This window comes from Anoplolepis gracilipes, chromosome 12 (genome assembly GCF_047496725.1).
Source record: "Anoplolepis gracilipes chromosome 12, ASM4749672v1, whole genome shotgun sequence".
Taxonomy (NCBI): domain Eukaryota; kingdom Metazoa; phylum Arthropoda; class Insecta; order Hymenoptera; family Formicidae; genus Anoplolepis; species Anoplolepis gracilipes.
The window spans coordinates 4,040,430-4,617,145 of record NC_132981.1 but is presented as its reverse complement, the minus strand read 5'-3'; the positions used below and the strand labels follow the sequence as shown (position 1 = coordinate 4,617,145).

Genomic DNA, 576,716 nt, shown 5'->3' with positions numbered 1-576,716 from the left:
TTGTGATTTTTCTGATAGCTTTTTTTGAATTCTTATAAATGCGAAGAAATAAAGAAATTAATTTCAAATGACAGTCGTTACAATTCATTTCTCATTCTGAAAAACGATGCATAAATATTGAGATATGAGAAACAAGAAGAAAAATAATAAAGAGCAAATATTGTAAATTATGTACGTTAAAATATGGAAGAACCAGATATGGTAATGAAGTTACCCAACAAGTTTCAATTTTTTAAAAGATCTAGAAATAGCTATGATGTGCGAAAAAAAGCAAATGATACACTATCACGAAGGTAAGTTTTTTTCAAGCACTTTGACGGATTTAGAAGAATACTGAAAAGTGTGTTGTGAAATAACCATTTAAATTTTTTATCGCGATTTGCGTGTAAAGAAGTGATTACGAAATTATATCTACGTTTTCTAGCCATTTCGCGCACATGATATCCTTAACGTGATAATACAATACGGAAGAAAAATTTGTGCCCGTGAAATTTTTGATAATGAGGGATCAACTTATTTTTTTCTCTTTTTCTCTTCTTTTTCTCTCTATCTCTTCGGAGTTTTTTTTTTCATGAGGTTGAATCCCTTCTCTCACCGAATTCCAGGATCCAACGGGCGGAGAACTTTATTAAAGCTCGATCGGTCATCGAGATATCGGATTCCTTGAAGCGGGAGAAAGAGCGAGACAAAACATTCGGCCGGCTAATACCACGGAGATGTAACGCGGATAATCCTGCTTTATTAATTAGCCGCTCTAATCTTCCTGGAACTTGTTCCCTGATAACGAGTCGACGACGTATCACATTTCTCGCGCGTATATCTGCGAAATAATCGGTCTCGCCAGCTTTGTATTCCCCGACTATATTTCGCGCGCGATCTCTCATGCGAATATAATATAAATTAAGCGGCAGCGCATACATGGTTCTCGAAAATTTACAAAAAACAGTTTATGTAATATTCCTGCGACTTAACATCGAACATGTGAATAAAATTGTGTATACTATTCTCCCTTTATATATTATTTTAAATTATTTAAATATGCATATACATATAAAATATTGTATAAATTATCTTTTTTTCTTGTGAATATATCTTTAAATCCTTGTATTTTTATAAATATTAGGGTCTCCAATCTTGTAAAAAAAAACCTCCCTGAAAATTTCCTAATCTTCCAGATATATTTGTTTAAAATTCTAAAGAGAATATTTTAGAAATATTTTGATGTACTTTTCTAAAATAAATTTTACTTTTTGATTTTATATTTATTTTTTTTAAATTTTTTTATTGTACGTGTTTTTAATGCTTTTCACTCATACAAAGGAAATACACAAAACTACTTAACTTTCAAGCGTTAGAGTTACAAATAAACTAAGAAAAAAAAACTGAGTAGCTTTCATTGAAATAAAAATTCTTAAAATTCCTTTTACAACATTTTCAATTTTTATTACTAAAAATTAAAATAAAGAATATATACTACATGTTCAATATTTTGTTAAAACATTGAATATAGGTATAAACAAAGATAGATATATATTTATAATTTATACAAAAGTAAAATTATCAAAGAGAGAATTTTGAAAAATTCTTTAACAATAAGTCTGAAAAAATTGAAGAATGAAGAGGTTTCCAAGTTTGTATGTTTTCCCAGAGAATATATACCTTGGATATATTCATTATTTATATGTTATTATATATATATATATAAGAATTAAGTTGCACTCTCGGCCACTTTTACTCGTGTTCCAACAGAGTTTACGGTGGCCTCATTTACAAGCCAACTCCATTGATATATCAATCACCACAGACTCGCGCTCGATCAGGGGCTCCGCTCGTCATTAAAATTCATTTGCCGCCGATTCACGATCGCGCTCCACCCCCTGCTTTTTCGTCCTAATCATCGCGGTGGAATCGGCCGTTCTCAGCGTCGCCGTCGCCGCCGCCGCCGCCGCCGCCGCCGCCGACGAAGGAGAGGTGCCGATGATCCCGGTGGCCGTTGAAGCGCGTCGTAGACGTGCGCATGCATGGGGGCCCCACAATGCCAGGGCCCCCGCGGATGATTAATGACGCGCGGGCAGTTCGGGGCCGCGTTAATAAAGCGATGACTCGACCGACTCGTTAACCATCGTTAACCAGCGCGCCTCCTCATCTCCCTACCCCCCGCGATCACGTCGTGACATAACGATATACTATTGCGGATAGAGAGAAATATATAATAATAAGCGAGTCATCTCGTGACGCGCGTGCGCGCGCGTAAATACCACATGCCGCCGCATTACGTGCAAATGCTCATCAAACAGGATGTAGATATGACAAAAATCACAATTAAGAAGCTTATTTATCTCTAATGCCCCTGACAAAGCTTTAAACTTCTTCTAGTAGCTTTTTGATGGAAGAGGAGGACTTTGTATAGGAGTGCACGTTAGAGCTAGGAATGCATCTTTATATCTCGCTTTACATGGTCCTTGGGTCAGTGGATGACGTGGGGAGAACCGAAGGATACGGTGTCGAAACCGAACGCACCACATGCGGGTACTTTTAAATCCACCGGTAACGCCGTTTAACGTCAAGCTTTATCGCGGTCTCTCGCCTAGCGCGGCATCTCCGTTCGTTGCATCTGCATACAATGAATGGCCCGATCAAGCTCCCGTGGCACACACGGATTCCTCGAACACACGGGGGATGGCAGGAAACACACGGGCACTGCCCCATGGCTTGGGCGATCCGTGTCCCGAAGCGCCTCGACCGAAGTGACTCGGCCGGATTCGCCGTATGAAGGCTACCAGGACTTCGCCGCGGGGGGCAAATTAAGTTGTGATTATCTGTCGATGTGATTTAGCCGATGCCGTGGACCGTCTCTCGCTGGAACGAAACGTATGTACGAGCGAAGGTGGAGACTTCGGGACGCGACTACGACCAGGACCATCGGAAGACGGCGACGAAAACAACAAAGTGGAAGAAGAAGAAGAAGAAGAAGATGAGAATGAAGAAGAAGAAGAAGAAAGAGAAGGAGACGTGTTTCTTCGTCGAGGCAGAAACAAATAGCCATTGTCTGCGGCGAGCAACGGCAGTGCGGGCCCTGAGGAGCATCTATCACCTGCTTATCACGATTATACCACTCGCGCCTCTCTCCCTTCCCAGCATCCACCGCGCTGCTTCTTGCTTCTCTCTCTCTCTCTCTCTCTCTCTCTCTCTCTCTCTCTCTCTCTCTCTCTTTCTTTTCCCTCTTCCACTTTCTCGCAATGTCTTTCACGATGCGCTTCTCGAGTGAGACGTCTTCTCCCTCGGCGTGGCACCTCTTTTTGCTCCCCTCTCGACCCCGCTGCCAATGACCTCTCCGCGGACTACCGCGTGGATAAATAATTAGCAAGGCTTCGCTTGGCCTTATCAGGCCGGCTAGACGTTGTTACGCGCTCGTCCTACATGCGCCTACTGCGCACAGACGAAACGTCGCCGATAAAATCGCACCGAGCCGAGCTGCCGCTGTCTTCCTCAAAGTATGTACAACGAAGTCGATCTCTTGCTCCCCCTCTCCCCTTCTTGCACCTCGTTCGGTTCGCGATCGATTCTGAGATGCAACGCGGAATTAACTTATCTCTGCTCCGACATGACTATACGCGGTCGATTCTAAATAAATGATCAGCCACACGCGTTCGCGCTGTGCTACCTACAGTAAGAGGGATATATGCGCTGGCTTTCAAAGATATCGTCTCTAACGAATCGGTAAAAAAGCTTATTGCAATCAGTCTATAATTTTTCAAATATCTGCCAATGTATATAACAGTAATGATATGTAACGAAAAAAAACCTGAAAGGTTTAATAAGAATTTTTATGGATTATTAAAATAAGTAATGTAAATTATATTATATATATACCAAGCAGAGGGATTGATTTTTTTTCTAAAAATTTGTATTATTTATAGATTTAAATATGAGAATAATAAAATTTCTCGAAATTTTAACGCGCAGATTGTTACAGATAATGCTAGAGTCAGACTATGCGTGCGTATATTATTCACGATTCACGAATAATATAAAGAAAGCTCATTAGTCAAATTCAACGAATCTCCATTACTATCTACGAATTATAAACGAATCACAAATACGCGACATAAGCGTTAGCTTAAGGCATAATTCTCGATTTCAATTAACAGGATGCCTACTCTTGTAAAAAAAATCTCTGAAAATTTCCTGAGCTTCCAGATATTTTTGTTCAAAATTCTGGGTAAAGAGAATATTTTAAAAAATTTTATAGCGTAATTTCTTGAAATAAATTGTTTTACTTTTTCTAATGCTTTCCGCTAAAAAAAAAAAAAACACCCTTAAGCTTCAAATGCTAAATTTACAACGTTATGAATAAAATTGAATAATTTTCGTTAACATAAAAATTTTCAAGTTTCACAACATTTTCATTTTTTATCATTAAAAATTAAAATAAAGAATGCATTATTTAATATTTTGTTAAAACATTAAAAAAAAAAAAAAAAAAATTCTCTTAGTCTCAATAAAATTCTATATAAATATAATATTCAATCAAATATTTTTCCTGATACAACAAAATTCCATGAACATTTTAGGATTTCCATGTTTTTCTAAGGAGTATACATCCTGTTTAACAACTAGTGCTTATCAATATCTTTTTGATATCCAGCTACATCGTCGGAGTAAGATGTCTACGTACGCCAAGGACACATTCGAGCAGGAGAGAATATCTCGAGTATCGAAGTAACCTGATCCGAGATACAGGGATCAGAATCACGAGTAATCAGACGACACACGGTGGGGGCCGCGAGGACCGCGCCAGGACGAGTCTACCTCGTGAGGTCTTCTTCGGGTACATTACCACAACTCGAGGTCCGTATAAATATATCCGCGAGAGTTCGCCGATAGCCATCTGCGACGGCAGGACCATTTGTTGCCGCCACGTACCTACTGCCAACCCGAGGGAAAGGCTTCGATCGTTCTGTGCGAGGATTAGCTGAAGGAATCACCTGCGCGATCATCCTCCGCAGCAGCCTCGTTTAGTCTATCGTAACCGTGACATGGATACCGCGAAAGAATGTTGAGAATAATGGCATCTGATAAAGAAACAGCCCGATTTCGAAGCGTCGTGCTTGCGTTTATCTTTGCAAATGGTGCTATTAAAGCGATTAATTATCAAAGAAAAGTATTCCTTAATCGTTTTTTTCTCTTTTATATTTCTTATTAAATTATAACGTACAATAATAATCAATTAAAATTGAAAAGCAAGTTAGTTAAAAAAGTAAAATAAAGTATAAGAAGGTTTTACCATCTGTAGTTTTGTTACCACTATTTTAAATAGGTAGCGCGTATACAAGAAGTCACATATTTTATTTTTCTTCAGTATTTTTTTCTTTTATGCAGGTCTTATTTTAGGTCTTTCATCTTTTGTATTCTTTTTCTAAGACGGAAAATAGATATTAACCAGTTATTTTCCGGTGATGACGGCATTTCCGCAAAAACACAAAATGTCACGTGCCGTCAGATGCCGTATTGTATACGCGACAACGGCTGTTAAGTTTTCACAAACAAAAGGTAATTTGCTCGGACACGTGCCAGACAAAGACCTTAACAGACCATCACTGCAGGATAAGAACATCCGTAACATTCTTATTGCTACAGTAGGTTTTTAGGTTTTGGACCTAAACTAATTCATAGAACCTATATTTTAAAAGGGCACTTAGAAAACGGTTCAAAAGAATTTTTTTTTCGTGTCCCTGGCCTCAGAATCAAGTAGGGTAACAAAGAATATTTTTGCAAATATTTCCAACAAATTTATTAAAAGTGAAAATAAAACGTTTTATTTTCAGTGTGATATAGATTAATTAAAAAATATATTCGGAGATAAAATATATTTAATTAAGTTTTCGAGTAAATTTATATATATTAAATATTTTAAAATATTTATCCGATAGAGATATATCAAGAGAAAGGATAGTTGTTAAGTTTTTTTTTTTTTTTTTTTTTTTTTTTTCAAGAATTATTTCTTTAAGCGATAAAAGAACTCTCGTTTAGCGAGATTGTATTACAACAACTGATATTCCGTAAAAGTCTGTTGAAATAAATTCCTCCCACTGAAATTACCTGCGTAATTTCGTTTAAAGGCCGAACGGCTAATCATGGTTCGATTTGCATGATTAATGTTCGATACTCATGACAATTCTGATAATGATCAGTTACTACGGTTGACCTTCGACTTTGATGATCGACAGGAACGGAAAATTTCGCACTTATCTTGAACACGCCATCGAGGAGAGGCGAATGTGTCTAAGATCTAATAAAGAAGTCCTTGAACTTAACGAGGCGCGTGTAATGGAACCTGAGATTTGCGGTTGCATCTATTCGTCTGCACCGACATTAAAGTCACTATGAAAATTACTATGATTAATGAGGCAAAAGTGTTTGATTGTTACTCCGAGTATTGATAATTATCGATTATCGACATTTTTGCGAACATCGTCGTCATGTAATCGATGGAAGTATTCTCGGCCGTGTGATCGTTTATCATAAATGATTACAAGTATGCCCTTATAAGTATATATGCGATTTTGTTTATTTAATTTCGTTATCAATCATTCTGAGAGTTTGTCGGTATAAAGTCATTGATTTCTTTTAATAAAGCTAATACACTTTTAGTTTCAATAAATTATAAATGATAAATATTAAAAGACCTTTTTCTTTCTTCGACTTATAGCTTCTTTTTTTATTTTCTTATTTAATTTGTACTTAATTCTTATCATACGTTAGCGTTACTTAATTTTTGTAACCTCTATTCTTTATATACTCCAAGTTATATTCCAGAATAAAAGTAAATTTATCTATATCTATCTCCCTTTAAGATATTTTAAAATCACTGAAATCGAACTTCAATAAAACTCTTTCATTGGTAGTTTGGAGTCTGAGACTTCAGAGATATTCTCTGTATGAATGTAAAAGAAATGAAGGGTAGATTTATGCAACTGTACTCAATCCTCGTTAATTCGGCCGTCCTACTCACGTCATTATTTTTAATAAACACGATGTCAAAAGAGAGAGGGGGAGGGGGAGAGAGAGAGAGAGAGAGAGAGAGAGAGAGAGAGAGAGAGAAAGAGAGAGAGAGAGAGGGAGGGAGAGGGAGAGGGGAGATAAATATCCTTTTGCTCTTTTTGGCGGCATACAATGAAGCCATCGGCTTATGGCCGAGCCGCGTTTGCCGTCAACCTAACGAGTTAAATGGTATTCATACTGACGTTGCGTTATCGCCACCGAAAGGAGCCGACGTTGATTTTGGAGGAATTAATGAACTAAGAGACGCGTATCCCGCCAAGTATTATAGATTTTCTAAAGGCAGGCACTTTCAATTTTAAATACAAGAAAAAAAGTCATTCATAAAACGCAATTAAGTTCAAATAAAATCTGAATTAAAATCTCAATTTTATAAAATGAAATTTTCCAATTAAATCATATTTTAAATCAATCGAGATTAAATTTAAATTAATTTTATCGAACAAGGTTCGAAATGGGAATGTCACTGTGCGTAAAGCGAAGGAAATGCTCGCACATTCTTGAGAAAAAATGTATGCGGTACGTTAAGGCGACGACGCCTCGACATGACGACGCCGCGGCGCGACAATTCCTCTCTCGCGGCCAACTCGCTGTCATCGTAACGACCGCGACGACGACGATTCCGTGGGGAAGACCGGGGGATTAAATCCTGACGAGCTACGGACGCTTGTCAGGATTCACGCGCGTAAGTGGACACTTACGAACATTGCACCACGCTCCATTGACGCTGCTAACGGCAGCGGTATCTTAGGACGGTCGTTGTATATATCGAGAGATCCAGCTCTTGGTTAACGCGCATCAGAGGTTTAAACGAGATAAAGAAATAGAAGAAAAATTAAACGCTAGTAAATTATTTATCTGATCTAGTCAAAAAGAAAAGATCTCAAAGAGCGATCACAAGTAACGTACGAGACCACAAAGAATGTTAAATATTATAATATTAAATATTAGATGTTATAAATGATAACCATATGTGTTTAATAAGATTAAAAAATAAAAAAAAAACACTTAAAACTGTGAATATTAAAGAATTATTTAACATATTGAACAGATAAATGATCAAATGCATCATTGTAGTATTTAAATAATATTTCCCAGTTAAACAGTTATTTAAATAGATGATCGACTGGCTTGTCAAAGTCGTTTTATGCACGAAATGCCACGGAAGTCGCGAAGCACTTTGAAATTTTTGAATAACAAAGAAAAATGTGACATCGTCCCTTTGAAATATGAAGCGAAAGTGTTTGGCGGAGACAAGACAAAGTAGGGCCGAATGGGCGTGATTGGAGGATACGCCACGTCAAACTGTCACAAAAATGTTACACGGCCGTCGAGAAATGGACGAAATTACGGCATTGCCGTATTTGAAACGCGAAATTATGTATTATTTCGCGCACGGCTCGTTATACTATATGCATACAGCTGACACTCCGAACGTGTTAAAAAAGCACGCAACTTTGTGTATGTCGGAAGTCGTAATTTTTGTCACGCCATAAAGTCGCGGATCGAGTGGCCCACCCTGCTCTGTTTCTCCATATACTGTCATTTGTCTGTGAAAAATAATGTTAGTTTTGGAATTATTGGTGCGTGACAATAAAACCTACAGTTTATTAAACTTAACTTTCGAAGAATATAAACTGCTTAATTATTGCCGTTATCAAAGTAACGACTCCATTTCTGTAAGGTAAAAAATTTAATTACAGTAAATTAGCGTATATAATTTCCCCATCATTTAATTAAATTCGCATTCACACATTTTAAATTTAGAGCTCTAAATACAAGAATAAAAATACTATATCTATGGATTATTGAAATAGACGTCTTTATATAAATAATCTGAAAAATATTTATAACGCAGAAACGGTCGGAAAAGCTTACGAGCAGTTAGTTAACACGATTCATTCCACACACGCGTCGACAATAAAATACATTACGCGACGTAATGCGGTTTAATATGAAGTGGAACGACAGAGCACGAAGCGTGATGGTGGTTCGAAGGTGGCAAGGTAGCCGAACGAGTCATTAACCAGCCGCGGCCCTAATGAATTCCGTCTCACCAGAGTGAATCTTGACCGCGGGACGGAAAGGAGAGAAAAAGAGAGAAAGAATCAAAACTCGTCTTCCTCCCGCACGTATATAGAGGAACCCTCCTCCTTTCTCGTTAATAAGAGCCAAGATGGCGAGCAACGGGGGGTCGGCGAAGCAGCATAGGCCCCCCCGCGGCTTTGACGGCTCTATCCCCGAGTCTCTCTCTCTCTCTCTCTCTTTCTCTCTCTATCTCTCAGATTAATAGAAGGATACCAGGCAATCCCGCATCGGCGAGAAGGAGACGAACGGACGGCTCCCGTGGCGCGATGCACGTCGCTGCAACGCGTCACTATCGCACGCTTAAACACACCTCGTGCATCATTCTGGCGATGCTCCTTTGTTTTCCGAGGGGCGACCGGCATCCCCCACACACCGGGGTAACCCTCGATAATCCACCCGATAAACGCCCCTATATCGTCTTGCTTGAATTAGTTTGTCCGTTCCGGTATAAAAAAAAAAAAAACAAAAACCGTTTTTTTTCCTCGACTTCACATCTGTTTGATACCGCTTCGTCGATCGCGAAAGCGTGATGATCGTGCAAATGCACGAGTGATGTATGATACCTGAGCGCTTTCTATTCACGAGAGCCAATGATATTTTTCTAGTAAAAATTTGTGTTCGAATTTTGAATCGAGAGAGTAAGATTTCTAACAGAGATTTATAAACACGTATACACGGAAATGTTGTTGCTGCATCTCGATTAATCCCGGTTGAAGAGATAACTCGCGCATCCTCTTTCCGGATGACTTCCGTGGTGCTGGATGTGATGCAAGACGTTTACTATTACGCGCTCTCAAACGATATGCCCGTCGGCGCTACGATACTTCTTTGTTGCCAGTTGTAATTATATTACTCGCGCGAGTTAATGTAATCCAGGAACACAGATACTGATTGAGTTGATATCGTTCTGGCGCGTTCTGCTGCTTTATGCCACGCCCGTGGCAAAGTATACAGTTTCACATCATATTAATCATGCGGCGAGAGAGATTTCGAATATGGAAGAGATATATGTTTCTAAAAAATTATTTCTTTCATCTAGATATATATTAAATTATTGATCCCTTTTATATCAAGATTAAATTCAAAAAAATTGGATTATATATTATATTTTAAATTATAAACATGAGAAAAATTCAGTAAAAATTAAATTAACGTGTGACTTTCACCTCATATAGATTTCATAAAATTAAATCTTAGTCATATATCGTCATAGAGATTAAAATTGAAACTAAAATAATAGTTGTCGATTTTTTCGACACGTCATTAAACTTCACAAAGTTCACAATCGCATCTGATGCGAAAGCTAAAGAAACCGTAAGACATACGTTATGTCAGAGTTATAACTAAAGTCCTCGAAACTCTCTAGAATATTTCCATCTGGTTGTTGCAGCCTAATAAATCATGCGGCGACGATCACGTAATTCATGCAAATAATGCCGCGGTAAAACGAAGATGAGGGTGTGTTTGCGCACGCAACTATCCATCGCCGAGTCTCTATTAACCCGCTCCTCATCGATCTTCTCTATCCCGCTTCCGTCCCTTCGAAGCCTCATTATCGATCTCCTTCTCTAGCGACGACGTCACGGCGCGAACGATAACGACCCGCGCGAGTCTTTGCGCCGGAATTGGAGGAGAAACTCGGCAAAGGATAAAGGATCAGACGAGACGGAGGATATATATGGGAGGGACAAGCGGGAATTACAGTGAAGAATGAAGGGGAGGAAAGTGGATATCAGAGACGGTGGTCTGTAAGGAAAGGGTAAATTTAATGAAGCCATAAGAAAAGACAACAGAGCCACAAGAAGAAGACACGAACAAGAAAATGATACGAGACAAGATTACAAGCAAAGAAGACACCTGGAGGTAGCGAATGATTAACCCGAGTGGTGGTTTATATCTAGCACTTATGTATTAGGCAAATAAGAGGAAAGAAGGAAGAAAATAACGAAGAGAAGAGATTGTGCCAATACGAAGGGTGAATCTAAAGGATGTATGACTGACAGAGCGCGCTATGAATAATAAACTGAAGGAATCAAACCGATTGATAAAGGATACAAGCAAAAGAAGGAAAGGAAATTGGAAGTAGAGAGAAGTGAAAAAAAAAATGGAGATGAAAAGTGAACGATATCGGAGGCGAAGGCGCGGATACTTAGCTGAGGAAATAAATTCAAAGCGCGAGGAGGCTCATGAACAACGAGGAAGCCAAGGGAAACGACCAAGTGGAGAAACGAGGAGGTAGCAAAGACGAGAGACGCGAGAAGACGGAGGGTGCAGGAGGTTGATTCAAAGGTGGTGGAGATTCGCCGTCGAGGGAAGGGGAGAGGGTGAGGAGGCGGGAGGACACGAGGTCTTCCTATCGCAGATGAGATCAGATCTCTTCTGCCTCTCGCTCGCACGACCGGGACCGACCGGGGGGCCCCGTCAGGGCCTCTCCGTCGATTTCACCATCTCGACGCTCGCAGCTCGATGTTGGTATAGCAAAACACTGTAGGATGATGAGAGTCATTACCCCCACTGCGGACCGGTAGGCCAAGAGGGCCGTACGTAGTCGGCCATCTTGGCATAAAATCACGGACCCGACGAAAGCCACGGACGGAACCGTACTGGGAAAACGTCGTCCTCTCTACGACGATCGCGTGCCGCTTAGACTGTAATTATGATTCATTAATTAAGGCGTGAGCGGCCACTCCGCGCCGAGGTCGTCATCATTATCGCGGTCATCCCTCTGTTTTTTTATCGAGTGCTTTTTATTTTCAATGTCGATTAACTTCGTAATTATTGTCTCCTCTTCATTAAAATTACTATCCTTCGCAGTCATGCATTCAAGTACTTATAATTTAAGGAAAATATGTACGGGATTGCTATTTGTCGACGTCATCGTGACGCCATATCAAAAGACATTTGAATAAATTTTTATGATACAAGAATCGGTGTGTTTCTCGAGTGTAGTTACGTATTGTAAGGAGAAGACATTCGATAATATTTCATAATTGTTTCGACTTTCGCTTTGCGATGCCATTTGCAAACAGTGTGGTGCGACTATGTAACCGCGCGAATGAAACTTTGTTATTACTCGTTGCACGCTATCGTTGCAACGCCAAATTATGGCGTATCAACTTCTGTCATTGCCGCGGACAGCCCCTCATTTGAACGCTGTCACGTGACATATGCCACGCTCCCCGCCCTCTTCCTACGTAGTATCAGAAGGAGACATTGAAATTATTGTTATAATTTTAACGATGCGGGTACGGTCGGAGACGAACACATTTTTCATCGTGTATTTAATTTTCGCAATGACTTCTGTTTTTTTTTTTTTTCCCCGCAAAGTAATAATCGCCCGGAAGCAAGATATCCTTCCATCTTTGAATCGGCTAATGCCGTTCGCTAGATTATTAGTGCGTGACGGAAAAAAAAATGGAAATCTCCCATCAAACGTATAATAAAGATTCAATTACGCGCATTATGCGGATGTTTGATCGCCGATTAATTGTACGACGTTGTCATTCACGCTGTACTTATTTTGTTATTCAACGGAACCGAGAACATCGTTCCCCTCTTTAATGATCGGCAGCACGATGATGGTTAACCGATCGTGGCAAATTATTGCGTATTGACATGCGATGCGGCTAGTTAGCAATAAAGACGTTGTGCAATACTTCTTTAGAGAAATGCAACATCTTGAAAGCTGAATATTAGTTTGATTTATGTAAAACTATCATAATAAAGGAACGAGAAATTAATAATTAATTTTAAATAGTTTCAACATTTTTTTGACTAGATTATTCGTCATCTATTGAGATATAAATTATCAATCAAATAAGCGTTGTTCTCGCTATGGAAAAGAAGTGAGAATAATCCTATTGATGATTTAGTAACTGTACGGATCAATCGTGTCAAAATGTTAATCATCTAATACATTTCGAGATTCATGAATTTGAAATTACGCAAAGCCTTTGTATACAAATGTAAAATTAATAATTAATTTTGTAAGTTATAGTAATTAAAATTTTTATTCTTATGCACTTTTTTGTGTAAGTCACTATAAAAAAGTTATTTCGATATAAAATATAAAATATTTACGTTTTGGACATGAAATTATATTCATCAAATTATAATATATACGAGACAAATTTTTACTTTAACTCACAAATTAATAGATGAATTTTATATCTTAAAAGACTAAAAAAATTTTGCCTCGTGTAGAATCAAATGCATGAATCTCAAATTTAATAGATGTATCTTTTGACACGTAGCTGATCCATATAGTTCCTCCTTAAAAATTACGCGCATCTTTTCCGTTCGCCATCGGCTGCTTGTCCTGCGAAGAGTATTTGTTTTACGCCCAAGATGTGCGAGCTCTTTCTCTCATCTCATTCCTCCTCTTTCTCGGTTCTCTCCCACTCGCTTCGTTCTCGACGCTCTTCTTCCTTTTGTTCTTATTCTTGAGAGAAGCCGCACCTCGCGCTTCTCGTTGCTTCATTTGTTTATCGGCTCTCTTTATTACCTGCAATTTAGCGCTCGCTCGCGCGAGGGTAATTTCATATTGGTTTTCTGCCCCGTTCCCCTTCGCTCCCTGAGCCGTTGCTTCTTCATCTCCTTCATTCTCCTTGTTCTTCCTTCTCTTCATCATCATCTTCTTCTCTATAGTTCTTCTACCTCTCTAGTAAGCGCTGAACGAGCCCGGTTACGATCCTACTCGATTGTTATGTGAACGAGAAACGTCATCAGGCGACGAGAAGAGATGGCAATAGATACTGAATGTAGAATATTGTTATTTGTATTATGACGATCGTAAATGTGCGAATGTTTGTTTTCATTTATTGCAAAAAACGCAATTAAACTTAAATTCAATAAAATATAAATATTTATACATATTTAAATATAGTTTAATTGTAAAATATAATAAAGACTAAAAAAAGTCTTCTTAAAAAATTATATCTGAAATTGCGAGTATATTCTATACAATAGAGTTATTTAAGAAAATAATACCCCTCAGATTTTATTATTCTTTTGGCATTTTCAAAGAAATTTTGCAATTTCAAATTTTTCAGTGGACATTTGCAGCTGTCACATTTTTATAAGAATTCCAAGATAATCATTGAACTATTTATCATCTATTCAGAACAAATATCAATAGGAGATGCAATGAAACATCCAAAGTGTCATGCATCTCTTCGTACAACATTAAGATTAATTCCATAGAGACGTCAAGCTGATAAAATCGCGCCTTCAATATTTCGCAGCGTCCCTTTGTGCGCAATATTGCTAAGTATGAGAACCGAGACGCGATTTCATTTTCTTATCGGACCCATCGAGGACAATCGAACGCACCAATCGATACTGGCGATCGATATAACGCGTATACACAAACACAGGCGCAAGTATATAAATCCTAACCGTGAGCGAGAGAGCAAAGATGAAAAATCAATATCATCGGCGCGCGTTGGTCATTTAAGGACCCAACGAAGGTGAGGCCTGTACCGCGAGATGCAATCCGAAGAATAACGCGAAATGGAGGCGTCGGAGTACGGAGTGTACGAAGATGGCTCGTACTCTCTCGCGTGTGTCTCGAGATGATTTAAAACGCCGGAGCGTTTCACCACGCCCCCTCACCCTTTTCCGACCGCGGCCGCGGCGGGGCCCTCGGGCCCGCGCAAAGAAAAAAAAAAAAAAAAAAAAAAAAAGCGCAAAAGGGAGGTGGCTTTCAGCACGAAAAATCGCCATGCCCGTATATGACGGCGAGGAAAAGAGTGAGGGGAGAGGAAGGGAACGTGCGGGAGAGGCGAGCAACGCCGGATGGGGGCCCGTCGTAAATGAAGACGCGAGAGGTAATCGGGGTCCCCGCGGCCCGCAAAAATAATTATCCGCTCTGGGCGCGCCGCTGTTTGTTAAAATGTCAGAGAGGAGTGGGTGGAGCGCGTCGAGACGCTTTCAAGATCTTTCAGCTCGGGTTCTTCCTCCGAGAACGAGAGAGAAATTTCTCTCTCTCTCTCTCTTTCTCTCTTCGCGTTGAAACTCGAAGAGCTGTATTTATAGCTGTGTTATTTGCGCTGAGAAACTTGACTCAAATTAATCCTGAGATAATGTAACGCGATTTAATAAACAATTTTAAGTTCGTCAACAATGTCATTTTTGCATAATGTCTTTGCCAAGGAATATATCCTGAGATGGCTCATTTTAAGATATAATGTGAATTTTGATTTCATACTCATAGTCGCAATTTTTGAGAAAAAAATATTTAATAGTATTATTTATTAGATAATATTCCTTCATTGATGCAAACAAAGCTTTGAACATTCTCTCTGCAGTTTTAAGTCTTATTTGATAGACCGTGAGACTATTGAAATTATCCGAGGCTCTCTCTATCGCGAATATCTCGTCCGATATTCCGACGACCATAAATACGGGCTGAGAGAGTTCTCACATCGACCCGGCTTATAGTTTAATTTACGCTTACGGCTCCTAAGGAACTCTTTGTCTACACGCGTTCAACACGGTAGAAAAGAGGGCCTGCGCTGCAAAATCGATGCGTGGGCGCGCGAGATTACGGCGATTTCGCCGGCGCGGTTTATCTCGGTGCGAAGGGCGTGCTTCTCTTTTTTCCCCGATCTATTCTGCATCGCGTAATTGCGAGGGTATGTCAAATTATGCGCGAGTCGTCTTCTTGTAATGCGAATATATTAACACAGCAGAATTATATTTACACCTTGTTGTAGTAATTGCTTTCCTTTTCGGCGTCGTCATGAGAAAACGTTGGCGTCGGAATTTCCTCAATGTATATATATTTTTTTGATTAGGAAGATTAATTCATAGATTTTTTTCTATTCCTATTATTCGACATTTTACCGATTAAAAATTTTATCGTATATTACTGTATATAAATTTCGGCAGATAAGTCTAACAAAAATAGTTATTTAATTATAACAGATAATTATAATAATAGTAGCTATAATAATTATTATTATATTATTATTACACAATATAAAATTATAATTATAATTATTGTAATATAATAGATATTTAATTATAATAATTATGTGATATACACAATTAATTCTTTTTATTCACGTAGACGTACTTTAGATAAAACACAACTGTTTAACGATAAATATCATCAAAATTCTCGAAAGCTTAAATCCAAATTGCCTGTAATAATTTATATTATAAAAATATTAGAATTTATCACGCAATAATTTGTCTTTTTTTTATCTTTGGCGTATAATCACAACATGACTCACTTTATTTTACTGAGCAATTAAACCGACATATTTCTCCCAACATTCTTTCCTTTTCAAAAAAATCGAGGTAACATGAATAACATTTCTATCAAATCTCGTGTCTTTGGTTTCGAAATCAAGATTTATCAGTCCATCTATCATCGATGAGTTAAAGATACGATAGGTTGCCAATTACCGTATTCGTCACTGTGGATAATATCTAGCAACAGAGAGTGGAGAGCAGGGAAGGTAGGGAGATCTGATGAAATTTTTTTATCAAAGGAGCTCGTTGTGCCTGTGACACAAAAAAATGCGCGAGATTCTCTGCATGAAGTCTTAGTGTTTAAGGCCTAATGTTATTTTGTTTTTAAGTGAGATAAAACTTTAATCGACCAATCACAGTTAAATATTCTTACTACGTAGTCAGAATGCTTAACTGGCCGATTTGCTTTACAAAATAACAATAATTGCACTATTGTTATTTTGTAAAACAAATCGACTTTTCTTTTAGTTTCTTCCCCTTAATTCTTTCCTTTTTAACACCCGATTACTGTGTAACAATAATCCGACTATTGTTATTTTGTAAAGCAAACCAACCAGTTGTAATCGGGTGTTAAAAAGGAAAGAATTAAGGGGAAGAAACTAAAAGAAAAAGAGAAAAAAGAGAGAAGAAAAGTCGAGGGACGTTTCTCTTGGTACCGTCCCGTGGTTGAGTTTTAAAGAATTAAAGTAATAAGAGAACAAGTAATAATCTACAAGTGTCAGCAACAACCATTTCTGACGACCAAATGATCGAGTGGTGAAAAGAAATGAACGGAAAAAATAACATCCTATATGGATTACCCATGCAAATTACTCATTCAATTCTGTAAACTGATTATCGTTCTACATTGTTATTGTTATTTGTAAAAATGTCTTCTTTAAACAAACAAAAATCGTTATAATGTATTATACGTTTATTAAACATATGTATCTTATTTTACATAGTCTAATTTTTATAGTATTTTGATAAAAAATGAGGCAAAAAAATATTTTTTTAGGTAAAAACCACATTTAGCTAAATATTTGGAAATATTCTAAAGTTTTTCTTTGGGTTTTTTTTTTCGGAGAACAAAGACGTTCCCAGGGAAATGCAGAGTTTGAATTAGGTACATCCGAATAATTTTTCCAAGGAAGACCGGAAGAATAATAATGATTATTATTTTACGAGAAAAAGAAAGAGAAAAATTATTAAAATAAAAGAAGCTACATTCTTGCGATAATTCTTTACATTTGTACATGTATAATAATGTATATTTATTTGTATAATAATGTATATAATGTATAATTATCTTCATCTATTAATTTTCTATAATTTCATTTAGTGTATAAAATATGTCATGCGAATAATTAAAACATAAAGAGTGCGAATAGCTGAGATTTAATGTGTATTTAGTCGAATTAAGTAAATAAAAACATTGCGCTCTTACATGTTTGGTATCCTTTCAGACACCTCGCTCTGAGAAAATATAAATGACTTACATTGTAAAAACCTAAAAATATTCTGTCGAACAATTCAGGATCAATCTGAGAAACAGATCCGTCACAGGGGTTTGCAAAATGCAATCACGTCGAATATATTATCGCGGATGCAGCAGTTGTTTCCTCTTATCACGATTTTTTAACGTATAGACTTTTAGTCTCAAATATGACACATGTTTACGAAATAAAATCGTAAAAAGTTCTCGATCGAAAAATCAACCTGATGCTTTTTATGGTGAAAAACTGAGTGAGAGATGAAATAAGAAGAAAAGAAGAAAACATCAATCGTCTTACTTATCCTCTTGGATATTTAGACTTGTACTATATTGGCATCGATTTATGGCCGACGAATTTAGGCGATGAATCTTTACTGCGAATATTCGCGAAGGATGCCTCGTGTTTAAAACTAGGAATAAACGGTTTCTCTTTTTCTCATTTCGCTTTTCCATTTCTTGTTTCCTTCTTCTTTTAATTGACCGACGGATTAATTCAATATTGGGTTCGATTTAAAAATTCGCAGACTCAATATAATAATTTTATTTCCGTGACTGATTGAAAGTAATATAAATTTTGTATTTTTACATTCAGATAATTAAAATGTACAAAATCGCGTGAAAATATAATTAGATTGAAAAAAATTTGTTATTTAATTAGATAAATTTAATCAGAGTGTCTATTCAAATCTTATAAAAAAATTTCATGTTAGTCTATAATCACTTTTCATTTCTAGAGAGGTTCTAGGCGTAAAAATTATTATAATATATTTATTAAACAAATTAAATTAGGAGGCACCAAACATACAAGTACTGATTGTGAGATAAGACGCTGGTCATATTTCGAATGTTCTATCGACTTTAAATTAGATTTGTGTTATTTTTTGTGTCATTCTGCAATCCCTTATACTTTCTCAACAAAGTTCTAGATATGCAGAAAAATTATTAGAATATTTATTAAACAGATTAAATATCGAAATACCGGTATAACATAAATCTCATTTACGTCTAGTGTCTCGGGCAATTTAATTTATATAATTATCTAATATAATATTCTAATAATTTTTACGCATAAAACTTTTTTGTAGAACTATTGCAGCATTCTCAAGTGCTTAAAATCTGGCAATGCTAAAAGAATTGAGAAAAAATTATTCTTATCTTTAATTGTTAAAAATCAGGAATTATATTTTAAATATAATTTGATTGAATAAAATTATAATCATGATTATATTTTAAAGCGCATTTTTATTGTTCATATTAGAAAAATTCGCCTAAGACCAAAATAAGCGAAAACGCCAAGATAATCCAATTTGTCCATAAGATCACCAATTTCCTTGTCATCATTCCCAAATGATTATCCTTGCCATGTGCTCCTATTTAAATACGACAAGAGCGGAAGATAAGATAATCGGTGATCGGGCTCGCCCATCGACTGACTTTCCTCAATTACCTTCGTCCCCGCCCGCGGCGGTCGCGATATCTTGGCATTTACGCCGTTTTTCCTTAATTCGATGTAACCTCGGAATAAATTGGATAAATTGACGCTAAAGCGAAAACACCGGTCGTTTAAGGGGCACTTCGATGCGCATCGGCGTTGGTTAACGACGCGACGACGATCCTCATGCGATCGACTTGCGAGCGAGCGGGCGGAAGGCGTTCACGTGAAAGCAGCGGCGAATGCGAACACTATGTGTATATATATATATATATATATATATATATATACATATAATGTGTGTACGTGTGTGTGTTTGTGTACACATGTGCACAAACTTAACGCCAACTGCATACACACATTGACCGGGCCGGTGCAACGATGCACCATGATTACAAGCGAGAGTTGGTGCTTACGTTGGTAATATTAATGTCTCGAAGGGATCCTTTACAACCTCATGCCTATCAGTCGCACGCACCGTCGCTCCCTAACCAAGTTAAATAATACCTGGATGCGCCACGCAGTGGCTCTCAGCTTCGTCCCGGACACAAAAGTCCCGCGCCGGATGCGGCAAAATTATTTATGTTTAACACTCGAAAATTTTCAAATAATTTATCTTAAACTGATCTGACTTAGTTTATCTAATATTTTAGTATTTTGTTTGTCTAAAACTCTAACAGAAGGTGCAGATTACATTTGTTGGGTACTGTGTGATATTAGATACTATATCTCCACCTCCCGTGTAGTCATAACAGATACTAGTGTCAAAAAGAATATAATCTTTAGCAAATAAAGCTTAAGAGGATAAAACAAACTAAGAAAGAAATTTAGGTATCCGGATGCCATGTGACGAGAAAATCTAAAATACCATAACAAAATAAAATAGCTTAAGGATCGAATTATTTCTGAGCGCATAATTCTGAACACGTGTTTGTACAAGTATTTATTTTTTTCCAGAGAGAGAAAGAGAGAAAAAAACTTAAATTTTCAACATTATATAAATTATAAATTAACATCACGCGTCATCAAAGTATCAATTTCAACAAATATAATTATGTATTTTAAAAAGATTACGCGTATATACACACACACACACACATACACACACACATACGTGTGTTACGATCAATTAATTATGTCGCTTATCGCCTTGTCGATTCGACGAACGATCGCAGATTCGGGGATATAAACGTCCGGATATAAACTACTGTTAAAGAACGATACCAACAGCCGAAGAAACTGGAAGTCTGCGTGGATACAGCAGGTGCAGGCCGGACATAATTTCGGGATATGAGCACCTTTCGACCGCGGACGGGAACCGCGCCGCCGGGCTCCCATGAATCACACCCTCGTTAACCTATACTCGTTCTCCCTCTCTATATATTTCTCTCTCTCTCTCTCTCTTTACCTTCTTCCTATCCTTTTTCCGACCATCGGCTACTTTGGGATATCTTTCGATGCTCTCTCCGTTTCGCATCTCTTCGCGTTTCTCTGCCTCTTCTCTCTTCCTCAACGTCTGTTTGTCTTCCCCCATTCAGTCTGATATTCTGTAAAGCCTCGAGGTTATGACCCGGCAACACCTCCGCACTCTAACAATTCACTTCGAAATCACCCTGATTAACAGCAACTACATTGGCCTTTCTTGTTTTCACGCTCGTGTCTGAAATTGTGGATTTCCGCTATAAACGTTTCTTCGAGATTTCTATTCGTTCCGTGAAAAGCACCTCTTGTTTCGTGACTACTCGACAGATTTAAATTCTTTATATGAGTGAAGAAAGATTGATTTCTGGCCTAATGAATAAACTCATTAAAAACATAGTTTTAATTAATTATGTAAAAGTTTTCTACGCATTTTAATATCGTTTCACGCAAACTTCATATTTTTCTGATCTTTTTAGACTTTTTTGTAACCTTTTTGTAAACTTTTATCACTTAACTTTTTACTGACACGTGAATATTTTATTATCATTATGACATTTATTTAGATGGAAACAAGAGAAGAAGAATCTTGGTATATAAGCTACAAAGAATATTTCCGAATAAACTTGAAACTGGGATTTATTTGACGAGCTTGCCGATGATCAATAATTAATTGGCATATATCGCATGGCGTCCGTTTTAATGACTTTAATGCCTCGCTAATTATCGGTAGTGATAGACTTTTATAAGCATTAAACACTCATTTAAATAATTGTAAATCATAGTCTAATTGGCCATTGAAAAAAAACACGATGTGATCCAAAACAAGCACAAGAGATGACGAGGAGAGGAAATTATACAGAGAGACGAGAGTCTTTGAATTACGTTCGAATATTCCAAAATAGCAATTCACCTATTTCAAGTTACGATACGTAATAACGTCAAATTTGGAGAGAAAAATTTATTTACATATCGAATGTAATTAACGTATACAATATAGAATATACGAATACAATATAGATAATATAAAATTTTTTTTTTAATTTAAAATTTTCAAAAAAGAAACAAAAACGCGATATAATTTTTGTGTCAGATTTATGCAGATCTTATTGTTAGTCTAAATTCTTTATCAAACGAAATATTCGAAAGCAAAAGATATTACTCTGATTCTGAGATACCTGTTATATCTACCGTTTGCGTGACTCTTTTTAATACTCTGTTAACCAGTCCTGCGATGATGCATCTTCGAATAGCTGTTCGAAACAGGACGTCCCTCTAATTACCCATCGCGCAAGCGGATTTTTCGACGCGTAAACACGCTCATCGCGATCGTCTCGTGTCGCGGGGGAGGTGGGGGGGGGGGGGAGAGGAGAGATTGAAAAAGAGAGGAAGGATTAAAAAAAGGCGAAGGGACCCGTGAAGAAAATCCATTTGTCCGGCGATGACGAGGCTGCCGGCCTCGTAACGATCTCCCTCCCGTACGTTCGTTTTGGCGGTCGATTGAAAAGTCAGCGGCTGACTAATGGACGCGGGCTAATTGCCAACAAAGGCAAATCAATCTCCATCGCCGCTCGGCGCAGCTCGGGCGAGCTAGTTGAGTCGTCTTCGCTCCGTCGACGATGTGTAAAGCGTTAAACGGCTCGCGAGCGCCTCCCGACGCGCTGACAGGTACATTGAGCAATGGCGTAGGGCCTCGTCGTGTCTTAGGATATAATCATATCGGTCATGAACATCATTCTTTCTCCACGCTTTCACCGACGTGGAATTTTGAACCATCACGGAATATTCAAGTGGCCACGTAATTACTATTTCTGTATCTAAATGTGTTTGCCTGTCGCAATATATTTTGAACATTAGAAGCTATGTTTCGTAGTTAAATATTTTTTTTTTACAGTAAGATAATTTGTAAGATATGTCGATTATATGCTGATTTAAAAATAATTCAATTTTTATAGTTAGTATTGATGTTTTTAGATACTTTAATTTTTATCTTATAGGAAAAAGCAAAGAAATCTTAAAATTAAAAATTTCCCTTGATACTCACATGAAAAAGTAAACTATATCTTCTCTATTATAATAAAAGAAATCTGAATCTATATAAGAAAAATTCAAATATTTAGGGTTAAAGTAATACTTTCTTGAAAATAAAATTTTGTAAATCATATAAAAATACGATCATGTAAATAAATAAGTTATTTTCCAATTTTTACCACTTATATTGCAATCATTATACATATTTCAAATGTTAATAATTTTGCAAGTTAAGATCGATGTAGCTCGTTGATGATGAGGACTTGAAAGAAGACGAAGAGAGAAGTAGAAGGGAAAAGAAAAGATTTTATGAGAGATGCGAATGAAGAAGAAGAAGGCGAAGAAAGGATGTAGCAATAGCGAGGAAAAGATGCGAAAGAAGAGAAAGAAAGAGAGAGAGAAAGAGAAGGTGGAGAAGCTGGTGAGGCAAGCAAACGATGAGTTTACTTTTTGCCGGACTCTAATTAGAGGCCAATTATATCGAGCAGGCGTTTGCCTCCACACAATGAACCGCGCGTTTAGTATCGATGTAACTGGCCGATTAACTCCTATTTGTTGCGCGTTTTGTTCCCTCCCGGGGTTTTCGGGCCCGCCGTTGAATAAATACGGCTTAAGGGTGCCTGCACACCGACGTGACGTTAGCGTGAATATCTTGAATATGATGATCAGCGTCGAATATAATGGCACATAAAATATATTAATAAATCAAAAATTTAATAAAGCTGCTGCGCGTAAAATTAAATATTTTTCATATCCTGCATAGAAAATTAAAATTGAAATACAGAAAAAAATTTTATTCACAATTATTGTCTACAATGGCAAGTAATCGAATTAGACAGAAATATCGGTCAATTTTCACAACTGAAGACTTTCAAGATATATCACGCTATGTGGCGGTAATAAATGTGAGGGTAAACACGATTAATACATATACAGTGGCACGTCGTAAATCTGAAAAATACCCCAACATTAATGCCTTTACGGCCGTGGTATATAAAGAGGCCGTCGCTTACGAGGATTTTTCACCGACGACCACGGTTACGCCACCCATATTTCCTCGCGTTTGTCCGCAGGCATTTGCCGGAGAGAAATGGTGGGATACACCCGTGGTACACCATATATCTATGGTAATATTCAGAGAGACGTCGAGCTCGTACAAAACGACCAAGGCGGGAAAATACGTATAAATGTATAAAGAAACGACGGAAGAGAGAGGGGCACCGTTAATCGGGCAACCTGCTTATTGAGCCAATTATAAGAACGTGGACAAATTCAAGCGGCTAATCAGCTTACGGGTATTATAATGCCTCTGGTAGCCACAGGGGTCTGCATGGGATCTGATAAAGTCCGTCTTATTTATTATGTACACCCCGAACATTCGTGGCTCGCGCATGTACATCGTTCACATTCAGGCCCCCTCATGGTCTCTCTCGATATATCTACGTGTGCGAAAGAGCCACCGTGTGGAAAAAAAAAATCATTGACAGATCGCGAGTATCGAATTGTGAGGAGAGATTTTTAAATCACAATGTACTTAAAATTATTTTCTAGAATATATATAAATTCCCTTTATATCATTATTCATAATAAAATCTGTAAAAAAATATATTAGAGCTGGAAAAAGTACAACAAGCGAGAATAAAAATTATTGAGGTTTTACTTTCTTTTTTTCAAATTAAATTATTATCTCTAAAAGTCTTAATGGCGTGCATTTAAATTAATTCCTGTAAAAATAATAAATCGAATATATCGCGGGGCTTTGCGACGTGATAATCCGACCCTGGGAGCGCGCGTTCCAGAGAGGGTTACCTGGCGCATCCCACACGTCCGGCTGATACCACGAGGGCCACCGTATATAATACAGATTTCATATGCTAATTCCTTGATTAACAATGCCGGGATGGAGCGTTTCATCATCTCGCGTTACCACCGACGTCTTAATACTGCGGATTTACATGCTAATTCACCGAAGGACGGCGCGGCGTGTTTCGCCTCCTCCGCAACGGGGGGAACCGTGTCCGGCTTCGCAGCATCCGGAACGCGTCCGAACGTTTTATCTCACGGCGCATTATGCGCATACGCCCGGCCCGGGAAACGGCCGTTTATTTCTTGTCGCCGATTTAACAAAGTTACCGTGGAATATACCCCGCGTAATCCCGCGATCTTTTAGCGTAATCGATTTGCACGCCGCTTCGTCGCGGATTACACGCCGGTCGGTGATGAATCGGCCATTACTCGCTTTCCGGAATTTGCTAGCGAGTGAATCAAATTCTTACGCAAACTTGTTTTTAGACTCAAGAATATCGCGGAAAAAATATAAGACATCGTATGTTTTTCTCATGTCTATGAAATTTCAAAAAGAGAACGTGATTTATTTACATAAAATTGTACGAGCTTAAATATTTTATCTTCTTTTAATTGATATATTTATTGTTTACGGAAATAAAAGATTTCGGTGATTTATCACCTGGAATTTGTCTGCAAACATTCCTGATAAACATACACAATATACGAATATTTCTCGACGACAATTTTTCCAACCAGGCCACCTCTGGTACAAGCGAAATAATGGTGAATGAATGTAATATTGAATTAATTCTGGGAGCGATAAGGGCGCGTTGGCGCGTAGCTCTCTACCGAGGGAAGGCCAATCAAATTCCCATGATTCCGAATTAGCAGATGCTTTCGCCAGATCGAATGGACGCCCCGCGGCGATCCTCGAGAAGAAACCCCGTGGAATGCGCGCCCGGCCTTAAGATATTCACGACAACTATATTAGCCGCCTCAGATAGGATCGGCATCATACTGCGCCAACGACACGCTCACGGCTAACCCCCGAGAGAAAGAGAGAATTGCTCCATACCGCGTGCAGCAGCATCCTTTCTTTTCTTCTCCGCGCCACCTTTTTGCCTTACGAATCGTACGAAAGTAAAGTCTCGGCCTTTAGCTTATTAATCAGTGTCCGGTATTTCCAACGCGATACGAGCTCACTGAAATCTGTCTCGTCTTAATCTCGCCTCAATACGCACACAAAGGCGTTTCTATGGAAATTTTTTCATCTCCATATTTCTAGCTATTAAGAAAAACAAACATTTAATATAAAATTTAACGAAATCAAAGAAGAATAAATTACGTTAGTAATTTTTTATACAAGATAAATAAGAGAAATTATTTATTCATTAAAACTATATATTTTTTCGATAAATAAAATCCCTTCGTAAAACGTTTTAGAATTATTCTTGCATACACGTAATTATGTCGCGTTTATAATTGACGTCATTGAGGCGTGTTAAATTTCACACTACAAGCTAATAATGATTCCGGGACTGAGAATCCAAGTCGACGAACGGGCCTGGCGAACCGTCGGAATGAGCTTACCTGAGATCGGACAAGCAGATCTAGCAAGGCGGGTTGAGACATTTTTTGCATTTCGTGGAGAACCGCGGACACGTGTTGCCAACACCACGACCGTTATGGTTTTATTGGAATTCGCGAAATTTCTCCGATCGTGGCGCACTCCCGAAAGGCCCAAAAATGCGATTCGCGCCCGGATAGCTGAAACTACAGAGAGGAAAAAGAAGCACGAACCCGAGAAGATAGACCGGTGATTAATTTGACGAGTTGACAGATATATAGCAGAGGAATCGGAAGAATTTGCGTGGAGAGAGAAGGGAACGTATTAGAGTCTCTCTGATCTCTCTGAAATCTCGTGGAAATTAATGTCCGTGAAATGCGTGAGAGATCGCTCTTTTCAAAAAACTCAAGGATCATTAAACCAAAAGTCATTAAAACGTATCATGGAAATAACATTTATATAGACACGTTTGTAAGTGCTATTATAATCTTGTTCGTTTAATCTTAAGCAAGCTTCTTATCGAAAATCCTGACGTTTATCGACTATTAAAAGGGAAAGAAAGACTTGTCAAAAGACTTGTCGGTGCGATAAAATAGTTGGCTCGTAAAACAGAGGAAATGGTTTTAATATTCATCGTAGAAATTTCTCACAAAAGTTTAATATGTTACGCGGCTAATTGTGCGCATCGAGCATAGATATCGATTGGTATTCTACGCGGTATCGCCGCGTGTCACTTCACAGAGACACTCCTTCATCGTGACTTCCCCTTCGCGACGTTCCATGGAAATCTGACGAAAATTCGTGATCGATTAACACGATGTATCCGGGCAAGATATTGTCTAGCGGCGATAATGCATTACTCTAGCGTGTCGTCTTCTAGACTTCCGGCTTCTGACGAGTTTCATTCTCGACCGCGACTCTTCTCTCTCTCTCTCTCTCTCTCTTTCGACTGACGTGAGTTTGATCGCGCATGCGACTCGCGTATGACAACGGTTGAACGATGCAGACGGTGTCAACGGTAAATGGTTATGACGGGGACGCCTTGAATCTTTGATTTCCACGATGTCACATTACACGGAAACGCTCATCGTCCACACTCGATCGCGTGTACATGATAATAAAGAGACTGATGGATAAACTGCGACTGCAGCACGCTCGATACGCCCGTTTAACGATCCTTCGGAGTCACTTATCGACTCGAGAGACGTGTCAACTTTTTTATTACATAGTTTCATAATTAATAAAGAAAATTATTACACAAAATTATAGAATAATTAGACTCTAGGCGCTGCGTGTTTCTTTTACTCTAATAAAACAAAAGGATGATAAAATAATGATTCTCTCTCAGATAGTAGAATATGTTAGCTTTAATTTTATTTCCTGTGAATATTACAGAGCATCATGTCATAATGATAACGGTAATCTCAGCTTTAATTTTACTTCCTGTGAAGATTACAAAACATCATATCATAATGACAACGGTAATCTCACATCCGGACCAGTAATAGATTAGTAATTAGGCGATAATTACAACGCCGGAACAGCGAGCCTCTAAATGATTTTGAAAACGGTGGACGTTGAACTATTTCAAATAAAATTAAAAAAAATATGTTATATATCTCAAGAACATAAATAAATAATCAATACAGATATTTATATATAATAAATTAACTTAAATTAAAATTAAGAATGAGACATACTTATATAATCTCTGATTATTAAATTTTCGAATAATAAATATAATGAAAACAATTGTAATGAAATCTTTTGGTCCTAAATGTCTCTTAGCATAAATACAAATGTTTTCACTCGCGAGTAAAATAAATGATCGACGCAAGACGCAAAATATAAGACGACACGGAAACGAGGCTCTACCGCGAAAGAACGGTAACTTGCCAATGAATGATTAATCATAGAACAATGGCCGGTGTGTGCCAACGACGGAAGGCTAGTGATAGTCGCCACCGGCCAGCATCGGCTACCTGGAAGGCCGCCAATTAATCACGGATCCGCGATGCGCGCCGTGGGTACCTAACTTGGTGGAGGACCGAGTTAGGACCGCCATAAACAAAACGCTCTTACGGGTGACCGTCGTCTGAAATATCGCCTGGGTGTGACTGACATTGCTGATGAGCAAAAGCTAACAGGAAGGAAGCCCCGTACGGCGTCGCAAAACGCTGCTTCTCGCGACCAATAGCTCGAAAACTATTTAGAATAACGTTTTCCGTGAAATTCCTCAAGGCAAACAGATTGTGAGCAACTAATGTCTCCTTCAAACGCAAACTAAACATCGTTCAGTTGAATTGATTATTGTGTTTCTACCACTATTTATTTTTTCAGATAATCTTTAATCATGTATCTGTTATGTAAAAAATTATATTTTCACAGAAATTTTATATCTTACTTTAACGTTACATAAAATGTCTGAATTTTCTTTATGTAACGAAAAAAAGAGCAGTTTATTTTCACGAGTTTCAAGCAAATTACGTTATACAAGTATTTATACATAATAATCTCCGCTCTCTTTCGTGTATGAAAAATAAAGCTTATAGTATTTCTTTGAATGAAATATTAAAATATTAATAAATTATTATTTTTATTGTTAGTCGAGAGATGTTCCTAAATTATTTTACATATAATACAGATATATTACAGATGCAAATGCGCCTAATATGACTTTATTCGCGAATTGTGCATTCTTTGTGATGGCCCATTGTCTTGTGACGTATTACATAACTGCATTATGTAATGACAGATCCAAGTGTCTGGTACGCATACTACTCTTTACGTCTGCTTTCATTCGCGAGTAGTGCGTACCGTTATCTGACGCGATGCAACTCGCGAAGTCACGCGATTACTCGCATGCGATCGCGTCAACCCCCTCGGAGTCATCGCTATCGTCATTTAAAGGACAGGGGGTAGGGCCCGATGATAAATGAACAATTCCGCGAGATGCTATCGTTAATTGCACGTGGCCGGTACACAATGGTGTGATTGTCTTAGACGATAGAGCGAACCTTTCCACCAGAGGGGACCTGCCCTCCTCTTACCCTTTTTTTCCCTCACCCTGTTTTGCCGCCGTCGCCCCCGCCGAATCGACGTCGTCTTTCCACGGCTTTCTCGCTGCGCGTCCTCTGGCGCGTTCGTTCCTGACACGCGTGTGTGTGTAAGTGCCATTTATAGTCGTGTTTGTACGGAAAGGTGGGCGCCAAACTTTTAAATCGACGCCTCCGCAATCAAATTACAGACCGGGACACGAGACGCGGTGCCCATGCATTATTTATGGATCATGCCGCGTGCCTCATACCGAGGCAATATCATGTACGTTAGGGCACGGTGGGCGGAAAGGACGGGAGAGAAGACGTACAATGTGACCCGGGAGATAGTTGCAAGAGCAACTACATGTATAGGTGTTGATAATTCAACGGCATTATGGAAATGCTAACAAGATTTCTGAATCGCGAGCGGTCCGCTTCCCTACGGAATTAAAGCGCGGAAGGGACAATGGAGTTGGCGATTAAGCAAACTTTGCTTCTCGATGTAGCGCGTACGTGCTCGGAAAAAATCGAGTTGACAGAGAGAAACGTACACTGTGCATTCCATTTTTCTTTTTTCGAAAAGGATTATCGCGTATTCGAGAGATTAATTCTCCTGCACGTGTAACGTGCAGTCTCGTTTGACGAGATTATTATACGTATCCGAAAAATTCTTCTTTTTTTCGCAAGACGTGTATTTAGCACGTGTGTCGAGAGACCGTGCTTGAACATTGTTCATTAATAAAGAAATTGACCAAGAGATGATATTGCAATAAGTTTTAGGAAAAATCTGTAAAGTGTTAATTTCTCGTAAACTTTGAACGGTGAAAAAGAAAGCATGCGAGTCGAAATAATATGCTAACTTAACTTTTGCTGTGCGAAACAATCGGCGTCGGAGGATTCAGCGATATAAATTATTATTTCCCCAACGGCAACTTTCCCGATCGATTGTCTTATCCTGGATCGACTTGCTGGAGAATGGCTGGGAACTCGATGGGAAAGTTTGTAGGGAGGCGCGCGAGCCCGGAACACATCCACGCGCGCGTCAAACATATCAGTGATTAGTCGACAATTATTCGCGCGCGAGTCGGCGTGAATCACGTGCCGATGCTTAAGCGTGTTTAACTATTATCGTCGGCGTTCACATGACAGGAATATTCCGGGTGGCTGGGTGCCACCCAGGTTGTGAAGCGCGGGAAGAAGAGAGGCAGAGAGGAACATCTCGTCTCTCTCTCTCTCTCTCCTCGCGAATATGCGCGTTGCCGCACGCACACCGCGCGACGCATACTTACCGGGTTCACGCATTATTATGGCACGTTCGTAATAAGCTACGGACACATTTCACACCCGGACGTCTTCGATCTCGCCCGCGAAGTATACGCGCATTCTCGGAACGCTACGGAGAGATTATTTCAATTATTTAACGAGTGGCTCAAACTCTCCAACGTCTCTAACCGACGACAGTCCCAGAATCGTAATAAAGTTGTTAACAATTTGATAAAAATAATCGTGACACGACGACACGACGAGATTGCCAATTAAATTTAACGAATCATTTTACTTCCGCATTAGATTTCTGAGCTGATTTGTTTGATTAATTTCAAGTCAAACTTTTCTAGGCAAAAGTTTTTTTCTTATAATTGTTTATCATAAATTAATATCGACATCAAGCGAGCATTATTCTTGTGAGAGGAGTTTAAATATAGCTTCTTAATTATTTTTAATGGTACAAATTAGTACAAATTCTGTACTAATCAGATCAATTTTTATTTTTCATTTTTTAATGGGTTTTATTACGATAGTTGATTATTAAGTTAGCAGCGCCACGATTTTTTCTGAATTGGCATGGGGTACAAAATTATTTTTGATGATACAAAATAGTACAAAATAAGTATTAAATAATCCATTAGATCCCATTTGATTTTGCTGATTTGGTCCTGCTAGCTTAAGAGAGCTGATATTCTTACGTGTAGTTAATCATAAGAGTTAATCAATTATGTTAACAATTGCTAATTATAAAGATTATAATTAGTTAATCGTAATTTAAAGAATAATACGGTATATACGAAATACGCATACCTATTCCTTCCAATGTCGCCGTACATATGACAAGAGCAACACCGCGCTACGTCTGTAAAGGTCGAGCGCCGAACACTGTGTGACGAGGTAAGATAACAAATTCCTTATGCCTATAAAATAATATACGTAGGTATGCCGAATATCCTTTGTAAAAAATAGTGACGCGTCCTTGTTTGTATCCTTGGTATGCGTGACGTACGAAGACACGGTATAGGACATAGTGGGGGAAAGGACCGCGCGCCGCGCAGAAAGCAGACGAAAAAATTATTATTGTTCAGCCAACGCTCGAGAGTTAACAAGTACGTATTCGACATACATATGTCGTATTATTTTATAGGCATAAGGAATTTGTTATATTATATCGTCACACAGTGTTCGGCGCTCGACCTTTACAGACGTAGCGCGCTGTTGCTCTTGTCATATGTACGGCGACATTCGAAGGAATAGGTATGCGTACTTAATGTATACCGTATTATTCTTTAAAATACGATCAGCTAATTATAATCTTTATAATTAGCAATTGTTAACATAATTGATTAACTCTTATGATTAACTACACGTAAGAATATCAGCTCTCTTAAGCTGGCAGGACCAAATCAGCAAAATCAAATGGGCAGGACCTAATGGATTATTTAGTACTTATTTTGTACTATTTTGTACCACCAAAAATAATTTTGTACCCCATGACAATTCAGAAAAAATCGTGGCGCTGCTAACTTAATATTACGCTAGCAGGACCAAAAGAAAAAATTAAAAAAATAAATTAAACAAAACGGATACAATTAGTACTGAATTTGTACTAATTTGTACCACCGAAAATAATTTTGTATCACTGAAAATAAATTTGTACCCCGTGCCAATTAAAAAAAATTATTTTTCATTTTTAATGGTTTTTATTACGATAGTTGAATATTAAGTTAGCAGGACAACAATTTTTTTTAATTGGCACGGGGTACAAATTTATTTAAGTTAGCAGTGCCACGATTTTTTCTGAATTAGCATGGGGTACAAAATTATTTTTGGTGATACAAAATAGTACAAAATAAGTACTAAATAATCCATTAGGTCTCGTTTGATTTTGCTGATTTGGTCCTGCCAGTTTAAGAGAGCTAGTTTAAATATTATTCCTTAAAGAAAGTACATGTGTTATAGCATTCGCAATATATTTCAAAGTTAATGAAATACGCGTCATAAAATCATATCACCGAGCAATTAAAAGTTCATTAGACTTCCAGACACGTTTTATTGCCTAGATTTTCACTTTCCGCGAGGTGCGCAAGATGAAAGTGCAACAGCGACGAGAATCGGATGTAATTCCAGTCTCGTTGCTACTACGTGGGTGTCTTTGTTTCTTTTTGCCATAAGCGAATATGTGCCTGCTGTCTGTCGACATGCCATAGAAAATCACACATTCTAAAACATACTCATTAGAAACGCGCGAATCGGATCCCAACACGCATCTGATGACACCGTCATATAATCAGTTTCTCGAATGTCCGGCGACACAAACATCTATTAATGTCAGAAAATGCCACGAATCATTTTGTTCTTAATTGCTTTAAAAGTAATCTAAGCATCTAAGCAATAGTCTAATTTTTTTAAACTTGAAAAACAATAGTATATCTAGAAAAAAATCCAAAAAAGTTATCTTTTGGTATACTTGGGGTATTTAGTAGTCTCAGTAAAAAAAATTCTCTGACGTTTCAAAACGTAAAATTATATTTTCCCTGACTTTTTAGAATTATTTTTTTTAAATGCACAACTTGCGTGCATCTGTACAATTAAATATTAAATCACAAAGTCCTAATAAAGATATTTTTGTCAGAAAACGAATTTTTAAAAATTTTGAAAAAGTTTGGAATTTAAAAAAGCATACATTTATATTTAAAGTAATTATACCATCTGTATTATGTACGGTAATTGAAACGTGTCATTACAAAGTATTTATATGTATATATCAACTAAATATATGGAACGATGTGAAAAAGATCGTAAAAATTCCTGACTTTTCCCTGACATTCCTAAATTTATAAAATCCCCTGACAATTTCTGGTTTTCCAGATTTTCTTGAAAATAATATGGAGTACAGTTGTGAACATAAACTGCGGTCCGAAATTCACTAATATTGAAATCTATAATGTTTATAAATTGTATTGCGAAAGTGAACCGAATCTGAAAATGGCGGAACCAATCCGAGTAAAGAAGCAAAGAATTAAAAATTTTGAAGTTAACTTGAGAACATGTTTCGATAAGAGGTAACAAATATCTTCTTTTTCGCTCATCTTTGTGATAATAGTATGTGAGACAGTATATGTATATTCTCTTGGCATCTTTTGTGATTTCTAAAGAACTTCTGACAGTTTCCAAAAATGAACGTTAAGCTTTGTTTAAATGCTATAGATTCAACGAACACTTATTGGTTGATCTTTATGGTTACGACTATACTTACGACAACAGACGTCTACTTCTCTACCATAAATCTTACTACTTCCGCTTTACTTCTTTTCCAAATATGTTTTCCTAGTAAAGGGTAATTCCGAGGATGATGGCCATACGAGAAAGACAGTCAACATAAATATGGTATATAGGGTTATTCAATAAATGGCGATATTTGTTTATATTTTTATTATCGGAAGTTTAATTTGTTTTGTGTGCTAATTATAAAAAGAAAAAAATTAAAGTTTATGTTTAAATCAATTTTATAATTTTAATCATATTCGATTTTCAGTCGAAAGGAAAAAATAGTCATCTCCAGACTTATCCTGGAATAAGTGCAATCTTCCTTGATTATTTACAATAAATAATAAAATTTTTATAGATTAGTTTTATATAAAATATACGTTATTTCTTATAAAAAAGAATCGTATTTATTGTATTTATTGTATACTAGGAAAATATACTAGGAAAATATATTTTTAAAAGAGATAGAGCAAAAAGATAAAGTATCAAGTCTTTTGCAATCTTGGAATAATCTAAAAAAATTATTTAAAAAATGTATGTATATATCTCAAAAAAATGTTTTAAATATCAAGATAAATTTAAAATATAATAAAATTAGTTATCAACATAAAAACTATTATTGTTACGTTTGTGTTATTTGCATATATTAATTTTCTGTTGTAAAATCTTTTGTTACAAAATCTTCGCGTAGAATTATAAGACGTTTTAACATGTTGTATTTTTCATAAATGTGGCTAAGTGTTTATAGCACGCAAGTTGCCGATGGTAATCTCGCTAGTCTAGAAAATCATCGGCGAGCCACACCCGAGGCAAATCAGAAAATTAGATCTTCTCCCTCTGGAAAAGGACGGCTAGGATGAATCGGTGGGCAGGAAACGATCGAGGACCAAGGACATGACGTTGGGACCTCTTAACTTCGAAGTCAAAACTCAGCATTCGGTTCGATTCATTGTCGCTTTTAACGAGATTAAGCGGTCCTTTTGGAGATCGGCTGCACGGACGACGGGTCCAAAAAATAAATATTTGGAGGGCCTATTGTCGCGGGGGTCGCGCGAGTGTGCAGATGCGAAATAATCGAGCGGCCCAAGCGACAAAAGGATGTTGGCGCAGACAGGAGAAAAAGCGAGGGGTTCCGGGGAATTTCGTGGTTTTCGGATAATACACGACTTCGATATCGAGACCGCGCAACGAGGATTTCGCGGTTTTTGACTCTGAATAGAGGCGCTGTCGAAGATTGAAACGTCACTTCGGTCCCGTATTGTCGACTAATGTTGGTTTTACGAGCGGCATCTCGTGACTTTGCCGAAAATTCGGGCCCTGTCCATCGAAGCGGAAGTTGAGGGGACACGTTCTCACACGGGCACGCGAAAAGTCGAGACATTCACACAGTGATTTCGATTTCTTCGAGTTCCATTACTTATGTAGAGTTTTGTTCGTAGAGGCAACTTTTTGGCTTGGTAGATTTTTAATTTTAATACAAATATAAGCAAATCAGACCATCATGCATTTTTTATAAATAATTCTTTGCGATTATACAAGGTAGAAATATCTTCACGTATCTAAATTATTATATTGAATTCTATCCGAAATCTTCAAATATAAATATTTAGATATGTACATCATAAAATAAAAGAGCTAATTTTAGATAAATATATTATTATAATAAAATTTTTGTGAGAAAAAAAAAGATGACTAAAAATTCTTAATTTTTATTAAAAGAGAGAAAGAAACTTTACGGTAAATACTTAATTTTCAAAATTAGTTCTCGCCTAAATCTTCTATTACTTCAATAAATATTTTTTGTCCAAGGTACTATGAAAGCAAGCTGCCATCTTAAGGTGCCAAATTTCGCTAATTCCGAAGTTTTTTTGATGTTCCATTCTTCTCGCCGCTGTGAGTTCTTTGAATAAAAAAAGATTGAGAAGAAAGAAGGGACGACGTTTAGGCTGATCCGTGACGTGGGATCAGTTACCATTGGTTCACCTGGTGGTCTACGCTTCTGCAGGACTTCTAATTTAATCCGACAGGTCACCGATACGACAGACTCGGATTAACCGGTGTTTTGTACAGGTTAGCCTACTGATTTTGGGCTCATAGTATCTTTCAACTTTGGGAATCCTTTATCTTGCTTTTTCTTGCCTCAATGATCACGTTAAACTCCGACTTTGTAAGCCGGTTCCTTTGCAAGGCTATTTCTTTTCGGTGAAAACTCGGCCGCATTCGTGTAGCACGAGAGAAATTGTTAATAAGATTTTTAGTTAAAGATTAAGACGGTTTCTCTTCACAATTCTTTTCACTTCTTTTGCTTTGGAATTCCTTATTTTTTCCCATTTTTATTTTTTTCATTTTTAAGATTTATTTTAAATAATCTATATACAAAAATCGCGATAAAAAATTCAAAATCTAAATTTATTTATAATATTATTTTATCGAGCCTTTCTTTTAGCAACTAAAGAACAAAGATGGCTTTTTCGAGAAAGGTAGGAGGCAACATTTCAAATTCAAGAACGGTCTTCGTCGAGGTATGTAAACAAGAATTGACCAACGTGATCGCCATGGACGATCCATCTATCGATCGGCCGCGAGGCAACGTCGTTTTCGCGGAACCGATAAAACGTAAGCAATGACTCGCGATTGTATGATTAGGAACTCCATGGAATATCTCATTGTGCACGAGTCTGCGATTTACGTACATTCTTCACGGAGATTCTCGTACGTTGACCTTAAACAGAATCCTGGAATCGATTTGCGGATCGATCGCAGCAATCGATGCAAGAAAATCGGATGAATAACTCTTCTTTACGTGCTTATTTTATCGTATTAATATCATAAAAATTTTATTATATATAAAAAATTACGTTTGTTCTAAATTCATCAAATTTACAATATATTCGTTCGATTTTATTGTGTAATTATATTATTAAAATAAAATATATCACTGTGTGATTATATTATTATTTTATTATGTAGTATCTCATATTATTATTTATTAAAATAAAATGTCACTGTTAGCAAAAGATAAAATAAACGATAGAAGAGAGAGAGAGAGAGAGAGAGAGAAAGAGAAAGAGAAATAATTGTGCGGCAAAAAAAAAGACGAAGTATGTTCAAGATGCGACATTTATAAAGGAATTCTATGATGTTAGAAAATATGCAAGATATTCATTCCGGATTTTACGGGGATTTTCCTCGGACACAGTATACGAAGCTCATTCTCGCAAAGACTAACCGAATTAGGATTTCTCGTGAAGTTTAAGACCGACGTTTTCTCGAGTACCCTTGAGATCGTTTCTCTTTTCACGGTCTTTTTCGATTCTTTTCTTCGCTGTGGGTGCGATTATCCTTATGGCGATACGCACGGTCGCTTTCGACATTTCGTTTGCCCTCCTCTAGATGTTCTTCGGGGACTTTTTAAACTGGCCTTTTACGGGCTCGTGCTCGTGCCTTAAAAGTCGATGTATGAATACATCGTGCGGGAATTGTGCGCGGTCGGATTTTTAAAATATTTTAATCCGTATATAAATCGCCGAAGAGAGTAACCGTTAGAGTTAAAAAAGTTGTTACCTGCGCGAATGAATTATTATTATTATCTACGCAATACTGTTTAATCGTTTAATGTCTTAATAATAATATTTTAATAGAGGAATAAGAATGTCGAAGAGTCACGATGATATTATCCATCAACAGTGTAATCCGGATGCCACTGTTTACCATAATAAACGCAATACAGTTCGCGATGATTGCATCAGTAAAATTAATGACGCCAAGCGGCAGTTCCACTCAGGGATTTTAGAATGATCGATGATGCTATAACAATATTCACACGGGGTTTCTATAACTCTCTCTCTCTCTCTCTCTCCGAAGATCATAAAACTCACGATTGAATTCCTTTCGTTCCTGCTGTTACCTCAACAGTTATCCCGCGCAACTCGAAATGGCAGCAACGTGATATCACGATAACTCCATTTAAAGACCGACATTAGTCCGATACTAAGAAAAATCCAACGAAAGGGGAGTCGGTTATAAAGGTCGATAGACTACCCATAGTCGTATTATGCGTCGCAACGTGTTACAGCAACGAGCGCGCGTTATACAAACGTGTTACGTGTTTAAATAGCGACCGATGCCGTTGGTCCAAACCGAGACATTATATAGGGTTTCTCATTTTCCTCGGTTATATACCCAGGGCACAGGGAGATGCTTATCGAAAACCGAGGGCTTTGTGTTAAAGAGCCTAATTCCCAAATGAGTTATTACCTATAAAACGCGCACGGTCCTCGAGTGGACGGTAATATTACCGCAGTAATAAATGAGCATTTATGGTGAACCCCGAGAGGCCCCTTCCCCGCCCAACCCTCAGTCTGTCTCTTTTCTCTCCTTTCTCAGTTCTCTGGTAGTTCACCTTTTCCACAGATGCGGATACGTTATATTATACAATAACGATGTAAATAAAGCTTCGCCAAGGATGGAAAACTTAGTCATCTTTCTTTCGGTCGACGCCGATTAAGACGTTTACGACTACGTTGCAATACGGTAACCGCATTTAATTAATTAGCGTACAATAATGTGGGACACGGCGAAAGTCATCCGCGTGCGTTGCGATGTAACTTGAGAAAAACGCAAACCGCTCGTCATGTAATTAGCGTGTACGCTCCTTTTAAGGTGCGGCTAATATCAGCGCGTAATATCATTTACGATGTACCATTTACGTGTCTATGAATTTAGAAAAAATATTTGTAAATACAAGTTTTATAATTTTTCTTGCGTATTATGAGCTTGAAGAATTTATTAAGGATTCAAATATTTAAAAAATTTATTAAATAATGAAGCAATTTACAGGTATCCATAAATAATTATTTGAATATTTTTCTAATTATTTCGGTATATACAAGAGACATTGATATTGCAAAATGTAATATAATAATTATATGTTTCACTTGCTAGTATATTATGTAAACGTATCGAAAAAAAATATTATCGATTATATTTCAAAGTAAGTGGCATTTTTGTTCCCGTTTTTTGTGTACGAGCTGTAGTTTATTCTTTCGTGCGAGGAGGAGTCCGCGCAAAACTGGTTGTAATAAATATACTATGTTGGAGACTGTGCGTTTCTTAATAAGCCTCTTTAGTCTGTTATTAAATTATAAATTATGGCAATCTTATTTTACATTTCGTGAGAGCAGGACGTTTTACCAGACTGTTAATTTCTTACCGACACCTAGCAACCTATAAGATATTTCATGGATCCCGAAAAACTGTCCGACCTATTCATTCCCATCGAAAGAGCAGGGATACAGAAGCTCCGAGAGAAAGAATCGTTTCAAGAATTCATATTTCTTTTATTACATCAATATTAAAAAATTCTTGCCACAGAGTATCTGTATCTTCTAAATTTAGAACTTCATTGATCTTAAATATTAAAAGACGCTGTGTTTTCTTTCTCTATCTTTCCTCTATGTTGCAAATATAGATTTATATAATTACAAAGAATAACATAACAGATAAATATTCAAGAATGTCTAGTATTTTCAATTATGGACGCAAGCAAAAGCAAAAATCTTGAATTACACAAAGCTATTTCAGACAGTGACTTTGAGGAAAAACTTTTTACTTTTTATTTATATATATTCGACTTTTTCTTTATTTATTACCTCGAGATTAAAGAAAAAAATAATTTAAAACTCACCAGTATGATGCGCAGCAGCAGGAATTGTTGAATATATTGATCTATAAATCTGTAAAAAAAAGCATAAAAATAATTAAGATTTTAATATTTTGTGCAATTAAGTTTATCGTTTGTCTTTTACAGATCTTTCATAAATAAAATTGCATAATTAAAAAAAAATATTTTTTTTCCTTCTTTTAGATTATTTTCAAAGATTTAAGCTTTTAGAAATTACATAATAAAGAAAAATTAACTGTGTGTTAATAATTTCGCGAAACAATTATAAATTAATAATGTTAATATTTTAAATATATCTGTAAACATATATTAATTATTACAAATATCTTATTAAATATTTCGCGCACAAATATTGCAAAATAAAATTTGAAGAAAATATTTTATATTACGCGCACAATATAATTAAATTATTTTATATTACACATATAAAGTAAGTTACTACAACAAAAATAAACGAACAACTAATTTCGCAAGTAACGAATTAAATACGTTATAAATTTCTCACCTCACGGTTGCTCCGCTGTTGCCTGATGCCTCCCCGGGCCTCCTTTTCCTTTCTTGTTCATCCTTTTCTAGTTCTTTATGGTACAACATTCACTCGTGAAAAGACGATTAATTACAATCGCGCGCTCATTAATTAATAAAATACGATCGCACGACACTTAACACGGCACTCCCGACATTAATCGCGACGCGCACTTTATTAGGTACATTATAACAAAAAAAAAAAAAAAAAAAAACAAGTATTATAGTTTCACGTAACATTCACAACAACGACATTTATCTCTTGCTAATCTATTATTGATAAGTTGTTAGTACAAGTTAAAGATAATTTACACGAGAGAGGGAAGGAAGATTGAGTAATATTCGAAAATATAATTAGATTTATCGATTGTTCGCGTAAAAACATCAATGAAATAAATTTCGCGAAATACTTATTTTAACAAATTATAAGGAAGTCGATATGACGTTGATAATAAATTTGAATTTATATATATTATTAAATATTAAAATATGAGATTAATAATGAGACTGTATTGATTCATTAAACGCGCATTGCAGCGCTTAAATCCATCGTTATGTTATGTTAATTTTACTGAAAAATTTGAAAATAATATCAACAATTTAAATCTAATATCGCGTGATATGTGAGTTGCCGAGTCAATAATCAATTCAGATGCGCGTTAACTGAAGTTTTATCAGCGAATAAAAACTTGATTTTAAGGAATGACTTAAAGACAAGTAAATGCTAATTTTGTTAAAAGCAAATTTCGCATTCAAAAGTTAATAGGTTTGTGTGTTATTGTACCATGCTGTATATTATTTTTATGTCAAAACCTCGTTGTGTCGCTGTCGTCGAAATGATTTGGAAATTCGCAATTTCGCATATTAGCATCGATTCGTACGAGACATCTTTGCGACGTAAAGAACGTAATTTGTGCGACGTCACAGCGTGTTACCGATTAAAGTGGCGAACGAGGATTTCGATCGCCGATACTTTATGTCTGCCGGGTATTAAATTTCGCGCAGCGGTCCGTACGATTCGTGAAGCGTTTAAACGCGGCTATAAGGGCGTAAAAAGCGATTCTTATTGATACGCGCGCAAACGAATGTATACGGATCCGTGGAAAAACGATACGGATCTATGGTGTCTCGCGCGACTTAATCCGATCCCTTCCCACGTGGCATCCCGCGGTGTGCGCGTCGCTTTATTAGCCGTCAATTGTTTGTTCAACATTCCCCAAAAACCCCCGTAAACGTTCGCCGGCCTGATTTACTGCCCGCTCTCGCCGGGACCCACCAGGTCCCTCCTCTCCGTCTACTGAGATCCCTCGTTCGCCGACGAGGATCGTTTAAAAAATTCTTCTAGAGAGCGTCCACGTCTCCTGCGGAGGCGTTTTCTTCTCCAGGAAATCATCTTAATGCAATCCCACGGCGAATTTTGCATTGTATTTTTTTTCGCTCATATATCTAAAAGCAAAAATGATGAGATCGGTGAAAAGATCGGTTTCAATCTTTAACCTGCGCGATGCAAATTAATGCCGGCAAATGTGGATAACTATTAAGCCTTTGTCTTTATTTCAATGTTGCCTGATGTAATAATCAATTATTGTTGTTCGAAATATTTTATCGTATAAAGTATATATTTTCTTTTCTATATAATATAAATAATTATATCCTTTATAAGTTATTATAAGATATAAATTTCAAGAGAGAGACAGTGCTTTATTCATAATTGGCGATTAATTTCGATAAATTTCAAATGTTCATAAAAATACATAGAGTTATGAAATATTATCTCTGCCTCGACTTAAGGATGAAAAATAAATTCCGCTTTGATCGCGCCAGTATTCAACGAAGTATCGAAACGAGTTAGATAAAATCCCATCGATGACCCCTTCGCCTCTCATCGGGGTCGATCTTCGCCGGCACCGGAGCCGCGTATAACTATAATAAAGCCACCGCGCGCGGGCCCCATTAGTTAGATTATTAAATTTCTCGGTCGCGCGGCAGGGGTGGGGAAGGAAAGGAGGAGGGGGCAGGGAGAGAAAGAGAGAGAGAGAGAGAGGTCCGGAGCGAGCCGGCAGGTTTCGCGTTTAGGCAACCATTAGCTCGAGATTTACACCGCGTCGTAACTCATCGTACTCATTTGTTCGTCCTGCTCTCTCTTACGCTCGCGCTCGCTATCACGGTGCGAGAGAGATGCTTCCTTCCTCGCTCACCGAAAGGGGTCCACCCCCGGTGCTTCGACAGACTCCATTCACCGTGGCTACGCGATTGGTTGATCCTTCATTCGGCGCGTATCCCTCCGTGTCACGTTTTCGTTCCCTCGTACCGGCTCGTGTAAACAGTTGGTTTTAACGTGTTCCTCTCTCGACGACTGACCGAACTTCCCCGAAGAGTCCCGGGTGGCCTGACGTGTATGAGTACGATGCGTTATTAATTCGACGCGCCGCACGCACTTCGCACTTCGGGTCATTTCATGCAATGGTAGCCGTGAAAATGCATTCTGGCCTTCAATTATCCGAAAGCTGAAGGATGGCACATTCGTTGCGCAAACGAGATGAAAAGAATTGTGTAACTCTTTCATAAATCCTTCTCGCATTTATACAAGAGTCCAGTTAACGTTTCTCGTTATTAATTTAAAATTTTGTATTTTAATCATGTAAAATAATTGTGATAAATGTTGTATTAAATATTGCAATATATTTTTCAAATTTTTTTTATACATTAATATAATATATTAATGTAAAAATTTCTTCCGTTGGCTAATAGTATTTTTTCCGTACAATTTTTATTAGCTGTATCTTGATCAGAAACCTTCGAATAATCTTGTTCGTTTTGTGTTACGAAAGACGGCAGTAAATTTTGATGGTTAATAATTGTCAGAAGTCCATAATAATTACGATGACGAGAAGACATCGCGGTTCCGACGCGACTTGTCGATTTCCGATAAGATTTGCGCGGGCGAAAGGTGTTGCGCGTCAAAAATGGAATTGTGGGAGCAGGTGTCGAGTATTATAAAGTAACCAAAAAGATGCTAGTGTACTCGCCAAAATAGGATACTAACGAGCCAACAAGGGATAGCTATTTTTGGCGGATGTTATCGAGTGATTTATTTTCTTTATTTCGTTTTGAACGCGTCATTGACCTTGTGTCAAAGTTTACGCTGAAGGAAGCTTTAGAGAATTCTTTTTCTCTCTTTAATTTTCTTTTAATGCAAATTATTAACAATTATCAGCATATTCACAGTATATTCACAAAGACTAAAGTAGAAAAGATAATATATATATACTTGATGAAAGAAAGCCAAAATATAAATAAAAAAAGCTAATAAGCTGTCAATTCAAAAATAAATTAATCAATAAAAGTAGGCTTTAAGAACCGAACGCAAGATATAGGAGCGTAAATAAAAACAATGTTTAAAGAAAATAAATTCAAATTTATGCAGACATTTTAGGCCTTCTTCGGATCATCTTCAATGATACAAAAATAATAAATAAACAGTGTGGTCACTTACAATTGCTTGATTACATTCGATATAATCAAGCAATTGTAGTCACCTAGCGGCCTCCCACACAGTTTAAAATGTAGAAGTGCATACTCAAATGTAACGCCATAATGGCGAGATTAAAAAAAAACAAGAAACCGAAAGGAGATCCATCGCAAACAAAAGTATGCGAGACAATGCGCACACGACCGTCTCGTGCCGAGTCAAAGGCACAAGTAAAGATCACAAGGTTAGAAACTGTTTATCAGGCGTCAATAACAAGACTCCCATAAGAGAGGGAAAGTATAGATTAAATAAAGGTCAAAAGCTCTCAAAGAGACATGTTTTCCACACTCGAAATGTATGCCTGATTGTCTGATACCGTAAATTTGCGTATCTTTTCTTGACGAATCAAAACATTCTTCTGACGCCTAATAAACAACATTTCCGACACAAGTCTCTTTTGTAAGAGATGAGTAGTGACGTCTGCTTATTAATTATTTTTTCAGGCATCACAGTCCGAACCGTTGCATAAATTTAAATTCATGTTTTTTAAACATTGTCTTTTATTTACGCTCCTACATCTTGCGTTCGGCTCTTAAAGCCCCCTTTTATTGATTAAAATATAAATGTTTTTACTTTTTATTAAAATTTTCATTAATAAAAATAACTGTTGATTTTCGAAGGTTGTCGAATAATGTTATTATTTTATACTAAAATTTTTATTAATAAAAGTAACTGTTGATTTTCCAAAGTTGTCAAATAATAAAGTTGTCAAGTCGAAAATGAGACAAATAGTATTAGAGCTAACAATAAGAAGATTAAGATACGATATAAACTAATAACAAATCTTAACGCTTTTTTTTCGACTCATGTTCTCGCGCGTGTTTGAATACTTGATGCACTAACAAGATAATACGCGGTTACGGAGAAAGAAGACAGTGCGGTCAATATATCCTTTTCATCTTTCAAAGAAAACATTATTGCGAAACCTGAAAAATGGGGTCGGCGAATGTAACGTGCGCGCGGCCGATTATATTTGCAACTTTTCAAAAGAAACGAAGGTTACCACCGGGAATACGAATGCTTTCCCGAGCAAATGGGATAATACGCGGTTTCTGAAAGGAAAATAACTTGAGCCTAATGGCGCTACCTGTCTCTCTCATCCGCAGAGATGCAAGTAAACCGCTCGCTGGTGCAACCACGCGGTTGCATTTTGGGTCCGGTCGAAGGAATTTATGCGAGAAACGTTAAATTGAATTCCCAGAAGCGAACCTCCGCGTATACTCGTCGCGAGGTGACGATGTAACGCGAATAATAACTGTGTTTCGCGCCGGTATACTGGTAATAAGTCATAATTGAAGCTTATTTCGAGCTGCTTGCAAATTGAAATTTCATTCGTACCGATCCAACCGTACACGAAGACCTACGTGAGAGCCAAACGTAGAAATTGGTAAAAATGACCGGATTGCACAACGGAGAAGTAAAGGGGAACATATTTATCTCGCGAAAAAAAATTTTCCCATGGAAAAATGAAGCATTTTTCCCTTCAAAACTGTCTTAATTCAGTAAATTTAATTTGTAAGATTCTTTAGGTTGCAGTTTTATATTTATCTTACTTTAATTAGAAAAAATATATATGCATATTTATATAAATAATGTATAGATTACCTTATAATTAAATAAATAAAAATAAATTAAAAAATTAAATAAAATTATGTATATATATATTTCTTTTTTAAATACAATTTGCAAAAAAAAAAAAAAGATTTTCTTTTAAAAATACTTTATATCATCTTTTTTTATTATGTAATATTATATTACAATAATTAAATGAAATAGCTGTATATATATATATATATATATATATGTATTATTTATTTATTTATATTTATATATTATAAATATATAAAATATATGTAATTGGATAAAAAATAGTTTCTCTCTTAAATGTAACTTATAAATTATAGACTCTTGATCTGTTCAGAGATTGTAAACGTCTTGAATAAGGGGATGCTACACTGATATTTCCTTTCGATGGCATCATTATGACGTAAATGACGATCGCGGAACCGTGGACACTGTGCGCGACGTTTGACGGATGGGGCGAGCGATAAAGCGCGTTCGTGGGCGCGAACACGACGCGAGTTCGACGAGTGAGAAAATATCACTGCGATGCATCGGCTTAATGACCTGTGCCATTATCTTTATTTATTGCTGCGTTGAGTTGCTAGCATTAAACATAAATAACCTTGGGTAATTGCGGGTGCGCGCGAAACGTTCGAGATTTGCCGTGAGCGATACGGCGAGAGAGAAACCCGCGAGTAGTTTTTCTCCATAAATATCTTTAAAATAAAAAATAATATCGATAGTTTTAAAATTTACGATTTTATAAAAAGAACAAACTATTCCTATTCCTGTTTGTAAGCTCTTGACTCTTAAAACATCGTGTAATGATGAACAGTAAATACGTATATACATATATTCCTAGAGTATACAAATGTAATTATATAATTATAGATTACAAAGAAATAATTTTGTCTGTCGCTCGTAATGCAACGCATATATCTGCGTTAGCGATCGCCGGCAGTGATGATGCTAATTACGCTCGTAATGATCGACAGTAATTATTCTTTGTTTTGTTTGCGCCTCTTATGGCGCACGTTCGTCCGCTCGCGTGATCGATGTTCGTGTCGATACAGTCAGTAGTTTTCCTGTGATAACAAGAGCGCGATTTGTAAAAGGAATTGTGAGATATACTTAATATAATTCTTTGAAAGAGATTTAAAAATAATTACTATTAATATCGTCCATTATTAGAATATCAAAAAAAAAAAAAAAAAATTGTTTACGTTCATATTCTCTTTACGAGTAAAAATTCTCCAACTGGCAGCAGCTGTATCGCAGATATCTCGCAGCATCTGTATATCAATTGCAAGTGAACAAAGCCGAAAAATCTTTGGAAAATCGCAAAGGAACATTTATCATATATCGTTCACGTAGAGGCAGTTGGCAAATTTCCCTGGTGGACATACTCTGTTTCATACACGTCATTTGACAATTTCGAAGTGTATCCTGTAGCGTTCTATCTCAGTATCATCAGATCAAGACGGTCTTAATCCGGCGTATATCGAACCGAATAATCGGGGCCCAAGATTGTACTCGCGCTCCGAAATATGTATTTTTTAACGGATATTTAAGCGGCGACGAGATAAAGCGCGGGTCAGTCGCCGTTACTCAACGTGGCGCCATTAATTCGATAATTTATAAACTCAACGTGGATTGCGAAAGTCGCCATTATTGCAGTGACGTAAGATATCATTACTGGCGGTTTATCTGGCCCAAAAACAACGCTGAAATTTCGCCACAGTTTGAGCCGTGCGATGAAGACCGACCAGCCGTCAACGGAAAAGAAAATGATGATGAAGCGAAGAAGAGCGAGAGGAGAAGAAGAAGGAGAAAGAGTTTGGAAGAGGAAGAGGAATGGGGGATGGAACAGATCTCGGGAGGGAGGAAGGAAAGATGGTTTTTTACACCGATGCGAATGTTGGGACTCCGATGATTTGTACGTACGTCGAGGATTGTTTATGGCGGTCTAGGCAATTGTTTAACTTAATTGCACGCTGTTACGTCGGCACGGTTAGTTTCCCCATATAGCAGAACACGCGCGTATAACGAGTGTGCGAGCGAGCGAGTCGGGAGGATAGAGTTATTACCTGTCCGGGACTTTTAGAGCCCCCACTCGACACGCCCTTCCAGTGTAGCAGTTATTAGTAATGCGGACTATTAGGATTTTTCATGCGGGGCGAGAGCACCCCGGTTGAGCAATCGCGAGAATATGTTGCACCGCGTGTATTAGCTTCGTGGCTAATTGCGTTGTCGATTCGAAACATTCGCGAGTCGAGCAGGTCGTTAAAAATAATGATATAAGTAGTATTTTTCCACATCGAAGGATTTATGAAAGTACTTCACATGAGATCCAGCTATTTCATTTAATTATTGTAATATAACATTACATAATAAAAAAGATGATATAAAGTATTTTTAAAAGAAAATCTTTTTTTTTTTTTTTTTTTGTAAATTGTATTTAAAAAATATTTTTACTCTTATTTTTAGATACGATACTGTTTTCTTTAATTAATTGAAATATCTTAGACTTCATGTATTTTTATCTTTAATGAGAAAAGCACGACTTAATATTTTTATATAATGCGATATAAGTAGTATTTTATGTACATAAAAGAAACACACACAAATATAATATCATTATATAATATCATTAAATACATATATTATAAATATAAGATAATAAAAAAAAATAGAAAGTAATATAATAAAAAGAAGAGGAAAAAACAAGTTAGAAATGTGTGCGTGTCTCTTTTTCACACATAAAAAATTTCCATATTCGTGGTGTGTATATAAAAGCAGTTGAATAAGCATCTTGCATACTCATTTTTCTTTTTTTACGGGAATGTAAACTCGTCGTAGTCGCTTTCGGGAGGACAAGAAGGCGTTTCTCCTTCGTAAGAGCACAAAGGCACCCGAGATGTCTTTTATCGCGGAATTTTCTGCCCAATAAAGTGCGCCGGGCGTGGTAGCGCGTGGTAACCGACATCGGTCCGATGCGTTTGGAGATCGTTTTCGACGATTGAGAATCTTTCTATGGGCTTTATGACGTGGCACACCGTCCCATTGCGTTTCCACGCGATACTTTCATTCGGCGCTCGCGAGCGACAATGCGAAGTTTGCATGGCGTTGCAGCGACGGTCATTCCTCATCTCGCTTGTGTATCTCGAGCGAGCCATTTGTCCCCGTAGCTCTTCGTGCTAATCCAAACGTGATTTTTACGAGCGAACGCATCCCAACAGCGTGCCAAAATCTCCCAACCAGCGCGCGTACAAGCGGAATAACTTCCTTAACGCTGGAAAGCGCGACGATTGACCCGGTTAAATTGCTATATGTGTTGGCATGAAATCTGCGATTTTTCCGTGCACTATTTTAAGAGAGGTATATTACATAGGAAATGAAATGTTTTGAATATATCAATTATTTTGGCATGATAGAAAATATTGTAATTTTTCTTTCCTATTGTAAAAGAAATTCGTATCAATACTTGTTGATAAAATAAAAAGAAAAAATTTAATTAATTCTGTATAATAAAGACAAATATATCGAAAGTACATAATTGTTTGTAATAAGAATTCGCGCAATTTTTTTCTCATGTGTTCTAAAAACGCCATCAGTTCTATTACAAATTGTGCTCTCTTCATTTCAACTGTCCCGCTGTTCCCTGATCGCATCGGCAGGACGATTCTTCCAAATGAATTGCTTTAACGTGACATCTCAATCGTCGTTATGCACGCCGGACGATATTAGATGCTCATGAGAAATCCATAGAAAATTTATTTGCATTCATCCACCAGGCAACACTCAATACCGGCAGGTGATATCTCAGCGTCCCTCGCGTCCTTCATTGCCGCCAAAAAAGCTTGATGGGAAGGGAGAGGAGAGGAGACCGAAGGGCGGTCGGTGTTTTTCGAGAGGAGGTCAACCTGCGAATTTCCACGTGGTCGATCTCATTGTTCCGTCGATTTCGTAGCGGACGAAAAGAACGGGAGGGGACGGGAGGGGAAGAGAGAACGTCCCCGCGAGTCTTTGTCGTCCGAGTGTGGATTTCAAGCCGCCTATTGTCGAGTGCCTCCTTTACGACGAGCAAGAGGAGACGAGCACTCGTGCTGCCGAGATAGTCCCGGCCACCGGTCCATTGTCGGAGTCAATCTTTGCCTCGTTAGACGCTTATTTTCGCGCTTATTTACACGCCTTCGACAATGCCGGCGCAGCCGGGGCCGCGCGCAACACGCCAGGGCAGATCACACGTGAAAGGAGCTCGCGTCATTTGCTTGCCTTTCTTCTCTGTGGATGTCATCGAGATCTGTTTCTGTAGGACAATCAGTTCCGTGAAGGAATGCCATACGAATGAAAGGGAGAAGTTATGGATGGCTTCTTCGGATGTCTTCTATTATCGATGAAGCGATCATCGCGATATTATCGAGTCGGATACTCTCTCTTTCTCTCATTCTTTCTTTGAGAATAATTATTCTCGCGCATATTTCACAAAGTCCAATGTCGTTGATTATTTTGAAAGATGCCGAAGATCAGATTAAAATCTTGAAATCTTGAAATCTTCGTTTATATACCACCCAGCAAACTGTTATGTATATGTTATGTATATAAGAGGAAGATCTTGGAAACTTTTTTCGAATGAATTTGAAGTCAACCTTTTCTGCATTAAGTCTGTTAAATATATTCACAAGATTTTCGACAATTGATTTTATGTATTATACTTAGGGAAGTATTATGATCATCTCTTCATGGCAGAAACCGCTTCGTCTTTTCTTCGACTGAGAGCTAATTCTTCCATCAATCATTTATTTGATACAAGAAAGACGAAGTAAATCTGTTGTCAAAGACGAAGGGTCTCTCATTAAAATTGGTGCCGCATTGGGAACAATGCGGGGTCTCTTTTTCATCATAGTCCCTTGGGGTGCTCGCGCCAAATACCTTCCTGGAAGGATGATCCTCAATCCTCAATCAAGGTGTGAAGCATGACAATGATGACCAAGAAAATACTTCAAATCACTCAATATTCTTTTCACGCACGACGAAGAAAAGTATTATACTGCCGTCTTTATATTAGTCTTTGTGTTGACTAGAAAAAAATTGTAATGTTGTAATGTTGTAAACTGGAAATATTCATATAATAAACGTCTTAATGTGTGTTAATAAATTATTAACATAATCGATGATTGTTAAATTAATAATTAATTTAATAATTATCATTTAGTATCAATAATAATATTTTGATACGTTAAAAAATGTAGTAAATTACTTTTTTTTTTCTTATAAAATCTTCCATAATTAAGATATAGCAAACTACCATTGCAATCATTACCACGCATTAAAAATCTCACGAGCAATCATTTATGTGTATTAAGAAACTAATTATGAGATCGAAAATGATATCGTTCGCCATCATCAGCAATTTCGTTGCGTAATCGAGCGTAAAAATTCTTTAATTATAAATTCCATATATACATTATTATATACCAGGTAGTAAATAAAAAATTGCCACGCCATCATTTTTTTTCATATCGCCTTATCCTGCCGTTTCATCGTCATAAAAAGGCCCCGCTTACGGTACTCGATTCGCAATAGTTATTCAAATCGAGGGTGCGCTCGTCTCGTTCGCGCGCTTAAACAGTCCTGGCGCGTCTGGCGTGCGTCAAGCTTATCTGACAAGATGCTCGGTTTACGAGTTTCCTTCCCGAATGCGGCCTGCAACCAGGTGGTTGGTTATTCATTCCACCTCCGCCCCGAAATCGCTTTCCTTTCCTTCTTCTTGCTTATCTTTTTCTTCTTTTTTTTCTTTCGTCGAGCGAATTTTTTCGTACGGTCGTCTCATCGCGCGACGCCGAATTTACGATGCGGTGACCCCCGGTATATCGATACCGGCGATCTGCAGTTGCAAGTCGCAGCGCAATTTCCACAAAGTCCGGAAATTTGATGGCCGTCGCGACACATATCAAGTTCGTCTAAACCATCGACTCGATATAATGAATATAAAGCCGACATAAAAATGCGGACGTTCGCCAGCTGGATAAACGAGTCGCAGTAAAATGATGAAATTATTATAGCTGTTTGCGCTACAAGTAATGAAAGAGGACGCTCAAAATTTTATCTATTAACACTTATCTTTTGCCATAAGTTTTTAATTTTCAACATATCACAATTTAGCGACTTTATATGTTAATAATATACTTATCTCTACAGTATCACGGCATAAAAACACATTCCGATACAACTTTATCGGCGCGAAAATTCTTATCCTTTTGTTCATGAACGGGAAACAGGTTTTGTGCACGCGCAACTTGCAGCTGCGCATTACATTGTAAATTAATACGAAAGCGTGGCGTACTTGGCGCGATAGATTGAACTTTCTCGCGTAATCACGCGGCCCCCTCGCGTTCATTTATACCAGTTAATCTCCGAAAAATGCCGTTACGATTATTCCAAACGGTTGATCTCGATTTATTAATGAGGCGAAAATAATTAACAGCCGCCGGCATTATCGTGAGAGGCGCTCTCGAAAGGCGCGCGATTAATTTCGAAGGATCGTAGAATTAAGGTCGGACCCAGGGTCCGACTCGGGTCGCAACGGTAGTATTTAAGGAACCTGTTGGCGAGAGAGAAACGAGACAAGAGGGAAGAGGAGGAGAAGATTCTTTCGGGACCCGAGAGAGAACGGTGAGGCGGCAACCTGGCAGCGGGATGAACGTGCTAATATACGTAAGGAACCATAAACAATCATCATAAATATTTCGGTCGACACATTAGCCAGCTCGTCTGCCAACATTGGAGCCCACCTTTCGCAATCCCATGCGTCTTTAATCACGCAGAGAGAAGGAGAGATGCGACTCGGCACCCGCCCGTCCCAGGAGGTTTCCAAATGCCTCGTTTTGTCTAATTAAGATAATAACATCGGGTCCATTCATTTAAATTCTCGTGAAATCTCGCAACTTCTCGTGTACATGATTTTATTCCCTCAAAACATTTGTATTATTGGCAGTAATTTTTCAAGTATACCTAAATAAAATTTTCAAGACTAGATTTATAAATAAAGATGAAGAATTAATATTAATTTTCTCGGTCATATATATGCGCTACTGAAATTTGACACGTAATTTATGGAGCATTATATTATCGCGAGAGACGATAATATAATCAGTCTTCGATTTTCTTAGTAATATCGGCAATAATAAGATAAGTTTTTTTGTTCCGATACCGAAACTTTGGTCGCAACCCCGCCGAGCGATAGGAGCAATATATCGACGAATCTTTTTCCCTCTCTCAACGGGCGCCGTTTGAATTATTATCGCCATTAGGCGTTGTTATTTTTTCGAAGGAGTTTCGTTGGCAGCGACGACGATTACGACTCACGAAAAGCAATCGATGCGTCCACGAAGAGGCAAGGCGCTAATGATATTGAAATGGATGCGAGTTATGTACTGGCCATTTCGTTTGTTCCCTGCGGGTTCCTCTCCGCGTCCTGGGCACTCTTTTCTCGACCTCCTCCTAACCCTCCCCCACCCCGGGCTTCTTCCACCCGGTACTGCCGCAACGGTGATTCCGGCCCCCAGGTCCCTGGGGTTAGGTTACCTTGTTAGTTCTGCTGCCTCCATTGCCCGTGTGCCCTCTGGCTAGCCCATGGAATTGCTTTCTATTGTAAATAACGGTTCAAAATATATACCAGAGCGTCCACGAAATTGATTTCTCGTATCAGCCAGGGTGAGAGTAATCGTCCCGCGATCTCGTTTCGCGATGATTTCCAAAAAGATTTCGTTCGATGATATACTCAAGCGTTGTCAAAAATTTGATGGAGACTGAAATTTCGATATCGCGATAAAAAGAAATTTCTTATTTTATCCGCGTGCGAATTTAGCTTTCACCGTGACTCTCACCGCGCATAATTTTGCCCCGAACGTATTAAATTAAACTCGTGTAAACGCGAAGGCCGCGAGAGGCGCGTGTGATTTTCTACCTCTAGAATATCTGATCGTTTAATTCTCCTTCAATTCCGCGCCGGCTCGTCCTGAAAGAGTAATCGCGGTTAGAATCGTTATCGCGCCTCGAATCGACGTGAGGTGGGAAGGTCGGATTTCTCTACAGTCTTTTCGATCCTCGCATAATGTCAAATAAACGTGTCTAACTCGCTTGACGCAACGCATTCTCGATTACGAACAACTTAATAATTTCCGATTAAATATCCATCATCGTGCTAAATTAATTCGCTCTAGCGAAATACCTCGAATATGCGTGTGAACTGTCAATTTTTCTAAATCCCAAGCTTTATATAACACTTGAGATTCATTTTCTTTAAAAATATAAATATGTAGACATGATACTAACGGTAATAATTATAACGTTCAATAATGATATAGGAAGTACAACATATTGGGAATACCAATTTTATTTTATAGTTTTGAAATTTTGTGTCTTTTGATAAAATTCAAAACACTCTTTTGATAGATAAACAAATTATTTATTACAAAAAAAAAAAAACATAAACTTGTTAATAAATTTCTTACTCTTTAGGAAATGGAAATTAAAAACTTTAATTAACATCTAAATGATCAAAATTTAAAAAAAGTCTTGGAAATTAAAAAAAAATTTAGAATAGTGCATATTCCAAATTATAATATTATTTTCTATCTAATAATCAATATTCACTGATAAATGATACTATAAAGACATTTTTTTCGTTATATTCCAAACTACAGTATATCAAATAGAAGTATCTCTTATAAATATACTGTATTAATTATTAAAAGATAATCTAGAAAATATTTCACATTCGTCTTCCATAATATTCTGATAAGGCTCGAATTTTTCTTTAAAAAAAAAAATTGATAATAAGTTTACACGCGGTCTAATCAATATAATATATTTCCTTAAAATATTTACTTTTATATTTGTGCGATTATAATGATAATAATCATATCTAAGTAAATTTTGTCAGAAACAAACACCGATGCACATAACAAAAAATGATAAAATAATAAAATAAGAAAACATATTTTAAATTACATATGTCCACATAAATCTTTAGAAAATGTGTGTATATATTTATACACCAATACCAGGCAATAAATTTGTATACATATTATATAATATACGCTATATATTTCCTAAGCATCTGCAGATGATTCCGCATTGCCATTGATATAGTTAATTTGACACACGTGTAGCAATATTCTGTCGATGCAAACCGTTATCGCGGAATCCGCGTGCATTTCTCTGCAAATCTTTTCGTCACTTCCCGTTTTGCGCGCGTGCGACAGAAACAGGAAAACTGAGTCACGCATATATGAGACGCAAACGCATGTTATGAATGCAATGAAGATTATGAAGGTTCTATGTGCGGAGGCGTATATATTTTAAAAATTGGTAGCTCATTAAAGTAGCGACGGCGTAACAGGGTGTATCCTTTCGAAAGGAGAGTTGCGTGGTAGGATTAAGCCTGGAAGACTCCACCAGCGCGATTGCTGGTCAAATTTGTAGCCACTAAAATCGCCGATTTTATGGGACGAAATTTACAGCGTTTTCACGCCGTACAGAATAACAAAGTAACTGTCGTTGTCGTCGTCGTCGTCGTCGTCGTAGACGTCATCGTCGTCGATACGTGCGTGCACGCAGCCGGCCCGCGCAGCGGGCTACCGCGATTTGATTTAGCGATCTTTTATTATCGCCGATATTGATCACCGTGACCGCCGTCTCGAACGCGGGCCCTTTGTCGATATGTCCGTTGCAAATTCCCCCTTTTGTATTACTCTCTCGCGAAATCGCTGCTGCAAAATGCGTCCGCGCACGCTCGCTTCTGCACAAATTTGCGCGTCCATAAATCTCAAAATGTGAATGCTAACGAAGTGAAAAAAAACGTGTGATTTAATTATAAATGAAATAATAAAATATAGCATTTTTTATAAATATATACACACATTTTCTAAAGATTTATGTGGACATATTTAATTTAAAATCATTAATTTTAGGAATTTCTTAATAATTTTGAATAAATAAGCCATACCATCATTAAAAATTTGACAAGGAAGAGAAAAATATTGTATCTCAGCAAACGCTATACCCATCTAATCAGTTAACCAGTAACAATGTTCATTTATTTGGCACAATTTGAGACAAATACAAACCAGCGAATTAAGATAATTGTCGGACGGTCGGATCGCGAACAATAATTTAACGATGTGCCTCGAGGCCGGACACGTTTTTGCGCGGCGGCCACACGGGACGTCATCATTTCGCGATTACTCGTTATTAATGCCGGCCATTTCGCGGCGGCAGTACAAGTTATTAAATCGCGTTATTCGATGAATTAAATTATGAATCAAGAAGACAGAGCAGAGGGCGGACGGACGGACGGACAGACGAATGGAAAAAGTCGAGCGAGAAATTGTTTTGCAGAAAACAGCGGTGAATCATAGCACGTGAACAATTCGCGTCATTATAAGGACATTAGTTGCATTACGCTCGTTTGCCTCGCCCGGACCTTCCTGTCCATGATTTATACAGGCGTATCGCGAATAAAGCGCGCCGTATAATAATAATAATAATCCATGTTAACGTGAGTTGATAATCGACTCAATTTTTCATTATTTTCACTTATAATGAATATTAGAGACAACCTCACACGTAAACCTGAGATTAAATTAGTAAAACTGTACTGGACGTTTGTGCAAAATTCTTTGTGAAAACGCGATGCGATGTGAATGTCGACTTTAGCACGGTAATTGAACATTAAAATCTGCGCACGAAGCGCAGCGCGTTGAAATTTCCGGCGGTTTTTTTGTTCCTGAAACAAGCGCGCACGCAGCTCTCATATCCGCATTGAAACAATTGTTCGCAATGTCGGGCGGAGGTGGAAGGCATGCGATTGCGACCGATGACGATTGTCGATAAGGGGCGATCTGCACACGTGAGGTCACGTGGACAAGGTCCATTAAATGTTCCCCGCAAAGCGTATTATCTGTGCGCCCGCGCATTGCTAATGTCAAGCAGATTAAGACGACAAGGGAGTAAAAAGAAACGGACGTTGTGCCGGCGTTAATGAAACTCGAGGGTCTCGTGCAAAAAAAAAATTTCTCTGCAGAAAACATGTATCGTTCTATGAAAATACCAGCCATGCAATCGAAATAATACAAAACTATGTCGGATTAATTAAAAATATATATTCATGCGGAATTAAGTAATATTTTTAAAAATGTCAAAAAGACAAAAGCGTTAAAAATTTAATAGAATAAAAATTACATAATTTTCTGCGATACTATTATTTTTTTTTTCTGCGAAGATGAGAATCGGTTAAGGTGAAATTTTCGGGTAATAAATTCACACGTGTGAGTCAACACAATATTCACATATTCCACGATGCAAGCAGATTGGAAACGAGCGATTTGAATACATATCAATTGAATTCGGCGAGGCGTGGTAGTCGAAAATTCGCGTGTCGTGAAGATCGTATCGGCAAGCACAATTCAATATTCAAATTTAACCGGTGCCGCGTCAGGAAGACGTAATAATCTGTCCGGAGGCGGAGATCCAGCCAAACATCGGTTTTCAGGATGACTCGGCCGAGAGCCTCCAGGAGCGTACAATTTTCATCGTTGCCTCCCCTCTCTTCTCTCTCTCTCTCTCTCTCTCTCTCTCTGTCTTTGTTTTTCTCCTCCAAAATCCCCGTGGCGCGACCATTCGTCATGCTTAAGTATACTAATGCAAGCACAACGTATTAATAAACCGGGCCCACTCGGCCATAAATTCCTGCGAGGCGCGGGGCCCACACTGTGCATTCCCCGTATGTACGCGCATGTGTATATCCACATACTTATGCTAATGACAGCCGGAGAAGAGAAAGGTGTAAGCCTTTTTCCCACCTGCTGCCCTCCTACAGCGTTTACAATGTGTACAGGGTATATAAGTTCCCCTTTTATTTCTTTACTCATCGTAACAAAAGACTCTTTTCTTTTCTATTCGCAAAACGATCCTTTTGACATGATTCTCATAAACATTTTAATTAACAAGTGGCCTAAAGTAAACACGATAATAAGGTATTAATAGATATTGTTCTCCTGTGAAACAAAACTTTGTTTTCGAACAGTTTAATCCTGTTACACTTGTAATTGATTTACAAACTACTTGTAAAAATCTTGACTTTGGGTAAAAAAAAATTTATATGTAGCTTTTGAAAAATGTTACGCTTGTATAATTGATTTACAAACTACTTGTAAAGATCTTGGCTTTGCGTAAAAAAGAATTTGTATGTAGCTTTTGAAAAATGTAACCTCTTAGAGACAGAAGAATGACAAGGCGTTAATGATTCTTGACAGTTGCTGAAAATGTAGAGTCTTTTCCAAATTAAACTTTGAACATAAAAATAGAAGTAAAAATTCTACTCTTAATTTCATTTATTTTCTGGCCTTCTACTGCTTTTATATTTACAATGAGTGCTTTTCATTATTCAATGACAAGTCGACACCCAGCATCATCATGTCTTTTTCAATACCCATTGACAAAAAAAAAGAATGACACTTGTGTCGACTTTTGTCACTAAAAAGAAAACATTCAATGTGTAGAGGACATTTCTACTTTTCTTTCTTTATTATAATAAAAGACTCCTTTCTTTCTCTACGATTTCTATTTTTTAACAGGTTTACATAAATAAATATCTTAATTCTTGAGCACACTATATTAAACACTACATATAAAACGTATCTAGAGTTTATTTTGCTTATATCTTGGAATCTAATACACCGATTTTTGAGTTTTTTTTAATCGATGCGCCAGACATTAAGAAAAAAGAATACGTTACAACTTCTCTAATACTCGTATTTATTCGATATTTTGGAAAAAAAACAAAAAAAATTTTTTTTAATTCTAAAAAATTTTAAAAAACTGAGTTAGTGTAACCTGTTTGGTGCTCAAGGCTTAATTAATACACGATGATAACATATTCTAACAGTTATTTATAGCAATAACACAATTTTATTGTAACAAAATTTTTTAATTCCATGGAAAATGAATAATATTAAATATTAAATATTAAAATAAATTTTCTGTTGATTTCTCCGTGTCTGATCAAAGTTTATTTCTTTCAAATAAAGTTTATTCATACATGACACGCTATTTACGATTAAAGGATTCGAATTTAGCATCAAGTGTGGAAAAATATGCGCCTCTGCATTTTCGATTCGCAGGAATATTTCCATTCGAGCCAATTATTCTAGGTCCGAAATCAATAAAGTACGCGAAGCGGAATTCGCCTCGTATAAAGCTGAACGAGGTTCGCGCGTACAGAAGTGATAATTTCGTGATTGAATATATCGAACGAGCCCCATGCTGGGCCAAACTCGTCCGAGGTGTCCGGGCCTCATAAGCCGAGGCATGGTCCGAGTTCGGACAGTGCGGTATGAAAGGCATACATATATTATAACGCCATTAAAATACCCCGAACGAAACACCGCGCGACTTGAACCCTTATTTTACGTTCCGTGGCCCCGCACATCGTTAAACGTTGCGTGAATGTTTCATCGATTTCTTTTCGCGACCGCGCACTTGGCTCTTGCCGAAATCACGCGCGCGAAAGTTTCTTACACCACCGGCATTGTAAATTAATAACTAAATTAAAAGGTGAGTTTCTCGAATTTATCATGCTTGTTAGAAGAGTACCTATATAATTAAAAATAGTTGTATTATACAATTTTGCAATATCTGTTTTCTTAAATAAAATTTTTATTTTTCTCACATTAAAATATATTAGATATTAGATAATTATATTATTTAATTATTTTATATTTCTCTTATTTTATATTTCTCTATTTATATATCTTATATGTCAAATATATCTACATATGTATACATATGTACAAGAATCTCATTATTCCTTTAATCTTTGTTCTATAAAGTATGTCAATGTGATAGATCATTTTTCAATCATACATTTTTTTCTAAAAATCCTGGGTATGCGATAATCAGACATATCTTTAGCAGGGTTGAAGCGCGTGGCTGAAGCCCTTTTTACTCTCCGCGTGAGAGACGTCATTAGATTCCTCTTAGAACGCCATATCTCATATCGCCATTCCCGCTGCGTGGATTCTCTCATACGAGGTGATAAGTATCGCTGCGATACATCACCTAAACAAACAACTCGCATGGTGGACCGATAGCATTGGGAAAGTGAGACAAGAAAGTGAGACAAACGGATCGGTGAGAGAGAAACGAGGGGACAGGTAACGGAAAAGACCGACGCAGTTTCTATCTTGGCATTCGGTGGGACCCATCGTCGAGAGAGACATCCATCGCTACCGCGGGGGGTCCATGGAGTAATTGTCTGCCGGGTACGGGCCAATCCGGTGTACCAGCTCGACCCCTTAGATTAACACTAAATTCTGGCCAGTGGCTCTCATTATTATACGCAAATAATATTCGTAAAATAATATTAAGATATTAAAGTCGTTTAAATAATATCACACATTCTTTAAGAACACTTGAAACAATTATTTGAACTATCATCTACTTTATTAGTCAAAATCTCTCAGGATTATATTAATATTCTCTGAAAATCCTCAGATAAAACATTTCAAAAGTGCATTTTTCAGAGAGATTGTAAATTACAAATATAATAACGTTAGAATCGTAAAGATTGATGTTACATTGTACCTTTAAAGCCTAACCACGGTGATTGTGATTTTGCTGATTGATCGTTAGACTTTATTCAATAGTTATCGTTATCGTTATCGTTTAACAATCTCATTAACGGCGTCATTATATATTCACTAACGATACATGCAGTTACCACTTGAAATTAATGATAACCTGAATTTAATTGAGTACCCGTTGTCATCGTCAACGCTATTTATAAGCGTCACCAGGCAAATATCATTCCTGTGGTTCTTCCTGGATTATCACACATTGCATATAAAGACTGTAATGTAATACTACTATCACATGTGATAATCTTTTCTGATCCTTTTAAAATTAAATGATTTTTTAATTATATAGTTTTTGTCTCACACATATACAATACATAATCGATCGATATTAATTAATTTATTATCTTTTAAGAGAAAATGTTTACAATTGTTTGCGATGAAGGAACGGTAGCTATTGAAAGCTAAGCTTCTAATGTTCAATTGTGTGCTTGCAAAAATCTATAGATTTTGAACAATTTCATTTAACTAATATTGAAAAATAATTTTTTACATGATCTGTGTATGGTTAACATAACTCTCTATCTCATAATATGTAAATATAAAAATCGCGCAAAGGATAAATTCGCAGTGACGAATTGAGCACCAGCGGAACGAGATGCATCGAAGAGTATCGCATACATGGCTTAACGCGGACAGATAATACTGTATAAGGTCCTGTGCTAACACTATGGAATATTATAATAAGAAATCCGGCTAACTTCCACGAGTCTTATGAACGTAGCGTCCACAGCTCAGAATATTTATGCATTTACGTATTCACGCGTGTGCTGCAACGGTGCCCCCGCCGAGTACTGATATTTATGTATTTTATGATGTCCATAGAGTCCGTGATATACATACGTAAACAGATATACGTATAAACACACACACACACACACATACACACACACACACATACGTATACACTTGGCTGGAAGCTTGTTCGCCGGCGAAAGCCTACTGGCCGACAATTAAGCCACCATTATACGCCATGACCAATACATAAAAACTTATTACTCGAGATTTATGAAATCCGTCTGATATTAACGAGGATGATTTTTATGAGAGGCTTTGCTGGATTCCGGGAACTCCCTGGCACGCATCTCCCACGTACATCTTTCTTTCGAAAAACTACCCCGCGAGAAAAGGATCTCTAATTGGATGCACCGTGGTTTACATTGTGAAGGCATAATTGCTTGATTTAAGAGCGTACCCCGTGCGGTGGTTCGAGTTTCTCACCACCACTTAGTAGATTAATCGCACGAAGTTAACCGTTACTTTTATTCAACAATGTTGCGAAAAAGTGAATTATAGTTCTCGGCGCGTTCGTTGAAATATCGTTTGGTAACTTAATTATAGTTTCTTGAAGTGCACGTGTTTTAAGGTTGTTGAAATCCATTTTCACTTTCCTTACTTTCTCTTTCACTCATCCAATCTCTCCAGAAAACTGACAGATTTTATTGAAAAATATTAATTAGTTTTTACGACATAATCAACTTTGTAAAAAAATCACAACAAGAGATGGCCAACGATAACATATATTTTGGAAATATCTATCAATATATTTTTCTGTTTTATAATAACAAGACAGTTTTATATATATTATATATATGTAAGAAATTTAATAAAAATTATATAAGTTTTTTCGCGCGAGATCTAACAGGGATGATGTAAATGTTAATTATCTAACTGAATAGTTTTCTACTGCTAACAAATATTTGATTATTTAATGCCTTGATCTAATAAATGAAGAGTACATTCCCAATTTAGTACATCAATCATTGCTCATAAACTCCTGGCATATCGTTAACATCTCACTTCTATTTTGTTGTTCAACTTCATTAAGAAGGTTAATTTAGTTTGATGTGCGTGACCTTTATCGTGACGTATATTAAGCTTCTCAAATATGCCGATGCGAGAAAGATTAAATATGAAATCATTTCATTTTGACGAAATGGTAGTTGCCGAAATAGCAGACTATGCTTATGGTTATCAATTCTTAAGATCGAAGGTGATTAATGTCATGCAACTTGAGCGATTTTAACTCCCACTTATGATTTTTACAAGTTCAATTAATACGAACGCGTAATTGACATTTTCTCTTTTGTATTACATAATTAAAACTGTCGATAATACTTTTAAAGTTTTTCTCCGAAAATAATATTTCTTTTTAAAACTTGTAAATCGCACATGTTTTCGAAGGTGTCCTGAGATTATCATGAAATTACGTGTCTATTACCTGTCTTTTCAACTCAGCCTTAATAATGCAAGACTATCTTGACGACTAAGCACGCATTCAACCGTCTTTGTGGTTACTGCTGTAAAACGATGATCGATCGTTAACGAGGGTCATTCTCGTCACGTCAGAACATGCCACGAAACGGGTGTCTATCCTTGGACGCGTCGTAAACCGTCGTAAATCAATCGCCCCAGTAGGCAAACCCGCAGAGACAATAACGAGAGGTTGCGACGAATAATTCCAATATTAATCTTGTATAAATACGACCGTTACACATCAAGCCATTAATTTTCATTTTATGTAATTAAATTAGGATCAAAGACAATTTTATTAAAATTAAAAAATTATCTTAGACTTAAGTTTATAAAGAAAGTATGAAACGGGATATTTGCAAATGAAAAAAAAGTATCAAGAAAGCCTATTCTATCCTATAATAGTAGAAATTAATCAAGAGAGAAATTTGCAACTCTGAATAAAAAAGAAATTTTTTTCAAGATTTTTGGGAATCTTTATTTATTTATTTTTCTTTCGATAATAATTTATAAGTATTATATAGAGATTTTCTAGCATCGATGATTTTTCAATAAATTTTGATAATTATTATTCAATAATAAAATTAAAAAGAATATTAACGTCCGTTTAAAAATTAAAGATTTAATCAAAGATGAAATGTTAACAGAGAGCGCGCGGACCGATACTCGTTATCGACGAAGAATCAAGCGACGCAAAGACGATTAACTTCGCATTGATTTCATTGTATTAACTCGTCTCGGAGGCGATTCTAAACCGGTTTAGACCAGCTGGGATACGAATGCGTCGGCATCCGTGGCACCTCGGCTAATTGAACCGGTCGGGAATTAGTTAGCGCGTACGCACGACCTCTAAATATTTTGGCATTAACAGCGAATAAATCACCGTGGCTCGGTCGTGTTATGTATGAATAAATTGGGATTAGTCGAGCATTAAACATTGTAATTCCTGAACGAGTGTGACTCGATTGAGTAGCGTGTACAGCTTACATCACACGTGTATCATTTATATTTAGATGTCAAAAGAGAGATTCTCAAAAATACATATATATAATAAATATAACATCTCTTTGCTTTTGTATGATAAAGATAAACTAACGATTAACTAATTTATAATTAAATTTCGGAAAATCAATGTATTGAATATTGTACAAGTTTGCTACGGTTGTATTATTTTACACACATACACACAATGTTTTTGTAATAATAATAACGGCTGCGTGAAATGTAATGCGCAATCGATCTAGATCAGATTAGTTGCACGAGAAGTCGATATTAAGATACGGAATCGTGTCTCATTGGATACGTACACGTGCAACGATCGAGCAAGTAACCGTTAATCGGCAATAAACCCGATTCACGATCGGTTTCACATAGCGGTCATGCAGCCGGAGAGGATAGTGCACGTCGCGGAATACGAATGGCTGCCATTGTTACCCGGCCAAATCGTTTTAATGGGCTCTCATAATAGCAATAGTCCCCTTCATAGTCGCGCCAATGGCGCGATCGCTGATTTGACGATCGACGGGAACCGGATTTCTCGATCGCGCTTGATCGACGAGAGCAATTACAGCGAGCCGTAATAGCGCAGTTAATCGCTCTGGCCATTAACGCGCCTGATATTTTACTGCCGTTCTTATATTAATCATCTATTTCGCGTTTCTCGATCGTACTTTACCGATTAGTCGATTTAAGCGCGATTAGAGCTTATTACATTAACATTAACAAAAAGTTAGAAAAGAATCATGATATATTATAATTAAAAAAAAAAAAAACAGTATAAAAAAAGATGACACCAAGTAATCATTACAAAGTAATCATTGCGCTAAATACATCTTGTGCCATTATAAAATAATAAAATTTAACATTTAAGAAAATTAAAAAATAAAATATTTTTTTGTAAAAAATTTTATTTTTAAATAAGATTGTAATAATGATAATTTCTAAAGAATCAAATACCTGGCGAGATTTTTGTCCGATGGTACAGGGAAGACACGCGATGCATGACTCGTCGATGCTGGCTTATCGATAAGAGCGCGAGACGGACCGGGTGAATATACGAAGAGAGAATCTGTTATCATCAGCATGAAATCGTCTCGCCGGGATGCAGACGTTAGGACGCCATTGTGTCAAAGCGACGCGTGATTAATTTGAGAAGGTAATAATTGCCGTTCAAAGCAGATTCGGTTGATAAGTATGAAAAAAGAAACGCCGGAGGTCTCGCTGGTATTCCTTTTTATTTCAAGAACGACGGAGAAGTGGAAGGGGAAGCACAAACGGAATCTCTTTCTCGTCCCCTCGTCACTGGCCTCCTCGTCAGGGCATCGATTTATCTTCGGGCGATCTAGTAATTAATTTTAAACGCAATATAATTGGCTGCTCGTAATTTAGGCGGTACCCGCTCTCTTCCTTCGATGATGATTAGGCCAACGCACTCGTCCGAGAGTCTCTTAATTGACTTGTTGCCCTCTTTCTTGCTCCCCCTGTAGCTCGTCTCACCTCGTCCTCCTCTCACCTTTTTCTCGCCGCCATCATTATATCACGTAAACTGCATATTGCAAACGTGATCTAAGCGATATTTGCATAAACTACTAGAATTACAACCTACTCAGTTTTTTTCTTTCCTGTTCATTGAGAGGAGTTTGGTCGCATTCATGTTTGTATGAATATCTTTCGCAATATTTACAAATACTATTAAACATACAATTATGTAAAATATACTTTTATGTATGTGTGTGTGTGTATAAATAATATCTTAAATATTTTATTATTTGATTCTCTGATATTATATTATTTTTATCGATATGTTTTTTAGTAGGAAAAATAAACGCTATAATTTACTCTGGATGAGAAAGAGAGAGAGAGAGAGAGAGAGAGAATATACATTATAAATTTTTAAATAACTTTTTCAGTTTTCACGCGAATAATTTCATGTTTCTATTTAACAATCGTGTATTTTCTCTGACACTGTTTCATTGGCGCAATCGACGACGATTCTCAACACGTTCCTGCGGCCGCAAAAAATGGCAGCTTGAAGGAATCCGACATGAATCAAGAGGCTTTCGCGCATCGAATCCGAGAGTTTCGGCTTCGCGAAACGCCCTTTCCTTTTTCTACCTTTTACCTCGCGTCGCGTGGAATTCGCGAGATTTCGCTCTTTCTCTTCTGTCCCGCTGAATCTCCGTCGACGCGCATCTGCATTAAAAATGTATCAATCTCTCTCCAGTTTACAATGTTTTGTCGTGGTAGCTTGTGGCATGGAATCTTAAAGGTGTCATAAAGAATAACGCTTGACGAGACTTTAGGCGCGATGACGAGCGAGAACAAGTCGCATAATTTGGAGTCCACGCGTTTTTCCGACGCCGAAAGCGTTTCATATTAAATGTTAAATTATATAAGGAAAAAATATAATATATAATACATGTTTCTCAATTTTTTTTCGATATACATACATGATGTATATATAAAAAAGATCAGATTTTCAGTTCTTATTTGTGCGAAAATTTATTCCTAAATTTATGCCATAATTTCTGACGTTCCTCGAAAGCTCCCTTCTTTTTGTTAATTTCGTAAAATATTTATTATTGAAATAAAATCTACGAAACAAATCGTCATTTATTCGGATAAACGTTTCATTCTCCGACTTTGACTGGAATCTCGGTGTAACTTTCGGCTTTAAACGAGTATCGCGGTTTGATATTCGCGAGTAGATCTTCCGACGAATTTTACATCACAAGCCCAACGCCGAATATGGTCAGAGCCTAAGGGGGAAAGCAGCGAGAGAAGGGGCCCTACGGTAGAGGCAGAAACATCACTAAAGTGTCAGCGGCATCACAATTCGCGAGGAGCAAAAGAGCGCTTGTTAGCAGGCCTGGAACTCGGCAAAAAAAGCCAGCTCGCCGTTCAGGAGCAAATAAAAATCACCTGCACTTTCTGGTCCTTCCTCCCCGTAACCCCATCCTCTCCTCTCCCCTTCCTCCCCCTGCACGCGTCCTTACGTTGGAGGGAAAGACGGAAGATTGAAAGGGAGAACGAGCCGCGCGCTGTTTGTCCGGAGAAGGGCCTCAAAAATCCTCGACGAGACAAAAGGACAATTACCTCTCTTTGAGCCTCTCGGACGAGCGTAAAACGCATCTTTTATATGCAGAAAAATTATGCGGAATTAAAATAATGTGTCGAAAATTTTCTGCGGCTACCAGATTCTTCCAACATACATAATTAAAGAGTTGAGAAACATATAATTGTTACTTTCAAGACTTATTTTAAAGTGATATAGCAAATAATTTGAAGGTTTTAGAACAATATGTTGAAGTAAACTCGGAGCTTGACAGACATGTAAAGCAAACAACTCTTAAGTAAATAGATATGTTGAAACAAACTCTAAGTTTCATAAGTATCTGAGATCCGTCGTCTTTATTTGAACATAAACTAGTTTTCTTTCGAATAAAGTGAACAATACACGATTGCTTCACTTTCTCGAACACAAGGTATACTTGTAATAACTTGACCGTTTTCAGATATCCTTGCGTTTCTGTTAACTTTAACGATGTAGGGATTCTGTATCATTCGTTTAGCGACAAACAGGCCCGCGGTAGAACAAAAGAGGGGAGCTCGTCGCGCACTCCTCTCTTCCGTCTTTCTGCAGATTCCACCGAGAAGAGATCCCGGTGGACTTCCTTCTCTCGCTCCTCCGGATCGCGGACCGGATTTCTTCAGCGTTTCATCGCGTTCCTGCCTACATCGAATCGCAATCGGTCTTTGGCCAGCGCCGACAGCTTCTCCGTTTGCCGCGATGTTTCGATACAAATTACATGAAGAGCGACACGGGGATGGGGACGGGAGGGGGGGAGGCGAAGGGGAACAAAGTTGCCCCCCTTCGTCTCTTCGGGATCCTACGAACGCGCGGAGACAGGAGAGACTGATGTTATCATCAGCCGTCGCACAGGTCCGGTCTTTTTGCACCGTAATGCAAACCCTCCTCGTTTCTCTCTATCCTCCGTCTTCGCGTCGCTCTTCGCACTCGTTCGTGCGTTTGTGATGCCGATCATTTGCGATCCCGGGGAGAGAAACGCGCGATGAATTTGGACAGTCTCTGTTTCTCTCGCGATCCGTAATGATTTATTAATGATATCAATATATCAGAGAGAGAATGCCTTGTGTAAAAATGCAGGGCGTCCACTCAAATCTTGTAAAAAAATTCCTGAATTTTCCAACAATTTTTGTTCAAAATTCCAGCTAAAAAGAGAATATTTTTAAGATTTTTTACTGCAGCTTTCTAAAGTGAGGTTTTTATTGTATATTGTATTGTTCTTCATTCAGAAGGAAAAATACAGAATCGCTTAAGTTTCAAATGCTAGATTTGTAAATGTAAATATTGAAAATAAACTAAATGATTTTTATAATAAACATTTTTCATTTGCATAATATTTTAATTTTTTTACCAAATTAAAAATGAGAAAAAAATATGTACTCTCTTTGCACGTTCATTATTTTATTAAGGCATTAAATATATAAAAATAAAAGTACATATATTTATATTTTAAACACACATATGTAATTCACTTGGATTACTGGCGGCTTATAAGAATAAAATTATTAAAGAAAGAATTTTTTTTAAAAACTCCTTGAGTTCCAAAAAAATTCCTGAGAATTCCAGGGTTTCCACGGTTTTTCAGAGAGTAAACCCTGAAATGTATCTCAAAATCCAATAGTGGGGAGTGTATTATTTTGAATTAAACGGGAGAATATGTTGCGCAAATTATAGACTTAAAAAATGAATTCATAACTATAAATATATGTAATAAAATATGAATTAACGTATTATTAAACAGAAATTTTCGATTATTCATTTTCTCTTTTGAATTACCTGATTCAAAATATTTATCGATATTATCAAATTACTCGCGCGATCTTGCGGTTAAAACCAAAGACCCAATTGCTCATTATTCTGCTGGTTGCCATAAAACAAGTAGAAACTGAATGCTTACGCATTTACGCACATACTCGCGTCCAGCGTGCAATCGCTCTAAACTGGGAATCTGAGAGAACATAGGATGTAATTTATACGGCGTTTCTTTCCAGCCTTGGCAGGCTGCTCACAATCATTAGCAGTGGTTTCGGTCCTTATGCAACGCACACGCACCTTCCATATCGGCCGATTTCGAGGAAAATACCGATAAAGAGATCGAATTCGCGCCCGAGTGAATAAAAACGAGACCCGAGTTTGTAATCCCTTGGTGCGATAGTTTTACGCGAGTCAATGAGATTTCTTGCGCCCATTTCTATGGTGTCGGCGTTAACAGCCATTACTAATGCACCTCTTGTGCTCTCCTTCTCCTCCACTACGTAGTTACTTGATCAAGTAAAGATCCTGTCTCTTTACGGCGATTCAGCAAATCGCTTCATCACGCTCCGTCGCGCGGAAACTTGCTTGATCGACTCGAAGAATTTGAAGTGAATAATCTTAACGAGATCACACACACAAGTCTTTTAACGCTTTTCGCATTTTTTTTTTCCCGAGATATACTTCGTAGAGAAGACAAATTGTTTCGCGTGTTATAAATGTCATATTGATAAATTCGATGATCTAGAAAATTAATGCTGTAACATTTCACGTCATCAAGAAATCAACTGAAGAATGTAAAATCTTGCATATTTTCGCGTTTAAATCTTGCTTTCTAAGTTGCTTTTCTAGTCGTAAATCACATTTCAATGAAAAATAGTATCGACATGTGTGCGAGACACTTTCGTAATTTAACAACATTGAGAGGTCGAAAACGATTTTCTTCTTAGTGTTAACTTATTGTTAGTCTTTAAACGTCGGCAGTAACTAAATAAAGAGAAACGATAGAATCGTGCGTAGGCGACTGTAGTTTGTACGATCGTACAATTGTCAGGACGAGACACGGAGAGAATCGTCGCTTTCGTTACGCACTTTCGTTTCTCGAACAAGGCGTGAGATAAATCACGCCGGTCAGCTAAGTCGCTTAGCGATCGGAAACAAACATTCCGTATGCGATATACTCGCTCGTGCCGTATGCGGTTGCGGCGACCTAAAATGCAGCAAATTGGACGAGCGGCGAGTCTTAATCGCGCGATCTGCCGCGACGAAAGCCGTCGTCGTCGTCGTCGACGACGATTCTGCCGACACGATCGCGCGTACAAGAAACACGCGTGTTCCGGCTCGTTAGCAGCGATCCGAGCAAACCGGCGATACACCGACCGTCTTCCGGATTTCAGCCACATCTTTGTGAACTTTAGAACTGGTTTGAGATTCTTTCAGATTATTATATCAATCATTAAAACCAAAATATTATATATGCGTATAATAATTCTTTCATAGATTTTTAAAGCGCAATATAATCTTTTGTCCAATTTAAATTAAACTATTTTAAATATGAGATTATAAAAAAATTTAATTGGTTTAAAAAAATGCTAAATATTAAATACATATATATATATATATATATATATATATATATATATATATATATATTAAAATATTTTGCTAACACAAAGCTTTTTAAAATACTTAAATGAATAAAATTCTGCTTCCTATTTCTGGATGTAATAATTTGAACAATATAAAATAAATATTAAAAAAAAAAAAAGAGAAAGAAAAATGTGTTGACAGCTACTATCTCGGGCTCATTTAGCAGTCGTTATTGGACCTGATTTCTCTATCGTATTCTCGCTCGTTAACGAACGATCGCACGTTTCTCAAGACAAGCCGATCGTCGTCCAATCGCGATCGTTTCGACGTTAAACGCGCGAAAGCCGCGACTTCCATCACAGTCGACTGTCGAAGAAAAGGTAAAAACATGTATTTGCCGAGTTGCAGCGCGAGCAAATTGTTCTTCTCATATCGTCCATCTCTTACTTGCTAGCTTCCATCAATCCGTTTTGTTAGTATAAAAATTTAAATTATATATTAATGATTAATAAAAATTGTAATTGCCTATAATGATTTAATCTTATATTTAATTTGTTGATTTAATCAGCAAAATATTCTCACAGAAATAATTGATTATAGTACAAAAAGAAGATAGGTTGATCATGACTCACTTAAAAAATGTTTATCTGATTTTGACTGACTATAAATTTTAACCCAAACTTAACTGTATAATTAAATAATTTTATGTGTTTGCTTGTTTTTCACAGTGTATATGTGCAGCGTATATATATATATTTTTTTCCCTGCTTTTCGCTTCTTAAATTGCCGCGGTTGTTAGTTACCTCTAGCTGCATGCATTATGTATCTGTTTTTTTCCTGGTCTTGTAATTAGAGTAATTCCCGGTTAACGAGCGATCAAAGGAGTACTACAAGTGGCTGTGCACGTTCACAGCGACTATTATCGCGTTATTTTCTTTTATTTTCGAACGGCGCCACCGCAGGCAGCCATGTGTTTACTTTCACTTACAATGACGTATTGCGCTTATTTATCTCCGCGCGGTTGTCATTGTTCTTAATAACATAGTAATGAAATTAAAACTTAATAATCATGCTGGCGCAGTAATAAACACTTTATGCTTGAAAGATATGCCATAGTGCTATAATGATTATCATGTAAATCAAAATAACTGACATTTGTAAAGAATAAATTTTAATCTATCGCTTTTTGCCATCGGAAAAAAACATTTTCTAATTATCTGTGTAATATTATATAAGTAAAGAGATATAACATCTTATTATACTTATATAACGTCGCGCGCGCACACAAGCGAGACTTTCGATTCATATCGCTGACACGTTGACATATAGATCGAACGGCGATTCGGCGTAATAATTTGAAGATACGGATTGCATTTTGAACGATTAAATGTTGACGTGCAACTATTCCGGGGGATGCATCCAGGAGGGCGAGAGTAGAATTAAAAAATCTCGGGAACAGATTGCGGGCCCGAAGGTAACAGCCGACTAAATGGTGGCGGTACCTTGATATGCAAACGTTGGAATTTCCGTGAACGGCGCGATCGTGCTTCCAGGACACGAAACGGCCGCCGTGGAAAAAGGGCGAAAGGGCGGGAACGAGGAAGGGTACCGCATTCCCGTGCGGAATGCCGAGCTGTTCCGGTAATAGCGTCCGTTTACATCGTCTCCCTTTAACGTCCGGCATTTCGCGTACGACATTTGTCTTGGCGATCTTCCTCGATGTAGAAAGGATCGCGTCGCGAATCTCGCTTTGTGAACCTCGTCCGCTCGCGAGAGAGATTACGCGAGATTCCATCGGAATGTTTGCCTTTTTCCGTTTTCACAGATAAAAGATGCCGGTAAATTGGATATATTCCACTTGAGCGAACACAAGTGGTAAACACTCGCACATAGATAAAAGTAATTTGAACTTCATTAGTACTAAACTCAGCATTGTATTCCATAAGATATATATCTACCTTTAATCGCCCGTATAATATACGTTACAAATAGCAATCTACATTTTATGACCCGTATATATAGTCTGGTATATGTATACAATAGACAGCATTTCAACATGCGTAATATATGTATACTTAGGAAGTGGGTAACTATTATCTCGCGCGTAATTTCATTGTCGATGAAATAATTGAATTATCGGCCAAAAGAGCCGTATAAGATGTGTAAACTAGTCGCGCCTAAGGCGTCCAAATAGCCTCTAATTCTAAAAAAAGTAAAAGTCCTGATTACGCGCAAGGCATCGCCTTTTTCGTCACGATCCGTCCTGTCACTCGCGAAATAACTCGTCTAGGATATGGAGATCTTACTAAGCCCTGCATTCCTCCGCTCAATTATTTTGTTTCACGCGAAGCGGCAAAAACGCGCGCGTCCAATTCCGCCGCGTGGAAAAAAGAATCGCGCGAACGACAACTTTTCGGAATGCGTCGGTTCGCATTCAAATCGCATCGTCGCTTCGTTTTGCGTCCACTGCCGCATCGGATTGACATTGACGGATGACACGTTCTTCTCGGCAGCACGTCGCGTCGGCACGATAGGTAGGACCTCGCGCATCGTGGGATCGGCACCCCTCCCTTCGGAATCGGGTTCAGCAGGAAGACGAGTCTCGCGGACGGGAAGCGAGAGAGCGGTGACCGAAAAAAATAGGAAAGAATTTCTCGTTGACAGTTAGAATGCCCAAATGTGAATTATTTAGCATTACATACTTTTATTATTTTTTTTCATTATAATTATTTTTTGTTTTATAAAAGATACATGAAAGACAAAAATGTGCATTATTAAAAGACAAAATTTTGTAAAATATAAAAAGAATGAATCTAGAAAACATTTACACCACACATGGCGGATAAAAAAGAAGGCAGAGACGAAAGATTATCGTGAACATTTTTGCAGTTGATTTTATGAATTTAATAACGCTATGGAATGACATTATTGATTATACGAGATGTACCTAAGAGTTGAGAGAATACACCGAAAGCCAGTACAGGTGAAACTTACCTAACACCGCGACAGTTTACGATGCGTTCCGCGATCCGCTGCACGTCATTCGGCGAACGTCGAAAGAGTAAGAAGTCGAATCGAGAATTCTTGTATAGTAAAAGCTGGGAAGTCGGAGAAGGATTGATGAAAGAGTGCGACTTATGCATACCGTGTAAGTGACGCGCATGAATAATTCATTCTAATAAAATAATGCAATCTGCCTGGGAGTCACGAACGTCATCCTGAAGTGCAAAAACGTTCTGAGATCGACGATCGCGACCACTTTAATACCGAAAAATGAACTTTTTAAAATAGTAGCTTCATTCCCGATTCCCGATTGATAAGCTCTCGTGAGAATTTTGTGTCGCAAAAGTGCCTGAGAATTTGTATTCGTATTTGTAATTATTGCTGCACTTGTGTATCAGACGGCGCTAAAAGATATCAAAAGTTGCAACGATAGAGACATTTTTCGACGCGACGTTACAAACCTTGTTTTATATATGCTTTCTGGTTGTCGACGGAATTAAATTGACAATAAAATTTTATATCCGGTACAAGAATGCAAGAACACGGCAGCCATCGCATCATTTGCATTCGGAGTAATACCGCATTGAATGCAGCGAATGAAAAATAATTTATTTGAAAGCAGCGAACAAAAAGAGTGAGCGTAGGTGGAGAAAGAAAGCGGCAAGATAAAAGAGACAGGGGTAAAAGATGCTTGAGATAAATCGCTACGATAATAGTAATGATCATGTAAAAAGTATTATAAGTGAAAGAGGCTTTTTAAGATAAATTATTTTTATGTTTTTTTAAATATAGAAATAAAGTAAATATTTTGTAAATAATTTTTATTAAATAAAAATATTTACAAAATATTTTTTCGCGCTTAAAGCTGTTCAATTTAGGTCGGAAGACGCGCATGTAAATTGAATTCAGACGCAGAGAAGATGCAGGCACTTGCTGCAGGTGTCGCAAAGTGAATCGGAGGAAACAAGCTTCGGAAGCCGGAATACCAAGATAGCTGCGGGACTCCATTTTCTGAAATCACAGTCTCACCGTACAGATTTTTATCCCCTCGTTTTTCGACGTTGGAAAATGGAATTGTTGTTCGCAAATCGGAAAGTGCTTTGTCGCCAATCTGAAGCTTCGTCATGTTGCACGTTTTTGTCAAAACGTGAAGAATAAGATCAATGTTGAAAAAAAAACGATCTAAATTTACAACAGAGTTGATCAAAAACAAAGTCTCAAAGACTATATCTATATCCAAAACATTATATTGATCTCCTAATAATTTTTCTTTACTTTGATATCGCAATTTTCTCCGCAAATCTTATATCGTGCCAATCATCGGGGTGGATATTACAGGGCATCTCTCCCTCTCCCCTTACAAGGGGGACAACCTATCCCATTTTCGTGGCTGGATTCGCCGTAAAGATTTTTATCCCTCATGCTATGTTTTGGGCGAAGGAAAATAGAATCGTCGCTTTTCGAATCGGCTGGATCGCCGGCGCTTTCAATTCCCGCGACACGCGAGGGCGAATCAGGAGGAGGAAGGGGGCGACGAGCAGAGAGACGGGGAGCGGGCCCTGTATCGGCGAGAAAAGGGTCCGGAGGTGATACGGCGCAGGATGTCCGCTTGGGGAGACATTCAATCGTTTGGCGGCAAACGCCTTCAAGATGGCGGGTTCGGTCCGATCGCCTCTAATCGCAACGGAGCTTGGATACGGTTGGCGACGGACGGGTTGCTTCGCGCGATTTATGGATTCCTTGGGACGCTCTCCCGCGAAATTGTCTTGTTTATCGGGATCCGGTCTTAGAGTACCTGGAGGACCTCGCCAGGAATCAATCTTTCAGACGATCTCTGTCCATTTCCCGGGGAAATTCCGAGATTGCGTTTTTGAAATGCTCAAAAGATACCGTTATAAATAAGGCAAAAGCACTTGATATATATATTTAAAAAAATAATATTATCACGAAATAATGTAAAATTGTCGTAATTTATAATATTTGAATTACTAAGAATTACGTCAAAAATTTTCAGGTCCTTATAGTTGTAAATTGTCAAATAAATTCCTTGTCATTTTCCCATCAAACTATCACACTTAACTTTCCTTTGTCCGCGACCATAAATAGACTATGATCTCGTCCGATTTCGATTTCGATCTCGATCTCTCGGCCAACATATATGAAGCAGCCATCGTTTTATCGACAGTTCATCCCCTAGAGAGTATTTTCCCAATTCGCCGCCTGAACATTGGGTCGTCAGCATGGCTGTGGAGGAGGGGGGTGAAAGCGAAGAGACGACGGGGGAACGAGCGCGGCAAACATTATAATAAATCAGCGGAGCTGTGACATGAATGTAAAATTGCCGGAACCGATCTGGTCGTGTATAACACGAGGGGGTTGGAAAGGGATGAACTGCGAGAAGGGTGGCAGGCGGGAGCGGGGGTGGCCGATGGGCCATTGTGAGAGTTATTTGTCATGCTGCCTACAGATCTACGGAAGAGGGGAGGAGAATCGACGATCCGTGAGGGGTGGTCGTTCCTATTGGCCGATTATCGATGGTTATTGCCTGTACTAAGCGCCATATGTAAAGAACGGAGGTTCCTCGAAAGAATGACGAGCCACCCTTTTGCTGCTTCCCCCTTTTCCTCTTCTCTCTTTCTCTCTCTTTCGCCTCTGATCTCGTTTATATTTGATACTCGTAAATCCACGAGATAATGTTACAATAAAATTTTTTCGCAGAAAATTACTAGATTTTTGAAAAATTTAATTTGAATAATTTCTCGTACAAGTGTAAAATTTTATTTGAATACAAGTGTGAAAAATTATTCTTCTCATTATTCCAATACACCAAGGCAGACTTTTTCATCACGTATTTTTCCAAATCGATGTAAAATCTAGCTGGGAAAAAAATCGGGCAACCATGGCCGTTACTTCGTAATAATTGAGTTACAGTTACGGACCGGCGCGCTTTTGTGAGATCGGCCGGCCAATTTCGATTTCGCCCCCGCGCCGATCTCGATTGCGTCGATACACTTTCGTGCGCACGTAGCCGGTGCAAACGATATCCAATCCGCCTGTTTGGTTTAAGTTTCGGCGGTTCCCTTTTGTTTGTTATTTCGCGCGTCCCGAATTAAATGTACCACCCGGTTCGATCCGCGCCCTTTTTGCTCGTGATTTTTTTTCAGCTACGCACTCGGATTCTCGTTAACGAGCACGGTGGAACAGAAAAAAATGGAAGTGCACGTTTTTCGAAGAGAGGGAATAACGCGTTATTATTCATTTTTTTAACAATTTATTATTTCGAAATACGAGCACCGACAGAATAAAAATAGATAGGTGAGCAGATCCAATCTACGAATGAAATTGACGAAACAAAACTGATAGTAGTGTAAAAAATCATAATAGATTAATAATAAAAATAGTAATAATTAGAAAATAATTTTAAATATGTGTAAATAAAATATATATGTATATAATATACATATAATAAAGATATTATAATACATAATAATTAATATTATGTATATATATATATATAAAATATATATTATACAATAAACTATATTAAAAATTTTATCTGTAGAAATGCATCTCAAACCAATGTTTTCCTGTACTGTAAAAAAAAACTTTATTATATAAAGAGGAGGAGAAAAAGAAAGAAGAGAAAGAAAAGAAGAGGAAAAGAAATATTATATATATATATATATATATATATATATATATATATACACATATACATATAATTTAAAGTACGCATATGATGTAAATATTCAGCATTATAAACTTTTTAACAGAACAGAACTCACTTAACATGCGCTAAAGCGCATGTTTACAACAATTATTACGGTTCATTCGAGAAATGATGTAATTAGCAATGCGTTTGCGTGTGTGCGATCAATAATTCATCAATTCACATAATAAACATATTTATAGCATCCTTCGAGCAAGGAAATTATTAAGGCGGATCGCGGTTCCGACGCCACTTCGACTAATTGGCACTCGGAACATCGAATTCACGCCGTTCTCGAATTTACATGAAGCCGCGATAAGCGTCGCAAATTCCCGAAGTGATTTAATTAGCCAGGAACGGGCCAGTGAGCAGAAATATATACATACTGATGGTGCGAAAACGCGCGTCGTCGGACGGGCGACAAGCCGATTCGGTCATTGACGTACAAACTGATAACGGTTCGCCGTCAAGTGTAAGAACCTTCTGGTTCGCCTTTTTTTCATGTTTTTCTCCATTTTATATGTGTCATAAAATTCGTAAAATTGCTCCTCATAATAGTGTTGTTAATAATAAATAATAATAAATAATTCTCTTTAATTAATAAATATCATTTTGATTATTTTATAAATATATACATACGAAACTATAAACTATAATTTTTTTATCTTATATTATTAATTAATTATTTAATATTTGTATAAGTTTATTTCATAATTATTATCTGTCATATAATTAACTGATCCATAATGTTATTTTATCTCTTTCTAATTGACCTATTTTATAAACATATTAGCAAATTACGTACATTTATAATATTAAACCAAATATATATTAAACATAATAAATAGTTTTCTTAATCAATTAGTTTAATTTAAATTTTTAATAAAATAATTATTAACTTAATAAATAATTGTCATATATTAGTGAACAGAATTATACTTATTAAACTAATTCATTCGCTAATAGCTTGACTATTTATTTCAACAAATACGAAATTAAAGACAGACACAAAGCAATATTACGTATAGAGGAAACAAATTTTCTTTTTGCATTAACGTGCAGGCTTTGTTAGATTTGACGCTGAGAGTTGACACTTTGACGGAAGAGAGCGAATGCGCACGGTGATTCGAATGGCACAAAGGTGCAATGCGGCACCCTCGGGGGGTCTGTGGGAACGCGGCTTGAAGACTTCATTATTTTTGAGGGGAGAAGTGCCCTTTCTTGTTAGAGGATTCCTCGCCCAGGGCGACGAGAGCCCGTCTTGTTAAAATTCTCCGAACTGCATATAAGCTAAACTGAGAGAGCTCTCTCTTTCTCCCTTCCCTTTCTCTCCGTCTTCTCTCGATTTTATCTCTTTTCTATCCCTTTTTTATATTTACAATACAACAGATTATTTAAGAAAAGATTAAGAAATCAGCATCATAATTTTATGGACATTACAAATTAATAGAAAGATCAAATAATAGAGAAAAAAAAATATATAAGATAGATATCTTAAACAGCAAAAAGTATGATTTAATTTTCTTTAAAAAACTATGAAAATTTCGAACGTGTGTAATATACAATTTTTATTTATATTTATGCAAATTTTTTATCGCATCAAAACGCAATTAAATATGTGTAACCTGTAACAGTAAGGTATTAAATCAAGACTGCAATAATTCGCACAATTTCTTTACGATATACGTTCAAGGAGCTTATCTGGCGGTTTTTCGTACGATAAGATCCTTGACGTGAAGGATTCACGGAGCTATTTCAGAGATGCCGTCTATCGTTTCCCGGAGGATTCCAATTTGGCATGATCGTCCTGCCGCACGATAATCGTATCCTCGTGCCGTTCCCCACCCTCAAGGATATCCGCTAAGGGTTCGCCGTAACCACCCCGGTGCAAGCTCGCTGCGATTGGCCAGCCGTTTAGGGGATGAATCGACGCGCGACACCGCCGCCGGTTGGCCGGATTTAATTAATCGATCGCACGCATTACCGGCCGACAAATGGTGGGCAGGCGGTTAAAGCGCTCACAGTTAATGTCGGCGATCGTACGTCATGAAGAATAAACAAGTTCCGCTCGCTGGCGGCCGGTCGTAATTGCGAATTACATTATGCGGATTTCGGGCCACACGCCATAACGCGATGGGTAAAATTATTTGGCCCGCAGAGCGACCGATCGATTTGTGAAGCTTCCCGATTATGAAAATTAAAACGAATCTGAGAGCGTGAGTTAGGTATTAATTTTGTTATCATTCAGGTAGATAAACAACTTAATTTTTAAATTGATTATTAGCTGATAATTCTGATTATAGTTTAGTCTAAAAGATAGCTCAAAATGTAATTATATTGAGTTGTAAATATATTAATATTTCATCTTTTAGCTATTTAAAATAATAAATTATAAATGTAATATCAATATTGACATATATACACAATTAATCATATTCACAGTAAGCAACTTTTAACATTTTACATTAGAAAAATCAAAGGCTGCATTTGATGAAATCAGTTCTACAAGAATGTCAATACTTTTAATCGCACGTTTCTATCGTACTAATTTCTTTTCTTTTTTTTTTCACAGATATCCGAAGTGTCGCCATGACAGGAAGCCGAGTCGCGTATCCAGCCGGCGGGGTCGCAAGGGCGAAGCGGGATGGTCGAGAGGAGGTATGTACGACGGTTTCATAAGTTATCGATTGAAAGAGACGGGTGGTAGGAAGCACCCTGTAGTTGCCATGGCGACCGAACCTGCGCCCTGCGAGTTGGACGTTTACCTTAATGCCCGGGAATTACGGGACGTGATTTTCGCCCCGCTTTTCTACCGTCCCCTCTCGGTCCCTCACTTCGTCGTCCGCCCCCTTCCTCGAGGACGCTTTAGGCGATAATGTAATTTTATCTTCCTCCCCGCGGTATCCTCTCTCCCTTCGGCTGCACCATCCCTCCCGCGTCACGGAATGGCGGCGCGAACGTCTTCTTCGACAAACAACGTTAGTTCATTGGCCGTCCGGCGAATTAATTGGATTCCCGGTGAATTAATTGCGGTAGAAGCCACGGCGGGAACGGAAATTAGATCCGGCAAAATAGAAGAACCGCCACCATTAAGCGGCGAATAAAGCGCGGCTGGAAGAGGCTACTTTTTTTGCGACGCTCATGACGGAGAAAAGCCGTCTCGACCGATAGTGAGGGAATTAATTGAATTTAAAATAATTAATTGCTCCGACTGTCGTGCTATCATTGACGCAGTCTTGAGAGAGAAATAATTCAATGCGAATAAAGCGGCAAACGGAAGCGTGTCAAGACAACTTTCTCGCAGGAGGAGAAGAAAAAGGAAAGAGATATTATTTTATAGATTTAAATAAAGACAAAAAATGTTGTAAAAAAATATTTTGGCAATTTTACAATATAAATTTTAGGTATGATAATATCCTCTACATTTATCTCGATTTCGAAGTTACGTCATATATTACCGTGAGAAGATTCCGTCCGTGGATTACGCTTTTTCAGATCGTTACCGCAGACCACGTTCCATCCCTAACTACGGCGAAGTTCGAGCCACCCCCTTGGGGGCTGTGCCAACGTAACCTCGCATTAGCTAACTGCGCCCTGATTCGTTGTCGGATCGATCCGAAAAACGGAGAAACTCGGCGCGAATTACAGCACCTCGACCAACGCGCAGTTAACTATGCTGTGAACCGAGTAATTATATATAAAGAAGTATCTTATTTCTCATAAAACATAATGATTAAATAGAATCTATTTTTCATTCTAGAAATTTTAATTAATAATAGATATTTTTATCGCTTGTGTTTTATTGTAAAGAAAAAATATGTATAATAAATATACTAACTTTAACTACTTATTTTCCATTTTGTGTAAATATTTTTATATTTAATTGGCTTTTCCTACAATTTCGAGTATCTAATGGAACAAATTATATGTCTAAAATTTAATAATATAAAACTATTTGCGTCCGGTATAAAGCCATCTAATGGAAAGTGTATCATGGTACAAATGTTGATGCATGTCATTAATTAAAATCCCTCGTCTCGGCACAAGCCCTAAACAACCTTATCGCGTCAACGATCGATCTCTCACGAGGCATGTTACCCCTCTTACCCTTTCCAAAAGCACGTTAAAGCTCAGTTCGCGGCAAGGAGCCTGACACGGTTACCATGGAGTTATGTAAATCGCTGGATTACTCGTCCCTGTAAATTGGAAATCGTAAGGAAGAGAAGGGAATCCAAGCCCACCTCTCACTCTCACTCCTCAGGAATATCACCTCCCCGGTGGATAAGGCCGATGAAATAGGACTGTAAGAGCGAGAGAGAGGTTGTAACACAGCATCCCCGTAGAGAGTTACGAGCGCACTAACTCGCACACCAAGTCTGTCGAATCATCCCCTGGGCCACGTTACACGCATTAGCTAAACGGCGACTCTGATTGGCCCGTCTCTACCTCCGAACGTTGATGATTCCCGGAACCTTCTTTATCGCGGAGAGAAGGTCAAAATGGAACGCATACGATTCTTCTCAAAAATTTTCTTCTCAAAATCTTTTTTTTATTTACTAAAATAATTAGGTTGCTGTAATTGAAATGAGTTTATTTGATTTAAATCGATTAATATTGTTTAATTTACGATTTAAATAATTATGAATAAATATATAAAAATAACATTGTTTTTATGTCTCTTTTGACAATGTTTTAATATCTTATTTAGATAATTTATTTAGATAATAAAATAAAATAAATTTTATTTTTAAAAATCTTATTATTTCTCAATAAATAATTCGTAATGAAGTTACTGCCGTGTGTGATATGTGTGATGCGTGATTTCATATATTTCATATATTACGCAATTTTAAATCAATTTATGATATCGTTCTTTTAACAAAATAATACACGGTTTGTCCCAAAAGTTTTCAAACTTTTATTAAAGCTCACATACTAATTTAACTCATTTTTATTTACAATTATTCAAAATACATCTCTTTTGAAATATGCAATACAGTCTTTACAACAGTCATACAATTTTAAAAAAAATCACTGATATTCTTCTTTTGAAATGCCACTCATAACGCGGCACAACAGTGTCAGTTCTGTTAAAACGGTATATGATTTTTTTCTTTGATTCTTTATTTAACCTTTAGTTACGCTACTTTCTTTTTTTATTTACTATGACAAGAAAAATGATTTTTGAATGTTAATGTCGGAGAAACAATAATACAAAAAGCAAACACTAAACTTTGTCAAAATTATTTCCGGACACATTAAATTTTGTCAAAAATTATTTCCAGAGAAATAATCCCTAAAAAAAGTGTCAGAGTTTAAAAAAAGGAAAGAAATCCAATAGCGAAAAAGATTCGAATGTAAAAAAATCTAAAGTATATAAAGCATACAAGGAATTTGTCCCAAAAAACTGTAAATAGTAAATTCCATTACAATGTTATAAAGCATTTTCCTGGCTAGAAACTACTGTAAATAGTAAATTCCGTTACAATGTTATAAAGCATTTTCCTGGCTAGAATTGCTCGGTTCTAATACAAGCAGTAAAGTCTCCTCTATAACAATGCTCGAGTCTCAAGTCATCGCTCATGTTCTTATATGTGATTATATTTTCCCAAAATTAAAACTGAAGCTAAACTGAAGATAAAGTTTTAACATGATTTTTGAAATACAAAATTGCTTCGATCGAGGCATTTTCCGCTATTATAAAAGAAGAATATTAGATATGTTATCAGAAGATTTATAATCTCAGCAAAGAATACATTTTTTTGGACTGTATCTCGAATAATTAGATATTATTTCAATAGATAACATTAAAGCGATGACTTGTCCTGTCCGGATATTTTTGGAACAGATTTGTAAAATATTATTGTTCATTTTAGAAGCTTCATTATATCTAATCTTTGGAACCATTTATAAACTTTCGACATTATTTTTTATAAAACCTTGTGTCCACAATATTGGAACTTATTGTTAGTCCAATCTGAAAAATCTCGATCTGGAAAATGCGTTTTTCCGTGAAAGCTGTAATTTTATTGACTTTCACTTTCTCGTCTGAATACACCATTGACAAGTCAGAATATGGTAGATCAACGAAGAGGATTTAAAACGACAATCTTTTTAGAACAATTAAACAGTTTGACGATTGCATTCACGACAAAAGATTTGAAATCTAAGACCTTGAAATCTAAGAATTTACATATTAAATGACTGGTCTTACTATTGTATTAAAAAAAATAAAAATTTTGGTTAGTTGAATAAAATGAAAATAGATGGTCGAAGAAAATTGAAGATAATAGCTACAAAACGAATAAAATACATTTCCTCTAAACAATATTTTAAAGGACACATAAAATATATCTCGGCTTATTTATAAACACTGAAGAAAAATAGACAAGAAAAAAATAGACAAGAAATTGATAATCATATCATTGCGAAAAACAAATCAAGTTCGTTAAATATATAAAAAACCGAGAAAAGATAGTATTAAAATATAAAGAATATTATATAATATATAATAAATATATTACTTGAAATATAGTGATCAAGTTTAATTGTTTTAAAGATAATGAAAGGAACATCGAAAGATTCGAAAAATCATGGTTGATGAAAAAATGAGGTTTAATTTTGGAAATTTAATAAAATAATTCATGCGCAAATTAAAAATCGCGAGCAAGCGCATAGTATTTGATTAATTAAAGTTAGCAGTCACATAAATTCGCTAAAAAATATATATACTTGAAAATATAATTGATCTTGTTTTAGATAATTATTACTATTTTTATAACAGATTGAGAGTTCCAAGAATAGGCGATGAAATAAATGTTAAGTTAATTACTGAAATTAGCGACAACATGATACCAACATATGGTCGTATTTAGGACATACCACATCTTGAAAGCTCGAATTTCTTGCTCGAATTTTTTTCTACGAAAACACAAATCTTCACACTGGGTGGTGGCACTAAAGTTTGTCTCGTATTTCCGATTTATTTTTCTCTTATCAAGCTGTCAAATAAAAAATATACTGTTCTTATCGTAGCAATGAATACGATTAACAAAAGTGTAAATGCTTAATCATATGGAGTAAAAAATATTTAAATATAAAATACATTCTATATATTTTTTCATGCATTATAATAATTTTTGTTATTATATTGCAATATATGTGAAAAATAAATGACAAAAAGTTTTTCTAGCTAATTAATAAAACCATGCTTTGTAAATAAATTACTAAATTGGTGAAGAGAGAAAATAAAAGTTAACATATAAACTTTATTTTTAAAATAAAGTTATTTAAGTGTTACATATGTGCACAAAATACAATTTTGTCTGCTGTTTCGAGTACTTGTAAACCTTGACCAGTGTTAGTCTGATATTTTATGGGCTCTTTTGGTCTTTTCATATGCCGACGTAAGGTAAGCACTCGCCTTGTCACTCGATACGACTAATGGTCAGTAATGACCGAACGACACGTCCAACGTGCCGACAACACCATCAAAGAGTCAACCAATCGGAAATTTTAAAGCAATAAATTACAGTGTTCTTGTAAATCTTAGAATTATAGTTTACAGAACTTTAAATGAAATATTTTTTGTTAAACTTTAACTTAACCCTCTAACATCATTTTCATTAAACGCGCAATTAAACGTAAAATAGAAAATATTATAATATAGTAAGTTAATTTCAATCTTGACAGAATATTATATTGTAAAAAGATTATTATAGTAAATAAATGAATAGAAAAATATGGGAAAATAAAATCGAAAAATTTCAACTTTTTTTTCAATAAACCACAAGCGATCAACGAAAAATGCAATTGATTCAACGGGTTCTTCTATATCCAAATCTTTTTCCCTACGAAGAAAGAAGAAATGATGATCCGTTCTACTTCCAACGGGATCAACGGCTGCACGTCGACGCAACCGAAAAACTCATAAAGGCGAGATTGCTTGCTCGTTTTACGATCCTTCTATCGCGTTTTCAGGATTATTTGAGAAAATGGAATCCTTTGCGGGCCCCAGTCAAGTGGTTTTGGAAAAGACTACGCGCGGGGAAAGTATAGATAAAACTATTGGTGCAAGGGCGATGGTCCAGAGAGAGGGAGAAGTGCAGCATCCACATCAGTGGTGATTCGAACAGTGAAGAGAGAGAGAGAGAGAGAGAGAGAGAGAGAGAGAGAGAGAGAGAGATAGAGAAAAAGAGAGAAAGAAAAAAAGAAGAGTGGAATCGAAGGCGAATAAGGAGGTGAGTAAGAGTGGCTCTAAAATGCAAACCAGCTGGAAAATCGTAAAAGCGAAAACGTTACAAATGTAACAGCTCGCTCGGCGACCGCCCTCTTCCCGCCACCCTCTCTCTGGTTTCTCGTGCCTTTCTTCCTCGACCTCCACCCTTGGTAACGCGATGGGCGTTGCGGGGCTGCAACCTGCGCACCGTGGAAAGCGGCGAAAAAAAAAGCCAGATTGCGGGTGTTGTGGGTTGATGGGCGAGGCGAAAGGCCAAGGGGAAGCGAGAGAAGCGAGGGAAACGAGATACCGGTTCGCATTCGTCAAGCGTTTTATGGCGGCCCTACGTTGTACGAGCCTGGTTGTGAAGGCCCGGGAAAAAGGGCGAAGCTGTAAAAGGACCACAAGGGATGATGCCTCGTATACTTTGTCACCATCACGTCGGAGTACATTGCTGCCTTTTTTCTTACTTTAATTCTTTATTTTTTTTTTCAGAAGCGTAGATAATAATGAGATTTTCAAAAGGCTAAATTATGCTTGCCGATTACTAAAGAGATATAATAAGTTTTCGCAGCAGTTTCCATGAAAGTCTTTGAAGTCACTGGTCGAGATTTCTGGGTAGGATTTTTACGAATTCTTTTTTTCAAAGAAGTAAAAGGAATTGACATGAGAGAAAAAAGACTAGGAATCATCATTTCTCTAAAATATTATGTAATACGGATATGAAATTACACAAAGATTACACAATAATTAATAAAATAATTATTTAACGCGTGCTGTAGAAGATTTTTATTCAAATGCCAGAATTAAGCTTTAAAGATATGTATTAAAATGACAGATAATACAATTAACATTGTTTCAAGCATTATATAACAATAAACATTAAATGTACTTAATAAATTTCAAAATAAATTTGCTATAAAAAAAATTTATAATAATTTCATAAATTGATTAGAAATCTAATGCTTATTGTTAGAGGTTTCCATTTATCATTTTTCCATGTATGCATTATATGTATATTATAACGCTTCTTTCAACATAATCGAACATTTTACAACCTATATATGCGAAACATATATAAGTTGAAAAATGTTCGATTATGTTGAAAGAAGCGTATAGAAAAAAAGCTGCATGGATTAAATGTGATTTAGGATCAATTGCAGCCGCGTTCAATAATCGGACGTAACTCGATAGTCAGCATAAGCCTCGTAAATTCATTAATAAATTACATAAGCCAATTATAATTCTGTCCAATTTCGTGGCGGGCGTGGAGCTAATAAATTACGGTAAAGTAACTCGAAAGCAAGATCGAGAACGAGAAAGCGCAAAGTAAACACGAAGAAAAGGAGAGAAAGGAGAATTCATTGTGTTCTGATAGCCATGCTCCCCAGTGAGAGTGGAATTTTACTTTCTACTTAACATACAGGTGATCTGAACGACAGATGTACGAGAATGTGATTCAATTTTTACAAGATTGTGAGAGAGATAAAATTCGACGAATTTAAAAAGAATTTCGGAGAATGGCAGATTTTATTGTATGTTGTACTTCTTTCTGTCCGAAAATTTAACAGCCACTTATGGCAGGTGTATGTTTAGAATAAAATAATTGAACGAATTATTATTATTAAGGCACATAAATATCACGGTCGCAAGACCGCCGATTGCAGACTTACAATATAAAACATATGGTTAACGAGGCACTTATGTTAAAATATTCGGTATTACGGAATAATGATTCCCTTACAAAAAGCACTGATAAAAGGAAAGAGAGAAGCGCTTTCGAGCAGCCGTGTATCCCCAAACAGTCTGTCAATCACGCGGCGGTACACAATATCGAGTGTCGGATAATAAAAACGAATATAATTTCCATATAATTGCGCCCGCGCCGGTCGTGCCAATCTCGTTCCGCGAGTGAATCAAGCCGCAAGAAGGAGAAGCGTGACGAGGGAGCGTGTCCCGACCGATCGACAACGGCTGAGAATCGTGGCCGTCCGTCGCGTCGTATGAATGGAGGTGAGAGCTGGTCTTTCGCGCGCACGCTGGGGGAGGTGGTGGTTACGCATCCGGTAGCCGGTCCATTCCGGGTGCTTAAAGCGTCCAAGAGCTTTTTAAAGACGTGGCCTCCAAGTCAGCCGGGACCGCTCACCCCCTCACCCTCTTCCCTTCTCGGCCAGCAAGCGAGAGCGTACTTACTTTTTGCTCGAAATCAATTTGTAGAGCACAGTCGATTAATTCCGTGGTCCGACCAGGTGGCTGGCTTTCCAAGTGAGAGAAAGAGAGAGAGAGAGAGAGAGAGGGAGGGAGAGAGAGGGACGACTACGCACCATTTGCCGTGCGTATATACATCGGCCAAGACGCGATCCCGTAAGGTCATCAGGGTTCATATAACTGGCCGATGAATGTATCGGTGTGGTCTCACCTTCGAGAACCACCCATCTCAGCTTCCAAACTAGGTCCTCTGTTTCTGGAAGTCGGCGAGGTCAAATAATTAACTAACATCTATCGAAAGATGCGAGATGAGTCATACATTTCGCCAGAAACAAATCCTCGATTTCTCGTGCAAGCGGTGTCTTGAATAAATTTAAAAAAAAAACTAAAATTGATTGTACATAATCGCTCGAGTATTCTCATGTATTCTCTTCTCTTTTCGCACAATTCGCGTTAGTACATCGTCACGTAGAATGCTCGGTGATTTTTATAACGGAATCGCGAAACCGTTCAAACCGCTCAAAATTTTTATTGTAGATTCACAAAAATAAAAATTCACTCTTCTCAACCACCAGAATTCAACGGTCGTTTTCTTAAAAAAAAAAAAAAAAAAAAAAGTATGAAAAGAGCGCGCAGTAAATTACAATCGCGCAATCTCGTTTCGTGATTTTTTTTCGTTGTGATCTGTTTAGAAAACATGAAACGACGACGAGAAGAAGTCATATAATAATAACGTCCACTTTTTGTGAACTACCTGCTACTGTAACGTGTAAAAGACTGAAAAAATTTTAATAACCCTAAAAAACAGTAAGCAAACTGACCAATCACAGTTAAATATTTTACTACTGTAAGGGAACAAAAGAAAAATACAATGAGAACATATGGAACGTTAAATGGCTCAATAACAGAATGGTTGGCAGCTGAGAGAAAGGTCAAGTCTTAATGGTCTCGACATCTTTTCTCTGCCCAGGAAAGACACTATATTGTGCGAATGTTTGTGATTGGTCGATTTGTTTACAATACGGTTAAAAACTTTTTCAGGTATCTTACAGTCCAGTGCAGCTCGCCGAAAAGACAAGATGTGAAACTAACCAGTCATATCGAGTGTTCGTAAAACATAACATTGGAACAAATTAAAGTAGATTATCGCATTATGATACAGTATGTGTAGCAAGTGTTTCGTTCGGACATATAAAGACACGGATGCATTATGCGAAAATATTCTAAATCGCGCGCGGGCATATCGCAAAATATCGAACCACGTGGTGATCAATCTAGTGCAGTGATGATTTGAAAAAGTAGATATCTATTATTGTCGTCATTTAAGACAATAATTTGTGATTGTGTTAGAAAAACATTATGGTTATATTCTTGACGAAGCTTTATAATAGAAGAACTTTGGTTTGATGATTTTCAGCTATCAAAAGGATCATCAAACAAATAATTTAAACAATAATCTATTTCACTCTCTCTTTCTCTCTCTCTCTTTTAGAATTCTTTTTGATGTAAGACATTCTCCATTTCAACTTCTCTATACTCTGTTATAATATATTAATATATTCTGTTGAGTGCATGTAAGGTTTTGTTTACTGCATGCGTTCAAACAGGCTTTATTTTATATGCATGCGTAACTTATTGTGATTAGGCTATCAACTTATTGATGATCAACGGACGGTATCATCGTATAAATACACACGCTTTGTTCGTTCTATAATTTATCTATATATTATTATTAATTATATTATTTATTGTGTATTATTATTATTATTATTTCTATTTATTTTTTTATTTTCTATACACTCAGAATAATATATTATAACAGTAAACACATGTTCCGATTTCCTACTAAAATTTCTAACATATTCTTTTTTATAAAATTAGAATAAAATATAAACCTGTATACACATAAATACATAAATAAAAAATACATATACATATACAAAAATACATATATACATGTTATTTATGCTTTCTAGCTTCTTTTTACTAAGTAAATAGCTAACTTTTTTCTAGTTTTTTTATATTCAAAACAATATTTATTATTATGCTCTTCACTTTTGCCATACATTGCTTCTGTGCATTCTTCAAGTCTTAACACTGCATTTATGTGAAAATGAATAATGCCGAGATCGTGCGAAAAGACAAGGAGGAAGCGAAGAGCGATTGGGAACGAATTTTTCGCGCGCCATGAAGCTGTTACACGCGGCAGTGCGCGAAGAAAATTGCGAAAAGCCTCAGTAGTTTTCTCGGGCGTAGTGGTGTGCTAAACAAACAGTAGTTGCGCGGTCGAGCAATCATTGCGCGAGTTAACGCGGGATTGTTTGTAGGCGGGGAGAGGAAAAGGGGGATGATCGCTGAGGCCTGCTATGAAGGGGCTGCCGGTGCAAGGTGAAAATTGCCGGTTTGTTACCGCGGCTCTCGCTAAGAATGGCGGGGCCTCTGTCGAAGGAAGAGAAAGAAAGGGGGTCTCTGTTAGCAGCGAGCAAGTCGAAGAGCAAAGGCCGGCAGCAACCTTCGGTTTTATCGACTCAAATTGGCCGGAAAGTCGAGTCCGTCGAGCACGTGTGCACGTTCCTTCCCGCCTTTCGCGTCTTTATCGTCCTTTTTCCTTCCTTTTTCAGCTCGCGCTCTTTTTCTCACCTCTCTCTCTCTCTTTCTCTCTCTCTCTCTCTCTCTCACTCTCTTTGTAGTCGAGCGCGTTCCGAGATGGTTTGTTTGCACAACGTGGCGTAAGAGTTTCCAGGTCGCCAGAACGAATCGAGCAAGGTCGCGGTGGTGGAGACCTCGCTTGTGTTTAAGAATATAACTCTTACAAATCTCGCGTTTCACCAGCAAAATTCATTATAAAAAGTAATTTTTTTTCGCACCACGTTGTTATAACTTTATTGTATTTTTACTTTTTGTATTATCTAATTTTGATTTTGTTGTTTTTATATTTTAGAGAAATTAAATCATCGTTTCACCGTGATTTTAAGTATACATATTATATTGCTGTGTATAATTAAATCATAATTTCCAAAGAGAAAATATTGATGCTTGATAGAGAAAAGCATAATTTAATACATCGATGAAAGAAAATTGAGAATGCAGATTACGAGGCGCGTAAATAGCCATCCTTTTGCTCGCTAATCGATATTAGACGTAAAGTTGCGAATTAAAAGGAGCGGAACGGAGATGCATAAGCGTTGCACATAGTGCCCCCGGGAGCGATTTATACAAGGACATAAAAATTTGCAACCGTTGCTCGAGTTCCTATTAAACCGATACGCCGCCACAGCCATGAACATTAATTAAAATAATAAAAATTGTTTAACGTTCTCAATTTTTTGGATTAATATCGTCCAAGTAAAGTAATTTGCACATTGTAGAACGCGATAAGGGATAAGAAAGAGCAAGAGATAGAAAGAGAAAAACAAGAGTGGCGGCATTCCGGCACACCTACGAGCCTATATTATTTATATGCGTACACGCGTACGCACGTATGCGTGCGAGCAATAAGCAATAATCGTGTGTCTCTTGGGCGAGATATTTATTATTGCCGGAGGTAGGATGAAAGCGGCAGAGGATGAGTTTGAGTTAATACGTCCGAGAAGTAGCGAAAACGATGATTTCGCGTGATCGAAAAATTGCACATAATTAGAAAGAATTTATTCATATTTAGATTAAATCGTAGATGACGAATATAATAAATGCAAAGATAAGAAGACAATAAAAAAGTAATTTACTCAAATAGATATATATTAGAAGAGTGTATAAAAAAATCTTTATCAAAAATTGTTTTCACTTTAATTAAAATAATGCGCTTAGCATAGTGAGTTAATTGTGTATCCTTGATAATTTTGAAAATTTACTGGAATTTAAAATCTCTCTCTCTCTCTCTCTCTCTCTCTCTCTCTCGTGTTTTTTATTAAAGTTTCGAATATATGTTTATTATCAGAGGTGCATTATTCGCTATGGACGAACAATGCGGGTAGATTCATACGTGATTCGAAGCCGCGAAGCTCCGTAAAATACGGGTGTGCGCGTCTGTCGATGTGTGATATATGTAATTATATTATAGATAATATTGACGCGCGCGGTGGTTAAGAGATTTATCGCGCATTGTGTGCGCGCGCTGCGAGTGTGCAGTTCGATAAAAAGCTTTTTGGAGCACAGGCCGCGTAATTGTAGCTTATAAGAGTGACTATTTACGTGCATGCGAGCGCATGCAATAAGCAATGATCACGAGTGCATGTCGACCGAGATATTTATTGTTGCCCGAGGGAACGAGCGCGCGAAAGATGCGTGCGGAATAATATCTCCAGAAATTAAATACTGATTAAGAGCAATAAAGCGGAAATCTCGGGGCATGTTTTACAAATCGTCGGTTCTCATTCGTTTTTACTTCACCCGGAAGAAGATTATTTATCGCAATGAAAATAAAATATGCATACACACAGGCATTGAGAGAAAGATAGGAATAAATATATGAAAATAAATCTTTATTACAGAGTAGCTGTTTATTATATACGTTCATATATAATATTCATGATCTCGTAATTATTTTAATGTCGCGCGAATCGATTCTATCAATCAAATATTTAATTATTTGATGACGTCGTTGAAAGTTTGTTTTTTGCGCGTTCGTCTTTTTTTGCAAACTCAGCAGGAAATCAGGACACAGAAACTGAAAGGCGATCGAGTTGTCAGTTGAAGGAGCAATCGATTAAAGTTACGAGCTCTTAACGAGCATCTGACCATACGCACTACGACAAGAGAGGAGTAATGTATCTCGTAATAAATCGTTGAGACAGCATAATTACGACACTCTTTCCGCGGATGTATGCCGCGAGACCGATGCTCGGATGCTGACGATTAACCTTGAACTGTAAACTCTTCATGATCCTCATTTACCGGATTGTGTCCCTAATCGCTACTAAATATCGCTACTCACTCGCTTCAGCGTTGCGTGACGGTTTTTTTATAGCTAAGTGCGTCCTTACGTGACTGATCGAATGTTGTTAATTGCGAGACGCGCGCTGCGCGAAGTGGCAAAGTTGTAAGTTTTCCCCCTCGCTGTAATTTTACGCAATGATCGTATCTACCTAATGTGCATATGATCGTCAGATGATCGTTAGACCTTCGGGGTGCGGGAATTATTTGTTGTTGGAAAATGCGCTCGTATGTGTGCATAATAATATCTATTGCTTTTAAAAGAGAAAGATAATTATATATACGAGAGTTTTACTGTGCAACAGTAAAACAAATGTCAAAAGATAAAATCGAGATCAATTCCTGATATGATGTTAAATATATCATTCTTAACGGCATAAAATCAATCGATTATTGACAAATGACGATGAATTATTAACCCTTATTCCGTACTGATGGATCATTTTTGTCTGTGATTCTAACAACGTCAATTTCTCGAAAACAAATAATCATAAAATAATATATTTAAGTAAATTATTTTTCAAATTTATTATTTTAGTCTTTATTTAGAATGTTCAAAGTAGGTATATACATTTTTTTCAAATCTTTTAAAACACTTTTACATATTAATAAATTTATTGAAAATAAGCTGACCCACCTGTACAGTTAGAAGGTGCCAAAAATAACAATACGGAGTAAGGATTAATAAATGATTCGCTTACGGTGTTTAATAGAAAATCATACGCGCAGAATCGTTCTCCTTTTCGGACTCGCGTCGAAAAATTCTTACCTCTGCGTGGCAACGATCGCTCACGCCTACGCACGCACGTGCTTCGACGTGCAAGGGGATGGTAAGAACAACACCACACGATCGTCCGCCCCCACGTTCCGCAAGGACAGCGATCGAGTCTGGCCGCACGTAGTACATTACGTATTGTGTGCTTACAGTTTATAGAGGATGATGCGCGGCTGCAACGATCTCATTCGCGTCCTCCCCTTTACTCCCCCTCCCCTCCCCTTCCCCTCGCAGTTAACTCAAATTGCATTATGGCAGGGCTGGTTGCGTTCTGGATGCCGATTGGGGTGGGTTCGCATCTCCCTCGAGTGGAGGGTTATGAGAGGATAGATATATATATATATATATATACACACATATATACACGCATTCAGCGTATATGTGTATGCTCGGCAAACACGTGGTACGTTCCATCTTACGTGCGTATGCGTGTACGTTGTATGTACGTGTGTATATCGCGTCACGCACGCTGACCCCGCGGCAGATCAGGACTATTTGTTTAATAGGGATTATTGTGTCGGTCGGCGGGGATGATCGAGCTGCGAATTGAAATCAAATGACACGTGACGCCCCTCGCCAATGACGGCCTCTTTGTGCCATGATGCACGGCGACGGCCCGTATACATGTATACGTATTGACCTTGTTACCGTTGCTCAGGGTGCGTCCCGAGATAAGTGCACCGCGTAATTCGATAGCCGCTACGTGCAGTTAAATCCGTCGATCACGCTCGGAAATCTAAATCAGAAATGCCGCTTAATTAAATTATTACGCGCGCGTAAAGACTGATCACGAAATATGGCTAATATATGTATAATAATGATTATAAAATAAGTCCTGTATAATTGTACATAAAAAATATTAAATTTAATCGCAAAAAAATTTGCGAGAAGAAAAAATTCATAGTTTCAGGCAATATTTCCATACCATTCTCAGGGAATTAAATTACGCTGAAATTTAATATCCAGAGATCATGGAGAGTTAGTCTTACAAATTACATGGGACAACATGCTCATCAGGCGCGGCCGATTTTTTATGATTATTTCGAATCAACTGCTTGACTCATATTTCTCCCCCTCCCCTGTCTCTCTCTCTCTCTCTCTCTCTCTCTCTCTCTTTCTTTCTCCGCCTCTCTGCGTGCACGATGAAGAAAATGATTGCGTTTTATCCAAACTGGATTTGCAGCGGGCTCCGTATTCGCGGTCCCGGGAATCCGTTATGTTGTAATTGGCCGGTCGTACAATTACCGGAGCGGCCGCGATTACTTCGCTCCTTCGGTTTAATGACGTTAAATACAGGTAAGGGGTGTTGTAACGTTACGGAATTACGTGCGCGTCGTTACGAGCTCGCAATTATCTATCGACAGTGACGTCGCGTCCGTCGTCGATGTGATCGCGGATATTTTTCCGCGCATTAAATTGCTTTATTATGTAATAGAAAAGGTCGTGCGAAATGCCGACAGCATATTAAAATACGTAAGGAACTGTAATATCTGTCAACGACGAATAAAAAAAGAAGAAAGAGGTACAAATTTCCTATGTTGCAACATTGTTCCCTTAAATTAAAACCCGTGTGCTTACCGTGGCAAATAATGAGATCAGTATTAGCCCATCTTATTGTTGTATACATTCTCTTAGATGCGTTATTATTAACATTATTCAACTTTGATATGCAGACAATATGACATAACTATTTTAATATGGCTGACGCAACTTTCATGATCCTTAAAAATGTTGCGCGATTGTTGTCGAAGCTTTCGGGATTGTTTATATTTTTTCAGCAACACAATTTTTTGCAAAGTAAAGAGGAAAAATAAAAAAATATACTATGTATGTTTCCTCATAGAGATAAGCAAAAGAAATAACCGGCTGATGCAAAATTCCCTTCGCGTTACAACAATATTAGATATTAATTGGGCAATTTAGATGATAATCGTTTAATAAATTAATTAAGGAGAGACCTTGGCAGCGCTCGCACTGTGAACCGAGACGAGTGATAATCCAATAAATCATTCCGCAACATTTCGTTATAATTACATCAGCTTGTTCTAAACGAGCGATGATAAGGACATCGATCTCTTTTTTTTCTCCCGTCCGTTACTAAACGACTTCTTGTTTTCATCCCGTTATTTATCGCTACTCGGAATTTAATGCGTTGCGATTTATCTAATTAGCAGCACCGCGTAGGCTTAAAAAAAGGTCAGATGATAAACGAAACGGCTTTTTTTGCAACATGTATTAATGAACATCGCTAATGAGGAGATTAATAAATTATTCGGTATAACAATAGATACATTGGCAATAATACTTCGCTCATATACGACTTATATTTGAAAGTATAAAGTTATACTATATGATTTCAGAGAAACGCGCGATAAACTCTTAACAGTTATAACAGTTATAATGTAAAAAAAAAAAAAATTGTCGGAACGTTCAATAAGGTAGAAACGTGCATCTTTTATCGTCGCTCGTAAAGGCCAGATCGAATAAAATGGACCCGAAGTAACAAGGCATTTTCTTCTTCTGGCAAAATGTAGGTATTTCCTAAAACGCGATCGCGATGCGGCATTCGCCGTTCGATAGTACGGAGGCGAAAATCCATCTTTCGAGAGGCGAGTAGCTACTGCTACTTCTCCCCTAGGAGGCTAGGAGCCAAAGAGAAAGAATAGTAATGCGAAACGAAGAAAGAGGTAGAGGAAAAGAGAAAGAGAGAGGAAGAGAGAAAGACGGAGGAAAGAAGTGGCGAGCAAATGGAAGTCGGTGAATCACGAAACAAGCGGTATGTAAATCCGCGTAACGGGGCCGTTTATTCGTCCTATAAAAAGGCCAATAAAACCTTCTTTCGCAGTGGAAGATATACTCCGGGCCCTCGTCTATCCACCTCGCGTTTCCGTTCGCCACCCCACGGCTCCCCTTCTTACCCCCGGAAAAATGACAGAAAATAAATCGCCGTTGGGATAAAGAATGCGAGAGGGACCTGGCTAGAGGGATGGAAGGGGAGGATTCCGCAGCGCGCTCTCCGCTCTTCTAGTTATTCGCCCTCCAGACGACGGATTTTCTCCAGAAGCCGAGAGAAATCGTTCTACATATTGTCTGGAATTGATCTCGCGTGTTTCGCTTCGCCCCCGCACGAGGAACCGGTTCCTCTTTTTTTTTCTGGATAGAGCGAAGCCGCGCGATGCTGATTCTCGCGCCGTGATCCCCATGTCGGTGAAAGAGGGTGACGAATGAGGCAAATGATTGTGGAAATTTCCGTGAAAACGAGAGAAAATGCAGACAATGTTTCTTCAATTAAGCGGTCTCTTGCACATCGCGACTCACACACAACGGAAGATTTATCGCAACTAACGATCGAGATTTATGTGCCGAGATATATTTAGAGACGACCGTAGCTTGAATTAACCTTCAGTTCTTATTTTAATTATTATTTTAAAGCATTATCAGAAGCGGTAAAAACGATCGTTTTTTCCTTTATAAAAAAAATGTAAAAAATTATTTCATATAAAATAATTTTCATACTTATTTTTAGAACTATGCATTAATTAAATTATAGTAGATTTATAATAAAAATTATAATTTTATAAAACAATAATTTGTAAAATTATAAAAAGAATTTGAGAATGTTATTTGTTGAGATTTTTATAATTATCTAAACATTTTTTTAATGTTAAAATATTCTATTATAAATATTTCATATAATTTGATCGGTGTGGGTTAATTCCATGTAGTTTGTCTCACTGTATATAATAATTTGCAACAATTCTTGGGGAATACGGTGGCGATTTTCCCGCGGTAAATGGACATGAAAGACGGTAAGGGACGAGTGGATAATCCGACGGGTACCGCGTTTACACTGTAAACAACGTCTTGGTGTTGGGAAAATATTATTGTAACGGGGGTTGGCAGCTCTGTCTGAATCCTCGTGAAAGCGATACAGCAGTTTATATCGGAGCCAGGTGCCAACTTTCCGAGATAATGCTTAAGGCAATGAAGAAAGAAAATATAACGGGTGGCAGGCAGAGTAGCGCGGCTGCCAACTGTACAACTGACATCGTAATTACAATAAATTGCTACATCATCGTATTTGTATTACGATAAAACCATTTTGTTGTTACATAACACTGATATTAAGTCAATGGTGTGATTAATATGCGTAGTAATTTATAAGCCAGATAAAACGAGTAATTAACTATATTTTTATCACCTTTTGTCAAAACGTTTTTATAAAAAGTAAAATCCAAGAAGCTTCAACCTTCAAAAAGCGCGAAAATACAATTAATCTTCCTATTTTGTCTTTATTTACTCCAAAGGAGGGAAAATCGATTTTGACGTGGCAGCACGTGCCGTCCGTTAATTCGAAGCAGATTCTCGACAGAGTTTTTCGAAACATAAATCTCGTTTACGATATGTATCCTAGTGCTTTTCTCTTTATCCTCTCTGATATTTACAACATCGCTTTCACGAAAATTTACAATTGCAACAAAATTTCTTAATTATTATGTTAAACCCATTAGTTTGAATCAGCTCATAATATTTTAATCAACCATGCTAGTAACAATTTAAATATTTAAATAACCACATGAAAAATATTACACGTAACAATTATTTTTTTTAATTAATTACAATAATTATTAAAAATGTCTTCAAATGATTTTTGTTACTATTTTTTTACTTTTAAATTAGCAAGCATTTTATATAAACTTCATAAAGTTATAATTGGAAATTCTTTGAAAAAATAGAGAAAGAATGTTATACAATATCAAAATCAATAAAAATTATAGTATATAGGAAGAAAATTATTTCGCAAAAATTTATTAAACATCTGTTTATGAGAAAAAAAATTTCATGATTAAAAAATGCAATTCAAATAATAAAAAAAACACAATTAAAAAAATGTTTATATTTTTGGCATGTATCATTGTGCCTACGGTTGATCTAGATAGCCATCGGATCTAAATAAGAATACATCTTAATAACGCGCATAAAAAGCGAATACGGTTTACGTCGAACGCGCGGGAGCAATTAATATAAATCTCACGATCGCCGAGACGCGCGACAAATCCCCGCTGTCAATTTCTTGCGCGTATTACCCGCCAGATAATATTGCGAGCTCAGAGCGGGGTATGAAAGCCATTCCTCCTCCGGGTATTCGAGCGGAGGATGCTGGATGAACGGAGAAGAGTCGGAGGTTGTCCTTGTTCTGACTCTCCTTCTCTCTCTCTCTCTCTCTTTCTCTCTCGTTTACCCTCTCGCCTCTTTCCGTTCTCCGTCAGTAAACCGCTTGGGGCGTGCTAACGAAACCATCATAAGCAAGCACTCTTCGACAAATTCATAAAGTACAGTTCATAAAACGTGTACTTAAGGCGCGACGGGGGTGCAGACGAAGGACAACGAAGCTCGTAACTCCAGCGTAACCGACTGGCGTGTTAAGTTGAGCGGATAAAGCGATGGCGCGTGCAGCGTGAATTTTCTCAACACCAAGTTCAAGTATTCTTGAATATCGGGATACCTGGGCGTGGTCGAAAGGGAAAAAAAAAATTTCGGCTTCGAAACGTTATTAAAATTAAACGGGTTTTAAAAATTTATCACCAAAAAATTAGCACCGCGAGCGAGGTTACTATGATACATTTCTGAAATTTTCTCATAAACAGATTAAAAGGCTCGAGGTTACTCTATCATCCTTTAGAAATAAAACCAGGATAAAATATAATCACCTTAAAGTATGATCACCTCTCCCCGTGTACAAGCATCGCTCACAAAAATGAATAATACTATCGCGAGATCGCGACTTCCTGCTTCAATAATAATCGCAATAATTCCTACCTTTAATCGCGCGGTCTCCTCCTCTTCTTCCTTGGATGCTGCACGTTGTCGAGGCGAGGTCCCGAAGATATCTGAAACAACAGATACGTTCATTGTTAGACAACAAAGGCGCGATCCATTAATCGCGCGTATAGTAAGCGGCACGCGAACATAATGACGGACAATGGTGCGTATGAAACTTGCATGCACGCCTCGTCGGAGGATTCGATCGCTATAAATTCCAGCGGATGCATCTCCGCGCGTAACAGGATACAACGCTTGCACGAGATGCGTGAGTGCGGCGTTTTGTTTCTGGGAACTTCGACAAAGTAACAATCGTCTGTAGGAAATCATGTTTCTCTCTCTCTCTCTCTCTCTCTCTCTCTCTCTCTCTCTCTCTTATTCCTCCTGTTATAAAGAAACGATATTAATTACCGATCGCCTCTCTCACAGTCGGAAGAGGCCCGGATAATATTCGTCACTGGCGCGCACGGGGCCCCGGGGGCCCAAAAAACATTAATACGGCACTCTCGCCACCAGGGCATAAGCGAGAGATCGAGAGTGTGTTAAAACGCATTCTAATGCGTGAATGCATGCGTGCTGGTCCGCGTGAGCGTGTGCACGATGCTTTAACAAGGGTCTGACAGGCTCGTTGCCGTTGTTATTTATCGGTTATGTCGGCGCATCTCCCATCTCGACGAGAAAAGCCCCCGCTATCCTCCCCTCCCACCTCCTCTGCGTCTCTCTCCCTGCGCTCCTGCACCCCGATTCGCCCTTTCTGTCTCTCTCTCTCTCTCTCTCTTCTTCTTTCTCTCTCTTTCTACCGCACTCTCATCCCTCGTCGACTGGCGCGTGTAAAAGTCGCGTATATACGCTCGTGTGTGCATACCAATAGCGTAACCGAGCGAGCTCTACGCGAGGATCGTACTCTGCCGATGATAGTTAACATGAGATGAGCAATGAGAACATAATTGGTCCTACCGTAAAGATTTAGCACCGTGAATATCTGCATTTACATACGGGTAAATTAAAGTTGTAAATTGCCATTTTGTGACGAGTGATTTCATCGAATATATGTATTTTTTGATAAGAATCTCTTCTCATGAGAAAAAGATTTATTATTCAAACTGTGTTTTAACGGATATTGCATTATACGTATATTTACATAGCGCGAGTATAACTTTATCTTTATTAAAAATTTCTTCTTAAAAGAAAACAAATTCTCCATATTTTTTTTTTCAAAGCCTCTGCAATTATATACTTTATGAAATTTCTATAAGATACTTATTGATTTAAAAATAAAAAATTAATAACGAAAAGCATTTAAAAAATATTTTTAATAATTATTGTAATCAATTTAAAAAAAAAGTAATTGTTACATAAAGTATTTTTTATGGTGTAAGTAAAGCAGATTTGTTATCCCCACGCTGTTACGCCATTGGTGAGCATAACGTGGCTTATGGAGAACAGCTATGGTGGACGAGTGAATTTCTCTACGGCTGATCGTAGTTAGAGCACGACGTTAGAGCGCGAAAGAATGGAAGGGTGGTTGTGAAGAGGAGGGAGGTAAACTGTTAGCCGCCAGCACGTGTTAAAAACATAACCACTTACTTGAATGGGGTTAGCGTTTATTTATCGCGTGCTCACTCCCTCTCCTCTCCACGCGCCTCGTCTTCCCGGAGATAATTTGCCCGGCGCATAGCTGGCATTCGTAGCAGCTGAGATTATCGTCGGAAAAACCGCCGCGACGATCATCGAAATGTTTCTTCCCGCCCACTGAGTGATTTCGGCACTTAGCGATGGCACCGATATTGAAGAATGACGGAATTACGACTTCCAGTCGGTCTCTCAGACAGGCATCACGCTAATTTTAAGAGTGCTCGATCGTAAAATATGCTTGCTTTATTTTGGGAAATTATCTCCAAGCGCTTGTATCTATATTCCGTACAAAATCCAGATATTATATAAAAAAAATTAAATTAAAATTAAATTAAATTAAATTAATACAGTTGTCACGCCCATCTTTTTTAATTTTAATTTTATCTCTTTTAATTTTAATAAATAAAATAAAAATTTAATAATTTTAATTTTAATTTTATCTCTTTTAATTTTAATAAAGTAATTTAAAAATTCGGATTACAACTAAATTAAATCTATTATCTGTAAGATATCGATTTTATTTTAGATGCAAAAAACACACACATATTTTAGATCCAAAAAAACACACACATTATTTGTAATTTATTTCAAACTAATTTTAGAAAAATTGTTTTTTATTCCATTTTTTTAATCTTTAAAATATTGTTATAACAAACTGGTATTAAATAATTTGTATGTATATCTAACTTTTTAATCTCAAAGTATTTTAAAAAACTCATAAAACTTTAATCAACATTTTCGTAGATCAATCAAAATATTAAAATGATAATTCGCGTTAGTTCTCGAAATAAAATTATCAATACAGGATGTCTACTTAAAAATTATAAAAAAACTCCCTGAAAATTTCTTGATTTTCCAAATATTTTTGTTCAAAATATTTTATACATACGCATAATTAATTTATTATAACGAACGCAGGTACGAGTATCTCACCTCAGTACTTATATGTTCAGCATCTCGGACGATTTAAACTGTTTAATTAATATTCTAATAATTCTAATAATTTTTATGCATAGAACTTTTTATATTAAAAAAATAAAGCTAAAATTCTCAACAATTAATAAATTTCCACGAAGTCAGACGTCAATTTTACACACACGATTAACTGTTTACAATATGAGAACACAATGATTTAAAAAAGAATTTTTAAAAAATTTCCTAAATCTCAATAAAATTCCGTGAGATTTTCTTGATTTTTCCAGATACAAAAGAAATCTTTCAGAATTCCAGATTTTCCATGTTTTTTCAAGAAATAGTACACACTAAAATAGAGTTCTCAATAAATCACTGCAGTCTATTAATATGCCGGACATATGAGTACTGAGATGAGATACTCGTATCTCCTCATTATATAATAAATTAATTATACACATGTATAGAAGGCGTCATTAATGCCTTTATATAAATAAATTTTTACACATATAAATACATTTATATATTTTGTATATATTATTCTGTATGTAGCAATATTTACGTATTTTGCCGAATTTCTTAATTGTCTTGAAGCCAGAATTCACAATGTTAGAATTCAGACAAAGTTCTCCGATATTATATAAAGGTTCAAAAACCGTAGAATAACGTTTAACTGCATGGCCAATCAGAATAAAGAAATCTTTGCTATTTTACTCGATGGTGGATTTCTGAACGCAACATTAGAGGACTTTGTCTGAGTTCTAGCACGGTAGACACAAGATCATGCGTACCGAAACATCAAGCTGCCCTCGACTTATAATCAGCTGATCGGAGGATTGACTACCGAGCGTTTTCGAACAGGTAGATATCGATGTATCTTAACATTTATTTTTGAAATCAGTTTGCTGTCGATTATTATATCGCTCACTTTGTTGTAATTCTCTGTAAATTCTTGTCTCGAATTTCGTACGTTAACGCAATGAAATGGCAAAGTTTAGATTTTCTAGACAATTCGCAGCAACGATCGCTGAATCACCGCCACGTAAAAGGACGAGAAAACACCAGGTTAACACCAACTGGACGGATTTATCAGGGACGTATCCCATGGGAGACGTCCCGACAGCACGTTGACCGACAGCTCCCTCAGGAACGCGGCCGCTCATACATGCGAATTGGGAAAATTTTCACGCTGGAAGAGCGGATTGTAACAACAGCAATCACCGACCGCGGACTGCGGTAGGAGGAGGCTCGTTACGGTTTTAATCGTTTCATCAACTTGTTGTTATCGCGCCGAATGGCCAACCATTTTACAGACGATCGGCCGGCGATGGAGAGCGACTTGTTTTGTCCCTCGTGCGTTTTCAGGTCGATTTGCGTGGAATACGAGACTGGTGATGCGCGAAAGTTAAACGGGACAGCGGGCAAGTTGAGAAGAGGTATGTATGATAATCATAATATATATATATATATATGAATTACAATCAAAAGCTCGGTATTTCTGGAAGCTAAAATTAAATTATTAACTTTTTTCTGAAAAGATTCATGATTCAAGATTCACGAAAAATATTTCCAAAGATAATTTATGTAAATTAACATAACTGAGTGACGCAGTGTTTTATTTTTATTTATTTCATCTTATTTTAGCTTATCCGTGATTACACATAATATGTCTTAAAGTTCGTAAGAAAAAAGAGAAATTCAAAAAAAAATATATCAGCTGCAAAAAACGGATCTGACAATGAGATTAAATGTCCGTTGTTTCCGGTCCCATGTGCATAGATCGCTTAACAATCATACTTAATACATCTGCGACGCGTCGTTAATATGAATCTACATAGTTTCTAGAGACTTAACGAGGCCGTAAATCGCGTGGGATGTCCTTTCTTTCTGGGAAAGATCGTGAATCTGCGCACGCGGAGCGTTGGTCAACATTCGAGGCCGACATTCGATCTGTTTTCGAATTAGATGGAGAAGTAGTCGCTCGTAAAGATAGTGGTACGCGTACGAACACGACCAAAGTAGATCCTATCTCGTAGAATTATGTCTTTATTAGGCGGAATCTCTGTCCGATGACCATAACAGTTTCCCGAGTTGCGGAGAACCGCAGGTGTGCGGCTCGTCTCGGAAAGACGAAAGCGAGAGAAATATGTCAGGACCCACAAAAAATGACGCAAAAGGTGGAAAAGCGAGCCGAGAATCTTCTCGGGAAATCGAAAATTTATCTTTCAGCTGAATCTTCTTTATTTATTGTTTATTTCTTATTTTATAATACCGTTATCACTCGAAGAAGGTGTAGCATATTTAGCTATTTTTTGGTATGTAAAATACTATTAAGAAGCTTTGTAAAAATTCAAGAGAATTAACTAAATAATTTATGTATAATAAATAATATTGTATATATAATTCATAATATTAAAATAACTTTTTTCTAAAGAAAAAAGATATGCATATAAAAAAGTTTAACATATGACACAAGTAGAATTTTACATATATTTTGTTTTAGGACAAATAATTTGTTTTCAATGTAAAATTAATTCTCTGAACATTTATAGTCTTTTTACGCTAAATTTTTCGATGTTATTAATCATCTGCAATCAATATAAATATGCTAATCGTATACACAGAGTCGCTGGCAGCCGTCACTGTTTTGATACTTTCAAAGAGCGTGAATATATTTTACATTCGTTTATTCGAGCCGATGCAGATCGCGGTTACTCAATTCTATATTGACGGTTGAAATTACGAACGATCGAGGTAGAATGAGATTTCTATGGCGTTATTGATAAAGTATGACTAATCGGTAATCAAGTTATACACTGCTGCCAATACGTACGACTGACAGCAATATCCATCTTGCAATATTTTGTTTTTTTTCTTTTAGGCATTCAGAATAAAGTGGGCTCGTTTTGTTGGATTAAACGCTTCGTGATCTCCGCGGTTCAATTTATATTTATGTACATTTTGCTTAGCTTGTATCCGTCAGAAATTGAAAAATAAATTAATGGCAATATGAAGATCTCGCAATAGAAATATTACATTTTCTAAAAAAAGAAAGAAATAAAACACAAAGATATTAAAAATTGTGAGATTAAATCTCTCATGCAATATGATCAAGTTTGTTAAAAATTGTTACGATAAGATCCTTCAGACAAATAAAGACGTCAATGAAATTAAGTATAGTTCTGTAGAATTAAATATATTTTCATTACACACACACACACACACACACAGTTACTTCTCTGTAGATCTTCGAGCGGTCAAAAAAGAATAAGATCTCTTTTAATCTACTCTCGAGTTTTGGGAGATCGCGGGAACTGACCGTAAATCTGTCGTCTTTTTTGCAGGTACCGTTAGTCCTTCCTGCTCCAACCAACTAAATATATTTTCGTAAAAGATTGATATTTTTTTCTTTTGATACCCGCGCGCGTTGAGAGCGGGAGAAAAAGAAAGAAAAAAATATAGCAGTATCCTGGGAACAAGCATGCGAGATTATAGTAAGCGATATAATCAGTGAAATTAGGAAATTCCAGGTATGGCATTTGTCACCTATATATGTACATGCCTATCTCTAGACGATCTATGATGAGAATTGTGACACTAAAGCCTAATCGCCTTCGCACTTCGATCTCCATGTTCCATAATCACATTAAATTCCGATCCAGGAATCTCAAGGATTTGTAATGTACAATAAATATTATATAATAATATGAAACACACACACACACACATATATATATATATATATATATATCGATATCATATCTTCATATAACATTCTCCAATAAAGTTGCAAAAAAATGTGTAAACCTGAAATTTTCCTCTCATTTTCAATTTCAATCTTTTTACATTTATGAATTCTAGAAGATTGAGATAAATTTAATTTATACAGATTGAGTCAAATAACTTGTTACGAGTCATTTTCTTTGAAACTAAAAATAGCTAAAAAATTCTTTTTGCAGTTTTTATGATTTATTGGCTCCTTTTAAATGACAACTAAGGTCATCGCCAATCTCTTAAAAAAAAGTTACAAAAAATAAAACCTTATTTTTTTTTAATGAAACTATCCCAATTTTTTATATAAATCAATTCCTCGCAATATTCTGCAGACAGAAAGATATAAAGCTATGACGGCCAAAATGAAATTTATGAGATATTTTATATTTTAATTTGACATTATTTTACATAAATTATGAATATATCTTGTAAACTATTCAATTTTTGACCATCATAGTTTCATAACTTCTTACGTAGAATCTTGCCAAAAATATTTAAAAAAAATAAAGTTTCATTTTTTAAATTTTTTCAAGAGGTTGGTGACGATGCTTTGTTTGTCATTTAAAAAATGTCAATAAACAAGCATAAAAACTGCAAAAAAATTTCTCGCTATCTTTAATGATTTCTGAGAAAACAGCTTGCTGTAACAAATCATTTGACCCACAGAAATTGATTCTATACATGTATACTTTGCACTTGAAATAGACTCAACGAACAGTTGACTGAAATAGAAATCAACGAACAGTTTCCTACTTAGAATTGGAAAAAATTTCTTTTAGCAAAACTAAATATTAAATAATTTTAAAAAAGGGTGATCTAACTACTTAAAATATCAAAGTAGACATTAGATTGAAAATTGAGATTGAATAAAAGAAAAATTTTAACTCGAGTATGTAGTTTACAATAACATAAAGTTTCTATTATATTTTCATTTGTAGTAGATAATTTTAGGACCTTTTAAGATTATGTATTCAACCAAATTATCAAATAAATCTTATTTAAGAGACAACTTCAAGTGGACTATAAATACTAGGAATGCTGGAAAATATTGTCCTAAAAGTCCTATGACCTAAAAAGTCATTTTATTTCAGCTACAATAGAACAAATGGTTTTTGTTCAATCTCTTTTATTCATTCTAATGGGATATGTTTGACATATGAATACCATAATGTCTGGGTAAACTGTATGTTATGGTCGTTAGAGAATATTGTAATTTCTCATTTTTGAATAGGTAAAGGCCCTTATTTTTTTTTGTTCAGCTGGCCCTGCTGGTTATCCTGCATTTTATTTCTTTACTTTTTTGCAAATAGTTTTAATTTATTATGTTGCAGATTTTAGAAGTCTCTTTGTGTTAAAATAGTCTATTAACTTCTAGCAAGATATTAACGAAATTAATGGATTCTGTTACAATAGATTTTCAAACGGCACCATAGGGAAGCTGGTTAGGACATTGACTTTAGAGAATGCAATGCCGACTGGTACAGAAAAATCTATGTTACGGCTATGCTGCAGCATGACTTCAGAGAGAAAATAAAAAGGGATAGGTTCGTGCCTTTTTCTATTATTTTTATAAAAGCATTCGTCCTTTTGTTTGCAAAGAGAGTCTTTTATATGTGTTAGGTTATACAAAATGTTCTAAAATTTCCAACTTTTTTTTAAGAACTATTCTCTTTTGGCCATTTGAAGATAATTTTTCCTCCAAAATGTTAAGAGAGATTAACAATTTTTGCAAATTTTCTATTTATGCCATTATATACCTTTGTGACTAATTGTAAGCCTTAAATTAAAATTTCATTATAGTAAATTGCATCCAAAATTAATTAAAAAATGTAATTATGTTAATTTTTTAATTCCACAAAGTTTAATTTAAATTGAAAAAAACCTTCTTTTTCAATCACTTATAACTCGAAAATTATTGATATCTCTCAATATTTCCACTGAGGTAAAATCATCTTCAAATTTAACCAAAGCATTCATTTTTAAAAGAAAATTTGAAGAGTTTGGGACACCTTGTACATAGTATTTTCTAGATCTTTATAGTAAAATCTTAAACTAAAATTACAATATTTAAAAAAATTTTTAAACTTTCAAAAATTTTGTATATCGTGATATATTGGACATTTATGGCTAATATATAATATTACACATATGTATGTATTAATATAATTATTAATATTTATAATGACAGGAAGATATGTAGAAATATTCAAGCAAATAGTTTGATATAATTAAGACAATCAATATCTTGTTTATTCAAGCAGAGTTGCAGTGTTGACAACTCAATAAGCTAATTAGTCGAGCTCATTTGCGAGACTCGTACGGTAAATATTATATGTATACCGGTCTCTACTTCGCACGCACGCGGCCGTTTATATTTTACAGCCGATACAGCAATTTACATACTATACTACAGAGTACTGCGAGTTATGCAAATTTTAATCGGCAATAATATACATGCCGACCAGCACCTGCGCATTGGGCACGCACCTTACCTTCCTTGCTTCCATCATACGCCATAAGCATCCTACGCCATTGGCAGCGAGCAATCGAAACGCCATTAGTACCCGATGGCATTAAATGAGCGTGTTCTCCAAGCGGGTAGCCGTCTCCTTCGCGCGCGGCGGCTTCCACGAAAATTAACTACTCTCACAGTGCTTCGATTTGAAATTCATTAATTCTCCCCCCTTTCCTCTCCCTTTCCCCCGGATGTGCACGCACGGCGTAACCCAGACAACGATCACCCGCAGTGACCGAGGATCATTAACGCGCGCCTCGTCTCGTTTCGGATTACATATTGGTTTTCTACGTAACGAGCATAAACTTGTCGTTATAGCTAAAAGCAATTAATAAATTAAGATATTATATTGTATATACATTGTTACTAATACATATGAAACGACCGTTTTGGAAAAAAAAAAAAAAAAAAAAAAAAAAAAAAAACATTGCTTTGTTGAATGTTGTCATAAATTACAAAGATATCACTTTAAGATTTTCAAATCGATGTAATTATCTTGTTTGTATTAATTGTGTATCACATTAATTTAATTATTTAGTTATTATTTAATATTAATGTTTATCAAATATTAAAATTATAAGTATCTAATTATATTATTCAGTTATTATTATTTAATAAATAATATTAATATTTATTAAGTTATTAAATTTGTTATTTGTACTATATTTGTATTATATGTATTTATATGTATCTAATTATATTTCTATATATGTGAAAATTACCTATCAGAATATATTTGACGATAGCATTCTCGATGTCTATTTGACGCCTCTTTGATATCTATCTGATGTCTATCGAATGCCTGTCTGGGCGATAAGAGCCGTATCGAGGGTCCACTAATCTCGCGTTAGTTGCACTCGCAATGAGATCTCGGCGATGGCCTTATCTAAATTAATATAAGTCATCATTTGTCAGCGAGTACAATCTATAACAACCGAACAACACACAGAGCGGGAAAGAGTATACATTGTAATGTCGCGATGTTTCATAATAGAGAAACAGATAAGATCACCCTACCGATTCTCTTTCTTTCTCTTTCGCCTGGCAGATTTATGCGTGACGCTGAATAGGCATGTTTTTCCTATGGTATTACATTTCTTTTCTCCGGGCTATAAATCGTAAGATAACACTGATAATGTCGCCGAATTGAAGGCAAATGTTCCATTGACACGTACTTGCAAGTAGGGAGGGCAATTACGTGAGTCAATTTGTCAGATTGCTCGCACAACATTTAAAACTTGAATGTTTTCACGGATTTGTTGTGGCTACATTAAAAATTAGATAGTATATATGTATACATATGTATATAATTAGTCACACATAAATGCAACTTTTTTTTACTTTTGTTGAGTCGATAAAATTTTCTAAAGATTTTAGTATGAAAGATATTAAATATTAAATAAAAAATAAATATTAAAATAAAAAATAAAATAAAATAAATAAATATATTAAGACATTAAAATAAAAATTAGAAATGTTGATTTAAAGCGATTGATACTAATTAAATAAAACGATTGAAATTAATTAAAAAGCCAAGATAACGCGTATAAGAGATGTATTGTATTATTCTATAAAATATACTAATGTTTTGAGAAATCATATGATTAAGCGTAATCACGAAACAAAATTCTCCAATTTAGATTAAGATAATATAAAAAATGGCTTACAGAGAGTAAGCGATATTGGGCTAGTTTCCTTATAAATCACGCGCGTAAAGAGCTAATAGCAATTTTCATGATTAATCGACGAGGCAAGCAAAGCAGTCGCGCCACTTCAAATAGATCCAGCGTGTAATTTATCGTGTATAAATAAATAGAAACATTTACATAATTGCGCCGGAAACTCGTCTATCGCAACCTGATAATAGTAGCCCTCTTGAGTCTCCATAATTTAGAACTGATAATTAGGTCGATAATTATTAAATATGATCGCTCGTTCTCACAAGATTTATCAGTGTTTAAATGATCTCTCGACACGATTAAAAAAATTTATTTTAATGTATCATAAAAAAATGACCGATTGGCTGATATGATAGCCGAAGAAAACACGTGAAAAAAACAGCAAGAAATCCGTCCTGCAGTCTAGTATTAAAATGCACATTTAATCGTTACTCGTTAATTACGAAAATCTCGACAGCGGCAATTTTCCGCTTAATTCTATAACGTTTATATAAAATATTCTGATAACAGTTAACAGTTTTCAATTGGACATCAAAAATTTTGTTTAAGAAAAAATTCTCTTTAGAATTTAATATATACCTAAAATTTTTATTCAAAAAGTACAAATTTTTATTATTTAATATTTTAATTAATTTCTCTATAATTAATTGATATTATATTATTAATTAAAGCGTGTATTATCAAAATAACGATACTTTCTCCTTATTAACAAATTAAATAAAACACTCAACAAATCGAGATCTAATCATCAACATATTAGGAGCTGACAAATTAATCGGGCAACGGGAATAGGGTTAATAAAATTCCGTCACGGTGTTACCCGCAGCAGGCGTCTTCACCTTTTTCCCCAAGAACACGTAGCACGCTATTATTATTCATAAACCGGTCTATTCTCGCCCTAATCGAAATCAGGACGCGCCATTAAATTCCGGGGGCCGCGCCCTTTAATCGTCGCCTGACAGCGTTACGGGCGCGATTTGTCATCCACGAAATTGAGTCGCATCTGCACGGAACGCTGCAGAGAGACGCGCGCGCGTCCGGGATGCTGCGCTTCCGAGGTGCGCGCACGCGCACACGCACATCCATGGATGGACTCCCGTTTGTGCGTGTGAAAGTGCCCATACATACACGTCGAATCCACGTGGACGTTATACCACTGGCAGGCGCACGTATTCGCGGCTGCCAACTCTAATACTATCGTACGGTCCTCGAGGGCGATATAATGTTCGAGTATATAATATATATATATACATATATAGGCACGGACCATTAATATATGGCTGCTGGGGCCATTGTTGCGAATTAGGTGCCCATTGAACGACGCATTGTCAATGACAACGGGGGTCCGGAACAGAGGATGCAACGTGTATCCCCCTCGTACTACCAACCGCGTTTTGATATACTCCATAAGTGGATGCTCCCCTTCTCCGACATGGACTCTCTTTATGTCGATGCGATACATTTCTCCCGCCGTAACGAATAAGATTAGGATTGCTAAAAAATTAATAGAGTAGAAAATTCTTCAAGCACATTCTTAAAAGGAGATATATCGAAAGAATCAATCAATCTTTAATAAATAAAGATATATGATAGACGTTTGAAACCTCTCTTTATGTAGAGAGGTTCAATGTGCAATATATGTATATTGTTTTTTGTCACGCACATCAGTTACATATAAATCTGATATTTCTACAGCTTACCAGTGTGAGAAGAGAGGAAGAAACGTTTCTGGAAATTGTGGATTGCACTGACTATCTTCAATATTCAATCACGGGATAATTGAAATTGTAAACAACTTGTTTCACGTACAACACTGCTTCAATTACGGTTAGTACACTTACGCTTGTGCGGTTTAAAAAGAGACTTGTGTCGCCATTATGCGGGAATAATGGGAAAACTTTAACGTAACATCGATAATATCATTTGTGTCTGCAACTTCATATGTCGATAATGTCGATAACAACAATAAATCGACTCTCAGCATCCTCAGATTTATCGAGTGTTATTTTCGTTTCCGGACTTTCTTTCTGGGATTTTTATCATTTGATATTTGACACGAAATGAATATACATATATTTTCTGGAAAGGAAGAAAAAGCAAAGAAAATGAATACAGAAAGTGCATTATTAAAGTAAACAAACATCTATTAGGTAAAAATAAAATTCGAAATGTTTTAGCAGATGTTAGAAATAATTGAAATAATAGATTACAAAAATTTAATTAATCATATAATGATATGCGACAAGCGTAAATGTATATATTTATATATGAATTTATATATATATATATATATATATATATATATATATATATATATATACATATAGGTTGCGAAGAGCACGCTTATAGCACTAATTTGCATACTGTCCGAACGCAGCCTAAACCCCAGACCCCGGGATTGGATTGGATAGGCAATTAGCCAGTCACTTAACCTAACCTAACCCTAACGCAACATTCCCGGCACGAGGAGAAAAGGGGGTCGTTGAACAAGCGAGAATACGTCAGGAGCGGATCTGTCGATGGGATTAGGTCAATGAAATTAGAGGAGAGAATTGCGTTTCTGTTTAAACCAATAGTATAACTCTCTCGGAAACATGTGGCTGGAGGAGTGCGATAGTTTTGCCGAGCTATGTCGTGGATACCTACCGTACTATTTGTTAATAGTCCTGCCGATCTTCATCATTATCTCCCCGGTTAATCCCGTGACCGCCTCGCACGAGTTCCCCGTGTACCGTATGCATCAGTATGACTTGCACGGGGTTCCACACGGTAAGATATTGCTAATGTCTTTGATGAATTCTCTGGAGATTATGTGGCTCTCACAGAAAATTATAATAAATCCCACAAGGTTGCCGAAGTGCACCCATCTCCCTGGAGGCGAGATCGTTGACTGGATGGAGCACTTCCAGGCATTGCGTTGTTGCTAAGGCTTTGGATATCACACCGTCTGTCTTCCAGTCTATTAAAAGCAAAGCTGGTGCATTGGTGATTGTTTTACCTGAAAAAATGAATGAACTTACAGCAGAGGAAAGAGAAGTAATAAAATTAATATAGTTTTGTAAGATAGAATTATAAATTACACAACAAATTGATACATGATAAATTATTTTGATTTTAGCATATTATAAATCTTGAAGCATCCATGATATATGGCTCCGAGACATTGATACCAGTATACTTTGCATTGTGGCATCCAGATCTTCAAACAATTCTGGATGATATTGCGGATGGGTTTATTACTGATGAGAAAGCTGGGTCGGCAGCAGAGGCCATGTATAATTCAATTTCTGCTAGTGGTTATCAAGTAGTAGTGGCTACTGGACAGGCCCTTCCTAAAACGGATGTTAAAGTTGCCACATTGCATGGCAAATTAACTGGCACTGGAGCTGAGGAGAAATTACCTACTATAGCAATAGTAACACATTATGATAGTGCTGGTGTGGCACCTGTAAGTTTATTATTAAATTCTGCATTATAATTCACTGATATTCACAAAGATTAGTATGTGCTCAAATACAATTCATTTTATTGAAATTGTAGGAACTGTCATTTGGTGCAGATAGTAATGCTTCTGGTATAGCTATGCTATTAGAAATAGCAAGACTGTTCTCTGCTTTATACTCGACTGGTCGATCAAGACCACAATATAATCTTGTGTTTATTGCAACTGGGGCTGGTAAATTAAACTACCAAGGCAGTAAAAAATGGTTGGAAGATCAATTGGATGGACTTGAAGGATCTATTATACAAGTAATGCAATCTTAATATGATTAATATTAGTTAATAATATTATATTTAATTTTATTAATAGTTATCCCATTATTTTATCTATAAAGGACATGATTTATTTTGATTATAGGATGCAGCTTATGTAATCTGTCTTGATACAGTTTCGGCGAGTGATAATTTATTTATGCATGTGTCAAAGCCACCCAAAGAGAATTCGTCGGGTGGCCTATTTTACAAAGAACTTATGATTGTATCTCAGTCTTTAAATACCAGCAATATTGCAATTCATAAGGTGCATAAAAAGATAAATCTTGCAGAGGAAACATTAGCTTGGGAACATGAAAGATACAGCATTCGAAGATTACCAGCTGCAACTTTATCTACATTAAAAAGACATGAAAATCCAGTCAGAACTACTATATTAGATATTGCTAAAAGTGAACAAGTAGATACATTATACAAGCATACTCAAGTCATATCGGAAGCATTAGCGCGTCATATATATAACTTGAGTTCTAGTCAAATTTTTGCTGGCCCATTGGTATGTTTACTACAAATGTTTGCATTTTTAGTTCTATGTTATTTTTTTTATATTCTATATATCTGAAATATATATGTGCATGTATAACTAACAATAAGAGACTTGGAGTATACTACAAAATTATTTGTTATATATATTAATATATATAGTAATTTCAATTGATGATTTAAATATTAATGTAAGTAATGCATACACCATACTATATGAATCAATTTTTAAATAAAAATTATTTTTACAGGATGTATCGAAAGAGTCACTATCTTTATGGTTTAATTACTTTGCTTCTCAACCAAGAGCAGCATCACTACTAACAAATAAACACAATTTACTAGTCAGTACATTAAAAGAAGCAATGGCAAGATATTTGGGAGATATTAAAGTTACTCTTCATATTCCTGATAAGCGAGATCCAGAATTTGTATTCTATGATGTTGCAAAAGCTACTCTAAATGTATATAGGTAAAATATAGACATTTCTCTTATACATGTATATATATATATATATATATATATATATATATATATATAATTATTATCAGTTATAATTTTATAATTGTTAATTATTTTTATTCTATTACAGTGTAAAGCCAGCTGTGTTTGATCTCTTTCTTACAATCGGCATAGTTTTGTACTTGGGAATATTGTACATGATTGTGCATAATTTTCCACATGTTTATTCCCTGGCAACAAAACTTTCTGCAAAGAGTAAAATATCTTAAATCTAATTTTACATTTACAAGTAAAAATTAATTTTTTTGGATATCAATTTAATAATAATGTTAAACAGTTCGTAACCAGTCTATATTATGAAAAAGGTTGTTATATTCTAGAGTTCTTATAGATAATATATTTCCTATCTTAAGATACTCTAAAATGGTTATAAATTGGTATGCTTAGGAATCTATCGAGGCAAATAATTTATAACAATTTCAAGTTTGTTTGTGTGTTGTATATTTATTTGACGAATTTTTAATTATAAAATAGTTTAAAAAAATTAAGTATTTATAATGCTCAATTATATATGTCGCTATCCTTTCTTAACCTCTTCCAGCAATAATGATATATAGAACATTAAGAAAAAGAAAAAATGTACGATATTTAGAACATTAAGAAAAAGAAAAAATTTGTTTGTAAATAGACGTTTTCCAGTTGAACACATGAGAAAACGTGATAATTAAAACCAAGTTATATATGATCGACCAAATAGTGAGATATCTGATACAAGTAATGATATAAATAAAGAATTCACATTATGTGCAAATATAAAATAGATATAAAATGTATATCTAGAAATTTTAAATTTATATTTATCAAAGGTATTTTAGAAATGCTCACTGACTCACATTCTACAACAAACTAGAAATAAGTTTAATTCTTTTCATAATTGAATAAAATTTTCTGATCTCGTATCTAATATATCTTTATATTTTTTTTATATACATAGAAAAATATGTTTACAGAAAGAACACAACTTCATACACACATACACATACATACACTGAAGAGATATAGAATATACAATACATACTGTAGAATGTATATACTTTAATATTGTACAACCAGGAAGAAAGTATTTCGACCTATGCTTCCAACTAATTTTTAATATTTTAATTGTTGGTATAATAGCATCTCCAAGAAAAGAATTTGAACATTTTTTATCTAGAAATTATAAAACTTTCTTCTTGCTTGAACTGCAGTGTACAAAATAAAACTTTCTTAATCTCTACTTTAAATCTTTTGTGTAATATAAATATAAAAGTTTATGAATTTTGTGAATTAATTAATGTGCGACAATATGAATCATTATTTCAATATTATTTAATAAACTAAAACTTGATACTAGAATAAAAAAATGTTTTGACAATGAAATATCATAATCAGGTGAACTCAATTATGAAAATATTAAGATAGTAATAAGTTATATAAAAATGATATTTAATATAGTAGTATTTAAAATGGTATTAAATAAAAATGTATTTAATGCATAAGTAAATATTTATTATTTTATAATAGACAAGCAAAAATATATATATATATATATATATATATATATATATATATATATATATATAGAAATTTAGAAATTTATGATGCAAAATTATTATTTAATTATAGAAATGGGTAAAATATAAATTAAAACATGTTAAAATATATCGATCGAATTAATAAAAAATATATTGCAAAATTATAAGTTTTCAGATATTTCTGTGAAAACATAAAAAAATCACAGAAATTTATAAATACTTGAAAACATTATACATTACAGACGTGATATATTATATATATGTTATATAAGAAATATTTAGAAAGATGAAAAAAGATGGTAACTAAAAATGAATTTTCGTATAAATGCAGATACTTTTACAATTATAATTTTCATTGGTGTCATAATAATACAATATATATATATATATATATATATATATATATATATATATATATATATATATACATAAACATATAAATAAAAAAAAAGAAAACATTGAAATTTATATTATATATATATATATATATATATATGTGTTATTTACTTTAATATTAACAAAGGAATTTATTCGATTTTTATAAACAGATTGTGTAATAATTGTTTTTCAAGGTAATACTGCATTTCTAAATGTAAAACCGGTTTGACTACTTCAGCTTACTAAGCAACTTAACTAACTGCACTGTTTTCATCATTTTAAATCAGTGATTTCTCGACATCATTCGAGAACTAAAGTAAATAATTTTAGGACATGTATGGAAATCTTAGAAGAAGTATGTTTATTTTGCGACTAGTATCATCATTTATAAAGTGACATTGTCTAAAGTGATTGCGTAACAAAATTTTTTTTATATATAGTTTCCAAATTTCAAGATACCAGATGGAATATCAGCCGAACAATAAATTCTCTGGCTCGTTACATAGAACCGGAATTGGCAGCGATAGCACAAGCAGGCACGTGGAAAAATGAGCGTATAATTGCTTCACCTCAAGGAACGAGGATCACTCTATCAAATGGGAAAAAGGCGCTCAATTTTTGCGCGAACAATTATCTAGGTCTTGCGGTAAGATAATTAAAAAAATTTTAAACAATGAATCAAAGTCAATGTTAAAACAAATATGGCTTTATTTTAATTTTATAAAAATTAAAACTGTATATAAGATGTGCATAAGATGAGATCTCTTAAAATTCAAATTTAACAGAATAACAAGGATGTTATTAATGCGGCAAAAATTGCCTTGGATAAATACGGTGCCGGTTTGAGTTCTGTGAGATTTATATGTGGAACGCAGGAAATACATGTCGAATTAGAAAAAAAAATTGCCACGTTTCATGGCAGGGAAGACACGATACTTTACGCATCGTGCCTCGACGCGAATGCCGGTTTTTTTGAAACTCTGTTAACTGCAGACGATGCTGTGTTAAGCGATGAATTAAATCATGCGTCTATTATTGATGGAATACGATTGTGCAAAGCAAAGAAATACAGGTAATCTGTTTAGTGTTATCATTTTCTTGTAAATAAATTTTTTAATCTTGTACTTACTCCCGTATATAAAATTTTTTATATGTAATGTCAAGATACAAACATAGAAATATGACGGATTTAGAAAGTAAACTTCAAGAAAGCAAATCGGCACGTTTACGTCTTATAGCAACTGATGGCGTATTCTCCATGGACGGTACCGTTGCCCCATTGCCAAAAATAATTGAACTTGCCAAAAAGTACAATGCTATTACATTCATAGATGATTGTCATGCAACCGGATTCTTTGGCAAAACTGGCAGGTATATTTTCACAAACTTATACAGAATTATTTATCTATTTGTGAGCATCAATATTACTTGTCAAATTTATTTATTTCAATTCAGAGGTACAGAAGACTACTTTGGCTGTCTTGGAAGTATCGATATCATTAATTCTACATTAGGAAAAGCTCTTGGAGGAGCAGCAGGTGGTTACACGACTAGTACAAAAGAAGTTGTTAGTTTATTAAGACAAAAAAGTAGACCGTATTTATTCTCGAATTCGGTGCCCCCATCTGTAGTTGCATCCGCAAGTAAGGTAAAAAAAGTATTATCTTATTTTCATTATATGTGGATAATTAGTAATCTCATAAGTAGTTAAAGATGCAGTTAAAAGAAAACAATAGATAGAAATAATATTAAACTGTCGGCATTTTAAACGTTATTAATAGGTAATGGATCTTATAACGGATAGCACAGGATTTTTGGACCGCTTAGCAAACAATACTGAACATTTTAGAAATGCAATGACCAAGGCTGGTTTTATTATCATTGGTGATAATCATCCTATTTGTCCTATTATGCTAGGTGATGCAAAATTGGCAGCAACATTTGCAGATAAAATGATGGGTATGTATTTTTTTATATATAACTGTAAAGATTCTTAAAGAAATAAAAACAATATAATATACAGCAGAGAGCTACCGTATTCTTTTCAAAGCTTTATGACTTATTTTATTGCATTGAGCAAAAATATTTTTTACAGAAAAGGGAATTTACGTTATTGGATTTAGCTATCCTGTAGTACCAAAAGACAAAGCGAGAATACGTGTTCAAATTAGTGCAGCACATTCGATTAAAGATATAGACCATGCTGTGAAAGCTTTCGTACAAATTGGAAAAGAACTTGCAGTGATTTAATAAGTATATTTTTAATAAAAGAATTTTATAAGTATGTTTTTAATAAAAGAAAAATTGTATAATTAATTATATATTTTGTCTCGATTCAATACGTATTTTTTTCGTTTGTATATATTTATAAATATTCTATTCTTTAAATTAATTTGTATAATACAAATTAAATATTGCAAATACAGTGCCCGCAAATGCAACACTAAATTTATTAACATGTGCAATAACAAACATCGAGCAGTATAATAAAGATTCAGCTTTCTTTATACAAATTTCCAACGCGCGAAGTTGTAAGTGTATAAAACTTCGAATTAGATGTAAAGTGTATATTGTATTATTAATCATTAATTACATAAATGCTAAGGCTTGTATGGTTTAATGAGATTTTCCGAAAATTCCCTGACCTGTTGAGCTCCGCGTACTTCCCTTTCTAGTAAAGGAAGTCGTGTGACATGGAAGTCCTCATAAAGATCTAATATCTTAAGAAAAAGAAATTTAATTTATTTTATAGGAATTTTAACTTCTTTTATATAGTGGTTTAATAATTATTTAAATATGTATATATATATATATATATATATATATATATATATATATATATATTTGTATTTTTTTGCATTTAAATAAAATAAATATAAAATATTAGAATCTTTAAAAAAATATAAATTGCAATATCATATATAAATAAATAAATTAATTACCTGATCTAGATATTTATCTTGAATTTTATGCCTTGCAAGACAAAGTTGACAAGATGTATTTCCTTCTTTTAAGAATAACAGTTGATTTACTATGATGTTATGAGTATCAATACCATATTTTGTTAATTCTTGTACAAGTCGTTCCGTCTCATATAGCGATAGAAATTCTGCTATGCAGACACATATAAAAGTTGTCTGATCGGGATTTCTAAACTGTTCATTAACTTGTCGAATGACAGCAAGCATTTCCTCCATCTTATTAGAAAATGTATCTACATTGAACTCTGCCAATCCCAACAATGAACTTATCTAGAATATAAAAATTTGTTCAATTTAAATCATTTGGAAAACACAAATTGATATACTTAATATGCTATTAAATGCAGATAAAATCAAATGTATATTAGTATCTAACCTGTGTAATGAAAGGACTAATCTTCATTTTCAAACGCATTATTTTTCCCAATCCTTTTTCAACGACTTGTGGAAATGATAATAACCTTAGAGTATGTCCAGTAGGCGCAGTATCAAATACCACAACAGAGAAATTCATTCCTTTCACAAGCCTGAAGACATAAAGAACAAAAAAATTTATCTGTAGTTTATCATAAAAAGAAATCCTTTTAATAATTTACAAAAGTGATAAATATAAAAAAAAAAAAAAAAAAAAAAACAAATGTGTAAATTTACTTCATAACTTCTGCATAGCTCATTGCCTCGTCTATACCAGGAAATGCCCCAACAATTTCTTGCATAACATTTTTGCTTAATCTCATTGCTTCCCCTCCTGAAACTATAATATAAACAAAACATTTTTATAAATAATTTCTTATAAAAATATATTTAGGAATAATTCAAATATCTGTACATTAAAAATTTAGTTTCTTTTATTTCATATGTGCAGTAACTATTGCAGCAATCATTTATAGTCTTCATATCTATATTATAATATTGTAATAATATAATATACAATAATCATTATAATGAGAACTTTTCTTATTTAAAGATTCATAGATATTAAACAGAATTACAAAGACATTAAACAGAAGTAAGGTTACAATTTTTGTAAACAAACCTCCTTCACTGTCAAAGTATTCCTCTGGTAATTCTGTAATGCCAACATTAGGATCGATCTCCATGGCAAATAAGTTATCGAAACCTTTAACCTTTGTAGGTACTTTACTGAATTTCTGATCAAATGCATCGGAAATGTTATGTGCTGGATCTGTGGATATGATAAGTACACTCTCTCTAACTTTGGATAGCTGCACTGCCAAGGAACAACTGCAAAATGAAGATTAGATAAGTCCTTATAATTTTTAATTTTTTAAAAATTTAAACAAATCAATAAAAGAGCAGATTTTTTTATGACATAAGTTATATTTTCTTCAATAAAATTCAATTATTTCATTGTAAAATTTGATATCTAAACAGAGAGAAAAAGCAAATATTTTTTTGTCACATTAAGATAATTACATATGAAAAAATGTATATTCACGTTATATTGTGTTTTTAATGATTTGTTCCATTGAAGTGTTTTGCTAACATATGATTTTTTTCCAGGTTATGTATACCTGCATGTTGTTTTTCCGACTCCTCCTTTACCGCCCACGAATATCCATCGCAAGGAACGTTGCTCGATCACATTTTTTATGGAGGGCTCGAATTCTTCCATCGCGTTGCTCTCGGCCATGCTTGCTGTCGCTAAGATGACAATGCAAACCTTGCGGAAAGGTAACACGTAATTTTTTTATAATTGTCGCGCGTATGTCAAATGTCGATGCACGAGAACGAGGGAAAATGCAAAAAAGACAGACGACTTCAGACTAAAGTCTCGCGCACAACGTGGCGTAACATCAAATGGATCAAGTGCTAAGATCTGTTCATTCCAGCTACACTTTCTGTACTCTTTCGTAATGTGAGTCTTTAGCATTTCAATGCTAAAATAAAAACATAGATGTAAAATATGTGGAATATAAAAGAAAGGGTCTATTGAACAATATACTATATGTGAGCATATATTATTAATAAAAGATGCTACTTTATTTAATTTATTTTTGTATTATTCCTAATTTTTTACATTAATTACAAACGAGAATTATAAGTATGTATAAGCTAATTATATACATAATCCATTCATGTGTATTATGTACTCGTACAATTTTATACGCGCGTTCCTAATCGATCTTCAATATTCGATAATGCCTATCGATTCTGATCAATTCCATTATGGCGTCAATCGGGAAGACGTGGGCAGGTCTAGGTTAGTTCAGAGGGAGCAGCGGAGGAGGAAGCTTATAATTATATGTATTTAGCTCCGATCAGTATGGCTATTGGTTATACGTGAGAAACTTGTAGCGATACACACGGTCACGCAACACGGTATGCTAATTTGGAAATGAAGTGTTACGTACAATAATCGCGTGGAAGTGGTGAACGCAAGTGGGGGCTGCACGTCGTACTTCTTCACTGCAAGCTGATATCGTAACACACGAAAATAAAGGATGCCGCAATTTCACAAGATCGAGATCAACAGGACAGAATGGGAGGTACCGGAACGATATCAATTGCTTACTCCCGTGGGCTCAGGCGCTTACGGTCAAGTCTGGTGAGTGAAAATAATAATTTACATAAAACGTTATTGTGAACGAATTTTGACGATACATTCTTTGTCGAGAATTTGGCCAGAGGTTCAACAGGAAAAACATTCGGAAGATAACTTAAAAAAAGAAAAAAATACTCTTAACCTCTTTGATGTCCTTTGGACAATTTTTTTGTCATAAAAATTTGACGCGATTCCCATCCGGCTTGTCAGCTGATGCTGACATTCGGTTGACAGCTGTGAAAATTGTCGTGACGAGAGATGTACCGTTACATCTATCTATGAACTCCGATTGCAACCTTGACATTTACAATATTTCTGACGTAAAGTGACGAGATTGTCATCGCACGATTATTCTCCGTTGTGATGAAGACCCCGGCTATAATTACTGCCAAAAATACGTTAAATTTCAAAAGATTGCGCATGCGTTTTCTTGCATTTTTGCAAAAATAGAACGAATTTGGAACAACGTATAAAATATTTATCAAATGGTGAAATGAATGTTTAGTTTTTTTGTAAATTAGATTAGGTTAGGTTGTTCCTTCGAGCTTTTTTATTTATTTTTTTTCTATAAAAATTTTGAAGTTTGTAATCATGATTCTGTAAATTATTATGTAATATTTATTATATCATGTATTAAGGCAAGAACCTTTGATTAGGATTTATTCTGTTTTCATAAAAAAAGATATATTTGCATTTCAGTTCAGCTGTCGACACAACTACTGGACAAAAAGTAGCAATCAAAAAGTTAGCCAGACCATTTCAATCGGCTGTACACGCAAAACGCACATACCGAGAGTTACGTATGCTGAAACACATGAATCATGAAAATGTAGGTAAACACAATGGTAGAAAAGTTCTTTACGTTTTTAATCAGTTTTAAATATGTACATTGATTGTAGGTAATAGGATTATTAGATGTATTCCATCCATCTTCGTCTTTGGAAGATTTTCAACACGTGTGGGTATTGTTTGGCAATGAGAGATCAATTTTATTTTATCATATACTAATTTTATTATTTATATATATTCAAACAGATACCTAGTTACACATCTAATGGGCGCTGACCTGAACAATATTGTCAGAACACAAAAACTTTCTGATGATCATGTGCAATTTCTTGTCTATCAAATACTTCGTGGCTTAAAGTATATTCACTCTGCGGGAATTATACATAGGGTAATGATAATATGTTATATGCTTTTATATATTTATAGAAATATAAAAAATGTAAAAACTCAATGTTTCTCATAAATCTAATTGATAGGATTTGAAACCATCTAACATAGCAGTCAATGAAGATTGTGAATTGAAGATATTGGACTTTGGTTTAGCCAGACCTACAGAAAATGAGATGACTGGTTATGTTGCCACTAGGTGGTATAGAGCACCCGAAATTATGCTTAATTGGATGCATTACAATCAAACAGGTTAGAATTGTATCAATAAAAATTAATGTATAGATTAAGAAGATAAATTTTCTATATTATTTTATAAGAAAGATACAAAAATATATGATGCTGTATTATTATATATATATTTTTTTTTAGTTGACATTTGGTCAGTAGGATGCATTATGGCAGAGTTGTTAACTGGAAGAACATTATTTCCTGGAACAGATCGTATCCTTTAAGTCATTGTTCACAAGTTTTGCTGTATTGCTAAATCCAATATTATTTCACATTGATATATTTTTCTCATAAATCATACAATAGATGAATATTTTATGTTTTAACACAAGATCATGTTAATTAGCCTTGGTAAATATTTTCCTCTGTTTTGCCTGCAATGTTCTTTAATAAATATGCTTTTTGCTAAGGGTCTATACTAGCTAAATCCCATTGTTGCATTAAAGCTAAATAAATTATTGTTAAAGTTAATACAGCACACTCTGCTTAATATGCTTTTAGAAAGCCACTTACATTTTGCATCTTGTAAGCTGTCTGCAAATTGAATATGAGTAAAATGTAATAAAGATTCCGTATATAAAAATTTTAATGACACATTTAAAATGTGTTTGTAGCATATTGCTTTTGGATGTAATAAGAAATATTTAATAAAAGGGATATGTATTGTCTTTGAAGTGAAATATAGTGGAGCCTTAGCAAGAGCAGATATTCATCAATTGAACTTAATTATGGAAATTTTGGGTACTCCACGAGACGAGTTTATGAAAAAAATATCATCAGAATCGGTAAGTTGTTTTAGTAATTCCATGTTGGTTACTTCATCGTTATATAGCATGAAATTGTGCACGTTTTATATTTATCTTAGATAGTATGTGAGTTGCATTTTCTCTCTTATCATATCTTTTCTTATTTTATTAACATGTAAAATAAAAAATATATATCTTGGCAAATTCGCGATGGGTTCAAATTATACATAATATTTTATATAAAATTTTAGTAATAAAACCTCTCTGCACTTTACTATATATATATATATATATATATATATATATATATATATATATATATATTTGTGTCTAGGTATAAAAAGGGTAATATATATATGTTTATATAATATTTTATATAATTATATATTTATAACAGAAAAGTTTAAAAAGATTATTATTTTTTTGTATATATTCAATATTTGAATTAATTCATGCTGCTTTATAACAAACATCCAGCTTATTCTAGATGTGCACGATAATTTATAATTTATGGAAATGGTTTGATGTATATTAGCACAACTAAAATTATTGTTTGTCATATTTAATTTTAATATTGCTTTTTAAACATACCTTAACCGTAAGCAGACATTGATCACCTAACACGAGTGTTAGTACTCTGTGGCACACCCACAGAGGAAACATTAAGCAAAATTACTAGCCAAGAGGTAAATTTGTTTTTTTTTATGTAATTTAATGTATATGATATTAGATTTTATCTCATATACAGGTTTTTTCAAATGTAGCTTTCCAAAAAGTGTATTTTTATTTCTTTGTAAAGATAGTTTTTATTTCTTGATTTGATATCTAGTTTATATTTTATGTTAAGATGTAAAAATAATAAATTTATAAATTCATTATAAACATATATAATTATAAAACTTTCAGAACTTTTATGTAGATATAAACCATATAGAATATACAGTACATATAATGCATAGAAAGTATAAATCTTACAGAATCTAAATTGCACAAATGCTATTTATATGACTTTTTATTGTAATTTTTAATTATTGTTATAGGCCAGAAATTATATTCAGAGTTTACCACCATTAAAGAAAAAAAACTTTAAAGAGGTATTTCGTGGAGCTAATCCTTTAGGTAAATGAAAAATGTTCATTGTTGGGAATATGTATTGAATGAGTAAATAGAACTATGTCAAATTTTTGTTTAGCTATTGATTTGTTAGAATTGATGTTGGAATTGGACGCAGAAAAAAGGATCACTGCTGAACAAGCATTAGCACATCCATATCTTGCGCAATACGCAGATCCAACTGACGAACCTGTGTCTCTACCATATGATCAAAGTTTTGAGGACATGGACCTACCAGTAGAAAAATGGAAGGGTAATGGATCTTTATTATTTTCTATTTTAATATAAAATATTTTTTACAATTTGAATAACGGGCATTCTTACTTGTAGAACTTGTGTACCACGAAGCTGTAAACTTTGTTCCACAGCAGTTACCCACGTTGTCTTCAACAATTGAAACGACTTCTTAAGATTACATTCATAGCGTGATATGGATTTAAACACAGTAAGATAAGATATAGAGATTAACACAGAATAAATAGTATTGTGAATAATATATATATATATATATATATATATATATATATATATATATATATGTATGTATGTATGTATATATGTACAACACACACACGCGCACCCGCGCGCACACACACACACACACACACACACACACACACACATACATACAATTGTCATATATAAAAATCACAAATGTACATAATTTATAGATAACATTTTATTAATTATTCGAATTTATCTGTCAGAGGATAGAATGTATAATTTTGTTAAAAGGAAAAACACATTGTCGTATTGGTTAATTTGGTTATTAATTGATTATCTGTTTATCAATAATGTTTATTCTTACACAATTTGTTTGTGTATACATTTTTTAAATTATTTTATCAAATATCATCTCTTTTAGTCTAGGAAGAGAAATCATACGCCGTAAAATTAATTTATCATAAAATATATATATATATATATATATATATATATATATAAATAATTGAATTTGTCATATATAAATTATGATGAACTTGCCATATGCTACAGTAAAAGTATGTAGTACTGAATATAGTAGCTTTAGACGTAAACGTACCTAATAATATAACAATTCTAATGCTTATTATTTTTTAATAATGCTATTTAAATTTAAAAATAGAAGCGAAATATTTTCCTATTTAAACCGCTTGAACTTAATGAAACGACCAATATTTATGAAACTAGGATTAAAAAATTATAATTGCCAGTAAGGAAAATAGAAATTGTAACAATAAAATCAAAATAAATGTACAACGACTAACATAAGCACTATTATAAATCAGGAATTGCATAAGATATTGCTACAGAAAATTGTAGAAAGATTTACAGACAATTTATATTTATATACTTCTAGTATGTTATAGCATGAAAAGAAATATGTATAAGGCTATACACATATTTGAAATAAGTAATGAAATAGGTAATTAATGAAGCTTGAAATATGATCTCTCAAAAGACTTTCATTTATTTTTAATTATTTTATATGTCATTCATTTTTTTCCCATGTCTTCAAAATTTCTGTGTATTTGTAATCAAACAATACAATGAATAAGCTTATTGTAATATTTGTGACATATTTTATGTTAGCACACATCTTCCAAGAAATGTCAGCTTGATAATTTAAGAGTAAAATGATCAGTATTTGAATATATTTTGATATACATAATATTGTAATTGGAAAGGTTAAATAACCTATTTGGTTTAACATAATTATATTAATTAATAATGCCAAATGTATGGACTGCAGACGATACTGAGAAATTAATAACGCTCTACGGGCAATATCAGTGTCTGTGGAATCCATTCCACCCTGAGTTCAATAATACATTGTCACGTTACAAAGCATACAAGAAAATAAAAGACTCCATTAATATTCCTGGATTAACAATATGTGATTGCATTGAGAGAATTACAAATGTAAAGAAGGAATACTGTTATGAACTATCAAAAATCACCGCAGCTATATTTTGTGAAAAATTGTACGCACCAAAAGCAGAATGGTTTGAAAGAATGCATGTACTCTTTTTTCCATATATGCCAACATCTTTCTATAATGATTTTAAAAAGGTATATGATGTAATACAAAATTATTTAAAGAATTGTTATACAACTTTGATCGCCATATTTATGTAATATTGTAGTGATTATATAAGATGATAAATAACAATCTTTTATAAAACCAATATTGTGATTTCCATTCATATTTAATGTTATGTCATTTTTATATTATATTCACGGTACAAAAATATGTAAATTTATATTTGCAGCAAGACAACAATAAGCAAAAATTTATTGATATCAGTACTCAAGATAGTCTTTTGAATTCATCTCTTGAGAGATCAAACGATAAAGCAGTTTGTTCAAACGATATCTGTGGAACGTGTGAACTTCAAGAGATTGAATTATGTTTAAAATTGAGGTCCTTTGCTATTTATGTACTTATTTTGTGTAATTTTAAGGCATTGCAAAATAAAATTACAATAATATTTTCCAAGTGTAGAGATACAATCCATTCGAAGCCGCAAGATGCTCTTATCCCTTCTGAAGGAATTCAAACGATTGATGCAGCAACAGAGATTAGTAACGGTGTTATGATAGACAACGAAACGCAAACGGATATGTTTAATGTTAGACATAAATATGAAAAAAAATATATATTAATAATAACGCAAATATTTTCAATAATTAATATTATGTAGGAGGAAAAATACATTGCAGACATCGACAAAGGAAAAAAGGTTTACATGCTGAATAACAGCAAGTTATCTAAATTGTCAATTTCTCAAGAGGATAGATGGGAAAAATATAAAATCTTTTGTAACAGGATCGTTCCACATACATGGATGATATTTCTATAGAAGTATATAGTAGAAGAAAAACTGAAGATAGCTTTGATTTATTTGGGAAAACCGTAGCCTTTCAATTGCGAACTATTGACATAAGTAAAGTTGATCATAATATGAAATTAAGTAATTGTCATTATTGAATTAACATAATTTATTATTTTTTTTTTTTTAGAAACTGTGGTGGAATTGGAGAAACAGATACAAAATTTGATAACAAAAGCGCGATTAAAAACTTTAGAGTCTAAATTAATGGATTGGAGTGGCAACACAGTCTGTTGCTGTGATTGTAACGATTGCAAAGTAATGTGTAAAAATGAAACTTGTAATTGTGGTTTAACATTAAAGGAATGTTTATTACTAACAAAGATCAAGAGAAATAAGGGCTATGGGTTTTGCTACAAGCAATAGAGATTATATCTTAATAATATTGAGATTGGTATAATCACAAATATATTTAAGTTTAAATTATATTATTTAAAAAATTAAATTTTTATTTCGATATATAAGTAATATATATTATGTATATATTACAGTACATATTATACAGATAATAAATTTTCAAGTAAAATATATAACTATATAAAAAAATTAAATTATATATGTATATATCCTGATTTATAACTAATTATCTATATAATCTTTTTGTTTTATAGATTTTAGGATGTAAACAAAAAAACACAAATTTTTTCAATATCAAATAATTCAAATTTGATTAAAGATTAAAGCTAATATTTTAATCTTTAGATTACTATAAAATCAATATTTCATCATATGTAAACTCATTTAGGTATTTAAAAACGGACTGATTCATATATAATGTTACAAATATATATGTAAATAATTTTTCTATAATTAATGTCATTCCAATTTTGTCATATTTCATATTTGCAAAAATGATATTTTACATATAAATTTTAAAGTTGGGTAAGTAAGTATTAAAATTAAAGCCTTTTGTTAAGATAATAAATAACGATTTTTAATTCAAGTCCTATTTTATTACATGAAAATGTATATTTTTCACAATTAGAATATGGATGTTTCTAATTGCGGAAGTATACAATACTTGCCGAGAATTAAAGTAAACGCGCTTATATGATATATATATAGTATACAGTATCAATATTTTTCGTTTATCAATATTTGAATTTGATAAAATTGTATAAAAGACATCTTTTTTCCACTGTCCGTTTTTACATATGTGCTATTGAAGTTTGAATTTTATATGATTTACAAATCAATGATATAATCATTTAACATTTGACATTGAAATAATAATTTATCAATTAATTATGTGCCGTGATTATATTTCTCTGTATAAATCTTATATAACGAGTAAATAAAACAATTCAGTATATTTATTAAGATGCATGCTTCAAATCATTAGAATATATCAATCATGTATTTATACAATATATTAAAAATTGCATATTGTATTACAAAATAATTTGATAAATTTTAATAAATCAACTGTTTTTAATAAATCAACGTTACACAAGATGTACTATCAAATGGGAACACATTTCTGGTGCTTGCTGCTTAAACCAATCAATATATCTTATCATTTTTAACAATATCCAATTCAGATTAAATAATATGTAAATACTGTCATATTTATAATTACTAAAGTTTTACACGACAAAATTTCTTTGTCAACTTGAAGATGCATAACGAAAGAAAGAATAAAATATGAAATATTTATAGAGGTAACATCAATTAAACTTTGTATATATAATACTGATGACATTTTTACAAGACACTCTGAATAATTTCCACTCTTAAAGTATATATGTATATGTATATATTAAATTATTGTACTTTTCTCCAATATTTGATGATCTGTCAAGAGTCATACATATATAACCCATGTGTTCATCTGACTAGCTTAAAATAGTTTTAGTTCATCACTTTTTAAGTAGTGGATGGTGGTGATAAGATAATACTTTTCTGAAAAAAAAAATGATATATAAGATTCAATTTATATTTTGATATATGAGTTTTATAATATTTAAAAATTAATAATATGTTTCTCTTACATACTATTATTTAATTTGTTTTCTTTGCGTCCGTTTTTTCGTCTTTGGCTTGACCACGACCTAACAATTTAGCTAATGAGTCCCAAATTCCTCCCAAGAATAAGGCGCAGAACAAATTTTCAAATGGCACAAATGGATCATGAATGCCGAGTAAAATGGATGATAACTGGAAAATAATATTGTCAATATCTATTGTGTCTTGTCTTAACAATATTGAATATATAGAATTACATTGAAATACATTGAATATTTAAGAAGAGATTTACGATATAGACATTACCTTGAAGTAGACAAAGAAGATAACAATGCCGAAGTACACAAGAGCATGAGGCGCAGAAATGAGATCAGTCTTTTTATCTAATACAAAGATAATCGATGCAACCATAGATGCTTTGGTAGGGCTGTAAAAAAATTATGATTTAACATTATTACGTTTGTTTGTCAGTTAAAAACTGGAATATATATATTAAATATATATATGTGTTTATTCACGTAAATTATAAATTTACATACAAACTAGGTTGCATGAATTCCATTGCAGTTGGTGTCCATACACCACGTATAAGACGCTCAAACAATTTTGTAAATCCAGCTCCATTACCTATGGACATGAATTATATACTGTATTAATTTTTACATAATTGTAGATTTTGTAGAATATGCCTTTATGTATAATTCATTTTCCAATAATGTGATATGCACTCCGACATATATTAATATTTTATGACCAACCTTTGAGTGTTCCAATCAATATCATAATAAGATATGCATTTGGATAAAGTTTTCCTGCATGAGTCACTCCATCATATACCTTTTTACACCTGTAATAATATAAAATTTTATATAAAATATTTTTGTACATAAATAATTTACTTAAAATATGCTAAATTAAAATCTTATTTTTATAATTTTATATTTTTTATATCTATTATTTCCTAACACAGATAATAAATAATAGTGTTTTTCTACATATAAATATATAAAACATAAAAAAAGAAAAAGTTAAAATCTTTCAAAAGTACAGAAATATTGATGTTTACTTACCTATAAATTTCCTTCATAGCAGCACATACTATCTTTACTGGTAAAAATTTGGCTACCTTATAACCAATGTCAAATGGCGTGTAAAATATCACATACCTAAAAAATTTATATTTACTTTGGTTAATTTTTGCAAAATTGATAACTTTTTTTTGTAAATAAATAATAGATTTTATAAAACACAAAGTACTATACGAAAGCACACAGTCATTACCGACCAAACAACAGTTGCGACTATCACTTGTGGTGTATTTTTCAGAGGTGCAAGAATAGGTTCTCCTAATAATCCATTGCATAGCATACCGCTTGCGAAAACGACCAACATTGTAGAGAGCCAACATGATAAAGGATGTTTGCGAGAAAATGCTTGTGCACCTGAAAAAAACATATTGCATCAATTATATATATTATATTATTACAATTATTATATTATAATTATATGTTATTACAATTATTATATTATTTTTTTTAAAATTTATTATATATAAAAGTCTAATTTTTTATGTTTATTTATTTTTATTTATTACAACACTTACACACATGCACACATATGTTACAAAAAATAATTACCTAAAATTATAGCATAATTTAAGAATATATGCAAGAATATAAATTTAAAAATTATATGCAAAATATTTTTTTGGATCTTTTTTTGTAAATTTTTGAGATGTATATTTCAAATACAATGTTATTATATTGTGGAATGTTAAAGATGTATATTGTCTTTGAGATAAGTCAGTTAAAGAATCCTTACAAGTCTATATAACACATATTTATACAATATATAAACTTAAAGGGGTCATGAGTAAAAATAATGCTATTGAAAAGTACTATGTATATAATTATAAAAAAAGGAATATTTTGATACAAAACATTTATCTTGGAGATAAATAAATAATTTTGTTGAATTCTTATACTTTTTATTTCATTTAAAATTATTTCTCTTTTAAAAAAAGAACACTTTTGTATCTAATATGCACGTTTGTTAATATACATCTAATATACATCATAGATCAATGATCAATAATAAATATATAAATATTAAAATTAGGAGACATTAACATTGTTAAATTTTATTTTATTTTATTCAAATTCTATGTATATAATTTTATTTAAATAAATAAGACAGGCAAACTTTTTTTTACAGACAATAAAAAACACCAATAAAAAGTTTAACAAGATTTAGAAATCAAAACAATTAATAAAAAATTTTTTAATGTAAATTAACATATTTTAGAGAAGCTGCTTTTGAAAGAGCCTTTATTTTGGATAGTCTGACTGTAGCTGTATATGTGTGGCAAGGTGCATACTGAAATAGATCAGCTAAGTTGTCTGTGTTATTGCCTTGGGATAAAATTATGATAATTGTGCCAAAGAGTAGTATAAAATCAGCTCTTAATTTTGATCAATTTTGATTTTGAAACATTTTTCTTAATATAATATACTTTATATAATTATCTAATAATTTTGATATTTAAATCATTTATACAAATACAAATTACAATTATAAAAAGAGAAAAAAAATATAAAGATGCAGATACAATAGATAGCAAATATCATCAAATTAATAATACCATAATTAAAATCATAAGTAAACAATAAATAATAGATATTTTTTACCATACAATTTCTTACAAATTTTCTCAAATAGATATTAAAATATTTCTTTAGTTATGCAATAACCACTATAATATTTAGTCATATATATATATATATATATATATATATATATATATATATATATATATATATATACAATATATAATAAATTTATGAGTATTGTTATATAAAATAAAATTTCGACATTTGATAATTCTTAGAATTATTAAGAACACGTTTAAAAGAAGTCTCGTACCGTCGTGACAGCTCTATTACATGCCAAAATAATTTATAAGCGAATCGATATAAATATTTCTTTCCGGTCAAACATTAATATTATCAATGTGATATCACGAACATCAATCAGCTTTATGTTTCACGAAACTTCGGAAAATATATATAATTTACGAATCATTATTCATCATATATGTGTTTCAAGTCCATTAAAATATTCATTATTGGAGTATGTTTTGATTTTATCTCTCGACATAAGACAAAGGAAGAATCGGTATCTGGATGTTTAGAGAGATCAGACCGGTTACCGGTTATTATCTCGCGCTCTTACGTGAAAAAAAATTCGATGAAGAGCGAGAGAGAAAGAGAGGAAAAAAGAGAGAGAGAGAGAGATCACGCGTCGGTAAATATAAAACATCGCGGCAGCGTGGGACGACGTGATATCGTCGTCTCGGGAATAAGCGAGGTCGCGAGGAGCTATTCCCCGAGAGAGTCGGCGGCATTCGGAGCTGCCCGCGCGTAAAGAGCGATTATAAATTTAGAAACGGCGAGCTTACCGGGTCCCAGATCCTCCCTGACGTGCAGCGTGCACAGTACGCAGTGCGCTATGTCGAAATACGGGAACATTTTCAGCTTGATGACCTGATTGGCCATGTCCAGGAACGCCTCGGGATCCATCGCGAACACTGCTGGTGTTCCGCTCTCTCGTTTAGCAAACGACAAACTCCCCGACTTGTACGAATCTCAACTTCCGATTCAAACGTCCGCTGCCAAACGCCCGCCCGCGAGCGACGCTAGTTATGCGCTGTCTGCTACGGTCAGCCGTCCGTCCCGTCGTCTGCTAGACTAACCAAACCTAGCAGCAGAAATTAGAGAGTAAAAAAGAGCGGATCCCTCTTTACCGACCGGGTAGAAAATTTGCATCTAGCTTCTTCGATTCCCTCGCGTAGATGGCGACAAGTGACCGAGTGACTGCACGGAAGGCTCCAACAGGTATGTTTCAAGAGAGAATAATCGAGCGATTTTTTCGTTTAGATCAAATAATCAGTCATTAAATTCTTTTATTTTATCGGTCCTTTGCGTACTTGTAATATATTTAGAATCAAGTTTGCTATGTATAATGCCGTTTTTATACAGTTGAAACATTCTGTTTAGGAATCGCTTGCGTGTTCGACTTGGCGCTACAAGTACTTTGTTCGATTGACCAATCAGAAGAAGGAAATTTCGGCGCCAAAAATACTACGCGCGCTTTTGCAGCGCGTCCCTTTTCCTCTTTTGCGCGGGATCGTCCTATCGTAAGGAAGCAAAGATTTTCAGCTGTGATAATTTTCGCAGGTAAGCCGACAAAGAGATAATCGAGCGAAATAAACGCGATTATTCGCAATAACATCATTTTGTGAATAAACTTGTGAGACTATTTATTAGTTTTATGAGATATATATTAAGCTAAAATTTTAAAAGCTAGAAATTGAGTGATTTTTTCGGAGCAGATAATCGGCTGCACCATGTAACAAATTACATATCTTATAAAGTATATATTTATATTCCAATTCTATATTTTGGAGAAATTTTATTTTGATCAAGTAGTGCATTATACAGCACATAAAAATTTTGCCAGGGAAACTATCTTTTAAATTTATTCCTTATTTTTAATTTATGATATCTTGTAGATAAATCCATGTGTAACATTTCTATAATTAAATGTGTACTTCCATGATTTATTGCACATCTAGTGATATAACCCGATATAGTATAAATTTTTTTTATAATGATATATAGTTTTTGTAAAGCAACTAATATATATTATTATAGGACCATAGAAGATGCAAAAGTTAAAGTTTTCACTCATTGTCAGATGATTGATCTCTCACACGAGGAGTGTATTAGGTTTAAAATATGTATATAATTGATAATTATTTTATTATGAATATTATTATTTTCAAAAATAAATAAATAAAAGAATTAAAAGATTAACACAATGTTTTACAAAAAATTTTCTATGTGATAAAATGTATTATGAACTTGCTTCTATTTTTCTGTTTATTTCTTAAAATATAAATTTGTATAAATTTGTAGTTTAATTATTAATCAAACAATAGATAAATCCCAAACGTGTGTGAATAATATATTAAATAAATCATTTTCAATCATTTCTGATTTTTCTAAAGTTCTACATTATATTGATTTTTTAATGTTGCAGATATAATTTTTATTAATTATTTTCAGATTTTTTAGCGATAATTGTCAATATATTAACTTTTACTAGCTAAAAATAATAACAATCATTATAAACTATTAATATAAATAAAAGAAGACAATGTATATATATATGTGTAAGTAAATATACGTATCTAATTGTAAAATCAAATATATATGAAAATGTAATATATTAATTTTTAATTACATATTTTTTAGTAAATTAAATATGTATGAACTTTTATTAAAAACTTTATAAACTTTTAATGGGTTTAATAGATGTTAATCTTTAAAAAATTGTACTGATTTTACTTTGATTTTATTACAACAAATTTACAATTTTTAAAATACTCAAGTTAGTAATTTTTTTTATTAAGTTTTTTTCTTTTTTAAGTATGAATAATTTAAGTAAGTATGAATAATTTAAATAAGTATGAATAATTTAATTCTTTAATATGACAAGCAAGACATATATAATGTTTAATCCATCAGCAACATATATATCATTATAATATTTAAATAATAATCCTGACTTTATAAAATTAATTGTTTTGAAAGAAATTATTTTTGACATAAAATTAATTTTTTAATGTACTTATTTATGTACAGATGTAACAATTACTGTGAGGACGTTACGAATGACTTGGACATCTTCATACAAATATCACCTTATGCCGTTCATTGCTACATCAACAATTTATTGTACAGGTCAGTGGTTTATATATATATATATATATATATATATTGGTTTCTTTGTGAGGTATCCTATGCTATTTTTACTTTGTATTGAATATAGTACATATCAATTTTCAAATTTATTTTTTAAAAATAATTTTTAAAGAAGATATGTTCTTACATATTGCATATACGTGGCTTTGTTTTTAATATATGAAATTGATAATAAAGAGAGATTATTTAAAAGTATTGGAAAAAGAAAATAGTTAAATATTTGTTATAATATATTTATTACGATAGATATATTTATTATAACAGATCAGTCTATAAATCGAGAAATAACATCTTTTTTGCGTGAACTCTTATGTCATTTTCAATCAATTGTATTATATTTATTACAATTTTAATCTGTTTATTTGAATTTTTCTCAAATGATTCATGATTTCAAATAGACGCATATTGTAATTTTTCAATAATGCTTATTAATATTTTTTACTATCTTCTTAATTTTAATATAATATAATATAATTTATTAGCAAAAATATAATTATAAATATATATACGTGAACATGTACATAATACATATATATTCTTTTTTCATAAATTTACATGTATGCTAAATGAATATAAATTTATGGGTACTTATAATGTGTTTAGAAAATATGTAATTACAAATTATTCATGACAGCCATTTATTGATTATTGTTTATGTGAATTACAATCAGAATTTGTAATATTTTTATTATAGTTTTAATAGGGTTTATAAGTTTTATAAGCTTTCTCACTCAATTTTTTGACGGATTCAGTAAGATTTACAATAACATCAAATGGAAGGAAAATTGCGACTTCCAACCAGTTTTACATATTTAATTATATTTATCAATATTTCGCATTTCTACATTTATAACATAATTAAAGATAGGACATGAATAAAACATTGTGGACTATAGAAATATTAGAGCCTGAAGCAATTTATTGTTTTATAACAAGATATGCAACAAACATAGGTACATAGCAACATAAATTTCACATATTGCGTGATTTGAAATTAGTAAGTTACAATTTTCACCAGAGAGGAATTTATTTGTATTCTTATTAATATAATAATTATGAGAGTGTCTTTTTAAGATTTCAAAAATATATCTAGAAATAAGAATTAAATATAAAGAGCAAAATATTTTAAATAAGAATCACGCGAAAGAGACTGAGCAAAGTGTCTCATTGTCAGTAAAATAAGAAAATTAAATTTTATCCTGTTGAACGCAACCAGTTGGCCACATGAATGGTCACTCTTCAACATTGATAATTTTCGCTCAAAGACGAAAATAAAATGATATGAACAATGATTGAGAACATAATCGTGTATCTACAATAACATTATCGATTAACATTCAGAGAAAAATATAATTCCTATCTATGTGTTACGATACACTAAATATTTTTATACATTATTCAATCTTAGCTTACACATCACCTGCTCCCCATATTCTTTATTTCTCGAAGTAGAGGACGTGAAATCATATTGTCGTATAATTGCTCCGATATATATCCATAAATTAAAAATAAATCTCTTGCCATCTACACATTGGACTTATACAGGGTGTTTTATAAAAGCTTAATAGTAGAGATGCATTTTTTTATAAACTCTGAATCGATTTTTCCTTAACAATAAAGTTGTATTATTTATGTTATTTTAAATACAAAAAATACAAAAATTATTTAACATTTGAAATTAGATTCTTTCTGATAAATTTCAAGCATGTGTAAAATCTTGTAATGTTAATTTAAAAGCAATATTATTTTAACTAAAACTTTAATTTTAAAGCTTAATATGGCTACAATATTTGATGTTAAGAATTCAAAAATTGCAATTAGTGATTTCGATATTGATTTCATTTTTTGCGTTAAGAATTATATAATCTTTCCTAAATTTATTCAAAAATATATCACTACTACTGATGACTGCTTTTTACATTACACCCTGTACGAATTAACAATAATACTGTTGTAGGCATCCTTTGAAAGACTTTGCTTGCATGTACAATCGTAGTCGGTAAAATATATATTTGCCTTATTTAATTCTGTTAATTATAGCGTCAATATAACGTATTTTTCGCAATATATGCAGGCTGCAAGATACAAATCGTAGACGCGCGATCATAAAGAAAGTTTTTTGTATTATGTTAAATAACAATGTAAAAAGATATTCATTTTTTATCATTAATAAATTTATTTCTGTATGTGTACATTTTTTGTTTGGATGAAATATACATTTAAAATTTACGTCAATATCAAACAATATTTTTTACGTATTTAGATTAAATTTTAATTAATTAATGTGTAATAAGGAAATATGTTTAATATAATCAAGTTATAGTCACTTACAATTATACAATCTTTTTGCCAATCTTAAACATTTACTTGGAGCTTGAAAATAGTTTTGACGATAATTAAATTGTAAGCAAAAAGTATGAAATAAAATTTTATATAAATATATAACTTAATAATATTTAAACATTTAAGTTTTTTTAAATATTTAAAATTTAAAAATATCTAACAGTTTATATACATGTGTCTAATTTTCTGTGTTTTATACAGAGAAGAAAGTTTTCCATGAAATTGCAGCAAACATTTCGCGGGATATTGTTTTGAAACACTATTGTAGAACTATTCTATATAAATTTGTCTTTGTTTGTTATACACATTCTGAGTTTACACTTCCACTATATTAATTGTATCTATGATTTGTGGCTTGCGACCTGCATACATTACACGCAGTTTTAAATTTTATACTAGTGGTAAAACATAAATAATATAATGTATACAGCAAACCATTTTACTATCATTGACTAGATCAAGATATCGGCTTACGATATGTAAAATAATAATAATAACGAAGCTTTTTATTAACGAACTAATATATCTATAAATCAATAGACGACAGCATTTCTATCATAATTGATATTCCATCATAATTGATAGATGTGTCTTTTTCTTCACTTTTAGATTCAGTTATTTAGGTTTAGCTCAGTTTAATTATTTGGAGAAGATGTTTCGTAATAGTTATCATTTCTAAGGGCTGCTGCATTATTGTGAATCTGAAACATAAAGTAAAAAATCGGGTTTATAATCCTTTCGAAATGTCTAAGAGAAAAAAATCGCATTCTAATTTCAATTGTTTAGTGTTTAGTGTAATTGCACAAAACTATTGCGAGAACTATTGAAAAAAATTTTATCATACGAACAACTCTTATTGTCAATACAATAAAGTTGTCCAATTAAAAATATAATCTATTAATCTAAATTTAATCAATAAAAAATAATTAATTATATTGTCTATCTAATTCATATTTATTCATATTTCAAGTGCAATACATTAATGTTCACACATTTATATGTTTAATATGCATGAAAAGATATATACTATGACAATGACATACCATGACAATAACATTATGACATTAATAAAGAAATTATGTGCAATTATAGATAAACCATTTGTGATAATCTGAATAATGCATTTATTATTTTTATTCTTCATTATTATTTCTTTTTAATAAAAATTAAAATGTGACATAATAGAAAGAGAGAAAGAGAGAAAGAAAATAATTCAAGATGAAAGTATTTCAAGGTTAATGAATCATATGTATATAAGTAAATAATCGGATTTTATGACCAGTCAAACTGTCATCCCAAAGTTAGCAGAATATAGAATTTTATCGTTATTTCGTGCAATCGTCTGTACACAATAGTAAGCAACTTTTCGACGACAATATGCCGCGGTGGAACTTTTAAAGCAGACCCTTGCGTCGCTATTGTTTCGCAGTCGCCAGGAAGATAATCCGCAGCTTTGTTTTAAATGTCACTTGGTACCCGGTATACAAGGAAAAATATTTTCACAGCATCAATAGTGCGGAATAATTCGTAAACGGGCGATTACAAGTGTTAATCATAGAATGTAGTAAAAGTATAGAATTGAGAAGCGTAAATATTACAAAGCTTTATCGACAAGAAATAAAGTATATCGGTAAATATTACAAAGAGAACATTGGATAATACTTAAATGTCTCACGACGAGTTACATGCTGGATAAAAAAATATAGAACAGTTATAATAATATATATTTGGCTTATATCAAGAAATTCTCTCAAGAATAAGCTATTATAATAATAATAATATAATCATGTATTATAATGTTAGAAAATGTTAAAAAGTATTTCTCTAAGAAAAACTAAGTTAATTAAATAAGATAGTTTATTTTTCTTTTTTTTCTCTGCAAACACATGATATATTAAACCCGCTACACGACAAAGATTAGAGAAGCAGAATTATTCAGCCATTAAGATACATATGAAAGATAGACGAAACGTTGAAAGAATCGTGATATAAATGCTTGATATCAATTGGCTGATCAGCTAATCGAATTACCTAATATTGCTGGCGAATCCCCATCCACGCCAATCCTTTCGGTGTTATCAAACACACTTACGAACGGGCTGTCGTCCTCGTACGGGGCTGTCGCCCATTTTTTGCCTCTTACCCCCACAAACATCCCCCGTAATTCCCATCGTGGATTTTTCTTACCGCGCATCTCGAAATATCGGAAGGGCGATCGTTTTTCGAGCTGGCACGAGGCTAGAGCGTTTCTTCTATTGCTCGTTCCTGCTCGGAGGAAATACACAATATGGACGAATGTGACCATTTCGAGCTCAAAATCGCATGACGTATATGAGCGAAAGGAAAAAAAAAAATAAAATAAAAACCTGTCCGCTATTTCAATATAGAATTTAGCTCGGAGGTATATGTATAATAAAAAACAAACGTTTGGAAAACTTCTGTTACGCGTTCTTTCTGTTGGGGATGAACTCTATCGATTATCGTCTAGTCATGTTACAAGGGCTATTGAGGAAGCACTGAGCTATTTCACAAAATACTCCAGTGCATGATAAAAACGAGAGAAAATACCATCAAGCTATTGCAGAAATTCTAATTTGTTTAAGTCTTATTGACAGCTATAATAAAATTCACGTTTGCGGATATTTTTTTATTTTAACTAAATATCGAACAAACATGTTTTTAACTTTTTTTAAACCTCGTATAAAAAGAGAAACTTCTGTTAATTTTTTCTGTCTTCACAATTTCTTATGTTTAATTCTATGCTGATAATATAAGTTTAATTTTAATATAAGTTAATCGATCAAAAGGGCTTTAAGAGCCGAAAGCAAGGTGTGGGTGTGTTCGGTTCTTAAAGCCCCTTCTTTTGATTAATTTATCTTTGAATTGAGAGGCTATATAAACGTAATTACTTAATTTTAATATATTACACTGCAAGATTACTGCAAGATTTATGAAACTTCTGTCAAACTTTTGAAATAATAAAAGGATTTCAATCAACAGTTATTTTTTAAAATTTCCTAATAATTATACTATGCGTGTGTGTGTATTTATAAAAAATAATAATATAATGTATATCAATAAAAACGCGATTATACAGATGTTTCTCTTATTCTCAATAATTGTACATTACATCGATTACCTTGATATTCATTTGTTGATCGGGTGTCGAAGTCAATGTTGGTATCAAATCTTCCTGCATTTCTTTTGCCTCTCATGCCTTGAAAACCCATAGGTGCTCTTTTATCAGAATCTTTTTTACCCCTCATTCCTTGAAAACCCATGGGTGCCCTCTTGTCGAAATCCATCTCAGGATCCATGTAATCTACGTAATTTTCAAAGGTATTTTTCTTGCCTCTCATGCCCTGGAAAGATGATTAAATAAATAATAAATAAAATTTCTTAAATTTTTTTTGTTATGTATATGTGTTGTATGTTTTCATGCTATTATTAAATTGAATTAAAAAAGTATTATTTATTTTGTAATAATTATAGCAAAATTGTATACTATTTTACACATATTTTCGCTTTTCCTATGAAATATATTAGAGATATAACTTTACAATTAAGTAAGCAACCTGAAAACCCATGATAGTTCGTTTTTCAAGTTCTTCTATCTCGTCGAGCAATGATTTTTTGCCTCTCATTCCCTGAAATCCCATGGGAGCCCTTTTTTCCCACTCTATCGGAAATTCTTTTAACTTGTCACGAATACCTTGCAATCCCATCGCAAGCAGTCTCTTTTCGTAATCTTCCGGATATTCCAAAACGTATGTCTTTTTTTCTTTTGTACCATAAAAGCCCATCGCGGCCTTCTTTTCAATTTCACTTAATACCTGTTTATATATACACACCACACAATTTTTGGTATTTTTTAATAAAGTAGAATATATATTAATATAAGAAGTAACATTAAGAATTTTAAGCAAAGTAAATGTTGCTAATTAAAAATGATTATATTTAAAGTGCTCACGGATGATTAAAAAATGTTATAATTAAATGTTCATGAAAGATTTACGTATATTTCCTCTTAAAACACAGAAAGCTCAGAGAGCAAAAAGTAAAGTATAATATTTATAACATCCATTTATGTACGATCGTCATACTTTAAAAGAATGTTACTTAAAGAATTATACGCTTTATCACGATCTTAAATTCTTTTCAAGTGTAATAATTTAATAATTTAATTAATCGAATGTCTTCGGGCTTACCTCTTCCAAAGACTTTTTTCCTCTCATTCCTTGAAATCCCATTGGTGCTCGTTTATAATAATCATCCTCCGAAAAAATTTTCTTGCCTCTCATACCCTGAAAACCCATTGGTGCTCTTTTCTCGTCATATAAGGATTCTTCAAAATCAGGTGTCAAATAATCTTTTTTCCCTCTCATACCCTGAAATCCCATTGGTGCCCGTTTCTCAAACTCATGCAAAAAATTATCTTCAATGTCGGGCCCATTCGAATCTTTATTATCCCGCATATCCTATAATTAATAATACATTTCTTATAAATAATTCAGGAAGTAAGAATTAAGTGAAACAATTTCTTTTTCTGCGCTTTCTTCGTATTAGTTTTTAATAGAGAAGTGGCTTACTTGAAAATCCATTAGCGTTCTTTTAGATAATTTATTGTGTTCTGTGGAAGTGGGAATGAGATTTTTCTTTCCACGCATACCCTGAAATCCCATAGGCGCCCGTTTGTCGGACGTAGCATCGCTGGGAGACGATTCTTCCGCAAACGACGAACTGATCCAGACTGCCAGAAAGAGAACTGAGTTGATAAGCATTCTGAAACATATCGAAGATAAATGGTCAATATCCGCAAAAAAATGTTGATTTTATTATTTCGCGCTAGAAACTTAAACATGAATATTCAACTAAACTTCCAAAGTTTGGAACTTCTAGTAAAAACTATTTATTAATTCGAATATAATTCTCAAATATTAAAAAAATGTCAATTTCAATCATGTACTCGCTCTTTATTAGAGTAAAGTCCACATGAGAAATGAACAAACAGGTTATTTGAATAATAGAAAGATTAATATTTTATTCTGATTATTAATTGATATAGATTATAAAAGAGAATAATTCTTTTTAAGTTTCTAAAAAGGAAAGAAAAGATAAAAATTGATTATTTAATAAGCAATTTAATTCTTTGTTTGCGTCAATTAATTATATAAATCTAATATATGAGCAACATGCATGCAAATAAATTTTGTTGCTATTCTATGTATGTAGGAGATATGAGAAGATTAAAGCGCGCTGTTGGCATGATATATTATATGTTATGTGCAAGAGAATTTAACCATAAAAGAAAATCGTATTGTGAGAAAATAATACATTTCGCGAGAACAAAATGTGTGAAAAATAAAAATAGATGCCGAAAATTCAGAAAAAATACAAAAATACATTTTTAGTATTAGAAAAAAATCTGCGTTGCAAAAGAGAGAGAGAGAGAGAGAGAGAGAGAGAGAGAGAGAGGGAGGGAGGGAGGGAGAAGATTCGAAGTTAAAAAGAACGGGATATAAATTAGGAGCAGTATCTGATTAATTAAAAAAAAACGCACGTCTTTTGAAAAAAATCAAAGTAAATTTAAATCCGGAAGTTAAAAGTGCCGTTACCTTTCAAAGCAGAAGCTATAATTAGCAAATGAAAGGATAGGATAAAGGCATGCTTTTCTCAAAGCATTTCGCGCCATGGCAAGATCGAGGAATATCAATAAACAGCCATCTAGAGATGAGCAAAACACATTCCAGTTGTTAATCAGAAACAAGTTTTAAATATTTTTCTAATAAAAAATACCTGCACATATTGGCATTTTCCGAGATTGAGCGAAAAATTTAAATTAAATATTTAAATACATTAACTACATATGCTTATATATTTTAATAATATAAAACATTCAAAACATAAAAAAATAAAACATTTAAAAACATTAACTTTGCTTATATTTTAATAATATAAACTTTACTTTACAATGCATTATATGCGAATTATTTCATATAATTTTATTTTGTTATTTATTTTCTTTGCAGCATAATAGAATAACTTTATATACACGGTAAAAGCATCTATGCAGTCACAGCATCTATACAGTCACAGTGACTGTAACTGTCATTAAAATTGAAAATAAAATAAACATAATATTCTTAAGCGTTAAATTTTTCCATCAAATTTCGCATTAATTTTTTTCATTAAATTTATATATTTTTTCTCTCTTTCTTTCTTCGATCAAGCAAACTAAATATTCCTCTAGTATGTCGTTTATTTTTTCATTAATACATTTGTTTATTTAATTATTTTTTATAATAAATTGTTAATTATGTGTGTGTGTGTGTAAATATAAAAAATCATATCTAATAAAATATATCATAAGTAATCAATTTAATTTAGCATATTTACTAAAGTTTAATTTTTATTAATATTCAATATCTTGTTTTTATAATATTATTTTCTCACATATAGAAATATAAAAAAAAGTTGATGAAAAAGATAAATTATGTGATTTTTACACAATGATATGCAACAGATCTATGTCCTATGGTAAAAACTAGCAACTTGACTGAGCAACGTTGTTTAGTTATATTTTATATTCTTTTATGTTCTACATATTATTCGCTGTCGTATTGTGTGAAACGTTGATCAATTTCAGTTTAATACGTTTCTATTCAGCCAGTGATTCGATATCGTTCGTAAACACGTGGCATTGGCATGTTTATATATACACCGCAAAAATAATTAAATGAATTCAATAATTTCTAGTGCATTATAAATTGTGTTGATGTTGAATCAACATTCTCTCTCTCTCTCTCTCTCTCTCTCTTTCTCTCTCTCTCTCTGATAAAACAATAAAAAAGTATTAGCAAAAATAATATTATTTACACACTTTTCGAAATGGAGATATAAGTTTTGTTTATAGACATGAAGAAATAGATCAGACATGTAATTCTACAACATATATTAAGTTAAACATTGTGGAAAAAAGAAGGAACGAGACATCAGATTTTTTTCATTCTTTGATTTCCATTTGCGTATACCTGAACAGAGTCTATGGTTTTGTCTCTGTATCAATAGTCTGTCGTTGGCTGTCGATAAACATAAACGTAGGACGTATCAACTTTAGTTTTCAGTCGAAAGTATAGCACTAATTTTATTTATGTTTTTTTTGTTTTGTTAAATGTTCCGGTGATTATCAGAACTACTTTAGATCTACATATTTTTTATAATTTTTTAAAATAAAATTTACATTTTTTTGTAATATATTTTTCTAATTGTTCGTTTAATTTTTTAATACTTACTTAAAATACATATGATATCCAGATATAAGATTTACAGCTAATAATAATCATCATGATGTTGGTATTAGTTGTTTTTCTTTTGCGCTGTAAATTTTAGTGCTTTCTTTTTCTTTTTCTTTCTCTTTACAGTTTTAAACGATTATGAATATGTATAGAGAATACATTAAATATATTACATACATATAATATATATTATATACATTATATATATTACCCTTAAGTCAAATGCAAGTAATCATAACTTTACGTATAGTTACTTTAAGATCTTAAATACACTAGTAGATTGTCCTACGGCTAATCGATTTGGTTATGTAAATGGACGGTAATGTTACTACAAGGATTTACGTCAACGATATGCATAAACTTGCAACTAGTAGCCGTATGCGTATTATACAACAATTTCACAATATATCCACAAAATTACGCAATAATAATTGTACCTATAATAAACTGGGTTTTAATAAATACATACGAGTCGTTATAAATTAATCGCTTAAGTATAATGGATTTCTTTTACTATAATGCATATATCAGTTTATTGATTCGGAATTTTAATAATAGTCGAGATTCTCAAGATTCGGAGACACATATGCGCGCATTGATTCGATTAATTTCTTAATTAATTAATTATAATAATAACAAGAATAAAAAAGGATTCATTTATATAAAAATGTCAATTGCAAGATCGCCTCCTGGAACCATGGCGCATAAAAGACACTAATGGCAACGTGGGACGTAGGTATAAATGCGCGTATTGTGTGTGTGTAAACCGTTGAGATCAGCTTCTTCGTCGCTCAAAGTAAACGGAGCGAGAATTCTAGCTCGACGAAGGGGCACGAGACGCTCGGCATGTGTCATGTCAGGGTAGTGAAGATGGGGAGAGAAGCGCGGCGTAATAAGAGCGGGATGAAGAGGTGGAGGGTGGTAAATACATGAGAGTCTGTGGCGCTGTGTTGTGATGGGCGGTGATGAGCCTGTTCCTCACCGCCGATCGGTCACTCGTGTAATCGTTCTCTGAGCAAGCTTGTCCTACACACGGTTATATTCCTTTAAAGATGACAATCTCGAGAGAGTCTGACGTTCTCGTTTTCGTGCTGCGATTGTCGAACGCGATTTATCAAAAGTTTGTTTGCGACACTCGAAGATACGTTGGCGAGAATTGTGCCAAAAAGAAAATACACATCTCGGATAAACTCTATCTTTAACTTTAATTATTTTTACTGTAAGTTAGATACTACGAAGATTGTATAAAAAAACAAGTTATCGAATGTGACAGTTTTTGAGTAAATAGATCAGGGTTGAAATAGTTTTAATTCCTCGAAACTTATATAATTTCGACAAGTTAAATGTATACTGCTATATCTTAATTATTTCTATTTATTAAAGGAGGGTGTACTGAAATACAATACGTAATCGTATATTCAAAAAAAAAAAATTAATGATACTATTAAATTAAATATTCATAGTGATAAAGTGGCAGTATGCATAAATAAATTTAGAAAATGAATGTGTAAAATGAGGATATTTAGTTTAAAATTTTATTAACTTTTACATCAAACATTGACGTTTGTATCATGTATAATACGAAAAGATCTAGTGTATATCGATTGGAGTACATCTATACGGTTCATACATGTAGAAAGAACAAGGACGCTTACTTGAACTTTTATGAAAAAAAAGAGAGATCGATAGAGAAGCTGAGATGAATCTAAACAATGCTCGAGGAGAAACTGCAATGAGAGAAAATCACTCAGGGAGAGGAGTCTTCTATTGTCTATGAGGGTGCATTTATCTTTTCAAAGTATAGCGTTATACATAATGTAAAACAACGATTCACGTCGGAGTCCGCCTACAAACGCACGTCGTGGACCGCGTGTTCTATTTCCCTCACTGTACAAAAATCTGATTTATATATGAAATTAATAGGTATATATAAATCAAATTTACTCAAGCCAGACATATGTATGTCGCTGTATCTTTACATTTTAAACGAAGTGATGTACGTCATTTCATGTACAAAGTATAATTTAGGATTAAATTAATCAAAAATAAATTTATAAAGATAAGTAAAAATAAATTTTAATATGCGAAAAAAATATAAAAATGATACACATATACATATAAAGGTGCGTGTATATATGTATATATGTATGTGTGCACGTGTGTAATAGTTTCGAAAAGTAATTTTAAATGCTTTAAAAAAATTAGAAGTATGAGATGGATGTGACACATAAAAATTTTATATATCATATTTTTTTATAAAATAAGGAAACTTTGCATTCCCTGTTCGCCTACACATATGGGCACTTCGGTCATTGCACATGTGAAGGCGTGAACGAAGGAAAATTATTTTATATTAGTAAAGATTTTTTTGATTAGATAGTTATTTTTTAATATTGACGTTATTGCCTGAGAGAGAAATGTATGTATATCTATTTTTAAACATCTACGTATATATATTAAAATTAGAGAATATTATTTTTAAATATGTATATTTTATGATACTCAACAAATTTTTTTAATTTTATAAATTGGATAAAACTATAATTTGGATTTTAAAAAATATTAACAAGCTTCCCCTAATAACAATTTCTTTACATTGTTATCTTGTACATATGTAAAAAATTAATACTAATTGTAAGTTTCTTCTTCAGTTTTTCATCTTTTTCCGAGTATTTCAATTTTCATTTAAATCAGACAATTATTATGGATGCTCTATTCAGTAAAACAATTAAAAGCTCGCCCTTTATAAGCTGCTGGCAATTCTCTTAATTACAAGAAATGCAAAAAAGAATTATAACTTTGATCAAATAAAGACAAAAAACCCGCTACATCAAGCTCAGTAAAATTACATCATTAAAAGACATAATATTTCGAGCGACATTTCATTATCTACAATTTAATTAATGGTTATTTGCAAGAGAAAAAATTGAACATTTTTTTCAATAAAGCTTATTATTTACTATTAACCGTGGATACATTTAGTGCTAATTTCCATACTTAATTGCTTGAGTTATCCTAATATTATCAGAAGTGTAGTTTGACTATATTAACTTTATTATCCAAATATTACGAGTTTTGGAAGATGTCGAGCTATCGTGTAAACGCGAAGTAGAGGAAGCAGGATCTTCTGATGCATATGTCGCAAATATGAACGTAATTTAAGCATAATCATCCGCAAGAATACTTGCAGATATTATCAAATATTAATGAGCATGTAAAAACGACAATTGAATTCCTAGAATCTATGAGAAACATGATGGAAAGTTTTCTTACTGGACTTAACAAATATATTTTTAGGAATACATTTCGTTTAATGCTACAGTTTCAAAAATATTATAAAGATATATAAATATATATTGTTGCGAAAAAATTTGTAAAATTTTGAATAAATGATATTCTCAGATAGATTAAAAAGTAAATGTATTAATTCTATAGATTTTAAAAAAATAGAAAGTATAATCTACATGGTAGAAAGAATATATCAAATAAATTTATTAAATTTTAACATTTACAGTCTTTCGGAAGATATAGAAAGAAAAAGACATAATATGACGATACTTGGTATATATTTCCGTGTAAACGAAGCTGTCTCGTCAGACAATTCATTTTGTTGAATAGTAACTTGTTGAATAGTGTCATATACATACATATCTATATGTACATCAAGTAACTTCGCGTGATAGTTGAAGACTAAAGACGCGTGAATGTTATTTCACTCCCGACATAATGAAACTTTTGAGGTCGGAATTGGCGTCTAACACGAACAAGAAATTTCGAAGATAATTTAACTTACAAATATATTTTATCTTTTTTTTTTAGAGCATTGATACAGTTGTTGTTTAGAAGAGGGAAAGAAAGATACGAATTTTTATTGATGAGAATAATGAAATAAAATTTTATTTTGCACATTTTGTTATTATAAAATTCTTTTGACACAATTCTTGTGCGCACAGGTTTTCGAGATCCGTTTTTTATATTGTCCAATATCGAAAGTAAAACGGTGCGAGTGGACTTTCTTGTTTGAATGTTATATTAAAAAGTTTAATAAAATTATTAACATTTTATATATAGACATATATATATATATATATATATATATATATATATATATATACAGATTTTAAAATGTTATATTTAACATCTCTATTATTACATTTTTCTATATTAATATTTAATATCTCTATTATTATATTTTTCTATATCAATATTTAATATCTCTATTATCACATTTTCTTTCTCTTCAATAAAATATAATAAAGTATTTTATAAACAAAAAGGTGTCTCATAAAAAACCCTTAATAATTCAAGACAGATAGAATAATTAGCACATAAACTTTACAATCTTTATTTGGCAGCAGTTGTAGAAATAGAAAAAGTGCCTGATAGCATGTTAGTCTCTTTAATTTGTGAGGATCTTTGTTACATATTTATGTAGGTATTAGCTTGAGTTTAATAAGAATGGAATATCTTGATATCTATCTATTGGGTACATTATTTATCAACATATAAAGTATGATTTTAAATTGCGCATTGCATATTTTTAATTATTATTGCTAATATTTTTCTATTATATGTTATTTTACATAAACTTATATATTTAGTCAAATATTTAAAGAGCTAACACACTGGTACTCTATTCTGATAATCCAATTTCTATTCATGAATACGAATGAAATGTTTTATGTAAACGTCAGTGTCAACAGTTGGCATGTAAGATAACGTAAGCGAATTAACGAACTTTATAAAATTTAGTCGTTTAGTTATGAGTTGCCATATTTTTACATGATTAAAAAAATGCATTAGAATTTAAACTGTTTGATTACAAATTGTTTAGTATAAATTTGTGGTATTTTAGTTTTTTTATTACGCTAAATCAATAAAAATTTATTATTATAAACTGTAGTTTATTTCTAATTTTTATTCATTAAGAAAAAATGGGTTATGTTAAAAATACTTGTAATTAAAAAACATCTCGGATAATATAATGAACAAAAAACCGTTAAACATTTTATTGGAAATTTATTATTATCTAGTAATAAACACATATATATATATATATATATATATATTCTATTTTTTTATTAATTCGTTGAAGTGTAAGTGAAACATAATCTGAAAAAACAATAATCGCAATTTAAAAATCAAGTAAAAAAATTCTTACTAAGTCTCGTATATAGAAAACGAATTTCCCCCTATGTCTTGCAAAAAGAGACACAGGTATTGTGCAACATCGAATAAATACTAATCGTGTATTCGGAAGTGACACACATGTTTGCAGTAAAAAAAACAGCTTGTTCCGACTCGTTTCTCGCACCTTTCTCGCACCTGCAATCAATCTTGTGCCATTTCCTCTGGGATTTCTGTTCATGTCACTAGAGTTAAGAATGATCTTTGCTTCTGCCGTTACATCTCGATGCTTACTACGCATATTTTGCACTAGCATTCTAATTTTATCTTCCGGATGAATACTTGAGATTGATCACATGGAATCAATTACATGAAAAAGAATCGAAAAAATAACAATACCATGTTCTCATGAGATAGAGAAATGAATAAGATACATGCAAGTGGATCATAATTTTTGCGCTTTTATCGACATAGTATATACATATAGTGAATATTGTACATATTCACATTATTTAACAATGAGTTGTCATGAGTTGTCATAAAAAAGGAATATTAAAATATATCGATTATTGTAATTAATAATTTGTTTTGAGAGGAATACATTTCTACTTATCAAAATCATATTATAGTAATAGATATGATTGGAATCAGCAAGGATTAATTTTAGTCAAATAGGGATTGAGATTATATTCGAGAAGCTTAATGTATATATTATCGTATACATATATACATACTTATACTGTAATCTAAACTCTTAAATGCCATGATACACTAATTCTATCAATGGGTTTATTGTTATATTGTACTATACTATAAACCTAAGCTATTACGTTTATCATACATAATAAATTGAATTATTTTCAGTAAACCTAACACAAAACAAATGCATTAGATTACATACTAAACTAGAATGATGTATGTTATGATGTACGTTGCAAACAGCGCTATTGTAGAAACCAACGATAATTAAATGACATATTAATAGCCGTGACTCATATCTTCAGTAAACCCTAATACTCCTGTAGACAATTATAAATTACATCAGTGACGAATTCTTGCAACGACAAAGATAATATTAATCCTTTAGGGAAATGGATCTACAGACATATACAGTACAATATCCTTTATGTTTGTAATTTGAAATTAATGTATCTCTCTTCTTGCATCTTCGTGGTATTTCTCATCAGTGGTATTTTACGAAAATGATTCGGCAAATAAATTTATCAAGAATACTTGTATAAACATAAAATAGAAATATTATTTTACTTGCGAAAAGAATTTATTTTCTATTAGACTTAAAAAAGTTCGTTTTCTCGATGCAGCGAATTGCTCTTAAAGCGTTCGATTAAAGCGGCGCTAGCGAGCAAAAAATTTCTCTTCGGCACAATCATAAAGGAAACGTAGTGAGAGAATAAATTAAAGATATCGTGTGTTATATATAAAAAAAGTTTAAGCATTTTTGACTTTGAGGGCGAAGAAAATGTTGTTTCCGTTCGGAACGAGTTTGGCGTTCTTTGCTTGGAAAGAACAAGACTATGTTATCATTTGTTTTAAATGATGAAAGATAGAATTACAAACTTCTGTATTTTACTTTTATATTATACTAGATTGTTAACACAGCAAAGTTTTATATAGTGAGAAATAAAGTCAGGGTAGCCATTTACAATTTAATTGGATGTGAATAAGTGTAAAAAAGTAAGTATATTAAAAATGAATATACATACACACACATACACATACATGTATATATATATATATATATATATATATATATGTATACATATTCTACCCAATTGTAAATAGCTACCCTGGCTTTATCTGTCGCATCTCTCTATTATCAGTCTAGGTTTATAGAAGTCTGTGGATAGAACAGATTTGTCATGGTGATATCTGATAAAGCATATGCCCATTAGTCGGAAGACCATAAAGATGTTACGTGATATCTGCCCAGTTCAAATAGGAAATATTCAGTTATATTGATTATTGTGTGAGACTTCAATTTTGTGTGTAATGATAATTCTGAATTCAACGACCGTATCTAATTATGTTTTTATCTGGTCGTAACGGTAAAAAAGGTTTGGTAAAAAACGATTTGAAACCATAATTTTTTTACAATAAATAAAAATTATATAAATTATTCGATTGATTAAAAATTTCCATATAATTATTATATGCAAATTATATGAAAATTTTTAATCAATCGAATAATTTATATAATTTTTATTTATTGTAAAAAAATTATGATTTCAAATTGTTTTATATATATATATATATATTACATATATATTATTACATATATGTATTATATATTATAAGTATTTTGATCAGAGTTGGATCAAAATTTTTTATTCGTACAATTTTTTAATTGGTATAATGCAAGGCATTGTTAATTTTAACTTTATAAATTTTATTTCTTATAGTATATCGATAGCAAAAATAAATCGATAGTACATGAATTGAATATTTGGCTTATTTCTCGTTTTCATGGTTCGCTAAATTTTCTGTAACAGTATGGTTAAATTCGTAACTTATTCATCATTCGGTATCTTTCACAGACCAAAAAGAAGAACATCCAAGGATTATTCGAATTCACAGATATTCACGTAAAATTATAAGATAGTTTCACATATATTTGTTGCTTGACATAATTAATAAAAAACGGCAATAATAATCACATTTTTCAGTACAGCCAAATTTGATAAATTAGACAGTTATACTTCAAAAGCGTTAAAGTTACGAGTAAATCCTGAGATTGATTTCAGTGACAAAAATACTAAGAAGAGTCTCACAATCAGATCTGAGGCTCCGAAAGTACGAAGAAATACGGACTTACCCAAAAGCAAATTAAAGGTTATTTCATTTCCTGCAATTTGTTTATAATTTTCTTTCCAATATTTCTTTCCAGTATTTTATTATAACACTGTACCTTCAATACGATATATAATTAAAACTTTAATAACTATAAGAGCTCTCAATAGATACATGGATATCCAGTTTCTGATTGCTTAGTGACTTTTTGCAGCATACTTGCTATTCTCTTCGTTTAACATATTCTTTAGAAAATTTTAATGTCATTACTGATATTATTTTTTATTGCTGTTGTATTTTTATTGATAAAGTTTTTTTAAAGTTTGTTCAGTTCTTCTTTTTTACTGAAAGCAAATACGTTCTGCAAAATTAAAAGATAAAATTCATAATGAATGGAATGAATATTGATACATGTACTTTTGCTATTCGTAATGGAAAAATATTGAATACTTATTGTTAATATTTCACATTCTTTTTAAAATTACATTTCAATGTAATAAATTATTTAAGAGAATTTTTTTTCAATTTGTGTTATTTTACTGGCTAATTTATTATATTAATTTTTAAAATAAATTAACAATGTCAAACTAATATGTATAATCCATAAGTTGGAAAAATATCTAGTATATGTGATATAAATCAGTTGTTGGATACATTGAGATATTCATTTTTATGAAAAGTGAGAAAAGCTCGTATTTCGAAAAGTAAATATTGTACAGTTTACGGCGTTGCGTAAAAGTGCGTTGACGGGCTTAAAAGTTTTAACGAGACAGCTGAGTAACCGAAAGGTTGTTGGAAAAACTCGATAAATAGAATACCTACGACATCACCGAACGTCGCAGTTTTTACAGGATGTCAGTGTATTGCATGCACAATGAGAGGCTTTTAAACTTTCGGATTCAATGACGCTCAAGGTTTCCAAAAATTGTGAAGATGAAAAAAGTTTATGCGGAGTTTGTTTGCTAAGAGAGCTCGCTCTTCTATAATGGAAACTAAACAAGCTTGTCTCATCCACTGTATTTTGATAATCGCATTATTATCTAACAGTAAAAGAGATCTGATGGAGCAGGAAAAAATATTTTTTTATTATCAGATATTTTCTTAATTATTTATTATAAGTGTTCTCGCTTAAAATAAAGGATATATAGATGTATATTTTAATTTTAATAGATATACTTCCAGCTAGATAGACTCTGTATCAAGAAATTTTAATATTGCCATTTTGATATAACTTTTAATTTTCAATTTTTACCCTTTGCATTATCGAAACATGGTCGTAGTGATATCATTGAAAGTTTCTTATAAAACTCAAAGCGTCACGTTCGAGTGTGAAAAGATTAACTAGAAAAGTATAATGAGAAAATAAAGTATATAAAATATATTTAAAGTTTTCTTCAAAGAGAGTTAAATATATTGGAAAAAAGATTTCTCTCTCTCTCTCTCTCTCTCTCTCTCTCTTTTTCTTTTATAATCTTAAATTTGTGTTAAAATGCAATTTAGTCAAAATTATCTAAAAAAATACTTATTTTATAACTTACTTGATTTATAATATAATCATAATTCATTAATTTAGAAGATTAGATTATTATGATTAATTTTAATTAAATACAACTTTTCTTAGTGTTTGTATACTTATAATTAAAAATATAATCACACAATAGAAACATTGCTTAGCAAGTTAAAAAAGTTATATTATTTACATGTCTTTTATGATATAATTTATTATAAAAAGATTACGGCAAGCGAATATTGGAAGAACGTGCTTCATAATCAGTGGCTATTAGTATTTCAAGGAATTGTAATAATAATTGTAATTCTTACTATGGGAATATGGATGAGACGTGACTGTAAAGAGGACATTGTTGATGACAGTTTTGTGACAGCATGGCATTCAATTATTGAACAATTACAAGAAATTATTATCGAAATAGGAACCGAATTACGGTATTTATATCAAATTAAAAAATTGTTATAAAAAATCTTTTATTATTCTAAACATTATTTAAATATAATTGTTATTCAATTAAAATTAAATATACAATATTTAGGACTTTATAAATCAATTTATTTTTATTTATCAAAAAACATTTTTTTGTGATAATGCGTAAATTAATTTGAAATTAAATTAAACTTCACGTAATTACAGGCCGTGTTATAATACCGAAGCGGATACGCAAAAAAGAAGGACGAGCATTTTAAAGCGAAAACGTATCTTCCTAAATGAATAATGTGCTTTTCTTATAGAAGAAAATAAAATTAAATAAATATATTTTTTAATTTTTTACAGAACTGTTTTATTGTATTTTATAATCTTTTCTAACGAGAAATATTAGAAAAGAATATAAATAATGATAATATAATATTATATTGCAAACGGAAACTATAGTTTTTATATTTTTATGAAAATTTGGCAAGATTTAATTTTATTAAATTTTATTATTATTATTTAATTATTTTTGCATAGATTATATTTTTTGTCAATAACATGCGGGCAATTTAAATATCATTCATAAAAACTGATTACACAAACTATTGTCTTTTTAAATTTTCTTCTTCGTTGTTTCGTGTAACTAACATCTTCAAAGAAATAATTTCTAATAATACAGCAACGTTGCCGTTACAAGGTAAAATCAATGCTAGTTTCATCTGCATCAATCCATCGTGATATTTGAAATCCTATAAATATAACTGATGATTATACACAAATTGATGATTATACATTAAAAGTTTTGCAGACTGTTAAATAGAATGCAGTTATTATTGTCAAATTATAAAACCTGCAATTAATGCACCCGATTATAAATACAGAGTAGTGCAATAATACCAATGGTTAATTTGACAGTATCATTTCTCATTGCGTGAATCCTCTTTAAACTTTTTCTCAAAATTTTAATTGATTATAAAATTATATTAATTATTTAAAATTTAAAATATATAAAAACAAAAACACACAATTATTTGGCGTGCTGTTTACGTAGTGTCTGAAATTATAAGTTTTTAATGCTGGGGTGTTCCAATTAGAGGAGAGACCAATTAAGAAATACCAAAAATTGGTGTGACATATTTCAATTAACGAGATATTTGATATTTATATAATTTTAATTAAAAATTAACGGAAAGTATTCCGATTATAAATATAATTGAAAGTATAATTGAGATAAAAAAATTGAAATAAAACTAACTCAGAGAGAGAAAGAGAGAGAGAGAGAGAGAGAGAGAGAGAGAGAGAGAGAGAGAGAGAGAGAGAGAGAGAGAGAGAGAGAGAGAGAAAGAGAAAGAAAGAGAGTCTGACTGAGAAAATATAAGGAAATTTACAAACTTACTTTTGTTATGTTCTATTCGAATTGTTGTGTACCGGTGACATATGGTTTATGCAACTAGGTTAATGTATACGAGAATATTCGAAAGCATAGTAAAGCATTATCATCCCTACACATACTTTAATAATATCATCACCCATTTTTTCTTATACGTAAGATATAATTTCAGCTTTTCGATATTAGGAAATAATCATCAAATGAATTGCAAATTTTTCAAAATTTTGACAGTAACATAAAATACATCAAAAATACATATATGTGTTACTCTAATATATTTCAGATCTTTTTTTGTTTTTTGTATGGTTTCCTCTGTGCATTAAAATCTAAATTTTATTAGATTTAATTTAATTAAATCAATATCACAACTAACCACAAGTAAATCAGTCGTTTGTTAACTCATTAAGTTGAATTAATACTTTCAGCAAAAAGTTCAAAAATATTTTTTACGTAATAATTATTTATTATACACAAAGCATAAACAAACACGAAAGCAATTAATAAATATTATATAAAAGATAAAAAATCATGGCAATATATTGATTAATTATTAATGAAAATTAATAGCTCCCACTTTTTACATGATGTTATTTTTTACGAGAAATGTACAGCTGACATACATATCTGAGGTTTATTTCCATTTATGCGCATTTTCTTTTTTATTTATTTACCACTTAAAATTACATTTGTTACCTATATATATCGTAAGTAAAATATTTTATTACTGAAAATGTGTTATTAAAGAAAGCACAAATACATTAATAAAAATGTCTACATTGTACTCTACTATATCGACGTCTTAGCCAGTAAAATTGCATCCAACATTTCTCTGTTATGATGAGAGAAAAATTTATAATTTGCAAACAAAATTACGTTACGGAAAATTAACATTTGTTTCAATTTGTAAATATTTTCTTGGAATTTGTAGACTAGGAAATTTTATTATTATTACTCGAGCAGACTTCAGAGCAAATTATATTACTGTGTATTATATATTTTTTTATTTTTATACTTTTGCTATTAAAAATAATAATTCTTGATTATTTTATATATCTATATTTTTATATACTTATATTTCTACCTCGCATTTTTTATATTATTAATAAAACATCTCGAAATTTTATGAATATTATATTGGTATTAAAGAGATTGTGCTAATATATATATATATATATATATATATTAAATCTAAATATCTTAGAAAACGTCGATCATATTTCTATGACTATGTTCACAACTCGTATGATATCGAAAATAAATGTTATCGAAAGATTTTTAAACAGTCTAACCTTACGCTGTTGTGAACTTTTGAATTCTGCGAACGATTAATTAATTAACATGTGGATAGACAAAATATATTCAAATCTCAATCTAAAAAAACGTAATGCATCGTTTGCTATAAATAATAATTTGAAAAATTTGTAAATACGCACTGCCACATCGACTGTTACGTTCTAAGACACACGCGTGATATTATTGCTCTAATAATTAACATAAATTAATACAAATAATGTCGAAAATTGGAAAAGTAGAATGTACCAATGATAACGAAAATCAGAAGGATGTTCAGTGGTTTAAAAATTATGAAAAGCGTAGCAAGACCAATCACTTTGAGAATCTGAAGAACGAAGATCTATTGAATTATATTAAGGATGTTGAACAAAATTGTCGCCTGGAGGTGAGCAGCGGCGACGAGGATTATGCTGGTACAAAAAGATCCAGCAACTACAGCGTAAGGTATTCAGATACACGGTTTAGATCATTTAAAAAATCTAGGGTAAAGTCGAAGAAAAATAAAAATGTAGCTGCTTTGGAAAGAAAGATAAAACGGTCCTCCAATCGTAACACGATGGATGCTTGCAATTATTGCTGTTCGTCGCAAAGATCTCATTTTTGCAGCAATTCTGATCTTACTGCACATGAAAAGTCTAGGAAATATTTAAATACTGCCGCTGCAAAATCTACTTCTCAATATCTAAAGCCGTCGAGTAAAGGAAATTCCTACAAGTATCGCGAATCTTCACCGAGATTCTATGGTTCGTATTCCAAGATGGGTCACAAAACGTGGCCGGCTGTCACCGAAGTAACCAGTCATGAGGTTATCAAAGACTGGTCTCAAGATGTCATTCCCGAATCCAGAATTAATGATTCTGGAATTATCGACAGAAAATCTGCAAAAATTCACACGTTTAAATCATTGCGTAGGAAAAAATTTGATAAATTGATTTATCCAAATATCGTGCCTTCTAATAAAAAAACGAAAGAAAGAAATCATATCGACGAACAGAAAATAAATATACGGATGAAGCAATTAAACGAAGAAAATGACGTCAATGATTTTGGAAATCAGCAGTCTTTTAATAAATTTTATTCTAACCGAAGTACGGCTCGTAAATCACCCGCGCTCTCTTATCAGGCTCCATTACAGAACGGAGGTTACAGGGGACGTTATATCTCGGGATACCGTTATCCTGTAAAGAGATCCAAACAACCGACTTCTTGGGGTTTAAGTTCACGATCCAACAGGTTGACGGGGGTGCCTGAGACGAGCTCACTGCCACAGTGGCGGACTTCGCGATGGGAAAATAAAGGGGAATCTCCCCTCAAAGCATCTAGCTCCATTATGGGAACGTTAATCGATGGGAATTATCGACAGCCGAAGTACAAGAATAACACGGATCGACGACGACAAGGGCCGAGCGTTTTAGGGGAACGTGGGTCGCTGTGTTGTCGCAGGCCGGGTTTCCTAAAAAAATCCGGGAAGCTATGCGAAGTGATACGCACTAGCGAGAATAAGCAAAGGCCCGGCTGCTGTTGCGAGGATGTCAAACAAGAAGAGACGGTCGATTGTTCGAGATACTGTCGTTGCCCAAAAGTCGTGAATGATGATTCCACCTGGCGTAATTTCCGGCCGCAATTCGAGAGCACCCGCCGATCAAATGATATGAACAAACGGATCAATTACACCGAAAGGGAAATAACGCTTCGTGAAATGTTATCTAAATCAAGGCAGTCGCGAAATACTGACAAAGGAGATCTTGATTTTAATTTATCGACGAAAGATCTGCGACATGGGACGGCAGTATATGATCTCGATAGATCTGAGACAATCTCCGATGATGTTAGAAGAAACGATTACGACAATAAGAACGAATTAGAAGAGTTAAAGTCACATGCATCATTTCCGGTTGAATCGGCGTGTTGTGGCGATTCGAGTGAACTGGTTCGAGAGTATAAATTGAACAACGATGTGAAGAACAGCCGAGAAGAAGCGACGCAAAGACGAAAAATGTTACGAAAAAAGGCCAAGAGATATCCTTCGGGCAAAGAATCATCTTTCGAAACAAGAAAGACTCTTAGAAAAGTCGCATCGGGAAACTACTCAAGATTAAGTCGCGACGCTGCAGAATCTACGTGCGAATGCAAGGAACCCTTTCACGATTCTCCAGCGGCATGTCTGGCTGGTTCTTGCACTTGTATCGGGAATAGTAGAAACGCCGAAAGAAGTGACAGCGATTCACCGCGAGAGATACCTACGATCTACTGTTGCTGCTCGTCGTCTTCTCTTTACGACGAGACGGATCCGGTGAAGAAACTCGAGTCTTTCTGCGAGAAAGTAAAGGCGGTAAATCAGAATGCAACGAGAAGCAACGCGCAGCGATATTCTTACGGTGGTAGCGACGAGCAGAATCGATCCGAGATCAACACAGAGAAGGCCACTCGAGTTTCAAGACCTGCCGAGAGAGAATGGTCAACGGATCCTAGTCGCCTGACATTCGGCAAACCGAAGCACAGTCGTGGCAAGACAAGTCTTGAGAGAATTCTCATTTATCCGCCGCGAGGAGAAGCCGGGCCGCCTTTAACACTCTACAAACAATCGTCGAATGTAAACTGTCGGGTGAAGGGTGACGTTGATACGGGATTTCGTTACAACGTGACGTATGTGCAAAAATTCGTGAGCCCGTCGTGGATGCCCAGTTTATCGCCGCCAGTCTTTTCGCCTGAGACAGACGAGGAATGCGGCTGTTCCGCCGATTACGGCTGACCCTCGGCGATGGACCGTCGATTGATTTCGTCTCTTCGAAGATGAATCCAGAGGCAAACATATACGGAGCAATTACATTAATGGATAGTGATACGGATGTGCATTTTCACGTTGTCCATAAACCTCGTTTTATTTACTCCGACGATTGCATGCATCATCAACTCGAATCTCGATTGAGGTATCAGAAAAACTGTTTATTTTATCTAATTTTTGTTTTATTTCAAATTGTCAACAAGGAAGCAAAATTTTGAAAAATAAAACGAATCTTTCATGGAAATCTTTACTAGTAGATCTTATGGTTCGTAAAAATTACAAAAAATGTACAATCTAGGTAATATATATTTTTTCCGCTACGTATTTACAATAGATTAGTTAAAAAAATATATTTAATATTTTTAATTATTTTTTATAAAGAACAATTTGCATTATTTTATATTGTAAATTTTATAAATACAATATATATACATACATACAAATAATATATACATACATACTATATATACTATATATAATATATACTATATACTATATATAATATATATATATTATTTTATTAAAATAAAAATAAAAATAAATTATTTTGTAAAAGAAATAGAAAAATGAGATAAAACAAAAATTAGATAAAATAAAAAGTCAAATGCGTATTCATTGTCAATTGCAAGATTCTTTTTTAGGCTCTTTTACACAAGCTCCTTGCAAGTTTTCTTCTCAAATGCGATGAATAAGCAGATTTTAGCAATGAGTACAATCTAAAATGGAATGAATTTACTTATGCAGTATTTCCTAAAGACGATATACCATTCATAAGAAGTTCTGCAAACCATTCAGATTGCTTTTCCGTCACAAATACGACACTTTAAAATAAATGACTTTTCTCATTAAATTATCTTACATATTTATGAAAATGTACAGTGACACTATTTCTTTTCGAATGACATTGTAATTAAACAGGAAATCCATTTGAAATTTCTCTTTTATTCCGATAGATCAAGATTTATACATATTCAATAAAATATGTCAATATTTTCTACCACATAAAGTTCTTGAGTAAAAAAATTTTTATTTTTTTTTAAATAAATATGTATTATATATATTTTTATAGAAATATATGTGTGATTTCTTGAATAAAATTATTTTCAAGTAGCATATATGTTACTGATTGATACAATTATCATATGTATCGTTATATTAAACAAACCATCAAAGACATTATAAGTCAAATGAAAAAATTGTAAACAATATTTAGCTTCCTAAAATTTTTAGTCATCTATTAATCTCTGCTCTCTAGGAATAATAAATTTAATTACTCAGATATATTAACAAAGTTATATATATATATATATATATATATATATATATAACTTCTCAGTATACATGTCATATGTCATATGCGCAGTAATGTTTATATAAGCATAAGCTTGACTATTTTGAATCGGTACGCAGGTGTTTGCAAGAGACATCGACTTACAATATTAGCATAGGTAGTATGAATTCTCTAGAGATTTTAAAGGTCTCGTACTCTATTACTACTTTTATGTTTCAGATTTGCAATTTTGAAAAAGATATATTACATTAGAGGAATTTTTTCTTGAAGCGATTTTTTTGAAACAAAAAACAAGGTAATATAAATAAATGTACATATTTATTTTAAATACGTTACAAAAATAATTAGCACATAAAACAAATTTATGAAAGATAAATCTCTGCTTCTCTGCTTTCACATTTAACTGATATGTAATTTTGGAAGACATTCAGGGTGTATTGCGCCTATTAAAAGTTTTTTTTTTTTTTTCAAAATATCACAAGATATGAACAAAAAATTTACTCTCTGCTCGATATGTTTTTATTTTATAATCTATATAATATTTTATGAATGGAGATTCTTTTTGATTTAATAAATTATTTTTTACGTTCAATATATTATTGATATATTTATATAACGGTCAGACAATTGCTATTAAAAGAACTGGGAGATCTGGAAGGTTTTGTTGAGAATATCTTACACAAACACATATATAGATACACATTTTGGCGTGCTCACATTTTCATCATGTATTGTCTCGATATTGCTGCTTGTTCTGTAAGTAAATTGATACGAAGTATTCGAATGATTTCAGGTAAAAGCTGAATATCTTTGAACGATTCTGTTGAGCGTGGTTTACCACAGTAAATCACTTTGAGAATTGTTTCTCTCTCGTTCTTCTCTATTTCATTATTGGAAAAGACAAGAGAATTTACGCGCGTATCGATTTTCAGACGCAAAGAATCAGACGTTTTACAATGTCATGTTGAATCTTTTATTCCTTTTTTTTCCTTTGTTGTTCTTTTTTGTCACGATTGTATGCGCACAGCGACAATTTTGTAAAAGAAATATCAAAGCGGAGCTAACGGCGATTGGCATAAAGGAGTTAAACTTTTAATGAGATCGCACCGAACATTTTTATTTATCTATCCATCGATAAATGAATGAACGGTGCTTTTACGTACACATTTTTTTCAACCTTTTAAAAGTAAACCACAGCTAAAAATGCTATCCTAGAATCATTTGTTTTTATTCGCAGAGTCCTATAAACAAAACTTGATATTTTTATTTTATTCTATTGTCCTTTGTTTGTACATTTTAAATGGAATTATGTAAAATTTAGAATTTATTTTAAAAAAAGATGAAAATGGGATTGAAAGAAATATAGATTAAAAGAAAGATAGGTCGCAGTTCATTTAATGTAAAATAAAAAAGGAATCGACTATTTCCTTGAATAGGCTATATAAATTACACTATATGTTTTTTGTTAATATTATATAATTTATGATTTTTACTAATATATATATATACAATATATTTTTTAGAGAATTGTATTGAAAAACACATTAACTAATGTGATCACATTAGGACAGAATACCTATTAATCTTAAAGCAGATAATGATAAGTAACTTTAAATTCATGTCACGCAATAATAAATTAGATCACTGGTAATGCCTGCGCGTTTGCGTGCTACTATCGTCCTAAACTAGATAAAAGGGTATACTGCGATAAAATCGACAGTGACGGATGCATATATATATAAGGTGCATCTAGCGTAAAAAAGCGATTTCTAGCTGGATCAAAAACTATTATTTATGGTCAAAGTAATGTTTTGTATCGTTTCTATTTTTTTTGGATAGAATTCCAAATAAAATGGAATATGTTTAAAAAAACATGATATTATATACGTTATTTATAAGGTGTATAATTTCATATTTGTTGAACGTATCTATCTATTCTTTAACAAAAACTTTTGCAAAGAAAACTCTTATAAATAATTTTCTTGAAAAGTTTCAGCTACCGTATTTTTATGGTATCTACATATTTTTATATATCGTCTTGTATATATCAAATATATATACTTTTCAATACAGAATATATTTTAGCTTAGGTTATTATTTTTTTCCACTGAAGCGTGTCTTGAGACTATTTTCTTTTGATTATATTCGTATAAACGGAAAATTTTTTTTCTTGTACAGTTGACGAGGAAATACTGGAGAGATTGCGCGAATTTTCTCTATAGCAGATATGTCAGCTCGTGTATTTCAGATAATACAGAGTATCCCAGCACTTTTGCATCGAGTTTTACTCACAGATTTATTTTGATCTTCCTTTGATGAAAATTAATTTAATTTGATTCTTTTCACAAATTCTTATTACTCAACATTAGTTATCGATAACTAAATTAAATATTTGTATTCGATCATTAATTAAAAACACACTTATTGTTTTGACACATATCTGTTCAGCATTACATAATTTTGTTAATCAAAGTAATCTATTTATGAAGGAAAATGTGGGTAATCTAGAATACTTTATACATGTTATGCCATGTAAACACATTCTTTATTCCAAGAGACTGTTAGTACCTCGAACGAGAGAAATACATTTTTTTTTGTTTTTAGCGTAAATGCGCTTTCTGTCAATAATAATTTAGTATTTTTGCATGAAATTTTCTGAACGAGTTTTTGCTTTCAAATTATATAATCATAATGCCTTTTCATGCACAATATCAATATTTATAGAATTTTGTATTCTTGCGATTTATACTCATATTTGCCTCTTTTTATTTTTTTTAATGTCAACCAAAGGTTACCACAAATAAAAGATTAAAAAAACGCGTTATTTACACGTGTAGTTTTTAATATAAAGTAGAAAAATATATTAAAATTTACTAATATATTCAAGTATTAGTAAATTATATAATATATACTGCAAAAATGTTTGATATAAATTTAAGTTACTGAAAAGATAGACACGTGTGCTACGTAAATGTTGTGAAAATGAGTTAAATAAAATTCATTCAATAGAGACAAAAGAAAATTCAGTCGATGGCGAAGAAATAAGTAAAAGAATAGAGATACGCGGAAATGAGCTGATTCGAAAATGAAATGGAAAACAGTATAATTGTGTTGATGAATCTCAAATCGACAAACCGACGAACAACTGCAAGATCAACGAGAAGCTACGAGAAGTAGCGGAAAAGAATGGACAAAAAAGAACTACAAACTTCTTCCTCGATTTCTCTCTCATAAAATATCTGTTCTTCAAGATACTTGCATCTTACTGAACATATTGAGAATAAAATAGTATTTCCCAAGAATTTTTAAACTGTGGATGTTTTAATATAATAAGTTGATTCTAAAGAATTCAAACAAGAAAAGATTAAACACTCTTCATCAATATGTTTAAATAAATTATTAAAGGCTTATTTTCTGCTTTTTATATTTTTTTATAATTATAATTATAAATAATATATAAACATAATTGTAATAATATATCAACAAAATATATTTAAAATCATTGTCTTATCAGTTTTTGATTTTGTATTAAAAATATATATAATATGCTTAAAAAATAATTATTTGTTTATAATAAAAAGAATCTAAAAATATAAATATAAAATATAAAATATAAAAATATAAAATATAAAATTTTATAGAAAAAATGCAGTATAATCATGCTATACAGCGTTTAAGTTGGTAAAAATATAACTCAGAAGTGTATAAATAATTTTCAAATTTGGAACACATGATATCTTTAAATATAGTTAATCAGTTTCAAGTTGCATTTAGCTTTGCTTATTGCATAAAGTAGAGTGAAAGTATAGGTATTATCGATATCGTATAACGGATAATGTTTAAGCCACGTATTATGACATTTGCAATTCGGTGATATCTGTTATAAATGATTTACGTTCACAAGAATCTATGATTTCAAAGCGCTACGATTTCAGATTTGTATTATATCTTATCAACCTCAATGTCTGAATGATAAACGTATCTATTAACACTATCTCACAGTCAAATATAGATTTTGATATTTTTATATATACTCAAACGTTTTTATAAAATATTTTGAAAATTTCTTTGAAAAAAAAAAAAATGTATATATATATATATACATATATTGTTATATTTTTCTTGAATTAAATTTAAATATGAATCTTAGTCACTGATCTCGAAATAATTGAAACAGTAAATAAAAAATAAGTAAATATCTTCTTTTAAAATAATTAACTTCAAATTTTAATGGATGATATATTGGATAATTTTTGATTATAAAAAGTGATTTAACATTACTAATGATATTTCATATTTATAATTTAATCCTGAAGTTCTTCTTACAATTATCATAATCTTATTTCACAATTCAATTGTAATCACTGACTTGCGTGAAGAAAGACTTGCGATATAACGATAACATAGAATTAGAGAAACACGCAAAATGTGAACAGCAACCCTAGATAATAAAGGCATTACGACCTACCGAAAAGAGGGTGCTCGAGCTAAAGTAAATTTTCGTATTGTCGTAATGGATTGTGACACGATTTCATTTACGATGATTGCTGCTCTTGGATTTATAATATTATATCTCTCACAGTCTAGTTTTTCTAATACGTATCTATGCGTATAATACCATCTGCATCACATTATATGTATATATAGTACAATTGTTTGATCTTTTCTATTTCCATATAAGATAAAAAAAGCCACTAAGAAATTCCATAACATTAATTTAATTTCGTCATTCATATAAATATGTTCTTAATTTATAATATTATTTTCTTAGATATGTGATAAATATATAAACATTCTCTTTTATGCATATAAGATATATTATCAAAATTCTGCAATATTTTTATTTTGAAAAATGAATTAAATTAAAAATAAAATAAAATCTTTCAATGTTTTTTTCTTGAAAAAAGAATAATTAATTTATAAAAATTAATGCGTTGATTGATGTATTCTGCAAATTATATGTTTTATATTTAGTGATTATATTACACATTTAATTGCATCATTTTTGCAGTATATGTATATTTTTTGTGAGTACTCTACTAAGATCATAAAACGTTTATCTCATAATTCAATATTCTTTTATGAATACGTTAATGTGATAAAATATGCTCATTTAGTGCGTTGCAATATGACAATAATTATTTAAAATTCAAGAATTCCATTTGTTATTACATTAATTTAATATATCAATTATATTCGAATTAAATGACTTAAACAAAATAATGATTAATAAACCGATTTAATTTTATCGGATTTAAGCTTATATAATTTTTACATTGTAATAATTACTTCTTCCTCAACTTATTTAATATTTAGACGACTATATATAATATCATTTTCTCAATTGAAATGATCTATCATAATTCTGATAATAAAAGAATTTAGGAAATAACTTTAGCTTTGAATTAGATTAAATTGGTAAGTAATTCGTTGGATGTCGTACGACATCTGTAACTTTAAAACCATCCTTAAGAATACGCATTAAAATCTGCACTCTGTTTCGGTTCTTCTTCTTACTTTCACAGCAGTATTTCATTCCACCATTACCTTTCGGGAGCGAAAGAAAGTGCTCGAGAGGCTTTTAAAGTAGCGATAAAAAAATCATTAAACGCAGGAAACGTGTTTCTCGCAACATAACACACCGAACAATTGTGCATTTACATAATGAAGACGCGTTTCAGGAGACACTGATTTTAAAATATTTTACGAGAAATAATAAATATTTTTAAGAAAAAAATCATACGCATTTCTTTAAAAATATGTAACAGATTATAAATTAGTATATTCAACTACAATATATTATAATCTCTACTTATTTTATTATAAATAATAATTGTCGATGATAATTGTCTATCCTTAAAAAATGCAAAAATCTTATAAATCATAAGTATTTAAGAAAAGAAAACTGTAAGCAAATATAAAGAGAAAAAGAAATATCAAATATATTGTACTATTTTTCGAATTTTTCACACGAAGGAGGATATAATCAGGTTACTTTTCATTTTCAGTCATTATGAAAGCGCCAAAAGCTTTAAAGCAACGTTAGAAAAATCGCTCGGAAATAACTCTCTCAGTAATCCTTCAGCAATAATTACACAGTATTATTTTCAAGTTTTCTTTTTTGATATCAAAATAACAATGTGTTATTTACATTGAATTTACGAATCACTTTAAAAGAAGCATTAAAAGAATAATAATTTGATATAATACCATATATTGCTTGACAAAATGTTATGCATTTATGATGAGATGTTTTAATATATTGCGGTTATGCCTGCAACGATTTATACATTTGACTTCGAATAATAAAGTATCTCATATTCACGATATTCTTAATATAATCGCTTTTTCATAATTTTTTAAATTTGCATCTAATTATAAAACTATATATATTTCAGAAAACATATACCTATAGATAGTTTTACAATTGAGCCACATATTTAGAAACTGTGAATGATTTTCTATATTAAGTGTAACATTTTATTTTTGTCTTTTTTTTTATGTGTGAAACATTTTTAATCCTTCCCTCATTTATGTGACGTCATTGCGTTACAGTATGCTAGAATGCGTCTCATACGTCATCGTAGTCAGCAGAATTAATCTCCTGCTTGTTATGAATTATAAGAAATAACTTTTACTTGAATGCAAAAATATCCTACACTTTGATAATAAATTTCCGACGCAATGTAATTATTTACGCTTAAATTGAGTGAAAGTACTACTATATTTCAAGTGAAATACACGTTAAGCTATTATATTTCTATGTAAAGATTTTATCTATAGGCAATTCTTTATTTATAAATACAAGATGTCTCGTGAGATATACTTAAGGCTTCAATAATTACTTCGAACACGAAAGAGGCGTAAGCGAAGCAATTTCGAGCAATATTTTTATATAAACCTCTCTAGTTGCACGTAGATGTTGCATAAAAAATGACCCAAGAGAAAACACGTTTTTTCGCTAAATTTTGGTATACATATATAACTACTATTGCCACCTTGTGTAATGCAATTTTTCTATAACAACCCACTCACACTTCTTATAAAATAATATAAATGTTGCGCGATAAAACTTCATTTTGCTGTTTTATAAAAAGGATTGATATATTTGACTTTATACTGAGATTGGAATGAACGCGTATATATGTATATCCATCAACACTAACTTGTACAAATTGACTCGTAAGATTGTTAGCTTGTTTTTGAAGTGATCACTTTATGAGTAGTGGGCGGCACTTTAAGTCAACAACATATCAATTCTCTTCTCCCGTTCGGAGGTTTCGAAATGCATGTCAATTTTGAGAGAGAAGCATTCCCTCACGATGATTATCTAATGGATCCCAGAACAAACATACTCTGATGATATTTTAACGAAAGGTAGCGAATGTATAACAAAAACGGCACGGCGGTATTGCCGAGAGATGTGTGTGCACATATGTATGTATGTATTATACATATATCCCGAGAAAGTTTTAGCCGCGTGTACAGGCGATATGCACTGTATGCACGACGGTGATAATTGTTCTCGATGCATATAGTTCGTCTCAGCGCAAACGCTATAATCACTTTAATCGGCGGGCACATCCGTCAACCGCTGAGGATTTCATTAGAAGTCACTTGTTGGCAGGTGCTTATAGGAAACCACGCACGTGCAAACTCGATATAGCCAACTCATAACCGCCCTATTATGATTTACCGGCTCGCGCAATTTCACAGCTTCAGATTAAATTGTGACGTTAAATTCACTGCAATTCGCCGGGAAATATGAGAACTGATGTTCTCAAATCGAAAATGTAAAGTAACGCATAGCAAACAGCCGGAAAGTAACGTGAGCGGCATCGTGAACGATGTATAAAAATATCGTCCAGCAATTTTGTAATTCGTAATCCGAGAAAAAATACGACCCTCTCTCTCTCTCTCTCTCTCTCCTCTCCTTCGTTCTCTGGAAGGAAAACGTACGTACGGGTGGCTTTTGATCTTTATATAACGTGCATCGTAAAATGCACGTCGTAACTTTTCATCTGAAGAATACCGTGAGACGTGGGTACCCGGAAAAACTGAAGGTCAATAAAACGAGGTCAATATTAAATAAAGCTATGTTCAAAGTGAAATGTTCCAAAGTGTCATTAATTCAAAACATTAGACATAGAAATAATTGCTCGTCGAGTGGAATTAATAGCACAGTTAAGTGTAAACGAGATTTTAATGTAAATTACAGATTCATTTTTAATTCCCGTTTTCTCGTTCTCTGTCTAGTCTTTGGCTAGAATTTTAAAAAGCCGTTTTCATATTTCGTTTCTAAACTTCAAAAATTTGATCCTTAGCTCCAGATAATACGCTTTTCACGAGAACCAAATAAAATATAGAATTAAGCGGATAGTTATGAAATATAAGTATGGATTTATGTTTGACTTTTATATATATTTTATTATATTTAATAAAATTACTAACTAATTTCGATTTAAATATCAAACTTATAATAGCAATATTAAGCAAAGAAACTCAAATCTGTATATGAATAAAATTTATTATTTATCAATAGCCTCTAGTGCACGGAAGAGGCGAAACCTTTAGAAATGCATGGAATTAAAGTGCAACTTTTCTCGCAAAAAAAGGATTTTGTAATTATTTTATTTGTACACTAACATTCGTTTCCATAATTGCAAAAGATTCAAAATATACGTTACTTGAGATATCTCTTTAAAGTCATCTATTTTAAGAGGATTACGCTTTTCCGAAGCCACGTCGGTGTCACTAATTAATTAAAAATTTTGCTATATATATATATATATATATATGTATATATATAAAATTTATGTGAATAATGCAACTTATATTTCTTTTAATTCAGCAGCAAAGATAGAAATGTCTCTTTCATTTACAGCCATGAGTAGCTGTAAAAAGTCCGCAGGCTAAAATTTGCAAAATAAATACGATGTTATCCATCATTACAGGTAAATTATAATATTTTGAATTAATTAGTTGAATTAATGAGTTAAAATTATTCATCCCCCATTGCGAGTCAACGTTAAACGTTCAAGAGAGTAACATAGAGAAGCTTGTACAACTTGTCAATTGAGAAGCTTAACTTATATTTTTTTAAGCTACAAAGTCATTATCGATTTAAAATGCACGTCTTTTAGTAACGCGTACCATTCATAAAGTTCGAAAATGAAAAGTATCCGTTTTACGCGCTTTTGTTCTCGCTTTTTTTTGTTCTAAGGCTTCTTGGTCAATGTCAGGTGGTGTCGACGCGACAGTGAGAATAGAAATATATGTTTCATTCACCAGTGCAAGCTGTTTAATGCTTGTAAGCTTTCAGAGAGAGATACGGCGCGGTACGCTATATTGTACGTTTCCATTCGCTAACACATTACTATACGTATTACATATATATATATATATATATATGTACATATATATATATATATATATATGTACATATATATGGAAATATATACAATCAAAGAGGCATGAAAAGAGCAATGGACGTTATGTTCGTGAATTCGAACGTGCAACGTTATGCAATACGCAATAAAAGGCAATTTTTGCAGTCATAAAGGTAAATATACATTTATTTCTCGTGTATTCCTAGTACAACACGTTAGGAATAATAATTCAATAAAATATTATTTCTCCATTTATCGCCTATTTTTATTCCGTGTCTCTGCAGTCAACACTTTGTTGAGCACTTTGTAGCGACTTAAAATGTAGCATATATAATAGTATTGGTGATGAAACATTATGCGATACGATATTTGTTGTATTTTAATTTAAAGCATTGCATATAAAACGTTGAATAAATATTAATGGACATCTGGAGCGAATACGTGATAAAGATTCCGAATATTTTTAATTAAATATTTTCTACTTTTAGTACATTAAACATTTCATATGCTTGACATAAAAAATGTTTAAATGTACTTAATTGACATATTAGAATTATGTAAAATTATTTATCGATAACAAGAATGATGTATTTTTATTTGATGTAATTCTTCTGTCAATATAATATGCAATTTATTGATAGATTATTATATAATTGCTTAAATAAATGTTAATATAACAAGTGAGCGAAGTTAATTGTAGAAAATTTAACTGTGCAAATTCTATCGATCTAATATTCGACGGTAATATTTTTTTTTCAAATCTATATTGAAAATAATCGATTATTTTTATTCTATTTGTTTGTGTATTTGGTAATTTATTCGTATTTATTTTCTTGATCTACTATTTTCAGTAACTTTTTTTTTCAATTAATTATCATCGTATCGTTTCATATACTTATATACTGAAATTAAATTCAATTAACCTGCATTCTAAAATAATCATTAACAATTACTTCTATTCTTAGCTAGTTATATTCTGAAGCTATTTATTTCAAAGATTCGACGCACACATCACACATATATAATTAGTAGTGTAGCCAGAATTTAACGACGCACGAGATAAGCGGCGTGAAGAGCTCTACTCAGTAATTACGAGAGACCTGCGTGGTAATAAAGCGGCGACCTAAAATGCCAACATTATAATATTATACATTGCCTTTTACACCCTCTCTAGCATTAAGCAACGTTGAAAGTACGCATGGCTTTAAAAATCTATTAAAAATGTAACGTCGCTGTAACACAGATTAACATTACTATTAACATTACTATCACAATCTCTGAAGAGTTTTCGGGTCAAAAGCAGAAGTACCTTCAAAAGTGCAGGATGCGAAAATTAAGCGACACAAGTTTGACTTTGCGCTCGTGTACCTGTACGGTAACAATTGCCGGAAGGATACTCGCTTTTACTCGTATATTTGGTTTGAATCATATCATGCTCTCAGGCACTCTGTTTATTTTGCTTTGAAACGGGCAACAGAAGAGAGCGGTAATGTTTCGATACAGCAAGATATTATTTACAATTCTTTTCTCCTTTCGAAGCATTCCCGATATGAAAGTGTAGTCAACTGTGTCAGTTTCGTTTCCAACGTAGCATTTGAAAGATCTTTTCGGTTATGGATTCGGTTAACAATACAGATAAATTTAAAAAAAATATCCAACAAAATGATCGCTTTTCTATTTTAAAATTATTTTTTTGTGTTACGTTTTTACCTCTTTATTTTGGCATAATATATATGTTTGTACAAGTTTTTATTCAATTATTATTGATAAAGCCTCACTCAAATTATTTGTTGTGATATGTATAAGCAATATTTTGAAGGATCATTGATTACAGAGGACATCACTTTCTTGATAAAATTTAAAAAAAAATGTAAGTATGCGAAAGTTTATGAATAGAACATAAAGTTTGTGAACCTTAGAAGATAATTTTTAATTATAGGCACATTGTTTCAAAATTCCGATGAAACACTTATACATAACCGCGCTAGGAAAAACCACATAAAATTAACTAACAGCTCTCTATAATAAGCAGGTAAATAAATAAGAAAGACAACGTCTATCTAATAAAGAGTTATTGTAAATTATATCTATTCCTGATTAAAATTTGTTATTTTTCAGTATATTTAATATATTGTGAAACAGATGTACAAATAACAATCTAATTTGGAAAAATCTCTAGTACAAATCCATACACATGACATAAATTCAAACTAGAGCAAAAGGAGGACGCAAAAACAACTATACGAAAACAAGCCAACCATGTGTTTATGAGCTACACTTTAACGATTTGATAATTATCAAGACTTTTAGTAACAACAGAAGAAGGTAAAAACTGAAATATAAAATTAATACGCGTACATATCCGAGTCTGAATTGTTATCGTCAACTATAATGGAAACATGGATGCTTTGTTATTTCTTCTGTGCGTTCCGAATTTTTTCTCTTTACGCGACAATCTGTTATTGTTTATTGTACTGACGTACGAAATCTGTTCATATTTATTGTACTGACATATGCATACTTATTCGCGTAGATATGTATAATTTTCTTTCTACTTCTTGGTATAAATTGACAAAGAAGGAAATTGTATTACAGTTGCGTTACAATCATCTTATAGTATATAATTAAAATAGCATAGTCGAATTTAATATCTCACATTTTAACTCAATACGATGCCAACTGAAATATTTAAAATGTTTTAAATATTCTGAATTATAATAATATTAAATTAATCACCTTAATTAAGTAATACAATATTGACATGGATTTTATCTGAAAATAAAAATTTAATTATTCGATTTATAATACAAATACTTAAGATAATAACATTTCTGCAAGGAGAGAAGGACGGTTTATATAAAACCGTATAAAATAAGAAAGAATTATTTTGTTTTTTTTTAATTATAATTTAAAAATATATGTGTATATAATATTATGATTAATAGAGAATTATATATATATATATATACAGAACAATATATATATATATATATATATACATATATTATGTTAGTTTTATATTTATATATATATATATATATATATATATATATATATATATAAAACTAACATAACCTTACGTAACTATTATATATATATATATATATATACATATATAATTTTTTTGACATTGTGAAAATCTTTTTGATAAAACCAAAATAATTTTTATGTATAACCGCTCTTTCGAAACAGTAATTTGTCAACATATTGTTATCACTAGCAACCTTTCGCAGTTTTCCCCTTGCGGAATGTCTATTTATTGGATGCTTTGACATTTTGTATATACGATTTATCAGACGTGAAAGATAAATTAACCACGTATATTGCAAAAGCAAAGTAAAGAGTATAAAAAAGGTATAAGTGATGTTAAATCAACTTTCCTCTTGACCATTATATTTTTAAAGATTATTCTTGTACTCTTGTGTCTACGTACGCAATGCAACTACGATGCATATTACATGTAACTAACATAACTTTATGTAACTATTATGTCAAAATTTATTAAAAAATTTTAAATATAACATGTTAATTAAAATGCAGAAACTGAAAAAATGCGAATGTATAATATTTTTTTTTGTAAGTATGCACGCGCGGATGAAAAAAGGAAAAGTTCAAAGAAAAATAAGAATGCATTAGAAAAATGTAGTTTTTTTTAGTCAATATCCAAACTTACTTACATAATGTTACTCATTCCCTATCTGTTTTCTCTTTTATGTCATTTATTTATATATGTTTTCATACGTGATTTTGTAGAATATTTATTTCTCTTGACGCTACATAAATTTAGAAGACAGTTCTCGGGGGATATAAGCGATTCATTGCGCGTCAATATAAATCGGCATTAAATTTGAAAAAGTATAATCTTGTTGTTGCACGTTTCTGCCTGTTGCTGTAAAATGATTCTCTAAAGAATTGGTCAAGCTTGTTTCCAAGAAATGTTCTCAATAAATATCAAGTTTTATTAATAATTAAAAAAGAGATATCTACTACATCGAGATTACAGTATAATACACAGGATATATGTATATATTTATATACATGTATATAAGATATTTTAGAATAAATCAAATTTTTATTACAAATTGTTTGATAAATATATTTAAAATTATTTTGAAATTATTATCCAATTTATAAAATACAATAATTTTCATCATATTTTATATCTATTATATTTCAAAGTGTCAACACTGTTAACGCGTTTAATCATATTATGTTTGATGTGTAGTGTGCTTTATACATGCCCATGTAAATTACGGATAAAAAACCGACTATCCTGAATGGACTACCAGAAGACAAGCTATTGTTACTACATATATACACAAGAATGAATAATTTAACTCGATATAGTAACTTGGCAACTATTCTCTTGCCTCATTTATGATAGGGTGGATCGTGTAGCATTCAAGCAACTGTTATCTCGTTATAGAAAATCTACATATTTATATACGTATACACATACATATACACTTTTTTAAAAGATCAACATATGCTTTTAATCTTTTTACGGTATAACGTGATTTTATACATTAAACGCTTTCTGTTGATTCAGTAAAATTTAGACTGGTTAATGGTTAATTTTTTATGTGTTTATTTTTATACACACTATTCCGATTTCATTAAAATAACACAAGTATTGCGGATGTACTGTACAATTGATGATATTTATAAATAATGTAAATTGTGTGCGTCATGGCGGTTTTCACAGAGAGAACGCTTCATATTTGCTTTAAAACTTTATGAATTCACGGAAAGCAGCGCAGATTGAGAATCGGGGAGCAATTTACAATTATAATGCCTCTCTTAAGTATTACAAAGCAATTCCATGAACTGCATCCTTGTAGTTCTTTCGATCTTTTCAGATGAATGATTGCACGATTCCGATCTGGGAAATTTAAATTACTTTTAATATAAACAAGAAAAATTTTTATATTTATACATTTATCCAAAATTGCATGTACAAAGTAAAGCAATCAAATTATGACAATGTTTGAATTGATAAATACGTACTAAAGAATTGAAAAAATATATTCAGAGGCATAAAAGAATTCTAAAGAAATTTTTTTTGTAGAGAGGTAAATTTAGGTTATTTTACGCTTTTTCCTTTGTAAATACAAATCCTATATTCTGTATGTCAAATTTATATACACTTTCCTAAGCCAAGAACGATATACAATATAACAGAATATCCGGCTTTCACTTATTGCGATGTTTTATTTCTAGGTAGTTTTCGATTAAATTTCAAATTACTCTCTAAAATCCTCTGACAGAAGAAATGATTATATCATTTCAAATATAAGTGATTCTCTTAATAGTCGATAATAATACTAAAATCTAGATATAAAATGAAATAATGATTATAATTATATTATTTATTATTAAAATTAATATACATATATAATTTTGTAAACTGCCTGCAAAATTTTCATTATTGAATTTAATTTGTATTTACGAACTTAAAGACACGGGCCATTTTATGGTCGATGAATACAAAAGTTTTATTTCTTTTTTTTTAAATTGCGTACTTAGGAGCTGATTAAGTTCAAGCAATAACGGAGTGCTATCCAATTACCGTCGGATTAGCGTCCGGTTAGCTGGCAATGAGAAAACTTGTCTGCTTAGGACGATTACTGCTTAAGAGCCTCCAAATTGTATTTACCTCGAGCCTCGTAATCCGCGATTTACCACGTAAATTTCTAACGAGCTTCCAATCAGGATCTCATCTTATCTCATCTTAACATCTGGCTCATCTGTCGCAGTACACAGGATTGTGCATTTTAGAAATAAGAATGACGGCAATAATTTTCACATGCATAATTTATATATTAATCTTGCAATAATATATGTATATATGTAGAAGTTTAAATATGTAAAATACATATTATAATTAATTTATTTTAAAACATTTATCTAAATCTAAATTTTTTTCTACTTTGTCAATATTTTATCTAGTTTGATATCTTTTAGTCAAACTTTATTTTAAAACTATTAAAAAGTATTGAATCTATAATTTTACTATATAACTATATAAAACTATGAAACTATTTAATATCTATTTTATTGAAAACTCTTCTTTTAAACCTTTAAATAGGAAATTGTTCGTTTATTGTCTACTTGAGATATAAAATAGGAGAGCTCAATACAATATAAATAAAATCTATCAGAATCTTCCAGAATACATAAACATGAAAAATAAAGCAAATTTGTTGAAAATAAGAGTAAAATTTCGACACAGGTTGGCACCTTAGCGGTTTTTTACACTACATCTATATAATATAATATTTATGTGATGATTTTGTGAGCCGGCAGGTACTGGTCAATTCGCTCTGTGCATCTTTCTGTAAAACACTTTGTACAATTAATTAATTTCACAATTTATAATAATATATTTTATAATTGATTTTAATTTAAAAAGTATTTTATTATAGTGGCAAAGCGCACTTTGCCGTTGTTGGCGGTTATTAGTGCTCGTTTTTTGTAGAATATTTATATTGCATGAAGTTTTCACTCGATGAAATCATGCTCTCACTTTGAGAAATCGTCTTCTAAGTCTTTTAAGTAAAGCGGCGCGAATACTATCATCTATTTTCGTCTGCCTTATCCCTTTATTTATCATGTAACCGAGAAATGTTGGGCATCATACGCGTCATAACAACATCCCGCTTATACTTTATCATACGGTGCGTTGAAATCTCCCTGACATTACTGTTTCGTCTTGCAAATTGTTATCTTTCACGCTTAACAAGCTTTCTGTGTAAATACGCAACATCATCACATTTGACTGTTAAAATACATACTGTTTGTATAAAGTTTTTAAATTACAGTTGTACAAACAAATTAATTATACTAATTCCGATTTCGACTTACAATGTTCTAATAGAATAAAAGCATATGACATTATTTTTATAATTATCTCATTATTATTTTTACTTTTTCTCTCTCTGTCTCTTTCATTATTATTTTTATGATACTAAAGATATCAATATTAAAAGTACTAAACTGAAAAATAAAGAAATGTGTAATATTCAATTAATAAGTTAAATTTTCTGCATGTATTGAAATGATCAGTTATATATAAATGGTTTTATTAATAATACATTTTTCCCGCAAAGAAATATATTATTAAGAAATAATAATTTTTATATCAATTTATCTTTTATTTTTTTACAATGTATTAATTATTAAGATTATTTATTACATAGCCATTTTTAAATAAATTAATAATTTATATTAACTCCTCTTTTCAGTCAAAAGATAAATACTATTCACAAGTTAATATAGAATTTCTCTTAATCTCGTAATACTAACGTGCAAAACAGTTTTTCTCTCCTTTTTCCTTGCCTCGTATTCGCTTCATTAGTATGCAACAGTCACGCAAACAATCCTGCAAATCGGTGTATGCAAATGAGAAGTGACTGAGTGCACTTATCGCGCTCGAACGTGTGACAAAGTGATAATGTTATCGCCTGACAAACGATATGGGTGGACGCAATACGAGAGTACCGATATTTTGGACACTATAATAGATTACATCTTGCTTACGAGATGCTACTCACGAGAACACGCGCAAAATAGATCAATAAGGCATTTCCGTTACACGATGTCGTGTTTGTCGATGTTGGGATTACAAGTGTGATTGCGGTCGCGCATATCTCGCATCGCGATGCGACCATTCATAGTGGACATAGCGAAGGAATGCGCCGGCTTCTTAAAGTTGCGATCTCGACGAGCGAAAACTCGGTGCTTGTCGAGTTTGTTATAAGAAAAGGAGGTATCGCGCGATTATATCTAACGGCCTGAACGCGAAGGGATGTAAATATGCAAAGTTGTCGCGTGTTGCGATATACGCGAGAACTTTGAAATCAATAATGCGTCCTGCGCTTTTGTTTATCGAGGCGTTAAAGCCGTCATGAAAGTTGCGTACTTTCTTGAAAGCGTTTTCTTTATCGAGGAAAAAGTATATATTTAAATAATAATCTGCGATTCACGATGTTTATGTGTCTGTGCATCCCGTATTGCTTGTTTTAAATACTTCATTACATTTAATATATAATATATAATGAATATTCCTTTGCTTGCATAAATTTGCGATATCATATATTTTATGAATAAAACTAAATTAGTATTAATTATTTTACATTATGCTTGAGAGAAAGAAATAGAGAAAGAGAGAGAGAGAGAGAGAGATTCTTTATACAAAGTATTCAAATATCATCGAAGATAGATTTTGTCTCTTGCAAAAAAAAAAAAAAAAAAATACGATTTATTAAATCTCAACCGCTTTTCTGCATCTTTTAATTGCGAAATTTATACTCCTACAAAAAATTCATTTAATGTTAAAACTTTTAATAACATTCCAAATATCATTAAAATGCACAAAATTATATTATTATAATTTTTAATGTATTATAAAATTATTTTTTTTCGTATTCATTTTAGATATAAAAACATAATTATGAGAAACAAAGAGAGAGAGAGAGAGAGAGAGATATTACATATCTAATAAAATAATATATTAACTCTGAGTATACACTGTTTAACATTTTGAAAAAAAATGAAGGCTATTTTTTACATTATGTGCATGAAGTTAATTATTATTTCTGCATTGTTAACTTTTATATATTAATTAAATGTAATTAAATATAATTAAAATATAATAATGTAATTAGTTAAATATTCCTTTTCTCTTTAATTAATAACAGAATACCAGACATACCTACTATTATATATGCTTAAAAGCAGCCTTTTTATCCTATACGTGTTATGAATCATTTTCGTTCTACCATTGTCTTTCGATACATGAAATCTAACGTGTATGTAACGCCGTGTTGTATTCTCATACCTTTCCCAAGAAAAACACACTTCTCTTTTCTCCTTTTCTCAGGAGTGTGATTTATGAAGTTTTCGAGGATTCTCCCAAGACCTACCTTCGTCATATTTGTGAGATGTTTATCTGACGGTTTGTGTATCTCATAAGAATACAAATATCTCAATCATATCTATCCCACCGAGGTTTTTAATATTTGTCAAATAGTCTTATAACGGAGAAACAATCTTTATCCCCATCGGCAATTGTCATGTATTTCACGTTATAATAGCAAAAAAAAAATTGAGAGCTTGACTGATACAAAAAAGATGATAAGCTGTAATCTTTTTCATATTATCTTTTTTATAACTGACAAAAACCTTTTAATTCGCAAAGTTAAATATCACGCACAGATGCTATTAGATTCTATTAATTTCTAAATTCGTCTATTATTTGCTGGTCTTGTCTAACGTAACATTCATTATAAAACAGATGCGTCATAGTATAATTAGAAATGGCACGCTTTATAACTGCGTGTAATTTCGCGATAAATGTGACACATGAAACATCTCACGTGCTTTGTTATTAATAATTATTCCACAATTGCGGATAATATATAACAGGATTTACGTGCTTAAGAGTTTATTATACAGAATGCATATGTATAAATGGCATAAACATAATGGCATAAATATCGGACTAACTGACCATTTATAATAATTTGTTCTGCTCCGTTTTGACTCTTGTTTGACCAATAAGCATTTAATAAATTTCATTAATTCATAAGCTGGAATAATGAGCGCCTACGTACTTATTATAAATTGAAACTATAATTGATATTAGAGTTTAGCACGTAGAGCAGATTTAAAGGATATGTCACCTTTGTATGAACATCTTGTAGTTAGAAGAGAGGGTCTCTCATCGTGACGTTGCAATAGCGTTGATAACATATCGTTGGGCAACTTTGTTTCATACGCGATGTAGAGTGTGAACACGAGCAGGCTCAACAAGTGTTGTTTGTACCGCCACTTTTTCTTTTTGTTCTTTCTCAGAGTTCGATTAAACGTCAAACTTTTCGTATCGTGTGATATTTTATCATCTGCCAAGTTGTTTTACAAATACAGAAATTAAAGCCAAGTCTCGTTGCGTAACATAATATTTGTTCGAAATATAATTCGCCAAAGCTTATCGTGCATCCCTGTGTTTTACCAATATTTTAAAAAACTACTCTATAAAAAAATCTCATATATCATATATGTTCCTTGAACAATACTTTCAGCAGAGTGAATAGTAATATAACAATGAAATAACTCCGCAATTATATACCTGTAGATTAGAGACATGTCTGAATCTTAAACAAAAAATTATCTTAAATAAAAAAAAAATCTTAAACTTTTATATTTTAAATTTCTGAGCAGTTAGAACTCTACTTGAAATTGAAAAATATAAGATTTATTATCTATTAAAATTTTTAAAGCGCAAAAGTTTAAGTCTTTTTGAACTTTTAATCTTGAATTATGTATTCGTGGTTAATATTTTGTAGACATGAAAAATTGAAAATTATTTACATTTATATTTTTTATATTATTATTTTATATTATTGCTTATTTTATATTTTTTATGTATTAATATTTTATTTTAAATTTCTATAAAAATTTGAAGGGAAAATACGATAACCCGATAATATGTGTTTTTATTACGTAATTATTATCATGTCAAGAAAGAGATTATTGTATAAATTAATTATTAATTATTAAAGGATTAATTAATTAATTATAGGTTTCATTGTAAAGTAATACAATTAGTGGCGGTAAATATTTCAATCATGTTTACTAACTTTGCGTTTATACGAAATAATCGAGATTACTGATTGCGAACATTTATTGCAAATATATAGTATGTATAAGCACGTATGTGTATGTCTGACGTATCAGTTACGCAGCAACCACAGTTAATTATTGCTTGACATGTAATTTTGTGTAATTGCAAAAGCAAGTTTTGCAAGAGGCTAGCGATTAATTAGTATCTTAATTATCATTGATGTTTTGCGATTTTCATCAAGTTTATTAGTGTTGTAGCACAACGAAAACATTTTAATTAACTGTCTGTCTTTAGGAGAAGAACGCGATTAGTATTCTCCATATTTTTTAACAGATTAATTATCTCAGGAATTTGCTTACATATACATACAATTATTTGTATTTCATTTACGCAAAATAACTATAGAAATTACTATTTTATATTAAGTTTTTTCCGCATAAAAAAAAACAACATGATTCTAACGTAAAAGTCTTTTATAACAGGGTGCAATTAACAAACTTGAGAGGAAAAAATAGTTCTTTTTTAGAATTTTTATTATCATGCCGCACGATTTACTTTAATTGAATTTTAATTTAGGTCTTTGTAAATAAAAATATACAATAATACGGAAGATTTTGAAAACATGTAAAAGATATAATGTAGACGGTTCATCAAATTTCCGCTAAAAGAAAGTTAATTGCATATTAGTTTAAGACTAATTGTAGAAGAAATATCTACATACAAAGAATGACGTAATAAAGCTATCAATAAAATAAGAGAGCATCTCGTGAGAATTTCAGGAGCAAGAAAATGTGTATCAGTAGAAGAATTGACAAGGCAGTTGCCGTCACCGAATAACTCAATAATTTCGTACCTTGTAGATTGACATTTAGTATAACTATTTTGATAAAAATTTTACTAAAATCTGAAAATATAAATAGCGTCAACTAATATTTTATAATATATTACATTTACGTTGTACCTATAAATAAGCGGGTTGCTCCTGACCAATATAAATGAATTTTGCTTTGGCATTTATTGATATTTTAACCGCGTTTTCTGCGGTTAAATATATAGATAGATAAATAATTCCGTGCGCGTGTGGAAATAGCAATTTGCAAATTTGTTTGTCTGGTGCAATGCAATAGAAACATTTTTCCGTTTTTTTGTAATACAATTAAACTTAAACTCTATACAAGAGGATTAAAGGGTTACGGAAATTAATGCTATATTACAGTACAGAACGGATGTGATTATTTCACGGTTTTTGTAAAGAATGTTTTTCGCGATATCACATATCGGTTTACGCAAAATTTAAATGGAAGGCATTCTGATTTTATCAGTTTAAATTACGAAGTGTCCGTTTTATAGTAGAATATAGAACAGAATTCATTAAACTTATGATTACATTGTTAAAAAGCGCCACAACGCAACATCGAAGATAAATTATTCTTCTCGATAACATGTGAACAATTAACAGTCCTTCTCGATAAATATTATGCGAAATATTAATTAAATAAAAAATTTTCTTTTTCTTTATATAATAATGTTTTAATATAGTTTTTTGTTTATATAGATAGATAAAATATGTGGAGGCAACAAAAAGCAATGTTAAAATTACAATTAAATGACAAATTTATAGTGTCACGAAAATTGGAAACACAAAAAAGACTATATAATAAAAATGTCCGATATGAAAATTTATACATGTACACATACATACATTACATATAAAATTTTGCTAGTAGTACAAATTAGTTTCAAATTCAATAGAACTTTTATTAAGGACTGAATAATGTAACATGCAAAGTTTGTGATAAATACTAAAGGTGTTACCATAACTTTGTCATATTTTAGCTTGAATTAACAATAAAAAATAACTTTAAAATAATTTAATGTATTATTGAAGAAAGAGACTGAATCAGAGTGACATAAATAATTCTTTTTATACGAAATATAATATAACGAAATAATGCTTTTTATAACAAAACAAGCTTGCATTTGATCATTTTTTTGTTTATCTACAAATGCTATTTTATTTTGCAAATGTTATAGTTTAAATGATCATTGAATCTAGCGTAGCTTAAAATTAATCAGATTTTATTAATTCTTATTAAAATAAAATTCATTGGAATGTTTATATGCAACAAAGACATAAACCGCTCTTTAAATTTTATTATAAAATAATTTGATGTTATCGTCATTTGTCATATCGTCAGAATGTATAAGTTGTGATATATTGCAAAAAGTAATCAAAATACTCTACAGCAGAGATAAGAAAAGTAATCTTGAACGAGTACAGTTACACCTACACTCTTTGCATACTTCCGCCAATATATATATATGCAAGACACATTGCTTCTAGACCGCAGAACAAAAGAAAAAACGAAAAAGAAAAAGAGAAGAAAAAATTAGAAGACGTGTTTGCCAACTTTTACAATTTCGTATGGTGCTATCATGCCAGAGTTATTTATTTCTACAACAAATCTTTACATTTCTATAATAAAAACAAATAATCCATTAAGATATTAGAATAGGTGTTTAATATTTTTAATACAAATTGATTATTAACTTAAAGTTAATATAATAAGTAATTGTTATAAAAAGTAAAAAGTTTTATCATAAAAAAGTACATTAGAATGTAAATTAATTTGCAACTGTACGTGACATGCAAAAATATCTACTGAGATATTACCGATTTGGGTCAACAGCCTAAATAGTGATGAATTCGTATATGTATCATGAACATCTTTCAATCGGCAGGGAGTTCTTATTTACGCTGGGTATATACGAGTTAAGAAAGACTAACAGAAACAGAGAAAGGATTAGAATAGAAGCAAAGAAATTTGCTTCTATTTTCTTAATTAAACATACACGTCCAAAATCTAAAATTAGACATGTTTCTACAACTAATTATCTCGACTTGATCTAAAATGAAGCATAATTTCAATAACTTGAAATTAAAACGATTGATTTATAAAAGAAAAACTAAAGGCATAGAGATAAGGAGAGTTTGTACATAAATTATAGTTTTTATTTGCTCCCAAAACATAAAATAATTTGATTTTTAAATTCAAAACGTTTCTTTTTCCAATTTTACAAAATTTAATTAGAGTATTATATTATAATATCATTAAGTCATTTAATTAATCACCATAATTAAGTTTGACACGTATGTCCTGATGAAAATTACTAATCTTCTTAAAATTGAGAGAACTTCTGAAAATTGAGTCTATAATTCGCTATTTCCTTGCATTCTTTTCCTTACTCTTATCGTTCCCCAAGCTGTAATCTCTTGGTAAGTCGCTCTCAAAGCTCATCCAATTATAGCTCACAGTGCTTTCCATTTTCTATGCAAATACAACGAGCAGAGAGACAATAGAAATGAACACAAATATATATATATATATATATAATACGATGTCATTTTTTTCATTAAATTATTTTATTAATATATGTTGATTAACTTAGGTGTCACACGTATATTTTTTTTTACAAGTAAAATTATTCCACTTGAATTTATCACATTAAAACATTCATATATAAAAAAGATTGCAATGCAGTTATGAAAAAAGAATAATACATATTAATATCGGAATAATTCTAAAAATTTTAAAATTATGTATAATGTTATAAAATTATGTATAATGTAATTCTTGTATTATATAATACTATAATTTTTTTTTCTTATAGAGAGTTTTAATAATTATCTTATATTGTTACAAAATTGAAGCTATTAATCGATTTGACATTTCAATTCAATTATGATCAAACTGTGAAAATGTTTAGGGTAATAATTTAATCCTTCACAAATATATTGAAATTTGCATATTAGCATATTTAATTAGCACTATGGTATATTGCATTTTGGCATTATTTTAATGAATTTTAAACAGATCTGGTAATTAAAACGATTAACATTATGGAGTATTACATAACAGATATAAAATTAGTTTTAATGCATTAACTGTCAATAGCAATAAATTTAGACGTTCCAAATGTTAAATATATTTTTAAAACATAATACATTGCAAAATAAATAATTAAAGACGTACGAATAAAAGCTTTAGGGACAAAGGCAAGAAGAAAATTATATCATATTTTTTTGATAACCATGATATAGAAAATATTTTGCTAAAAGGATTGACATAAAATTTTATAAAAGTTTTTTAGAAATTTTATAAAATTATGTATGTATACGTTGCGAAGAATTAATAAATTTAAAATTTAAAAGAAATATATAAAATGTACTTTAAAATATTTTAACAAATATTTTAATAAGTATATTTTAATTATTTAATACATAAAATAAATATTTGTTATAAAAGTCGAAATTTTATTTTCTTATATATCGCTGAGTTATGAGAATATTTGTAGATCACTATTACATGATTGCGTAATGGAGTAATGTTATTGACTATTAATTATATGATATTATTGAATATTAATATTATTGACCATAAGGGATATTACAATACGCATCACGTATGTTGCATAAGAATTAATTAAATTATAAAATATTCAAATAAATCACGAATAAATGTTCAGTGATTCAGGCTCATGATTTAATTAGATCCTCTAGAGGGACCATTGCAAGAGATTGCATAAAACTTGCTAATTACTATCTTGATTCTACACTAAAGGAAGCGTCTATGCTAGATTAAATTATACACGATCACTGTATCAATCTAAACTCATAGAATGGCTTTCTGGCGAGGGACTTTGCTTCAATATCGCATATCTGAGTATCTGCAATAATATGCATGATAATTACTCACTGTATATTACTTTAGAAAGTAATATCTTTGTAGGATGTTATACAAGGAATATTAATGCGATACACAACTAATATTATATTTTTTTATTTATTTAAAAGTAAATTTAATACACAAAATTTACGTAATGTATTTTTCGATCATTCTTACTAATAGAATTTGCGATTAAACATTTTTTTAATATAATTAATAATTAAAATTTTTAATGTCTCATTAAAACATCATTTAACGTTACTTTACTACTTGGGATAATCACTATTTATATAAAGAGCATCTGCAAGAGAACTCTCGGGTATTTTTTAGAAAAGCATAATAGAAAGGATATTATTATATTTTTTTTATTAAAAACATCATGCAACATGTAAATTGAATATAAAATTTTGTACAAATACTTTAGAAAGATTATCTTTTTATTTGTGAAAATGTCGAAAAACGTTAAGAGTCCAAACACGAAACGCGAATATTTCGTCTGTTAAAGAGTTTCGCATGAAACTTCCAGACGAAAAACTCCAATAAGTGGAAACTTTCACCATTGGAAAATATCACGTTTGATGTATGTGTGTACTAGTGCGAGAGTTTGCTCATCCGATTTTCGAAATGATAAAATTATTAAAGAAATACGGGAAACGGACAGTGGACAAGAGACGCAATAGAATTTAAAAATTGCTACGTCCTGGGACAGCTTGGGCACTCGATAGAAACTTTGGTGCTTATGCCACATTCGCACTCCGTAGAGTCTGATAAATTCAATCCGCGCTCCCTTTGGTGCGCATCAGTTTATTATAGTGGATTACTTCGACTCATATTAACGAACAGAGCGGCAAAGTTAGCTTAATATTTCATTGATGCGAAGTATGTATATCTCGTCGGCACGGTAAGCCGCATTTTAAGCGGTCGCAAGGGGATGGATATCGATGCGTACCTCAATTGTAAAATACTGAAAAAGAATTAAGATTTTTTCTCTTTTTATATATCTCCCCCGCCAAATTGTATCCTGTTTAAACAAAGTTATATTTTGAATTTCTCAAAATTGCATTTTGTTTCGATTGCTACACGAAAAATAAAATTATGTACCTCAAAAATTTTACACAATTTAACGTCCTCTCCCGTACTCTTTGTCTTTTGCTTTTTTATTAATAAAAAAATTGCTATTTTTTTATTTTATGAAGAAGTACTACAGATATAATTTGTGTATTATAATAAGTAGTATAATAAATCTGTTACAACGATTTTATGAGACAAAATGTTTTTAATCTAATATACATTGAAAATAAAATTTAAAAAAATATATATAAATGAATTATACAAATATATATAAATGAATTATGCAAATATATTAAACAATCAGTTTCTAGACATTAAAAAAATTTGTAATTAATTTTAGTTAGAAAGTTATTTTTTTGAATTTTTTGTCGCAAAATATTGGAGATATAATGGAAAATATGAATAAGTCCAATTAAAAATTTTGACATTTATTTTATTGATTTCTGAGAAGATTTTATTAATAAAATAATTACACTGATTGGAAAAATCTTATCAATGAAATGATTGCATTGTTTGGAGGGAAAGATAGAAAATGTTAAAGTGATGAGGAAAAGTGATACAATTAATGTGCAAAAAATAAAACACAATGTCACAAAGAATAAAAGCTAGATATTAAATAGACTTTAATATATTATTCAATATATGTTTAATAATTATTCCATATTATAGTATGTACTTCATTTTTAATCAATTATTCCGATCTGTATTCTAATGAATTATTTCCTTTGTAATTATAATTTATCCTCTCCTCACCTTATAGATGTAAGATTTCTTGTATAGAAAGACTGTACCAAAGCGCATCTCTTTCAAAAATACTTTCAAAATGCTAATCTCTCGTTGATTGGTTTTTAACAAAATTTTGACATTTTAAGTAGTATATAAATTGCAATTGCCACAAGATTAACTCTTTTTATTAAATTTTTATGATATAAAAGTCTTACAGATGTGTGTACAATTAGATTACTGAAAATTAAAATTTGTGAGAAACTTGACATTTTTTATAAAATTAAAATGTGTACTTAATGCACTTGTATTTTTTTGTCACTTGTGCTTTTATTAGTGTACAATTTTTGAAAACAGTATACAACATTAAAATTTTTTTATTTTATAGTATTTTTATACAATGCTATCATAATATACTTTTAAAATGAAGTTATTAGCATATTTAATATCATGTATTAATTAATCTCAATTAATTCATAAATTTGATAGAAAATAATCTAAACGTAATCTGTGTGTTCTCGATCAATTTTATAAGAAAAATCTTGTTTTATAGGCACATTACATCGGAAGCCTGTTGCTTCCGATATAATCGAAGAGAGAGAGAGAGAGAGAGAGAGAGAGAGAGAGAGAGAGAGAGAGAGAGAGAGAGAGAGCACGAAACTTGTCTACCCTTCCCTGGAAGTAAAACGACTGATGTTGAGTTAAATCTGCACAAAGCTAGGGAAGAAATTAGGGAGATAGTAAATTAGTACAATTAATTTATACATTTAATTAGATATTTAAAGACTAAGACTCATTCTACTCTATATGAAAACGCTATGATTCAAATAATATTTCTGATAATTTTCGTTATATCGTCAATACAAATTTTTTACAAAAAGCGCCATATATTTTTTCTCTTTCTTTATTTTTTTCTTTTATATATAAAAATATAATAAAACTTTAAATATGGAAATTAATATTTGCACAAGAGGGAGTATAAATTAAAGAATGCTTGTTCTGTGCTAGATTCTTTGTATAAAAATCTTAAATAAATGTAAGAATTAAGATCTGAAAAGTTGCAATGCTATTTATTTAGAAATAACTCTCATTAAATCTTTTGTATAAAAGTATCCGTCTTATTTTTTTTTTATTAATCTCATTATTTCTTTTTTTGATTTTCTTGAAAAGTTTGCATAAGTAGCTAATTAGTTTTATAAGATCATCAGACAATCTTGATAATTGTATGCACATATTTTATGAAGTTTATGAATATAATATCCAAATTTACAAGGTACACGTAACATATAAACTTTCAATCTCTTTAATTAGAAAGTAGAGTAAAGTTAAATTATTTTAAGAAAATGTATAGTATTATATAAAAATATTGTCAATTATATGCGAATATTCGACTCTTAATTCACACAGTGACAAAAAATATATCAGATTATTGAGATTATTGAAAAAAAAATATATTTCGTTACAATTCGCTTAGTAAGTAAGATTTATATTTTCACAAAACTTTTTTTTAAATTTTATTTAAACAAAAAAAGAGAGAGAAAGAAAGAGAGGAGAGAGACCACACACATTTTTTATTTAGTCATGCAAAAAGAAGTATATCATTTAATAAAATGTATATTTTTAACACAAAAAATTTATTATTTGAGTAGTTTTTTATTTTTTCGAAAATGTGTAAAGAACGATGTGTGAAGATACAAAATATATCAAGTATAATAATTTTAGAAAAAGAGAAAAAAGATTAGTATTATCCATTTCATAAACAATAGATGCGAATATATCGTTCAATTTCTTTTCATGACAGAAAATACAATTTTCATATTTCTTATCATATATTTTTAAGCAACATATGCGATATAAAATTACGTAGTTTATAAAGAAAAATCATAAAGTTAAATTAATAAAAATATTTAATACATTAAAAATATATAAGAATAAGATTTAAGAAGCTAGACGTTACTTTATTGATTATTTCTCAATTTCGAAGAAAAATTTATAACATTTAAAGAGAAAAGAGAACGTGTTTTTTTTTATTAACAGATAGAATCACTCACCTTTCAAAAGTACGATCGCAAGTGTCAAAAGATGTGGTGACGTAACAATGAAATTGATAAGAGAAATCGACGATCCGTTTCGAGTATGGCAATCCTCAGGGTTTCAAGGTGAGAACTGCTCGGTATGGCGAACAGCGGTCAACTGACTGAATCCGAAGCTCCGCGTGCTTCAAGTTAACGTAATGCTAGCGGCACGATGACGTCACGAGATACATGGACCAATCAGAGAACCGTGCTTGCACCCCTAAACAGGGGTGGAACGGCCCCCACCGATTCGCGAAGGGAGCCTGCATTCTCGGACACCTGGATGAACGGTGATTCGATCGGCGATCGCTTGTTCTCCTTTTCTGCGCGCAAACTACCCCTTTTTACCCACATTCTCGACGTGGACTTCGCCCACGTAAAAACTGTTTAACTGTAACGTCGTTGACGTATTTTCTGGTGAATGAAAGGCGTTATAAAACCGATCGCCATTATTAAACGGATAGCACGTGTGTTCGCTATATGACGAGTTTATTCACTTTGGTGATTAACTCTGACCTCATAATTCAATGTCTTGATTGAAGGTGGTCGTCATCTGACTTGTCTTAGAAAAAAGAATGAATTCGGAAAAGGGATTTGTATCTTTCTTTTTCTAATTAAATGTTGCATATGTGTGTGTGTGGGATAAAGGTACTGCTTTTGTATCGTACGTAATGAATGACAGTTGGTATGCAATTAAGACAAATGATGATTAATATGTTTATAAAGACACAACTTTTTTTGGTCGTGGTAGAGAAAAAGAATAGACAAAATTTTTTTCTTATTTTTTAATACAAATACTTTTTTTTTACAAGTCTTCTGAATACAGATCGAAAAACAATAATTAATAAAATTTCTTAACTTAAGTTTTCTTAAATAGCATTTTCAATTTATATAATATTTTGCAAGAAAATTTTGTTCGAAAACAGAAATGTCAAAAATAAGTTTCCAACATTTTGCGGATTTAAAGTAGGTATATGTTTGAATATGGTTTTCTTTTTTTTTCTTCTGCATATACACATTTTGCATGTAACAAATACTATATAAATAATAAATATATAATAATAATAAATAATTTACATATGTAAATTTAATTATAATTTACAATTTAAAAAGATATAATATAATAAATATAATATAAGACACACATAAAAATTGTATTTCTCCATATTTTCCCATATTTTAAATTGATTTACATTTTAAAAATTCTTCATATTTTTCCATATTTTAATAGATTTAATATTGATTAAAAAATATTCTTTCAAAAGTTTAACGTATCTTTGCAAATTTAATATTATATGAATAAATATTTTTATACGTATATTATAAAAGAATTTTTATCAAGATTTATATAATGAAATTCAATAGCACAATAAATTAAGCCAGATAAAATCAATTATAAACAATAAGATAATAAAGTAGAACAAACTATATCATTTTTAAAAATATTCAAATATGTTCTTGAATATGTCGATTAAAAAAATTAATGTTATTAATACACGTATAAAATTACGTACACGGAAGAGTGACCATGATGGAACAAGATATGCAGCGGATACTATATATTCCAAAAAGACTATTATAAAGAAACAGATTTTTTATAATAAAGTGATAAATATAAAATCTTTATAAACCCCCATTGGCGTAATTAAATTTTACAATCGTTTCAAAAGCGCGAAACATTAGTCTCTTTTTTTTTATTAATTATGTATTAAATAATATATTAAATTATAATTATTCCTGATATTATCATTTATTATCAAGTATTTTATTGAAATTATTTATCTAGAGAAGTCATAGATCGTTCAAAGTACTATTCCAAATACTATAACATTTTCAAACTGTCAGACACTTTTTGTCGTATGACTTAACAAAGCTTTCTATTAAAGCAGACGAACTATTCTTGAAGATACATGTGCAATAGCTTTCTTTCTAATGAATGTAGGTAATCTACATTAACACTTTCGCTTTGGACTGTCACACTTTTTGTTGCATAAGTTAACAACTAAGCTTTCCATTAAAGTAGACAAACTATTCGTGAAGATACATAACTTGAGGATGCAATAACTTTCTTTCTGATCACTATAAGTAATCTACATTAAGATATGCGATAGATGTATATTCAGTAATATTTCAACAATATCGCTTCGAGTTGGAAATTTAGACACTTTTGGTGGAATGGCATGAGTTTCGCCCGCAGGAATAGATGTGATAACCGAATTAGAATCCCAAAGTGCGCTAATCGCTTCGTATTTGTTATCTCGGTGGATGGTAATCTTTATGGGGATTTGCGTGTCGTAAAATAAACTGGAGCAAGTACAAATTTTACTGTTTCAAAACGTTTGCCTCGAAAGTGCAACGGTATGTTACATGCAATAAATATCATTTATATATTCTTATTGTATATAAAATATACAAATGATATTATTTTTTATATTATATATAAAATATTATTTTACATTATACATTTATAAAATATTTAATTTAATATTTATTTGATCACGTTTTGTTATCAATATGAAACTGACACCATGGATACCTGCTTTACTTCAAAAGTGTTATTTAAAAATAAATATTGATGTTGGCGCATCGATTTTTAGATAGCGCTTTTTGAACAAGGAAAGAAATTTATTGATAACAACGAGATATAATTAGCTATTGCTTAACGCGAGAATCTCATTAATCGATTATGTCAAATATGTCACGACACACTTGTCATTTACTGAACGTGTCATATGTTCGACATCATCGATTAACGAGATTCTCGCATTAACCATATCTCGTTATCATCTAGCTGTGATAAAAAGAAAAATAAGCAAAGCAATATAGAGCTATGATATCTATGGTGAATGTTACAGAAATTAACATATTTATTAACATTTTATACTATACTATTTATGCTTGCAATCAATAATAAAGTAGTAAAGGGAAAAAAGAAAGAAATACAATTTCATTAATTCTAAGCACATTGATGTAGAGGAGTAAAATAATATCATATAGTTTTAACATTTTCTACCTTTCTTTCTCTCTTCTCTCTGTTAAAATATTCAAATATTTCAAATGAAAGAAAAATATATTCATCATGATAAGCAAAAAGGACAATGAAGGATGTTTACGTCTTAAAATTGAATATCAATGTCATAATAAATACTATAATGAATATTATTGTGCAATACTATACACATTAAACAATTTAAATATTACAAATAAAAGAAAAATATATTCATTATGATAACAAGGTAACAGAATAAGTAATAAAAAGGTCCTCATTTCTTAAAAATAAATATTATTGTTGTACATTGAATATTATTGTACAATACTGTTACGAAATTGAAAAGAAAAATTTATTACTTTTTAAAATTATGTTTTTCCAAACATGAGTACAAATGTGAACAGTTAAAGTCTTACTATTCCGAGTTCCATTAGAATCTCGTCACTTATTATTATACATCGAACGAAGGCGATGTTCCCGATCGATCTTTCACAATTTGCACCTTTAACCGCGTGAGTGTTCCTTGAACAAAGAAAAAGTCACCTTAACGTGCTTCTGCAGAGTATTTTTATAAACTGACGTATTATATAAAAGACAAGGGAGATAGAAGATGTGCCACCATACTGACCTTTGAGAAAAACAGATGTGTTGTATGTATGTGTGTGTGCGGCCTATGAATGCACACATACCTTTAAATTGCTTCGTCTATAGATGTTCGAGAATTGGTCCATAGTGCGTAGTCGATAGTTATTATCTTCATTCTTGTTCTATATCTCGGACAAAGAAAATCGGTTCACTTGTCGAACAAACGCTGTACAGAGTAATCTCATACCAAGGAAAATATATATTTAGAAACTGACTCTTTGACAAATTTAAAACGGCGGTTTTTTATTTAAAAAATTCTTTTTACGAGAGAAAAACTTTATTTGTTACTCTATCTTTTCCAGTATTACATTTGCTTGATTAGCATATTTCAAATCAAATACTTACATACTTATAGATATATGCAGCTCTCAGGAAAATATTTTTTTGTTGTGTAAGCTATATTTCTATTTTAAAAAATACAAGATGACAGTTCATATATCACGACGTAATCTAATAATTCACGGAACAAGTTATCGCCATTTCAAAGTTAGAGTCTCTTCCAACTGAAAAAGTGACGGTGGTTTTTCCTTATGGGATTTGAGAAGAACAACTATGCGGCATTTACAAGAAAATAAAATGCTTTCAGTTTCACAGTCGATCTGCTGCGGTCGCGAACCGTTAACGTCTTGAGAGGAAAGTATTCCCAAGTGATTGTCTCTGACGTTCTCATTCACGTGAACCGAGTGATACAGTTTATACGCAGAATATTTTCTAACATTTGCATCTAATCTCTCGACCGTAAATTCCGATTAATTCAAGTTATTGTTATTATACATGTAAACAAATATATTTTATCTAACATGTATCGCTTTATATATATATAAAGCCGACAAGTGAATCGATTTTTTTTTTGTAGAGATATAGAACAAGAATGAAGATAATAACTATTCAATATATAATACAACTTTAAGAACATATTTTTCTTTTACCTGCATAAATGTGCAAAAAGTGCAACTAACATAAATAGATCCGATGAATCCAAAATAAAAAAAAATTGTTTTATTATAAAAAAAAAAACTTATTTTCAATACTGTTTTAGTTCATATAAAATAATTTTTTTTATTATATTTGTTTTGTCTTGAGCATTTATTTTATTGTTGAGATGATATTATAACTTTTTCACATATATTGTCCGACTTTGTCCTTTTGTTTCGCGCACCATACGAGCGAACGGGTCACCTGTCAGACTACGAACGTCCGCTTGATTTATATCGCGAATTCAATTGTCGAAACTAAAAATACCGCGCTATCGCTTTTCTCATAGGCATTTTATCACATTTTCCACTGAAATTCGTATAACGTTTACATATCAGAAAATATCACTAATCATTCTGTTGAAAAATTGCATGCCACATTTGCCTCTTGATGTTGAGCAGAAAATAATGAAATTATTTGACAATAGTAATATTAAAAATAATTAATAATATTATTTGAAAATCATGTTAACTTGTCTGTCAAAGAAATAGTTACTTTTTTATTAAAATAAAATTATTAATATATTTCTACCTGTGTGTAATAAATGTGATTGTTTAATCAGAAATGTTATTGTGATAGAATATAGGCTTTTCACGAGAATTCAACATTTGCGACTATTTTTTTTATTACGAAAGAGATGAAAAAATAGAATAGAAGCAATTTCCTTGTTATAATATCAATAAAATTGTATCCGTTTCTCTAAAAGTTACTCTTAATACGACTATTTTATCGTACGATTAATTGCTATGCACTTCAATATGTACTTTATATACTTTATATACTTAGCCAATCTCCTGTGCAAACCGTAATCAAACATTGCGGGATGTAAAAGAAGATATTTATATCGATTTACACCGTTTTGCCCTAAACGATGTGAGATGTGACAACATCCTGTTTACACGAGGGACAGAAAGAACAGAGAAATTTGCCACAAGGTAAATCGATTGCTCTTACTCTGGCAAAAAACTCAGTTTAAAATCTACGTTGATTGATCGGATTTACCGATATCAAAAAGCTGCATCCTGCCGAAGATCCTTATTTAGTTCCTTCCGCCGATTGACGAGTTCCGATTTAATACTCGATATCCTGTTATCGTCATACCGGAAGTAAAGCGATCGAATTAAAGTGACTCGTTACGTCGCTCAACAAATGGACACGTTAACATTCGCATCTGATAAATGATTCAAATTATTACATCGACTGTCTAAATTTGAAAACTGTAAATCTTGCCGCCATAAAAAATGAGAAAAGATAATAATAATCCTTAAATAATCCTTAATAACTTAATCCTTAAAAAATGATGTTATATCAAAATAAATCAAAATTTAATTTGACACGTTAAATAAAAGTAAATAATAATATAAAACTTGACAAGTGTACACATTAAAGAACTTTTTTTGCTTTTGTCTTCCTTCGAACTCATGTACTAAATACATACATTTTCTGCAAATTTTTATTAGACGTTAAATATCATGCAAAAATTTTGAACATTTTTTATACTGCATTTATATGTAACATCTAAAAATAATTGGAATTGTTTCAATCTTGTCACATATTTGAAATAAAAGATTTGTTTCACAGTTACACAGATATCACGTTACAACAAAGATAAACACTTTTGTGGAATCATACATTTAACTATAAAATCTTTCTACAGAGGTTGAAATCGAAACCTTAATGACCTCGCCAAAAATTGTTTCTATAGTGTTAAAACTTTATATGAAAGAGCGAGATTTCTTTTTATTTACGCATTTTTTATTAATTAAGAACTTTGTTAAATATCTTTAAGTAAAAAATATATTACAGTAAAATTTGTTTGAAATTAATTAAAAAATAAATTATTTAGTCGCGTGTTCTTAAAACTCTATTTGCGACAATTTTTACATGTCAACTTATAATATAAAAATTGTTAGATACATCTTTATTAAGGATTTAAATTAGTTCTATAAAATTTATACGTGAAAGAGATTTGAAGTTGATCTATATGCAATAATAAATGTAAATGCTAAAAATTACTAATGCTACATGCAGATATGTATGATTATAACTCAAGCAGATATTACATCCAGTTCGTTTATTCGCTTCCGTAACTAAAAAAGAACGTAAAAACAGAAAGAAGCAGGCATAATTATCTACCTGTTTTTATAGCAACCATGATGAATCTGCTGCAAGCATTATACTCATCATATTTGTCTCATCTTTTCCAGGCTGTTTAATATCTAAATGAGCTACTTGTACTTATCTATGAGAAAAACGTCGACCAAAATAAGTATCTTTGCTTGAAATAAAATAAGTTGAACAGTTATATGCTTCAGTAGGATTAATTTTCTTACGATAATAAAGAAAGATTTTAGAGAAGTATGTATTTAGTACATAGTAAAACAGAAGAGTCGAAAACTTTGAAATTGTTCAGATTCGTTCAGATGTATACTGTTTATATTTTGCATACTTTTTTTTAGATATTGTTAGATTTTTTCGTCAAAATGTATTAATGTATATGTATATATTAAGTAATGTATATATATTAAGAAATACAAAATTAGGAAATAATATTTTATTGAGAAACTGTAATTACTTATTTAGTTTTCTACAAATAACAAGTAAAAGGCAAAGTTTAAACTCTTCGATTTGACCCTTCACTTATTTTGTTAAAAGTCGTACTAATTTATAATTTATAATGTTCTTTAATCTGTAAAATTTTAAATAATTTTCTCGTTTTTGAGAAGGAAAAAGAGGAAAGAAAATCTATTCCTAGCTACTATTTTTATCTATAGTTTCCACTTCCGTTTCCTGCTTTTGTTTTGTCAGCATCTTTTTTTTATTTCAGAAAGACTACGTTGTACTCTTTGATACCTTTGTACTTTCTCTCATTCTCCAAAGCATCAATATGTCTACTTATTTGAAACGTCCATTATCATTTTATTACGTTCATTTTAATCATATATCTTCAGAAATTGTCTTCTTGTTTCTTGATTCTTGCAGTTTATTGCGAGAAAATCGCCGCTTAGACCTTCTTTTTCTAAGGTATCACGACCATTGGATACAATGACATCGCCTAACCGGAATCGTTTTAGCAAGATTGTTCGATCACCTCGTAAATGGATGGAAAGGGTAAAGAATAAGAGTATGAGAGAGTCTTGAGAGAGGTTAGTGCACATCGAAAGAAATAATAAAATCGGAGCAATCTCCAAAGTATGTATACGTGTCTTCAACAGATCAATATGCTAAAAAATCGTTTTTTTATGTCTCCGGAAAAAGAAAAAGAGCCAGAAATAAAATGTAAAAAAAATTTACCACATAATCAAACTTTATTTTGGGGAATAGAATTAATGGAATAATTTTCGAAACGATATCATCATTTCTTTAAAAAGAATTGTTCTCGTTTCATTTCGTACTAATGAATTACGTACGATCTCAATCAGAGATAAAATAAAAATATCTTGTTATTGAAAAGTTTGATAGAAATAAATATAGTATTCTTACCAATCATTTATATGAGCATTTATGAAAGTTTAAAATTTTAAAAATCTATGAATAAATATTATACTGCCTTGATAAAAATTTCACAGTTTATGCGTATATGTAGAAAATATTCTATAAAAATTTACAAAATTTTTTATATATAAATTTTATGTAAACTTTAGCAATAAGTATAGAATTTCATGCTGAGTGTACAAAATGTTAATATATAAAAATGTAACACTATACATATTTCTACACTATTAATTAATTTACACACACGCACCAATGCATGCACATTATGCATATGTATGATTGTAAAAGTTTAATTAATTAAAATATTTTATTAATTTTATTAATTATAAATTTTATTAATTATAATATTTATATAATTAATATTATATATGTGCATTAATATTATATTAATGCACATATGCATATATATTTTATGCACATATATACATATAAACAATATTTTATTATCTACATTTATACTAATATACTAATTTTTTTTTTAATTAGTAAATAACTGTTACATTTTTTTTAATTACTAAATAACTGTTACACTTATTAGTAATATTTGAGTGAATTACATTTGTTTCTTTTTCTGCAATTTAGATGTGGTACATACACGATTACGACAAAAATTATATAATTTTTTCAATACAAAAATTACGATCAATAATATTATGATAAGAATAAACAATAAAAATGCATATATATCAATTAGGTTTTGTTCCACCCAGCTTTGGGATCTAAGCGGAGATTCTAAACTTCCATGTGGATGTCGGACCGCGTATTCGATCCACCAAACCGCCAAATCTAACGGCGGCACTGGTCGATCCCGAAATTCACTGGATAATTTTTTCATATTTTTTGTGTAACTGCATGAAGAATATTTTATTATTAGTAACGTTATATAAACTAGGCGTATAAACTTAACGTTATAATTTTAACTAAATGTAGAACAAAATATAACAAAGCCTACTTAAATAAGAAATTTAATTCTAAAAATAATATTTTAAAAAATTTTTGTTATAGCAACTGTTTTTCTATTTATTTATACTATATTATTTTAAATTATTCTTATATTTATTATCTGCATTGTTGTATTAAAATATTTTCAAAACTTATTTACGAAACACATAAATGTGTAACAAATAAAATTATCAACACATCAAAATGTTCAAATAACATACCTTTCATTGTAAAGTATTTCTTCAAACGCACCTAATACGGACTCCTTGGATAAAGTTTTAATATCTACTTGTACAGCGGTACCTTTATGTACTAATAATGCCACATTGAATTTCTGATCCGCAAAGAATGGCATTCCGATCACTGGTACACCTTTCCAAATAGCTTCCTGTGTACTGAGAAGACCACCGTGCGTCCAGATTGCTTTTACGTTTTTGTGACCTAAATATATTGCAGTAAGCATTATGTTGTTTGTTAATTATTTTCAAATAAATATATGTATTTAGTATTATAATAAAACTAATCTTATCATATAGAGATCTTATTAAAAATACAATAATTTGACAAATTCATACAAAGAATTAATGATATTGTATTCATATGAAAAATAAGCTTTTTCGCTAATCAATTATAGAGAGAATTACGCAGAGGTCCAAAGAGAGAACCATTTAAAACACAAAACGATTACATGCACATGTCAATCTATCGCATTATTTTATTAGAAAAATATGATATTAATTTAAACAACAATTTGAATCAGTGAGATTAACAGCAATAATTTCTGTAATTATAAAACATTCTATATGTGTTCTTTTTAGGAAAGATAAATTATAAATAATTATAAATAACAATTACAAGTAATAATATCGAATTACGTATTTTTCGTATCTTTTAGTGAATTGCAAAACATACTCAAAATTTCATTTTGGGGCAACCACTTTACAATCATCATATTATTTGGCACTTCAAATGGCATTTCAATATCTAGCTTCCAAAGTACTCGTTGCTTGAGTTTTGCTAGAGCTAGTGTAACGGCTTTAAGTTTATCTAATCCAAGAGATTTCCATTTTACATTCGTTCCTAATGATATTATAACAGCTCCGTTCTCTGCACCATCGAGAAATTCACGTATACTCTATAATATAGTAATTATATAAAATATCGCACACAAGAGAAATTACTTATTTATCGAAAAATTTTTAAAATATATGTAATTTGTTTGAAATTAACAGTTGTTTATTATTGCTTAGTTATAGCCAACTGTAAAAGATCAGATTTAATAAATTTAATTTATTATTAGATTAAATTTAAAAAATTTCTAATTAATTTCGTGACTAAGAATAAATAATTACTCATTATTTGCCAAAAAACATCTTGCTATTAACAAGAATATTTTCTTTTTCACAATTATCTGTATATACAATAGAAAAATATAAATACAAAAAAAAATAATATAAATATAAAAAATATTAATAAAATATTAATAAAAATATGAATAAAAATTTAACAATCAAATTAAATAAAATTTGTATGTGTGTGCACAGATCAATAATGAGTTTTAAATCAGACTAAACTTGTGATTAAACTTTATTATATTCAATTTTGGTCGTATTTTATGTTACGATTCTTATTAATTCTTATATATATATATAAATATTGAAAATATCTATTCTTACATCGGGATATGTTACGGTTTCCTCTCCAGCAGTTTGAGCATGCAATCCTCCAATCTCTATGACGTTTGGCGGCAATGGGATCCCAGGCTCAAACGCAGAATAACTATTGATTAATATGATGGAAATATTTTTTTCCATTTCATGTAATGGTCTAAGCTTGTGGCCTATGTATTGCTCAGCAAATTGTTGAGAAATAGGCAAGTGATAATAGTGTCGGATGAAATTATCCACAACATAATAAAGAGCATTTAACGTTCTTTCCCATAAACTTATAGGTTTTGCAAGATCTTTATAAGGATAAGATCGAACATTGGAGTAATGGGAGCCTCCAGTGAAATCCTTCAACCAGGGTATAGCGCCGTACGGAGTATAACCTACTACAGGCGGCTTCCCCTTAGCAATCTAAAACAATCATCTATACAGAATGCTGTAGACAAATTTTCTCGTGTTTATTAGAGAGGTTTACTTTAATTATAGAGAAGTTTTGTTCTAAAATATGGTTGACTTTAAATTGTAATTAGTTGATAACAAAGATTTTTATAATTAAGTTTGGAAAAAAATGTGTTTTGTAGGGAAAAGCCTCATTCTTTATATTTAATTTGATTTTAACGTGAATTCATTTTATAATAAAATTGAATTATTAAGATGGATATAATAAAAATTATAAAATTATAAGAAGAAGAGATATTAAATTTGCCTTAAGGAGATAAATACGTGCGGAAAAAATGCACTATAAAGATTCTTTTTTCAGAGATGTAGAAATTAAAGTTTTCTATAATTCATGATTATATTAAATCATGATTTATTATTTAAACCTGATGATGTGCAACTGAGACTAAGAATTATTTTTTAGTTATGCAACAATTTTTGCTTAATTTTTATATCTCATTTAATCGCTTGATTGAACATAACATCAGAAGTTACATAAGAGATTACATTCTAAATTATTATAAAGTATAATGTAGTTGATACTATCAGTAACTAAATTACATTACATATTCTATATATCGGAAGGTATATTGGTTAAGTAACCAAACTGGCACGTTTGGTTTGTGCCAGTTTGGTCACTTAACCAATATACCTTCTGAATTATTTCATCGCTGGCGATATCATTCATTTTTTATTCTATATATGTATATATCATTAATTGTACATTTACGAGTATATATATTATATTATTATTTGGCTAATAAGGCATATAGGAAATATTGACATTAATAGATTCTTTATACTTACCTCCCATAATCCGTAAAAGCTTTCAGGTATCGTAATATCTTGCACTATAACATCAAATTCAACTTTCTTGATCATTTCCACGAGTTCTTTCGCTCCTTTAGTTTCTATTATTTTCTCAGATGCTTCTGTAAACCATTCATATATAAAATGTATCATGCGAAATACACTATATCCTTCCCATTCAGCTGGATTATATTCTTCATCTTCTTGCATTGCTTCTACTATATTGTCAAAGACCTAAATATAATACGCAGAAATAAGAAAAATATGTAATAAACATGTATGGCTATTTTAAATAAAACCAGTTACTTTACATAAGATAATTGCTACATGCATTTCAAATGATCTTTCTCTTATGTAATAGATTATTATCTTACAACTATGTTGTATTTTATATTACAGGTTTTTTTTATATATGTGTGCGTGTATACATATATATATATATATTTTATTAAATTTTAATTTTTTTAAAATTATAAATCTCTTATTTTTTAATCGAGATAACTATGTTATCTTATTTATAACTTACAATAGTGAGATTAATTTTTCTGTACAAGTAAGTAATCTTATCAAAACCTTTCAATCTACTAATCAGGATTTAAATGTTGATTATTATGTAACAGCTTTAATGGAATTCTTCTATAATAACGTTCAAAAGGCATTGAAGCAACGTATATTGCTTCTAATCTGACGCAATGTTATTATATCATATGTATGTGCTTGATTAATTATTATGTATTAAATATAGGCACTATTTATGTATTTTTATGTTGTACGTGTGCATAGTGTATAGTGTAAAAGTTACAAACTACCTATAAATTATATAAAAGCTACTTATTTATTTTGTGCGTTAGAGAAAAAATTTTTCTAGAATAGTTTAAAATTTTTACAACATATACTTACAGCGTATGTTAAATTTTGCCCGAGTTTTCCTTTTATGTTAGTTTCACGAATGCTCACTACGTGTACATGATGACCTTTAAGGAGCAATCCTTTGACTAAATTCATTGTCCAAACATGATGACTGATTGATGGAACACCTTCTATCAGTAAAATTGACAGCGAATTCGATATTGTTGCGAACCCCATTAAAATACAACAAACAAACAAGAGTTTTAACATGATTGAAGCAAAGTGATGCGAATGCGTTAAACGTTTCTTGCTTGCAGTCGCAGTTGCACTTTGTGGCTGACTGCTTCTGTGAATCTACTAACTGATTATGAATCTTTAGTAGAAGCAGATCGAGTGGGATGGGATCAAGGTTAGTGCTATTATCTCGGTCAGTCAATTACAGAGAGAGTAAGCGTATATTATATAAAAATTTACTACAAGTGGTTAATAGCATGAGTGCTAAAGTACACATATACACAACTTTATATCTATTATCTACTATTTCAGTAATATTATTTTTATTATTTTAACTAGTTTGAAATGATTAGAAAAAAGAAAGACAACTAGAGCAGACTAATATTAATAAAAATGGCTAAGACATATATTAACAAATGCCACATAATTATGATAATAATTGAAGTTATTAATTTATCGTATCATATTTATTACATTATATTAAATATATATTAGCAATTTTTTCTGTGGGTAATTGTGTTATTAATTAATTTTCGAAAAGTTCGCAATTAATGTCTGCAACTCTCTCACTTTTTTGAAATTTTAATAGCATAATTATCCACAAGAAAAATTGCTAATATATGATTACTGCGATATAATAAATATGATGTAATAAATTAATAACTTCAATTTTTAAATTTATAATTATTTAATTATTTATCAATTATTTTATCAATTGTTTAAATTTATTTATGTCTAAATAATATGTATGTCATATGTAAATAGTACGTAAAATATATATTCTTATTTATTCTCATTTATTCGTCTTATCTAGTATCACTATCGAGCAAGTTGAATGAAAATATTTGCTACTTTAACATATATTATAGACAATAATTATTATTATTATATATATGTGATATATAGAAAATAACATGTAACAGATTATTAAAAAAATACACATATTTTATATAAAAAATATACATATTATAGGTTAAATAAATATGACTGCAAAACGTTTCAACTATTTATTGTACAATCTTTAAACAATTATAAACACACGAGTATTATTTAAATTCATGTGCGCGATAATATATTATCTATATTTTTAATATACTAATTCTATTTTCTTAAATTAACAATTATAGTTACTCCACTTATTATTAAGATTTAAATGGATTACATTTGTTTCTTTTTCTGCAATTTAGATACGGCATGTACACGATTACGATAAAAATTAAATAATTCTTTCAATACAAAAAACACGATCGATAATACTATGATAAAATTAAGAAACAAGAATGCATAGATATCGATCAGGTTCTGTTCTATCCAGCTCTGGAATCTCAACGGAGATTCTAAACTTCCATGTGGATGACGGACAGCGTATTCGATCCACCAAATCGCTGAATCTAATGGTGGTACTGGTCGATCTCGAAATTCACTAGATAATTGCTTCATATTTTTTGTATAACTGCAAAAAAATATTTTATCATTAGTGACATTATTACAAACTTATGACGCACATTAATTAAATATAGAACAGAATATGAGTAAGATATTTAATAAAATTTATATTTAATAAAATTTTTTAAATTATAAATAATATTATTTTAGCCTATTATTGTTATAATAAATTATATTAATCTCTTTTATACTATTACTTTAAGTATTATTTTAAATAATTATTCTTATATTTAGTATTCTGATAATAATTACAACATTAAGATATTAACCAAATTTACTTAGCAAAATATAACACATATACTTGTAACAACAAAAATTATCAACATTAAGAACCCTAGGAATGTTCAAATACCATACCTTTCATTGTAAAGTACTTTTTCAAATGCTTCTACTATTGATTCTGTAGACAGAGTATTAAAATCTAAACGAACTGCAGCTCCTTTATGTATTAATAGTTCTACATTAAATTGTTGATCTCCAAAAAATGGCATCCCTATCATTGGTATACCTTTCCAAATAGCTTCTTGTGTGCTAAGAAGACCACCATGCGTCCAGATTGCTTTAATATTCTTGTGACCTGAATATAAATAAGTATATACATATACATATGTTATAATAAATTAAAAGCAAATAATTTCTCAATTACAAAACGTTCTATATATGCTCTTTTTAGAAGAATGCTGTCAATAACATCTGAAAACATTATTCGAATTTTATGAACTAATGATTAAATTATTAATAAATGCAAATCAATATTTAAATATAAAGACATTAAAAAAAATATGTGTGTGTGTGTGTGTGTGTGTGTGTGTGTGTGTGTGTGTGTAGCTAATTAAAAATAAAAGTATCGAATTTTTTGTATTTTTTTATGAATTGCAAAACATACTCAAAATTTCATTTTGAGGCATCCACTTCACAATCATCATATTATTTGGCACTTCAAATGGCAGTTCAATATCTAACTTCCAAAGTACTCGTTGTTTCAATTTCGATAGAGCCTGCGTGACGACCTTAAGTTTATCTAATCCGATAGATTTCCAGTTCACATTTGTTCCCAATGATATTACAACTGCTCCGTTCTTTGCTCCATCAAGAAATTCAAGTACGCTCTGCATATAATAATAAAATGAAAATATTTTAACAGTTGTCACCACTATTTATTCCGTTTCCAGACGGTTATATAAACAAATTAATAATCACAGTACGTTCCTCCTAATCTACTAATTAGAGAGGTACAACACTGCAGAACACTCCGGGAAATTAGTTTCTATTCTGTTGATTCAAGACGGCAAACTATGAATATCTTAAACTTTAACTTTATATATTTAGCGGTAATTTTATTATACAATGACTTATTATAATTTTTGAATACTTGCGCTGAAGAAGGCTTGAAAGATCATGCCGAAACGTTCGTTCGACACATGTTACTAATTTATTACTTTTTATTTATATTATGTATCTCATTATTTTATACGGTCTTATTATTCTGTCATTTTTATGTTATACATCTTATTATAATTTTTATGTTACTGTATTTAATTTATTTTATTAACTACGATCTAATTCGGTTTATACTTATTAGTTACTACTGCTACGACTACATACATATTTATTTTGTGATCCAAATTTTAATTTTATGAGCTTTTCTTACTTTACATTAAATAATTTTTTATAAGATAAAATCCTACATGTTTGGCTCATTTACGCCTTTTTACTACATCTTCCTATCTTAATTTTATGAGCCGTATTAATTTACTAATTTACTAATTTATTTCAACAGTGTACCAAAATATACTTTTAGTTATGTCAAATTATTTATCAATTAATCAGAAATATTAGTACTTACAAAATATATATTTAAGCACAAATGCCAACAGCTTTTGTTATTGAATTTATTAAAAAATATTTATATGACTATGTAAAGCAACTGTTAAAATAACTAATAAATATATGTATGCATTTACAAATTCATCGAAAAAGCTGTATTTTAACTTGTAATTAATTCGTGATTGCAAATTACAAATTGCAATAGTATTATACGTAATAAATTAAATAGAATATTACACATGATTCTTTATTTATTAAATGATAAAAATTTTTAAATTTTTTAGTTTGTTTGAAAGAGACAGTTAATTATTACTGCCTAGTTTCTCATAAATTATTAGACATTTCATTAAAAAATTTGATTAATTCAGCAGATATTAAACATCTATTTAGTGTTGTTACTTTATCAAGAAATCTCTCTAATAAGATTTTTTTTATATTGTATATGAATATGAAATACAGAAAAATATTAATCAAAATTGTTTATGCACAGATCATAACCATAAGTTTCAAGATAAAATTTTGATCAAATCTATTTCTTTGTTGAATTTTAATAGTATTTAATAATAGGTATTATTTTCTTATTATTTCTTATATACACAGGGTGTCCCATAAAGATTGAATCAACGTTCGTGAGCAGGTAGAGCGCATTAAACGGAACAGAAAAATGCTTTATCATTTTGCGATTTTCAATAATTATTAAAATATTAATTAAAAATGCTCAGCAAATGAGCGCGCGCTTTTCGCGGCTGGACCATGAGTTGCACAGCAACGAAAAGTATGGTTGTTTTTCGTTGCCATGTAATCCGCGTGACTCACTGCTGGAACGCCTAGAGAGTAGGCCCATGGTCTACCCGCAAAAAACGTGCGCTTATATTCGCCAATTTTTTTTGATTAATATTTCAATAAATATTGTAAATAATTGCAAAATGATAAAGGACTTTTCTGTTTAGTTTAATGCGCTCTACCTGCTCACGAACGTTGATTCAATCTTTATGGAATATCCTGTATAGTAACTCTTACTTCGGGATATGTTACGGCTTCCTCGTCAGAAGTTGGTTGTATCATTTGAGCATGCAATCCTCCAATTTCTATGGCGTTTGGCGGCAGTGGAATTCCAGGTTCAAACGCAGAATGAGAATTAATTAATATGATAGTCATATTTTTTTCTAGCTCATTTAATGGCTTGATTTCGTGACCTACGTATCGTTCAGCAATTTTTTGAGAATTTGGCATATAATAATAATGACGAATAAAATCATCCGCGAGATAATAAAAAACATTGCACGTTTTCTGCCATAGACTTTCAGGTTTTGCTATAGCTGCATATGCATAAGATCGAACAGTTGGATAATGAGGACCACCGATGTAATGTTTAAACCAAGGTGCCAGACCTAACGGAATGTACCCCACTACAGGAGGATTGCCTTTAGCAACCTGAAAATAATGTAAAATGTAGAATGATAATTTCTCGTATTTGTGAGTTATGAAAAAATTTAAATTCAAAAAGAAATATCAAACTTATTTCAACAACCAAATCTATTTTCAAACTATAGCGATTAAGTAACTGATATATCAGATTTTTTTAAAATTATGTTTTGAAAAAATTCTTGTTTTTTAAATAAAATTACTAATTTTTAAATAAGAAATTTTTATCTTTGTTGTTAAATTCTAACATAAAATTATTTTAAAATCAGATTACCAAGATAGATGTAATAAAAATTAAAAAACAAATTTAAAAGATGTTAAAAAAATTCTCGTCAAGGAAGTATTAATTAGATTTAGTTGAAAAGAATTATATTATATTAAAAATTATGAGCTGAAGTATCTGATTTGGATGCTGTTTAATTAATGTCATTTTTTGCACATGTAACGTCACAAATTTTACATATTTTAGAACTAGCCCTAAATAAATATAGAAAGTTAAAATTTATTATATATTTAATGTTCTTAGTAAGTAGTGCATCAGCATAATCTATATATTGTTCTTGTTATTATTATAAATTGCAAAATATTACATTTAATCAGAGTTACCTAATTTAAATTATCTTATTTAATCACAGTTTATACACATCAAAAAATTGTTTATTCTTACCTCCCATAATCCGTATAAGCATTGGTATAAAGTAACGTCCTGTACTATAACATCGAATTCTACATTTTTTATCATTTCCAGAAGTTCTTTTGCTTCCTTAGTTTCTATCGTTTTTTCACAAAATGGTGTTGCCCAATGTACGTATAAAAAGTATGTCGTATAAATGATACCAAAGTTTTCCCATTCATTTGGATCATAATCCTCAGATTCATGTAATTCTTTCATTAAATCACCGAAAACCTGAAAGTTATAATATTATTTATTGTGTAGAACAAAAATAGCACGTGATCTTAAAACACGATATTTATGTCGTAAACATTTTTTTATTATAGAGATAAAAAGGGCTGTGATCTTAGTACACAATATTTTAATAAAGCCAATTGTGCGATTGCTAAAAAGTCATCCTGCTGCCTCAATTTCATATACACGGAGAAAATTTTATATTAAGAATTACTATGGTATGTAGTAACTGTGGACTATTAGAAACATTCCAAGTTAAAATGCTATGTAAAACTGTAAAAATTACGTCAATTACGTCAATTTTTACAGTTTTACAAAGCATTTTAACTTGGAATGTTCTTAATGGTCCACAGTTATTATATATCACAGCAATTTTTAATATAAAATTTTTTCCATGTATGTATGTAATATGTCTGGTAATATCCAAATGATAATGCAGCAATGATATGTCTACGTAATGACGTAGAGTAATCACAAGTAATGTTATCTATTTGTTTATTATTATTTTCATTATTATCTTTGTTATTATCAAATATTACTTTAAATGTAAAATGACGCAGCATTTATGTTTTTTCCCCTGTTTGCAACCAGCTTCTCAGTTATATAAGCCATTGATTTACATACATTACGCGTTGAAAATAATATTTTTAAGTAGAATATATTCGAGTTTGTCTTATAACATTTACTTACAGCGTATGTCATATTTTGTGCAAGTTTACCCTTGATATTGGGTTCATGGATGCTCACTACGTGTACTTGGTGCCCTTTATGCAGTAGTCCTTTCAATATTTTCATCGTCCAAATGTGATGACTAGTTGATGCTAGTGGTTGTAGCAGTAATATTTTCAATGAACTTGACATTGCCACGAATCCCATTAAAAGAATACAATAAAACACTAAATTTTTTAACATGGTTAACAAAGTAATACGGATGCTTCCAATTGCACTTACTTGTTCTTCAGAGTTTCAAGCTCGAATATGTCTATTCATGTATTTGCTTGATTGTCACTTCTCTTCCTCTCTTGCTCTCACTTGCAAAGATTACTTTGATTGAATAGCAAGGGCATTCAAAGTCGTTAACCCATATAGTGATAATGTTTAAAACTTTAATTTAGATTCAAGGACTGTACTTGGAAATTAAATATTGTAGTTAATATAATAAAGATAATAAATGTAATAAAATAAATATAATAAAAATTTGATACAGAAAATATTTTTAACAATAATATCTAATAGCCTTCATTAAATATAAAAAAATATGATTAAACAATATTTCAGTTTTCAAATTACTACAGGAATTAATTATTTAATCTATTGATATATATATATATATATATATATATATATATATATATATATATTATATGGCCATTTATCATTATTTCCTGAAGCGCAATTAGTGCTATTCTTTAATGATGTGCATGATTGTGCACTTTAGTTCTCTATAAGTATACAGGGTGTCTCAAAGTGACCGTTTCACCTCTCGGGTGCAGGTAGAGCGGGTTAAATTGAATAAAAAAGTCCTCTATCATTTTGCAATTTTCGCATTAATTATTGAGAAATTAGTTTATAAAGATCGGCAAATCCGGCGCGAGTATCATCGCGCCGCAAGAAGGACGGTCCATCGCCTGTATATTGTCAAATAATTATGATTGCGATTCAAGGCTCCCGAGTAATCACCGCGGCCATGAAATCGTGACGTCACAAGCGAGAAATAGCGAGAAATGACACTCTGATTTATGTTGCAATTAACATGTAAATAAAACATATTTCAACGAAATAATACCGGAGTCTTAAATCAGGCCAGTTGATTTGAACAACAAGATGCATGATTGCCTACATTTATGTGTAGGTGACATGGAGATGATTTTTTTTTTCCTGAATAAATTTTCTATTAACATAAGTATAGAATACTGTATTTTACATTTCAGTTTTTTCATATAGATATATTTATATAATTAAATTTTTTATAACAAATAAGAACAAGATAACTATGTCACATAATTTACAGCTTTTTTGTAATTAATATTATTAAATTTTTTAATCAGTAAGATTATTCACAAGTAAATAATCTTATCAAAACCTTTTAATTAAGGATCCGTGAAATATTTAATTATTGAAATGCTAATTATTATGTAATAGTTCTTCAATACGAAGTTCTATTTATAGCATTGTAAGCGTATGATAAGCGTCATATACATTTATCGTGCATGCATGTATGCGATGTGTGCAGCGTGCGAATGTGTATGTGCGTGTTTATACCATATTTGATTTGTTTATATATAGTGTGTATGAGAAGAGATATATGAGAAACATATCAAATATACAGTACCGGCCAAAAATATATCATCTTTAGTATTTTTGAGTATAATTTTATTTAAAGTGCATGGATATTTATAATATCATAATATATGTTTTGATAGTAAATATAACTTACTAAATAAAATATTTTTCATAAAATAATATAAAAATTTAATTTTAATAATATAAAAAATTAATTTTATAAGTAAGTAAATTAAATTAAATTTATGCTCAAAAATGCTAAAGGTGATATATTTTTGGCCGGTACTGTATTATATTTACTTTCTCAAAAATTAATCAATCGCACAATTATCCATACGACAAATTGCTATTGTATGATTAACGTAATGTGGTAAATTGATAATTTTTTTATAACACGTCTAAATAATATACCCATATATCTAATACACATGCGTATATCTAAATAATATATAATAATATATATACATATAATAAATATTTGTGTTGTTTCGCATCGCAATCGCAGTTAAATGAGGACATTTGCATACTGTAACGCTTCTATAGGCAATGTAATAACCGCAGAAATATTATTATTATTATAGACAAATTGTATATAATACACGAAAAATATTACACACAACATCTATTCAAATATATATACATATATATATATATATATATATATATATATACATATATATATACATATATATATATGTATATATATACATATTATATAAAAATATAAGTATAAAAAAAGGAAAGACAAGTACATTATAGGTGACTATAAATATGTCTTCAAATAGTTTCAACTATTTATCGTAATGCGTACTCTTTGAATAATTATTTAAATTAAAAAATCTTTTAATAATTTTATAAACACACGAATATTATAATACTTAAATTTTTGCATAATATTATGCTACATTTATATTAATAGGTTAATTTTGTTTTAACAATTATATGTGACACTTATTATTAATATTCGAATGGATTACATTTGTTTATTCTTCTGCAATTTAGATAGGACACATACACAATTATAATAAAAATTTAATAATTTTTTCAACACAAAAGTATAACTGCTAATATTATGATAAAATTAGAAAACAAAAATGCATAGATGTCGATCAGGTTCTGTTCCATCCAGCTCTGGGATCTAAGCGAAGATTCTAAACTTCCATGTAGATGCCGAGCTGCATATTCGATCCACCAAATCGCAAAACTTAACGGTGGCACTGGTTGATCTCGAAATTCACTAGATAATTGTACATATTCTTCGTATAACTATAAAAAAATATTTTATTATTAGTAACATTATGTAACTTATAGCACACATTAATTTAAATACTATTACATGTAGAATAGAATATGACTAAACATATATAATAAAATATTTTAAATTGTAAAAAATAATATTTTAAGCTATTATTTATATATTATAGGTTATAAGATATAATTTCTTTTATACTTATTCTATTATTTTAAATAATTATTATTATGTATATTATTCTAATAGTAATTGTTACATTAAAATATTAGCCAAATTTATTTACAAAATAACATATATATACTTGCATATGTATATTTAAAAAATTAACCACATTAATGTTTAAATATCGTACCTTTCATTGTTAAGTACTTTTTTAAATGCATCTAAGACTGAGTCTAGACAAAGTTTTAAAATCTAAATGAACGCCAGCCCATTTGCATACTAATAATGCTACATTGGGTTTTTAATCCATAAAAAATGGCATTCCAATTACTGGTACACCTTGCCATATAGCTTCCTGTGTGTTGAGAAGACCACCGTGCGTCCAGATTGCCTTAACATTCTTGTGAGCTAAATATAATTATATATTATAACAAATATTAGTTTTTTTTAATTATTAGGGAAATATAAAGAATTAAGATCTAATATTAATATAATTATTTTGCTAATTATATAAATATTTTTAATAAATTAATATGTGTATAGTTATGCAATGACTATTCAGACGCTTGTAAGTTATTTTCACAAATAAAAAACGTATATTATAATAAATATTGATTTTATCTAGCCTCAAAGAGATTCTTAAAAAAATGTGATAATTTGACGAATTTATTTAACGTACAAAGTACTAATGGCATAAATCATATTTATTTCAAAAATCATATTCTGTTCTAAGTAATTATAGAAAGAATCGTAGAAAAATCCGTACAATGTTTGTTCAAGTTTATCGCAATATTTTATTAGAAAAATACAAAGGTGATTTAAATAATAATTTGTATTAGTGATTTATATTGAAAAGTAAAATTTCTGCAATTATAAATCATATTTCAAACATGTTCTTTTTAGTAAAGTGCTATCAGTACCATCTAAAAATATCAATTTTATTTTATTTTATATTATTATATTTTAATTATTAATAAAAACAAATTAAAATTTGAAAATATAGACATTTGATAAGTATATTAAAATAATATATGTATGCAGTGTGTAAACATTATAAATTACAGTTACAAACAAGAATATTAAATATTTTTTTCCGTATTTTTTTAGTAAATTATAAAACATACTTAAAATTTCATTTTGAGGCATCCACTTTATAACCATTACATTATTTGGCACTTCAAATGGCAGTTCAATATCTAACTTCCAAAGTACTCGTTGTTTCAATTTCGATAGAGCCTGCGTGACGGCCTTAAGTTTATCTAATCCGATAGGTTTCCAATTTACATTTGTTCCCAATGATATTACAATAGCTCCATTCTTTGCTCCGTCAATAAATTCACGTATGCTCTATGTGACATATAACAATAAAAAGAAAACATTTTAATATACCAAAATATATATTGACTTATGTCATTTCATTTTTTGCCATTAGTCATAAATCCTAATACCTATATTAATGCAAAATAAATTAAATTTAAACAAAAAGACTAACAGTTTTAATTATAAAAATTATAAAAAACATTTATTTAATTTTCAACAATTATATGACTTGTTATAGGACAGTTTATGACTTGTAAAATGATTGATATAAACAACTAATTAACTGAATAAATATATTGATACGAATTTTAGCGAAATAGTTCTACTTTAATTTGTAATTAATTTATAATTGCAAATTGCAAATTGTAAAAATATTATATGCAACAAATTATATAGAATATTACATACATTATTTCTTATTTATCAAATAATAAAAATTTTGAAAGTAATATATAGTATGCTCTATATAGACATTTATTATTGCTCGATTAGTCTATAAATGATTAAACATATAAAGAATTTGACTAATTCCGCGAATAATAAACATCTATTTAGTATTTACAACGAAATTTCTCTAATATAAGAACATTTTTTTTTTTCATAATATTTTGTGCATACAATATAAATATATAAAATTAAATATGTATAGATAAATGATAAATTTTAATTCAAGATAAAACTTTGATCAGTTCTATCTCTTTAGAAAGTTTAATTTTAATAGCAGATATCGTTATTAATTCTTAAATAGTGAATCTTACATCGGGATATGTTACGGCTTTCTCGTCACTAGTTGATTGTACCATTTGAGCATGTAGCCCCCCAATCTCTATGGCGTTTGGAGGCAGCGAAATCCCGGGCTCAAACGTAGAATGAGTATTAATTAATACGATAGTTATATTTTTTTCTAACTCCTGTAAGGGCCTGATTTCGTGATTTAGGTATCGCTCAGCAATTCGTTGAGAAATTGGCATGTAATAATAATTTTGAATAAGATCATCCGCGATGTAATACAAAGCGTTCCACGTTTTCTGCCACAGACCTTCAGGTTTTGCAATAGCTGAATGTACATAAGATCGCACAGTTAGATAATGGGGTCCCCCGATGTAATAATTGAGCCAAGGTGCAAGGCCGAACGGAATATAGCTTACTACAGGCGGTTTGCCTTTAGCAATCTGAAAACTGTCTATGTATTTACGTATGTAGCAACTTGTAATTAGCTATGATAAGTTTACGTGTTTGTAAATTATATAAAAGTTTAACTCAAAAAGAAATATGATTTATTTCAATATCAATCTATTTAAATTGTAGGCGATTATGTAATTAATATATGTAGGGTGTTTGAAAATGAACAATCGAGTTTTCGAACAATTTGTATAAATAACACAAATTGAATAATGGCATGAAATTTTTTAGTAATAATCAGCAAGTTGGACAGTTATTACCTATTTAGTAAATTTTGATATGTGCCCTTATTAATGGCATACCTAGCAAATGTCTTAACGATTTCAATATGTTTTATTTATACATTTGATCCATACATCAGGCGTAATTTTCGCAATTATTTTTATTGATTTTATCTCTCTAAGACCCGGCGTGAATCTAATTTTTATACTATATACATTTTTCACGTGTCCCCATAAAATAATTGTTTAAAATATAAGTTTTTTCAAACTAACAATAAGCCTTCAAAATTTTTTTACACATGTGAGACGCCACAAATTCTATCTTAAAAATTGTGTTACATAAAGTTATAAAATAGTCTATAATTAATGTGCTAGTATGTAATATATTAACATAATGTATATTGGTATTATTATTACTAATCGAAATTATTATTATTTTTACATTTAATCATAATTATCTAATTTAAAATTTTTAATTTAAAGTTTACACACGTATACCCACATTAATAAATAGTTTATTCTTACCTCCCATAATCCATATAAGTATTGATACGTAGTAACGTCCTGTACTATAAAATCCTGTACTATCAAATTGAACATTTTTTACCATTTCTAAAAGTTCCTTCGTTTCTTTAGTTTTTATTGTTTTTTCACAAAATGGTATTGCATAATGTTGATATAAAAAGTATGCCGTATAAATTGTGCTACATTTTTCCCATTCAGTTGGATCATAATCATTAGATTCATGCAATTCTTTCATTATATCAGCAAAAACCTGAAAGTCATAAATTTTTTTTATTATTCACAATAAAAATGACAAGTGTGATCTTAGGATAATATTTATGTAAGACCGATTGTGCGAGTACCAAAAAAATTGTACATTTTTAACGTACACTTAAGTAATATTCAAATGATAATGTAGCAATAAATATGTATATATAATGATTCAGAGTCATTAGTAGACGTAAAGTTGCAAGTAGAGTTATTTATTTGTTTGTTTTTTATCTTCATTATTATCTTTGAAATATGGAGTATTTTGTTGTTATCTTCATTATGGCCTTTATTATCAAATACTATTTAAATGTAAATGTAAATAGACGCAGCATTTAGGCGTTTCATTAATTTGCAAGTGGCCTTACAGTTAGATAAGCTATTGATTTACAATATATTGCGCGCTGGAAAAAAACATTTTATGTAGAATATATTTAAATTTTTTTTCTAACATATACTTACAGTGTATGTCATATTTTGTACGAGTTAACCTTTGATGTGGGTTCATGGATGTCCACCATATGTACTTGGTGTCCCTTATGGAGTAGTCCTTTTAATAGATTCATCGTCTAAATATGATGACTTGTTGATGCTACTGGCTGTAGCAGTAAAATCTTCGATGATCTTGACATTGCGGTGAGTCCTATTCAAAAAATACAGTAAAAAATTAAGCTTTTTAACATTGTTAACAAAGTAATGCGGATAGCTCTTGCTTCTAGCTTTCTCTCCCAGTCGAGTTCCAAGTTTAAATGCATCTATTTATGTATTTGCCTGTGATTGCTACTTCTCTCTTTTTCCTTCTTACCCCTTACTCTTTCTCATAAATTACTTTGATTCTTCCTAACTAAATGACAAGGCTATACAAAGTTGTGTGCTCATACAGTGATAACGTTTATAACTTAATAGGTTTCCAAGGGTCAGTTTATTAATGAGAGTAGAGTAAATACTATGAAAAAAAATAACATAAAAAATATAAAACAAGTGCTTTGTAACGTATACAAGTGTCAAAATATTGATGTTGATTTTATCATAATTATTTGGCATTTATTAATATTTGTTTTAGCTATTTTTATTAATATTAATCTGTACAGTTATTGTTTCTCTTACTCTTCATTATTTCAAACTAATTATGATAATAAAAATAACGAGAGATATATGTTATCCATAACTTTAAAGGTAATTTTATTTGAAAATTGATTAATTGCAATTATTTACAAGATAAATTGTTAATATGTGATTAATATGACGTGTTAAATTGATAATTTTTAAATTAATTTAAATTATCAATATATTGAACAAAAAGGGATCATATACTCTACTTCACGGATTTTGATAAAAAGTTTTTTATTAGTAGTTGTCGTTCAATCAAGTTTCCTTGTAAAACCATTCGATGCACTTTTCCGAATTTGCAGAGAAAAAATTCATAAAGAAAAAAAATAAAGAATAAAAATTTAAAGCAAAGTTTTAAGTTTTAAATTATACAATTATTTCTTTTTTTGTCTTCCTTTTTGAGCATTTAGATTGCGCGTACACTTTCTGTAAAATTTTTATTCTTTATTTTTTTATGAATTTTTCTTGTGCAAATTCGGAGAAGTGTATCAAATGGTTTTGCAAGGAAACTTGATTGAACGACAACTACCCATAAAAAATGTTTATCAAAATCGGAGAAGCAGAGTGCATGATCTCTCCTTGTAAATAATATGTATCTACTTAACGCTCTATGTATATAAATATATTTAAACGATATATGACATATATATGTTGTGTTGTTTGGCAATGCAATCGATAAAGTTATCTGAAGACATTTACATACTCTACATACTTTACATACTCTTACATACTCTAACACTTTTATATATGTATACAATTTAATAATCATAGTATTATTATTATAGACTCATTGTGGGTGATACACAGAAAATATTATACATAACAGACTATTAAAAAATATATTTAATGAAAAAATTTATCTTTGTAAATAAAAGCAAGAAAAGTAAATTGTAAGCTACAGTAACTATATCTACAAATAATTTCAATTATTTATTGTATTCTGATCTCTATACAATAAAATAAATACACCAATATTACTTAAATTCTTGCATGATATATTATCCATATTTATAATAACACAATAATTTTGTTTGTTAAGAACTATGTGTGCTACTTATTATTAATATTTAAATGGATTACATTTGTTTACTTTTCTGCTCTTCTGTGGCACGTACACAATTACAATAAAAATTAAATAATTTATTCAACACAAAAAATATGACTGCTAATATTATGATAAGACTAAAAAACAAAAATGCATAGATATCGATCAGGTTCTGTTCCACCCAACTTTGTGATCTAAGTGGAGATTCTAAACTTCCACGTGGATGGCGGGCAGCGTATTCAATCGACCAAATCGCTAAATCTAACGGCGGCACTGATCGATCCCGAAATTCACTGGATAATTGTTTCATATTCTTTGTATAACTGTACGAAGAATATTTGATTATTAGTAACGTTATATAAACTTAGATATAACTCTTAATTAAATGCAGAACAATGAGTATAATATGGGTAAAACATATTTAATAAATAAAATTAAATAATATTTAATAATTAAAATATATTAAATTCTAAAAATTATTTTTAATTATTGTTAAGTAACTCTTCTATATTTAGATTATTACTTACACTTTAAATAAATTTTTTTATAGTTAATATTTGGATAATAATTATTATATTAAAATATTAATCATATTTACTTGCAAAATAACATCTATAGCATATAAATCTAACAAAAGAATTATTAACACTAGGAATGTTCAAATATCATACCTTTCATTGTGAAGTACTTTTTCAAACGCATCTAATACCGTTTCTGTGGACAGGGTTTTGAAATCTAAACGAACTCCAACTCCTTTATGTACTAATAGGTCCACATTGAATTTCTGATCTCCAAAAAATGGCATCGAGATCATTGGTACACCGTGCCAAATGGCCTCTTGTATACTAAGGAGACCACCATGAGTCCAGATTGCTTTTACATTATTGTGAGCTAAATATAAAAATATATTATAATAAATTTAACTTTATCAAGCTATTATGATAAAGAGAGTCACAGCTTGACATTAATGCAAACAGTTTGTTAGTTGTAAATGTATTTTTATTAAATTAATATGATTTTGCAATAAGCATTATGTTGTTTGCAAATGTTTTTCAATAAGTACGTGTATTTATTATTGTAATAAAAATTAATTTTATATCGCATAGATCTTAAAATAATGTGATAGTTTAATAAATTTGTATCAAGAACTAATGATATTATATTCATTTCGAAAATCAGATTTTTTGCTAATCAGTTATAAAGAGAATTATACAGAGAACACCAAATAGAAGTGTTTAATTTACAAAATAATTACTTACACATGTTTATGTCAATCAGTATTGCATTATTTTATTAGAAAAACACAATAGTGTAATTTAAACAATAATGTGAGTCAATAGAATTAAAAGTAAATAATTTCTGTAATAATAAAACATTTTATACATGCTCCATTTAGAATTACGTTAACTTCTGAAAACGTCATTTAAATTTTATATTTAAATCATTAATAAAAACAAATCAAAATTTAAATATAAAAACATTTAGAAAAAAAATATACAAAATAATATATGTAGCAAAAATAATATATATAGCTATCTAACTAATTATAAATAATAGTTATAAATAAAAATATGAAAATATGAAACTCGTATTTTTTGTATATTCTAATAAATTGTAAAACAAATTATGAAACATACTCAAAATTTCATTCTGAACCATCCACTTTACAATCATTATATTATTTGGCACTTGAATTGGAAGCTCAATATCTAGCTTCCAAAGTACTCGTTGCTTTAATTTTGATAAAGCTTGCGTAACGGCCTTAAGTTTATCTAATCCAACAAATTTCCATTTCACAATTGTACCCAATGATATTACAACTGCTCCATTTTTTGCTCCATCAAGAAATTCACGTATATTCTGCATGAGATATAACAATAAAATGATAACATTTCGACAATGTATTTCAAAATGCATTTACTTATGTCAATTCATTTATGCCATTTAACCATAAATACCGGTACATTTTTAAAGTAATTTATATTTAAACAAAAAAGGCTTAATATAGCTTTATTAAAATTGTAAAAAGAAATTTATATGACTTTCGTGTGACTTTGTGAAGTGACTATTAAAATAAAACTATCTAAATGTATATATTGGTACGAATTTAGCGAAATAGCTCTATTTTAAATTGTGATTAATTCATGATTGCAAGCTGCAAATTGTAATAGTATTATATGTAATAACATTATATAGAATATTAATACATCTTTATTTACTTAATGACAAAAATTTTGGAAGTAGTATATATTATGTTTAAAATAGAAAGTTATTTATTGCTTAGTTTGTCGACTACGAATGATTAAATATTTAAAGAATTTGATTAATTCCGCGGATACCAAACAACTACATATTTAATATTTACCAAGAAATATTTTTATTAATAAGAACATTTTTTTCATTAATATTTTGTATGTACAGAAATATAAATAAAATTATATATGCACAGATCAATGATAAATTTTAATTGAAGATAAAATTTTAATCATTTCTATTCGTTTAGGATGTTTAATTTTGATAGTATTTTTATTAACTCTACGATTCTTATTATCTTCAAATAATGAATTTTACCTCGGGATATGTTACGGCTTTTTCGTCAGCAGTTCGTATGATTTGAGCATGTAGTCCACCAATTTCTATGGCGTTTGGAGGTAGTGGAATCCCAAACTCAAACGCGGAATGAGTATTTAATAATACGATAGAAATGTTTCTTTCCAACTCATGCAACGGTTTAATTGCATGACCTATGTATCGCTCAGCATTTCGTTGAGAAATTGGCATGTAATAATAATTTCGCACAAGATCATCAGCAATATAATAAAAAGAATTCCACGTTTTCTGCCATAAACCTTCAGGTTTCGCAATAGCTGTGAATACATAAGATCGAACAGTCGGATAATGAGGACCACCGGTAAGATATTTGAACCAAGGTGCAGAGCCGAACAGCAGGTAGCCAACTACAGGTGGTTTGCCTTTAGCAATCTGAAAACTATCTATGTAGAGTGATAATTTCTCTAATATAGTGTTTGCGAATTACCTAAAAAAGCCTGTAACTCTAAGAAAAATATATTATACTTCAATATTAATCTATTTTTAAATTATAAGCGATTAAATACTGATAAAGGTTTCTTATTAAATTATATTTTGAAAAAATTTTTGCAGAAATTTTTAGATAAAAAATATTAATTTTTCTAGTGTATTATTAACTTAAATTTATGTGAAAATTAGGTTATCAAAAGAGATGTTATAAAAATTTAAGAAACAAATAAAAAAAAATTTTAAATTGTCGTTAAAAAAATATTATTTACAATTTTGCTAAAGAAAATTACACTATAAAAATTATGATCTGTACTAAGTGATTCGAGTGCTGTTTAACTAAACCTTAAAGGTCTTATATTGTTTTCTGCACATTTTTACATCATAAATGTTATGTATTGTAAAAGTTGCGTTACATAAGTATATAAACCTGTAATTTATTATGTAATTAATGAAAAATTATAATTTAGCATATAATTAATGCAAAGTCGAAATTTAGTATAAAATTAATAAAAACGAGTAGCGCATACTAGCGCGTACTAGCACGTAGTGCATTAACATTATCTGTATATATTATCATTAAATAAAAAATATTTTATTTAGTGTCACTTTAATCAAACTCCGGTTAATTAAATCGTTGATAACTTATAGGGCAACCAACAACAGAATTTAATGTTTCTATTATATTATATCCGAAAATTATGTTGTTAGAAATTTTTATATTAATCAACTTGTCAATTAATCAACAATAAAATTAATCAATATTTGATTGAAGTAGATATATTTATCTATTTTAAATAATAGTTTAGTCACATACATACATTAACAGATTATTTATTCTTACCTGCCATAATCCGTATAAGCACTCATGTAAAGTAATGTCCTGTACTATAACATCAAATTTAACATTTTTTATCATTTCTAAAAGTTCTTTTGCTTCTTTGGTTTCTATTATTTTTTCACAAAGTGATAATGTAAGATCATAGACAAAGTATGTCGTATAAATTACACCAAAGTTTTCATATTTAACTGGATTATAATCCTCAGCTTCCTGCGGTTTTTTCATTATATTACCGAAAACCTGTACGACATAAGTATTTTTTATTATGCTGGATAAAAAGAGAATGTGATTTTAGGACACAATATTTATGTAAAGCTGCGCTATCGCCAAAAAGTCGCACTGTTGTTGCTTCAATTTCACATATTTAAAGGTAATATCCAAATAATAATACAGCAATGAATATGTATACGTACTGATGTAGAGTCATTGCAAATTGTGTTATCTATTTGTTTGTTATTATTTTTATTATTACTTTTATTATTATATACTTACTATTATATACTAATATTATTTAAATGTAAATTGACGCAGCATTTATATTTCTTTCGCTACTTGTATGCAACCTATCAGTAATATAAGCTATTGATTTATCATATCACGCGTTGAAAATAATAGTTTTAACTCGTATATATTCGAGTTTCTCGTGTAACATTTACTTACAGTGTATGTCATATTTTGTGCGAGTTTACCCTTGATAGTGGGTTCAAGAATGTCCACCATATGTACTTGGTGTCCCTTATGGAGTAGTCCTTTCAATAGATTCATCGTCCAAATATGATGACTGGTTGATGCTACTGGTTGTAGCAATAAAATCTTTAATGAACTTGACATTGTCGTCATTCCCATTACAAAAATACAATAAAACACTAAATTTTTTAACATGGTTAACAGAGGATGCCTCTAGTTGTTTGCTCTTGCAGAGTTTCAAGCTCGAATGTATGTAATATTTATGTATTTATTTGATTATACCTTATCTCCCCCCTTTACTTATTTGCAGACAATGAGAAGGTTATATAAATTTGTTATCCCATATAGTGACTTTTATAAACGTAATAAATTTTCAAGGATTTTACCGATTTTTCTTGGAAATGGAATATTGTAGTTAAATATAATAAAGATTTAATACATAAAAAATATTATTAACAATAATATCTAATATTCTTAATTGAATATAAAAAAATCTGATCAAAAAGTATTTTAATTTTAAACTATTACAGCAATTATAATTATGAAATTTAGTGATATGTATTATAAACTTATCTATATCATTACTTTCTAAAATGCAATCAATTTTTTTTAATTGTCAACAGTTATATGTACTTTTAACTTCAGGTCTTTATAAATATTTCAAAATAATTATGATTATAATTTAATAATAATACAGCATAAATACGCTATCAATATTTTTATTAAGTGTAGTTTTTTCAATAATTTATCAACTGCACAATTATTAAAGAAGTAGTATTTTAAAAAAGAGTTAATCATTATGATAAATAGAGTTTATCTGGCATTCTTTGATATCGCAACGGTCAAAGGTAAATAAAGGTTATGTACAAAATCATTTTTATTACGAGCGATAATATAATAATTGTGTATATTTAATGTTCACAAAATAGACACACAACAGATTAACACATCATTTAAATGTTATAACGCTTCACGTTTAAATATATTACATGAAGAGATCATTATTAAATATCGCTACTTGCTTTCAATATTAGTTTTAAGTAAAAAATTAATTGTGTGCATGACGTGTGTTTTTACATTACAAAATATTATAATATTAAAATTTATGCAATATTTTTATATTTACAAATTTTACAATGATCGCATTTTGATTAAAAATTTACATAGATTTACATATTCGTTTTCTTCTGATTAGATAGTATGAATAGAAGATTTTTTTATTATATCACCGAAAACTTGAATTGACTGAAAGTAATAAACACTGGTATGGTATATAGAAATAAGTAAAGGAAACATTATATTCGTGTGAAATATTATATTCTAGAAAAGGTCGACTGCTTTAAACTTTAAATAATAAGATTGCAAGAATGCATTTGACGTGTGTTTAAGTAGCATGTGTGTACATGATCTTCATCTTCTCTTTTCTCTTCTAGAATAGATGTTTGTCTACTGGATATAGAATGTTGTATTTTATATTACTGTATCATTTTTCTATACATATCATATTTAATCTTCAATTATTATTTCAATTATTTTTAATTGTAAATAATATTTTAAAAAGAGATCTGTGTGAAATATCTTGTTAAGATTAAAATTCTTATCAGTAACAGCTTTAATACGGAGTTTATTTTATCCAAATGGTGTTGAAGCAATGTATAGTGTAACGATTTAACATAATGTCATTACGTATGTGTATGCATGATGTGACTCGGGACGAAGTCAGAGCTGCATTAAGAGAAACGAAAAACCGAAAGAGCCCAAGAGAAAATCAAATAGTGGCTGAAATGTTGAAAGAAGGGGGAGATGCCATGGAAGCAGCGCTGTACCTGCTCTTTGACAAGTGCCTGGAAAAAGTCTGATACCGGAAAAATGGAAAAATGAGAAGGTGAGCATTCTATTCAAGAAAGGAGACTCTGCTTGCATAGAAAACTATTGACCTATTAGCTTACTTAATGTCCTTTACAAGCTTCTTCCAAAATCATAGCAAAGCGACTCGCAAACAAGCTCGATCAGTACCAACCATCCGAACAGACCGGGTTCCGAAAAGGTTTCAGTACCGTGGATCACCTTCACACCCTTTGCACGCTCATAGAGAAAGTACCGAGTACAATATCCCTCTGTGCCTGGCCTTACGTAGATTATCAAAAAGTTTTGATTCGGTGGAGACTTGGGCAGTCTTAGCAGCCATGGACGAGACACGAATCGATTCAAGGTACTCAAAACTTATCAAAAATATTTATGTGCGACTCTACAAGTGAAGCTGAACGACAGACAAAATCCCGATCAAACGAGGAGTTAGGCAGGGAGATACAATATTATCGAAACTGTTTTGTCAGTAAAAAGATTTGCTATGTATAACACTATTATAAACACAATTTATTATTAATATTATTATTATTATTATTATAGATGTCGTGTGTGATATTCTAAAAATATTACCCGCAACAGACTATTAAAAAAAATATACATATTATATAAAAAAATATATAAGTATATGCAAATAAAGGAAGGAGAAACAAATTATAGGCTATAATAAAGATTTAAATAGTTCTGATTATTCATAGTAATGCTGAATTTTTGAACATTAATCACGAATACTAAAATTCTTGTATTATTTATATTTATATTAATAAGCTAATTTTATTTTCTTAAATTAAAAATTATGTGTCTCATTTATTATTAATTATTAAGTTTGTTTACTTTTCACTTTAGATGCGACACGTACACGATTACAATAAAAATTAAATAATTGTTTCAACACAAAAACTATTACTGATAATATTATAATAAAGCTAAGAAATAAGAATGCGTAAATATCGATTAGATTCTGTTCCATCCAGCTTTGCGATCTAAGCGGAGATTCTAAACGTCCATTTGGATGGCGAGCAGCGTATTCGATCCACCATATCGCTAAATCTAACGGCGGCACTGGTCGATCTCGAAATTCACTGGATAATTGTTTCATATTTTTTGTATAACTGGACAAAAAATATTTTATTATTAATAACGTTATATAAATTTAGACGTATCTTAACTAAATGCAAAACATATGCGTAAAACATTTGTAATCAAATATATTAAATTTTTAAATTTATTATTTTAGACTATTATTGTTATATTAACTTTGTTATACTTATAATATATATATATATAATTATTCTTTTATTATTCGGATAATAATATGCCAAATTTACTTACAGAATAACATATATTTGTACACACAATCAAAGCTCCTTATTCGCAGGTTTATTATTTGCGTTTCGTTATTGACAAAATAAAAATTTGTAACCACTTTTTTATACATGACTAAACAATTTTGTATTTGCAGTCAAAAAAATTTCAATTCTGTTATCTTTGTGAATTGTTCATGAAAATTGATCTCTCAATGTAGAGAAACTTGATTTTTAAAAGAAATCCCATATTCAGGTCTTACATATATGTGGTATTTTCCTTGTTTATTAGCAGAACCTGTTTTTTGCGAATAAGGAATATTGACTACATGTGTAACAAAAAATATTATCAACTTAAGAGTGTTCAAATACCTTTTATTGTAAAGTATTTTTTCAAACGCATCTAATACGCACTCCGTGGATAAAGTATCACTGTCTAACCGTACAGCGACACCTTTATGTACTAATAATGCCACATTGAATTTTTGATCCGAAAAAAATGGCATTCCAATCAATGGGACACCTTGCCAAATGGCTTCTTGTGTACTGAGAAGACCACCATGTGTCCAGATTGCTTTTACATTTTTGTGACCTAAATATAAATCATTATATATGTATAGTAATAAATTTTAACTCTTTCAAATTATTATGATAAAGAGAACCATAATCTGAGGTCAATGCAGACATTTTGTTAATTGTAAATTTATTTTTATTATATTAAAATTAATATAATTTTACAATTAGCCATTTGCAAATTATCTTCAAATAAATACAAGTATTTATTATTATAATAAAAATTAACTCTTTATTATAAAAAAAATGTAATAATTTCATAAATTTATATCAAGAACTAATGATATTGTATTTATTTCAAAAATAAGTTTTTTCACTAACCAAATATTTCAGCGAATTATTCAGAGGAAAGAAATTTTATATTAGTCTATTGCATTTTTCATTAAAAAGTACGATAATTTGAAAAATAATTTGAATTAGTGGAATTGAAAGCAAATAATTTCTGTAATTATAAAACATTTCACATGCTCTTTTTAGAACAATAGTAATGCTATCAATAACATATAAAAACGTCATTCGGATTTTATAATCTAGTTTGAATCACTAAATAAATTTATTTAAATATATAAGGACATGTAGAAAAAATATAAAAAATAATAATAATATATATTATATAAGCTAATTATAAATAATAAAATATAAATACATGATTTCAAAATTATTAAAACGTGTATTTTTTGTATTTTCTAATAAAGTGTGTATTTAAAACATACTCAAAATTTCATTTTGGGGAATCCACTTTACAACCATTACATTATTCGGCATTTGAAATGGTAGTTCAACATCTAGCTTCCAAAGTGCTCGTTGCGCGAGTTTTGAAAGAGCCTGTGTGACAGCCTTAAGTTTATCTATTCCAATATATTTCCAGTTTACATTTGTTCCCAATGATATTACAACTGCTCCATTCTTTGCTCCATCAAGAAATTCACGTATGCTCTGCAAGATATTTAATAATAAAATAAAAACATTTCAACAATCTACCAAAATATACATTTACTTATGTCAATTCATTTATGTCAATCAGTCATAAAAATATCATTACATTTACACAATGGATTATTTATTATAATAGTATTAATAATATTAATAATATTATATAATAAATTAAATAATATATAAAATATAATATAATGTAAAAATACCAACAGCTTTTGTTTTTTATTGAATTCCTTAAAAAAATATTTATGACTTTCCGTACAATTATGTAAAATGGCTGTCAAAATAAATAACTAAATGAATATATTTACAAATTTATCAAAATAGCTCTACTTTTAATTAATTCCAAATTGTGAATTGCAAATTGCAATAGTATCATAACAATGTAGTAGTTTTATATAGACTATTGTGTACATATGATTTCTTGTTTATTAAAGGATAAACAATTTTAAAGTAGTATATATATATATATATATATATATATATATATATATAATAAGTTTGAAATAGACAGCTATTATTGCGTATATTAGTTAGGTATTTGTTTTCAATTCCACTAATTCAAATTATTTTTCAAATTATCCTACTTTTTAATGAAAAATGCAATAGACTAATATAAAATTTCTTTCCTCTGAATAATTCGCTGAAATATTTGGTTAGTGAAAAAACTTATTTTTGAAATAAATACAATATCATTAGTTCTTGATATAAATGATTATATCAATTATAAATAATTAGATATTAAAATTTTATTAATTTCACGGATAATAAAACTAAATTATTAATTACTATTTAGTATTTACTAAAAAAATATTTCTATTAATAAGAATATTTTTTCATAATATTCAGTTCATATTATATGTAAACATATAAAAATTGTATATATATGTACAAATTATTAATAAGTTTTAATCCAAAAGAATATTTTGATCAGTTTCATTTCTTTTGCATGTTCAGTTTCGACAGTGTTTTAACTAATTCTTAAATAGTGAATCTTACATCGGGATATGTTACAGTTTTCTCGTCAGCAGTTGGTTGCACGTTTTGAGCATGCAGTCCCCCAATCTCTATAGCGTTTGGCGGCAGCGGAATCCCAGGCTCAAACGCAGAATGAGTATTAATTAAAACGACAGTCATATTTTTTTCTAGCTCACCTATCGGTCTGATTTCGTGACCTATGTATCGGTTAGCAATTTGTTGACAGTTGGGCATGTAATAATAATTTCGAACGAGATCATCCACGATATAATAAAGAGCATTCCACGTTTTCTGCCATAGACCTTCAGGTTTTGCAATAGCTGTATATGCATGAGCTCGAACAGTTGGATAATGGGGACCACCGATATAATGTCTCATCCAAGGTGCAGGACCAAACGGAACGTAGCCTACTACAGATGGTTTGCCTTTAGCAACCTGAAAACAATCTATGTAAAATGATAATATTTTATATTTGTCTATATTATATACAAAAGTTTAACTCTAAAAGAAATATGATATTTACTTCAATATTAATCTATTTTCAAATTATAAGTGATTAAGTAACTGTTATTCAAGATTTCTTCTCAAATTATATATTGATATATTATAATTTTTGCACAAATTTTTAAATAAGAAATTTTATTTTTTGTAGTTCATTTTTACATAAGTTTTTATTTTTAAAAACTTACTAGGTTACTAAAATAAGTCTAATAATTATAATTAAATATAATTAAAAAAACAAAGGAGATGTTAAAAAATCTCATTAAGGGAATATTAATGATTTTACTGAAAAAAATATTAGATTATAAAGATTATGATCTATGTATTATCTAATTCGGATTAACGATAAGCCTTCAAGATTCTAAAGAGCTTTATATCATTTTCTGCACATGTCTATGTATCTTAAAAGTTATACAATAAATATAGTAAATATAGTAAAATTACAATTTTGTTTTAGTAATTAATTTAATTAAGTAGTGCATTTATAATCTGTATATATTAATATTATTACTACTACTACTACTACTACTACTACTACTACTACTACTACTACTACTACTACTACTACTACTACTACTACTACTACTACTACTACTACTCTACTACTATTATTATTATTTTTATTATTGTTACTAATTGAAAAATATATTACGTTAATCATATTTATCTAATCTAATTTAAATTACAATTTATATACATACACTTAGTATTAATAGGTTGTATAATCTTACCTCCCATAATCCATATAAGCATTGATGTAAAGTAACGTCCTGTACTATAACATCAAATTCAACATTTTTTATCATTTCCAAAAGTTCCTTTGTTTCTATAATTTCTACTATTTTTTCACAGAGTAATGTTGCACATTTATATAAAAAGTATGTCATATAAATTACACTATACTCTCCCCATTCCTTTGGATTAAATTCTTCAGATTTTTGAAATTCTTTCACTACATCACTGAAAACCTAAAAGTAATATAAATTACATTCTTCTATTTTTTATTATGCAGGATAAAAATGGCATTTGATACTAGGTATTAAGATACAATATTTGTGTAAAACTAATTGCGCAAATGCCAAAAAGTCGGGCAGTTGCTCATCACAAGTAGTATGACGTATCGTTATTATTATCTTCGTTATTATTATCTTCGCTATTATTTTTATTATTATTTTTGCTATATTATCTTTATTATTATCAGATACCAGTCAAATGTAAAAATTTTTGCGTAAAATTGACGCAGCATTTATGAGTTTCTTTCACCTTGTATGTAATTGGCTTAACGATTATATTAGCTATTGATTTATATTACGTGTTAAAACTAACAGTTTTATCTGGAATACATTCGAATTTCTTGTAACACATACTTACAGCATATGTCATATTTTGCGCCAGTCTATCTTTGATATTGGGTTCATGGATGCTCACTACGTGTACGTGATGTCCTTTGTGAAGTAGTCCTTTCAATAGATTCATCGTCCAAATATGATGACTGGTTGATGCTACTGGTTGTAGCAATAAAATCTTTAATGAACTTGACATTGTCGTCATTCCCATTACAAAAATACAATAAAAAATCAAGTTTTTTAACATGATTAAGCAAATAATACAATTGCCTCTTGCTTCACTTGCTTGTTATCACAGTCAAGTTTCAAGCTCAAATGTATCTACTCATGCATTTGTCTGATTGTAACTCTTCTCTTTCTCTTTCCTTCTTACTCTTTTGATAAGATTACTTTGATTTGTTTTGATTGAAGAGCAAGGTCTTAAGAAGTAATTAACTCAATATAGCTATAATAGACTTCCAAGAATTTTATTATTTTTTTATGGAAATTGAATATTTTGTAGTTAAATATATTTATAATAAAGATTTAAAAATATAATTTACAATAATTTTTAATATTTTTAATTAAATATAAAGAAATATGATCAAACAATATTTATTTTTCAAGCTACTATACAATTATTATATAATCTATTGATATATATTACAATCTCACAATCAATTATATTATTATCTTCTAAAGCACACTCAATGTTTTTTTAATTATCAATATGATTGTGCATTTTGAACACTTTTCTATAAACATGTCAAGTTAAATATGATTGCACAATGATGCGGCACAAATACGTTATCAATAATTTTAAATTACTGGAAATGTCCTCTTTGTCACACACAAAATCTTACTCGACGGAGGAAAAAATAAACTATGTAATAATAATTTTTCGAATCTTTATTTTTTTCTTACGTATAGCGAGATCCATTAAGCCATCAACTCTAATTAATTAAGTACATATATACTCGATCTCACATGCGGATCTCCAGAATGAATTTTTTCAAAAACTTACTCTTTTGAAACAATTTTGTTTTACACTTTTTACTTATAGTCGCTTGAGAAATTGCTACTATTTTATTTTATTTCTTTTAATACTGTTTTATATGTATGGCGAGATTCATTATATATTTAATAATTATTATAATTTTTAAATATCTTTTATTATATGAAATATGTAAAATTACATTTATAAAATATAATTAATATTATCAGATACATTTAAATAAATATTCGAAAAAGTAAATTTTATAGTCTGCATAAATTTTACTCTCAAATCAATTCAATTTGTAAAAGTAAAAGTTAATTATTTAGATCTCTCTTTCTCTCTCTCTTCCCTTTTTGCGAGAATAATATTTTTTTATACGCGCGTATGTGCATAATAATTTTAATATATAATTTTGTAAAAAAATATTTTAATAATAACATATACATAATATTGTTTTTAATATGTACATACATAAGAAATATTTTTAATAATTTCCATAATATTTTATATATCTATTATTATTCATAACATATATTAAAATAAAAAGATTTCGCGCAGTCAATAAAGGTTTTGTACTTTTGAGATTCACAATTATGGATTAGCAATCTAGCATGGACACAAACCAACCAATTTGTTTTACCATGGTATCGAAAAGTGGTTTAACCATGTAGTTTCACTGTTGGATCCAGTTGACGCTAGCATACTGCTCACCAAAAATAGTGCTTTGACTTCTCTCAGGCTTTTCTCTGCTATGGAAAATATCAGGTTTCTAACTTATCGACTTGATAGAAATGTCAATTCTAACCTCCTTGGTTTGTATGTACAAGTGTCAATCACAGTGTTATAATTTTTGTGAATATCGTTCAGGTAACTTTATTTTTGTTTTATATATTTTCTTATAAATAATCGTTATTGTGATATACTAATGTTTGTTGAAAATAAAGTATTTTCTATAGCGTAAATTAACAGTATAGTTTTCTACTAATTGTTTTTGTAGGTTATATTCTATACGATAATAATAAAAAGAAAATATAGAAAATAGTATGAATTTTTAATATATAAAATAAGAATATCTTATATATATATATATATATATATATATATATATATATATATAAAACAGAAATATGTATATAGTAAAAAGTATTACATTTATATTTGTATCTAATATTCTTGTTTCCTTTATCGTATACTCTTTATAAATATTCGAGATATGCAACTATCGATTTTAATTTATTATTGCAGAAATAATAATATAAATTTATAGATACATTAATAACAACAATTACAAGTTAAAAAGTTAAAACAAGATATTACAAAAGCTTCTTTAACTTAACTTTATAGATATGAAATAAATTTTAATTACATATTAGAATTACATACTAGTTAACTTTTAATATTTATGTATTCACTTTTATTCTTTTAATACATCGTAATTGAAAATCATGTCCTTCTCGTCATACATTATTTCGTCAATTTTTTTTTTATTAATTTGGCAATATACATAATACGTATGATAGATATCAGCGAATTTAGACGAATAAATATTTATATTAGTGTGAATTTAATTATGTATTAAATGCGTACATAGATTTTTCTAAACTTCACATCTACTTCTTAAGTTTTGCATTTTGGAAGCTCTAAGATTACATAGGCAATTTCTTTTCGATAATTTTATTTTTATTACTAACAATAAGAAATATGTCTTATAATTCATTGTGCTTTAATATACATATGTCTTGAAGAAAATGATGTGCGGATTGCCATATATGCATCACGAACAAATTAAATAGGGAGCTGAAAATGATGGGAAATGTTTGCAATGTTGCTTGCTTTTTTATCGAGCATTATCGGAGTCAGAAGTTATATTCTCGTATCACGTGTCCCTTAAGGCCTGCTGTTTTCCATCTGTTTTGAATGAGGTTCTTCTGATTTCGCTGCGATTGCATTTTGATCAAAAATTTATTTAGGTTTATTCGTTTTCCTCTAGCTACATAGAATGGATCATATGCTGTCAAGATTTCTTCAAGGAAACGTCGATCTCTTGGTGATCGCTTGTTTGGTAAACAATTTACGTTCACGTCACTGTTATCACACCTGGACATTTCCATTAATAACATACTCAGGAGAGCTTCCGTCTCTTTAAAGCGATCCTTGTCATCCGCGTTTCGTGACTCCGATTCCGTCGAAAAGACACTGTTCTCGAATTCGTTAGATTCTTTCTTACCTCGGGAAATAACGAAAGGCTCCTGCAGCGATAAATCCTTTAGAATATCACTATGTTTGTTCCTTCGCTCTAAAGACAGTGAGTGAAGTTTTCTCTCGATATCCTTTATCAATTGATCCTGGAGTTTCGGTTCAATCGTGCAGCTCTTACAAGGACTACGTTTTTTCCGATGATCGAAATAATTCTTTATTCTCGGACCTATTCTGTCTGAATCAAATCTGTTCATTAATTGCGAATCTGTTGCTTCGGTGTCATTTTTATCAATTTCGAGCTTATTTTTCTCACTCCTTGGTTCTTCCTCGTTTTCAAATTGTTTACGATGCATATAATATTGACTTTTCCATGGTCTTTCGATAGTTTTATTATAATCTATATCTTTTTTATTTGAGTTCTCTGTTCTGTTGTAAAACCGACTTTTATTGTTAAATAAGATAAAAGTATTATCATTGTATATATTTAAATCATTTAGCTTGTTGATATTAGCTTTAGTTTTCATCTGCTCGTACATATCTGTTTCATTCCTTTCGACATTTTCCTCAAAAGTCGTATCGAATTTCTGAGTTTTATATTTTTTATAAACTTCGGAGAAATTTTTATTTTTTAGTAGTACTGATCTATTATTTCTCTTATTCATGTTAACAGAAAAATTCTTCCAATTATTAAATTTTTTATCTTGATTAACTTTCGGAATTTTGTTGTTATTATTTCTAATATGATTGGACAAAATTTGATTTTGTTTTATAAATTTGAATTTATATGGTAAACTTTCCGTCACATTTTTTATCTTATCGTTTTTATATTTTTTAATAAAGATATTATGAACAGAACTTGTAGTATCTTTCTCACTCTTTCTGCCTTCAGACATTTTGTCAATTTTATAAGATTTTTTATCTTGATGTCCTTTAAGCATTATAATATTATTTGAATCTGTATCTTGGGAATAATTATAATTTATTTCTTTTCTCTGATCTTTCTGATTGTCATTGATTATATTATTCTGAGATTTTTCATTCATTACGATAGATCTCCGGACTCGACTTTTCGTTGATCTTTTACTTTTGTTTGGATATTTAGGAAAATCTTCGTAATTTTCGATCATCTTTTCCGTCTGTTCTGTATCTTTAATTCTAAAAATTTTCTTTCCTCGTGACAATATATAAGGATCGGCAACATTCAAACGTTGACTATCAACGGGGTGAATACTAATCCACTTTGGCTCGTCCACATAAAACGGTTGTTGTATCTGCCAAGCATGATTGTGCTTACGGCTATTTATTCTCGAGCAATCTTTTTGCGAATTATCATTGACATTTTTCCCTTCTTGAATATCGATGGAGATCAAGACTGTTGGTTTGGCACTATCAAGTTTTGGCTTATTGGAAGATAATAGTTTAACTTGTGGAAGCAGCGCCAAATCAGGTGACCTGCAACGAAATTATATTTTATTTTTATTATACTGTTTGTTCAACTGCATTAACAATTGTTAGAAACAGTTTTGGATTAATATTTCAAAATTTTATTCACATTTTTAAACGTTGGTAAAGAATTTTAAACTAAAGATTTATTGTATGAATCTTCAATTTCTCTAATTAGTATAATTATATATTAAAATAATATTTTGAAAAAAATATATTTTAGACATTAACTGGGTAAAGTTTATGTCTTAACTTTTTAGCGTAAGACTTTAAATACATATACAAGTTGTCCCAGACTTACCGTATTACCTGTTAATGGTGGATTCCTGAGGCCATTTAGAGACGAAAATCCTAATACTAAAATGTCGAGGCTATAATAGTTTTCAAATGGTCTCAGAAATCCATTAACACACGGAGAAAATTTTATATTAAAAATTATTATAATATATAATAACTGTGGACCATTAGGAACATTTTTACGTAAAATTACGTCAATTTTTACAGTTTCACATAACATTTTAACTTGGAATGTTCCTAATGGTCCACAGTTACTACATACCATAGTAATTTTTAATATAAAATTTTCTCCATGCAGGTGATACGGTAAGTCTGGAACACCCTGTATATTATATTATATTGTGTTGCTATTACCTCATAAACGTTAGCGAGGGCAAATTCCTGGAATCGCTAATGAACCGTGTTTCCGAAATTCGAGAACGCTGTCTGTCATCGTCGTAATTTGAGAATTCTTCCACTTCGGAAGAAATTTCATTCAATGGTGCTCGCTTTATCTCTTTATTACCAAATGGCTTGTCACGAATCCATGCTGTTTTTGGTCTCAGATAGTTCTCCATCTCAAAATAAAAACAATTACACACATTAATATTGAATTTTAATAGTTATAATCAAATCTTGAAAAGTTACATATTTTTTTTAAAATAATTCTCATTGTAGTCGATTGGACACGACACAAAAAAAAGCAACGCTGTTTTTAAATGATATATCTTTTTATTTTTAATCGAACAGTTGTATTGTTTCTTTTAAATAATTATAAATAGTATTTTACTTACTAGAATATTTTCGGACATTGCTATCGATAGTATAGTTGTGGCCAACAATATCTTCTTCATTGCTAAAAGATAATGCATTTATATAGATTTTTGCATTTTTACTCAATGTCAATTATGATTTAATGTAATGTAACGTGACAGTTGTATTTATATACAAGAACGATTTTATTGCCGTAATCTTATGAATTATTTTAATCTATTATTTCTGGGATGTTTCTTTATCCAAATTTACTCGTCTAAGTGTACAAAAATATGCTTACTGTATGACCATTCAATTAAGTGACGTACAGAATTATTATAAGTATCAATGTTAATCATGTGAAACGAAATCCAATTTCATTCTATCCTGTTTATGTAATTCCATTAAATATCATAGATGAACGTATATACAGAGTATTTCATTACAAGATCACAATATAGTAATGACGAATTTTTTAGGACAATTTTAATATAAAAAATAATTTTTTAGACAGAAATAATTTTATAATTAAAAGTAATTAAAGTTATAATACATAAAGCAGGAAAATCATTGAAAATTTATTAATATTTATAACGTTATATTAATTTTGATTGATTCTATTTGGAAGCAACAGGTGCAGATTTTTATTACAAATTTATATGCTTAAATTAAAATAGTTGAAACAAATTTACATTGACATAGATTTTAATATCTATCATTATCGAAATTGTCAACTAAAAGATATAGATCGTCACGATGTAAGAAATATAAAATCATTATAACTTTTTAATAAGTCAATATAATTGTTATCCTACTGGATTTTCTGTATTAAAAAGTAATCTCCTATTAAATCTTAATTTTGGATATAAAAACACAGTTGCGTTTATCGGTATCATAGAGGAGTTTGCTGTTTTTCTAAGTTGATTATCAGAATTCCTTACCTGCTGCGGCGTTCACCTGTTGGCGAATATCCAGCGTTCGCGACTTCCTGGACTAGAATGGCAATAGGCCGAGTCCTCTTCTGGTATTTATGTTCGCTGGTCGAAATTCCCGTGGGCCATTTCCGTCGCGGTCGAAGGATTAGGCGGATTGCATGGGGAATTCGTTCACCTGACTGCGGATACCCAATCTACTCTCCGCCAACGAGTGCAAACATTTTATGACGTCCAACGTCCGTTCGTCTTATGATATTTATTGTTAGGAATATTATCAGTAAGAAAGAGAAAGAAAAGGGAGGTACCACGTACAAGAGCAGCGTGGCAGAAAAAAGTTGCGTCATTTTCTCTCTCGAGGGCACACGACATATCTGAACTCCGCAGTAGACATAGTCATGATTGATGTAGGTTTCTCAAAGGAAGGCTAAAGGTCCGACGGTCAATTCCAGTGATGTTGGTTAAACATTTGTAAGAGTACATAGGGCAAACACGGACTCTAGATTCGATAATTTTGTATAAATAATTATTTTAGAATCTCTCTTTTTCTTTTTCGAAAATTGTTGTTGATCAAGAATAAAATATGTATTGTAATAAAAAAATAATTATGATTTTCTTATACTATCGTTTTTTGTGTCTGTTTAATTTTGATTATTATAATAACAATATTTAATTTTAAGAATTGTGCTTTTTCTGATTTTTAGTGGAAGAAACGAAATCACAGTGTAAAAGCAAACTAGGAAATTGATCAAAATGGTAAGATTTTTAACTTATAAAATTATTTTATATTGCAAAAATTATTTTTTATTGCAATATTTTAATAAAAAATTATTAATATGTATTTCAATCAAAAATTAATTTTGACTATAATATTGTATTTCAAATAAATAAAATATCGTCAAAAAGTAAACTTATAAATTTGTAAAATAAAAAATAAATTATAATTTTGTGAAATATCTTTAAATCTATTTGTATATATCTATTTTATATTAGAGATTTAGATTTCTTGGTGATGGCGACTGTCCGGATTGGTTGCTGGCGGAAATCAACACACTTTCGCGAATGGTATTGTTCAAATTATGATTTAATATACAATCTTATTTTCGATTATATAAACTTATACAATTTCTAATAATGTACTATTAAAGAGAACTCGCCAGTTAGAAACATACAATTTTTTTCGAAATTTAATATTTTATTTTTAGACTTCGATTAAAATGAAAATGTTAGGCCAAGCAGTGGCTAAATATTTGACCGAAGGAGAACTTGACGTAAGTTACATTTTTATTATTAATTTTCGGTTTGAAATTATGCATCTTTTTATCATCAATATATTATTATAGGTCAATAAAAAAATTAATTTTATTTTAAATAGTATTTGTGAGCTATATTGTTAAAATTTGTCGTTTTAAACTCTCTTTTAACAATTAAATAAAGATTATTTCTGTAAAGTTATGAGTTATTTCTTATAAATTTAAATTAATTGCTTGAATATAAAGTAAAAAAAACGATTATTATTATGCTTCAAATTTGCATACGTTTTGATTATACTTTCTATTCTGTACATATAATGATTATCCTATCACACTAATTTTTTAGGAGGAAAAGATAAAAAAGATCACACAAGACGCAAAACTTGGTGCGTGTAATATTTAATGCATTATTATTATTATTAAAGTTAAATCACGCAAAAATAATTGAAAGATAAAAAAAGTTTAAATATTTTTATTCAGATGTGAAGGATGCGAAGGCAATGGTGGCCGCTCTCGAATTAATCTTTACATCTTCCGCCCGTTATGGCGTTTCTGCTGCTGACTTGAGCAGCGAGCTGCAACAATTGGGACTTCCACGAGAACATAGCACTGCCGTAGCAAGACTTCACACAGATTACTGTTCTCAGATCACGGCTGTTCTTTCGTCTCAATCTTTAAGAGGTGATTGGTTTAAATTCTACGTTTTTGTAAAATTAGAGAAATTTTAAGAAATGTGAGCCGGTATCGAATTCAGTTCTTAGAATTAAAAAAATTCCTTGTCTAATTTATAAATTTTTTTACTGGATTATATCTTTAAATATATCTGATTATATTTTTCGAGCCAAATAACTTAGTTAACGTGTTAAAATTTATTTTCAACTTATTTTTGTAGTCAGTCGCTTGTCGTCCATTGAGGTACTATCTTGCGATAGTAGTTCACCTGTTTCCACAGTGGCATTAAAATTGAAAAAAATAGATGGAACTGAAGAAGATTCCACAATAAATATCTCGAAAGATGACGTACAAATATTACTAAAAGGTATGGGAATAGTTCAAACACAAAGTTTCTAAATAAAATTTATTTTTTGTAATTCCGTTATTTTAAATCCATTTTACTATGAATTTTTGATTTTAACACAGTTATGTACAATTTATTACGAAATACTCATGTTTTCTCTTTCGTGTTGTTTTTCAGAATTAAAAAGAGCACGGGCACTGATGGAAAATTTGTAAATAATAATAATTAAAATTTTTATATCGTATTGTAATCACTGCTATATACAGATAAAAATATGTACTATTGCAATAAAAATAAGATAAAGGAAATTTTTCAATTTCTGTAAAATTGAAGAGATAGAAAATATCTTATACGCGAATATTCAGTGAATAATTTACTTTTATTCTCTTAGTAAATGAATATACAAAGTTTACATTTAGTTTACTGGTTTATACGATGCATTGAATAATATTGATACGTTGTGACGATAATAAATGTCGCTGTTAATAATCGCGCGTGTCATTCTTCCCTCTGCCCTTGCGTTCATACATATTCGAGCACGATGATTAGAACGTATATCGGAGATCGTCAGTTATTAAAATATCTAAATCAAAATGTGTACAAAGAAAATAGACTCATCGCGAAACGTAATACATATCGGATTCCTTTGTGCTTTCAGTCATCGCTCTTTCATTTTTTCCGATCTGTCGAGGCTGTATCCGAAAACACATGTGCGTTAAACGAAATACACGAAGCGAACATTTTGCACAGACAGGGAAAAAGGAATGTTCTCCGGGTTAAAATCTGTAGGCCAGGGTATGATAGAGATTTCTCAGGAATCGGATGGAAAGCCTGATTATGCTTCGGACTAATCGGGGAAATGGTAGCAATCGGAAAAAAGGAAATCTCGCGATCGTGACATGACGAGGAGTGCACGTCGATTTTCCGTTTAAAACGGAAAAGAAGAAAAAAAAACAACACGAGGTTTTTACTCCGCGGGGAAAAAACTAGCTTTGGCATCGTGCTCCGTGAGTATTTTGGGACGCGCAAAGCGGTAGCGTTTACAATCGTTTAGTTTCGAATAAATACCGAGGCTAATCTAATCAGTCTTTATACAATTATTCGTACACATTCGCTGTATATGTGTCCGTCTCGCTCGCGCTCTCACACGCACGCATTCATTCGCACTCTCGCGATTCTCTTCACTCTCGACATGACTCTTAATTATTTACAAATATTTCGGAGGAGCCGTCGATAATGACACATCAATTAAACACTTTTTCTCTTTCTCTCTCTCTCTCTTTCTCTCTTCCTCTCTCGCGATTATACACACGTTCCTGGGACGCGACTCTTTTTGGAGGGCTCTGACCGGCTCTTTCTTCAACGCTCTTGCTATGGTGGAACCAAGGATTTCGCATGATCAAGGATTAAATAATAAGAAAAAAATATTTTGATCAGCCATAATTTTTTTCACTAATCCTGTATCCTTAACCCTGTAGGCGAGTTTATACATCTTAAAATATTAAAATCATATAGATCCTTCATGTATTTTTTATGGAAATTTTTATTCCGATTTAATATTGTTAAGTATTTATTTTGTAAATATTTATTAAATAAATGGAAGTCGATCTATAAATAAGGATTAGAAAAAAATATCTATTAATCTATTAAAATAATTATCTTTTGTTTGCAAGAAGTTTTTTAGAAAAACTATCGTGTTATTTCTTTTATTGCGATTGTTGTAATGACATGCATAAAGTAAAATACGATACAGAAAATTGTACTGATAATTAAATATATATTCTAGTTAAAATTATTCGTCAACGGGTTAAGGTACAAGTGATTCAAGGCTGCCTGTCATGACAATAGCAATAATTCCTTGCTTCCGAATCGCCCTCGGTGCGGAGCCTTCCTCGACTGTGCCTACGGTCACATATCTACGTCTAGGTTCTAGCCGGATCTAAAACGAATTAGAGTACGGTCGCTGACACTAGACGGTAAAAAAATATTTCTGCGAGAGGCAGCTTTTGTATCTCATCGCCGCGCTCGATTTCTCGACTACGTGATTTTAATGCAAGTATAACGAAGCAATATCGTCGAGAGCGGGGCGAGCATCCCTGCAAACCATTTGGACACACAGATATGCTATATATGTAAACCGACATAAATGTGTAAATTTATGAAAGAGAATTCTGTATACGCGATTAATGAAATATGAATTTCTATTTTTTAGGAGAGATGGAAAGAAATACAGAGATAATAAAAATAACTTCATTTTTTTTATCGAATCTGCGAAAATGAGAAAATAATTGTAATATCAAATAAATAGCAAACAAAAAATTAATTTTAAATTTAAATTTTTGCAAAAGTGAAACTAAAACACATATGTCTTTTCTAATATATGTCGAGAGATGCGTGCCCTATTGTCGACGATAACTATTTTCTACGATAGTCATCGCGATTACGCCGCAGCAATATCCGTCGCATTTATGGTGCAGTTATCAAAAGATAGATTTCTTTCTTTGTGCTACTACTGCCTTGTGCATTCTTCAAAAATTGTATCAGCGACGGTTGCAACGGCGCGATCAAGGATATATCAATTGTGTATACATGTGCTTGCACTATCAGAAATCTTCGTTAAACGTCTGACCAATTATAAATGTTAATTAAAGAATTAATCCAAGCCATTTATTATTCCCTTTGTGTTTCTTACGATATTCTCGAAAGAGTTGAGAAATAATAACCAATGAATAATTCGAGTAAATATTTCTTATTATATATACAAATTTAACAGATAATTAAAAAGAATTAAAAAAAAATAAATTAAAACTCTAATAAAATAATGTGAAATAATTAGTTAAATAATAATTAAAAATCAAAAATTACAGAAAAAATTTCTCATCAGCCAAATAATGAAATCTTTGTTTAAATTTCTTTTTTTTGTTTTTGTTATATAAAAAATAGAGAATAAATATAGAAAGTAAAAAAGTATCAACAATCAAGTTGTTTAAATCAATTAAAAGTATAAGATACAATTAAATTGAAATATTGATATTAATTTGTAATTATATTGTTAAATCGAAAATTTATAACACGTTGATTAAAAATAACGATACGTGTTGTAACGAAGATTTCTTGAAACGGATTGTGGAAGAAAGTGTCATGTACTTGCATTGAGAAAAATATGTGTTTCTAGCGCTAAATACCTACTTTGAAACAGAATCAAGGGTAAAGAGCATTATTAAATCTCGGGACTATGACTGAGAAAGACAGAGAATAAAGAGATCCTTCAAAATTTTTATCCAAAACTCTTCCTACAAAAATTCTCCCATTCTCTTTCTCATCTAATAGCGTATTGAAAATAGCCATTAAAAAATATGTTCGCGTACTGCGTTGAGTATTATTAGAGCTCATCGATCATTAAGAAGTCTGGTCCAGCCCTTGATTGATGCTTCGTGTGCTATTGCTTGAGTATCCTCGTAAATGTCTTCGCGAAATGCATGGTCCTTGCGAGATGATATGTACGATCGGCAAATGACAAAGCGCTCGTTTTTAAATCGTATAAAAAATGTTCGACTTGCCGCTCGTGATCAATTGGTCGATCTCTTCGATAAGTGCTTTTCACATCTTACAAGACAATACGTATATTCTTGTTTTAGAAAAAATTGAGAGTCGAAATTTAACTGCGCTACAATTCGATACCCCGTGAACAGCTGTAAATTCACGTGAATATCTCTAGATGCTAATATACTGTAATAGAACGAAGTGTCTCATTGATTAGGATCAATCATTACAACCTGCTTGATTTGCACTCGAATTATTCATCACATTTTCTCTCGCATATCTTAAGTAAATGGAAAGCGCAAAATTTTCCAGAATAGATCTACGATCGTGTAAGATATTAATATATCTACTCGCATAACAACTTGTAACAGAAATATTCTATGAACAAGGCTGGGAACGTTGCTATTTCTAGTACAACTGGAAGATATTGAAAAATACAGACATTTGGTTTCATATTGCATTGTCTCATTTCGAAGTATGAGTTCTGAATAATGTTTTAAGAACGTTCATACTTTCTTTTTATTGTTGCAGTCATCTTTACGGAATGCGTCATAAATCTTTTTCGCTAACAGTCACATGGTTCACTGGCATACAATCGCATAATGTTATACATTTATCAATTGCGTTCATGTTTCCATCATATTAATGATTACAAAAAATGTTTTTGCACTTATCAATAAGTGAACTGTTTTATTCGTTTAAAGAACTGACTACGTACATGTTTGTATAAAGCTGATAATGTACGATAACATATTTGATGTGCAGTAATAAAAATGTCGATTTTATAAATTGACATAATTTTACGTATTATTCGAATAAACTTTTAAACCAGTGGACTCGTTTAATATTTCTCGTTGTTATAAATTACATATCGCATGGATTATGTATTTCAATTTTAATTGAAGCAATGTAATCCCATTTGTCTGAATTCAACTTACATTTAAAAAGTTCCATACATCCTTTTTTAGCTCATCGCAATCTAACGGTAAGTCAAAATTCGCTGGCTCATGTACAATCGAATTCGTTTTTGTCCTGAAGAAGTCGAATTTGGTTATATTGTTACAAATGATTACAAATCAAAGATGCATTATCATCCTCATGGGATGCAACATCTCTTTAATATTACGTTGGGCGGACGAAAGTGATTTGTAGTATTGACGTCGAATACGATCTTTCCGGGAGAATTGTCGAAAAGCAGAGTATATGAAACGAACGTTGCGTCATAATATATTCGGCAATATTTATTACATTAGATTGCGAGGAAAGACTCGAGGATATGATGCGTCTTCGCGAGACCAGTCTCTGCCATCACGCGTCTCATAAAGTGATATATAGTCGCGAAAGAACGCAACTTGGCGAACCTATACTTTATTTTATTTTATTTATTTTTTTACGCATGTACCCATAGCATACACACAAGTAAATGCTAGGTACAAGTAAACGAGTACGAGTGATTACTTATATTCACGAAAGGACGAAATAACATGGCAGTTGATGAAATAAGTAAATGTACATATAATGGAGATCCATAGATCTTCACGATTAAGTGGCAGTAATCGTTTCACTTGCCATAGATTGCGCCTGTCTTTCTCTTCTTATAATGTGTTAACGATTCTTTCGCATATATTCGCAGGCGTTAAATAAATACTCGTTGTATTGACTTAAATAACATCAACAGATAGAGAGAAATCTCAGATGAAAAATGTGAGAAAAGAAAAAGATAAAATAAGATATATGAAATTTCTCTCGCAAGTGCGTGCATTTTGTGCAAGTTTCCTAACAAATAATAGAATTATAATGCTCACAAATAAATAAAGCACACTATTTTTAAGATAAATCATCTTCAATTTTTACTCATATATTACATATTATTCCCTTCCTATGATTTATGCTAATTGTGTGCTTATTAATTTCGATGGCACTGTTGATATCGCAAATCGTACGACACGATTATATTGTAGAAGGCGGAAAGTTATATCGTTATCAAGCCATAAAAAGATTTTATGTATATTTGTGCAATATTTACCGCTTCTTATCAAGGCCGAGGATCGTACGATTGCAATCTGCACTGCATTTTAGAATAACTCATATAAAATCGTTTGACGCGTATTTATCTCGTGCCTAATTTCTAATACTTAAACGTATAATTCATAGAAAATTCCGCAAATAAACATTTATCTAGATGATAAACTTGATATGGTAAATCTATGAAAAAAAAAGAAACAAAAATGACCACAAAAACGAATTTAAAACAAAAAATAAGTATTGCGCATATGTAATTTGAACGTGCATTCAACTTGAAAATTCTTTTTCTAATCTTATCGCATATTACTGACTCATCAGAGTCGCAGTATAAACAAACAATTAGCAATACAAATTACGTGTGTACAAATTTGTTTAACAAAATTTACAATTATATCTCGGTAGAAAAAAGATGCTTACAAAAGAGCGACCCGAGTTGTTTTCACATTTTTTCTTAATCAACTAATCCTTAATTCACTCTATACATGAATTTTATTTAGGACAACACGATAACTTTTTCCATATCTAAAATGGGATAACTATTATTATTCTCACTCTCGCTTGCCGGTTTATTTTCGGCATTAAATAGCGGCAAAGCGCTGATTTTCTCGGTACGTCGAATACACCTCTGCCCCGTGAGATAATATAATGGAAATTGATTTTTGTTAACTATATAAGCACTATAATATAAGCGTTCGACACTTATCGAAAGACATTTGCGCAAACTCGAGTAGAGATTTATTATTACTTTTTATTATATATCTATCATTAATCGTAATTTTTCTTTTAAATTGCATATAAGTGTATTACATAATAGTTTGCATAATTATTTATTGTTGCACGATTTAAAAATATTTCGCATTAACCAGGATGAATTTTTTTTTAATCGGTATCTATTATTTATATTACTATCTCCGCTTTTTTCAGATATTTCCTTTTATTGCTGCATGATTAAAGATTAGATAAAATAGGGGAATCACAACGTATAGGATATGTATATGTGTAACAAAATTGGTGCCTTTAAATTACAATTATTATCTTCGTATAAGCTACTTGTGCGATATTTATACTTTCCTAGTCTTTTTTTTACGCACATTGCTTACTAAAATAAATGGAATTTTCACGTTTGTACATAATTTATGCACAATAAATTCTATGTTAATACCATAGCCATACTTATATATAAATAAATTCTATGTTTATACCATAGATATACTTATATATAAATAATTAGGTAAGATCGTGTTAGATCAGATTGTAAAAAAATAGAGGTAACACGTATCGAGGAATGCTATATTTATACGCTAAAAAACGGCAAAAATGTCGTGATATGTCTTTTCAATCTTAATCTGTGATGATTTTCTTTCCTTTAAATTTTGGCATTCACGTATAAGAGCAAGAGATACAAAATATATAACAGCTTCTGAGATACACACCTGGTAATGCGACACATTAAATACGTACAATTAAATAGTACAATTCTGCGCGAGTCCTAAAGATTTCAAAGCGAAATATTCACAATAGTTCGTCTCGAGTTCGCGCAAAAAATTTCTTTCAGCCTGCCTGTTATGTTTTTATCACTTCTCCTTTATCTCCGAAATAAGTCCTTGGAGGACATCGTGACATTGATACGTCATGTCTGGAAACCACAATCCTCTCAGATATCGATCAGCGGGGCAAAATGTCATTACGAAAATACCAAGTATCACCCTGACACACTTAAACGCAATTCGAGTTCTCAGCGGCGTGACTTCTAACATCTACATGAGGACGTCCTCGCGCATTTTAATGCGGCAAACACGTGTCGGAATCCCCGCTACTGGCCATGGAGAAGTTGGCCGAATCCCGGTCGCTCTGTCGGATCTGCGCGGTGACCGTGAGCTTGTTGTTGCTCTGTGGCATCTGTGGGAAAGTATGATGACCCGGCAAAGCCCAGGGTTGAGTGTGCAAGTGCACCGGCGGGAATCTCTTAACAAACGGATTGCCGGTCGCGTTGTGGAGTAGCCTGACGCCGTTGTGATGCGACGGCAGCGTCGTATGCGCCGGCATGGTGGTGTGAACCTGCGGCGGCACGAAGGTGTGCCTCGGCACGGAACCGCAGCTGCCGGTGGAACCGCCGCTCATGTTCGCCGCGGCCACGCTGTGAGACGCGTGCGGTAATGGCATCGTCGAACAGTGTGGATAAGTGACGATAGGCTGCGTGGGATAGTGCGGCAAGGTTGCAGACGAAGCCTGTATGCGGATGTCGTTGCTTTCGGTGAACGAGGTCATCCGCATATTGGTGGATCGACCGAACGGTTCCTCGTTCGCGTTCAGTGGTTCCGTGAGCTTCGCTCTCGAGAGCTTGCGACGGATCACAACCGTTGCTTCGTTCGGATTCTCGAGGATGACCGCTGGACAGCCGACACCAATCTCATTGCCGGTGGTAACATTGCTGAACGGTGGTACGTGGTTCACGTATTGCGGCGAAGAGAAAGACTGGCTTGTGCCAGGGCGGCTACTGGGTGGCGAGAAGGTCGTGTTGGCCGTGGGTGGCTGGATGCCACGCTGAAGGGAACAGCTGCGCCACTGCTCGCGCGGTTCGTCGCGCGGTTCTCCGGTCAGGTCGTCCACGCTGGTCGCCCGACGTTGAGAACTGCTGTGGCTGGCGTTGCTCGCGTTACTCGCATTACTGTGCACACCGCTCGATGTCTCGCTGTTGCTGCTAGTGTTGCTGTGTCCGGTCACCGAGCCGGCTCCGTTGCCGCTACCGCCGTTCACTACGTCCAAAGGCGGCGAGTTCGACGAGTCCGAGCGTGGTGTCAGTTCGTCGTGCGGCATCCCCGAATCCGCGCGACGCAAACATCGCGGCGTCTGTCCACCGTTCATCTGGAAAATATCATCGGAGAATGATTTACACGATTCTGCGTATGATATCAAGCAATGGCAATATATACATAGAACTAAAATACAGGGGAAGATGATGCAAAAATACATTGAGATAATTACATTGTAATCTACTTTCTTTGACAGCTTATGCATTTTCTCTTTCTATTAACTGTTCATGGTTTGGCTAAAGGTACAAGGATAATGTGGAGTTGCATGCAGAGAACGTTACGATGGATGTGAGATTGTCGGTGCACAATTCTACGAAAATTATTCTAATTAAGGCTTATTAAGAAAAATGGATTTAGATGATATTATCTAATAAATATAAATACAATAAATATAAATATAATGAACATTCTCAATATCATATATACAGTTATTAATTAATTAAAGATATTTAAATTAATGCAAATATAATATAATATAATAAATAATATCTCCAGTGCAATGACAACCTCGTGTCTTCGTCTATGTGGACTAGACAATGAGCGGTTAAGGTTGTTAGTACCTGGGCGTTTGTAGTTAGTGGCGCCGTGATAATATCGATGGTTGGTGCAGAGGTTGGAGTCGGAGGTGGTAGCGGAAGCGGTTCTTCCGGAGGATCAGGTAAAGGATCGGGAGTCAAAAGAGGCGAGGGATCACCTTCCGATGGTTGTAGATCGCGATTCGCACTCGCGTAGTAAGTCACTTGATCATCGTTCACGCACTCGAGCAACTGTCAAAAGGTGACATTGTTAGTATTCGCGCAGTTATGTTTTAAATTTCATGCGTAACGACTAAAAATATCAGTAAATAAAAATTGGAAGAGAAGTATTTTCATGTATTTGTATAAAATTAAAGTGTTGCGACAACACTGCCAACTATTCACTGCCTAATTGCCAAGCTGTGTGAACGTTTTGTGTATAATTATATGTATAAATAAAAAAAAAAAATATATATATATGTGTCATACATATGATTATGTATAATCGTATATATTAATTAAAAGTGATAATATAAAAATACATACGTTAATTAAAGATATATTAAAAAACTAGAACGCAAAAAGATTCAAATAGAATATTTATTATTGTTTTTCTTTTATAATTTTTATTAATAATACAAGTTATTTTATAAAGCTATTAAATGTGCACACTATTTTTTCAATAATAAATATTAGAATTTATACTTATCAAAAAATTTATTAATTAATATTTATTTATGTTGTATCCATTTATTTAAATAAATTCTATAAATCATGTTTATTACAGGATTTGTTAGTGAACGGTTGAAAACATACGCAGTTAAAATTGATGTTATGTCAAAGCACAGGAAAAAAAAATTATGTGTATCTTACATTCCTGTATTTAGGTATACCATCCCTACGACTTTTCGGCCATCTTTGCCACTGTCAAATGCAAAGAACATCTTTAAATTAAAAGCAGAAAGTGCGATGGAAGCGTATTCAGTGCAGTAAAATATGATAAGTAATATATTTGTTATTTTATATCGTAAACAACGATTTTTTTTCTTGAATCAGAAAATTGTTAAAAATGCGTTATTAAAATTCGTAATTTTTAATAATTGATTTTTATATAAAAAGAAAAAAAAATCTAATGTTTTTTACATGTATAAAAAAGTATAAAAAACTAATAAAATATGTTTTTCTTTCATGAATCTATTTATATTATTATCGTCAAATTAGAGTCTTACCTTGTTTTCTTCAGAGGTGGTGTCATCGGCTGGGTCCATCGAGTTAATTAACGGTAATTCGCGTAATGTGGCGTAATCTCCGTCATCGTCAGGCCCGCCGTCAGCGACGCCTCGTCTGGCTTTTCCCTTATTACTAGAAATTAGAAATAGAATTTCCAAAAGTGTCCCGCGATCTCGTTACGATTATACAACAATTGCCGAAGAAAGATGGAGAATCGGGTGACGAGGTGATTTGGAAAGTAAATTAAACGGAATAGATATGGATATGTATACAGATAGAGTATGAAGAATTTTTTGAAAGCTCTGCAATTTCTTTGGTACACTATCACACGCATAATGATAAATTTCAATTTTTAGATAAAAAAAAATCTTGATAACATTAATAGAGAATGAAAGAAACAAATAGAATATATCGTGAGAGATGATAACGTGAACGAAGTCATACTTTGGGTGATTATTTTATACGTAGCATGGTTTCAATATATCATGCTTTTTTTAAAATAAAATCCAAGCTTCCCAAAACACACAAACACAGCTACATTTGATGTACTCAATATTCTTTTATCATGAAAATATACGGTAAAAATAAACACAGCTAAAAATTAACAAACGTTCATCGGATAAATTTAGGTTTGTATCGAATATACTTCAGGCACGGTGAAGATGTATAAAAAGCGCTACTGTATTACAAATGTACAAACGTGGGCAGAGTGGTGAAAGCGTAGAAACAGATACACAAAGACACCAAGAGAGAGGAGGGAGGAGGGTAGTTACCGCGAGCCTGACGTACTAGGCAGGTCGTTAAAGGTGACCTTATGCTTGAGCTTCTTGTTCAGCCAACCCTTGTCGGACGTTGGTGCACCGCTGGTGTCACTCGGGGATTGCGCGGGTGAGGGACGTAATTTTGGCCTAAGCCAGTAGATCTGCTCGTCACCGTCAGCCGTCGATTCGCCGTCGACTCCATCGACGTTTCCGCCTATAACAGAAAGAAAATTAGTCACTTTCGGGTATTAGTATTCCGTACATTCTTTTCATCGATCAGGATTTAAATCACCACTCATCCTGGCTCATTCTATTTTACTATTTCGAAGATTTGCATCTGCTGCTATTTTCCTTCACTTCGCAAGAGTAAAAAAAAAAAAGAAATATCTTTAGAAAAATATATACAACACATAAAACAATAAACCAATCTTTTCTTAAATATTATGTCTCTGGCAAAAGAATTTTCGAATCTTGAAAGCATCTTCGCTGCCGTTATCTTACCTTGCGATCGGGCTTTTCTTTCCATAGCTGCTTTCTGTATGACGCTCATGATAGCCCTCTTCGGCGAGGTGTCAGCGATAGTGTAAGTTCTGCCGTTACCGACCACGAGCAAAGGCGCGCTGGTACCGTCATCGTCGTCCCTGGCCGACAGCAGATCGACGTCGGTCACGAGTTTGACCGACCTCGCGGATCTCACGGTGGCGCGTCCGATGGTCACGCGCAGCTTGAACGTCCAGCGTTGCTTGATGGTGAGAAATATCCAGAGTAATAACCACAGGAAGAGATGGAGTATCGTGCCGATGATGCAGGCGAGGATGGCGCCGTCCAGGCTGCCGCGATACACCACCGTGTAGTCGTAGAGTAACGGGGCGCCGCAGATCGCGATGGCCAGGAACACAACCAGGGCGGCGCAGTGTGGTAAATAGACCCAGCCGTTACCATCACGGCCGTCCTTTGACAGAATCACACGACGCTCGCGTTCCTGGTTCAGGAACGCCGTGAACCTGCGTCAAGTCATACTCGTATTTACATTTATATATTTATTTATTTATGTTAGTTTATACAAAGTAAAAAAAAAAAAAAAAAAAAAAAAATAACCAGTGAGCTATTTGTATTTTAAAAATCCTACTTCTCATCGGAAATCTCGGACTAGGTTTTAAAAATTGAAAAATGTGAACATTGTATCAATTTTTATTTTAAATGATTATTATGTGTCAATATGTTGAGATAGAACTGCATATCTCACATTTTGGAAATAAATAAAGTTCATTTTTTATTATATAAATGATAAAGTTCGGTTTTTATATCTTGGATATAAACTTAGAATTATGTATATATTTTCTACTCTGTCGCTCTTTTATTTTTTTATTTTTTGAATTAAATTGAAAGTTTTCCTCTTTTATAGGCAAAGCCGGTAAAGAGATATCCTGCGGAATTGAGATTGTTAATTGCTATCCTTTGTTGTATGCTACGGCAAGTCGAAAAAGAAGGATCGAAAAGTATTAAGAGAAGAATCTATTGAGTTTTATACTGAATAATAATAGTATTGAAAGGCACGCTTGTCTTGTGCGTGCTTCGAGTGCTGCTTTAAATTAGCGAATTAGCAAGTCAAATAAAAGACCGATGGAAAGCAAAAATTACGAGGTCGTTGAATTCGCGAAAGAAATGCGTTCTTTTGCGTTCAATGGTAAAAAACTGAAGCATGAAACACATGGACTTTTTAAAAAGAAGTATAAATATACTGTAAAAATACGTCTCTGCGTTTCAAAATAAAGTGTTAAAAATATCTCACGAAAAAAGAAATTAACTGATAAGCATCTGGTGTTGGTATATGATAATCTTGCTGTAAGTTAAAGAGCACAAACTCATTTATTTACTCTTATCTGATAACAACAGATGAGCCAGATAATTTTCTTCGTAAAAGAAACAGTCTGGCAGGTAATCTCTACCGGAGTTTAATCGATCAGATGCGGGTTGAATAAGCTCTCATGCTAAATATTTACCTGCCGTGGGCGTAGAAATACATGACCATGCTGGAGCAGAGCACGAGAAAGGACGAGAGGCCGAAGAGCACGAGAGTTACCGGGGGGTCCAGCACGAAGTACGAGTCTCCGAATATTGTTGAGATTGTACTCATCGTCGCTACGGTACGATGTCGAAGAAATGGCAGGACCTTTAGGGGACCTACCACTTGAACCTGAGAACACATATACATTTTTTGAAGATATCGTTAGCGCAAAATATGTGAGAAAATAAATATCTAAACCAAATATATATATATTTTTTTTTCTTTTCTCGAGATTATTTCGAGTATAATATGTTATAGGTACGCGATTTTAAACTTATATTTTTATATTATGTTCCAATTATGTTGGTAATAATTTTAGATTCTCCTTTGTAATTTTAGGAAATTTCTTCTTCAATTTTATTCATCAATTTCTCAGGTCTTTCAGATAAGACGTAGACATCCTGTTTCGTAATATATTTCTCAAGATTCTCGACGTTTCTCGGAATTTTTAACGTTTTATTGAGTTTTAGCTTATAAGCTTCCTGGCGTGAGTAGTAGTATACACGAGGAGAGTGGGTCGATTGAGACGTTAGTGAAGTTTCCTGCGAATTTAACTGGCATTGAATACTTTGCGTTGCTTACCTTATAAAGGACGGACATTCCGGCATAAGCCAGAAGGCTCTGTGCTGAATTCATGACCAGCTGCAGACTGAAAATTGTACCCAATGCTTTGTTGCACGACCAGAAGACGGCGGGATATCTTACCGAGTAGACGCCGAGCGCGGCGGCGTAATTCAGATATTCCAGGGTAATCGGGCCGTATGATTCGGCTGAAAAACGAAGTACACCAAGTGTATAAATCTCTTTTTTTTTTTTTTTTTTTACGAGCAAACATTCCCGCGATATTTATTCCCATTACGCGGGGTATAAAAAGTCAATCTGCGATTCCAGCACGAATATTTTATAAGCTATTATAAAAAAATACACATCAATCTTTTTCAATTTCCGTTGTTTTGTTAATTGCTTCATGACTTTTTTTACGGGACCATCGTGATGAAATAAAATATTTTATCATTCCATCCCTGAATGCAATAGTTATTTTTATTTTTCATGCATACCTATACACGTATTTATCAATTTCGTTGTTGTTCTGAAATATTTTTCGTATAAAATAATCTTCAGAGACAAAGAGCGATCAAATTACAATATAATCGACGACCGATTTACCTGTTTGAAGTTCCAGATTCAAATTTTCGGGATGATCGAGATCCGCCAGACTGTTCATCGTTAATGACATGCTCTGAGCCGTCATGTTTCCCGCACCGATGGTTTTAGAAGGTTTCGCCGTGGTGGATATCCTCGTAAGATTCTTCGCCTTCGATCTGCTCTTCGAACTGCTGTTTCTAGTGATGGTTCTCGTGGTTGGACGCCTTACAGTGCTATTCTTCGGGAGTAATGTCGTTCTCGAAGTTGTTGAAGTCGCTTCGGTGCTAGTTGTAGTAGTGGAAGTTATACCGGGACTCGAGGTAGTTCGGGATAAAGGTGGATCTGTGACAATTGCACGGATAATAGTCGAGAACATAGTGGTTGTTTCTTCAGTACGAGTCTCGACTACATCAGGAAGCGCCATGTTTGTTAGACCAGGCGTCGAGGTAGTGAATTCATCGACGTTCTTGTCATTGCCTTCTTCCGGGGTTAGGGTTACGAAAGGCTGAGGAGTTATCGGGCCTGTCAGGGTGCTTAGGTTGCCGATCGGATTCATGAAGCTTAACAACACCAGACGATCGCGATGTATCACCATCCAGTCGAGGTCGGTTCTCCATATCGTGTCTGTAACATGAGATGATAAAATATCTATTTTGAGTATCAAACAAAATAATAATAAAGAATTAATTTATGGTTAGTGGGGTAATATAACATATTATAAAATTTTTATTCTTGAGCTTTTATATATTTTTTACATTTATTTTTGCTTAACATAATTTTATTTTATTAATTTAATATTCTTCTTATTATAGTTTATTTAATTTCTCTTTTTTTTCCAATAAATATGCTTGCGTTTTCATCTCTAAACGCATAGCTGGCCTTTTCCAGATCTTTCAATTTTTTTATGATAGACTCAATTCAATTATCCTTCGGCCACTTGAGTGAACGAGATTTTTTGTTGCGATATCCTGCTTTATAACCGGCTTTACTGCATACAGTAAAGCGGTGGCGAGTTTGAAAAGGGACAATGACAGCACGAAGCGTTCCTTCGATCGAGTGACCCTCGAAGAGACTTGTCGCAGAGTGTTCCAGAAGAGATAAGTGTCGTCATGGTACCGGCCATCAGTTTCTATTAGTATTTCATGCGATTATGGTATGGTCAACGTTGGATATTCTGTTTACTCGCGCAAATAAATAAAAATTAACAAAAATATTAAAGCCCAACTATATTTTTTCCTAAATGTTATTAATATTAAATGCCAATCATTAATTATAATTAATAAGATAATTATAAAATTAAAATTACATGTAGAGATTTATTTATAATAGTGTAGACAGAAAAGATTATCTAATTAAATTTCAGAAATGTCCGTATTAATTTTTCTACAATGTAATTAATAAATAACAATACGGCTTAACTTTTTTTTGTATTATACAATGCGTATAAAATTTATAATTGAAAATTTCCCTTTCACTTACTCGTATTCACTAAACTTTCAATCGTCAACTTCTACGGAAGTCTGTGAAAAAGCTCTGAATAGATATTAAAGCGCAAAAGAAAATACCAATACATCGATTTCCTGTCTGGAACAATTTACTCCTCTCTTTTCTTGCATTGGTAAAGATTCTTTTTTTCCCCACCGCGATTTATCGTAAAACATTTCTTAGGTACTCTTAAGTTTCGTTTTTGTCTTGATTTCTTTATTGGCTTGACTTTTTTTTCTGATTTTAGTCGCTTTTAAACTTCGCGTTCAGTTATTGGGTTATTATTGATTCCATTGAACAAAATAAATCGCAGAACATCTTACAATTAGTATTGAGCAGCCATAATATTCCATTGAATAAAATAAATCGCAGAACATCTTAGCGTTTAATAGCTATGATATTCAAAAAGAATCAAAGGAAATAAATATATTTTACGATGTCTGTGTAATATTCATAAATTATTGAATACATAACTGATTTCTTGCTAATCATATAATATAGTTAGATTTTCTATTGCGTCATACATACAGCTATTAGTGTAACTTAATTATACCTTTCGTCATGCGTTTTGTAAGCACCATATTGCTTGAAGAAAAGTTTAAATTTCGCACAATTAATAAAACTATCTTTAAAAAGTTTGCAAATTATTCGTAAATTATTAATAAGCCAATTTTATGAAAATATTTTATGCAAATAATGTAAAGAGATTAAGATAATCATATATGATTTATTACTATTAAATAATTACTATAATAGCGTTTAATAATATTTTAATAATTTTAAGACTGATTATATAAGAAAAAAATGTGCAATATTTCTTGATATTTTAATACATTTACAATAATACAATTTATGAACATATTTTACTTTCACGATAAAAAAATTAATTCTCCGTTATCAACGTATCTTATTTGATTGATCATTGATTGAACTGATCTTTTTACGTGAAATTCAACGTGCTAATATCCCATACATGGAAAGAATATGAAAACGACATTGAATTAATTTCACCGTCGGCGGAAAATTAAATCTGTCCGTCTCAGTAATTGGTTTTAGTTAATGAGCCCTCAACGAAACTTTGCCCTTTGACGTAATATTCGTGCGAATGTAATATTGTAACAATATTCGGGCCAACCTCCGTCGTTCATATTGAACAATTACATTTTAATTATATTTCCATATAATTTGCTATTGAATAATGAAATTAATAAATTTCTTTGCGACTGAGAGATTATAATCTGACTAGACGTGAAAAAAAGAGACGCTATATAAATATATAACAATATAATCGATCCTATGCAAAATTTCTAACTATTTTAATTTGATCTCATATAACGATAATAATATCATAAAAAAAAGAATTATTTGTGAAGTTTAATCCATGATTTTGTAGGTTTTATATATTAATTTATTAATTTTATTGTCATGACACGCGTTTAAATTTTATAAGTTAAGTCGGATTCAAGGGTCTAAAACGAGCGTATGGAATTCTATTCCATATGCTCGTCTGAGCTTGATTCTCTCACAAATACATACAATGACGAGCCCCGAGAAAGTGAAAATCACGCGGGAAATCTAGTCGAAGCTATAAAGTCGCGCTTAATTGACCGTCCCTCACATCCTGACTGCGCACGCGCACGTTTATCCTTCCTCTTTCGGGGTTCGAAATATTTTTAGTCTCAGAATACAGCGTAATTACAGCCAGGGGATTAAACTTCTCTCAACCCCCGACGTCCCACGGCGTCCTTCACCGTCGAGGTTCCGCATTCTCGGTATCTTTAATCCCGTTGGGGATGACGTAGGAAGGGGTTAAGCCGCGAGGACGACAAAAATGCAGGTCTCCTGCAGCCTTAAGTCAGATTACGTCGCTTTCAGTTGACCTTTCTTGTAGTGGCAAACGCTACCTTTCGCGATGATTAATTGCACAAAATTGTTACAATTGTAAAAACGAATATGAATATATTCTATAGTCGCAAATAATTAAAAATAACGAGCTAATACAAAAGTGAAAAAAAATTGCGTCTTATTATTATTAAACTGTATTTAAATAACAATAAGAATTTTCGCAACACCCGGTTTTTATAGGTTCGAAGGAATTGGATAGAAACCTACTATTATCCACTTTCGCTCAAGAGGTTGTTTCAACTTCTAAACTTACAATAAAGTTACATACGTCGAAAGCTATATAGGAGAAACCCCATCTTATTCGAAGTTGTTCTACCATATATCCGAGGTGCGTCAATAGTAAGGACGAAGCACAGTTGTTCTTCTTCACAACTTCTGAAGAGGAAGAACAATTTCGTCTTTTCAGACAGACTTCTTCTTTCTCAGATATAGAAAATTTTCGTTATAAGAGTTACAACTGTTGATCGATATCAAAGGTATTGCTTGTTACTATCGCGAAAATTAGACGATTTCGAAAATTACAGTTAGTTAAGTATTTCCGTTGCGGTGAAGCTCCGGTTAATTAAAATGCATATCGATTGACATTGCGTGTTTAATGCGGACGTGGACGAAATTTCTATATAAATCGACTGCGCGCGAATAACACGGTCTCATTATGAATGTATCAATTCGTGCATGTAATTGTACTCGTATTGTAATTATATTATAATGGTCGGAAGTAATAAAATTTGCATTTTTGGATGAACATATTTAACTGGATTGATCACGTTTAATGGCTTACAAAATCGTATGCATCACTGTGTTTTTTTTAATCTTTTTAACAAAGGTTTTTCATTATTTTAAATTGTCTACAATTTGTTTAGATACGTAATATTGCGTCTTTATACAGTGCATCGCAGAATCGAGTATATGTGATCTGTATTTATGTAACATCGCTATTTATAAGATGCTTGGAAAAAAGGTTGAAAATGTTGATATTACTCAGAATTCTCATATAATAAAAAATATTAAATCAATAATGCGTTTTTTATCGATTTTTTTTATTTTCTTGATCTCGTCGAAAAGTCTGCATTTCGAACTGTATTGATTATGTGTGACTCCTAAAAAAAAATTAATTATTTCTCTTTTTTATCGTTATATTGAACTTATTATTTCTGTCGTTTTTTTTTTTTTTTTTTTTTTTTTTTTTTATTTAATCTCGATTCATTCATCTCAAGGATGCATATTTTCAGCACCCCTTTTTAAATATATAACTACATAATTAAACGAACATCGATCCAAACCTACGTTACATTACGCTATGAATGTAACAAGTATACATATATATCACATTTTAAAGTATCCTTAATTTTTGAGTGTTATCAGTGAGGCTTTACAATTATAAAAGAGAAGAAAGGAAAAATAGAATAATTAATAAAAAATCTGATAACAAAGTATCTTTCAATTAACAGCAACATTATCTTTTAAATCATTAAAATAAATTTCTTATAATATAAATAAAACCAATTAGCATCGTATAGTTAAAAATACACTTTATCATGTTCCAAATATATAAAAACAGTTAAACTCCTAGATGCGAAGGAATTTTTTTCGCTGCTGACATTGCTCGGAATCGCTCGCGATTCTAGTCGGATAATCTTTCTTCCGCGCATATACATATGCAAGTCGGATACGACTTGACGCTAACGGTCACGTTCAAGTTCATGAATATAGGAGAGAGCGACGTCGAGACGTGGAGGGTGGTTGCCGGCAGGTTGTAAGCAACCCCTGACCCCCAACAGTCAGCCACCCACTCTTTCTCGTTGTCGGCAGAGGAAAGGGGGGAGGGTCACGACAGTGACCTTTGTAATGGCGTTATCGCGTCGACTCGGTATTCCAGCTCGGTAGACAAAAGTGCCATGCCATTCGCGTTATAATGGACCGATCGTACAGGGTTACATAGCGAAATGACTCCTCGTTCACGATGCATTAACGCAAGAATGCGCCTCTTACTCCATAAAGGCGAAGGCCATAGAATGGATGTTGACATCCACCTCTCGTCGCATATGTCATTACCTCTGTAACATGTTTTGTTCTTAAAGATCATACCAACTGACCTTTGCAAATGAAAAGTTGCAATGTTCCTAGGATATTCTCGTTCATCAATGGAGAATTACGACGATGTATAGATACTAGAAGCTAGCATATGACATTCATTACGTTCGCGACTCGTGTTGGGTCGCTTCACGATAAACGTAAAATTACACACGTTTATGCACAGCACAAGGGGATTTTTTTTTAAATACGTTTCAGCGATATAAAGTTACGATATGATTAGAATAAATAACGTATCGGTCAAACGCGAAAAAACGGAATTTTCGAGAGAGATTCGGTTACGCATTCGCGGTTTAAAAATTATTCACATCAAGGTAGATACCGTTGGAGCGTGTTATCGTTTGATGCGTCTGCGCGAGAACGATTTGCGCTACCGTAGAACGGTAATGATAACACATATGCATATTTTACGGAATATCGGATGCCGTAGGAATTGCACATGAAATATGTTGCGCTTTGCGTTCGAGTCTATGAATATGGGATGCGCATATCGGAGGGATGCACTTGCGTCGCGCAAACACGTTTGTACACATGATGCACACGTAACATCTTGCGGTGTGAAAGATACGCAGATTATATATCGTTATCGTCCTATATGATTAGGCTTAAATATTGGAAAACGCGATTAAATGGTCTTACTGATCTGGACTACAACTATTGATTAAAATGATTGATTATATAATAGAGATGTTTATTACTTAAAAAGAAATGTTTATCATTTATTTAAAAAGAGACGTACTAACAATTGAATATGTTCTATTTTATTGAAAATAGAGAATTATAAATTACGATAAAATAATACAGGGAATAAAACAATATAAAACTATATTAATCAATGCAAAGATTGTTATAAATAAATAGATGATATATCTCAAAAATTTATTTAATTCTAGAAGTAAAATTTAAATGTAGAAATCATAATTATTTTATTCTTATTATTTATTCTACTATGATATTAACGTATTGTACATAATATATAACATAAGCGTGTGTATTATTTAAATATTATTTATATCAATGTCTGTAATCAATTTTGGATTAATCATAAAGTTTTATATAACAAAAAGAAAAAAATAAAATTTTCGAAAAAAAGCTGCAAACGTTTAAAATAAAAAAAAATCTTTTGATATTTTCGAAGTTGCAAACATTTAAAAACAAAAATCTGTATAAAATCCCAGGTATGATCGCCGACAATTACATTTCCGATTTTGCCGCTCGCACGCGATCAAACATCGCACAGCTCATAAACCACGGGCATATCCCGGCACTTCCGGCCGCGCGATGCAACACCCCGTACGGGATGCAGCTAAATCATCGATAATGAAATTGCGTAGCAAGCTGGGCGATAGGCTCTCGAGCGTGTAGACCGCGATAGACAGGTGCTTCTCCCCTCTCCCTCCTGCTGCTCTCTCTCTGTAGATATAATCGACCGGCCGGTCCATTCGGAAGACGATGCAGAGAGCGGAAGGCGGGATATAGGCGGGTGCAAGATGCACGCAGGAGGAAAAGGGCAGAGTCGGTCGGTGTAATTTTATGTAAACTAATTACGCGCTAATTCGGTTACGGTCAACGTGCGTGGAATAGAGCCGTCAGGCGGCTCGCTGCAATCAACCCCGCAAGGGACAGCGTAGAGCAAACAGAATCAGCCGAGTTATAAAGGAGGGGACGGAAGTGAAGAGGAGAAACTGGAGGACAGAGAACGATGGAACGTTCTTCCTCGGTTCTTGTGCGGTTGTTGTCCCTTCGTTCTCTGCATTCTGTGGATGTATGTGTTTTATGTGTGCACACGTTATTTCCGTTCCGCAAGTGCATAAGAGAAGGAAGAGGAATCGTTTATAATTCGTGTGACAGCTGCAGTTGCTTATTGAAATTTTTCATCCACGTCTCCGACATCTTATAAGAATTTTCTCTCTGAAAATATGTCTATAAACGATCGTGTTGAAAGAGAACTCTCAGAATTATCCAAACTTATATTGCCTTTATTATTGAAGCATTTTTTTCGACTCAAGAAATTGAATAATATATATATATATATATATATATATACCTAAGAATTTATAGTAAAAGGTTCAATTGTTATTAAAAGTTCCATACTATTTTGTGTATTTTTTTCTCTAAAAATTAATAGTTATTATATTGATTTATTAGTATCTGTGTACAAGAAGACACACAACTCAACAATATCCATTTATATATAAACATATCTTATTTTTTTTTTCAAAGTATAATTTGTTACTTTTTTACACTCATTTTATTAAACATTGCGGTTTAGTTACAATTATTGTGATAATATATTCCATCCGCTTGAAAAGACAAAAGCAGAAATGCAAATATTTTGCATGAGCGAATTAATGCTATTTTAATGCGAAACTAAATACATACAATACATGCGCATTAAAACAAAGCTCTTTTGTTAACGCCTTCGTCGGTATTTTGCGTTTTCCGTTTCTCGGTAAAAGATAAAATATCGTCTATTTTTCCATTGTAAATGTATATCTCTAATAAAAAGTTGTTTTTTTAATTATTCTTTTATTCTTCTTTTCTATTTCTTCTAATTATTAATCTATTTTTCTATATATAAATTGTAACTATATATACATATAACTCAATTTAAAATTATATAATTTATTTTTTTGCGATAGAGAAGGCTGTTTATCGTATACGAGAAAAAGTAGTCAGTCGTTGATGCAAGTTACGTTGTGAAATTGCATCAATTCTCCGCGAGGCAAACAGGACAGGAATCGCCGCGAGCTTTCAAAGGTTTAAACGAGACGGGGGCGTTCAAGGAGAGAAGGGATTTTACGAACGGGAAATCCTGCAGCAAACTGTATGCACACACCTGACCGATCAATACACGAGCGAGGACGTAGCCAGGACGAAGTTACCCTGTTACATCCCCGTCTGCCTCTTCATCCCGTCGCGCGAAACTTTCGTGGCGATAACGCAGTTAAAATTGGAAGTTACCTTATTTTCGGTATTATCATCAGAAGGAAAAAAAGATAAAAGATTTGTTCCCGGCAGCTTATTAGCGAAAGGATGGATCAAAGTGTGGAAACTTGGAAAATCTTGGTGACAGGAGTAGATTAATAAAATAATTTTAATTGTGCTTTTATTGCAGAGAATCGTGTAAATTTGAGACCCGATTTAGAGAGATAATTTCTATGTGGAAAAAAAAAAAAAAAAAAACAAACTTGCGATTTGAATTTTAAAATAGACTTAAAGGTCCACGTGTATTTCCATAACGCGTGACTTAGGCACGTTTCGGTCTCTTTGTGCCAACAATTTTATTTTCAGTATCAGAAATCTGTGTCGAACGATAGCGTGTGCTCGTGCTTGTTTAAATCTTAGATAATACTAGAATCACACAGAACATAAATTATACAATAATATCATGGAATGTGAAGTAAATTTTCATTTCTACGGTGAGAAATTTACATTTGATTGAAAAATTCATCCTTCGTTGCATATATCGTATTTGATTTCAATTTTCTTTAATCCTCCGTATTATTTTTTGCACATTGCATATATAAATATTATAAATATTATAAATGCGCTGCCAGGTATTGTCTGACAACTTCTTTGTTTATAAAATCAACAGACACTCTGTGGAGCTACCTCCCCCAGTGTGATTTCGAAAGTTTTATGGCGCACAATGTTTCATCCATACATTTACGAGAGGGAGAGAGTTCGAGGGGCGCTTAAATATTTATGACTGTCGAGGAATATCAGCCGTCACTCTGCCCGCACCTCTTTATTCTGATATTCAAACACACCATCCGTATGATTGCAAGAGACCAGACCGGTAGCCGCAAGTCTATAGACCTCGGCTTATAACGCGCTTTCTCATTTTGTTTGCGATCATTAAGTGGTAGAACGAGATTTTATTATCTAAAGTTCCACGCTCTGAAATTGCGTGACTGTAAATTATCTTCATCATATATACATTTCCGCGTTTCATCGCGCGCGCAATAAATATACGTCCGTCCTCCTCTCTATCTAGTCTAGAAAATTAAATTGACAAGTTATTGAAAATTGCACGGGTTGTTTGATTTCATCCAATCGCGTAGCACAAACTTTGTTAAAGTTTTATAATCAAGTGCTAGATGATTTAGAATTATGTCATAATAAAAGATTTTTCCTATCTTACTCCGTATTTTCACATAATGAAAATACAATCATAATGCCCGCTATCAAACATTAAATTAACAATCTAGTAAAAATTGTGTATAATATTTATTGATACGATGCAGTTTAGAAAAGCGTAACGCATTGTAACGTTCTCTGGAAATCATTGTTTTACATAAAAAAATTGTTAGTGAAACAACCCTAATTAAAAATTAAATAATTATTTGGCTTTAAAATATTAATTCCTATTTGAAATAAAGATTTTTTTCGAGTGAACTTAGTAAACGCAATTTTTACGTAAAATTCAATCTTGTATAATTATTTCTTCTTGCTTCACTTTTCTACAAGTTTATTTTTCAAGTCGATACTATTTATATAGATACTTGAAAGTCTCGCTTAACGGAAAATGTTACGTGCCTGAATACACACTTTCAAAAAGTTTTCGAATTATTCCGATGAATTTGATTCATCTTATGATATTCTTCTATTTCTCTTCTCTTGAATGCATCTAATCGACCTAAGGGAAACGAAAAGGAATTTCACATTTCACGATCCTTTAAAGTTCCCAGCAGGCGAATCATTAGCGCGTGATCCCCATTAGCAACAGGTATAATGAGCAAACTTTGACGCCACCCTGTCCGCGCTGAGAGGGTTTAGGTTCGAGAAATCTTCTCTCGAGGTTCGCTAGAATCAATCAATCCGTCAGTCGATATCTGCACGGAAAATTGGATACGCTACAGAGAGAGAGCTGGCCAGAGATCTCGTCGATTGCGAGATTCCGAGCGGAAAAGCACGTTGAAAGTTTTCCTGCTACGGCACGAGTGCTAGACTTCGGGATCCGACATAATGATAACACGGGTTTTCACTTTAACGGACGGAAATCGCGCGGGTACAGATGTGTATGCAAAAGTAACAGCCGTCGGTTATCCGCCTGTCTTCCCTTTGGCAGAAAAATCGAAGCAGGTGTAGCAAATATATATCGCTATTAGAATGATTTGATTTCCATTTCAAATTTTTGCCATTATTTAGCAATTTAGCTATAAATAATGACCGAATCATACAATCCAAATAAGAGTATCGATTTTATCTTGCATTATGCAATAATCTTGTTAATGGATTGTGAATAGATTATATTATTTGTTTACACATGAAATTTATTTTTTATTTTCTCTCGCAATTTTTTTCATATTTATATTTATTTAAATTCATATGCTTTTTTAAAAATTTGAAGAGAGAGATTATTATTTGCTATTAATTTCAAATTTTCGATATCAAGTTAATGAAATGAAAAATTACTGGACCATATAAAGTTGATTAAAAAGTATATTTTCTAATATTTCTATACTTTTTAAGGCGTGAAAATGATATCATGTATAAAGCTTCGCAAATTTGCAGATGAAAAAGCTATAGTAGCGGATAACATAGTGGAAAACGTAAATCAAGAAAGAGCCTTTACTGTAGGAGGTGAGTATACGCAAAGGAAGATGTTTGCTTTTCATTCTGACTTGTCGAACAACTTCGCATACAACTTTGTACGATACTCTAACGAATGCCTCCGTTGTTGCCAAAAGATGTTGTTTGCCTCTTCCTTTCCCCCATACTTTCCAAGTGCGAACATTCTCTCTCTCTCTCTCTCTCTCTCTCTCTCTCTCTCTCTCTCTCTCCCTGCCTCCCCCTCTCTTTTTCTTTCTCTCTTCAAGAAATGTTTCGAAATAAAAGTGATTATAAACATAGCTGTAAAAAATTTGTCTAAATGCGACAAAGAGCGATCTTATATAAATTAAAACAGTGCTAATTTAAGACCTGTGAAGAAATTTTTTCGTATCTTGTCATTATTGCAAAATAACGTATAATCCCGATAAAAAATGTGATATTTTAATAAAAAAATTACAACTTTTCATAAGAAAAGAATTAATAAATAAGAATCAATACATGTACAGATTCGATATTATGCGGGCTTTTCCTTTTTATTTTTAATTTGTGAATATGTAGATTTCATATTAATTATTAAATGTGATTAAAAACTAGTGTAGAATATCCTCACATTTATAATTAATAAGACTTATTGTTAATTTAAACTTAACAAGAATTGATCGTACAAGAATTGATTCGTGTTAATCATGGATTTAATTTATATTTTTTCTGAATTCTTTCAATAAAAAAGAATTAATTTCTTACAAAGAGAATTATTGATTTATTTATTTAAAAAAATGACCTACATAGATCGCTGAAATTAAATGCGGATCAACTATATTTTTGTAATCTTTAAGCGATTTATACAATTTACGAGACTAATGAAACCTACCGAATACGTGTGTCCCTTGTCAATCGGATGACCCAGATTTTCTCGAATCCGCATTTAAAGCTAAAATTTAACGAAGGGATTTTAACGAGGCATAAAATCAATCTGTATTTATGGCAATCGTCAGCCTAGCAATCTGTTGGTGTATTAGCAATTTTATTTATTATTCGTGCGGGCTTTTTGTCTCATCGTTAACGCGATCGCGTTATCCCAAATAAAAGGTTCACAGATGAAAGCTTGGTTGTTTTTACCATCACGGGTGTAATCTCTCACAATAATGTGCGTGTAGCGCTTTAAGTGCAGCGGATTCAAGCGGACCTATTTTTCAAGCACGGGCGAGAGCAATTTCATGTCGCGTTTAGGGCACTCGAATCCCACTCTGCGCTAGCGATAGTCTGCCATCTGAATTGTTGACTCGTACTACTAGTGGGACTAGCGTTGACTTTAATCCGCATGGTTGTCGCGCTATAAGAGTAATATTTTCGCTGGAAAAATATTATTTTTTTTTTTTTTTTTTGCGTAACTTTTCAATGAAACATTATTTCATAAATATTTTTATTGCTACAATTAAAAAGCTCTTAGGGACAAACTATCAAATTAAATTAGAAATAAACAAATAAGTGCGGTTTTTATTGGAGCGTAAATTTATTAATAATTCATAAATATAAGCTGACGCTTCGGTCCATCTTTTTCAACGCAAATTATATAAACAAAACTACGAAATGGAGATCTCATATAACTTTATAATAAATTAAACAGTTCAACAGTAAATATATTATATACTAATAATAATTAGTCAGATCAAGTGAGTTAAATAACTTAAAAAAAAAGAAAAAACAAATGTATATATTTTAATATTTACTTTTAAATTTACCGAGCAAAAGAAATGCATCTCAAGTACGTCGGCTTGAAATATATCTTTATTAACGATAAATATGAAAGTAATATTTGCGACAATAATAACGGATAAAGAAGAGGATATTGCATTCGCGCACGTGATTATACTTCAGCTTACGTTCCCTAAAACGTTATAACTGTTGACATCAAATCTGTTGCACGGTGACTTTATTGCACGTATAATGCAGATTGAAGGGAACAACCATGTATTTTCCATTCACGGCGATAGCACGCGCGCGCGAGGGAGCTTTTATGAAAGTTAAAGGCTTTCTTTTCGAGCGTTCCCCGAGGAGTCCTATTATTCTGCGTGAAACAGCGTCCGAGAATATTTATAATGAAACTTGAAATTTGCATGATTATAGTCAGAAAGTAAAAGGCACTTATTCGGTGCGTCGGTATCTTTTACACCGGTATCTCTTAGTGCGGAATGAGATATTATTTTTTGCGAAAAATAAGCTGAAATACGAATCACTTTAACTCTTACGTACATAATGTACTAAGCCATTTTTTAAATACAATTTATAATCATAGTAAAATACACTCTTGAGAATTTCATGTTTGAGTCCATCGATTTTACCACTTGACATTATTTTATTGCAAAATTTGTATTAGTTTAAAAAATGTGAAGTAGTTTAATAAAAGATTTTTCTCTCGTAAACATTTTTTTATATTTACACACTTTTGTAATAAAATCTGTTTTTTAGAGTGAATAAAATAAAAGTATTTCTATAATAATCGAATTAGAAATTGCTACAAATTCTAATATATTTTCTTCGTAACTTGAAAAATGCTTTTATACTTTACAGACTACTCACGCGATCATCAAATTAATTACTAGCAAACGTTGTCATAGTCGGGAGAAACAACAATCGTATCTCGTCAAACTGCGTATCAGTAAATGGAGACGTGGCATTTCATTCGACGTGAGCTTGGCATAAAAAATGTGCCATTTACACGATAAAATGCTATAATATATCACTGTGTTTGCGTGACCTATCATAGACATAATTATTATGGTTGCGAAACAGTAACGATACACATTAAAAAATACTAATAAATCTTTTAAAATTTATTATTGTCTTTGTTTTCAGATTTCCATATTTTTTAAAAACTGCAATATTTATTCTTGTGTGATTTTACAACTCTCTCTTAATTCTTTTTTTAATTAAATATTTATAACATAAATATCACTTTTCTCACTCAATTATTTAATAATTATTTCTTAATTATTTCTTAATAATTAAATAATTATTTCTTGAGTCATTTCTAATAGTTAAAAATTCAAAATTCAGCAAAAAACATTCTAATTTATTATAATAATATATATTAAACAATTATAATATTAAAAATTATCAATTAATAAATAAATATATAACTTAAAATTTATTTTTATGTCATACAATTTTTAAGGTGTATCCTCGGCTAATAAAAATCTAATTTGTATAATTGCAAGAAACGACCACCCATAACTTCATTTGCTCAATTTTCGCTACAACCGCAACTGTAGTTTCTCATCTACGCGTGAATTCATATTTATTCTAGGCATGCCAGAGTTACAAAAGCACGGCTTTACAAGTTCATAGTTTCAGCAACATAAACATTGTGCGTCGGCATGTTTAATCCTTTCAATAAATCGGATTCCTTTGACGAGATATAATCAAGTTCACGCGAGATGTATAGTATACCGCATAGTTTCTATTTAACAAAATAAGCGTGGAATTTGCGCGACGAACTTAATTTTAGTCAGCGAGGAAGAGACAAACCGGATAAGAGACGCGGCGATAGTTCCTTGAAAGCGTCCCGACTTGAGCAATATGTTATATGCCGAGCCCCGTGAATAGGGTTCGTCGAGACACTTTGTGCTTCCCCGTGCTAAACTCTCGTAAACGTAAACATGGTCTTGCGTAATACGAGCATTAAACTAGCACAAACTCATGTGCAATGGTCGAAGTTTTGATCACGCCAGACCAGAGGTTCTCATAGTTTTCTACTCTATACAAGTTCCGTTTGCGCTCTGACATTTTCCGCGCGATTCCTAAAAAAATCATGAAGTGTCGTATCGTCGCTAACAATATTTACATTGCTCTTTTGATTCCGTATGTGCTGCGTTATAAGCGAAATTTCCTACGCTAAACTCATTCGATTTTTTCGCAATATAATAATGTACTGTTTATCATTCAGACAGACTTTTTCGCAAACATTGTGGACAATTTTATTAAACTGATTAAAATTTGTAAAACTACATGATATACAAATCGTGTCAATTATGCTTTCCAATTAAATTTTTTTAATGGTTCGATTTCAGATTAATCAATAATTTGTTAATTTATGAGAGAAGCAATAAAATATTATTTTATATAAATCATCTGGTGTGTCTTCCGTGTTTTATAATCACTATAGCAACGTTTGATTAATGTGTAGCAAAGAAAAGTACAAACTTGTTTCAAGACTAATCTATATGTCCAACTTCCTCTACTTCTCACTGTTGAATTTCTTTGGATGTTATACGTACGATTAATTACGGAGAGCAGAGGGTTAAATGGAGCACTATAATTTATCTCGCTATTCTTCAGACTGTTACAATTTGCTCTTTTCGCGAAAAAGACGTTGTTTTCTGACAGACTCGTGCACACGGGGTCATGATAAATTGCGTGCATACGTGTAACGCTGATTAGAAAATAATTTGTAGATAATTGTGTTAATTTTAATTTTGATAATGCGTAATTACGTAATTTTGTAAATTAAATAATTTTTTGGCGAGACGGAAATTATATATCAGAAGGATTCAAGTTTTATCAATTTAGATTTACATGCAAAAGTAAGATGAAAAAAAAGTTTAATAACATGAAAAAAGATTGTAAAAGATTTAACGCGTTGAGGGCTACTAATACCAAGTTAATATAAATATTTGTCTCAAGAAGATGTAATATAAGTATATAAAATTTGCACATTATATATAAAGAGAGATTACAAGAAAAAGTACGAAAAGAATGTATAAGAAGTATGAGAATATGAAAAATGTTCTTGGCACTTGACATTGTTTGCGTTTCAGTCTATAATTAATCCTTAGCCGAGGAAAAAGTCGACTGCAGACATGGAGGACGGAGAGAACTCGCCCAGTTTCTATCTAGTTTGTACAAACGGGAGTTCCGCTGAGTGAAAGATTTTAATTTCGTGAACAATTCCGCCGGATGAGACATCGCCGGTAATTAAGCCGAGGAGAAGCGGAGGCGGAAAAACGGAAGGCAAGAATATTTCTCAGTCGTATCAAGTCTCCCTGACAGTGCTCGAGCGTCGTGTTGTTAATACGATATGTTGGTAAACGGAGCGAATACATGGACGAGCATTATACGAGCCGGCAATGTTACTCTCACTGGGCCTTCCGTTGGGTATCGGGGAGTACGTATGTACGTCACTTTACCGTAATTACGGGCAAGCTTAATGCGCTCTCCGCGAATGATACCTATTTGCGAGCGTCGACGGTGCATTAAACGTTGGATACCCTTCGACGTGCGCGCGTATATTGACCCCCGCTACTAATGCGGCTAAAGAGAGTCCGAAACGCGCTCTCCGTCGGTCTGTATCGATATTTCAAAATTGTCACGCGAAGCTCGGAATTGGAAAACGTAGAAATGCGATTATAAACTTGATTTTCCCCCATTTAATTACAATCCCGTGGAAAGTGCTCAGTCTCGTTTCATCAACGTGTCGCGCTGTAAATTTTTATTTATAAACGTAGATTGCTGTATTTCTAAAATAACGCAGCTCACAGAAAAATTTCCTCTGCTATAAATACAATTATTTTCCACAGATAACACATTAAAGTTAGTTGCAAAAATATTGTTAATACAATTACATATATTATGTAGATACCTCATTAAAAATGTTTTGTCAATATTTTTTTTCATATATCTTACTTTTGCAACTTCTGAGCTCAAGATTTCCAAGAAATACTTTTTGCAGTGTTTTGGAGTAAATTTCTTGCTGAGAGAGAGCAAACCCGGTGGTATATACATAGTTACAGATTAATGTAGTTCAGATATGTTTGAGGGGATGAATAATGTTCACTATGCATTTTCTTCTGCACGACACGATGAGTTTACTACCGTGCATGTTATCGCTCGCGAACTTTATATGTTGTTGTTTAAAATTTCTCTATGCAAGATAGATTGCATAATCAAACACGCAATGAATAAATAAAAAAGCAAGAACAATATTATTGTCTACTGTGATTTTCTTCATGAATGCTTTTTTATATAATTATATTTAATTGCAGGTAACACATGGCTGGATAATTTTATTCAAACCAATTGTGTGCAAGGAATGTAACAAAATTGTAAAAGAGTTTAATAGATTTTTTTCCGCTTAATTTATGCAAATTTAAAAAAAGATATTCCGCATGTGCAGACACATGTGTCTCCAATGATATTTTTATCGCGATCTGATATCGGGTTTCTTTCAGAAAAGCAATGCAGTTATATCCCCTGATCTTTATATTCTTGCTACGTGCACGAATCTCAACATGACATCAGAGTGTCACCATATATATATATATATATATATATATGTCTACTCTAAACGCGCATAAACGATACAGCCGCCCGTTAAATTTCTCATTTTATGCGTCAGGAAACCCCGCCGTAAATCGCAGCTTATCGAGTTTAGCTTCGATGTAGAAATGCATTTATTCAGGCCGACGCGACTGTTCGCCAGCGGGATGAGAGAAACCATGTAGAAACTTTCCTTCTACTCGACGCTTGATGATATTTCCGCAGCCGAGAGCGGTACGGTATTATCGTTTCGCCGGTGGACAGAACGCGGAAACTTTGACCGTGTAAGAGCAGCATAATTTTTGAAACGCGCGCGCGCATTTACATATCTGACAGAATATTAATTCGGTTATTCACGTCCACCTGGCGAACATATTTAATTGTTTTGATAATAATAACGTATGTTGGACAAGAATTATCTGTTGGAACAAACATGACTTTCTCGACCATGCTTCAATTACGGATGAATTATTATCTGTCAGGCATCCACGAAAAAATTGCATAAACTATGTATTATTTCTTGTTATCCATTAGTCGAAACAAAATTGCATAAACTATGTATTATTTCTCGTTATCCATTAGTCGAAACAAAATTTGCGATATGGTGGTTTGCTCTGTATCAATGATATTTATATTGTGAATAGACTATTTGTAACTTAATGATATTTAACAAGAAACGCTTAAAAATAAATTGACTAAATCACGAGATAGAAAAACTGCTGAAATAAAGTTATCACAGGAATAATAAAACATTTAGGGAAAGATAGCCCCTCCTCTCTTTATGGGGCTATAAACGTATTATCATATCAAGTGGTTTCTATAAAATCGGACATAAAAGTGTAAAATGGTAAGAATTTATTGTTTTTATTGCTAAAGAGATGAATAAAATTAGAATCTAAATTATAAGTTAAAAAAAACAATATAATTATTATAATATCTGAAATCTTAGATAAATGCAACAACTTTTTTGAAATGTCAAAGCAAAAAAATTGCAGTAGAAAAAAACACAACAGAGAATTCCAAGTTAAGATACATTGTCTCGTTAACGTAAGAGACAAAGTCAAGAAGCTTTTCCTTGCGTTTGGCCAACAATTTAATTAATTTAATAAAATAATAGAATTTCAGTAAATTATCTATTTAAGGTTTCACAAACAATATTTGTGTGCGTAAGTTGGTAGAATAGAGAAGCGCTACTTTTGAGAGTGTGTTGCGTTAACAAATAGTAGAAACGTTCCCTTCGCCGAAACCCTCATTGTTTGCACAAGCAAGAGTGCGTAGGCGAAATGGAAAGGTCCGGAAAAGTGATCGCGGGAAGATGCTCGGTTTCTCACGTGGATTTCATTGTTTTCCTTCGCATCATATATTTGCGGCAGTAGGTATCCCCTCTTGAAAAACTCAGCGAGCGTGAAATCGTCGTACATCAAAGCGTACGTTTGCTTCTTTCGACTTGACTAAACTAGATTATTACTTATTCAATATTGCTTGGAAATAATACAACTGTGCTTGTAACATAAAAAAAAGAATACCATTTGTTTTTGAGAAAACTCGATTGCGGAAGAAAGTCATCCGATTATCATCGCAGAATATAAAAATAATTTGTCAGAATTATTTATTATAATATACATATCTCTCACTTTGATATATTGAGTTCAGAATAATATGAATATTTCATTTGAACTCGTTGCATATATTATATGAAGGAAAAGTTTAACTAGATTAGTCAAATGGAATAAAATCTATTTATCTTTACGTTTAATTTTCAGACCAATTATTTAATATTTCAGACCATGTATTAAAGGAAAAGTTTAACTAGATTAGTCAAATGCAATGAAATCTATTTATCTTTACGTTTGATTTTCAAACCAATTAAAAACCAAGTTTTAATCAAAGCAAAGTTTTAACATCAAAAGAATCCTTAACCAAAAAATTGAAAGAATGTATATAAATAAAAAGATATTATTTTAAACGACATTTTTGTTGACTTTAGTATGACAGAAAGCGATGAGAAAATTCGACGTGAAATTAATTATTTCTTTTGTATAATATTTGAAGAACATCTTTCTTTCCTTTAACCTAAATTCCGATGAAGAAGTATAACGAATAGCAATGTAGAGACGTTTATATTACCTTTTGGCAGAAATCCAGCGTGTATTAGCCGCGCTTCCATGAGCAGAGAGGGCAGGAGGAAGCACATGGCCGTGCAGAGGTGCACGAAGGCCGCCGTAGGGCCGCCGTGTCTCCATAAATTATTCGCCAGACCTGAAAAATTGTGGTTATCGTTTTGCTGGAAGTTTTTCCGAGGTTATACATTGTAATTATGATCCATTGATCATATTTAAAATGTAAAACAGATGTTGAACCTACATAGAACCTATGCTATTTAGTTTCCTTCACATGCTGTTATTTAAATATTATAAAATTTATTTAATTCAATTAAGTGTATCAAATCGAAAACATTTTTTTAAGTCCAAAGGAAAAATTCTAAAACCTCTCGAACAGATTTGCACTCAGAATATAGTAAGTTCTGAATAAGTTATGTTTAATTTATTCATCTCTTTCAAACTTGGCAGTATGAATTTAAAGTGATATACATATCAGATTCTTGCATCTCATTTCAATCTTCTCTACTTCATTCGATTATTTCCAATATATATAGAGCGTGGGTTTTTTATATAATTTATATCATAACAAATAAAAATATAATCTACATTTTGTTCAACATATAATATCAATAATTACAAAATTCCAAATTTCATTAATACAAGTAATTTTAGATAGCAAGTAAAAAGAGATCGTTAATGATTATTTTATGTCTTACATAAGTAGATCAATCGATTATAATCGATATATTGATATAGTTATAGTTACGAGTTCTATAACTCGTGTTACATACTATGGAAGCTAAAATTATGGCGCACTTACTGTTATCGGGATTGTTAGTGAGAAGCGATGATGGCGGATCGCGCGAACAAGCGCTCAAATGTCGGCCGAGTTTTATTCCATCATTCGCGAGATTGCCGAGCTTCAAAAATGCTGCGCCAAGCAACACCGGAAGTAGAACCATTCCGGTACCGGCTAGTACCAAGCAGGCGTATAATTCGATTTTAGGAGGTGGCGCATCTGCCGGCCATGGTAATGACAGGTAAGCTGAAAGAATGATGTAAAGTCGTACAAGATAAATCCACGTGCCTGATAATTACAAGTAATATATGCAAAACATATAAATATATCAAAGAAATAAATATATTTTATTAGCAGATAAAACAATCTTTCTTTCATTTTTTGCAATTATTTTTGTAATTAAGCTCTCCTTTTTATTATATATTAATTAAAAAAATGAAACCAAATATCATAGATTAATTTTGTAAAAAAATATAAAAATTTAATTAACGTCCACTTTTCTCTCAAATCTGGTTACCAATCAAGTGAATATTTTTTTTTTTTAAAGAAAGATAATCTCGTTTTAGTTAAGTCATTTCTTGGTATTAAGAGGATGATCAAATAAAAAGAGATTAAATAAAAATAATAAAGAAGATAAAAGACTCATATGTTATTGAATTTATCGATAAGATTAAAGAATTGTCAGCAAATAATGTAAATATTTTGTTAACGCTACCTTAATTTATTTACAATCTTTTATAAACTATTTAATAATTATTCTTATTTCCAATTTTTGGTTTATCCGAAAAAAGTTCAATATGCAGCGAGATAGAAAGCACGAAAAATTTCGCTGGGAATCCCGTCGTTATCGTGTGTCTTTTATGTAACGACCTCCAATAACGAAAGTCTCGTAGGTTGGCAAGGAAAGAAATTTACGCAAAGTCACCGCCGGAAACTGCCGGAAAATAAGGAAACGCAACGAACCATACGGAACTCGTCCAAAAATTTTACTGATTAAAGTAAAGTAATCTGAAGCGGGAAGAAAAAGTTCTTTCAAAACTATTAACAATAAGTAAATGCATAATTGCATGCTATGTGTAATTTCTTTTATTTCACAAGACTAATTAAAATTATAGGATTAAAATATATATAATAAAATTATCAAAAAATAATTCTGCGACTATAAAAGTAATATATTGTATTTCAAATAAATTGAAATTAAAAAGCAAGATCAAGATTTATTATGAAAATTCCATCAAAGAAAATTTTAAGATACATTTAATTATTTAATAATAATTAATTTTAAAAGATATATTCGTGCAAAAATTATTATCTGTTGAGTTGATTCAGTTGTGCGTAAAAGTAACTAGATATTTTATTTGAAAGTGAAACCAATACAGAAAGATTTCCGAATAATCGACATGTAATCGATCCTGAAGAGACATATTTTAACAAGATAGAATAAAGTAGCTGCTATCTTACCGACGAATCGTTTGGCGTATCTCATTGCTATGTATGCTTGAAAAGCGACAGCCAATACGCCGTACCAAACGGACCAGAGGCTGTTCACATGACCGCGTGTGCACGATTCTTTTCTGGTCAATTTTCGTGCTTTCTTTGACTTGGTAGCACTCGTGGTAACGCCACTGGAGCTTATGCTCGACACAACTGGCAGCGGCTTCAACGGTTTTTTACACTTGGCCTGGTTCACATCGTTATTGTTCTCGTATCCCATCAAGCTCCCAGTCATCGACATTTTGTCCTGAAACACATAATTATCCCTTCATATAATTACGTATCGTAAATATTTTTTAAATTGAGTCAAATTTTTCGTAACAAAAGATTTATAAGACTTTATATATTTTTTTCACAATTCGCAATATGTTAAATATTTTTGGTGACTAAATAAATCACGTAAATAAAAATTGTATATTTAAGAAAAGTTTATAATATTATCAAGTAAAGAATAAAAAAAAAGTTTTTTTCCTGGACTATTTGCATTCCTGAAACTCGAGTAACTTGATTATCTGTATAAAAAGACTAAAATTTCGATTTCCAATACGAGATTACAATTTGAAATTAAATGGATCAAATATTCTTCTCCTTTGTTTTACAATAAAGTAAACTCTATCTAACTACAGCTGAAAGTTTGAGAGTATTATCATGATTTATCAGTTCAATCTGATTTTTCACACCCATTTCAATCCTCGCACCCTTTATCCAATAATTATCTGAACCGTAACACTTTATCTCACGAACGACTCGAGTCATTTCCATTTTATTCAGCTACACTGGAATTTCAATGCGTTTCAACGGTTTATCTCTTGTGCACCATTGAACCTCCTGAGAGGCCCTTTTCTCCCGTTGTATCTTTCTCTGTTACCTTTCTTGAGAAGAGTGAACGGCTCTCCTCATACACGCTTCTTTCCCTTGGCATTTCACAGTCACGTTGCGCGGAAGTGTGGAAACTCGCGGATATGGTTATGCTAAAATATTAGGTTGCCACGAAGAGGTTTGTCTCTCTTCTTTTTAAATATTAAAAGGGATGTGACGCGTATGAAAGAGAATTCCAAATAATTCTTCTCGCATTTCGCATATTTCCCATAGTATTATCTAGAGAGCTTCGAAGGATTTAGTATACATATATCACAATTTTGAAGACGCCTTTTCTTAAAGACATGTGTCTTAATGTTTTTGCAGAAGAACAATCTTACAAAATTCCTTACATTTATAAGACAAATAAAAACTATCGATTTGTTTTTTTTTCACAAAAATTTAACGAGTTATTATTATAAAGGATGTTTAACTGAATAATTAAAAAGTTACGTTTTATTATTACGTTCTATTTTTATTACTAAAATATCGATTTGAATTAAATAGACCGTGACATATTTATAAAACGAGGTTCGCCTGGTCGCAAGAGGTCGGAGTAATTAAAATATATACACACTTTCTACAGTTTAAGACTTGCAGAGGAGAGCACGTCTATACCTATTTTTTGTTCGGTTATGGGTTTCAGTCCCTCGCGCTCGACTTCCCTGAGCTTAGGGGTTGTAAAGTGCAAAGTTTTATGATCGTTTTCGTTGGATTCGTTCCGCGATAAAATTTCAAGGAGGGAACGACGACGACGACGACGACGACGGTGCGTGCGTGAGAAGAGGCACGTGCGTGACCGTATCAGGGACCTCAGGCGTGTACTCGCCTTCCTGTTTCACGATCTGAGAATTTATAGTCCCACCGCGTACAACCACCCGCGAAATCTTCGTTCTGTGTGCAAACCATTCTTTCCTACGTTTGCGAGCATATTCGATGTCTGCACTATCGTGGGATTGTTAGACGAAATCGAGATACGAATGGATTACAATAATCCATATAATCCTTTTTAAAACGCATTATATTTATAGTACGTCCAATGTATCATGTATTGATATAAATATTGGTACAATTAATAATTGTACCAATATTTTCGGAATAAATTATAAAAATTATGACTAATGGAATAGCGATAAGATTAGTTATACATGATGAATATTGCTATCTATTTAGGAATCTGCACAGTATGCTGAAATTTGAAAGGTGCTTTGCACCTGCTTGTCAGTCGTTCTCTTACGCGGAAAGTGGAAATATTAATTAGCATCCAGACGAATCCACATTACGCGCTAGCATCAAAGGAAATGTCTGTGCTTTATAAAAGACCTTTTATAGAGAATTCACAAGAGTGCGTTTAAATAAGACCGATAAGATTTTTTAAAATAGCATCGTGCAATTAACGTTTAGATAAACTCCATTCTAGAAATAAATTTTATTATAGTCGGTGTTTATTTATACATTGCACATTATTACATAATTGGTTATTTTTTTTTTTAAACTTAAAACTTTGATTAAAAAAATTCATAATAAAGTAAAAGTTTATTATAGATAAATTTTTCTTGATGTAATATTTTATTTATAAAAAATCTATGCTGCATTTTCAAATATAATATCGTATAAAAATGCGAAGAAAACAATCACTCTTTGAAAGTCTATTATCAGAGAGAAAATATTTTATTGTACATATAATATATATTTAAAACATATATTTTTAAGTTAATGGGAAAACTTTATAAAAACGTTTTCTATTTTAAATATTCAGTACAATATTAATTCTTCGACTTGTACAGTTATCGAAGTGGTAGAAGCTGCTTAAAATTAGCTTTTACGCTTGAAAGATTATGCTTAAAAGTCGCTACCAGATTTTGAAAATCTTTCACTAAGTCCACAAGAATCGTCATGGAAGCGTAAAATCCTTCCGCACTCAGCTAAAACTTTCGTTCTAGAACCTGGGTGGACGATAAAAAAAAATCTTCGATTACATGTAGTCTACTTTGAAAGTTCGACACACTATATAAGTTTTAAATACCGACAAACTGTTTAAAATGCAGCATGATTTGTTCTGAGAGCAGTAAAACATGTTTTTATTTTATTTTACTTTATTTTATAATATTTTAAAATACATAATATTTTAAAATAATAATAACAAACGTTATTATTATTTTAATAATAACGTCAATATTTTTTATATTGTGTGATTTTAATTATAGTGTGTGTATATAAAATGTATATAAAAGGAGGATATTTTTATTTCATTTTTTCCCGATTTATATAAATAAATTTATATATACAATATTTTGTCGATATGCAATATTATTATTATTATTTTTTATTATTTATGTATTTTTAAAATACACGTGTACTCTCTTTTTTCATAGAATCCAATTATGGCGCGTCGATATTTACTACTCGACTTTGCGGCAAAACTTCATTTAGAAACTTTTTTATCGAAAGACTTAGCCGATCAATCCATAGTGCAGGTAATTTACACTTTGTTCAAGTATGAAACCAATATTTTAAGTTTTATCGAAACTTACCAGATTTCTGCCGAGTCTTCTAAAGTCTCGAATAGGCTTCTCCGCTATAATTGATTCGAAGATCTAGCATCTTTGGCGATGGCAGCACCTAAACAGATAAATAACGAATAATCATTAGTAAAATTTTATCATTCATTATATAAGTTAAAGTAAGATTAAAAACATGATAATGTTGTAAAAGAAACATTATATTGCATCCGATATTTTTAAGAACCGACAAAAGGCGAGAGCTGAAAAATGCCAGAGAATATTTCTTCGAGATCAAATGCACACAATCTGTCGCTTGTATATCTGTATTTATACACGTATGGATTTTAATTCTCTCGTATTACTGTTTGCATTATAAGTACATGAACAAGTAGTGGCTTCATTAATCAGATTGTCTTCGTGATGTTGTTTGCATGGGATTAGGTTGTTGTTTGCTGGCTCCTGTTTACCTTAGAACAAGACTGCTACATTCGAGAGAACCGACGTGATTCGCGAGAATCCTTTGTTGATCAATAAAATTTGGTGCTTGCATAAGCCGGATAATGAGCTTGCATACGCCGCGGTCGGATAAGCCGTGTTAATTACGTCCGCATTTATGGCTAAGCGTTACAGTTTACGTAACTCACGCTTCGCATTCTCTTTTACTTGCTTTGTGTACATATTACATTGTGCATTATCGCGACACACGCATATCTTCAAGTTTATCGCGTGATGTGAATTTTAACGTATCGGCTTTCATCTGGTGTATAAAACAGGTGACTATAAAATCTTTTTAATCCTTTCACAAATTTCCGGCAAGAAAGAGAATTAATTTTCCTTGTACGTTTTTATTAAAAGAACAAGATGTGACAGCTGTTCTCGAATTTTTTCTAATTTCCAAGATTTAAATAATATTTAATTTCAAAGTCATTTCCCGTAAAAGCGAAAAATATATATCGAGCAATTAAAAGTTATTTTTCGTTATAGATGCAATTATTAGAGAGTCGAGATTTTTTTTTTTAATTATCTAATGCTTGATAAGTATATTTTGTGATTTTATCATTACAAGTCAAGTCTGAAATACAACTCTATGTCTCATTCCTATTGTTTCTTTCCAATCGTTATACAGTCGATTTCACAAAGAAAAAGATAACATAGTGCCATTAGTCTGATTACAGTTTCGTATTACGCGGTCTGCACGCCACCTGAGCTCTTCTAGGATGGTGTTTGGCCATTGTGTTTTCTGGTAGCTCGAGTTGAGAAAGGTAAGCTCGTATAGCTGGTATAAGAAGGCAAAACCGCGAGTTCATTAATTTTATCCCTCGAGGCAAACCTCGAACCACACAAAGCATGGCCGTGAATTAACGTGGCGCACAATACGAATAAATATATCGAGAAGATAAATGAGCTCTCAAAGCATATTATGCAATAACAATTCTGTTCGAATACAGAGAGAATAATTTTTAATCCCGTTTTCAAAGAAAGCATTTTATTCTGCATTAATTAATCAAATCAAGATCACAGTCAAATCAATTAAGCCGAATTAAGTCCTACGTTAAATTAATTCCACAAAATAATGCAATGGGAGTTAGTTCATCGTTACACCAATGTAATAAAATTCAATGGAAGCTGTATTATGTTGTAATTCACTAAATTACGGTTAAAAGAGACAATTTACCTCTCTCATTAACTATTTACTTTATAATTATTGTCGTTATTATCATTACACAATATCGATACTATGAGAAAATTGTCACAAATTATTATACCGTAAACAATATACGCTGAATACACACATGAATAATATTCACACGCGTATTCATGTTTCTTTCTCCTCCATGTATTGTTCTCATATATCTCATTTTTCCGACTTTCATTTAGCTATATATTCTACTCATATATCAATTGATTTTTCCGATTTCCATTAGTGTTAATTAAATGTTCACTCACTCTCTCTCTCTCTCTCTCTCTTTCTCTCTTTTTTTTTCTCTTCCCCTTTTTCGCAGTTTAAATTATCAATATATTTCAGAATAAAGAAATCAAATTTTAATGCTAAATTTTATGCCTAATTAAAAATTGCTCTCCAAATAAGAATGCTTGAAATTATTAATCGCAGAATTTTCGTACTTAAAAATTTGCAATACTTATTATTTAATCATAATCGAGAATATAATCGCAGCAATCCTGCACATTTCGCGTAACACATTTAATTGAACTTTTCATATAGATTGCAGAATCTCTGGAAAGCAGGCAAGGAATAAAAATATCATCCAATAAACGAAAGCAAAAGTAATCGATTCCTCGGCGTTAACGTTATTAATCATATAAGAAATTATCGTGATTATTTGGGTCAATCTCAGCCTCGGCAAAATTCCTGCGTACTCCTACAGAGCCTGAGCGTGCCGGTAATTACATCACTCGCAATAAATCAGAGCTGCGTACCGCTTGGCATTAATTATCCATCAACGGTTCTACACGCAGAGTGACAAAAACTTCCGTCGACGACGAGAAAAATGTCTACTTCAATAAAATGTTCACACAACGCTGATTTATTACTCCCGTTATCCACGTCATGACACGTGTTACAGATACGTAGATGCTCGTAGAAATCGAGATACGAAAGAGATCAAGGTAGAAATATTATCGAGGAAATCACAACGCCATAAAACTCAAGGCACAGAGCTTCACGTGTCATATCTTTCATGTAAATACGCACGAGTTTAAACTCGAAGATGTTTAATGAGAAAATATGTTATTTGATCTTCATATTTTATCCTCTTCGCTCGCCTTCTCCTCTTTGCCGCTTTGACATTAATGTAAATATTAAATTAAGCAAGTTTGCAACTATCAGACTGTAAATATAAGTTAAAGTATGTTCGCGTTTCAGAATTCACAGTGTTAACTAGTCATTATTAGATATTGGTATTTTTATATTAATTACCCGAATTTAATCATTCGTGATGCAACGAATGAAGTCTTTTGTAGTGCCAATCAAACTATATATTTTATTGTTTTCAATGACGGTTTGTAAAGCAATTATTCGGAAATGCTTGTTGTATAGGAAATATTCAATCCTCTACATTTATAAATAATATCATCGCAACTGATTCTGTTGAAATATAATATTTATCGTAATCACTGCAAAGTGATTTTTATAACAAAATTTATTTTGCTATTATGATACCGAATTGATTAAATTTAATAAATAAAGAGAGAGTTATTTTATACATTTATCCTGTACATGTACACAAATTTGAAAATACAAAAAAGATTAACTTGCACGCGCAGTAATTTGCTGCAAATAGGATTCCTGATCTAGAAATCGAAAATATAAAATAATCTCGCGGAAATGTTTTATTCTACGCGACATACTCGTGCGGTAAAATGCGATCCTCGAGTAACGCGCGTGAAATTATCCGTGCGCAAAGATTATTCGCGACGCGCGCGTATAATTCTGCGTCGACGACGTCTCTCGTTCTCGTTCGCGTGCGAAAATGAAAATTGTGATTAATATGCGGCCGCGCTTAAACATGGCGCCGTTGTATCCCGGATGAGTTATTGTGCGGCAAGATATCCGGGAAACCCTATTATCTCGCTGGAAGGAGTGAAAATTCGAAGACGGAAGGTCGAGATGGATTTCGGGCTTCGCCATTTTGCCGAGTTTGCGGCTTTCTCTTCCGCGAGAGAGCATCACCGTTTTCCTCTTCCTATTCCCTGTTCAGTTCATCTTCCAAAAGTCACTCTTATTTTGGTCACTCTTATTTCCTCCGAGCTGTATCGTTTGTCAGATCCGGTCTGGTCAAAGAAAATCTTCTATTACGTGGGATATAACACGCGCGATCCCTTATGATTAAAGTATGAAGGAAACGAAAAAAATGAATTAAATATGAATCTGAAGTTACACAATAATGTAAGATAATAAGACATATATATATTTATTTATTTAGAAAAATTATAAATAAAAAATTTTCGTCAATTATTATACCTAGTAATAAATAAGTATTTTAAAAACATCTCTCTCAAAGTTACACCATAGACTCAAGTTGTATAATAATTATTATCGAAGTATCATAACGTATCATAATGCCGAGCTTATACTTGAGATATTTCCCCTGTGGGGAACTATAACCCGCAAGTCCATTATCTCGACGGAAAGCGTGAAAATTCGAAAGCAGAAATTGGAATGAGTTTCGGACTTTCGTCGAGCTTGCGGTTCCGTACACGCAATCGCTTTCTTCTTCCTTCCCATGCTCTCCCCGCCTGTTTTTCATGACGTTTGTCTTTCCCATGCGGGCGTGCCGAATTCAGCACTGCCACAATTTAAGGAAAGAAGCGCACGGGAAAGAGAGACTGATTTCGAGAGATTTGGCGAAAGTTGAAGCGCAGAGAGAAGCTTAAAGCTCCGCAAGCGGGAAACGCTGATTCGGAATTCTCTCTCTTTCGGTGGGGACATGAACACGGTGGGGGCGATGCGGTTAGAAGTTTTCGAGATTGTTTGCCGTACTAGCCGGAATATAAATCGAGCTTAACTCGTCGGTTCCCTTTTCGTATGGTTAGGCAAATGTGGCTTTTACGAGCGCCAGTAAGAAAACGAACGTTTTTAATTCACTCGGCTTTTCTCATCTCTCTCTAGCGGCTTGTCTAAATTCAGCAGAAAATGGACCACCTTCCGTCCCGGCTGCATTACTGATGTCGGGTATGTTGCAAATTATTAGATTATATTATTTCCATTTAATTAATTTGATATTAATATATTTTGAGATTTTCTTTTTCATAACTTGTGGCAGTTTATTCAGTAATTTTATTTTATTTTTTTTTTCTTTTTCCTTTTTTTTATTCTATTTCTATTTTTAGTATATATTTTGTTTCTGCTCATTCTTACAGCGAAAATATTGTATTCTTACAATGTATATTTTATATATATCTCTTAATAGATATTATTCTTAATAAATAAAAATATTTTCTTTTTTAATTCGAAATATTAAATAATGATAAGAACATATCCCATTCAGTATTCCTACATGTTAAGATTATCTGAAACTACTCTATTCTTTAGAGGATTTTTCTCTTAATCTGAGGTTCTTTTTGGCTCTTATTTTAGAGAAAGATATCACACAGATAGGTAAGTGAAATATTCTTAAGATAAGAATATAATTTTTTCGGTGTATTTTATTGAAATAACTCATATAAAAAAAAAAAAAGATTAATTAAATGTTAACGTTTTTAGAAATAAAACAAGATTCTTTATTGGTACTATTTTTTAAACAAATATATGATATATATTTTTTATCAAACTGTATGAAATCGATAGTTTTCAGCAAATTTTGCTGTAATTCGACAGATATATATTGGTGAAATTGAAGGTGCGATTCGCGCTTAAAATGCCGGATTCTATGGATAAAATGGAAGATCCTCGACAAAACGTGCGAAGAATAGGAAGGAATAAGGGCGTGAGAGTTGATGGAGAAATGTACATTGTCTGACCCGAGGAGAGATAGTTACTTATGGTATCCATTTGTGGGCGTCGTCGATACGTCGTCGTTTCCACGGTACATTCGCGCACAAATGATCATGCACATATGCACACGCACACGTACTGGAGAAAGGAGCCGCACAAAAGGGTCCCGAGGCGGAGGTGGGGCCGAACCGTGATAATTCTAGAGCCCTTACCGTCACGACCCATCGTTCGTAGCCCTCCTCTCTCGGAGCCGTCGAGAGCCCCTCGCCGAGAGGTTAACTGTTGCCCCTTTTCCGTACGGCAATGCACATCGTTTGACACGTGACGGACTTGCGTTAATTGGGCTCGGTTGAACCTAACAAGGGCAACCGATCAGGAATGGAAGTTTCACTTTCGATCGCGTACTTGATGATGTCGATAATCGACACAACATTCGTATCGTTCTACTTCCGTAAAAATACTCTTATATAACTCTTATATAACTTTAATGTCTATGACGCAAATAGATAATAAAAATGAATAATGTATCAATAAAAGAATTTAATCTTTGCGATTACATTTCGCATCTTGCAATGAAAAATATATCTCTTTATTTAATATATTTGAATATTAAATTATTTCTGTATTTTAATTAAAAAATTATATATGTATATTTCAAATAAATAAAACTTTTAATCACGCAACAATTCTTGCACATTAAAGGCTCCAGCCGGCAAAGCAATCGATTATTCCATATAAAATGTCTCATCAAATCATTAATAATTTTACTACTTTGATTCCGACACAATAAAACTTCATGAAATATGTGTGTTCATCCTTTCTTTTAATTAAAAATCCAGGGTATCCTTTCCGCGATATAGGATAATAGCGTACGCGCCCTAGTCGTTAAGGAAAGGCAGCACCGACATTAATTATTTCGCGATGCTCTAGCGAGGATAATGTAAACATCATTACGAAATGATAGTACACAGTATGGCACATTGTATAAAATTTGTTATAAATGTTGTCAGCACGTTTTTTATCTTTTATATTATTAAAATTTATTTAATAAAATCGTGATTAAAAAATATTAAATAATATTAGGATAATTATATACATGCACTTAAACATATGTATGTTTAGTTAAGATGCAGTTTAAGTATTATGTACATTCAAAATACATACATTAGACTTTACTCGCGAAAGCTGAGCGATTGATTGATGTATTTTACGAAACGATCAAACGCATTAATGCTCCATTAAAGCTGCTCACACCTGCACGCGATCGATACAAGTTCTACGTAGGCTAGACTAGCAAAATACCTTCCTACGAGAAAGAGAAAAGACTAGTAGTAAAAAAAGAAAAAGATTACAGAGAAGAAAACATATAGCGTAAAGTTAAACCTGAAAAGCAAAATGAAAATTAATCCTGAGGATGTTATTAACGTTGTTCTCTACAGACGTGCACGTCGAAATTATATTCAAACTGCAGCAAACGAAGAAATGGGATGAAATAATCCGCGAATCAAGTCAGGAAAACGGAAATTGAGAAAGTATGATATAGCGTAAACTCAACCGTTTGTAAGTGTAAAAGGATTAAGGAAAGGTGAAAAGGGGGAGCAAGGAAGGTTGACACGATAGTAAGAAGATGGGGGTTAAAGTCATAGACGTGGAAGTTTGAGCAATCAATTACATTAAGTTGCTACCCTAATCCTGAGTTTCATAAGTTACACGGTAATAGTGGGACAGATATCTTGCAAAATTTACTATGACAAATTCTGGAAATTTATGACGAAATATTCTCAGCTGCTCGGTAATCCCACGTGTGTGAGCTGTATACATAATTATAATTTCAGTAAATAAGGGAAATGATTTAAGTGGTGTTGGTACAACATTTTATGTTAATTATATTAAGTTAGTTGTTTGTGCATTATATAAGCTTATCAATATTTTTCGAAAACCTTAGGGACTATGTAGAACGATAAATTTTCCAATAATTCAATTAAAACTTTATTAACAGCTTCATATGTGATAAAATTATATCGTTATGTTAGATGATTGTGTCATCAAAGGATATTTATCATTGCATATTCAATCTAGAAAATAAAACAAATTAATTTACATTTACAGTGTATGTAATAAATAAATAAAAAAATATATATATGTATATATATAATATATACATAGTATAATATGTATAGTAGCAAAATATTTTGTGGAAATTTTGTATAAATTATTTCCTCTTATATAGTTACATCGATGATTTCAAAGTTATTGATAAATGTTAAATTATATAATTGTCATTATTTTTTCGACGAGAATAATTAACGCTAATGTAACTATATACATTACTCATTTGATAGGAAAACCGCGTACGGATATTTCGCTCATAGCACACGAAAGAGGTTAATAGATATTTGACCTCGTGGTTTTCGTACGGCCAACAGTAACCACCGTAGCCATTTGACTCTCCATTTGCCTCATGAAAGAGCAACGCGTGAAGGGTCGAAAGATCAAGGTTCGTCGATTCGTATTGCAAACGCGCGATTTGCATTTACCATGCGTTCTCGTAATGCAAGAAAATTCAAACTCTCGTTTTGGACACATACTAGATTGAGGATAATTATTAATATTAAAAATTTCACGATAAAGTTTCTTCGATAAATTTATACTAATTATCTATTAATTAAAAAATCGTATATAGAACAAGAGTACGAGTTTAACAAAATTTTCAATCAACAAAAATTTTGTTGCTTCTTCGTTTAATATTCGCGATATTGATATCTTTATAAATCGGTCCCTGTTTAATCTTACTTGTTATTAGCAAATTTTTACTTCATCGTACAAGCAGTTATATTTATGTTTCATCTCGTGATAATGGTTCATGAATTTTAATAGCGGTGTTACATAAGAGGATCTACATGACCGTAGACGTGTAACTTAGTTTGTTTAAAGCGGCGTGACGGTATAACAAGCAAGACCATGTCTTTCTACAAAAGGATATATTTGAGCTTATACTTAGTGGTTAGAGAAGGGTCTGACCTGTGGTATTGGTCTTTCAAATCCAGATTCAACGCCTAGACTAACCTTCAACAAAACACGTCAAACAAATTTAGATATCAGATCAAATTCACCGTTCAATTTACTAGTGTCAATTACCGTTATATCTAAAATGTTGCAAATATAAAGAAAATAATTCTAAAAAAAAAAAAAAAAACAAATAGTATGTGTGTTGTATTACATAATTTAACACAAAGGAAGAACGCAAAACATTTACATTATTCCAACATTTGTATTTTACACGAGTTAAGTTCCTCTAATAAATGTAAACGTTAATTATTCAAGTTAAGCGGATGTTAACGAGCACAATTATAATTTCGAGAAAATTAGGGAAAGAGAGAAAGTAGCACGGTTTTTTTCGCTGTGAATGAAAATGAAAATCAGAGCAAAGTGAGCGGACGACTAGGAAAGAGAGGGAGAGGAAAAAAAAGAAACGTATGCAACTCGTCGACATAGTCGTGCAAAAGTGTCGGCAGTGTTTTCAGGCACACTCTCGAGGCTGTCCGTTCCCCGGGCTCTCAATTTTTCCCGTCTCTTTTTCTTGGCTACAAAGAGCGAGGGGAAACGAGCCTCCACAGGATGAGCCAGGTCAAGTTCATTCCAACGCTCGGCGACTTTCGGACGGCGAACATTTTTCGTCGGGAAATCGCTTTTAAAAATGCCCGTCTAAAATAAAACCTTCGCCGGGAAAAAAAGTCCATTCTGAATTAAGAGAAGAAATCCAAACGACCTCGAAAATCAAGTCGAGTTTCATGCACTACGCGCGCTCGCAATTTGGCAGAGGTAAAATATAAAAGAGAAAAGTAATTAAAAAAAATCTTTCTCGCGGTATATTTTGTTCCCGAGTGTACGCTATGTGTCGCAATGCAGTGTTCCAATTTCCATATATATGAAGCGGAAACTTACATAAGGTACTACTTCTCGTAAAAAAACTTATGTATATAGCGCACCGGGATTACATTTCGATATAATTTAATTTACTAACAAGATCAAACGTTTCACATCTTGTGCACACTAATTAAAGGATGCCTCTCCCAATCGCGCTACATATTGATCGAGCAGCGTTTCGCGAGAGGAAGTTTCTTCTTTCTGCAAATGCTGAATGCGAAATGAATACCTCACTTCGTGAGCCTCCAACTTCTCTTCACAACCTTCCACTTCGCGCTTTGCGTTTTCATCTTTATCGTGTTATAAATAAAACTTACAAAGAGAAGCGAGGAAGATACGAAGTGTTCAAGTGAAGAATCGCAAAGGAACTTACGTCTCGCCAAGTAAAGCCGAGTTCTCGCAAGTATCCTACCTCGTCGACGATCATGAATCATACCCGACATCGATATATACTCGCAGATAGAAACGTTCCAGAGTGACGAAGGGGGAAGGAAAGGAAGAGGGGAATTGACGAGGAAGGCTCAAGTAATCTCGCGAAGGGGCGAAACCCTGTGCTTGACATTCAATGGGAGTTACCCGTACGCTCGTGCGTAGCGACAACGAAATCGCATTTGCCCGATGACAAAGGCGACAAATCGAAACTCGCGTAAGTTCACCCGTATCGGTCGAGTCGCATTAAAGCGATAAGATGAACGATCGCGTAGCCGGTCCTCCCTCGACGCGCACCAGGTCGCCGACTAAGGGAGAACGTCCTCCCGCGGGTGGGCGCAAATGTAGATGCGATTCGACGTCGCGATGAAGTTTGTCACCTCGCCATGTTCGTTATGAGATGGGAAACTGGAGACACGCTTACAAATACGTAATGGACGTAGATTAAGATCGATGCATTCCGAAACACGAGACTGGTCACGCGAATCACGCGCACACATACCCTCGACAACAGACGGTCCGCGATCTACAACAAGTAACACGATTACGAGTGCTCCTAATTCTCTGATATTCGTTTTGCGAGGGTCGTCTATTGAGTTGTAACTTCCGCGGGCAGAGATAGCTTTAGTCACGTGATTTCGGACACAATGCGTCCCGGCGTGAATCACCCGTAGAAACATGCGATGAGTCGTTCTAATGCTGGATAAATGAATCTGCTGTACAAATTGATAAGCGTCTGTATTAATAAAACAGGATATGCTTCGAAATAACATTTCAATTCGTATTTTAAGGATATTCAAATATTTTTGCCATTAATCGGGAATAACTGAATATAGATATTTAAATCAGAGCCGCGATACACTAAAATAATATCAATTTGCTATTTAAAATTAATATTTCGTCTGATTAATATTTGTATCATGTTATTTTTATGTCTACTCGTTTCGACTAATAATAAATCTTTGCGTCTTTCATGTCGTAGTTAATTGTGTTATAAATCAGTGTAAGCAAGTGTCGCCATATAATGTGACGTTCGCTATCGTGTTCTAAAATTATAGACAGCTACACACGTCGGGCGATAAGTTATAGAATATCGCTGCGAGGCAAGACCAACTGTCTGGATATTATTAGCTAGTCGATATTGTTATCGAACAACTGTAGCGTATTTCCTACGATTTACAATCCTGACGTTGAGTACCGGTCAAAGCACCATTCTCGTGTTGATAGGATACTTGGATAACATTACGATTATATTTCTATTTTATACCTTCATTGGCAACGTGTGTATCGCGAGTTTCTCCTGTTGATAAAATATTTACTAATACTTTGATATTATGAATTTATTGAAATATTACTCTCTCTGATAATGATTAATTTCACTTAGTCTTTTGGAATGTGTTTTCATATTATATTAAGAATAATATGAACACAATGAACAAAAATATACATTGCATTATGTATTTGAATTATTTGTATTAATCTTACAATATTAATATGTTTCGAGAAATTTATGCGCATATTAATTTATTAGTTATATCGATTTGTTTGTGCGCATATATTTATGTAAATGACTTGGGAATAGCATTTAAATTCACTTTTATTTCGGCGTAAATATGTTATAATGTTTCTTACAGTGCTTGATTATTATATCAAATTGATTGACATTTTAATAAGTTATATAAAAATCTTCAAGAGAAAAAAGAATGCATGATTACGTGAACTAGGATATGTTTCATTAATATGCAATCAATGTACAAAAATTTTTCCGCTTTATATCCGATTACAATCTCATTGCTATTTATTGCGAATAGCAATTGCAGTTGTGTTCTCAAAAAATTTTTGCCATTATATAAGGTTGGCATACAATTTGTTTTCGAAATTAATCTGATATAATTTGCATGATAAGCAATCTTAGTAACATATTTACAAAGCTCGCGACTTTAAGAGATCGCTTGACGATACTGATAAGCGTTAACAATAAGTGCTTTGTATGCTTTCAGGGTAATAGTTGCATAACGGAAATAGACAAAGAAGAAATCGTAATAAAAGTCTGAAAAGCAAAGTAAGCTATATGTTACATAATACAGACTGTTTCTGGAATAGATGTGCATTTGTAAGATAGTAAAATAATTAATTTGATTTTTTCCAAATAGCTTGCATCTGAGTTGTTTGAAAATGTAATTTAAACTTTATTATATAGTATATCACATATTTACCTTGCAAAAAATTTCTCTTAAAAAATTCAAGTATACGTGAAGAGCTGTATTATTAAACCACAGAGAGTATAGTAAAGATGATTGCATACGAGCAAATAAAAATGTTAAAAGGAACATGAAAGCTGACTATGCAAAGTACCTGAAGAAGCATCTAATTTATGAACACGATGATGGTTCACAGGATAGACTTGTATATATCATGCGGTAGAAAAAAATTGCGTCATATTAAAGCAGACTATAAAGAAAAAAGTGGAAGATATAAAGATGATAAAATTTGAAATTTTTTTCGTCAATGTCATTTTTATCGGCCATTGTTCGACATATGCTGTAGCATCTCTGAAGTAATTTCACGATATCAATATCGTCGTCTTTGAAACGATATTCCAACTCAAAGCGTGAATCCATAATAAGATTGACATTAGTTGTTTACGTTTGATCAAAGAAATTTGTGCATATATGTATAAGATCTAAATTACTAGAAGACAACCCTAAGTGAACAAACAAATTACCTTTTTTTCGCTTTTCATTAATCCTTCAAGTTTACTACATAAGCTGGCAATTTCTATATTCCACGCATAAAACGTCGAGGTATAGACGCTAACTTTAGATGCGCGCTTTAAACCCATCTCACGCGCCCACTGATGGACTCATTAGCAAGGGTTCTTCTTCGTTCACTTCCATCTCTCCTATCGATTCTCCTCTCCTCGTTCCTGCGACCACCGTCGCTCTTGGCGGCGCCTTTCTTAATTGATTATAAAATTGCGACGCGGTCTCTCGTCATCGCTGGATTATCCGTTAGGGATTAAATTGATGATTCATTGCGGATCGGCTTGTTCTCCCACTCATCCCCCGAGAGCGGGGGAGAAGGAGGTCTCCCCCTGGTCGAGTCGATTTCCGCGGGATAGATAGCTCGGAAGAGACGCGCGAGCGAGTTCCTTCTTCCTTCCGTAGATAGGTAAGCACGTAAAATGTCGATCTATTTTCCACGACGAAAGCTCGCGCGATTCCGACGACATTCTGACCTTTTACCGCGACGTCGACGTTCGCCTCCGGATGCCCGCCCCGCGCAGACGCGCGGAGACTCGCTTCGAATGCAAGTCCACGCACGCGGGTAATTGTAGTTTTCGACATGTCGAGGGAGGAGGGGGGCAAGAGAGTGAGAAAGGAGTGCACATGGAAGGGAAAGCGCGAAATGATGATTGATCGCGCGCGCGAGTCGCGAGTGTTGCACAGAGAAGAAAACTTGTAGCTGGTAGCTGAAAGCGAATTCGCTTCACTTTCGACGTCATGTCGAAATAAATCATTCAATATGAGCAAAGTGCAAAATAGCGCTACTCGCGAGCATGATAAAAAAAGTTTAGCGAAGAATAAAGTAGCCTTTCGCGTCCTAAATTATTCTGATATAAATTAAATTTTTATACTCTTTATTTTGCCTTATTGACTTATGTACTCGACTATATAATAATTAGACTTAAATATTAAAAATGAGAAATTTTTTGCAAGTTAAATTTTTCGACTTATAATACATTCAAATAAATGAATTAATAATGCGCTCTATTAATTTTCCTTTTTTGAGCTTCGAATAATTGAAATCCTATTACACTAGAATCTCAGATTTCAATTTTCTTTAGCACGACATTCTTTTTCTTCCAAGCACTTGAAATGCAAAGTGAAAAAGAGAGCCATATTACTTTCGGCATATCACGACATACCCTTGTGAAAGAATTGGCCCCAAACATTGCTAAATCTGCGTCACTCTCTTTAGAACGGAGGGTGGTGAATGGGAAATCGTGTCCTTTCGAAATGCGTGGCTCGTTTTCCACAAAATTTCAAGTCTCGAGTCGAAGTTGGCGTGCGCGAGGAAGGGTTAAACGTTTATCCCTCTTTTGTGACGTACTTCGTCTCTTCGCCACGCTCTGTCACCCGCGTGAATAAGCTAAGGTGGCAGAGGAGCAGAATGACGAGGAGAAGGAAGAAGAGTAGCAGTGGCACAGCAAGGAAAGGGACCAACCTCCTAAGATCTTGAACATTACGAGAGGGAATTGCCGGAACGTGAGGGGCTGTAAAGTGCGTGACACGCGTGACAAACGCACCCGGATTAAATGCCGGCACTCGAACTGCCTTTCCGTTTCTGAAGATGCCCAGAAGTCATCACACTCTATAGAAATAATTCCGCGTTGACGAGGAGTTCGAGATTTAAGGCTTAAAGTGTAGGGATTCGTAGATCCGAGTGTTAATTGAGTCTCCCTCTCTCTCTCTCTCTCTCTCTCTTTCTCTCTTTGCATTCAATCTGGTAAAAGTTTACATACGAATTTAAATAAAAAACTTAATATAGAATTTTTATCCGTAAATTGAATATATTAAGATCGTCCAAACAATCTTGTTATACTCTTGTTATGTTATTATTTATATAAAGTTTATTTTCTTATATTTTAAAATACGATGCAATAGCTTCATATAATCTATAACATTTATTATATTCTTAAGATTTATTTATACATATATATAAAATGTATGAATGAACAGATCATTTTTTATATTGCATGCTTCTATATGAACTTTCTTAATGATAGGATGATCCGAAAGCTCCTTCACATCATCTTTTTTGTACAGTACATGGATTTTCCTTTCGTCGCCGACGGCTTTCATGAAATAATAATAAAATCCTCTCTTGTATCAAAGCCTGGAATTCTGAAGAAATGATATAAATCCACCGCCAGTACGTCTTTCGTTTCTTAGTAGCTTCATGTAATCTCGCAGATCTTCTTCCCTTGCTTTTATTACGTACACGTTCTTAATGTGGATAAGAGTCCCTATTCTTGTCATCAAGAACAATCTCGATGCTACACATGTTTTAAGCGATTAATATATCTTTATCAGTAGTGAAAGAAGTAACAAATATAATATAACAGTAGAAAAAAATTTAACATGTGCGAGAGAGTAGGTATAATTATATTTTCAAAACAATGTTGCTAAAATTTCTTATAGAAGCAAAAGTTATTTTATTATATATTACATTCTCAAGATTTGTGAAATATGAATCTTATAATACAATATGAAAATAATTTCTCTAATTAATGCACTTATCAACTTCAATCTCATTATAGTCAAATCTTGTTATAAATAATACTTATATGAGTTCGATGCATGAATAATATAATCAAAGAGATCTTTCTTGATACTGGAGACAGGTGCCTTCACTCTGGCATATCAAACTTTCTCTTTGTGTGTTTTTATATTTTATTCTTTCTTCTTGAAAGTGAATAGGTAGAAAGCTTTTGCGATTATTATTTAAGTAAAATTTCCGTTCCGTTTCATGCTATTCGGCATTATTTTGGTTGAGAAATAACAAAAGAATATCCGACGCTTCGATATTTCAAAAACTTTCAAAATGGCAAAACTCGAGAGAACTGCCGAGAACAGAAATATGCAAGCCTTTTGATGGCGTATTTGTGTCCATATTTTCCTCTTTTGTTTTTGCAATGGTCGTACTCGTGGCCTGTATCCGCCGTATTGTGATAATAATTTCCCATTGCTGTGTCCCAGATTTTGCAAAAGAACATTCAGTAAAGGTAGATTAAAACCTCCATTTTCTCTTCTGAAATGATCAGCCTCATTGAATTTATGCTCTATTTACTGACAAAAGCATCTCTCTCAACCCAAGCTAATAGATTCTTCACCGGATAATATAATGATTTTTTAACGATTTATTAATTTATTATTTTATTAGTTGAAAGCAATACATAAATTAGAAGACCATATATTGACAATAAAGTTTTGAAACAATGAAAATATCCTTAGTCACGAAGCATTTAATATTCAATTTAATATGCAATTTTCTTATCTAATTGATGCAATTATTGCAATATTATCAATTTTTATGATTTTTTTACTTTGACGTCATTTATAAATACATTTTACTAGTTTTTACATTTTACTTGTCACAGTCTTGTTACAGAAAAATGGAAACTAATAAAATATTTACAAGAGAAAAGGAAAGTAGTGAAATGATGAGTGACAATTAATTGACAGGCGAAATTGACCCCATCCCCTGCAGATTATCACTCTTCATAAGATGCAACGAAGATGTATTTTCCGAATCGTTAGTACATACCTTGCGTGACTGTAGAGATCAGGCAAGATCCCCTTCAAGGCACAGCACTTTATCTTCGTTACGTTGCTACCGAAAGAATCTCTGACTTTAAGGCCACCTTCTATCATCCTCCTTCTTCTTTTGCCCGCATTCGTTTCACATAATACACATATATTAAAAAAATATATATAGCTTATTGCCAAAAATATACGGCAAACATAATGCGAACATCTATCGATAATACGTTTGTAAATAATAATTGCTTTCCAGCTGTGTATTTTTTAATTAATATTTTTTAGCTATTGGCATCTAAAAGACGTTTTAACTTTGACATATCGTAAAGAATAAAACTCGTAATTTAAATGTTTTTAAGTTTTGACAGTTACTGATACATGCTTGACATTTAATGTAAAAAGTTGGAGCTTTTCAAACTTTTATATCAAAATGTTTTTGTTGACGAGAAAAGTCAATGCAATTTATCTATATACAAGCTGTAAGAATTATGCATGATTTTTTTGCTCCTGCAAATATTATGATTCATGATGTGAGTTTCCACAAAAGGATTGGCGAAAAACATGAAATATGATATTCTAAACATGATGCTCCGCTGTCGTCTCTTCCACAAATTCTTATCCTTTTAATAATAATGATAAAAAAAAATAAATTAAAAGAGCAAATATCAACGATAATTTTGCAAAAAAAAAAACTAACAATATAAATCGCATATTCTCACATGCAATATCATATATCTTCTTATACTTGGAAGACCACATATCTTTATGCTGGGTTATAAAAGGGAAGACTGAGCTCCAGAGGCAAAGAGAGCACGGCTCTCCCCTCATATGTTGTGATGTAGTTTTTCTCGAGGTTATAGGACATTGCCAAGGTCATTGCACGGATCACAGTCGCCCACGCCCTTGGTGCGGAATAATAGATCACAAGCTGCAAGGAATCCTTCCAAGGATTTTCCACCCGACTCCCACGAACCATCTTCTTCCGGCGTCAGTGGTCCGTCCTATGAGTCAGCGTGTCACCATGGATACAGAACATCCCTCACCCCAGAACGACGGATATAGGTGCGTGTACACAATTTTCACCCTCTCTCCCTCTCACCGTGCTCTCTCAACGCGGAAAGCGCCGCACACCGCGTGACCCCTTCGATATCCCGCGACGACCTCATAAATGCGGGATTAATTGCGAGCGTATTTAATTTTAACGTTTGCGCGCGAAACAGCGTCCGTCCGTCCGCATAATTCGATGTCCGACTGCGGGAATCGTCAATGCGCATCGTAATTGCTTTCGTCTACCCTCATCAATTAAGAGATGATATAGATTTGAAAAAAATGTTACTTGTTTTATCACAATATCGTAACCTTAAAACGATTAAACGTATTGAAAATAATTAAATATTGTTTGCTATTGCAAGAGCTACATTGTTGAATATTATATTTGAAGTGCAATCAATCATCATAGGAAATTGTATACTATCGCATTTTTGTTATCGCAAGAAGTCAAAACTCGTAACACGATATAAATGGAAAGCTTTTATCTGGATACTCCGACATCGTGTTTATAAATAACATGTTAATAAATACTAGAGAGAGAGAGATAGGAAAGGTATCGTAATACGCTGTACCAATCTCGTTCCAGCGAGAACTTACTGCCACCGTATATAACAAATCGAGCGTAGTATCACATACAAGAATACATTTCTGTCTGATAGAGAAAGTGTCCATTTCCCGTATCCTACGACTCAGAAGACCAAATGGAACGCAATAATGTCATCGACTGTTACGACACTTCACCCCTCGTAGAAATGTAGCCTAGCATTTCGCGTTCCGTTGTATTTTCGCACAGACGGATACACAAGTCGTACTAAACGTTATTCATTATTTAACGATTGCCTTTAATTTTCATAATGGTAGGGGATCCCCTTAAGTCGCGCACAAATGTTTCCGTTGGGATATATACGTACAGAATAATAAACATGTCTTACTCAAGCAATAAAGAGAAAGTTATCGCGAATCGCGAGAGTATAAGCAAAGATAAACAATTCTCCATAAATAAAAGATGCGTCTCTTACTGTATCAACAGCATGCAATGAAAAGAATATTACAAAGATCATGCAATTCATATCGCTACGTTATCCTTACCAAGGATCGCTTGCGAAACGGATATATATAACAAACATTTAAAACTATTCTCCTTGCGAATATAAAGGAGCTAAAGTTTGTGAGCAAATATTTCTTCTCGTAATAACGAGGCTCGAAAAAAATAATTTTTGGCGCAGTAATATTTCTGGAAAATATCCATCTTGATGAAAACGGCGATATCGCGTACGCTGAAAAATATTATTGGAATTTATGTTATACTTTAATTCTCGTAAAAAGAAAGTAAATGCAACTCTCTTGGGTACCGGCTTTAGCAGACTCTAATCTCGAGGAAATCGATCTGGGAGTCTGAATTGCGATTCCTCTCGATGAGTGACACGCACGAGATAGAAATCCTACCTACAGAAAAGGATGTCTAGGGTGACGACCCACGATAACGAAAATTCGTTTTAAAGTTTTGCGAAATTTTTTTAAATTTTCAAAAATTCACCGTTTTATCAATATTGATAATTTTGATAAGAATATCATATATTCGTAAAATAATCATCAATATAATATTAGTTAAACAAAAATATAATATTTTTATATTAATTTTTTTTAATATAAATCTAATATTTATATTAATTTTATATCTCTGTAGCCTCGAATTGTGCATTCCTTTGATGTTTATAAAATCAAACATCCCATTAATAACGAAAAAAATAAATTTCAATCGTTGATATTTGATGTCCAAAGTACAGTTTACGTAATAAAGATTTATCCTTTTTGCTTCTTCAAATCTTCCGAGCGAATAGCTCAAGAACTCTCGTCGGAGCTCTCCCCCAATATTGAATCATTATTGTATGTTTATTTCATCGTCTACTCGCCTTCGGTACCATAAAAATAAATGTTTTTAGGTACTATCTCGTAAAAGACAAGTCGTTCCCCTAATCTTAAGAAAATCGATTTCAATGAGTAAACGGTACTCTCTCGAACTTCTTGTTCGTGAGCGCAAGACGCTGTCAGTGTTTATCTTTTTAATTGATAGTAAGATGCTACAAAATGTGCATCAACCGAACAAGAAATGTTATCAATCACAAATGAAAGTTATCTCAAAGATAAACATATACTTTTTAGTAAAAACAAAGTAGCCAATGTATCTTACACCATATTATTAACAATAAAATCTTATTAATAATAACAACAATATATTACCATTATATAGAATCACTGTTAAAATTTATCTTTTTCAGTTTAATTTAATCGCGTAATGCATTATTATTGTCAAACATATATTTTTATATATTAATGTATTTAGAGTATTTATATATATATTAAATTAATAAATATATTTTTATACATTAATTATAAATATATATATTTTTCAATATAACAGCAGATATTTGTCATAAATTTGTGCTATTAATAAAAGACAGCTTCTTGAGCTCACTTAGAGATCAAAAACTTTATCACATGTCATTTTATATACGATTTACATAACGTGACACACGTACACAAACACACTATGACATATTGTGTATGTGTGTGTTAGTTCTAAAATCTAGAAACTACGTACTGTACCGCTTCGTTCGATAGCATTCGCCGACTCTGCTGGGAGTCGTTAGAATAAATGCGACTAGCTATTTCGTGAGGACCGTGTCGTTCCCCTTAGGCGGAAGAAAATCGATTTCTCCGATGGTGAGAGAAAAGATGTGAGGACGGGTAGGTGGAGTGAATGGGGAGTTCTCTACTTCGTCGCGATCGCCGACTGGAAAGACGGGACCTTTTCCTATGGGGTGGATAAGACGCTCCCTGCTAGACCTAGCTGTCTCTTTCCACAGAAACTGTACGATCTTCGAGGGGTCTGTAGATCAACCGATCTCGCGCGCATCTTATTTCTCGCCCGCATAATGGCGCATCTGCGTCGACAATATTTTCCGCATCACGGCACATCCGATAATATTGGATGTCATATGACTACAGAAATGATTCGGGCGAAAGCATAGACTTTATCTTCTCCTCTGGTTAAAAAATGTTAAATATTCGCGATAAGTCCGATTGCAATGCGTGCACAAACTGCAAATTTGTAAATTAAAACAAATAAAGAATTACGTTTAAATAAAAATAAATACAATACCAGCACCACCATATCTACAGATCTTCTCATTTAAAAATTTTTTGAATAAATATATGATAAAAACAGATTGTTGTGTGTATATGTATAATGCATTAGCGAAGAAGATACAGATAAAAGAAATATTTGTGCAATATTATCCTGAGATGATAAATCTGTAGCTACACTTGATTTATGATTAAGAGCATTACAGAAAATTTGTTTTGAGTTCTCTTTAATAGTTATTTATCAATGTTACTGTTAGAATATCTCTCTCTGTCTCTTTCTCTTCAGTCTGATAATTCGTATTATTTAAATTTGTCAATACGAGTTTTTATTATACACAATATATTTTTAACTAGTAAAATATGCGATACTTTCTCAATCTCTTTTATTATATATTAATTAAATATCTGAGCAAAACAATTTAGCAAAATAATTGCTCGCTTTAAAAAAGAAATTCTCTTTTATTTTTAAAAAGATATCTCGCAAATAAGACGTATTGTTACCAAAAGGTGCAGTCTTCACAATTCAATAATCCGCCTCAGGCGCCGTCTTACGTTAGATTAAGGGAGCAAATGTTTCACGACTGCCGCTGCCATATTGCTACCCCGCGAGCATTCGGGGTCTGCTTGTCTTACATTCCCAAGAGAGTAAAAGCAAAAGAACCCTGGGTAATACAGTATGCCATGTGACCCTCGCGCCATTTTTACAGATTCTTGAACACTCGAAAGAAAATAATGTTTGCCAAAAAAGGGGCCAATGTTTTATCACGTGCTAGAAAATGGCAAATTATTCCGCTTGCAAAGATCATATTATTTTCCGGACTTGAATAAATGTGTCCGTAAAAGTGAAAGTTAAAGAAATTAATATTGCACTTAAAATTGATAAAACAAAAATAAATATATAATCGGTTTGCTGCAATTTCCATTTTACAAAATGTGCAAAAAATACAATATTTTTAAAACCTCCATTAAAATAACCATAATTATATAATATAAATACATAACGAGTGTTTCTGGAAAAATATACTGCACGAATCTATCATTAATGGCAACAAGTGGCAAGTAGCGTATTAAACGTAAGTATCTTTTTTGTAAGTGCGATTTGCTTTTCCTAGCCTCATCGCATTATTATTGTAAGAAGCAAAAGCGTAATCTAAGCACGTACACCGTATGTATTAAGAAATATGTAATTGGGAGATAGTTGGAAGCACGAAGAGGTTTCCTGCTTACGTGCTTATGTACTTACATCGAGTCCCAAGTTTCCCTTAATAGACAAAGTTCGGTCGTTTTTCCCTGCTGTGTATCCCTTGCTATAGTTTATATGATAAAAAATAATACGCAAATGATTGGATTAATTATTGGAAAAGATGTACTTTAAAAACATTGACTAACGAAATTAACAGAAATAATTACCAAGTTTTTGAAAAAGAAATATTCAATAATATTTCGTTGGATATAAAAATTGTTCGACACTTTCAATTCTGTAATTTAAATTTCTAATAAAACATAAGTAGTATTAATGAGTTTCTTTTATGAAAACAAAGAAACCAACTATTCATCTTCGTAAGAAACGACAATGTTTCGATAGTGAAAGCAATTATCTGACCCAGGTCGGGGAAGAATCGCTGTATATAACTGCCACGAGGGAAAAGAAATGGACGAGTAGGGAGAGTAAAACGGATTTGGTCGAAATTAGAAACCTCGGAGCCCATTTCGGATACGTCGGCAGGCTTTAGGTGTGTGACTCGAAGAAGGAAACCACCCCGATAACTTCAACAACAACGGACACGGGCTAACTTATTCGATAGCTGGAAACACCGTAGTAACTTTTTTTATTGAGCTGTCCATCCATGACGCCAATTTATCCCATGATGATATTAAAATATAATTTATAAACTGCGCACTGCAAAATTACTGATAATAGCAGTCGTAAAATTCTCATCTAACTTTGGAAGAAAACAATTACAAAAGTGTCAATTGAATTTAATTATCAAGATATTATATTTGACGCTTAAAAGTAAATTATGCTGAAAAAGATGATCGAAATTTTCATCAAGAAACGAGCTTGGAAATATATCGTACAAAGATGACGAAGCGAAAAGGAATAGCAAGAAATAGAAAAACGAGCGGTAAACGTGGAAGATATTTTTCTCCGCGTAGTACCTATAAGAAGAACGGAACATCTTGAGATTAATTGAGTTTGCGCGCGGAATAAAAAGCATTCGCGCGAATATCGGTTGATGATGCGGTATCGAGGAAGCATGTATTTAGTATATCACAGGGAAGACTGATAGAGAAAAGCAAGCGATGCGCAAAGCGATTGAAGCTCGGGAAATCGGTCTCAGGCTGGGAGTAGATTAAAAGTTTGTCGAGGAATTTCCCCAGATAAGGGAGGCAATTTAGCACGATCGCGATGATATCGATTCGGCAACGGATCGAGACAAACGGGGGTGGGAAAGGCGGAGGAGACGGAGAGCAAAAGTGGTGTACGCACAATTCGAGCGTGTCCCCGCAAGTCGACTATTCCGCTGGGTCAGATTCCCGAGAACTCTCCCGTATTTTCCTGCGAGCGACAATACTCGAGTTACCGAACGATTGCGTCGGTAAATAGCCGGGCTGAGCCGCGAGTTAAACTCGGAAATACGAGGCTCGTCCGAGCCTCTCCATTCGCGAAGCGGAACCGGTGGTGAAATACCCTTGCCTATGTGGTATTCGAAACTGGGCGTTTGTACTTGAGGCTCTCGGATTACGATTGTGTAACGCGTCTGTCTCTTGCAATTTTCATCGCGATCGAAACGACACACGGATGATTACCGAGGGACACGACCGCGCCCCGACATCCTTCGACGATACGTATATAAAGGAAACGTGTGGGAGATATACCCGTGTTATATAATATATCTAACTGTCGGGATAATGAACTTACCGAGTAGTAAACTGTCTTCGTACTAGGGTTGGACACCAAAACGGATCTGAAACGGAAAGCAAAGTTTTTATTAGATTAGAAGAGAACATGCTCAGCTAGTTTACGGAATTGAAGAGGACGACTGGAAAATATTCGGTTCTCCGGAAAGAGTAATTTTATAAATGGCCCTCCAGTACAAAATTACATCGCAGAGGAATTAAATATACATACGTAAAAACATATCATTTTGCTTTAAAGACTATCGTGTGTGTCTTATTACAAGAAGCGTAGTGAAATGTTTCTCAAGTCAGATATATAAATATTCATAAATACATAGAACACACACTACGCTATAGTTGTATCAAAACCTGAAACGCTATGGCAAGTTGATTGCTGCGTCGTGTTAAGCATGATACACCGACACATCACTCACAATCAGTTTAAAGTACCTTGCTCCACAGGCGCGGAACTTGCACAAACTCACAAACAGAGCCGATACATGCACGCAACATCTGTGAAATGAAGACAGGAAAATTGAACGAGACAACTTTAGAGGTCGGAATTATTCATCTTCCAAAAAGTCAAATACAAAGCTTAAGTATATCTTGCACAATCTACTTTGCATTGATACGACAAGAAGAATTAAAAAACAAGAATTACTTGAGGAATAAATCGAAATTTCAAGGCTTTACCCGTAACTTTTTTTGCAATCAAACATGAACATCAATTAACGTATAATAATATCAGTTCTAGATTTCATCAGATAAATATGTCAATTAAAAAGTTGCAAGAATTATTTCATATGTCCTGGTTTAATTTTTTGAGAATTATTATATTAGCTATTTTTTTAAATATTAAATATTATATTAATATAAAAATGTGTGTTGTACATACATCGTTTTTTATCGAAATATTTTTGATTACGTGATAAATTAACAATTTTGCAAAGAATTTCAATATTTGGTATCTCTGTCGTAAATTCACACGAGCGAATATTAATTTTATAAATATAAATTTAATTGGGTAAATTTTAATTAATTTAATCTAAGCAATATATAACTTTGCCTTAGCTTGGGAACGCTTTGTAACTCCTAAATAGATCTTCAGTGCGCCCTACGTATAGTTTATCGACAATTATCCTGTGTTACACGCAAACTAGTTTCCGCGCCGTCCTAAATTTATCGATCGGACTCAGTCTCAGGACGCAAATACCCGAGAACATTAATTAACCGCCGCGGCGGGCACATCGATCGGGCGAAGTCGTTTCTTATCAAGGTTGAAGTTCATGCGGCATCGCGATTATTAGCGGCTGACCAGCTACACCGTCGCTGATCAATTAACGGCGCATCTATTTTCCCAGATTCGTGGCTCTTAAACGAGCAAATATCGTGAGTAATTATATTAATTCTGTAGAAAATGTCTCTCAAAATATATATCTTACTTTTATTCCACAATTCTAATTTTAATCGTCTATTCTTTATTTGTATCGAATTATTTATATTTTAATTTCTCATTTATATTTTAATTTTTTCCGCCAATGCACAGATTTCTGTAAACTTTATCCGAGACACAATCCTATAATTAATGTACTCTTTGTTATATATAATTAACCAAATTTGCTAATTGAGAGAATTAATTTTAGAAACTGCGACCTCTCATCAACATTACCAGAATAGGCGAAGAAGAGAAATGAAGGGAAAGGAATGGAAATGAGAGAGTAGGAATAAGGTATGCAGTCGTGTCGTCGAATTATCCACGTGGGCGAATTTCCAAAGTTCTCATTCTGTAATGACAAAGTAGACGACAACCAAGCTCTCGCTCGACTAGAGTGCCTCTCGAAGCGTACTTTAACGCGCATCTAATTGTGACATTATATTTCTATGCGTACAGAAAGTACGGCATTGTATTTTCCTGCGACACGTCGAGACGATATCTTCCCTTATCCCTTAGGAAATAACCTACGGCAGTGTCTATTTTCCGAGAAAGAAATCATTAATCTCGATTCTATGCAAATAAGAGAGAACATTCATATTTTTGTATGGGAACGCGAGTAGAGATTTCTAATGCGTAAAGTTTTAGTAATATTACATTGTATCTAATATTTAAATACGTAAATATTAATAAATATATGTCTATAAATAAATATTTAACATCTATTAATTAATCTAAATATGTTTTAGTATGTATAATAATAATAATAGAAACGCTTGAATCAATTGTAACAAAATCAGAGAATATTTCCAATTTTTTTGTACGTCTATTCCTGTTTCCTGTCATTATCCTTGATACAATACGCATGATTACCATGCTGATGTCAGTGAGATTAATCTCGCGGGAACGTCGTGACGGATGGTATCTCGAAGGAAACATCAGAGATTGTCCATTAATTACCATTTCACTATTACATATTGAATATTTGTTGGATGACACGAACTTTCCTTCAAGCGCCAAAATGATTGCGGGAATAATTACGTTGATTGATCGTAGCAATTTATACACGATTACATTTGTCACGATATAAAAAATTATTTAAATAAAAGAAAAAAAAAGACTTTTTCTAATCTCACAACAATGTACCAACAAATCGTTTTCAGCATAATTAAGGAATTATTTTTATACAAATGTGTCGCGATTTATAATTTATAAAATAAAGTATAATTTTACGACATTGAGATTATGTAAATTGTTTAGATGTGTATAAAATAAAAAAAAAGATTTTGTATATCTAGAAATTCATTTTTTTATCTCCTCTGATATACTTTTACAATGGATATTAATTATTACTTTATTACTTATTATTATTACTTTATTTTTAATTGTAATTATTTAATAGATATGGAAATATAACTTTATTAATTATTATATTTTTAATTATATAATTATTAGTAGATACTAATTATTAATTATTTATATTATTGTATTTCGTTAATTTATTATGTTAAAAAAAATGTATTATTAAAATATAATAATAAATAGCTCCTGCTGTTATCGTAGATGACACTTCTACTGATGTCAAGTATCATCGATATTTTTTAGAAAAGTATCAAACACACACAGCATCGGCACTTTTGTATTGTGCGGGACACATTGAATATCACAAATAAAAATATCAATATCCTATTAAATTTGTGCATCACTCTAGTTTCAATTCGGTTGATTGTGTTACGCGGCGCGCGCACGTGTCAATGAACAGCACACGTGGAACGCTCGAGCGGGTTTGACACGTCCACAGGTTGAGCGAATCTCGCTAGACTGACGTTGCGTTTCGCATTGCTATTTGCGTTTCGCTGAGGGCACACACGCCGTACATCGTTAATTCTCATACGTTCGTGCATCCATTTTCGCCTCGTGTTTGGACGGTCGCGCGCATATACCCAGAATAGCTCGATACGCGACGACCGTAAATTCGCGCCGAATTATACTGACGCGCAATTTGCGAATTCGAGAAATCGCGCGACCGCGCCGGCGACGCGTGAGATTACCATCGAAGGACTCTATCGAATCCCAAATATGGAATTCGTGAATTTAATCGACTGATCTGTGATATATCCTTCGCACCAGTTGATTTCGAGTTACATTTCAATTTTATAGATAGTTATCCTGCTACCATTTCTTTAACATTGAATTGAGAAAGAGAGAGTAATCACCCTGGTTATATAATTAAAAATAAATACTCGTCTCACATTTAACGTTAAATTAAGTTTATCAAAATTGCATTGAGACTTTTCTCTTCTCTTCAACGGATAAAAATTCTATGTGTCAAGCTTTTTTTTTCCTTCTTTCGCGAATAACTACTGAGATATAAGTTTCCGTGTAATTCCAAGAGGTTTTGATATTTACTAGGTCTAAAATCACCGGCGCAGCTGTAACGCGTTGTATTGGTAAGTGTGCCACGTATTCTCGAAGAAAACGTCGGAGACGTTACGTAAACCGCTTTCCCGCCGACGTAGGTAATTCGCGAGAACGAAAAGAGGTGGCGAGACGATTTTTCATCTGAGTCACGTTTGCGGGGAGTCTGAAGCTTTCTGGGAAAAAAGAAGCTCGCTCTCTTTCGTCGTCCGCTTTTCACGTTCGCACACACACATACACGTGTGTGCGCGCGAGCGTCCTTTTTCTTCCTGACGCCAAACTATAGGTGTAAATGCGATGTGTGACGCTTTTTCATGGTTGTAAGCATACCGGCTTCTAACTCTTTTTCGCTACTTTACTTTACGTGCCGCAGCAGCTGTGTGTGTTTTCGTCGATTACGAAAAGTCTCTTTATGTACTGAAACAACAGACGAACAAGCGCTGTAACTAGTGCTGAAATAAACCAACACAAAAGTTGCTTGTTTCGTGATTCCTAAATTTTTTGCAAAATAAAGATAATAATCTTGTTATACATACGAATATCGAAATATAAAACAAAACGAATTCGAAGAATTCTGTAAAAATATATTTAGATAAATTTTTCTCTCTCTCTCTCTCTCTCTTTCTTTGCAATCACACATTCAAAATTAATTGAAAATATAGATTGAAATGATTAATAGAACGATATTTAAAAGAGATAATTAACTGCAACTGTACAGATACATGGTTGATGTAAAGATATCGCTATAAAACACACGTTGCTTTTGTATAAAGCAATCGTATATAGAGAAACTGTCCAAGTTCAATCGAAATATACGTCAGTTCTGGTGGCTTCATTCGAAACGATTCGTACTCGTCGACTGGAAACGAGTTTACCGCAGGAAAACTCGACCGCGATTCGTGTTGAGTTTTCGTTCGGGAAAGCGCGAATTGGAAGCGCCGTGTGTCGACGATAGCTTCGATCGTCGGCGCATTCACTGCAACGATCTATTTTCGATTAATCGAACGGCAGCACGTGTCCTCCCCGCCCGCCGTCGACGGGAGAGCTCCCGGTAATGGAATTGTCAAGTAAACGCGCACAGCGAGACCCGACTCTCCAGAAAGCGAGACACATCCGGGAAAAATGTACTTGGAATGGCAGGGAGAGGCAATATCGACGAGCCGCCGACGTGCGCTAGTTTCCATTTGACAGACGAAATATGAATGAAAATGGCACAATGTACCCTTTAACGTCTGCCTTATATAACGTTGTTGCGTGCGCGTTTCGAGTGTTAATACAAGCGTTAATTACTCTTTATTTCTTTATATATTATTATTACATTATTATATTTTTTATATTATTTATATTTTATAGTCTATTTATATTATTGTTATTGTATATTCTTTATGTTATATTTATTACATTATTTTTTTATATTATTTTTATTTTATCTCGCTATACATATAGCACAATATTTTGTTTGTCAACGAATAATTAAAAATAATTATACTTAATTATTAGAGAAACTATAATATCGCGTTATCAAGAATGAAAAATAAAGTAATAACGAAAAAATTTTGTTTTAGTTTGTGTAATATATGGATGTTGGAGAATTAATTATTACGATGTTTCAGACGAAAAGAGAAAATGCATGGGGTAGATTCATAAGTTTACTCTTTTATCCATATTGCAACAGAGAGAAGCTGGCGAGTAGAAAAAATCCAACTGCTACGGCAAATAACTTGAGAGAAACTTTTACTACTTCCAGGTAGTACGGAAAACTTACGGTATGAAAATAATCTTGCTGCATGATATATGCATATTTGGGTTTGGAAATAATGGTAGAAGATCACAGTATTACAAAAATTGGGCCAAAAAGTCTTCATAAAATTTTATAAAATACAATAGATACAATGTGTGCAGTATGTTATTGTGCACTCTATTATACTTTGTTATTTACTTTACTATATTTGTTCTTTATTTTACTGTATTTAAGTAAAGTTAAAAGCACGGTAAAAATATGGATAATATTTTTCCTTGCTTTAATAAAAAAATTAATTTAAAATTATATATAATGAAACATCTTCATTTTACTCAGTTCGATATATTAATTAGCAAAAATCCTATATATTTATTTACATCTCCTTGCTATAAAGAGAGAAAAATTTTCTGAGACCTTTTTCCACTTTGAAGAATTCTCTTCCTCTTTTCTCCCTGTCAAGAGTATTAATTTTATTTCTAAAATCTGTTGCATTTATTGCGTCCTCCTATATTTAATTAACTATTCTGAATTCAATTTTTGAACTGTGATACGTCAAGTAAGATTTATAATTCTCATACTAAAAGTTAAATATACATAATTATTTGCAATTATGTCACGTTAATCATAACTTCATTCAACGTAAATCAACTGAATGTTATTATTGTGACCATGCAATTTAATTTATGGAATCCTGTAAGTTATGTGGTCTGCTCATCTCATTATGCGATATTAACAGTAGCCTGATTTGTTATGTTTCAACAAGTTTTAATCACGATACATTTCTGCAATTTCAAATGTGAATTGCACTACAATTACTACTGAAGCACTACTACACGATATATGTCTCTTCAATATCTATTTGCATCTAGTTTATTAATAACTATATTAAGCTTAATGTATCTTTCATTAGACTAATTCATACTTTTGAGCGTGATATATGATATTTGAATATTTCAGGAATCTCTATACGAATCTTTACGTTTATCAAGTGCACATTTTTTCGATATTCTGAAATAGCGGATAGATAAAGCTACTGTTTCTTCTCCTTCAAAACTCGAAACATTTTTGTAGTCAATTGAGTTGCGATCGCGAGTGAAATTCAATCAACGTCTGATGTATTGACGTTTCTTGATACAACGATATGGTCGTTTCAATATGTGCATAAATTAAATCTCAAAAGAGCTCTTTAAAGAGAATATATTGTTTTTATATCTATGTATAAACATACGTATAGATGATATATATTTACACATACACACACTTGATGATATACATATATGTACATACATACATATGTGTGCGGTTAGGTAGAAAATTTGGGGTAGGGGGAGAGTCAAAAGCTTTTTAGGATGATCGTAGTTTCGAAACATGTCAATCATTCGCTCGTTTTTACAGATCAAAAATGATTCGCGTCATCGATATTAAAACGTATCGCAGCAGCTATTATTCTGTTATCCATATTTTCCTTGTTGAAACATGCCAAGTATACATATGTTACCTATCATGATTTTGATATCATGTATTGTGATGTATTTCGTACAATATTTGGAATATTTTTGAATATATATATAATATATATGAATAAACAAAAGATGTCATAAGCAACAATAAGTCGCAGAAAATCATGAAAATATTTATATGCTTATAACAAATATCTCGAAAGAGTCGTGTATAAAAAAAATCTTATGAAATTATAATTAATTTTATAATTAAAAGAGATAAAAGTAAATAAAAATCTGTACGTAATTTTATATTGGAATCGTTTTGAAAATATCTATAACAAATGTAAAGAAAGTGACGCAATATGTCAATCAATGCACATACATTGATTAACCAAATTATTTATCTCTTTTCTTTGACTACTATGCTTCTCGGAGAAACGTCTCTTTATTTCAAACTCCTTCTTTTTCTCTTACATTTTCAATGAAAACTATTTTTAAGCATACGGTACAATCGAGGCGCATTATACTCACGAGTTATTCACTCAGCGACATTTCAGCTACCTTGTAAGCGGAAATGCAGAATTGATTTTCTGGAAATACGAAGTAGAAGCATTACGAAGCTCTCTTCCTGGTACCGATGCGAGGTTTCGCAGAAGTTGTTCTACTTTTCATATCGATCGCCGCGGTTGAATGACGATGTAACAATGAAAACCACGACTGGCGGTATCAGTGTTGCAACCTGTTCTCCGTAAGAACATCGATTTTCCATCGAGCTGCTTCGAATAATGAGCGAAGCATACTTTACACGACTATGCGGCGTGAATTCATCACATGAAGAATTTCACGTGAATGAATAGAAATTTTCATCCATAAAATAATCGTGGAATATAATTATAGGATTTTCACGAATAATACATGAGAAATATAAACGTCACTCTAACCATTAGATTATACACAGATGTAATCTTCTTTAATGGCTGATACGAGGCAAAAAATGGACGAATATTTTCAATATTCAATACAATATTACAATATTAGTACTCGTAGAGATGTGTATTTCGAACTTTCGCGATGTCGTCTTGACTGCATATTCCCTGATGGAAAAAGTTTGGCCCTAATGGGAACCGAATTTTATGGTCGACAGCGTTGCAAATATGCATTTTCCTAGACGTCAGTGCAAAACGGATTTCGTCTTGATGTTGCGAAGCTGATGATTTATTGGCAGACGCGTCAAAAACTGTTATATTTTCGGCGATTCGATGTTTTCTATCAGCGGTGATTTTCTTCGTAAATAAATATAATACTATATGAATTCCTTTAAAAAAACCCAAAACATATTTTAAAGAGAAATCCAAAAATATAAACAGTTTTTAAAGTAATAATAATTTTCTTTATTAATTACAAAATGAAAAAATTAATGGTCTCTCTTTCTGTGAATATTCACGTGTAGTCAAACTTTGTAATTTATGCACATCGATACTGCTGACGCCGCGATCTCACGTAGTCCCGGCATTTGTGTACCCGATATTTTTATGACTACGTCATAATTACCTGGTTGTGTAATAAGCAGGTAGAAGAAGACTCGTTTGACGCGGTGACCGAGGATTATATTTAGAGCGGCAGGTTCAACGAAACCGATGCTTTAGTAAAACCAGTATGTCGGTTTCGTCACGTCAATACCCCAAGCGTTTCAGTTTAATTTACTTTTCCAGAGCACGCACGCTTCGCATGATTACTGATTCCGAGGAAAGCAATGGTTGCTGATGCAAGCCGGAGGTTAAAGACCTCATTCAGCCACTCGCGCACTGGTGAATTCGAGAAAATGTCATTCTCGAAGAAGCGTATGAACGTTAACGAATCTTAACACGTTGCAAGAAGATTCGTACGCGGAATCTGAACACCCTCGAAACTCTATACGATTGTAAGATAATAGCAAAGACAGATCACAAAATCATGTTCTTAATTAATTTCAAGATTTTCATGAAAGAAACATTTTTATTTCAAGCTTCGTTAGAAAATATAAAAAAAAATAATGTTTAAAATTATAAATTTCGAATTTTAAATTAAAAAAAAAAAAAAAAAAAAAAAAAGGATCACATTAACTCCAGATTTGTCAGGTAATTTATTTCATTATAATTAAACTCACGCTTTTGGTATATTCAGTATGCGAGAAAGGGCGAGAAATAAAAATGCAAATATCCTACGCAACAGGATGCGCGATTCTGATCTTCTAATAAGAGAGCGAAAATGAACAGAAAGTTACCGGGGAGCAGCATTATAATGAGAGACGAGGGAAGAATGTCCGGCTAACCCGAAATCATTTCGCGCACGTGTTTCCGCGGCATTGCAACGTGAAACGGAGTCGTTGGAATGCCTGTTTCCTGCTCCGCCCTGCCGCGATGCCGATCGATGCCGGGAATGCCGTGAAGCGCGTGTACGCGAGATACTCTGCTGGATGCTCTGCTCAAAAGAATGGAACGAGAATCCCTAGTATCGGGTAAATATGGAAATGCGCTCTCTTTCCTTAAACGCGTGCTTTTCCGACGACATGGATACAAATATCACGATCTGCGAAAGAATGAGAATCCAATCTATTTGTAACTTGAAATGGAACTACGCTATCTCCGAAATAATTTTATCATTCCTTAAACTGTCAGTATCTCGGAGAAATAGTGCGGGAAGAATTTTTGACCCAGCCTGTATATATCACTTTACATATTTCAAAGCGGGAAAGAAAAATAAGAAAGAAAGAACGGTAAGGTGGTGCGTCAGTTGGGAGGGTGCGCGGTGAGTCATCCCTTAAACTTCCCCCAATTCCGTTCTGCGGGCGTTTCTAGGGATAGATTCGATATGCTGTATCTTCCCGGCTGATACAAGCCCCAAGTGCTTTTGGGTTGTGTACATAATCGCGGGCAGCGATGTTATTTCGACACGAGGAGAGTGAAAAGATGTGTTATCGAGGAAATTTAGCGATTACGAATGAAAGGCTCGATCACGCACACAAAATATCTTTTCCACACATCGTTGGAATTGACATTACGTGCGGATTCATATGACTTTACGATAATGTCACACAATGGCAAGATGCGACAGCGTTAAAACAGATATAAACTAAAACCAAATAAGTTTTCATTTATTTTATAATTATAATACCGTCGTTTTAAAGTTTAATTACGGTGCTATACTAAAAGTTTCGGTCTCCATCTCTACGCTGCCGGTAATGAAAGCGCGCATAAAACGCGGATTACAGCTTCTCTTCGTTTAAAACAGTCGCGCTGTCTATGCCAAGTTGCAGAAATTAAACCCGGTTATAATGAAGAGATGTTCTACTATTATTTCACGAAATATCATACCGTTATCGTAATACAATCAAGACCAGACATGCAAATGCTATTTAAAATGAAATTTAAAATCTTGCTCAAATCTTTGAAAGTATTTAAATTAAAGTTATTTTTGCAAAGTTGAATAATATGCGATTAATACGAAAATGTGATTTCTAAATAAAAGAAACCGTAAACACGTAAATTTTTTCATTTATAAATCTTCATGAATCAAATTTGTGTAATGTATATGAAACATTGTTCATTCGTATAACACTAACTATCAAGTTATCAATCAATTAATTTCATTACACATACTCGGAACCTCAGAATCAACTATTATTCAGCTAAGCAAATAACCAGTACTAACTAATTATAACTTTAACATAATAGATATACCGCACAATCAGTCTTGCCGTGTTTGAGCAATTGTAATCAGTATTGGGCTCCAGGTGTGTAGTCACCATCTTGCGGGAACCATCGACAAGCTACAGAAATATGGTAAGCCGAGTGTTTCTGCTTAATTGCCGGGAATATGGGATCGTATTAAGATCGTTTCGGTGGATTTCGATTACAGGAACCGTAGATATGACATCCAAATGTCGCAAAGCGCATGTTTCCGCCGTTATTTCCAGACACTTCATAAACATAAAAAATTCTCTTGCTGAGATTTTCATAGAGAAACAATAAACAAAATTGAAAAAAATGTGGAGTTTATTTTATTATATAATATAAGAAAAAGAAAGTTGCGGATCTCGAAATCGTAATTAAATATTATATTAATATATATCGTTGTGTAATGTTTTTAATAGATAAAAATTTTAATAAATTCAAAATGGTTTTTATTCGATTTATAGATAAAATATTCGAGATTTAAGAGAAGAAAAGAGAGATGTGTGCCGCAATTTGAGAAATATATCTGCCGCATTGAATTTTTCCACGTAAATATTTTGTACGTGACCAGAAGTTTAATGCAGGACCAAGGTTGCTTCTTCTCGAGGCATATTCGATGCTACTATGGGCCGCGAATTTCGCAGTCACGTATTTATAGGCTAGTCACGTTAGATTGGAAGATTTCAAATAGTGAATGCGAACTCATCTTCTGAAATTAAACAGCGTCCGAGTCGGGTAATTTTGCGAACTTTTAGATAATTTGATAATGATATCGTTTTAATGAATATCAATGTAAAGGTGCATATATATCTTTCTAACGAATAACTTCCGGAATTAAGGATGATCGAATAATTTGGTTTCATTGACTAACCAGAAAGAGATTCAATCTTGCAATAAAGTTTCGATATATTACTGAGAGCGTTTGCCCACAAATCTCTGTTTGAAATGAGAAGATATCAAGCACAAAAGAAATATATTCTGTGATAATTAAATCTATCAAATATTGCGATTCAATCAATTCACGTATATCGTATACAGGGCAGCTCCAAAGAGTTGTAACAGAATTCCATGAAAATGGCAGATAGATGGGTATGAGATGAGAGAAATATTCACATACTACATACAGTTTTCACTACATGCACTGAGAAACAAATTGGTTAAACTAAATGTATAGCTTGTTTGATCTAATGGTTGGTTCAACTATTTAATTGCGCTAAAAAGGATTTAATTTTAACTATTTAGTGCAACAAAATAATTGTTGCATTTAGTGGAATTAAATTAAACGTTGACAAATTTAGTTTGTAAAAGGAAATTTTTTTTCTCTCTTTTTCTATAGAAAACATCGCGATTCTGAAAACTTTACGTGACATACGTGAGCGTGCGCGTTCATATTTTTATGAGGTGTACTGAAACTTTAGCGTCGCGACGCGCAGCGTAGGCGCTCGTTAATTTAGAGCTTTCGCCGTTATCGTGTCTGTGTTTTACGCAACCGGCTTTTCGCGATATACCAAAACTGCACGCACCAACGTAATACATCCGACGCGTGCTTCGCCGAGCGAGTCGCGCGTTTAAGCGCGATATGAATAAGCGGATTTCGCACTCACGTGCGTTCATGTATGCGTTGCGGCCTCCGAGTCCAAATAATTTACCTTTTTTTTAGCCTTATGCGAACTTCTACCGACCTCTCTTCGGTTGGACAGTGAAACATCACATAGGCTTATTAGTTCTATTTTATGTCCGAATAATGAGAGTGAATTATACGAGTAATTCGTTCGACGTCAAAGTAACTTTTAACTACTTGAAATATTGAAGATCTTCTCTTTTCAGTTTCGTAAAAATATATGCGTACGCTCAAATGCCTGAAAAACGTGCGTGTGGAACGATTTTTGGAGAAACGTTTATCTTGAAATATCCTTAGCAAGATAATCCGTGCTTCAGACATCGTATAGTTTGATCAGCATATTTTAAGGCAAGGGCCCATAATCAGGCAAGCAGGTGTTTCCACACGAATCGTACAGGTGACGAAGAAACTAAATTATAGTGTTCCAATGTCACACTCTTAAAAATCCTGATCTATAGGGCATATGTTTTTAACTCCATTGAATTACAATTTAATTTAAATCTTTGACTTTTGTTTCTAAATTTAAAAAATTGCTAGTATTACAGAAAATTGCTTAAATATATTATATCAAATAAAAAATCAAATATAACGTGTATATTGCTTCGTTAAAATTAGAATTAAACTCTACCATTAAATGACTAATGACAAAATCTGAGATATAGATTCGTAGTTAGAATAAAATGGATAATTTTGAAAAAGATATATCACTCTTTGTTAAGTATTTCACCTCCCTCGATAATAAATGATAATACCGGACGACGTAAAGTGGTAGTAATCATTCTCACCCCCTTCCTTGACACCCTTTCGCTACAACCCTTCCGACAGTTTCCAAACTCCTGGCCTTACCTTTCGTTCAATCAATACCCAATGGCGCACACTACTAAACGGCGCGAATCCTACAGCAGCCCCCGTAGGATATGGCCATCTCCATCCGGGGGGTTCGACATTCATCCTCTTATAAGCCGATAACGGCTCCCTGGCAACTGAGCTACCAGCGTGCAATCTGTAATCGCAAATGGTACGATTCGCACAGTTGACAGTCGTCGAACTTTCATTTTTCCTCCTGAAATTTCTTTAAAATTCGTTCGAAAGATACGTCGAATTTTTATCATTATTGAATTATTATTTTTCGCACATAATTGCACCGTTTATATAATTTGAAAAATAATTCTTAAGGGAAAAATGTCTCCATATAATGCGTTTTATATTTAATCGATCTTCCGATTTTCCGATATTCAATTAAATATGAAATGAATAATTATCTTGAGTCGCGTGACGGTCGCCCCACCATCTTCGTGCTTTATCTTCTTTCGGCGAAAAAGAAGAAAAAAGATTTGTGAGATCAATGCACCATGATCGTGAGATCTGAGAAATAACATGACTCGCTCGCACATACGACGATTAAGGCGGTGCCGATAAAACCGCTTGGTCACTTATCTCATGCGCGGCAAATCATCCCTTCCGCGGAGTCTCCTGAGTAATCCTCGTAATCCTCAAACGAGATTGGATCGACATCAAGATACAGCGTGCGCGCGAGAGTACGCTTTCCCACCAAATTCGCCGCAATGCTGTTGACTGACATTACCGTCACGTTCAATGGGAAACCGGAATTCCGTAATTACAAAAAAAAAAAAAAAAAAAAAAAAAAAAAAAAAAAAACATGGACGAAATTAGCCGGCGCGTGGATTTAATTAGATTTACGTACAGTGTGTCGTGTCACATCGCTCATTACGTTAACTCGCGCTAAGTTGCTTCCACTTTTTACTCTGTCGGGGATCAGCGAACCCGCCGACAGATAATTAACAGACTCATGTATAATGAAAGGCGTGGACTACCGATATATTATATTTTTTTAATTTTTCGATTCAGCGAGAGTCAGGTGTGCTGCTCGCTGCGCGTCTCTTCAAAATCAATCTAGATCCGACTAGATTGGCAGGATCACGCGAATTCCCGACGATTTAATCATTGCTCGCCGGGACAAGGTTTGTTAATGGGGTTTGCCGAGTAATCCGGTAATTGATTTCGATATTCCGTGCCGATGCAGAAGCGCGCTCGCGCAGAGAGGGAGAGGGAGAGAGAGAGAGAGAGGAGAATCTACGCGCTTCTCCGAGGGTGGTGCGTTCAATTCTCTCCTCTAGCCGAAGACTATAGCTGCGGCATTCCATTAGATAGTCCGATACACGGTCATCCCCTAGACGCATACAGAAGCGCGCTCTCTCTCTCTCTCTCTCTCTCTCTCTCTCTCTCTCTCTCTCTCTCTCTCTCTCACTCATCAACGCACGGTCGCATTGTCAGCGTCCGTTCCGGTGGGGTATAATTACCGACGCGAACCTAATATACAAAGCCCTCAGTTTCGCAGATGAGTTTACGCCACACCCACGAGGGTATACGCGTAAATATCGCCCCGCGCGTCGCTATGGGCACTTACCCCGAGATCAAACGATATCCGATAGGTAGAATGGCTTCGGATAGCGCAGCCGATGGAGCGTCGTTGCTTTGATTTTATATTGTAGATAAGGTCTAAAGAGTTATTTTAAATATATTTGTGTGAAGACGTGCATGTTTCGTAAAGTCGTAAAATCTTCTAAAAAAGTTCTCTCATATAGCAATATAATTGAAAAAAATATAATATTTTAAGCCCGCTAATTTATAATTTCAGAAAATAATATTAAAAACATAAATAATAAAAATATAAAATTCATACAAGTCAGATTTTTATTTACAGCTTTATATGTATAATGTTTAATTTATTATAGAGATTTTTGAAAATTAAAACACGTATAAAATAGATAAATATATGTATTGAGATACGCGACACGTAAATTTCTCTCTATCTCAAATTTTATTGCAAATTATAAATGATTTAAAGACTTTATTGATTGTACTGTTAATGTATTTTTATTTTTTTCCAGTATATTTATTTATTATATTTGAATTTTTGTTATTAATGAGACAAATAAAATATAATAGATATCAAATAAATTTATAATTAAAATTGATGATATCATTGAAAATCTTATAAATAAATTGTATAAATAAATTACATAACTGTTATTTATATATGTAACTATTTACTATTCTAAAGAATTGAAAATAGTAATATAGATACAATTACATATTTGTATATTATCTCGTTTAAATTTCTGATTTAAACTCATATTACGCAGCACATTCGCGGAGAAAATTATTAAATCAATAATGACGTTCAAACATTCCAACAGCAAAAGAAATATTTTCCGAAATATAATTTCTTGCCTACGAATACGGTAAAGATCTTGACATTGTCTCAGTTAACAAGCACACGTAGCCCATGTCAGATTTTCTGTCAGTTTCATCCAGCAAGATGACTGACAGAGATACGATAATTATCTATTGGGACTTTAGATGTGTCAGAAGGGAAGGAGCTCACCGAGTTGAAGGACTAATAGGAGGGTAAGACTTGTATCCTCCAGTAGCAGTTACTCAGACTTGTCTAGAGAGAGTATGACATATTACATGTACTCCAAGAGATAAAGAGAGAGATTTTTGTTAATGTCAAGTAGATTCTCTTCGCAATAAAGATTCATGTAACATATATTCTTACATATTTTGTTCGTAAAAAGCATAAGAATCTAGCGTATCTTAAAAAATTGCAAAATAAAATAGTCTCTAAAGAACATCAACTTGTTTGCAATTAAAAATATTGTCTAATTAATCTTGTTTTTCCACCAAATTGTTAATTTAATTTAATAATAATTCAATAATGTTAATTTAGATAATATTAATTTAATAATATGCTACTTTAATAATTTTTATTATTTTCGTCTTTCTTCAAATTGTATATACATATTTTGCTGGTTTTATTTGTTATAAATCTGACAAATGGATGCCACTTAAAACTAATGATGCTAATAATAACCAGAAAGAAAAAAATACGTATGTACAGAGAAAAATATAAGATTGCGACTCTTGAGAAAAGTATCTTCGAGAGCAAACCACTAGATTTTATCGCGAAATGTCAGAAATGGTGATGACAGGAAAATCCCGATGGAACATTGGCTCGTTCGTCGGATCAATTATGGAGCATTTCGTACCTGAGTAACGATAAAAAAAAGAGCACTTATCGCGAAGTCTCACTGCGTTATCACACTCAATTCCGATCACTTGGTCGGAATACTCGCATTATGCAAATTACGTGCGCAACTGCTTTGTAGTCACGTTTTTAGCCTCTTGAAACGATATCTTTTACTCCCTTACCACATCACGTCGTATGTGCGTTTGTAGAGTCGAATGTGGCATGGAGGGAGCAGCATGGAAAGCACCGAATGCATGCATTGATTTTCGATACTTATGGATTCGTTCTCTATTCGAGGAAAATTGCGAGCGTTTGATGCGTGAAAACAATTCGCGCGTAAAAATGATATTTTAAGAGTACCCTAATAATGCGAGAGGAAAATTGTTCTCGAATTAATAATTAAATGGAGCAACTATGAGGGAATTAACAAAGATGTGTGTATGTGTATGTATATGTAAAAGGCATTTCTGTTATAATTATTTATAGCATTACAAAATAATATACAATCCAGATAAGACAGATAAATCATTTTTTTATTTCGACAAAAATAAATTTAAATTATCAAATCTCTCTGATTTAATCTTTTTTTATAGAAATTTTTCGCGCAATTGGATAATGCGTTTCAAGCTATTAAACATTTTTATTATTTATTATACTATTAAATATTTTTTTATATTTCATTATGCTATTTTGTCTATTATTTATCATTTTTTTCGCTGCATAATTTACTAAATTATTACATATGCAAAACTGTTAGAGAGAATACAAGCCGGTATAAGCATAAATATATATCATAATCCTACATTAATGATCCAATTTAATGTAAACAGATTATCCTAATTAATCAACAAAACGAATACGTAATGCATACTCATTAATGTATATATGTAGATAAATAATGGCAACAATAACCATTTGCACTGCATAATTACCTACTTCTCTTTTAGTTTAGAATCACTCATTTGCGACGTATTCTAAAACAAAAGTTTGTGTTTAATATTCTATTTAGTCTTTCTTGTTGATAAAACATTCGCTCGTTATAAAGTTTTTCGTCGCTGCCAGGTCAAGTATAACTTGCGCGGTCAAAGTTTCTGACACATACACGCACACCAACTAACGAGAAAATCGATAGAATGGGTCACTTGGCGTGCGACAATGTAATTTCCGTACGCATCGACAAAATTCCAACGCACGCAACGCGACGCCTATCTCGCCACATTTCCACACTTTCTTCTCCTCTTCGTGTTTACTGCGTATATATCAATATGAATGAATAACTGTCAACCTATATAATCACAATGTATATATGATATCGTTATGTAAAAGACGAGTACATCAGCAAATACAAATGATTGCAGATATCTATTTAATTCAAATTTTATCGATGATTAATTTGACGAATAACCTACATTATAAAAACACTATAAAAAAATAGTCAATTTTTAAAAAAATTTTTTAAAGTGCATTTTCTTTTACAAAATTTCCGGAAATCCTGTAACTTTAATATTAACATACACGTTAATAAATCATGCATAGCTGGCGTTCGCAAGCGTAGCGTTTCCGAAAACCTGAGGTACGAAAGTCAAGCAGAAGAGACGCCTCAGTCTACGAGAATTAACTGCATCAGAAATCTAGCTACCCTAATAATCCGTTCGGAAACCCAAGCTTCCGTCTCCCCTTGATGGAACTCAGCCGGGAATATTAATACCTTTATGAATGCAATTAGTTTTGTGGCAGAGCACACGAAGAAAGGATTCCGAGTTCAATCTTGTTCGTCTGTTTCCGTATAAGCTATTTCAACGCCGACAGGCATAGATTATGAGACGATGAAGTGGAGAGAGGCTAAGAGATTGTTCGTGAAGATTAAAGCGCCGATGAGCACTGTCAAAAGCATAATCTCGATGCTGGGCTCAACAACTGTTCTTATATAAAGATTCGAGTTTGCCGAAGAGATGTTATCTACAACACACTAAAGCGACAAACTTGCAAGATCTCCGCGGCGAGATCACAGCTGCATGTGCACTGGCAGTTACGGGCGTACTAAATCGACATGGCAAGAAATAGACTGCCATCTGGATGCTCTGCGCTTGACAAACGGCGTACAAGTTAAAATAAACTGTTTGCGAATGTAAATTATTTTCTAAATTTCCCTTTCGTATACTATAAACACCATGTCTGTTCCTTTTTTAATCCGATAAAAATTGCATTGGATTGCGCCATTGAATCTTGTCGGCTACAATATATCTAATTTTCTGCAAGATATATTGTTACACACGTTATATAACAAGGAAATGCATCTATAGCCACTAATTAATTAATTAAAAATTCAAAAGTTTTCTGTTATATCGTTTAAATTATTTTAAAATGTGAAGATTATAATATACATATACATACATATATACATTACTTTTAGAAACAGTATTCTTGTAATCTCACGGTTTTTCCTTTGTTTGAAAAACTAATATGGTATATACATATGTATATGTAGCTCTTTTGTTCCGTTTGAATATAAAAAAAAAAAAAAAAAAAAAAAAAAAAAACAAAAGTAAGACGCCTTAGTGCGTTTCCGTTTGCGGCGAAACAGAAATAACGTGTGCAGGAACGATAAAGCGCGCGTAGCCAACGACCTTATTACACCGATGCGTATATACTAACGCGGCAGGTTTATGTTTGCGTTCGCAAGCATCTCGTGTAAGCAAAATGGAAATCTGAACCCGAGCACAGAAAGACTTTCGTAAAATTTCTGCTGCAAATAAGCTCGCAATATACTATTCGCCTGTCGATATAGTAAAAGCTTTGTGCAATTACATATGCAAAGTAACGGTAATAACAAATGTCTAAAAAAAATAATGACATGCAATGATATAATAATTTTTTCTCGTCGTAAATTTTTTTTTTAAACGATCCTCTTCTTTAGACATTATCTTTCTTTAACAAAAATGACGAGAGAGATTATCATTCGTATTATTGCATTTTTCAAATGTTTTATTATTTCACTTAATTTTTACTCCGTTAAAACATTATGTCATCAAAATGAAATTAATTCTAATAATCGATATTTATAAATATCTATATAAAATATTCCGATAAGATTAATTTACTAAATTCCAATACAGAATACGTAAATTATGCTGTCGTATAATAAGATATATATAGTTCGGATATATATAGTTTATATATAGTTCGGATATATATAGTTCTATATATAGTTCAGAGCTGCTTCTGTCATACAAAACATTATTTTAGAAATTCACTTCTGTATACATATAAAAACTCGTATCTCGTTAAATGCTGTAGTCTCTAATTAAAAAACCCTAATGAAATTTAGCAAAGAGTGAGAGAACGACAAACCGTAATTCAATTAAAATAAATGACGTCAAAAATTCTTGTGTGTCCGTCACAATTAACGTCAACGTATATTTTCAAAATTTATGCGTGCGTGTCATATATCAATCTTTATTAAATTAATGCAATGTGTGATAAATTTTATGCAACCAATAAAAAATTTAGTAAATTGGTACATAAAAGCAGTAGACTCTTATATTCTTATTAATGTGCTATACATCAAAATTTCTTGGACTAATGATCTTTATGATAGTAATACAAAATATGAGATAGCAAAAACTGTGTAAAAAGTAAAACTTTTCTGCTGTTAATTGATACAAATTTTACTTGTAATAGATGATGAAAAGAAACAGCTCTCGAATTATAGTTTTCATGAAAATTAAAATAATAAATTATCGCGTTAAAAGAGAGAAAAAAATTAATAAATATAAAAAAAATGCAGTTCACATTTACGAAAGAGAGAAAAGAGCAACTCTAATAATAACTTCTGTCCTTTCCTTTATATTAAATCGTACGCTTTGTATTAGACCACGCCAACAGCTTTTAAATTTATAGACGACTCTAAGCACTTTCTTTTTGGCTCTTTTATTATCTTGCGGCAAGATTCGCAAGAAAAGGCGACGCCGCAAGCCCTGGAATTTCGTGATTATCGAATATCGATTTTCGCAGATGCTATATTACTACTGCGAGGGAAACTTTGCCAGCTTTCCACAAATATCGGGACATTCCTACCTCAGCCCCCATATAACCACCCTACCCGATAACTTCGTTCATCGAGCTCGATGCAAGCCACGAAATTATACCGCGCAGCACTACCTGGCCACAGAAATCATCGACTATCAAATCCGGTATATCAATTTATCTTTTGCAATCAAAATATTTTTTATATTATTGCGTATAAGAGAGATATTATATCAAATTACGCTCTCGAAAAGCGTGCATAGTTATTTCAAATTAAATTGATCCAAATTAAATTAGTTGAAGCAGAGAGTATCACATTTTGTTGCTTGATTTATCTATTTCCCTTCTCTCCAAGCTCAATTTGCAAATAACTCGTCGTTTCTGTCAATTTAAAAATTAATTGCGCTCCGACATTTATCTTCAAGTAATTTCTAAATAAATTTAATCTTCTCTCCGGAGAGCCGCGCACGTTAGGTATCTTTCAGTAATAATCTTCATATCATATTTATGATAGTATCTATAAATTATAATGTTAAGAAGATGCGTATCAGCCGGTATGCTTATGAACATACGGCTCAGTGAACCGCGTTCCTCCTCGGTGAAGTATTTTCCTACCGTGCTAGTAATCTTGTTGCTCGGTATCGAACTACCTTGTAACTGCCATGATTACGGAGATCGGTTAATAATGCTTGGGTGCGCGCTTATCCGAATTTCGAGGAACTTGATAGGCGTTAGACTTGCTTGCAATAATAATACCGCGGTCAGCCGTCGCATCCGTTCTGGCAGCAAACGTGTTGGCAACAGAACGTCACAGATGTCGGATGTCCGGACGTCACGTAGTCGGAAAAGCGCGTCGGAAGTCCTATCTCACACTGCATGTTGCCAATGCACAAGTGAATGTACGTTTACAAATGAATGAGATATATATATATATATATATATATATATATATATATGTCGTGTAATGCAAGTTAAATTTCTCTTCTACACGTGTGATTAAAGATAAAATCTGTCGTTAAACTATACGTGTCAGTGTGAAATGCGTTATCTTTTTTTTTTTTAGAAAAGCCTGTTAGATATACGAAGTGTTTTTAAAAATACGCTGTGCCTCATTTAACGAGATTTATTAATTAAATGAAAGCGATTTCTTTTTAATTAAAAATGTCAAAACACGAATGACTTTTAAATTATTAACTAGGAAAAATGCCGAGATTATTTTACTTTCTTCACATATTAAAATATGGGAGAATCTCCTCACTTATTTTCAACGATGTAATCTATTAATAACTTGTCTATATATATTATGCGTATGTAAAATCATGTTCGTTCACTGAATACTCTATATAACTCAGTAAGATTATAATATCATTCAGTCAAGCTCGAATATATATAAAATGAAATTCACGTTATCACGAGGATATTTCACAGCGATAAGACACTGAAATTGTCGCTGTCTGTTTTTAATTAGGGAAGTCTGCGACGAATGCTGAAGCATTCGTTGTCTCTCGGTTTGCGGCAAGTTAAAATTTTTACCATCGCGTTTAAATGTACCGAGCCATCGTTGCGCGATAATATATATTTGCATACATCGATATATGCATGTCTGATCGATCCGCTGCAACGCACGCGCATCGTGAAACGCGCCTATTTGTATGCACGTATGTCATTGTACGTCATATGTTGCCCCCCCCCTCCCCTCTCCCTTCTCGCCTCCCTCAAGTCGATTTAAATTTCAAATTGACGTTAAAAAATGATCTGAGAGCGTCGACGTTAATCGAGACTCATCGATCAGTCATCGAACCTCAGATAAGCCTTCCGGCTCACTTTAACAATATGCAATCACGGTACGGCAAAATTGGCATCTCTCCACAAGTCATTCAATCAGTCTACAATTTTTCGAGCAATATATATGTTTTATCGATATACTATCATGATATATTAAGAAAAAAATTATACATGTATATACGTAACAATAAACTGTTAAATAAAATTTAAGTTAATAATTTAATTATTTAATTTAATGTAATTTAATTTATTATATATTTATAATATAAATCTACAATATTTAGTATAATGATTTAATTTTATTCTTCTTTTACACAATATTTTAAATTTCGTTTTGTCGAAATAAAAATCATTGCTAAACTCTCGGTTCTTAAACCAAAAAATTATGCTCATATTTTCTATAATTTTTGCAAACATTCAGAATATTTACGTTGGATAATAGCAGAAATGTTGCTTGCATTTGGAACTACCTAATAATATCCATTATGGGATAAATGTGTTCTTGAAATAACGGATTATATATTTTTCATGCCTTCAGCGATTCTTCGCGTTCGCGTCAGGCTAGATCATCCAATTCTGTAATGCTACGAGCGTAGTATCGTTGACAGAGTAACATCGTCGAAGAAAAGAAGTTGTTAAAATTGCACGACTTACCGATGTGCCGAGTGCCGAGCGCCGGAAGGATCGAGCGTAAATTCTGAAACACAAAAGAAGAGAACTTTTAGACGCCGTAAGGAAAAAGAAGCGGAGACATCCTCCCCACCAATCGTTAATCTTCCATGAGGGAAACATTCGTCCCGACTCACACGAGACTGTTTGAAACTTGAAACCAACCTCCTCCAACCCCAAAGGTACGCGCATACAAGGGGTATTGAAAGTCTCCAATATACCCAGCATTTATCGTTTGAAGAAGACGAATACGATTCAGTCGAGAAATTCTCGTCGAAGCTGTATTCTCGGAGAGAATCCCAGATATGTAGGAAACTACGAGAAGACAGCCACAGAGGAGAACAAATCTGATCTTATTTGAAAATGTTTGCACGTTTTCTTATGTCAAAGAAACATTGAAGATATTAGCGTTATATCGTATGCTTATTCAAGCATGTATAAGAATTTAGTTTTATTGAATAAATCAGAATAAAAATCTTCTTAGAATGTAAAAGAAAAGATTCAACGCGAATTTACATTTTCATGAATTTTTAAAGGCGCGCGCGTTGTTGATGAGGCGCCGATAATGGGTCCCATCACCGTGCGCTCGAAATCTCACGGTGTTTTCACGGCTCGACAGATTTCGTCGCCATGTGAAAACGACAGATTCTCCTTCGCCATTGATCACAGCCAGCCAAATCGGAAGACAAACGAGGCAAACACGAGGCTGGCAGAAATTCGCTGTCGCAGCCATCCTGTTTCGAACGAAAGAGAGGACGAGAACAGATTCCCCGTTCGTTCGCCAGCAATTACAGGGCACGGATTTGCATAAAAGTAAAAAAAAAAAAAAAAAAAAAAAAAACTTTTTTTCCCCGTCAAGAGGGTTATCTCTTTTTCTCTTTCGTTTTCTCATCGCACATGATTCGCAATTTTCGGCTGCGATCGACGGATGTGCGTATTTGAATATGAAATAGTCATGATTATAACTCGCGGGAATAATAACAAAATCGAAATGGAAAGCTAAAAATATAAAATATATAAAATTTTATATAAATATATTAAATATATTAAAGAAATAAAATTCAGGAATTCATCTAGAGGAGCTTACATAAGAAATGCATAAAGTCTCGAGAGTGATTAAAAATAGTTCTCACGATAAAGTGTATTAAAATGTGGGCTTTATTCAAAAGGTGAAAGCCGGCCGATAGCGTTGTAACAACGTTGTAAACGGCCCAGCTAAAGCGTGCATTCAATACATTAGATCGCAAACAAAGCGAGTTCCGCCCCGGTGAGAGATAACACGCGAAACGCGCTTCATGAAAGCTTATACATACTTACTGCCGCACTTCCGCGTACACATCATTAGGTTCACAAAGCGACCGCAGAGATTTTCCAAAATTAAAGCACGTTATTATCGAGAGCGCGTTCTCACGTGTGAACGGACGCGCGCGGGTCCGATTTCACGGGCCGATGACTTCAGTATCGCGTAAAAGTATCCGAAAACGTGTATAGGCTAGCACACATGCAAACACATCCAGGAAACTATCACGGTACTCTCTGCAGAGCGCTTCCGCATTCCTTCTTTTTCAAAGGGTTATCCGTGGACGCCCCGCGTAAAAGGGGGCGTGTATATTTTTCAGTCTCCTGGATATATTTTCTTAAAAGGAAAAACAGAAGAGTGAATCTATAAAAGACAGAAAATACCGCCGTAAATAGTAATGAAAGTTAACTACTAAAAGTCAATAATAAATGCAATAGCGGTAACTACAAAAATAAAGTTAAGCAATGGTTTATCAAAAGTAATTAATTAAAAAATTAAGTAGCACGTGGTGTATAAGTAAACGCAGCTATAATTAGATGTTTTATACGCGAATAATTAATTGTAAAATTTGATTGAAAAGTATCTATTTTGGTCTATTAAAATTTAAGTACAGTTGAGAAGATAGCAAGCATATTTTAAGCAAAGTTATCGAAATTGTTTGAATTTAAATGAAGATGACGAAACAAGTTTTCCGATTTAATCGCAAATTGCAAGAGAATGTCAATGTCAGTTACAGCGAGTCAGTGTCAGTCACGGTGACTCAATGTCAATATCAATTACATACTGTAAAATCCAAGATAATGCTCCGCCATTTCAATGTTGAATTACTTATAAGAGCGTCGAGTTTATATCATTCTTGTTATTAATTTATATTTCATATAGCTCGATTCTATCCGAATCAGTTTTATTACAATCACTCTATTGTCTTTTAATTTTATATTTTAGTTTCTGAAAAAAATTTTTTGTAATTAAAAAAAATAAAAATTCTTTTTGCAGAAAAGAAAGATTTTTTCTCTTTATTTACGAAAAGAATTCCTGTTGCAAAAAGATTAAACTCGTAATACGCGGAGCGCATTTACATGCTGACTGCATTTTCTGCTGCCTTTGCAGATTTAATGCCGCGGTGCAGTGCAAAATAAGGCTCTTGTGCAGGTGCAAAGTATCACACGAAACAAATTGCAATGCTCGTTGCAAACTAGCATTTAACCGCAACGTTATCTTTCTGCGATTAATGTAATGTCAGGATAATATATTTTTTGTTTTTATAGAGGTTACACCGGTTAATGTAAAGTAGATATGAGGAAAGATAAATAAAGTCGCGATGTGTTTTACACATGGTTAAGCGCGTTCACCGACATCTAATTAACAAGGATATAAATAATTCCTTTCCACATAATAACAATTGTCATTACAACTCTGTGAAAAGTCCGCCGCTCGAAATGAAGCTTGATTAAACTTGAGAGCGCACCATCCTTCGAGAGGACTATCTCTTTCCTTGGATATTACTCTTGACAGAAATCTAATTAGAAATATCAAAGTCCTCCTCACGTATACACCCGTGTTATCATGTCGCGCTTTAGAGAGACCCCAAGACTTTCATTTTGCGCTCAGACTTTACGTTCCCAGCAAGTTGTTGTTAATTCGCACGCGAGTACGTTGAACTTTATTGCTTGGGACCCCCGTCGATTCAAGACATGAAACTATGGCGCGATGTTACGCTTTAATTTTGAACGAATATGAATGATGTACAAACACGTGTGTATACATATATATATACATATGTTGATATTATTATGTTGAGAGAAAAATATTGAGTTCGTGACTATCACTGTCAAAGCTGATAAAAGGATCGGTTGAAATCTGCCAGATAGTTCTTTCTGTTTTGAGGAGAACCGAAATGGATGCCCATGATACTCTACAGTAATATATCTAGTAGCGCGCACGTCTAGCCGCTGTCACCCGTCGTCTCGACTTTGGATGCTCAAGAGAGATAAGGGGCAGCTTAAAACAGCGCAGAATTTCAGAATCGAATAACTTTGTGGTATATTGACATATACTTTCCAAACGAAAATAGATTAATGTCAGATTTATGATATATTGCGACTTGGAACGTTTGAAATATAATAACACACCGTATTCTTTTTTAATAAAGAAATGATTTTATAGCTTTCGAAACAAGATACGTTGAACATAAATCATAATGTGCAATATCATTCTCTATTACACAATAGATTTTAATTATTTAATATATTCTTCATAAATATGCCCAAGAATTTTATTAAAATTTTTATTTGATTATATAAAGAATAATAAATATATAGCTCTTACGTCCTTACTGCAACCATATTGATGACGTGAGAAGGAAGAAATTATATGAGTTTTATTTTGACAAAATATATATGTACATCAAAATAAATAAGTTTTATTGAACATAATTATTCGTGTTCGATAATATAAATTAGTAAAATATACCAAAAAGTTTCTTTTGCAACTCGTATTATATCGTATTATGCTATGTAAAGTTCATTTTCGCTGAAAATAAACTTTCATAAGTGATCAAGACTTAGAGTTATTTATTAATTCATGAATCAAAAAGAAAGTTTTCGGTCTATATTACTAATCCATCGAGCACTAGTGATAGCATTAATAAAAAACTTATTTACTTCGATGTATTGCACAAGAATAAAAGTAATGATTTCTTGCTTCTGTCGCTATAATTCGGTGTAATGTCAATAAAAAATCAAAAGCTTTTTAAGTCTTTTTAATATTCTAACTTTAAATACATAATTTCAAGTATAATATCTCGTATAATTGCAAAATGAATGATAAACTATTTTTGCTGCGTATAATTATATGTATAGTAAATGTAATCTAAAATGAGTTAAAATGAATCGACAAACACTAATGTTTTAATGTCCAGCATTCATGACCGTGACACATTTATTGATCCTGCAATTGCCTATAGAACAGTGAATATATTATTTTATGGTAGAAACATTCAAGGTTTTATATCAAATCGAGGTTTGACAAATTATATATATTTTAATAAACGCACAAGTTATACATATTTTGATAAACGCATAGTGGTATAATAAAATATTGTATTATGTATATAAATTTAATATAATGGTAAAAATGTAAAACCTAACGTTATATTTTTAAAAATTTTCTTCTCTATTTCCTCTTCAATCTCCCTTTTTTAAAATTTTTATATATTTAAAGTTATAATTAAATTTGATATTATTTATCAATTTAAATAATTTACTTATATTGTTTACATATTTGTACAAGTTTAGTATTTCAAAAATTAAATTGAGAAAGGGAGAGAGAGGTAAAATAATATGTCATTAAAAATACAGTATATTATTGGGCATGCGTCCCTACACGTCTAGAGTTACATTCCAAATTTAGAGCGTCCGTAATTAGAAACACCATTTTTCGAAGCAATGGTATCGAATATGCGGGAGTAGAATTGTTTGTAGGGTTTCCCCTCCAAGTTATTAGGGACGTCGCTCTTTTAAAACTTCCGGTTAGGAACATATGAGCAAACCGATGACACACAAATTGACTTACTAATAATCTAATCATAGACCCCTGATTTAATCAATTGCAATATGATATACAATATTAATTGCAAATGTTTAACAATAATTAAAAAATAAACGTTATATTTATAACTGCAACATTGCACCGAATCTATAACATTATAACATATTGGTTACATTGATATGTACATATTCAGGGTGTTTATTCAAATCTTGTAAAAAAACTCCCTGAAAATTCCCTGATTTTCCAAGTATTTTTCCAGGTAAGTAAAAATATTTTCAAGATTTTATTTAATACAACTTTCTCTACAAAAAAAATTTTTTATTACGTTTTCTAATGTTTCTCATTCATTTCTTCCCAGATTTTAAGCGGCTGAGTGGTTTCATAATAGTTTTATAAAAACTTCTATGAGTAAAAATTATTAAAATATTAATTAAGCAAATAAAATTACCAAATTAAACGCTGGTCATATTTCGATAGCTCTACTTTAATGAGATTTTGTGTCAGTCTACCACATTTAATTTTTAAAGAGAATTTTATGCGTAAAAATTATTAGAATGTTTATTAAACAAATTAGATTAGCCAAGACGGCAAATGTACAAGTATCGAGATGAGACACTTGTCATATTTCGATTGTTCTATCGACTTTAAATGAGATTTTGTATCAGTTTGTAATCGCTTTTAATTTCTAGAGAGGGTTCTATACGTAAAAATTATTAAAATATCTATTACATATAAATTAATGTTAATTAAATTAAATAAATATAAATCTCTGAGAATTCTAGGTTTTTGATGTTTTTCCAGGGAGTAGACACCCTGATATTATAAAATAGATGATAAATGTATGTACTTTAAACGAGTCCTACAATATTTGCTCTTTATTATCAAAACTAACATAACTAGAAATCACTTTATTAAAAGTTTTTTAATAATATTTTAATAATTTTTTAAATAATTCTTTTAATAATAATTTAGAGTGTGTTTATAATGAGTGTTTGTTTTGTGTATATAATTATCTTACTTGTTTCTTCCTACATCACATTATTATAAGAATATAAATAAAAATAAATCTAAAATGGATAAAAATATGTTTTTAATAGCCGGTTTTCTCAACATCAGTTAACTTTAACAGAAATATTTTTTCTAGTTGTAAAGATCATTCTACTTCTGTTCCAATAATTCGGTTTAAACTTCTTCTCGATTTAAATATCTTTATCTCTTTCAAATAAATTAAAAAAAACAAAAAAAAAGAAATAAAAAACCGATTCCAAATGTTGTGTAAGAATACATCATAGTCTAAAAAATGCAATCGCTGTGAACGTAACGCTGCAAAGTGGGAACGAAACAAAAAAAAAAAAAAAAAAGAAAAAGAAAAAGAAAAACATTACACACGAACACGAACGATGGACTTTATTGATCGAACGTGCGGGCAATACTTTGCCCAGCTGGACATCTCATCAAACAAGCTGCTACCGCAACGTCATGAAAGCCTTCACAGCGGTGTGTCCCGCAGGGCTCGCAGTGACCGAAGAGACAATCGATGCTGCGACCGTCAGCGCATTAATCCGAATCGATACGTATAAGGTACTGGTGCGATCCGTCCACCATCCACCGCGTCCTTCCACGTGGAAAGTCCACGGTGTAAATGTACTCACTCCTCTCCAGAGTTCCTCTCTGGAGTAGAATAGCAAAGACGGAGTTGAAGAGCGACGCGACCACGGTGGGAGTGAAGTCTCTTCGATGGAAAAGGCGAAGTCTCCGTTTAATCCGTTGCAATCGAAGAGTCCTCTACTCTCCCGTCGCCTTCCTTTTCACTCGCTTATTCGCTACGCTTCGCACCCACCCTCGCCTACGTTGGTAATCCTGGATAAAATCCCAAAGTGATTGCCTCGCTTTTTCCGCGGCACGACCAAAGGATAAGACGATCTCTCTCTCTCTCTCTCTCTCTCTCTCTCTCTCTCTGTCTCTTGCTGCGCAGATATGTGTCGGCTGCGAGAGAAAGAGAGAACGAGAGAAACGATGGAATTGCAAAAGTCTCCAAGTATTCGCGCCGACATCGAGATAGAGAAACTCTCCACGAGAACTGGACGAGTGTCTGGTAATCCACGTCGAAGGGCAAACCAAACAGAATCGCGAGCTATAGACTATCACGAATAAATGTCCGCCGATGGAGAGAAAGAGGGCGAGAGGATATTCAACGAATAAAAAGGAAGCAGCTCGTAATATCTTATGAAAGACACGCGTCTCGCTTCTTATCTTTTGGCAAACCCGTTCGTCTGTGGTCGTTTCTCGTATACGTGGGACACGTATTTTCTCTCCCTTTGTGAATAAAGCTTTTGCGCGGTGAACTATCGCACGCACGATCGCCGATATCTATTGGAACAGAAGTAGAATGATCCTCGGAATAGACAGAGAAAATATTTCTGTTGCGCGAAAACAGATTCCGTAAACCGTGTAAACCGAATGGACAATAAAAACAAAAGCGATGAATAAAACGCGCTCTGTGTGTGTGTGTGTGTGTGTGTGTAAATAAATATTATTCACAAAACGCGGTTACGTCAAACAACTTACGCCCACCACCAATACGCAAACCGTCAATACGGTACATTTTCCACGAGCGTAAAATCCGAGTGACGTTTAAATCGAGTTGGCATTATCCTCTCAGTCTGGTTTAAATACCCGGCTTATATCGCGTTAAGTAAGTAGCACCGTCAACGATGCGCGTTCAACTGTAAATTACTGAAAATGAGAGCGAGCGGGACCACCCACGGTTGGCCGACGTGGTTTAAAAGGCTCTTGAGATTTCAATAGAGCATGGAGTATACGTTAGGAACGTTGGCATATTTCACATAAACGCGCGCGCGTCTTACATAGATCCAATGGCACACAATGGCCTTACACGCGTTCATTCATCCGGGTTTACCTATATACATTGTATGCGGAAATTTACGCAGACATGCAGAAAGATGCTCGTTACACATACGGACGTTCCCGTTAAAAAGAAGACTAAAGCGACACTTCATTGTGTAGACAATAATGCCCTGGAGTAAATACGGGCATTCCGATATTAGTAGTCAGCGTGTCAATTCCCGTTCTTTCATCGCTCTCGTATTAAGCTGCGAAATGAATGAAAAAAGAATGAAACGTACAGTACGTATTTTAATATTTTAAATAGTTAACACTGCTAAATCGACATTCAAATATCGATGAATTTGTCACGTATAAATATTTGTCATCTGTGTCACTGCTGTAATATTTTGCGTTAACTTTCTTGGGACTCACATTAATGCAAGTTGAAGCTACTTAATAACGCAAAACTCTATGAATTATTATTTTAGCACGAACAGATGCGAGACAGATGTTTCTATGTTGTCCTAATTAGAGTTATTTGAGAGTTCAGAGCGCAACAGTAAGACTACTTGTCCTAAATAAATGGCACGTTACAAGTGGAAATACACGTCGTCGCGTGTATAAAGACAACAACGTACTTGAGTCACTTCTCTGAAACAATATCCAAATCATACTTTACCGCGTACAACTTGATATATTACGGACAAAATTAAATTGTGCATCTGAGATTAAATATTACGTAAAGGACGAGATTAAATATTATTGCACCTGTACGAATAAATAAATTAAATTATGTACGAAAACCATCTTTTACTAATTATTAGTCAATGTTGAGATACTCGGTTGACGAGATAATAGATTAAACGAGGTGTGCCGAAAGAATTATGATCGGATGCAAAGCGAAAGAAGAAACGATAACAATGAACGAAGTTGATGACTCCGTTTTTTCGACTACTTTCACGAATTTACGTAATCGGCTTCTGCCTCTTTCGACCGCGCTGAAGACTCGACGCAAGCTTTTCCTACCGTAATGAAAGATCTTTTGTCACTCGGCGTAGAGGAAATTAACATATTTTTATTCAACCATTGAGGAATAAAAAGATCAAAGTTCCAGAACTGTTATAGCTTGTGTGCGAAAATTAAGAAAGTTTTTCTTAAAATCGTATAAATCTAATAATCTCTCTGTCTTTCATATCAAAATAGTTGAATGTTGACGATACTATTTAAAAAAATTATTTTACACATTTTTTCACGCATAAAAAATAAAAAATAATTTTTAATCAATGCAAAATCAACATTTTCCCTTATTTTTTATCGTTAAAACATATTCGTAATAGATGAAAATTATTACACAATCAATCAGTACGGCAAATTTCTTCCTCTCTCTCTCTTTTCCAAATTTTATTCAATTATTACTCAAATAGAACTTATTTTGCATTTTATCTACCAGCAGTTCACATCCTGTATATGAAAATCAGTCGCCGTTAGCGATTTTTGGAGATCGCCCGCGTGTCCGGTCATGTCTCACGAATCCTCGTGCGTCTCGCGTGCATATGAATAAACAGCTGATTGCAATCTAATCTTGTCGCTCGTAATTTCGTTCCGCAAGATGCATCGACGCAGCAGCGTAACGCGCCGATTCCCAAAAATCGTTGCATATATGCATGCAAAATCGCGTATCGTGCGTGCCGAGCGAGAGATCGACGGCGCCGATCTCTCTTGTGCGATCGGTTAAACCGGCATGTTTATGCGCGCGACCGGAAGTGACCATTCGCCGGCGAGATAACGATAATCAGGCAGACGCAACAAGAGCGCGCCGAGTTCTTAAATAAAATTGCACGTTGCCGTGCGTAAACTCGTATGGCAAGAGAGCTGTTAGAATAAGCGAGGAGTCGCCGTATTAAATCCTATATCCTTTCTCCTTAATTTTCTGCTATCTTCACTTTAACTTGAACCTGTCTCTTCTTGATTCACCAAGCTTACGATCTTGATGACGCATCGTGCAGCACGTAACCAGAACAGATTATATCTCTTACTGATTATAAGGTATATATTATAGTATATGAAAATAAAATAATGATACTTTATTTTAAAAAAACGAAAGAAGATTATTTCTTACTAATTAAAGATTAAATTAATTTTATCATTATTTTGATTAAAGTTTTATATTTACTTATATATAAGTTCGCTTAAATAATTTTTTCGTCAAAAAATTATTTTCTTTTTATAAAATCTATGACAAATAATATCTTGAAATTTAAATATAGCGCAGAACACATTTATCGAAGAAAATATTCGGAATTGTCAATATGTATTGCAATGTGTCATTCATGTCAGAGTTGCCATTTATTCATGATATATCATTTGGGAATGCTGTGAAATGCTATTTTCATCTAACTATGATTAAATATACAGCTGCTGAATCGATGACACGACGCAGTACATCTATGTATGACTCCAAAACAAAATTTTTCAAATGCAAAAAATTGCATTTAATAATTTATTATTTAAAAAAAGCTATTGTTTTTAAAAATATCTTCGATTATTTTAGTAAAACACGTATACATTATCGATCTCATTATCCGTAACATGTAAAAATGAAAAAATAAGCGAAAATAATATCATTTTATTCGCAACGTACATAATGCAATTTGTATCTCCATCGTTTTAATAAAACGCACGTGCACGCGAAATAGAGATAGAGATAGAGAGAGAGAGAGAGAGAGAGAGAGAGAGAGAGAGAGAGAGAGAGAGAGAGAAATAAAATACCGAAGGAAGGAATTGAGAAACAGGAAAATAGTTAGATGAGTAGCAGGAGCGATTATCATGTAACACCTCGTATCTTATCCACCGAAGCTCTCCCTCCTTGCATTGCAAGCACATGCATGTCGAGAGATTCGCGCAGCTCACCGACGCATGATTAGGGCAGAGTTGCCATGAATAATTTTGTTTGCAAGTTAAATGAGAAACTGCCCCTTTTTACACACGCGCGAGCATCCGTGTGGAAGAGAAAAAGGCGACAAACGGAAGGAAAGAACAAAAGGCGGGCGAATCAAGAAACAGAGTAATAAAGGAAAATTAACGGAGGAAAAATGTCACACGGTATTATTTGTGATCGTAGCATTCTAAACTACCTTTTAAGCGAATGGAGATATAAGATGTGATCAAAGGTCTTAAAATAAAATTTAATGAAAAAAGTAACGGATTTAAATGAGAAAGGCATTAAAATAGTCCACCAATTATATTACGTACCATGAGGAGGCTTAACTTCGCATCCATCACTTATAATTAGCTCCTCTTTCACGAGAATTTTGGTAAAATCGTATAATAAACTCGTTACTAGTGGAACGAATTTGTCTGTCAAGAGACGACGGAAGCCGGAGGAAAAGCAGAAAAACGAAGGATATAACGTGGGTAATAGCGTATTCAAAGCAGACGAGGGAAAGCAGCCGAGGTGCACTTAAACTATTGTGTACATATACATATCTGCGCACTGATAGCAACCGGTGAAGGTACCGTGGAACATCTTTTGTGCGAGATAATGAGAAGGATTCAATTAGTCTGCGGCTGGCACCTAATGCCTCCTTCCCGATTACAGTTCGAGCACGCGCGCCACGTGAACGTGCCAATAAAGTTCCGCAAAACATACCAAATATTGGCGTGTAACATACATAAATCAATTTTAAAATTATGAAAAATACGTGTGACAATTATAAATTTTTTATTGCGACACTTTGTATGTGTGCACTACCTTTGAACATAAAAAATATCATTCGTAAATATAAGTTTTTAATTAAAGAAAAATCTTTAAAATTCTCCAAGTTCTTATTTTGCTGCAGAGTCCGTCAGAGAAAATTTAATGACTTATGGCTGGTGCAGCCCGTAAATTACGAAACCTACGACCAGCGGAATATGCGCTACTCGTTTGTCGCACGTGCTGTCTTGCTGGAAAATTACGGCGGAAAATAGTAAGTTCCGAGACGTCGGTAGAAATATGACCACCGTCCATTAAATAATTGATAAAAAAAATTTTTGCTGGTTATATGCTCATAACAATAATAATCTTCAAATGTAATATTTATGATTATATACAAAATGTTCAAATGTATATATCTATGCTTTTTGTCAAATTATATAGGAGATTAGATAAAAAATATAAATGATGAAAAATTCATATTCTTCTATTAATAAATAAAAATCTAAATAACTTATTACAAGAGTGAGAGAGAAGTGGTCGATAATACTATATTCATCTTATTTCTGCATATAATTCTTCGCTCTTTCTAATAGTAAATCAAAAAGCAAGAACATGATAAAGTCAAATGTTTTCGACGAAAAGGCGACGAAATTCCTTAATGTCGCACGCGGCAAAGTGCGTGCAATCACGCGTAGCTTTCAGTTAGTTTGATCGTCGGAATTTAATTACGGATGGATTGGATAAAGGTAGGCGGATAGCCCTCCGATGGCATTAGCTGTCGGCCATACGATCTCATATCGTCAATTCGACCTCTGCCGTATATTGACATTCTGGGTTCTATGTACTACAACACTGAAATCTCTCCTATTTTTTATCTTACACAAAAATACGATTATCTTACAAAAAAAGTATTTGCATTTGGTATTGGATACTTTTTAGATAACTGATGGTGTACCATGATATGTATATAATGATGTCACACGTCCAATAGACATAAGGCAAAATGAAATTAAAAGTGAGCAGACAAGCGGATTTTCTTATATAAATCAGATTGTTAATTAAATTTTAAGAATCTAATTTATAGAAAGAATTCTTACTTCAATGATTTCTTGTTACAATCACAAAATAATAATTTTCGCGCTAAAAAATATTGTAATAAAAAATAAATTAAGATTAAAAAGTTACATTTTGGATCTTACTTTAGATATCGTCGAAAAAGAATAAAAACGCAATATTAGATGGCATTATTACATTTGGTCATGAAATTCTAATGCTCGCTAATCTCGAAATTCTAATGTACTGCGCTCTTTTACCTGAATTAAAGATAAATCCTGCAATTATACAACTTTGAAACTATTTTAAATTCCTAAAATTACGTGAAATCAGATATTGTTAACCGCTAAATCTTATTACATTGGCATCGTTACATATAAATGTAGTTTTTACGTTGTACATATTTTTAAAATTACGTATTTTCCAATCGCAGTAGTCTAGAAATATACACAATTTTTTTTAGAACCGCTTTAATCAAATGAAGATAATTTCGTCCAATATTAAAAGCGGATACAACTGATAAAATATCGCCCATCTTTTTTTGTAGACATAAACTTTTTAATCAAAAATCTCTATTTACATATGAAAAAAGCGATTCAGATTACTAACTATAAATATACCCTGTCGAGTTTTTAAAACATTTATCACATTCATCTATACAAATAAATGTGGGACGGCTAAAAAAAGACATCAATTAATAATTGAGAAACAAATTTCGATCTTTTAAATTTGTCAAAAGTGGTAATCCGATATTTATTTAAAAAGCCGCAGGTGTGGATTGCATGCGGCTGCCATTTGCACCATGTGTTCTCGTGTTATCACGTATTTTTTGGTTTATTTCTAGCCTTTTATCTCCCTTTTAGGTTTATCTCTCTTCTCGTTTTCGCTTCCATTTTGCCTTCATTTTGGCAAAATACCAGAATACACCATCAGTTTGCCTTTGACGCAGTCGGAGAAACACAGTTTCTCATAATTTCATAATCCAGTAGACTGAATCCAGACGTGATCTGGACGTGTAAAACACAATAATATCGAAATGTTGCAAGTCAACAGAAAATAATAATGCACAACATATATATTGACTTTTCCAATGCATTATTCATTTACGTGAATATCGCGTTTAATGAAGAAATTTAATTTTTATTTGATGTATAAATTAATACTTAAATCAATAAAAAAAGATAGTGTTGTCAAAATTAGAAAGCATTTTTAATAGAGACAAGAATTTTTTTATTTAACCCACTATTTGATGATTCTGTTATCAGTATTTGTCAATAATTAATGCCTGTATTTGATGCTTTGATGCTGAATGTATATTAAGATCAATTAAACCATTAGAATTTTTTATTGCTGCGTCAGCGGCCAATGAAGAATTTTTCGCCCGCAGATGATGCATGAGGTTATTAACGCCACAGGCGCCTCCATCTCACAAACTTTCATAAGATCACGAAATTCAAGAAGCTTATTTCACATCTAACTTTTTTGTGTACAGTTTACCAGAAAAATGTAAATTTTATTTTTGTAAATTGCTTTGTACATTTACGTTATTGTTATTTTCATGTTTCAATAATAATTGTATTGCTAGATAGCTTTATCACATACAAAATATATAGTACTAATATTTTACTATTAATTAATATTTTATGCCTATATTAAAAAAGCTTGTATTTAATTGCGCGATATAATAACAATTATTAACATTTTATTACCCTTCTAAAATTTAATAAAAAATGATACAATTTTTTATACATATTTATTTAAAAACTGAACTATACTTATTTTCAGTTTCTACATAAATATTTTTCTCACATTTTTCACCATGAAAACTACATCTAAAAAAGAACGCTTTTTGAAAGAATAAAATAATTTACTAACTAATAAAATAATTACTCACCAGATATGATGCTTAATTACTGATGAATAATTACTCGAACAGATATGTTCTTTTTGTCCGACTGGAACTGCCAAATTCTTTCAATATCTGTAATTAAAATCATCCAGTTAGTTTTATATACATTTAAATATCGTAACAATTAAAAATATAAATTTGCAGAAAATGAGTGATATATACAGATATAAAATCATCAAACATCTCATGAAACGGCAACGGTACTTTGGTAGAATTGATTTATAGAGATTAAAGCCAACGCATCAGAAAAGCTCTTTACGTGATTGAATACCAGAATCAATCTCATTAAACATATGCGGCGAGGATTCAGATTCAACGAACAGTGCAACCCACATCTATTAATCTGTATATGGAATCAACCAGTCAACTTGCAAGCTGACTAATCAGATATCAATATTTGTGGCTGTCAATATATCCCCATGGATCTCAAATGTGACAGTAAATCATACTTAATACAATAACAGATGAGAAAATTTACCAAATTTATTTACTTTTTTATATAAAATGTATGTTACTTTTTTGATCTATTCAAATTTAATTTTTTTATTACACTGTTAAAAATAACATTTTTTTGAAAAAAAAGAAAGACAAGTTATTTGTCGTATTGATTTATATTAATACGACAAATTTTAACTTATCTTTATCTTTTTCGAAAAAATAAATTTGGTAAATTTTCTCATCTGTTATTGTATTAGGTATGATTTGCTGTCACATTGAGATCCATATAAATATATTGACAAATATTGATATCTGATTTATATTAATATTAGTTATATTTGACATATATAATACAGATTATATATGTATTATATTCACTCGCGACGATTGTCTTAGAAATCGCGTAGCCAACTATCGAATAATTTCTCTTCAAAGAGATCCGTTACATCTATGCGAGTATTCGTTATTGTTGGTTAGTTAAAATTTCGTAGAATTTCTCAAAGCGGCGGGAAGTTTGCACAATAGCAAAACCGGTCTTCAATGTAATTTCGAACTGGCGCCATGGCGGTTAAAAGCCGGCGCGCGCTTTGTGCGCAATATAATATAATGAGTAACTTTATGCATACACATGTTAACGTGATGCATGTCACTTGTGCGTAATTAGATCTGGAGGTATCGAGTTGCGAGCAAGTCAAGTGTGAAACACGCAAATAAATATACCACGGACGAAATGCAGGGAACAAAAAATCGTAGAAGCTGCTGCTGCTGCTGCTGCTTCTGTACCGAACGAGATATCGTCAAATTTGCGGTTTCGCCTCGCAACTGAAGCAGCTGCCAATCGCAGGGACACCGGCCTTTTTTTTGAAGGACATTAATAAGATTACACCTGTTGTGCTTTTCACAAATTCTGACGCAATTCATTTTTCGAAACGTTATTACTGTGCGCATGTTCTACCTATTCATTCGACGTTTTCGACTTTGTTACAATTTATTTAATCCTTTTATATGTAAACTGTATATGATTTTTTGGTGGATTGTACATTTTACATTGTATTAGCTCTTGAATATAGCATTAAATAACGTGTAAAAGCTATATTTAAACTAAACAAAAATTAAATACTAAATTACAAGAACATATTCAAATAAATACGATTCTGTTGACTGCATTTTTATAATCTTGAATATTTATATAAAATGGAAAATTAAATTACTTTGAAATATTTCTTTTCTTTTTGAGATTTTTAAAATATTAAAATAAACGCACAATATCATTTATTAATCTTAATTTTGATACGACACTACATATAAGTAGAAGAGAAGTAATTTTTTAAATAATTATATTTCAATAAATTAAATATATTAATTCAATCATCAAAGTTAATTACTTCCTGATTATCTGCACGTGTGATTAACATAGAACTAATCAGAATTCCTGAATGGTTTCACAGCCTGGCGGCTAGATTAATGGCGTTCATCCCAAGATATTGACCCTACAGATATATATTGAAGAGCCTAGAGCTTCAAGTATATATTTCGAAATTAACTACTAAATGAATGAAGGAAATTTTCTTACACCGATTAAGAAAAAGAACCTGAGAAAGTAATAATAGACCAGTTCGGAATCTTATTTTGTAAATTATTTTCTATAGGTATTAATATAGAATATAAATAAATAAATCAAGAAATAATCTCGAATATAATAATGTAATAAAGTGAACACTTTATACGACATGATTTGAAATAATAGAAAAACATAATGAAGGGCGTGTGTACCTTACGTGGAATCGCAGGTTGTACAGATCAGTTCGTCGATAATTAATGTTTTCTTAGTATGATGTAAAGTCTCTTATCCTAAAGTTAACATGAAAAAATATCGATTTTCTTGTCTAACGTGACCTACGCGTGAGACCGAAAGGAAGGGATTAATATACTACATATATATATATAAGGCTACATGGCTATAAATCCACACCAATATATATCGGACATGCAGCTGGTGTTCTCGGAATACTTCCCACTAGATAGAAGATCGATGCTAGGAGATGAAGGAAATTCCTCGATGCTCGCCGTAAGCGGAATCCTGAGAGTACTCGTCTGCAAGCGGAATAAGTTGGTCCGCTCTCTCTAGTAGGCGCGGACAAATCCTTAAAAACTTTTCACGATACAGCTTTTAATAACTTACACATATGCAATAAGTACATATGTGTTGCGTCATTCAAAAGCATATATAATGTTTACAAATGTCCACCCTTTCATGGTATATGTAATAGAAAAATATAATGCGCACTGTGTAAAAAATTTCCATATTAAAAAAATGAATTAAAATTTTATAGTCACAGTTATTTGATAATTAATTAGAATTTTTTAAGAATTATAAGAAACAACGTATTCATTCAATATTATTATGCAGCATATATAGTATACTTTAGTACTATATAATCTTCTTTGAACACAGCTATCGTTATGATGATAAAAATACAGTTATAAATTCTGAAATATATCCTGATAGCTGTATGATGTCATACAATTTAACGATTTCTATTTTTGTCTTACGAGGATAGCCGACTGATATATTATGCTGCTTAAAAAGCAATTTGCGAATATAAGAAGTTTATCGCAGTTAGAAAAGCGCGAAAAATCCATTTCCTAGCAATAAATGTCTGTAAATTTACGACAGAAATAGAGGAAGCGAGCCATGTGTTAGGCTCCTTTCGCTCTACGAAGTATAAAATCAGATACCTTTATTTCTCTCGAACAGTTACGAATCAATATCAATACAAAGATGACAAAATAAATCAGTATAGAGAGAGCTCTGAGAGTATACCTGCAATCTCCAGAAATAAAATTGTACCTCATTTGTAAAAGCGTCAAAACGCGGAAAGAAACTCTAGGTACGCGTGAAAATATATAAACGTATGTAATAACAAACACATAAATCCAGCATATGAATCCACATGGACGATGTTACGAGCGAGAATGTCGCAGGAAAGATATAAACTGCCGCTCCAGTATTTCTCGGAGAGATTTTCGCTTGTAAGAAAATACGCTGATTGCTCCAGAAATTTATTGAATAAAATTTCTTAAGTTTGATATATAAAGTTTAATATTTTATTTAATCCTATGCATTATACACGTTGAAAAGACAAAGAATATTATAATATAAATATATATATTTATCACTAAAATGTGTATAATACTGGCATATCATTTAATACAAATTATAAATATAAATTATTAAATAAAAAAGTTCTGACCTCATTTTCAAAAGTTTTACTTGATAACTAACTAAACAAATATTTGTGTTTGTGTGTGTGTGTGTGTGTGTTAAATCATAGATGTCTCAGAATAAATTGTGACGCAAAATTTACGCAACATCTTATTTTATCTTGTGATATTTTCTTCCTCATTTTTTTTCAAATATTCAAGTATTTTCTTCGATTTAACGGCCAGAACTATTTATTTAAACTATTAAGAATTTTAGAACTATTAAAATAAAGTTAGAATTTTTAATTATTTATTTAATTATTTTCTATAAAATAACACGTCAACTTTACGTACATTACTAATGTAAAAGATAACTAGTAAAAAAAGATAAGATTATGAATATAAAAAATAACTTGAACATTTATCAGAGAATTCGATCATATTGGATGCATATACATATGCATTTATAAAAATAGCTTGCAAAAACAGCTACACAGATAAATCTCAACACGTTCGATCCGAATGTAGCGTGTACGAAAATTTTTATCGTAATGCTATGTATCAATGTCGAGCGGATATCCGGCGGAATATACCCGAAGAGCGAACCGGCAAATGATCCTACCGATTAATCTCCAACACCCGCGGGAAAAATTCAATTAAATTCGAATTGTGACCGTAGAGAGAAAAAAATATAATCCGCATCATTGTATATGTGTCTGCGCGAGAATTAAAAACCTAGCCGAAATAAAACCTAAAACAAAAACTGTATTTCTGTTTCATAATTCTCATTTTCTTTATATAAAATATTTCACATAACATGTTATAACCGAAACATTCACATTATATCTGTGAATAATTTGCCACTAATCGTTATTGTGGTAAATCATATCTTGCAATAAAAATGCGACAGAATTTTTATAATAAAAAACGATTTCATACAAAAATGATATAAAAAATTATTTTATTACAATTTGATACTTTATCGTGTGGCAAAATATTTTTCACCAATATATTATATTGGTATAAAAATTACATAAATAAAATTCAATTGTATCATCGTATTAATCATTATGCTTCTGAAAATTATTTTATTAGAAAATTAGCCGCGGCCAAAATAAATTTACTTATATTATATATGCCCTACTATGGGACAATTCTGATAGAAATCCATTACATTAGCAAATAAGAATTTCCTTTCGCTCTATCGTGCCGAATAAAAATTAAGGTAGCGCGTTCGCGCGCGATCGTGAAAGACGCACCGTCATTTGTACGAAATGGAAGAAGCGAGGAAGTAATTTGTGCTTGTCCCGCGCGCGCTTGTCGAATCCTGTCGGCAGTAATAATTCATGTCAGTGGCCCCCAGCTACCACCACCGGGTATTCTTTACTTGATATACCGCACGGAGTAGAATATATCGACCCGTTAGAAATAGCCTTACAGGTCAGCACGCAAGTTTTTACATTAACTACCATCGACCCTTTGCGTGGCTTATAGTAACGTAACTAGCATAAACGTCATGTATTATATGTTACTCTAAAAAAATACCTTATTGATATGACAGAGATTGAAGTGGCAGGGATTTTTTTAATTAAAATTCAAATGAGATACAATCGAATGAAACATTTAAGATCGATAAAATACGATTGCCTTTATTGATTTTCAAACATTTAAAATTTTTCACCTTTCTATGAATCGAAAAATTGATTTAGCAAGTTTATTTTATGACTCGCTCTCGCGCATGACTTTGAATTTCTGTATTATGAAGCGTATTCTTATGATGAACGATTCTTGCACGCGGTTCTTTCACGATGTGTCATTATAATAAGATGTTGAAAAAATTGATTCTTCAAGATTTTTCGAATATTAACGCATTAAATTGAGACATTGTTTTCATCATCGAAAACGTTTGGGGAATTTTTTATACTCGCCAAACACTTCCGCGAAATCAATTTGAAAGAGTAACGCATCTTGTGTACGTCGCCTGACGATAAATGGACTAGCTACTAAGAAAAGAGCTCGGAGGAGATGCACAATAAGTGTTGGGTTACGACAAACTGACGCGGGACAATGGACTAACGAAACTACAGTTCCGTAAAGACACAGCTAAGCTTAGGTTATCAGATTACTCACTACAGTACCAAGTTACCAAGAATCGTGTAGCTTCAAAGCAGTTCGAAGATAAAGAACTGTGAAAAAATGCCTACGAAACCCGTGGGAAATTTCGCCCGATGCAAATGCGTTCTTTGTCTTTCATCGCGATGGTTGTGACACATCGTCGTGTGGTTCATGGCGTGAGCTTGAAATATGCACGCGCGCTCGCTCGGGGATAAAAAAAAAGGAAAGAAAAAAGGCAAAGATAGAACGTCAGTACGATGCGTCAAAAGTGCGGCGACCCCCGATGAGAAGCGTTATCAAGTGCACTCGCGATGATTACAGCGATGACTGGCGCGCATATTTCACGATAATTAATCTTAAAACGCTGCCGGCACTTATGGGTGACCCTCGCAGTGGTAGATACGCTACCTAACGTGCGCCAATTTCTCGCTTTTGCTTCGATATATTCTAGGGACCTAAAGTTCGGAATAGAGTGGTCTCTAATATAGAGCTAATACATAAAGCTATATACGGTGCGAAGGGTAAGGGAGTGAGTTTGACAGGCAAACAACCTTCAGCCATCTTGCCCGAAGACACCCCGGTGCTATATTATCTATTCAACATCGTTATCAACCTAATCTTACCCACTGCAACCTAACTTCCGCAGATTGCAAAACAATTTAACAACAGTTTAGCAGAGTGTAATAATAATGTCTCGTCCCATCATATGCACAACTTTGTGCAGTTGCTAATAGAATCTTGCAATTTCTGAAATTCGTATCCATCTGTCTTTCTTTATAGATTAAATATTTCTATAATTTAAATAAATTATAGAATAATAACTTAAATAATTAAAAACAATATTAAAAGAGAAATTACTATTAAAATTTAAATAAATATAATATTTAAATTTATTATGTGAACGCGATAAAATGCTGCTGAAGCAGAATTGGCTCGCTATAGGATCGAGTAACCGCGAGTCGCTTGCTGCGAATGAAAACAATAGGCCTTGCAGTAAACGTCATGACGAGAGCGGAGGCCGCGGAATCGCCTCTCCAAGAGGTTCTCTCACGTCCGCGATGAAAGCTCGAAAAGTTCCCTTCGTACCGTCACGCCACGTCCACGTCGTATAGGCCGAGCTTTTGAGGAATTTCATAACTTTTGTCGTCTGGAAAGTTAGAAGGGCTCGCAGTGAATAGAGATCGCTCTCTTCTAGTCGCCTATACATCGAGATAGGTACGCGATAACGCCGCTGTTTCGCGTTTGCCAGTTGACGACGAACCGGCTGAATAAACGGGCATTACGATCTGAAGCCGTCTCTTTATGCCAGCTATCAATGGAAATACGGAGCAATGGGTGTAAACATTGTATTGTCCACTTGCATCCAGGATAAACGTCGCTGGTATACCACTGCAGCGATCGATTCTCACAACAGTCATTTTTCATTGAACATATCTCCCATAACTCGGGCACTATCGCTCATTGAAACTATCATTTTTAAGGAAATACACATTCGAGACACGATAAATGTTACACAAGATAAAAGTAACATATTTTTAATAAATAAAAAGTAACAATATATTAATGAATGATAGAAATATAAAGCTTCTAATAATTTTCAACTACGATTTATAATCGATGTATAAAATTAAAATTATTGAACGAATAATAAAACTTCTTAATATTTCGTAAATATTCAATGCACGGACGTATGATAATCTAATTTTAGTAGTATTGACTTTTCTCAGAGACTGTAGTGTCAGAGTTACGCATTACAATCGCATTTCGATGCGAAACAGAAGGCACACTGTCGCACACGTGCCAGCTATGTCACAGCACGTGCCGGGAAACGCAGGCACGCACGCTAACGAATAATGCGGTGCGCATGTAAGAAATGCATAGTTTGTGGCATTAATTATCATATTTTCAAACTACTTGACATTCGTGAGAACCAACCCAAACAATTCGACGTGAACTAAAATCGATGTTATAATATTTTTAAAAAGTAGCATGCAATTCTTATTAAACGTATATTTATTAAAAATATAACTAATGTCTCATAAAAATAATTAAAAATAAATTTTTATACATTACAATAATGAATACACCCAATTATTAATCTGCTGGAAATATAATGTTAAAATTGTTTAAACAATAATGTGTAATGTACAATGTTCAACAAGTGTTTAACATATTTCTTAAAAATTTTAATGTAAAAAAAATTAGCCAGACAGTATGGTTTCAAGTATTAGGTATACATGCGATCATCTTGTATGTATATATATATATACTTAGCATTTTTCCTTCATATACATATATATATATATATATATTCTATAATCGATAATATCATGGAAACATTGTTTTAAACCCATATTTAATCTCATAAAACAAAAACAGCAAGTATATGCAAAGTAACGGAAGTGTGCGTGTGTGTATTAATTTCCGTGATAATATGATTTGCATACGTGATCTACGAGATCTTTCGCTTGAGAAAGTACCGTTTATAAATTGTCGATATTTTCACACACTCGGTTAGACGGTGGTAAAAGTGTTTCAAGGATGAAAAACATAGTATAACTAAACCAAACTTTGCCAAGAGAATTCCATGTTTTAACGTTATAAAATCTCTTTTGTGATATATAATATTTTTTCGAAAAATTTTACATTGGCTCGTTCACAAAAATTGTATTATCTGGCAAATCACGTCGCGTCGAGAAAGAAGTAAATTAAATTTTTATTTTTATTTGTATTAAAAATTAAAAATTAACCATACTTCATTGTTACAATTTTTTATGCTTATTCTGTGATATATAAAATATAATTCAGATTTCAATGATTCATCAAGCGGCATGTACTATGTACATAACCAACCATTGTAAACTCGTGTTGTACTCAGGCGTTACATAAAACTGTTGCATGACCACAAGCACGACAATCAACGAAAAATCGATCTGTCTGGAATTTTATTCTAACGAACAACGACCTGGTGCATACACGCGATATTAGAAAATTCCGTTATACGACCATGCGTATTTAATAGCTCTTTAAAAATTATATCTGACCGCCTTCAGTATTTTTATGACAGTAAGAGAGAGGGTATCCGTGAACTCGTTTATCATCACCGTTATCGCATTACTGTACGTTTACAGCGACGTAAAGGATATAGCCCGCTCAAAGGGAGCTTCGAAGGCTGGCCAGTTGCATACGACAGCGCATCTTGTACCTTACGGAGCTCTCAATGTCAGAATCGAAAGAGAGAGAGAGAGAGAGAGAGAGAGAGAGAGAGAGAGAGAGAGAGAGAAAGAGAGAGAGAGAGAGAAGAGTCCGGCTAACATAAATACGTCCGGGGCAGGTGTTCTGTAGTGATTGCCCGACTCTACCATGTCATTAAGTAACTCTGCTGTGAAAGTCATTCGGTCCGAAATAATCGCAATCGTTTAAGGCGAAATGAAAAATATGATGAAATTGGAAATTTGTAATATTTCGTACAAACGCCGCATATATTTCTTACGTAATTTACGACGGAAAGACGGAACCGCGGAAATTATTTAACAGCAAACAACCGGTCTGGAGAATCTCTGAATGGTACATTATGTTACGTTATAATTTTCCACCAATTTCCACTTCGTACGAGAGTACTTCATGGGAGAAGTAGGGGGGGGGGGAAAGGGGGTAAGAAGAATCTATTAGTCTAGTTCTCCTTAAGACAATACAACAATATAGCAAAAGGATGTTCTCCTTCAAATAATTAACAGTCCATTTCCTTGACAAACGAAACTGCTTAACGCTGTAACATATTGCCGGCGGGCTTCGAGAATTCCCCGTGTTGTGCAATAGGGAGAATTCTGGTAGCTCTCGTCTGCAATGTGTTAAGGTACAAAAAGACGAGCAGTGCAGCTGCAAGATTCGCTTCGAGCGGCGCGGCACAAGGTTAAGGAATAAAGCAGATTGACGATCAGAGAGAAAAAGAATCTTGCACAACGAAAGAGTTGACAAATATGTTGACAGAATATCTGTTTGTTTGGTATTAAATAATGTTCATTTTGTAGATTAATCTACATCATTTGTATTTCTGTCTCTCTTTCTTTCACTTAATTTGGTTAAAATAATAATTGATAATAGTTAAATATTAATTAATTATCAATTTAATTATCGATTCAAAAGACCACCGGAGAAATTTAGATAAATTTACGAAGAATTTACAGAATTGTCCAGATATGCAAAATGCAAATGAAAATAGTTGGAATAATGAAATAACATAAAAGCTAATAAAAGAGAGAGTTCGTTAAACGAAGCTTAAGCGAGTGGAGAAAAGCGCAGTAATCGTATCACGCAGAATTTTAAAGGAAAATTCAGAGAAAAATCAAAATCCTCAATAGTGTAAATACTGAAAAATAAAATTAAGCAAATATAAAAAAACTATTAATAATTCAAATATATGCGCAAATTGTTAACAAAGAGAAAACATATGTTGAATATTTCAAGGGTTATCCGAGGCAACATTGGGTATCTTAAAATCATTCGATTTTATGCATTTGTACCGTTTTTCAATATACTGTATATTCGTACAGTGTGCGAATATAAAAAATTTAACTAACGAGGGATATAAAAAATATTTTTTTATTTTTATACATTTTTTCACAAATATTTTTTCAACGCTTAAAAACACATGCTTTTACATAATATATTTATGTATAAATTCTACATTTGATGAATAATATCTTTATACATATATGTACAAATTACATATATGTATAATATACATATGTATACATTTATACATATATATATATATATATATATATATATATATATATATATGTGTGAATTTAATCTTATTAACGAGGTCTTTTTTAATTCCTCGCCTGTCAAAATTGCCGTATGCGGTTTAGCAAGTCTGTGGTTTCGTAGCCCCAAGTCCTTCAAATATTGTATGGCTACGCAAGAACAGGCTGAACACCCGGCAAACAGGTTTCCTGCAAGCGACGCTATTGTGTGGTAATTTAAATCAGTGTGCTTTTCGTGCCCATCCAATAATCGTGGATGATATTGCAAATATCGCCAATCACTTTTATAGAAGATGAAATTTTTTTTCTATGATTCAATCATTTTTAAATATATAATATAATTTATAAATAAAACATTTTTAAACCAGTATACAATATTTTTATTTCTTAAACATAAACTATACATGTTCATAACATGTTGCAATAACAATATGTAATTGAAAATAAAATTATCTAAAATAAAATTTATCTTTACGTCTCGAGATATGACAGCCTAAAATTTTGTAACATTTAAATAAAAAATGCAACAATGAGAAGTATTATTTTAGTAAATCTATGAATTTATTATTATACTCTTTCTTTAATCCGTAAGCAAAAATAAATTAGACAATTCATAAATTAAAAAGTGATCATTATCGAATGTTATACATGCGACATGTTGTAGAGTTATTCCACGACTTTCGCTTAACTATATCAAATTTATAACTTTTCAATTACCGTCAGTTTCGAATCGATCACAATTAAATGAGACCAAAGAATGTTCCAAGATGTATACATATATATACTATGTGTAGCGAGCGGGCGCGAAAAACAGTGAAGAGGATCGCATACCTGTGGAGCAGGTGTTCCATCGAAGACCGGCTCTTCGTTCTCTTTCCCTTCCCGCATACATACATCTGCACACGGTGTTCCTCTGATCACTGCATTTACCTACGATACTCGCGTACAGATTTTTTGTATACAACCAATATCGAACGTGCGTTTCAATAGTCCCCAAAGATTTTCCACGCACGTTACGCATTGAAATCCGATTTCTCTCAGCTTTGCATTAAACGCGTCGCATAGCTGCGATTGCAAAATCGTCTCGGTTAAATTCCACGTGCGTAAATGCAACCAAAATATAATCCGACAAACGAAAAAAATTTATATCATATTATATAAAGGCGATTTTTTTCTTTCTTTCTCTCTCTCTCTCTCTCTCTCTCTTTGTCTTCCTTTCGCTTTCTCCGACTCACTATTGTTTTGCCACAAACCGCATCGTAATAATGCTAAGCATAACAAGTTTATAAGAAAAATAAATGCAGTTATAAAAAAGTATATAACACGAAACGCAATAATTAATATACTTGCGTAGATAAACTTGTGGAGAGAAAGCAAATTTGTTATCTTATAGAGACTATCTACCTGCAATTATATATTGAATATAAAAAATTAAAAGATACTATTTCCTCATCGTGAAATGTATCAACAAAATTAATATGCTATCCCACAATTAGAATAAACATGCGATAACCGCTATGAATTATACTGACACGTAACCGCCGTAATAACTAATAGTGACACGTGACGAATTCGTTGATTAAATTATATGTCTGCTATTGTATAGATACTCGGAGACTCTGCTGTGCAATTAATCGCCGACAATGAGCGGGGGAAAGATCGATACGCGAGGTACGAAGCATTCGAGTATTTCGCTCGGTACGCGTGCTAAAATTTACTGCGTTTTAATTACGTTCCAAACAGCCCCGCTCCGATTGTTCCGGCCAATGCACTACGCTCTGCGCTTCTGTTTATTGCGATAAATCGCCGTAAAATTTGTGTAAAACCGATTATCGATTGTTACAAACGCGTTTCATTCCCTGGAATGGAACCGAGTTGCATCAACAACGAAACGCGGAGTTAATATCGTATTTCACATTCAGATGTTCAATATTATAGGAACTAACAAATGTTAATGTATCATCGTTCATACTTAGTATTATGGAAAACAAATATTTTGAACATACAATATATATCGAGTACACAATACAACAATATAATCATCAACTAAAATATTATAGTGTCATCTGTATACGTATTAATAATTATTTAACATAGTTTTATTGTAATATTTTATTATAATAAGATTTACATGCAAATAATTAAACTAGACATTTATGTTTCATATTTGGTAAAAAAGATTTATAATCGTACACTAGATTTTTTTGTTAAATTTGAGATTTGATAAGATGTTAAATTTTTTCTATAAGATTTCATATTGTCATATGAAACAGAAATATAATACACAATAACAATTTACAAAATTGAAACGTATTTCCGCGCATGCGTGGTATCCATTCTCGCGTTAACTCCCCATCACAAATGGAAACGGTTTACGAAACGAAGAAAAAAAAGGGCACACAGGACATTGACGCGAGCAAGACAATAACACGTGGACCGCGGGTATCGCCAAGTGACACAATCGCGATGCAACAACTGCCGATCGTGGCTCGAGTTTCGCAATAATCGAGGAAATAACACACGTGCGGTCAATATATTGCACCAGTATTCGCGCATCCCTTCTCTCCTCTCTTTGGACCTTCATTTACTCCCTCGATATGTCACGGACGCGCTTTCTTTCACGCAGCTTCTCTTCCGGATACGATCTTGGATACGATCGAGCCATCGGGGTATCCGGAACGGCTTACTCTCTCTCTCTCTCTCTCTCTCTTTCTGCATCGTGCAACAAAAGGCAAGCGAGAGAATACGTGCGCCGTAATACAAAAGCCGATACCGCGGTTCGCGCCACGCCCATTGCTTACCAGGCTACACACACAAAACCAAGAAGAATATAATACCATTTATTGTTATAAGTACGTTCCCTTTCAGCATATGCGCGACGGCGGCAGGATAGCAAAACGTAAAAGGCACGATAATTCGCTCTTATTGTTAGCCTCTTTTAGTGTCTCTCGAAAGCAGGTATATGAAGTTGATCTCTCATTATCAAAAATTTTAAAAAACGATTAGTGTTATCAATTTTAGAATTTTAATTATTAAGATAATTGTTAGAATAATTGTTAGAACTCTTTGGGAGCTCACCAGAATTCTTCATAGAATTATTGATTTCCGACAAAAATTTTCACCCCTATCAGACTTTGAATATTCGTTTTTATTATCGTGATTTGACCACTTAGTTTTTGAGAAATTTTATTTTAAAGATAGAATCTTATATAATATATACTGTGCTCATGAATACTGCGCTATAGAAACAAACGACGTTACCAAAATAAAATAAAAAGATACAACAATAAGATTATAGATAAAAATTATTCAAGTTTGAGAATAATTATTTACAAATAACTACAAAAAAAATGAAAATTATTTACTATCTCGTTTAAAAGTTACAGTAAAAGTATAAATATTATATTTTGTTATATAAATGTTATATAATTATATACTTATAATTATACATCTCTGTAAATGTATATCTCATAATTATTAAATATTGTACAAAAAATCTAATTTTTTTTTAAATTAAAATTTTTGACTAGTAACTGACCAACCTCCTGAAAATCAAAGCTCAATGAATGCAAATCTAAATCAATTTTTAATTGTATCATTTTATTGAAGTAGAATAAAATATCACAAAAATCAGTGCCGAAATTCATGTACAATGATAATTGTTTATCAAGCCTTAAAATAAAGAAGAATATAATACCATTTACGTAATTCTCCGTATGCAAGTTTCAGCATATGCAAAAATAGGATATATTGTATAAAGTAAAATAATTTACTGTCAGTCAAGCTTCATTAAGCACATCAATACTCGATGTATTCATATCATTAATAACTGTATAATCAAATTTGATAATTTATTCGAATCACAAATCTGAATCGACTCAATATGTAATTGTTTCAATAAAGCCGAATAATGTTTATAAATAATGCTACTTTTAACCGATTTTATTCACGATAAATAAATCAAATATAACTTTTATGAAAGATTTGTTCTTTTAAAAATATATTACTTTGAAATTATTATGCAGGAATGTTTTACTTAGCAATATTCTCATGTTCGCACGTATCCCAATTAATATTTAAAAAGCATTTAAGTAATTAAAATCCATGAAAAAATTAACATTGGTTCACCATGTGTAGAAAAAAGTGAAAAGACTGATATTGCGTAATTTTTATAATGTTCCGCTTTACGTACTTACACCGCGTTTGTTTGTGAGTGTATCTTTAAAACTGTCATTTATTATCGGTAATTTTTCATCGTTAATTAATAAAATATAAGTTTGCGACTGACAACATTTTTATAACGACAGTTAGTTACTATTTAGAGAGTGGCGTAAACTTCCTGATAAAAAATTAATTTATACTGTAATAAACACGATTTTTACAAGTTCTCTGTTGTCACAAAAATCATAAAAGCTCAAACAAAACGTACTTATCGTTAAATATACAGTAAACTCTAAAATATTCTGACCCTCACATCCTTTTCGTTTCGCAAGATCTGGAGATATGAAGCTTAAGAATAAGTGTACTTTAGACGCGAAAAATTAACTGTCTTTACGCGCTCGTCTCTTTCCTCGTAATAAAAGATTAAATTTTCTTAAACTTTTCTTCAAGTCTGCAGTTAAGATAACGCGAATTAACTCCGATACGTTCCTTGCTCATAACGTTAAACAGCAAGGAAAAGAATATGTCGTTGAAAGAGAATGAAAGATTTAATTAATCTTTTTTATAATCAGTTACATTAAAGCAGTATCTCTTCGCAAAAAATTTTACCATTGAAAATTATACAATTATAAGTATAATATTGTATAAAATTATATAAAACTATATTTGATTTTTTTTTCTAAATTGACGTATGACATATGATTTCCCTATGACATATGATTTGTCTATAGTACCATTAATTTGCCAAGTGGAAAGTGTAACTTCGAAAGACATAAAATCGATGGAGGAAGCGTTCAATCGAATCTCGCCGCGAAAGGAACGACTTCAACGAACAGGATATGAAGTCATAACCTACATCCGTCGTGACATATGTCTAAGACAAGAGATGGAAGCTTCTTTGGATTTTATTCAGGCCTTACGTTCGTAACGTCAATTTGTTTTCGTGTCACGTTTAAAGTTGGTAAATACATCCTAAGACAATATCGATTAGTTCTCCTTCCCGCGGCAATGAATTATACAGCTTACATAACTTTGATGCGATAAGAGTTTGCCTGATTCTAATTTCACCTCACACGCAACAGGACGAGCATGAGTGAATTTACTCTCTGCTTATGCGAACGTCGTCCCACGACAATTAAAAAAAGAAAAATAATACTTTTCTCTTCATAAAATTATTCTTACATTTTGAAAGATAAATCTTCAACTATATAAGCGAATTACAAAAGTTTTGAATAAAAGAAAAGAACAATGTAAAAGAAAAATGTAAATGTACATATTTCCTTGCATTACATGATTTCGTGCAAAACATTGTTTAGCATGCTTCGAGATGCATGTCGCGTGATTTCATGATGGACTTTGAAAATGTTCACGAGTTAACGGCTGAGAGCACGTCTAAGTTTTACGAACTTTGGTACAAAAAGCCAGATGCTTCGCGTATCTGCAGAATACCAGGCATCCTCTAGGATGAGACTGTAATTCCCATATTCAGGAAGCCGTCTTTCGAATAAAGGCGTGGCGCATGAAACGCGAACCATCAGACTTTCAACCCTTCGTGTAAGTAGCGGTAAAAAATCCACCCATCAACAAGCCAGTGTTCGCGCGCGCCTGTGTACGCTGAGATAGGAAAAGGACGGTAAATATATATTATCCACGAGGAGGAGAAACACACGGACACTCTCTATGATCCACCCCTCATTCAAGTATCTTACGATATCGGGGTTGGAGAGCATGCGTGATGAGGGTTACTCACTTTCGCCAGGTCGACCACCTCTGAAAACGAGCGATGTACGATAGCGCGGTAACATATTTCCGAAATGCGTGTATAACCATTTTTCACGTTATCGAAGCAAATTGTTTTCTGACCGAGAATAACGATCGAAACAATTGTCAATATAATTGGTATCAAATTTATAATTTGTCAAAATTCAATAAGAATTATTTAACAAACGTGTCAATTAAATGTTTGAAAATCAATTACAACGAAAAAATACACATTTTTATCAATTTTCATAAAGAGATTGAACTTAAAATATATTTAAAAAATATACTTAAAATTATATTCTTTGTAGGATTCAGGATGTCTATTCAAATTTTGTAAAAAAAATCTCTAAAAGTTTCCTAATTTTTTAGATATTTTTGTTCAAAATTCCAGATAAAGAGAATATTTTAAAGATTTTTTTGGTGCAGTTTTCTAAAATAAATGTTTTTATTGTATGCATTTTTTTCATTTCATTTTCTTAATGCTTTTCACTCATACGAAAAAGAAACAAAGCTATTTATTTAAGTTTCAACTTTCGTTAAGATAAAAATTTTTAACTTTTATAATAGTTTCATTTTTTATCACTAAAAATTAAATTTAAACATACCGCATATTCAATATTTTGTTAAGATATTAAATATATAAACAGAGATAGATATGTATTTATAATTTACAATATAAGAATTATCAAAATAATCAAAGAGAATTTTTTTAAATTCCTTGTGAGTTCCAATAAAGATTCCGAAAATTCTGATTTCTGTAAATATAAAAAAATTCCCTGGGAATTCCAGGTTTTCCATATTTTTCCAAAGATATACACCCTAATATTATAATAAAAATATTTTTTTTCGTTTTACATATTCTAAAATTGATTACTACCAAACACATAAATGCATCATGTTATTGATTCTCATTCAAGATAACAAATCTAAACTAAACAATCGAGATACATATTCTATGAATGTACACTGAACACGAGTTCATTTAATGGACTATGACTCCAATGATGCAAGCTGAGCTTAGGGGTTTTCAGTTTCTCACAGCTACGAGGCGACACAATAACGAGATCCAAACTGTTTACAGTGACGAAATGCGTATGCGTCATGGTGGATCTAAATCGGGATAAGAGGACAACGGGAGCGTTGTATTTGATTTGGAAACACGCGCTCATACGATCTCCCTTAAACCCTCTCGCCTTTCCCAGGAAGCGTAATAATCCTTCTTCCTAGAATAGGCTCGTGCGACACGTGTGCGTGCGCGAATAACCCTATCGATATCGTTTCGGGCTCGACAAAACCTAATCCCGGACGAATCGATCTCAATTACGTCGATCGCTACTCTGCATCAAATATCCGTAAATGTAAAATAAAAAGCTCGATAAAAAGTAATGAGATCGTCGAATGTTTAACATGTTTCATTAAAAATTGATATTGCACTATATGAGTCTCATTAATAATAACTCCCGCAATCAACTCTTTCATTATCGAAAACATTGAGCGTTCGATAATAGCCTCATAAATATAATCGTGCGCTTGTTATATATAAAAATAGAAACGGTATCAAATATTTTCAGATTACTTCATTATTGAATGCATCGTGATATCAAGATATTTTATCTTTATCGTTATTCAAGATGCTTCGTATATCATAGGGAAGAAGTTCTTTATCAAGTAAATATTTCAAATTAATTGTGAATAAAGAAATGAATATAAATATTAAGCTATTTCTGTCCAATTATATTTAAGGAATATTATATAGAATTTCATTATTAAGTAATAAAATTTTGAAAAAATCATGTAACAAATATGCTTTCAAAATATCACAATGATGTACGATTCTTGTTTCTTAAGACTTATGTGTGCGTCAGATCAGTGCTGCTTAAAATTTTACGTAGATTATGTCATTATAATTATATCCTGGTTTCCAATATAACATTATTCGCATCACAATTGCACTATATTGTGTTTAAAATTTATTTACTATACGCGTAAGTCTTTACTGTGAACAAATTAAATGACTCAGCCGTGAACACATGGTCATGAATATTTTACAATTGGATATGCTCCGCATGCTCACCAGGTAATATACATGTATCTAAAGTTTACGACATTTAATACAATCACCTTTTCACTCAATTAAGCAGACTTAAAAAAAAGAAAAAAGAAACAAAGAAATTGATATCACGTCACATCGCAGACGTGATATTTGGAAAAAAACATTTGCATAGTTTATCACGAACAGCGTGCACTAAGCAAACATTCCTTGAGCCAAATAAATTCGAAAATGTAAACAAGCATATGCGCAGGGCGTGCAACGCCAGATGGGCTCGCTGCACTCTAACAATTCGTCAATATTTTCGTATTGTCCCCACGAGAGCGACCTATAGGTCTCACATACAATTGTTCGATTTGTCTCCCATTCGTTGCGGATATTGTATACGAAATTTCGGATATTTGAAAAATACCAAAACTTTTTAACCATTGAGAGATTCGAACAAAATTCTTTAAAATAAATCGAAGTTCTAAATAAATCGAATTTTCGAGATTAACATATAAATACACCTGATAAGAAATGTTTACATCTTAATAATATTATTATACTATTACATCACAAAATAATTACATTATAATATTGATTTTTTCAATATCTATGTAATGCTACGTAATGATACTACTGGATAATATCGCAATGCTTTAAAATTTTGCTCGAAAAAATTTTTTTTAAATTGAATAAAAATTAATCTGTATACTCATTTTTATTTATAATTTTTTTGCAGCATCTCTAACAATTTCTATTACTATTTTATTTTGTAAAACGGTTTACGTATTGCATGTAAAACATCATGTACAAAAGCATACAGATAATATTTCAATCAAAAATTTTATGACTTCAAAATTAATTTTTTTTATGTTAGCAAAAATATAGAATAAGAAATATATATGTGATAAATTTAAAATTTTGCATAAAATATAATCTGCTTCTTCGGTTTGCATCAATGATAATATAATCTTTGATCAATTTGAAGCCTTTTTTTCTTTGAATATTGCAACATTAATATTTCGAGTGCGTAAATGATCGAAAAGAAATAGCATTTTATAAATTAAAATCTTTGGATATTAATTAAATATATAAAAATGCCAATGCTCCTTGTCAGATTTATATACAGTTTAATTTCCGATAATTCTTATATTAATATTTTTATCATATAAAAAAATATTTTAATATTAAAAGTCTAATAAAATTTGGCTTCAAATTTTACCAAGGATCTATGAATGAAAATAAAGTATTCAAAAGTCTAAAGGACACTCTATATAGGTATTGTAACGATATTTATTCTTACCTCTCGATCACAGGAATCCCAAAGAATGTCCGATGCCGCGACGTTCACGTGAGACGTAAATAAAGTCAAATAGTCGAGGAACACTTCAAATCATCACTGCCAACAATTCCAAATCCACCGTCGATGATAATACGACACACAACACGCGGCGCGCGCGCGCGTATTTACATTCCACGACTTTGTGCGAACTTCTACAACGATGACGCGACAAATAGAAATCAACGAGCTCACGCGATGTCGATTCGAAATTTTACCACATAATCAAATATACCGGCTCACGCTCGCTCTGTTCAGCTTCTTCTTCGACAAACAACACACTCTGTTCTCACAATTCCACAAGCCCCACGCACGCCATCGTCTTCGACATTCGTGATACTTCCGGCACTTCGCAAGATTTTGGTCAGATCGCAGCAATGTTCTCTCCGTTACTGGCTTCCGTGTCGAAATCCCGCGTAATCGGAATCGCGTGCACACGTTATTGTTTCTCTCTCTCTTCGGAACTCGATGCTGCTTCGCAGAAAGATGGGCCAGCGCGCGTCGCGATATCACCGGCGAGGAAAAAGGGGGGAGAGGAGGACGGAAGCGGAAGGCGAAAATCGACCGATAAGCACTCGCGTGCGAGCGTGGCGATCGTCCCGCGTGAAAATTGAACCGCGTCCGCGATGCCAAAGCACGAAACTCTGCAACGCCGAAAATACGAACGAGAGGTAAGCGAGAGCTCTGCCTCGGCGGACGTCCACGCTCGCTCTGAAGCTGCCCGGCGGCACGGAACCTGCGCGCCTCTGCGTCGCGCGTCGCGTTCGCTTGATTGGCTCAGCTCCCGGTCCTCTCTTCCCCCACCACCATCGGTCCAGGCCGGCGGGGATTCTCTCTCTCTCTCTCTCTCTCTCTTTCTCTCTTTTCGCAGATGAGAGATTTCTGCGATATGCCTAGGGAGAGATATCTAAGGATTCGTTGTCCGTATCAAGTATCGATGCGTTTAATTCCGATACTGATAACAAAATTTCACGAAGATTTCTTGACTCACTTATTATTTTACTTTCGCTGCTGTAACAAGCGAACTTTTACGATTGTCGTGAGTAATAGCGCTATCAAAAAATGTTCTTTTATGCAGAAAAGGAGAGAGAGAATGTTGCGTAATATCTCGATATTTATAATATTGAATATTATCTAAGGAAAAGTATATTAATATTTTGTAGAGATGGAATATGACATTGGCTCTGTTTTGATATACGTTTCAAAAAATTCATAATTCTAGTATTATCTTATCGTATTTTATATATACACAGGCTGTTCTAAACTTTTTAAAGACGGATTCTTTAGTCAATTTAAACAATTTTTTTTTTTTTTAATAAAAATGTCGAGAAAAATCATTTTCTGCATTCTTTCAATTTTTGCTATTATATTCCTTTGTAATTCAGCCTTAAATTAAAATTTTATTAAAGTAAATTTCACCTAAAATTAACTCAAGAATGTATAATGACGTTAATATTTTAACTTTAAAATTTAATTTACGCGAAAAGCTTTTCTTTTTCGGTTGCTTATATCTCGAAAATTACTCATGTCTTAACATTTTCGCTGAGAAAAATCGATTTTAAATTGAGCAGAGAATCTACCTTAAAAGGTTACGATGGTTTAAGATATATATATATATATATATATATATATATATATATATATATATACATAGATACAAGTAGATAAGATATATAAATGTCAATATAGATACGTAAATATATAGCGGTGCGTTAAACACCTCTGAGACTTTCTAGATACTGTGGGATTTTGGAAAATTTATGTACTCTCATAGTATATATTCTCATCGAGAATTAGAAATAAATAATGAATGCAATTGAGATAACAATACTTAATTAAATATTAATACTATTGAATGATTACAAACAATATACAGAATGTATATATTATAATTTTACGCGTTTTTTTGTGAAAGATTCTGCGGACGTTACGTGAAATGCTGTATTATTTTATATTTACATAATATGTATTTTGTATAATAATTATATAAATATATATTATATATATAAAGATATTTTTATTGATATTTAATGTCTTAGAAAGAAAAACTTAATTTTTTATTATATTGTATGAGACCTTTTTACCGAAAAATATTATTTCAGGTATTTAGTTATCCGACTATTATTCATTCGCTTACCTCTATTATTTTTCTGCTCCAGACAGCATCAGACGCAAAGTGCACAATGCAATACAATTTCATTTAGCAAACATATTCATTTTTTCCTGTTTCAAGATCAAATGTAAATCAGTTTTTCTCACTTCTCAAGTTATCGTCGTATCTAAAATCCTGATTTTATCTGTGTCGCTTGGCTGTGTTTCTCAGGTTGAAGCTTTTTATAAGTTTTTCAATTTATTTCACGAAGAAGGAGAACTTTTTATAAGTCTGGAATCAATTTGTAAAGTTTATCAGTTAAAATATTAAAAATACTAAAAACGGCAAACACCATAAAAATGAAAATATGTATAAACAGGGTAGGAGAACAGGGATTTTTTAAAGAGAATATATCTATAATAGCATAACTTTTCGCACGGTGAAAATATTTTAGATATTCCGGTTAAAATAAAATCAGCACAAAAATACTGGATTAATGATATAAAAATTATAAAGGCGCGATTATTTTTTAAATAATACACTCTAAAAAATTTATGAAAATAAAAATGTTTACTACTTACTTTTGAATGTAGAGATAGCTTTATCTAAGATAGATTTTTCGCGGTGCTGTCAGTCATATTATATAAATATAGTCTCTTTAAAAAAATGTCTATGTTGTGAGACAAATTTGTAGGTATAAATCGTGATAAAAAAGTAATCTAGCTTTGAATGAGCTGAGTAGTTTCATGTTAACAACATCGGGGAAGAAGAGTAGACAAATGGTGGGACATCGCGAAGACGCACAGCAGCACCTGAGGCGAGAAAAAAGAAATGATGTTCGTACTATTAACCCAGGATAGAAAGGGTAAGGGAAACCTCTGAATGCTCCAGGATCCTTCGTCGAGCGCCATTACACCGAGAATAAGAAATAATTGCGTGAGGGTCAGAGTTGTGAGAGCGACCTGCTGCTTGTGATTCGCCAACAAGACTGGTGACCTTTAATCTCGTCTCGTCTGTCTCTACTTCTTTTCTTCAATTCGACTCAATCTGTCTTGTATTCTTATGTACTGACCGTAAATACGGAAGCTCCAAATTGATTGTATCGCGATGAACTGAATCAATTTCTTCTCTGTATATCATGACAAATTGAAGAATTCGATTTGGAGATTCGAGGGAAGTTATTTTTAATTGTATTTTATTTTTTAGATATAATTTTATATAAAATACTTTTTATTTTTGCTCCGCGAATTATGTTTTAAGTATTAATTAAAATATGTGCTCTTGTTAGTTTAATCTCTTTTTTAAACAGTCAATTATTATTAAAATTATTTATGTAATTTTTGCTATGATTTAAAATTAAATCTGCTTACAGAATTACAAAAAAAAAAATTAATTATGTTCTGATTGTTAGAATTTAAACAAGTTAGAATAAATATAAAATTAATTTGTCCAAATCTATATTTTTATAATATATATATATATATATATATATATATATATATATATATATATATATATATATGCATATAAATAATGTAAATTTTTAATTTTATATAATATTATACAATAAAAATAATAGATATTTTGAAAATTGTTTTATTTTGAAAAGCATTTCATAAACTTATTTCGGACTTGTAACTGATTAATTGATTATAATTAATAGTAGATATTTTTATTAAATGCTAATAATATTGATATTTGCAGCAGTAAATACGTGTATTTTAAAAACATTTTCATCGATGTACTTATCAGTTGCTATCATTTACACTCCGTTGGTAAATGGAAAGTATCAAGTATCGATATACTAATATCCATATACTGGAAAGTATCAGTGCTTGGTACTTTGATACCGATGGAGTAACAGTTTTAGATGAAAATATTGTTTGTTCTAAATATAAAATTTGTAGAGAAATGTATATTTATAATATATAATATAATCGTAAATATATTTCCTTCCCCTTTCTATGAAAATCATTAAAAAGTGCAATATTTTTATATACCATGTGATTATATATCTAATTATCGTGCAGTTGAATCACGAGAGATGGTGTTAATAATCTTATTTTACATTATTATTTCTTTATTTATTTTTAAAGTAAAATCTAATATGTAATTAATCTTTTGTTTATATATGTAAAACACGCTTTCACATCTCTAAATTTACATGGACATTCGGTCTTTATTAATTGTTTATATAACACAAATGAAAAATACAGAGTAATGTAATAAGCTATTTCAAATAAATATATTATGCATTTATATGTTATTGCTAAAATTAAACTGAGGCTTGTGAATCATAAAAATTAACATATAACTTTTATACGGCCAGACTCAATAAAAGTGCAGTCCCTCGTTTGACCCAGTAATCTGGACTTTGCGGTCCAGCTTTAAGATCTACTGCGACGACGAACGCAGATCTCGTTTGATCGCCACACCTCAGGGGATAATAATAACAAGGGCAATTATATAATTCTGAAAATGTAAAATAAATATTAGTTGAATAAAGGCTCTACTTCTTTTAATTTAAATAATCACACAAGAAGAAAATTCGATGAAGTAAAATAAATTTGACATTTAAGTACACGGTCAGCCTTTTTACCTTTGGCTTTTTTTTTAACTTGTTCGACGGGTCGAAAATGAATCACCGGCATGTTGCATACGAGTTGCATAGGTGCAGGTTCAATGAGAATGCCATTCTCTTTGTCCCAGCCAGCACCCTCCAGAAAAATGGAGCGTATATATACACCGTCCTAAAGTTAAACAATATACACAATCGCTTACCACATAATCGATAAAAGCAATATATTCTTTATTAATGATTTATCGATTTTTTGCATCTGTCGAAACAGATTTATGAATCAGAGAAGAATATTGGCGTTGTACCAAGAAACTCTTTCGCGTTTAATTTTATATATGACACAATTATAAGCAATCTCTGCTGTGTATTCGAAGCAAGTCTCACACATGGTGATGACAGATCTTTAATCTTCCTTTTTTTTTATCCGCGAAAACCGAACAGTTATATTGCATAATTGAACGGATAATTTACATAAACGAGATATTTGTATGAATGAGCACCGCTAATCCCGCAAGAAGTGTAAGCTTCTTACAGTTAAAGCGGTGTTCGATATTAGCGGTCCCGGACCAAAGCTGGTCGGATGAGCAATTAGCCTAATCGCTCGTAGTTACCATGGGCGGCTCGATTATAGCAGACTCGTCCGTTGTGAAGACAGTAAACTCCCATGACAATGAATCGATAGATACGTTCCAGAGTCTCGCGGAAGTTTGTAACACTGCAGTAAGGAATCCAGTCGGAAATGTATACGCAGCTAGCCAGAAGAGCAATGGTGGATGAGTGGTTTGAGCCCAATTGGCGAAGTGCTCGACTCGATTGATTAGATCCCTCGTCCAAGCGCCGAGCAGTTTCAAAGATGGATACGCAGTCAGCCATAAAGACGGTACTCTTCCTTCGTATATGCACTCGAAGATTTCTTCTAACTCGCGTGACATCAGCACCAATCCCATAATTCCGCGTTGAAGTTCCTCAAGACCGTCCCGGGTTTTTATCAACAACGCATTGTATCGTCCAATCTCTTGAAGAAGCACCACATTCAGCGGTGTCTTATTTGGTCTTATCAGCCTCTCTGTTGTCTCGTAATCGATCGTTTCCGGTATTCTCGAGAGAATGTCGTTCGCGAGTTGCATTACCTATAAGACATGACAAGATTGAGTAACAAGATTTGCTTGTAACAAGAGCTCAGCATAGGATTATCGAAGGCAAGATTAATGAAGTTGCGATAACGGAATGTCAATAATATAAAAGCAGAAGGACATCGAGATTCCTCGTAAGTTCAATGATCTAAAGTCTTACTTACTTTCATATCTCGTTACTTTACATCTTTGAATCAAACGGTAAATGTAAGCTTGAAATTCGATCGTTCAATTTACTTACCTTATGCTCTTTGTCTTCGTCCATTTCTCCACTGACCGTCTGTATCTGAAGACTCATCAGAGTCTCAAACATGTTCCTACTCTCCATTATCAGGCAAGTGATATCCGCATTTGGATGCTGACCAAACGCTTCCGGCCTGTCGACGTTCGGCAGGATCGCGATAAAGTCGCGGTAGGACTCCAAGGAACCGTCGCGGGGCACGTAATAGGTGGGCAGCGATGACAAACGATAATGGGAGGTAGTCAGAACGTTCTCCGTGAAATATTGCTGGATGTATGTCATCAACAAGCGGCGATCCCAGTCGTCGGTCACGTGACCACCATAGCAAACACCTGCTATGAGATATTTCAAAGATTCCCACGGTGTGACCGGATATTCGTCCAGGTAAACTTGCAGCAAATTCTCAGAGACCTGGAACAGATATCCTGCTATTATGATAATCGTGCCTCTCCATCATTGAGCGTCATTTTGACGAAATGAAATTTAAACGCTATGAGAAGCACTGGCTTGATTTCTGAGAGATATCTTTTTGTGTTTATAAAATAAATAGCGGATAAATAAAAAAGCTCTCTCTTTCTGCAACGTATATGCTACTAGTAACTTTTGCTTGAAAATACCTCGAAGTCAGAATCGTTGAAACTATAGACAACGTTCCAGCCAAGTTGTTGGAATTTCTTTCGTTCTAAAAGAATAGAGTGGAAGAAGACCAGTGTGAATAGCAGCTTTTTATATTTAGACTTTTCTTGGCACAAGTCGAACTGAGTTTCGGTAATTAAACCGTAAAGGCGCTTCATATTGGCTTTTAATCCTTTTGGCGGCTCGGTAGTCATTTTTATTCCGGCTTGAAGAATCGATATAGGAAACTGAGGAGTCGGACTCGAACTAAGCCATAATCTGTAAAAGAGTTAAACGTAGTTTTTAAACATCTACTTTGATAAATCTTTATCTATTATATCAATTAGATATCATAATAAATATAATTTTATTATTCGATGTTTTGTTTATCTTGTAAAGAAATTAAAATTTTTATTAAAACTATATGTAAAAAATAGTATTGCATGAATATATGTGAGATAGTCTTTCATAAAACTCTGGCATACCTAAATCTTGGATGTAAAGTTTGGCTGGAACCAAGCTTTTCTACAATCTTATCGAGCTTGGGCATCCAACTGAGCGAGAGGTGGCAGTTCGCAAGAAATACCCAGAATCCTTGTTTGGCACCGATCTGTATCATGCTGCGCAAAAAATAAAGAAATATGAAATTCAATGAAAATAATTTTACATAACTATAGGTATATAAATATCTATTTTATTTTTAACTTTTAGACATTAACTTTTTATTAATGGTATCAGTTAAAAAAAAAAAAAAAACTTTGGTACGTTAATAAAATTAAAAATATGAAATATAATTCGGGTTTTATTTCTGTTTAAAAATTCAAAATATTTTAAATACAATTATATCGTATAAAATATATAAAATTGTATAATTAACCTCGTGGCAATAGGAGACTGTCCTTGACCCAGTGATAACATCGTAAAATTAGCAGACATGTCTTGATTGTCAACTAATTGCGTGAGAATGCCAGTGGGATCCACGCCGGGCGAAAGAACGAATATCAATGGTGTCTGCGCCATGGAATCATCTAACACTGCTTTTAGGTCAAGTACAGGAGGTTCCACGAAACTTGGACTGAGATTGCGAATGATATAGGTCGTAATGCAGAAGGATATTCTGTCAGGTCGACAGCTGCGAACGAATAACATTTTCTGAAACTCGGTGCATCCTTCTTCCCATTCGCCGACTAGCGGTATAGTTTCCGGTTCTGTGCTGATGTACCTAGATATTAAAGGGATTGATAAGAAAATGTTATATAAAAACGTGTTTACAAAAAATATTTCAGAGAGACGATATAACATAATTTAAACAAAAATGATCATAAAATCTTTCTTTTTTTAACATAACAGTCTTGTTATTATAATTTAAATAAAAATATAAAATATAAAGAGAAAGAAATATTATCTAACCTACTCGTGTTTTATTTAATAATAAAATATTTTTGATAAATACATTGATTTTTATATACAAACGTATATTTATTAGTCCAATTATAACTTAAATTAAATATAAAGAAAGATAAGGAATACTGTGAAAATGACCTGTCAAGAGGGGCTGAAGCGAAATAACATGACATTGTACGCACCAATTGTGCCAATCACGCGGGAACTGTTCAAAAGAAGAAACAACTCCGTGAAATCCAGGCAGCTTGTCGAGTTCAGTGACGTTGTCCCAAGTTTCATCCGGTAGCCACGACACGGGTTTGTCCGGCTGATTTTCTCGGTCCAGCACGATTCCGCCGCGCAGCAGAAACGCGTATTCTCTCGGGATGATTTTACCCTGCGCATCCAATATCTTGACGCACATGTGAAAAGAAAAGAGTAGCTTGTGCTGCTCGAACAGACCTCGGCATGTGTTCCTATTCGTAAAAATAAAATCCGTCACATCAATTTTTTTTAGGACCATACATTATTTCTCTGTCTCAAAAATGTCCGCAAAATAGAAGGATTATAATAATGTCATATAATATTATGTCAAATTTCACACTTGATTCATGACACATTGATTTATAATATTGTATAAAAGATAAGAGACTGATAAAAACACAAAATAAAGTACAATTTTTATTAAAATATTTTCTTCCGCAAAGATTATATATTGTATATTTTCTTTTAAATTAATGTTGAAAAATTTGTTTAATACGTATTATCGTTTAAAATAGTACAAGTATTTATTTCTAAAAAAAAAAAAAAAAAACATTAATTTTTCTCTAAGGCAAATTAACATTAAATGTATCAATGAAATAAAAAATATAGTTACGTTTTTAATATACGAATTTGCGTTGGAAAAAAAATATTATTTATCAATAAAAATTAAAGACATAAAATTTAATAAAAAAACATAAAACTTTTTCTTTCTCTCTCTGTATCTAATTGTACCTGTAAACAGCATATGTATGATAATCGTTCAAGTTATCGATTCTCTCAGATAGTTTTGTTGTTTTAGGACTTTTGTCAATGGAAAGCATAAATAGTGCGTTGTATGCAGCGAGGGAGAACTGATACATAGGATCGATTACGCTCATGTCGTTTAGAACGAAAAAAAGGATCGAAGCACGTTTTGAGCATGGTCGATATCCTTCTCTCGCTAAATCTATCTCTTTTTCTGTCTGTTCAGTAACAGTTAGAGACTCTTGAATGGAGATGGATGTTGCCTTTGATGTCTGCAGAGCATTCAGCAAGTCTAAGTCATCTAGAAGAGATTCTCCGGCCACGCTGAGCAAACTGATATAATACATAAAATGAATTTATACATTTTGTTAATTGCTTTAGCTAATTACTTGTAAATTGCATTAAAAGTGAATGGTAAAATAATAGTATTGTATTCAATCATATACAGAATAATAAATAAAGCGTATCGTAACTGTACTTTAAAGCAAAGAGCACTTAAACGTTCGGAATTTTTGTAAAACTTACTGAAGTATTTTATCTTCTAGATCCCTGAGAGTCCGTTTATCGGATGCAATTGTAAGTACCAGATTGTCTTTCTGCTCCTCGAGCTGCGGCTTCTCTTTCCTCACCACGATCCCGAGAAGCTGCGCTTCGAGACCTACATGCGGGACAGAGTTATATTCCCTAATCTTGTTCCATCTTTCTCTAAAGTATATACTGTAAGACTATTAGTTACCCTGCTCCTTAATGGCGAAGTTGCATAATGTCGTTTTAGTTGAAACCTCCGGAGGATAGTGGGGATTCGAGAGCTTTGTAGTCATAAACAGCCGGAATTGATTATTGTAAGTAATCATTTTATCGTTAATTCTGATCATTATTTCATCGCCTGTAATAAATAAAAAACGTCGAATGATAAAAATTGCAAGCAAAATAAAAAAAAAGATTAGTTATTGCTTTTCATGATAAACGTAATTTTTGGTTTTACAAAGAATTAATCATGCATGAACAAGATGAGATATTATTAAAAATATATTAATATTTGATGATATATATCAGAGTTTTATCTTTCTCTTTTGTTAATTTAATGATTTAAATAGAAGCTTAATTACTGTATATAATTATCATATAATATCTTTTAATTTTAACAATTAAAAAATCTTTTTAGAATTTCCTAATATAATAAATGTAATACAATTACGCGAATATAATTATACGATATTAATGTTAAGTTTTACCTGATTTAATGAAAGCTTTTTGGAGAAGCGGATTCAAGCTCGGATCGAGGGTCTCTCCGATATTTTCGAGCAGTACTGGCCGTCCGAGCTGAATTGCTTGTTCCAGAATTCTCATAAAGTCTGCTTGACCAAAGTCGATTACTCTCAGTGACTGCGATTATAATTGTTACATTAAAATGACAAAGTAATTTTATCGATTTGAAATCGTTTTATCTCAAATTAGTCATTTAATTTTACATTAAAGCCAATTATCGATATTGCTGGAGAGATATTAGTTTCTTTGATGATATCGACATATATGTATCAAACATTTACGTTTTTCTCCTCCATATTTTTGATCCAGTTCACCGCTTGACATTGCGGATCAATTACGAGGGGCCAACGTGTTCCCCGCGTTACTATAATACCGTTTTCCGTGCTGAATCCATCAGACGGTAATCCCTGAATGTTCCAATCCCTGATTGTCGACGGATCAGCTAGGAATTCCTTGACGTCTAGATTTGGCGATGTCGGTATCCCTTTATCTCGTACCTTAATCATTCGATAAATTCACATATAGACAACCTCTATATTAAAAAAAAATAAACACAAAATTATTCTTTTACGTCAAAATAAAAATATAAAAATGCATACGATGAATAACGAAAATCCTTTAGTGGTTTGAAAGTAATGGTTATTCTTGTTGAAACGTACGATTGGAGTTACATGTAAAATAGTTCATTAGTTTGCAAATTCTACGTAGATAATTTGCAATGCAAATTGGTGAAAAATTATGATAAAGAGTTTCGAACAACGATTCACGAACTTACTTCCTTGGACCAAATACTTAGTAGTTCCTGCCTATAATTGGACACAAACGGCCCCAAATACGACACAAATCCGGTAGATATCAAGCAATCACCTGGTAGCAACTCGAAACATTCGGTTAATAACGTTACTGTGTTCTCCCATCGAATTCGTTCTTCAGAAAGGCTATCCACCAACATCGCTGCACGGTCTAATTTCAGCTTTAACAATTCAGCCTGAAGAAAGAGAGTAAGAAGAAAAAAATATATACATGAGATATAAATTTTATTCTTTATTATTATACTTTATTAAATTTAATAATAAATTTTTGTTATCGAGATACACACATTCAACGAATCAAAATACGAATATCTTGGGATTTAGATGTTTAACTTTTTAAATATATATTTCTTTTATAAATTAATAATAAATAACTTGTATATAGTTTTACAAATATTATTGTACTAAAATTTTATTGTCATATAAATATTGAAAATCGGAGATTTAATTGAATATAATGCTTAAATTTATTTGCAAAATTTTGCTATAGGTTTTATTAAATTTATAGACGCGGAACCTTCTTGAACAAATATGTCTTGTCCATCAAAACTGAGTGCAAGTTAAAAAAACTACAAATTCATGTGATTAAGTTTTACTGAATGGACATAGTCGGATCGAACTAGCTGACTTTCTTTACCGATTCGTCTCTTCTCAGCTCTACGTGAGGTCATTTCTAGCGTTCTAAAGCGTAAAGAAACATGGGTATACTCGCCATCTTAATCAAATCCTCCTTTTCTTTCATCTTAACGTCGTATATCCCTTGTAATCTCTCGAGCTGCTCGTGTAAGTTTTGCAGCTGCTGCATTGCCTCTTCTAAGGCCATTTCCTTCTGTTTCAATGATTCTAACGCGATCTGCAGTCTTTCTCGTTTTGGTGCCACGATTCTGAGACGCATTGTCAAGGTATGATTAGGTTTTCATCCGTAAGGAAAGATGACGCAGGTGATGCAGGTGATAAAATTGATTATTAATTAAATAATAATAATTGTCACTACAACGTTAAAAGAACTTTAAATTTTAAAAATATTAAAAAATAGATTTAATTATTTAAATATTATAAGTATACAAAATAAAAAGAAACGAGAAAGACATCTACACTATGTGTACAATATATTTGTGCGAAATTTTGATCTACCTGTGTAGTTTGCCGTAGTTTTCCATAGCTATCACCCACATGCAAAGTGACTTAGCTGCAATAGATACTACGCCGACCTTTATAGGATCGAATTCAGGATTGGACGTGTACTTGGCTATTGTTCGCAGAACTCTGTCCGATATATGATCTTTGTCGAAGTCTCGAAGCTGGAAATCAAATCAGAGCAAGTTAGTTTGTAGAACGACTTGTATGAACGTATAGTCTTGTATGTCAATCGCAACATTGTCACTCACCGTATTAATGAAGTTTACGTCACTAAGTTGTCGTTTCGCTTCTCCCCACGTCGGTTCTGAGTTCTTTAGAATCATCACGGCTTCCATTACCATCTCGACTTTGGGCGGTGGACGTGTAAAGGATTTAATTTCAGCTAAATCTTTTTTGCTCAAAGCATCTAATGCCTAAAAAAAATTGTCAACAATATTTCTTTATAATATATAACGTTTAATTCATATATTAAATCTTTAACACGTTTATTTTTTTAGTTGCTGCAATATCTTTTTAATAAGTAAATTATCGAGCAAAATAATATCCGAGGCGTATCTTTTCTTTCTCTCTGGACTGTATAAATTTTCTCGGCAACAAAAATTTAACAGCAGAATAAAATCCACTTAATTTCAATCGTCTATAATCCAAAGCTTGTTATTTCAAGCTTTACATATTCATTGTGCCGAAAGAGAGAACTGCGAATCACTTCGTTAAATATATCACAAAAATTAACAGTTAAATTTATAAAAATATATGAAATGAGATAATATATCAAAGGAGAAAAGGATCACAGAAATTGTTTGATGCTGGGGTAAATGTCATTGGAAAATGATTCGGTAACAACCTTCATAGCTTCATTCAAAGCAGGTTCAACGGTTGCTAGGTCAGCTCGCGCGAGCTCTTCGAGCTTCTTGCATTCTTTTTGCTCCTCGGCGATACGATGCGATTTGGCGGAGACCTGTCTCTCCGTTTCATCAGCATCGCGACGTTGGTTTGCTGCATGTCGTAAGCACGGTTAAAAAGCGATGCAAGTATGAATACCATATGATTAATTAAGTGCGCAAGAGTAAAGTTAGAACCAGCAGGGGAGAGTTAAAAGCAATAAGTTCTTATAGATTAATCTGATAAATGCCGTTGATAATATATCACTGTCGCGTGAGCCGTGTACCTATCGTTACGAGGAATTCTTCACACTCTCTCGTAGATTTATGAACTTGCTGCTGAGTGACTTCGAGCTCCGTCGCCATTTCTTTAACTTTCACCCGAGTATCGTCGATCTTCGAGAGGCCGCCGCGAAGTTTGTTCGCCTGGTCTGCTAAATCTTGTCGCTTTTCTACCAACATCCTACGTGATACGAATACAGCAGTGTTGCATGATCTTGTATTTCGATTAAAGATATTAAAAAATATTAAATGTATTAATTATATTACGTAACGTAATTGTCTTAAATTCTGAGAGAAGGAAGGTTCTGATATTTTGACAATTATTCTTACTCTTTATAACCGACTACCAGCTCGATAAAATTCACAGGAGTCACGTAATTGTAACGCTTCATTTCAATGGCCATTCTGCGAGAGAGCTGGGACACCGTGTCGTGGATCAAAGAGAATGATGCTGCAATTCCATCGCGCATTCGGTCCTGTAACGGCGACAATGGAATAGCCGTCGCGGATTGTCGCGGTTCCTGTAGAAAAGTGCATTCTCGTAACGCTCACGTTCGTTGCGATTGCAGTGTGAATTTTTTAGCTGACTGTATCTATCCCCGTATCCAGCTCTTGCATTGTGCACACGGACGTAATAAAGTGATATTGTACAAAGCGCGTTCACATTATATACCAGGATTAACAGCGATTCTTTATGATATGTGTACATTTTAACGCACGAACATCTAATATTCTCTATATTTAAGTTAATTACAGTTTATATATATATATATATATATATATATATACTCAGTTTAAATGCACAATTAATTATTTAAATGACATTTTTACTCAAAGATATTAAAATGAGAAAATATCTTCGTTGCATGTGACATTTGTAAAATAAATGTGATAGTATCAAGAGTCATAAATGCTAATAGCTATATGAATAATAAATTGATAATTCGAAAATGATTTAATCTAGTTTAAGAAGTATTCTTATAGATATGGAGAAAATTCTATAACAGTTTTATCTATTTGAAATTGGAAAACAAAATTTTCTAGATTTATTGATAGTGCTAGAATTCATTTCTTTTATGTCAACTGAAATAATTATTTGACTGTGTCAATATTTTAGCGTGCATTTTAATGTAATTTTATTCGAGGAACATAAAGGAATAAAATAATATGTATCTTGGACATGTTCGTGAAACAAATTATATATACATTTAAAAAGCATTCTCGTCGTGAAATCCAAGCGACCAATCTCAGCATCGGCCGAAAGAAAAGAAATTCGCCAGACGGCCGTATCATCAGAATGAGGCAAACCGAAGATGGGAAAATAATCGGATTCGCCGAAATGGTCGGCAAGAAGGACAGGGCAGGAGAGGGTGGAAGATTGGTGGTAGAAAACGCGCGTTGATCGTAAGAATCGAATCGAATGGAATCGATCGCGCGGAAAGGGGAAGGGCGTACCTACCACTTTATTTTCGCCGGTGATAGTGAGCGTCAGATTGAGATTCATGAGGAACTTGTTGCCAACTTCGAGGAGAGCTTCTCTTGGCCATTCCAAGAACCAATCGATGGTCGTGCAATTGATCAGGGAAGGATACTGCCGTAATCTGTTCCTGAAGGCATCGCCGATCGGGCTCATGCACATGATCAAATGCATATTGGCACGCGCCCTCTCAATCAGGAAGCTATATACAGTCTCGGTTGTTGGTGCCTTTCCAGCCTTTGCTACTTCCTTTGATAATCTATTTTTAATCTGATAAAACATGATATAAATATTCTGGCTCAATTTGGAATTATTATATTTTGCTGATTTGAATCTTTGTACAAATGCAATTTAATGGTACCAAAATTTAATCTGGACCACACGGACTATATGAATGTGTATGTATTTCTCTCTCTCTTTCTCTCTTCAATATTATGTTTTTAAATTTTAATATGTATATCTTTTGATATCATTAATAAATTATTTAAATAAATTTGTAATATATATTATTTATTTACACAATTTCTTATATTTGATAATATATAAAATATGAAGATCTTATGTAAAGATATATATTATGTATATATTATTGTCAATTTTTAAATATATTAAAAGTTCTATAAATATTTTTTTTATAATAATAAGTTTTAGTATATGCTTTGCATTTTATGTAATTTAATTATTTTAAAACAAGCAATTCTTTTTTAACATAAAAAAATTAATAAAGAAATGAATATGTTTGTACCATATCATTCAATCATTAGTTAAAAAACTCTTGTATTTGTATAATAATACGAAAACATTTTTTACGTGTTTTTAAAATATGTTAATATAAATGAAAATGTTAAGCAAATGTTGAGATAGCAAAAATAATTAAGTAAGACATAAATGTTATAAGTAATTGAGAGTAGTATTTACAGAAATACTGTTAGTTTTTCAATTTCACTGCTTTTCTTTTCCACAGAGAAAGCTCTTTTACATAGAAAGCTCTATGTATGTAAAGTAACGTCACGGATTATATTCAAATGGACATGAAATGATGGTGACGCAAAGCGTATTAACCGACTTACGTTCTCCATTTCGTCGCTCTTGTAGAGATTAGCCACTTCGCCAGTACTCAGCATATTGTTGACAATCTCCAGAAACTGCTCCTCTACCACTTGGGTATCGTTGAAGAGGAAACTAGTCGGTTTGTTCTCCACCCCGACCATTGAGTACAGAGTCTTGAGATCTTCACGAAATTCCGGTAACCTGTATTGTGCTGTAATGGTAACTTGATAGGTGGACAAATCGCATATGTAACTGCCAATACGTGAAAGCGATTGTCTACCGCTACCACCAATTCCAACCAGAAGAATATTACCGTGAGGCTGTAAAGAATTATTACAATCATCATCGGATTTATGATGTATTTTATATAATGTATATATTTCGCATAAATTTTACACAATTAATAAACAAGATACGCGTGTATGTTGACGAAAAAAAGGATTCTATTCTTTTAAATTATTATTTAAATTAATTGATTTTTTGTTAAAAATATATAAAGTAATAATGATAGAGAATTGTATTTTTTATAGTGTATCGTTGGATAGAATGTTTACCGTTATATGGCACGCGATGTGAATCACTAACCTGGGATATTACACGAACAATGCGACATACATGTTCAATCGCATCGCGGAACAGGATGAGATCGAGGCGTACCACGCCACGAGAAGCATTATACTCGTCCATCTGTTCTTCCATGTAACGCCTTACGGCATCGATATCTGGGAGATCTTCGTATATATCCCAGGCATTCATGATACTACCTGCAGATATTAATTCAATATAAGAAATATATATATATATATATTCTGAACACATAATAATATTAAATAAATATAAATATATTCTGATTATTAATATTATTATTGATAAATACGTTAATAAAAGAGAATATTGATATTAGCTAAGAATTAAAAAGTACTGCACCAATGTATCGTGTTTACCGAAAACGGGGCATCTTTTTTCCGGACAGACATTATGGAAGGTCAACTCAAAGTGCTTCCCGAGCTGATCATTCAACTGAGTCACGAACCACTCTCTGTCCCTGAAAGAAATTGCTCAGCATTTTTTCCTCCCGTACTCCGGACCAAATTAAGTTAATGCCTCTTGAGCGCTTACTTCTCGTCAATAAGCCGATCGTAGAAAACTCGGAAACTCTCGTGAACCCACAATCGCAGAAAAGTCTGTCTCGAATACTGATAGTCCTTATGGCTGCGCAACAACCCTTGGAAGACCTACCGGAGGATCGATACCAATTTTTGTATTTGCGTCATCTCTACTTTCATGCCAACTGTTTGTCAATTTTTAACTTCAGGAACTTCGTTTTACCTTTGATATATCCCTTAGGTTAAATAAGTAATGCATCTTCGTTGGAGTGGGGAGCATCTTTCGGATTACGTGATTGTATAGTTCGATGGAGGCAAGCGTTATGTCATTTGCTAAACGTCATTTTATATAATATATTTATTATATAAACACAATTGAATTTCATTTCATATATACTTACCTATCCCTTTTACTTCAGCATGAAATTCAGCAAGATGCTGATTCAGCATTGTACCGTAAATTCTTATAATTTGTTTCTCAGTTGGAAAGGTCATGTTGATGACATTAAATTTTGTAAGCAGTCGATCCGTAATGACGTTGCGGCTTCCACCAGGTGGTCCCATCGCTGCCATTAATTGTATTGTTTGAATATATTTCCTCGTTTGCTTCTGGCGATTATACCTGTCGATAATGTTTTTTATATTTATTGCGACATTTCGTTAAATGTTTCAGTAAAACATCTCTGTTATATTCCTGTTAATTTTTTTTGCTATTTGCTATTCCTTTTCTTTTCTTTTTGCATATTTGATAATGTAATATTACCAAAATCCGTAATCGATCCACTGTCGAATCAATTCCAGCGGCGGTTGCGATCCATATTTTTCCTTCATGGGCATATTAAAATCATCCATGAAAGTGATCAAAGTCTTACCGCCCGTGGGAATGTAAACACCTTTCGTCCTTTTTTCCAGTCTGCTTTCCAGCATATCCTATAGGCAAGGGAGTCTCAGTAGAAAATGTTCATTCAATATTTAAAATTATTTTCCATTTGATACATGCTTAAAGCCTTACTTGTATGTTATTGGATGTAGTTTGTGCTGACATGTTTACAAGCAGAACGGCGTACTTCGTGTCGTCTAGCAGCTCAAGCATCGAGTAGATGGCAGACGTTTTTCCTGTACCCACCGGACCCACTACGAGCACCGGAAAACCATTCGATAGGAGGGAACTCACGATGTAATCGTATCGTATCGTGTCTACGGTAGGTACTATTATCTTGTAGAATGGCAGGCTGTAAATTGGCTCAAGATATACTGGCGGAGCACACAAGTTCTCTTAGAGACGTTGGCAATTATCGATTTTCTCGAAAATATATGGATGTAATTGAATATGATATTACGCAGATTGCATGATTTGACCTGAATATGTATGCGACTCGATATGAGATTTCCATCGAATTCAGAATATTCTGATCTTGATTAAACTATCATGTTATACGACAATCAACGTGATTGATCGAAGGATTATCGATATAATTTCTGAGAGAGAATTGGTAATTTTAAATTTTTTAAAAGATATTTTCAGAGAATTTCGTAATCAATTCAATAAATATCTAGCATTTACCTGGGTTGAAATTTCCAAGCCTGCGATAATTTTTCCTCCCATAAAATGAAAGCACGAAGACGTGTATCCACGTAATACTCGTAAACTGTGTCCTTTAACGGAAAGAAACTCTCGATTTCCCTTATGAAATTATCCATCTTTTGACGACCTTTCTCATCGACCGAGGCACACAATGACCATATCATGCTGCAACGTGACATTGAAGGTAGTTATTTAGTGCGCTCTTGACTATCATTACCATGTCATTAACTCGCAACTTATAGTTTAATACGACTTGCGCGAACCACGAGAGGATTATAGCATTAATATTACTTGAAGATGCCCAGAGGTGACAGCTAGTATTCTGTGCTGGTTAGATACGAGTTATGAATTCATGACGCAACTTATCTCGTAACTTATGTTGTTGTAACGCAGTTTTCGCGTTCTACGCAATATTCTAAACGCGTCGCGTAATTACAAAAAAAAAAAAAAAAAAAAAAAAAAACACTTTTACTTACCAGAAAAAAAACCACATTTTGCACATTAAGGAGAAGGCAGCGCGATCTGCGCCTAATTCTACGCCGTTCTGCGGTGTCGCGAATACTTCCAGCAGTTTGCAGAGCGACTGAATGGCGTTTAATTCGGGAATAGGCACGGGTTCCTCGCAGTTCTTCCGCTTAAATTTCAACACGGCGTTAACGTGGCTCTCGAACTGCTGATTCATCTGATTGAAAAGCAATGAAATGTACGTTTCGCCGAATCGTGAATTACTCGATTCGTCTCACCTCCTCGACAAACTCTGGTTGCACTCTATACTTTTGCAACCACGAATCGACGTACGGACGCCAGCTAAGATTCTTATAATCATTATAAATCATGCCTACTCTGGAAACCGTTGCGGGAGAGGCGGCAGCCAAGTCTTGCACCTCGAAGAGCAACGATACTTGATCGGGCATAATGATACGATCATTATTTATCAGCGTTAATACCTTAAAACGCAAAGTTTTTAGTTTCAAAGACGCATTAGCCTCATGCAATTTCAGTTCAAGGAGAATCAAAGAACGGATAAAGTATACCTTGTTGTCATCCATGACGCTGTTCATGTTCTCAATCCAATCAACATCCACGGGTCCGTCAAAGAGAATCCACTTTTCATCGGCGGTATCCTCTGGAAGAATTGAATTGAATTTTATAATAGCATATTTTTGAGACATAAATCACGTTAGCGCATAAAGTGATCATCCTAATACTATGGTTTATATTTCCTCTTTTTCCATTTATTTATTCACTTTATTTATTATTTGTAATTTGTCAATAATATAAATCTTGCCCGCATAAATAAATAATATTTTGATGTTTCAATAGATAAATGCTAATATACATATATACAATTAGTATATATAATTACAATCGATATATATAATTAACATATTTCGCATGATTCAAAGATATTTTTAATTTTTGCTTTTGCAAAAGACACATTTTACATGAATTTTAAAATAAACAGATATCTCTCATATGTAATGCAACTGAGATATTTTCACAGAACATTACAGAATTCATTGCGTTCGTCTCTAATGTCGTATATCCATAGCGCGTGACACATTTATTACACTACACATATTACATTGTAATCAATCAAGCGCTTTACCGGAACAAGTTTTCCGCATGATGGACGATATCACCCCGTCGTGCCATTCCCCGGTAGAAAGATTGTACTCGCCGTAGAGTTCACCGAGACTTAGTGCCTTAGGATTAATGGGATATACGTGAACGGCGTTAAAGCCTGGCTTTCCATCGCTCTTCATTGTCGTCATCGTATTCTGTAAAATCTTCCACGTTGCGGTTTTTGCGGTGTTTGACACCCCGACAATCATCGTTGAGTGACGAGAGCTCTTCGTCTCGTACAGCTCGATGACCTTCGTCACCATCATGGGAATGGGCTATAATAACCCGGATAATTTAGGATTAATTAATCTCGAAATATAGCTGACAAGCGGCGATTTATCCGACACGTTCGAGGAATATCCATAACTATTTTCGTTGTAGATTAAATTCTAAGAGAAAATGATGATCTGAGCGATGGATATACAGGCGCAATTTAATATATACGCGAGTTAATATTTATAAACGCTAGATCGGCACGAATAATTTCCCGATAATGCCCTTAGGGCCATGGCCGTAAAAAACGAGAATGCCTTCCAAGCGAGTAGAATCGTTGAAATTATACGTTATATCCTCCCTAAGTAGATTACCTGCAGCTTCAACTTGATTGCCTCGTTGGTTATATAACTGATAATTTCCTCGTAATCCACGGTAGGTATGTCTACGTTGGGGAAAAGATCGGTGGTAATATCGAGGAATAACGGTAGATCGTCCGAGGTAAGTTTGGCGACATTCATATCTTTCATAGCGAGCATAATTATCTAGACAAAATTCAACTTGGCTGATATTAATTCAATTTATGACAGTAAATGTGATAAACGATTGTTGCAACTTTTCGTTAATTTAAATATAAAATGTTACAAGTAATTTATAAATTATGCCATTTTTTTGTAAGCGTTATCAATAATAAGATCAACTTTTCGTGTAGTTTTTTTTCGTGTTTTAAAATAATAAAGAAGGTAAAAAAATCACCTCTTCGTCGGATAAATTAGGATGCAGTCTTTTCTTTTTGCCAGCGTATCGAGCCAAAGTTACTATACCTCGTAAACCGAAGTCGTAATGGTACTGTTTACTAAGTTGCTGCTGCGCGAGAGAGTATAAAGTAAAAACCTACAAAAAAAAAAAGAGAAAAGCATTATGCATTTTCAGCAAATCTAATATTAAAATTTATTGGATGATAAATGAAATAAATATTTGAAAAAAGTTAGATATTTTGAAAGACAATAAAAACAAAAAAGAGATATAAATTTATGAATTATTCTATAAATTTAAATGATGCATTACATACTTTGTTGTTTGTCGTAGAATCACTTATATTACGATATTGCAAATTAATTAAAACTTTAAGTGACCTTCCTGGCTAACATGCGCGTGTTTTGAAATCCTTCGCCAAACAGGTTGATTTCAACAATCATGCTACTGTCCGGTACCATCATCGAGATTGGCCGGAACATAGACTTTAAATTGTCTGGAAGTTCGGTACGTCCGGCGTAACCAGGATTCATTGTGATGAAGATGCCGCAGGTGTGCACTAGATTTATAGCGGCGCCGTCGAAAATGAATCTCGTAAGTCTCTGAGCGAGGGCGGTCAGTATCGATAGTATCTGTTGCGCTACCACTGATAACACTTCGACGTTAATTCTGCGATTACGAAACAATTCATTTCTTTTTGTTTCTTTTTTCTGTTTGTCTGCACTTTTTTATGTATTACGTATAAAATTTCCTCAAAATCAATTAACTCTCTTCATCGTAAAAATATAAGAATTACAGAAATATTTTTCATAAATTTTATATGACAAATAAATAATATAAATATATGTGTATATAAACTTCATTTTTTTTCCACGTGCGCATATATTGTTTAATTTTCACATCAGACAATAATCGTGCGTTTGAACAAAATTTAACTTGGATAAAAGGTTTCTCTTTTTCTTCGCTAGTATAGTATGTAAACTTTAAGGATATTTACCGATTGAATTCATCAAAGCATCCCCAGGCGCCGGATTGCGACAGTCCGCAAAATAATCTACCCATACTTTTATAATCCAGTCCTTCCGAACAGTTTTGTACGATTACATTGAAACCGAGCGCTTTTCCAAGGTCCTTTACCGTTTCAGTTTTTCCAGTACCCGCAGGTCCCTTTGGACTTGCACCGCGATATAAATGAAGAGCCGTTGTCAATGTGATGTAACATCTGGACGAGATAAACGGTTGAAGAGTTATTTCATTGTTTAATACACGATAACACGTGACATATGCGAAAATGGAAAATTAACAGAAGAGTGCACTTCAAAATATACAATCATAAACATAAAATCATACAATTATCATATTATTTTGCAATAAGAGATAAATAATACATTAAACACATATCTCTCAAAAACAGCTTAAATAAATACATTATCGTGTTTTATTAACGGTATATAAATATATTTTATTCTTCTCGGCAGAAAAGACCTTCGTGTAATTGACAGACTATTGACGAAATATCTCGCCCATCAGGCCTGTATTTCGAGAACGCAGCTGCAATCTGGCATTCGATTCGAGGAATACATCAAAGTGTGTATATGCTTCGGCGCAGTTTGCGCTTTAATGCGTCTATTCGTGGCAGAGGGGGATGATTCATCCACTTTCGCGCGGTGGATGCGGAGGGCGAGCGGAAGATTGAGATTCCTGCAGGGGCTGGAGCGTTGTGTCTTCTTTCCGCAAGACAAATTCTCCGGGACCGCGAAAGCGGACAAATGTATTGAGATGGCAATCGCTGTCTATAAATTAGAACGCCAGGAGGACGACGAGGGACGGGGTAACCTTTTATCGCGATTAAATCGATACTATCGCGTTAAGTAGCGGATATCGCGTTCTCGTTCGACGTTTAGCATTTGATGTCGCGACTGATACTCGCTGCCCGTTACGAAATTGCTCTTGAGATTATATTCGCATTGTCCCTGTATTGTCGCGTATTACATCGTGGCTGCCTTTATATGGCCGTGCGCGTATATTCGCGATATATTACGTGTCTCTCGTGTAGTTTATAACTACGCGCGAGACGGACATTTTGCGGTGAGCATTCATTTCGAGTTCGAGAAGACTTCATCGTGCGAGTAGATTAGCTCTTACGCACATTTTACAACTTTAATTACATCGCGATATAACCTTGTTCAAGTTTTTTTTTTTGAATATATATGTATATGACAATTTAATTTTTTATTTTTCTGGTTCTATTGACAAGGAAAAGGCTCCCAGGTGTACCTCTCTCATTTTAATGGAACTTGGTGTGAGTTAGAGGGGATCGAAATATCGGATATGTATTTTTTTTTATTGGTAACCAAACATGTTTAAAGGGGGAAATCAAATCTTGAAACTCAATCAAATTTTCGTTTTTCGACTATAACTTTTGAACGGAGCATGATAGCGTAATTTCGTAATTCTGATAAAATGTATAGAGTTTCAAAAGCTATTTACTAATATAAACATTAATTTTTGTATCAAAAATATTGAGTAATAAAACTCAATTTTTTTTTTATTTTTACACCTTTCATGTTTGGTTTTACTGGTAAAAAAAATTAGTATCAAATATTTTGATCCTTTCTACAAAACCACAAGTTTTATTAAAATCAGAGAGGGAGAATTTCCTTGTCATTTATCTTAGACTTTTTTATTGCTTGCTTTACGATAGCTTCGTATTTACTTAAGTTTTGTATTGTAATTGATTTACCCTATTTCGAAAATTTAAATTTAGTCACATCAAATTTAAGTAGGGCTCTTCCTGGTGTAAGGAAATCCCAAAACTTGTTTCAACTAAACGATCGTCGTTGACGTCGACTGTTCTCACCACGACAGGTGACATTGTTCCCGCGCTAAGATATAACTAGTTGTAGGAAGTTGTATGATATGCGATGAGTATCGCGAGTTCGCGACCTCGCCTTAATCATGTAACGTGAGCTATTTGATGCGATCAGTATCGCGGGGAAAGTTCCCTCATTAAATACAACGGCGCGCTTAAAACTTTACCTAATCGGACACGTGCACCACGCGACGCGTCAAACAATCGCTGTGCGATCGTCAAGTTACCTCCGGCTGACCTGAATCAGGGTTGTATTACATCGCCAATGTGTCGAACCATAAGCATTACTCGCGTCCCGTCGTGTGTTATCCGCGCTCGTGACAGACGAAATTACGGCTGGCCACACGATCCGGTGCCAACTACGTGACTAAAGCACGCGCGATAACCACTGAGAAACTTCTGCTTTAACATTGCTAAACGGAACAGAGTACGCTGACCGACTAAATTACGTCGCGACGTAATGTCACAAAAGTAATTTTGCAAATGGTTCCACAATCGAGTGCGTATGCCACCATTCGTATTCGCTGTACGGATTTGTATAAACGATATATATATTTTGCCAAGTATTTGTGGTATAAGGCATCTCGATAAAATCCTTATGTTTCTTTATAAATTGGCGAAAAGTATTATTTTGTCATATGTTTGTGACATTTAGTTTTTAGTTAATCTTATGCAACGTTTTACCTTTTTTTATGCCTCACTACATATTATATACGTACATATATAAGAAATTTATTTAAATGTACAGAAAAGTAAAAAAATAATTTTCACTTTTAAATCAAAGTATATCTAATGTTAAAAATATTAAGTCGCGAAAAGACATATCAAGTCTTTTTGAAAAATAAATTAAAATTATATTTTCTCCAAAGATGTTTGCTGATAGAAAAATAAAATAAATATAATTAAAAAATAATGATTGTGTAAGATAGTTACATAACATTTATCGTTATGCAATAAGCAAATGTTTAAAGAAACGTACCGGTCTGTCAGAGGAGTTATTACAAGTCTTCCGGTGTTACCTAGATACTCGTAACCATATGCAAAGTGAGTGTTTGTTTGTCGAACAATACAATCGTCTACGTCTGTATCCCAATAAAATCTTAACTGTGACAGCCACTCGAAAGCAGACACATCTCTGCAATCTGAAAAATTTGAAAAGTAAGTTTGCTTCCGCTTTTTCCCTAGTTTCGTTTATTTTCTCTCTCTGGATTAAAGTAGCAAAGAAAAAGTATACGAATAAAGTAATATAAGACATATTACGTGCAGTTTGAAATACTACTTTATAACATTAGCGCGTATTATTACATGAAGAGAGCAAATTTATAATCTTTTTCTTTTAATTTTCTTTTACTCGTGAGATGGTAGAAAAAGATTTACAATAATTCTTGATAATATAAATAATTTTAATTTAACATTTTTCTTAAAATCCGTTTTTATATATTAACGAAAATTATATATTGCAAAAGATTGATATAAAAAACTAAAAAATTAATATTAAGAAAAATAGAAATTTTCCGTGGTAAATTTCAATTTCATATTTTATATTTTTATATATATTTTTTTTAAATAGACTCTTGTGCTTATAATATATATATATATATATATTTTTTTACAAGCATTCTCTTCGAGATACCACCGATATACAAATTTACTAGGGAATGCAACGGCATTTTCCTACGCGTATCGTATCGCCAACAATATAACGCTACGTGATGCGGTTGCGTCGGACACGGTCCTATAAAATGGTCCGTAATTTGTCGGCTGTACATCCGAGTATATGTTGAGCATATTTTTGCAAAATAAATAAACGTAACGAATGAGCATTGAATTGAGGATAAAAGAATAATGATTGTAAAAAGAAAGAAGAGAAGAGAATGTAGAAAAAGGAGTCGACTCACTCATTTTGTACATCTTTTCAATGACATCTCTCGCGTGTATCTCGATAACGACTACAGCCTTGAACTTTAGTCGATCTAACTTGCTCAGGACGTTTCGTATAGTTTCCGAGTATTTGTCTAACATCTGATTCTGTTTCTTCCTCAGTCTTCGCAATGGCTTCTTCGAATCCGCCATTCTCGAGTACGAGGGTAAATCAAACAAAACTTAATTGAATTGTGAAATACATAGCTAACGTAGCATTACGCTGTCTGATACATAATTAAACTATTCGTTTTTAAGAGTTCTGGATAGAGTTTCAAGAAAAGTTATTTAATTAATTTAATATAACATTTTTTAAGATATTATATATTAAAATTATTGTTGACTAAAATTATTTAATAAATTAATCAATATAAGGAGGCTTTAAAAGCCGAACGCAAGATGTAGGAGCGCAAATAAAAATAATGCTTAAAAGAAAGTTTCGTTTTTAAAGAAAAAGAATTCAAATTTATTCAGACGTTTCGGATCGTCCACCCTTCTTCGGATCACCCTCAGTGATACAAAAATTAAATTACAATATTCTAACTAAAAATTAAATTACAATATTGTAATTTAAGTGATCTCACTGTTTATTTATTATTTTTGTATCACTGAGGATGATCCGAAGAAGGACCGAAACGTTTAAATAAGTTTAAATTCTTTTTCTTTAAACATTATTTTTATTTGCGCTCCTACATCTTGCGTTCGACTTTAAAGCCCCCTTTTGTTGATTAATTTATTTCTGAATTGAGAGCTTATTAACTTTTATTATAAAATTATTTAAATAAAATAATTATTTAAAATAAAATAAAATATTATTATATTTAAAATTATTATGCAAATATATATAGACATGACTGTTGTCTTTTTTTTCCAATTATTAACATAAGATTTCTCAGATTTTAATGTATAATATTTCTGTGACAATTACAAGAGGACAATGTAACATGCGCGACGTATTTTTAGGGGTATTATTTTACTTGCAACTCATCTCTATTTCCGCATGTACGCGTTGTCTTTGGCATCCCTTTTTCCGAGGTGCCAGAAAGGTAACATTGGGCCTCACGTAACACGAGCGTTACAAGAGAGTCCCGGAGAGGGACGGGAGGGATTTTATTCGGTAGGTAGGGATGCCCGACTGTAGGTTAAATTATTCGCGGTACGGCTAGTATATGCAAATGAGGGAGAAGGTGGAAGGGTGCCGTCGCCGGATCGTAGGACCAGACGTAGAATATGCAAAATTTCTCTTATTAGACTTACCGTGTCTCCTATCTTCTTTCAGAGCCATTCTACCACTTCCTGTACGTCTGAGCGTCTGTATGTGTGTGTGTGTATATATGCACGTGCATGCGTGCATATGTGTGTGTGTGTGTGTGAAAAGATCTTTTCTCGTCCCGTGTACGTCACTATCTCGTTTCCTCTGACCGTCTTTCAGAGAACCGGCCTCACGTTTATCCCGTTTCTCCGGCATCCTTTCCGCGCCGCGTTTCTCCCTCACGTTTCATAACTAACGTAGCTAAATTTCTCATAGGCAAGCCCGAGAGAAGTACTCACTTGCAGTGCTGCAGAGCGCGCGTGCAGTCGCTCGTCCATTGAATCTGAGTGGACGTAATGCCCGGCTGGCCCGGCCATTCTTTCACCCACCTGTCGCGTTTCGCGAGCATTTTTCGCAGCGCTGTCCGACACTGCCTCAACACTTCGCGCAGGGTCACTCTCATCGCGGTCTCTGCAATTGCCACCCGCGTTTTATTCGCGCTCACTTCCCCGCCGCGCGCGCGTTTTCGTCCCTCCCCCCCCCTCCTTTCCCCGCGCGCGCGCGCGCGCGCTATTTCGTACGCGCGCATTTTTATCTCTCGCAAACAGAAATCGAAGTTGTATGCTGATGCGCACGCGGGCACATGGGGTAATTTACGGCGTTGGTCGTGGACCAACCGTCGGGATTGAGCATAAATTATGGCCAATTTTCCGAGCGCCGGCTTTTATTTACGCAACCGCTTGAACCGTTGTAAACGCTACTCGCTTTCCCGCGCCCCGAGCACACCGCAGAATAAATGTAAATATTTGATGAGTCCATGTTCACACGTCGCTGATCTTTCTCCTAGTTTTCCCGCGACGTGCATGCTAAAGAAGTTTGTCGCTTCCATATTTCAGATGGAGGTGTAACCGCCTCTTTCGATTTTGCAAAAAGCAATTTATGGTCTTATAAATTCTCGCGTATGTATTTCCTCTGCGTTCGTGTACGCAGCGTAGATTTCCGAGAGATAACAGGAAACGGGATTTATAGGGATTTATATACCTAAACTCATAGAATTGTAACTACTGTGCGTTTGTCATGAAAGAATATTGGATATTTCAGGATTATTACCGAGATGTTTGCCAGTCGCTTTTTTGAATTTTCGCATTTTGTTGTTCGCGAAAATCTGATAAGATATCAATCTTCATCTATCGTGAGAGATTTAATATATATTTAAAAAGAAATAATAAACTCACCGATATCGCGCAGCCAATGTTCGACTTGACCCTCTAAGAGGACCGGTTCGATAAAGTCAATGCACTCTTCATCGTTCGAGTACATGCCGTCAGCCATATGTTTTCCAGTCAACGACTTAAGGTGGAAAAATGCGATATTAAGAGCCTCGAGACAATACATTTACGTAGACGAAGCAAGTATAGGAGAATAGAACAAGGCGGAGAATTACCTTGCTGAGCTTTAAGGACTTGATGTTCGCGAAGAGCTTCCTGATATGCGGCTGCATGAGGTCCGGTCTTTTAGAATTCGCCAGGATCTCCAGTATATCATCATTCGAGATGAAGTAGAACCTCGGAAATATGAGTCTCTTGGTCTCCAGGTACTGCTCCAGCGCCAACTGCAACGCCTCCAACTTGTCATTGAGTTTGTTCAGGATTTCCAGCAAGCCAGCTAACAGGATCGTGGATGGGGAGCAAGGAAGGGGGGGGGGAAAATGCAAATGCTTTCAATAGAATAGATTTACATTATTTTACAGTACGCGTACGCGTCGGCTTGATTTTTTCTTTTTTTCGTTTTTGTCTCTCTCTCTCTCTCTCTCTCGCTCTCTCTCTCTCGCTCTCTCTCTCTCTCTCTCTCTCTCTCTCTCTCTCTCTCTTTTTTTTAACGCCGGAAGCCGACACAGGCGGTTTGTACGTATCCATTTACATTAATACCCTGGCTCGGTCGTAGCTTAAATAATTTTAATCCTAGTTTAACGCTCAGAGTGATCGCGTACGATAAATGCAGAATATAACTCTGGCTCAGTAATACTTTTTTCATTAGTTAATTGCATTTTACAAATATGCTTATTGAATACAGTTTTATTTCTGAAAACGTCGCATTAAATCTGGTATCTGGTTGGTGAATGTTTGTATTGTTAGACAAAAGCTTTTATCTTTTAATTAAAATTATATTGCAAAATTTTATTTATTATTTTAAAAAATACTTTGCTTTGTTTCTTTTTTATAGAATGTAAATCGTTTTTTTAATTTTAATATGATAATTGTACGCATGGTTAATTTAATATTATATGTAAAAGAAGCTATTATAGTGTAATAATATAGATAGTAGAACCTATATTATAGTAATCCTTGCAATTATTTGAGCTTTCATATGTATTGAAAAAAGATACAGCAAGTTCATTATTGAAACATCGAATATCATATTCTCTCGCAAGGTATCAAAATTTCAGAATTTTGACCGTTTAAGATTTTGATAATACAATTATTACAAATATAAAATTAAATTAAAACATTATTCCTTTCGATTAGATTGCCGTCAAATTCATTTCTGTATATTTCCTTTAACATTAAATTAGAAGGATTTCTTGTCACAATAATCCCGTATTTTGTGTCATAATGATATATATGGATAACATCTCCTTTGTAATAGTCCTTTTGATAATACATACGTGGAACATGAGTGGCTGGCAGTGCTAAACCATAGGAAGCCATCCTTGATGTATGTTCAGCCAACTCGCTTGTCACTTTGTCAAAATCGTTGGTCTCCTTCGGGAGTTGTTTCTTGATGTCTTCAGTAGTGAATATATTGTCCAGATATACATATTCTCTTTGTACTACCAGCAGCATTTCCAAAACTTCTCCGATCGTCGACAGTGCCCGTTCCCAGTACTCGACCTCCTGAGCGAATGGTTCAACGAATCTAGGAAAATTGAATATATAGTTTACTTAAGTCCAACAAAGTTGTTACAAATATAATCACGAAAGTTAATTTAGCTAATGCACCTCGTTGATTTCATAGACGAAAGCTGCACCTGATGATCTTCCAGAGTTTGCATTATGTCATCTATAGCTTTTAATCGGTATACTCCTTTATCTTTGTATGGAACCATCGTAATGGGCATCGTTTCCCAAGTATCTTTAATATTTTTGAGCCCCTAAATCAGTGCGCATGTGTTATTTTTTGTAAACAACAGCCTTGCAATTAATACATTGTACGGTTCGTATTTGTATTTTTTTTTTTTTTGTAGACGACTCACAACTTCAATAGCGAGTTCCATCGTAGCCATGTTCGAAATTTCGCTAATTTGCTCCGCGAAATTGTGCATATGCATTTTAATAATCGCGTCCAAAGTAAAGTCCTCCGACGTCTCATCAAAATCTCGATCGATTGTATCTTTGACTCGTTTCCAATGCCTCGGTCTCAACGCCGGATTCTTCAATACCGTTATCAATGGTAATGTGCGCCGAAATTTATCGACATTCAACCTGCGATACAAGTTTTTTCACCGTCGTATGTATAATGAATTATAATAATTACAATTACATTTTTTTATTTCCTAAATAATATAAAATTAAAAATTTGAAGATATATTTGTAAACTTGTAATATTCTCTCACAATAGTAATCATTTTCATAATATTAATCTGATTCGTAAATTGTAAAAAAGTGCTAATCGTTCATTTTACGCAAAGAAAATAATCAAAAGTTTGATTTGAAAATAGATTTAAAAAATTATTTAAAAATATAATTTCTGTTTTCCAAAACTCATATGAAAAGTTTCTTTCCATTGCATAAAGAATACTTTTTCTTTTGTATGTAAACAGAGTGTTTTGCGCGCGTATAAGTTTTTTTTTTTCATTTTCCCTTGTTTAATAAACTAGGTTGAATTGTAGCTGCTGAGAAGTTACATAGCCATTTACAGAGCGTGCACTTTGTTAGTTTCAAAAAGTATCGACGAAAGGAGTGTGGTCACAAGTGTGATCGATAAATTACACACTTTAGTGACGCAAAAATTAATAAACGTCGCTATGTAACATGGGATTAAGTTGTACATTGTTGTATATTAATTTTTACAAAGTACTGCGTCGGTCGAAGTGTACAAGCAAAAGACGATTTTTATCGGCGTTATTTACCCTTATATATACTATATATATATATATTTTTCAAAACTTGACAAACCATTTTTTTTACTCTCTTCGTCATACACTGCAAAAAGCAGTGAGCGAAAGGATTAATTCATTCGGTATAATATTCGATGTTTCAAAAAGCGTACATTTCAATCATTGACAATTATCGTCAATTACATTTCTGTGTGTGATTCCTCTCATCTTGCTGTCATTTTGAAAAATGGCCATCCATCGCACGAGCGTAGTTTATAACTCAACGGACTGGTTTCTGGTTTTTGGCGAGCGATAAATTGACATCCTGCTAAAGGATGGCAATCGCAAACGCTACTTTGCTTCGTGAAAAATTCACGAAAACGGCACGTATTTACTGCGCGTTGGAAATTCGATTATAACTGGGTCACACCTGCTATTTTCGACAATCTCCCAGTTCTTTTCCTTGAGCTCTCTGCTGAGTTTCGTGAGCTTCCGGAAAAAGAGATTAGCGGTTGCTTCCATCTCTTCCAATTCTATCGTCCAGAAATTTCCGGTTTTGTAGCGTTCCCAGGCATCGTTCCATTCATCCGTCAATTGCCATACCAATTCGATCACGGTTACATCCTTGGAGAGCATAAAAGTGTTGAAAAGTTATATATAAATACGTATATTTGGTACGAAGACGGAAAGGTGACATTTGAGCATCAAATGAGTGACATTTACTTTATCGAGTTGAGCAAGTTCGCGAGAATCTGGATAATTTATGCCAAAAATCGTCAATTGTGATTTTAATAGATTTTTTCTGTCCCTCAAGGAATTAATTGCTTTCCAGAAGACGGCTAGCCAATTTAAAGCGTCTGTAACAATAAGAACAACAAAGTAAAATGTAATGCAGTAAAAATAAAATAATGTCAATATTAAAATAAATTAATATTTTAGCGTAATGTCTGGTCAAAATCGATCTATTTTTCCGTGATTATTAATTATTTAATGTTTAGATGTGTGTTCAGATATACATGGGATTACAGTAACGATACGTTTTGTACAGGTAAAATTTACGAAAAAATAAACCAGTATTGATAAAATTTTAAAACAGATGGATACTACAAATAAATATCAGGTTTGTAATCTTCGGTAATAAATGCAATAATTGGATTTTTCTAATCCCTTCATATTTTTATGTAGATAATGTCACAAACGGTCAATGTTATTGTTTAATGCAAATTTTTTCTTAATATTATATAACATATTAAATAAAATATAAGATAAAATTTTATACAAAATTTTTACTAATTATTCCATATGTTTTCTGTGTATAATATTCCAAATGCTTTTTTTTCTTCTACTCTCTCTGTCGTACAATTTATAAATTGTAACTGCATCTATTGTAAAATTTAATATTATAAATGTTATTTAAACTTATTCATTTTTACGCACATACCTGTTATTACAGGCTGTAAAATAAAATTTAACCCGAAATATGCGTTGTGCCGTGAAAAACGTGCTCGAAAAGATACGGTAGTTGATTTATGCAACGACTCGGTGCTATCTCACGACGAATGCAGATTTACACATGTAATGAAAACGTGTTAACCAATTTACCCTTTGAATTCCAGTCGGACGTGAACGGTCCGGTATCATTAAATCTACGCACGACGGAGAATATATCTTCTTCGAACATTGTTGCGTCAGTCAGCAATATTTCTTTAAATTCTTCCTGCAATTATGTGAAAATAATATTGAAAAGACAATCCAAAAGTTAAAATAAATATTCATAAAAATTTATAAGATTCTAGCATTTTTTCTTTATGTGTGAAAAAGAATATAAACTATATTAAATTATTTAATTTTTATTCCCTCTTAAAAACTGCAAACACAAATATAATAAGTAAATGAGTTTTCTACTAAATAATTTAAATTCTGCAAATAGAGTAGAGAGTTTTTGTTGTGAAAAACTAATTTTTCAGATTATATAAAAATTCCTCAGATGCGATGAAGTAACGTCAAAATTGAGAAAGTAATTAATTGACATCATATTTTCCTCTTAGTTAGCGTCGACGCCGGCGCTGCGCGCGATGGACCTCCATTTTTTATTACAAAGTTCCAGAAAGTTCTCTTTTATATCGAGGAAATGCCGTACCTTTTTTTCGAGCAGAGTAACTTCGCACGTGGCAAGTAACTCCAAGTAAGCCGCCCAGGAACGGTTGATGTCTTTTAATTTTCTTTTGAACTCGTGAGTTAACTGCACTTCGTATTTTTCTGAAAATTAAGCATCCTTTTTTACAATCTATGTAATTATTGTATATGCATATATGTAGATGGTTTATAATAATATCTATTTAAAGTCCATATGTAATAAACTTAGAGTCTGAAATTATCTCAAGCAAAGCAGGTATACGTTTGCGAAACTTGTAAATCGTTTTATAGATTCTTGAGCGATAGTAGATTGCAATCTCAAATTCCGCCAATTTTATGGTGCATCGACCTTCTTATTTAACACGGAGAAAACATTTAAAGATTTACCCAAAGTTTGGGACAGCTCCTGGATCTTGGGAAACTCTTCCTCCTCTTTTGGGATCTCGGCGGTGAGCCTCTCGAACAATTGCAGCGCGGATTGCATGCTGATGAGATCCGTCGGTTCCTTCATTATTCTGCAAACGAATGAATTCACGTACGATTCAGTTCGAAATTCAAAAAGACTCTGCGACAGAATTTATGGGAGCAACGCCTTGCAAGCAACGCCTCTCCAATGTTCTGCTTGACTTGAGAAAATTTACATTAATAGTATCGATCGAGAACACTGAAAATTAATATAACTAAAAGATTCAATTATGTTATAGACAGGAATAGATAATCACACTGGGAAAAGAAATTTTTAGCACAAAGTAATTAGCGTGAAAATTTGCAAACTGCACAATTAATGGTTTGGATTAGAATAAATAATGTAGAAAAATTGTTTTTCTTTAAATTTATCTTTACATGTACAAGTGGATATTTATAAGATAAATTTATTATAAATATAAATAGTATTGCTTTTCTACCAATTATCTGTAAAAAAACAGCTGTGTAATAATTATACATTTTAATTAATTTTTAACATCTCAGAGATAAAAAATAGCTTTCTATCATCCCTTTTCTGTATCAAATTTCTCTCTCCTAAATCCTAAACAAACAAATTTTTACTTTGACAAATTTTATTCAAACAATCACGTAGGCAACTAACTTTGTGGAATTTTCCGCAATGTAATGATAAATGTGGTCGACCATTGCATCGGTCATACGTAACAAAAGTGCGGTAAGCTTCTGTTGCCAAATTGAACAGTGCTCGATGATGGTGGCTTTCAATCCATCAGAATTTATATTGAGGAAATGCACTGTCGTCATTGTTTCCTGTAGTTGGACGTTATTCATCACATCGATGTATTTACTTATATCCGCATCAAAGGATGCCGCTGTTGGTTTCAACTTTTCGTATCTAATTTGTAAAAAAGTTGTAACAACTTTTTAAAATTAAAATAAAAGTGTACTTAAAATATACAAAATAAATATTTTAAAATCATATTAGAATTATATTACAAACGTAGATTATTGATATTTTTTTGTGCTTACTGATCTTTGAAAAGAGAGAGAGGGGGAGAGAGAGAGAGAGAGAGAGAGAGAGAGAGAGAGAGAGAAAGAGAAGTCATGAAAATATTAAATTATAATATGTTTAAATGAATTTTTCAGTTTTATACAGTTGTAAGTAATAATTGTGTTTATATAAACTGGATAATACATAGAATTACATGTAAATAATGTACCTTTTTTAAATAAATTTTTCAAAGTCTCGTGAGCAAAAAAATTATTTTAATCATCATTTTAGTGCAATTTTCTTTTGCATTACCTTTGTATGTATAAATCTTTATTCATTTCCCATACGTCTTTGAAAGGTTCCCAAATCTTGAGATAATTTTGCACTTCAGCAAAACAATAACTTACTTCTGTAAATTGATAAATTAATATTTAATATGTTTATTCTACTATAGCATAAAAATAAATGTAATATTCAAATGGAAGAGTTAAAATAATATCGAATTAAGATTATATAATATAATAATATCTCTTGTTATTATCTTAGTAAGAATATAAATAATATGAATAAAAGAATATCTTGCTATTACATATTAAATTATTAATTTTAAATTAATCATATTCTTATTAAATATAAATTTTAGAAAAATAAAGTGAGAGTGAAAATTGTAATTAAATTAGTAACGATTTCTGATATAAAGGACGATTTAAAATTAATAATATATTCCATTATAATTTTAAATACAAAATTAATAATACGTTCCATTATAATTTTAAATTGTATCTATTATAATCTAATCAAGTTGCGTCGATTATATTATGTATATAGATAATATATTTTAAAAGAAGATGAAAGCACATAAATAATGATGCATTTCTTCATTAATAAGATCAATAGTTCAGGATTTGTTTGCTCCTTTAATAGGTAAATAAAAATATAATATTTGTTGCAGATAAAAATTATCTACGCCATTATAGAAAAATGTCTGATACATTAATTATATAGAATATTAAGTAGGAAAAATCATTTTAAAAAAAAGAAAAAGAGAAGGTACATAAAAAGCTTTACGATACGACCGTTATTGAGTTTCTGTTGGAGTTCAATCAGCTCTTTGTCCTGCTTGTACAACTTTGGAAAGGGAAAGCTCTTGTCTCGAAGCATTTTAAACTTCTTAACTAGTCGCGAAACATCTTTCAAGGGCTCCAACAAAATATTCGAAATATTTGCTATTACTGTAGCTATCTCCAAAAGGGCTGGTACAAAGTTTATCTAGAGATAAATCATAAATCTAAGTAAACTACTTAGGGAGTTATTATTTAATACATTACATACATGCTTTCTTTTCTTTTTTTATAACAAAGTTTAAAAATGATTAGACAAGTATTCTCGTTATTATTAGATTGGAAAATGCCAAATTATATATCGTTATCAACTTATACACGCGAGACCTTTATAGTTAAACAATGTACGTAATACTTCATGGAATATATCTTGCACGGTATGTTAAACATGTTACAGATAGTTACGAACATACTTTGTTATCGATAATATATGCTTGCACCAATAGAAGCAGTGAGGGTCCTGTCGTATCAGCACCATGAAGAGCTTCAAACATAATGGTTAGAGAATTCTTCAAACATAATCTCATGGCTTCCTCAATTACTGTATCAATCTTTATCAAATAATCTTTCCATTCTTCATGGCTCTGAGAAGAAAGCAGTAAAGAAATTATATAAATATATTGATAGATTGCGGAAGAAAAACTATTAAAGTACTAAAGAATTTTTAGAAAATATGAAATAAATTAGGGTGACTGTCTACGTGTTAAAAAAAAATTTGACAGATGCTTATCAATTCTGAGTGTGTCAAAGTTGATAAGGAAAATTTAATTTACGGCAGATTTTTACAGCAATTTGTTAAAGCTTACATTTTAATTAAAATTTTTTTCAAAAATTAAAAACGTTTACCTCATGTAATGCTTATTGAAAAAATGCAATATCCGATATATCCTATATCGAAACGGTATAGAATATTTTCATTTCAGATAACTCATATTCTAATATTAACTTAATCATTTTATTGATACATAATAATGGATCTGATAAAGGATAATAGACCAAACATGTTATGCTCGCTTACGGCGAGACTGCGACTCTTTGGAGACTTTTTGAATTAACCGAGAAGGCACGTGCTCACTGTGGCAGTCACGTTACGGAACGACATATCTTAACACGAATCTGCCGTAAGTACGCTCTTTACTTCTCCAACTTTAGTTAGACGAGAATTGCTTTGTGTAGCCTGCGGGCGTGCAACGTACACCGTTTCCTCCGCGAATATTCTTTCGTCGAAGCTATTTGGTCATTTTTACGTTTGCGGAGTCTTTACGAGAAAGATTCAACTTTGCATAACTTGTCAGAAATTTGCTGCTAGCCAACAAAAATTCCCTCGCGGCGTTTGCTGAAGAGTTTATAGAAACTGGTAAAAAATAAAATAATTTGCCGTATATATTTCAGTAAATTTTTAAACACGCTTTAGTAAAAAATTTCTTCGGAATATAGCGCTAGATATATCAAAAAGTATATATAAAAGAATATGATGGGATATGATAGGATAATAAAAATATAATCTCCAGAATAGCACACATGTTGATATAATCTAAACGCGTCAGACTTTTAAACTTTAGTTTCTCTTGCGACATTTCTTTTATATTATTTCAATAATACATTTAAAATATCGTACGGCTATTTGAGCAAAACTGATTTGTTCTAAATGGCTAGATTTTATAGTTGTTTGATATTTTTTATACTATGTTAATCGAAACCTATTTGACTTCTTAACAGCATTTAATATAATAAGACCTACTTTATGAGAAAATTTTTACATAAAATAAATTTTCTTTCAAACAATAGAGATCGTATAAAATGTGTTTTACGCGAAATAAAGTAATTCTAAATTGCTTATAAATTGATGGTAATCACAAAACAATACTTTTTTGTATATCAGTATCTTTAGACAAGTATATAGACTCGATGGTCCTTTTTGAAAAGATAATTTTTTAATGTGTATACTATATAACACAGTAATAATATGACATATTATTTAATTATATTATAATAATAGAGAAATGATATCTTTTTTTATATTTACTCAATTTCTCGCAGTAGCATAAAAAATTATACCTCTTCCATCACATTTTTGAAGCCTTCATAAATCTCCATGATATATAGAAATATCATATTGAGTCTTTGAGTCATAACTTGGAACGTCTCGTCTCTGGAAAGTGAGAAAGTTCGACCGATGCTCGTTTAGCAAACATTAAGTTTCAGTCACGCGTCTGGAGTTGCCGTAGCGTAATACGAAATGGAAAATCCTACCGTACGTGCAAGAGTTCCTTTTTTAATACGGGCAATGTGTATGTGTAATTAACTCTTATCTTGATCATGGGAGTGTCACAGGTATTCTCGCAGATTCTTATAATCTCAGAATTCAAGTTCTTATAAGTGTCTATAAACTCTTGAAGCTAGAATAATAAATAATAAATATATTTATTTGCTATTTTGTTTATACGTATTTTACTAAACTGACAGTTAATTACGTTTGCCTTTTAATTTTAGCATGCGTTGTTTGAAAAGAGAAAGAAATAATGAAGAAAGAGAATATGATAATTTCTTCGGAAAAAAATAAGGATACAAAAGAGACAATAACTTAATGTGTACTGAACTCGATGTTCTGTTACAATGTCCTACATATGCGTATTCATCGCATCGTAATTATTCCGTTTCTACGTTACACAGAGTTTGTAATTAATTGTTCAAACGCAGGTAGATAGCGAGAGGACTTCTCGCGGGCAGTTCAAAATTAAATTTTACCGCGAGGCGTCCCGTACATATTGCATGAATTTACATGGATTTCGCACATGGACAAGGTAAGAGGCTCTAAGCGTACATTGGCCGTTTCGTTGAAACAATCCTCAATATACGAGTCCACGTAATCCGTGTTCCACGTCAGCTTGGTTAAGCCGGGATTGATCTTCCGGTCGAGCTGCCGAATTAATTCGCGAAACAACGCACGTTCTGTCAGCGACAATGCTGAAAAATACAAGTTTCGTTACGTTGCAAGAATATTTTGTTACCGTGGAAAAGAAATTATCGTGTGTGACTGCAAATGCAGAGAATATCGTTTTTACCGCTTATGTGCTTTCTTTAAATCCTATTATTATAAACATTTGCACAAGCATTCGCATTTTAACCAAAGTACATAGTTTATACAGCTTAAGAAACTTAGTTACTGCAAATTTACGTGTATATGTATTATATAGATATGATATGTATTAGATAATTAATAAGATAATTATATCTTCTAATAATATTTAATTTAATAAATTTTTAAAGAAAATTTGATTAGAAATTATTATATTAAAAGTTAAATATTTCAAATTTTGTTAAGAAATCATTTAAGAACGATCGAGAAATATTTTTAATTGATCATACTTGTATCATTGAATTTTAAGGAACTTCTATGTTGAAATAAAATTTCACTATAAATATATTGTTTGATCAAAAGAGAAAACTTTCTATTAATGTCAGCTTTAACAGGCTACCTTGTATTACCTATATGGCAAATAATTATTGAAATCAACGAACATTCAATAATCCTGTTGTATGCCAATGTGACGGCGAGGACGCTCTCGTATATAAAGTGTATCGTGCTCCACTTATCGTATATCACTTGTATGTTCACGGGTATGTTGAATCGCAGGCTGATCCAATAGGAACACTCGCGACAGAGATTCAGGATATTAGGGTCGATATTACACTCCAGCAGGTCGGATTTCGTTTCGCTATGCCGCATCAGGCAACGATCGAGCCGCGCTCGCGGATTTTCACCGACATCGTGCACCCATTTCGTATGCAGATCCTTCATGGAATCCTCGATGGACTTGATCACGATGTCTTCCTGATGATAGATCTCCTCGCTCATGCCGCAATAGGGCATCCACTCGGCCTCCTGCAGCATCCTACGCGTCGATAGCAGACGGTCACCTTTCAGACGAAGATTCAACGCTCTGCCGGCGTAGTAAGGTGTAATCGAAGGATATTCTTCCCTCTCGTTCAGGACCTCCTGCTTTGTCCGTTGAATATCGTCGGCAAAGATTTGCCATACCTGAGCAGAAATATTGAAAGTTGTTAGTTTCGAATGTTATTTATATTATTCTGATAATTTAAATTAAATATTACATATTAAATATTATTAAATATTATTATTAAATAATATTTATTAAATATATTAAGTATAATAAATATTTGAAACAATTCAATACTACTGGTAAAAATACAAGTTTAACATGTACATCTTCTCTTGCATAAAGTTTTAGATTTTCTTTTTTTTTTTATAAAACTCTCCTTGTATGAAATTATTAGAATAAAGTAACAAGAATTTTATATTTTTTTTAGATTTTTTCACAAATTTTTTCTCACAATAACAATTATTTACTCATTATTTTTGCCAAAAAGAAATCAAAATGATTACGAATGCGATTGATTTTTGTTGAAAACAAGTATATTTATAAACCGTTTATTTCTCCTTACGCTGGTATTTTTACTGTCGAAAAGCGACTTTAAATTGCTGCGATTCAAATAATTGTAGAAACTTCGTAGATCCTCGATTCCCTCTTGAACATTATTAACGTTCATGAAAACGGTGGCCATCAAGTTTTCGATCATTATCTCTAAATCTCTCATTTCGTTACGAAATATGATCATATCATCGTGCCACGTAGATTCGTGAATGGCGAAAATCTTGTGCGAATTGGCCTCGATTTCGTTCAAAGCTTCATAAAAGAGTCTTTCAACCTTTTGACACACTCTTTCGTGCTCTTCACCATTTGTACCACTGAATTTGGGGCTTAAAATCTGAGCGGTCTCGTCCAATCTATCGTTGAAAAATCGCGTTATTCACAAATATCACTGTGCAAATTATTATATTTCGCATTTATTGAAAAACAGTAGAAATCAAATCTGAATTATTCTGAATGCATATGACAGCTACATTTATTAAAAGAAAATATTGTTTGAATGAAGAATAAAAGTAAAAAAAAAAAAAAACCACATATAGTATATAGCATATATTTGCTAGTTGTCTCTACGGTGTATATTATTTGAACCTTGCAAAATCAATCATCGCTTGACAAATCTCGATCATATCCTGACACCTGCCGATGAAAACGTCGATGTAACGAAATATATTCCCCGTGTCTAAGTCCCAGGGGTGGTGTGTGAGATCGATGTGAGCGCTCGCGATCTGAAGATTATAGAAGGGAATATGGTGTAAAAAAAAATTTATATTTTATTAGAATATTATATATGTGTTATATTTTGTATATACAAAAATGCAAATTAAAATCTCTTTATAATTTCGCGAAAATATCTTTTAAGATATATATATTTAAAAAGAAAATAAATATTTTACAAGTACTTGTTTACACGAGATATATGCATATGTAATCCGCGAAGAGAGGAACCGCTCGAGTGACGTAAGAATGCGAAGAACTGTGGACACGCGCGTTAGCGACCCGTAAAACGGTACGTAATGCGATTGCACGGATTTCAGCACAAAAGTCTAAGGAGTCGTGTCACCTATCCCTTCGGGCACACATGGCGTGCTGCAACTCGAGAACAAGTAGTCGGCAGAGCCGGCGCATCGTCACATCGTTTCCCAATTCCCACCTCTATTCCAGCTTATCTACCCACGAGAGGAACGTAAGTCCTTGTTATATTGCGATCTCTACTTGAAGAGAAAGCTCTTTTTTTATTCAGCTGTTTTGTTACTTTTAGGGACAACGTTTTAAAACCGATTACACGCTACTCCATCTTTAAATTTTCATTTCGTTAGACATCGTTTATCTGTGACTCTAAACTCACAGGAAACTACTTTGCGGAGATAGTTTCTCGTTGGTTGTGCGTCGTTACACTTAAAATTATATCATTTCCAATCATAATTACTGCTGAAAACCGAAATCACTTTGTAACTCCTCCGCATTAACGGAGAGCTTCATCTCCTCGCGTTGTCCAACGAGGGGTCTAAGTAGCTAAAGTAACTGTGCACACATAATTTAATGGGAGTTTAACTCACCGCTTGTGGAAGGTGAATTTGCAGATAGCATAAAGTACCACGTTTTATACGCTTTTCGTGTATACGGTCACAAACCAGCTTTTAAACTCACATGTTACTTTAGAGGAAGGTACATTGACTTACAATATTAACTATTAAAATAAATACGTGCAAATAAACCTAAAAACTATATGTAAATATATGTCATTATTATAATTATTATATAATAGCTTTTATAAATTGTGTAATTAATAAAAGTTAAACTAAAATATTTTTTTCTCTGTAAGCAAAAATTCGAGAAAAAGTTTTAATTAAACTGTTGATAAAATATTTAATAATTATATATTGACATGAAATATGTAGATGTGATACACATGAATAATTAAAAAATATTTTACATAAACAAAATACCGAATAATTTAATATCAATATATAAAATATATAAACAAAATGTTAAATTTTTGTAAAAACAGATAACATAAGATATTTTATAGAGGCTAATTTTATACAACAAATTTTTTAATTATTTATTTTGGTTATGCAAAAAATTTTTTAATTACTCGTGCCTATCACATCTACACATTTCATGTTAATACATAATTATTAAAGACTTCATCGACAGTTTAATTAAAACTTTTTTAGAACTTTTTGCTTACAAAAAGGAAAATATTTGCCATTTAACAGAAAATTTATTTAGTTTATCTTTTATTAATTACACGAGTTATTAGAATTATTCATAATTTACCTGATAATAAAGAGTCTTGTAATCCTTGCACAGTTTGATGCACTCGTTCAACAAGTTTATATTTTTTCTAGTCCGTCCCGCAAATATGTCTGCCAGGTTGATGAAGTCTTTGCACATGATAACGATCTGATTGCTGAGCGCGCTGAAAAGATTGCTTATCCTCTCGCGTGTATTGTAATACGGGGAGTTTAGCCAAATCGTTCTAAAGAGATGCATCATTTTTGGCAGATATTGAGCCACGCTCGCGGGAGTCGTGCTAGTCTTCAATTCGGCAGAAGTGTCCTTCAGAATACTCAGGAACTCGATGTTCGATTTTGCCTCGACGGTATCGTGCTCGATTTCGTCCTTCAACATCAAGAACTGCCGTATGTAAGTGGACTGCGCAGCCAATAATATGCCAATAATGAGCTCCACCGTGCTCTTCTGCAACTGGTGATTCAAGCCACACAAGTTGTCGTCTAAAAAAAAAAAAAAATATCGCACATTAAATAAATCAAATTATGCCGTAGCTGAATAAAATCTTCTCAAAAGTTTAAAATAAATTTGTTCGCTTATTTATAAATGTGTACGGTACAGATAAAACTAATAAATGCACAAAATAATTTTACATTCTACGTTCGTTTTACTGTGATTGAATGCTTTAAAATGACATAAGTTTCTTCGTAATTCTATAAAAGTACTCGTGACAAAAGGATTTTTGCTAAAACGTTCCGCATTAGAGAAAACTTTTATCCCTCCTAGAAAATCTTGCGGATATATATATATTATTGGGAAACGCGCGATTTTATCCTCGTAGTTACTATGTCTTTTCTTAGGAATAAGCAGTTACATCGATAAGTCCAGAAGTCATATTCGTCGTCGAGGCATAGCAACTCGTGCGGAGTCACCTGTTCATGATCAGAGAGGGCTATTTTGATTTGGGTGTTCCAGTGGGCCACCACACCCTCCAGTCTCTTCACCAACTCCTTATCGGTGCTACCCTCCTCCACGGTGAACTCCCTACTCTCCAGAGGTACATATATCACGGTTAAGCCCAGCATTTTGTACGTGAGGTCCGTTAAATTGCACAGAAAGGTGTCCAGTTTGGTGCAGAAGTCCGCTTTCACACATGTGTTTCGGCACGATTAAGGAAGAGAAAATCCAAGAACGTGATACGACACCGAGAAACCTAGTTATAGCACTGCTCCCGATACTATCATTTTTTATTCCCGCCATCCCGACGTCCATCACGTGAAATTGCAGCGTGTACACGACCGCTACATACCCACTGATGGAGATTTATTGAACTGAATTGCCCACTGTATATCGGAATGATCGACTAGCTTGTCATTGTCACATCAATTTATAATCGAACGGTGCGACTGTGTAGATCTTATCGAAAAATTGGAAAAAGATTGCAATAGGTTTTGCATTTAAATTCAAATAATTTATTTAAATTTTAACAGGACGTATTGAGAATAAAATGCTATACATTTCTTTTATTATATATGCCGTAACCTCATAAAATTTATTATTAAAATTTAATATGTACATTTTATAAATGTTTTTCTGCGAAAAAATTAATGAATAGAGAATTTTTCTACAAAAAGTAATTACACATTTATATAGAAATTTAAATTATTAATTAACCTGAATTAATAATCTCTGAAATATCTTGCGGAAAATGAAAAAAAAACACGAATACGCAGACGAGGTTGCTGAACGTTTTGATGTACAATTAGCAAAGCGACGCTTCGATCAGGTTAAAATCCGCTCAGGATCCATTAGAAATAATGAAGTGGCTCCTGTTCACGAATGCAATCGTTTCTAACTCGACAGCGGAATAATCCCGTTCGCGTACGTAGGCAAACATCGACGCTGGATTTACCAGCGACGGTGAGTTGTGCAGTGCATTTAGCCGAAAATTATGGTAATAATAACTTCATGCAATTCCCTGGTGTCCCCGCTTTTCCGCCGCCCATCCCGCGGACGGTCCGGAACTTTGTGTCGTGCATTGCGGTAACGGGATTGCAGTACTAAAGTTGGAAATTCAGTTGGTAATGTCATCACGTTAGATTGTTATGACCTTAAGCCAGAGCAACTATGGACGATCGCGATGATCGCCCTTGGCATTGTGAGATCGGTTGGCCAGAGTTCCTTTATCACGGATTGACACTACAGGCACTCATCGATCATTCTGTATGCATACAGGATTATCGTGCCATCGCAACTGACACCTAAATTAGGGATGGACATTTTCAAGATTTACATCAATTTATAGAAAAGAACCTGTTATAATTATTGAGATAGATTATAAATATTAAAATATAAGAAACGTTATAGTAAAAGGACATTTAAATTCATAATATTAAAAATAATATAAACATAATATGTATTAAGACAGCATACTAATTATCCGTGTTATGTAACAAGAAAACTAGGCCACACGTGAAGTAAAGTTGACTATGACAAGCATATCCAAAAATCCAATTGGCTCGATTAGATTAAAATAGCTGCACAAAAATCGATCATATATCAGTATATCACGGATTGAATCAACGGATTTGAACGCGGGAAATAAAACGCACGATGTCTCCCTTGGGCGTCCTTCGACAGTGAAGCTTTTTAAACGTACATTTAAATCCGCGAAAAACTTTAAATCACCATCGACTGTAAAATCAACCGGTCGCGGAACGCGGAATTTGAAAGTTAAACAGAATTTACATCGCACGGCAAAGCGCGGTCTCAAGTGGGTCACTCGAGGAGCCGCAAGAAAACTGGATATCGCGCCTGGACCCAATTAAAGTTCCGTAACTCGCGATCTGTACACGTACATTATTTGCCGAAACAAAACAAAAAGAGAGGAAAGGGAGAGGGGAAAAAATGAGAAAACTTTGCAAGCCTTTTCCCTTGGCCTATCATTATATATCCCTTCGTTTCGCGAATTCGCATCTCGTGCTACTCGTGAAACTTTTCGCATTTAGTTGCGCGAATTAATTGGGTAGTTTGACAGAAATGCAATAACAGATAACGGAGAGATAGTAGAGAGGATAGAAGAGAGCGGAAGGATACTGTCCGGCCAAGTTTCGATTGTGAAGAAGATCGGCGCGAGCACGTTTTGGATGACGCCCAGTATATGGCTCTCCACCTTGTCGTTCAACGACCCGAAGAGAATGCGCTCGCGAAAGTTCTCCGGATAGAGAATCTCGTTGGGCTGTCTCACGAAGTAGGTTAGCTCGTGCACGGGTACCGTAGGAAATGAAAATTCTGTGGTCAGGTCACCGTCCACGTGATAGACGCAGAGGACCGGAATGCTTGGGTCGTGGAAGAACTCGCGGATGTCCATAACGCATTTCCACGTCCAATCGTTGTCCGTCAGACCGCTCAGCGTCGTCATATCCTTAACACTCTGAATCTGAAAGAAGTTTTTCCTCGAGTTTCTCGTTTGATATAAATGTATAAATTAAATTTTTTTTTTCTCAACGTCATCGATTATTATATAATATTTTCATTACAATAATTATTATAATTCTAATAGTTATATATTTATATAATATTTATATTATAATAATTATATAACATAATTTCTTGAATATTATCTGCAAACATTTATACGATCGAGAGATTTTATATTTTTCCGAAATAAAATAAATATCAAAACAAGTATTGTTTTGATATTTAAAAAAAAAAAAAATTTAATATTATTTAATTTGATTTGAAATATAAATAACAAACTATATGTATAAATTTAGAAAAGAGGCATTATATATATATATTAATTTGTCTTGCTCACCAATTCGTTTAATTCATCCGTCGTGTACACCGGACTCAGTTCGTCTTCTATATCCTCTTCTTCTTCTTCACCTGCAACAATATTTCGTTCCGCTTGACAATCTCTTCCAGAGATTGCAGATTCTAAAAAAATTGGTTTCTCCGCGCGATGTGTATACATATACGCGTTTGCTGAAAAGGCGTTCTCCCGTAACTAATAAGGGTCATTGCAAAGAGGAAACAAATTCCAAGGGACGCGCCGGCCGTTCGTTAGTCGTCAATTGGAGCGGCAGCGCACGATGGGTCCTCCTAAATCCGCCAGCCAGATTAAATAGAAGACATTCGTTTTAAGGGTCTCTCGTTCGTCCCGATATCATTCCTCAGGCCTTCTCCGCCATTTCGATCCCATCCCGGGATCCATCGGGCCGCCGCGCCGTTTGCCATCCGTGCCTTTGCTCTTGGCAATCTAATAGGAACTATAAATCGCAAGTAGAGCTAGTAAATCGACGGAAGAGGAAACACGTCGCGTCGCGATCGAGAGACGCTACCGTGGACCACGTTGGGGCGATTTATCCTCCTGCTATGATAGCGGACATTATGCAGATACGACGATGTCTTCTTTCACGACACGCAGCGACTTATCAGTCTCACGTGTGTACTTTCTCGTAGATATTGTCTCAAAATATTAGCAGAATTATTAAACTTTATCGTACTGGCATGAAGTCGAAGTAATATATAAATAGAGCCAAACAATTTTAATGACAAATTTTCGCAAAAAAAAAAATTTGCATTAAATCCATTATTTTTATCTATATTGTTTTTTTTTATTGTTTTAATACTGAAGGAATTTTTATCTACAAGATGTTATGTATAACAAACAATAATTCTAAAGGAATAATAAAAGCTAATAGGCTTTCAATTCAGAAATAAACTAATACAATAAAAAGGGACTTTAAGAGCCGAACGCAAAATGTAAAAGCGTAAATAAAAACAATGTTTAAAGAAAAAAAATTGAAATTTATTCAGACGTTTCGGTCCTTCTTCGGACCATCCTCGGAGATACAAAAATAATAAATAAACAGTATGATCACTTACAATTGCTTGATTACATATGATTTAATGAGTCCCCTAGCGGCCTCCCATTACACAATTTAAAATGTAGAAATGTATACTCAAATGCACTCTTAAATGCAACGCCATAATGGCAAGATTAAAAAATATAAAGAAGCTGAAAGGAGATCCATCACAAACACTAGTATGCGAGACAATGCGTGTACAACCGTCTCGCACCGAGTCAAACGCGCAAGTGAAGACTACAAGGTCAGAAACTGTTTATCAGGCAATAATAAAATACGACTCTCATAAGAGAGAGAGAGAGATAGAAAGTATAGATTAAATGAAGGACGAAAACTCTCAAATTTGAGGCATGTTTTCCACAATCGATATGTATGCCTGATGTAAAAAAAAAAAAAAAAGATCGAAATGTCTGAATAAAGGCTAAAAAATTGAAAATATTTGAGAGTATTGAGACATATAAAAAGAATATTCTCTAAAAGTTTGATGATTGAACTTTGAAAGGAACATGTTAAAAAGGCCATTTCTTAATTTTAGTCTTTTTTAAAAAATTGAATTTTTATTCGAGATTAATGAAAAAATATTTTTTTATGTGTCGTTGATAAGTATTTAGAGAAAAATCGATATGAGATTATCTCAAATATTTACAGAAAAGAAAAATAAAAACTGAAAATGACATTTTGCTCGATAACTCAGGAAATAATAAAGTTAAGGAGCTGAAATTTCGAGGAAAATTTTTTTTTATAATAAGGAAATGACAGACCAAGTATTATTCGAAAACTCGGCCAGGGGCACTTTTTGTATGCTTATCCGGCTATAGCCTTTGAATTCTTTTTCTTTAAACATTGTTTTTATTTACGCTTGTAAAGCCTCCTTTTATTATATTAATTCTAAAGGATATTCAAAATATAAAATTCAAAGATTAAAATGATGTTATTTGATTTCTTTACTTTTTTTAATGCACCGTCAAAGAACGCGGTCACTCTGTCGTACGGATAATTGAATTTACGTGGTCTCTATAGATTAATGTGAGATCGGATAAAGGATTTTACCGCAGTCGAGGGACAAAATCGCCGTCCTCTATCATTCGTAACGTAACGTGACGTTAATTGTTTGCGGATCACGAATTTGTAGATCCTGCCGTTTCTTCTCGCCCGTGTTCGCGAGGAAGAATAGATTCTCGAGATAATAACGTTAATTCGTGGTGGATAGACGCGCATAGGTAGCTTGCATATAGATTATCGGTTTACCAAGTTCCCCTACTTTCGCGGGTCGTGGAAATACTATGAGAACCCGCGGGAGGACGAATTAGCTTCATTTTCGCGGCGGATGTGATTTCGAAGGGGAGTTGAAGGGGAGTAAATTGCCATAATTCCGGGGACAAATTAGGAACCGGGCAATCTGCGTGGAATCTGCGAATGACCGATTAATCACCGCAAGTGGCCGGCTTACGTGCGATATATTATAATTTGTCAAATAAAGATTCGGGATTTTTGTCAATACCTCGACATGAAATCGTACATTCACGTCTCTCTCTCTCTCTCTCTCTCTCTCTCTCTCTCTCTCTCTCATTTATCTCGCCTTAAAATTATCACGGATTATTTATGATTATCAAATGCACTCGCGGCATTCGGTGTACAAAGCAGCTATTGTAATTGCAAATTGAATACAGCCATCGTCGAATTTCTGTTCAAATTCGAGCGCGTCTCTGCGAACCTGCTTCAAATTAGCCGCATTATGGTTAACGTGGGCTGTTATTATTGCTGTTAATATTTGCAGAAGTATCGAGGAAATTATACGGCCGTCGTATCGCGTGTAAACTAACGAATGAATTAAATAAATCCCTCCTGCTTAATTAATCACGCTGTAATGAAGTATTCAAAAATTTATCAGTAGTATATATCAATCATTGATATCGCGCTTAGTGATAACACGGAATTACGCACGTTATAATTTAGAGATACATATACATACATCTATGGAAAAGATGATCGAATCGTGTGAAAAGCAAAAGTGTTTTAATATTCTTCTCACAAATGTTGCTCATGTGTCATTATCGATTCCACGGGTATCTTTTCAAGATTTAATGGGGGAATTAGAGGGATCTGTGCGGCAAGATCGTACAAAACAGACGTTGGAAACGATGGTCGGCTCGAAGATGTCGAAAATAGAACAGACGGAGTGAAAAAAGAAAGAGTCGTGGGAAAGGAGCAGAAAATCGCGAGAGTAAAGAAACTGGAAAGAGAAAGAGAGAGAGAGAGAGAGAGAGAGAGAGAGAGAGAGAGAGAGAGGGGAATGGATGCGCGTTTAATATTTTTCTCGTAAATCTTACTGCGCCTTTCCGCTTCATCGCTGAACTCGGCGTCCAAGTACTCTCGGTGTGGGTCCGGGGGCGGCTTATCTTTAACTTTATTTCTTCGTCTTTGCATTTTATTGACGGGGTGGCCTGCCGGCGTCGTCACCTCCCTCACACGAGCCTGTGCAGCTGATTTATGCGCCCGGTCCGACTGTTACGGTACCGAATCTTTCAGCGTTCTCGCCGTAGATATCCTCGAGCATCGTCGCGAAGTTGCTCGAGAGCAAAAGGAATGGTCTTAGCAGTAGATCGGCTTTTGGACCGATCGTTCGTTGTCGAAAAGGTTCTCAATATCTCACAAGGAAATATCATCGGTAGCTGTTTATACATACAAGATCGATTACGCGAAAAGAGAAATTGTAAACCATTCTGCATTTATTTTCGTGATGATCATATATATATGATAATTTATTATATTTATTCATTTTTAAGATTTATCAAAAGCATTGCGACTGTTTTAATAATAATAATGTTATATAGAGCCATCATGTTTATTAATTTTGAGTATATATATATACGTATATGCTTTTAATATTAACTTATTTATTTTATTATTAAGTTATTTATCTCTTCTTATAAATTAAAGCTTCAGAAAGCTGGTGAAAACTTTCCACTTCGTTATGTACATTACACGTCCCGGTGAGCAAATCGCGGAACTTCAGTTTATTAGGTTCATTGTGGCCGCTTATTCGTTAAAATTACGTGCATTACCTCATTTCAAAGCTACTACCTCATTTGCGTTAGAGAATAATCACATGCATTTTATGCATGAATAATTGCTGCATCTGTTATAAGACCGAATACTATTAAATAGATATAGGGCAATCTTAATAATATAAAAACAAATTTTTCTTATTCTTTTGATTTGATATACTGTATTTAAAAGAATTAAATAGTAAGGTAAAAAAAAAAAATAATAAATTTAGATACGATGAGAGAACGCAATTTAAAGGATAATAATAATAAGCTTTTTATATATAGAGCTTAATTTGAGTACATGGATAAAAAAAATTTGAATGCATTTCCATAAAAAAATCTAAATTTCAGATATATTATCGCAGATAATATATCGCTGACAAAGTCACCTTCATAAATTTCTGAGTTACAATTTATTAAAATAAAGCTAATAAGATTAGAAACTTATGAATCTTGCTAATTATTAAAAAGTGACTAATTGTATGTTAATAGAATTTGTTGGCTTTTAAATAAACTTATTTTTCTCGCTCAATAAGATACTATATATTACTATAAATATTTCTTATATTAGATAATATAAAAGCGTTGTGGATGATAAATACAAAAAAATATTGACGTTTTTGGTTTTTTAATTTTCACATGTGTTTTGATGAAAAATATTTTAACGATGCACACAGAATTTAAAAGAATAAAAAAGATTTATATGTATTTGAAAAATTTTGTTTTAAAAAAAGATTAGACTTTAAATGTTTAAAGAGTAAACAATGATAAAAAAATATTAAAATTATATTATATGTGTTCAATAAAAGCTTAAAAAGAGTTTTAATTTAGTTTTAAGGAATGATGTTATATTTCAGGAGTACAAAGATTATTTTTTCATATATAATAAAAAGAGATTTGCACGTCTTTGCGTTGGTATATTTAATTGTTGTAATTCATGTTTCTTGTTCGTAAAAGAAGCTTTTTAATTATTCTAAAATGTAAGATGGACACATGCAATCTCTTTTATCCTAATGCATTTTGCATGCAATCTTTTATTCTTCAGACAAACCATAAATCCGACCATTTTTTATCACAGCCTTTTGATGCAGCAGAGATGGGTTACTGTGCATATGAAAATATCGTAAAAGCTGTTCGTTCAAATGTGTATACACGAAATATCCTGATTTGACTGTATGAGTCATGCTCACTGATATGTATGTGATTCTGCGTAACTCACAGAGAATCCATCCGCGGACGCACATCCGGTTACATCGACAGAAAGGAGAAATTGCGTCGTTCAGTTTGTGGAGAGGGAAGAAAGGTTGATGGAACAAGATTAAAAGAGGCAAAGCTACAAGATTAAAAGGCAAAGCGATACCTACTCCGAACTGAACGGCGTCGGTTGGCTGCTCGCGGAGACATTTATATTCCAGGGGAAACCGTTATTGACCGATCAGGGAATCCGAATAGCTTTATCGCCGTTCTCCCCTTTCTTTATTTCACGCACTCTTCCACTCGGGGGGGAAAAAAAAAAACCGAGACAGCGCGTGAACATCGACATCTGTCTCGCTAAAGGTTTCGTCACAATAATATCCTCGCATTGCTCGCTACGAATCGCAATCAGAAAGTAATCGTCATTTCATTGTAGATATAATTTTTTTTTCTGTGAGATAAATCGATATATATTATATTACACGCACTTTTTCGCAAAAATTGTAATAGTAAAAACAAATATGACTTATTGTATAAACTATAAACAATCAAGAGTATGAAAATTCGTTATATTAGGCAGACAAATTATCCAAAAATTTAACGTTAGGGATAGTTTTAAACAGAAAATAGGGCTCTATGTTTTTGAAATTAGACGAAGAATTTACAATCGAAAGCTTCGGCTTTAGCGTCACAATTTTCTTTACCAATAGCTCAGCGACCGTAATAGCTGTCTAAAGTTTCCTCAGAAATATGGGCCAAAATGCCAAAATATACCTATAGACTATACAGACCGGAAAGCGGAAATTGAGCTGGAACACGAGACGAGTTTTGCCAGGAAGAACTAGTTATGAAATACGATGTATCTCGCCCTCTCTTACGCTCGGATAGCGAAGATGGAGAGTTTACGTGAAACTTAATCGAGTAAAACAGATATGCACATATTTAAGCATGTCCACAGTAGCTGCTAGAAATATGTTTTCGACAAAGTATGTGTGCTTTTGCATTTTGGTTTCTATATTTTAAAATAGAGTATAAATATTATGTAAAATATATAAACTTTAAAATATAATTACAGACTCTTTGACTATTATAATATTTTTATATTTTGTCATAAATAAATTTAACAAATAAATTATCAAAATAAATTTTTGATAAATTAATTCAATAAAAGGGAGCTTTAAGAGCCAAACGCAAGATGTAGGGGCGTAAATAAAAACAATGTTTAAAGAAAATAATGTCAAATTTATTCAGACGTAATGGTCCTCCTTCGGATCATCCTCAGTGATACAAAAATAATAAATAAACAGTATGGTCACTTACAATTGCTTGATTACATTTGACATAAAATGAATCACCTAGCGGCCTCCCACTACACAGTTTAAAATGTGGAAGTGCATACTCAAATTTAAAAGTGCACTCTCAAATGTAACGCCATAGTGGCGAGATTAAAAAATACAAAGAAGCCGAATCGATATGTATGCCCCTACAGCTTACGTTCGGTTCTTAAAACCCCTTTTTATTGATTAATTTATTTCTGAATTGAGAGCCTATTAGCTGTTATTATTAAATTTTTGATAATTTGATAATTTTAACAATTATTAGTAGTCATAATCATTATTTTGCTACTGCGCAACGCACGATCATTATATCTATAATTTTGCGATAATAATTATAACATAACTTTTTAATAATCAGTTCTCATCAATGTACATTACATTCTTTCATCAGTAACAGTTTTATTTTATTTGTTGCATCCGAAGCTTATTTATATAATTATCTGCAATAAATTATTAATCTAGACAAGCTTTTATGTGTTTAACATATGTGTGTGTTGTAAATTTGAAGCAAATAATGAGATAAAAAGACAATACAATTTATTATAATTATTTACAAGTTGTGATATCTGTCAATATAATAATAAGAGAATATTAATTGTATTTCTGATAGTTATGTAATGTAAAAGTACGGTAAAATATGTAATTAGGTCGATGTAACAGCTTCATCAATTTGAAAATTATAAAATGTACCAGCGCGGGTTTCAAGAGGCTACTTATAAGTACATTCTGGCAAATTGTTCTCTCCCTATTAACTCGATCTGCGCACAAAAAGTAATTTTAAAAATATGAATTATTCGAGCAAACTGTCTGTTATTGCTCGCCAAATTAATTAATGTCTCAATATTTCTGTTTTAAACAAAAAGTCGATTGCTGAAATAGAGGCAACAATTGTTATTGTATGGGAACGTTCCATTTGCCTATAACTATTCACAGCGATCGGATGTTTAGGTTTTTTTATTAGATTTACCAATCAAAGGGATCCGTGGACAATCGGGACGTGGGCAATCGAGTGTCACCCTTACCATATATATGCTAATTAAACGAGGAACAATTTGAAGTGAAATCTGGCAGAAACTTCTAGTTGATTGCTATCGCAAATACTTCCTAGCAACTTCCTCCGTAACTGATAATTATAAAAATAGTTTTAACATTTTTTTTTCTTTTTGTCATCATTTTGTCAGCATTTTTTATGAAAGAGATAATACTTTTGTTTCTTATAATGCATACTAAAAAAACAGTCGCTTTATATTTTATAATTTATACGCGTCAGATTAATTTAATTATAAAAAAATTATTTTTACGTAATATTTGAGAGATAGAAAAAATTATATAAAATAATAAAATTATTATATGAAATAATAAAGATAAATTAAAAACAGAGAGTACATCTATTCATAACGTAGGTGTAAAATTTCTAACGAGTTTGCTTTTACATAGTAATATTCACTTGATTAAAATTTTGATATATTGCAACAGCCGCATTCTATGATTTTAACATGCAACTTTAAAGTGGGAAATATATTTAAAAAAAAAAAAAATTTAACCAGGCAATTAGTCTTTAAGTTTTTCATCGAGTCAAGTACGAGACGCATCTACAACATCGCAACATCGATAATAAGAAATTTATCAAGGTGTGAAAAAGCACGGTCGCGCTTGTCGATACATTCGGTGTTATCGCGGCTTTATATCGCGTACATTCTCCGACAGCACTTATAGGGAGGAAAAAAATGGGTGGGGGAGAAGGGGCAATGTCTGCGTCTCCCGATTCGAATTTCGATTTAGCGCACTTCCGTGAAAGAGCGAGTAATAGATGTGCACTAGCCTATGTACTATGGCCGAACCACGCCGGTCGGTCCACGGTTGTTTGTCGACGAGAGATCGGCGTTCCCGCGAACGCTTTTCTTCGGCAATCGATTGCTCGCCGGACGAACGAGAGATTTTCTTGAGTGCTTTCGCTGTCTCGTGCACGTTGAGTTCCGGCGTTCGGTTCGATCAGAACACGAAAGGAAAACTAACTGCTTTTTCTCGCGCGCGCTCGCGTCTGATGAAAAGCCGATTTAATCGTTTGCGTCCCATCTCGCGCCCAATCTGTTCTTCGAAAAATTAGTACTCGTACAACGGGCAACATTTAAAAGCAGAATGGAATTATTTGTCTAATTTTTGTACCAGGATTACGTCAGATTCAACGTTTTATATAAATTATCTGATTTACATCTGTTTACAGCTAATATCATAAAACGATAATAAATGCAGGAGGCAAGAAAGAATGAACAACTGCTTTCTCTGTTCATAAATTAGGTTTCTTGTTAATAGTAAAAGATGTGTTTAGTTTACAAGGCTCATTATGTTGACATATATTTACATTATTACTAATTTCCGTATACCTATTAGCTTGTTGATCGGCTTCATATTTCATGGTTGATGAAGACAGTTTTACACGATCAAAAAACTTCATATATTGTCGGACGATCTGTCACGCGCTCTATTTAATATTATAAGTTGAAGTAAGATGAAATATACCTTGTACAAAGCATCAGCGATCCATCATACAGAGGCTGTCGCGCATCATTTGATAGATCGTCTACTGAACATCTGACATGATAATACTCCTTAAATGCGCGAAGAAGGTTTTGACTCTCTCAATTCCACAGGGTTCATCTGCTGATGTATGCGACCATCATCTCACAAAGTAATAAATTCGATAAAACATCTTTTTATAGCTGCATCTAATCCTATTTAAAAGAATATAAATTTGTGTACGTAAACGAGAAATGTACAATAGAATTAATCAAGATCTATATAATTTTTTGAATTTATATCAGCCTATACTAATTTTCATTAATATTTTTTATTTATATTTATTTTAATCTATATTTTTAATTTCTATACAAAATTTATATTTTAAAAAGATTTACTTTTTTTTCTCATATAAAATTTTTTCCTTTTTTTCAAAAATATTGTTGTCTGTATTGTTTGACGAATATTTTATACTATTTTCCGTGTCGATTCTTTTACTCTCGATTCGATTGGGAAAGTTTTATGTAACGTGTCGAAAAAATAATTTCCGTTACGTTTCAAACGTGACGTGCCCTTTTTTTTTGTTTGACGCGTGTCAAAATTTTTCTTCTCGTGACCACGGAAAGATTTTTCCCGGGAACGTTAAGCCGATAATGTGCCGGACGGTGCATAAAACACATCGTTTTATGCCGCGACGGGGCACGTTAAAAGTGCTCCGCCGCAAGGGTGATACAGTAACGAAGGAGAGAAAGATTGAAAGAACTTTGCGATCGCGAAGGAAATTGCGCCTGTGTAGAAAAGTTTGCCACGCTGGCTGTCGTCAGACGCGTAAATTCACTATTATTGAATTCGACGCGGGAAATTTCGTCAGAGCTTGCTCTTTACAAGAGAGCGGATTACACTTCCGAAGGTTACAGGAAGTTTAAATAGCTGTACCGTGCCCTGGTTTAAAAATAAATAACTTTCGGAAATTTTATCAAGAGAGAGATTTCCCAGTTTCTTGGCGCTTCGATGTTTCCCGTTAGTGTTAAGCGTATAAAATTTGTGAAAAATGCGATTTTGTGTCTTCCATCGAATTATTGGCAGAAAGGTATGGATGAAATATATAATAAATATATACTATTTAAAAATAACGATTAATCATCATTTTTGACACTGTTGGATATTTTGCTTTTAAAAGGAGTATATTGCTTCATTTAAACTCTAAACTGTCGATTTCCGTAGCAATCATTTCCCATGAATTACTAAGCGATATGCATGGACATCGATATTTATGAGCAGGTCATTCGTTGCGAATTCATAGAGAAGCTTTCCATAACGGCATGGTGGGCAAAAGGGAGAAGTTCAAAGAGATAAAAGGGATGAAAATGTCAAAAGGAACGAGGGGTTGAAATCTTGTCACTTTTAGCGATGGCGGGTGGGCGCGAGGGACGGGATGCAACGAAATAAATCCTCCTGGGATCTGCATGATATCTCTTCGTTGCGACGTGTTTCTTGCTGGCGTATGTGACAGTTTAAATTGAGTTCGCGCTTATGCTTTTTCCATTGCACGCGATTTTCTAACATTACATGCCACAGGAGCGGGGAGAGAAAGAGAGATAACTGCAATGTCGATTGTTCGCCTAAGCTTACAAACTATACAAAGTCCGGTATTATTTCATTAAATGTTAATCTAACCGAATCGCTTAAAGTCTCTTCTCTGCAGAGAAACATATGTTTCGTATCGGCATACAATGTCTTTCGTAAGCCTGCAAAATAGAGAGAATCGCAGCAATAAAGCGATTCTCCTTTCCTCGGAATTACGTGCTGTTATAGCAAAATACAGGGGAGGAATAGGGGAAGCAAAACAAATTAGATATTCAGATATTCCTATCCTGCTATCGGATACCAATAATCCGGATCGATGCGAATATTCATTTACACGATTGCAATATACGTATACAATAAATATTGTATTGATTTTAGAAACGTGATTATACGTATGCAGCCTACATTAACTTTCTTGACAGAGCAAAGATAAATGCCAGAAATATAAAAGATAAATTTTTGATATATAAGATAAATAAATACATATATGCGTATACGATATAAGATAAAACTGTCAGACAGATATTACATGATAAAAGAACAAAAACCTTACTTTAACTCTTTGAATCGCGATCGTTATTTCGTTTGTTATTCAAAAAAATATTTGGAAGATAACTGTTTTCTATTCGCTTCTTTGCACAGAAATGCAATAGTTGGTCTTCCGTTATCATGTTGTGATTGCGTTTCCGCGCGCTTCATACTTTACGTATCCGTACCTCTGTGTTGACAGAATAGCATTGTACATCGCGTGCGTTCGACCGTACCCTCTTTTATAGCAATGCATCCGCGATCTTTTATAGAAATGGCTGTTTGCAAAATTCATACGCCGAAGGTTTTCACCGATCAACACGGCGTGTTCACGTACGCGATCGTACGACCCTCCACCTTATTCCCGCATGGAAATCGATGACGCGAGTTTGAATCGCACTTGTTAGCATACGCCGCCTCTCCATCGTTCCCTGCGAATCCGCGCATCGTTCAATTTCTACAAAGTCTCATCTATTTCCGTATATTACGTCACGCGCCATTCCGTTCGTACGAGAATGAAGAATCTCGGAGCGCAGAGCGATCCTGAAATAAATCTAGCTTGAAAGAGAGACGCGCCCCTTTATATACATATAAAACGCGATGGACATTCCGATAATCGGTGCAACGATGTCGCGTTAACGAGAAAGTCGCGTTCATCGTTGCGCGATTAAACGTCTTCGTCTTCGACGTGATTTTTATCGTCGTCGGAGACAGAACTGTGAAATCGCTACCCCAAGAAGTTTCCGCCTCGATTGAGTGACGCATCGAAGGAAAACGAGCGATTTACTGCCGTTACTCGATTCTGCATTCAATCATTATACTCTCAGGAATTGTATCTTTTTAACTTAAAAGATATATTTTATTGTAAGACATATAAAATGTATTTATAAAATAATGTTATCAAGTATCGATTGAGTGACATAACGTTGACATTTTTAAGCCACTGATTTTACGCATTTTAATAATGTAATGTTTTGTGTATTTCTCTTATTATTTTTTTGTTTCAATTTTCTATTTTAATTTTATTATTTATTTATATACGTAGTTGGTATTTTAATTTTTTATTATTTTTTAATTTTATAATATATTTTTATGTACATTTCTTTTTATTACGAGTCCGAGAATAATGTACCTTTATTTCTACCTTCTGTTAATTTATTTCAAAGGTGTTCTCGTCTAAATGAATTTAATGTGTAATTTTAGTCACGAATTATATCTGCAGTTTGCAAGTACATATATTCTTTTGCGCTGTTGTATACTTTCATTAAAAGCTATCACTTTTTGTGAACATCTGTTTACAAGATGTTACTACGTGTGTGCAATATATATATATATATATATATATATATATATATATATATATATATATATATATATACATACATACATATATAGAAATGAAACTTTCTTGCGTATGCGAGATTCACGCATATTTCTTTTGACATTATAATTGATTGAAACGTCACGCGCAACAATGTTTCGCATTCGTGCAAAATGTGCGGATGATAAATCCACCAACTCTAATCATTTACAAACTCGTCACATGCATACATATATGCACACACATACATGGATAATAGCCAAAATTTCGTATTCAAAACTCTACCTTTTCGCCGAACATGGTGCATCGATGCCGTGTTGTTGTTAACGACTTGGCTATGTATATCCCGTGAGATTCTAGGATACGCGATGCGAAATCAAATTACAGTTTGCTTGCGGCTGACACGCGGCTTGGCTTGTATGGCATTAGTCAGACGAAAATTCATTGATCAGTCGGTCACGACGCCTACATTTTCGGACGTGCCGAACGGCAGCAGCCAATTACGTGGTGGGCTTTGAATCAAACAGAGAATGAATCAACCATATATAAGCCCCGGCAATACAGGTAAGTCCACGGAAGTAGTAATACGGTCTACGGAAACACGCGCGTACAGAATTCACCAGCTGGTTTAAACGTCATTTCCATTCTCTTGTCAAACGTAATAATGATAAGATATTGACAACGTCAAATACGTATACCGATCTCCTTTAGCGTAATAGAACGTATTATTGCGTTTTGCAATTAAGAGATAAATTAACGTCACGTGAATGAGCTAAATAATTTAATGATCGTCACGGTAAATAATGTTGTAAGCTATAAACAAGTATTCCATTACTTGAAGCACAACGATGCACAGGAAACCCTCGTTGGAGAATACGCTTGTCAGATATGCAAACAAATAACGAAGAATCGAAACATAACATATTATTTAATCAATTTCTGTTCATATTTTTACGTTGAATAAGATAAAGGCTGCTATAATAACTCCTGCTAACTTGATTGTAATAATATACGTTTATCGATATAGTACAACGCAGATTCCGTCTGAGCCATATATTTGCAGAAATTACGTTAGGAAAACGCTAACAGGATGATGTTACACCGAGACTGGGATACCATGACTCACGGATGATTCACTTTCGTCTGTAACGCTTCGACAAACGTACCGCATAGAATTGAGCTGTTGCAGATACGCTTAATCATTTTCACGCGATTCAGAGATGACACTCGATGTTCGTTATTTCCTGGACTATGTTCCTTCAAACGCGGAAATTCTCGTGTATTTCTACCTCGCTATAATTAAACTTTTTGCGCTTATTCGAAAATCAACATAGTGGCTTATGAAACTAGTTTATCTACGTGTTTCAAAAAAATCATATAAACTATATATTTTTAGAAATTTTTAAATAAAATATTACTTATATATAAATTATTTTTTTTAATTAGTTTTATTATAAGAATATCTTTAGTATCATTATATATATATATATATATATATATATATATATATAAATATCTATATAATAAAATAATAATATAAAATAATATATAATAAAATAATATAGAATTATTTAAAAAAGTAACCAGATTTATATTTTATATTTACTGCAAAATAGTAATTATATTTTTTAATATTTAAGTATGATAATAATAATAAAGTTGTATTATTATTACGTGTAAAAAATTTAACTTTTATTAAAAAAATAATAAAAATTTTCTTGTCGCTTCGATGCAATATCTACTCATAGACGATTTTGTTTCTCGATGGATAGTTTATTTGCAAAAATTTAACAATATAATCTTTCTTATTCGTTTGAGCTCTTCATGTCTATCACTATTCATCCCTTGTCAAAAAAAGCAGCGTAAAGAGATAAACGTGAATTGATTGTATAAAATGAATTGATAGGTGAAGTGTAGGTTGTCTCGGTGCAGGGTATCAAACTAATAACATAAAAAGACGTCGAGAGGATTGTTTGCATAAAAGTGTGATGGACGAGAGAATATACAGTATCGAAGCGGAGCAGGATGCACGTCTCTGTTTCCCGGAGATGGAAATATTCTGGCATACGTCCTCGGGGGTGTCGTATCCCCGGACTAGTGCAGCGCCGCGATATTTTACGAGATGGCTGTGCGCTAACTGTATCTCGTTATGTTAGATTTTACTATGCACTTCGAGCGCCGCATAAATTCGTTAACCAATGAAATCCTCATCGCGTGGCATAATCATCAGGCCGAGAGAATAATCATCCCGCTGTCGAAATCACGGACAGTGATGGCATGTCGTTTTCCCCGTTTCTCTTTTTAACGATAAAAGAATCTCGACGAGTCTGCAATAAACTTTTCAAACTGCAAGAATTCTGTAGATACAATTACGCGTTGAGATTGAAGAAAAAATTTTACCCGTTTTAATATGGATTTTAAACAATCCATGCGTTCAATTCAAAATTGTATAGCATCAGTGAAAGATAAAAAAGAATTTGCAATGTTTAATTTCATTTTTAATAAAAATTAAGTATATTTATCAAAACAGTTACATATTTTCTATAATAATTGAAATAAGCATTAAAATGACAAGGGATAGAAATTACAAATTATTGTTTCATTGCGATATTAATAAGCGGTAATTATTTCTTTAAATATACTTACATTAGAATCAAATATGTTTCGCTTGCTTTAAATTTTTTGTTAATTTATATGTGATTTGTGCTATTTGTACATAATTTGCAAGTATATATATATATATATATATATATATATATATATATATATAATATAAGATATATGTATAATATAAGAGAGATACTACGTATACACATGATGTGTGACTGCTCTGCTCGAGTCTCGCCGTGCGAATGATAACAAGGACTACGGGACACGAAAACACTGTGGTATGTAAGCTATCTCTTATATGTGTACAACTACTACGTACTATACTCGACCTTGACGTAGCGCGCTCGTGTTTACACATTCCACAGTGTCTTTATTCGTTCCGTAGTCCTTGCTATTATTCACACGGCGAGACTCGAGCAGAGAAATCACGCATCACATTTTGTGAGTGGTATTTCTCCAAACGTAATTTTCTTGTGCGATTATTGCAATCATTGATTATATCAATTGACACGATTTAATAATTTCTATAATTCGCTTACGATTCGTAATATGCATTCGAAAACGAGAATCTCGAGAAATGATGACTATTTATCGAGGCACATGTACATACATATATTTAATACGATACATATACATACATTTTAAATCGCGAAGCACTAGTAATTATTTCATTGCAACGTTAATTACAGGCGATAATAGTTTATTATATGTTAGTGATTAAATGTAACGTCATTGTGGTAGTTGAGTCTATGTGATACGTAAATTGCGAAAGTTGAGCCGAATGGTATTAAAGCATTGTGTGTTCATAATTTTCGTATTGTTTTTACATTAGCTGTATCATCAAATTTGTGTCGTGTATAATCAATATCGGGAGTGCCATTCAAAGTGTCGAGCGTTCACGTGTCGCATTTTGTTGATTAGTGCGCGCGCAAGTAATTGTAATTAACTTTGTTTTCGCGAGTGGGTGGCACGCAAGTGTCAGAAAGCAGCAAGGGATGGAAAGAAGCAGACTGTCACAGATCAACGTTGTGTACTACACCTTTGTCGTTTCACGTCATACGGTGAGTGTTAAATTATATTTAATTTTAATCTCGAGACAATGGATTTATGCAAATATTATATTAAGATTAAAGATAAGAAAATACATAAGAAAAAAAATGTAATTTTTATCATAAAAGAATGTAATTACAATTTGTGACTAATTATTGAGGATTGTTGTGATAATTGTTGATTTTTTATTAATAATTAATTTAAAATTTAGGAAATACAATATTTCGTACATGTTGTATTATACTTTAAATATTTTATGATCAATTTTTATGATTAACTATTACGTACTATGTTTGGGCTTTTGGTGGTACATATATTATTACATAGATTATAACGTTACAGTATTTTACTGACGGATATACAAATTTTTATTTGCAATGATAAAAAGAAGATAACAAACGGATGTAAAAATAAAAAATATATTTGTATTTTTTTTAATTGATAGATTTAAATTTGTATATTAATTATATTTTATACCTTTTATAATAAAAAAAAAATTAAATACCAGTTTGAGTTAAATGAGAGACGACAAATTAGTTCAAACATTTAAACTATGTATATTTTGATTTTTAATTATCAAATACATAAGTTGTTTAAAACATAAATGAGAAAATGATGAAAATACTTCATGTTATATTTAATATATCATTTTTCTATTTTTTTAACTTTTACATAGTATTTCTTTATCGTTTTAGATATCGTATACATTATACAACTTTCTTGTGACACAATTTATAATAATAAGTACTTCAATAAAATTAACTCATTTTATCTGCGAATCTAATGTTGATTTAACTTTTAAGAGATCTTTAATTGTGAGAAAATTATGAAAGCAACTAATCTATTATAAATATAATTCTGAATATGTAGTTTACATTCTTTCAACGATATGTTAGTTAGACTGATAGTTAACAATAATCAAATTTTATACTGTATTTCATGAATAATTCAGTAAACTGGACAGTTATGAAAATTCATAAGCTTCCCTGTTGCTTTGCATTTCTACCTTCTAAATTTGAAATGGTCTGCCAAAATAACCTTAAGAATGCTGAATCCAACATTCTTCATGAAATTGAAACATTGACTGTTGAGTAAACAACGTTAGAATCGAATATCAAAAGTAGTAGGTGAAAAATATTATTTATGGTCTTTTTCTATTTTTTGCAAACATGCATAAAAATTTGTTTCAGTATCTGCTTATTGTTAGTGAACACGAATAGCCCGAAGCAATCCACAAATGGACAAAGCCATCGTTTCCCGCTTCGTTCTTTAATACTGCAAATTGAGTTAGTTCAAATATAAAATAGATGAAATATGTTGTGCTCGGTTGTATTTCTCGTTCAGATATTTTGTCAAAAATCAAAGCATATAAATGTCAATCAAATTTCAGCTTAAATAATAGAAATAGTTATTATTACACTATTATTAATATATAACAAGTATATTGTTAATATAATGGGCAATTATTGCGACGGCAGAGGATATTACAATTAATCAATGTTGCACAAAAGTTAGTATACATAAATTAGATGTCTTTTTAAAAATAATATAAGTGATAAAATATAAATATCACGAAAATAAAGATTTCGATACATTTTTCATGAAAATAATAAAATCATTGTGCAGAGCCTTTACAGAAATTTACAATAATTTTTTTAGATAATCCCGTCATTATTGAAAGAAATACTATTTTGCAAGAGATCATTCAATCATAACAAAATATTTAGAATAATTATATTTATTATATAAATATATATATGAGACACATTAGTTAATCTCTGCAATAATAACTAGTCTAACATCATTGCATCGATAGCATTAAATTTTTCTTGGCAAAGTCCTTTCTCTAGGAGACTCATTTTATAATTTACACGGATACATTTCAAGCGTTGCGATTCCCTTGGGATCGCATCGTCCATCGTCAATGCCTGTCCATGGGACCTGACACAATCCCCCATCCACAAACGGACGTATTCGTGTCACTAAATCTCCTTTGAAGTACTTGCATCCCGGGTCTCTGTGGAAGAATAATGTTGCTAAAAGGGGTTTCGCCGCGACGGGGTGGGAACGGTGCACGAAGAGGCGAGACTTGTCGAAAGGGATGGTTGAGAGGAGTGGCGGAAAATGTACAAGCGCGCGGACGCGGGTCGATTTGTTTCTTGGAACAGCGCGGCGTCGCGCCTTTTTCCGCCGTCGCTAAGAAATCAAGCCGTACATCACGTATCTCCTTTTTTCCTCCCCCTCTTGACAGTCACGTCCCACACACGAGGAACGCATACAGGATGATTCAAAATAGACCGATATCGTAGAGAGACACATTATTTAATAACTCTCAAGGCGATATAAGTTTTCTTGTGACTGAAAGTTTTAGGGACTACATTTAAGGACGATGTTGGCAATCAAAATTAAAATTCTATTGTGATGATTTAATTATTTTGAACTATTTATAAACAAATTTTTTTTTGCATCAATTTCAGTAAATGTAATTTTAATTAAAATTTTATTTATAGTTTATATTGGCAAAGCACACTTTTAATATTACAAATTAAAGAATTTTAGCAGATTAGGATTTTAATGGAATATTTCTTCATTAGAAACATTGATATCAGTTTTTTTTTTTTTTAAAGATGACTTATCTGATATTGATTTTGTTATATTTTAGCGTGATTTTGCAATTATATTTCGCACATTTCTTTCTAAATTACAAATATTAGAGGCTGAAATTAATAAAAGAATTGAAAATTCTGAATATCGATAAATTTAATCAAAAATATGTTATAAAATTTGCAAATTATATAAATTTAATAAAACATATGACAGACCCGCGTAATTTTTTTATTAATTTCAAATTAATTTTATTTCGTTAAGTTAATATCAAACCGTAAAATATATATTTGCCGTTGAACGCTTAAAAAGTCGCAATCAATAATGGCTTTTTATCGAACCTTCTGCCAAGACAAGATTAATTCGAAATTTCGCAAACAATTCATGCTTTAAAGGAAATACTCGATTTTTGGGACACTCTGTACATACATGACGCGAGGGCGCGTATATGATATACGGTGTATCGAGCACAGCAGCATTGTTCTTCTCGCATAGTGGCAGCGAACTGGGTCGCACTCGATATACATCGCGAATCTCATTTACTCGTTTGTTCAATGGCTACAAAGCTTGACTGCGATCGATTTCGCGGATCATAGACGATATGCAAACTCGTACCTTACTGTCTATTAGTCTGAAGAAGACAATAACAAATAGAGGACTGTAAATTTTAAGATAATATGATAGAAATCAACACATGAGATTTATCTTACTAAAATAGAATGTAAAGTATATATTTTTTGTAGGCATCTTCAATATTATATAATATATATAAAACATATATAGATCACATTTAAAAATAAAAATAATCAAACACTTCTTTATATCACAATTAAATAATCATCTTTTATTTTATATTCAGATTTTATTTTTTAAATAAAATTAAAGTTTCACAAAATATATATTTTTTAAAATACTTCAAATAATAAACAATAAAAAATAATGTTTCTCACTGCTTTCAGGAAAAAAAAACATCCGTATAATATAATGTATTTGTATATATATTTTGGAATATATATTAAATAAGATAATAATTAATTTCATCGTCATATTATATATACAATAACTCAATCCGATTCATTATGAATAGCAGCAATTCATTTGTACATCTCTTATACACTATCCTGCCAATTTTATTGTTATGTATAATTGTAATAATTTAATATCAATTTTCATAATCTAATTAGTAAAATTTATTTATTAATTAATAGTTAATATAATATAATATTATAATAAGCTAGTATTACAAAAACCACAAAATGGTATAAAAAAACCGAGATAGAAACAGAAAAAGAGAGGCAGAGAGATAGATAGAAAAAAGAGGGAGAGAGAAAGTATACGATAGCGTATAGCGAACGCAGAGCAATCTCATAAATCAGTCGTGGCCAGCATAAACGGATTACCAAGTGGGAAAATTTACTGCGAGGCACACATAACTTTTCTTTCTATCAGCGATAGAAGAGGGAAAAAAATAAGACCAAGAGAGAGGGATAAAGACCTCCGTTTCTCCTTCGTAAAAATAAATCATTGAAGCCAGCGAAACTAAACAAAGCAAGCGAGCCGTTGCAAAAATTTCAGAAGCCATTTTTTCGTTCGTTGCCGCGTAAATCATTCTTTTATTTTGCAAAATACATGGCTTAATTGGATCACATTCCGTAGAGGGGGAGAATCAACTGACAACATTGTGATTGTTGGTTGGTTAGCTTCTTTCTGTAGAGCTCAATCCAATTAAACCTTAACGTTGCTGCCATTAAATTACGCAAAAAAGGAATTATTTATCTCGAAAATTTACTGGTAAACAATTGCATGTAATTGTTTATCTAATTGTTTTTTTTTTGCCATCAAATGCAAACACTGATTATTGTAAATTTCAATTTATCAAGTTTCTCTAAAAATCGATATATTGAATAAATATACTATACACATATATATATATATATATATATGTACGTTTCTCTTTTGTTAAATATTAAATACATCTGTTTTTACTTTATATAATTAAATAACAAAATGGAACATAAAAGAATTACTTTAAAATAATAAAGATTATATCTGAAATGTTTATATACATATATGTACACACTAAAGCAATTTTAAATTGAAGCATAAGTAATATAAATCTGTGTACATAAAATACAACGCAATAATAAATACAATTTTATTAAATATTTTAATAAACATGCAAAAAAAAATGGTTAAAATACTGAAATTTAGAAATTAGAAATTATCCAAAAATTTTTTTACAAATTTCTCTGGATATTACTTATTGTTAAACATTTCATAATCTGTTGCATTGTTGGGATATAATCTAGTATTTTTTTCATATTATTCTCTTATGCATAAAAAAATATTTCTACAAAACTTGACCACTTCAATCCGTCTATGAACCGCATTTTCTCGCACTGCTCATTACATGAAAATTTGATAAATTTCAATTCTCTACGATATGTGATGCCTACAACGCATGTAATATATTTATTTTCTTTGTTATATTCTATTTGTATTATTTATCAAACATTCGTATTATATCATATTACATGTGAGAGTTCATTATATAATTTTGTTATTATTATTTTTAATTTAATGTAAAATATTTTTTAATTGATTAAAAAATACGGCAATTTAACTTACAATGTTCTCTATTATTTAAAATTCGATTACATTGATACAAAAATCTAATTAAAAAAATATTCACACAATACATGTTAAATATTTATATTATATTCCTATCGGGTACAACATGATACAAACGCAAGTATCATTAAATTTGTTCATTATGGTTTTTTCGCACCACAATATTTTTTTTACACTCCCAAATGAAATAGATATATAACAGCAGGTATATTTAAATATTAAAGAGGAAATGAAGAGTGGCGAAAAATGTAGAATGTGTAGCTGCAAAGGACAAATATATTATGTAAAATATTTCAGCGCATAACTTTTTCCTTGCATGCGTTGAAAATAAAAAAAGAAACAGTTATCGTTAAACATTAACAATGATATTTCCGGAAAATTCAAGTCGCTATAGGCGTTGACGATTTTGATCGTCAGGCAGGTTTGTGATACGTTTTAAAAAGGACGCTGACATGAAACCTGAATGTCCTGAAGCGTTTCCCGCGCTGGTCTCATCACGCTGCTTCCTGTCGCGTTGCCGCGGAATCGCAGCGCGCACAGATGACTGATCGCGATTCGAACAACCCCGGATAACGTCCGCTTTTTTTTTTTTTTTTTTTTTTACGCCGATAATCCTGTTGCGTTTTCCAAGTCCGCAACACGTACCTGTCGGAATGTATATCGTCGGGGCGATGGCAAAGTACGTGACGCGCAAGCTAGAATTATATTTTATAGTTTTCGGCGAACCTTTCCGCAATGTCCGCAGAATCTTCTCTTTCTCTTTCTCTATTGTCTCTCTGTCTCTTTTTTTATATAACAAAAAAAAACAGAAAGTTTTGCGGGACAAAACACGTAGACATCTTCGCGAGATATGTCAAAACAATTACATATAAGAGAAGTTACTCGAAAAAAAAGGCTTCATATCTTTTTGGATACTAATTTTCGCGAAACAGGCCCATCAATTATAATATATTGCACATAGCAAATTAATTTTTATTTTCTCTATAAGCTAATTTTTATATTCTTTATAAGCTATATTTTATAATTTTGAGGAACACAAAATAACAAACTTTTAATTAGATGTTATGTACATTTTGCATGGCTTGTTTCAATGTCATTTTTATTTTAATTATCTCTTTTGAAATATAATCTTCTTAATAATTATGTAGCCAAATGACTTTTTATAATTTTTATTAATAATTTCTATCAAGTAAAATATAGAATATATATATCATCTTCAATATGCAGTATACCATATATGGTTGGTAATAAAATAATTTTTTTTGAAAGTATGTTACAGTTGTACTAAATTTTTATTACAGCAGTTTTATTTCCTGGGGGTAAAATATTTCTTACGTTGTCAGTGAATTATCCCCTATTTACGAGTAGAATGTGTAACCGAGTAAAACGTAGCCGACGTAAACAAGTATCTTACGGCATATCACAAAACATTAAGAATGTAGTATATTCGAACTGAATACGTCCCTCTGTATCAGACCTTCTTAAAGATGTAAGAAGGCACTTGGCGAAGGGTCGAAGAGAATACACGTCGGCAATAGCAGCAACGGGATCGGCAGAAACGGGCGAAAGTAATGGTCAGAAAAATATCTATGCATGTTCTATACGTGAATGCTCAACTATGCTCGTATTTTTCTCACGCTTTCGCAGTCAGAAAAACGGGAAGAGATAAAAGCAGGAGATATAGAAACTATATAGAGAGAACAACGCGGAAAGAGCGACAGGCCGGGTGAAGGGAGGGGAGAAGGGGTGAGAAAAAGAGAGAGAGAAAGAAGCGGCCGGAGAAGAAAAGTTTTCGAAGAACGAAGTAATTTAGAAAGTTTCTGCTCCATGACATTCCGCGATAACAAATTATCCCTGCCCCATTATCCACAAATGCGATTATGATAAGAAAGAACCGGGATAAACTTTAATGTAGTGAGGCCCAGTTAGCGAGAAGGAATCGCGGTCGCGGTGAGGTAACATAACGTCTGCACCTCCTCGCAATTCACGTAGCAGCCACGTGTTCGCGTGTAGTCACGCCCGCAACGTCAAGGAAAACAAACACTTTCCGCGCCTCGCTGCTTATTTCCAGTTCTCGGATTAATTTTGGTCTCGCGTATTAAGGGCCACCTTAAGACTCCGCCGGTTTGTTTGCTGCGGAAGAAAATACCTTCTTAGTTCTCTTTTCTCTTCTTTATTTACAATTATTACAAGAAAATATGCGTAATTAATTTAACGTATTTATTAAACGTACAGTTACGTCTAATTTATTTATTACACTTGTCTTATCATTTTCTCCTTCTCTTTGAAATAGGATTATTATTTTCATAGAGTGCTGCAAATAAGAGCCAAATATACGAGCTAAAAATATTAAAAACAATATTCTTTGTATTAAAGAAGTTTATTATTCATTATGTATATGAAAAAAAAATTTTTTTGATGAATGAGTACAATTGCAATTCCTAGTATAGTACAACGTTTGTCGTAGTAATTTTATTTCAACGCAGGTTATTGTAAAATACGATAAATATTGTCAGCAGTTATTTGTTACCATTTATGTAACGAACAATCATACCTTCATTTTGAAATATGTTAATTGTTTTGTACAGAACGAAAATTATAAATCAGCTGAAGAATACAACGTATTTACACTATAAATTTTTAATGAAATCGCCAATTCAACTAAGTTACAGCTGATTATAAATGCTGTCATTATCATTGATAAGTCACAATTAATCGGTTTTATTAAAATATGCAAAAATATTGTAGAATTGTCGGGCTGCTCGTTAAAATAATCTTTATTTACTATGATGCAATATGTGATATTAAAATTCCGCGATTAATTTATCTGACGTAGCCACAAAATGCTATTTGCATCCGTATTTACTTATTGCAGTATGTCTTATAAAGGAAAACGTCGTATAATTAAATTTAAAAACATTAACAAAATTATATTGAAAAATCTGATTCAATTAATATCAAGAAGATGTAACTGTAACGCAGTACGCAAAACATGTAAAGCAATGAGTAATGCAATACCGCGTTAATCACGCTTGATGCTCTCGCTGATTTGCTCTGATCAGTTGATATCCAACTTGAGAATTATCTCAAGTATGGAATATAATCTAGACTTCATGCACGATTTCGGCCGTGTCACGCACACAAATGTCTGACAACCGATTACACGTTGATCTTGTTTGCGTCACGTTCGGTACACATGCACGTGGTGATACGTGGGCTTTAAGCAGCAAGAGGCGATCTTACGCGGCATTAAACCTGTAAACCCTATTGCATGATACTAAAGTGATCATCGAACGGAATAGCATCTGATAATCGTATAAAGGCAACAGTGACAGGAATCTACTGCTGCATGAATTTCGTATTAATCTTACGTTAAGAGGCGATGAATTTATTAACGTTTACGTATACGGTATCATTAATTTTTTTTCTGCTCTCCAACAAAACTTTTAACGAAGAAGCATATGCAACGTTCTCTTTACAAATATATTGTCAATAAATCCAATAAGAAGATAAAACATTATGCTTGATCTAGTATATAAAATTAGATATTTAAAAGTCATATATTGTTTTAAATACTTTATTATATTTGTTATAATGGAGATTTTTAATTTTAACATAAAATGTTGAAGAATGGCACAAAAATTCGTTATTCAGTTGTTGAAAAGAATTAAAATGAGTTAGTCGTTGCATTATTTAATTTTTACAGCGTAACGCTCTGCTGCGAAATTCCAGAATTTCCAAATTCCACGCAACGTTAAATTAAATATTTTTCTTTCAATTTATCTAATTATTTTACGTTTTAATAAATTTTCCGCCAAATGTAGAATTTTATTCTGCCGAAAGTTTGGCTGCAATGCAACAAGATCGATTCTATTAGAATTGGCTTTGACATATCTATGTGTTTACATCTACTTTTGGTAGACGTCCCTTTACTTTATGAAATGTTGCAAATATCACCCATTCATATATAACTTCTCGACAAAGTATTCACATTACTTACTACTTGAAAATTATGCAACTTTTACTTCCCTTCTGATTTATTCGCAATATGGAATTACTGATTCATTTCTTATATGAAATATGTAATTGCTTAATATTACAAAAACATAAACATGTATATTTTTTAGAACACAGAAATAATTTCTTTTGCAATCTGTAATTGCAAATTTATATCAGTTAAATTTTTACATTAAAAAATGTTGGATATTCTATCATATATAATTTAAAAAAGCACTAGTTGTCTAAAATAATAAACAATTATATATATCGCGCGTTATATATTAGTAGAAATGTAAAATAATTGATTCCCTTTTTTACCGTCGTCGTAGCAAAAAATACTGAAAAATACTGATAAATAGCATTAATCGCAATATAAAGTGAATATTTGAGGCAATTTGAAAAACAGCATGCATTTGCTTTTGCTCTTATCGAGAGCTTTCTCTTTCATTCATACGTACGTAAACAGCACGATTTACACCCTGACACCCGAGATAAAACCGACAGAGATGGAAAAAGAACGCCGACGCGGAACAAAAAGTAGAATGCAGACATCGGTGAATGTGATATCTTAAAATTTCCTCTATCTGCTAATTTATGTCGATGGCACGTCGAGATGGATCGGTCGGCACCGCTAGGACGAAGTTGGGAATAATCGAAGTTCCTCGGTGGATGCGGACAACCAATGGCAACCGCCGAGGGTGATACCATTCGAAACTTTACCATCAGCGCATTGGAGCCTCAAACCAGAGGCAGGGGAGCAGGCGAGCAATGAAGCTCGAGTCATGCCGAAGTAAACTAAATTATTGTAGAACAAGCAAATATCGTTTAAAAGCACGACTAAGATTTAAATCATAGTCGAATGTTTAATACAGGATGAATGAGGCGAATAATAATGCAACGTCGACGGTGATAAAATTTACATAGTCTACTCTCGTTGTACGCGAGATTTCTCTTGCACATTATTTTTCTACATTTTTATCGAAAAATTAAGAATTATTCATAGAATTATATTGCATAATGATCTCAAAATAATATTTGTCAGATCAAGTAATTTCATATTATTATTCTCTTGAAGGAATTAAATGTTAATCCTACATTTACGTAAACGATGTTATTTAACCACAGAAGTTTAAGATCGAAAATTTATTGCAGTACATATGTGTTTTATCTAAAATATTCTTGTAATCGTGATATAAATTGAGCTCTGATACGTATTTGAGTCTAAAATATCATCCGCAGTATCGTAACCCCTTCACTCTTATCTTTACCAATACGTCGCTCTCAACAGGATAAATATTGAGAGAGAGAGAGTACTGCTTTTACGCGTATCGTCACGTGAGTACGTTTTGCGATTTTCTGCCGAGAACGAATGTCGTGAGAGAGTCGTACTCTTGGTATGAGTGTACAGGATTGTGCAGCATGAACCGTGAAATGCAACCGTGCGATCCTCCTCATACTCGTTTCAGCGAAAATGATAGATCTCTCGCTCTCTCTTTCTTTCTTCGACTCTCTTGTCATGTCGCATATATTTTATGCAAACAAACGATGGAAGGGCTCGTCTCTATCGACGGCCCAAGGTCGTCGACGCGCGCATATTCATAAGTATGATAAGCACAAGATCTTACCCTATGTACTTGTCAAGGCATAAAAGAACCCCAGATGAGACTAGTAAATGAAACCTAAGACTGCGTACATAATCTTTTGAGATCTAAAGTTACACGTTCAGTGATTTTAATTTTGTGACTTTAGCTTTAGTTCCGTTTAGGTGGATCCTTCAAACAAATTTTTAATCAAAGGTTTGTCAGTTTTTAATTAAATGTCACATTTTATTATTATTATTATTGTTATTGTTATATATACTGCAGAAAACATAGAGAGTAAAAAAAGTTACTTTTATTTTGTTGATAACATCTTATGATGTAATTAGTTTGATAAAAAAAAAAAAAAACAAATTGCTCCATTTTTAAACAATTTTGTCATTAATGTCATTAGTATGCACAAGTATATAATGAAAGTCGCTACATTAACAACAATACGTTCTCAGCTTTTCATGTTTTTTGCTCTCCGTGTGCCGTCACGAAAGCATTATTTCCTCTACTAAAGAGAACCGGAAAATTATTTCCCTATTCATTCTGTTTCAAGCTGATTGTATCATTGGTTGGAAGTAATCGCCATGAGGGTGAAGAGTGGAAGAATGGGGAACAATTAACGTTCGCGGACATATGTCAAGGGATGTGCGGGAATGGAGCGAAAAGTTGCGTATGCAGCGGAACGTAATCTCTCGACTATTTCGTAACTCGAAATCTCGAGATACAATTCATAGGATGAGTTGAAAATTTTGCGAATCATCAGAATGTATTTGTAGAGGAAATTAAACTGTTTGAAATTGTTCAATGTGCTGTCGCGGATTTAATTCCGGGGGAAAAAAAAAAAAACCTTTTATCGGTTTTTACAGTCGTAGAAGTTTGCACACTTTTTATACGTAATATTGTAGATAAACTTTATCGATTCTGCGCGTGATTAATTAAATTAAATAAATTCATATTTATTATACCTTATACTTAATGAGCTGGTATGAAAAAAGAAAGTATATTTAATTTACTTGCGTGATAATATTGCAATAAGGAATAAAATCGTTGAGCTGGAAAAAGTTTAAATGAAAAACTCTAATAAAACTTGGTCTGTCAGTTCATCACGCCTTCATTGTAAAAGTGGCACAATTTTCTGCAAGGAGATAAATTGTACTAAAGCTAAGAACTAGTATCGTGAGGCAAAGAAAGAGAGAGAGAGAGAGAGAGGAAGATAGAAAGTAACGCGGCAATGTCTCGTAATTAAGACGAATAATATTCACATTGTGCGAATTATACCGTTTATATTAGCGCACTGTTCCGCGACCAAACACGTCTAACGAAACAGGGAGAAAAGCGAAGATGGAAGGAGAGTGGCTGGAAAGACTCGGGTATTTAACTACCGAATTTCAGCGTCTTTGCAGCGTGGCGTGCATAATGCCACGTCGGAGAGATCCTCTGTGAGTGCAACTCGCGGCGACGATGAACGAGACGCGGTTGTCTCATCGAATTCTCTCCTCTCGTATTATATGCGGAAACGTGAGAACGCCTAGGAACACGATCGTATTAAGGCCGCAACAATTTTCAACACAGACTGAGTGCTCATTGCTTATGTGAGCATCCTAGGTGCATCCGCGTAGATGCGTTTGCCGAGAATTGCTGGTACAAACGATCAGAGAGAGGGAAGCCGTATTTCCTGACAATATTCGCGACAAAGGATAAGGCTGCGCATAATTGAGAATACGCGTATCAAGTTACCTTTACAATTTACCGTTTGTGCAAATTATAATTTATAATGAAAATAGATTATTGCTTATTCATATATTTTCATAATTAATTTGATACATGAATCGAGATATATCTTATATTTCGGCAATTTTTGTGATTTCCTATTTTATTTTATCGTATTCTCACAAAGTTTTATTCCACGGCTTGCAAGAGATTCAGTTGCAAAAATCGACCGACATGAATATAAATAGAAATAAATATAGGTAATTTTCATTTATCGGAGAATTATAATAAATTAATTATTAAATAATGAATATGTTAGCCAGTATATGCATCATCGGACGAGAAGATAATTGAGGAAAAAGATGTTTGTGAAATATCACGTAGTTGAATAAAGCAAAGTGTGAAATCCTATTGTGAGTCAGACTAAACCTTAAACAAACCAATGGAGATTTCCTCGGGGTATTGACGACAGTGTGTGTACAAGATATTGCAAACGCAACGACCAACACAGTCGGCAACTCAAACAAACAAAGGAAACAAACGTTCGCTTAAATCGTGTCAATATCGATCGATTCTGGTTAGCTATCGGATCTACGTATTAAATGACACTTAACAAGTGGGGCTTATTGCATACATTGACATTATTTTCTAAATTTCATAAGTCTATTTAATATTGTGATAATAAATTTATTTATTATTGAGTCTAAATAATAGTTATTATTATTATTGTTGTTTTACAACAAATAATAATAAAATGTTAATCAAAATATATTCACAAATGTCGATATCTGTGAACGTGATACAGAATGTTGAAATGGAAATGCTGGTAAGAAGAAGATATGGAAACTGTATGAAATTGCCTCGCACGCTAGAGAGATTTTGAAAATTATAGTCACGTTCAAATACTTTCCACGGAATGGCAAAGCAGGATTTCGGTATACAATAAAAGAGCGACACTTTATATCAATTTTTACATTTCTATTATGCACGAAAATATTTTATCATGCGCGAAATAAAATAAAAAAATTCTTTACAACATGAATAATACACAAATAATTTAGAACCAAAACATTCATACATACATATTAGTTATATATATATTAATCATAAACTCCATAAAAAGTCAAATTCCATAAAATTTATGAAATATAATCATAAAGCTAGACTAGGTATCCATCAAAATGATTAAAAAGTGTCAAATTAAAGTGATAAATTAGAAAACGTCACACATGTTTTTTTGATAAATTGCATTTTAATTGATACTATTATATTTTATTTTCACACATTTATTGTTTTTTTAACATATATATATATATTTTTTTTTTTTAATAAAAATTCACAGAAAAGCACTTTCACGAGATCGTGAATTTACGTACGTCTCATGCAACATTACGATCTAATAGAGCGAGGGTGAATAAAATGCGGGCGACACTGGATCGTAAAAAGCAGGCGGTTGCTCTCGCATCTTTATTCGACGTTCGGATAAGAAACTCGAGTAAAAGGAAAAGTGCGAGATTGGGAGGAGAGGGTGTGTGCGATCGTAAATTATCTTCCTACCGCACGGGTGTACTCTTTCGTGTTATGCGCGGTGGCCAAATGTCACAGCATTACAATTACAGACCATCAAAAATGGAGGACGTAATATTTGATCAGAAGTATGTATAGAACGAGAACCATTCTGCTTGTGACGAGGAACAATCACGGGTCTAAAAGTACAATTCTATATAGAAGTGTTCCTATAACAATGGAAGTTCCGGAAGCCAACGTTTTTGGCGAAAGTTTCTTCGTTAAACCGATACACACCGAGAAACGGCATTGTCCCGAAAATGGTGATCGATCACAATATGTTCGTGGACGGGGGTGTCTGTAAAAGCCGTAAAATGGATGTTAAGAAAAGGCAAACGCGTATCTAATGTACTTTCTTGCAACACTTGAAGTATTTTCTTGACTTTGTCATTTTCCGATTGTATTTTCTTGACATTTTTCAAGCTGTTGTTAAAGCAAAAAAACTACTTTCATCCTAAATAAAAAGTAACGTATATATCTGGTGATGCCAATTACTATATATTTTCATATATTCTTTGAAAAAAATAGAATTCAAGACGTTTCAATATATATATTTTTAAATAAAAGTTTAAGATAGAAGAAAAAGCTAGATACTTATAAGATTCTAGCAGATCGTTCAAAGGTTCTCGAATTAAAGTTGAAGTAATTTGTCTTACTTTTTCCATCGTTAAATATTTATTCATCTGACTATTAAATTTTCGCGAGACCAGAATCCAAGCTTCCATGGTCCGGAAATCTGCCTTATGCGCTCGCGAAGCGATCAGTAGCAGCAGCGGCGGTCAACCCCGTTAACTGTAGCCATACTTTACAGACAGTTACGTAAATCCCTCATACAATATTGTAGAAACATCAAGTGTGTTGCCCGGTTATGTGTTGACGTTATATTTACCGATGATTTCCCGCGGATTTCCCGCGTCCGGCAAAATCACTGGGTTGGACGCGCGCGTAAACAAACGCGATAAATTGGTTGGTTAGCCCAGCTACACGGGCGACCGAAATACGAGCATAATGAAACGATTTTCATTGGTTACTGTTAACCAGTTTGGCTTGTCTGTTGTAGAGAAATTAAAAATGCAAACAACAAGAAAAAAAATCGGGGAAGAAAAAGCGAGGACGAATCAGCATCGCGCGCGCTCGCGCGGTGCAACAAAATTGCAATTGCACGTTTACAACGCTCACTACGCACAATCTTTTTCCCTCTTTTTCTCTCCGTTAATGTTTGTCTCTCCTTCCCTCCCGTTTCTCCTGCCGTTGAATCGTTGCACTTTTGCGAGTTAATTAATGATCTCGTGGTAATTGATTATTCCGCTCGTTTCGACGGCCGCTCGCAAACGTACATTGGATTTATCGCGGTTATAAACTTGGCTTCTGCGTGTCGTTTGAATGGAATATTACGGTCGTGTGTATAGGGAAATAACGAATGGAGATAGCTGTCCACGTGATTAATCAGAGCGATCCTTTTTATAAGGACTCATGAGCGTATCGAGCAACGCGGACGCGAGCGAAAATTCGCAGGCGGGAATATTCGTGATCGTCGTTATCATCGGCGGAAGTAGTTTCGAATTTACGGACGTTAATTGGCCGTTTGAGCTTTAATGAAACAATGTTTGTGGATTTTCCAATGATCGGTGACAATTGATCTTGCCTGCAAATTTACAAAAATAAACGCTAATTATATATATTACAGCGGATATAATTTTTGACACATTTTTGACAGTTCAAAACATATAAGAATAAAAACGATATTAATAAAATAAATCATTTTATTATTTTTTTGTGAAATATATATATATATATATATATATATATATATATAGAAAATCCGTATTTTCTGTATTAATTTATCGTGACAAAATTTACAACACATTTTTATGATTTTTTAAAATTGAATTTTCACAAAATATAATCACGCATAATAATCTTTTGCAATGAGAAAATAAAAACAATATTTGCATTTGTTGTTATACTTTTATAATATTGCGAATATGATTGCATTCGTTCATATAATGACTGTTTTGATTACAAAAACAAAGATATAATAAGAGACTACATTACATCGCATTATCTTCTCCGTACACACTTTACAGGTCAAGTATACGCAAATGCCTACGTGCGCGTTCACTCGCCTATGCAGTTCCTGCCTTGTTTCGGGTATACGTATCACACTATGGTCATGACTAGTAACGCCATCCGATGTAAAGGGTGGTACATATGTATTTATTATATTTTTGTTTAATAAATTATTGAAGATAAAACAATAATATAAAAGTGACATTTAAAAAAAATATAGTCTGATTAAATGACAAAACTTTTGTAATTACCTTTGATATCCGAATATGATTAATATGATTATTATAACAAGAGAAGAGAAGAGGATTAAGACAGAGACACCCCGTATAAATGCAGACGCATACCCGTATATGCATAGCTTGCTGCCTGCCAGGGAAATGCCGCACTAAGGATAGTTCCGTCGTGAGAACGAGGAAATTCCAGATCTGTTGTCAGAAACGTAGTGCATTCGATATATGTTAAAATGTTAAACATGTAAACATATATTTACTGGACAAGCTGTACAGGGACAATTATCGTTTTGACAGCTCCCATATAAACTAAAGAGCAGACATGAACGTCAATTAATGTTAAAACGTAGGATTTTGAGGAAACATTTCGTAATAATATTAAGTTTACTGCGCAATAATTTTTTAATGCGTTGCTCTAATTTATTATTTTTAAAACTCTATTTATACGCTCATAAATCTACAGTCTTTTGTTTTGCTGAATTACAATGCAAGACTGAAAACAGTTAAAATAAATAATAACGTTATATCTGTCACGTTATTAACGGAACGAGTTTGTGATGGAAATGTTTAAATGGAACCTTACGGATCGGACTATAGTCTACAAAATGAACAGCAAACTCAAATTTAGCAGGTCATATTGTCAGGCAGGCCTCATGCTTTTTCTGTTTTATATCAAATGCCATGCGCACAATAGCGGTCGCAGACACAGTTAAAACAGAGAGAAACTATCTATATCATTGTCATGATTTTAATCTTTCACGCAATATTAGTTAGACAATTAGTTTAAATTTATTTTTACTCTGAATATTTTCCCCTATTTTAAAAATCTGATTGCGAATGAACTAATTGCATAATATTCCGCCGAATCTTCATTCAACTAATCGTTCTAAAAGTTGGATTTTATATACAGGATGTTCGCAAACATTCAGCCAGACTTTGAGATTTTATGGGAAATTTAATTCTAAACAAAAAGTTTCCTATAAATATAAGTCCAAAAATGTTTCCTTAAAAAGTTAGCATCCAAAAACTGAAATCGTGGTTGTTTTACACATATTTTTACAAATACCTGGCGAAGCATGCGTTTTTTAACAAAAAGTTGTATAGAATTAAATTAACTTTCAAGTGAGACCAAAGTGATTGTAGTACGTTCCATAGGTTTTGAAATAACCAGTTTCAAATGTACAAAAAAGTGTGGTACGAGTTACAAAAGCAAAACAAAAACTTAAATTATTAAATTAAACAAATAAGGTAAAATCTAGAGAAAAATAAAATAAAATAAAATAAGATATTATAAATAAAATAATATAATATAAATTTAAATGAGAAATAATAAAATAAGATAGATAGAAATAAAACAGTCTCTAAAATGAAATAAAATGAAATGACATAAGATAACACTTATAATAATATAAAATAGAATAAAATAATATAAAATAGGAAAAATCTAAAATAAAATATAATAATAAAATTAATTTTATTTATTAGATTGAATTTATATATAATGACGTAACAATTTAATCAAATCTCTATGAGTAAATCTAATGAATTATTATATGTATAGTATTAATAAATTTGATTATATCTTTTAATACATTACGTAATTTTTAATAAGCTTTGTAATTGAAAGTCCATAATTGATAAATATTGCGTTATTAATCGTTCTATTCTAAAACCTTATAATTTTTATACACATTTCGTATGTTTTCGTGTAATTATATATAATAAAACATTTTAATTATATATATAATAAAATATTTTGTAACTATATTTTATAATTGTATATATTATAATTGTATTTTTCAGAATTTTATATTGTGATTGTAAAAAAATTATATATATCTATATATATATATATATATATATATATATATATATATATATATATATATGTATATATTATTTATTGTATTATAATCTATATTGCATTATATAATTATAAATTTAACAATTTTATTTTATTATTGTATTATTATAAATTCCATGTTTTGTTAAATAATTTAACTTATATTCAAATAAAATAGTTATAAAAATTATATCTCCTCCGGTATCTCTAGCTTAACGAAGGCATTCGCCAAGTGAGGAGGTTTGACTATTCTAATGAACTTAAGAGCTATGCCAGCGGTAACATAGTTAGCGGTTGGGATCCAAGCTGGACAGGTCGAAGAGGAGAAGTCAAACTAAGAGAGATATTTTCCATATTGAAGTCAAACTAAGAGAAATACTTTCCATATTAGAGATTAAAATTATAGATTTTTTCCATTACTCATTAGCAAGTCTATGTGAAAAATATTTAATATGTCACAGTAGAATGTTTTTGAACATTTATTTAAAATAAAAAATGAAAAACTGGAAATATCTTATACAATTCCATTTTTTAAATACTTCACCCTTATACGTAAATTGTTCAAAATATTCATTTGTGCGTTCAATTTTGTGCTTTTTTTTAGAAAAGAAATGTAATCACAATTTTTCGATCGTCATTGAATTAAAAAAAATAATATTATTAAAAAATGGTTATTGTTATGTCACTCAAGTTTTCCATTTAGTATTTTTTTATTGTTACTTATTTTTAAGATAATTATAATGAACGGTCGTTCAAAATTAGAGAGAGAGAGAGAGAGAGAAAGAGAGAGAGAGAGAGAGAGAGAGAGAGAGAGAGAGAGAGAGAGAGAGAGAGAGAGAGAGAGAGAGAGAGAGAGAGAGAGAGAGAGAGAGAGAGAGAGAGAGAGAGAGAGAGAGAGAGAGAGAGAGAGAGAGAGAGAGAGAGTTTGTAGTATTTTATTAAACACTAATAATTACAAAATATGTATTCTTTTAATTTTTTTTCTTTTATTCCATTGATTTTTCAAAAGAATATACTTCTTAACAGAGATTAATATGAAAGATTGAAAGTTTGTTTAATTTAATTCGATCAAAAGTAGTTTGTTTTAATTTAAATCCGACAAGGCAAAAAGCTGACACGATGCGACCAGATTTACTTTGCTTTAAGATACGTCTTTCTTGCAGAAAGCAAGGATAGTTTCTTTAAATTTTTGTGAGATATCTGTGCTACAAAAAAGACTTATTAGAGTTATTAGAACTATATAAATACTATAAATATTAGAATTATTTAACAGTCTTACTTATTTATTTATTAATATTAGAATTATTAGTTATTAAAATTATTACTATTTATTGCTCTTATAGAAACATTAAGGATATAATTTAAAGTCATAAAAAAATCAATTTAATTTTAAAGAAAATTATATAATCAAGAATGATATATAACACATATAATATCTCTTTGAATTTTCTATAAATGTTTACTATAAATACATATAAATATGTAATTATTTTAGAGCTTGACACATTTTTTATGCAAACGATATTTTGCTGATGTTTTAGAGTTTTGTTTGATAAAAGTAATAGAAATGTTCTTTTGGTTAAGTAGAGAATATTTTCTAATGAAACCTTATGAAGGAATAATTCATATTCGCTCACGTTACAACACCTCTTTACGAGAAGCTGTTAGATGAATGGATCTTGTCCCCATAAAACAAACATTTGTCCACGGATTTAGGAGTGAAATCTGAGAGCAATGAATTCAATGTAATTTTCTATTAATTACCACAAGCCTCGTTCGACGAGCTTGATATTTTGAATTAAATGTTTCAACGTATGTAGATAGTATCTATTCAGCTCTTGGTAACAAATCAAAAATTAAAGCTGCAGACATTTTTTTGATAAATTTATTATATTTGTTACGACGAGCACTGAACGCAGAGATGTATCGTGGCCCGATTGAAACATTCGTTAAGGATTCAATGGTGCGAAAGTGTGAATGCAATTAACTGTATGCCATGCAATCAAATATAGAAACAGAATTAATCGTACATATATGAACTCAGCGAGACAAGAAAACATAGAGCAAAGGAGAAAAGGCGATAATTATATGTATTGTTATTTAAATTACAGTTATGAAAAAAACAAAAGCGTTATAATAATTAAAAGCGATATACATTTTTTCATGTTTGCTTGTTACAAAAAGTTATTCTATGTAGTATTTTAAAATTTATTTTACAAATTTGATCAATTTGTATAAAAGAAAATAGAAAATAATTCCATGGTAATTCAAAATGTATATCTTATTAATTACTGTATAATGGTTAAACTGTAATAATTAAAATGAATGATATAAATATGTAATAAACAGTATGTGACTAACACATTAGAAAAAATAATAAATATATTAATAAATATATTTGAAATAAGAGAGTTAAAGTGTTGCAATAGCTTACTTCATTTTCAGTAATTTATATAAATTTTGAAAATATATCTCGCAGAGAACAGAAAGCAAAGATTATAGAAGAAAATCGATTTGTTAGAATTTTCAAATGGTTTTTAGCATAAAATAATCGGAGAGCGGGAAACTCATTTATTTTAATTATATATGCTCGTTAATGTATCTTATGATATTACAGTGAACAAAGATTATCGAACTATCGACACTTCTATGTTTGCTCAATATCCTGCAGAGTGAAGTATAAAGTAGAAAAAATTACACTCTAAGCATTATATCGCGGATAAAGGATGAGAGAGTGAAGAAAACTGAGAGCAAAATGCGTTTATGTAAAGTGTTGTAATGATAACAGATTAGGAGGCCGCATTGTGTAAGTTTCTTATAAATCCTGTGTACGCATTTTATGTCATATAATTTTCTTCAACCACACCATTTTCGCACGAGAAGGAGAGGGAGAAATAAAACTTGAACGAATTTATACGCTTTTTCTATAAAAATGCCGTCGTATTTTTTCACCAAAGAGAGCAGACTCGATTTAAGATGTACAATACAAAATGTAATCAATTGTAGTAAATTACTTTGAAATATACATATAAAATGCATTTTATATAGAGAATTCTGTTCTTTGTACCATAGAGAGTTATTGTCAGTACAATATAATCAAGCCGAATTAAACTCAGACGAGAAAGAAAAAGTCCCTCTAACTAAAGAGCTTAACGAAAGTTCAGTGTTTTATAGATCACGGATGAACTTGAGATTCTTTGCGTGGTCAGCGACCTGTCTTTTCGCGACAATCGTTTGCTGTTTTACAGCGAGTCTCTGCGTCTCGACGAATGAGAGTCCCAAATTCGTCGATCGAGAGAGTAAGTTTTCAAAACTCGGGGCGCTTTAATCGTAAAACGTTTCAACGTTTTTCTCGCGTAACAGTAAAGTTACAAAAGCTCCTTACACTGTGCAACGGTTTCGGGGGGGGGGGGGGGAGGGGGGAAATCTTCAAGCGCAAACTTTTCACCAAAACTGCCCTTGTACTGCCGCGCTGCCGAAACTCTACTCTGATTTTTCAGATCGCTTTAGAAAGACTAAAGAGAAACAGAGTACAAGAAAACCCGAACAAGTAAAACTAAACTCAAAATCGACTATTACTTGTTAAAGAATGTTAGTGTTAAAGATGTGATAAAATCTGATTTACGACATATTTTTCTAATCTGTCACAGCAATTTATGTTTCCTACCATAATAATTTAAGTCATTTGCTTATCAATCAATATTTAATTATTCATAAATTTTCGAATATTTTAGACTTTTATCGATAAGCTAATATTTTATGACTATCGTTTATAATGATTTCTAAATTTAGGGAGTCTACTTTTATCATACATACAAGAAATTAAAATACTTCTTGGTGCTCAGAATTATTTGTTTTCTTGACAAAAGTAAAAAATAGTAATAATATTATCAAATATTTTTAATTAATGAGTAGTAGCATATATTGAGAGTACAGAAATTTTTCTTAAAAAACCACTGCATTAATAGTCTTTAATCTGACACAAAATCATTCTAAGGCAGTCATGTGGCGAAGACGATGCATAACGATACGCTACCGTAAAATAATATGCAAATCAACGAACAGGCTGACGCTCGCGGCGCACCAGAGCGCTGTGGAAATTACTAATGAAAATTCCGCTTGATACTTACCTAATTATAATGAATAGTTATCTACTGAACTGACGATATATACATATATGATTGAGATGACGATATGACTGTAATTGTCGTGGAAATTTCAAAAGTACCGATCGTATATTTCATCGTATCTGTAGATAATAATTTAATTATAAAAGCATTTTATATCTTTTAATCTTTATATCTTTTAATCGTGAAATTTGAAAAAGACATATTTAATTATTAAAATTATTATCATTAATTATAATTATATATAACAAACATTATATTTTGCTTAATTTTTCTGATTACAATTACAATTTCCTTAATATTGCTTCTTTTTTATATTAAAATAATTATTATTTTTCTTAGTAAAATAATTTCATGTATTTAATTAAAAATAAAAGATATTACTATGTACACAGAGTATATCACGCAAAAACTGCGGTACAAGCAAAATGTAAAATAAAATGTAGAATAAAATTATTTTACATATATATAAGATTTTATTCTCGAAAAAGTCAAATCTGAACATTCATCGAGTATAAAAATATTTTATGCTAAATTTTATTTTATATTTTTGACGTGTATTTTCATGGAATTATCTTCATTTATTTTTATATCTGATTTCCAATACGACCTTCGAATAAATATATCTCGTAAGATATTATTTTAAACCGCTAAATATAAAACACGCGATAATTAAATAGAAAAGAAATACTTAATAGATTTATAATTTAAAAGCGTGCGCTAAACTAATTGTGGCGAATGAGCTTGCAGCGGAATCAATTTGTGCGACGACAAGATCTATCTGTTACAGGTGATCTCCGGCTTCTAGACTCATCGAGTGTCCTCGAGTAATTGTCAAGTAATTATCCTGGAATAATTGGCGCTTAATAATCTAGCACCGTTTGTCGTCTAAATTGCCGCACGCTTCATTGCAGTCGTAATACGGTAGTAGATTAATTTGATGTAGGTACAAATGTTAGCAATTTAGTCTTTATCAGTAATCCTAGCAGAAACATTGACTGTCTATATAAAAACATTGAATGATTGTTGTTGCGGAAATAGGAAAATATTTAATATAGTAAATACTTAATATAGAACAATATTTTGAAAAACGTATATTAAACTGACAGAAAACTGGTGAAATTAAAAATATTGCAACGCTTGTTGTTGCAAAAATAGTAAAAGCAAAAATAATATAATATAGTATAATATTTTGACAAACGTACATTAAACTGGCAGAAAAACAACCTTTTATAATTTATTAGTTTTGCAAAAAATATCATACATTCGTAATTTAAGCGAAAAACAAAAATATTCAATCCTAGAAATATATACATGTAATATAAGAAATAAATACATGTGTAATTCATGGTAATATTGAGAGCTGACAAATCAAATATATAAAAAATCTATTAAAATTTTTATGGTCCAAATTAAACGTCAAATTTTCCGATTTTATTTCCAGTTTTTTTTGTCTAAGTTTTAAGATTGATTTTGATACTTTTTGTGATTTTAAAATAATATCGAAAAATTTAATTTGAGATAGATAAAAATTTTAATAGAAGATTTTTTTACCTAATTAAGTTTGATTGAATCTTCTATATATTATTTTTAACATTGGCTAAATGCTTGTATAACTCTTTGCAAAAAATTTTTATGGTGAATCCGTAATCGAGTATTCGAAAATATTTTTTAAAATTCCATAGCATACTCCGGTTCTACAGTGGAAGCATCGTAGCCGGTGAATGAGACGGAGACGTTCCGGGGTTCCGCATCGCATTTCTTTCCAAATGTACTCGAAAAGGACGCAGTGTTTAAAACGTCAGACACATTTTCGAGAGCAAAGTGCTCCAATGGCGTAGCGAAACAATTCCCTATCTTAAAGAAGAGGATACGTTTTAACGAAAGACCTCTTACGGTTTCACATTACTCTCACAAATAAATGCATCATTGTGGATTGCTTTCTCGGTGTGTATCATTTTTTCTTTTTCAATAATTAAAAATATTATATTGTATATTGCTAGATATACCAGTGTATATCTTTCTCTCCAAAATGCTTAGAAGCACAGCTAGAACGACGTAATCTCGCCGACCCCACGCTGCTAATGTGCTCCCTAATTTCTGAGACTCGTGAGCCGCCTTTCTCCGTAAGTTATGTGCTCGCAGAACTTACCTTCTGCACGGTGTGAAGGCGTGTAGCCGCCCACTGCAAAGCGTTTTCCATTTGCCCAGTTTCGTGAAAACAGGCATAGCCATTAAAATGCGACCACTTGTAGATCACGTCATTGTTACGTTTATAATACAGTACCACGAGATATACAGTTAACTGAATTTTTTTTATGCAAGATTCTCTGATGAAAAAATGTAGAAATTACATTTTCTTATTGCTCGATAATAAAGTTTTTTCGCGATTTGTATTAATAAATATTTATATGTTTTTAAAATAGCAATAATATATAAATCATGTGAAATTTGAAAAAGACATACTTAATTATTAAAATTATTATTATTAATTATAATTATGTTTAACAAACATTATATTTTGCTTAATTTTTCTGATTTTATTTTATCATAATTATGTATTTAACCACGATGTATTAGTCGTTTGTAAGTATCTATAGAATGAATCAATCACTTTCTCTTTAACTTAAGAGAAAAAGGTCGACATGCAAAGATGTCTAATGAGCTTCCGTTAGTAAAATGAACTAATACAGGGAAATGTATGTAAAGCGGCTTGAGTGACAAGCTCAAAGCTAAAACGCGTGTAATCGCTAATGGAAATAGCTATAATGCGTGTTATTGATAAAACTAATACTAAGTTTTGCCAACGCGACATACATAGAGAACTATTCTATACGGGATTGCGACGTGATTCGCAACCCTATCGGCTTAAGGATTAACTCGTTTCAGCGTTCCAATATCGGAGCATCATGAGACCTGAAAATTCGTGCATATCGCCAATAATCGTCGATGGCGTGTGAATTTCCTGATATACTGGACTGGCGAACCTGTGGATTAAATTTAACAAGCCACTAATGAAATGTCTAGAATAAAATATTGTTCCTTCAGGGATAAACGATTTAAGATTAAACAAATGGTGATTATTATTTTTCAAACTGAAATATGAAATTTGACATTTATTTAAATTTTTTTTCACTTCTTTCAAATTCACGTTATACTTATTTTCTCTTATAGAAAAATAATATTAATATTTTTACAATAAAATAATGTTTCCTTAATAAAATTTTCATTATAGTTTAAAATGAAAGTGATTAACTTTTTCTGAATAAATGTTTTGTAATATATCACGTTCGGATAATATCATGTTAAAATAAAGTTAAAATAAATGAATAATTTAAAAAATGATTTAATATTTATTGTCACAATAATAATAAAAAATGGATACATAAACAGTTTCATGCTTTAATACATATTTATACAATTTAGTTTGTATTTTTTAATTATATAAGAATTTTGATATGGAAATTATCAACTTTCTCATAACAATTTATACAAATGCTAAAATTATTCATCGAACGTTTTTTGCATTGAGTGAATGATTTATCTGCATCGATAGCAACTTTGAATAATTTTATAGACATTATTTTATATTAATTTATTCATATATAATACACATCATTATTCTTAAGATTTCTTTGGACAAAATGCGCAAAGATGCACAGACGTTCGCCTACCCGAACGAGTTAGTGAAACTATTCTGAAACAAACAATAGTTAAATCGATATTCTCGAATATCTCCGATTTTCGAAAGCGTTTAACTAGAAATTAAGTGACATGGCCGATACGGACTTGGACTGACCGAAACTCTTGATTATTGCTACGTCATGCACGAATGTGATCGCTCCTGTGTGATGGTGTGACGAAGTGTTTTTGGCAGGAAAGTTCCCTGGAACTTTCGTCAGGGAAGCGTCAGAATGGACAACACGAACATACGACATGACTGCCAGTTCATTCCGCACTTCGCCAATGTGTCCGCGGACAAGTTCGAATTAGCAAGCGCACCAAGTTAGGGAATGCCGATTGGTGGTGGCTCGCTCTGTTGCACGCTTCCTCGCGAGAAGAGACTACGGCCATACAAGCATTCACGTTCGGGTTCACTCTGGTCACACTGAAACGACAGAACCACCAAGAACAAGAAACTTCATCTCTGAGCTATGAACTTTCGCGATCAAGAGAAGTAGAAATTGTACGCGAAATGATGAGAATCTCATAAGAACATGCGGAGGATTTTATAAAAATAATGGAAAATAATTTCATAAAGCAATGATATTTGACTTTATATTTAAAATAATAAATATACGAAATATATATTGCATACAACGGACATCGATTTTAAGAGAGTCATTTTTGACAGAAGTATCGCTTTAAATGATATTAAACGTGACGTGAAGTAATTCGATTACTCGATATACAGGATAACGACGATAGCACGTCCGCGCTTAGTGAGGTATGGAAAAATCGCAATTCATAGCCAAAGTACGGAGGTATTCATATTGCGGCACGTGCATCGGACTGCCGTGTTCGGTATGCTAGTGCATCTTACGCGGAATTTGATTCAGGTATGCCGTGCAGGACGATCGCGTGTGACGCCAGCAGCGGTACCTCGAAGCTGTTGTCGAATCGACATAAAGGGGCCCTGCTATATCATAATCCCCTTCAGCTGCCAAATCCTGAGGACGATCCCATCTACGAGAGCCCCGACACTCGACGCTGTCTCGTAGCTATGAAAGCCATTGTAGAGAGTAGAGGGGACACTCTATTCCTCGATTGTGCTAATCGCCCTTCTCTTCGTCTTGCAGCTACCAACCAAATTGAACGCAATAAACACGTGGATAGTTCAATACGGACATTTGCGCGATAACAACAGAGCTTGTAGTTAATTCCTCCTTCACCGTTTGTGCGATAATCTCGGTGATTCTTATTTTTTATTGAAAACTTCAGTTCTTAATTAATAAAAGTAATTATTTGTCTATTATATATATATATGAACGTTATGATCGGATGTTAATAATGTAGTCGACAGATAATTGCTCAAGTTTACAATTAAGTGAAAACTTTTATGGATGGAAATATTTTAGAAATAATAAACATAATTTTTATTCCGGAAATAAAGTCGGACAGTGATTGAATAATTAAATGCCATAAATGTAAGTTTTTAATTCGCGATTTTATTAAGGGTACGAATATTGAGATTTTAATGTCACAATATAAGAGAAATTTAAAGTGCTCTACGAGTACGATTTATCGTTTAAATCTTTACGCAACGTTCGTTCGTGTGTTTATCTCTGCGACCCGCGAGTTTTCGCTGTCCATGTTTCTCGTAACGCGTTAAAAGCAGCATGCACCGCATTTTCAGTCCGCGTCCTTTGCGGCTCGTTTCATCTCGCTTAAATTTAATTCTGCATTCGGTGCCCTTTGGTTAAAGTTCCCGAACGCGATTCTGATGTCATTAACCTGATGCGGTCAATTTAACGCACTACGCCATAACTTATTTTGGCCACCTGTAAAAAACAAGACAAATAATTTTTATTAATTTCATCCTTTCTCCAGCCTTTTGTTTTTCGTTTATTTCCATCGCTAAAACACAATTATATATATATATATATACTATTCTATGTCTAAATGTATAAAAAAAATTGTCATTTCTTTTACGAAATGGCTTAAAAGTAGAGTAAAATGTTTCTGGCAAATGAAGGAGACAGATTGACGTATTGTAATATCTCCTATATTTTTACGAGAGAATATACAATGCTGGTATAAAAAAGGAAAAGCGAAAAGAAGAGAAGTCAAAGAGTAATGGGATATATTAGGAAGAAGAATGACAGAGGAAAAATATAAACAGACGAATCTAGCGAATGGAAGTTATACTGGATGGAAAGAGAAAGTGAGGAGGACAGGTTGTGTGTAAAATAAAGCATTGCATTATATCTTGACAGTTACATCACACATTCTTTCTAAGAAGAAACTAAAGATAAAAAACATTCTTCTACGATAAAAATTTATAATTATATTTTTATTATGCTGAGAAAAGCGTAGCGATAATGCAAATCTCATGTAACGGAAAGATAAAAGATTGGAGAGGACTCGAAGCGAACGGGAGAGCGTAAAAAGATGGTGATAAAGAATTCATTTGGCGTTTTTCGTCACCGCATAATATGCCTACATGGCGCGTCACTTGTACAGGAAGCGATACGCGTAAAACATTTGTCCGCTTACTCGGGATTGGCGCGGATCCATCTGCGAGACTCGATTTTACTGTCGCGAGAAATGCAGCGACATTCGACGGGATTCGATGGAGCGCATTGCCCGGATAGCTCTACCGGCCGTCTGGATTTTGGGAATGCCGCCGGACCTAATCTCTGGCAGATCGAGCGGATAGCTGGTAGCGCGACCGTCCGCGAATCAAATCAATCGGTGACAAATAGACTGAGCGAGCGAGCGGGCCCTCGTCTTCGACGGTATAAACGTTGCCATCGAATCGCTCGGGCTCGATCGCCGAATCTGATGGAATTTGATGGAGATTTTGCGCGGTAAACGAGGAGCGATTCCGCAAAACTCAATCTCGCTGCTTACACTCGTTTCGAGAGTGCGTTTCGGGCCGGCGATACCGTCGTCGCGCACGTGATCCGGAAAATAGATTCGAATAACCGATCGCACGGTTAATTCCTTTTTTTTCCTCGATCGGAGAGAAACGTCATTTCTTCCCTCGATTAATTGTAATCGCTGCGCTCAATCTACTTTTATATATATTTTATATACATATATATATATATATATATCTTCAAATCTCTCCATTCAATTTTTTTTTAATTATCCACCCGTGCAAGTTTATTTCCGTTTGAAAACTTTTAATCTCTATCATATGAATATATTTATATGAACTACATAAATATAATGGTGTGAAATTGAAACTGCATCGTTATTTTCTAAAATATAATATGTAAATATATTATGGAATATATTTACGCGCATAAAATATATTTACATATTATATTTCAGAAAATAGGAATGCACAGAAAATCAATAGTCAATTTGTAACTTTTAATCCGACATAACGATGCAGTTTTAATTTTATGCCATTACATTTATATAATCTATAGAAATATATTTATATATTACAATGTTTACACAATTTTTTAAATATTTACAACAAACAATACAGAATTACTACAGTTATTTGTAAACATTTAATTTTGCAAAAAATGTTTTAGAAATTTAATAAATGCAATCTCGACTGTGTTGCAATTTGACGATTCGATGTAAAATCTCTTAATGATGCTTCAAATAATAGATTACTTTAGTTAGATAGATACATTTAACAAGGGATTTTCGATTATCTAGTTCGAGGATAACTGCTGGAGATAAACAAGAGGTCAGGATACGTAAACGCCGATAATATATCACCGACAAAGTACCGTTGAATTCCTTTGCGAAAAGATGCCCATCGATCGATGCAATTCGTAGAAAATGGAGACTGTTATTTATAGCTTTTTGGATGAATCTTTTGATCATACTGAATCGGCTTTACATCGCAGATTAGATCCTAGCTTTGCGAGATAAGCAGGAACTAGTGAGATAAAAATGTAAGCAAGATAAAGAATGGGATGCTATGCGAAATAGCGACATATTTGTAAAGTGTGCTAAATTTATTCAATGTGCAAAATTCAGCTCTTTAGAAAACTATTGCGCTTTCGAAATATCTAACATTTACGACAAAAATTTGAGATATACATATGTTTATATTTTGATTAAAAAAAATTAATACAGAAAATATATTAACAAAAATACAGAAAATATATATAATTTATATATAGATATTCACGTGTCAATAATATTAAATAAAACATTAAATTTTAAATTTTGTCCAACAAAATTTTAGATTTTTTAGATTATTAATTTCTAGTATACATATATACATAATACTTATCCTAATTTATAATTTAATATATAATTTAATTTATAATAGATAAATATTAATTTATAACATTATGTACTATATAATACTTTGCAAATATAATACGTAAATATATATTATAAAATATATTTAAGCGCTATATAATATATTTACATATTTTATTTCCAAAAATAGAAGTACAAGAGAAGTAATGGTCGAACTCAATGGTTGAATGAGATTTAATTTCTGTCGAGTCTTGCTTATCTTATTAAAACACTGTTTCGTTCTTATATTAGTAAAACGCGAATCAAGCGCGCAGGAGACAACATAAGAACTTCCGGTTTCCAGTAAAAATATTGTCGTGTGAAAGAACGAAGAATGATTTTATTTCAACGGATGGCTTTGGAGTACTATGTCAATTTTATGTAACAAACAAACCGAACTTGTGTAACGAACAAACTAAAACTATGCGCTCGAACAACTCCACGAGTTTTTGACATTTTCTTTTCTCTTTGGAATTTTTCTGTTCTTGGTCCGCTATCTGGTTCATCTCATCACCTCGCTTGATGAGAAAAAGATTTTCTTTGCTCTTTTATGTTATATATAATAAAAAAAAAACGCGCGGAAAACACTCATTAAGTCTAGCATATACTTTTAATATGTCTACATATATTTTGATGTGATATTATTACATGTATAACAAAATATATATTTTTATGTGTAAGAATTAAAACAACATAATTTCAAAAGTAATAATAAAATCTCTTATAGTATATGTAATATTTATAATAATATAATAATATTTAATAATATAATAAAGAGATTTTTATATCTAATGTTTGCCGGTTTTTTACATCTTAATTATAATCATAAAAAATGCTTTGTTAATAATTATTATAAGTCTTTAGTTATCTAATTGAAAAAAGTTCTTAAAATATTTTTAACTTAAATTGAAGAACAAAAAGGTCGTAAAATTCAAATTACAAATGTTCCCGATTCTTTAAATTCCTTCACTTCTTATGTTCAAACGCACTAAAAATTTGATATTGGATTAAGTTTCTAGGCAAAATTGGATAAAGATCTGGAACAGCCAATAGTTTTGTAGGTCATGCGAACGTTAAGCGCAGATAAAGCTAGATTGCTGCCACTTTAGCTTGTTAGAGTCTTTACTGTTAAACGTATCTACTATGTAATGAATGAGAGAATGTAAGAATTGTTTGACTATTCTCAAAACTTGTAGTTTGTTCCCTTTCTTTGAAATTCTACTAGACAAACTGTGCGCGTTTCAAACATCAGTCTGAAAAAGAAAAATTAACAATTTTGTAATTTACATATATTGCTGAAAACTAGAATTATATCATACAAGTTGCAAGCTAATAATAATTAAAAAATTCCATATAACCGTCAAATATGATTTTTATGACATAATAATATCAAGTAATAATTAAAAAATTGCATATAAGCGTCAAATATAATTTTCATGGCATAATCATATTATCAAGTAACTTGACTAGTTAATTTTTCAGATATTATTCTATTAAAGATACAGTCATACAGCTTGATATTTGATATTTTGAGAGTGTTGGAATGTCGGAATAACTTGTATAGCATAAAGAGAGCGAAACGAATTCATCCTTTGACAAACCTTCGTTAGCTTTTCATCGTCACTGCGCCGGGGTTCGTTTAAAGGATCCCGTCTCCGATTTTCCATCCTGTACAGACAGCGCGTTGAGAGGGAAGATCTGCTCATTAAGGTCTTAGTTAAGCAATTTTGTTCCTCCGTCTGCAAATATTTGTGTTTTGTTTTTTTATTTAGAGAGAAAAGAGAAAGGCAGAGTTTCTTATATGACAATAATTACATTTCTTCTGAGATATGTATAATATATCCTTATAAAAAATAATATATATATATATATATATATATATATATATATATAAACATATCTTTATATTCTCTTATATATTTCTTTATTATATGTCGTATTATACATTCATATTTTTATTATACATTTTTAAACTCTCTCTTTCCTCTTTTTTTTATGAAACATGAAGTAAACATGTTGCAATTATTTATTTGTTGCGGATTTGATGTGATATAATTATTTGTAGTCGTTAGCAAAAAATTCATTGTCCATAAATAAGTTCTATTGCGCGGTTGGAAAAATATATTCCAAATTTTCCTAATAAATATTCCTAAATTTATATATATGTGTATATGTATATATGTATATATATATATATACATATTTTTGCTCTCCATTGCCGTTTGTAATTTATTGTTCTTAATTTATATTTAAGAGAGCACTGATTTCATTTATTTATTATATATATATATATATATATATATATATATATATATGTATATACATACAATATTATCTTCTTATTATACCTATATTATACATGTGTGATCTTTCTTGTAGAACATCTTATTTAAGAACATTCTCATTACTATAATTAAATTAATTTTTAACACAAAATCCAATTATAGGCGAGTATAAATAATTAAATGTTATCTGCTTAAATTGCAAACTAATTTTAAAACTAATATAATAACTCTATTGATTAAATAATACACACAAACATATATATACATATGTATATATATGTTTGTGTGTATTATTTAATCAATAGAGTTATTATATTAGTTTTTCTACAAGAGAGATCACACATGTTAAATAGAGGTATAATAAGAAGATAATATCGTCTAGAAATATCTTAAATTTGCAATAATAAAATAGGACAAGTATATCTTTGGAAATTAAAGCAATATAATATTATCGATGAAATTATTATTTTTCTATTTTTAACGAAATTTTATTAGTACCGTGTAAAAAATTGTAGAGTTTCGTGCATAAATAATGTTTTGTAAATCTATAACTTGTCTTAATATAATCCTTTTTTCTACAACTACTAAAATTTGATAACAGAATAGAATATATAATTAAAATACATAATAGATAAGAGAATAGTCGCTAATAACATATTATTTAAAAAATACAAATTTGAAAATTACAACCGTAATTTCTTCAAACAATTGAAATGTGTCAGTAAAAATTTCTCAAAATATAAAACCGAATCGAATATTAAATTGCCAATGCTGTAACAATTTATTCACAGATCTATCATAAATAATAGTGTAATATTATTAGCCATTTTTAATTTTATAGGCCGACATTTCACATAGACATAACCATACATATATGCAGAGGAAATTACTTCTTCAATTTTTCTTTTTGTAAAAAAAAAAAAATGTGACTGTCTCGCCTTTCTAAAAATATCTTTTATTATCTTTCTTTAACAGATATAAGCTTACATCATAACAAAATATAATCTATGTAAAATTGTACTTCAATTAATTATTATTTCGCCAATAATTTGCGATTACCAGACAGAGAAATCAAAGGTGAAACAATCGAAACCACAATAGGATTATAAAATATAATCGGATACGAAATGGTCATACTAATGAACCTAATATCATACATTAAAATAATTGCTCGTACAGATTAAATGGGTTTCATTAATTCAGTCATTAATAATCAGCATCATTATCATTTCACGCATCATGATTTGATCGGAGAATATCAAAATTGCAATTTTTAGCAGATGATTAACCAATCTGTTTTGCTGCGTCGCAAATGAATTGGGAAAAAATGCAATTCATCTGAAAATGCAAAAATATCTCCGCAAATGCATGACTATGGTAAATAAAACAGTTATATATACACGAATGTACAGAGAAATTAGACCACGAGAATACAATATGATGAGTTAAACAAAAATACAGACAACAGTGGAAACTATTCTTGCACGAAACGTAACGAAGTAATAAGAGATCCACTCGCGAAATTGCTACGAGATAATACCCAATTTTGTCAAGTAAAATTCTGGGAAAATGAAGATAACTTATGAAACGTATCTAAACGTCCGTGCAGTCAAACTGCAAGAAAATAGGAATGGGAACGAGAAGAATATATGTATAGACGCGAGAGGACACACTTGAATAAAGGCCGACAGTTACTAACAAATGCTGGCACCGGAAGATATAAGTTTTATTAGAACACGTTTTCTACTCGCAAGATAATGATTATAAAATTGACATATAATGAATGCGTTTCTTTTCGCAATTAAAAAATTATTAGCCAGCCAAGAATTATTTTATAATTACTTAATATATAATATATGATGAGAGTTGTTCGTATATAATTTGAAGAAATACAAGATTATTGTGTGTCTATATATATATATATATATATATATATATATATATATATATATATATATTTTTTTTTTTTTAAATCTAACACAGTAGTGCACTGGTTATTTAATAATTTTTAAAACAATTAATTTTGATTTAATATAGACTTTTTCTCTTTGTATATATTTTAAAGGCTTCTTATTATTATTGATGCTTTATAAGCGAATTAAACACAGTATTATGTACACAGAAATGAAGACAAATCTAGCGAATTTCTCAAGCAAAATTATCAAGTGAATTTTCTCTTCCGTAGCTCATATATATTCTTTGTGGATCATTAAACTATTTTAAGAAGTTACGCATTGTCAAGTTTTCCAGATACTCGGATAGCATCCTGATTTGTAGCCCAAGTTTATATTAATATGCGATTAAACTCTTATCGTGCGCATAGCTCTATTGTGCCAGAACTCTTTTCTGCAATTAGTATCCAAGATGATTCATTTCCGTAGTTATTCCATTAGAGATAAATAAAATGATATTGCTTTTTCAGAAAAAAAAAAATATTGTTTTTATTAAAACAGCATAAATCTTTTTTCTCAAAAGATTGAAATAAAACTATTTTCCAGTTATTCTTGTAACGCGAGACAAATTATTATTTAAACTATGATTAAAATCTTTTTTATATTTTTGATGTATTTTATATTTCTATAATTTATATGTGTCTTACATATTCTTTTACTTGTAATGTCAAGACTTCCAGTTTAATCTTCAATGTTTATATCAAAACAAAATTGTTTAGAAATTCATCAGAGAATCTTATTAAAATTAAAGCCGTGAGTTTTAAGACTCTCTGCATCTACAAATTTGCTACTCAAGATCAGTACCGATTTCCTAATAGGTAAAGCAAAAGATAAAGTAAAAAGAGAAAAATATTTGAAATAAGAGAGTTGCTGGAGTTGTTCCCACGTCACGTAGATGCCTCACGAACTTACAGAGCGCTCGATAACACGTTCTCCAAATCCCCGATAGCTGCAACTTTGGCTTATGTTAATACGCGATTAAATTCTTATCACTCGGCGGACCGTAAATGAATCCAGTCGGCGAATTCCGGGCACGTCCTAGTTTGGTGCTCTCGATTCGCCAATGGTGTGGATTCTACATCGAGCACTGCCAAGAAATGCAGGAGAAGGTCGCCTCAGTAACACCGAGGCAGGGTCGGTTTCAGAGGCGTTAAAAATTGCTCTAATAATGTTAAACAAGGGATGTTTGGCAATGTAAGGGGTATTTGAGATAATTTATAATTTCCTTACTACTACTCGAGATTCTTATTATTTAGAGCAGATATTTTCGAAAAATATACATATAAAAGACAGTGTATCAGATAAATAGAAATATACTATGTACGTAAGATAAATAAAACACAATGTTTTCAATACATACATAAAATAACACGACTTTATCCACGTATCGTCTTAACCCAAAAAGAGATCTCAAATAAAAGTTTGACGTTCAAAAATTCAAGACGATGAAAGGGGATGTAAATTTTACCTTTGCCTCTCGAGATACACAGACAACTAAGTCCCGGTCCTGCGCCGGAGGCTGAGTGACACGGGTCATCGCGAATATCGCAAAAAGGAACAAAACGAAGGAAGAAAAGTATCGTGCAGTACTCTCTTTCTCTCTCTCTCTCTCTCTCTCTCTCTCTCTCTCTCTCTCTCTCTCTCTCTCTCTGTCTGGGCGTGCATCACCACACTCACGCTAATTCACAGTGTCGAAGCGCGACTGGGCGTTCATTACAATTTTAATTTGCATCAATTACCAAGATCTCCATCCTTTTCCCTCCTCCTCTTCGTTTCATCTCGCCCACTCGGCGACTGTAATTTCCCCCGCCTGGAATAACCGGGCACACGATTAAAAGCTTCCTCTCTCTCTAGTTTATATTGAGAATTATTCGCAGTGTGTTCGGCTAGATAGAATGTCAATCCGACTGCGCTGAATGTACATTTACGTGCATGCGAACCGTAGTACAATGTGCGAGTGAACATTTCGCTGCAAAAAATATATCTGGAAGATAGATGTAAATGCGCGCAACCGCTGATTAACATTTTGTAACGTTGATTAGAACTTCACTAACAAAATTATAATAGTTAATCGGGAAATTAACATAATTCATTCGGCTTTATTATGTGCATATCAAAATGATGAGACCAACAAAAAATTAAAATACTACCATAAACTAATTAGTGAAATTTATATCAATAAAATATAAATGATATTATAATTGCCAAAGTTAAAGTAATTATATAACTAAAATTGCGAAAAAAGTGTTTAAATTATTAAGCAGCAAATACTCGTGCAAAGTTTTCGCGCGTTAAGTTGGAATAAAAATTTAACGAAGAAAACAGGACGATATCGATTTTTGCATTTTTCATGCGTCACTTCTTATTGAAACACTAGGATGTTGTTCTCTCTAGCAGTCGCAAGGCGACTATTTTACAATTTGCACCGGTATAATGGCGGAAACTTTCCAAAAACCGGCTATGGAATATATTCGCCATTTTAGAAATTATTAAAACCGTGACGTCCGGTTGAAACTTCGCATTACCATAAAATAAAGCAAAGACCATGTTGAAAATTATTAAAGCTCAGAATGTACTACTCATGACGCTGGAAACGCAAGTAATGGAAATGTGCTGTTAATAGCGCTGCAGAAATGAAAAGGGAAATAACAGACATTTTCCTACTTTGTAGGAGACACGAAACATAATTTATCGTGTCATATACATGCACCTATCTAGAGATTACATTTACGCATAGTGTTTTCGTATATTGTCTCCACGTGTAAAATGTATGTATCATAATGTGAAGGAAGACTGATCTTTAATCTTTCATATGCGTTTTTTTTAATGCAAATTTTTCGAAGAAGAAAGAGAAATTTAATTATTAAAATATAAGTATAAAAGGAAAATTAAAAAAGTGTAATTACTATGGTTATGACTGTGAAATTGCGCGAAAATGTTATTGCCACAGTGACAAATAATATTGTCTACTATTCACAATCGCCTGCGAAATGATTGTAGTTTATAACTTCAATAGATTGAGGTTCATATAAAGTATACCAAAAATGTTACATATATTTTAAAATACAATTTTTATTTAAAGTTTTTAAAGTTTTGACATTTTATTACAGCAAAAATTTGAGATGGATTATTATTTATACCGTTATTCTTTAATCTTTACATACACTGTTTATTATTAATTTTATTAATGTACAAAAATATTTTGATATGATAAACTAATCTCTATTTTTTTGATAAAAGAATAAATTAAATTTAATAAAGCTAACACTTTTAAAATAACTCCATGTTATCTTTTACATGATAAAAACCTATCAATATTTAAACAATCGCTACCTCTCTCAATTTGACCTCTCGTGTCGGCTATTGACACGAGCTGCGTATACGCGTTTCTGTATATAGGTATAATGTTAAAATAACGGAGGAGGAAAAAGCACCGGATGTGCATATAGCATAATCAATGGTATCGTTATGCGTGATCAGTATGGATCGATGCATTCAGAACGATGCACTTTTCGGACTATAACAGAATTCGATACTATCAATTATACACAAAGAGGGAATGATTTGCTATCTATTCTATCATTCTCGTCTCTTTATGTTAATGTAGGTCTCCCCCGATCAGATTTTCTGCTAATTTATTATTCTGTTTGAAAGTAAAATTCGAAATTAAGAAAGCGTTTTAAATGTGTCTTTAATATTTAAACTGCCAACAACATGAATTTTGAGAGTCTTAAAATAAAAATTCATATGTAATATATATTCTAAGAAAGATGTATTTTTTATTATATGAAAAAATAAGAGAAATTATTATATATATTTTAATTAATATTACAAATAATATTTATACAACAATTATATCAATAAAGTATAAAACAATTATTTATGTTTATTATTTATATTATTTATTAATATAATATTAATTAAACTATAAAATGGTGCCCATTATTTTAGATAATAACAAAAAATATATCTCTTTTAGAATATATATTACATACAAATTTGCATTATTGTAAGTTTTCTTTCTATTTTCTTTTCTGTATTATTATTACGTGTTTTTTAATATTGTTTGAATAAATTTAATAGATATGCGTTTTATATTTTGTAATAATAACAATCAGAATAATATAAATTCGTGTATAAAAAGTTGGCGCAATACACGCTTCTTTCTATTATTAGTTCTCTTATTATTAGTTAATTCACCCAACCGACGCGACGCGACGGTGCAAATTTCGTAAATGAGGGACTTTGCCGGGCTATTTTCTACGGCAAATACAACGGCTTCGGTAGAAATTTTTTGCTGATATAAACACGAAGACGCTCATTTAGGCATCCCTTCTGTTTTTCAACTTCTACCCTTCCTACCTATCTAACTCGTACAATTGGCAAACCCTCTGGTACACGGATTCAGTTCTCTCTGTACTGGTAGTTTCTGTAACTGGCGCATAACACGCCGCCAGTTGTACAAGGCGCTTTTTATCTATTAAGCAGCGACGCGTCGAAATTAACTTGCGACCGCCGACGATTTGAAACACCGAGAAAGAATTAAATTCCTGCGATCGCGATCATATTATATATATTGTATATATCGCTGGTCAGCTGAACCGTGTAGACCCTCGATATTTTCGATTCCACCCGCGCCACGTAAATTGTCCCTGTAATATTTTTTTTATTCCTTTTTTCCGAAAGGGCGCCTGCCTGAATAAACATCGCACGATCAATGTTATCGTTATTATCGTCGCCGATGGCACGGCAAATGCCTTTTGCGATATTTTCTCCTCCTTTCGATGCTTTATATTTTGTAGCACGAAGTATATCTGTATACGGTGTTGCCGACGTCGAGAAAACGCACATACAGTGTCTTCCTCATTTTTTTGAATTAACCTTTGCAAAACTTGTAAAATTTTTTAAAAATATTTACTGTGTATAAGGACTCTCGAAGGACAATTTTACAAATTTTTTTTCTTTTTTTTTTTCAAACGAAATTATTTTAAAGCGGATGTTATCATATTATCGCAAAGCATAATAGATAAAAAGTTCCTTGCAAGATAAAAGATTTAACTAGTTTTTATCAAAATTAAAAATAATAAAATATATATAATCAGGCTCTCCTATTGTCAAAACAGTAAAAAGTAAATATGGCTAAAGAACCACGATGTTCAAGCTTTTAGTTGGTTTAATTGCGTTATTTATTATAGTTTTACCATTCTTGACATAAAATGACGTACATTTTATCAGAGACGTTCTCTGATAAAATCGAGAGATATGTTTTAAAACAATCAAAATTTTTATTTCTTTTTTTAAATTTAAATGACAAAGATTTATATATAACATATTAAATTCGGTTTTATTTTATTGTTTGCTTTTGAATATAAAATATGACACTGTGTGTGCTATTTTTTGACATTACGTGTGATTATAACACTGAAAATGGCCAAAATCATACGGGGCAAAACGTATGTTTAATTTATATATTTAATACATTAATATAGAACATACTTAATTCTTTAACCCTTTATATTTACTTTTTATTACATCTAAATTTAATTAAATATTATATTAATAGAGACAATAGATCATTGTTGACGAAGATTGCAATCACAGCATAATCAATTCGCAGTGTGCCGTGTTGAATCGACGACGACGACGACAACGACGACAAGGACGACGTGCGATTCGCGTGCATCAGAGTCGTAGGTGAAAAGCCAACCCTTAACGAGACGCGACCGCCCGCAGCGATCGCGAAACGTCGCGTTGTCTTCCGCGTAATGAATACGGAATTGAATAACATGCGGTTGTCGGCATGTGCGACATTCACCACGGACATGCCACTGGATGGCTTCAGCATCCGGCTGCTGCTCGCTTATCCAACTGTTCAGGTGAGATTGTCACCCTGTCCTCCACGCTTTATCGCTCTCGAGGATTTAATCGAATCTCGATGATTTTAATCGAAGCGAATTTTTCCGTGAAAAACGCATCCCTTTCCGTTTCGCATCGCGAAAAGCAGCGAATACTCGCGTTCACGTTTCGCGTCCGCCTTTTGTATTTAGATGCGTTTGTACGTCAAAGCCCGTTGGCTACTGGCTGTTACTGTTAAATCACGCCAAGACTGCAAACAAAAATTTTTATTTTTCCTTTTCTTCTTCTTCTTCTTCTTCTTCTTCTCCCTTTATGATACTATGTTTTCAATTTTTACCGCCAACTTTTTGCGCGAGAAAAATCATCACGTAAAACAAACATAACTGATTGTGAATAAAAAATAAATGCAAGCCACTGCTATCGTTTTATTTTGCTTCAACGCACGAATTCCTGCAGCAGGAATTAAATAACAGGAATTTGCATTGTTTCTTGCGCTCATTAAAACAGGCGGGTTATTTTACGTTCCGTGCATCTCACAGACTAACGCACATCTCTGTTAGAGAAGTGGCCGCAATGCTCTGACAGTTCGGAGAAGTGTGAAATGGAGAAACCGCTGTTACGCATGCTGTCACGTCACATTACGTTGCGGGATTTTGACATGATGGTACATTATTAGAATCCTGTGATATTGTTGTCATTTAGTTAAACGTACACTTCCTCCAAATCACATTAGGGGGGGGGGAAGGGGCGTAATTATAATATAAACGTATGCGTCAAGCATTTAGCGTTAATACATTTCAAAAGAACAAAGAATTTGCATACATAAAAAATTGTGATAATGAAATGTGCTTGAATCTTTATAATAATATAAATAATTGTTAACTTTGTGTATTTTAATCGCGAATTTATATTTTATACGCAGCGCACTAAATCCAATTTAAATCGTTTCGGCATTTGTTCAAAAGAACGATAAGTAATGTAGAATCTGCTTTAACATGTTGAGATAAATTTTTAACACGTTTTATGAAATGTTACAAACGGCATCTTTAACGCGCGGCACATTTATTCAGCATGCTGCGAATTTATTTCGAGCTGCCTGAGCCCCATGTGTAAAGAAATATGCTTGAAAAATACCTGGAGAGCGCGTGAGAGCTTCAATTTCACGTTTACCTCTACCAAATATTTATCACGATATTATGTCGGGCATCTACAAACGAACGTATCACTTCTCGCAAAACAACACTCACCCGAGGATTACGCTGAGATTCCTCAATCCTTTTTTTCTCTCTTCCTCGACGCATATTGTGCGGGAAGAAAAATTCTCGGACATTGTCGCCGCAGGCGTTGTTGCAAAAAAAAAAAAAAAAAACTGTCACCAGTTGTAACACAACGATGAGCTGCTGCACCATCGTTGTTTCGACAAAAAAAAAACCCGACATAAACTCGTTCCGTCTTCACTTCTGGATCAACGATAATCTTCATGCGAGGAAGAGATGTGATTATGGAAAATAATTAAAAATAATACATATAGAAATTGAAAACATTTTATATGTTGCACATTGTGCGTGCTTGTATAATTTTTTTAAGCAGATTAAAACACATATGAAAATTTTATTATGACTAATAAACAGTGCACTGCAAACCACGCTCTTTTTATCGGCTTAATTTTTCAATTTATTAAATAATAAATTTATTAAATAAAGAAAAAAAAATCTATAATTTAAAGTTACTGATAATCAATACACATATACATATAATCTGTATTTACTAAGAATATATTTAATTTATATATTTAAAATTACTTTATTCTTTAAGTACTTTATTCTTTTTTATTTTATATCTAATTTTATATAAATTATTTTTTCTCGTATTCTTTTATATAAAAGAATAAATGATTTTTACACTCACTCTTAAAAAATATATTGTATTAAAATAGAAAGAATTGATGAAAAAAAGCTACGATTATTCTATTAATTTGTTCCTGTAATTGTGTTCTGTATTATTGTTAATTCAATATTAACATTCCTTTTGAAAAAGTGTTGATATTTTCTGCGCGTACATATTTGTAAATGAGTGACAGTGTGAAGGTAAATATCAAAATCAATTAAAATCAATCAGAAGTAACAATATCTCGAGAACCATTAATTCTTTTATCAATTCTATTTTAATATACAATATACTCATATATAAATGTATATAAAGATAACTTATCTTTTTGTATTATAGAAGAATAAAAAAAGAATTTTAGATACATATTATAAAATTATAGAAGAGTAAAAAAAATATTATATATTGACGTGTATATATTAACATTATATATTATATATATGTATATATATGTATATATATATATATGTATATATATATATACTAAGAAAAAATATATATAATTATATATACAAAATAAAAAAATAATTAAAACAATTTTAAATATATAGCTTTTCTTTCTTTCTTTATATAATAAAATGAAACAATTACAAGCTCATATAAAAAGCGAGCGCTATTTACTAGTGTTTATAAGAAATTATTTTCGTTTTTTAAAAAATTTGGATATATGCGAAATAAAATTCTTTATCAAATATTTATGTTTATATTTATATTTCCATAAAAGAATAAAGAAAACGATAACAAACTTTTAAATACTTTTAACAATAAAAGTTTTCGATTACTTTTTTTCATTAAATTCATTGAATTATTCTTTGTAATTTAAATAAGATATATATAAAATCTTCAAACTCTTGCAATCACGCAACATAGGAGAAAAGCAATCTTTTGCCAAATTAATAATCAATAAAACCGCAGAGAGAAATTCTATTATTTTTAATTTTAATTATCGAGAGAAGGATTTTAGTTCTATTTTTTTGTTTATTTAAAATTAACGACAGAAGAATTTAATTGTTGTTTTCGGTAAAAGTTACTTTGTTTTTCAATGTTGTACGGATTTTAACGATGAATAAATATCCGAAAAAAATTCTCGCGTCGAAGGATATAATAATGACCTTAAATGATACCTGCGTAAAGATATACTACATATTACACACGTACACAAACGTGAAGTTGGGTTGCGCACGTTTGTGTAACGTGATATGTCGCATGTGTTAATGGTACTGGACGCGGCTTGAGGATGACATTAAGCGGCAAGTGCAGCGGACTGTGCACTGTCATCCCCGTTGAATATCATCGGCATGTGTGATGACTATATCGTACATATGCGTAGAATCACTCTCGATCCATCTATACAGATGAATCCTCCTACCTTGAAACCTATCGGTTATTTCTTTCACTTTTTCGCCTCGTTTCCGTCTCGTGTTATCCGAATGAAACGCTCTCGGTTATCCGGGGATCGCAGCTTTGTTCTATTCTTAATATACTTGTACTACGATGATGACCATTAAGTTTAATAACATTCTGGTGATCGCCCTGCGGTTGCTATTAGCTATACATTTGCATAAACGCCGGAGCAATTATTTTGCGAAGCGCGATTATGATGTGCCGCTATCGATGCGCAGGCATTATAGCTATTCGATTTTATAACACGCACGACCCGTTATTATAATCAACGCCTGTATATAACGAAAACTCATGCTCGTGTAAAGCAATTAAAGCGTGTATTAATTGGATTCGCGATTGCGCGCAAATATCCGACTGGCTAGGATACTTTTAGACCAAAATTGGTATTTTTCTGCTTCGCTGCCGATAATAGTCAAATTATTAGGCGAAATTATAATATTACATATACCATTTATTACAATTACATAAATAAATAAACAGGGTTACGTGAAATGTTCATTGAGAGATGATAATCGAATTCTAATCCGAGAAAAAAATGCTTGTAATTAGATGTAAATATTTAGAATGTATGAAAAATCTGATAATATATGTAATTTTATATAATCGTATGTATAAGTCCATTTTTTCTCAAGAATTGTAAGATAAATTCGAGTCTACTTTTCAGATATCCTTTGCGACTGGTTTTCCTACCCCAATTTCCGACACTTTTCAATGATGAAGAAAGATTTAGAGTATGCACACATTACATCACGTTGTTCAAAGCAATCCTAGTTAAACCCTGTCGTGACGAGCGATGCAAGCACTTCACCGCGCGACGAAACTCGATAAAACCGATCGGGAAATTTAATTGGTCGCCACCCACCGCTTTCTATTTCCGCACTATCGTTACGAAAAATCGAATTCCCTTTTCCGAATATAAATTTTTCGTCCAAATTTCCCGAGAGAAATTAATTGGTAATTATCTCGCGGCTACGTCGAGGGTGGTCGAGCGCGTGGCGTATATTTACCGTATGAATTAATCACTCTGCGGTACATATATCCGTGTACGCATTCACGCTGTCACGTCCGTCAACCGTTAAAATTCAAGAAACAACGACACGATTATGTCACGTCGCCGGGTTTACGAGGATCATATAATTTTTTTATACATTGAAAGCATCCCTTCCAATTTCTTTGAATCCCGCGATGTATTTTATGTACGTCGCATTTGAAAATATCCAAAAGATTCTATTAAAATTCTTGATAATTTTTTAATAATTCAACATGCACTTATCATGTCTCGAGATACCTGTTAACTTAAAACATTAATTAATTCAAACTCAGCGAGTTAAGTATTTTTCTTATTAAAAATTAAATTTTTCAATAGAAATAAACTTTAACAAAATTATCTGGGTTAGAAGTTACACGAGTTTATTCGATTAAAAAGAATTACCTATCTTTCGAAAATTATGATGGACTCCATTCTCATGAATAATTTAGCAATAATAATTCGGTATTTATTATTTGTCTTACTCTGAAATAGTTCTCAATAATATTGTCGAACAGTTGATTTATAAATAATTTTACAGATGTGATACAATTGGAAGAAGTCCTACCTATATCCCTTTCTCTTTTCGCACGATCGCATAACATAATCTTATACGGTATTACAGTTTATTTCTATCTCTACGTCCGGCGATATGCGTTCTTTTCAAACGATTCCTCTTCTTCTTTCATTTTATCCCTCGTGCCCCTTGTACCATTCCATTTCATCCTCCCTCACCGTCGGCGGTCCTCTACCCCTACGTAGTGCAGTATCGATTTCAATCCACGTTGCTTCTATCCTGTATTTTCCCCTCTAGCTACGTACATCCGCCATTTCTGTCCGTCTGTTTCGCGGAAGCGGCTCTTTTACATTTCCTCTTGACTCGATGAGAAAACCCCCGGTGCGAGTTTTATACGGATTGTTTGGCGCTAAGCCATCTTGGATCGCACTTGCTCAGAATTCTTTGCGCTCCCTACGGGAACTACCGTGGGATGGAAAGAGGGAGGCAGGGGGAGGAAAGGAAAGAAGGCGCACTTTCCGCATCCGTTGTATACGATTATCGGTCGCGGAAAACAATGCGCGTTGCCTGGCAAACGTATGCGAGCCTTGGCGATTCGCCTCGCGAATTATGTTAAGCGCCATCGTACGCGCTACACGCTCGGCTACCTCGGCGCAAAATCGCGTCGTGAATTTTATTGCGTCGCGCGCCACCCCTGTTATGCGAGATAAATTGGGTAGTTCGTAAAAGGGGCTCGCCGCCCCCTCCCCCCCCAACCCCTCCCCGCGAAATATCGAAAGTATCGTGTCCCGCTGTTTTATATGCTAGTATTTCTCGAAGGCGAAAAGAAATCGTAAAGAAAGGGGGATTACTGTCTTGTCGCATGGCATATTTAACCGTTAGCAATATCAAGACCGAGATCTTGATTCTAGGTAAGGGCAAATTGTACGTTATTGCATTTTTCCGCAAGCTGTTGCGGAAGCCGCAGTTGTTGGATGGTAACTGAAACGTAAGAGATTATGTGTACGGACTAACACTCATCAAGTAGAGATATATTCAACGAGAGCCATCGTAAAACCGGTGCAAACAAACTTGTTAAATTTTTTTAAATTTAACGTAAGCACATGACGTCATGTTGCGGTGAGTTTCAAAAGGAAATTCGCTGGAGACAAAAATATTCTGATGATGTTACTACGAAAGGCTGTCCGCGGCATAAAAGGATATCAAGTGTCAGAAATATCTCATGCTTTATTTCGTTTCCCGTCCGCCCATTTTATTTACTTTGTAGCTGTATTTCAGAGCGAGATTGCCACGCGTACTCGTTTATTATCCGAAGTAGGCCATGACTGTTCTTGTCGCGCTTTTCTAATTTCTTACCACTGTCTTGCCCGTGCGCACGCAATATCAGCATCGTGGGAATAAGAGATCATAACGGTACAAGTAGCCCAACTGTGTGCAATTTCTGCTCCTCGGAAAAATCATAATGCAAGTGTATAATATTGGTGAGAGTAAAACGTTGTGTAAATTCACGATTTAATTCTCCCGAGACTGTTATTACACGTAAGCTGCGTAATAAGTAAAGAACGTTAGGAGAGAGATTTTTACAATTAATATCTTTCTTTGGTGAAATCTACTATTATGTTTCCCCTTTATTTGTGAATAAAATGAAAAGATTTTTTTTTTCCCTCCCCGCAGCCGCGCGCGTCTCTCGTTTTGTATCAATTAATAGTTCAAAGCATTAATATGCAGCGTTTGCAATTTTATCCAATTAAAGATTGAATTAACCGAAACAAAACACCAAGGGGCACTTTTCTTTCCTCATATTTATGAAACTCGTTCATTATTACCAGACGAATAATTTCCAGAACATTTTTCCACGTTACATCGCGTCGTAATTGCGAATTTTTCGCATTGGTATCGCCACTTTTTTTCCCCTTCTCCAATAACTTTATTCAGAAACAAGCACGTGCATTCGCGACGAGTAATAAAGGAACCTAGTGCCGCTGATAGATTGATAAATTACACCATTATATAACAACGAATGTTACATAATTCATTTTCAATAACCCGCGCTCGAATGTAAATTCGCCAATCGATGATGCAAGTGCGTGGCGTTCATTAAAAAATCAGGGTTCGTTGACGGAATAGTCGAAAAAAAGAAGAAATTCTCGTAAGAGAAATGAACATTTTAAAAAACTTGAAAATTGGCGCGATCTTGTTCCGTTCTAAAAAAGAAAATCGATTGATCGAAATTTCAAAGACAATCCCCCTCGCTTCAGAAAACAAGATTCGACCGATGTCATCCATTGATTCGACAAATGACTCAATTATCGAAATGTAGAAAAAAAAGAGACGAGGAGAACGCGCGAAGTTGAAAAGAGATGAAACCAAAAGGTAAAGCAATTGCGCGAACTGCAAAATGCTTCCGGAATTTTCATTGAATTTTGCACGACGTCTCATAACGAATATTGAAACGACGACTCATCTATATCGATCGGCAGAAAAAAAAAAATGCTTTCATATTAGGCGATCACCTGGAAATCCAGACAGATAAGGGCGCCTTTGAAAATTCATTCAGTTGTAACATGACGATCACGACCACCGACGTCCGTCGGTTAAAGGGCTGATTCGAGGATTCGCGAACGGGAAAAAGTGCGGAAGATAGTGCGATGCACAAGTTGCAATGGAAAGTTATAAAATGTGTAAAGAAGAGAAAAGGGCTCTCTCGTTAACGTCGGAAAACATAAGAATCAATCAAACTGATCGAGTCCCGGACCACTTGATCCCCGCAACTTTCAAGAGGTTTACAGGGACTTAATTAAAGCAAATGGTCTCGCGAGTAATAAAAGTTTCCGCGCATAATGAACTCGTTTAATTTCAGGCTTAAAACTAAATTCTCCAAAATTTACATTCGAGAAAATTTACGTTAGCGTCGAGGCGAAGGACGTGCAAGACAGAAACTCTTTTAACGAACAGCGTCTCTCGCGGGACTGCTAGCTCAAGCTTAGATATTGAAGCTCGTAAACACAACGACAGCGTTGAAAGTAAATAATTTTAAAAATCTATTGACGCAATATTATATGTCGTAGTAATCGCTGAAATTCGATACGTTAATATAATTCTGAAAAATATCTGCGTCCAGCAATGCCGGTGTCTTCGTATATTGTCGTGGATCAAATAAAACCGAAGAAAGATGATAAAGAGCGTCTTTACGAGTAATTACAAGAGTCTCGCCTTTAACGAACCCGCTTAATGCTGTGCTTAAAACTGAATTATCTGAAATTTGCATTCGGGGGAGATATCGCGACAATCTCTCTCTCTCTCTCTCTCCCATGACGGGTAAGGGAGTAGGAGGGGAGGCAATTGTAGGCGAAAATTCTTTCAAGGAGTAACATCCCCCGCGGGATCAATGCTCCAAGCTTCTACCCGTTAACCATCTCGGTAACGAATAACGGCGTCGTTTCAATTTGCTTGCAAGCAGCGTCGCGGAACCTCCGGAATAACGGTATATAAAGCCCGGCTCGTGGTTTCCAAGTAGATCACCGTCTAAAGGCAAAGGACCTGCATATACAGTGACTAATTGAAGCGTACTTTGCTTTCGAGAAGGCTATTTCGTCGCCTGTTTTCCGTCCCTCGAACTTTCGTCGTTGAAAGATGGGATGATTCTCTCGACTTTGTAATTAACCGCGTCGCAGGATGAGATGACACGGGTTATATTCTTGCACTCGATATATGTGTGTGTTCCACGTTACTATTTTTTTTATCACTTCCTTGGTATGGAGAGGTAAACTTTTTTTACGAGCAACTCTATAAAAAAGACATAGTTTTAATATCTTCCGTTGTCTATGAATCTATTGGCCAAAAAGTAATGTTGTTTTTAGACATTCTTTTTAGTTTTTTTTTTGTCGTGAGACAAGAACATCATCTATTGCAAAAAAAAAAAAAAAAAAAAAAAAAAATGACATTACTTTTTGGCCAATATTACAAATTATTTGGCTTGATTACGTTTTTGATCGTACGTATATAATTTGGCAGATATATCTGGTATATTATACATTTAATATATTTCGCTTATGAGCCGATTTCTCGCGATTTGTGCATTGATGACAATGAGTCACAGGAATACACGAGCGTGTAGCTTCCCTCGTTGCGTTGCCTCGTTACAACAGTGAACCAAACAGCGTCAAAATACGACACGGGCCGCTACGCCCGTTGGTTAATTTTACATTATCTTGTGCTGTACTGCCGTAGCTTCGAATTAGCAATAACAGAGTAGAATACACGCTACGTGCACCGTGCATAAGTGCCCTCCCTGCGTTTACATCATCGTCCATTCGTGTGCATATGCATTTTACAAGCACGAACAGAGAATGCGCGCCACTCAACCGGTCGCTGCTAACAACTTTAAAAGTCCCCCCCGGTTAAACGAAAAATTCGATTACACTCTGTTCCGACCGGTGAGCCTTTTCGGCTGAATGAAGATCTGCAATATTTATATCACGCGATGTGGGTTATAAATACACCGTGAGCTTTATTGGAATCATCGCGGGTTGTCTGTTGAGTAACTGGGTTTACCAATATGTTCTACTTGAAAAGTTTACTTAATTTTACCAATAAAATGTATCATATTTGATATAATATTATATATAAGATTTAGTTTAACAAAATAAAATTTTTTTCAATTTTTTTCTATTATTTTAATCAGATTAACGATATCTTAAATTGTATAAATATTAATTTATACAAAATAATTATTTTATATAATATATCAGTAATAATCCGTTGATTCGTTACTTTTCCTCATCGCAAAATTATATGTCTCACTTAAAGCTTTTCATTTTACATACGTATATATCTATGGCAATGGAATATAAAAATTATTTTATCATTATTTTGAACAAAACTTGTATTTTAGACATGTAGATAAGCGTTCGCACATATACACACACGCAGTAATATCAGTTAATAAACGAAGATAATATCGACTGCCGATTCATCTTATCGTTGCAATAATGCTCTAATGGACGTCAAACTTCGTCGAACTGGCATGCTCGGGCAACTTTACTTAATCTTGCATAAGTTACAGCCCTGAACTAATAGTAATAGAGTAGAGAATACGTTTGGCGTGCTGCACCATAAGTGCTCCGGCTGCATGTACGTCCCGTACCAGCACGTTTTCGAGGACACGTACGTACACACACGCACACATACACACACACACACACACACACACATACATAAATGCGTGCAACACGAAGAGGGAGAGCATAAGAGGAAGCAGGCCGATGGGGTGAAAGAGAACGAGCGGATGGGACATGCGGCCAGTCCTCGTTAATAGCTTTGAAAGTTCGGATTAAACGCAGAATTGCGTTAAATTCCGGCCGGGCAACCCCTGACTCTTCGGCGTGCTTGCCGTTGAGCAAGCATGATAAAAATTAAATCAAAATGCGATAAAGACGGAAAAATATGTTCTTTAATAACATCCGAAGTATGTTTGATAGATCGCCGAAGCTGCAAAGTAAATATATGTAAATGAATGTAACACTCGATAACGCCAGAAAGATATTGAAATATAATAAATTGATAATAAATAAAAATATGGTGAAAATTTATCCGAATGTTTTGTGACAAACGCCAATGATATACGATTACGGGAAGAGATCATATTTGAATATGTATCTGCAAATATATCGTTATTATGATATTGAATATTTGTTGAATTTACGAGAAAATGTTAATTACAAATTAAAGTTATATTTAAAAAAAAATTATATCGCATTCAAAGTGATTCCTATACGTCGTTATTTGTTTTTATATACATTTGTTGCATATCATCTGCAGCTATTATAAATTTCTCGGTGTTAATAAATCTGACTTCTTTTATTACATACTTATTCTCCGTTAAAATAATGCATTGAAAAACATATAAAAAGGTAAAATAAGGATTAACGATATGTAGCTTTAGAATAGCGTCGCGAGTAAAAGTTCAACATGTCGCCTAGGTGAAAATACCGCTTAATACTTAATCCGATTACCGGTTTAAAGTATACAGGGTGTCTCACTAATTGTAAAATCACCTTAACGTCACTTCTTCGACGGATTAAAAATCAATTAGAGCATATCGCAAAAATATCAAAAAGGATTAGCATCACGTTAAAAGCTATCAGTTTTCTCAAAATTGATAGTCTTCATGATTCATTGTCAAATCTATCGAAACAAATTCTATCAAACATTAAATAGTCAATAAAATATATTTTATTAACAGCTTAAATTATACCTATTATTCAGTTTATTAAATTTATCAAAGATGCACGTTATTAACAAGTAACGAGGATCTCCCATATGTGCTCTGTCGGATATATGTATATTAATGTCCTGCATGTGTATTTAATCCGCGCGAACGAGTGACAATATGGATCGTACGGACGATGGCGGGTATAAAAATCCTCGCGACTCTATCCGCAATCGTGCGCTACTTCTCGCACAGAGATGAATTTTGATCCGTAGTGAGTACGGTGAAAAAAAATTGGATTTTCCGCAAAATTCTCATCGCGGTGGCGTACGAATTGCCACGGTGTATAACCGCCAAGCAGGGTATTTACACTCGGTCGGCAGAGCACAGGGGTCGGCAAGGTGGATAGGGAGGTGGGAAGAGGACGCGCGCGACCAAGTGAAGAAAGAGCACAAAAAGGGACGAAGCGAGAATACCACCGGGGTTACTCGAGTCGTTAAAAGTTGAGGGTATTATCCCGCTGAAACCGCGGGACGGCATAAAGCTGGCTGGAGTTAATGTTTAAGGGTCAATTTCAGCGCCGGATGTAAAGGTGACGTGACCCACTATCGTATCAGTCTCCCCCAAGTTTTCTGCTCCCGTCGCGTTTCTCCCGCCAGGTGCGATATCTCCGGTGAATCTGCACCCCGTCTCACCCCCTGCACCCACGTCTAGAAAACATGTCGTGTATGTTACGTACAAGGTTATGTACATCTTGCTTGAGTGTGATATAACTTTGTAGCTTTTATTCTCTCTCTCTCTCTCTCTCTCTCTTTCTCTTTTTCTCGTACTCGTTTGTATGACTTGTGAATGTCGTCGTGACGACGACGACGACGACGACGACGACGAGAAGACGAGGAGAATTTCATTTGTTATTATTACTCGTGACTTTTTACCTTTTATGTGTCTGCGATGCAACATTTCAGCATTACACCTTGATATCAACATGTCAAGAACGCAATCTGTTCCGTTCTGACTCCGTATCTCTGGAATCCGCGTTTCTATGATTATACATTATCGTTGTATAACCAAACCAAATAATTCAATATCACCCGCTTTTACTCGTCTTAAGAGTTACACTGTATAATTTGTAATTTCGTAATTTTGCTATAATTTGTATCTTTTTTTTTACAATGTACATTATCTTAAAATATACATTATATTATTTTGATAGGAATAAATTTTTTATTACATTGTGCACTATTAAAATATACATTATATAATGTGCATAATGTATATTTTAATAATGTACAATATATAATAAGAGAATTGATTACTATCAAAATATATGTAATTATTATATTATATATTTTATTATATTGTACATTATTAAAATATGGATTATGTATATTATTGTAATAATCAATTGTTCATACTAATATTTGCATGATGTCACATATATTAAATTTCTTATTTACACCAAGTGTCTGGTCGACAAAAAAGGATTCTTGCGTTTCCTCTGAGGCCGAATAATTTCACGAATTACGTCCAGCCCTATTTTACGCGTCACCGAGTATCTTCCAGCCGCTACAACGTGCGGTAATAATGGAACGCTTTAGGTAAATCGCACAATTTAGGATGCAGAAGCGACGCGGCCTCGCCCCCGTGTCGCACAGCTCGCATACGAGAATAACATTTGCCGTGGCAGTAATTTAACTTTCTAATTATATGTGTGCGCGTATGCCTCTTGATTCTGCTCGTGACGTGTCTCGGTGAATTGAAATTGTTATAAAATAACGCGGACACCGGAGCTTCGTGTCGCTTGAAACCGTCTTCGATACATCTCGGAAATGTGTTAGAAACCGATAAAAAGCGAAACGTGTATCCTAATCTCTCGCTAATTCCAAAATCGTGCGCGCGCACGTATATATGTATATTGTCATCTTATAAATTCTTAAAGTTATATCATATTTTTATATGCTGCGAATAAAAAAGCAGAAGGTATATAAAAATACATTTGATTTTTCCCTTATTAATTTCTTTTAAAATAAGTTTACAAAAGAAATTATCAAGGAAAAAAAAAGTAGTTAAATTTTTTTCTTCATTTTCTCTTTAATTTCGAATGTTTCAATTTGCTTTCAATCGTTTTAACTTCTTTATCTGTGCTATTTTCTGTTATGCGTTTTGCCGTATAATTTTATTTCGGTAATATATTAAAGTTGCGCAAGTTAAATCCAACGCGAAACTTGTCCACGCGGACCACAAGCTCGGGCCCCGCATTATTCTGGAATTTCACGCTGATTTGTTAGCAACTTTGTTGCTGGAACATATTATATGCGAACGCGAACGCGAGCGTAACTTCTCGCATGAGAATAATTTAACTTTCTAATTATGTGTGCCCTTGGAGTTCGTTGAGTGAGTGAAACTTTATTTCGTTTGACTTAAAGTCGAATGCGAGTATAGTCTTACACGGGGGTCGTAAGTATTTTTATATTCTTTCGCACTATAGTTCGTTACATATAGTTAGATTGCTTGAAATGCCGCGCGCGTGCCAAACTTTCGAGAGAATTTCTTTCAATTTTACGAAGGCTTACAAAATCTCGCGCGCATTCTACGATGACCCCGTGAGAGCTCATGGCACCCTCAATCCGAGCGTAACACGCGAATATAAATGTGATTTTCCGTGGTGCCAACTCTCCTCCCTCCACATTCCGTTGAATCTCGACGGGTTGATCGATCCGCGCTCCGAGAACATATCGTGTATGTTGTTACTTATGGGAGTAACATTTCGCGTGGGAGTAATTAAACTTTCGCGCTCTTTGTACACATAATTCTCCTGGTGATATCAACGATGTAGAAAGTTCACTCCCTCGATGCGACGCATCGTGGAATCGGTAACATTACTGCTGTAACTTTCCGAGACGCGAATCAAATTTTTTTTAATTTTTTAATCAAGTATTTACCAGAAAAATAAAAAGACAAACTTGTATACATTAAAGGTATTTAAAAAAAAAAGTATTACATTCAGCTATTCAGATATTTATTTATTATTTTTTTTTTATACGAAGTAAACGCAACAAGTAAAAGACAGTATTATAGAAGTCGCTAAGTCACTTCTTCCCGTTTATATCGAATAACGCGAAAAGAAAATGCATAACTCCCGTAATGCTCCCGATATTGATTCCGCTACGTCATCTGCATCGAGATTCGTCACGAGTAATTTACACAGATAGATAGGAATTATTCATGAGCCAATTTAGCGCGCCCGGGTAAAATCAATCGCATCAATGCTTTCACGTAGCAGAACCACCAGAGTTTGCTGCGGCTTTCCGCGAATACGTCGTGATACACCAGAGGTGGACCGGAGAATTCCGGGTGTCGCGTCTAATGAGTCAGTCAACGAATTGATAGAACTCTCTCTCTTTCTCTCGTCCTCCGCCGCGCCACCATATTTTCCCGATGCCCTGTTTGCCCAAAGTTGCTACGTCAATGACACGTGCCTCCGATTGCTACCCTTCCCGCCGAACTCTCTCGCCGTCGCGAAAAGCATCCGATTGGAACGCAGCGAATGTGATTCGATACTTCGTTATGTATGACGCATCGATGAAATTTGCGGATCCGCGCATTACGATGTCACGTTGATGAACGACGTGGCTTCTGTCAAATTACAGAGCGGCTGCAGCGCTCCCGACTGTTGTCCGAGATAACGAGTTGACTTTCGCGATGGTCGTATTAATTATTATCGGTGCGGCGAAACAACGCTTAACGAGCAAAGAATCGATCAAGTAGCTTAATTACTACATTATTTTCTTCCTTGATAAAATTGTTTACGTTTTCGGCGCCTTAACGTAACTTCTTATTCAGAAATTTCGTTATTACCGAGAATCCACTTCGCGCTGCGCCGTATCCTGCTTGTATTTTTATGGGCTTACATGTGCTTCCTCCGAACAAGCGAACGTATAATTTGCATAGCACAGCACGAACTCGGAAAAGCTCGCTATTGTTATTTCATCCAGAGGTTTCTTATTAAAAAATTTTTCATCTTTTAAACGCGCGTTGCCGCTTTATTATTCGATTAAGATTTGCATTGTTAGGTTTAGAGTAAATATCGCAAGATATATTGAAAATATTATTAACATTTTATTAAGCAGTTACGTAAATAAATTAATTCATAAAGTTGTAGAGTTAGGTACACAATTCAATGTTGTGCTAGATTCTCTATTTTATCTTTCTATCGTGAAAATTATTTTTGTTTTAAATTTTATTTGGTAAATATATGATATAAGGTACAAAATTTTTTTTTTATCTAAGTTTAAATATTTTATATTTAAATATCTTGCACTGTTATAATAATATAACGTTGCGCGAGTAATTAAATTATGAAAATTTATACGACAATTCAAGTATTAAACAAATGCTGAGAACGAATGTCATTCAAAGTTTATTTGAACGCGTCGCAGGATATTAAACTAAACTGTTGTCACGCTACAACGTAGTTGCGATTCTCTGCGTTAACTTTATACACAAATTCAGTCGCCTCATGTTAGTTTCTGCACAAACTAATTGCTTCGCGCGAAGCACTCTCTTTTGCAGCTTTGTGAAAAGCAAAAAGACATAAAAACATGCATAATTATAAATAACACAGTAATCGGATGCGAGAGATAAATTCGTTGGTGGATTATGATAATTAAGCCTTCCTCCATTTCTGTGCATGCTTTTAAAATGCTAGGTAGAGGAATTAATGGAGAGGAATTTGTAGTCTAATGTTATGTATCTTTGAAATTAACATTTCTCTTATTATAATAACAACGTGAAAACACAATAAGATATTGAAATGTATGGAAAGCTGACCTACATTAGCGCGGTTAGCTAAATAAAGCGGCGGATCAAGGAATTTATTTTCGTGGGACGGACAGGACCATCATCCGCGCCGTCACCTTTGTCGTTATGCGAGCTTGCCCTGCGAAATCCCGTTCCTTAAACGTATGCATGACTCTCGACCGATTCGGGCCTGTTAACATATAAATTGCCGCTTAACGGGGAGACAATCAGTTTCACGGGAACTCTTGGGAAGAGAGTGACGACAGAGATGAAGACGGACGGCACCGAGCGGGAGGATAAACGAGACGGTAAAGGCCAAAAGGGAGAAAGGAAAGAGAGAGATAGAAAAGGAGCGATGGGAGACGAGGTCACCTCCGAAAGTAACGGAGAAGAGCGGTGGAAAAGACAAAGCGCATGGCGGGAATGAGAGAGTCCGTCGAAGGGACAGAAACGGGAGGGGTGTGAGTGGCATTCAATTCAATTTCCTAAGAAACTCTTTAGTGTTTGAGATACAGCCGCCGAAAGGATGCGCGTGAGGTTAGATATGTGGTGGAGATGGTGGGTGAAATCGCTGGGGGGGGGGGGAGATGGAAGATGGATAAACGAGGCGATCGTAGGAAGAGAGAGAGAAAGAGGGAAGTAGGAAGGAATAGGGATCGAAATAGAGAGAAATCCGGAGGATGGATGGAAGCGCGATCGCGTGGAGTTGAGGGCAAAGGGTTGGAAAGAGGAAGAAAGACCCGACACACGCGGCGCGTTAAGGACAGAGCGAGTGATAGAAAAACTGCGATAGGGAGTGAGTCGGAAGACAACTACAACGATAGAGAGCTGCATAAAAAGGGGAAAGAAGTTCTCTCGTGTGAGTACGGGGGCGGCGAATAAGAGGGCGAAGGGCGGGGAGGGGGGGGAGAAGGGATTGATATTGCCGAAAGAGAAGGAAGATGGTGAGAGAGCCCCCCTAGGATTGTGAGAGGGGAGCAGGATATACGAGAGCGAGAGAGCGTGGACGGAAGAACGCGGGGGATAAACGGAGACGCGGGAACGGGGAAGGGGGGAGGGTGGGGCGAGAGAGACTGACTAACTGACTGTGGCCGGTTATATAGGGGAACGAAAGGGGGAGATACACAGCGCGAGGGGGAATAAGGATTCTGTGCGCGGGCGCGAAGCTGGCGCAAACTCTTCGTGCAGCATCCCTCGTCAGTTGCAAGTCAGGAACTATCGCGGCCGCGTGACGGCCAGCCTTTGCTATTCGCCCTGCTCTATCTCTGCCGATCTCGAGCGCGACGATCGGCCGATCGATCGCAAAAGTACATACACAGAAAAAAAAAAAAACGGAGATCTTTCGTGATTGAACTGCGATTTCTCGATTTTCCGATGTTATTCCGCGGCGCGACAGATTTTCGCTCGCGCGATTAGAAATCTTTTTCTGTTTTTTCTTTTTTTTTTTAATTAATGGAAGACCACGGAAACGGAAGCACCGTCGTGGCACCAATCGACGAGCGAGACCTCGTGTATATGTAGGCGAAAAGCGTAACGCGTGGATATATAGTGTGACACATAAGATCTCTCACAGACAGAATGGATAAAGACTATCGGCGGGATTACAGAAAAATGCGATGTGCTCTGCTTCACCTGCTGCTGATAGTAGGGGGTAAGTTTCATCAGGCAGTGTTAAGTTTGATAAAAGGGAGGGTTATCCTTCTCACATCGACTTTTAATCTTCGATCGCAAATGATCGTTCAAGTGAATCTTCCACCACTGTTTCGTCGTCGATGCAAAAATAATGAACGAAGAAGGAGGGATAGGGGTAAAAGGGATGTTTCTCCGGTTAATGGTTTTCGCACCAAGAGTACATACTTTACGCGCGTATCATCTATTTTAAATAACACTACGCATACAAGAGAGGCATTCTTGATGAAAATCCTGAACGCTGTGTGTGGTTCTACCGGCTTTGTTTTACATTATTAAATAACATGGAGAAGACAGAGGAAGAGCGAAAATCTGTCGAAAGGAAGGGAAAGTCCGCTCTTCCGTATCACACCCCAAGAGGAGCAGAGACGTAAAACGTTCAAGTTCCCGCTAAATTAGCTCAAGCAGTCGTTAAAGGAATCATTGGTGCGATCTTCTACGCCTTTTACAGTTGCCTCGTTATTTAAAAGTACCGAGAACCGCTGATCCCAAGAAGGATGTGAATGCCTGCGTTTTCTCGGGGAATGGGCGATCGTTCGCAGCCGTTCTACGATCGGCAGAAACGACATTGTTACAACTGAGTTCAGTTCGGGCGGATTCACGCCGGGATTGTAATCGACACTTTTGCTCTTCGACGCAATCCTCGATATTACCACTGCGATTTACTAAACTCTCTGTTGGTGCGAACCATAAAGTGGCAAAGTATCGCTAGACAAAAATAATAGAACGATTACTTGTGCTAAAATTGTATTGATGGAAATGAATTTAAATCATTTTTTTTTTTTTTTTACAAAGTAAACGATGTCGAATCGATTAATCATTCAATTGATTATCTCTGTTTATATGTACTCCTTTTAATTGAATCAAATCAAAGTATATACTGCAACTGCTGTAAACTGAAAAAGATTGCGGGGTGAATGTTTTGCTCTGATTCACAGCGATTTGGACGCGAGCCATTTTACTAGAATGGCTCTTATAGAATAACAATTTCTCGGTATCAGTCTTGTTATAGACGAGCTCGCGCTAAAGTTTGGTTTTACTTTGTCAAAGTAGGTCGAACGTCTCGCAGTATTCATGTATTTAGAAGAAATATTAGAGAGTGATAGTCTTCTTACAGTTTGCATTTGCACTAAAATTATTTCATACGACTCTTTTTTTTCTTGTTGAAAAACAAGTAGGATCGTAAAATATCATACATTATCGTTATAGTAGTATAAAATAAATATGTAGAATTAAAGGTGCAATTGGATTTAAGTTAAAATTTTTCACACTCCGGAAAAGGGTACAGTTCTGACACGTAAGAGCAATTGTTTCGTGACAATCAGAGGAGTTAATAGAGTAAGTTAAAGTGAGTGGAAGTGAGGTGGGAGTGAGCGAGTTTTTAGGTCCGAACAGAGTGATGTATGTATTCAACGATGTAAAAAGCGTAACGGGCGGGAAGTTCCGAAACTATTTGAGATATCGAAAAACCATTTCCGACTCTCACGTTTATAAAAATTTAAAAACTTGTGCATGTGTTCTGAAAGTGTATCTAGATTGACTAACCGATTGGACCGAGCAAAACGATTTATATGCAGAAATTTCGACACCGTCTTTCTAATTATGATACATTGGAGATAATTATCATTTTATTCGTCACGTTTTTTTTTTTCAAAAAATGAAAAACCCATAATTCTAGAAAAATTCAAATATATTATGAATTTAATATGAATATATAATGTATTTAATTGTGCATTATTCACTGGACTTATGTGAGTGTGTTATTCTTTATTTTTTCTTCATCTCTAATTAAATCTTTTAAAATATTTAATATAACAGATTCAAAATTTGTACATATTTAGAAAATTGAGAAAAAAGACTGTTCTAAAAAATTTTAGAAAATTATTTACAAAGTAGAAATTAAAATTATTTGCAAATTTCAACGTTTATAAATAGAAAATATTTTATATTTTAAACAAACATAAAAATAAAAAAATATATTCTTTATATGTAAAAATATAGAAAAGAAAAACTTTGCAAAATATTTTATAATGTCAAATAATTTTAAAATTGTCGTATAATGTGTTATTGTTATATTTTATTCTTTCGAGAACTCAAAGGGCGGAGCCCGCTAGACATGTTGCAATTTGCTGAAGGCGGACAACCGAACTAGTTAATTTGTCGATTCATCTAATTAAACTTGTAATCGTATTTACATTCGTCACATACACACACAGTATATAGATCTATTGAAAATATTCACAAATTAAAAAGCACGTTTTCAAATAATATTTGCATGTCATTATACTTTTTTCTGAATACAATATTTATCTGTATATATCATATAAGGATGGAATTATATTTTTATACTCATATCATATAGTTTTTCAAACTATATATACATCCACACTGTGTTTCAAAAGTTTCCGGAAAGCATGCCATTTTTGCGTTTGTAGAACTAGGTTGTTTCCGATGAGACAGATCCTCTCGACTGAATATTTGCCTCCGCTGGACCACCGCTTTTCCACACGATTGCGTCGTGCCACGAGAAGGCGAACAGATACGTGAGAACTCTTCGAAGAGAGATAAAGAGAGAGAGAGAGAGAGAGAGAGAAAGAAAAAGAAAAAGAAAAAGAAGAAGTCGAGATGGAACAAATCGTGGTGAACGTGCACTGGAATGCAGATATATCCGAGATACACTCGCCCCTTCTCGCTATCTTTTCGTAGATACTTTACCTCCGTGACGCAGTTTCCGCAAATGCGTTCTAAATCCGCATTCTCTCTTATTGGAAAAATACTACAGCGCTGAGTACGCATCGATGACACGATTTATTTTTCTTTTGCCGAGAGATCGCTTTTAGAGCAGAGATTTTTATACGCAACAATTTGCTGCCGCGCTTCCACTTTTATTTTTACACACAAAGTCCGCGTGTTTTTATAAAAGCCCATATACCCTGTACACTTTTTGCGATCGTACTTTGATTGCGCGGTAGAAGTAAGATTTTTTGTAAAAGAACAGTATGTAAGGAATTTTCCTTCATTTCTTTCTGGTACTATTTTCGAAATGAACGTGTTTGCTTCCGAGAGTGCACCATATTTTCGAATGCTTCTATAAACTCTGTTCACTCCGCGAACAGTTTCAGCATAAAACGTTTGTTGTCTTTCACAACTTTACCTGCTGCTGCGCTGCTTAGTTTCTCTCTCGTACTTTATAGCTATTGTTAAACATTTTTAAACAAAACGTAAAAAGAAAGTTCGCCTTCTCGCTTATATAGCATATTCATTTCAACTTAAATACGTATTGATGTAACTGTTATCAACTATTCAAATCATTTTTGCGTGCGATATCGCGCGAGTGAAAATTATTTCAAAAAATCGAAACACTTTTCCTTACAGCTTATGTAAATGCAACTATATTTTTTCAGCGTTAAACATTTCAGGAATTATTTTGCATATCTGGCTCCAATTTTATTCAATGGGGGAGGCAAGCTTTAATAAAACTATTATAATTCTCATCGTGTGATAATCGCGATATATTCATTCATTTTCTAATGTAAATTTCGAAAGAAATTTGATGACAAGTATGAATTGATCTTCATCAATCATCAGTGGTTAAACAATTATATTTGTCTAAATTTTTTAAACCATTTTTGCGCTGTCGCGATTCGTTACGTTGCGTTTACCGAACGCCATAGGCGTTTCCGCATTCAACCCGGAAGAGTAAATATGCACAAATATTTGCAATTGATGTGTCTGTCTCTCACAAAATTTCAATCATTTCTCGGCCTCTCTTGCTCTTCAATAAATTCATCTCACTCGCATAGTGCATGAATCAACGCAGCTACGCACATAATAAATTTGTCCTAAACTGTATTATTAAGAATTGTCATTTATCTGCATTTCTCTCTCAATTTGTATAAAGATTTCAATAATGCTAAAACTTTTTTATTTACTTTTTATTTTTTAATTAATATTTAAACATATATATACATATGTGTGTGTGTGTGTGTGTGTGTATGTATGTGTATAAGAATATAATAGTAAAAATATTTTCAATCTTTCTGCAATTTATATTACATTTCCAAATGGATTAATTCATCAACTATGAAAGCAGTATTAGAAAAAAGCTATTTAAATCACTTTTGTTTCCGGTATTGTGTCCAATACTGTGAATTTTAATTTGCTAATTGCGCTTTCTTTCTAATTAATTACTTTGTATCTTAATTCTCTTATTATCAGAATACTTTAAGAAAAAAGAAATAAAAAAGACATATTAACGATATATTAACAATCATGTTTATACAGATGAAATTTTCTTTTTTTAGAGAATCGACATGTATAAACATGTAAGGATACCACAAGATAAGCATAAAAATTCGTTCGAGACGATCATATTTTATTGATATCGCAAATCAGCTTCCGTATACCTCATTCATTATTATTACATCTGTTGCGACTAAAGCACCAATGCCTTAACAAACTTGGTGTGCAGTTCTGCCAGACATTACTTCTAATTACCTTATCAAATTAACTATCCTTCCTTTATTCCGTCTCGTAGCAACAGCTGCAGTTCGAGCGGCAGAAACATGGCTTGTTCGTTCGCGGCGCGGATCAAATTTTGACCAATTACTTCCGCCAACGTCGCTTTTATCGTTTACGACCGACACTAATGAACGCAAACTTGGAGGCGCCTGTTATTCAACATAAACTTTGGTCTTCGTTAACCAAATTCAGTTCACATTTGTATAATAAACATGAAACACATTTATTGTCCTTGCGTGCAGTTCATCAAACTCCTTTCCTATCGTCCGTTCTTTCGTCAATTTAATCTCGCGACATCAATTTAAAATGTCGAAAGTAAGATTGAAGAAGATGAAAAAAAAGTCTCGTTAAAACGAAGCGCACCTAATCTGCGTAATATCACGAATCCGATAATGATCTTGCAAGCCAAACATTTCATCTGCTCGTTCTTGCTTCGATTGAACGAGACGTTTCTATTCTGATCTCTTCAACCGTCTCCAACTCGAACGGGCTACAATTCTACAGCAGACAGGCCGAAAGATTTTCTCGAGACTCTCTCTCTCTCTCTCTCTCTCTCTCTCTCTCTCTCTCTCAGCAATGTATTTTCTTGTCTTCTTTTTTTGCCTCCGAAGTCGGAATGCAAAGGATACAGAAATGAAGAGGGTACTTCCGTCCACAATTCGAAGACCTCATCGTCTTCCATCTCTTCCTCGACCCGACTGTTCTATCTTCGTCTCGTCATGGCTGTCGCCCTCCTTTGTTCATTCGAGTTTTCCGTTGCTGTCGTTGCAGTCGGAACGAAGAAACGAGAAAAGGAATTCTCAAAGTAAGTTCTCCGCGGACGCTCACCCTTGTCGGATATTACTTTTATTCTGTTTCGAGCCTCGTCGCTGCCCGGACGACGTTCCTCCTCGAGCATCCTTTCATCTTCGAGTCGTTTTGTATCATCGCGATTGTATCGCTCGCGTGTACGTGATCAGAATTGGTCCGAATCTCTACTGTATTCCGTGATGGCATACTACTATCGTAGAGTACAATTTCCCGAACAAGAACGAGCTGTATACTTCTCCTCGTGTCGTCAGCACAAAGTTAGTCACTGTTATGAATTGGGAAACAAAGTACGCGTTCATCGCGTGGATTTTCAATCTCAAAAACTCAAGATAGAAAAATATATGTCTCTTTTGTTTTTTCCTTATACATGAACATGTCAGAAATACTTTACAGGCTTGTTCTTAAACTTATGTTCGGAGACTTATAAAAAAATCTGGACTTGATTCATTAAAGTAATTAAAAGTTATAAAGACTTAATTGCGTTGATTCAAGTGGTTTAAATAAATAAAAATAATTATAGAAATTAGGTTTAAAATTTAGAAAAATGTAGTTTTTAGATATAAAGCAAATATTTAATTAAATAATTTTGACCATGAATCATTAAAAAAATATTGAATATAATTTAACAAATTATTAAATTTATCAATGAAATAGTGAAAAATCTTTTATAAAAAAGTTTTTTAGTTTAAGTTAGAAAAATTGAAAATTCTCCGAAAAAATGCAACATAAATTTAAAAGTATTTTTACTTTCAAGCTATGAATAGATGATAAGATTCTACACCATCTATTATTATTCAAACGATATAAAAAGAGAATATTCGTTCAAATCGAATTTTAGCTTTTTGCTACGATTGTACATACAAAACACTCTAAAACTAAAATTAAAGTAAATATTTTTACGTGCCGATGAAAAATTGCACACAACTGCAAAATGCTCTCAGTGTTTTAAATAGCGAAACAGAAGGAAAAGAAATTCAAAGTTTTTGAAATAGACTAATGTAAATAATGGAAATGAACAAGGCAATAATTTGTTCACATTAAGTGCTTTCTCTCTCTTTCTTTCTCGTCCATGAATTTCTCTCCGTTTTTCTAAAAAAGATCTCGATACACGTGGAAACGTATCAGCATCGCTTAGCATTCAATTAAACGAATTATCCCAGTCACGCAAGCTTCTTAATCGCTTCGAAATTACATCGACGCGACGCCAGGAGATCCGTAATGCTAGAATTTATCCTGTAGATACACCGCGATCAGCCAGGGATTCCGAATGGTCGCCGAGAGAGAGAGAGAGAGAGAGACAGAGAGAGTCGAGCGAGAAAAAAACAAGGATTGAAAGTCGATCGGAAAGGGCGATCGCTTCCGGATGTAATTCCGCAAATACGTTTCGGTTTTCGCTCGGACGAGCACGACCGCCGTCGCAAATCATCCATGTGAAATTCGTCTGGCAACATCCGCCACGCGCCATGTGTAGTCAACGAAGCGCCTTTTTGCGGCTCGCGGAGCTAGAAAATGACCGCGCGAGCCGCCCTTCTTTTTTACAACCGCAAAAAAAGGGACGCTGACACCGAAGGATAATCTTATGAACGCGACGAGGACTCGATTTAAGGATCACCACCTTAGCTGTCGCGCTGAATTATCGCCATCGTTCCTACACACGCCATTAATTGTCATCCCTCTCGCGGAAACGTCACGTTTCGCGGAACCGCGCGCGCTTCGGGATTGATTTAATTGTTTTCGCGATCGCGAACGTTCGCGGCAACGGCTACGCAAATTCGGTCGAATTAATCGAATCGAGTCACGCCGGATTTATAGCTAATTGGAGCGTGCCCCGTTGTTTCAATAGGCAACTGTAAAACTCTGATAGTATAATTACGGACTATCTCGTGGATTTGCATTACGCCCTAGTAAAGAGACGCAATTTTTAGATTGAGCGATTGTTTCGACAAATCTTCGAATTTTCGTTCAGTAAAACATTACATAGTATAGAGTTATGTACATTACATTTGACAGCATTTAAAATCATGAATACAGATCAAATAAAATAATCAAAATTATTGAATAAATCAAACGTATACTACATAATAAAAATAAAAGAAATTGGCAGTGGTTTATTCATTTTATAATAATTATTAATAAAATTATTAATAATTCTATTATTTTAGAAAAATATAATTTGCATGTTGCGTCTACATTATCATCCTCATAAGCAGAAAATTACGTTTATTATCTATGAAAAGGAGTAACTTCTTCAAATTGGAATATAATTACATTGAAATCAAATAACGTTAAATATGAAAATCAGAGTTGCTTTTCATATAAAACTTATTTAGAATAATCAAGATGAGAGATGCATGCTTTCTGACTATGGAGGTAGAAATAATTTGAAACAAAGTGCGATTTCTCCTAAAGAGAGATTGTGACTTTCCGTTTGACCTAGTGGAAAGCATTTTATATCGCATTTAACGCACCTTTATAACGATCGCACTTTACAGTAGCGACAAAAGATTGGTCCGGCGATAAAAGAATCGTTAAAGCTTCGATACGAAGAAAAAAACAAAGGTGAAACGAGTAGATCACAAGGGAAACGAGTGATCTTGGAAGACACTATAAAGGCGAGCGGAAAAGAATCGAATGAAAAGTACAGAGAAGATCGCGCACGAAGCATACGAGGGGAAGAAATCAAGCGGAAGACAAAGGAAGAAAGAAAAGGAGACGGGAGAGGACAACTCACCTTCGACTCGAAAGTTTTTCAGAAAACTGCGAGGCGTCGGCCATTACCGTGGATTACATACCTTTTGCGCTTCGCTTCCGTTACTTCGTCGAGGGCACGTAAACCGTAATGATCTTAGATGCCGGGCGAGACTTACGTTCGCCCGTCGAGAAAGTTAAAAATTTATCCGCTTTAAAGCTGATTAAGCACAAGTAACGCGTACCTCGGAGAGTCCAAAAGTGTGTGTGTGTGTGTGTCTGTCTCGCTCGCGTCTTAATTGAAAAGAAAATCTGAAATCGCGATACGGAATTGCCCGCAGTCATTTAATTCCCTCGAAGATGCATTCTTTCTCTCTCTCTCTCTCCGTTCGAGAATTCTCTCGCGAGGAAATTCGACTTGTCGAGTATAAGAACAACCCATGGGGTTGTCCTTATACATTTAATGGATTCCATGGGACCGATTTAATCGCCCTTGCAAGCACGGGACGGTCGCGAGACGAGGGAATGCACGGAGATGAGAGTTGGGATTACTCGTTGCGCCATTTTTGCTTGCCGGTCGTCTTTTTGAATGTTCGTTCGACTCGGGGAAAAACCACCTAATCGAGTATCTCAACGTTGCGCTTTCGCAGTTACGAGCGACTTCATTGCGAGATACAGAAATTATTTATAGCGCGCCGCCCGCTCTGGCATAAATTCTTTTTCAGATAGCATTGAGAATACGTAGAGTGCTCGGCTCACTGTGTGATACGCGTAAAAACTGCTATGATGATTAATATACATTATATAAAATGTGAATTTTTCATAATAAACTTCATAAAATCATTTCTTTTAATATTGTCATATTATTGATACGAATATATATTTAATAAATTTTTAACTATTACTTTCTTTCTTAAAAAAATAATGTTTTAAGTGGCAAATATTTATACGTAATTATTATTCATCCTTCCCTAAAAGTGAGATTTTTGTTATTATTTTGTTAATATCAATTAATAGGAGAGAAACCGTATTTAATTTTAACCAAAAGCAAAATATGCTCTTAGGCAAGTATCGCTTAGAGAGGGAAGAGAAAGGGGGTATATATTCGCGTAAGATTCCCTGCTTGAGGAAATTTGGGGGCAAACGCCTTGGATGCCTTCGCGTTGTCTTAATATATTTCGTACTCGCAAACCGGGGGGGTTGGGTGGTCTTTGTTGGAAAGCCACTTACGCTTTGCCGAGATACGTAATCTTGCCCGATGGCTCCGGGGCTTACATCGATCTAGGATTTTAACTAACGCAGCGTGGAGAACCAAAGTTTATTAAGAAGCCTTCGAGACTAGAAAGCCAAAGAGAGAGAGAGAGAGAGAGAGAGAGAGAGAGAGAGAGAGAGAGAGAGAGAGAGAGAGAGAGAGAGAGAACGACAGTATCGGTTATTAAGGTGGCAGGCCCCCCCGAGAGCTCGGACCAGCTGCAAATAATTAATCTATCTACCTTGGATATTTGCATTGCGTTAAGAGAGCGTTGTAGCGTCGAGTTTACTGAGACTGTATTAAGGCTGCCGGACACGAGATTTTCTGGCATTATTATTTGTATATCAAATAAGCTGTTTCTCTCGCGACGATAATATAAATTATTTCAAAAAAACAAAATAAATTATTAAATGTAAACTTCAGTTTGCTTTGCTAGATAATTATTTCTTTTTACATTTGTAGAAATAATAAGAAATTTTATATCATGTCAAAATAATTATGCAACTGACGTTCAAGAGAAGAAAATTAACATCAATGTTTCGAATGTCAAAACATAAAAGTAAAATATTTTATCGATAGAAATTCCAAAAAAAGCACTGTGAAAAAATTTCTATCGATTATAACGTCAAACAGCACTTTAACAAAATAACATTCTTTACAAATAACGATAAAACGAGATTACAACGGGAGATCGTTATAATCAACCACTGTATTACGGCGAGTCGTTATTGCCATAAAATAGAGCATTTTGTACTGTAGTTCTCGGTCACGATAAACGTGACAAACGGTTTAAAAATAGTTTTAACCTAACGCGGCGTGCAATAAACGGACAAAAAGAAAGATATTAACCGAGTCCGGAGAGGAGAACTCCATCCGGGGACACTGGCGGCTAACCTCGCCCAGGGTACGCAATATCTCAAGCTAGCGTCTCCTCACCGGTTTGGTACTTGGCGGAGCCGCTGGCTTTCATTGCGATAACAAACGTTATTTCCGCGCTCCGCGCGCGGAAGAAAACTAGCTACTTTGGTGGCCAGGACGATGTATGTCGCCGATTTTTGTCGCGCGATTTATTCGAAGTTCAGCAAGTACCGCCGTACTTTATGACAGCGAATTTCGCAAGGATATTGATAAGAAGATAATGGTGCAAAAATTATTTGTGATTCAGACTCGTAATAAATTATCCAGTAATAATAATTCTTAAAATGTAATAACGTAATTTATACTTTTCATATAAGAGAAAAAGAGAAAGATTTCCTAAAAAAAAATTAAATAAATTATGTTCTTATATTCTCGAAATTGCGTTAAAGGCATTTCTTTTATCCGAAAGAAATACAGTAAGAATAAAGAGAGAGAAAGTAAAAAGTGTACATCAAAGAAGGAATAGATTACAGTCTTCTTTTAATATCTAACAACATCTTAACGTCTTTTGCGAAACATCTTAGAGAATCATTCTTAGAATATGATTACTATCTATTACATTTAAATGAGCTACAAAGCGAAATCGAGTCTCTCATTTCGCGGTTAACATCGACGATTCTCGCGACGCGACGACGTTCTAATTAAATTTATTCCGCCCACGGTATAGAAGAAAGAGATTTTAACAAAATAATGTCTTTAAATGAAGAACAAATGTTCGACAAAACATTCTCCAAACGCGACTGGAGATAATACCGTATGATCCGCCGCAAAGAATGAAACGAGGGATGAACCGGGGAGGATGGCCCGGTCACTGTGCCCTACGGGCTACATTTAAAAGTATAATTTAAAAATGGCGGCGCAAGAGAACACACGAAATGGCTCATAAGCATAATTTATGCGGCCGTTTCGCCGGCCCCTCACCTCACAATGAAGGGATGTCTCTCGCACTTTCTCTCTCTTTTACGTTTAATAAAGGGTCTATGTCGCGTGGCCGGGAGAGGGTTCGCGGTCTTTTTGTTTTGAGGGGAACTGTCATTCTCTTCCTCTCCCTCTCCTTTCCTTTCATTTGAATTCGTTAACTCGGCGATCGTCAAATCCTCCTTTACCCCCCCTCCCCCTCCCTTCCTCTGCCATTCCCTGTCGGCCGCATTTTGGACGGGAACTGCGGGTGGAATCGATCTTCTTAGGAATCGAGGCAGAATAATTCGCAAGAACCGCGCGCGACGGCCTGCATCTCATCTGCGTCGAAATAAATTTTAGAGAAGAAACTCGGAAACAGAAGAAGAAGGTGTTATTTGTTACCGTCGGAAGCGCGTCGGGAAGAGGACCGCGGAAAAAGAGCGGCGGGGAAGGAGGTAGGAGGTAGGAGGACGGGCGAGGCATAATTTAGACCAAGCGCAACGCCCACGCCTCTTGTAATCTATTCAACGCGGCTGTCCAAATTGAATTTTTGTCAATTAATTGAATTTGCGCGCGACAATCTATTCTGCAACTATTAAAATTTACAACTCGCGCGATCTCGGTTACACAGATTTATTATAAAGGTTTAATCCGATGGAAAAGTTATGACGTGATCAATTTTTAGATGCATTTATATATATATATATATATATATATATATATATGATGTAAATATTAAAAATTTAATATAAAAAAGTATATGTATAAATATGTTGTAATAAATTACATAATACAAAAGATATGAAAATTTACTCAAATAAAATTCGAGTCAATAAATATTTTTTATTGTTTTAAAATAAATAATTAATAATAAATTATATACATATAATGTACTTTGTATATATGTAAAAATTATGTGTAGTAGCTGTTATAAAAAAAGAAAGAAAAATTGTAATAATAATGCACAATTTAAATTCCGCTCCCAAGGAATAATAAATCTACAACTATTTGTAGCACACTATAAATGTCAAACTGACAGGAACATTTCCGTTTGAGAGCATACTCAAGATATTTACTATTCTATGACAGTTTCGATTATCTAGAATTCAACAATGCACTAATCCCGCTAACAAATTGCTTTGTCTCTGGTTTGTTAATAGAATAATCGTCAACTTCTCGATATCAAAGAGAACTTACGAAACAAGTCGAGATAAAACAGATCGTTTAAATTAATTTATTGTTGCCTTTTAAACTTTATTTTATAGAAGGATGTTTTACATTAATACGAAAGGCGCGAACCTCGTTTTTGTCTGCTAAACAAGTTCCGATATTTAAACTTGTTCTCTTTCGAAGTGAAACACAGATAGCTGTCACGATATTTGAAAATGTACGTGTTCCTCTCTTTCTATCAAAGTCCTCCCTATATTTGATTCTTGTACTTTTTTCTTTAAGCAAGAAGTTTCTTTCGGGATTATTAAGAAAATTCTGAGAAAAAACTTTAGAAATTAATGAGCAGCCAGCGCATCGGTTACACATTTTTTTAATAAACTTGCTTATTATAAGAGCGTTAAATTTAACATTCGATATAGTAGTTAAATTGAGCTGTCGAGATCGAGGTGAAGCCACACAGGCGAAAGAATGCTGCAGGGGAACGGAAGTTATCTCGCACACAGAGACGCCGAGTTTCTGCAGGTATTTCAGATAGAGAATGATCAGTCGAGCGTTTAATCTTTGATAGCGGAGTGCAAAGTCGCGCGATTTGTCCGCGAGCAAACGGCAGCCTTGGTTGTCGGACGTGTTTCCGCGATTGGCTAGTTCTTTGAGCATCAAGAATTTTAGCTTTACCGCACGTTGACGGAAGTCGCAATTTTCCTCAAATCAACTGTTTGTGGAGAAAGCTTTTGGAATCGAGATATCTTCTACTCCGATTTATACCACCGCGAGCCTGACGTATCGTGAGAAATCAACAGGAAATGTAGCGAATGTATATTACATTTAAAAATAAATAATTACATATAATAAATATTATATATAAATTTATTATATGTATATTAATTATATTATATATACAATATACATAAATTTATTATTATATAAATTATAATATATTACGTAATACTATATTAGTTATATATAATATTATATAATATTATATAATATACATTATATATAACTATATAATAAATGCTTATAATAAATTATCGCATATATGTTTAATATATGAATAAATCAAAATTTTTATGCAACAATCTTTATTCACACGTTCTTGTAAAATGAAAATTGTCCCATCCGCAAATATTTTTACTTTAATAATCACGATGTCCCGTAAATACCAATTATAGTAGAAACTTTAATGCAAGTTTAATTCGATATAATTATATTGCACTGTGCGAATTGGCTTTAGTCCAAGAGATACACATGGTTATGTCGTATGCGTTTTCTCTTCCGTTAAAGAGAACAGTGGTAAAATTTGTGAATTTGTGACAAACTATTTAGTCTGCTGAAATAGTTTACTTAATAAAATTATACACAAATACGTTTTAAAATGAAATTAATTATTTCTTAATGACACACATGCATACGAATTATCAATCTTATAAACTTTTTTGATTTATAGTTTGCGTAAAATTAGAAACATGAAAAGTAAGCGGTGTATTTTCATGAGCCTCTTTTAATGGCTTTCCCACTATATTTCTAACGCGATTTTTTTAGAGTTTTGGAGTCGCGTAAAGCGCTAACTGGGTCAATTTGATACTTTATAATCATGAACTACGAATCCCTTTGCGGAAAATTTTGCGCGCAAAACAGATTGCTCCTTCTTTCGCGAGCTCCTATATATATATATGTATACGAGTTTAATGATGTATAACTATGGTTCGCAATTTCGTCGGCCAGAGAGAGCTTTTATTTAATGACTTGACCTATTTAAATGGCTTTCTCTCGAGAACTTTTGACCCTAAGACCTTACAACCTGCTTAATATCTCGTGCTATTAAAGTGCAATAATTCCCTAAAATATTTTTTACATAATTTTGAGATCTCTCTGACAGACAAAGCATGTATATCTTACCACGAAATGCTTGCGGCTACATTCTCGATAATGTCTGGAATGCTGTTACTAACCGCGTTACAATAATTACATTAATTGGTCTCTCCTTCTCCCTCTCTCGCTCCCTCCCTCTCCCCTCTCTCTCTCTCTATATATATATATATATATATATATATATATATATATATATAATAACAAACATAAAAACTGAAGCTGTAAACAAGCTTAAAAATAAAATTAATTTAAAATGTAAATTGCTCAAAGAGAATATAATTTTATCTTTTATAATCCCTTTGTAGGAAATATATTTAAAAAATGGCATATTATTTTTTATAAATCACGATACTATATCTTGCGTTTATTAAAAAGACGTTACTTATGCAATATTTTGAACCCTGAAAAGCTGTTTTCCCGCATTTATCAATGAGACAAGTGAATGTAAATTGTAAAGAGCTCAGGATGCGTCCCGTCGAGAATTGCGCTGTTTGCACCAATCGCATTAAGCAACTTTGTAATCGAAGTCGATAAAATGAGTTACTTTCACAGAGAACTTGGAAGATACGAGTCGCATTTCTCTCGTAACTTTCCTCAACAGAGATCACCAAAGCTCGTTATTGTAAATTTTATAAAGGATACGCAAAAATTCAATCGGACACGTTTATATGTATATTCGTTAATTTTATGTAAATTTATATATATATATATATATATATATATATATATATATACATACGTTGATAATTACATCGAGCTACGTCCGTTGTGGATCATTAAGCGAGATTTTTCCCAACGTGGTTTGCACTATAGGCACGCATAATACCTTTTATGTCCTGCAGCTTCTTTAAAAAATTTCAACGAATAAGCTTCCTAGCTGAAACGAAGTCCTTTATATGTACGGCTCATTAGGTGGAAACCCTCCGTGACTGAGGTTGAGAACGCTCTTGGTGGGTTTTTTTTTTCGTTTTGTAAGAGTTATTCAAAGTGCTCCGATTTGTAAAAAATTGTATAAGCTTCCGCCTTCAATTACACTAGAGGTTTATTCTAAGACGTATTATTCTCGGTACGTGGCGTTTCCTTCATTGACTGCATACCTTCGACCAACTGGTTGAAGTCTTCGAATGCTCATTCCGAGGCTTGAAATGTTTTACGTACTTGCGTTCATTATACAATGCGTAAGATATAAATGAGATATTGGAGCAAATATACATTTCCCAGTATTCTATTCCATTAATTTTATTATTACAAACAAGCTTTGTACATCTATTTAAGGAAGGGGGTATATTTAAAATATTATTTGACTAAATACGATTAAATTTAAACGGAGCTGTCATTTTTATATTCATTGATTTCACTCGAAGGGGAAATCGCTCGCGAGAGTGTAAAAACGGAGACACCAGTTGAAAAATTGACATTTGAGTTGTGTATCACGCTTATCCTGCACTGTTGTTATCTATAATTACAACGCTATGTTTGTTTGTAGAAACATGGTAATATCAATATTACTATTTGCACGGGAAACAAATAAAACGTTGGGGACCAATCGTATATTACGCGATAGAATCGCGCTTAATGCGATAATCAACGAGATCGTTTCCATCGAAACGGCAGCGGCGTAATTTCTCGTCACTTTTTGCCGTATCAAATTGATCCATGTTTAGACAATGGCGGCGAGCATCATTCGCAAAAAGATACGCTACCCGTCGTATCAGATTAAACGTTTAGACAATGGCGCGAACTTTGGAAGCCTTCGTTCGCGTCAGTTTCGGCAAAAAGCGCGGAAAGCGCGCGCGGGCGAGACGTTTTATCTCCTACAGCGGGGAAGTTTTCTTCGTTGCTGGTGCAACGGCGGATTTTATTCCTTCGCGCTTCGTACTTCCGTACAGCCGCTATAATAAAGTCCCGTCGTTCGATAAAACGTCAAGCCACGAATTTCCGGCGACTTGGGAGAGAACGTCAACACCGGGGGAGGGTTGAGGCGAGAGCGGCGACGTATGTGCAGAAAAAAGCGCCCTTTTACAGAATTGACGGAAAGCGCACGGGGGGATATTTCGTCTCGCGCGGAAGCGCTCGGGAAATTTTTCCTTACGTGAGAAATGTAACCTCGCACTGCAGGGCGTGTCGGATTATCGTCCTCTTCAATGCGATGACTAGAATATTTGACGGCCGGATTTCTTCGCGAAAGAGGTATTTGTCTTGCATTTGGCGGAACTAATGGAAGTGCAAAACTTCGGAACGAGGTCTTATTAATAGTAAAGTATAAATGACAGCTATAATTCGTAAGAAATTTAGAGTAAGAATTGAGTAAATTATATATAATATAATATTAAATAGAAATATATACATATAAATATAAATATTTAACATATTAAAAAATACTACAATATTTTGCGATTATCTACAGCATGTCAATGCAAAAATAATTTATATTTTGCATTTTTATAATATATATTAATTATGAAATATAAATCAACATCTACGTCACAATAAGTGTGATTATTTCTTAAGCTTCTTACACTTGCGATGCGTCTCTACTTTTTTTCGACATACGTATGAACTTTTATAAGCGCGTGCACGCGATTAATATATAATAAACGACTAAGAAATAATTTTGTATTAGAGCATTTCAAAAAGGTGCTCCTATTTCGTGATTCGTTGTATTTTATTTGTCGCTAAAGGGTGCCGGACCAGGTCTTTTCGCGGCTTTTCGGTTTCCCCAGGGACGACGATTCTCAACGATTCAATCAGCGCGGCCAATCGAATTCGACAATTGAGTAATCCGGTACTCCGTTCAGCGTTTCTTCTTTTCCTTTAGTACCTTCTCGTACTCTTTTCCTCACCCTCTTGAAGACCGAAGGCGTTGCCGATTACAGAGAAAGAGATCGTACAACTGAACGCACGAGCGGAAGAGATGTAGGAAATAACGATGGGCCATTAAAGTGAAAAAAACTCATGCCTCCAATTTGCATTAAATTTTAAACAAAAATTTGTTTCGACAGTAAAAATGCTAGTTTTAAAGTAGTTTTTGGATACATTAAGATATATTTTAACTGTAAAAGATAAAATGAGAAAGCAAATAAGATATTTAAAAAATGTAAAGTAAAATTGTTGAAAAATTGTAGGTAATTATCCTTAAAATTATCATTTACCAACATTTATTTTTGGTAAAAGACGTTATATGAATTTAAATAACATGCAATTTTCGTTTTAACATTAAAAGTAATTAAATTTTTAAATAATTAACATATTATCATAAATAAAAATTAAATGTTGCATGTATAAAAATTATTTTTTAAATTTATACTTAACATTTTTATAATCGACATTAATAAATTTGAAATGAAAACATTAATAAATCAAGATACTATCATATATGCATAGCATAATTATTAAAATTTTACTCTGTGGGTGTAATTATATAATAAATAAATTAAAATAAAATACTGGAAACGAGATAGCAATGTATAATGTTATAATGGTTTGCACCCCAAACCATTAAAGTACAAAATTATAATTAATTAAAGTATAAAATTAGGATTGATTAAATTGCACCATTTTTTAATTAAATATTGACATTTATATTTGCACAAATTAGTTTTGTTAAAAATTCGTTCTCGAGGCACATGTTGCGAAAGCACAATATTACATTGATATAATATACCCAAAATTTCTCTCACGCAATCACATATTTCGCACGTAGCTATGCGAAATCTCTTGCTCGCATCCTATTTTAATAAGAGCAAGAGAGGAAGACCAAAATTTTCAGCGCATAGTGGTTGCCTGCTTTCTACGAGATTGCATACCTACTCAGCCAAAAGTCGGTAGCATGTGAAAACTGCAGCTAAGAAAATTACTAATCGCCACGAATGCTACAATTTCAACATACATATTTGCCAAATACGCATCCTCCAAATTAGATTTTGTCTGCAAGTAATAAATTGCCCGCTCGGGAAATAGTTTCCTCAAAATAGTTTCCATAGATTTCATAATTAAATTCTGTTAATTATCACGATAAAGTTAAATAACAAAATCAACTATTGAAAAGACTTTACAGTAGATTTAATATTTGCTAATAATAGACTCATTTACAACTTTTAATATATATTTTAACACATAAAAATGTTACATATTTTTTATATATATATTATTGTGTAATGGATATACTGATTTAAATGATTTTATATAGCATTGTTGTATAAGGAAATTTTATTATCTTCTTGAGTCTTTTTAGTCTTTGAAATGGGATATACTCAATTTATTATAAGAAAAAAGTCAAAGGATTTCATAACTGGTTTGGAACGTACGGTTATGCGACCCATATTTACGATCTGACGGACTATAAACTTGATTTATGACTTTAAAAAACAATCTAAGTTAAATTTAATGCGCAGGAAGAATGTAATCTCCCAAGAAACAGAGAGAAATTTTCAAACTGTTTCCATCATCGGCAAGATCGCTAAAAATACGGAGAGATGCGTGCATCTCTCGTCCTCCTTTTATCGTGGGATTTGTCGATAAACGTCGACGAAAAGTTGCGGGCAACCCGTTTGGAGAGATAAACGGCTTTCCACAAATCGACGTTGCAGTTGAATCGCGAAGGTAGGAAAATCGTAGGTACGTTATCACGTTCCTAGCTACATCAATCTTGACTTCGACTTGTCAACGTCAACGACAATCGCGGCCTCATCATTCGCGTGAGAAATATTTTCTCCCATCGAGGAGCTCATCTTTTAAAACGCGCGTACGCGTTTTAACAAGCGCACTCTTCGCTCCTCAAAGATATAACCGTGAATATTTTAAATACAAATTTTTGCGTTTGATTTATAAAAAGAGATATATCAATTGTTATATATATATATATATATATATATATATATATATATATATATATATATTTTAAAAGGTATTATGTAGCTTTCAAGAACAAACAAACATATTTCGACCGTTTTAATTTTATGATATATCATAATTATTAATTATCCTCATTATTAAACGGAATTAATTACGAGAATGACATTTTTATTTAATAAAACATAATGAAAGATTATATAAGCAAATATAAATTATATATTATTACGACGATGTAAATAAAGTGTTGCTAATTTTAATAGATGTTATTTTTTAAAATATATAAAATTGCTTTAAAAAAATGATAAAGAAAATGTATCATCCGTGTTTTCGATATGCTTTATGTAAAATTTTATTAATTATAACTCAACTGATTATTGTGTGTAATTGTTATTATTTAAAAGAATTTTTCTTACTATATTATATAACATTTATACTTGAAACACCTACGCTTTGAGATTATGCTGTATAGTAGAAGTATACTGAGTGACGTTTGCAAAGAAATAGAGGAAAAAACTTTAAATTGGAGATGAGCTCTCTCTTCTTTCTTTAAATCGCTGTAGAATTTCACATCCAGAGGCTGTGAGACTGCTTTACCTTCGTCGACGATTATCCGGCGTCGAGCATTTATATTCCCTTGCGGCGAATTTCCCTTTTTTAAACGAGAACAAAAGATATGCTCCATTGTGCCTTACATATTTGATGCGTATCGTTGATACATACATACATACATACATACATACATACATACATACATACATACATACACTACTATATATATATAAATTTTTTTTTAGATAATTTTAAAATTCTGATTTATGTATATATATCGAATTATTTATATTTACTTCTTTATGTATATACTTTATGTATATATACACACACAATATATATTATATAAAAGTTAATATTTTATTTCTCTGTGACTTATTTTTCCAGAAATAAATATAAATAATTCGATATATATACATAAATCAGAATTTTAAAATTATTATCTTGAAAAAAACATTTTGATATACATACAATAATAAATAATAACCTTTTTCATCTGAAACTTTTTACGCTATATTCGCTAAATTGGAAAAAGACTTTTTTTTTCCTCACGTAATAGTATACAGTCTAACAATTTTATAGATATATAGAAAATGTGTAAGAATATTTCTGAACACACGTCATTTCGCGTCTGGCGGATCCTTTGTACATTTCTTTCTAGCAGCGGGCAACGAGGCGCGCACATCCCATGTAACTTTATTTAATAAACCGCATATATACTCATGTGCACGGAACGCAAACAGACAGCTAGTGTACGTGTGCGAATGCAATAGAGGAGGCGCGCCGTACTTTGATGCCTCGGGCACGGTGGTTTTCTCAATTTCTGACAATTTCTGTTTGGTTCTCCATTGATGCAGCCGCTGCCGCTGCCTCCTCTCTTTTTTCCCTTCCTCTCTCGTCGCGCGCGTCTCGTTCCGTCTTTCCTTTTCACCCTACGGCAGGAGTTGCCGCGAGCCCTTTTTGTCTCTCGCTAGCCTCTCGCGTCGCTTCTCCGCCGATTGTCGCGGTACCGTCCTCGGTTTCTCGTCGCCGTTCCGGTGGAAACAATGCGCGTGCGGTTTCACAATATCGAGCAATCATTTATTTCCGGATTCGAAGGGCGGGGATATACACAAGCGGAGGGAAGGAACTAGAGGTAGAGAGAGAGAGAGGGAGGGAAAGCAAAACGTGAGACAATTACTCAATGTTGCCGGAGCCGCGCCATGCTGGGTGGATTTTGCCGGTGTGGTTATTGAAGATAATTGGGAGCAGCCATCGAGAGAGAGAGAGAGAGAGAGAGAGAGAGAGAGAGAGAGAGGAACGCTTTGCACACGTGTATACGCGTGCGAGAGTGTGCGAGTGTAAGAGACATGGTTGTATGACAGTCGTATACCTATACGTAGATTCATGTACGTGACGTTTATGGATTAGTACGTATAAGGGTAGAAAATGCAGAGAGAGAGAGAGAAATTCTTGGGTTCCGCATCAACGTCGGGAATTACTCGCTGTACTTATTTACATAAACATTCATCCCTAAGTAAGTGGACGCGTGGATTAGGCGTAGACGTGTACCGTGGGTGTAGTAAATTCTGATGAACAAAGAAATGAAACATATAAAGACACAAGTTCAAATTTCTCCTACGGTTCTTGTGAAAAGATCAAATTTCTTTGAGTCTTAAGAAATTTAAACAAAGAGAGAAAATATATGATTTATTAAAATAATTATTAAAATGTATGACCGCATTTTTTGTATAAAATTTTTTATTTTAATATTCTATCATTATAATATATTATCAAAATATTATTATAATATTTCTTTATATATTATGTTGTTTATATATATATAAATATGTGTGTGTGTGTGTGTGTGTGTGTGTGTGTGCGTGTGTTGCTTCACGAAGAAGGTTATATTAAATTAACAAGGACTTCAAAATGATTTTGAAAGCGACGCAAAAAGGAAAAGAACAACGTTGTCTTTTCTTTTATAAAATTAAATAACGCGTAGAAAATTAGTCAAACTTTTTACGAGAAACTCAACAATCTCCGCTCCGGTAGCGTTCGTGGCTTCGCAAAGAAAATTTTTTACCAAGTTTCATAAGTAAGTGCTTAGAGCTGCTTGAGTAAATATACCTATTACGGACTTACCCTGTTATGGATAAATAATTTTATGGAAACACGAAACCTCCTTGTTAAAGCTCTATGAGTCTTACGAGTGGAGCATTTTCGCTATATTTTTCACACGGGGAAAAGAACGTGTTCTCACCTTCGGTATATATAATGAATTCAATTTGATTATCGGACGGATGCGCCGAAGACGGTTTCAGCAATCGTCTGTCAATAGATCTTAATGCTATCTAGACCTAAGTAGCCATACATATGCTATTGCACGTCGCTGGATCGAGGTACCTATATATTCCCTAACAGTGTATATGTTCACAGCTGTTACCTAAATCTGCATTACGGTAGAAGCGAATGGCTTCTCCAGCAAGCGCAAATGAGCCGCTAAAAACGTTACGTTCAAGGAAATACCGTTTCTCGTAATTGCGTGATTGTGACTTTACGATTATTGCCACCATTTGCGGGACATTCACGTAAATACACAATTCTACAAGGAAATGCGACAGAAAAAAAAAACATTTGTCGCCTTTTCACTGAAATACGAATATATATACATATATATATATACATATATATATACATATATATATATATATATATCTTTTGATTCAGACGAATTATTCTAACGCTACGTTTTCTACCTCACGCTATTTATTCGAGTAAACTCTTAGAAATTGTGGAAAACATTCTTATTGTTAGTCTATTATTTTATCACAATGCATTTTTGTATGTCCGTCTATCTGTATCATTCTGACATTGTGACATTTCATTATGTATCTCATTCGGAATTTTTAATGTACCATTAAAACAGCGAAACACGTTCAATATATATATATATATATATATATATATATATATATATATATATATAGATACTTTCTTATGTAATGTATATATATATCTATATTTAAGAATTGTATTATCTCCTACCTAGAAAACGCTTTAAAAGTAGAAAGTTACCGGCACTCGACTGCATATGCCAACTTTGGAACGGCACGTCACTGCGCATCTCGAGCACATGCTCTTGTTACAAATTTACGACGGCGACGGACGGCATACACAGGCAAGTTCGGCTCGCGGGCTGAACTTTGGAAAGGCGGATTTGGAAAATTATTCCGCGACCCGGGGAGAAAGATTACTTCGCCACGACGAGCGTTGGTTCTTAGGGGTGGTACGTGCTTTCCGTCCGGGAAAACAGGGAGTGCGGCAAACGTTTTCTGTCTGAACCAGACACGAATGTAACTGTGTTCTCTCTGTACTACGAGAGAATATCTCCCGCGCGTATCCCGTGCACGAGAGCAGCAACGATACGGGGAGATGGTAAACTGGTTGAAAACTTTCTCAACGCGCTGGCTGGCACCACCTACTCCGACATTTCAATCGAATCGCTTTCTCGCGCAGCACGGCGAGTACACATCGAGTTTTCCACGACTAAAATTCCCTATCCTCGTCTACGTACATGGACCCCCCGCCACTTCGCCACTCCCGGAAGATCCCCCTTGTCTCCCCTCCTCCCACCCTTTCCATCCCCAATCCCATTCACAACACCCTCTCGTCTTTTCCGCCCCACCACGTTCACCTACGTTTCTCTCGTTCGTCGTTCCACGCTCGAGAACTCTCCCGTTGAAAGCTCGGAATTTTCTGCACCGCGAAACTTTATCTGGTACGTTACATGTAACGTTGCCCGTACGTTGCCTGTTTGATTAATAATCGGATTTCGATAAGTGAAAAGAAAGAAAGAAAATAACTTGCGTGAGAGAGAAAAATCTTCTTAAATTATAAAGTATCTAAAAGCAAAGTTTATCCAACGTGTAATATTTTAAAACATGTGATATTTCAAAAAATAAAATTTCACAAATATTGTTTCGCAAATATAATAAATATAATTATTCTTATCTATGCGTTATTTTTTTATACAGGTTCGTAAACGCTAACTGTTGAAATACTTTTTTTTACATGTTCAAATATGAGTCCAAATTAAAATTTATAACGTTGTATTTTTTAGATCATCTTTTACACTACAATATCAAACATTTACATACATGACTTTTTGTTTTGTTTTGTTTTGTTTTGTTAATTATCTAGCAAGATAACAAAGATAAATTAATACAATAATCTCTCGTGATATCTGCTATAAATTCACGATGCTCAGCGAATTATCTCCAAACGATCAGCCAATTTTATCTGGACCTTATCACACTTTTGTCCTCGATAAATTCAACGGAAGTGCGTAGAGCATTGTAGATACATATTATCACGTTGTGTTTCACTGTTGGTGAATACGTCTCTGCAGACGTGTCGGTCTGGTTACAGCGAAATATCCTGATCTATTATTGGTTTATCAGTTGAATCCCGCTACGTGCCCAACCGTTACAGTCGATTATCGTAAATCGTTACCATGCGTCAGTCATGTTAGGACAGGGTGTGGAACAATAATTCTCAGTTGACAATCTAATCCTGGATAGCACAACTCTGATGTGGATGTAATTTAATGGCGAAACAAGTCGAGCGTACGTCAAGTTCTGATTGAGAGAACGAACTAGAAGATAACGTCGTATATATATGAATAAGTGATAACGCGAAAATATAAATCAGCGGCGCATTTGCGTAATTCAAATCTGTATATACGAATTTTGTGATATGAAATACAACAGTTTATTTAGATAATATAGACTCGAATATCGTATCATATAATGTAGTAGAAGTTTGAGACATATGATTATTTTTAATATAAATAAATAATGTTATTTAATAATGAATAAATTCAATTACTGTCCTTATAGAATATACAAGAGACTTAATCACTACTTTGTAAAATTTTTCATATTTTAATCTCTCTTGTTTGAAAAAAAAAAAAAAAAATCTTAAGTTGAATAGATATCTGATTTACTGACGCAATAATCGATTCTGAGTTGTCACTGTTAGAATATAAATTTCTTCCAAGGGATCTGATTTAGAAAAATCTGGTTTTGTTTCACGTATTACAATTGTTATATCTTGATTCAATCGAATATTTCTGTATACTCTGGAATGATGAACGAGATCATGTGGAACAATGGAGATAAAATCATCCTGAATCATTCTACATTATCGTCCGCTCATTGATGATAATCATTACTGTCATTATTTCTATAGATTACACTTATTGCTTTGGAAATTAGATTTACTGTACTATAAGCCATGATTCACGCTTCGACCAGACGTTAGATAGATACGACCGTGCAACCTATAGTAATCTATCGCGAAAGGGGCTTTCGACCTGCACAATCGCTCCGATAACGCGCCATGGCACGGTGATAACAGGGTTTACCAGGGAGGGATGAGTTGAGGTTACTGAGGGAGGGGTGGAATGAGAGAGCGGGTAAGCGAGAGAGAGAGAGAGAGAGAGAGAAAGACAGAACGGACCGAAGAGTAACTTACCAAAAGATCGTATCGATCGAGCGTGCAATCGAACGTGCAACGTTTCGAAATTTCTCTGGCAGCTTTCCGCTTCGTACCTTTACCGGAGGTAATTTGAATTTAAAGAATTTCAGCAATGGAATAGGATTAGGTAGCGATTCGAGGCAACAACACGTATCGCATGAAATGGTAACGAGGATTTTTTTTTCTCGTATCGAATCCTCTTAGTTAGAATATTCTAATACAGGCTCGAGCATTATGCCGATCGGTAATATTTCATGTAAAAGCCGGTCGTCGACTAAAGTGGGTAAAAGAGAAATGGCGTGCGAACATAAACCCGCTCTCAGTGCATTACAAAGTACAGTATGATTACTCTGTTTTATTTCTATTGTGTTTTTTTTTTATACGGATATTTATCCTACGTGAAATATCTGCGATAATCAGTGTCGACTGGAAATTAAAATTTTTCAAACGCGCTTTAATAAAAGTCCGCAGTGTACGCAAGTAATGAATCTGCCAGTATCATAACGTATTCTGCAAATAAATGTTATACTCTCATCAACTGTGAAATTATGATTTTTATATCTTTAATGTGTAAACATCACACGCAACGTAGATGCAATTTTTCCTTGTTATGAAAAAAAAATAATGTAGTTTTCTCTCTCTTTTTATGTTTCATTTCTTTTATCATATATTTTTGTCAGAAAAGAGCTTCCCTTAAAAGTTAATATTAAATTACGATAATAATGCAAATTATTTCAAGCATATATATTTAACTCAATTATACAAATTAAGGTCGATTATTAATATCAGTGAAGCGCGGTTATATTGACATCTCTCTCTCTCTCTCTCTCTCTCTCATTACTTATTGACAGTCAATAAATATTATTTGATACAAAATAGAATTGTCGTTACATAAATGCTATTTTTAATTAAATGAAAGCTTATGATATATCGTGATATATATAATATATATGCACATACATACATTGCTATTGTTATTATTATTATTAAAATAATTATTATGTTTCTTTTTCTCAATGTTTTTATTAATTTAATCATTTTTGTACAAGTCTTATTCTGTTCAGTCAATCTTATTGTGCGTCGATATTGTTTATTGGATCCTCTCTCAATTGACGATAACAAACTTTTATATCCCGCGGTACCGAATGTTGCGAACGTAACTGACTGGAACATGCATATCTGTGTTCGGCTGGCAACACCGATTTAATATTCGCGTACGCTTTACCCTTATCTTTGCGAGGTTATACCCCCCATTTCCATATAAACGTGATACACGATAAAATAACTCGAAGGGTTAGTTTCGCTTCATGAAAGTCGACGAGCTCGCCACGTAAAGTATAACGTCTTTTACGCGAAATATTTAGTGACTGTTAAACATAGCGTTGTTTGAAATTGCAATTTATCGATGCTATTTATTAACTTTGTTTATTACGTACAAAATAGATGACAGTTTATGTTTTAAAATCATCAATGTTCATAAATATTTAAATTCTTTAATGTTTGTTACCTAATCATGCTGATTAATATAAGGGCACACAGGCGAATGGCTGATGTACATGCGGGAGATACTTCAACACCGCTCTGCCATTACATTTTACTAAATAGCACTTCGACGTTAACCATTCCGGGGAGCTCATTTACATAACATCGGACCAAAATACACTGGAGCTGTTTATCAAACTATAATTAGAACATTATACCTCGGCGAAACTGCACTGATACATTCAGCATCGTCCGCCGTCCTCTTTGCAATAGCATTTTGCCAGCTTTGCAAACTGGCAATTTTAATTACCAACCAACGTCCATTCCACGCCGCTGCTTTACATTTATCAAGTCGATCTTGTAATCGATATCTGCACCGACGTGCGCCGAATATAAATGGCCGGCACGGCAAAGTCAAACTTTGCTGACACGACCTCATCCCTATCGCCCAGAACGTCCGAAAGTATTTCTCGAGCTATGCCAAGCGGAGCTTGCACGCCGCGCTTTTCTCCGCGAACATACCGAAACGAGAGAAAGAGATAGAAATAGAGATAGAGAGAGAGAAAGAGAGTTCCTTACTTTTCCGATAATTTTCACGAATTATTCAAGCACCATCGAGCGTTCGCTAACCATGAACAACGCCCGATTTAATGTGCAACCGGGGATATTTTTCCTCGCTAATTACCCTAGCAAGCATGAATCCCGAACTAATTAGCTTTAATACAATGCTCTATTTTTTATTTCAAGGTTAAACATGGTTGTATATAAGGTAAATGAATTATAATAATATCCAATTAACACATATATGCATATACGAGTATACAACTATGCAATACGTCAATTTTGAAAATGTGATTCATGTGTATTGACAATTTTAATTTTCTAATATTATGTATTATGAAATAAACTCAAAACACCAATTTAATGCATAGGTATTTTATAGAATATTATAAGAAATGTATGTATAATATTATTTCTATCGTTTTTTGTTACAACTATGTGTATGGCGCTATTTCTCTCTTTTTGTGCTTTAATAAAAAAGCATGACAAATAGAATTAATGTCATTTTTCAGTAATATATTAATACATAAATTACGTTGTTTATTTATTAGCCATATCCAAGTATTAACGGGCGGTATAAAAATATACATATATATATCGAACACTTTTAGTTCTTATTCTCGAGTTTTCTTAACAGGCGCGCGGAACGAAAACACGTCGTACATGTTGACCGTCGTTTATATTCTGTCGTTGTTTTATGTCATCTAATTTTCACCGGACGACTTAAATAAATTTATTCGTCCATTTATTACAACGCTATGAAGCTTTCGCAAACAGTCGCGTTATCACGCGGCCGGTTTGACAAAACTTTCCATATACAGCACAGAACATTGCAGCAACATTGCGGCAATGTTATAAATTGCAATTTGTTATATGCTGTATGGGTTATTTTTCAATTTACACCGACGTATACGGCGTTACGTATAGTTCCGGTTTTACGCTTGTTCAAGATTATGTATTTCCTTGTGTATGTTTCAGTAAAATAGAACGAATACGATCAGTATTATTCCGTGCGCTTTTTTTATTCTTACAAAAAAAGCACACGAGTCCATTAAGTAGTGCACGCGCGCAAACGGGGTGACACGTTTCCTCCGTTTCCTATCTTGTTTCCGTTTCCATTTATTGCGGCGCTATTGCTGCCGTTCGCGCTGAACGCCAACATCATTTGCTCTCGTTCTATTTATTCTGTTAATTATATTTACTTATGCCCTCGGTATATACCGCCATCGTACTTGCGCGCGAGCGTCAATTGCACTTTTATATTTCTTTCTGTTTGTTCCTGCACGTTCTGATATCGCTCGTTATTAATTCCGCCTAGTTGAACGAGATTTTACGTGAGAAGCTGCAGCGCAAAAAAAAGAAAAAGTAAAAACTAGAAAAAAAATGTTTTAAATAAAAAAAAAAAAAAAACTGCGCGAGAAAAAGCCCACCGGCTCACCTGTTTTTGGTTCTGTCAAATTTTCGTCAATCTATTTGAAACGGACGGTAAATTTTCGATTTGTTACACAATTTTCTTACGTATTTCTCATTTACCATGCACTAGGCAGGAAAAATAACAGGCTCTTTCTCTTTCTCTTCGTACCGTTTTTCATCTTGCTGTACGCGCGCGAGCATTTTATACACATACACACAACGTACGAACAGACGCACATACACATACACATCGCTTATTTATCTCGCTTGGCTAACTTTTGCAATCTCGTAGTGCAGTCTCGACTCGCTGTAACTCTTTCTCGCTTTCCACGTTGTTTCATTAGAACGTGTGTACGCACGCAGAAGAATCACGCATGTCCTTTTGTATATTTAATTATTCCATCGTATATTGTTCGCAATTGTGTGAGTTTCACCACATTACTTTAATATTGTTAATTCCAGAGTTATATAAAACTAGCAATAATTGGATATTTTGAATAACAGATTTAATAATACAATATCTGAATATTCAATAAAAATATCTCTGAATATATACATATATTTATATATTTTGATTTATGAACTTTAGAAAAAAATTAAAACGCGAATAAAAAGCTATTTCTTTTAGACATATATATAGAATTTTTTCTAGTATAATACATATAATAATATCGTAAGAATTATTCTGTCGCGTTATCACATAATTTTCAAAACGTAATAATAAGAAAACATGCATACATAACTAATACTGTATACAAAAGAAAATTGAAAAAAGTTTATAAAAGAAGAATGCTTGTAAAAGAAATAAAATTGATAAAGAGAATTATAAATGTACAATTTTCTTGAAATTATAAATAAAATAACCGAAAAAATGCTTTGTTAACAATTCTCTCTCGATTCGTTAATTGAATTAAATTTTTGAACAGTTTTGTTTTAAACTCATGTTGACATTTTCAGTCACAAGTCAATTTAATTTTTGTGAAAATAATATTTCAAACAACATGTGTGGGTGTGTGCGTGTGTGTGCGTGTGTGTGTGTGTGTGTGTGTGTGTGTGTGTGTGTGTGTAATATATACATATATGTATATAATTTAAAAAATTAAAGTTTCACATTTTTTTGTTAAATGTGGATACAACCCATTTGCCATTTGCCATTCAATGAATAATCGCGATATTATAATAGTTTGAGAACAGTTTGTGAACAAGACTTGCACCAAGAGGTAGGAGGTGCTCACGATCGATACACGTTATGTGCACTGACCGGCACGGCATTTTCAATTATCTGCGAATTCAGAGCGGGTTTCTCTCGACTTCTCTTCGTGCTTTACTCTCTGTGTTCCAGTTCCAGTGCTCCTTTGCTTCCCTTCGCTTCGAATTCTCGTTTTCTTTTTCTCGAATCTCTCTCTCTCTCTCTCTCTCTCTCTTTTTTTTCTCTCTTTCGCAGCGCACTCTTCTCAAGAAGTGTCCCTATCAGTTTTCGACACATTGGTGTATAAAAGCGCACGCGGCATTTCACGTGTCACGTGCTCTTTGCTCTTTGTCGTTTCGTGCCGACACCAATTCCACCGAATGCGACGATAGGTAGCGAATATGCACGCACACTGATCGATGATATATATTGATCGGGGCCGGACAAAAAGCGCCTAACGGACGCAAGCCAGTCGACGTCGTGATTTTTTGACTTTTTCATTTTGTCTGTTGTACGGCTTCCTCTTTCCGCTCGTTGTAACATAGAGATAAACGTTTAAAAGGAATTCGATTTGATTTCCGACGTCAGCCCGGAAAACATTCTCACGTAATTTAATCCTTGTACGTTTATACTTTTATTTTCTTTTACTTTATTTACATATATTGTAAATTTTTTCAAATCTCTTTCTTTCTAATCTTATGATAAATTTTAATAAGGAAATATCACGTATCGCTTAAATTATATTTTAAATATTTGAAAGATTGCAAAAATAAGAATATAAAAAGTAACTAACAATAATTATTTTTTTAAAGAAAAAAATAATTGAGAGTGAATAATAATATAACTAAGATTAAAGACATTTGTGTAAAACTTTGACTCAAGAATACAGTAATAATGTTATTCTTATAAATGTTGAATATATACATGTAATGTGATTACTCCCATTTTTAAATAAATTTTAATATAGTTATAATAATTGTTCCAAAATGTGCTCCTAAAATCATAGTATTAGTGATGACATAAATTTTAGACTTCATCAATGCGACTTTCGGCTTCATGATCCGTTTATCTGCGCTACACCTGCTTCAAGTGGGGGCGTTGTTTTTCTAGCCAGTTTATAAACTTGTCGCTTGATAAATCTAGGGTTACGACGGTGTAATTCTGTTGCGAGGTGGCACTAAAAGTTTCACGACGCTCGAATGGCCACTTTGTTTGTTTCCTGTGCCTTATCTTTGTTACAGCCGGTAGATATTTCGGAGCTAAACTTTTCTCGGCCAAATCCCCAAATAAAGCATAAAACAAAATCTACAGAACGTAGTATTACGGAGAGGTGGGTGCGATAAAAATATTTCCATCGTGGGATAAAAGTCTCGCGAAAAACGATCCTCGAAGTTGGTTGAGAAAAGAGGGAAGGGGGAGGGGGGAAAAAAAAAGGGCTACGCAACTGACCTTACGTGGTACGACTAACTGTGACTTTATCCCTCCACTTATCCCCGCTCAACTTCGTAGCCCTCGGCCATCTTTCAATCCTCGGCCCTCGACCAATCCACAGTTCTACCAAGGTTTTCGACGGCGGGCGATTTTTCTCTCCCCGATTTCGGAAGAAATTTACGAGCCGCCGCGCTTGGATGGTCTCGCCGATAGTCTCGAGGTCGAGCTCCGACAAGAAAAATTGTCCCGTATGTTTATCTTAAGCCGTACACCCGCCGCGCGTTATTAGTTACATCCTTAATATCCATAATCCAGAAATATCGCGACGTCGCGTCGCGACTCAGATTGTTTCAGATGTGACACCCGAGAGTTTACGACAGGGACGCGTGAAACTCCTCGCGAACATAGTTTATAAGGCATCTTGTATTCTCTGAGATATTCGCGTTCAAGTCCCGCTGCGATTTGCACGACGAACGAATGACTACGATGAATGCCGCGCTTACAAATGGAGGTTTGATATACGATATCTTTGTTTTCACGTATTGAACGACCTTGATTAGAGCGAAACATAAACTATTTTAATACGCGTAATTAATGAAATAAATATCAATTAATTCAGTTGCACGATATTCAGTAACAAACGCATATCGTGTACCATAACGGAATATTATCAGTTGTCAAGAATTAAAATGATTTTATCTCCTCTCATAATTTTACTGATTGTCATCGATTTAAGTCTTTAATAATAAATATTGGATGATAAAATGCATATAAATATTGTGTAGAGAGCGATATAAAAGCGAGCGACATATATATATATATATATAAAATAATTAATCACGTAGATTAGTCTTAAGTTTGTATGGTCTAATTAAATAATACATTAACAAAATGAATTGATGGAAACAAAAATAAAAAATATCTGCGACACGTGCTATGATTGAATGAATTTATATAACTGGCTTTATCAGAAAAAGATTTATCAGAAAATTGGATCGTTAGCTTTAAATCCAGTTATTTATTGAAATTGCCTTGAAATGCATTTAATGCGTGCACTTGCAGTAAAGATACTATCGGGACGATACAATCGTAAAGCACTCGTTTAGGATTACGGAATGTATTCTTTTCTACTTCTTTTATCTTGTAGACATTCGTCGCATTTTTTTAAATTGAATTTTATTGAATCATCCAGTTTTGTTAGCTATTTAAGTAAAGTTGCGTTTTTTTCTTTTTTTTTTTTGCATACAATATAAGATTTTTTTGCATAAAAAAGATTAACAAGGTGTAAATTTTCAGTTCAAACATTAATTGTGTAACATTACATATTTAATCAAAGTACACTTGACGTGCATGTAGAATTTTTTGAAATAAAAATAGAGAAAACTCAAGCTTTTTATTTGAAGATAGAAAGAATGGTTTAATATAATTAATTTAAAATATAAAAAAAAGGAAAAAAAGAATTAGATCCCTAACAACCTGGTTCTGCAGTAACGATACATAGGTACGTGCTCGTAAAAAAAGCCCGTAAAACGTGAACTGTGTAATTATATCGAAGCTCGCAGTAGTCATAGTCGTCGTGCGAGCTGACGAGCATCCACGAGAGGACGGTCGATTCTAGACTCCCTCGAGATCCCTTCTCTCTTTCTATCGTTTTACCTAGCAACATTTTAAGGTGTTATCTCAGGAGCATTACTGCACATGAAACTGCATGATGTCCTTAGGCGCGAATCGAGACAGTTCACATTTTTACATCTTTTATGAAATAGGATCTAAAATTCTTGCGTACGTAATTCTTGCAAACTTTATGATAAGAGTATCTATTTTGTATCGCGTATAGACTTGCTTCTCGCTTCGAGCAAGACAGGATAACATTGCTCGATCTCGTTCAATTCTCAAGTCCGAGACGATTTCTCGAACGAGCGGCATTTATATTTCGTCTCGCTCCGCAATTTCTTGCGCGATTTCCCGAGGGAGAACGAGAGCGCCGAAAAAGGAAGCCGATGGGCAACATAAAGTCCTGTGGGCCAAGCAAAATGGAAATTTGTTCCTGCAGAAAGTGGTCGATCGTCGAAAACTCGATCTAAGGCCGCCACGCCTCCTTCATCCCTCTTCATAGTTTCTGTTAAACTAACGATAGGAGAGAGTGAAGGATAGGTGGGTAGGGATAGGTCAGTCGATGGAGGGTGAACTCTCGAGTTATGTGGATACCAGGAAATTTTTCTAAGAAACACGCGGTGGCTTACCTAAAGGGAAGGGAGGCAGGGTGAAACAGTTTATCTTGAAGGGAAATTTGCTCGACGAGCATCTCCCCAGGGTTCCGACACCACGCTCTATCGGCTGTATTCCCATGAAACCGGAAGCCACTCTGAGTAAAAGCGCAATCGTGTGTGCAGCTGAAACTGTCGGTTGTATACGCGCGTGTAGCGTGCGTCATTGCGTATGCATGTATTTGTGTGTGTGTGTGTGTGTGTGTGTGTGGTATCTAAGTTTTCCGCGATAGTGTGCGCGCACCACTCACGATTGCTCGTCGCACGGATATAGAAATAGTAGATACGCCATAGATAGAAGGACAGGGATAAGACGGATGAGTGTGCGTGTATGCGATAACATCGTCCAAGTTGTTAGAAAACCCTACCAGCACTTCGTATGCGATATAGCGTTTTTCACTTATCCTCGCGAAAAATCTCTCGTCACGGCGAAAAACTTTAGAGGCAACTGTCGTTTCCGTGGCAACGTACGTGTACCGCCTCGTCGATAGAAAACACAAGGACACGACTGGCGTCGCGTCGTCGAGAGCCGGGACCTCGTTGCCGATAAGGAGTAGCCAGTAACAGTTTCGCATAAGTCTGACCGATGCGACTCGTTCTACTGGCAATGCAATTGCTTTCGTCGTCTAATAAATTATTTCGAGAGGGTATTACAATTTTCTTGCCGCGAAGTTATTGACACAGTTTCGTAACGACGTTTACAATCGTCTCTTGAAAATTTGATTATCTCTGTCGTAATATTTAATTTAAATTATTAATTCAGAAAAAGAGCGCAGGCCGTCATGGCCTGTTAACAGTTAACTCCGTTTCAAATCGACGGCGTCGCATTGTCTGAGGATGCTGACTTGGGGTTAGGTTTTCTAATAAGAAAACAATGTCTATGAGAAGTGATCGGTACTTGGGAATAATGTCCGGAGCGTCCTGATATTTAGCACGTATCTAGAAAAGAGCCCAGTATCAGAATTGATGGGGATGCCATTATTTCTTTGCCGGCAAGAAGGAAAGATTACAAGGAAAAGTCTTCCGAAACTGTCACATCTTTTTCCAGCTACGGATGTTCTAATGTATTTGGTGATTTTTCCCCGACGAAAATTTTATAAGAAGCCACCATCTATCGCACCATTTTTACATTCGACCCATTTATAAGCATCGAATGATGGAAAAATCATTTTAAAATCTCTCTCAATTAGATTGACGCAATATTTACACACCTCTCTGTGGATAAATAATATTGTAAAAATTTCAATTGCGATATACTTATACAACGAAATATGAATTACGCGTAGTCGTACATTTGTGTCATAAACAATAGATATGCGAAATGGATATGTATTCTATTGGAAGGGTTTGTCTGATGTAATCATCGATGTGTCAGCCGACACGTTACGCCGGCAAAATTTTGGTCGGGGCGTAAACATGAGTTGTGTAAATATTTCACAAGGGATTTTATTGCAAGAGAAATTCTCTTGCCACAGCCTGTAATGCTCCACGTCGAATTCGTGACTGTCGATTCGCGGATGTATCCAGTGGGAAACGCATTAAAGTCCAAATCCTATTTCGCCACCCAGACGAAGCAAACTCGAGACGATAAGACGTGGTAACGACGACACGACGGTGGTACCTTGCGAAAATACATGAAAATCAATATGAACCAGCACCCCGCGAAATGGAACCCGTATAATGGATCATCGTATCTTATCGAAATAGCACTTTCAAACGATTTTCAAAATGGTTTTCCGATCTTATGAGCTATAATATGTTATAATCCGGTGGCGTTTAACCTTTTGAGTATTATCGAATTAACGTAAACGTTTAAACTGCATGATGTATATTTTTTAACATTTTATTCCGTTTTAAAATTCTTGTAATTTTTTTCTTAATTACAATATTAATTATTTTTTTTATATCATAAGAAAATTAATTTTTAACATAAATATTGGGTATTGATTTGTCAATCAAAAATATTGAAATTTATTAATTGATAATAGGCAAATATTTTGAAATTAAGATTAAGAGTTAATTCTTAGATAATAAAAGTTTTATAGAATTTAACTGCAGCCACTTTCTACGTCACAATAACTTAACATTTATTAGTGCGGACGTCGGACCGTAATCACCAATGTATTAAGAAACGCTGCTTGGCACTTAAACGCTTCAAGAGAAGCGCAAACTTTCTTATTAGCGACACCAGCTGTAGAGAGATTATCACGAACTTAATCGCTATCTCGAGGTAAAGTTATCGCATCGTTTATCTTCCGATTCTCCATTTTTCTCGAAGCTCGCTAAAGCAGATTTGGGAAATGTCTATTTCCAGCCGACAAAAGCAAGAAAAGCGAAGAAGAGACAACGGCGGCGAAAAAGATTAAAAATTAAAAGTTTCGATTTGTTCGTCCGACTTTGACGCTAATCCTTCTTTCCAGTGATTTCAAAATACAATGGGAGGGTTAAGGGTGGGGGGGGGGGTGAGAATGGAAGATAAGAGCGAAATAAATCAAGCTCCTCGTCCTGAAGATGTCCGCGGGACCCGGAGAAAGGATAACGAGGTGGAAGGATCGTCCTTCTCGGGAACAAGAACTTCGTCCCGTTCCCAACTCGTTATCCATCTTCGACGCCGCGCCATTTTAATTCTCACTTTTTCTTCGCCGAGAGACTTCGATTCCGCTTTTCTTTCGCTCTCGTTACTTTAATCCCCGCGCCATACAGATGGGTCAGCCGGTCGAACCGTGAGAATGAAGATTAGTCGTTACGATGGCGGGGATCGCAAGGTGGACTAATTAATGAATGATAGGATCCCATCGACGGCCAGGGCTATATCTCTCGTCGTTCCTGCTGCGCAGGAAACTCGATTTGCCCGGCGAAAAAAATAAAAAAAAAAAAAAAAAAAAAAAGAACAGAATCCTGTGCTTGAACTTTCGCGGAACAACGGATTTCAACGTAACGCCACGGTGAATTAGATTAATCGTGGCCGAATTCCACGTCTCTTCCGTGACGTATTTTGGCCGCGAAAAAAAAACCCGGAGAATGCGGAAAAAGCATCGGCGAATTAAAAGCGGAACGCATGCGGTATCGTTTGATTGCGAACGTGACGATTTCCGTCGGAGTGTTGGGGTTTTTACGCGAATACGAGTCGACTTTATTTATTTATCGGTGAGTACAAAATAAAAATGTATCGAGTACCTATATATAAATGTATATTCAACTAGCTATCGTAATCCTCATCGCTGATATGAGTTTTATATATCCTTTGAAATCAATTAAAATGATGATATCTCCAAAATGTTGCTTCAAAATCAATTAAAATGTAAACGCGATTTGTATTTGAAAAGCTCTATCAATTGTACGTACATTATCGTTTCAGTAATTTAATACTTAAAAGTAAATCGATAGATGCAGTGATGCATAAATTTGTAATATATATAAAGCGTCCTCATTATTTTGAATTATCCTGAACAGCTAAACTTAGCTCAGCGTACCACAAATTCAATTTGCAATTGGAATAATGATTGCGATATGGAATAATGATGACGAGAACTGTACATGCTGTACGGCAGTGTCATCGTCGAATCGTTATAAATAAATAAATAAATATATATATATATATATATACATATATATAGAATGTGTACAATATCAAGAGATGCTAATTACATTAATATTAAACTAACTTCGATTCTTCCTCATTATGAATAATTATAATTTCTGCAACGACAATGCTTGTGTTTTATTCAACGAAGTTTACGTAACACGTAACATCGTTGCGCTTACGTGACCGACAATGAGCTTAATTAAAAATGCGCAAGATGCATCGGACTTTGTAATGTCCAATTATCCAGTCTTCTCTCGTTTCGGTCGCGGCGGATAAAGTCGTAATTGAGTCCGCTGGATGCAAAATGAGCTCTCTTGCTTTTATCTTGCAACTAAAATAAAAGAAAAAAAAATAATAAAGATTCGTCTTAATGACCATTACTAGGAATTATGTGATAGCAGACAGAATTTAATTGCCGATATCAGAGTATATACACGTAGTATATAATAACAAGAGTATTATAATCAAAATCTAAATTTATGTTTTTTTAATGATTTATTTTTTGTTGATGTTATATTTCGCATTAACGTAGGCGTTTAATGCAATCATGGGAAAGTTTTTCGGAGATTTAGAGAAATTGATAATTACTCAAAAACACGAACTGCGATACAATTACCGTTTTTGCTTTATACATGTCGAGGCTCCATCACTCCTTCACATAGAAACCGCTATTCTGTGTGTTGTAAGTGAATTAATTATCATAATCAAGAACCACACAAGTTCGTAATCAACTTAGTTGTGTGCAGAAAATGAGTAGCATGGTTAAATTACTAAAGCATGGCGCGTTATATTATACCTGTCTTCACTTCAAATATAATATTAATAACGATAGTCAATAAAAATGACCGATAATAATAATTAAAGCCGATGTATAAATAAATTGAGTGCTTTCTCATATGAGCATAAAAATGATTGATCTTTCAGGAAGGTACGGATCTTGTGTTTCCTCCTATAATTTGTCCTATAGTTTGTTGTTTCAAAACAATAATATTTTCGTGTACGAATATAAACTGTAACAATCTGAAAATATATTAAAATGCAAAATTAGAGACTGTTAACACGATACATATTTTCTGACATCGTAAATTGATGTTCATACAAATTGCTACAAGTTTCAACATTATACTGTCAAACACGCGCGTGTTTCAAAATCTAAACGACCCCTGATTGCTAATTACGTTCGTTCTTAAGAGATATACCGTAATTTTAAACGAGGCGAAGGTTGACGCAGAAGGAAAGTACTCGTAATTGGACTCGTGAACGTGGAAAGAGCTTCATTTGCGCTTCGTTTTACACGTTAAAGCGCAGACAGAGGAGTGTAGAGAAACTTGTATCGGGCGAACGGGTTTAAGATAGAAATTAAGAAAATTCTACTCCAATTTTACTCTCTTTTCCATGAGATTTTACCCGACCACTTAAAGCAATAACGTGTAGTTTGCGTGGATCCGTTATTGCGATGATATATCGCACGCCCTCTTGAATGCGCTTAGCTTAATGTAAACACCACGCAATTAGTAGGCGCGCCTATTCATCGCAAATAGTGTCTAATCAGCTCTAGTCTCGCTAATGACGTAACGCGCGAAGTCAACAAGTACGTCTGTCTCCTAATAAAATAGGGAAGGTAAAGTCAAACGGTATTGAAAGCGAGCGAAATGACAGATTTTTTTCGCGTGAAAAAATATCTCGCTAGTCGACGATGCGATAAAATCCATTCGAATAAGTCCAATTTCCGCCGATATCGCGGGTATCGAGTATTTTTCCAGCATTTTTCCGCGAGAGCCAGCGCTTTTACGTCAACTTGATTGGGAAAGCCGGGCCCCGCTGGGAACGCGCATTCCGCAGCGTTAGCTTTTACTTCTTGACGGATAAAACGTGGCTGGTTCGGCTCTTCCATGACTCTATTTTGCGCGATAAACCCATCGTCGTTAGCGGCGGCCACTTGGAAAGACGCGTGGGGGAGGAAAGAAACGAGATGAAGGATGGCGGGAAACGGGAGAACGGAAGAAGGGTAGCGTACCGTGCGCCTTATAAAAATGCAATATCTGCAGACGGTACCCCGCGCGAATTACTCGCCTCCCCCCTTTCATCCCCAACCCCTTTATCCGCCTTTACTCCGACGCGTTCAATTCTTCGCAACCCGCCGTCGCGCCAACGGCTAATGGCGAAATTATGATCAAGTCAACTTCTTTTCAATGGAACGACGGTAATTACCGCGTCGGTTGTTCCCGGATACCAATGTTCCCTGCATTATTCAAGAGCCGCGTATCCAAGTATCTCGCGCAGCGGTAGGTGAAAAACCGACAACCTAATCGCGCGTATTCTCGTATTATACGTAATTGTCTCTATTACCAATTTGCCTGGGTAAAGAGACAAACGATATTAATATCGTGTATGTAAATGATTGGCTCTGCTCGCTACGTTGGATACATAATAGTAATAGAGCGGAATAACAGCAATGTAAAACAAAACATTACACGTCAGGTGGATTATAATTACGTGTATCTAATCGGTTTGATTAATATTATATGTATATCAGACGATAAATTTTACATTATAATAATGTCAACGACAGTAAGCGTTGTAATAAACATTAATTGTTGAGAGTTGATATAGTAATATAAAAGTTTAAAACATATAACATGAATGTATTATAAAATATGTTACTCGATGCTTAAAAATATAAGTATTAAAAGAAAAAAAATGCAAAATACAACATAATTATATAAACGTAGAAAGAAATGAGATATATCGCGCAAAAATTTGATAATGATTTATCAGTTGACATTATAATTTTTTGTTAGAAAAATCTCAAGTATTGCCTCGATGTTCTTTTCCTTGATCTTTGTGTGCGCAGAAAGTAACTCAAGATCGAAAGACACGCGTTTTTCATACCTCGTTCAATCAGAAGCTCCGCTGACCGCACAGAATTTCGAGTTTTTTCTGCCTTTTATGACACTCATAAACTCTCCGTTGACCGGGAGATCGAATGACTTGATGCAGCAGCCGGTAGGGCGGTGCCCTGTCATAGCTTCAGCGTGCTGAATTTATATCTCAAAATTCGATAGGCTTTGCAATATTTTCGGGCGGTTGCGAAATTTGTTTTCGTAGCGAAAATAAATATAGCAACAGATAATAAAATATTGTATTGTTATTTTAGAATATTCACACGCAAGCAATAGTTGGTATATTACTAACTGCATAACAGCATGAAAGAGAAAATTTCTAATATTATGAAAAAACATGTTTTTACGCGCGCGCAAAGAAAAAGAAAATGCAAAAATATCTCTGAAATAAAAATTTATATTTGATATATATTTTTAATATATTATTTTTCATCATATTTTTTTTTTTTTTTTTTTTTTTTTTTTTTGTGGAAGCTACACATGTTTATATGAGACAAAGTAATGTCAGCACTTGCAAATTTTTAAAAATATATTTCTTTCTCCAAGCTTAAGGTTGTTATTATGCATAGTCGCTCAAAGAGCCGCAGAATGCGACCTAATATTCTAAATTGCTTACATTTTTATGTAGATTATAAGCAGCCTTTGATAAGATGCTTATTCTGGTTTAACGTAACCTCTCATATAATCTTACAAAACAATGCTTTACATTATATGTATATATAAAATATATAAAAGTCATTAATGTGTCCTTTATACTGTTAATAGTTATTACGTATCATGCGGTTGCTCGAGAATTGAAGCTAATGATTTCTGTTACATAATGTGAACATCGCATTATATGCACGTTCAGTAACTCATTTGCGATTACGGGAAAGTTTACATTGCCGGTATGTTGCCGATTAGTACGCGGATCCTTTGAACCGTAAGTTCATTAACCTCGGTATCCAAAGTTCATTAACCTTCATAGCCATAAAATCAGAAAGTTCTCGCAATGTCTGCAAGTATTTATGATTATTACGTAATAAAACGTTATTTCGATAGACATTTATTGGTTATCATTACAAATAGAAGTAATTCTTATTTCTATATACGCGATAAATGTTATAACAAAAACAATTGATATAAAAGTATATCAAAAAAAGAGAAACTTTCTAAAAATTTTCACTATTTCGTCATTTATCAATTTTCTATAAAAATATAGACAATTAAAAATTTATATGGGATAATATTATATATGTATAATTATATATATGATACAATAAATAAAATTAAAGAATTTTATTAAATTAAATTTTAAAAATATAAGGATAGTAAAATATTTTAAAACACAGTTTTAGTGAAAGTTTGAAATAATAAAAAAATAAAAACTTATTTTGTCTCTTTTTCTTTTCAGGTTTCAAATAATAAAATTTACATAACAATTGTTAGCGTTAATAAAATTTAAATAAAATTTGTTACATAGTTTCAATTACGTAACGGAGTAACGGCGTATATTCTCTTGTTGATTTAGAGAGCATTATTATATCAGGTGCGAGTATTATTACTCTGTCATTTAGTGAAGTATAATTCTTAGTATAGTACATAGAAATGTTTGTGATATTACAAGTGTAATATTGCGTTGCACACTATCTAATTAGGCAATCAAGAGAATCGACGCGACACGATCGAAATACGAAACCCACTATCCTGGAGCAACCACTATGGTCTACTACAATTTCCGCAGAATGGCGTAGGACAATCTTGAAACGAGAGCGCATCCTGACCTCGGGCAATTTATATCGCCCAAGCTTGTTATGCACTTATCGTGAAAGTGATTAGATCAGACCGATGCCTATTATAGATATTTTTTATATACACCAGCTTGCGTTCACGTTTCAAGATATGTTATGGTTTAGACAGATTCAAATTTATCAACGATCTAAGTTTAAAGCCACAGTAAGATATTTTATATTTCATTCAAGATACCATTTGCAGTTCAAAATGCATTTTATTTAATGGAAAAATACGTTTTTCAAAAAAATATTTTTAACATAATTTATAGTGTATTATTGTATTTTCTCGAAATAACGAAATCTAATTCATATATTATTTCTTGACTTTTATTAATTTCTTAAGTACCACTTTATTCTCACGTGAGCTTTTTCAAGTGAGTTTTCGCGTCAATTTACTTTCAAGTCGAGATAAAATACGATCGGAACGACACTGAGAGACACTTTCGGGATTCAGCCGTTTAAACACGTGTCGCATTGAAAAGTCGTGAGAAAAACATATTCCGCCCTGAACCCGCCGAGTAATGAAAACGTGATCTTCGAACGATTCTTCCCTCGGCGTGCCAAGTATCGGAGATCGCTTAAACCAAAAGTAATACGATCCAGCTTCCAGAGACCAGCTTCGACTTTTACGTCTCGATTTCCATAAAACGGCGCCAGCGCGCCTCGCGGCGTCCCTCCGCTGGTATTGACAATCATTGCTTCTGATAATAAAATAGCGCCGCCCTTTTGTGCCCTCCCTTTATCCCTGTCTGTGCCGTCTGTTTCATAAGCGTACTCTGCGCTATCTCGACTCTCGCGTACGTCTGGCTGTCGCTGGATGAAAACGTGGCTTTTCCCCTTTACGGTAATTATAACGTTCAACTAGCGTAACAGTGGAGTACGTCACTGACAGACCAGACGACGCGGTGATTATCCCACCGTTTATTCGGCCGGAAGCGCTCCTACGGCTTAATTCGAGACGGCTTTGTCACTGACATTGCTATTATCCGCCTGTTCAGCGACTGCTCAGACTTACGTGTGTGATATATTATTGAAATATTATCAATAATCAAAAATTGAAACCGATGTACGTACTTTAGTAAAAGTTTTTGGATGCTAATATATATACGTACGTCTACCCTTTGTGCGACAAATGTCTAACAATAAGTCATCAGAGAATTAGAGATGTCAAAGATTAATGTTCATTACACGTTTTCTGATACTTTATATGATAATGTCTTTAAAAGACAATGCTAAAGATAAAGGGTCGAATTATTTTATATTTATTTGCAATCAATGTAAAAATGTATTCAATATTAAAATGTTTGTTAATGTTGCGGTCTGTTAAACATGGAAAGCGTACGAAACGTCACAGACGATGTGTTTTACGGAATCATCGGACATGTCACAAACAGAAGACATGACGCAATCATTACCTCACCAGAGTTGAAAATGATGTTCGGTTTAAATTGACGTTTCTAATTGCTGACGTTGTTATTATTATATTTGCTCGCACGTATACACAATGTGGGGACACAGTGAATAATCAATCGATTATGTAATTAGAAAAAATTGCAAGCATAGAGTTTAACAAAATATTATCAATTGTATTGAATTTTTTTTCTAAATATTTCTTTACATATATTTTTCATATCATATGTATTACAATACTTGTATGGAATAAATTACCTTCAACGTTCTACGGAAAAATTTAATTTTTGGGAAAGTATCTGCTCTCACGATATACATATCTAGTCGTAAATGCATTCCGGAGAAACTCGGGATGAGATTCGGGCAAACTTGAAATAAACGCGAGACAGTATCGGGGACGGAAGATAACAATCCGCGGTGCGCATGATATGTACCATATTTAAAATCAATATTTCATCGACTGCGGAAGCAATTCTGCGACGCAAGGATATATACGCGGAGGGAAAGAAAGCGAGAAAGAGAGAGAGAGAGAGATAGAGAGATAAAGTACAAATAAAGTATTATAGCGAGCTCCGTCGCCTCGAGTCAATCGATCGACCATTTCCGCAAGGTAAATTTCTATCGTAAGGGAAGCGGTACTGCCAATGTTTAAATCCTCTTGCGCGAACGTGCACGACGAATTTGCAGTCGCTGGAGATGGGATGGGGGGGGGGAGAGAGAGAGAGAAAAGAGAGAGGTAAATGGGAAGAAATATTCTTGCAAGGTAAGAGATTTCATGGGATAAAGGCACACAGAGGCTGCGGAGACGTTCGTTCATATAGAGCGAGCGATACGTCGGTTGCGCTCTCGCGCGGAAACGGTTTTCCTCCTTTCACCGGAGAAAATCAGTTAGGCACCGTAGCACGTATATACCGCAGGCATGTAATATATTCGCCAGTAATACATCACGTTAGCTCGATACGCCGTTACTTTTTTTTTTTTTTTTTTTCTTTTTTTTTTGCTTCCGACCAAAGGAATTGACATATCATGCGTGCAACGCTAATACCTTGCAAGTTCGAAAAGTAAATTTCACGGTAAACGAAAGGGAGATAGGTTCCCCCTTTTATTCCATTGATTAAATTCTCTTCGTATCTTTGATGCTTTGATATATTATCCGTGAAAAAACTTTCTATGAAACTCGGTTGAGGCGTACAATATTTTCGAAATGTAAGGAACGAGAGATATATAAATACGTTGCAAGTTGAGTTTTAAAGTTTTGCGAGTTTCAAAATAGTAGCGTGTTATGTATGCGTATGGTTTTACAAAATATATAACAAGCAGATATCTTCGAAGCTGTTGCGGTTATCGAAAATTCTTTGGATTTTCACATTTCGTGCAACGGTGTATAAGATTGTGAGCGAGAGCGTGTACGTTTTCTGTAACAATCAATTGTTAAGCCGATTAAAACAATCTATACGCAAAAAAAAAAAGAATTGACTATCCGGTTTAGCCACGTTGCGAATAATTGGAGAATATTATGGTTTTTTGCACTAAAAGCTGCGGTTACCTTAAATCTTTTAAAAGCTCGAGACTGACACGTATTTAAGTAATATAAGAAAATGTTATCTTCTGAATATTTTGTCTCTATTAATTATATTAAAATTAGTAGACATAAATTTTAGTAAGTCAAGAAGCTATTTTCGTGCAAAAATTATTTTAGTTTTTCTCATTTTTATTTTATTTAAATTTTATCATGTAATAAGTTTTACGCGATTATTATGTATAAAAGCTGCAAATTTTTCTATAAAAAAATTTACAAAATCCTTATTAAATTGCTTTTTTAACGTATAATAAACAGTATATTATATGGTTTTACAACTTTTCTCATAATATTGATTTATAAGTTGTATTATACCTTTTCTTGTTACAATTGTGATTTTATTGAATATTTCTTTTTTATAATTCAGAGCTAATACATATTCTTTGCGATTCAAAAGGTTAATATCAAAGTCAGCTACTTTACCCTACGTACTTTCCAAAGCCGCGCCTTGTCGAATTCCATTTCCTCTACTTTCGCATTCACTCTTCGGGCTTCCCTCCCGTTTGCCGAGTGGCGGCTTTAATGAACAATTTATAGTTCAACTTGCACCGCTTCCTCACTTTTTCCATGAGACTCTTTCCAATTTCTCTGTCTCATTCTCTCTCTCTCTCTCTCTCTTTTTCTCTTATGATTATTCTATTCTCGAAAACCGCAAACTATATTCTACATCCTTCTGCCGCGAAGCCATTCGAGATATACGATATGATATCGTGTGTAATTCTTTCGCTTTTATACTCGCTACACTTCTCTCACGAATTATCACGACAGTAATATACACCTGTCCTAGTTAATACAGGCACAGATTAAATTCTTCCATTGTATATACTATAATTCAGATAATTCTGTAAAATATAAAATATCCCTTATTATTTCTTGTACATTTCGTGCTTCAAAATCACGAACAGATTAATTGTTTCTGTAATTTAATTGGATAGCATTACTATAAATTTTGATATATTACTTTGTATTAATATTATTCTTTATATAATGTTAGCTCTTATTTTAATAATAATTATAGTATACATCAATCTCAATGATAATATTTTATTAGCAATTATTAACAATTTAATAAATCTGTGTAAATCAGCTAAATCGATTCTCAATCGTTCTATTAAAGTAAGCTGTTTATTTAGTCAATGTACTACAGTGTATACCGTGTCTCTATTTCGATAGGTATGTTTGACACGGCTATATTTACTTAGGCTTGATGATGTTTCTGCTTTGAGAATTAAGACCTGCACTGCATCTGGCACGGATACTAATTTCATCATGACCGTCACAGAAATGTAGGATGTTGCAACTAGATTTGAGACCAAATTGTATTCGGAACTAGAACTGATACCGATGAAAAAGTTCACTTCGACATTTGTCGACGCAGCAGAAAATCGACGTGACCTCTCCTGTCCATCTTCGCTACGTGATCTCGTCAGGGGTCAATCTCGTTCGAAAAAATTTCTCTAGGGAGACTCTACTACTGAACATTTTCCAACGAAGATTGTTCGATTTTTTTCTGATTGACTTTTCATATTTATTATGTATTATGCATCAAAGATGCTTTTTATTAATGTAAAATATGACATTAATACATTTAAATACATTTAAAATGCTAATCTTTCGATTCTCGGAAATGTATGTTATTCAAATGATCAAAAATTTGCTAAATTATATTTGAACATTCCAATTTATATTAAAATTAATACGTGTAATAGCATGTTTCTCTTTATCAATATATTTTACATATAAATAATGAAAAAATGTATTTTATTAGAAAGGAAAAAGGTAAAACTCACTTATTTTTTAAAGAATTTTTGCAAATTAAAAATCGCTTTGTAAAAAGTTGAAAAATTAACACAGCTCTGTATTTTTCTAGTTATAATTTTGAAATTTACTTTAGAATTTTAATTTTCAAGCTTAATTATAAAGACAGAAAGAAATTTTAAATTTCCAAAAAAAAAATAATGACATCTCTCTTGCTTTCCCTCGATATTTTTGCTGAAGAAAGATCGTCTTCAAATTGATCAGAAAATTTATCTTTAGTTCTACAATAAATCTAAACGTTACATCGGCAAGCTATCGACATTCAGTCGCTGAAATTTCTGTTAATACAAGGAACATTCAATCCGAAGATGCAAACGCCAATCCTACACGAGTGACTGCCGCTGCATTTGTAGAGAGGACACTATACATATAGCGCACAGTCTGATGTCGAGAACCAACTGCCAATACCAAGTACGCCAGGCGTTACATCTTTACTGCTCGATTGCAGACGCGTGTGGATTGCGAAGAACGATAGGATGGATAGCATAGGCTGCAACATCCACGAATACTCCATGTCTTTTTGCGAACTCTTCCTTTTTTCCGTCTGAACGTGCATAGTGAGATATCTATTCCGCAAGAATTATTTGTCAACCTTGATTTATAAATATATTCGTAATTATAATTTGAACTTTCAGTATAATCCCTGGGTAAAATAATGCGACAAATAAAATTTTGTTATGTGTCGTTACATAAATTTTGACAATAATTATGTCTTCATGTTTATTGAAATTTTGATAAATAATTTTCTTTTTATACTTGGAATGTTCTTTCCCTTCAATGTATACTCTTTTAGAAATTTTACGATTTTCCCTCCGACGGATATATATTGTTAGCGAGACTCTGGCGAGTTTCCTCTTAACCTGATTAAACGACGTTTATTTCCGCTAAGAGCGAATGACATCGCGAAAAGAGCAAGAAAAGGAGGAAGAGCGCGACGGACACGGGCGCCTGCTACCGAAACGAAACGAAACGAAACGAAGCAAAGCGAGACTTTGGTGGCATTTAGGCGAGAGGATGGAAAATTCTCGATAACCGCGATGAAACTTTGTCGGAGGAGCCGAGAAAGAGACACTCGGGCTCTCGGTACTTGGCACGAACGGGCAAGTTTTGCGCGGAGAGATGCCGAGATTCTCTCTCCCGAGATGGAGACCGTCAAGGTCCGGAATGGTTTTGTTGATTTTGCGGGATGACGTTACCGCCGAGAACATCGTTAATCTTATTTCGTTAGAGAGACCGTCCGATGAAATTGTCGGCCCGCTTTGATTTATTGAATGAACGCCCGCGCTGCCCGAATTGACGACGACGAAAGGGGGATGAAAGAGGCACGGAAAGCAAAAGAGGGAGAAGGAGGAGGCGAATTTATCGGATACACATCCCGGCGCGCGACGTGCTGTAGCAATCTTTCTCGGTTGTTCCTATACGGCGACCTGGGAAAATCGGATATTTATGCTAACGCGAACACGTCCAGGATTCGCCTAAGTTCGTACGCGCGGCAGTCGGATATCTATGGACTGCTGTTAATAAAGCTCCGTATCTACGGAGCGGGCTATACCGGTGCGCGTGCGAAACTTTGGGGAGATAAATAAATGTATAGCTGGTGCACTAAGCTAAAGCCAAGCCCCCCTGCCGAGTATCTCGGCATTAAATCCCGAAGCGCTTTTAAATTCGGTACCGGTCGTTGAAAGTCACGCGATAATTGGCCCGTATTTTTTTTTTTTTTTTTTTTTTTTTTCTAGATCCCGTAGCAAATTGATTCTCAAAATAATCGTGCATTTAGAAATAAAAAAGTTTTACTTTTGTTTCTCGTATAATTTCAATAATAACATAACGCGCGGATAGAGAAATAAAAATTGCTGCAAATTGTAAGAGCTTTCGAAGATCGAATCTGGGTGCTGTTTCAATAACATATTAGTTTTAGATCAAGGAATGTGCAAAACGCATTTTCTGATGATATATCGAATCAGCACATAAATCAAATTGTACTTCCGCGAGGATACATCGTGAGATTGAAAAGATGGTACTACTGAGAAAAATAATGCCGTGTTGTCAATCTATTTTATATCGATTGTAGAAGTGTACGCCGCTAGATATAAAGTTCAAGATAGATACGTTGCGTCGTCGCTCGGTGACTTCGTTCCGCTTCTATTCTTACTTTGTGGAATAGCTTCTGCATTACAATAGAGCAAGCCACATAAAATCCTGCAGCGCGACTGATTTTGAAAAATGTACGTCACAGCAACAGAAAGAAACTGGGAGAGATTGTATTTTCGTTTTATCATGTAAGAAAAGGCGGACAATTGAATTTTTCATTCGTCCACAGGTGGCTCCCTTTTTTGAAAGAAAATCCGTCACTTCCCGTGTAGCTTCTATCTTTTATTACTTAATATTTCATTTTTCTCTGAAAAGTGTCCTTATGAATCCACTTTAAATACCTGTTCAAGATTAAAAGAACTGGGGGAATAAAACGGACTATTGTCTTAAAAAGCTCCCTCAAAAAAAATATATATATATATGTTATATTTATATTATTACCAAAACAAACATAATTATTGATAATTAAATAGATATCTGTGTGTTCCTCGTATATATAGTGAAATAATTAAATATTTTATTCAAAGATAACGTACATATCATAATCTTTCCTTATCACTTGTTTCATGTGTCAATCGAGATAAAATCAATATTTATTTAAGTCGTCGACGTTCAAAATTTTTTATTAATAATATATAAATATTACATAGCAAGATCTGAAAATGTTGAGCTAATGTTATGAGTGCATACAATAATACTTTGCGAAATTCTTGCGTAAAGATTACGTCTAAGATGGTCTACGAAGGAAAAAAAAAAGCAAAGCGAGAAGATGGAGACCAGTAAGTGATCGCTCTTGCCAGTGGTATATTTAATGCCGCAGCCGGTGTAAACGCACATTTGCCTTGGACAGAAATCTTTTTGAACACAACCATTGTACTTGCTGCACCAACGGACTGGCATTTTAAGCCACGTCGCGAAGAATAATAGCATCGTTAGAAACTTACGGAAGAAAGTGGAAAAAGAGATGCATTTTCGTAGAAAAATCGCGGGAAGGATAATTATTTCTGTTCCATAAAAAGTACAACAAAGTATATAACATCGAAGCACACATAGTCAAAAATCGGTTCAGGAATTTAGATACGATACTTGATTATACATATTATTATACATTTATTAAATATTGTAGGTTTATATTAAAATAGAAAATTTATAGATTTCGATAATGTGTGTTAGATCTATATTTAGCTTATTTATTTCTTTGTTAGCACATCCGACGAAATATCTGTACAATCACACTGTCAATATTTTAAAACACGTTTAATAAACGCGTTATCATAGAATAAATAAGTATTCTGTGTTTAAAATAAATAAATTTATATAGAATAAAGTATGATAATTAATATAACACAATAACTGCATTAACATAAAAAGATGCTTTATAATGCCATGGGAAATGACAAGCTTATCAACATCTATTGCAATGAGAAAAGCCTCCCTGGAAATAGTCTGCGACAGACTCGCGAACTTTATTGGAAGAATGTTATTTTCATGAGCCCGAAACTTTTCCGCATTCGACTCAGTGGAAGTAGAATTTTAAATCATACCATTCTAGTGATAATTTGCGTGAGCTTCTTATTGAAGTATGCATCAAGAATTTAAGAAATTCGATCAGTATAAGAATCGAATGAATTTTACATGAGACTTTCGGTGGAGGTAACTTGCATGAAAGACAGTTTGTGCGAAAGTGTGCGGTTGCCTTACACAGACTGGTCCCACCATGTAAGTGTTTAATAGAAGCATTTAATTAATTTCCCAGCATCCTACAATGTCGAGCCGAAGGAACTTTCTTTCGCGACGAAGATAAAGGATACTTTCGAGTGATTTTCCGCTCGATAAGAAATTGATTTCCCATCGTTCACAGCTCATCGCGCAGTAAACTATGACGCTAATGATAGGGATAAATAAGCAATCAAACATTTTAACCATCAAAACTTACAATACGATCAAGAGAATCGTTTTTCGCAGAAATATAATGTACGATGTGAAAAAACTTTTTTTTACGATAAAAAACTTTGTTTCTCTTGCAGGATAATCAAATGACATTTCAAAGTACATAAAAAAGTAAGTTATTGAAAGCAATATATCTGTGTTGGAAATACATATTGCATACAAAGAGCAGTAAAGATAACATTTTTATTATATCGCAGAAGACAAGAGCTCAACATTCAATAAAGTAGGATCGCGTTTGCTTTATGCAATTTATTTTTTTAAATTTTCCTCGATAATTAATTTTGTATACATGATGTTGTCATATCATTAAAGATATAAAAATGACATTATTTTAACGTTAATGCAGACAAAGTATAAAATACTCTAATTTTTAATTAATCAAGTGGATTCTTTTTTTAGAATCTTCAGACATTTTCTAGAATTTTTTGAAAATCTCGTTTTAGAAGAAATCTATTAAAAAAGTGCAATAAAATTTCTATTTTAAATCATTCAACTAAAATTTAATCTTTTTCCGTTTAATAATACTTTTTACATACAAAATATATTACTTTTTATAAAAATAATAGAACAAAATAATAGAATAATAGAAAAATGTCAAATTATTTAAAAGATATTTACGCATCAAAGTAAAATTACCTTAAATTTCTTGCATACTAAAGTTTATTGAGACCACGGTAAACTTGCTTGAGATCAAGACAATAATGCCCACATGTCGTAGGACAAAACGTTAAAACGGAACGGCTCCCTCGCAGTAATCCCCGCGCATTCGCGATAGTCCGTGCTAAATTCCACCCTCTAGGCTTACCCCTACAACAAATTTCCGCGCGAGCGCCGATTGGAAGCGCTTTAAGGCGCAATACAAGCGATACTACCGCCTTCACGATCGTTTTCGATCCAGCCCGTGATTATACCGTCTCACTTTATAGCGTTTGTGCTGTCGGTCCAGCTAAAGGAAATTGCAACCACGAAAACAACGGTTGTGTTATTGCGTTACAGTTAAATACGTACCGTCGATACGTCGCAAAGCGTAATATGTAATTTACACACCCCTGTTATGGTCACCTTTCGTTACCGCTGTAAAAGCACCAGCTTGTTTTAAGAAAATGAACGTTCCTGCTACTATATATTGGATAAGTACACGTGTGCAACTTTACATAGCACTAGAATAAATAAAAGTGCCTGAATAAAAATATTTATCGTTTAAATTAAATTCATTTACATTTAAATTTGTAAATTCATTAAAAATAACGATTAAAATATATATTGAAACGTGTAATTTATACTTAAAATTTTGATTAGAATTAGATTAGACCCTAGAATTTTAATAACCATTAAATCGAAAATTGATTAATTTCTTTAATATCAATATGTATTTTTATCTACTTTAAAACAATAATATAATAATATTAACTTAAATAATATACTGTAATATATAAATAATTTATAAATATAATATAAATATTTAATAATATGTAATAAATTCATTTAGATGTGCAAAATCTAAATTTATTTATTTATTTTATATAATTTAAATTTACTCGCATTAAAAATTAATGTAACAGCTAATATTTTTAAATCATATAAAATTATCTTTCGCTCTCTCTCTCTCTCTCTCTCTCTACCAATATATAAGTTAAAATATAACTCTAACTTTCAAAATTATTTACAAATTTCGTGTAGATAGATTTTAATATTAAAATCTATTAAAATCAATGAGAGATGTACGCAACAGAATGCTTCTTATTAATGAATATCTCGCGTAATCCAGTGTTCATTACTGAAAAGAGTAGTTTTATGCCATTAACAGTCCCACGGTATATCAACGTAAAATATGGTTCCCAAATTTCCCATGCGACACGCGAGTTTCTCATTACCAATAACGAAATTCGTGTGCCCGGTTCTGCTGGTAATCTGATGTCGGTGCTTACATATTAATGACATTTTCCCGAATTGAAACGAGAGAGCTTGCATGGAATACCTACGCTCATTCTCGCATCTCTAAATTCTGTGTAACGCGCTTTTGCTGCGCCCGCGAATTTGTTTGGTGAAAATGATAATGGAAGCCGCATGCGAACGTAGCTTTTCGTGCGCGACAAACATTTCATGGGTTTCAATGTAAATGGGTAGTGTAAAAATATTATATTTATTCCCTGTGAAAACATTGTCGAGTATCCGACAAGAATTCGAGTATTGTATGTGTTGTATGTATTCGAAACCTTATGTCAATAGTGTTACAAGCAAGAAAAAATCTTTCAAATGTTCGAGAAAAAATCTTTTAAAATATTTTTATAACAAAACTGAAAAAAAAATATATATAATTGCTTTGCGCGAAATGACAGGATGATACCAAATTCAAAAATTGACACGTAATAATTCATGCGTGCTTTTTACATTGTTAATTGACTGACAAACACACCCATGTCGTATCATGAAATTACACAGCTTTAATCACCGCGAAATCAATAACGAACCACTTATCATTTATCCATATTCATTATTAACTCATATCGTCACTACCTACCAATCAACCGCGATAATTACTCGCGTAATTAGGGCGCCCGATACTTAAACGTTACCATAGATTGCGCGCTACCCGTTCATGATGCATTAATAAGTAGATTTTGTTTATTGCGGATGCAATTTGAAATTTCGATAGAGCATTTTGCAAAAGACCATAAATCTAGGCTAAACCGTAGATGTATATTTAATAATGAAATAACATTTTCTCTAATTGTAAAATATGATTGCATTATTATTCCCCTAACTCTATTATTTCAATCGATGATATGGTCGATGAAACAATTTTCTAATGTCGTATAAGAATATGAAAAAACAGATCGATGTTCTCTCTATATTTTTTTTTCTTATCCTCTGCCGACGTTGTGTTATATTTCCCTATCAAAGATCTATCTGCGGAAACTCGAAATAAAAGCAGCAGATAAAAAAGCAACATACTTGACGGCCGAGTCATCCCTTTTATCGATCCCGTATATCATGTCCGTGTTTGTGGAAAAATGATGAATGCTCTTGGTAACGTGAGATCACCCGCGCGCGCGACCGATCTATACACGCATTCAACACACGTACATTCAATTGCTTTTTTCATAAACCTACTGTACAAAAAAATATTCGTCCCACCATTTGCGTTCATTGAACCGCGCCGAATACGAATTCGCTCGTTCACATTTGTTCCTATGCCTATTTACCCGAATCGTATATAACATTCGCCATTACAGTCGATACTGACAATGAGTTTAAATGAATGGAGCCTGTCGTTAAATACGGTATAACATTTCGCGCGAAATTGCTTATGTTGCACTTTTGCTATAAATAAAAAAGAGTTAATGTATTGCGCGAAATATCTAGCCTGTCACGTTCGACGTGTTAATTACGACAGTGGTGTTCAAACAAAATAATTTTAATCTAGATACGCAATTTTATAACTGACTCATGTTACTCTCTCATATGCATGCATATATATATATATATGTATATAATTGTTTAATAATTTTAAATTCAGTAATATATTATTGTATTAAATTGTTCGGTAAAGTTGTAATGTCTAACTATCTAAATTATAGCTCGACAAAAATAGCCGATTGGAGCTTTGTTGGCGCTAACGATGCATTATTGCGGGGCAATTGCCAGAAATATAATGTATATGTATATGAAAATAAATCGCGCGTATGAAGAATCTCTCGCGATGCTTTACAAAACGAACTGTCACATATATATACTGTGCGTATATGTACGTTACACACACGCGATCGATAAGTGTGACAAAATCCCGGTTACCACGTCACGAACGAACGTCGGCCGCCGATTTACTCTCGGCCCGGGTATTTTACTATCGATTCCCTACGCGAACATCCCGCCATGCGCAACATCCCGTAGCTTGTTTATGTGTAATGTTATATCGGCAATCGCGGCTGTTCGCGCCGCGGATTTCATTTGTATTTTATGTTCGGATAGCGCTCTCGCGCGCCAGCAGCGAGCGGAGGCGCGAAAGCTCTTACCCACAATCGGAATAATAGCCAATAAAGTCCGTTATTTCGCAATCAACACGGATACCGGGAGAAAAATTTTTGTTTTCTTTTATGCCGACTTCGTTAAGCGAAACGAGCCGGTTTCGCTACGTTTATTGGGAATATAGTAATTAAGAGACTATCGCGTTCCGATAGTAGCGGGTTATCGTAAGCAGTGGCATGGATCGTAATACGCGAATAATATAAATGTGAATTTAAACTCATAAATGCGGTTATCCACACAAGTGCTTAAACGCAGAGTACTTTTACTTTAATAAATTGGATCATGCCTTTTATCACATTTTTCTTGTTAGGCGTTAATTATATTCCACGCCATATCGCTCTATCTGTTGTTCCTTCAACTGCTTACTAATTTATTTTGACGATTATAATAAGTGATAAATTGTCGCATTTATTCAAAAATTTTAATCACTAGAAATTATAAATTATAAAATGTGTTTGTTTATGTTTGTTAAGAATTGCATTAGTTATTTATGCATTAAATGAAACTTGAATTTTGCACGTGTATTATACAACGATGTTAATCGATTTTATGGAAACGCAGAATGATTCTATATACGATATTCTGCATTTGATATCTTTTGCAATTGTGATTTATTCATATTTGAGTCATATAAAAGAAACAAGAAAAAGCTCAATAAAAATAGCTTTTAATATTTACATTTAACATGTATTAAAAGATATGACAAGAGATATTCAAAATGATTCAATTAATGCGTCAATTAATATCAATTTTTTTATTAATATTTTGTAAAAAAAATATAGTACTCATTATTTCAGAAAAAGTACTGATACTTAGACAAAAAAAATGTGTGCGTTTATAATGTCTTTAATTTTAATGTGTTTAATAATTCTCAAGTACATCTAAACAATCAAATACAATTTTAATGCAAAATAAATTTTGCTAAATAAGATTAAAAAGAGAAGGTAAAAGAAGATGTGATAAAATGCATTAGTAAGTTATACATCTTGATTCATCGTATAATTTATACATATATATATATATATATATATATATATATATATATATATATAATAAAAAAATCTTTTCAGTCAAATGAAAAAAACAGAAATTTTCTGAAGAATCACTATCAGTTAAAAGCTACAAAGATAGAAAAAGGAGAGGAAGCTTAATTTTTCGACGAAACGTCGATCTATATAAATCAATTTATTATCTTGTTTGCAATTAGGCGTGACATCTCTTTTACATATATTTATAGAGACGTGCGTGTCTCTTTACGGACAATAAATTATTACCGTATCGAGGGCATTCCACGTAACGGGACGTTGCAACATTTGCATGTTATCTACCACTCTTTTGTGAAATTACACTCCCGTTGCGCTCTCAAAAAGCGCACAATGGCGTTATCTGCGCGCAAGCTTACGCCAGATGTGGCTCCGTGTGTGCCTCGGAATTATTTATCGCGCTTAATCGCCGATCTTTCTCCGCGACCCTTGGATAGCAGTTAACCCACCACCGTTCCCCCGGCTTAATGGCGAAAACAAACAGCACTCGGCCCGCCGAATATCTTCTCGGGCGAACTAAATGTCTCACGGGCATCGTGTGCCATACGCGAAATGTCTAATCGTGACGTTCCGCTGTTTGCACATTATATACCCGGCTATTTCGCGAAGATGCATTTCCATTTGCTCTCTCATCTCGTAATTTCGCATGGGAGTAAAAGCCGTCAGGTTAGTTACTTAAGCGACGTTACTCATAACAAGGTCAAGATAATATTAAACGTGACTGGAGAGACAGTTTTAGAAAATGTGCAACAATTGTCAAATTCTAATTTAATCAAAGAAATCACTCACCCGAGATTATTCGTCGTGGAAAAAAATGGATGAATTTACGTAATTATATATAATTATATATAATTAAAATTGAAATTTAGCGCGATCTGGCCATTTATAACACACATGATCTGGTAATATATAATTAAATTCGAAATTTGGCGGAATATGATCTTATCTTTATATAATTATATATTCAGCTAGATTTGTTTTCATATAATCAGATCTAGTCGAATATATGATTATATAATAATATAAAGATTATATGATTAGATATGTTATCAGATATTTTTACATCTAATTATATATATTTATATCCAACATATTATATCCACTTTTTTTCTCAGAATATCGCGAATTGATTTGATTTAGTGACGCATGAATAGGATACTCTATGAAGTTAATTGCCGCAATAGCAATGCTATTATGCGGATTATCTACTAGCAACATTATAAATCTATTTAAGTTTGTAACTACGTAGAGGGGAAAACATTATGTTTCTTCGCGAGAGCGCATTTTTCTATGCGGCACATGTTTCATGAATTTTTATCCCATTTCAAGGAGCGATGCATCTACATTATGTAAACGTTGTTTTCACGCTAGATTATTTATTATACTAATTACGGAATTGCGAACCTACCCTTCCTCTTTACTTTCAGAGCTAACTCGACGGCGCGAATAGTTTATCTCGAAATAAGTTGTACCGTAAACGGGCAGCCCGTTTACGCGAGACGCTCAATGAAGTTTATCGGAAGCATTTAGTTCAACAGACACACACACACACACATACGTTGAATTAATTTAACTCGCGTGGGGATAGTGCACTTTCTTCTCTACGATCGATTTCTCGGGACAAAGAGATGAGTGTGTGCAGGAAGATCGTAGCTGTCTCTTCCTTTCGTCCCTTGCATAGAAATAGGGATTGGCTTTTCCCTTTGATCACTCTCCTGAAATAGGATTCGAAACGTCTCGAAATCGACGAAAAGACGGCAACCAGACTACTGATGACCGCAAGCTTTCCGAATGGAAATTACTACTGAATGACATAATCATGTTGTGTCTCTCTCGTATTTCAACGTCGGACGGGTTTTGAAAATATTCGCGACAGCTCTGAGCGCGAATAAAGCGTTCTCCGATCGCGAGACCAACATTTATAAACCTCGTTCCGCTGTTTCATATAAACGAATGAGCAAGAAATATGAATGTGAAAAATCAACTTCAGTGTTTCCTACCATCGCTTTTATTATTTGAATATTTCGCATAATCCTTATCAGCATTTGTATTGTCCAAGAGTGTGCATAATTCTCGCGAGGAACACGAAAACAATGTATGCTGTTTGACTCTCATCTATTATTAATGTTAACACAATCAAATTAATAGCGTTTATACTGAAAATCCTATACATTATATGCTGCAGCATTGTTTTCGATTAAATGCTTTATAATAAACTGACGGAGATATAATCAATTATGCTAATTGAGATAATAATTATATACAATGATGGATTTACCATGCTACATAAAAAGATTGCTATATCTTCGTTAACGAAATTGTCAGTTATAATTTACGTATACAAAATCTAATAATTAATATTTGTATATATATTGCTTATCATCATCAATTGTACAGTTGACAATTTCATTTTCTCCAAAATCTATAATGCAGATAACAACAAAATATTTTTAAGATGAATTCTTCGATTACTCTCTCGACAAATTCAATTCGCAATTGTCGATGCTCAGTAAAAGTTATTTTTTACGTGACTCGATGACGCTATAGCTTGAAAACTGTTATTCCAGAATGGAGAGAAACGTGCTTAAAAAGCAAAATATTTTCCCTCGACAGGCCGAAACGAATAGAGATACTATTCGTATAGGCTTAATCTTGGGAAAATCTGTCTCTAAGAAAATATATCCCTCGTTCTTCCGACATCTTATTGAATGATAGAACACAACAGAATGGAGATATCTTCAGCTCAGCAATAATAATAAATAGTTTTTGAAGAATTATTATTATGTTGTTTATCAAACTGTATGTTTTTGTTCTTATGCTTTTAAAAAAAAATAATACTAGAGATATAATTAACAATATTAAATTATTACTGTATTTTTTTATTAATGAATTATCAATAAGATTATGTTATTAAAGAAATAATAAAATAAAACAATAAATTACACAAATAATGTATGTATATCAATTGATTGTGTGAAAATTAAATTTTCTAAATTAAAGTTTCGTAAAGTAACAGGTGTATGTATAAATCTCGTTTTAATTACTGTTATTCGTGAATTACTTATTTTTTTGAAATATGCCGAAAGTTTAATAAATGCCTTAAACTTTCAATTTGACATTTTCCATCACTTGTGAAAAGCTGATCAATTGCAAAACAAGTTTGCACAATCAGTGATCGATAAAGCATTAAATCACGTCGCAAAGTTTTAATTCGCAGACCGAAAAATTTACCTAAATTATTTATGGCCGTTCCACTTTCCCGATCGACGCGGTGCTTAATCCATCGAATCGCATCACATTCAAAGATATCGTTCACCAATATCGCGACTATTCATAATAAAAAGTTTTATGAGAATAATAAACGAGCGAATTATTTTATCTGCGTTTTTCACGAAAATTAATCACGATTGTCATATATTATAAATCATATTAATAAATATTTTTCATACTTAAAATGTATTATGTATACAAATTTGATCAAACATCTCTCACAACAATATATCTTTTTTATTGTTTGCAGGTGCAACAGGTTTAAAAGATCTGAAGATAAACGTGCCGGCTATGGTGAGATCAGGCGATAGCGTAACGCTGTCATGTCATTACGACTTGGAGGGCTCATCTTTGTACACTATACAATGGTTCTTCGATACTGTTGAGTTTTATAGCTACATACCCGAGCGCAATCCACCTCTTAAAATTTTCGATGTCGGTATACAAGTCAACGTGAGTAATTCATTTCAATAACTAGAACTTAAAATACTTTTTAAAAAAATTGTCAGATAATTTATTAATTTAATAAAATATAGAAATTTTATATACGCACGTTTACATATTTACATTTATATTTATTTGTAATATAAAATACTTTTCATACAATATTTATTATATTACGTACATATTATATTTAAACTTTAGAAAAAATTGCTATACAATCAAATAAAAAGAAATAATTCTAAACTTTTAAATAATAATCAATATAATAAAAAAATTATGAGATTTTATCTTGCACAACTACTTATAGTTATATACAAGATAACAATCGAAACTCACCGTGAGTGCGTTTATCTTGACTACGTATTACTTTTCAATTAATGCGTATAAATATCTTATCCCTTTAATAGCACTTTTATAAAGTATGTATTCGCTTTGGTTATTATTAAATTAATTACGGATGTGACCTGCAAAAATTATAAAAATATTTTTAATAATATCCTATAATAAATTACAGTTTCAATTTATATCCATTCAGTATTTTAACCATTTTTCCATATTTTCATCAAATTTTCTCATATTTAATCTTTATTATTTATATTCGAATATCAGTAAAGCAATTTATACGATTGGATAACATAAATTTTAATTTTGATTGGATAATATCTTAGCTTTGTTTTAAATCACAACATAGTTTTAAATCCAACGTTCTTGCTATACGATATATATTATAAATTGTATTTCCCGAGAGAGATGCGCGAGTATCGATGCACCGCTAAATCCATTTATCAAACAAGCGCGCTCTTTCGAAGAGTCGTCGAGATAAGAACTAAAACCTGCATCGCGATTTTTGCGCTCGCGAATAAACGACGGGCTATCTTTTTGCGGCTCGCGCGCGCTTGATCCAACCGTAATCTATTTTTCCGCGGAAAACACAGCCTGCGCAAGTAGATTCGATAAGAGAGAAGATCTGGACCGCGCTCTTCTCGTCCGGCGAAACTTCTTGCCGCTCCCTGGACATTGCCTTTTCAGCATCCCTCTCCGCATCTTTTCTAATCTGCCATGCATCGGCAAGCCTCCACCATTTTTCCGCCGGTATATGGCCACGATGAGGGCAAAAGTTTCTCCCGTGGATGCGGGGGGTAAAGTAGGGTAGCGTAAGGAATCGATAGGCTGATTTATGGCGTGTACTACGACCGCGACACGGCTTGAACCTGGGTCAAGCAAGTTCCGTGTTTTACTGATGTCGATTCAACGCTGCCGCAATCGCGACTTCGCTTACTCTCCTTTTCTCTACCTTTTTTCCTGCGTCGATCAAGAGGAGAGGTGTGACTCTTCTTAAATTTCCTGATACTCGAGAAAATGGAATCGCCCTTTCCCCAAGGGAGCACTCGGCGCGAAAGCAATATCCTGTAGGTTTGTATAACGCTCTTCTCGTCGAGACTCCCACGAGCGTCGAAGAAAAATGTTAGAGATTAATTCTAGATGTGTTGCGTTTATTAAATATATACGTATATGCAAAGTGCAAAGAGTTTCTCGCGATACCGGCAATGCGTTTTGTAATTAAACGCACTCGATTCGTTGATTCTATATAATAAATACACTTACATAACAACGGCTAAAAAATATATTTTATTTAACCAAAAAAATATACAAATAAATCCCCAAATTTCCAATTATATAGATTTACCAAAGCTAATAATGTTTCCATCGGTAATTTCGTTATCAACATTTATTAACTTTTAATAATGTATTTTTTATTTGAAAAGTTTTAAAGAATTATTATAAAGAACAATATTAATTTATATAGCGAAAAATTAATGTCCTTATTTGAAAAAACAGTGAATAACCGATAGATATGAAAACAATTTTCATTTTAATTATTTGCTTATTCATCTACCTAATTTCTTCTCGCGAATTTTACAGTGTGCGATATAATCTAAGTGATAAATATCTTAGAAACAGCGTAAGAAAGACGTATATAACTTCGGTAGAGCGTGTACATTTAATAGCGTCCATGCGCTGGCTTCCTTTTTGCTTCCTATCTCGTTGCCCTTTGTCCGACGACTCAAAGGAAGCACGCTGAAGTCCGGCAGGAAAATACTCCCGTGGGATCTGCGACGTGCTTTACTGATAATTACCGCAAAGAGGCGGTCGTGAAGCGTGCAAAAGCGTAAACTTTATTGAACAGAACTTTGGAGGGAAGAAAACGTGAAGGCATAACTTATGTTAAGGAAAAATGACAGCTGAAAGAATAAGAATGACGCAAATGATGCAGGGTGAGAAAAAGAGGCATCGGTGGAAGGAAACACAATTGAATAAAGACAACTATGAACTTAATGAATGAGAGTGCAAATGAAGGCGCGATAAACCCAAGAGGGTGGAGGGAGAAATAATCAAAAAGCGCCGCGAAAACAGCGGTGAGGATGCAAGATGACACTTGGTTGAAAAGTGCATCGTCAGAAAAGCAATCGTGTAGTTTAAGATATTTTCAGACACGAGCAGAGATGAGATGAGAGGAAAAACGATATGGAAAGCGAAAACTATCGGAAGAAACTATAACGAAGAGTGACATCGTCGCGAGGTTACAGAGGTTTCATCCAACACAAGACGGTCTTCTCAATTTCTTCTCTCAAATCGCGACAATAAGGATTCGATCTTTCCAACTGTTTGAAATTCTGTGTCATTTTTTGGATTCTCGCTTTGCGCGCTTTGTGCTTGTAAAAGCGATCACCGAAAAAATTGTATTCTCAAAATATATAATTTTTCATTTCTTTATAAATCTTTTTAATAAATATTCTTGATGCATAAGGATATTTTCCTTTTTATGTAGCATTTTAAAATTATTTGTGAATTAAATAAAAACTATATATTTAACTTGATCAAAAGTTTTAATAAATAGCAGATAACCAATATTGTTTTTTTTTGTTTATTGAATTTTGATCATCATTGAGATAATAAATTCAAATAGTAAAGAATATAATAATATAATAGTAAGAAATCTATTCTATTCAGTATATATTGTTACATATCTATTAAGAATATCTGAGATTCTTAAGATTTCTCTCTTAAACTAAGAAAATTCTTTTGGCGTCTATTTTAGAGGAAGATATGTACATATCGTTACGTCGTCCGACTGCATGATTCCTTCCTTCCGCCAAGTTTTAACCGCCTACACAATGACAATCATTAGGACATCCTGACTCAATGACTCTCGCGGAGTCGCGATAATAACCGAGCGCGCGATAACAACTTATTATCACAAAAAACAGAAAAGGGCAGTATGACTTTAATCTATATATTGGCAAATTATAATAACGTATTTAATACCAAGTCTTTTCACAAAACCATGAATTACATTCTGAATAATAAAAACGATAAGTTTCCATATGACTTCCAAATGCAACGGAAGCACCAAAAAACAGGAAACGGGTTCCTGACAACATTAGAAGAATTTCTAGTTCAGAACCGATAAAACTATCAGCAGAGACCGTAGAGAAAAACATGACTCAGAATCTTGCTCCGATAATCTTGCTCCAAAAAAGCAATCTAAAAAGAAAGACTTTTGCAAACGAAGCTGTCTGGACGTAACAGTATTATAAAGACAAGTGAAATATTCTTAAGATGAGAATACAAATTTTTGGTGGACACACGTTTGAATTAGATTTATGTATTAATTTTTTAATATAATATTTATATTTCGAATAAAGAGCGATTATAAGAGCGTAAACCGTAGTATCTTATATCAGTAATATTCTGTGATGTATAGTTGCTCCGAAACAATTTAATGAACGAATATTAATTTGAAAGTGACTCCTCCGTGAATTATATGACATTATATACGGCGAGACGAACGGTTTTGCCTCGCTCGAGTATAGCGAGACGCGCAAGATTTAAGCTCGAGCTGAGATAGGAAGCTGGGAATTTTCATGAACGTATAAAGCATCTGAAGTCGGTAGCTAACTATACGTGGCCACGTGTATAATTTTTATAATAAAAAATTTACAATCGTGTCTTGCTATGACAGACAGCTGACAGGTGGATTTGAAGACGTGATCATCTGATATTGACAGTCCCGAAATTATCGATATTATAAAACACGATACGTCTCTAACGGCCTATCATTATGCGACAGTCACGCCGATAATATTCTCCCTTTAACACCATTTAATGATATCCCTCTCGCCGATCATTACCGCATTATCGCCGAGCTAGAACTCGAGGGAGAAATACCTTTATATCTTGTGAAACATTTCGTAGTACGTGAAACGCGATCGTGTGCGTCCAAAGATTTAGGGTAATAATTTTTCACTATTCGATTAAGTTTTCTATCGTCTATCTCGATTGGCTCGTATATCTCCTCAGCCCGAGTACTTTCAGTCGATATAAGAATAGGCGATATTTGTTCCACGTGAGTCATGGTCCGTAATACCATGTAACGGTACTGAGCTATTGTTACTGCGATGTAATCGATAAATCGAGAGCAAATAGCTTGGTCGTATTCTTTGAAACGTTTTAACGAATACAAAGAATTAAATTGAAAATATTTCTTTTAAGAAAAAAATCATTTTATTAAACAGTACAAATATATAAATATGTTTAAGTATATATAATAATTTTTATAAAAAATAAATGTATTGAAAGTTTTTATTGCATTAAATACTTTTACTTTTTTCATTCGATTAAGTGATACAAATTATATACATATATTAATGATATGCAAAACACAGTTGAATTCATCATAATGTTTTAACAAATACAAAGAATTAAACTTGAAATATTGTTTTAAGGGAAAAAATTTTATCAAATTTAAATAGTTTAAATATATAAATATGCTTGATATATGTAGTAGATTTTCATAAAAGTAAATATTGCAGGAAATGAAAGCAAAGCATTTCAATTTTATTGCATTAAAGATTTTTACGTATGATTAGATTAGGTGATATAAATTATATGTACTAATAATATGGAAAAAAAATTAAATTAATTATTGAGTGTTTAAAACAAGTGCTTCAACAGCATAAAAAAAATTTTGAGGGCACTTTATCTACCTTGTTATATTCGTAAGTAAAAAGTTTTGACACAGTGAACATTAGCGTAATTTTTATTTTGCCATTCATATTAAAATCTGTAGACTCGAACGTGTATATGTATTTGCTCATGCACAGCCTCATCTAATCGGGAATATAGAACGCGCTCAGAAAAATAGGGTGCATGTTCACACTTTTCATAAAGGAGATAACGCGTGGCTCTCTCAGTTTCCGCCCCGGTAGATCCGAATAGTCGCGGGTGCAATCCCTTTCAATGATATTTTTCATCGACCGTCTCGTCCACGCCGATGCCAGAAGCGGAAGAAACGATGAAAAAGACTTGTCCCCTCATCCGATATAGTTTGTAAAGGAGGCGGAGACGCTCACCGCGATGAATATAAATGCCTGCGAAGAGCAAAAGAACGGTGCTGCAAAAAGAAATGGGAGGTGAACGCAGGTGGATCGTACGATTCAGATTTAAAAGATTTGGATGTAGAATCGATCAGTTGTACAAAATACAGAGCAATATCAGGACAGCTTAATATCGAAAGGATTCGAGAGACATTGAAAGGGAAGGCAGGCACGTCAGATTAATTTGATATGAAATTAATATTTTATTGGATATTTACATGATACACGTGAATCAACCTACTTTGTGCGATTAATATTTAATTAATAATAATCCCAAATAATGCCAATTATAATAACACACAATTAATAATAATAAATTATAAATTTAAATTGATACAATATGTTTTCTATCGTGCCTCTTTGAAATTAATATTTAATCTCTTAAAATAGCGTGGCAAAAAGTCACGTCCTCCTTTATTTCCATTTAAAACTCGTTTAACACATTTTTATGTATCTTCAGATTGGAAAAAAAATGTTACGCCATTCAAAGTTCTCGTGATTGATATGGCACATAGCATATGAAGTCAAAGCACGCGGCTAACTTATTTTTACAAAAGTCATACACGTGCTTTGAATCGATGATGTCACTATGATCGATATTACAAGACAAGAAACTTTTGTCTTTTGTTCTTTGGTATCTAAGAGATAACTAAAATGTAAAGCTTCCTTCAAAGATGTATCAGTAAAAAATTCTTATCTGCGCAGTAATCTATATCTAGCATCGTAAGGGTTTCTCCCTCTTCAAACGCCCGTAAAAGCACTCTAAAAAATGTCGTTTTGAAAGGAATCCTCGCGAACGGCGTTACCTTAGTGACAGTTTTACTGAGAATTCATACTTTTAGCAAAGTCACCGGAATGTGCGATCGATACTTATTATTATCGTTTTCTCTCTCTTATTCTACACGGAATTAATGAGACAGAGTAACTAAGTACAAACACAATTGATTCTGATTTACTTTTCCGTCATCTTTTATTATTTTGTGATTACAACATCCTCATCATAGAATGGAATAAAAGAACGTTAGTTATCTAGAAGTGGTGAATCATCCGTAATGAATATTCTTTGCATCTTATTCATTACTTTCGACAAACTTTCTCTCAGCTCAAGATTGCCTAGCATAAAGTTTAATTAAAGTAACATTGAAAAATGTTAAAATTGTTATTAGACATTCGTACTAGATTTCCGTGTAAATTCTTACTAAATTTTCGTATGAAAATAATTTCACGCCGGTGAATTATCGACGTCAAGGTACTCTCTAACGTGGAAGGTTAGAAGATCACGATCATGAAAGAGATCAAACTCTAACTATATTGATGCGAATCTATCGTGCATGAAAAATGACGAAACTTTTGTACTCTCGTAAAAAAAAAATCCTTGGTGGAAGAGACAGATCGTGGAGCGAAAGATTATGAGGATAGGGTAAGAAATATGGAGAGGGTAGAGCAGCAGATCTGAGAGCATAGGTGGAACATCGGTACATCAGGTTTCACGTTTTACAGGATTCCGGATCGAACACACACGATGTGACATTGATGAACGTATCCAGGCGACTCACCGGCACATACAAGTGCGAGGTGTCCGCCGGCAGTCCCTCCTATCACACTCTGATAGCAAGAGCCGACATGGAAGTAGTCGGTAAGTACATATGTCAATTAAAAACTTTTTATTTCCATTCTCTCTGGGCAAAGATAAATTTGCCTTTCTGTGATTGTTCGCGATACACACGCGTTCTGTTTCCACTTATGTCGGCATTCATAATATAATAATCAGTACGTATGTGGATCAAAGACCAGCTTTAATATCGAATTTAAATAAAATCGATATAGCCTATAAAACTGTAATAAGATATTTCGTTCCCATTTTTAATAACAAATTAAAATGTTTTCTTTTTTTAATTCTTTCTGATGTAAACTTTATTCATGTAAAAATAATGCCATATAAAATATTATTATTAAAATGTTAACTACACTTTTTTTAATGTTTTTGTAATATAATCTAGTAGATTAAAATAAAACTGTCGATAAGCAAATGTCATTGAAGTTGTATGCGTGATAATAAAATTAAAAAAGTAGAAAGAATATAGTTTACATGTTTCCGTTTATTTTACTCGGCTTCATTCATTATGTTTCATTGCATGAAATAAATTTATGATGCAAAAAAAATATATATTGTCCTTTATGTATATTTTTTTACATCTTTTGACTCAGTTTTGATATCACTTATTCTTTAATAATCCAATCTTTGAATGTTTTGTCCAATATTTCAAAACATAATCATTGATCATTCGTTAATTGCGATGCGAGATATTGGAATATCAGAAATGCATATACGAATTGTTAAAAAAATAATTTATGCATATCAATATATAACGGAACAATAATTTTTATTTTTTTCTAAATGAATATTTGGTTTGGTAAATGGTCGCAGCTTTGATACGCGCGTTTACGAATCTATAATCCTAAAGTTAATTGATCGAGCTAATAATTGAATAATAATGGTTAAATATTCGTAGAGAATAATCATGTTTCGAAGGATAGCACACAGAGCAATTCGAGTCTCGTGAATAACAGCATGTACATACATAGTAGCGTGCCATGTGTTAGCCGATCTGCTGTCACCCGGAAATATTACATCTTATATACAAAATATTTAACAAATTATAAAATTAATTTATAATTGGATCATTCTATTTGTTGTATTTAATTTTAAATAATTATTAATAAAACGGTTAAAAATATAAAGCGCACTTTTCCATTACTTAAATTGTTTGATTTTAAATCATAAGTAATATTACATCTCTAATAATTGAAATTTCTCCGTTGCTACGAATTTTACTTTAATCAAATAAGTCGCACGATATATCTTGGATAAATAGCCCCGTCGCTTTCATACGACTTTCTCACGACTTATATATAGCGAAAATTCATAATAAAATCAAATACAAGAAAAATCGCGACGTGACGTAGATTATAAATTGTTAAACGAAATGACAAGCGACGACGGCATCGAGGGATCTATCGTTTGGACGTACTAGCCGCCGTCACCGGTAGCGAACATGACGGAGTCGTTGCTCAAGTATTTCCGTTAGTACGTCTCGTGACGCCCTCGGCGCCGTTGGCGTTTCGCCAGATGTCGAGTTAGTGTCGTCGTGCAGCAGTCGCATGTGCTAAACGACATAATTATTATGCCTTAGACGCCCCAAAAACGGATCCGACGATTCGTACCGAGAAGGAGCGCATAGCGGTGGGCGAGACGCTACGAGTCAACTGCTCCTCAGGCGAGTCCCGACCAGCCCCCCTTGTTACATGGAAGCTCAACGGGAGCCCCGTAAGTATCGTCTCTCGCACAAGCCCGCCTTGTCTTATCCTATATACGTCTTCGTAGTCGCAGTTACGTGACCTTACTGGATGATTAGAGTTGCACGCGGGAAGAGCCGGGCCTCCGCGCCTATATTCTATTCTGTTGTGTGTTTCGACCCTTCATCCCCTTGCTCTATTACGTCGTACCACTCGAGGCTTCTCTCCTAGGTACCGCGGCAATATCGAGGTACCAGCGTCGCGGGATTTATGCGAAAGAATCGACGCGCGCGGCGCCACTTCGTAACGAATTTGCAGCACGTAATGCGATTTTATATGCAAATTATCTTGTAAGAAGAAATAATGGAGTTAATGAAAAAAGTTATTAAAGATAGAATTTTTACTGAAGCTGTAACCAATTAAAACAAGTTGCAAAACATGGTAATGTAACTATATTATATTGAAAAGTTAACTCTACATAAAAAAATCTTACTACAGAGAGAGAGAGAGAGAGAGAGAGAGAGAGAGAGAGAGATTTGAAAAAATAAAAAATGAAATTTTACAATGCTTTGATATTTTTTAAAATTCAATAAGAATTACAATATTACTAAAAATTCATATTTACAGGTAAAATTTATTTGAGGTGTCTTCAGTTTACTGACGTAATTTAATATTGAAATTTAATAAAGGGTGACCTATAGTTACTGTCACTTTGAAACATTCCGTGCACGTCCGCATGACCAACGCGCGAATGTTAATAAACTAAGTTCGTGAACAGAATTTTGTTTTTAGATTATTAATCTACTTTGCATTTCGGATGATATTAATTAAAATAAATATTAACATCGGTTTTATCAATGAATAATTTTTGAAGAAGCACAAATATTAAACATAATTTTCTATTATGACTTTAATAAATTCTACTTTTAATTTTGCAATAACTTTTATAATAATTAATATTTTATTATTAAAATTAAGATTAAAAAGCAAAGCAAAATATATTTTACAACATAACTGTGCGTTAAAATCATTAATTTCTATTATATATAATTGTTCATAAGTTATTTCCAATAGAGATATTGGATTATTTATTTCCAGTGCAATAATACGGTACAAAGAGTACGCAAAATTAATTTACAAAAATTAACATTTCGCGTGTCAGTACATCTGATTTTCGTTGTTTCATAATAACTGCGCGCAAAATTAATGTCCTGATAATATGTATACATAAATACATATGTATATAGATATATCTTTTTTTGTATATTTTACATATGCTTGTGTTAAATTACATTTCTTCCATCACTGTACATTGTCGATATATTTTTTATATATGATATATCCCCATCGTATAAAAAATTTTACGCATAATTTTTTTGCATAAAACATTATACTTTCAAATAGATCTCTTTCATATCAAAGCATGTATACACTCGTCATTGGTCAAATTGTCGCCATAGATGCGAATTCAAGCTCACTTTATCGCTATTCGTTATTCATGTAGTTTGGCATTGCATGTGAAAACGCTCGAAAGTCCATTCGATGAATATTCTCTCACAAATATCCAAGAAAGATATATATAGTGTATTTTAGTTGCAAACACTTCATAAAAATATGAAAGTTGCATGAAAATATTAATTAAAGTAAAATGCACGATATAGAACTGACAATGAATACAGCACGTGCATTTTTGTCTCTCTTTCATCATTATTAATGGTTCGTTATTAATATTATTTAATATAAATCTTAAATAATTAATATTATATTAACCTTTATTCTGTACTGATGGATTGTCCATGATTTTTCTAACAGCGTCAATTTCTCGAAAATGAATAATCATAAAACAATATATTTAAGCAAATTATTTTTTAAATTTATTATTCTAGTTTTTATTTAAAAAGGTTTTATTTAGAAAGCTCCAAAAAGGTATATAAATTTTTTCAGATTTTTTAAAACACTTTTACATATTAATAAACTTATCGAAAATACGATGATCCATCTGTACGGTTAAAAAGTGCCAAAAATAATAGTTTGGAGTAAGAGTTAATATTATGGGTGCTATAGATATAGATGATGATCTTAAGTAATTCAAATTAGAGATATACACGTGTAAAATAATCGATTAACAATAAAGTACCAGATTTATCGTTTCATAAATCTCAAGGAACCTTCAAGTAGAAAATCTTCGCGCATGCTAGCAATCTATAGAGCCCTCTTGTTGAGTGCAATGTCAGACGATTGCTTCAAAGAGTACTAAGAGAAATAAGAAACAAAGAAAAAAAAAAGAGAAAGAGAAAAACAGGTAGAGTAAGTATTAAGCGTACAGTTGTTCGTCCGTATCGTTCTATATATCGATTGGCAAAGTTTTATTCTTGATGCCTCGATTAAATGCCTGAAGTGCACGTTGTCCCGCTAGATTGTAGTCCATTGAATTTCCTCGAGATCGGCATTAACTGCGTTAATAAGTTATGTGCTTCTGCCCGCAGTATTTCAGGGGCTCGCGCGTAAGACCAGCCGCTTTATGACTTAATTCAGTTTTAATCGCGTCGGCGTAATTACCGAGAAGCTCTTCCAGCGTATTTACGTAAACAATACCTGCGTGCTAATTCGCTCCCGTAAGCTCACGTCGAGTGAAATACTTCGGATAAAGAAGAAAATAAAAAAAAAACGACATTCCCGAGGCCTTTATCTTGACAGGCGGAAATATCTATAGAGAATACCAATGGTTTAAATAACCAGGACGCGCGATATTTTCTACGGAATATTCGTTTTCAAAGGCCGGCGCTTTGTTTTTGAACGAGCAGATTTATGCCGTCCTTTGACACTTTTCATTCTGACGATTGAAACGGCGTAACTCACTTTCGGCCGGTGGAAAACTGGGAAAACGTCAGCACGACGAAATGACGCTGGGGCGATTTAACGGAATAATTTAGTTGATTTAACGAAAGCTACGAAATAACGATTTATTTGCATATCAGACATTCGTATTCAATCGCGGGCGAATCCGAACGAATCTTGTTAAATTCGACTTCTATCATTGTACATGGAGATTTCAGTGATCTCATTATCTTAAAAATACGCAATATTATTGAACTTTAAGTGTTCACAATAATGTCTAAAATATCGAGAACGTTATATCAGCACATTGCATAGAGAATTAATATGATTTATTAATAATTTAATGACGAGCCACGTAAAAATAAAATTTAAAATTGTTGTTTGGAGACAGTTTATTGCATTATATACATTATAATCTCAGTCTATATATATGCGCGTAATTGTAAAAAATTTCACGAAAAATAATTTTTTTCTATATTTTTATACACACACATATATATATATATATATATATATATATATATATATATAATAATATATATGTTTAACATGCATGGATATACACACAATTTTGATTTTATAATAACTTATATTACCTTCTCTTTCCCCCTCTCTCTCTCTCTCTCTCTCTCTCTCTCTCATATGTATAACTTCCTTTATAAAACGTGATATTTTATGTTGAAACAGTATCAATGCGTAATAAAAGATTCATTAGCATAAAATGAAAATGGTTAAAAGCATCATATTTCTATTACAGAGACAATTATTATTTAACAATGTTATTTTCTATATTGCGTGAATTATGTTATCGCTTCTGATCTATTTTTAATCTGCTTTTTTATTATATATGTAATTGCCATTAAAACGATATAGAGAAATTTTATTGAGCGATTTTACAATTCAATAGAACACAAAGGTTGTATTAATCTGTATTGATGTATAATAAAACCTGTAATGTGAAAGTTTGAAAATATTTTAACTTTATAACAAACTTTGTCGGAAGATGAATAAGATTATTTTGACAAAATTCTTAGAAAATAAATTTTTTGCGTGGTTTAAACACAATAAAATGGAAAAATTATATATATAATTTTTGATATATAATTTTATAATCCATGTTGATTTATAATAAAAACTGTAATAAAAATTTGGAAATGTTATAACTTTACTGATAAAACTTTGTCGGTGTATGAATTGGATTTTTTAATGAAATTCTCTTCCCGAATTAATGAATGAGGTCGTGCAATTTTAGATAGACGCTTGGAAAAACCGCGTGAAATATCATTATTTGACTTTTGAAATAATACGAAGCGAAGTATATAAGCAACCGGACAGTGTTTCGACGAAAGTAAGTGAAAATTCACATTTCCGACGGCGAGAAGAACAATGGTCTTACCCTAGTGAAAGCATCTCGGCCGAAAGTGCGCAAGGGTGGCCGTTTCGTCCCTCTTTATTTTCGATTCGCGCTCTCTCGTGTCTCCCTGTGGGGTGTGTCATCGCGTACTTTTCTTACTTAGTTCCAAGTACCGCTATTGTGTTGACAACTTCCTCCGTAGCTGTTCTAACAGAGCACATTCCCCTTATTGCGGGCATACTTTTCGTTGACTCATCCGCAATTCAACGACCCTTATTTCGCAATCTTTAAACGCCTCTCAATGTCTCCTATTCGTGTATAATTTACGTTAATGCAGTAAATTGACACATTAACGCTACATTAATATTGCATATAAAGACAAAACCAATAATTAATTATATTAACAAGCTTGTTATATTTGTTTTATTATAACATTTTTATATATTTTCCTTTTCCTTTTTTTTGCTCTATTAAAAAAAATGTTTTTATATAATAAATGAAATCAATGCTGTAGAAAAAATTGTTCACAAAAATTATGCACGCATAGCTCGTTCTGTAAGAATTGATGTAAAAATTAACTTAACTCATTTATATAAATTGCATTTTAATAATCATTTACATAATTTATAATTACATAATTTTATTTTATTTAATAACGACTAGTGATTTCACGAAAGTAAAATATTGTTGCAGTTTTGTACTGCATCAGACTTTAATTGAAAACAATTAGAAGTTAATGTAACAAAATATCGTCAAGTGCAGTGATAATTCGAGGTCGAGCATGTGAGCTGTCAGATGAGGAAAATTAAACGAATTTTACGTTCGATAAGAGAAGAGAAATTAAAGAAATTAGAGAAGATAAGACGCAGGAATCTCTCTCGTTTTCTAACAATTTCGTTCTAAACGTGTCCATTTAGAAAACGTAGTCTTATCAAGTAGTGATTCTGTGTAACGCAGAAAACAGTCACTGAGTTAGAAAATCGTTTTCATCGATTGACCATTTGCTTATCCCCTTCTCTCGCCCCTCCTTCTATCGTCTTTTGCTTTTCTCTGCTAGAGTACGTATATAACTTGAACACATACATTTGTCCCGCCTAGGTAGGTAGATAGGTAGGTATATAAGTATGCGCTTGATCCGCTGCCAAGAAAACTCCACCTCGGGTTCCACCTATCTCAAATCAAGTTTTCGCTCATATTTTCTCGCCGCCAATATTTCCGCCTTGCTTCCCGCGCTCTACCGGAAAGCTTTGCTCCGGCATATGAAACATCCACCAATATTTCGGGCAAATAATCCCTAGTCATACAGCGCGTGCATTCTCGTAAATTCGAGACCGAACGTAATTTTCGGACTTTTATTGCGTTTTTTATGCGCCTGATTTCCATTTCGAAAGTTCTCTTGCATGCTCGGTTGGAAATGTTCGTAGAGCTATTACAAACTGTTGCAAACTATATAAATAATACGGTAAAAATTGCCACACACACACACACACACACACACACACACACTGCTAATGGAAAATGTAATTGGCAAAGTAATTTACAATTTACTTTGCATGGTAAAATAAAAAAAAGATTTCGGACTTGAAAATTCTTTATTTAAAAGTATTAATAAATTATTTCTGTATTTTAATTTTTACTGCACCATTGTACATATATATATATATATATATATATATATATATATATATATATATATATGTACAATGGTGCAGTAAAAATTAGAATACATTACAATTAATACATAGAAAAATATATAGAATATATTACAATTAACGTAAAATATCGTATGCAATAACTAAACGCGATCGTGTGACTTTGATAAAGTATTGTAAAATATATATATATATTTTATAATCGTAATCTATATGTATAAATTATGCGGAAATATATTATACAATACTTTATCGAAGTCACACGATCGCGTTTTAGTTATTGCATGCGATATTTTACGTTAATTCTCTAACTGTATGTGCTTCCAAATATAAAGACAAATACAGTAGCTGCATTGCGAAATGCAAGATCCGCAATACATTGTAGGATGTATGTGCTACGTGGAAAATGTATGCACAGCGGAGCAGAGAATATTACATTCACAAAGACAATGAGGCGAAAGCAAACCGCGCGGAAATTCTATAGCATCGTGTCAATCAATCCCTCACTTCGAGAACACCCAGCCGAGTAATATTATCAAAACCCGCTTACGGAGTTATGAAGATTGTACGTAATGCACTTTAGAGTTCGAAGTTACGAATACACGTATGAACATGTACACGGAGGATACCATCGTGCCAGGACTCTCGTGTGACATATACAAGAGGGAAAGAGGAGGTGCGAGAGAAGATGGCATCTGTGATGGCATCAGCTTTATGCTTTATGCTTTATGGATGTAGCCTGTATCCGCACGTGACACCGTACGCCCGCGGACATGATGTATGTCCTTGTTTGTTCTACAAATGATAACGTCGCCTTCAGAGCTCTCGGGGAGTTTTCTTGTTCTCGTAACGTAGCGGACGATCGAAGACAAATTCGTTTCTTCTCCCGGTCATATATTCTTCTGGAAAGTAATCCTGCTTGTACATAAAATAAGGTTGTACCCTCCTCATTTATTACGGATCATACATTTATATTTCTGCCACGACGCAGTTGACATTGACGTGTACCGTGTAGTTTGAAAATGCGGCGATAATGATATTTTTTACCATCGGGTCGTTTGGGAACTTTACATTATATCACAATCGTCTCTGTAGAAGATAAAATTATCAATCTTATATTATACTTTAAAAGAGAAATCTATGTTACACTTGAATATTCATGAAAACTCTTTGAATGTATATTCAAAAAGATTAAGAATAAATTTTCTCCGTTTCACTTTACACAATGCGGGAGTTTGATATGATTAGGATATGCCCTAACTCAAATTTCGTATTATCCGGATTTTCAATCCGTCTTGTCATTTTTATTGGACTTTTTAGGTATACATATATCCGGATTTCAACTGGTAAATCCGGATTTTTCAAATATTCGTATTATCCGGATATCTGGACAACTGAAACGTGTAATGCTTATTTTTGATATAAAAATTTAAGCAGCTTTCTCTCTCTCTCTCTCTCTCTATTTTTTCTTTTCTTTCTCTTTCTAGTAGAAAGATATTCTTAAAATAAATTAATAAATTTTCACAAAAAATTTTGAAAAAAATTGCTCTTTGTGTGTTCTATAAGAAGTGTAAATAAGAAGTCAAAACATATGTAATTCTCGTATATCAACGTTATAATTTTATAATCCATGAAATTTTATATTACATGTATGACAGAATCACGTTGCTAAAATACAATACGCATTTCCACGTTTGTTTCTCGAAGTAATAACGCTGACTTCTGACTCCACCAGTTCTTTTCTGCTCATTCTTTTTATTTTATTCTCGTACGGAGACAAAAGGTGCAGCTACAACAAAGATAAGCTTTATCTGCATTAAGAGCAACATAGTCGCATAATATCCTTAGTACAAACAGCAATAATAATTCCCTTTGTGGAATATGATCATAAATATAAAACGTATTTCGATACTCGCGTGGTTATATGAAATAAATAAAAATAAATTTTCCTTAAAACACTATTAACGTGAATAATTAATAATTTAAGATTAAATGCTGGTAAATCGATTGAATCATGTACAGCGACGATCTATCTTTTCGAATTGTACATTTATTGCGAGAGAATTTACCCATTCATGTCATATACGAAATAAAAACACGTAATTTAGATTAAATTTTATAATAAATATTGTATGCAATAATTCTAACAAAACGGTAATAAAAATAATTCAAATATTATATATGAAAGGAATATACAAATAACGAAATAAAAAAAGAACGGTTAATTATTTTACATGCTGCTAAAAAATATCTCAATAAAATATATCTTGAATTAAGCATTAATTCAAATAATGCTTATTGTTTCAGATCACGGAGGAGTACAAAGTACAACACTACAACATTTCTGACGATAACGAGACATATATTGCGAAGTCGCTATTACAATTTAGAGTGACGGAAAGCATGTTTCGCAAGGGACATCTACATCTACGCTGCACGGTCTTCATAGCAGAGATTTATCGAAAATCGGTGGACATGGACATCACCGAGGACAAACCGCGTCTCGCACCTATCACTGGCGTAAAATCACCACCATACGGTGGTGAGTAGCTTTACATACTATTTACTATTCTCTATTCTGATCTTATTTTCTTTAAGGATCTCTTTTAGTCCCTTGAAAAAATAATGCTTTTTATCTTTTTTTTATTCATAGAATTTATTTATTAATGGAAAGAAATAGTTCTATTATTTTTTCTGTCTTTTATTATTGTATATCTTTACACAATAATAAAATTATACAAATAAATTATCCTGAAATACATATATATATATATATATATATATATATACATTTGATTAATTTAATTTTTAATTCAATGTTTATTTATCTCGTTATAATTTAGGAATTATAAATTTGAAAAAATGTTTTAGTTAAATTTATAAATTCAGTTCTATGATATAATGATACGAAATATTATTTTGTGTAAACTATATAAATATTTAAAGACTATGGACTGAAAGACTGATGGTAGATATTTCTCGTTTTTCTGTGTATCATCCTAAAAAGTTTTCGAGATACTCAACAATCGCAAGCGAACAAATAACACTCATCAAGCTTACAATGGGCATAAAAGTTTCACTCACACGAACATTGCTGTGAAGATCGATGTTCTAAAAGAGAAACGAGTGGCAATGGTAAATAGAAAGACCGTCACAGCAGCGAGAGAATACTTTCTGAGCCATATATCGGCGTTTCGTCATGACATCGAATCAATGCATCGATAGCAATACGATCAACCATCTCCGACGGTACAAAGCTATGAAACCGGAACGAGCATTAGTTCGATATATCTATCGCTCGACTGTGGTAGTCGTGAAGCATGCGCTTACGAGTCGCGCGATGCTATTGAATTGAACGAACTTTGTTGATCAAGCTAAATGACACGGTGCAGGCGCACATAAATGCTCTTTCTATGCGCGAGTAACACAAGTCAAATGCGATGAATCGAGTCATGCAGTTGACTTTCAAATTTAACAAGACACAAAATTTCTTTTTACTTCTATGTATTTATAATATAATCGATTTTTTATTACATATATTTATTATTTATATATCATTTTATACTATCTATTATATTTTTATCATTTCATATATATTATATTATTCATTATTATATTATTTTATTATTATATTAATCATATTATATTATATATTTATTATTTATATATCTCTTGCAGATTCGTCCACAATCATAAACCCAATAAATATTAAATAAACAAATAAATATTTATTAGAAAATTATTGAAGCAACAATACAAGAAATGCATTCCAGTAATAATGGTAACTCACACATGTGAGACGCGCATGATAATCGGTATCGCGACTTCAGCGTTGATTTGCAGTCGTCTAATAAAGTATGATATACGATTTCTCTTTATCGTAATTCTCGAGGCGAATACTCGATGGTCGGATGCAGTTTTGCGAGATACGCGCAGACAACAGACGTTAAATACAGCTCTTAGAAGGAACATTTCTGGAAGCGCGCAAATGTAATAAGGCTAAGAGCGACAATAACATTTATAGCCCGTGCGACCCCATGAATGTATCGAGCCATGTGCAATCTTTCACATGAATCACACCGTCCAGAGACAGTTATGTGCTCTTTGCAGCCGTATCAGCCAAGAAGTCGCGCAGGGGTCACGATTGTTCCAGCTGAAAAAGCATAGCCGTTATCCAGTTACGGAAAATGGTCTCGCATCCGTCTTCCCGATCGAATCACTTCGCGGCGATTCATCCGTCACTCCGATTTAATGCGTGTCTTATTTCCGACCTTTAACCTCCCCCTCCCCTCCCTCCTCTCGTCTACCCCTCAGACCCCCGTCATCGCGCGTGCAGTCGCACGTAAACGCAAAAGTAGCGAAAGCAAATTCATTCCCCTTCGGAAGCAAAAAGATGAGTCATGGGGGATATCTCTCGCTGCGATTGTGCACGTCTCAGCGATCTTTACGATACGTAATATAGCAATCAATAACGCAATAAAGCGACAATGTTAAAGTTATACCTCCGAAACCGAATAAACTATACCAAAATCAATAGTTGCTGGATTTTAATTATAATTAATGTTACTCGCAAAGAATACATATATATATATATATATATATATGTGTGTGTGTGTGTGTGTGTGTGTGTGTGTGTGTGTGTGTGTGTGTGTGTGTGTGTGTGTGTGTGTGTGTGTGTGTGTGTGTGTGTCTGTATATACCTTGTACCTTGCAATTAATAATCATATATCTAGAGGAATATCTTTTGGAAAAGTAGCGTGTGACAGGCTTGGAAAGTTGCAGGATACTCTTTCTGACGCGTCCTTCTTTTCCATCTCTTCCCCGGAGAGATTTACTCAAGGCTGATAAAGAGCTGCACTATTTTTCTCTCTAATGATTTTTAAATTACCGAGCGGTTTATAAATAGGGGATTATAGCGGTAGCGCTGCGTTATATACACACCATATTTCCTCCTCGCGCACACAAAGCCCGCAAAACTTCCTGAAGATCCTTCGCCGCGAGCCATTAATCAATGACGAAGAGAGGTAAGGCCGAGTTACCCAAGTTATTTGATTGACACCATAAAGATCGTTAATAGCAAGAGTGCCATCGTATCAGCGCGGGTGGCGTACACATTTATCACACAATGTCGGTAACAGCAATTTACACAAACACAGGGATACGCGCGATGCGCGGTGTATCCCTCATTCGCGTAATTTAACGATGATTAAACTGCGCCTCATTACAAGAGGCAACAAAATGTAATTGAAATCGCTCGCTGGCCGATATCGATCGATTCTCTGTCAGCGCCTATTTGTACGCATAAACGCGGACGAGACTTCTCGCGGAATCATTTTTCCGTAAAATACATATCCAAGAGAGCACCGTTTGAGTATTAATTAAAATCCACTGGCACACGAATGAAATATCTCGATTGCCTGTGCGTCACTTTATCGCGTAATAATATCCGCGCGTGCCCGCGCAAAGGATATTAAATAAAATAAGAATAAAGCGATTATGACTCGGGATTATTTTCGCGGTGTAAAGACTTATTCCGTGGAGACCATAGCTATTTCTCTCGTCTCTGAAATTGTCGGCTCACTTAGGACCTGCCTTCATCCAAGCTTGCGGCGCCATTAATCAATGAGGAATTCAGCAATTAACGCTCTGGTTTTATTAAAGTTCCGCGGAAGTTCCGTCGCGTATAACCGTTGTTTATGTGCGTGTACGAACGATATTTGTGGAAATAGTATACTTTGGAAAATTGTGAATATTCGATTTACTTACGAACATAATTCTATATAATTAAAAATAAGCTTAAGTAAATTAATAATGTAGTAAACAAAAAGTACTAAAGTATTACGATGAGGACGTTTGTCCTCATCTGGCGCTTTCTCAGTGAAAAAAAGAAAGTGTAAATAATCAGAGTATAAATATTGATTGCAGGGTTAATCCTACAATTTTATGAGAAAGAAATTTTATATAAATATTCAAAAAATATCAAGTATCGACAACGAGATGGATAACGATAATGAAACACCACAGAAAAAATATACTTTCAATAAATTATTTTAATATCCCAGAGAGATCGGTCGCGTAAATTGCTAGTAAATACAATCCGTAACCGGTGCGTACTCGTCGTGCCACTAATCGAAAATCGACTGGATGAAAAATCTTTTTCATCAAAGAGAAATCATTCACGAAAGCAACCGATAATTTCGTTCGTTCGGAAGCGACGATAGCGGTTCTTTAGAACGCGCGGAGTGAATGATCAGCGCGTTTACGGTTTACATTGTCGCGATTACAGGACCGATTTCAGTCGCTACGCTCGCAGATGGGGAGACGTGATAAAAGTGCACAGCCGTGATCGGGGATTTCATCCGAGCCGATGGTGCCTACTCCTAGTCGCCGATACTATTACTTCGCAGTAAAAAGAGCGTAAACGTGACGTTAGGACTTAGCGCGAGTCTACAGCCGCACCCTCGCTCTCGCTTTCGCTATCCTTTACATCCGCTCTCTGATAGTTCGTCGAACTCTGTTCCTCTTTATATCATCGCGACGACGCCGATGTCGTCTTTTGTTGGCAGAACGAGCCAAGAAACCTACTAAAATCTCACGCCCTCGAGTCTTAATAACGTTACCGATCGTTCAGTGATGATACTCACGCTTGAGACGAGATTATATGAGACAGGGAAAAACTTATCGCGGACAGCAGTGTAATTCCGATGGCGATATATCGCTCGTTTAATGCAAATTATTGAGCTCTCAATCGCCAGCATGATGACTCTTATGCTTTTAGCACACTCATGCTGATAAAATGATATTATATAGTTTATTTGTCGTTAAATTTATCACAAATTGTATAATATTCAATATTGTGTAATATTGCTATTTTAAATGTACAATCGAGTGAAAAAAATATGGAATATTTTCCAAAAATTACAGTGATAGTAATAAACTTTGATTTTAAATTATATATAAATACTAGTTATGAAGTTTATATTTGACATATAAAATCATACAAACTGCTCTTTTATAAGCAATATTCATTTATTTGAGAAAAAATATGGTTAAAATATCATATCATATTGATATTTTATATTAAATAATTTTATAAACGATATTTAAAACATATAATTGTTGATATATAAAGTTGTATTACAAAAACTGGAAAAATATGACAATATATGATTTTTGATTATAAAATTTAATAAAACAATTACTACATTTCTCTTCTGATATGTAAACCCTAGGTAATTCAGCTTACCACAATATTTACCAAACACATCTCTTGCTTCTAGCCAAAACTGTATATCGCAAATCCGAAATACTCTGGCAAGTGTACTTGCTCGAGTCTAGTATACGTACGAGTGGACTCGTATCTGAGTTCGAAGTAGTTACAGTGTTGACACTGTTCGGCCGTGAAGATACGAGTAAATATAACGGAAATTGTGCGCGACGAGATGTGTCTTCTTGAATTATTTATACAACAAATACAAGATATCAAAAAATATTTAAAAAATCAATATATTTGGTTGATTTATAAATGCCGCTGTAGATAATTATTGAATCACTTTTTCTAAGAAACTAAAGCATTACCTATATACGATATCTAATTATTTTGTCTATTGCAAATAATGAAAAGTGTATCATTTACGAATCAATACTTATAAAGTTGTGCGAATTCAAACAAGAAAATAGTGCAGCAACAGCTAAAAAGATTTCTAATAAATAGTGAAAAGACAATAAGTGATCGAATAGTACTAAAATAATTTGTAAAGTTTTATTGTTGAGATATAAGTTTAAAAGATGAAGAACGATCCAGCCGTCCTTCCGGTTTTGATGAAGATGCTTTGAAAATGTTGGTGAAACAAAAAAATACACGTGCATAGCACGAACAATTTATTACAATGTTTTTTTAAATATAAAAATTCAATTTGTTAAATAAAACGGAACTTATTTATGAAAATTAACCAAATATTATAAAGTTTGAAATATAAAATATATTATGTACTCTCTTTGGATTTCCATAAAATTTGAATTATATTCTGAATAAATTTGTTTATTAAACTAAAATCTTGAATTTCAAATTATATTTGTTAACTATTATTATTAAATTTTATTTATATAAACGACAAAATATACAAATTATGATGAAAAGCAACCATCTCTCGAAAATATAAATTAAAAAATGCAAATAAGAAAAGATAATTTTGCAGACGTACATAAATTTGTAAATCACAGTGAGTGATTTCGTCGAATAATATTAAAATAGTGAAACATGGAAAGAGTTTGACGACCTGAATAAAAGAAGGCTATGTGCCCAGAGCGATCATAATTCATAAATCGTAGCGAGTTTCGAGTCGAGTCGTGCAATCGCACGTAGTTCCCTTTTTTTCTGACGAATTTGCATATCCGGTTCTGCTGCCGGCTCACGAAAATTTGCATGGCCGGCTGCGCAGCCAGGTAATGGAATTGGTATGGCAGTCTATAATCCGCATTGAGATCGACCGTCTGCTCAACCCGAAAATCAAGCGGTCTACCATCTACGATCGATACTGATAATAACGTGTACGCGCGGTATGACAATATGGTGAGGCTGGAAGATTAGAAATTCCTTCGCGCATCCCATATCCTATCAAGCTAAAGCAATTGGAAATATACGACGGACAGAGCTTTTAATAGTATCAATTTGGAATTTGAAATAAATGTATGCAACGTCGAAGTACAGTAAAGAGAGAAAAAAATCCATCTCTATCTGCTCTTCTCGTTACACAAACAATATCGATTCGATGCTTCATTTAATATTCCAGAAACCTTTTGTTTCATTCTAAAATGTAAGAGAATCAGACGAAGAACTTGACTGTGTAATCAAAAGAAAGAGTTGTATCTTCGAGAGAGAAGTCGACACCCAATATTTCAAAATTTCTTGAAATTCTCTAGATATTCCAAACACGATACAAGCAACTAGCAGATTAGAAATTCCACTGTATCTATGTCCAATCATTTCCATGAAAGCAAAGCGCCGGCAGGGATAGTCGTTAATATTCATCTCCGGCTGCCGGCGCTCTTTAGATTCGTCCTGTCCCCAGGAATTGGAAAGGAATCGTAGCTCGATACGTCTCCGGTAAGAAGACAGTCTGTGCTTTTTTTTCGCTTTTTCTCTTTTTCTTGTCCTTTTTTTTTTCCTTGTGCTCTTCGAGAACCCGTTCTCGTCCTTTTCCTGCAAGGAATCGGCACCCCATTGGTAGGATATACGTTTCGCATTATCGATGCGAAGCGAGTTCGCAGCCGCGCACTTCTCGAAGGTATCCCGGAATAGTAAGAAGTAAGCACCCGAGCGTGCGCGCGAATGTCGAAGTCTCTACAAAGTGAGGAAAAGGGCCTTGCGGAGAAGTGGCAGAAGAATGCGAAGCGAAACTTGAGCGCCGGAGGAAGGAAAAGCATCGCAGAAGGAAAGAAGAGGGGGGGAGAGAGAGAGAGACAACCTCCGCGTGAAGAGATTCACTTCGATTAGTAAGTTGAGTGTAAGCTCCATCTCTCCATCCGCCCGGATAGATTTCCTTCCTTGGACATTCGTAAGAAATTTTTTCTTATTCCGATATCGTTACGTACACGCCCTACAAATTGTGAGATACTCGAGAAAAGTTTAGCGAGATGCCAATTTAACGAGAGAGAGAAATTATTTGCACACTCTTTTTTTTGTTTTTTTTTTCTTCTTTACGAAACATCGTACTTCGATTCTGTAATATTGAGATGTTAATATTGATGCGAAGGGAACAAGTGCGTTGAGATATCTATTAATAATGTACTCCTGCGAAACTTGAGATCTCGCAAATTACCATCATAAAATGAGAGAGACCATGTAACTGTCACAGAGAGGCATGAAAATGCAGCCTTGTCATTACACCTTGACGAAATGCGCGCTAATGTTTCGAAACGCTTCGATGAGCACCATAGTTGCTCAATTTGCCAACTCTCACGAAAGCGAAGGAAAACAGACGAGGTGAGAGATCCCTTGCTCATTATTACGACGAAAGTTTCTGTTACGTAGACGTTCTCTTAGATTTTCTGTTCATTTGCACAATGGTAACTCGGAAAACAAATTCTATTTATTCCACGCATGATGAATTTATAATTAATTAGTTTATATCCCAAATGTCTCATATACCTGTATGTTGCAGAACGAAGGATTTTTTTATGTTGGTGTGTATAAAAGTTGTTTTCTTATCATATTCGTTTTTATTGTATTTTTTATATACATTTTTATCACATACTCACATTTTATATTGAAAAATACAAACAACAAATTTTTGAAATAAAGTTTACATATTTTCATTAAATTATAAAAAAAACAATGCAGCTTTATGAAAATTCCTTTTGCAAGCTATCTATGAGATATGTCGAGTATTCTACATATATCTATACACGCACACACACTCATTATATAATAATGTCAATATTAATCAATAAATACTGCATATTTAATTATCAATTGTAATCGTTTTAATAATGAATCCATTAATACTTATCAATTATGTACCATGTGTTAATATGCATCACGAGTCATGATTATTTATACAATTGAAATAACGCCGGAAAATAACATTGCGCTTAAATAAATAAACCGACAATAATAAATGATGATATTAATAATATTATATATCTTTTCTCTCGCAGTAATACTAATTCTTGTCTTGTAAATATAGATTATTTACATTTTCCTTTATACGAGAACACAATTATTTTTTCGATCTCGGTAAAACGTTCCGGAGACGTATTTCGAAATTACTTCCTTGGATACGAGTGCTAGTCATTGTATCGATTCCGTGTTTCAATCAGCGGGAATTTTTTCCTGACATAAATGTTTCATTTGCATGCAAATAATGTCTGCTCTCATGCATGCAGCTCTAGATCTTTTGTCTTGTTTTATTATCGATTCAGGTGTAAATTCGTGATAGTCTTATTCCATTGTTTACAAATTGCGCTGAGCCAACGAGTATAAGAGCATATGATATTCGTACATACAAATTCTTTCAATTTTGCGGCGTTTTCATTTTTTTATCTACGAGTTCTTTCACCAAATTGAGATTGACTTTTCTTCAATAAAAATCCAGTTAGGCAAGAGAGACACAATTATATATTATTTCTTTTTTTTATTTTCTTCATTATTTAACATTGATACGTTCATAAAATATTATAACGTGTCTTTTATATATATATATATATATATATATATCTCATGTAATGAACACAGAGAGAATTAATCTGTAAACAATTCAACGAACAGTTGCAATATCGCTGTCAACAAAAAGGAACTGCGCGAATTTGATCGAATTTGTTGCGAAAGATTTGATAAACCGCGTGAGGATGCAGGGATGAAATCTGCATGTTCTGACAATCAGAACGAAACGATTTCAAGTATCCCACGAATTGGCAATTTGATTGAACGTGGAATGACTTATCAGAAATGGAAATCAAATTTCGAAACAGGAAACGGTGGATACAGTACAAAATCGACTAGCAAGTTCGTCGCGAATGCGATGCAATATATCTCGCTTTATCCGTTGACATGATCATACTTCGCGACAGTTGCATGCTGCGAGCACTAACTAGATCATACATATTCGTGACGAAGTACTTCATTTATTCGCTTTCATTATCCCTTTATTCCGTCAGAAATCTTTCATCATTCTCTCTTTCGTTATGTTTTATATGAAAGGATTCATATGGATATATCTTTATTACAGTATACTCTATTAAGACAATGAAAAATGAATATATTACCCGTCATATAACACAAATTTATTGATAGTATAAAAATATATAGAAAGTTATAAAAAGAGCGCCAAATAAAACAGACTACACAAGATGTAAAAAAATTAGAGATATAACAAATTTTGTTGCAAGAAAACTTATTCGATAGCAAATGATTAATATGATTGTCGTCGAAGTCAATAATAAAGAAAAAAAAATATCCAACACAGAGCTGCATTCCGTTTCATTTAGCTGCCGAAAGTTACAGACGTATCGGAGGAAAAAACTTGTTTTCGACAAAAAAAACCAATTACACCTGGTCAACGAAACAGTTATGAAGGGAACCGTCGACGAGTAACGGGTTGATGAAAGACAAGCGCCAACCATGCGTTCATTTCCACTTGTGTCACGTCTCCTCTGGTCCGAACCACTTTCCTCCTTCTGCGCTTTGCTTCAACGTGTTTACCCTAAGCGATTCAGCGACGTATAACGTTGTAATGGGTTATACGTGGCGTCGAATGCGTTATGACAGAGGGATGCGAGGCGCGTCCAAGCCCTCTCTTTAGTCTAGCATTCGAGAGGAGGTGGTTGGCGCGGCGTTAACGGCGTTGTGGCACTCGAGGTGAAATTTCAGGCTCCCGAAAGCCGACATTTCCGACTCGATGCGACCCGACAAATAATTGGCCATCCGCCAAACATCGACTCTACACGTGCTAAACGTCATCGCTAGGCGGACTCGCTTGGAGAACGCGCCGATGCGACGAATTTCGTCTCGTGATTTCCGTCGCGCCGCGCTGTGTGTCACACCAGACATGTGACGATGAACACGTAATTCACGTGCGATGACATGCCGAAAGCAATAGTCAATGTACACACACAATATATATATATATATATATATATATATATATATATATATATATATATATATATATATATATGACATGTGCAGTCAACGATGGTTTGTGTACGACTACACTTTATTTTTGTTATGTAGGAAACCCGTGTTAACAATTGTCACTGCCAATTTTCTTTTTATCATACGATAAACGATGACTTGCTTTGCGAATTATCGTAATAATTCATAAAGAAGTGAGTAATCTATGAGAGAAAATTATTTGCAGATACAGCAAAATTGTGACAATTTGATATCTCTAAAGGATTATAACGAATTATAATCTTTTTAATTATTTATTCTGAGAAGTTTCATCTTTAATAGTTGAAATATTTTTTTCTAATACATATATATATATTTTTCGTTACATTTTAAGCTTTTCTCATTTATAATTCTCAAATAAATAATAAAATTACAAAAGAATATGAGAAAATGAAATTAATAGAGTAAGAAATAATTAAACAATTAAGTTATCGATCTGAATAGAGACATTTACCGTATTACAACTGCAATATTAATTTTGCAGATTATCTAATTCGCTATTATAACGCAGTAATAGTTAAATGGGGCAATGGTCTGCGGTTTAATTAGGTAACGGGTTAAGCACACACAGGTGCTATTTACCACGAGCTAAGTGAACCGTAACGAAGGTAGCTCATTGAATGAAGTGCTTCGGAGGTCGATTGACGGAGAAAGAGAAAACGTGTCGTGAACAAAGTAATTTTTCAAACGAGCAAGCATTATTCCTGAGTTAAGCCGATAAATGAGTTTATTGAACGTACACGTCGGCAAAACAAATTCGATATAAAATTGACCTGTATTCGCGCATATTGGATCGGCCAAAAAGTAATGTTGTTTTGCAATACAAAGAACTATTCCTAAATTAGAATATATATATATATATATATTCTGAAAAAATACGTGGTACAAACATTAAAAAAAATTTCTTACCGCGGTTTATATCATATTTTTCCCTTTGCAGAAATAAAAAAAAACATATATGCTCAAAAAATACACTTTCTTGTCACTTATTTTCAGAATAAAATCAATTAAAAAAGTTTAACCAAACTTAATGATTGTTTTAATCGCGCGTTGAAGTGTCAGCTTTGAAAATATGTATATGTTTTATAGCTTAAAAATAGTGCTTTGTATTGAAAAAGAATGTCATCTATTGCAAAAGAGTGACATTATTTTTTCGTCAATACACATATTTATTTTGTATGCACATATATGTACTTTAGATGAAGAAGAGAAATTATATTACGCATATCCGGCATCACAAATTAGAATTTCCCAAGCGTGACGTGCGTGAGATATCGTTAATCTCGTAATTAAAAGTGCAAAGCTCCTAGTTCGCGTCTGCTCGATAACTCTTGCAATTATTTCGAGAAGCGAATAATTTATGTAATTATACAAGCATATTATATCTCCACCCTCGCTTCCGTCCATTTAGTAATGATCAATATTTCACGCGCGAATGCGTGACGTGTGAGATTCTTTTGTTCCTACGGGACTCATAAAAAGTCCATTTGCAGACGGGGAAAGTCACGACGACATTGTCTTGTATCTCAGAACATAGAAAGATAATATCCGTTCACTCTATAACGCTGATGCGAAGAAAACTTACGCTTCTCCTGAGTATACCTTCTTAAAAATTGATGCTTTTATCACTGTGCACCGCGAAATCGATAAAGTCAGTAGAAACTTCTATATTCCGTTTTGAAACAATGTTAACCTGCTTTAATGTCAACAAAGTTGTGACACATCTCTCCGAGACCTTCTCTCTCTTTTTTAAAAAGAAGAGAAATTAAATAAGAGAAACCGAGCTTATTTTATAAAAACCTCTGTGTTAACTCAATACATCTTTGTTTTCTTTTCTTATATTATTTAATAAAAAAAAGAAAAATTTTCAATTTGATCTAAATTGTACGATAATATTTATTCTATAAAGCATATAATGTCATAAATGACTTGATATTTTTGTGACGTACCAGTAAAAATTATTTAAAAGTTTCACGCAAAAAATTCGTTTAAATAATTCAACTTATTTTCGATTTTGTACACATATCCTTATTAATACTTTAAACTTGATGACGTGCAGTGAAAACTTAAAGAAACTATAAGTCGCGATGCACGTACAACGAAGAGTCGTAAACTCAGCCAAAGTATTTACGAACATGTCGCACATACTAAAAACAAATTCTTTTTACGATCAACTTTCCGACCGCACTTATGGTTATATTATTTTTATTGAAGAAAGCACTGTAATAAATTAAAAACAGATTTATATTATAACCTATGCAACATATATCTAATTAAAGAGAAGAAAAGAAGAATAAAAGTATTAAATTAAAGTTCTACAAACTTTATTTTCTATTTTATAAAATAAAAATACTCCACAATTTTTACAGTTAACATCTATAATTAATTAATATTATCCTCTTTTAATTCTCATATAAATCTGCAGCTGTTAAATTTATGGAGAGAAAGATGTAATGTTTAAAGAACGTTCACACATCGTGTCTCGTTAAACGAATAATAGCAAAGAAACAAAACGACGTTTAATCGGATTAAGAAGCGATAGTGCAGATTGCAATGTCACTTGCAGTAGCATGAAAAAGGTTGAGATCAAGTGGGATCTTATGAGAGTTGTTCTCTTGTTCAACGAAATATAATAAATAGCATGTTGTGACCAATTCTGGCAGACCTCCAGACTGTTGCCGACATATGAATCGTCGCTGGAAGTTATAAAAGGGATATGTGCTCAGGGATGTAATATTCGAGGGTGTAATCGAAAATATAATGTACGAGATAAAAGGGCATAATAATAGAGATTTTCGTATTAAAGCGATAGGAATTTAAATAGAGCATCTACGGTATTTTTAAAGAAAATATAGGATCTATTATAACAATGCGTGCTATAAAAACACGATAATGTTGCAAAGAGAGGGAGAGAGTTTTCATTTTACTTTAAATCTTTCTCTCTCTCTATTGTTATACGTGTGTGCTTTCACGACAGCCGGATTTCCCGGAATATTTTCTCGCTTCTGACATAATGAAATATATACAGCTAAATCGACTTCCTGTTATTCAAGTAGACGTATTAATCTCACAAGTGCCACTTTTTCTCTTCTCATAACTACAAGTGCCACTGTCCCCATCGAGTTTATTAATCCAATGAGCCATGAGTGTAGAAATACGCAGTTGAACGTCGGTAGATTTATCACGGCAGCGGACGAAGACGAATGTCACCCGCAACAATTAATGACTATTACTTCTCCGCAATAATAAAAGCACGAGAGAATCATTGTTAATTCGACCTGTTGTTTTACGGCCACAACATAACGTGTGATTATTAATAAAATAGGTTTGAGGAAATGAAAATTTGAAAACGCGTATCGATTGATGGAATTTGAGATGGAAATATATGTCGATAATACTTTGATAACGAGATTTTTTCAACGATTGTAATAAATCATTTTTGTATAATTAAAGGTATCTTTGGTTTTTTTCCCATTCTTTTTGTAGGATTACAATAATGGATATACATATATAATTGTTAATAAAAATAGAGATGATAAACATTGCATACGCAGTGTTTATAATGCGTATTCATTTTCATTTAATTGAATTTGTAGCAGGTCAAGCGTGAGAACTTTAAATTGTGAGATTATCTTCGAAATCCAGTCGCTAAAACTTAAATCCTGTAAAAAGTACTTTCTCGTTTCCATTATAATTCTTTTGCTTCGGTTATCTGTAAATTGATTAGCAAAGTCTGTTTAAAAAGTCGACTTTAAGTATTGCGTAAAGACGATTAAAGCGTAGCATCGGAAACTTGTTAATCTCGTTGAAAAATTGTAGATAGGTAGCAGTATAGCTGAATTATGATCCGCGGAAAGGGAGGGCGAAATTACAACGGCCCCATAACTACAGTTCGCGCTCGTTTCAGACTTCACAAGGCGCAACCGTTCAAATTATTTCCTCGTTCTAGGGAAATTACTATCGTGCACTTTTTGCTGAGGTTCTTTGCATCTTTCCCCGCCGACGTTATCCGACGGGACGACCAGCATGGCCCTTCCGGTAATTTGCTTTTTCCCTTCTCTGGTTTGCTTGCCTCCTTTCTGCACAGCGTGCTGCCCGCTACTCTTCCTCTTTCTTGAAAATTTAATCGCGGAGCCGCGACGTCGCCTTTAATGCGATTCTTCGCCGCGTTCCTTCTTTTACGTTGCCTCGTTTTACCGAAGTTTTATTTCATGCCACCGACATCCGCCAACGCGAGACTTTCTAAAAGAGCCATCCGCGTCCGTTGAGGTTAATAACGGCAACCTTCTTCAAAGGACACTCGCTGGATCTTACGTAAAAAGAAAAAAAAAATATATATATATATATATATATATACACCAGTGTTTCGGAATTGTAGGATCGATCGCTTAATATCACCAGCGCCATCGAGAAGCCAGAATAAATCGGTTTTCGATATTAACGAATGCCATTCCATGGATTGGTTAGCGAAATTAAATACGTTCTCCAGTTTGTATGAAGGGGAATCACGGTCTAAATTTTGCAATCGTAAGCTGAATACGAGAACCAATTTCGACTCTCATTCAATTTCGTCCTGCTTCAACTCTCCGTTCAAATACGTTAACGTTTTAAACATGCTTACAAAGAAATGTATAATATATTACCTTAGTCTAGCCAATCGTGAAATCACGAGTCATTATAAGATTTTTGTACTTTCCTAAGAAATCCCAACTCTCTTTCAATTAGTTTTCATAACTTTGCGTGGAGCGTCTTACAACGATCTCATAAAACACGAAATAAACATTCATCATAGATATTCATCGGAATTTAAGATTAATAATATATTGCACCAAATCAATAATTCAATCTTTAATTAACTATTCTTAATAATTAATAATAATTAATTAATAAGAAATTTAATTTCAATAATATAAATTATATAATAATTGTTTAATACCAGCCGTATTAAAATTTATTTGAATATAATATATACAATGTATTAAATATGTTAAAAAAATGAAAGAATCAAATTTTATGATTTACTTAAATCTGACTCAAAGTTGAGATTTTTTTTTTTTTTATTCTTCACGTTTAACTATATTTCTACAATGCGCACAGACGAAATCAACAACTCAAATTACTGTCTGCCCGTTTCACGACGAATCAAATTACTTAGCCGTTGGCAGTACATAGGGCCGTAATTGCGAAGGAAACTTCTCAAAAGATGCTTAAGTTCGGCAAAACTTTCTCTCTCTTAGGCTCGTTCTCAAATTTACATTTTCCATGTTCTAGCGAAGAAGACTTTGCAGTCTACGGCGACTTTTACCGATGCACCATCGGCGAGGTATAATTAAACTTGTCGCGTATCCTTTCGGGACATCGCGTCTATTATTCGAGATTGTAGTGCGCGCCCAGTCTCGAGTACTATGTCGTGATCTATGTCGACACGTTCCATAAAATTTCATTACCCTTTCGCGGTTCGTTAACATGCGACTACTTTCTGTTGAGCAGGAGCGAACGGATGCCCCGGACAGAATTGGCCCTGGAATGGTAATCGTGGCACGGCGATAATAATGGCCGTCGCGGCGGCCACCCTGTTCCTGATGATGACATCGCTGACGATAACGGTACCCCCGATAACGAATGTACTACCGAGAAACGAGCCGACGGTTAGCAGGTAGCTCACGGGCATCCTTCATGAAGATATCGCTGCCACTGTCTGATCCGATTACATCGTCCATGTAAAACCTAGTAGTCTAGGGCTTCCAGTTATGTATGTTACTATGTATAGAATAGATAGTGGAATAACGATGATTTTTATTCTCTCGAAGAGCCTATAAAACGTGAAGAAGATTGACGTAACGCTAAGCGAAATCAATCGCAAGACTATCCCATAACTCGTATACCGTTACTTTTGAACGTGTTGTCTTTCGATGTAAATTGTTGATCGCTCTAATAATGAAAAGGGGGAAACCAATGATAGATAAAGCAATGTCGGCCGAGATGTAGACAGAAATAACGGCTATTCTTAAGCAACGAAGTGAACATGAAATTGTTACAAGCCGAGAGATCAGCTTTATTTGTGTGATTAAAGAATGACAGATGTTTTGACAGATAGGAGGAAAATGATGGAAGTTCGACTTCTGTTCATATTTTCATTTGAATTCTCCGACGAAGCATAAATGCGATATTTATTAGTGCTCGGAGTGTTCACAAAGTGTCAAATATAGATTATACACAGGGGTAATTATAATAACTGATATACACATATATATATATATATATATATATATATATATATATATATATATAAATATAATAACGTTAGCGCAGTAACGAGCGGCGTTCTGCTCAATATTCGCTCCTTTTATGATGTCTGACAGAAAATGCATCAAGATATAGGTACCGATTTGTAATCTGTACAAATTGTAATAAATTATAATACGAACTGTATATTAGAGATTTCTTACTTTATTTATTGACTCATCATCACTGCATGTTTTACCCTGTATAGTTTAATTTTTTATCGTGTTTTTTTTTTAAATATTTACACACAACAGAATCCTTTTTCCATCGAAAAATAAAATAAATTCAAACGCGTGAGGTAAGTTTATTTTATCTATCTACATTATCTTCGTTGTGTGTTATCTTTTCGTGCAGTGATCATCTCATTGACCTATACATGTACCTGCTAGAGCACTTTCATTAAAGAGTTCTAGTATTCGTATGCATATATTTTGCTCGCTGTATAAACACTTACAATCAGATAGTAAAGTAAACCGGAATAATTTCAGATTCAGTGTGCTTTTAAGGCTAAGCCTCAATCCAGAAGATGCTTTCAAACTTTCATACCTTCAAAGCGAGTTAACGTTGACTCATTCACTTTACGTAAGTACGCGCGCGTTTACACGAAACACTCTTAGCATTCGCGTCATAACGGCTTAACATAAAAATAATTATCAGCCTGCTGCATCAATAAAGCTTTATCTACGAAAATGTTTCTGTATCCTAAATGTTTTGCGTTTCGCAGAAACATTTTAACCTTTACGATTATCCATGTCAATCCCACGAGGATTCTAATTGGACTAATCTCGAACCGGAGCAAAGTGCTTAACATATGAAAGCATTTCTCGCTTTTCAAGCGAGAGTATATGAAGACCTATTCGTTATATTAAAACGCCTTTAATCCTGTATTAGTTTATTAATTAGACCTTTAATCAGTGTGTATACATAGGACTTTCCAAGCTGAGAATATACACACGATTCCTTTTAACGTTTATTATTTAAATATTACCAGTTAAAAAATATAAGACTTCGCCTTTTAAAATATCACCAGATTTTTATTCAATTTTTTAATGTGTAATTGCATCAATTTTTTAGTATTTTTCAAGAGTTTTATTATAATTTTTTAAGGAGATTCGACGAGTAGTTTAAGAAGCCTTGTTGAAAATCGAATACAATCTTGCGGACAAGGTAGAGAAGGAAAAGAAACAGGAAAAAGAAGGAGAGAAAAGTCGTGAAAGTAGACGCGCGTGAGCGGATTAACCACTCCAAAGGGATTGGCAAATTGCAGGAACTGGGCTTATAAGCGTTTCCACTCGTAAATTAGGTTACCCGTAATTCCGCCTCTCCGCCAAAACCGATGTATATCGTCCATGTATGACGGAAACTAGCGCTGCAGAGAGTGGGAAGAAAGACGAAAACGTAATTGCGATCGCCGTCGAAATTGACGTTAATCAAAGACGCACGAGAACGTAACGATGCAGGTAGCCATTCGGTCCACTCGGTTCGTTGCCGAAATTAAAACTCAGCTGCGGCTATGCAGTATGGGCCGCACGTGTCTGATGTATCGCACGTGCCGCACGTGCGGTTCCACTACTTAACGTCGCGTGACACATGGCTCGCCGAAACCTTGATTTAAACTACTTGCTACGACATTTAATATCTTATCGTCTCGCTTATTCGAATTATCGTCACATTTTTCTACATTTATGGAAGGTATCATAACATAGACGTATCCCCATTCTTTTTTTAAATGACATATTAAGGAATATGAAAGTTCTATACGTCTTGCATCTTATAATAAAACTGTGTATTAAAATTGATCAATAATTATTATAAAAATAATTTCTAATAATTATGGAAGTAAATATAAAATATTTAGACATATTCCTATCAAATGCGTATTTTAAATTATTTTTTTCTCATTCCCATAAAGTTGTGATTTCGAGTCTATGCTCCTATGTTGTGGAACTTTTGATATTATGTGTAAGTAGTTGTAAATACATACAAATAATAAAATAATATATATATATATATATATATTATATACAAAGATATATGTATGTATAGACTATATAAAAATATTATAAATTCATAAATAAAATTTATTTATAAAACTATTTGAGGTAACATGCTATGCAAAAAAATGACTACAATGATACAGAAAAATTTATAAAGTTAATTAAAAATCATTTGTTTTTCTATTAAAAAATTCCGTTTATATATATATATATATATTATATATAAATCGTAATTTAATTATAAAATTTAAATGCAAAATATGAAACTATACTGTTAAAAACTTTTTATATAAAATATAAACAATTAAAAATTAATAAGCTTATTTTCTTAATAATTATATATCTTAATAATTTCAACTTTTTCTAATTAAATTAATGTAATAAAATGTAACACAATAGACCTCTGCTGTTCTGTTGTTTCTATTGTGCTAATAGTAGTAATAGAATATCTCAGAACTTTCGCAAGAATTATACTCCCGTGGTATAATATATAATATAATTTGCATTGATATACTGAATAGTTTACAACACCCCTCGAGTACTACACCTATTTCAATAATTGAAGAATTAATACCTCTCCAAGAGTATTAAGGACAACCGCCGCGAATACCTTGAAGCAGGTCTTATCGTAAAGCCCTGGACATCTTATCCGATGAAAGTTTATACCGAACTGAAACTATCTATTACTCTTAGAGTTCGTTGAATCGTGTTCCGGAAAGAAGAAGAAGAAGACAAAGAGGAACAGGGAAAAGCTGCAGATCGCCATTCCGATACTTAATCCACTCGGCTACGAGGCATCAAATTACTTTTAGTAGAATCTAAAAGCCTTGCTTTCCAAAAATGCCTCGTCATTTTATTGCAAAACTGCCATTACATCTACAATTTATAGAGATTAATGCATTGTTCGAAATACATTTGCATCTCATTTATCCGATAATATTAAATATTTTTGTCATTGTCACAGTATAATTTTTTCAGTAGATATGTATACAATAAAACATTTTACTTAACACCAATAATTTCTTTTAAATTTACTTTTAACACTACAAATTTAATACATAAAATTTTATAAACTATATAATGTTAAAATATTTCTTATAAATTTCTTATATATTCAATATTTAAAAATTATATTTCTTATAAATTCGAAATCTTGTTTTCCTAATACCACAATCAAGTTTCTCTGCTAAGAATTTCACACAATATATATGATATTAATATTTTGATATTAATCTCTTGTAGAACACATTGTAAATCTGTCAACAATTATAATTAGATAAACAGATTGGAATCAACTTCTAAAATGTTGCAAGTGTTTATATATATATATATATATGTGCTATATATATATATAAAGCACACGCTGCCATCAATTTACTTGGTTTACGCATAGTAAAAATCGGAAAGCATTGAGCCATCTCGTTAACGATTTCTGCAATTCAAGCACGCTTTCGATAACTGGATGCGTCAAAATCTGTGACCAGTGACAATATCTAGCGTTCGTTACATTCACGTTAGTTATCTCCAAGCGACCAGTTTCGTCCAATTAAAGTCACATAACAAGAGCGACTAAAGAATACAAATCGCAGCATTTACGGCGAAAAATCTGACGACGTTGAAGTACCCTACAAATGAAGTGTGTCAACGCGTTCTAATTGAAATATAATTGGAGCATTGGCCACTCCGCTTCGACGCATTTCCGTGAAAATATAAAAATGTAATTTATTACACAATTCGAACAAACTCTTATCATTTTTTCAAACTCTTGTCAATCGTTACACACAGCTTCGAAGCATAATACTTTGTGCTGTACTTCTAGTTCCATCAACTTGAATTGCTAGTTTAAGTCCCGATCTAGCACGAGTCTTAGGTCAGACTCGGTTAACGTGAGTTTCTATTGGCGAAGTTTGGTCGAGTTAAAGAGATCTAGTGCACAATAAAACAAGACATTATGCATTCGTACCACGATATAACGTGTCTCGAAATAGCAAGAGAAAATTAAGCAACGAATCGTTTAACGTGAAAATAAATGTGGCAAAAATAAATTCTTGCATACCAATATATCGAGGATCTATTTTAATCTATTTTAACCGACATATAAGCGACTTTAATATTACATTACTCCAGAGCTCTAATCGTACGATAGATCTGAATAAAGTTTTTCATTTGTACCAGAAAAATCGGTAAATATCATTGATTTGTTATAGCAAAAAGGTTGATGAACGAGAGGCGAAATTGTCCGAAATGTAATACGTAGCGGAACAAAGAAAAAGAATCGCGGCAGAGATGGACGAAAGGAAAGCGGTAAAAAAATAGCAAAAAAACGGACACGATAAGGGAAGCACGAACACGCAAGACTGCCGACTTGGCACGCTAGAAGTGAGAGGATATGGACCGTTTCCGTAAACCATCAAGAAATTGCATTAACATGGTTATCGCCGACAGCAAAGACAGAAAATTCCCTTAGGATTCGTGCGGCTCCTTGCTGCGGGAAAACTTTGAAGAAAAAAAAAAGTGCGACAAGACGAGGAAAGTTGAAAAGTTAACGGCTAATAAGTCGCCTCCACTGAGAAATTTCACAACAAATATTTGTTTTCTCGCTATTTACATTTTTTACTGCTTTTCGCAAATTTTGAAAGAAACGTAGTTACTTTATACAAAATTTTTTTGAAATTATGCGGTTCGATAAAATTATATTTGTATTCGTATATCATCAGCAGCTTGTTTGTATGCAATTCTACTTTAAACAGAGAACTGCAAAAGTAATTTGCGAAAATGAAAGAATAATTGTCTTTTAATAGATCGGCATAAAACTACATTCGAATATAAAAAAAATACAAATGAAAGAGATCAAAGAGATAGTACATCATTAGAATAATTTGAAGAAGGACAACATTGTGTGTTCACATTCGAGGATGATGTTGGTACCATCGATTCCAAATTAGTTAAAATGCAAACGCAAGCAATTCGTAATTGGCGATAAACTGTTCGGGTAGAAAAAAAATTAACGGATAAAAAAGGATCGAAATGTGATCTTTCCTTTTTTTCCGCCGTGAATTTATTTACGTTTTTTTTTTTTTTAGTTTTCTGTTTTTTACCCTCTCA

General features: G+C 33.1%; 20 protein-coding genes, 1 long non-coding RNA gene and 1 pseudogene across 39 annotated transcripts; 10 read left to right on the top strand and 12 right to left on the bottom strand.

Moving 5' to 3' along the window:
* Positions 1-110,586: 110,586 nt before the first annotated feature.
* Positions 110,587-114,639, top strand: LOC140672141 (BOS complex subunit NCLN). Its single transcript, XM_072904011.1, has 8 exons — positions 110,587-110,712; positions 110,940-111,331; positions 111,411-111,598; positions 111,681-112,010; positions 112,103-112,312; positions 112,422-112,832; positions 113,071-113,291; positions 113,413-114,639. Exons 2-8 carry the CDS (start codon positions 111,157-111,159, stop codon positions 113,549-113,551), a joined length of 1,674 nt encoding a protein of 557 aa, XP_072760112.1. The 5' UTR covers positions 110,587-110,712; positions 110,940-111,156; the 3' UTR covers positions 113,552-114,639.
* A 745-nt stretch (positions 114,640-115,384) lies between these two features.
* Gcat (Glycine C-acetyltransferase) lies at positions 115,385-117,838 on the top strand. 4 transcript variants are annotated; one of them, XM_072904017.1, is made up of 7 exons: positions 115,388-115,589; positions 115,690-115,880; positions 116,020-116,306; positions 116,399-116,605; positions 116,690-116,882; positions 117,016-117,193; positions 117,330-117,838. In XM_072904017.1, exons 1-7 carry the CDS (start codon positions 115,568-115,570, stop codon positions 117,482-117,484), a joined length of 1,233 nt encoding a protein of 410 aa, XP_072760118.1. In that variant the 5' UTR covers positions 115,388-115,567; the 3' UTR covers positions 117,485-117,838. The 4 variants fall into 4 exon arrangements, with proteins under 4 accessions (XP_072760116.1, XP_072760118.1, XP_072760115.1 ...); XM_072904016.1 differs by having other exon boundaries at positions 115,391-115,589; positions 115,675-115,880; XM_072904015.1 differs by having other exon boundaries at positions 115,385-115,589; positions 116,399-116,882.
* LOC140672146 (ATPase ASNA1 homolog) lies at positions 117,481-120,057 on the bottom strand. The gene is made up of 6 exons (XM_072904022.1): positions 119,751-120,057; positions 119,252-119,460; positions 118,867-118,969; positions 118,592-118,742; positions 118,177-118,485; positions 117,481-117,954 (listed from the first exon to the last, which is right to left on the bottom strand). Exons 1-6 carry the CDS (start codon positions 119,867-119,869, stop codon positions 117,835-117,837), a joined length of 1,011 nt encoding a protein of 336 aa, XP_072760123.1. The 5' UTR covers positions 119,870-120,057; the 3' UTR covers positions 117,481-117,834.
* Positions 120,058-120,414: 357 nt separating this feature from the next.
* LOC140672145 (mitogen-activated protein kinase p38a) lies at positions 120,415-124,644 on the top strand. Of its 3 annotated transcripts, none has more exons than XM_072904019.1 (10): positions 120,415-120,784; positions 121,481-121,610; positions 121,681-121,739; positions 121,817-121,958; positions 122,047-122,209; positions 122,330-122,401; positions 123,541-123,620; positions 123,975-124,053; positions 124,127-124,300; positions 124,378-124,644. In XM_072904019.1, exons 1-10 carry the CDS (start codon positions 120,681-120,683, stop codon positions 124,455-124,457), a joined length of 1,083 nt encoding a protein of 360 aa, XP_072760120.1. In that variant the 5' UTR covers positions 120,415-120,680; the 3' UTR covers positions 124,458-124,644. The 3 variants fall into 3 exon arrangements, with proteins under 3 accessions (XP_072760120.1, XP_072760119.1, XP_072760121.1); XM_072904018.1 differs by lacking the exon at positions 123,541-123,620 and adding an exon at positions 122,894-122,973 and having other exon boundaries at positions 120,417-120,784; XM_072904020.1 differs by lacking the exons at positions 120,415-120,784; positions 123,541-123,620 and adding exons at positions 121,011-121,269; positions 122,894-122,973.
* A 328-nt stretch (positions 124,645-124,972) lies between these two features.
* LOC140671621 (uncharacterized) lies at positions 124,973-127,301 on the top strand. Its single transcript, XM_072903068.1, has 3 exons — positions 124,973-126,161; positions 126,880-126,974; positions 127,051-127,301. The coding sequence occupies exons 1-3, from the start codon at positions 125,758-125,760 to the stop codon at positions 127,284-127,286; spliced, it is 735 nt and encodes a 244-aa protein (XP_072759169.1). The 5' UTR covers positions 124,973-125,757; the 3' UTR covers positions 127,287-127,301.
* A 1,614-nt stretch (positions 127,302-128,915) lies between these two features.
* Positions 128,916-132,610, bottom strand: LOC140671587 (trimeric intracellular cation channel type 1B.1). The gene is made up of 7 exons (XM_072902995.1): positions 132,343-132,610; positions 130,171-130,327; positions 129,956-130,051; positions 129,644-129,732; positions 129,425-129,512; positions 129,192-129,312; positions 128,916-129,077 (listed from the first exon to the last, which is right to left on the bottom strand). Exons 1-7 carry the CDS (start codon positions 132,461-132,463, stop codon positions 128,922-128,924), a joined length of 828 nt encoding a protein of 275 aa, XP_072759096.1. The 5' UTR covers positions 132,464-132,610; the 3' UTR covers positions 128,916-128,921.
* A 4-nt stretch (positions 132,611-132,614) lies between these two features.
* On the top strand, positions 132,615-224,370 carry LOC140671588 (uncharacterized). Of its 6 annotated transcripts, none has more exons than XR_012047768.1 (5): positions 132,615-132,778; positions 132,941-133,120; positions 134,591-134,689; positions 215,883-216,054; positions 223,857-224,370. XR_012047768.1 is itself a non-coding variant. In XM_072902997.1 (5 exons), exons 1-4 carry the CDS (start codon positions 132,736-132,738, stop codon positions 169,883-169,885), a joined length of 384 nt encoding a protein of 127 aa, XP_072759098.1. In that variant the 5' UTR covers positions 132,615-132,735; the 3' UTR covers positions 169,886-169,923; positions 170,193-170,348. The 6 variants fall into 6 exon arrangements, 3 of the variants coding, with proteins under 3 accessions (XP_072759098.1, XP_072759099.1, XP_072759097.1); XR_012047769.1 differs by lacking the exon at positions 223,857-224,370 and adding an exon at positions 220,429-220,681; XR_012047770.1 differs by lacking the exon at positions 223,857-224,370 and adding an exon at positions 217,732-217,815.
* On the bottom strand, positions 135,878-189,692 carry Tk (tachykinins). 3 transcript variants are annotated; one of them, XM_072902992.1, is made up of 7 exons: positions 189,555-189,692; positions 141,643-141,835; positions 141,262-141,531; positions 140,629-140,886; positions 140,193-140,415; positions 139,085-139,318; positions 135,878-137,754 (listed from the first exon to the last, which is right to left on the bottom strand). In XM_072902992.1, the coding sequence occupies exons 2-7, from the start codon at positions 141,832-141,834 to the stop codon at positions 137,744-137,746; spliced, it is 1,188 nt and encodes a 395-aa protein (XP_072759093.1). In that variant the 5' UTR covers position 141,835; positions 189,555-189,692; the 3' UTR covers positions 135,878-137,743. The 3 variants fall into 3 exon arrangements, with proteins under 3 accessions (XP_072759093.1, XP_072759094.1, XP_072759095.1); XM_072902993.1 differs by lacking the exon at positions 139,085-139,318; XM_072902994.1 differs by lacking the exon at positions 140,629-140,886.
* LOC140671805 (uncharacterized) lies at positions 151,886-155,289 on the top strand. The gene is made up of 4 exons (XM_072903413.1): positions 151,886-152,078; positions 152,160-152,325; positions 154,016-154,227; positions 154,430-155,289. The coding sequence occupies exons 1-4, from the start codon at positions 151,987-151,989 to the stop codon at positions 154,509-154,511; spliced, it is 552 nt and encodes a 183-aa protein (XP_072759514.1). The 5' UTR covers positions 151,886-151,986; the 3' UTR covers positions 154,512-155,289.
* Positions 171,873-173,247, top strand: LOC140671590 (uncharacterized). Its single transcript, XR_012047771.1, has 3 exons — positions 171,873-172,228; positions 172,298-172,390; positions 172,477-173,247. It is a non-coding gene; the product is annotated as an uncharacterized lncRNA (long non-coding RNA).
* LOC140671804 (UDP-glucosyltransferase 2-like) lies at positions 198,221-202,747 on the bottom strand. Its single transcript, XM_072903412.1, has 6 exons — positions 202,440-202,747; positions 201,537-201,773; positions 200,301-200,702; positions 199,537-199,759; positions 198,846-199,065; positions 198,221-198,530 (listed from the first exon to the last, which is right to left on the bottom strand). The coding sequence occupies exons 1-6, from the start codon at positions 202,656-202,658 to the stop codon at positions 198,236-198,238; spliced, it is 1,596 nt and encodes a 531-aa protein (XP_072759513.1). The 5' UTR covers positions 202,659-202,747; the 3' UTR covers positions 198,221-198,235.
* LOC140671583 (UDP-glucosyltransferase 2-like) lies at positions 203,685-209,222 on the bottom strand. The gene is made up of 6 exons (XM_072902989.1): positions 208,918-209,222; positions 207,988-208,227; positions 206,916-207,329; positions 204,955-205,177; positions 204,426-204,645; positions 203,685-204,075 (listed from the first exon to the last, which is right to left on the bottom strand). Exons 1-6 carry the CDS (start codon positions 209,137-209,139, stop codon positions 203,781-203,783), a joined length of 1,614 nt encoding a protein of 537 aa, XP_072759090.1. The 5' UTR covers positions 209,140-209,222; the 3' UTR covers positions 203,685-203,780.
* Positions 211,484-216,050, bottom strand: LOC140671585 (UDP-glucosyltransferase 2-like; annotated as a pseudogene).
* LOC140671584 (UDP-glycosyltransferase UGT5-like) lies at positions 217,518-222,441 on the bottom strand. Its single transcript, XM_072902991.1, has 6 exons — positions 222,111-222,441; positions 221,454-221,690; positions 220,145-220,555; positions 219,211-219,433; positions 218,245-218,464; positions 217,518-217,896 (listed from the first exon to the last, which is right to left on the bottom strand). Exons 1-6 carry the CDS (start codon positions 222,330-222,332, stop codon positions 217,605-217,607), a joined length of 1,605 nt encoding a protein of 534 aa, XP_072759092.1. The 5' UTR covers positions 222,333-222,441; the 3' UTR covers positions 217,518-217,604.
* A 312-nt stretch (positions 224,371-224,682) lies between the features above and the next one.
* Positions 224,683-229,956, bottom strand: LOC140672110 (UDP-glucosyltransferase 2-like). Its single transcript, XM_072903970.1, has 6 exons — positions 229,667-229,956; positions 229,027-229,263; positions 227,816-228,229; positions 226,594-226,816; positions 225,680-225,899; positions 224,683-225,115 (listed from the first exon to the last, which is right to left on the bottom strand). The coding sequence occupies exons 1-6, from the start codon at positions 229,886-229,888 to the stop codon at positions 224,824-224,826; spliced, it is 1,608 nt and encodes a 535-aa protein (XP_072760071.1). The 5' UTR covers positions 229,889-229,956; the 3' UTR covers positions 224,683-224,823.
* Positions 229,957-231,390: 1,434 nt separating this feature from the next.
* Positions 231,391-239,123, top strand: LOC140672112 (COMM domain-containing protein 4). Its single transcript, XM_072903971.1, has 8 exons — positions 231,391-231,484; positions 236,925-236,976; positions 237,214-237,285; positions 237,426-237,491; positions 237,820-237,859; positions 237,954-238,154; positions 238,366-238,512; positions 238,669-239,123. The coding sequence occupies exons 2-8, from the start codon at positions 236,974-236,976 to the stop codon at positions 238,704-238,706; spliced, it is 567 nt and encodes a 188-aa protein (XP_072760072.1). The 5' UTR covers positions 231,391-231,484; positions 236,925-236,973; the 3' UTR covers positions 238,707-239,123.
* On the bottom strand, positions 232,279-236,313 carry LOC140671945 (uncharacterized). 2 transcript variants are annotated; one of them, XM_072903698.1, is made up of 4 exons: positions 236,230-236,313; positions 235,330-235,391; positions 234,911-235,113; positions 232,279-234,268 (listed from the first exon to the last, which is right to left on the bottom strand). In XM_072903698.1, the coding sequence occupies exons 2-4, from the start codon at positions 235,387-235,389 to the stop codon at positions 232,474-232,476; spliced, it is 2,058 nt and encodes a 685-aa protein (XP_072759799.1). In that variant the 5' UTR covers positions 235,390-235,391; positions 236,230-236,313; the 3' UTR covers positions 232,279-232,473. The 2 variants fall into 2 exon arrangements, with proteins under 2 accessions (XP_072759799.1, XP_072759798.1); XM_072903697.1 differs by lacking the exon at positions 236,230-236,313 and having other exon boundaries at positions 235,330-235,531.
* A 3,572-nt stretch (positions 239,124-242,695) lies between the features above and the next one.
* Tinc (transmembrane protein tincar) lies at positions 242,696-358,754 on the bottom strand. Of its 5 annotated transcripts, XM_072903965.1 has the most exons (17): positions 357,982-358,754; positions 338,181-338,267; positions 323,826-323,868; positions 300,962-301,007; positions 277,738-277,825; positions 274,313-274,592; positions 272,873-273,097; positions 272,078-272,209; positions 252,614-253,216; positions 252,029-252,216; positions 251,382-251,575; positions 249,880-250,382; positions 249,391-249,592; positions 248,617-248,749; positions 248,261-248,311; positions 247,433-247,639; positions 242,696-246,924 (listed from the first exon to the last, which is right to left on the bottom strand). In XM_072903965.1, the coding sequence occupies exons 6-17, from the start codon at positions 274,584-274,586 to the stop codon at positions 245,842-245,844; spliced, it is 3,795 nt and encodes a 1,264-aa protein (XP_072760066.1). In that variant the 5' UTR covers positions 274,587-274,592; positions 277,738-277,825; positions 300,962-301,007; positions 323,826-323,868; positions 338,181-338,267; positions 357,982-358,754; the 3' UTR covers positions 242,696-245,841. The 5 variants fall into 5 exon arrangements, with proteins under 5 accessions (XP_072760066.1, XP_072760069.1, XP_072760067.1 ...); XM_072903968.1 differs by lacking the exon at positions 247,433-247,639; XM_072903966.1 differs by lacking the exon at positions 300,962-301,007.
* Positions 358,755-362,296: 3,542 nt separating this feature from the next.
* On the bottom strand, positions 362,297-402,110 carry Kl-2 (dynein heavy chain 2, axonemal kl-2). Its single transcript, XM_072903347.1, has 63 exons — positions 401,660-402,110; positions 400,831-401,288; positions 399,139-399,275; positions 398,564-398,906; positions 397,619-398,138; positions 396,921-397,063; positions 396,350-396,495; positions 396,155-396,248; positions 394,510-394,680; positions 394,052-394,244; positions 393,288-393,384; positions 392,628-392,879; positions 391,928-392,055; positions 391,545-391,663; positions 391,007-391,121; positions 390,128-390,261; positions 389,835-390,028; positions 388,562-388,790; positions 388,308-388,459; positions 387,974-388,224; positions 386,753-386,973; positions 386,544-386,658; positions 385,608-385,779; positions 384,035-384,210; positions 383,116-383,278; positions 380,262-380,486; positions 379,645-379,933; positions 379,265-379,402; positions 378,883-379,053; positions 378,279-378,570; positions 377,704-377,795; positions 377,413-377,616; positions 377,146-377,351; positions 376,649-376,834; positions 376,097-376,316; positions 375,848-376,014; positions 375,486-375,706; positions 375,308-375,417; positions 375,098-375,213; positions 374,923-375,023; positions 374,564-374,742; positions 373,999-374,298; positions 372,911-373,198; positions 371,782-371,972; positions 371,457-371,632; positions 371,133-371,284; positions 370,537-370,701; positions 370,283-370,449; positions 369,861-370,032; positions 369,112-369,324; positions 368,618-368,833; positions 368,303-368,453; positions 367,804-367,953; positions 367,593-367,725; positions 367,056-367,400; positions 366,263-366,535; positions 365,554-365,898; positions 365,162-365,296; positions 364,679-364,955; positions 364,062-364,472; positions 363,299-363,817; positions 362,709-362,859; positions 362,297-362,581 (listed from the first exon to the last, which is right to left on the bottom strand). The coding sequence occupies exons 1-63, from the start codon at positions 401,868-401,870 to the stop codon at positions 362,427-362,429; spliced, it is 12,936 nt and encodes a 4,311-aa protein (XP_072759448.1). The 5' UTR covers positions 401,871-402,110; the 3' UTR covers positions 362,297-362,426.
* A 217-nt stretch (positions 402,111-402,327) lies between these two features.
* Positions 402,328-408,149, bottom strand: LOC140671765 (dynein axonemal heavy chain 2). Its single transcript, XM_072903349.1, has 3 exons — positions 407,987-408,149; positions 404,603-404,673; positions 402,328-404,224 (listed from the first exon to the last, which is right to left on the bottom strand). The coding sequence occupies exons 1-3, from the start codon at positions 408,081-408,083 to the stop codon at positions 403,790-403,792; spliced, it is 603 nt and encodes a 200-aa protein (XP_072759450.1). The 5' UTR covers positions 408,084-408,149; the 3' UTR covers positions 402,328-403,789.
* A 12,085-nt stretch (positions 408,150-420,234) lies between these two features.
* Positions 420,235-571,777, top strand: LOC140671784 (neural cell adhesion molecule L1). Of its 2 annotated transcripts, none has more exons than XM_072903390.1 (6): positions 420,235-420,861; positions 537,884-538,086; positions 545,016-545,151; positions 546,710-546,843; positions 554,964-555,198; positions 570,820-571,777. In XM_072903390.1, exons 2-6 carry the CDS (start codon positions 537,925-537,927, stop codon positions 570,987-570,989), a joined length of 837 nt encoding a protein of 278 aa, XP_072759491.1. In that variant the 5' UTR covers positions 420,235-420,861; positions 537,884-537,924; the 3' UTR covers positions 570,990-571,777. The 2 variants fall into 2 exon arrangements, with proteins under 2 accessions (XP_072759491.1, XP_072759490.1); XM_072903389.1 differs by lacking the exon at positions 420,235-420,861 and adding an exon at positions 478,243-478,747.
* On the top strand, positions 447,669-449,753 carry LOC140672042 (uncharacterized). The gene is given in 6 exon segments (XM_072903835.1): positions 447,669-447,695; positions 447,779-447,859; positions 447,862-447,960; positions 447,962-448,094; positions 449,403-449,539; positions 449,541-449,753. Coding segments are annotated over 6 exon segments (690 nt in total).
* Positions 571,778-576,716: the final 4,939 nt, after the last annotated feature.

Coding starts and splice junctions, on each gene's coding strand:
- LOC140672112 (XM_072903971.1), top strand. Junction 237,286..237,425: donor TCAACACACTTTCGCGAATG/GTATTGTTCAAA, acceptor TTTTATTTTTAG/ACTTCGATTAAAATGAAAAT. Junction 237,492..237,819: donor TGACCGAAGGAGAACTTGAC/GTAAGTTACATT, acceptor CTAATTTTTTAG/GAGGAAAAGATAAAAAAGAT.
- LOC140671765 (XM_072903349.1), bottom strand. CDS start 408,083: ATGCAAAGACGAAGAAATAAAGTTAAAGATAAGCCGCCCCCGGACCCA. Junction 404,674..407,986: donor CGATGAAGCGGAAAGGCGCA/GTAAGATTTACG, acceptor ATATTGTTGCAG/GTGAAGAAGAAGAAGAGGAT. Junction 404,225..404,602: donor CGGATGAATTAAACGAATTG/GTGAGCAAGACA, acceptor AACTTCTTTCAG/ATTCAGAGTGTTAAGGATAT.
- LOC140672110 (XM_072903970.1), bottom strand. CDS start 229,888: ATGTTAAAAAACTTGATTTTTTATTGTATTTTTGTAATGGGAATGACG. Junction 228,230..229,026: donor GCTTATATGGATTATGGGAG/GTAAGATTATAC, acceptor GATTGTTTTCAG/GTTGCTAAAGGCAAACCATC. Junction 226,817..227,815: donor AAACTGTAACATATCCCGAT/GTAAGATTCACT, acceptor AATATCTTGCAG/AGCATACGTGAATTTCTTGA.
- LOC140671584 (XM_072902991.1), bottom strand. CDS start 222,332: ATGTTAAAAAATTTAGTGTTTTATTGTATTTTTGTAATGGGAATGACG. Junction 220,556..221,453: donor GCTTATACGGATTATGGCAG/GTAAGAATAAAT, acceptor GATAGTTTTCAG/ATTGCTAAAGGCAAACCACC. Junction 219,434..220,144: donor AAGCCGTAACATATCCCGAG/GTAAAATTCATT, acceptor TATCTCATGCAG/AATATACGTGAATTTCTTGA.
- LOC140671583 (XM_072902989.1), bottom strand. CDS start 209,139: ATGTTAAAAAATTTAGTGTTTTATTGTATTCTTTTAATGGGATTCGTG. Junction 208,228..208,917: donor CACAAAATATGACATACGCT/GTAAGTAAATGT, acceptor TATAACTTTCAG/GTTTTCGGTGATTTAATGAA. Junction 205,178..206,915: donor AAGCCGTAACATATCCCGAA/GTAAGAGTTACT, acceptor TATTATATGCAG/AGCGTACTTGAATTTCTTGA.
- Kl-2 (XM_072903347.1), bottom strand. CDS start 401,870: ATGCTGGGCTTAACCGTGATATATGTACCTCTGGAGAGTAGGGAGTTC. Junction 379,934..380,261: donor TGCTTTGATGAATTCAATCG/GTAAATATCCTT, acceptor TCGTAATCGCAG/AATTAACGTCGAAGTGTTAT. Junction 375,024..375,097: donor GATCGGCTTATTGACGAGAA/GTAAGCGCTCAA, acceptor AATTTCTTTCAG/GGACAGAGAGTGGTTCGTGA.
- Tk (XM_072902992.1), bottom strand. CDS start 141,834: ATGCTTATCAACTCAGTTCTCTTTCTGGCAGTCTGGATCAGTTCGTCG. Junction 141,532..141,642: donor GAACGCTAATGGATTTTCAA/GTAAGCCACTTC, acceptor TATTAATTATAG/GATATGCGGGATAATAAAGA. Junction 140,887..141,261: donor GAAAAAAGTCTTTGGAAGAG/GTAAGCCCGAAG, acceptor ATATATAAACAG/GTATTAAGTGAAATTGAAAA.
- LOC140671804 (XM_072903412.1), bottom strand. CDS start 202,658: ATGTTAAAACTCTTGTTTGTTTGTTGTATTTTAATGGGGTTCGCAACA. Junction 201,774..202,439: donor GGCAAAATTTAACATACGCT/GTAAGTATATGT, acceptor TATTATATTTAG/GTCTTTGACAATATAGTAGA. Junction 199,760..200,300: donor AAACCGTAACATATCCCGAT/GTAAGAATAGAT, acceptor ACTATATTATAG/AGTATACGTGAATTTCTCGA.
- LOC140671621 (XM_072903068.1), top strand. CDS start 125,758: ATGCCAAATGTATGGACTGCAGACGATACTGAGAAATTAATAACGCTC. Junction 126,162..126,879: donor ACTTTGATCGCCATATTTAT/GTAATATTGTAG, acceptor ATACATGGATGA/TATTTCTATAGAAGTATATA. Junction 126,975..127,050: donor ATTGCGAACTATTGACATAA/GTAAAGTTGATC, acceptor TTTTTTTTTTAG/AAACTGTGGTGGAATTGGAG.
- LOC140671784 (XM_072903389.1), top strand. CDS start 478,675: ATGGATAAAGACTATCGGCGGGATTACAGAAAAATGCGATGTGCTCTG. Junction 478,748..537,883: donor CCTGCTGCTGATAGTAGGGG/GTAAGTTTCATC, acceptor TATTGTTTGCAG/GTGCAACAGGTTTAAAAGAT. Junction 538,087..545,015: donor ATGTCGGTATACAAGTCAAC/GTGAGTAATTCA, acceptor CACGTTTTACAG/GATTCCGGATCGAACACACA.
- LOC140671588 (XM_072902997.1), top strand. CDS start 132,736: ATGGCGACAAGTGACCGAGTGACTGCACGGAAGGCTCCAACAG. Junction 132,779..132,940: donor TGCACGGAAGGCTCCAACAG/GTATGTTTCAAG, acceptor CATTCTGTTTAG/GAATCGCTTGCGTGTTCGAC. Junction 134,690..169,823: donor ATCAACAATTTATTGTACAG/GTCAGTGGTTTA, acceptor TTAATTCAGCAG/CAAAGATAGAAATGTCTCTT.
- LOC140672141 (XM_072904011.1), top strand. CDS start 111,157: ATGTGGCTGGAGGAGTGCGATAGTTTTGCCGAGCTATGTCGTGGATAC. Junction 112,313..112,421: donor TTGAAGGATCTATTATACAA/GTAATGCAATCT, acceptor TTTTGATTATAG/GATGCAGCTTATGTAATCTG. Junction 112,833..113,070: donor AAATTTTTGCTGGCCCATTG/GTATGTTTACTA, acceptor TTATTTTTACAG/GATGTATCGAAAGAGTCACT.
- LOC140671805 (XM_072903413.1), top strand. CDS start 151,987: ATGGTTAAATTCGTAACTTATTCATCATTCGGTATCTTTCACAGACCA. Junction 152,079..152,159: donor TCGAATTCACAGATATTCAC/GTAAAATTATAA, acceptor CACATTTTTCAG/TACAGCCAAATTTGATAAAT. Junction 152,326..154,015: donor TACCCAAAAGCAAATTAAAG/GTTATTTCATTT, acceptor TATTATAAAAAG/ATTACGGCAAGCGAATATTG.
- LOC140672145 (XM_072904019.1), top strand. CDS start 120,681: ATGCCGCAATTTCACAAGATCGAGATCAACAGGACAGAATGGGAGGTA. Junction 121,611..121,680: donor AACACATGAATCATGAAAAT/GTAGGTAAACAC, acceptor CATTGATTGTAG/GTAATAGGATTATTAGATGT. Junction 121,959..122,046: donor CTGCGGGAATTATACATAGG/GTAATGATAATA, acceptor TCTAATTGATAG/GATTTGAAACCATCTAACAT.
- Gcat (XM_072904014.1), top strand. CDS start 115,568: ATGTATGGAAATCTTAGAAGAA. Junction 115,590..115,674: donor GTATGGAAATCTTAGAAGAA/GTATGTTTATTT, acceptor TTTTATATATAG/TTTCCAAATTTCAAGATACC. Junction 116,883..117,015: donor TAGTTGCATCCGCAAGTAAG/GTAAAAAAAGTA, acceptor CGTTATTAATAG/GTAATGGATCTTATAACGGA.
- LOC140671587 (XM_072902995.1), bottom strand. CDS start 132,463: ATGGATCCCGAGGCGTTCCTGGACATGGCCAATCAGGTCATCAAGCTG. Junction 130,052..130,170: donor ATAGTCGCAACTGTTGTTTG/GTCGGTAATGAC, acceptor TAAATTTTTTAG/GTATGTGATATTTTACACGC. Junction 129,733..129,955: donor GCTATGAAGGAAATTTATAG/GTAAGTAAACAT, acceptor ATATTATTACAG/GTGTAAAAAGGTATATGATG.
- LOC140672146 (XM_072904022.1), bottom strand. CDS start 119,869: ATGGCCGAGAGCAACGCGATGGAAGAATTCGAGCCCTCCATAAAAAAT. Junction 118,970..119,251: donor ATACTTTGACAGTGAAGGAG/GTTTGTTTACAA, acceptor TTTATATTATAG/TTTCAGGAGGGGAAGCAATG. Junction 117,955..118,176: donor AAGATAAATATCTAGATCAG/GTAATTAATTTA, acceptor CTTTTTCTTAAG/ATATTAGATCTTTATGAGGA.
- LOC140671945 (XM_072903697.1), bottom strand. CDS start 235,407: ATGCATTATCTTTTAGCAATGAAGAAGATATTGTTGGCCACAACTATA. Junction 235,114..235,329: donor CAATGTCCGAAAATATTCTA/GTAAGTAAAATA, acceptor TTTTATTTTGAG/ATGGAGAACTATCTGAGACC. Junction 234,269..234,910: donor CCCTCGCTAACGTTTATGAG/GTAATAGCAACA, acceptor ATTTCGTTGCAG/GTCACCTGATTTGGCGCTGC.
- Tinc (XM_072903965.1), bottom strand. CDS start 274,586: ATGTCGATGACTGGGAGCTTGATGGGATACGAGAACAATAACGATGTG. Junction 273,098..274,312: donor ATACGCCAAACGATTCGTCG/GTAAGATAGCAG, acceptor TCATTCTTTCAG/CTTACCTGTCATTACCATGG. Junction 250,383..251,381: donor TATTTCTACGCCCACGGCAG/GTAAATATTTAG, acceptor GACTTGACGCAG/GTTCACGGCGTTCCTGAACC.